Source organism: Pleurodeles waltl, chromosome 3_1 (assembly GCF_031143425.1).
Source record: "Pleurodeles waltl isolate 20211129_DDA chromosome 3_1, aPleWal1.hap1.20221129, whole genome shotgun sequence".
Taxonomy (NCBI): Eukaryota; Metazoa; Chordata; class Amphibia; order Caudata; family Salamandridae; genus Pleurodeles; species Pleurodeles waltl.
Window position 1 is genome coordinate 1,637,190,169 of NC_090440.1, and position 573,011 is coordinate 1,637,763,179.

Sequence of the window (573,011 nt, forward strand, 5' to 3'; positions counted from 1 at the left end):
CCTCCTGAAATCTTCAAAGAATAAAACCATGCTCTTTCACCCAGAGTGCCATTAGTTCTTAAATGTTTTAAATTTACCCTTCAAACTCTTCGTTTGATTACAAGAACAGTAAAAACAAAAACAAAAATGAATAACACGGATTTTATTTTGAAACAGGGGTCGTAAGCAACTTGCCAGGGGTGGTAAGCTGCAATTTAGGGATCGCAGCTGCGGCCTAAATTGACCTCTAAATTATCTCCACAGAACGCAGTTAGGCAAACAGTAATATCAGAATATATATATATATATATACATATGAATAAGTTACTTACCTTCGGTAACGCTTTTTCTGGTGGATACAGTAACTACCTGTGGATTCCTCACCTAAAGAATTCTCCCCTCGCGCCAGCCTCGACGGAAATTTCTTCCAGCTCTGCACGTCGACGATGACGTCACAATCGCCCGACTCCACGCAACGCTGTATGACGTCATCTAGGCAATAAGAAGCCCTCGTCGACGTGCAGACATCAGTTATCACCATTTTTTACGTGCCATAGAGGTGAACAGGTGAACATTGACCTTAAAGAGAACATATTCACAGCACATGAAATGAAAACACAACATTTATTATAATAAAAATAAAATTAGATAACAGCAATAACTGCTCTATACAAAAGTAAAACATGTCAGTCAAGTCCAAACATGTTTTTCCTTGAGCTATCTAAATTAGAGAAAAAATTTATATACAGATGCCACAACTATATACATGATTCAGGTATATACATATATACAAGGCAAAGGATGCTCACCCATGGATTTCATGGTATGACCAGTCAGGCAATGGGGAGGCGGGTGGGATCGTGAGGAATCCACAGGTAGTTACTGTATCCACCAGAAAAAGCGTTACCGAAGGTAAGCAACTTATTCTTCTGATGGATACACCTACCTGTGGATTCCTCGCCTAAAGAATAGAGTCCCAAAGCAGTACTACCTCCGGACGTGGGTGCCCAAATGGTCAAACCAAGAAATCCTGCAGCACCGAGCGAGCAAAATGGCCATCCCTCCTAACCTCAGAATCCAAACAGTAATGTTTAACAAAAGTATGGAGGGACGCCCAAGTCGCTGCCCTGCAGGTGTCAGCCACAGGAACACCCCTAGCCAAAGCCGAAGAAGCAGCCTTTGCTCTGGTGGAGTGGGCACGAAGCCCCACAGGTGGTTCTTTCTTTGCCAAAGAATAACAAATTTTAATACATAGAATGACCCACCTGGATAGCGTTCTCTTGTGGACAGCTCTACCTTTCCTCTTCCCCACGTATCCAATGAAGAGCTGATCATCTTGCCTGAACTCCTTCGTCCTGTCGACATAGGAGCTCAGCGCTCTTCGTGGATCCAGCCGGTGGAGCCTCTCTTCCTCCTTGGATGGATGAGGTGGAGGGTAAAAGGAAGAGAGGGTAATAGACTGCCTCAAGTGAAAGGGTGTAACAACCTTCAGGAGGAAAGCCGCCTTGGTCCTCAACACCACTTTGTCTCTATAGAAAGAAAGGTATGGAGGCTCTATACTAAGAGCCTGAAGCTCACTGACCCTTCTGGCCGATGTTATGGCCACCAGGAACACAGTCTTGAGAACTAGCAACCGCAAAGAGCAAGAATGCATCGGTTCAAATGGGGACCCCATTAAGAATGTTAACACCAATTTAAGGTCCCACTGAGGCATAACAAATGGAGATGGTGGAAATTTGTTAGTAAGCCCCTTTACAAACCTTAAAACAATAGGAGATTTAAACAAGGAAGGCTGATCAGGAAGGCACAGAAAAGCCGACAGTGCAGATAAATAACCCTTGACTGTGGCAACCGCACAACCCTTCTGTGCCAGGCAAAGAGCAAACAACAATATGTCAGACAAACGAGCCTTTAAGGGATCAATTCTGTTCTCTCCACACCAACATACAAATTTAGCCCAACGACTTGCATAGATCGATTTGGTGGAGTGTCGTCTGGCCGATAAAATAACATCCACCACTTCTGGTGGGAGAGAAAAAGCACTCTGATTGCCCCTTTCAATCTCCAAGCATGAAGGTGCAGGCTCTGGAGGTGGGAGTGTAGAATCTGCCCCTGCGACTGTGAGAGGAGATCCACCCTGTAAGGGAGACAGAGCGGAGGGCACTGAGAGAGTTGGAGAAGGTCTGAATACCACACCCATCTTGGCCAATCCTGAGCTATTAAGATGACCTGGGCGCGGTCTTGGCGGATCTTCCTCAGAACTCGAGGAATCCGGGGTATGGGAGTAAATGCGTAAAGCAACTTGACCCTTCCAGGACATCTGAAACGCGTCCCCCAAAGCTCCTTGCACCGGATACTGGAGGCTGCAAAATAGCAGGCACTGCGCATTCTCCTGTGTTGCAAACAGATCTATCTGTGGATATCCCCACATCTGGAATATGTACAGAACCAGATCTGGATAAAGATGCCACTCGTGGTCGACCAAGAATGTCCGCACGCACGTTCAGAGCCCCGGCCAAATGATGTGCTACCAAGCAGATCTTGTGATCCTGGAGCCAGGACCAGAGTCGAAGAGCTTCTCTGCAGAGAAGATACGATCCCACTCCTCCCTGCTTGTTTATATACCACATCGTGGTAGTATTGTCCGTTAGGATCTGGACTGACTGACCGCGAATGGAAGGGAGGAAGGCCTTGAGAGCCAGACGTACTGCCCGCAATTCCAGCAGATTGATGTGAAATCTCTGTTCCACTGGAGACCAAAGGCATTTGACCTCCAGATCCCCCAGATGAGCTCCCCACCCTAGAGTGGAAGCATCCGTTACCACTGTGGCCAATGGTGGCGGCAGCGAGAACGGCCTTCCTTGTGACAGGTTGTCGACCGCTGCCCACCACTGAAGATGGTCTCTGGAGATCTTTATCGATTCCTCGAGATCTCCCTTGTGCTGAAACCTCTGCCTGCTGACGCACCACTGAAGAGCCCTCATGTGCCAGCGTGCATGAGTGACCAGCAGTATGCAAGAAGCAAACAGACCGAGCAGACGAAGGACCTTGAGGACTGGAACTACCGCTCCATTTCGAAACATTGGAATCAACGCCTGGATGTCCTGAACCCGCTGGGGCGGAGGAAAGGCCCGATTCAATGTCGTGTCCAATACTGCCCTTTGAATAGGAGGCGTTGAGAGGGCTCCAGGTGAGATTTGGGCACATTGATTGAAAAACCCAGGTCGTACAACAATTGAGTTGTCGACTGGAGATGACGCCACACGAGCTCCGGAGTCTTGGCTTTGATCAACCAATCGTCCAGATAGGGAAACACCGCTATCCTCCTTCTTCTGAGGTCTGCCGCTACCACCGCCATCACCTTTGTGAAGACTCAAGGTGCTGAAGTAAGACCAAACGAGAGGACCGCAAACTGATAATGCTGCGATCCCACCACAAACCGTAGATACTTCCTGTGCGATTTGAGGATCGGAATATGAAAATATGCTTCCTGCAAATCAACAGACACTATCCAATCTCCTTCGTTCAACACCAAAAGAACCTGTGAAAGGGTCAGCATTTTGAACTTTTCCTGCCTGAGGAACCAATTCAAAGTCCCCAAGTCCAGAATTGGTCTTAATCGACCATCCTTTTTGGGGAACAGGAAGTATCTTGAATAACAGCCCTGACCCCTCTCCTGCTCGGGAACCAACTCTACCGCGCCTTTTGCCAATAGGGACAACACTTCCTTTTGTAATAACAGAAGATGGTCTTCTGAACAGAAGGATGGGCGGGGAGGGAAGGGAGGAGGGAATTCCCGAAAGGGAAGAGCGTACCCCTTCTTCACAATGGCGATGACCCAAGAGTCTGTTGTTTTAAACTCCCACATCAGAAGAGAATGGGCAAGTCTCCCCCCTACCGGAGATAAGTGGACAGGGAGTGGTGGAGGACTATGGCTGCTTTCCCTGCTGCACCCCTCCCGAGGAAGAGGCAGAGTGCTGCTGGGTGGCTCCTCTTGTTCGGACTCTGCCCCTGCCCCTGAAGGATCCTTATGGCAGGGAGCTTGCAGTTTGTTGTGGTCCTTGAAATCTGCCACGAAAGGAGGAGCCACGTCCAAAACCCCTAAACCTCATGTAAGATCTAAAGGAGGAGGAGGCAGCTGACTGAAGTCCTAGCGACCTTGCTGTGGCTCTGCTCTCCTTAAATCATTCAAGAGCAGAATCTGCCTTTGTTCCAAAGAGTTTCTCGCCATCAAAGGGCTGATCCAGGAGAGTCACCTGCACATCTGATGAAAAGCCAGACGAACGCAGCCAAGATTGTCATCTGGAAACTATGGACGTGCCCATAGCTCTCGCCACTGAGTCTGAAGTGTCTAACCCAGACTGGATCACCTGGGTCGCCACCGCCTGAGCGTCCGTCAGCAACTAACATTTCCTGGGACAAGTTTGGATGGCCTTTCGCTTCCTCCATAAGGGCATGGATATAACATCCCAAAATGCAGGTCGCGTTGGTTGACTTTAAGGCCATAGTATGTGAAGAAAAGGCCTTTTTGGCAGAATGGTCCATTTTCTTCGATTCCCTGTCTGCAAGGGTTCTGGGAAACGAGCCAGGAGAGGTCCTAGAAGAACAGGAGGCCTGAACTACTGAGCTCTCCGGTGTCAGGTGCTTGGAGAGGAGGACAGGGTCACCTGTTGCCGCCCGATAGTGTCGTGCTACTGCTCTGTTGACAGCCTCTGAAGACATAGGTTTTTTCCAGATGTCTTTGATAGGATCTAGAAGAGCCTCATTAAAAGGCAAGAGAGGCTCTGCCGTCACAGAAGTTGGATGCAACACCTCCGTCAACAGGTTCCTCTTCACCTCCGCAGCCGGAAGAGGGAGATCTAAGAAGTCTGCAGCCTTCCGTATTACTGCATGGAAAGATGCAGCTTCCTCAGTGTACTCCCCAGGAGAAGCTAGATCCCACTCAGGGGAAGTATCGATGCCACTTGCAGTATCAAGTCCTTGAAAGTCACTGGAAGGCTCCAAGGTCTCACCCTCTTCCAGGTGTTGTCTACTGTATTCTTCCTCCTCCAGAAGGCGCAAAGCCAGACGTCTGGATCGAAGTCTAGATTCGAGACCCGGTGTCGATAAGGTGTCGGCCGACACCGAAGATCTCCGTCGGCGCCGAACCTCGGATCCATCCGACGCCGGACCCTCCAGCTCCACAGGAACCTAGACTGTGGATTGGATCCAAGGTGAATCCATTGGCGCCGTTGCAGGTGCAGCAGGTCTCCTAGGCGATGTCAAGGGCATCGGCGCCGCTTCAGCTGCAGCAGACAAAAATGGTGTGAAAGGCGTCGACTTATAAGACGCCGGAACACCCAAATTAAAGGCCAAAGGGCCCGACGAGACCTTCTTGTCCTCCACCCGGCCCCATGGTGGAAAAAATGTTAAACATGGCATTCAAAAAAGCCGCAGGATCCGTACCCGGTGCCGGGAAAGCCGGGTATTGCTGTTGTACCGGTGCCGGAATAGATGCCGTAGATGGGCCAGGCAACTCCTGGCTAGGAGAACCCTCTGGCCTCTGAAGAGGCTCGACCTTGAAAACCGACCCAGGTGAAGTCGGAGACGTAGGAGGTGGAGGGGTGACGGTCGGGCTAATCTCCCACGTCAGACGGCGGCGAGCTGACGGAGATGCCGATCTGGACCTGGACCGCCCCTTACTCGATCGGCGCCCGGAGTCGTGACGGTGCCGAGAGTCACCATGGCGATGATGAGCCCTCGAGGATTTTGAAGAGGACTCCCTTCGATGACGCCTCTCCTCATTTTTCTTGGAACGGGCCAAGAACAATTTTGGCTCTCTTTCCTTGAGTGCCTTCGGGTTCATGCACTGGCAGAAGCCGCATGACTCGACCTCATGGTCGGAGCTAAGGCACCAGAGGCAATTCTCATGGGGATCGATAACCGACATTCGACCCCCGCACTGGTTACAAGGCTTAAAAACGGATTTCCTCGGTTGCGACATTGTAACCGTAGATGCGCAACTGTAGCTCCCTGTGAGCCTCGAAGAAGAACTGTTACTCGGAGGCACGGAAAAAAGGGAACTGACGTCTGCACGTCGACGAGGGCTTCTTATTGCCTAGATGACGTCATACGGCGTTGCGTGGAGTCGGGCAATTGTGACGTCATCGTCGACGTGCAGAGCTGGAAGAAATTTCCGTCGAGGCTGGCGCGATGGGAGAATTCTTTAGGTGAGGAATCCACAGGTAGGTGTATCCATCAGAAATATATATATATATATATTGACATATCCCAAATACAATCCACACAATAAAGGCAGAACTGTCCAGTTTAAAGCAATTATTTTTCCAGGTTTCTGACTCATTCCAATATGGTGCCCAGACATGTTTACTGTGTCTGGTGCCTTAACCAGGGGCGGAGGCAAGTGAGAGAGAGCAGCAAGAAGTGCCGAAGTGGGACTTGAGGGAGTCCCAGGTGAAGAGGCAGTAATGAAGAAGAGGGCAAGAGGTTTGGGAAGTGGATCATGCACACCACAGTTTAAGCTGCTGCTGAAGTTGGATCCGGTGAGGGGAAGGGGAAGAAATCAGAGTGTGAGCATCAAAGACCACGGCTTGCCTTCCTTCCTGTTGGGACAGATCCCCTGACACTGCAGCACTTCCGCTCCCACAGTAGCTGGGCATTTGAGACTATATGACCTGATAGGGAGAGCAGACAAGGGTGAGCGAGTTCAGCCCAGGGCTGCTAAGTGGTGACAAGTATTTGATGCCACAGTGCCTCGATTGGTCTGCCACAGTGCCACTTCCGCAGTTCAAAGAATTCCGCTATATGTATATCACATTCTCTTTGAAAAATCAGTCAGCTACGACAAGAACTTTATTAGCATACAAAGATAGCTGAGGTATTCACCGTGACTGTGGCAAATGAGGTGGCCATGGAAAGACTAGTAGAAAAGAAAGGGGACAAACAGAACAATGGAGCCTCCTCAAAAAAGGAAACTTCGAAGTTTCAAGCATTATTACACATATTTTTAAGTATCTGTCAGCCGCAGGTACGGCACCTGTCACAGATTATAAATTGTGCGGTAAAAGGAGCAGCCACGTCACTACATCAGGCCCTCTGGCACAAAGTCACAGCAGCAGGTAGCCCCAGTGGGAAGTGGGACCCGCAAGAGGTCAAGGGAATGTCCCCCTCACCTTTTCTGAGGAGCACAGCTCCTCATCAACCGCTCCTTTCACACTGTCTTCTACTTCACATGGGTTAATTCATTCTGAGTGCTCACCAAAAGGTCTTATGTTTAAAAACAATATTATAAGGCATAACATTAAGGTCTGTCTGTGCAGGGTAAGGTCTGTCTGTGCAGGATAAATCTCAGGTTCGCAGCAATACTGAGCGGAGTTTGCTAAATACATATGCAGCAAAGCCCTTCATTTTAGGCGCTTTTGCTGTACTTTAGGGCGTCAGTCTCATCTGTATCGGAGGCCAATCCTATTTGTAGACATTTGTTATATTTTTCAAGTAGAAAAAAACTTTCATGAGCCCCCAATTAAAATATGTACTGTTTTCAAAAGTTTTGTTTTTATATAACCTGTCCTTCACCCCACCCCATCACACAGCAAGCTACAAACTCACTCTTGCGGAAACATAGGAGTTGCAATTATTGCTATACAAAACATTTGTTCTCATGGTGTTTTTCAGGTCATTTTACCAAATAAATGGTGCACATGAACTCATTTTGTGAATGTTAGAAAATTGCAGTGGGGCCAAAATCTGTAAACACTGTTGGACAATGGCTTTCAGAATTTGTAAAAACGCTGGAAAATACTCACTTTAAGTTCCAAAAATAAGCACTTAAAACCGAAACCCTAAATTTACAGTACTAATCTATGCTGAGAACGATTTCTCGGTGTGGTAGTTGGATAGGAGTGGCACCCCTAAGAGAGACAGCACAAATAAACAAGATAAATGCATCCTAGTCAGAATATGGAAGTATGAGTCACTCATTTTAAAATCCAGTAATGAATGTTCTAGTGAATTCAGCCACCGGTGGCGTGCAGAGGAGAATCCCTCATCGATTTAGCAGCAGGCTATGGAGAGGAAAAAGAGTTCTACACCAGACTTTTGGAATCAACAATGTATAAAAGTGGAGCGAAGTCCAAACCATGGTCGTCAAGAAAGGAGCCAAAGGTCTATTTGTGAACCATCTTGTAGTGAATCGGTAGCCTTTTGTTGTGCTTCTGTTGACTCTGCTTAATTGATCTCGGCATGAGCTTTAAATTATTGTAAGTTACTAATAGAGTGTGCGTCAATACGTGTTGGCTTATGTTTATTCCTAGCATAAAGTTTGCAAAGGGACAACCTGCTACACAAGCCATATCATCTATTTCCTCTTTGTCCCAAACAAAAGATGGTGCTTAGAAAAGGCATTTCAATCCTTGTATCTCTCCACAGGTGAGCTCAGAAGTACTGGCCGTCTGCTAGTATTAGATGTGGGTGCAAAATGCATGCTGATGGAGTCCTAGCACCAAAGGAACTGACATCATGGGATCACTCCAAATTTTATTGTACATACAGAAACATCAATGTAAACCTCTAGAGGGTTCGCTGTTGCTAATGGTTTCTACTGGAATCATCTTCCAGAAGATTCCTCACTTTATGAATATAGTCCAAGTGGCAGACTGGATCTGGATGTTTTTCCTCTGCAATAGCTCTCCAGAATCACCAGTTGGCATCATGCTGTGTCAGCAGTGACTGTCCGCACTTATGTGAGAACATCCAAGCATGGAAAACACAAACCAACAATCTGGCATCAGTTCTTAGTTTCTGTTACCTCATTGTCACAAGACCATATCTCTTCTCGCTGCTTCAACAGCAAAATTCCTCAGCTTTTGACACAACCTGTAACAAATCTCTCCTTCCAAGATTTCAGGAATTAAACCATTTTGAAGATGGCATACAAAGATGTCCTTGTCAAACCCATGTGACATAAGCATGTGGTGTTTTGGATCCAAACGTGACGTTTCAGCCTGCAGCTACTGCTCTTTAATGCAGCTATATGCCACTGTGGAATGTGAAATCAGTTTTTTTTTTGGTAAGACATTCTCCTCCTTCAGTTAAGTTCCCTAGCAGAGATAGATCTCCCAAGAATCTTCCAAAAAACAAAAATGCCATACGACGGACAAATCCTATTTTTCCTTGAGGAAAGATTCCAGTTCCCAGGATCATTCTTAGTCTCAGTGTCGTTTCCTGACTCCAGGCTCTTCACTATTATTAGAGCTGATTCTGACATTATAAATAGAGAGCTGGAATTTCCAGTTCCAATATCCGTTACTCTCTGGGCCAGTCCCAAAGTGTGAACTTGATCCTGTGGGTTTGGTGACATTGGCAAATCTTGTCCCCCATCACCATCTGACTCCACTCCTCCATAGGTTCTGGGTTTGGTGCCTATGAAGATGTCTGTGCCCTCCAAGGCCTTTTACTTTGTACCTTCAGTGGCACCTCTGACACCAGCACACGGGCACTGAACCTGGAACTGCTTTTTGTGCTGCCTCAAACTTGGATAAAATAATTAGAGTTGCAAAAACAAAGGTGAAGTTGGTTTTGATGACAGTCCTTTGGCACAGGCTTCCCATGGCCCAGAGATTTCCCTAGATGAGAGAGCTTTTTGGGTCCAACTCTGATGGTCTCGCTGTGCCTAATAAAGATTACGGCTTTACAGAAGATGATGACGTAAAGGCTCATAACCTCTTTCCCTCGAAAAACATTGGCCTCTACCCGGAGTTACAAACTTTAGTTGGTTTCGGCACTTCTCCAAAAGGGGATACCCCTTGTCCTTTGTCCATCTCTCAGTGGAAACCTCTTTGCTCATTAAGCTAGTACAAAAGCAGTTGAACCATTTGAGTTGACCTTGCCCTTTGTAAGGGGAAAATCTATCATTTTAGCAGAGATCTTGCTGTCCTCCTATGTGGTTTTTGAACCTCTGCTGCTTTTCAATGAGGTACTATTAGAGCCTGTCCTGGCTTTTTGGGGACAACCCTCAATGGGCCTAGCAGTCCACAGATAAATCACTAGAGTTGTATCACATGTGTTCCAAAGTTCTTGTCACACCCTTCACTGGAAAGTCTAGTGGCCCAAGGCTCCTCTGCAAAACTGAACCTAAATGCCTTTCCCATGGCCCCTTCAGATCGAGAGTCGAAAATGCTGGATTCTCTAGGACAAAAAGTATTTGCTTCTCGTAGTCTTGCCCGTTGCACTGTAAACACCACATGCCTTCTGGGCCGCTATGTCCATATCCTGTGGGAACCGGCAAAAGTTACCATTATCAGTCTTCCTCACAACATGAAAATAATCCTTCTCTGATCAACAATGGTTTGGATGCTTTCAAACAAATCCTAAAATGCTCCCTAGAGCCTGCAGACACTGTGGCTAGATCCCTGGGCACCGATGTCACCTGAAGCTGCCATGCTTGGAGTCACACTCATGGACATGTCCTTCTGTGGCACACAGCTATTCGGTGAGGTCGTCGACTCCTTGTAATGCTTCAACAATAACAGAGCTACTAGCTTTCTGGACCTAGTGAGGCAATTTCACCAAAGGTACAGAAAGCTTTGGGGCTACTGCAGGGCACAGCAACAACATATGCAGCTATTCCAGGTCTCCAACAAATGTACCACTACTTTTAGTGCAGGGGTTAATCTAGGGCATGCCATCATCAGCATCTGCAGCAGAAACCGCTGCTACAAATTTCTATTGACTGTGGTGCCTGAAACCCTCTCTGATTCCATCCTTTAAGTCACCATCTTCCAGTGGGGACAGTTGTATTCCCTTTTGCACCAACTGGGAGACAGTCCTCAGGGATAGTTGGATCATTCAGCTAATCCACAATGGCCGCACCTTAGCCTTCCTTTTATCCCTTCAAGACCATACTCAGTCCACAAACACTCCTATCGGGCAGACTCCTTGATTTTGGAGACAGAAGATATTGCCCTGCTGAACGTAGGAGCTGGTGCCTCTGGAATAAAGGTCCACAGGATTTTACTACTTTTACTTCCTGGTCCTACAAGAATGAAGGGGGGCTTGAAAGCCATCCATGACCTTCATCTCTTGAACATGTTCATTCAGCAGGGCAAGTTTAAACTAATATTCCTTAGCCTAGTCTGCTGCCCATCAAAGCAGGAGATTGGCTGTTGTCCAAGGACCTCCAATATATTTATTATCATCTATTAATTCTCTCCACACACAGGCATTCCTTTTTAGTTCACCCTGTAGTGTCCGCAATATCAGTTCACAATCCTGCCATTTGGTCTGACTGCAACATGTTTTAACAAAGTGCTGAGAGTTGTGTCAGCTCCACTGCAGAAATCACATCTATGCATTTCCATAGTTAGATAACTGGCCAGTGAAAGAGGGTTATCCAGCACTGGTAAATGAACATCTTCAGTGCATTATGACCCATTACTATGGCTTGGGCTTTATGATCAACACCCAGATGTCTCTTGTTACATGGTGAGGCTGACCTTCAAAAAACATGCATCTTATTGGTACAACACACCAGATGATAGAGGAGAGCCCTCCAGTCATGTGGAGCAGATCTTTGAGTCAGTCCACCCGGATCTGCAGTGGTGGATATGTCCATCAAACCTGCTTCTGGGTCGTCCTTCGGTCCTACACAGGTGCAGGCTGTCATAGTCCTGGGTGCATCCTTTTTTAACTGATGTGTCTTTCTGGGTGACATGACGGCATGGGGCCTAAGGTCCACGTCAGAGCACTGCCTGCACATAAACATGCTCGAGCTGTGGGTAGTCTGCCTTGCCATGAAGGTCTTCCCTTCCATCTCAGAAATTGCCATTCAGGTTCTGCCTGACATCATGATCACTGTTCATTATAGCAACAGACAGGTCACTTTAGGGTCGTGGACCCTGTGTTGGGAGGTGATCTGAAAGTGAGAGTGGGCTCAGTAACTCTGTATTTTAATTGTTTGGGCACAACATTGCAGACTCCTACAATGTAAGAACAGATGCTTTGAGTGACCTCTCCTTAGTGGACCCTAAATTCGAACTTCACAGAGAAGGGACAGAAATTATCTTCTCCCGATTGGGGTGTCCCTGGATGGATCTCCCTCCCATGGACTAGAACAGGAAGGGTCATCAGTTTTGTGCCATACACTTTCCTCTGGACAGTTCCCTGGGGGATGCCTTCTGGTTCAGTTGTCCACCGGCCTGCTATATGCTTTCCACCAATTTGACTTCTGTTGAAGGTCCTGCAGAAGGTATGGGAAGATTAACCACAGCTGATTCTGATCACTCCTGACTGGGCAAGAAAGATTTGGTACATCAATCTACTGACACTCAGCATTCAGAACCTTCTTCCTATCCTAAGGAGGGAGGACCTGCTCTTACAGCAGATGGTCAAGTCCCCACCCCAAATACTGCAGCTGCACTCTTCGAGATTGAGTGGTCCCTGCTAGAGTTTTTTTTATTTACCATCTGCAGTTGTGGACAACTTCTTGGCTGACAGGAAATCCACCACAAAATGAATTTATGTAGGTTATTGGACAAGGTTTTACGAGTCAGAAGCTGCGACCTGTTTTAGTCAAGCCTCTCTGATGTTCTGCATCTTCTGTCAAGCAGGACCTAGCAGAGGCTACTGAAAAAGATTAGTTGGCTTATCTAGCTACCTTCAAGTAGCTTCCTAATTAGATTTTCTGTTTAAGTTGCATATTCTAAAGGGTTTACTGTATTTGTTTCCTCCTGCTTGGTTTATCATTCCTCATTTGGATAGGAGTCATTGCTGATGCATAGTTACCAGGTTTGACTTCTCAGTCTGAAGACTGTTTTCTTTATAACAGTGACTTCAGCCCATAAAATCAGAGCCCCTTCAGTTCTTTTACCTTTCATGGTATTTTCCTATGTAAGTTGTTTTTTCAGTGGGTCAGTCTGATCAACCAAAGTGGTATTTGCTTTTCACATGGAGCAGTCCATTGTGCTTCCATCTTTCTCAACTCCACCTCATCCAACCAAAAAGAAAAGTGGATGCAGACTATACCAAGGCCTGTGATATTTCCGTTACATTGACTTCACTTGGCAAATCTGACTGAATGATCAGCTCTTTCTGAGTTTCATTGGAACCAAGAGTGACAAGGCGGTGAACAAATCCACCGTTCCACGTTGGGTAATTCTCTGTATCAAAATCTGAAATATGCTTTGGCCAAGAAAGACACTCCACATGGGTCATGAATGCTTCCACAACGCCACCAGAGGTATTTCAGTAGTTACTTGGACATTCTTGCTTATTTTTGCTTACCTTAACTGCCTCGGAGCCCAAGCACAGAGATGATACTTTTTCAGGGCTGTTTTGCATATTTTCCTTGGGTAACAAGAACTTCTAAGTCTCCCTCTGGGTGGATATTGCTTTGTGAATCAGTCACAAGTTGAGGAATGTGCAAGGAGATGTATCCACTAGAAGAAAAGGTTGCTTACCTTTGGTAACATAATTTCACAAAACTTTTTGCAGAGATCTCGCTTTATCAATATGCTCCAAAATATGCAAGGTGAGGAGGTGGGAGTTTGCATGCATGCTGATGGTTTTCAGTATGTTGATCAGGTTTCTAATTTGAGATTGGCATGGATCAGCCCAATCACATCCTCTCTTTATCAGGCAACCCAATAGGAAGAAACCCTATCAGGGTGGGACAATAGCTGTTTCAAGCTTCCAATGGTCCCTTCAAAACCTTCCGTCCTTAAGGGAGCTAACAACTGACACAGTCCCTGCAAGTCTGTTGTTTTGTGGTGTGCTTTGCTGTGTTTTTAAACCACGTAATAGGAATTGAGCCCTGTGTAAAACTGCAGTAACGTGGTTATAGAAGAGAACTGGGAGCCTAGTGCAAAGCTGAGGGGACACTAGGAGGATATCTGTGTCATTCTAAACTGGCTTATAGGCCTCCCCGTCAGGCCCACATCACCCACTCTCCCTGCCAATTATGTGGTTTATTTCCCAAAACTTTAACAGCTAAGCCACCTTGGGGGACATACTTCCTTTGTTCGACCTCACACTCTCCCAGTAGCACAGTGGCCCTCCTCTTTTTTTTATTAAACAAATCAGCAGTGCCTAGGAATAACTCAGTTGGGATGCCGATACCGTTAGGCACTGTCAAGAGCACTAGTTAGATAAACACCGAAAAGATCTCAGTGATATTTCCAAAGTGTGTTCTGGAGGTGCATCCTGCACAGGTTCCTTATGATGAAGAGTCTCTCCCTAACATGTCTTCAACTGTGCCTTCCACTCTTTGCTGTAGGTCACAGTTGGCCCAGATACTTCAGCAGTTGTCAGAGGGTCCCATAGGCAGTAACGGGGGACGTGTGGAGCTGGAAGAAGCACACAGACTCTGAGACTATTTTGCCAGTGTGTGTGGAGTTGGGTCAGATTTCCTGGTATGAAAGCTGTACACACTTTAGTCATCTCACGTAGTGCCTGATGGGTCGCAACATGTCCTTAGAGGATGGGAAGGGTTACAATGGAGGCTTCGGAGAGCAGGGAGATGGGAAATACTCAAACCTGTTGCAAGTTAGATCACTAACTTCTACATGGTGAGAATCCACTGACCGAGCACTTCAGGTATCTGCAGCACAAAAGGCCCTCATCATTTGTTCCTCACTTGGTAACGGAGATGCCCTACATGGGCTTTGTTGTTATTTGGAGGTCTTCCTGCCGTATGCTGGACCGAAAGCAGGGGGGCACCCTTCCCAGCCACGCTATGCTGTCTGTATACAGCGTAACACTTTAATTATATTTTTTGTTGTAAACAGGATCATACTGGGAAGGAAAAACGGACATCCAGTGTGTCTATCGTTCATAAGCTTCATTTAGTATATTTGGGGTGAAAAATGAAATGTGTTTCTCCATATCATGTTGTACATCATCAATGTTTAGTCACTTTAATAGGAGGCGATGTAGCTGGCAATATTGTTCGGGACTTCATTTAAAGCTGTCAGTTCCTTAAACATTGGCAAAGAAAGTTGTCTTTACCGCAGGTTTCCATAATGTAAATCTGTGCGCTGATGTGGCTGGAGCAGGCAGATCAACATGGAAAACTAAAGATACACCTGGATAATCTTCTGCTAACTTGGTGCATGTTAAATCCAAGCACATTCATCTTCCTTTCTTTGTATCCCGTCTCTACTTTTTCCTTCCTTTTAAGCGAGGCATACCTTTATTCTTGCGCTTTCTCCTTTCTTTACGCTTTTTCCTTTCTTTCTGTTATCTCCCCCTTCTAATATGCCTCTGCCTTAATACAATGTAATTCTCAGTCATTTTGTTCCTCTGGTCACTCATTTCCTTATGATTCTTCCCCCCCCCCCTTTGAATCGTTTCTCTATTTGTTACTTTATGTCTATAGTCATCCTCGTTTCCCTCCTTCTTCCCATGCCACTTGACTTCCTCGCCCTCTCTCCTTTCCTTCCACTTCTCCTCCTCTTGCTTCCATTCTCTCTGTCCTTTTTGTCTCACTTCCTTCTCTGTTCTCTACATCCTCCAACTTTTTGGTTCTTATTACTTGCATGTCGAATAATCAATTTCTAAGCATGTCTTTCCTCTTTTCGTTGTCCTTTATTTGTTCTTCTCTCTCATCCTGACTCCCAGTTTTTATCCTCTTTGCCCCTCCTTTTTCTACACTCCTTTTCTTACTATAAATGTCCTCTCTCATTCTTACTTCTATCTTTTTCCTTCCCCTCTCCCCCTAGGTCCCTTCATCACCTTTTGCTAGATCCTCTCTGGTTGTTCCCTGATTTCCTACCTTGTTTATTCCTCTATCCATCATCCCTTATATCTCTCCCCCTTACTATTTTGCCCCTCTGTGTTCCCCTTTGTTTTGCTTCCAATTATTTGTATTCCTCTCGTCTCTGGTGTATACCATTTTCCCACCATACCTCCTCTGTCACTCCCTTCTCCTTTTGTATCCCTGTATCCTTACTTTTTACTCCTGTCTCTCCCCTCCTCTTTACTCTTAAATGGACGAGAAAATTACAACAGAGCTACTGTACTTATTAAAGTTGAAGCTGGAGACCGTGTATGATCTGAGAGCAATGAAAACACTAGAATTGGTACACTAAACGCCCTAAGACGTAGGGTCGGAATAGTACTGGGTAGAGGCCATATGTGGTTGGTAAATTAATAATAGATTGCAAATGGCAAGACTGGATGGGACTTACACTCTTCATCTGCTGCCATGTTTCTATGGTGCACAATAAAATAGCTGTATGAGTTTAGCCTAATCCTTCCACCCCATAATGATGCTCTGAGAATCAATGTCCACATGTCTTTTTCTGCAGCCTGTTTCAGGTACTATGGGCACTTTTTGTGATCTCACGATCAGGTTTGATCATGTGATGGCATATCCTGGGATGCCATTATTATTCAAGTAAGCATGTTACAAATCTGAAAGATCCTAGCTTTTTTGGTCATGGAATGTTAGAAAGTACACCATGGTCTCGTACTGGGCTGCCATGTGGTCCCCTTCCATGGCAATTTGTATGCTGCATGATGATCAAGACAGTCCAAGTTCGGATCAAGAAAAGGAGGGATGCTAAAATTATGGATGAGTCTCTCAGATTTTATATAATTGATTATCATTTGTCTTTTTCCATTTACTGTTTCTGATGTTTTAACCTACAATTCAATTTATTTGAATTAGCCGACATTGAATCATAAATCCAAAGATTTTGGGGACAGGTGCCCCCAAAATATGTTTAGCCCAGGGCTCCCAAGATTTTTAAGATGTCCCTCTCCGTGTGGTCCCCATGTTGGTACCACTGATCTAACTTGTGAAGTCCACTGAGCTTGCAGGCTTAAATTTGGTCCAAAAAAGTAAACATTGTCGATTCTAGCATCTGCTTGTTTCTTAATGGACGTCTACATAATTTTGTGTGTGGTGTTTAGCTTTGTGTTCAATGCAATGCTTTAATGCTTTTCTTTTTTCTAAGTAAAAGCACTGTCTAGTATTATTGAATTTATTACTGTCTCTGCTGAGTTCTGAGTCTCTAGCTCAGACCACTTTCGCGAGTAATCTTTGAGCTGTTCTGTCAAACTATTGTGAGGGTCACATGCTAAAAGGGTGTACTTGGTGCTCTGTTTTATATCCAATAGTAAAGTTGCAATAGAGCACAAGAGCTAAAAGGCCCTAATTATCACAATTGTAGCCTAGGAGCCTCTGTTTGCCCTCAACCCACCAACAACCATTTCACACATTTTGAACAATTGAAATATTGTTGCTGAAAGATGTTGAAATAAAAACTTGAAAACTAAGGACGATACACTGTCTCGCATACAAATTTTGTCTTCTGTGACACAAATATTTGCCTGCCATCCATCTAGTTGTTGGACATTGAACACATTTTCTTCATGAGCATGTGCATGATTGGCTACTTTTGAAATGTGTTGGACCTGGATAAAATGGCAGACCATGGAGTATAGAATATGTTATTAGTTGCCATTCAGCATCTGCTGGTAAATCCTATTACTTTTTATTAAACGTATTTGAAAAATCATGCTGTTTACTATAACATCTGTATCTTTTTTTTTTTAATCTGTTGTTAGGAAAGACCTTATGACTGTACTATGATTATACCTATAATATGCTTACTTAAAGAGGCTTTCAGCTAGCCTTCTTCATTCACTGATGTGTCATTGTGCCATTCACTTTTTACCACCCTGGTCCTAGTCTGTCTAGTGTGAAATTCTTTGTCCGTGAGCTGAGGCAGTATCTTTGAAGTGCAAAAAGCCAACACCCAGTCCTATATTATGTGGCTGTCTGGGAAAAATACCCAAATGCCAATTGCCAACTACACCTAGTCACGTGACCCAGGAACACGCTGCATGCACCAAATGGTTAGAGCAAGAAAATGGCAAAATTCTAAAAGTGGCATTTTCATGAATGGGACTTACAATCTGACTTTTCCATTAAAGAGGATTTTAAATTATAATTCCCTAGACACCAAAAATGATATTTTACCTCCTCTCAAACAAACGTTATCACAGGTTAAATGTAATAAGGTAACCCCATGTTATCCAGGGCCACTGGAAATATACGATTGTGCAGCTGCAGCAGTTTTTGCATAATTGTAGATTTGCTGCATTTGCCACACATTTCATCATCTGATCCATAATCAGCAATTTAAAAAGAAAATGTTTCTAGCTCAACTGCTTAAAAAGTTAATAAAAATGAAGCCACACATGTTGCAGCACAGTGGAAGGCTCTTTGCAAAGGTTGACTGGCCACATTTCTGTTGCCTATTGCTGTATGTGGTGTTAAACTGGTAGTAATGCAGTGCTACCAGTGCCCAGACAGGCTATAACAAGTGTAAAAAAAAAATATATATATAATAGTATCACAAAATATGCAGCATTAAGCCTCATAATTTGCCTTTTCATACTGCATAATTTACTCAACCCTTCTGCATAATTTGGTCCTCCCCTGCCACATAATTCCAGTGGCTCTGATGTTATCCTATATGGAGGCCTGAGTTAGGTGATTCGTCAGATGTGACCTTGATCAATATGTGACACAAGGTCCCCTCTCTCCACGAAGTACAAGTGTCCCGTGATTAGGGACTCCTTTACTAAAAAGTAAAAAGCATCTTGACCAACATAACCAGATATTAGGTATCTGGTATTGTATGCATCTGTGTGCATGAACTGTGTTTATAAGCATTACTGACAGGGATATAAATAGGGTAAAATATGGTTCTGGTTTTGAAGAAAGCCTCGGAGCCCCCAGTGGGCCTACCAAGGGCTGACATATGTTGACCTGAGCAGGACATAAGCAACATAATCAAGCATCATATGTCGCACTTTGTACTTTCACCACCACATCAATAAAATATAGCATTTCTTCTTAGGCAGATGATATGGATTTTTAATTGGATCCTCTTTTCCCCTGATTTTCCCTTCATACCCACTCAGCCTTTTGACGAGGGACCGTCCCATTAGAGTATACTTTGGTAAGCGCAGGATAGCCGAGTATGAAGCATGAGATCCAGGTGCTTTGTGAGGCCATCCCGTTCATTTTAAACAAATGCCTGTCTGGTCCTACCCATGACTTGCAGGGATAGATATATCACCTGTAACAGATGTGTCTCTCAATATTGAGATGGTTTCCCTTAAAGTTGGGGTACATTTGGTAACGGCACATTGTTTTTTTGGTGTCAAAATGTTTAAAAGGCTACATAAGGGGTGGTACAATATGTGCTGCAGGCCCACTAGTAGCATTTAATTTACAGTCCCTGAGTACACTCAGTACCACTTTACTAGGGACTTACAAGTAAATTAAATGTACCCATTGTGTGTAAGCCAATTTTACATGTTTAAAGGGGAGGGCACAAGCACTTTAGCACTGGTTAGTACCTGTAAAGTAAGTCCTAAAGTCAACAAAAACGAATTCAGCAAAACAAGAGGGGTGAAGGCAAAATGTTTGTGAGATTACTACCCAAGGGTGTCAGGTTTAATAGTCAGCTTTGATGATAATGGTCAGGTGACAAAGCATCTAACATTGCTAATATCAGATGAATAGTTTAATCATTAAGATGGCTTACTCTTTGGCTAGTCTGCCCTCCCCTGTTGAGATTCAGAGGAGATCTACTAGGAGTGTTTCTACATCTAAGGCAGAAATTCAAGGAGTTAATTTGAGTACAATTTGTAGAGCAGGGACTTCATCTTCAAATTACAGATTTGTTTAATGTTACAGAATTGAGGGTGTGTGTTGGAAATTTGCCCTTTCTCCAGGGGTCAGTCCAGATTTTTGACTTCTTCTGCTGAATGTTTTTTTCTTGGCTGTACAACTGTGCACTTTGCCCCTGGTAAAGAGTGGCAAAGTAGAGGTGCTTCGCCCTTTAAACATATAAAAAATTGGCACATATGATTGCCACGTTTATGTACTTAGAAGTCCCTAATATATGGTACTGCCTCTACCAAGAGCCTATAAATTAATGATACTGGTGGCCTAAAGCAGTCATTGTTCCACCCACTACTGTAGCACCCTAAGACATGCCTCAGGCCTGCCAGTGCAGACTGTAAGACAGTTTTAAACTTCCATTTCAACTTAGTCAAGTAACATGTTTGCCAACCCCAAACCTTCCCGTTTAATACTATAAATTGACACCCCCCTCCAAAACAAATGTAGGCCCTACATTCTCATAGGACAGGGTGGTATTTAAAAGTAGGATGTGTATTTTCAATATTTTATATGTTCTGACAGTGAAATACCTCCAAAGTTGTTTTTCACTGTAGCAAGGCTGACATCCCATAGACTAATGTTGGTTTATCTTCCTAAATTTAAGTGCTAAATTTAGCTTAGAAACAGCTACAGAAATTCTTATTCTAATTATTTTAATTGTAATTTAAAATCCTCTTTAATAGTAAAGTCAGATTTTAGACTATAGTTTTGGAAATGCCACTTTTAGAAAGTTGGTATTTCCCTGCTTAATGTCTCTGGGGCATTTCTGTGAGTGACTAGCTGCTTTTGGGCTGGTGATAGCCCAAATATGTATTGGAGCCAGACACTGGACAAGAGGCCTGGATGTAGATGGGAGTGCTTATTCCTGACAAAATGGCTCGGAAGAGACACTGTGCCCTGTCCTGATTACACTTCAGTGGGTTCTGCCCCAGCACACACAAAAGAACCTCACACCTAACCTGCCCCTTCCTAAAGAATTTCCGGCCCATCTCGCTGCTACCCTACCCCGCCAAAGTATTAGAGAAAGCAATCAACGCACAACTATTGAATTTCATTGAGGCCAACAACTCCCTGGACAGTCCGGCTTCTGCAGCAATCACAGCACAGAGACAGCACTCCTGGCAGCCACCGACAACATCCAATTACTCCTAGACCACGGCCACACTGCAGCACTCATACTCATCGACCTCTTAGCGGCTTGCGAAACGGTCTCCCACAGCATTCTGTGCAGCAGACTCCATGACATAGGAATCCGTGAAAGAGCCCTGGAATCGATCGACTCCTTCCTCTCCGGGAGGACGCAGAGGGTCAGACTCCCACCCTACATCTCCAGACCCACAGGAGTCAACTGGGGCGTCCCCCAAGGATCCTTACTGAGTTCCACACTGTTCAACGTATACATGACCCCTCTTGCTGCCATCGTCAGAAGTCACGGTATGAACATTGTGTCATATGCCGATGAGACACAACTCATAGTTTCCCTCACCGAAGACCCGGACACAGCCAAAAGGAATATTGCCACCTGGATAATAGAAAGCTGCCTCAAGCTCAACTCCGATAAGACAGAGCTCATCTTTGGAAACACCAACTCAGCTTGGGATGACTCATGGTGGCCACATCCCTAAGCGCCGACCGAGCATGCCTGCAACTTAGGGATCATCCTCGACTCCTCCCTATCCATGACCCGCCAGGTAAACTCTGTCACCTCCTCCTGCTGGCACACACTCTGCAAGATCTTCAGATGGATCCCAGCAGACTGTTGCAGGACAGTCACCCATGCCTTAGTCACAAGCAAGCTTGACTACAGCAACACCCTCTAAATCGTCACCTCAACTAGGAACATCAAAAAACTTAAACTCATCCAGAATGCCAGACTCATTCTGGACCTCCCTCACCAAGAACATAACTCACAACTCCTGAGGACCCTCCACTGGTTACTGGTCAAGAAGCGACTCACTTTCAAACTTCTCACCCACCCGTACAAGGCCATACACAACGCAGGGCCAGCCTACCTGAACCACTGCGTCTCCTTCCACACCCCACCAGAGACCTCTGCTCTGCCCAGATGGCCCTGGCCACCGTCCCTCGCCTCCACACAACCATCGACAGAGGACGATCTTTTACCTACACTGCAGCAAAGAGCTGAAACAACCTCCCCCTGCACTTCAGACAAAGCCCGTCGCTCACCATCTTCAGGAAGAACCTCAAACGTGGCTCTTCGAATGAGGCCCCTCCCCTCCTCAGCACTTTGAGACCCTCACGGGTGAGTAGCCGTGCTTTACAAATACTGATTGATTGACTGGTTTCACTAGCCAGACTGAAGCCAATGCAAGGGAAGAAGAATAAATTACGATAACTAGTTTGAAGAGGGGTAGACTAAGGACTGTCTCCCATCTTAAGGCTGGTACTGGATATAAATGTTGCACCTTCAGAACCTGAAACCAGAACACTCCTGGACCTGAGAAGATTCAGAAGAAGGATGCTTACCTTGAACCCAGGACCCCTGAAGTAACTCCAAGGGTCAGGTGGCTGACCTGTTATAACTAAAGGGACAAGAAACTACAAGAAGCTGAAAGAGCCATCTTCCTACAACTGCCCAGCTGGTAAAGACTGGATCCTGCTGTGATCTCTATGTGCCACTCTGTGATTCTTTAAGTAACTCCCCTGAGGTCCTGGGGGGCTTTAGAAGTTTACTCTTGTGGAGGATTGGGCCTAAGAGGACTAAAGTCAGAAGGTAAAACCTTTGACCAGGACAAACCTGGTTGGTGTATCTGACCTCTGCACTCTTGCGGTCAAATTGCATCTAAGTCCTGTTCTACTACAACCATTGACTTATTGCCACTTTGTGCTTTCTGGCTCTATTTTTACTTAACCTTTAAAACTTCAAAACTCTGGTTCATCTTATTGGACTTTTGTCATTTTGGTGTCCTTTTGTTTATTAAATGCTGTTCTATTGTTCTCATTTGTTTCATGATCTTTATTGTTTAGCATTTTGACTTTATTACTATTGTAGTACCTTGTAAATTCTATAAACTGTGCCTCCCAGGTAAGCCTGACTACGTTCTGCCAAGCTACCAAAGGGTTAAGCACAGGTTTATTTAGTGACTTTATTAGCTCCCCCTGATAAGGATTTGTGAGTATTATTTGAGGTGAGTTCTCAGCCCCCCTCAAGTAATATTCCAATTTCTTACATTGGTGTTCAGCAGTGGGATTCAGTGATTGTGTTTCTGCAGTTCCAATCAGTTATTTCTGTAAAACCAAAGATCCCTTAATAATCTGACATGAAAAACATGTTTTAATTCTCGTCCATTTTTAATTATTAATTTTTCTGATTTTTTTTTCTAAATTCCATTCCTTCCACATTTTTTTCACCTGTGATTTTGTTAACATGGATATGGAGTTCAGCAACACTGAGGGCCTCAAAGTGGCAGAATTGAGGAAGCTTTGCAAAGACAGAAGGTTGGGCTTGAGGCAGGGGCCACAATGGTGGACGTTCAAAGAGCCCTCAGAGACTTTGAGGAGGTCCGCAGGCTGCAAACTGCAACAAAAGAGCAGAAGGGAGTTGACCCTATGAATAAAAAGGTGGATGAGGGAGATGAAGGAGATTGCTTGGCCACAGGCTTAGAGCTATAGCAAGAGGAGGAACATTTGCCCACAGGAACCAGGTCCCCTGCTGTCTCTGTGAGTAGGAGGCAGAACGGCCTGGCCCCAGCTGACATGGAGGACAGGCAGGCTGAAAAAGATTTAAAACTGCAGTTGACTATAGAAGAAAAAAGGCTGAGGCAGAAATAGCATTGTCAGAGAAAAAGGCTGAGGCTAAGAAGGCCTTGGAAGAAAGAAAACTAGCCTTATGGGAGAAGAAGATATTGCTGTCTCATGTAATGGAGAAGGATTAGGGCTTAAAAGTGAAACAGCTCTCTTAGCCAGCAACAATGGTGGCAGCGAAAGCCAAAGGGCAAAAGGAGACCAGAGGGTCCACAAACCCAAGGATCTGTTGCCTAGCTTTGTGGTGGGGGGTGACATAGACATGTGGTTTGAAGCCTATGCTGTAGCTCTGGAGATGCATAGGATCCCTGAGGAGCAGTGGGGAGTCAGCCCCTGACGGCATACATCCACTGAGGGGAGGGATTCTCCTTTGTCCCTAAGAAAAGGGAGCAGGATACATTATCCACTAGTGAAGGAAGATCTTGTTAGAAAGTATGGTCTAACCCCCGAGAGGTGGAGGTTAAAGTTCAGAGACAGTCAAAATGTGTCAACCCAGTCCTGGGTAGATTTTGTGGATTTCTCCAAGGAGGGACTAGATGATTGAGTGAAGGGTTGTAATGTGAGCAAATACGATGAGCTGTACAATCTTTTTCACAAAGGAGCATGTTCGCTAATTGTTTTTAGAGCTGCAGCAACACCTAATTGATTCTAACCTCACTGTAACAAGTGCGCTTGCCAAGGAACCTGACTTCTGGTTCAGCACCGTGGTCCAAAAGAAGGTACCTGGGAGTGACCCAAAGAAGGGTGGCTCAAATCGCCCCCCATACCACAGGATAGTGAGACGGAGGTCCAAGGTAACACAGACAAGTTCTATACAGGGCTGCGAATAGTGTGGAAGGAAAGGATTCCCATGTCCCTTCTGAGAATAGAGAAAGGGTTCTGGTGTGCAGAGGCCCAGGGTGCCGTTTTTCCAACTCAAGTGCATTGAATGTTCCCAGTTAGGGCACAATCAAAGGGACCCTTTGTGTACTAGAAAATTACAAACTGCTGGGAACTACTCAGGGGTGGCCAATGTGGCATTGTCGTGAGGAAGTCCCAAAGATCAGAGGGTAGAACATGCCCTAGTGTCCCTTAGTTAGGAGCTGGACCCAGACTGTAAAGTAGTAATCCTGGAGAGTGGGAGATGTCACTTCCAACAGGTCAGGGAATGGAATCCCTGTCACTGCTCTAAGGGATACCTGTGACAATCAGACCTTGGTGGTGGAGAGACTCGATTCCCCAGAGCAGAATCTACCAGTGCACATATGTAGGGCAACCCAGGCACATGGGCAGGACTTTGTCCACCCTACGGCTCCATTTTTCCTGAAATGAGGGTGAGTGGCCCACAGGAGGGTCATTGTCAGTCCCAAAAATGCCCATTGACTGCATCCTGGGAACTGAACTACCACCAGTGATAGAAGATCTGGGTTGGGTAGCCACCCAGGGCACTCCAAAAGCCCTGGTTTCTGAGAGTACTGATACTACACAGAGAGTATGGAGACACAGATGGACAGCAAGGGGTAGGAGAAGGGGGAAATCCACAGTGGGTAGTCCAGTGGGTCAGGGATTACCCACTCTAAAAGAAAAGAATGCCAAACTCACCCTGGCAAGGCCAATTCTGACTTTGAAGTATTGCCTGTGCTACCCCAGAGACAGGAGACCTGCAGCAGGCAGACCCTTGCAGAACACTGAGAGAGTGTGTCACTCCTGAGGGTGGTGGTGTTTTTTCACCTAAGACCTCACCTTCCATGTACCTATTCAGACACAGGGTACAGCCTGATTGGCTGCTAGGCCAATCTCAGGATGCCACCACTGACATGGGAGGGAGAGTGGAATTAGGGTGCCTGTAACCTGGGACTATTTTCCCCACTCAGTGAAGTCTAAGAGGCCATGAAGACCTCAGGTAACTTCTCGCAAGCCCCAAGGCTGAAAGTGAGGCCTGTTCAAGGCCCCAGATTGGAATAAAAAAATCAACGGGGTACACTGCTCCTAAAGGAGAAGAAGAAAAGAACATGGGTCCTCAAGACACTTCTAAAATAAGAAGCAAGAGCCCTCACACATCCAATGGATGTCATGCTTCATCATAGGGCTAGCTCCTCGTCAGACTGGCGCTGCAATGTCTGACGGGCCCCACAAGGTGGCTCTTTGCCAGAGATCTTGAATTTGAAGTATATGCTGTGATTGATACAGTAGGGATGAAGTAAACCTACAGCAGGAGAGAAAGAGGTAAAATTGGCTCAGGAACCTCAACAAAAATTATTTAATTTAGGCATTGAGGATCTTGGTCAAGATTAAAAACACAGGAGAGTGGAGAAGGAATGATGTTCCACCACTCTAACAAAACAAAAAGAGCTATAAGGGAAAATCTCCCTCTAGCTATAATATGAGGTCAACATGTTTCGCGCCTAAATGGTCCATACGGATCACGTGGCGCTTCTTCAGGACCAAAACAACTAACTCCTAAGCTACTTTACTTGCCCTAGGCTGAGTATGAAGGGCAAAGGGTAACTTACATCAAATGCTACACAACTCGAGGCCTAAAGAGGAGAGAACCTGTGAACAGAAAAACAAAACAATATATATATATATATATATATATATATATATATATATATATATATATAGTATATATAGTCGAAATGCATTGCACACCTAGTAGTGTTGTGACACTCCGTGTTAATGTGCTATCATGCTAAATGTGACAAAGCTCACAATGAAATGTTCTTTACCCTCCTAATTTGGGGACTGGGTTCCTTGGGAAGGTGCGGGCCACTGGACTGACGTCGCTCTATGTGGATCATAGAAGTATCAGTGGTTATTACGCAAAGAGAAACAACACAAAAGAAAACAGGAGGATACATGTACATCATGTTATGTAACTAATAATAGGAAAAGGTACACCCCTTTGGAACAGAAAGTCCAAAAAAATATGAACTGTACTGTCAAAGAGCAGACTGAGGCGGGGACATTGTCTGAGAGATAAACGATGGCCTATGCCGATTAGGCAGAAAAGTAGATAAATGAATACATATAAAAATAATGTTAGCAATATAATAATTCGAGAACTAAGTCATCCAACAATCGATTCAGTAATATCACTCCGTACATGCAGAAAATGGAGTAGGACTCTGCACATTCGCCGCGGTGCCATTCTCCGGTCGGAGCTATGAAAAATCGCTAGTCAGTCCCCCGTTATTACTGTGGCATGGAGAGCTGATAGTTAGCAAAAGGTAAGCACAACATTAAAATAAAATCTGGTTTAAGCGTCATCCAGCCTAAAAAGAAACGAGCGTACTCACATGCTAAGCGCGGTTCAATGCCGGTGACCTACCCGACGGCCGCAATCCCGGAAGTGGCGGGTTGGCTGCAGTCGTCAGGTAAAAAGGTCATGCCAATCGGTGTGGACCAATCGGGACATGAGGACGGGGCTCGTCAACTAAAAGTCAGCCCCGCGCATAAATATTCAAAGAAGAGGACTGCCGCGTGCACTCAGGGGAACGTCAGGGGCTATTGTGAAAAATGCAAGCCGATGTGTCTCATAAGTCAAAATTCAAATGTTAGTATTTGGTACATATGTCTGCAAAAAAAGAAGCTTAATAGACACTGTCATAGTGGCAAAGTTCTTGGCGTCTCAAAGGACTAATTTAAGAAGAAAAATATAGCATTAAGGGAGGCTTGTTAGGTGAATAGGTCAAAAGACTGAAAGTGTTGATTTTGCTGAAAAACAACAATAGTTGAATTTGACGGTGAATTAACATAATATAATGGAGACTGATTAGGAACCAATAAAAAAACTCATCCATGGGATATCATCGTTTAACCCATTAATATGGGTCCCTAATGTAAACACCCATCGTTGCTCCTTGTCAAATAAACTCTTGGAGCCATTGGGTAGATGGTCCGGGGCCTCGAGTACCACCCACCATAGATCACAGGGGCTGTGATTGGTTTCAATAAAGTGAACGCTCAGTTTGGTTGTTGTACGTTCACATCTAATGTTACTGCGATGCTCATTGATTCTGATCTTGACCAGTTGTGTGGTCATTCCTTCATAACATAACTGACAGGGACGTGCTCATATAAATGCAATTGCGTGTGTTGCAATTGGTAGGTTTAAGAAGGCGCCCTCTGCCTATGGGGTGTAAATCTAAAGATTCTATGCATAAAGTCAGAGGACATGCTTTACAAATCCCATGGGTGGTGACCTTTTACCGGTGGGAGTTGCCACAATGTCGTTTGCCTAGATTCTGATGTCAAAGTCCTGGGGTGAGTGTGAACTACTAAGTCTCTAATATTCTTCTTCTGTTTAAAAGCAAACAGGGGTTTAGGAATAACCTCCCCACCACTGCACAAGATAGACCACCGTTTGTTGACCATTCTTTTAATGGTAATGGACAGAGGGGTAAAAGTGGAAATACACGTCAGTCAGGAGTCTGAGTTGTTAGGTACTGTCCCCAGTAGTGTCTCTCTGTTATTATTATAGGCCCGTTTGTGGGCCGAATTAATTATCTGGCGTGGGTAGTGTCTGTCGAGCAACTTGGCAGTTAGGTCTTCTGCTTCTGATTCAAACGAGGACTTGTTACTGCAATTACGGCAAAGACGTAAGAACTGACCGTAGGGTAGATTGTCCCGCAATGCTTTTGGGTGATGGCTCTCGTGTAGAAGAAGATTATTACGGTCAGTTCTCTTGCGATAAGTGCTAGTCTCTAATTTGCCATGGTTGATGGTAATCAAAAGGTCAAGAAACGGGAGTTGAGTGGTAGACACTGTGGAGGAGAACCTTAAAAAAGGCTCCAATCCATTAATCTAGATGGTAAATAAACCAACTCTTTGAGTTGGGCCATGCCATACAATCAAGATATCGTCGATGTATCTACGCCACAATTTAATGTTAGTCTTAAAAGGGTTGGAGTCTCCGAGTATGAATTGTTCCTCAAAATGATACATATAGAGGCAGGCCAAACTAGGAGCAAAGGTGCTTCCCATCGATGTCCCATGTATTTGGTGGTAGAGTTGTTCCTCAAACATAAAATAATTCTCAGTCAGGGCCAGGGATGCACATTGCATGATGAAAGAAATAGAAGTTGGGGAATCCCATATATTGTGGGTTAGTGTATCTTCAACGACCTGAGGTATGTTTGCATATAGGGACTCCACATCCAAACTTATCTAAGCTTGCACCTGTACAGTGGCATTAATCTGATCAACAAGGTTCAGAACTTGTTTAGTGTCCTTCCAAAAGGTGGACGTCTTCTGCACTAAAGGCTGGAGGAGGAGATCGCAAAACATGGATAGTGGTTCAAGAATAGAACCAGTACCTGAGACAATTGGTCGTCCAGGGGGAGGTAGTCTATCCTTATGAATTTTAGGGATACAGTAAAAATAAGGTATGCGAGGATCGGGGTCTCTAAAAATTCCTCCTCCTTGCAGGAGATCTGGGCATTAGTTAATGCTTTGTTGATCATGGTCCACATCCTGAGTTGTAACCCTGCAGTGTGGTCCTGGACGATTAGGACATAATAGGTGGAATCACTCAGCAGGCGTAAGTACTCCTGCCTATATGCTTGTGTGTCAAGAATGACTATGGCTCCGCGTTTTTCAGCTGGCTTAATGACTATGCCAGAGTCCAGCACCAAGATCTTAAGAGCTTCTCTTTCACGTGAGGAGATGTTCGTAAAAGTGTCTTTGGGTTGTAGCTTCTTCACATCAGTTAGGACTGCCTTATCAAATGTGAGTAGTTCGCAAGGCATGGCGAAGGTGGGAAGAACAAAGGTGGATGGATTATGTAGACCATTTTCTGCCTGGCGTGGTATCTCCACCGGACATTGGGTGGGCAGGGGCCTGACTCTTGACCCTGACAGCTGTCAGTGGCCACTGTTGGCTGTTTTCACTGGATTGGGGACAGAATTGTGCCCCAAAGGGCAGAACAGCCAACATCACCTTGTTGGCCCTGGTGGTACTGTCTGCCTACTGGGATCCATCCAGGAAGCCCGTCAATGTATATATTAGTCTCCCCTGGCTTTTGCCTGTAGGCGGGATCATGTTGGAAATGTGCCCTTTCTGCTGGGCCAACCCTGATTTTGCCTTCTGCGGATGAACACATTTTTTGTTGCCCAAAAAACTCTGTACACTTTACCCCTGCTAAACAGTGGTAAAATGTGTGTGTTCTTCCTTTGAAACATGGCAAAATTGGCATATACCTGATTGGCACATTTAGTGTACTTATACGTCCCTAGAATATGGTACTACCGGAACAAAGTGCTAGAAATGAAATGCTATTACTGGACTGCAGTGCTCTTGTGCCACTCACACCCTTAAACATTTCTCAGGCCTGACATTGCAGCCCGTAGGGCAGCTTTAAACTTCTATTTCTACTCGTCAAAGTAATCCTTTTTACAACCCTGAAATCTTCCTTTTTAATTGTTAAATGTCACCCCACTAAGGTTGGCCCTAAATGCTTATAGGGCAGGGTGCATGGTATTTTAAAAGTAATTTAAAATCCTCTTTAATGGTAAGGTCGAATTTTAAATTGTTATTTTGAAAATCCCACTTTTAGAAAGTTGGAATATCCTTGCTTAAAGATTCTGGTGCCTTTCCGTGAGAGGCCATTTGCTCTTGGGCTGGTGATGGCTCCCCCACTGGGAAATGTGTATTGGAGCCAGACAGTGGACAAAGGGCCTGGGTTTAGAGGGGAGTGGATCTTCCTAAAAAGATGGCTGAGAATGAGCTGTATCCTGCCCTAATCCCAATTCAAAGGGCTATACCCCAGCACACACAAAGGAACTTAACATCTAGACTGTCCATGCTTTCTGTTTCACTAGTCAGGCTGGTGCCAAACCTGGGGTAGAGAGAGAACTGGCCAGAACTAGTTTTGGGGTAGACCAAGGATTGTGCCTGACCTCAAGCTGGCACTAGGTATAAAAGTGGCACCCTCAGAACCTGAAATCCAAACACTACTCGAACAGACAAGGTTCAGAAGACAGACCACCCTGCTATCTGAAAATGGAAAACTGGACCTGCTTAACTTAAATCCAGGACCCCAGAGGGGACTCCAAGGGTCAGTTGGCTGTCCTTCTATTACAGCTACAGGGACACAACAAGCTGCAAGAGGCCTTTTCCTGCAACTGATCAATTGGTCAGGATAGGACCCGGTTTTGGCTGCCACCCGGTGACCATGAGATTCTAGGAGAAGAGGGGGGGGGGGGGTTTAAAGGTCTCCTTCTGAATTGGATTGGGATTTAACGTGTTAAAGTCTGAATGTGAAATCTTTGACCAGGACCAACCTGGTTGGTACATCTGACCTGCGCTCCCTTGCAGTCAGTGTCAAATTGCACCTAGGTCCTGTTCTACTATGCCCATGTACTATTATTGGCACTTTGTGCTTCCTAATGCTATTTTTATTTTGGGGATTTTTGGGGGATTTTTATTTTGCATTTCAATGTTATTACTGTTTTAGTACTGCATAAATATTTTACACATTGCCTCTAAGTTAAACCTGATTGCTTTGTGCCAAGCTACAGGAGGGCTGAGCACAGAATTATTTGGTGACTTCAGTGGTTCACCCTGACAAGGAGTGTGATTATTGTTTGAGTTGGGAGCCTTACCCCCTACAACAAATAATCTAATTTCTTGTAGTGTTGATTTTGAAGATACTAATGTTGGATTTAAGGTGCTACCTTCAGTGAGAGAATGGTTTTCTCATAAAATGTAGTTTTTGTTTGTTTACAGCAAACTAGAGTGAAATTTTAATTTTGTTCTTTCATTTTTGTATTATATACCTATATGGTGGGCGGGCTACTTAAGCTTTTACTTCCTGTCTTCTTCTCATGTCAAAGGTGGGCTCATCTCATAATGTGTGAAGGTTTTAATGAAGATCACCAGTAAGTAACTAGGCCATCAGGCCCTGCCGTTGTGCCCTCGCCACCCACATTTTAATACCTGCTCAGTAATTAAGTCCTGAAGAAAGTGAGGAATAGGATCTGGGCGTTACCTACTTCTAAACGGCAGATGAAGCAAAGGGTGAAACGGTTACCGAGCTTTGGTGTTTGAGGTGTTCCATAGTGTGGGATGTGCTCTCCCTAGAAATCTCGAAATGTCAGTGAAACAGATTGACAACTGGTTTTCGTTACTCAAAAAGCGAGCCATTTTAAAATCTGTACATCGCCGAATTTGGAAACGAACTTAACGGCTAGATTTCTTTAGGCTGCTATATACTGCCACCTAGCGGTCCACGCTGGTTATGATCTATTTCACACCAATGGTGGCGGATTCTTCACGACAGGTACCACAAGACGTGTACAAAACAGCACTGATATAGTAACGATCATGAAGAAATTCGAATGGAACATTTTAGGCGTTGTATATTGTTAGTGGGGGCGGGGGTGTAGGGGGCAAGCAACCCTTGCGCCTCCATTCCCTTTTTTAATTTCCAAGATTCGTCTTTCCTTTTACTAGTCTGAGTGTGTCTCACGTTTGATAGATACTGTCAATGTTTTAGCCCTCTGGTGTTTTTTTTTTTTGCGATTTTGATATAAGGCAAGCTCGTCCCGAAGGTATAGGAGCGCTTACGTTACACAAGGACACATTCACTTTTAGTATGAAAGGGGGAGATTAAATGATTTGCTCGGAATCACAGGATGTTGAGCCCACACCTAGACTCGAACCTAGACCTACAGATCCAAGGTCGGCAACTCTGGCTGTTACGCATCCTCTCCCCAATATATATTGGGTATATTGAATTATGTGATCGCATTGCATCTGGTGACGACCGGTGCTGGTAGAGAAGTTGTGGTGCACACATGGATCTCCAAAACGTCCCATCGTCTTATTGTCAACGGCACTCCCAGCTGCCTGTAGACACACCCGCCACCATGGATGTTGTGTGGAATACGCATCTCTTGCCAGGGTCACTCGAATTCCCTCTGTTTCTTGGCGTAGAAAAGCAATATCTCTTTTCCCTGTGCACGCCCAGCTCTGACAGATGGGTGCAGCACGGTGTTAGGATGGGTTTGCTTAATTTACATATCCCGTGCATGGCATGGAAAGTGGACAATGAGGTAAAAAAGTAATAGCAATCATTGTATGTAGTGCTGTAACCAGTAAGTGTTGTTATCACCCTTATGTTATGTAGTGCTGTAACCAATGTGTTACTGCCACTCTCATTGTATGTAGTGTTGTAACCAGTAAGTATTGTTTCCACCCTCGGGTTATGTAGTGCTGTAAACAGTAAGTGTCACTACCACCCTCATTTTATATAGTGCTGTAACCAATAAGTGTCACTTCCACCTTCATTTTATGTTGTGCTGTAACCAGTAAGTGTTATTACTACCCTCTTTTTATGTATTGCTGTAACCAATAAGTGTTACTGCCACCCTCATTTTATGTAGTGCTGTAACCAGTTAAGTGTTATTACTAGGGGTAGAAGACTGAGTTGGTCTGAGGGTGACAGCCCATGTCAGTGGCGAGCAGTGAACTCTGCGTGGTTACAGCCGCGAAGTATAGGCCATTTCCCACCTGACACACTTCTGTCGAGCGTAAAAGATTGTGTTGAGCTCTCGGCTGTGACTCGGTCTTCTGTTTATGTCATCAGAAGGCTGCAGGCGTCATATGCAAAGCCTCTTGGTTGATGCGAGAATGCAGTGACTGCAGGCACTAGTAGTCACCCTAGCAAGCATATTTGGGAGCCCTTGCCTCAGGTGGGAGGAAGGCCTGCGTGATGCACGCTCCACTTCCCCTTCTACTGCAGATCTGGGGTCCAGCCTTCTCCCACATCCTCCTCCCCCAAAGCTGGAATGACCTGCCAAAACACATAAAAGCCTCCTACTTATTTCTTGAAATCCGCAGGCAGCTGAAGGCCTGGCTTTTTGGGTAGTCCCTATAGGCACTTGTTTTAGTTAGACTCACTCCAGCTAATCTCAAAGACACCCTCCATGGTGATATTGCGTTCTACAAATCTGCATAACATAACACCTGGAGTGGTAAGGATGGACTAGAGGTGCTAGTTTTTCCTGCATTTTAAAGGATAGAGAATTATGAAACGCTTTCTTAGTCTTAAAATGACATGCAGTGCCACCACGTGGTAGCCTTTCATAGTTAAGTGTTGTGTCTAGAAATAAGTGGGAATGCCAAACACTGGTAAACATTGGCACAAATTAAGCACCTTAATCCACAAACACCCCTGCCCATGTTGGCGCCTTCTCGGACCAAAATTGGAGAATTTGACAGTGTATAATCTAATTGTATGTGGTGTGATGTATCCCCTTTTAGAGCTTCCAGTAGACCGAGGTTTCCAATTGAGTTCTTTTATTGGTGCCCTGACAGCCAAGTGTTCCCTGTCCAAGGTCCTGAAATCATTCGCACAGATTGTCTCACCCCGCGAGATCTGTCATCCTTGCCTTCATGCCGCAAGCTGCGTGGCCTGTTGCTGCCTGCCTGCGACATTTAGGGTGTGGTCCACAGCACCGCAAAATGTATCTTAACTATTTTGTCAGCAGCGGCTCCTTTGCTAAGGCGGAGGAGTGTCACCCCATTGCTTTATGCAGTGAAGGAAAGGGAAAAATAAAATGATAATAACACAACGTTATTACCATTTTATTTTTCCTCGGAGCTGGGTTAGAGCAGTGCGGGCTGTGCTGGAGGAGGAGGTCTGGAGGAGTGGTTCATGCACATTAGTGCACATGACGCTTTGTCCGGCTGTGTTGGGCCAGCCAAACAGTCATGTGCACTTTGCATTTCTCCACCGGCTGTATTCAACAGCCGGGAGGAGAAAGTGCACAGGGCCCTACTCTCCTGTCTGAGCTCCAAAGCAGGCCGCTCAGACTGACCACAACGCTGCTGTAATGCTGGTGAAAGCTGCATTGTGATTGGAGGGGAGTCTGGAAGCCTGTGTGCTTCTGGGAGTCGGCAAAGAGATGAGGAGATAGGAGAGATGGAACCATCTCTCCCAACATAAAAAGTTTTTTTTTTTTAATGTTATTTTATTTTTTATTTTTAATACCCCTGTCCCGCCACCCCCATTGACAAGTAACTGCCACTGCATTTTGTATTCTAGGTATTTCTTTCATGTGAGCGTAGGCTCACCGTCACAAATATACAGCTTCTTCCCAGCAATGCACGTGAAATGCACAGTGGCTGTGTCAGCTCTGAGCATGCGTGTCATCTCTAAAGAATATGTGTGAGAATATATCAATATATATTAAATATAAATATATATATATCTGTGTGTGTATGTGTATATATATATATATATATCAGGGGCGGCCCCTCCATGTGGGTCGAGGAGCATCACCCCACCGGAAAAAAAATGCCCCCACAACGAAAAAATAAAACTGTAATAAACGTTGTTTATTACCATTTTATTTTTCAGCGCCCCGTCTTGAACAGAGTGTCAGTATAGGGCGTTGCAATTGCTGCGAGTGGCAGCAGGGAGCTGTGCACTTGTTTAAAATGCGCGTGTCCCTTTGGCCGGCCTTCTTGTGGCGGCCAGCCACACATGTGCACTTTAAGCATCTAGAGAAGGAACAGGTCTCCAGCGCTCTGGTGAGCGCTGAGAGAGCCCTCTCCCACCAATCCTGACGCTGGTTTTATGCTGGAACCAGCATGTAACCAGCATCAGCATTGGCTTGTGCAGTTTCTTGTGTTCTGTGACCGTCAGAGCTGGGAGAGACGACGCAACTGCGACGCAATAAGGGAAGATCGTCTAAAAGTAGGTGATTTTTAAAATTTATTTTTAATTGTATTTCCCCCCTCCCGCCCCCTCATTATATGTATGTATATATATATATATATATATATATATATCTACCAGGCTATATATGGATTGCCTTTTACACATCTTTGAAGAAGGGGTGTAATTCCTAGCAGCACCGAGATGCCTCTGACATAACTCTCGTGACTTGTTCAAATACATCCAGGGAGAGAGGTCATCAAACCGCTCAGCACCAGCGTGTACACCACATATAAGAAGAACGTACAGCTCCCAAATTACGTGTGCAGATGGCTCATGCTGGTTGGTTTTACAACATGTGTTGTACCGTTGCAGACCTCTGGTTTCCTGGTCTGTACCATAGCGTTTAATTTATGCTACGTCTCGAGGCAGTGAAAAGATTGCAATTTTGTCTGTTCATTGCCTGTTTTGTTCTCGACCGCTCTCTGTGGTTTGGTTGGCGTCTGATATATGGGGTAATGTTCAACATTCAGACCCAAATGTATACTTTTTTGCGCAGCATTTGCGTCACTTTCTGACGCAAAAGCGGCGCAAATTTACAAAATACAATTAAGGGGCATATTTATACTATGTTTGCGCTGGAATTGCGTCGGTTTTTTTTACGCAATTCTGACGCAAAACTAACTCCATATTTATACTTTGGCGTTAGACGCGTCTAGCGCCAAAGTCCATGGAGTTTGCGTCATTTTTTAGCGTGGACACCTACTTTGCGTTAATGATATGCAAGGTAGGCGTTCCCGTCTAAAAAATTGACTCCGAGGCATGTGCGCCGTATTTACACTCCCGGGCAAAATTCACCCCCGGGAGTGGGCGGGTCAAAAAAAATGACGTACGCCCGCTTTTGCGCCGTTTTTTAGCGCCTGGACAAGGCAGGCGTTAAGGGACCTGTGGGCTCGGAAGGAGCCCAGAGGTGCCCTCCCATGCCCCCAGGGACACCCCCTGTCACCCTTGCCCACCCCAGGAGGACACCCAAGGCTGGAGGGACCCATCCCAGGGACATTAAGGTAAGTTCCGGTAAGTATTTTTTATTTTATTTTTTTGTGGCATAGGGGGGCCTGATTTGTGCCCCCCTACATGCCACTATGCCCAATGACCATGCCCAGGGGACAGAAGTCCCCTGGGCATGGCCATTGGGCAAGGGGGCATGACTCCTGTCTTTGCTAAGACAGGAGTCATTTCTATGGGGGTTGGGAGTCGAAAAAAATGGCGCAAATCGGGTTGAGGCGAAAAATTTGCCTCAGCCTGACTTGCCCCATTTTTGGGCGCCCAAGCTCCATATCCCCCTACGCCGGCGCTGCCTGGTGTACGTCGTTTTTTTCCACGCACACCAGCCAGCGCCGGCGGCTAAAGCCGGCTAACGTCATTGATTAAATACGGCGCCCGCATGGCGCTTCAGAATGGCGTTAGCCGGCGCTAATTTTTTTGACGCAAAACTGCGTTAGCGCAGTTTTGCGTCAAAAAGTATAAATATGGCCCTCAATTTTTTAAGTTTACGCCGCTTTTGCATCAAAAAATGACGCAAATGCGGCGCAAAATAAGTATAAATATGGGCCTCACTGTTTTCATTCACAAGCGCAAATTGAACATCGTAAAGTGAGAAGACGTCCACAGCAATACGTATCGGGGCTCCTGGTAAAGTTCAACAGTGTGCACTACTGGAAACTAACAAATAATCGGTTGTAAAGGGGCAACAAGTGTCTAGCTGCGTGCATTGTAGACTAGGCGCGAAGCGGTCTCGTCTCTTTGAAGCCGCTGAAATTCTTCGCAGGTTAGACAGAGCTTGCAAACGCTCTATATTAGACTTTGGTTCCCTCTGCTGGACACTGTCGCGCTTTCCCTTTCCAGTTTTATTTTTTTTAGTGACAAAGGAATACTACACTAAAAACACAGAACAAAGATACAGAAACGATATTGCTGCGAATTGCTTTTTAGCAGATCGCAGGCTCCGACACATGCCCCTCGCTCTGCTCTCAAGCTATTTATTTTTGGGATCCCACACACGTGTTAAAATATTAACAAAGTTAGACAAGTCTCCCAAGTGTGTTTGCACACCGTCAGGTGTGAAGACAGGCACATAAAAAAAGGGGGACGGCTGGATTAACATGGAAATAGGCAATCACCCGGCAAGTCCCTGGCGGGCACCAACGTGACGATGATGCGCTTTTAGAGGTGGGCTGCTCTTTGAGCGCTAATGCTGGCGGAGGGGGGCGGTGCACAATCTCACTCACTCCACTTTCACAGGAGTCACTCAGTGATCGAAACTCGTGATTGAGCCCCGAGGAGACCCCCATCCCTTGCGCATGAGTCACACCAGCTTCTGAAAGACAGCCCCGGCCCCCAGGCGCCCCCGCCGAGCCCGTACCCTCCTGGTCGATACTCCCCAGCCCTCCATGTTGGACCAGAGGGGGTGTAGCTGTGACTCACGCCTGCGTCGGAGGAGATAAACTGTCTATTCAGGCTGCCCACAAAAAGGCAGCGCTAAAAGTCATCTGGAAAAGGCACTATTGAGGCTGCTTTCTGCGTCACGTCTATATTCAAGGACGAGCCCCGGGAGTTTCAAAGGCGCTGTCCATGGTCTGGGCTGCCCGCTTCCCCCTCCGCCCCCTCTGGCTGTCGGATTGAGTGCAGCTGGGCTCGGACCCCAGTGCCCACCGGTAAGTCTCTGCTGGTATTCTCCACGCCTCGGATAGACACGACTGGACTCCATGTCCCGCTGAGTGAGGGGACATTTTGTGGAAGGGGACGGGGCCATTAGTAATTTATAGCAGTGTGAGCGATGGGCGCCAGTCACCCATTCCATTGCATATAACCTGTTACATCGCTCCGAGCCGGCGGCAGGTCATACCGAGTTAAATGTCGTTCCTGTTAATGATTTTGTTTTGCATGCTACGAACTGCTGAATTTCCGAAATATTTTTGTTACAATTATTTAATTATTGGGGCAGCGATTGCGCCTTTATTTCGGAACACATTAAACAATAAACTATTGGTGCAGATCTGCACGCACTTCCGATGTCGCAACGAATCCTTCTTCAAGGGAAACGAATTTTCTTCGTTTACCGTGTCTGCGAGCGGAGCGGGGGTGGTGTCGCCTTCCGGATAAGGGGCTTGTAAAGACTGGCGGGTCCCCGGCGGCCGGCCTCGCCCGGGTGTCAGGGCGCTTCGTTAAGAGTGAATCGATACCTCGTGTCGTTGCAATGGCTGTGTTACCGCTCCGGAGCGCACCGCGGGGCTCTTGAGAGGCATGGATGCACATTTACCCTGTGAGTTATTGCTGAGTGTTTTTCAAAGACATAATCCGTTTTGTGTGCGAGGTTGATGAGTGTTGACGACGCGAGTGTAAGCGATGTGTGTCGTCAATTGCAGTTGTGTGCTTGCGTGTAAGTGTGAAAAACTGCGCCCTCACTCCGTGTGCCAGGCCTGGTGGTGCTGTGTCTGTGTAAAGGTTGTGCATGAGTGAAAGTTGTGTGTGTGAAGGAAGCTCGCGACAATTATGCTGTGCCCGTGTAAAGGCTGTCCATGTGTGAAAGATGTGTGTGTAACGGAAGCTCGGGCCGGACACGGCGGTGTGCCTGTGTAAAGGCCGTGCATGCGTAAAGGGTGTGGGTGTACATGAAGTTCGGGCCGGGCATGGGACTGAGCTTGTGTAAAGGCCGTGCATATTTCAACTTTACACACACACACACACACACACACCCTTCACACATACACGGCCTTTACACAAGCTCAGTGTCATGCCCGGCTCGAGCTTCCTTTACACTGTAAAGGAAGCTCGGACCGTGCACGGCGGTGTGCTTGTGTAAAGGCCGTGCATGTGTAAAGGGTGTGTGTGTAAAGAAAGTTCGGGCCGGGCATGGGACTGTGCTTGTGTAAAGGCCGTGCATATTTGAACTTTACATACACACACACCATTCACACATGCACGGCCGTTACACAAGCACAGTGTCATGCCCGGCCCGAGCTTCCTTTACACTGTAAAGGAAGCTGGCGCCGGGCACGGCGATGTGCTTGTGTAAATGCCGTGCATGTGCGAAGGCCGTGTGTGTAAAGGACGCTCGGTCCAAACACGACGATGTGCTGATGTAAAGGCCGTGCATGTGTGAAGGGTGTGTGTTTGTAAAGGCAGACGCTGTGCCTGTGTAAATATTCTGGCTATAGAAAAGGTGCTCGCGCTGGATCGCTGCTGCAGTGCATGTGTAAAGGTTGTCTAAGTGTAAAGGCTGTGTAAGAAAGCTCGCGCCGGGCTCTGCTGTACATATGTAAAGTAGATATTCCCATAGAGGATTTGTAAAGGCTGCTACCGGGTCGGTGCTGCTGTACCTGTGTAAAGTATGTATCCATGCAGAGAGTGTGTAAAGGCTGCTGCTGACGGATCGGTGTTGCTGCCCCTGTGATTGATCGGATCGGTGTTGCTGCTGGTGGGCCTGTGTAAAGGCTGCTCGCCCGGGGATTCTGCTTCTGTGCCTGTGTAAAGGCTTTTACCAATTTAAAGGTTTCATCGTATCGATCTCGGTGCTTTGTGGCTGTGTAAAAGCTGTGCTTGTGTAACTGCCGTATTGTAGCATTTACGGCAAATACATTAAGGCTGCCCGTGTAAAGCCTGGCAGACCCGGTGTTGTTGCACTTGTGTAGAGGCTGTTATCCCCGGGCTCGGCGGGCTGCCGTGCTTTTGTAAAGTATGTGTCTGTTTAAAGGCTGTGTAAAGGGCTGCCAGTGCCTATGTGAAAGATGTGCCTGTGTAAAGGCAGTCTTTGCCGAGGTAGGTGCTTATGTGCTTACGTGGGGGCAGCCTGTGGCAGGGCCGATGCTTCTCTGTGTAGAGGGACCCTTTACAGGGACCAGCGCTTCTGTGCCTGTGTAAAGGCAGCCTGTACCCTGCTCCCGTGCCTGTGTCGAGGCAGCTTGTGCAGGGGGCGGTGGATCTCTGCCTGTGTAAAACCAGCCCGTGCAACGCTCTGTGCTTCTGTGCCTGTGTAAAGGCAGCCTGTACCCTGCTCCCGTGCCTGTGTCGAGGCAGCTTGTGCAGGGGGCGGTGGATCTCTGCCTGTGTAAAACCAGCCCGTGGAACGCTCTGTGCTTCTGTGCCTGTGTAAAGACAGCCTATGCAATGACCGGTGGTTCTGTGCCTGTGTAAAGGCAGACGGTGCTTCCGTGCCTCTGCAATGGAGCCTATCAGGGTGCTTCTGTGCCTGTGTAGAGGCACCCTGTACCGGGGATGGTGCTTCTGTGCCTTTGTAAGAAGCCTGTCCTAGTGCCCATGTGCCTGTGCAGAGGCATCCACTGCCGGGGCCGGGGCTTCCGTGCCTGTGTAGAGTCACCATCTGCTTGTATAGATGCATAATGTGCTGGGGTCGCTGCTTTGCACGGAGCAGTGCTTCTGTGCCTGCGTAAAGGCAGCCTGTACCCTGCTCCTGTGTCGAGGAACACTGTGCAGGGGTCGACGATTCTGTGCCGGTGTAAAGGCAGCCTACTTCGGTGGTTATGTGCCTGTCTAAAGGTAGACGTTGCTTCTGTGCCTTTTTAAAGCAGCCTACGTGTGCCTGTGTAGAGGAAGCCTGTCATGGTGCGTCTGTGGCTCTGGAGAGGCAGCATATCCCTGGGTCGGCGTGTCTGTGTCTGTATACAGGCACCCCGTGCTGGGGTCGCTGCGTCTGTGCCTGTGTAAAGACAGCATGTACGGTGGCCGGTGCTTCTGTGCCTGTTAAATGCAGTCTGTGAAGGGACCAGTGTGTCTGTGCCTGTGTGAAGGCAGCCTGTCCTGCTGGTTCTGTGGCTGTGTAGAGGCAGCCTGTGCAGGGACCAGTATGTCTGTGCCTGTATAAATTCCGCCCCGGGCTGGGTGCCTCAGTGGCAGATAAGGCGACGCTGCCTGCACCGGCTCGGAGTGACACGGCTCGTTACCCGGTGTCATTAGCGCAGACCACACGGTCTGCTGCTCCCAGACACCATCCCAAGCCCTGCTGGGCTCAGGCGCTCCCTGCCTGGCCCTCACACACCGCGGACCTGGGCTCTGAAGCACAGGCACCCGCGCGAGGTCCCGGTGGCACCGGAAGATGGACTGCTCCTGTTCCCTCTACCACACCGAGGGCTGCAAGTGCCTCCTGGCACCACCCCTTCCCAGCACCACACACGAACACCCACACTTGGAATATCCACTGTGATTTAGCTTTTTTCTTTCACGGGATACGAAATATTTACAGCGGATTTAATGTTTTTTTTTCTGTCCGTGCAGTAAACTATCCACTTGCCAGCAGTCTGCGGAGGAGACGGACTTTGGACCAGTGAGATCTTCGAAGACCAGAGAGGGCCCATGGCATCTCCAGCTCCCTCCTCCTCCGGCGCCGGCCCGGACACCAACCCTAGCAACCTCCGGCCCACAAGTAGGTGTGCGCTGCCCTCTAGCGGCGCAGCAGCGACGCGCGGGACCTGGGGTGGGGAGCGGCGTTAGACTCCAGTCTAGATATGGCGGGAAAGCAGCCTGGCACAGGTGCACACATCGACCTCTCTTTCGCAAACGACACACCCATATGTATTTTGGGCTGAAATGTACATCCAGTCGAACCCCGCCTTTGATATATACTATACCCTGTGGGGCCATTTTCGATATAAAACGAAATCGTGCAGCTGAACGCTAACATATATAACATAATTAATTTAAAACGATTTGAGGGGCGAATTAAGTTGCCCACATTTTTAAACCTATGTATACACCTGGTACGTTTTAGCTATATGGGCCTCCAAATGTCTATTTTATATCGCTAATGTCGTTAAAGATGTGCATTGGGTTCTATTTTGACAACACGCCCCCCCTTAATTGCTTTAGATTTGTGCTGAATGACTGAAGTGTCGGAAGCAGGCAGAGGGTTCTGGAGAGAACGACTGTGTAATCGTCTGATAGCGGTGCCCAGTCAATTTAGAAGACACACACACTCAAAAAACGGATGACATAATCTCCAGAGACAGGGAGGGGAGAGGCAAGGGAGACATGCCTGGTAGGCACAGCAAAGCGAGGAATGGCTTCTACTCTGCACGGCAGGCAGAAGCTATGAGGCATGAAGAGGGGAGTCATTATTTTGATTATTTCTGGAACGAGAAAAAGCCTGTGGGGTGAAGTGGGGAGGAGGGGTGGCTGGGAGAAGAAAGGGGAGACAATGAGACCACATTCAGCAACATGCACAAATATTGTTTACATTCTGCTGTGGCCGCTTTGAGAAAAAAAGGGATATCTGAAATGGAACTAAAACACAATTTTAATCACAGAAATCTTAAGCGATATATTTATGTATGTTACATTTGGCGTGTTTGTTTTTGTTTGAGTAAATAGCATGTTGTTAAGTGCGCTCCCTCAGATAGGGAAAGGGGGTCGTGTTGGTGTGTTGGGCTATGCAGGAAAGCCTGGCTTTGTGTTTTTGTCGGTGCAGCTCGGAGTATTACGGTGATGAATGTCGCGCTGTCTCTGCTGTCAGGTTTTATCTGGCTCTCCAGGGCTGGAGGCAGGCTGCAGTGTCAGGCCTCCCCCGCTAGCCTGTCACCAACTCGCTCTTTTCCTCCACCTCTGGCGCCTCCTCCACCTTTGTGCACTCTCTGGCTTCTGCCTTTTTTATTTCCATCCGTCATTTTGGATTGGGCCGAGCGCTCATAGCGTTCTCATAAATCCTTACCCTGGCTTCCCTCTTCCATAACAAATCTGCCACGCTCTCTCTCTCAACTTGTTTTTGTAGCGCTTCTTATCGCAATTCTACCTCTTCAAATAGCTGGTTTATAATAATAGATGTTATTATTACCCAGTTTATAGTACGCAGCTTACTCTACTCGGAAGGATGTAAGGCTGGGGCTACCTTGCCGGGATTAGAATTCGCGACTTCCAGAAGACCACATTTGTCAACAGGGAGTGTTTAGCTTATTCGTCCCCTTTTCTACCCATACTTCCTAATGATGTCTTTTATTTCTTAACAACAACAAAAAACGCTTGTCTCTTGGCGCCCCCTCACCTTCCTGATTAATTTGCTTTTGCTCACTGCGAGGCGTAATTGTTTCTTAGAGGGAAACATTCAGTTGCTGACTCCGTGGGTATCTCATGCTCCTCTGTTTTGATTTTCACGCCCACTTCCTTTCGGACATGCTGGCCATGAAGGGCTGAAGTTCATCGCCGCAGGCCTTGGCTCGTTATGTTAAAATTGTGCGCCGGTTCAACCTGTCCTCCGAGAACCGCTCCTCATTTCAAATGACGCCTACTTTAGAAAAAAAAACATATTCAAACAGAGAGGGGGTGTATTAAGTGTCTGTGGGGCACCAAATAAGGAAAGTGCCACAAGCCTCCCTCCTTCCCCCCCGCAAGGAATGCGGGGGCCCCTCGCAATCCCAATACCCATCAGCTCACAGCTGATGGGCCTCCTTCTATGTATGGACGGCTGACCCCACCCCCGTACATCGGGGGCTGCGGGAGTGTCCGTTGCGCCCCTGATTAGGGGATGCCTCGTCTACAGAGAAATGGGTGACCCGCTTTGGGCGTGTCCCCTCAAGCCTCTCCCTTCCTTTGTGGTGTCGTCTCTCCACGCGTTCTGCCGTGCCAGTGTCTGTCCATCCCCCCCACCCTGGCAGGGTTCAACCAGAGCTCACCCTCCAGGGTCGACGGGGGCCTTCGCCCCCGCGACAGAAAACACAGGTGTCTAATGGGTGGGGGGCAGGGAACACTTGCAGGCGGAGTGCGTGGAGGATGGAATAGAGCGGCCGGGACAGTGGGGGAAATGAAGCGGGGCAGAAACAGTGAGCCAGAAAACAAAAGCAAGGAAGTAGGGTAGTGACTAACCAGAAAATACCACCAAAAGTCCCAGCAGGGTAGCAGGCAGCCAGGAACCAAAACCAAAGAGACAGCCAGGAGCCAAGGGAACCGGGAGGTGGCCAATCAGGAACAAGCGAGCAGCCGGAGGACAACCAGCAACCCAGAACAAAGGAGCAGAGATGCAGACTTCCATGAGCCAAGGGACTAACGCAGAACCAAAAGATGGCAGTAGCCAGGCACAAACAAAAAAATTTTAAGAGGAAAGACAAGAACAAACCAGGAGCAATGGGAACACCGCAGTACCAGAGGATGGGACAAGAACAAGGGAGCTTGGCACTAGCCAGCCACAAACAAATATGGAGTAGGAAAGACAGGAGCCAGCGAGGAACCAAGAACAATGGAGCAGATTGCAGTGGCCTGCGACGAACCAAACCAAAGAGGGGCCGTCGGACCAGCGCATCAGCCGGCTGAGGGGCCCAGGTTACTGAGGAAGGGAGCCTTGCAGCAGAGAAGCATAAACAACATGGGAGCAGAGTGGAAACAAGGCAGTGGTCATTCGGGAAGAACCCAATGCGGGTAAAAGTCAGACGGGAAAGAAGCCCAAAGGAGCAGGCAGCTGCCTCGGCACTCACACAGAGTCTTGTATGCTGTTGTCATTCTTGCTCTGCCTATGAGAAGATTCCCATCCGTGGAGCCTATGAGACCCAGAACCGCCTTCTTTGGGAAATCTTACTTGGACAGGCTGTTAAACGAGAGGTGAAGAGAGATCACGGCTAAAACAACCCAAACCCCGACCTCCAGTCCACCTCTTTTCCCTCCAAGGGAAAGGCCTGCTCACTGGTAGTACTGTGGCGCGGGAGTGTTTCTTTCATTTCCATGCCTCCAGACTTACGCGTAGTTGTGTTTATTACGCGCGTCCTGTACTCTTTATGATGTACCTAGAGCTCTGCTTGTGAACATTCCAGCGGGACCAGAGGGCGGCGGCCCAGCGGGGATGACACCGTGCCCCGTGTAGCTCTTAGACGCTACCCCTTCGCTATACCACACAGAGGAAGTCCATCCAGGCCGTGGGTTGTCTTAGCTGAAGCATGAAAGCCAACTGCCGGGTGAGAAGGTCACTGTCACTTCTCCAACAGGTGTCAAGGTGTCACCCGGAGCCCTTCATCTCTGGAGGCTGCCAGCGTCTCGTGCAAGGAGGTCGACATCCGGGCCCAGGAGGGCATCAGTTTCTTCCCATAATGGAGGTCAGCGTATGTGTTTCCAGAGATGTCAGGATCAACATAGGGGTCTCAGGAAGCCAGCAGTGTCTTATGAATCTCGGCGTGTCCCCTGAGGCTGTGAGTGTCACCCCTTAAAAGGTCACCATCAGAGTCTCCAAATAATGTCAGAGTCTCGCATGAGGGCTACATATTTACCCCCAGCGACTCCCTACGCCTTGTGCAAGGAGGGCAACTTCCGGCCCACACGGGTGTCAGTTCTGCCGCGAGAAGTTCAACTTCCGGGTCTTCGGAGACTCTGAGTATCAACATAGAGGTCTCCCGAATAGAAGCTGACAGTAACTTATAAACAGAGGCCCCCTAAGGCTGCCAGTATTTCGTCCCCCAGGGGCTTCCGGTGATATACATTCAAGTGAGGGGTTCAGCAGGGGCAGCCGTCTGTAGGTAGAGACCAGCAGCTCCAGTCCCTTACCTGCTGAAGGTGCGGGAGTGGAGCAGGGCGGCGGTGAGTAACCCTGCTCCTCCTACAGGTGTTGGGCCTCATTGCCCACGTCCCATGCCAACAGTAGCGGGCACAGCCCGGACTGACACTGCCGGGCAACCCAGAGCTAACCTAGCAGGAGAATACAATAGAAACGAATGAGCCTGGCATCTGTAGGGTAAGGCGTGGGGACACACTACGGGATGAAGAAGCAGGGCACCCTTGGGATCGTTTGTCAGTGCACCCGAGAAAGAGGAAACTAGACACCCCTGGGTATGATGCATCCGCTGGGAGTGAGTCAGCAGGGAACCTCACATGCTAAAGCAACAGGACATCCCTGAGGACGAAGCAGCGTGGCACACTGAGGATGAGGCTCAGGGCACCGCTGAAACCGAGGCAGCATAGCACCCAGAGGACGAGGCAGCAGGACACCTCTGAGGACGAGGCAGGATGACATCACTGAGGGCGAGGCATGAGGGCAGCCCTGAGGGTGAGGCAGGATGACACCACTGAGGGCGTGGCATGAGGGCAGCCCTGAGGGTGAGGCAGGATGACACCACTGAGGGCGTGGCATGAGGGCAGCCCTGAGGGCGAGGCAGGATGACACCACTGAAGTCGAGGCAGCAGTGCACCCCTGAGGACGAGGCAGCAGTGCACCCCTGAGGACGAGGCAGCATGGCACACTGAGGACGAGGCATGATGACACCCTGAGGACGAGGCAGCAGAACATCCCTGAGGACGAGGTAGCAGGATACCCCTCAGGGCGAGGCAGGATGACACCACTGACGTCGAGGCAGCAGGGCATCCCTGAGGACGAATCAGCATGGCACCCTCAGGACGAGGCAGCAAGGCACCCTTGATTACAAGGCAGCGGGGAAACCGGAGGACGCAGCAGCAAGGCACCCTGAGAATGAGACTGCGAGCCAGCTCTGAAGAGAAGGAAGCAGTACCCACCTTGCGATGAGGCAGGAGGACACCTCAGTGGAAAAGACAACAGGGCAACTTAGGAGATGTGATACCACTATGACCCATATATAGCATGACACCCTGGGTGTGAGGTCACAGGGCCCCGTGAATGAGACATCTGGACATTCTAGGAGATGAGAGAGCATGACTACCCTGGGATGAGGTAGCAGGAACCCTCTGGGGACGAGGCAGCAGCACCCCCTAGGGACGAAGCCGCATGAAAGTCTAGGGACAGGGGAGGAAGAAGCCCCTAGGGGTGAGATAGCAGGAATCCCCAAGCTTGAGGCAGCACAAACTCCTTGTGAAGAGGCAGCAGGAACTCCTGGGGATGAGGGTGCATGAACCCCTGAGGGCCAGGCAACAGGAGGCTCAAGGGGACGAAGCAGCAGAAATCCCATGAGAACGAGGCAGCAGGAACCTTCCGGAAACCAGGGGCATGAGGCCCGAGGGGCGAGCAGGTGGAATCCCCTGGTAAGTAGCAGCGGAAAGCCCCTGGGATAAGGCGGTGGGAAACCTATGTGAAGGAGGCAGCTGGACGCAACAAGTGAAGGGTCACATATATACAATGGAAGGCCTTACACAGTAGTTAGATCACCAGGTGCCTTCACCTACTCTTTAACTCTGTAAAAGTCAAGGACCCAGAGTCATGCATCTCAGAGACCTTCACACTGTGGAGACCGACCAAGACCATGGAAGGTGTGGCCACTCATGTACCTACTGGCACTCTCAACTACCTTCTGTCCCTCTCCGTGCCAACACATGTGCCATATCATCCACAACACCACCAGCTTCACGGGTGCATAGTCACTCTGTCTCAAGTGTTGGCATATTCTACTGCTTGAACCGCACATGGTCCTTTCCACTAAGAACACCAAATGCCCCAGTAACAATTACCTGTCTGTGTCCTAGAACTTTGTGTCAAGGCCAACTCAGTGTGCTGCAGTTAGATCCAAAGCACAATTACATTATTGCTTTTTGATGACTTTTTACATATGGTTTTGTGACATTCTTTGGATAGGCTATTAATCTAAAACAAACTTCAAGTGAACTCCACCAGCTCCATTGTTTCTCTTAGTTACCCTACTGCTCACCTTCATGTGGTGTAATGCAAAGTGGCTGTGTCACCACACAGTATGTGGAAGGCCTCTCCCTCCCACACCCCTTCAGTTTTAAGGACACCGGATTCAGTGTCACACTAATAAGAGACACAATTGTGGGAGAGGGGTTTCCAATGTATTATTATCAATGGGGTATTTATATCTGCAACATCTGGGGAGCGTGGCACTGTGGGTGTACCTTTCAGGATATCCGCATGACACATTTACATACAATGATTCTAAATGGAAATCGTTTGCACTCTCCATGGAAGTGTGCCTTGTATTTGGTCCTCTCAGACCTACATTAGACATCTGTGTGGTCGATGTCCTGTCCTGGAGCAATTTATAACATAACAGGCTATTTGTAGACCACATTGTGAGTCCAGAGAGCATATTGGTGCTAACTATGTGGTTTTTATTTAACATGGATTTAGCAGGGAGGTAACGGTCCGCTGTACAGAATCGCAAATCAAGATACATTCAACTCGTGATTGAAGGGGTAGCTAGTTCCTAAGTAGAGTGTTACTTCATTGTGCTGGAATGTTCATTACTGAGGTGTGTGGTCAGGTCTTTCCTGAACTGGAGCGGGGTTGGGGCTGTCCATATGGATACAGGAAAGCTGATACATATCCCGGATGCACAGATGAAGGCCAGTGCAGGATTAGCTAGTAGACAATAACAAAACAAATTAATTAATACACATGGTACTGTCTGTAGCAGTTCTGTGCCCCAATATCTGTATTTTCTATGATGGCGAGTGCTGTCCTCCAGTCACTACAAAATAGTAGTCCCACTTCGATGTTTATGAACCATCCCAATTTAAAGATCTATATTATGACAGTTGAGCTGTCAAACTGAGCAACAATAATAGGCTGGAGTTTGCATCCGCCCCTTTCAACCACTGGTTTTCTTCAGACTCTTTCAGCCATTGGCTTTATACTTTTTAATTCATGTCTTGGTTTTGCCAAGTGCAGTGTTCATCAAGCACACGGTGTTAGTGCCCTTAAAGTCTATCTTTCCTCTTTCAGTCAAGTGTTTGCATTGAAGTTGAAGAGGGACTACTTTACAGCTTCATCCCTCTCTGGTCGTGCTGGGTCCCAGGTGTACCTCACACTCTAGGTCACTAATGGTGCATTGGTTGGCAAATGCAACCCACGCCTATTGCCTTTCCAGTGTTTTTTAGTTTTCAAAACCTGGTCAGCATAGAGAAGTATACACATTAATACAGAAAAAGCGTGTGCATAGCCCTTGTGGCCAAGAGGAAAAGGAGTATTGGGGCTGTTCAGAAGAGATGGATCCATGCCAGATAGTCAGTTTATTTACATAAAACACAGCCACATATTATGAAGACAAGTGGGGCATTTCTATTTTCAGTGTTTAGATAAAAATTCTAGCATTGATTCAGCCCACTTGGATATATGTTGGACACCCCTGTTTGGAGGTTTAACCTGACCCTACTGTATTCTAGTCCGTTCATGTACAGGAGCGTGCAATACAGCTCCATGGGAACCCCTTCCGGCGTCATGAGGCCCTGGGATGTGGACTTACTCGGGTTGAGGACACACACACAGAAAGAAAGTCCAAGTACAACTATTGATAACGCATCCCCAACAGATAACCAGACACACCGTAGTGCAAGGCACTTAAATGCCGTGCTAGTTCATAATTTCATATTTGGGACAACGCCCGTTCCACACCCTGTTGCCTCCGCCTGCTGTGTAATTCGGGACGGTGCGGCGCAGCTCCCCGGCGCTACACACAAACGTGCCACACACATATGCGAGCGTTTTGTGAGTGAAAGCCGGGGTCCCCGGCCTCTGGGATTTGAGCAAACCCTGTTCAGAGCCTCGCGGGCCGTAGGCTGCGCTTAATGCAGACTGTGCACCGTGGGCGGCACTGGCCCCGTCGCGTGCCGCACATGTCACTCTTCTACTTGTAAGCTGTGTGGACTTTCCCAACAAAACTTGAACGACCCCCCCCCCTCACCCCCTGTCCGTTTTTTATCCTTATTTGTAACAGCACTGCGTAGCGCATGTATTTGTATGTGTACTCCGACGGCTGCTGGACATGACGTTATACATCTACTTTCTAGAATGTCATTCTCAGGAGAGATACAATCTTTGGCATAACGGTATGCAAACACAGAGGTTGATTGTATATGAAACTACATCCTGGGAACTTTACATACAATTTTCCTCAACTATATTTTTATACTGTCCTTTAAATTTGACGTAATTATTAAACGATGTGTGAATACGCTGTTTTGCTCTAAGGTGATATCACACCAGATACCTTTCAGCTCAAAGGCACCAGCGTTAAGTAATTCAAGTCGATGCTATAAAATAGCGCATTTGATTGAATAAGAGAGATTGGGAACTCGTGTGTGTGTAGTGGGGGCGGGGGCGTTTGGGGGAGTAAACGGGGAGGACAGAAGAAGAACACAGGGGGACACTAATATGCCCGGGAAGCGCACGCCTCTTCTCAGCCCAGCCATGCAGACCGAGCTTCTTCTCGTCAAATACCATTTTTCACCCAATTAATTCCTGAACTCTCCTACGACCCCATTTCATGCCAGTTTATTCTGAGCTGCCTCCTTGTTGGATCGCTGCCAGAAATTATTACACGCACGGGTCCCCGGTGAGGCTGGGGAACGGACTGGTGATGATGACGCCCTCGTTTCTAAATTAGTCAGGGGAGGGGGCTGGGGGTAGAAATCCGATCAGTCACCCAAGCGACCCACCAAAGCCAGAGATGAGACCCTTGCACTCGAAGGCGGCTCTTGAACTGGGTTGGATGGGGTTAGTTCGTAAGCCTGGAATGTTGTGGGGTTGCACTTGTGTGGACAGCTAACACGTCTGGGTGTAGCTGTGTGTACACGTGGAATGTGGCATTGACTAGCTGTACGAGCAGGTGGAATGCAGTGTTGGTTCAGGTGCATCGGAGGGGTGGGATATAGTGTGGCAGGGAAGGGCTGGGAGTGAAACAAAATCTCCCCTTGGGAAGCCGATTTTCCGCACAACAGGGTCTCACTCACATTTATCAGCGCAAACAACCACCAAACAATCATCTCAGCTCAATAAATACAGTCAAGATCAGTACCACAAAGTATGTGAACGGACATAGTTTTAAAGACGTAACCGCAGGCACTATGCGAATACATCAATCTTTCGCATGTGGTATATATCAACATTTGTCTGATAATCGTTTAGCACATGAAAAAGTGTTAAAAACAGTTATCATTTCAAGATTTCAGGTAATGACACATGAACCCGCCCCTGCCCCAATATGGTGTGAGATTAAAATACAAATAATAATGAGAAAAGAATGAAAAAGAATAAGAAGGAAGAAAGAATGTCTATTAAAAATTATGCTGATCTGCTTCAATCATTGAACAAGATATATGATGTCTCAGGGGAATGGTCATCTATAGTATCACGATGTTAGGCAGATTCTATACACAATGTACATCAACATGTTTCGGTGGGATTTACAATGTATAACCACCTTCTTCAGGATAAAACAGAAAAGGCTATCTCCCACAAATGCACAGAGTGGACAATATCTTTCAGGTATATATAGCCTGATTCTGGACAGCTTCCGATGCCTATGAATTATTGTCCTAAAAGGACTTCCCCTCAAGGGAAATTGGTTTCCCAAGGGGAGATTTTATTTAACTGTTTGATACAGTGCTCCATCACCTTGGCTTGTGGGGCCCCTCTCTCTTGTTTCGTAGGCAGAGTTGGACAGGGACACAGAATAGGGCCGGGTACCAATATGAAAGTGGCCCCCATTAGTTAATTAGATAGCAAAAATGTTGTCCATGTTGCAAGTCGGGCAGTTTTGAATGTGTACCAATACACTGTGGAAGTGCTTTGCAACCTGTGGAAGACTGCACAGATTCGAGCTTGCTGTAGACAATGTTTGTTTTAAAATTAAGGAAATAAACAGTAAAAACTGGACCAACAGTCCATAAAACAGGCCCACAAACAGCCAAAAAACAGCCCACCAACAGACCTATCAGACCATCCCATTGGGCACTAGGTGACTTCCCTATAGGCCAGTCAGACCCTGTAGTGAGGGTGCAGTCCTGTTGATACTTGGCAGGCACGCCTTGGGGTATAGCAATGTGAGCTGATGGGGTGCAGTGCAGGTTCGGCTGTGTGGGTGGCTGGAATGTGGCATGGATCTAGCTGTGTGAGCAGGTAGCATGTCGTGTGACTGTAGCTGGCTATGCAAGTGGGATATGGTGTTTGGCTTGGCGGGCAGGTGGAATGTTGTACCCGTGTGAGCAGGTGAAATGCAGTATGGAGTTAACTGAACAAGCAAATGGAATGTATTGTGGTTTTGGCTATGTGACCAAGTGTAACGTCGTGTGGGTTCAGTTGTGTGGAGAGATGAACTGTAGAGTTAGTTCAGGTGTGAGAGCAGGTGGAATGTTGCTCTTGGGTTCAGTTGTGTGAAGAGATGAACTGTAGAGTTAGTTCAGGTGTGAGAGCAGGTGGGATGTTGCTCTCTCAGCAGGTGTACTGTAGTGTGGGTTTATCTAGTGAGCAGAGGAAATGTAGCGGTGGGTTTTCAAGGTAAGCAACTGGAATGTACTGTGGATGTACACGTGTGAGGAGGTGAAATGTAGCATCCGGTGGCTTGGAAGCATGTAAAATGCATTGTAGATATCTTTGAGCAGGTGAAATGTAGGAGGGTTTGACTGAGTAAAAAGGTGGCATCTCCTCTAGGTTTAGCTGTGTGAGCAGGCGACATTTGGTGTGGGATTTTATTTGTGAGCATATGAGATGTACTCTGGAGCTATCTGGTTAAGGAGGTGAAACCTAGTGTGAGGGTGGGTATTAAGAGAAACGGTGTGCGGGTTTAGCTATGGGTAGTAAGCAAAATGGTGTGCGGGTTTAGCTGTACTTACTGTTTTTGTTGATTTAATATAGTGTGGAGATTGCTAGGCAAACAGATTAAATGTAGCACAGAGTTGGGTTTAGCTGTGAAAGCAGCTGAAAGGTAATGTGGCCTTAAAACTTGTAAGATGGTCAAATTCAATGTGAGGTTACATTTCATTGTGAACAGGTGAAAGATAGTCGAGGTCTGGCTGTGTAAACAGGTAAAATGTAGTGGGTGTCTGAATGTGTGTACATATGAAATGTAGAGGTGGTCTGGATACTAAAGTGAGGTGAATTCTAGTGAGGTGTAGCTGCGTGACCAGGTATGTATCGGAAAGTGTGGGATTAGGCTGTGTGAACATTTGAAATATAGTGGGGGTCTGGCTCTGTGAGCCCATGAAAAGGATTGGGAAGTCTAGCTGTGTGACCTGGTTTTATGAAGTATGCAATTACACTGTGGGCACAGGTGAAATGTGGGGGAGTGCTTTTGTGCTGTAAGGATGTAAAATGTAATATGACTTTACCCTTGAGAGTGGTGTAGTGTACTGTGGGATTGGTTGTGTGGGGTTGTGAAACATAACCATTTATTTGGTCATGTGATCAAGTGAAATGTTCTATGGGTTTTGCTCAGTAGCAGGTGGCAAGCATTGTAGATTTACCTCTCTGAGTACATGACATGTCGTGCTATAGATGTTGTAGTAGGTTAGGTCTGACTATAAGATAAAATGAGATCTAGGGTGGGTTTCAATCTGTGAGTAGGGTGTGGATTTTGCAGTGTGAGCCTGCTTAATTTAGCCTTGGTTTAGTTGCGCGAGCAGGTAGAGCCTAGAATGGTATTAAGTATAGCTTTTCCAGCAGGTAAAATGTAGTGTGTATTTAAGTGTGTGAGCAGGTGAAATGGAGCACAGCGTTAGGTGTAGGTAAAATATATTTCTGTTTTACGCTTAGTTGTGACTGCAGAGGAAGTGCACTGTGGGTCTTTCTGAATGGGCGGGTGAAAATCTATATAGGTTTAAATGTCACCGTGGGTTAGTTATGTGGGTAGGATTAAATATATGGTAGGCTTAGCTGCATGAGCAAGTGAAATGTAATGTGGATTTAGTACCACTAGCCAGTGGAATTTAAAGTGGTTTTAGCCCTGTGAGCAGGTGATATGTATTGTGGATTTGATTGCGTGAGTATCTCATATGTGTGGGTTTATCCTTTAGTTCATATAAAATATGTTTCTCGATTAATTTCTTTATTGTAATGCGCTACTTCCCGCCCTTGGTGGTCTCAAAGTATCCGTGCAGTGTGGGTTTAATATTCTGAGCAGCTGACGCTATGTATGTTTGTATTGTCATGTAGTTGCATTTCTACACATGTTATACCCCTAACAAGACTCCAGAATTCATTAATGGATGGGTGGGAATCTACTGTGTAGATTGTGCTTTGTTAGAAGGATGTTGGATTGGATTGTGGTGTGTGTGGGAAGTGCTATGGTGTTAGCTTGATGACCAAACTGGTGCTCTACTTTTTCTATGTTGCTATGTTTAAGCATATGGTGAAGTAAAGAGAACTGTGGGATAGAACACCTGAGCTTTATATTATTGATAAATCTGGTTTGAATGGAACAGGTTGTGAGTGTGGCCTACCAAGGAAGTGGTTTGTTTTTGAGTGTGATGAGTAGTGGATTGCATTTTTCATGCCATTATAATAGTTTAGCTGGACTTATGTGTAGAGTGGCATACACTAGAATGAGATTCTAGTTCTTGGGATTCAGATGGCCCCGAGTCTGATGTTTATACTTTCCCTGATTGGGCAATAGGATTCATTTACTGTTTGACGTGATCCTAAATCATCTGTTTGGGGATAGCCAGGTTGGTAGCGCCTTTCTACATTCCAAGTGATCTATGAGTATTGCAAATTCGACCACATCTAGCCCTATTTGGACTAGCTGTATAACTGAGTGACGTGGAGTGGGGTTAACATTACAGCTGCTTAGATTGCCTGGTTTTAGCTTCTTGAGCAAGTGAAATGTGTTCTGGGTTTAACTTTGAGATGGCCAAACATAGCGTGGCTTTTGCTGTGTCAATAACGGGAAAATGCAGCAGAGTTCCGCTTTGTGAAGGATGAAATGTAGCATGGATGTAGCTGTGTGAGCAGGCCACATTTAGTGCGTGGTTAGCTGTGGGAGCAGATAAGATATGTGTGTGTGGCCTCGATAGGAGATAAAATGTCGCGTGGTTTTAGCCGTGTTACAGAGTGGCATTCAGTGTGGGATTAGTTGAGAAAGCAACGATATGTTTGGGCGTTGCTGTGACATGAGGTGAAATGTAGTGTGGTTGTACCTATATGAGTTGCCTGGGGTTTGTGTGTTGAAAGGAGATGACATCTGTGGATTTACCTTTGCGAGGCATGGTCGTATCTATCATTGGGTGCAGTGGCTCCAAGGCCCGAATGCGTGAGGGGGTATATTCTGCCTCGATTATAGCGTTCATTGCTGTGAAACCAGAGCCACGGCCGTGAGGATGTGAAATGTGTGGTGTTTGTGGGAGCAGATTAACTGCAGGGCAAATCTGGCTGTGTGGATGTTGCTTGAAACATCAGAAATGTTGACTGATTTAGCTTGTTGGAAAGGTGGGACGTGGAGCTGTATTAATTACGTATCATTGTGGGCAAGTCAGCAATGGCATGGACTAGGCAGTGTCAGGAAGTGAAACGTAGAGTGGCGTTGGGAACATGCGCAGGTGAAACAAACGTCCACTGTAGGCGTTTCAGTAAACCTGTTTCTGTTATTTTGTAGCGTATGACACTTGGTGTGACGTTGCTCACGGATGCACTAAAAAACTTGGACTGAAGATATGTGGTAAGTCAAGCGTCACCTCGGTTTTACAATTCAATGTAGTTGTCATCACCGTGATTGTTTTTTAATATGTTTATATCAATCAGATCTGACCAATATCAACGTTAACCTGCATAACCCCAGACTGGGCATTCATTTCTCGAGGCAGTGTTCGGCTGAAAAATATACAATATGTGGCGCAATAAATAACAACTTTTGTTACCGGTGTTTGTCTGTGAGTGTTGGCTAGAGCCACCCCCGTAGCCCCAAAAATGTTTCCAATTGCTGTGTACTACTAACACCTCCCTGGGGGCGGAAAGGGTTCGATGAATGTACGTTTCAGTAGCGTGGCAGCAAAAATGTGCATTTTCAGTATTATATTGATAAACGATTGTGGCGTGAACGTTCACTTGACGCACTTGAAAGAAACTCGGCCTAGCTGCTAGTTGCTCAGCAGCGACCCGGCTGCCCATTCCACCGATTAATCGATATGTTAATCCCTCCATTTCGATGCACGTGTTTCTATTAAACTGGCAGTGTCTGCGAGCAGCTGGCTGCCCTCGCGTCTTCCGGGCCCTACAGGGAGGGGGTGCAGACGGAAGGGCGTTTATGTTTCTATAGTGGGCACCACAGATTTAGATTTCTGACTAAATCGAAATGCGTCATATAAAAACACGCGTGACAGTTGTGCCTTATTTCAAGTGATCGTGGTCAAATATTTTCCCAGACCCAGTATTTTGCTTCTGGGTCCCTAGTATTGGCTGTTACCCCAGGTTTTGTCTGGAATGGAATGGCCGAGGAACCTTTACTGAGCAGTTTTCGGGTGGGAGTGTGCAGTTAGGGGTCTGTTGGTGGTTATTAAGCATGCACGCTTCTTGCCTGCTCACATGAGCAGGGGGTCGTCTGCCTGTTTACAGAGGAGTGGAAGTGGGCAGAGGGTGGGTGTGTGCCCTCGAAGGCTGTGGTGTGACCCTGAAGAACCTGGTGACACCCGGACCCTGTGAGACTTCAGTGTAGGCGCACATAGTGCCCGGTCTCTCGGATAGATGGTGGGAAGCAACCGGAGCCGCTCCGGCCGGCACACCTCTACCTGCCCAGGTTCCCGAGTACACACGTAGGGATCAGTTTTCCAGAGGTAGGAGCCCTGTGAGGGACTTACAGGAGTCTACACCGCTAACCTGCTCGTGCCTTCAGTGTTAGCACACACGCGCGGTGGTAGGTGGGTGTATGGCTGTGTAGGACCCCCTTTGCTCTATATAACGAGTTTGGCGGAAGTATGTCTATAGTGCGTGCACTCCGAGGCTGTGATTTTGAAATGTGCGCCCTGTGTGCTCACATCATGCCCCCAGAGTGTGCGTATACACAGAGCGAGGGCGCCATCGGTAGGATTCCCCTGGCCCCCCAGCCCTTGTGTGCAGATGTGGAGTGTGGGGTCGCGTGCTAGGACTATGGGATGTGTTGGGGGGTGGGGGGGAGGGGGTGTCGGGGAAGGTGACAACTGTTCAGGTGCCGATAACGCACGATGGGTGGCAAACATCGGTGATGTGTGCGGCTCTCAGATAGCGGAGTGAAGTATATCTGAGGCTGTGCAGCGCTCCGCCTGGGATTATTCATCGTTATCGGGACGGAAAATGTGCATCTCCGAGGGAACGAAAAACAAGATTAACGAGGGGCTTATTAAAAATCTATCCGTCAGAAAGCTGTTTTTTCGAGATAGCGGCTAGACCGCGTCCGATAACAAACAAAGGGAATACACATAAGTGTGAGCGAGTGTGTGGGGTGCACGACAATTTTTCGTCAGTAGGAAAATCACGCAATGGGACTGCGCGTTTTTCTCCAAAATAACGTTCACAAAAAAATAATTGCACCGCAGCCTTTAACTTCGTAAAATGCGTGAATTTTGCATTTTTTTAAAAGTCTATTCCGCAGTTATTGGTTGGATGGATTAACCTCGGCGATCTCTCCTGCGCTGCCTCATTCCCGCGTATTTTATCTCCCTTCACACCCTGCAGTCTCTGCAATTGATCTGTTGGTTACATCTGGCAGCAGGGCCAATTCGAAACCTATAGATCTATGCCTGCTATAAATAGCACCTGGTATGGATTTAATGGGCCGTGTTGTTACTGGTGCCTTCAGCCGCCTCCGCACGGGGCCTTTTCATCATCGCGGTAAATTACCTGCGCGCGGAGCTGAGGGAGGGGCGGTGCCGCGGACCCCGTGCGAGAGCTGGGAGAAGAAACCCGGCTCCCGCGGCGTCTCAGCCCTGCAGAGTCCGAGCACAATCGCCCGCCACCATGTGGCGAACATACATGTAGTCCCGAGAACACACACCTACCCCAAAGTGCTAGCGAGCATACTTGTAGCGTGCAGATATTCCGAACAAAAATATGTACCAGAATGTGGTGACATCCCACATACATACAGCTTTCTGACATTTTGGGCACACCTGTGTGTCAGTACACGGTGACGCCTTTAGTATGCAGACATTCCGGGCACACACCTGTGCCAGGACGCGGTGGACAATGCCAGAGTGTGTGGATCTTCCGAGCACGGACCTTTACCAAAGTGTGATGTGGTAGCCACAGTGCGCAACACCTGTGCCGACATATTGAAAACATAGCTACAGTGTGCATATATCCGAGGATGCACCTGTGCCAGCATGTGTGGTGACATACCTACAGAGCTCTGATGTTGTGGGCACACATTAGTGCTGGCACGTGGTGACATGCCAAGAGCGCAGCTATATAAACACACCTGTACCAGCGTGTGTGGGGACTTACCTACAGTGTTCCGACATACCAGGCACACATCTGTACTAGCACGTGGTGACATGCCTTTAGTGTGTAGACATCCCGGGCACACATCTGTGTCAGCACGTGGTGGACAAACATAAAGCTTTTCCATGAACATTACAATCTTCCGCTTGGAAGGATTGAGCTTGTGTATCCAAAATGAAATGCTGTGTGAATGAAATGAAATGTCTGCATTTCTGGAAGCTGGAGCCATGATGCTCAACTATAATTGTATATGTTCTGAAATATATTTAAAGCTGAGATCAACTGATACCGGAATGATAGTTCATGCTGAGTTTAGGCGTGTGTTCTGATTTTGGTATTCAGTACCATAGGTACCTATTGCTATGCTGTTCATTACATGTGCAGTGGCATTTCATTTTCCAAATTGATAAACCTGACGACATTACATATCTGTTTTTTTTAACTACACATATTATAGTTCTTTAGAAACCTTTTAGTAACATTTTTGCTGGGAAAACAACTCTGCTAACCCATCTTTTTCAGTATTTTTGGGAGGGCTAGATCCAATACCATAAGACATTATAACACTTTTCTACTGCTCCACAACACTACTGAACTATTTTATTAGTGCCCTTTAGAGCTTCTATGTAGCCTTCCAGAAAATGTTATGCCATTTAGAGCAGCTCACCCCGCCAAAAGCAAATTATAAAAATGGCCAAAGGCAATGGCTGAAGCCCACTCTTTTGAATTGTATGTATGTGTATCTATAATGGTAACACGAGGTCTCCAACAAGCAGCTACACCTGGCTGTGACGAGAACTGATAAGAGGGGAACATTACCCAGTAGGACTGGACCAGGGGCAATGCCAGGTGATGGCGGGCCCGAAAGACAGGTGCGGGCCAGATCAGTCCAGCTGAAGGCGGCGGCCAACAGTGGCTGGTGTGTTTTTTAATTTTGCCAGGCATCCCACTACACCAGCGATTGTCTGGCAGGGAGGTGATGGTGGGCAGCTGGGGCCCCCGGGCGGGTTAGAAAGTGGAGTGGAGTCCCACCCACCTCTACCTGTTTTTCACCTGGCTTCCCCTTGATGACCACCAATGTGCCTCCATCTTGGAACTTCTTTTTTGCAACCCAGCAAGGATTTCACTCTTTTCCCACCGTCCATCCCTGTAAATAGCCTCTATATCGGGGGGCGGTGAGGGGGATTGTTCTGGCAGGGAAGGAGTCATGTTTGGACACATAGCAGGTGGACAGCCTTGGAATCAGGAATAGACGTGCAGGTGAATTCAAGATGGAACTGGAAACCTTTGGCTCCAACTGGGTCTGGGGTACTGCAGTATATAGAGAAGTGCTTGGGGAGTCAGCTACAGCGACTGTCCGTAGTCTCCCAGAGTACTCCTTTCCATGGCCCTAGGGATGTCTGGGAACGGTGACTGCACCAGGGGACCAAGGTATGGCCTGTTGCCCAGGCCCATCTCCATTGGTGCCAGGGGAGATCCCTTCTTTGGGTTGCCTCTGGCATGGTTGTTTTTCGGGGTCCAGATTTCATGCTGGCCCATACTTTCTTTATTTGAAGGGGCAGGTGAGTTTGCCTTGTGATGTGCAACTTGTTGGGGGAGGGGGAGCATGGACCCCTACTCAATGGGAATGGTCTTGGCATAGGTGCCTGTGGGGTGATTAACAATGACTCCTTTTAGAGCTATTGTTAGGAGATTCAATGTATTAATCATTCCCACAATGAAGTGATGTACATATTGTAAATAACATGCAAGAATGTGTTTATGAATTGTAATAAATACGGCGTGCGAATTCTTATATTCTTGATCACTAGAATGTTGTTAGCTTGTCTCTTGACATTCTAGGAGGAAACTTCCAATCTTGCATGGGAGTGGGGGAGCCTATGGGTGTGGGTAGATTTGAATAGGTCTCGGTACTGTCCACCACCTGTAAGTGGGAATGGCATGGACGTTGAAGGGGAAACGGACCAAAGCAAACCTTGTAGAACAAAACAACAAAAAGAAAACATTTTCAAGTTTAATGACATTTTACACCTTATGAAGCATGTAAAGGCTATTAAAAATACTTTCTAGGAATTGTTTTCTACCTAATCGTAAATGCAATTGCTCTTGACATTTTTGATTAAAACCTTTATGTGAAATGGTGTGCCATTAAGTTGTTATACTTGGTAAACACATTCAGCCGGAAAATGAGCCCTAACTAACCAGGCACACAGACCTAAAGGCACCTCACACAATGGACCACCATTCTTAGAATACATTTTCACAATTTAGAGAAGTGCAATCTGAGGGACAAAGAGAGGCTACTTTCTTGTGCTGTGATGCTTTCTAAGCTCGTTTCCTCGCGGAACGCAATTCTCTACACAGTGTGAACCATTGAAATGATGTACGCAAACAAATAGGGGATTTTGTCCAGAGTGCTTTAAGGACTGTTGTAACTGTCTTAAACATAACTCACTTTATAAGGTGAAGCCATAGCAGTCTTTTGAATGCAGGGGAGATATAAGCATTTCTAGGCACTCTAGTGGCTCTTCTAGCTGCACGACCTTTGTTCTGCGCAATCTTGTTGCATGTTTTTTTTGTAAATAGCAAATGCGTGAGTTTGCCATGTTCTAAGCATGAACTAGCAATTCATTTTCCTTCTTCCCCCAGAAAAGTCAATTTTCTGCTAATAACATGTAATAGTCATTTCAGACTTTGCGAAAGAACCCACAACTTGAGGGAATGGGGGTCGATCTAGTCTACAATTCCACCCCAAATCTTGTGATTATTTGGCCTAACAGAGGTACATGGCAGGAGAACTGCACCATCAGCGTATGGCACCTTTTTTCTATTGATTACAGGCACATCTTTGCACCTTTCCACCAAGAAATCATTCAAACCGTTAATATATAAAAGAACCAACATTGGGGCAAGAATGCATCCCTGACGCACCCCTCTGTGAAGGTTAAAAGAATCTGCACATTCCCCGTTCTGCCCATACCTAACAGAAGCTTTGGTACCATCATGTAGCTTGCGCAAGAAATCCACAGTCCCATTTAGCATTAACAGCTTGTACAAAGAATCCCAGAGCTTGTCTCGATTTACCCTGTCAAAAGGTCACCCCAGGGATTGAGGCTTATCTAACATTGGTCAACAATGTGAGGGAAAGGGCACTTATCACTTGATTTCGTCTTGGGTCAAACTTTTGTTTTCCCTTAGGTTAGTTGATCCAAAAAGCATTCTTACTTGTCTATGTGATGGTACCTCTTTACAGACACTCCTACACTTTACCGCTTTTTGTTAGTTTTATGCTCCTTTTATGCATAGATTTTTAGTACCTATTTTGAAGGAGAAAGGATTTTTTACAATGTGTTCCAGTCCTGAACTATCTACATATGGTGTCTAATGATAGAGTGTGTTGTGGGGTCAGATTCTTTTTAAAATGTATTTTGTATTGGCGTAATAAGTGACATTTTAATTTTCTCTTGTTAGGGTTTTTAATCATTTGTATTCTTGTTTTAATGTTTTTAGGTTTGTACTGCATATCTTTATTATATTCTTAAATTGTGTAAGATGGCTATTTTCGAACAACTGAATAAATTTGAACTTGAATTTGAACTTGGCCTAACCATGGCCATAGGGCCACAATAAGTACCAGTAGCACAGGCAGGGATAGCCTTTCAGGTTGCAGAACAGAGCGCCTGCCCCCTTGCTGGAGATGAACAGGAAACACAGCTCTAAATTGGTGACGCATGTCTGGGCTGTGATCACAGGAAGTGGTACTTTTATTAGGCCAAGCCACCTTTACCTCAGCCTTTTTGCTGCCCATGACTCAGCCCAGACTTGATGCCACCAGGAGAAGTCCCCCCACCCCAAATCCATACTTTCAACCACTAATTATGGTGGAAACAAAAATATGACCAACAATTCCACAAAACCTTGAATATAATCAACATGGGATAGCATTGAGGTTATAATTTTCATTCTGTGTGAATCTCTCGACAGGGGTAGGGTTGAAGGACTGAGACCCTGTGTAACCATATATAGTACTGGACTCTACCCCGGTCTCACTGCTTGGACACCTCTACCTGGTGGATGAGGGGGAACTGGGATGTGTCCACCATGGCTCCAGGTAGTCACACAATATGAGGATGTTATCACTGGTCGCACGCATAGAATTGAAATGGAAGGTTGGACCAGCGTTTTGTGCACAAGTTGAGTAACCTTCTCCCCAGTTATGACTTACTAATAACGTAAATCCTATTTGAGTGTAGTTTTTAATAATACAGAAGTGTGACCCTCTTTATCATATTTGGAAGACTATAAAAAGTTATGATAACAATTTTGATACCTCCCTACGGGCCACCATATCATGTTATGGTTTAACCTGTACACTACATAAGTGTAGGGGCGGGGCGGGGCGTTGTCAGGAGTTCACACTAGGATTGAGAGAATGTAGCTTGGCTAGAACCAGTATAAACCTTAGCCTTTTGCGCCTATAAAAATGATTTAAACCACCCCCACGGGTCGCTAAAACATGTTTTAATTTATTACATAATATTTTTAATGGCCAGTTGTAGTGAAAGTGTAATATTGGTGTAACATCACTAGAAGTGATGCCTCCCTCCTGTCTACCATATCAACTCTTCCTTAATGGCAGTCAGGGCAGTCTCTGTGGTCCTTCCCAGTTAAAAGCCCAAATGCCAATCTCCTACTAGACTCTCTTTTTCTAGAAATGCACCATGTTGCGCTGTTATTGCGTTCTTTACACTATTTGCTGGAAAGAGACCTTTTGCAAAACCCGCCAGATCCTTCAAATTAGGATTTCCTTTTTGAATAACAGATTGATCCTTGACTTGCTCAGATCACTGGAAACTATTTCTTGTGAAAAAGTTGTATTTATTTCTCTAAACATTGGTGCATCGTGTCCACATTAAGGGCTAGATGTATCAAAGGTTTTTACCCATTCTATGTCTATGGGAAAATGTGTTTATACATATGGCCCTAAGTGTTTTTCTCAAATGGCATTCCAACTGCAAAATACTGTTTTCAGAGCTTTCTGTTAGGCTTTTTGGGTGGCTTCTATACTTTCTTCAGAATTGTAAAAAGTTCTTCAAAAGAGGATTCCGTCTTCTGAACTCAGGGTATAATACGATCCTTGTTCTATTTGGACTTCTGATATATATTCACCTTATACCTCCCTGGGTTCCTTTTTGTATTTGCTATTTTTCTCAATCAAGTTTGAATCCTAAATAAACTAGTTTCTAGTTTCTGCAGCACCGGTATATACAATTATGCTATGGTCTATTTCTTTGTACCTATTTAAGCAGCCTCGAACTATCTAATTTATGCATTTAGCCCACTCGTATGCTTAAGGTGCTATGTTTAAGGATGGCAGATAAATTATCAAGGTCTACTGAAGGCAGTTCTGGAACAAATAGCCTTCACAATGAGATGTTTGAAGTTACAATGTTCCCATGGTGTTTTGAGACTGTTCTCTAAGGCAAGTTTTTTCACTAAAGATATTAATTTGAACCGAGTAAATGCACGCCAAGCTGATCTAGCTCAATAGTTATAGAGTTCTCCAATTCAGACTTTTTAAACTACATCTGCTTATACCCAATTTGTCATGTCGGAGATCAACCACTAAATGAGAATAAATAAAGGCTTCCACATGACTAGGAATTGAGTCACGCCAGCCTTTTTATGCACTGCCCAACAATTGAAATGACCAGTTATCATGCTTTTTTCATTGGAAACATGAATCAAAACCACGAGTTCTATCAGCTCTTCCTCAAAGTTACTTTAGGTTCTTTGATAAATGTGAAACATTGATAGGAAGTATCCCAGATTCAGTCTTGGCTTCTACTGGACCCAGAATATCCTTTGCGTTCGCCTGCATAGTTATCAGGTTTAGGAATGGTGGCAGGACACCCACACAATACTGAGATCAGAAATCATACTATATATATAGCTTGTGGATTTCTTCTGCAGAGGAGCAGTTTTTCCTGTTTGCCTTTGGAACGAGATAAAGATATCTCAGCTAGTGCTTTGTTTTAATCTGAGCCTTACTCAGCCAGCTCTACTGACAGAGCTACACCTTTTGAGTTCTGACCAGCCAGATGGATTCTTATAGTGACATTTACTTGATGTGTGTTAGACTGATATTCAGCCTTGTTTTGTTTGACAGGGACAAGGTATGTGTCTATAATTGGTTATGATTTGAGGTGAGCAGATTTAGACTTGTAGTTTATGTGGGCATTAAAATCATTGACTCAGATCTGTGCTTGTTCTTGTGTTATTCAAAATAACACAATCTAGCTAAACGGTGGAATTAATTACTGAAAGCTTTTTTTGGCTTCGATGTGTAGCTTGTTCAGTTAGGTGTTGGTGGGGGATGGCTAGGTTCCAATAAGCACTTGGAATTTTATGGGTCTGAGATGATGAGGGTTACATCTGGATTTCTTCCTATGAGGTTTTAGGCTCATGTCTGTACTTAGTCTTATACCTTCTCATTTTCATCTCCCCTCTCTCACTACCCCTCGTTAGCTCCCTATTCTCCCTCTGTGACCTCAGACCACTCCTGATTACCCCACCTACTCAAGCTCCATTTGTGTCTCCCTCCACTCCGTTCTGTCTTTCTTAATTCCCATTGCCTTCTCTTACCCTCTCTCCTCCTCGCTCTGTTCTATGTTTCCCTAATCTCTATCTTTCTATACCAACGTGACTGTCTATATGTATCGCTCTCTCTTCTGGTCCCTTTTGGACTCACCAGCCAACACTTGAAAGGAGTGCAGTAGGAGACTGTGGAGGCTTTTTACAGATTCCCACCCAACTCTCACATTCCTTGTGTTCCTCTGTGTAGGAAGTTGGCTCTGTATATACTATTTCAAAGTAAGAAATAACATGCACAGAGTCCAAGGGTTCCCCTTAGAGGTAAGATAGTGGCAAAATTACATAATTCTAATGCTCTATTTTGTGGTAGTGTGGTCGAGCAGTAAGCTTATCAGAGGGTAGTATTAAGCATTTGTTGTACACACACAGGCAATAAATGAAGAACACACACTCAAAGACTTACTCCAGGCCAATAGGTTTTTATATTGAAAAATATATTTTCTTCGTTTTTTTTTTAAGAACCACATGTTCAAGATTTACATTAAACACTTTAAGTGCAAGGTACTTCACTTAGATAATTAAGGAACTTTGAATAAAAGTAATATCATATGCAGTCTCTGTAAAAATGGCAATAAGCTATTTTCAAAGTGGACACTGCAAAAATCATCAGTTCCTGGGGGAGATAAGTAAAGGTTTGATTAGGAGGTAAGTACAACACTTACAAGTCTCAGTTCTGGGGCATAGGCAGACCACCGTTGGGGGTTCAAGGCAACCCCAAAGTTACCACACCAGCAACTCAGGGCTGGTCAGGTGCAGAGGTCAAAGAGGTACCCAAAACACATAGGCGCCTATGGAGAATAGGGGTGCTCCGGTTCCAGTCTGCCAGCAGGTAAGTACCTGCGTCCTCGTGGGGCAGACCAGGGGTTTTTTCTAGAGCACTGGGGGGACACAAGTAGGCACACAAAACACACCCTCAGTGTCACAGGGGCGGCCGGGTGCAGTGTGCAAAGCAGGCATCGGGTTTCAGATAGGAATCAACGGAGGGACCCCGGGGTCACTCTAGTGGTGCAGGCAGGCACAGGGGGGCTTCTCGGAACAGCCACCACCTGGGAAAGGCAGAGGGTCGCCTGGGGGTCACTCCTGCGTTGAAGTTCGGTTCCTTCAGGTCCTGGGGGCTGCGGGTGCAGTGTTGGTTCCAGGCGTCGGGTCCATTGTTACAGGCAGTCGCGGTCAGGGGGAGCCTCTGGATTCTCTCTGCAGGAGTCCCTGTGGGGGCTCAGGGGGGTAGTCTGTTTTTACTCGCGGGCTCGCAGTCGCTGGGGAGTCCTCCCTGAGGTGTTTGTTCTCTGGATCTCGAGCCAGGGGCGTTGGGTGCAGAATGTGAAGTCTCACGCTTCCGGCGGGAAACGTGCAGTCTTTGAAAGTTGCTTCTTTGTTGCAAAGAAGTAGCTGGTTTTGAACAGGGCCGCTGTTCACGGGAGTTCCTTGGCCCTTTAGTCCAGGGCAGTCCTCTGAGGCTTCAGAGGTTGCTAGTACCTGTCGGATGCGTCGCTGGAGCAGGTTTTCGAAGTTGGAGACAGGCCGGTAGGGCTGGGGCCAAAGCAGTTGTCGTCTTCCTCCTTCTCCGCAAGCTTGTAGGTCAGCAGTCCTTCTGGTTTCTTCAGGTTGCAGGAATCTGATTTCCTGGGATCTGGGGTGCCCCTAAATACTGAATTTAGGGGTGTGTTTAGGTCTGGGAGGGCAGTAGCCAATGGCTGCTGTCCTTGAGGGTGGTTACACCCTCTTTGTGCCTCCTCCGTGTGGGGAGGGGGGCACATCCCTAATCCTATTGGAGGAATCCTCCAACATCAAGATGGAGGATTTCCAAAGGCAGGGGTCACCTCAGCTCAGGACACCTTAGGGGCTGTCCTGACTAGTGGGTGACTCCTCCTTGTTTTTCTAATTATGTCCTCCAGCCTTGCTGCCAAAAGTGGGGGCAGTGGCCGGAGGGGCTGGCATCTCCACTAGCTGGGATGTCCTGGGGCGCTGTAACAAAAGGGGTGAGCCTTTGAGGCTCACCACCAGGTGTTACAGTTCCTGCAGGGGGAGGTGAGAAGCACCTCCACCCAGTACAGGCTTTGTTCCTGGCCACAGAGTGACAAAGGCACTCTCCCCATGTGGTCAGCAACATGTCTGATGTGTGGCTGGCTGGCAGAAACTGGTCAGCCTACACTAGAAGTTGAATTGGTATTCAGGGGGCATCTCTAAGATGCCCTCTGGGTGTATGTTACAATAAATTGCACACTGGCATCAGTGTGCATTTATTGTGCTGAGAAGTCTGATACCAAACTTCCCAGTTTTCAGTGTAGCCATTATGGAACTGTGGCGTTCGTGTTTGACAAAGTCCCAGACCATATACTCTTATGGCTACCCTGCACTTACAATGTCTAAGATTTTGCTTAGACACTGTAGGGGAATAGTGCTCATGCACATATGCCCTCACGTGTGGTATAGGGCACCCTGCCTTGGGGCTGTAAGGCCTGCTAGAGGGGTGACTTACCTATGCCACAGGCAGTGTGAGGTTGGCATGGCACTCTGAGGGGAGTGCCATGTCGACTTAGTCATTTTCTCCCCACCAGCACACACAAGCTTTGAGGCAGTGTGCATGTGCTGAGTGAGGGGTCCCCAGGGTGGCAAAGGACATGCTGCAGCCCTTAGAGACCTTCCCTGGCATCAGGGCCCTTGGTACCAGTTACAAGGGACTTACCTGAGTGCCAGAGTTGTGCCAATTGTGGAGACAAAGGTACAGTTTAAGGAAAGGACACCGGTGCTGGGGCCTGGTTAGCAGGGTTCCAGCACACTTTCAAATCATAACTTAGCATCAGCAAAGGCAAAAAGTTAGGGGGTAACCATACCAAGGAGACATTTCCTTACACTCTGTCACCCCTTTTTCTTGTCCTCTCAGCTCTCACATTCCTTGTGTTCCTCTGTCACCCCTTTTTCTTGTCCTCTCAGCTCTCACATTTCTGGTGTTCTCCGGTGCCCCCTCTTTCTTTTTCTCTCAACCCAGGTGTCACCGTCTCCTACTCTTTGCTTTTTTAAACTCTCAGTTATTGCCGGTCCTCCCCTGTCTCTTTGGGTACTCTTGCTTCCCCTCCTCTCTTATGTACACCTGTCCCTCCCCCGTGCACGTGCCGTCTCCCCATCTCTCGTTTCATCTGCCCCTGCATGATGACCTATTTCTCTTGCGTGTTTTTCTGCTCATTTGCCCCTTGGCTTCTTTCTTTCTCCAAGTGACTGACGGCAGAGGCAGCCACTAAAGTACATACAACAGCAGGAAAACGGACAGCTGAAAGCAGCAGTGAACCAAGCATGATGGACATTATACCCAGCTTTCTGGGCTTTTTATGTGTTTAGGGGGGTTGGTACTGTGCAAAATTATACAGTTTCTATAGCTTCCGATTGCACAAGTGTCCCTTTCCTTATTTAACATGAAAAGAAAAACTGTTAATGGTCCAGCATATTCACTGGACTGATTCTAGTGGAGTATTCCTTGCTATCTGCCTGCTGGGATAACGCACCAGGGCTATTGAAAAATGTTTCCACGTCTTGCACGGTTGCATGCTTTATTTGTGCCAATCAGGGGAGTGGTCATTAGTCTATCTCGCTGTAGCTGCACGGGAACCTGGTCATGCATGTACATATCCCACGTATGAGATATCAGTGGAGAACGCTAGTTATTATCTGACCTAAGCTTCTGTTAGCCTTTGCATAGTAAACTAATTCTAGGTCTTCTAGTTATCTAATATTTATCTGGAGGCAGCAGGTCTCTAGGCATGCAGTGTGACAGAACTTGAGTTACCAGCTTTCCAGTTTTAAAATAAGGCATCAATTATTTATTAATAGAACTCAAAATACGATCCTTACGCCTCCTGCTTATAAAAGAATTGGTCTTTTGTAGTACCTTCTACAGTTGAAATCCCTTCAGAATAACTAGCAACACACTGTGGCCTAGTAGCCCACACCAGATAGTTAATTCAGTTTTCTCTTTGGGAACTAACAGCATAGCTGACTAGAACCAAGTAGACCTTCGCTGGGGCTTAGTATCCTATCATGACATTTACAACCCCAATGCAGAATGTAAATAGGCCTAATTTCTATGACCATTCCTCAAAAATGCATAAAAGAAATACAAGCCACCTGATCCCTGGCTACCATAATGTGGATGGGAGGTTGGGTCATACATGCAGGGCAGGCCAGGCCAGTCAGTTAGTCAAAATCTTTATTCAGTCAAAATAGGACCATAAAAGCTAACAATAAAACATCATTATTGTTCAGTCATAATACATTGACAATCACACATAAAAATCACTTTCAAGATGAATACAACAAAAAAAATCGAATTAACATTGCAACTTGTAAACATTAACATATGCCCATGTAGTAAAAACAATTTGATGCTTAGTACTAAACCATCCCAATGTTAACCGTGAAAGCTTTAGATGTGGGATCGTTAGGTTGGGGTGGCAAAATGCAGGAAATACTTCAATGCAAATAAACAGTCTTAACATGTTAATAAAAAATATAGATATTAAAAATATGAACCATACAACTAGGCAAGAGTCTATTACTGATCACAGTTATTTCCTTCTCAGTTTTAAGACAGAGGATATAACATTTATAACGGAGAGACATATTGCAGGAGAATGTAAACATTGTAAAAAGGGCTACCCTTCTTGATGTGTATTAAAACTCATGTGGCATAAAATAGGGCATGAAAACGAGATCTTAAAGTGGGATACAATGTGCAAAAAAGCATAAAGTGCGTCATAGATTGGGTAGAGACAACATGACAAGGACAACAAGGAAGTGAGGCAAACCTACTACCTGTCAGGGGAAATGCTTTTAAAAAGTGGACCATAATTAATCTTAGACAAGTGAGATAAAATCTATGCTCAGGATTCACTATCCAAGATAAGTACGGTTCCATCCTTGAGGTGATTGAAATTGGCGCAGATCAAAGAATTGAAACCATATCAAGGGACTTTGCTATTCTGACCTTCTCCCTGTCAGCGAAAAACCTTTGTTTTACCAACTCCTTGGAGTGGAGACCTGTGCTGCCTGTGGAGTCAAAAAAGGCTCAAACCCATATCACAAAAAGTGTTCTTAACATATGCTAGCCAGGGGATAGCAGTGACGTTACTTAAGTTGAGGCAGTCCTGTAGTTCCTGGCAGGAAAAACTGGTCTCAGGTGTGACCTACAATTTCAGCCACAATAATAGGGGAGCCAGTATTACGTGATCCTCCAAATAACATAAACCAAGTTCAAGATGTGAAATGAGACTTGGCATGGTTTTGGGGATGGCCAGGAGTCTACACAAGAGTTTGTTTTCAGCTACCAGTAGATTAGCCAGTCCTGATTCTCCACATACTCCTCCTCAGTATGTTCCAGCTGAGAGGCATTTAGGGCCATATGTACGAACACTTTTTCCCATAGACACAGAATGGGTAAAAACCTTTGGTACATCTCACCTTTACTCCTGTATAACAGGGATATCTCTCTAACTGGCTTGTGGCCTAGCTTCTTCTCAAAGCTGTAAATCGATGTACAAGATGCCACCATCTGCTGGGTTCTCTGGGTGATTAACCAATCCCAGGTCAAATTGGCATCAAACAAAATGCCCAAATAATTACAATTAGATATCTTAGCGACAGGGGTCTTCCCAATAAAAAAACTTTTGGATCGTGTATTTTTGGGGCCACAGGTCAATATGAAGGACTTTTAGTGGTTAACCTTCAAATCTGAATTACTTACAAAATCATTAAAAACATCTCAAAGGGCCTGGAATCCATTCGCTGTACTCGCAATAAGATCCGCATTGTCTGCATACAATAGTACAGTAACCAGACAAGGACCTATTTTGGGGACATCCTTAACACAGGAAACTAAAACCGAATCCAAAGCATTAATGTAAAATAAAAATAAAAGGGTGCCAATATTCAGCCCTGCCTTACCCCTCTTGTAACCCATATAGGATAAGTACAATTGTCATTTTAAGTTAAAGCACTTTCATGGTTATGTCCCAATGAAGGCGCCTTAGGAGGTCAAGTGGGGGGGGGTAAGTACCTGTTTGTCTGTCAGCTCCCATAGATTCCCCCTATCAACTAGGTCAAAAGCACAAGAGAGGGCCATGAAAGCCATATATATGGCACCTCTCCTGGTCTAGTCATATTTCCTTAGGATTAGAGAAGGATTAAGCGCTTGTTCAACTGTGACTAGGCCAGGTCGAAACCCATATTGAACTTCTGAAAAAAAGGAATTAGCCTCACCTATTCTTCCAGTTTGCCCAAAATTGCACACCCTAAGATTTTGACAGAGGAATCTAGTAATGAAATAAGGCGATAGAAAGCTGGAAGATTTCTGTCACCCTCCAGAAATCAATAGGACCCTCCCTTATAGCAGCTCTGAGAACGTTTGTTATTAAGGGAGTCCTGAAAGCGAGATTGTGCCTAAACCAATTAATGGGGACCCCATCGGGGCCTGGCACCTTACTTGCTGTAGAGCAGAGAATTACTTTAGACACATCAGCCACCTCAATAGACTCATTAAGCCATTGTTTGGCAAGTAAGGGAAGCACTGAGCAACCTATCAACGGGAGGTGGTCCAATACCAGGTTACAGGAATTAAATATTTGGGAGAAATGCTCAGCCCAGTCCTGAAGTGTGCCACTCTATGCCTAAGGCTGGGCGTTCCGAAAAAAAGTGGTGATTAATGACCTCCTAGAAAGCTCTGTTATCTCTTGACTGGGCTGCCCCTTCTAGGTATTCCCAGGCTTTAAGTCTAACTTCTTGGTTTCTAATATCTATGATCAGTTTAAGGGCTATAGTGCAATCCGAATTAAACCATCAGTAAAGTGCACAATCTTTTGGTGTTTTATCCCTGGTTAGTATACGAGAAGCAGTTCCATGGAGCGCTGTGAAACTATCTGACATTTTAGTGGGGTTAGCATCAGACACCAAGTTATATCGTAATAAGTGTTAATAATCAGATCTTTTAAAAATGTATTTAGGTCAGTATGTTCCTATTTCATGCAAACCTTATTAATGTTATAATGTAAAGGAATGCACTTGACATTATTAAAATTGCCTTCTCACGTAAGCAACACGTGGTTTCTTTGACTTTGCATTCATTTCACTGCAATTATCTCCAGCTCATCTATTCTGCCAACGGGTTGTGCTACAAAGTCTTGATGAAGGACAACCAGTCCCAGTTACTTAATTTCTGGCATATCCCTGTGATATTCCAGGATAAAAAACTAAACATCCAAAGGTGTCTTGGCTGATTTCTGATCTGTACTTAGTTCTGGTGCCATCTGAGGGAGACTAGGAGAGTCAAGAACAATTTCAGAGTGACTAATGGTTCTATTAGGGCTGAAAGACATAACCCGTCAGTCAATTTCTGAGAGGCCTGACAATGGTTCAAAGCGATTGCTGGTAATGATGAGAGCCTGACTCAAGGGTACATGACGATTATTACAGCTAGGTCTGTGCCAGTTATTGTCAGTGGCTTCAACGGAAGGCGGATGATTGAAAAAGCCTAATGGGAGGGCATGTTTTTTAGATTGTCGATTTAATAGATAGCCCAAATGTAACAGCAAAAAACATACAAGGTCTGGATCTTTAAAATTGTAAACCACACAATCACGCCTTAAACCTCTAGATGAAGTGCCCAACCATCTCACCCTAAGGGCCATGATGATTTTGTCCAGTATATCAATTTGGCACCCAGCATTTTTTACACTAATGCACAGCTTTATATATGAGGCTTTGGCAGTCCTCTTAGCTTATTTCTCTAAAGGGGGAACCCCCCGTCAAGATGATCACATACTGTGTTTTGGGGGGTGGTGGATTGTTGTCAGTAAAGGTGGTTCATATCGCCATGCACTACACATCTTTTATTGGATTTTCCCCTATTCTGTTTCTGCACCTTAGATGGCAAAAGATCCTTTTAGGTGATAACATCAGAGGTCAAGTTGCGTTTTGCAGGGGGCACCGTGAGTTGAACCTCAGATAATGAGATTGGATCAGTAAATCGCTTTTGTGCTCCCTTAATGCGATTTTCTACCAAATTAGGTTCAGGGGAAATTGTTCTAATTGCCATAGTAAAGTAGGAGGTAATAGAGACCTTGTCCCCACCCTTATTCACAGAAAGACTCTTCTTCCCCATAAGTCAGGGTATCCAGGGAAACCAACCAGGGGTATCAGAAAATATATCACATTACAGTATCCACTCACTAAAAAAGAGGAGCAAAGCATAAGTAATTGCATGCACCAATCTTACTGGGTATAAGCGACCAGCCACAAAAAGACAACCACTAGTGCCACAACAAGAATCAAAAACCAAGAGCCGTGGCCCAGCTCAGCCTCATCCAAACACAGAAGGGCCAGCTCTTCGCCCAGGCGCATCCCGCACTGTGGGAAATATCTAGCGCTTTTCAGCGCTTGGGACTCTGGTTCCTCCTAGACAGCAGGGAGAGCTGGGCCAGCCAGGGCCTTGTAGAATGCAGGCAGGTGAAACAGGTATCCACCGCGTTCAGTGCCGTGGGAAATGTCTGGTGCTTTTCAGTAGTTGTGACTCTGGCCCCTCCTAGACAGCAAGGGGGCTGGGTGACAAAGTCTGATCCCAGCCAGGGCCTCGTAGACTCCAGGCAAGTGAAACTGCTAACCAGCACCTCCCCAACTCAGGCATTTTGTGTGTTTTATGTTGCCTTTGAGCCCTGTTCATGCCTAACACCCAGCCTTGGAGAATCCAGTGTAAATACTCTACCCATTGGTCATGGGCCTGGTAACATATGATGGCGTGAGAACAAGAGAAGAACACCACACTTCTTTGAGTAGAAACAAAATTGGCCTAATTTATTCACGCGTGGGCAACAACCGTCGAACAATTTATAGGTAGGGGTGAAAGAAGTTAAAACTTGGCCTTGCAACATCTAAAAAATTCATTATTTTTTTAAAGCAAGTCCAGTTGGTCATCTTAAACTGGGAAAAGGTTTAAGTTTGCCCCAGCCCGGCCGTACGATCCATTTGGTACATGGCTTCAGGTGTGTCTCTGACTGATTCCTGTAGACGAATGTTCCACAGGACTTCTGGCATCAAGTAACAGATCAGTACACTGCCATATCGGAGGACCTAAAACACAGTCAGGCAGCCGAGCAGTGATAGATTATTCGCTACCACTCATAGATACTTTTAAACCTGAGCAGTAGTGGGTGCACTGTGCTGTCAGCCAGGTACAGACATTTCCTACTACTTACAATGCAATAGTTTTGATGGTGGTGAACTTCCAGTATGTGAGTGTGTCAAAAAGGGCGTGGTGTAACAATAGTCGCTTGTTTCCCGAAGCAGTAAGAAGACCAGTACCACGCAGGGATGCTAAAGCTACCACGTGCCCATCCTTTTGAACTTAGCAAACTTTGCAAAGTGTGAAGCAAAAGACTGCAACTTAGTACAACCCTATATATAGCTATTACATTGGAACAAAAATGACGTAAAATGTGATTCAGATTATCTTAACTGTGTGCAACATAAAAAACATTGCATGCTTTACCAAGCCCTCTATTTTGGACAAAAATGTCACTGCCCTCTAAAATAAAGTGCTTGTCTATTTTAAAAAATACCTTTTTGAGAACCTAAACGCCATCCTTAGCACCCATAAGGGGCCAGTCTTGAACAACTGCAAAATTAAATGCAACCAGGCCAGACCCAGCCCTCGTCTTATGGGCTCAGGGCCGGCTTTAGCGCTGGTGGCATCCTGTGCAACAGTCATTTTTTGGCGCCCCACCCCATGACCACCTCCTCCGATTCCCTTACTATCACCTAGCAGATGTGCCCGTCATCTCTCCATAGTCTCCTTTTCACATACATTCATTTGTTTTAAAGTGCTTGTAAAGGCTGGCTTTACTAATCCACTCATCTATCCACATAAAATTGTTCTTTGCAGCAGGCATATTAACCCTCTACACTACTTGATGGTGAGTCAAAGTTGCCACCAGACAAACCTCCAATCTCTCTCTCTAGCGAGAACATTAATCGCAAGAGGTATCTTGACATTTTAATTGCTTTCTGAAGGCTGGACGCACAAGAAACTTTTCTGCAGGTGTTTTTAAATTGCAAGTTTCGTAAGTTATTGCTAAACACTGCGCCCCCCTGAGGTCAGCACCTGGTGCGGTGGCACCGCTCGCACCACCCTAAATCCGGCCCTGTATGGGCTGCTAGTGGTTGACTCTGTAGTGCACAGAAATAGACATCCTCCAGAACAAAATATCCCACATCTCACACACAGGAAAAAATTAAAGCAAATTATGTCTCCCTCCTTGTTGATGCGCAGGGTTGTGTTATACAATCATACAAACCAAGAGTTTCCGCAACCATCCCAAAGATCTAAAACATGAGTTAATAGCTCTACACAGTACAAGCAGCACCTCAGCACCCACAGGATAAGAATTCACACCAAGAATCTAGACACACTGCTACATAATACAGGCCAAAATGCCACAGCAGTACTTTCCCTAACCATTCCTTAAATAGAGGGGGGGCTGTGAAGATGAGCAAAGGGAGAATGTAAGTGTGGTTACAATAGAGCCAGGGAGGAGACATCTAGGTAAGCAGGAATAACCAGACATAAAGAGACTAGGTTAAGACTAGGTTAGTCACAACCAGGGTTGCACTGGGACAGAAAATAGGCACAAGCACCAAAATAAAAGTGACCCCATTAGTGAATTAGAAAGCTAAAAAAAAGTGGTCTATGTTTGCAAATTAGCGCAGTTTTGAAATAGTAAAGACACATTGTATAAGTGTTGCAAGGTATAGAAGCCTGCATATATTTGAGCTTGCTGCAGGCAATGCTTGTTTTAACATCAGGGAAATCAACAATAAAAGTCGGCCCAACGTACCATAAAAGATGTCCACAAACAGCCATAAAATCAGCCCACGCACGGACCTGTCAGACTAGCCCATCTGGTACTGCATGATTGCCCGATATGCCAGTCCGACCCTGCACATTACACAGGTTTATGAACCCATTACTGCTGTGACCCCTGCCTCACAATCCTCAGTGTGAGCACCTTGGCCAGTTGAAACGAGATATATGTGAACGCATAAGCCCCTTACCCCCACACTATATGCCACTTCTAGATATCTCTGGGCCTTCCTCAAACACCATGTTGAGGTGGCACCACCTTCGCCAAGAAGGTCAAAATACGCTACTCCTCCTGCTGGGGTAATGCATATGTGCCGCAGCCCTGACTCAACAGAAGATATTTGGGAAAAGTAAGAAGTGCCTCTCTAATACTCTCTTCTTCCTTGGTGCCTCCCTCTTCCCTGATGTGTACTTTAGGGCACAAGGACTGACACAATGTCATACACCAGCTTTACGGTTATAAAAATGAAGCTGCATTTATTTTGAGGTGGGTTTGTATCTGTCTCAGCTGCATACCATGGCACACTAAGACAGCCAATGCAGCAGCAGCATGTCACCTTACCCTAAAAGCTACCCACATTTAGGATCCTAACAGCCACACTCTCCTTGTTTGACCACTTCTAAAACAAACACTCCTTTATCCGGCAGTACTGATGGGTCATTTTTTGCTGTTTACCTAAAGGTCACCTGAATAACTAGACTGCTGTGGTGCACAGTTGAAAAATCTGGCCACTTGTGCATACCATCCTAGGGAGCAGAGAAGGCTTCACTGTGTGCATGGTGGGCCACTGCTACCTTTAGTATACCCACTTACCACTTCATCCCCCACCTCCACCCCCGATCACTCTAATCTAGTTGCATGGGAAGCAATTCATCCCTTTTCCAGGACTGGATATTTAAAAGATGCCATGCTTGAATTATTCCTTTTGTAAGCTGGGAATCCCTAGTAGTCGATGATTAGGCAGCACTATTTACACATTTTAAATGATTATGCTTTATCCATGTACTACTTGTAGTCTATCTACTTCATTAAGTTACCCAAATTCCAGCAAATGGGAGGGAGACACACAGAGCACAGGTTACCTCTACATCCTCCGTCTTCATCCCAGTTGTTACATTTGAGGTGCGCCCGCCTCCAAGACATGAAAAAGCGCAGGAGAATTCTGGAATGTAATCCCACCCAACATTCTGGGGGCTATAATTAAGGCAGCATTCCCAGCATCCTCATGCCCATTTTTTCCTGTTTTCTGGGACAAAGATATGGGAAAATAGAGGTTTTGGCCACTGCCTGAAAAGGTAGTCCCCCCTTTACTAGGCCTGCAGGCTTTTGTGAATTTACTGTGCGGGGCATTGGTGTTCAATTCACATCTTTAGTGCTGCTTTTTCTTTATCTTGGGATGCTGGAGTGTTAGAAATGGGGTCTTTGGTTGACAGTCAGGTTACCCCCTGTTCAAGCAAAGACCCTCACTCTAGTCAGGGTAAAAGAGAATCACCCTCAGCTAACCCCTGCTTACCCCCTTGGTAGCTTGGCAGAGCAGTAGGCTTAACTTGAGAGTGCTAGGTGTAAAGTATTTGTACCAACACACACAGTAACTTAATGAAAACACTACAAAATGACACAACACAGGTTTAGAAAAATAGGAAATATTTATCTAAACAAAACAAGACCAAAACGACAAAAATCCACCATACACAAGTCAAATTATTAATTAAAAATCAAAAAGAGTCTTTAAGTAGTTTTAAAAACACACTAGCGCTGCTAGAGTGAAAATGTACCTGGTGTGCGTCAAAAATAACTCCGCACGGGCGGGTGTGCGTCGAAAATAAATCTGCACGGCGGTATTCGAGTCAAAAATCCAGCCGCACGATGAGTTGAAGATCCCGCTGCGCAGGTTGCGATCTCCCAGCCTCCGTCAGCGATGCTGCGCGTCGTTTCTCCTGTTCCGTGCGTCGATTCTTCAGTCGCGTTTCCTGCGAGCGTCGTTTCTCAGCTGCGGAGTTGGCGGCGCGTCGTTTTTCAGCCGCAGATCGGATTCGCGTCGATCTTTTCCCCGCCCGGCGCTCTGTGCGTGGATTTTCTTGTCCTTAGGCTGCCAGCTTCTCCTTTCAGGGTCCCAGGAACTGGATGGGCACCACAGGGCAGAGTAGGAGTCTCTCCAGAGACTCCAGGTGCTGGCAGAGAGAAGTCTTTGCTGTCCCTGAGACTTCAAACAACAGGAGGCAAGCTCTAGATCAAGCCCTTGGAGATTTCTTCTCAAGATGGAAGGCACACAAAGTCCAGTCTTTGCCCTCTTACTCTGGCAGAAGCAGCAACTGCAGGATAGCTCCACAAAGCACAGTCACAGGCAGGGCAGCTTTTCTTCCTCAGCTATTCAGCTCTTCTCCAGGCAGAGGTTCCTCTTGGTTCCAGAAGTGTTTCTCCAGTCTGTAGATTTGGGTGCCCTTCTTATACCCATTTTAGTCTTTGAAGTCACCTTTCTTCAAAGGGGACTCACACCTACTTGTGAAATCCTGCCTTGCCCAGGCAAGGCCTCAGACACACACCAGGGGGTTGGAGCCGGCATTGTTAGAGGCAGGCACAGTCCTTTCAGATGAGAGTGACCACTCCACCCCTCTCTCCTAGCATAGATGGCTAATCAGGAAATGCAGGTTACACCCCAGCTCCCTTTGTGTCACTGTCTGGTGTGAGGTGAAAAACAACCCAACTGTCAAACTGACCCAGACAGGGAATCCACAAACAAGGCAGAGTCACAGAATGGTTTAAGCAAGAAAATGCTCACTTTCTAAAAGTGGCATTTTCAAACGCACAATCTTAAAATCAACTTTACTAAAAGATGTATTTTTAAATTGTGAGCTCAGGGACCCCAAACTCCACATGTCCATCTACTCTCTAGGGGAATCTACGCTTTAATCATATTTAAAGGTAGCCCCCATATTATCCTATGAGAGAGACAGTCCTTGCAACAGTGAAAAACGAATTTAGCAGTATTTCACTGTCAGGACATATAAACCACATTACTATATGTCCTACCTTATCCATACACTGCACCCTGCCCTTGGGGCTACCTAGGGCCTACCTTAGGGGTGCCTTACATGTAAGAAAAGGGAAGGTTTAGGCCTGGCAAGTGGGTACACTTGCCAAGTCGAATTTACAGTGTAAAAATACACACACAGATACTGCAGTGGCAGGTCTGAGACATGATTACAGAGCTACTTATGTGGGTGGCACAACCAGTGCTGCAGGCCCACTAGTAGCATTTGATTTACAGGCCCTGGGCACCTCTAGTGCACTTTACTAGGGACTTAACAGTAAAACAAATATGCCAATCATGGAGAACCAATTACGTACACATTTTAAACAGGAGCACTTGCACTTTAGCACTGGTTAGCAGTGGTAAAGTGCCCAGAGTAACAATAACAATAAAATCAGAGTCCAGCACACATCAACCACCTGGGGAACAGAGGCAAAAAGTTAAGGGAGACCACGTCAAGGATGAAAAGTCTAACATGGAGGAAGGGAAGTGTGGTTTGAGCATGAACAATGGTTTGGAGGACTGCACATCTGCGAGCTTTCACTTTCTGTGGACACTCAGTATGTTTACCTGGCTCTCGTTTTCTTTTATTAAGGGAAACATTCAGGTAAGTGGCAGTGTATTGTTTATTACATGGCATTGGGGCACTTTTGCTGTACTTCATTCCAGCTTTCTGCCTAAATATTGGAAACAGACTACTAAAAGCAGAGATATTTCTCCTTCACCTTCTAAATCTCCTGCCTTTTCTTGCTCCGCCAGCTGTTCTACTCCTTTGCCCAAGAGATCAAGGAAGGGCCGAAGTGAGACTGAGGAGGAAAAATCAGGAGAATTGTATTGGACACCTTAAAGGAGTTTCAGAGTGTGGATTTCAAAACTTCTAACAAGACTGCTTCAGATATTTTGTCAGGTTCAAACGTTGCTTCCGATTCTGAGGACTCTTTTCTTAAACCTGATTTAAAGAGAACATATGTTTCAAAAGAAACTGTGCCTGATGTTTTTCCCCATGTGAGAGAGAACATGGGCTTTGATACGATGAAGAAACCATCACCATCACACTAATCTGTTTTGTGTCAATTTTCTGAAACCTATTATAGGCTTCCAACCCATCAGTGTTTACTGGAAGTTATTAGACGGGAATGGAAAGATTCAGAAAAGATCACACTTCCAAGGTTTATGTCCAAATTGTGTCTTTTGGAAAAAACAGAGACTATCCTGCCCGATAATATTCATGTTGGCTTAGTGGTTGCGGGTCTGGTGGACAGGTCCTCTATGGCAGATGAAAATATTTTGAGGGATTCCACTAATAATAAAGTCAATTCCTCCCTTAAAAGGTGTTTTCTGGTACTAATGTGGCTATGAGAGATATCATGTATGGGGTCTACACTGTGCAATCACTGTTTACTGATTTTTAGACATTATTTACGATCATTCAGGAAGGCAAGGAATGTTCTGATTTATTAGAGGTAATGGAGCGGCAAGTGGAGTCGCTTTCAAATATTTCCTTTGATGTTGTAAGATCCACTGCTCTGGCAGGTAGAGCATATATAGGTGCTTTACGTAATTTCCTTTTTAAAAGACTTAAACACTGACTTAGCTTATAGGACAACAGCTTTAAAGATACCCTTCGACTGCTCTAAATTGTTTGGTTCTGATTTGGAGGATCAAGCTCTTCAAGGAAAGGAAACATTCTTCACCATTCAGGGATAAGCCTTCTAAATCTGAGAAGGTTTCTAAATGAAATCTTTCATACAACCTTCAAGAAAGCAGAATTACAATCATTCATCAAAAGATCAAGGCAAGCAGTCTTTCTTTAGTTCCTTTTGAGGACAGAAACAGGATCCACAGGTCATGCTTCATGACTATGGCAAAAAGTAGAAGGCTGACCAGCATCCAAAGGTTGGAGGAAGGATAAAGAATGTTTTTCTCTACCTGACAATGGATAACATCAGACAGATTGGTTCTAAATGTGGTGAAGAATGGATATCCGATCCAGTTACTATATTACCAGAGTAATCGAAGACCTTTCATTTGCCTGTTCTAAGAAACCTTCTCAAAAAGAAGGCTGTTCTGGAGGGGATCACAGCCCTGGTTTGCAAGGGAGCAGTTTGCGCAATCCGATTAATAGAAGAAGTATGGGCATTCACTCCATTGTGTTTCTGGTGAAAAAGGCCATGGGAGGATTTCACCTGGTGATAGATTTGAAGCACCTGAATTTCTTCATTCAAAACATATAATTCAAAATGGAGACACTGCAGAAAATTATCCCTTTAATTATATGCAGTCATTTCATGATTACGCTAGATCTGAAGGGTACCTACTTTAATATCCCAGTTGCCAGAAATCACTGAAAATTAGCTCCAGGGCATTCTGTTCTTTTATTTTCTAGACAACTGGTTGCTGCATTCTCCTTCCGAACAGACCAGCCTATGATTCATGGAACAGACAAAGTCAGTGCTCAGCAAACTTAGACAGTTTTTTAATCTCCCAGAGTGCCAGCTTCTCCCATCTAAGGATATCCTCTTTATCGAAGCAACATTTTGGACTGATGTAGGGAAGTTCTTTCTTCCAGAGAAAAGGAGAGTTCAGTTTCACAACTCAATCAGACCTTTGTTCAACAAACCAGAATTTGCAGGAAGACATTGCATGGATATACAAGGCCTTATGGTGGCTTGCCTCTTTATGGTACAGGGAGTTTGTCTTTACCTACGGTCAAATTTTCACAGATTTTTCTCTCCAAATGTTCAGTCCTTGGATTCCCTGATTCCTCTTTCTCTCTGGATTTAAAGAAAGAACTACAGTGGTGGATGAACTCATAGAATATTGAGTAGGGTGTGGCCATGCATCATCAGCTACCTTTAGTTCTAACAACAGATGCCAGTCTGTGGGATTGAGGAGTGACCATCAGTCTCGCCGATTCAAGTTGTGCATGTTGGAGAGGATGAGATTGTCAAATTGGTGGGAACTTTTAGCAATCTACAGATTTTTGACCTTTCACAAGGATATATTAGTAAGAATGGGCAACACAGTGTCAGTGGCTTATGTCAATCACCAGGGAAGCACTCACTCCAGGTATCTCAACCAGGTAGTGAAAGCATTATGCTCTTGAGCAGAGATGAATCTTCTGGGTTTGTTGGCTGTTCACATCAAGTGAGTGACAAAATGCAGGCAGATTTCTTGAGTAGGGACTTGCCAGCACTCAAGAGCCTTCCCTTGTCTTGAACTACCTTCTGGAAGATTTGCAAGAGATTAGTAACTCCGTTTCTCAATCTATTTGCTTCCAAAGACAGTGCTCTGATTCTCCGCAGACACTGCTCCTAGTTTCAGGAGAAGGCAGCCTGGGGAACAGAGGCTTTTCTGGTAGAATGACCCAGGAAGCTGCTCAATGCCTTTCCACGATTTCCTTTGATTCCAATAGTTCTGGCTAGAATTCAGCACAAGGTGCCAGAATTAATTCTAGTGGTTCCCTTTTGGCCTCGCCAATCAGGGTTCCCAACATAGACATCCATTATAACTTCTTTGGATTCCTTCTCTATTTCCTTCCACTCTCAGGACTCCTTCTCTTCCTCTTCCTCCAAGCCTCAATCTATCGGTGTGGAGGTTGAGAGACTGAATCTGGTGAGGAAGGTTTTTTTGGATACATTGGTTAGTACAATTCAGAACTCCATAAGCCCTTCTACTATCAAAGCTTACTGTAAACATTGGGCTTCTTTTGATAACTGGTGTCCTCTGCATGGTTTCTTTGCACCTTCTTGTCCTATCACTTCAGTGTTACAGTTCTTGGTGGAGCGTTTCAGCTGAAACTTTCTATTTCTACTCTAAATTTGCAATGGTTTGTAATTATGGCATTTGGAAATTTTCTGAGCCCCAGCATGAGATTGATGGCTTGGTCTTCGGGGAATTTAGGAACTTATTTGTATTTAGGCCTCTCATTCCTTCTTGTGCTCCTCAGTGGGATCTTCCTTTGGTTTTTAAGGCCTTAGAAGGACCTCCCTTTAGAATCTGTGGGTTTGAAATTTCTGTCTTCAAAGGTATGTTTTCTGGTGGCTGTTACATCTACCCCCATCTCGTGAACTATCAGCCTTGCTCTGTCTCCCTCCTTTTCTTAGATTTTTTGAGGATGGGGTTATGTTCAAGCATGAGCCTTCTTTGATTCCCAAAGACAACTCTCCTTTTACACTTCACAAGAGGTGATTATTTATGGTTCCTTTCCTTCTCTGAGGAATTTGCTTTGCATACTTTGGATGTTAAAATAACAGGTTCTATTTTCCTAACAGATCACATGAGTTAAGGTGGCCTGATCATCTCGTTGTGACCTTTGGCCAATCAGGAAGGGGAAGAGAAGTCACCAGACTTTGAGCAGATGGATAAAGTCCACAATTGTTCAGGCAAATCAGTCTGCCCTAGGTCAGGACTCGGTACAAGGCAGATCTGCAGGAGCCATTGTGGCTTCTTGGACAGAACTACAGGAAGTCTATATCTAAGAGATATGCTCAGCTGCCACTTGGGCATGAGACAATACTTTTGTGAAACATTAGAGGCTGAACAGTATGCTTGATAATAAATCGAATTTTGGTATTGAGGTTCTAAAATCAGTTATAACTGATCATTCTTTAATGTTTAAATCTTCACGTTGATTATGCATTAAATTATGGATGTGCATTTTTATGGTTGGATTGTCTGTTTTATTACAGTCAAAGGCTTTTCTTTGGAATATCTCAAATGTAATGTCTGAGACAAGAACGTGGTACATAGAGGTAATGCCCTGATCACTTACCAGTAATCTTCATTATTCTTAGTTCTACTCATCGTAATAGTCATTACAAACACCAACCCACCCTCCCTTCTTAGCTTATGACATAGCTTGATTATTACAGGAGGATTCTGGGAATGCTGCCCTAATTATAACCCAGAAGGGTGGGTGGGTTTACATTCCAGGATTCTCCTGTTCTTTTTCCTGTCTTGGAGGTGGGACCACCTCAAATGTACCCCCTGGAATTAGGAAGAGTAGGACTAAGAATAATGAAGATTGCCGGTAAATAATCAGGCATTTTCTCTCGTACTTCAAGTGTAAGAGAAATCTTCTAGAGGTCTCCTCCTGGAACTTCTGTTTTGAGTCTTTTCTTCCTGAGAGGTAGCTGACCTCATCTCATGGCCATATTTCCCAGATGACAGATCAAGATCTCTTAGATTAAAAGCCTCCTACTCAACACATGAAGATGTGGCCAAACATCCACAATCCCTTTGTTCTTAAGAAAAGAAGGCATGCTCTATGTCACATCTAGCTCCATATTCACCCTTGTCTCTCTTCTCCTTCCCAAACCTACTGCTTCAGTGGTGGTTCCAATCATAATATCATGTGGTTCAGATAGCAATGCTTTGCACTATTATCATATGTAATGTTCCCTCCGACAGAGCCTACTCATTCTTAATCCCTAGCCACATTTCAAACAGCTGCCTACTCTTTTCCCCAGACGTCTTGCAGAAGCACCATACAAATGCCACATGGGGTTCCCAGAGGCGTGTCCTGCTTTGTGTTGTGAAAGTTATTAACTGTGCATTACCTTCCTCGAGTTACTCTATTGATCAACTGTACCTATTGTTGCTGCTTTCTGTTATTTTTCTCTACTTACTTTAAGCAGTTCTAATGAACCTGTATTTATACTGTATGTAAAGTACTTCACTACCCAGGTGGATAAGTTCGTGCAGCTTAAAAAAACTAAAATAGCCTGTTATAAACATAAATTAACAAGATAACAGATGAAGTATGAAGTTGTTATTTCTATGCAAAGCCTGATGTGTGTGTGTGCTGTTTAGTACAACTAGATGCTTGTCAAACGTCCCCCTCAGAGGTAAAGGGCAGCGGCCCTGTTAGTCTGTCATACGTGCCAATATCATCCGATATCCACTGCTGGTTTGTCCCTCTGATGGCTCGATAACAATAGAAAGCGGAGAAAGGCCCTCTTCCGAATCATAATACATCACTGTGCCCCGCCTCGGCTTAGTCCATAAACTTCACCCGCAGGCTGAGCTCGCATCGACTCATCCTGAGCTCATTCCCACTGGCTGGTCACTCAAGTGGAATCTGTCTGATCGACTTAATAAGAATTTACCACTGCATTAAATGACCAAAATGTGTTTTTTGCATGGCTGCGTTTCCCCCTCCCTCTGGAAGGCTGCCTGCCCGTGGAGGGGATGGTTGACTGAAAAGAGCTGATGTCACTTCTAGATCATCATCCTGGAGGCAAATGCTCTCAATAAATAGCCTCCTTCCCTGACCTCATTAGATGCTCTGAGAGCGGCCTTCCCTGTGCACTGTTTATCTGAAGCGCTGCCTTGAAACCTGTAAACATGCTGGGAAGCGACAAGTCCACGGCTTTAACCTGTGCTCCCTATAACCACGTAGGTTTCCTGCAAAGAAACAACAGCCTGGAGGATAAGAGCAGGATGGTGAGCGCCTTCCGGGAGAGGCAGGCCTCCAAGAACCTGCTGGCCTGCGAGAACAGCGACTCCCGCTTCCGGCGCGCGGAGATGGACTTCTCCAACCTGTTCGCGAGAGGTGAGGGCGCGCGCAGCGGCGCGCCGCGTGCCCCGAGGGCAGGCGGGGAGGGCTGGGGCCATTCACATGCGGGCCGGGGCCTGGAAGTTGCTCAGATCCTTGGCAAGTAATTTATCCAGGCAAGGTGTTTTGAATACTGGAACATAGGGTGTGCCCCTCGTTGTCTCCTTAGACATTTTGGACTACAACCAACACAATGCAAAGAAAAAAACCGGTTGGGATGATATGCTCAAATACGGAGTTGAGGAAATTAAAGGTTATATGATAAGCGAAGCGTCGGCATTTTTGCGGGTTGGGCAAACCTTTCCAGCTGCCTTTTCAAAGTGACAGTCATTGACCTGTCTGAAAGCCACCCGGGTTAGCAGATGAGTCTATTACACATGGTCACCTCTTTCCACTCCAGAGCTTTGGTTTAACAAATAAATGCATTTTGGGAGTTTTAGTTTCGGTACAGTTCATTTGTATTAACAAACCTGAAACAATGATTTGCTCATTTTGTGGAAAAGAGGTGTTCGACTGACTCGGGGGCATCAACTGACCTCCAACTTACCTCCAGCCAATATGTTCAGGAGGCTCACAGCAATCAACAAGTAAAACCTTTTAATTCACTGCATGGTATCAGAAACAACAATCAGGAGAAGCTCCCGCATAGGGTAGATTTGCATGCATGTTAAACGATGATGGTGACTAACACGCGCCATCGTTGTTTCCAATTGAGGAGAAACACAATTCTGTGTCTAAAATGTAAATAATTTTTCTAAAATATAGATACATTATTTCGTTTTATATGTGTGTTGCTCATAGCTAGAACACGATAATCAGCTTCGTGACACACGATTAGCATCTGTATAGGAAAAAATTATGTGAATCTCGATTATATGTGAAAGTCGCAGTTTATATATTTCCCTTTTCTTTTGCTCGTTTTTTTATACTCAGACCCCTAAATGTTTTTCACACACTCTCGCCCTCTGCCTTCTTTGTTTTTTTTTCAGTCATTTATATTATGTATTGCCCGTCTAAACGACCAAGAGCAAAAATGACAAGTTACAAATCCTAAGTAAATAACGATCACGTTTAATTTGCAAAACTGTTAACCGACGTCGCATTTTTCACAAACACTATACTTTTAGGTGTTTGTACGTTAGAGGAATAAATAAACTAACAAAGGACTGGTTGTAAAATATGCGCGCGCTGTTCCATGTGTTTATTATATTTCTAGGCATTCACTTACGTGTGATTGCGATAAATCTGCGATCGAATATATAACAGGTATATGCTGTCTCTCCCCTCATCTTTTAGAAGTATTGTGATAAACGTTTAGGAAGGGCATCGTGGTTGGCGCTAAGGAGATTTGCAGTGAGGCGCTTTGTTTACCGCACATTTTAAACGCAGGCGGCATGCGTAGGTCTCTTGTGGTGATGCAGAATGTGCACCGCGGGGATGGTGGTCGGTGCAGTCTCCCTTCCACTGAACCCCTGCCTTGACGGCTCGTTTGTTCCCCAGATTTACTGCCTGCTAAGAACGGCGAGGAGTCGACCATGCAGTTCCTGCTCGAGGTGGTTGACATTCTCCTGAACTACGTGCGCAAGACGTTCGACAGGTCCACCAAGGTGCTGGACTTCCACCACCCGCACCAGCTGCTGGAAGGCATGGAGGGCTTCAACCTGGAGCTGTCCGACAACCCCGAGTCGCTGGAGCAGATCCTGGTGGACTGCAGGGACAGCCTCAAGTACGGAGTGCGCACAGGTACGGAGGCCAATGCGGGGAGCGCAGCGCACTGTGGGCGAGTGCGTTCACCACACACCACCAATGCTTACTTAAACACACATCACACAGGTGATCAGTGCGCTGCTGGATAGAACACACGATCACTGCTAGCAGTGATGCACATCACACAGACCACACATCCAATCACTGCCCTGCTGAACAGGACACACAGTAGTGCTGGCAGTAATGCATATCACACACACCACACACCCAATCACTGCCCTGCTGCCCCGGACACATAGCAGTGCTGGCACGACACACAACAGGCACACAAAGGCTGCCCTGCTTGCGTTACACCAGCAGTGCCGACTGTAACACACATCACGGCTGTCCTGTTCACCTTAACACACACCACTACTGCCGACAGTAGCACACATCACATATGCCATCAGCTCTACTGCCCAGAGCACACATGAACAGCGGTGACTGCATTATGCGTCAGTCACGCATGCCGTGCACCCTACTACCAGAACACACACTGCCAGTGGCGACAGTAACATTCATCAAACTTTCCACCACTGCAGTCCTGCCCAGAAAACACAGAAGCAGGGCTGGCAGTGACACGTATCGTTCATTCAGTCATTCGCGCTGCTAGCCAGCAATCCTGAGCGAAGCACATATGTAGACACGCGGCGGTGTCTTACTGCCCAGAACACACCAACAATGGCGACTTCAGCAGGCTTCACACATAAAGCCACTGCCCTAGTGCCCAGTATACACCAGGGATACCAACAGCAGCGCACAGTGTCATCCCTGTCGCACTGTCGAGGACACACTAGTACCGCTAGCGCTGACCCGCATCACACATGCCGCCAGTCGAACTGCCCAGCACGAAGCACGCCACACCAGCCATCACCGCCTTACCACCCCGAACACATGCTCACAAAGTACCCGGTAGCCCCTAACACCTGGCACCTGGTATCTGCTTTAATGGTTCGATGAAAACATTTTTTTATTTACAAAGCGCACCCGAGTGCGTGAATCTGAAGACTTTAGTACGGAACGGTTATAGAGAACATGGTGGTTACAGCGAAGCAGCAATAGGTGCTGGCCCAACGGGGTGGGGGTGCGCAAGGGCAACTGTAGTCAGAGAGCAGCCCCCGTATTCGCGAGAGGAGAGGCCCCGACATTGAAATCAATATCTCTTACCGCTGCGCTGCCAGTTGTCGAGAGATTTAACCTAAGACAGGACCCCTAATTGCATGCTTGAAACTTCATTTAGGTAACTCGATGAGGATTGGTCACCCAGACTGCTACTCAAGCCCTCCTTGGCACGTTTTTTTAATGTATTGGTTTGTTGTTTTTCTACAGTAAGGGCTTAAACCCCCCAGGGGCCGTATTAGAGTCCATTTCTGCACTGCACGGGCGCAGCAGAAGGGGTCTGCGCCTTTCTTTGGTTACATCTTCAGCGTACACATTCACTGGAAAAACACAGAGTGGACGCATCTCTTTTGAGACTGCGAAGCTCGGAAACTCAAAGAGGGACTTGATGTCCTATGTGTCAGACCTCTCGTGTCTGCAGCTCATGCACTAACTCTGAATTTTTCTAGCTAATATATGCGCTGAAAACGCGAAAACGAAGCGTACAACTTGTCATGCTTTAATTGCGGACAGCGCTAATGAAAGGCAAATCGGCAGTTGCATTCAATCAGTGCACGCATCATGTATTTCTTTGCCCCTGAGCCCTCATCTTTAATACGACGCAGGTGCAATAGCAAATGCATGGGGCAATGGGCCCTTCAGTTCTAAGCTCAGGACTTCACATACCCCCTACCAGTGCCTGGCACTCACAAAGGCCATCGACCAAGAGGCAAACCACAATCCAGGTATTGTGAATGTCTTTAGTGTGGTCGGTCTAGAGGAAGGTCGACGGAGAAGGTGAATCAGACATCCCGTTGCAGCTGCTTTCTATGCTCGTTAATACCACCTGTGAGAGACATGGACTTTAGACCACTTTCTGACTGAATTAGATATTCCCTTTAGTCTTCAGACTCCAGGCCTCGAGGATCTCTTGAGTAAACAGTATTACTGTATTCCACAAAATACCTTACAGAGTGTCTGGACGTTGAACCTTAACCTCATTAATAAGGGGAGTTCTTCATGAGGCCATGGTGGTAGCTGAGGATATGTCGTCAGTTCCTGAAAAGATGTGGTGGAGAGCTCCTCGCATGGTTATTGCCACAGTACCTTACCGTGCCGCTCACCACTGCCATGTCTCTCTGGAAAGAAGCCTTGTGCTCAACAGAAAAGAATGGATTTTCATCTATGAGGCTCTTTTATACCTTCGGTGAATGGTGAGATAACCAAAATGAAGGCAAAAGCAAACAAATGTAGGACAGTTGTCTTTTGAAAAAGAAATAGTGCAAAAGACCACAGTGTACACGTCCCCGCGAAAGTTATTTTTGCTCTAGAGAGTTTAAACAGACCCCTGGCAAATGTCACAGTACCACAGCAGCAGAATACTCTCTACTTCATGCTGAAGCAGCAAACCAAGGGGACAGTGGGCAGCCAATCAGCAGCAGCCTCCGTCCCCACTAAAAAGCAATTGTTCACTCTTTTGGTCCTCACCATCATGCACTGAACACAATAGATACACACACTCTCATATTCAGAGGATCAGTTCATAGCATTCCTCCTATGATCCTTAGTCCCCTCTACTTACCCCAGCCGTTTCTAGAGCTAGGGCTTCTTCTGTGAAATAAAAGAGCAGGATGAGAGGTTTTATAGTGCTAAAGGAAAGGATCAACATAATGTACTGTAGGTGTTTTCTTGTAAGGAAGAGAAGCCGAAGCTCAGACCCTTCTCAACTTCAAAACAAGAAATAAATTAAAACAATAGGTACAGTTCATTATTATACTTATAATATATATAATGGGCCAGATTCACAAATGTACCTTTACACCAAAAGTCTAAGTTTAGACCAAAAGTCTAACTTTACTAGGAATAAAGTTAAACTTTCGGTCGAAGTTTAGACTTTTGGTCTAAACGTAGAATTTTGGTCTAAAGTTACCTTTGTGAATCTTGCCCAATATTTATTATTACATTTTTATTTTCTTACAGGTGTTGCAAAATGACTGGATTTGCACTACCAACCCCCAAGACAGGCTTTTCGATTAGCTCAATGTGCAAGAATATAGAGAAATGTTCAATTTCAAGTTCAAACATCTGTACTGCCAGGGCATGAGTCTCCTCTTCAGTCTGAAGTCCACTACTTAAACCATCTCCAGATGCATGACAGTACTACTGATGTATCCCAGAAGGAGGAAATATCTGTGTAGCCATTTCATGACAATGGGATGCCTAAGGCCAGCATGCAAGATAAGCTTTTGAAGGACCTCAGGACCACTTCTCACTTACTTCAGAGTTTGGGGAGCCAGCTGGGTATCAACAAATCAATATCCCATTCCATCAAATGTATTTAGTACTTGGGGCTCTTCTAGACAATGTGAGCCAAAGTGTAATCTGCAGTGTAGAGACTACCCTTTTTGTGCCATCCATGCAAATAACCGTCCTATTGCTAGACAGATTTAATCAATACTGGGTTTGACTCTGTTCTCTATCCTCACTGTCCCTGATACATGACAGTACAAGAAACATCTCCAGGAATGATTAGACGACCAGTGTTCCCAGATATCAGGAAACTGAGAAGAAAACCTATCCCCTGGTGTCGTCAATAGAACATAGACATAGAAAAGAAATGGAGTAATAGACCTCCTTTAATGCATACAGTGGGGGACGAGATCCAGAACTCTCAAAGAAACAAGAAAAAATCAGCAATTCACAGATTGCAAGAAATTGGGGGAAGGCAACTTGATACTGTTTGAATCAAACAAGTCTCCAGGAGCCTACGCAATTCTGCTGGAAAGTTTTGATCCCATTCAAGAATGATGACGCCTGATTTCACTAGTTTTAAATCCTTTGCAAGAGAAGCAAATGTCTCTCATTCCTTGCACAGCAGTGCCATTGTGTCAATATATTTAATAAAAGGGTGAGAAAAACAACTTTCATCATAGCAGCCCCTTGTACAATAGCCCTCATAAAAGTGTGTTCAGAAATCTAACCCTGGTAAATAGAAGACGGGGTTGAAGTAAAACAAGTCTTCAAGCCTGTTGATGTCAACGTGTGAAAGAGCTGTCTACATTTAGCAAAGTTTGCATTGTCTACTTGGCAAATTAAATAATGCACTCAAAGAGAAATTGTCCTAGATTTCGAAAGAATTATAAAAACAGTGGATTGAAAGAATCTTTCAGCTAGCTAATCAGGAGTTGAATATACGACCTTTAAAATAACCAGATAATTATATCCATACACTAAAAATCCAGACAAAGATATGACGTCGGTAATATTATAGTGCCTGGATCAATACAAGCAGGTTTGCGAAATATGGGGATTATTTGCAACACTGTCCTTCACTGTCGGAACATCCTTTTTCTACAAGAATCTACCACTGGTTTCAAAAGCAGGCCTTGCGAAGACTCCAATCTCATGCCACACAGATGATTCAATATGTGCATTGACTTTAGTGGCTCCCATTGCACCTAGGATCTGTTAGGTACTTCAGATGATTAATGAGAAACCCACAAATTAAGGATAAACAAAAAAACAGTGCAAATGTATATAGTGGGGCATTGGCAAAAGCAATGTCCAGATGCCATTTCTGCTTAGGTCAAAAACCGTGGTAGAAAAACAGTGACAAAGACTGAAATCAGGTATGAAATGGAGCCTGCAAGAGTGAAACAAAAAAAGGAAGCATAGGGTGGTTGAAAAAAGATGTATGAGATGGACAATTTGGTATTTGCTCAGCCTGACATTCGGCACCGCCTGCGCTGGATTCTTAATAAAATGTTGCCCCCCTGGCGCTTATTTTCTTTTTACAAATCAAGCACCACCACAGCACAGCCAAGAACCCTGTAACCATGGATAACAAGTACAGTAGATACTCTTCCACCTGGAACGCTCTTTGGCCTTCACAAGTGCTAACAAAGAGCTACATAGTGCCAATACATGCAATCTGTTTTGGAAATGCAATTGAGCATTTTTTAAACCTGCCACACAAATGGATTAGGATGGCCACTGAAGAGTGAACCGTAAGGTGCTTACCATCCAATGTTCAATGCCAGAATGAAATAATCCACACAAGACCGTTTCTCTTTGGACCAGTCGCCTGATAGTATCTCTCATGATTTCTCTCACATGAGGTGTGCGCTTGCTTTTAAAGATATAGGAAATAGCATAATGCAACATTTCTAGAAATTTCACAAATTTCACTGCTGTAATTATTTTTTTTCCCAGGCCTAACGTAAGGCAGCCGTACTATTCATATCAGATACTGTACGCCAGCTTCACTTGGCTCATCAGTACCTTTCACTTCAGTTTCCTATTGTAATCTATTGCCCTCAGCAGCACCATACTGTTCATTGTACGACTGTAAGGCAGCATCAATCTGGGGAACACCATCATTCAGCTCAGTGCCCCTATGTAGGGCAGAGTCGTTCCCACCACATTTCAGCATAAGTATCCTACTGTATGGGAGAGCCACTCTCCCTATCAGGCCCATCCAGGTCAGTGTGCTATTGTAAGTCAACAAAAATCACCTCAGCAGCCACCTGCTGCTCATTGTCATATTGTGAGATAGCCCCACTCTTTTCAACACCACTACCCAGCTTTATATCTTACTATAGGGCAACAGCGGTCAGCCAGTGTCCCACTACAAAGCAGCATCCTTCCTCTCAACAGCACCAGGCAGCTCGGTGTCCTGCTGTCACACAGCTCAAGTCAGCTCACTGTTGTGCTCCTACTATTCTACGCACCACGGTGCTGCACTTTAGAGCCGTCAGCTCCGCAGGGCGTATCACTGAATGTGTCCTTTCAAAGGCAGTGCTTCTTCAAGCATGGGCTTTCAACGAAATAAATTCCTACTTCCAAGGTGTTCAAAAATGACATGTGCACTTTGAGTGTACATTGAGATCCACAAGTAATCAAACAGACTGAATGGTCTTTCTCATGTTTTATTTGGATTGTCCAACCACTCTCCCGTCAATTGTGCTGTTTACGGCTGACATTCATAACTTAATGTGGATGCTAATGAGATAGCCACATTTTTGGCCATTTGCCCTTCATAGGCACACAACTTCCCACACTAGTTCCTTTATGCCCTTCCTCATGATGGCCCATGCTTAATAAATGCAGGTGTTTGCTTTTCGTGGGCACCACCCAGTGCTTAATTTGTGCTTGTTGTTTCCGGTGCTGAGCACTGGCACTTATTTTTCAGGGCTGGCGCCTATTCTTCTGCCCCAAGCATTTGCTGCGAACAAAAGACACATATGAGAAAGACGGAGGAAGAGAAAAACGAAAAAGCGTCACAATGGGGGAAAGCAGAAGGCTGCAAGAGTGAGCTGAAGAGGCAGGGCGAGGCTTTAAATGGATTGACGAGGCCCGAGATGGCTTCAGAATTACGCTGCCTCCGTATTTCTTGTTCCCACATTTAATTGCAGCAGCCGCATGTTTAAGCAGAGGGCTTTGGGCACCGGCATGTTTTTATTTACAAATTAAGCACTGGCACCACCACTCATTATAGGAAGCAGGACTTTCATTGTCATACTTTGACTCAATGCACAAGCAGAAAAGGAAGAACAAAGGATAGAGTGATCAGTTTTTGAAAACAAAAAACCGGGACATTTCACAAAAATAGAAGAAAGACTACAATTTTACATCAACTGAGCGGCAGAGAATGACAGCTCTCATCAACATAGAAATACAGAAGAGGCACTAAGAAAATAAATGAAATGCAGTTTTCAAACCCAGTGTCATACCTTTTCATTAAATTGCTTTCTGATAACAGCCGTTAACTAGCCCTGCTTCAAAACACATAAAAACACACCTCCCACTGCTTTCAGTTCATCTTCTCTAAAAACACGGGCATGAGCTAAATTTGCCTAACTGCTGGGACAGCAGGTGAAAAATCGGTACAGTCCTGGCAAATCTGGGGTGCCTGGTCACCTCAACGAAGGAGGGTAAGAAAGTGAGAAAAACAGTGGTGAAGGGAGAAAGCAGGGATGAAAAAGAATCTGTGACATAGAGCAGTTGGTTCCCAACCTTTTGACTTCTGTGGACCCCCACTTTGTAAATTACTGGAACCCGGGGACCCCCACTGAATCATTATTGAAATCCGGGGACCCATCACTTAGTCATTACTGAAAGCTGGGGAACCTAATCTATTAATCTTATTTAATTTTCTAAGTAGTCGCGACCCCCTGAGGAGGCTTTGCGGATCCCCAGGGTTCCCCGGACCACAGGTTGGGAACCACTGACATAGAGTGATATAAGGAGACAGAAAGTGAAGGGCAGTGGAAGAAAGAGGCAGGTGACACTACACAGCCTTTGTATTTCGGCAGCACCCTAGTGGAAAACTTTGGGCCCATGCACTTATTTTTATCACACTAGATGCGTCTTTTCTGCTGCTCGTTTAGTGCCAGAGCGCTGTCCTTTGTGCAATAGATGCTTTGCAGCTGCTAATAGGGAGAGCGCAAAAGAAAGTGCTGGAAACATCTCAGTGTTAGTCATATAGGGGCAGATTCGGCAACATTTTGCATCAAGTGTACGTCACAAAAGTGATGCAGACAGGTTCAAAATGTTTATTTGGGCTTTACCTTCTGACACAAAACTTTGTGCTCGAAAGTAGCTCTTAAGTAATGCAAAGTAGTGCTACAACTGCTTTGTGTCAAAGTGGTGGCCCGTGGGTGGTACATGGGCGTTCCCACCCAACCACTCATGATTTTTATTGCACAGCCCTATCTACGAACATTTGTGGAGAGGGCTTTGCCCCCAAAAATAATACCTTGTTGAGGCCGGTGTTAAAAGAAGTGTTTTTATTTCTCCAATTTTTCAGACTTTGCATGTGTACTGCACTTTATAGCACACATCCAAAATGGGAAAAGTTTTAAAATGTGTCTAAGCGCACTGTTTTTACTAACAGGCTCCCATTCCAGTACAAACCTAGACGCTAGACATCACACAAATACCTTTGCACTATGGTGCAGAGGTGTGTGTGTGTAGCTCTAGGCAGCCTCGTAGTGCGCCATCTCTTGGGAGACAGCAGGTCAGTGCCAATTGGTTGCTGTGCCTCGTTGTGTGATAATTTATTAAATCTTCCCCGTAGTACCTTCAGCCAACCATCAAGACAGTCTCACGAAAGAGGCCCTATAGCGTTTCATAAAATGGTTTCCCTCTTCCAAGCACTTACTCCTAACAATGGAGCCATTGCACTAATTGTTCACGTTACTGTTGGAGCTAAAACTAATGTTTAACAATGTGCATTCATCTGTTGGCACATCCTGCAGTAGACAAGCAATTTAAGAAAAGTATGATCTTGAAATTAATCATGCAAATTACATCACCGATGCTTTATTGAATGCTCAGTAATTAGAAGATAGTTAAACCAGCTGAATTCATGTCTTCATTCAGCTGCGCTGTCAATGCAGCAAAGATATACCTTAGACAGTTTTATTAACACAATGTTATGGTAAACCTGATCTTATCTGCTGTGAAGGAAGTCGTTTGGGTGATTAATGACATGAAATTAAAAGAGCGGGAGAGTGTGCCTCTTCATATTGCCATCATTCATCTTTCAGGACACCCTCGCTTTTTTAACCAGCTCTCCAGCGGACTGGACATCATAGGCCTGGCTGGTGAATGGTTGACTTCAACGGCCAACACAAACATGTGAGTAGTGCCTCTATGTATACTTCCTAAGGATTTATGCCTCGTTTCCCATGTCTACTGAAACAAACTGAAATGCATAATTGATTCACACGTGATCTTGCAGAAAGGGGGAATGTTTCACGTGCATGCAGTTTTCCTAAAAAATACTTGGGTTACCTCAGTGAGGGTTTTCCTCTGGTACATGCGGCATTGTCTCCCCATAAAGTGTTTCACAGATCAGGATGAAGAATCGCTTGCAGTGTCACACATCCAGGGGCATTTTTAGAGTTGAATTTTACAGGGACACACTTTGGACCACAGACATGCTAGTGTGGCCATTCACAAGTGTGTGTGTATGTATATTAAAACCCATGTACATAAAAAACATTTGTTTGCTACTCAAGCTGAACTTTCTAAATATTATCTAATGTCCAAGCAGCAGGCCGGAAGGGTGATAGAAACAACGATTTTCGTATTGCTAAAAAAATATATTAAGTTTACTTAAGGTAATGCGTACAAAGTTAAAATTGTGCTAATTTATGCGCTATCTTTGTTACTTCTGTCCCATTTCCAACACAATACAAATGCATATCCAAAAATCACAATATTTGTATATAGCCCATAACATGTTAGCATTCCTAGCATTCAATGCCTTTCCCCTTCGATGGTAAGTTGACATTCATTAGGGTTGGTGTGTAATTTGTGTGCAGACCCAATACCCACTCACTCTTTATTTTGCCCTTATTATAAGATAAAAGCACTTATATGGTGTGTTTTTACCACATCCATGACCAGGTACCTTTGCATGACGGAACACAAAGTACCCCCATTGTCACATACAAATGTTGCTGATAGAGAGCGGCAAATGTGTTAAAGCATGCCCGCCATGCCACACATTTGTCCCACATTAGGGTGCTTTAACCTTCTTTTGTACTTGGAGATATGTTTCCAGCCTTAGGATGGGTGTTCGAATCTTAAAGCTGTGATCACTGATTTTTTACTTATTGAACTGCATGACAAAGAGCAGAACTTGGTGGCAGATTCTCCAGGATGGGTTTGAGGTATTGTTGTGGTTGGAGGTTTCATGTGGAGTGGCTTTGAATGTTTCCGAATTCCAAATAATCAGTAATTGTATTCATTTTTACATGTAGCATTGCCTGTGCAGACTTCAGATGCTTTTCTTTTTCCTATAAAAGTAGTCCTTCAATGGAAATTACAAATACACTCATAAAACACTCAATAGTAAGTAGTCCAACCAAGTTGCTAGTTCTTTCACCTTAATTTTCGTTGCTCCTATTCCTTTTGTGAAACTCAGCATTTACTAATCTGCCTGTTTCCTTTACTAAGCATTCTTGAAAGTTGATTCTTGTGAAGGTACCACCCGATTAGTATTTTAATGACTTGCCTTTGACAATTCATCTTTCTTTCATCTCCTTGAAAAGAGCACTTACCCCCCATCCCCACTCATTAGTTTTTCAACTGAGCTTTCCCTTGAAGCAATTCTCTTTTCAAAGTAAGCTGGTTTTACTGAAACTTTGCAATGTGTAGGCCCCAAGATGAAGAAGCCACTACATTTCTTCTGCATTTTGTGATCTCATTCTTCATTGGCAGCAGAATTTATGGATAAGGGATTTCTCACAAGTTATTTTCTTTACCTTATGAAAAGTAATTAAACATTTTATATTGTGAAAAAATATGAAGTTGTGTTTCTACCAAACTGGCTCATTTATTCTGATGGATATATTCTATGCTAAGACCACAACACAGTTATTTAAAAACTGCTGTAATTATACATGTTGATCAAGAGCAATGTGCTGAAAAGGTACTCTGTGTTTATATAAATCTACTCTGAAATGGTATGTGCTAGTCACTACGTCTCTAAACAGACCCTTGTTTAGCATTCCAAAAGGAATTATCCTGTTATTGGTCCTCCTCAGTTAATACAGGAAATCATCCCGTGAACTACTCAGCAACCATGGCATCATCATTCACTAATGCACAGAAGATAGACTATTGCAATTCTCTATTGGCACACAAGAGGACATCCCAAACTCAAACTTGTTGTGGTGTCATTGGATGACAACACATTTACTCCAGATAAATGTGGTTCAAGCATAATTGTTATCCCTGTTCTCTCCCGCATATTTTCCGATTCTCAGACAGTGGAAAGATGCCCTGTAGAGTGGACATTGTTAAATAAAATCACTCGGTTGGACATTTAATGGATCCCTTGCCTTGACGAAATTCATAAACTAAGTTGAATTAAGCATCATCTTCCAACTCTTCCTATGATCCAAATCAGTACAAATCCTACTTCTCAATATATAATCTGATCACCAATCTGGTAATGTGTCTTGCCAGTACTAGACGATGGAATCACCCTTCTCACAGGACTCTGGGCCTTGGAACCTAGGATGTTGATCACATGATTTGTGATCTGCCCTAAATCCCCATTAAAGCAAATTCTAATTTTACAATGTCAGGCATCATTCATACATGTCACCATTGTTCCCGCCTTCTGCTCCTCAATACTACTTCGGACCTCCACTTAATAATAGAAAACAGATGTATGTTTGTATATGGTATTTCTGTAGCACAAACCTAACCAAATTTCAGCGGACATGGTTAAAGACAAGTTTAAAATCAACAAGCAAAAGGAGAGAAAGCTGAGTTGTGGACAAACAGGTAATTTTAACTGTAGAGGCTCGTGGCTTCCCCTATTAGAAGTTAGAAATAACCTACTGGTGAGGAGCATTAATTCTCTTTTCTCCTTTGCAGCCAAACTGGGTAAAAGAGCAAAGGCACACATGCTAACTATCTATTAGGCAAAATGCACCAGTATTCCATGTTATGGGGCAGGAGTATGGGGTACCCAGGCTGCCCCCATCACAGGTAACTGAAAATAAATGTAATCGCCATTTGTCTCTCCCCCCGAGTACTGCCACCTTTATGTGCCACAGGGAGTTAGGGTTATCCTACCTTGAGGGTACTATAAGGATGCGTCCAATAATGCTCTGGCTCGGGGTCTAAACTAATGAGCCTCTCTCATTGAACAGAATGATAACTGAGAATTGTTTGCCACTGACTTGTGGATTAGAGATTCCCTGGCTGACGGGAGTTAGGGACATGGCGTTGGCTCTGCACAGGTGTGGGATCTGTTTGAAGATCCATCCTCATCCCTAACCTCAGTGGGTAAAAAAGGACTCATATATGTGTTAACATTTTGGGAAGATATAAGGTGGGGTGCGGTAATTAAGCCTTCATCTGTTATCTCATGCATGCAGCTTAAACCAGCTAGGAGTACCCAGCTATTCCTGTTATTAGATGAACAGCACTACCAGCCCTTCATTCTACTCAGCTTTCGGCTTAACCTATTTCATAGGTTAGCCACTTTTTGTCGGTGCAATGACTGGACTTACAGTCTTTCACCCTGACCCGGCGACCAGTAATCAGCACAGAGCATTTTGCATATATTGTTCTTCTACTCTTTTTATTCCAAGCCTAGATCTCGCGCCATCAAGCCCCTTCTGATTAAACACTCCTTGCGTTGATGGGGCATTATTGTTTCTGGTAGGCTTATAGGGCCATATGTGCGAACACTTTTTCCCATAGACACAGAATGGGTAAAAACCTTTGCTACATCTGGCCCATAGTGCCATGCATATAAATCTAATATATGAGGTTTCAAATAGGGGGATGATAGTAAGGGTACCTGGCTCCGGGGGAAGTTAGTCCCTTGTTTCATTTAGAAGGTTCACTAGGGACAACCTGAGGTGTCGTGTTTGCCCTAACACAGCTGAGGGGGGGGGGGTCCTGTAGTCACATGTTGATACTATGCTTGCCCGTGGGAAGGAGGGGTGTGGGAAGTTTTTTTTTTCAAGTTCTATATGAGAAGAATTTTTGCGTTATTACAGGGGGGTACTAGCCATCTCAGCATGTGGGGATTCAACAATGGGGACATCAGAACATACAATATGACGTCTAATACTACCCATAAAATTCTTACCTGGAGTGTAATAGGGCTTGGCTCCTGCAATAAACGCTAAAGAGTGCTGTCGCTTCTCAAAAGCCACGGGGTTAGTATAGCATGTCTTCAAGAGACTCCTTTAACCGAGCCCGAAGCTACAAAACTTGCCAAAAAATGAAGGGGACAGACTTACAGTGCTACTTTCTCTTCCTTTTCTGGAGGGATGCTGTTGTGGATAGCCTCTGGGGTCCCTTTTGCCTTAACATGCATGGAGGCTGATGTGGAGGGCAGACACATAATGGTACAGGGTATGTTGGACGGCAAGGAACTGGTACTCTTTATTTCATATGGTCCCAATACGGACTATGACTCCTTTTTTCCCTCACTGACAGATGTCCTATTGCCCCCAGTGGGAAGGAATATATTCTGGGTTGTTGATTATAACTGTGTGGTGCATAGGGACTTAGACCACTATCCCCCTCGACAGGGCACTAAACCTAAGATGACAAACAGTCTGAAGTTATGGTGCACATGGGGTTCAGTGATCTCTGGAGGGACACTCACAAGGGGCGCCAGGAGTACACATGTTACTCGGCCACACACACAGTATCTTTAGCAGGTGAGACCGAATACTAGTAATGCAACACACTGCTACTAGAGCACAGGAGGTGGTACACCTGACACGTTATTTGTCTGATCATGTACCGGTTCAATGTCAATTCCAGTGGGGGATAGCCCACTATCGCCCTACTTGTGGAGATTACCCTCTGAAATTTTGCGGGACCAGGTGGGCAGGGATTTAGTGGCAGAGCACCTGACAGGTCGCTGTCTTCTATTGACCGCCAGCGCAGATCTCAGTGGTTTTTACAGCCGAGATCATTATGAGGGCCTTAGTTTCTCACTTATATAGAGACATGATTGTAGATATGCCTAGGGCTACACTTATGGCAGGGGTAGACTGGGTGGAAGATTTGGGTGCGCCAATAGATGGCCATTGGAAGAGTATCTGCGCAACAGTCAAGCAGGGTACCTGCAACAAGCAATTCAAACTAATACACTTTAACTATATACATCGCAAATATGTTACCCCGGTGCTCCTCCACAGAATTGACCCTACCAAAATGCATAGGTGCCATTGATGTCAGTGGGGACCTGCAACCTTCTTTCACTTAGCCTGATGTTGTCCTCTAGTGAATGCCTATTGGGGCACAGTGGTAAGGTACTGGAGTGTTGAAGGTCTACTGGTGGGTTTGGAGCCCACCACATATGTTTTGGGTTTGGTCAGGAAACAAAAGTGTAGAAAAAATGGAGTGGAAATTTGTACAACTGACCCAGTTGTTAGCAAAATGGCGAGTCGCCATCACATGGTTGAGCCCAGTGGGACCCGGGGTGAGGGTCTTGATCAAAGATGTGAAGAAAAGGGTGGTGGTGGAGGAGATTAGGCTTCGTCAGTGTAAAAGGGATAAACGAGCTGAAGAGGACTTGCAGACATGAAGGAGGATCCTTACGGGGCTCGAGGGGGTCGGGTATACCTCTGCAGATGATAGATAGGAATCTGAGGGTCAGGGATAAACTGATGGCTCTGAGGTGAAGTGCACAGCACTAGGGCGAAGAATTAACAGACATTTCTACAGTACTGTTCTACACATATTAATCCCTTTGTATGGCATTATTGCTGTGCTTTTCATTTTTTAACTACGTATCTGAGTTGATGGCTCATTTGTTTGAATTTGGTATTGGAACAGCTTTTATAATGTACCACTGGTTCATAAAATAAAATCTAAAAAAAAAAACACTCCTTGCATCATTGCACAGAAGCAATGCACTTTCTGCAGTGCTTGGCCTCAGATGAGTTTGTATTTGATTGTATATATCTTTTAGACGCTTGTGATCAAGGTTAGAAAATCGCTTCGGTAGGCTTCTGAAGTCTAATATTATTTTTGGTTGTGTACTCTGTGATTTGTGGGCCCATTTAATTGTCGAATATGCTAAGGGGGGCTAACTTTGATTTTTTATCGTCATTTTGATTGTTTCTAACTTTATTGTGGGTCTTATTTGGTATTTGCTAAGTCTGTTATTACTTCTCAAGAATACCAATATGAAAATATGCTGTTTTACTATGTTTCTAATATAAAGTTGTTATTTACAGTATACGTATCACAAATCACAATTTTATGGTCTATATTTATTATGACTGAATAAAGTTTTGACTGAACTCCTGGGCGTCAGTTCACTGAAGTTCCAGGGGTAGCGTGAGTGACATCATACACCCTTTGACCTCCACTTTCACTTACACACACATACTTACACATACACACAAATTCACACTTACATACACTCTCATTCACATAAACACACTCACACCCGCAAGCAAGCACACATCATACATTTTAAAGCTTTTTTTTTTAACATACCTCAGCTGTCATGAAAAGGATATTCCAGATAATTGTAATCCAATATTATTACACTCATGTGAACAAACTGGTGTTGGTTGGAAAGGTAGGAGGTGAACCAGTGAAGAATATTACTGGTAAATCCCATTGTCTTCTCAGCTTTGGCATTTAGGGAACTGAATGGGCTTCTCTGGACACCAGAACCATTTCAAACATTATTCTTTTAGCAAGAAACATAAGACCTTCTGATTTAACAAATTCTTACCCTTCTCATACTCATATCCTCTTATTATTGCGGTAAAGAACGCCTGCCGGAAACCATCTTCTCACCTACTGCTCCGCCCCCTTCCACTGACTTTGTAAGTGCAATTTCTTAAACAGTTTCCAGGCATCCATCTCACATAACATATGTGTATTTATTATATGCATGTATATGTGTTTATACTGTCCCTTTGTACACTGTTCTGATACTCAGCACAGGTGGTTGTCTAGCAAAACATGCAAACACATGGACAAGTAAATATCTGAGGTTCTCCAACATTCCGTTGTTCCATATATTAATGCAAGACATGCATGCAGTTCACTGAGGTTTTATATCAGAAGGCATCAGTGACCGCACAGGTGCTTACCCTTTGGCCAGTCTCACCCAGGACAAGGGAGAATGAAACTGTAGCATTCTCTCTCAACATGAAGATTAATTTGAGCTTAGCAGGCCAGAAAGGAAACAAAATAGGAATTCATTTTACTATCTTTGGGATACAATAATAGTTTCACAACCTGGGTAAATTCACTTGACAGCCCTAATGTAAAATATATTTTATAAACTTGGAAGTTCTGAAACCGACATAGTAATCCACGAACTGGCACTGTGAATATTTTCAAAAAAGGTACGTGCCTTATTTGCTACAGCCTGTACTAGTGCTTTAATTGTAAGAAGGGCAGAGGACACATACCCATGATATCAAACTGATATTGTCAGAGTCCCAAATAAAAACCTGTACAGAATAATCCTTTGGGTTTCCTGTGGCAAATCCTAAAAACATATATGGTATTGATATGTCAGTTGTCTCTAGGACACTTTTAATAACAAGTGATTACGTTGCAGTGGGTATATTGACATAAATTGTTATATTAATAGCAGAAGCCTTAAAACTGCTGTAATAAAATCTAAGTTACATGTTTTCTACAGTTTAAATACAGAATCCTAGTCGTTTTGTATGAAACCCAAATGGACCACTTGGAACTGAATACAAATCAATAGGAAAAACATTAGTGTGAAGCATAGTAGTAAATCACACTACCAGTAGCTCCACAGCCTTTGGCTGTGTCTGCGACGTTCCATGGTCATGCGGGTCGCAGAGCTATTTGGTTGCCATGGACTTACCTGATTACGTCTGGAAGCCAGCGCAGATCTTTCTGGAGCCTCAGGTGGTGCTCCACTGTCCCTTTTGGTTTTTGACAGCACTGACCAGTGCTGCTGCACTGTGCACAGCATGTCGTCTTTGATTCTTACTGAGGGAAAGGCATTGGGGTCATGGTTCTCACGGTTCCTGTCCCTGACTGTTGGTGGGGTTATTGGAGGAGAATAAGAACAGGAAAAAGCCTGAGCACTTGAAGTTGGGGCTTAGTCATTCGATCCAATCCAAGAAGGCATATTCAGCCCTTCCTCCAGTAAATGGAGTTCACTCCATCATGTCTAAAATGACTTCCTGGCTATGATGATTGTTTTCTGTACTATAATGCTACATATAGCCATTCCTTTTCCAGGAACTTGCACCACAAAGGTTTCGGGTCCTTTTTTATCTGTAGGATTGGCACTCTTTGAGTCATTTTTGTCCCAGTAGATTTCCCCTCTTGTAGTCCGTTCTTTAGCTATATCCCTTATAATTGCTTCCACTCATTACCTTGGCTCTGGTTGTTCCTCGTCTTCCACTGTGTGACTGGGGCTATTCCACTTGCCACTGTTTCTGCCATCTTTGTCTTGAGATGCTTATGTGTTGTGCCTTTTTCTCCAATTTGATTGTGGCTTTTATTTTTTGGAGTGCTCTTCAGGTTGTGTTGATTCTATTCAGTTCCTGATAACGTGGCTTCTTAAAGCGATTGCCATTACCTCTGAGTCAAGTGTACCTGGCACAAGAAGCGATTATTGCATCCAGATTTCCACTCCATCTCATTGAGAACCACAGCTACTGTGAGGCTCATCATCCTTGAATGAGGAGTTAAGGGAAAGGGAAGATAACCCTTAGAGTTAGATTCCACAAGAGACCAAAGAATACTTTGGAAACTAGCTGCGCGAAGAAGTAGGTAAAAGGGGTCCAGTAACAGATAGAAAACTGCCATTGGAAGACCTTAGTACCAGTCGCAAGGTGAAACAGGGTTCTTTCCCCCACCACTCACACATCATTTATGGGTCATTCCGTGGGGTGGATTGACTAGGTGAAAGATCTTAACACCTCTAGCAGAAAAATTGTTTACCCCAGATTCAATTGTTGTGTTACTGGGAAGGGATTCCTGTATGAGCACCAATAAACTTTGTCAGTATAGCTCTGGGTTTGAATCTCCTGCTTTGGTCAAGAACCCAAATGTAAAATAACTGCAGCAAGGATTTTACGTGGCAGGTTTCACCGCCTCCGAGGTCCCGAGGTATGGGTCATGTGGTATCAGTTGTTACTCTTGGATCCTGACTCCACATCATCTAATGGCATAGCTGCACACTGCTTCTGTACGGTCTTTAGTACTTTTCCTATCTGGTACCATGCACATTGGGGTGCCTGATAAGCAGGCAATTCCCCTTCCCTACTCTGGTGTGTTGATTAGCCTGCTACCTTTTTGCCACCCACCATTTTGAATTGAGCATGCTTCTTTCATGATCAGCGACTACTACACTGGGCCATGGCCTATTTTTCCTCAGATTGTTTGGTGTTTTTCACTCTATGATCACATTTTCCTTAAGCTTCAGCTACTTTTCCCACAAAGCTTTGGTTTGACGCTTGTTGTTTCTGTGAACGTTTTCAGATGCTGACCTGCTCAGCCACTGCTTTTACTGCTTGGGGAGTAGTCATCCAATGCATGCCTATGGTCAGTGATCTACAGGCAGTGCAAAGGTCTGTGAGTAAGGACAATAGAGTTGTAATTGTGAAGTCAGTCCGTTATATTATTTGAATTTTACCGGGCACTAAATAATGATTTAATAATAAAAATGAAATGTTAAACAAAAATTCCTCCAAGGTGTTCTAATCACGAAAAATCTAAAATACAGTATTCAGTGTTTAACAATTGTGTATGAAATCAATTCTCCAGAAACATTTTTGCAGAACAACACCCGTTTCTCTGTCCAGTGACTGAGTTGCCTGATCCTTCTTGAGGAAGGCCCACGCTCTCTTCTGTGGAGGAGAGGATCGATATCAGGTTGGAGTGCAGAGGCGAGGGGTCCAGGTCCAGAGCGATTGTTTAAAGCAGTGCTTCCCAACCCTTTTAGAAGCTCGACCCGATTTTTTAGAATGACAAACTTTCCGGATCTATCTACCCGAAATGAGGCGGGCGATTTTTAAATGTGACTAGAGCATGGTGTGGTAGTGCATTGTCATTTACACACAGCACATATTCCATTGAAATGCCACTAACTTTGCACATACACAGTTTTACTGATAAAACATATGTAGCCCACAAATGATACTGTGTGGAAATCTGGTTTCTTTGTCTATTTATCATTTGCACCTCTCGAAATAAAGTGTTTTGATCCCATTAAAATCTCCGTTTCCAGCACAACTCAGAATTGCAAAAAAAAACAACTGCTTCACTTTTACTTTTCTAACTGCTGAATGCATACAGTTCATTTACAGGTATTTACGTTTTGTTATGTTTTGCACAAAACAACATCCTACAGCCTTTCCTTTCACACTCTGTGTACTCCAGCGAGATTGTCGCATAATTCACTTTAAAAACTCCTTTCACTTTGCAGACAGAGAAAAAAGTAAACAGCAATACCTGGTCTGGTGTCTTAGTAGATTAATGCATCCACTGTAGGGGCCTTTGTTTGCCCTCATGGTCATAGGTTCAAATCCCAGCAGGTACACTCACCCTTTCATCTATCTGAGGATGATAAAATTAGTATCATTGAGATGGATAACAATAAACATTTGTTATCCAGAGCCAAGATACCCTTCTGAATGAACATACACTTTACAAATACTTATGCTATGTTATAGATCAAGCAGAAGTTTGTCAGGAGACATGGCCTGAAATTTGACCTCTGTTTTTGTAGCACCAATGGGACAAGATAAACATAGAATTTAAAAGCATCTTTAATTATTGATCGAACTTTCCCACCATGGCCAGCTTGATAACACTCTGTGCCTCCTTTCGGTGTATTATCAGCAGCGTAATGAAACTTGAGGGGGGCCCCCCTACAAAGTACATGAAGGGCGCCCCCACGAAGGGCCAGCTTTAGCGCTGGTGCCACCTGGTCCGTCAGTGTTTTTTACCCCCCCTAACCTCCTTCTCCACAAATTCCTTCACTACCATTCTCCAACAGTGGCCCTGACCTCTCCATAGCCCTGCTCTGATATAAATCTATTTTTCTTTTTTGAAGTGCATAGTTCATTCACAGTTTTGTGATCTGCATGGTACACATTCTTTGCAGCAGGTGCTCTGCACTCCTTTATGATGAGTCAAAACTGCCACTTGACAAATTTCAGATCTCTCACCAGAAGTAACATTACTCACCAGAGTTATTTTGACATTTTTATTGTTGCCCGAAAACTGCTGGATGTACAAGCAAGTTCAGTGCTTCTAAACCCATAAGTTATGTTTAAACACAGGGTGCACAGCAAAGTCAGTGCACTGGTTGGACTGCCCTAAAGTCGGTCCTGCCCCCATGCTCGGACCCAGTTAGGAGCTCTCAGGCCAGGGGCCCATGCTCAGTGCCAGGGGAGTCCCCTGGAGCACGAAGCCTCCCTGCCCGTGGGGGCTTCAGGGGCTGCTATTATTCCACTGTACTTTATGCATGAGGCAGAGGTTTCATCTAGTGTCCGAGTACACTCGCTCTGAGCTGCAAAAGCAGTGTTGGTGGCATTTTCAAGGGATGTGTCTGCGAGACGTTTGGAGTGGCCACATTGGCTACGTCAAATGCAATCTGCAGGTATTATCCAAATGAGGCTTCCTTATGAATTAATGCAAATTTTTGTTCAAGACAATCTTCAGAACCTATTTACCTTGGCCTAGACTGCTGCACAATTCCTTCCACTTCCCTCTCTCTCCGGTCCTTATGTGTCGGAATCTTACCCACTAGATCATAATGAGGAAGAGCCAAAACCAGACATACTATAAAATTATTTGTATGGTGGCACTTTTTCTCCTAGACTGCAGGCTTTGTCCTGTCATCATTTGCCTCCAGCTAACCATGCAGCCAAAAACAAGCACAGTTTAAACAAAAATTAGAAAAGGGAACTGGGAATGAGAAGTGGCAGACCTGCATACGACATACTAGCCCGTGATTAACGCTAACCGCTATTAAATATTAAATAGCTGTAAAAGTAGTTTCTGGTCCCCCCACTAGGCGGCGTGAAAACCAGATGTTGCTACTGAGAGATAATACTGTTGACTAAGAATAATGAATACACGCTTGAGGTAACATTGTCCTTCTGAGAATGATAAATCTCCGTCTAAATCCCTGGAAAGGGGTAGCTTGGGAAGGGCCAAGGCAGCCGCTCTGCAGTAGCTCCCAACGACTGAATAAGAACCTCACTTACCCTGTATGCAAAATCTGGCTTCAGCTGAGTCCACGAGATACAATGTTTGGGGAGGTGCCTTGTATTTGCTTGAAAAAGCCTGGAATAAGAGATTAACCCATAATGGCAAAAAGTTTTTTTAAATATGAAAAATCATGTTTGTCCTCTACATAGGATATCCCATAGCAGTGCAAAGTGGATGTAGTCACTGTTAGGTCTTTCAGTTCCAGTAATACTTTGATTCCACTGTCTTTTGATTTTCAGTTAGACCAAGCATTCAATATTTTCCATGCTCATCAGACAATTATGCTACAACATATCTCTCCTAAAAGAAAATATTTCAAACAAGCTTTTTTCTGTTACCAAAAAGATGGCAAGAAGTCTTCTAGATTGTAGCAATGAGTACCATCTCCTTCCTTACCTGCAGACAAATTAAACAAGTATAGTGGCTTTCTGAAGTGAAGAGTGTCTTGATTCTTCAATCGCTGGATACGAGGACCTTCTTTCCAGACCTCTGGTACTCTTGTGCCAGCTGGTAAAATTTATTAATGATACTCCAAGTATTGTTAACTCTGTTGGGCACTGGGGAAGAATACAGGTAGAATAACACACGATTTATAAGGGGCCACTAAAAATAGGAATTCTTCATATACCATCGGATAATTTACATGTTTGCATTTGTACAGTTTATCCTGAAACTAACGTTTTTTAAGTAATTCCATAATTTGTGATATAGCAATTCCATGTTCGTGCTTCCTGTTGTGTTTGTGTAGGTGCAACTTTAAGGAAGTTGAACCATATTCTAGTATTTTGCTTTTTACATTACAACGCTATCAATTCAGAGCAAGTTACATTAAAATATTAGACAAAGAGAGCATTTTTTTAAATATGCCAAGTTTCGAAATCTATAAAACTCTATTATTGCTTTCGACAATAAAATGTAAATCAAAGACAGAATTAAGTGTGCAGTGTGTTGTTATGGTTCCTTGGCACCCACAGTCTTTCAAAAGCCCTCCAGGCTATTTTAAATTGTATATTGATTTGTCTATGCTCTGAAAAACAAAATACGCTATGAGTTAACTGTTTATCAAATCAAAGACAAAGTTTCATTTGTTAAATAGTTTCATAAAAATATAAATTGAGATCGATCTATCTTTCTATCTATCTATCTATCTATCTATCTATCTATCTATCTATCTATCTATCTATCTATCTATCTATCTATCCATCTATCCATCCATCTATCTATCTATCCTTTAAATGTCTGAGATTTATTAAAACAGACACAGACAAATAAATTCGCAAATATACAGTTAGTGCAGACTTGACAACTGAAAAGTGAAGCTCGTTTTCAGTTACTTCATTTATCAACAATATAGCTAATTTTTAAGCCATTTATTGTGCTAAAGGTAGGATGAAAGAGCTCTGCATCCAGTTAATGGGGGACATACCACGATGGGCCGAATTTTTTGCGTGCGACCTACCTAATGTTCTAACATATAACTCAGAAATCTCTGTGCTATTTCATTAACTTTAGACAGAACAAGCTGTGCAGAGATACAGCTCCTTCTACAGGAGAAATACATATCCACAAATACAAATCTTGTTTGTTAAACCTCAAATATCTCAAAGAAGATCTGTCCTCTCAGGTTTCTCTGCACTGTGTACCTTCTCGCTGCCAGAAATGCAGCGGACAAAACAACTGCCTTTCTATTTGATGGGCAAAAATATGTATAGAAGTCAGTAGATCGATTAGGATATCTTTTTTGTCGGTCCTAGTGTGCTCTTTCTTACTTCCAAAAGGTAAACTTTGAGCTTTTTGTAGAGGTACAATGTCTCTTTCGTTTGAGAAATACAGAAACAGACCGAAGCAGGAATTTTTGCATTAACCGTTTCCCTGTTAGAAAGATAGCAGATGAGTTCTGACTGCTTTTAGACCCGCACAATTCAAAAAAATAACCTAACGCCGAGGAAGCTTAGGAAGTTGACATTAACACATTTCTTGTTTGCTTTAAAAAACAGGAGATTGGTTCTTCTCACTTGCAGTCATCATAGATTTGTCAATTTTCTATATTTCACCACTTGTCAAATGCCAAGAGACCACATTGGGCACAGTAGAAACATATTAGCATAAAACATCATAACATGCTCCATCTATGAAAGTGCTATTTCTCTAATGGGATCTCGCTGTAGTTCTTGCAAGTAATGTGCCAAAGCTGTTAGAGCCTATGGATAGCATGTTAGCCACAGTTGTAAAATGTACCCCATCGGAATATTTTCATTAGTTATGTGGAATAGAAGAACACGTCTAGGATCAGGCATGTACATGTTCTTAAAAACAATGCCCTCTAAGACGAAATCAACTAACGATTTTATCTCAAAAGCTAAGAATAATTTTTTAAAATTGTTTATAGTCATTGAATAAGAGGGTCATTTAACCTTTTGCTTTGCTCTCACCCTACTAAACCGGCAGTTCCAATGCTCTCCTTAGAGTCAGTGGAAAGTATGGGTTTACCCTAGTGTAGCATATATTGTCTCTGCCAGTATAAACCCTTGACTTGGCATTCTGACTGCCTCAAGATCACCAGGTTGTAGTGGCACCAGCCATATTAGATGGAAGTGACTGTCATTTGGTTTCCCTGCCTGTGACTACACAGGAGAGAAACTCACAAGGACCCACACACAAGGAGAAAAGTCCCTGATATGAGGGTCATTGATTTTTTGTTTTCTGGAACCAATTTCCCACTTTGGGAATATTTTTCATAAAACAAAAAACTTTGCTACCCTCTCCGCAAAGGGTCAGTGCCATCAGTAGAGCCACTTCAATGGCATTCCGCTGCCAGTGGAGTGGGCCCCATAGCTTCTACTGAATTGGTGGAGTAGAGGTTAAAAAAATTCTATTATGTTATATGAATTTATATCACACATGGCTGCCATAAAATAAGGCCTCCCAAGGAACCGGACATGAGACAGCAGGCAATGTAAAGAACAGCCAAGTCTTGAGCTGTTTCCTAAAAGTGTTGACTTTGCCTTGTTTTGAATACTAGCTCGCAATTTGTTCCATATGCTGGGCCCTAGGAAAACAATGCATCTTCCTCCCTGCCTGACCAACTTAAAACGCAGACCCATTGCCAAATTGAATTTGACTGATCTCAGGCATCTAGTGGGACAATATGGCAAAGGAAAGAGTTAAGAATGGGTGGACCGGCTTTATACATAGCAGAATAGAAGACACACATGGCCTTGAAATAAGTCCATTTCTCCACAGGAATCCAATGTAGAGTGCAAAGCTGCTTAGAAATGGAAATTCACAGCTGCATTGTGGATAGTTCACAGTCTATTCCTGACATACTTGGCAATGCCAAGGTAGAGGATGTTACAGTAATGTAAACACAAGATTATCAGAGACTGAACAATCATCACATTAATAGAAAAAGGAAACTCACAAAGGAATTTCTTCAGACTTCTCAATAGGCCAAAGCAACAGGAAATAACAGCCTTGGTTTTAGGTTCAAACAACAGTGAATTATCAATCCAGATTCCCAAAATCTTTATAGTAGGTTTAGAGCTGGCGGGTGGTCCTAATATCTCTAGGCACTATTGGGGGCCCAAGTTAGAAGACTGTTTACCAATAATTAAAACCCTGGCTTTGTTAGCATTATATTTTAAACAGTTCTTATTCATCCATTCGGCCACTGAAGTCATACAACTCCTAAAACAAAGACATTGGAAGACAAAGACAAAATCAACAGCATGTTAGCATATGACACCAACGTCAGACAACAATTTTCAACAATGTCTGTAACAGACCAGACATAAATGTTAGTTAAAGAGTGTGGGCTAAGAGCAAAACCCTGAGGGACCCCCAAACTCCAACTGACTATTCCTGGAGGAAAGCAGAGGAGATATCACTTGAAACGAGCGTTCCTCCAAAAATGATGTGCACCAAGAAAGTGCTTTGCTGCCAACTCCACATCCATTCACTCTTTTTTATCAGGACCTTGGGGGATGCAATGTCAAAAGCGGTGATTAGATCAAACAGGATCAAAGAAGCTGAGCTACTCTAGCCAACAATATGACAAAGTTCTTCAGTAACTGTAAGTAAGGCAGTCTCCTTGCTATGAGTCAGCTGAAAGCCAGCTTGAGAGGAATGCAGTAGGTGTTATTGCTCCAGATAGTTTACCAGTTGAATATTGCTGAATTTATCTAATGCTTTAGTCAAAATGAGCAAGTGAGGGATAGGCTGATAGTTTTCTGGTAACTTCTGATCTAATAAAGCTTTTCTTTTAGCAAAATAACCATGGCATTTTTCCAACTGGGTGGAACTACTGCAGTAGGAACAGATAGATTTAGCAGTCTAAGTAAAATCAGAAAATGAATGGCTCCTGCCTTTTTTTAGTATATCTGGTCGCAAAGAGTCACAAAGTGAGCCAGATTTAATTCTAGAGAAAATAATGATGTTGGAGAGTCTAGTCTATGAGCTTAGTTTATCCACAAAGGTACATAGACGTTGAAGAAAATGTATCACTTCAGAGTATGTGTTAGGTTTGTGAAATGACAGTGCTGAATACCTACAACGTTGTGCAAAATATATATATATATTTTTTTACCATCGGTATACTTAAGCAAGCCCAGCACATCAAGATGTTCTTTACTTCCAAGGAGTGTGAACTAGCCAAAGTACAATTGTCCCCTTTATATCTGCCTATTATGTTCATGGTCGAACCACTGACTTCAGTTGCAAATTAAATTATCAATATACATCCAAATACCTAACCAAACATTTAGAAATAGCATGGTTGCTACATGGGAGCCCACCCTGACTCCCTATAAAATGTAAAAGCTAGCTGCTTTTTGATGATTTTCAAACTGTAGCTGGTTATTGACAGGGATTCCAAACTCAAGAGTCAAAATTAAATTTGGATTCAATTGTAATTCTACTTGCATAAATGAGGCTGTTAGAATCCCTTTCAGAGGGCCACAGGGCATGCAGGGGTTACTGGGGCCAACATGGTGGTTGAAGCCTTTCACTCCTGATGTCCCAAGACCCAACCTACTATGATCTTGTGCAATTGAGCCAAGTATCCCTTCTGCACTTGACTCTCAGGAGTAACTGTGGATGAGGAGTCAAAGGCTCCCTCTGGGGGAGTGGAGGGAGGAGTATAGATACAGGTAAGTAACCATACCTCAAAGTGCAAACAGTACAAACAAAAAATTAATGTCCAGTCAAATGGCTGCTTTTATAAGAAAAGGGAGTATTCTATTTCTAACTTACCCATGCAAAGGAATAATGATATGCACAAGCAGTAACACAGTTCCCCGTGAGATTGGAGTTTTAGTAGTTGGCAGGCAATTCCCTGTCCCACCCTTTTCTTTGTAATGTGTTTGGGGTTATTCCCCCATTCACTGGTGAGCACACCCAGGGAATGCTCACTGTCAGGCCAGACTCAAGAGTTTCCCTTTGACTCTTCAGAAATTAGTCAGAAGTGCCTATAGTGCCATAGCACCTTTCGCACTGAGTCTCTTGGGGCCCAACAGGCCCAATTCAAGTCTTACCCGTCCTGCAGCATGGGAATGCTTAGTGTTGCAGTAAATGTCCTTGAGGTTCATTCCTGCTCGTAGAAGTTGGGCTGCTTGAGGCCCATGCAGCAGCATCCAGCAGCTCAGGCTCTCCCTCCTGAGTAGTGCTGTGGGCTTCTCAAGTTATTGGAGCAGCTCCCAGCTTGTAAAGATGTGGTAAGTCAGCATTCCCCAGTGGGAAGTGGGGGGGATCCTTTCTTCAGCTCCAGATTAGAGTCCATAGAAGTGCGGCATTGTCCGCTGAATCCTGTGCAGGCCTCTGGGGTCAGTCAAGTGCAGTTCTCCCGCAGCCTTGGTCTTTTCCTCAGGTGGCAGCCCAAACTTCTTGGCAACATAAGTCCCAGTAGCCCCTCCTGACATACGGGGGTGCCGAGGTACTTGGTAAGAGGGGCACAGACTTCTCCCATATAAATGCTCCACCATAGCAGTTACAAGTCTCAGCTCTCCTGCAGCAGCAACCTGTGGCCCGTCCATGCACACGGGATTACCTCAGCACAGCAATACGGCTTAGCAAGACCTGTATGGTGCTCAACACAAAGCTTAGTCCACGGCGGCCCTCTCCTGGCATATGGGGGTCACCAACCGGGCACTGCACACTGGCAGTGACCTGATTGATTCACCGCCATTCCCTCACACCTTACTAAGGGGGTCCTCTTGGCAGGGCTTCCCAATCAACCTTGCTCCCTCCAACTCTCTCCTGATTGTCACAGGGCACACTGGTCTTGGCAAGCAGGCAGGCACTGGCACTCCAGGCTGCAGGGCAGGTGATGTTAGTTTCCCTGTGTGATGTCCTCTCACTAGCAGGCCTTTGCCCCCAGCTGTGCTCACAAGCAGACGTTTTGCAGAACTTCCCCTCCTCACACAGCCCATCTGACTGCATGGCAGATGACAAAGTTTGGGGCCTCAACCCTTCTTAAACTCTGTTTCCAGACACAAAAATGTAATTTAGAGTCTGAGTCTTTGAGGTTTTATGTTGGGTTCTGCTTTTTTCAACATGAAGTCTGTCACAGCAGGCGGAACACTGAAGCTGATTGATCTACAACACAATTCATGGGAGTGACCAGAGTTCACACCTGTATGTAAGCCACCGTGATTTGGGCATCCAAAGGTTAATCCTGGGCTCCCAACCCTATTCTTTATGATTTCCTTATCAGGCCTGTTGCGGGGTGAACGAATACACTCTCTTGACTCAGAAACGACCATGCAGATTCTTCTTGGCAGATCCAAAGACAGTATTTACGAACTGTTGTGACAGGGAGAAAAACACCGCGTACTGCACCTCAGCCCTGCACGACCTCAACTGCCTGTTCACAAACAGGCTCTTACATACAAATCAGCACAATACATTATTACACATGATTAACAATTGATAACTCGCAAGTTTACAGATTAACATAGAAAACACTCAAAACCATGTGACCCCAGAACCCCGAATTCGTAGGTTAAGACATTACTCACTCTTTATTATACATTCGGCAGAGGTTTATGACTGAACATTCTTTGACCTATGAATGTGTGCATGCTCTTTTGTAAATGTTACTTATTTGAAGTGGGTGCTGACAGCATTGTGGGTCAGAGACTCTCGAGTGTTTGGATTTTGGTTTCTTCCCTGCACCCTTTGTAAATCACGCACTTCTGTGCTTTGGGCTAATCCAATTATGTGCCCAGCATCTAATCAGTCAGCAATCTATTTGTAGGCACTGAGAGTGTGTTAATGTCATAAATACCTGCAGGTTGGTCAGACATGAGTTGGCCTTTAACAGATGACCCTTTTGTATTTCTTACTCCACTACATCCTTGAATGATCCTTTCACCTTTCTTGTGTCATTGTGAGGGTTTGGCCTAAACTGCTTTTTGATTAGGAATGTTGGTGCAATCTCTATTGATGCTTGATGTTGCGCAATGTTTTCACATTTTGTATTCACTGTAATGTATTTAGTTTTCACATTTCCTACAACATTCCTCCTCTAGTTGATATTTCAACTATCTTATCTAAATCTTGGTCTGCTTTTGGTACTAGGTAATACATATTGTTGGGAGAATCTAATAATTGTGCTGCTGTACTAAGTTAAAAATAAAACCTCTTGCCTTAGTGGCTAGTTTACTAACACATGCTAGTGCTGCCTGTATTACACAGTATGTTAGTAGCAAGATTACAGCCATTGGTAAAAGAGCCCCCAACAGTCCTGACATCCAGGATTGTAGTGCTAAAAACCAACCACTAAACCAACTATCTGGGACACATCCTTCATCTATCATTATAGTCTGTAGATTATGCAGTGTCTGTATTGCTTCTGACAGAGTTCCATTATGTGTGTCATTTGCTGGAATAAATGTGGAGCCAACAAGCAGTTGCTTTAGCTTGGACAAATGGCAAGATGCTGCCAAAGAAAAGATCAGCGTCATTGAACAAGCGGAGTTCTTGAGGGATTTCATTCCAGGTGCTTGTGCCATAGTATTCTGCAGTTCTCTTCTGGCTCTCATGTAGTAAGGTCGTTGGACATTTCATGTGGTGCTTATGCAAAGCCAATATGTTTATTCAGGGTGTCACTAAAACTGGAGCATGCAAAGTTACCATGGAACAAAGTCCTCCCCAGTTAGGTGGTAACTGGGTAAACAGTAGCTCTCCACACTGCCAGAAGAAGTCCATAAGGCTGAAGGTGCTCCCTGCATGTCAGCGTGGAAGACTGCGACTTTGCAACCAATATTCCGACTTATGTCCACGGTTCCTCTTCCCCTGAAACATAAGGAGACATAGGTTAGTTTCATAACAGTCTATGGATTTACAATACTGTCTACACAGGTGTAGCATGGAATGTTTTTGTCCCATATGGGGGTACATTTCCTTATGGCATCCTGGCTAACATCAGTGCCATCCCACAACGACATAGCCATACAGGAAACCTCATAAATAGACAAGTAAAAGAAGTGAAGAAGTCTAAGGATATATTTAAGGGACTCCCATCGTACTAGTCCTGAAGAAGACCCATTGTGGAGCTGGGATTTGGCCCAAGATATAAAGGGGTCGAAATGTCGACGGATATATCATAGTCTGGATTGGTTTCTGCATAGTATCTTTGGAGGATTGAAGCAATTGATTTAGACTCTCTGAGGATTTGGAATGGATTTAATGCAGCAAACAGAAAAGAACCAACCAACTGTTTTTAATGTTTCTTGTATAGGTTTTTGATCCATTGGGATATGTATTATTCTTCTTTCTATCTATCACGAGCACTTTTTCTCACACTACCTGTCCTTTGGTGTGTTGTTTTATCAGATAGGCTGTCCATATAGGATGAATATATTAAATTGATATTTATGTATGAGTAAATAAATGAATATTATATTTGTATGAATGAATAGTTTGTTTGTTTTCACCTATGTTGTTTTATGATATACAGTATAAACAATTTGTTTTCCTCCGTTAGGGCATTGTTGTATGTAATGATTATCTTCTACCTAGCCCGATGGGGTTTTTGGGTTACCCTCTGTGGTTTACTAGCATTATCCCTGTACTACACCCTTCTGAGGCACAGATAACATCCAGCTCAGAGTCACTGCTCCTACACTGTGCAACACCCCACATCTACCTGATGTAGGCCAAGGGTAAGTTAAGCACAAGGCAGCTGAACTTTAAAAAAGGTGAGTGAGCCTGTAGACCTCACTTGAGTGACACAGGGTAAAAATGACATTTTTATTACTACTGATTACTACACAGTATACTGCCACACTGCATCCATGATCCCTGCTTACACAGGATAAAACATAAGCATTAAGGAAGCAAACAACAGTACACTGCGGTACTCAGGGCAGGGGTACACACATTTTACCATTAAGAGGACTTATCAATCAAAACTTTTAGTGTACAAAGTTATTCATAACAAAGTAGCAAATGCAAATTTCTTTCTGCTTTCAGCACCCTATTATCGTGGATTCATGTTGCAATTTTTTACCTTCTTTTCCTCTGAAGGCTTATTCTTTTTTAAGTTTAAATCTTCTTTGGCAGTGTGGTTGTAATTTAATCCTTTCAGTTATTTGCATCCCCCTCCTAAACCTCTAGACTGTCAGAGAATGCTTTTTTGCACAACTTATTAACAAAGCATTAATTGTAATGCAAAGCTTAAAATGTATACAACACACATTTGCTGGAGGGCATCTTCACAATAGTTAGACTTAAAAAAAGAATAATGGCCAACTCTAGATCATATGTGAACTCTAAGTGATCATCGATGGCCAAATATGCTGAACATGTTCATTTAATTGTTTTGTTGACACACAAAAGGAGAGTATCAGGAGTAACTTAACCCCACACCTCCTCCCGTTTTAACTAGAAAACCATACACACACAAAAAGTGTGGGGTGATGCTGATGGGAACTGGACTATTAGTCCCTGTTCAGGAAGCGCTAGTTAGGCGCGTATTCTCCGGGCAAGGAAAGGGTGTGAAGAGTGGCTGTACCTTGGAGGGAGTTCCCTTTACAAACTAGGTGGTCTCACACACATTATAATGTCATGCTTCATCATATGACCACCTAGCCCCACCCAGGTAAGATGATACTACCTGGGCGGACTCAACCTCGTTGTTAAAAGAACTGCTGAGGGAGTGCTGAAATTCGATCTAGCTGGATAATACAGGGGATCCAGGTAAAGAACTGGTGAATAATAAAATTACCTTACAAATCACCTATTTTGCTGGGGATTTTTACTGTAGGTGTTTGTAGGTAAGCATAAAACCAGGATAGAGACTCTGTTGAGAATGATGACTCAAGGAGTCTAAAAGAAAGGGACCAACATGTTTCTGCCTGCGCTAAGAGCTGGAAGGTCTGGGGCGTTCATCAGAGTCTGGGATCCCTAAAGGACAAAGCGCGTGGCTACACGCTCGATAATATTGAAAGTGCTCAAGTTGAATAGAAATTGAATATATATGAGGGGCCTACTTGAGTCTCTATGTTAGAGGGGAGGCCCTGCAAGCAAAGGCGGTTTGCCTCTGGTCTGGATTATAACAGTGGGGGGTTGTCCCTTATAGTCACACTAACTCCAAAGGGTGCAACTGATAGAAGCACCTACGGCTGAAATCCAGCCGCTTGACTTTCCATTTCATTGATTTGCCACTACCAAAAAAGAAACAGCCAATATGATATACTATCTTACTTTGTGGAATGAGCAACCCACAGTCATTTATGTGTACCATCAGCTTAAAGTGGTCATACATATGCTGAAGGTTAAATCGATATGCAATCTTATCAAACCACACAAATGATCAATAATTCAGCCTTTACATCATCTGGGAGACAGTGCAATGTGAGGGTAGCCGACTGGATCATGTCCTACAATCAAAACAGAACATATGTTATCCATACTCCTCCTTTCGCACCCAGACCCTACGTCATAAGAGTCTATCAAGTCACCCTTGTGTTTCAGCATCTATAATAATTCGTTACTAGCAATGATCAATGAATTTCAGCTCACCTGCTATAACTACGCAAACACACAAATACTTCTTGAACTAGAAAGCCCCAAAGACATTGAAAACTCAAGAATATTGAGTTTCCTCCAAGTGGTTGATCAGTGAATGACATGAAGCCATCTCAAATTGAATGTGTCCAAAACTCAAATAGTCACCTGTGGCGACTGGAAGAATCATGACCCACTCTCTGCCTGGCCTGACGATCTGCAATCACCTCTTAAAGTATCTGAGTAAGTAAGAAACCTCAGTATTACCATGGACTCTAAGCTATCAATAAATTCCCAGGTGGATTATCAAGCTTCATTGTTATGAATACTCTGTGATGCATCTTACCTAAACTTGGATTTCCACACAGGGTTCAAGCTTCTATCTCTCTTGTACTGTCTAAACCTGGTTAGGACAGTGGCCTCTACCATGGATCTCCCTGCAAACTATGAAAAGACTGCAACAAATTCAAAACTTTGCTGTCATACTACTCCTACTTATAAAGTCACAAGCCCACATCTCACCTGCCTTAACCCCTTAGCTGCTGGGCTCTCCCCACTCCCAACAGTGCTGAGGACTTTTTTGGCTATTTGGGGTAGTTCGCGCTTAGGCCTTCATAACTTTTTGTCCAAGTAAGCTATCCACGCCAAATTGCGTGCTTTTTTTTCAACATCCTAGGGATTCTAAAGGTACCCAGAGTTTGTGGGTTCCCCTGGAGGAGACCAAGAAATTAGCCAAAATACAGCTAAAATTTCATTTTTTCTGAAAAATGGGAAAAAGGGCTGCAAAAGAAAGCATGTGTTTTTCCCCATGAAAATGGCATCAACAAAGGGGTTGCAGTGCTAAAATCACCATCTTCCCAGCTTTCAGGAGCAGGCAGACTTGATTCAGAAAACCACATTTTTCAACAATTTTGGCATTTTACTGGGACATACCCCATTTTTACTATTTTTTGTGCTTTCAGCCTCCTTCCAGTTAGTGACAGAAATAGGTGTGAAACCAACGCTGGATCCCTGACAGCTAAACATTTCTGAAAAGTAGACAACATTCTAAATTCAGCAAGGGTTCATTTGTGTAGATCCTTCAAGGGTTTCCTACAGAAAGTAACAGGTGAAATAAAAAAATATTGAGATTGAGGTGAAAAAAGAGCCATTTGCGTCCACGTTTTCTTCTATAACTTTTTCTAGTTATGGCAGATTTTTTTAAGTAATATACTATTACGTCTGGTGGTCTCTTCTGGCTACGGGTATATATAGGGCTTGTAGGTTCATCAAGAACTCTAGGTACTTCGAGCCAATAAATGAGCTGCACCTTACAATGGGTTTTCATTGTATACTGGGTACACAGCAATTCATTTGGTGAAATATAAAGAGTGAAAATTAGGTATCAAGGAAACCTTTGTATTACCAAAATAGGCACAAGATAAGGTGGAGAGATGCAGTGGTTGTTTGCACATCTCTGAATTCCAGGGTCCCCACACTAGCAAGCGAATTACAGCGCATTTCTCAACTAGGCTGTCTCATATTTGGAAGGAAAAAATGTAGAGAAAGACAAAGAGCAATAACACTTGTTCTTCTATTCTGTGTTCCCCCAAGTCTCCCGATAAAAATGGTACCTCACTTGTGTGGGTAGGCCTAGTACCCGCAACATGAAACGCAACATGGACACATTGCATTTTTACATTGAAATCTGATGTGTTTTTTGGAAAGTGCCTAGCTGTAGATTTTGGCCTCTAGCTGAGCCGGCACCTAGGGAAACCGACCAAACCTGTGCATTTTCGAAAACTAGACACCTAGGGGAATCCAGGATGGGGTGACTTGTGAGGCTTTCACCAGGTTCTGTTACCCAGAAATCTTTGCAAGCCTCAAAATTTGGCAAAAAAACACTTTTCCCTCACATTTCAGTGCTGCAAAGTTCCGGAATCTGAGAGAAGCCACAAACTTCCTTTCACCCAGCATTCCCCAAGTCTTTTTTGTTTTTTTTAATCTGTTTATTGTTTTCAGCCACCGAGAAAAAAAGATGTGCATCCAAATATGATCAGTTACATACTTATTGTGTGTTCCGAATTGGTATCCTCTTACAAATCTTTTTCCACTTACGGCAATATAAATTGCTACATATACCAACAACTAAAATATTAATTAAGAACAATGAAGTGAGGGAAAAAATAAAGGGTGAGAGGGGAACTGCTCGGGGGTGCACGCGCTCTGAAGTATAGATGCCACTCTCTTGGTAGGGGGGGCGTGCCGTGTCTGCCATACAGAAGTCCGAGCGCGGGATGTGAAGAGGCGCGGCGATGGAGCGCAGGGGCAGGGGAGGCCCTCTGAGCAATCACTCTTTCTATTACTTCAATGTTGGGTAGGTGCGTCTGCGCCTGATTTCCTGCTATGTCCCCCAAACCTCATGCCGCTCTTGCTTGTCTTATTCAGTTTGGGTATTCGCACAGTGCTGTGCCTCCTGAGAGATGTGACTGGTGCTCCCGCTTGTGCGCGCTTCCTGACAGCCCTGTCGCAGTGCTTAGACATGCCTGCTGGCCTCTAAGGGAGGTCGTGGGTCGTCTTTGCTCTCCAAATTGACAATGAAAGAGTTCCATTTATCTATTCCATTAATCTGGACCCCTCTGTCTTGGAGGGATTGCAGCGTATGTGCTTCGGCTTGTGCCTAGCGTAACAGGTCCCTATCCCACTGGTGTTTATTCGGTGCACTGGGTGCCTTCCAGTGCATTGCTAGGAGGCGTTTGTATAGCACGAACGCTAAGTCAATGCATCTATGTACCTGTTTCCATCTGCTGGGTCTCCTCCTGATCCCCAGCAGGCAGAACTCAGGTGTGGGGGACAAAGGTACGTCTAGCCATTCAGCAACCAGTGATGTTATGTCGCGCCATGTGCTCATAACTGGGGGACATTCCCAGGTCATGTGGGAAAAGGTGGCTTCGGCGACGCCACATCTTGGGCATTCCTGCGATGCCTGAGGAAACATGCGTGCAAGCCGGTATGGTGATAAGTATGTAGCAATACCCCAAGTCTCCCAATAAAAATGGTACCTCGCTTGTGTGGATAGGCCTAGTGCCCGCAACAGGAAATGCCCTAAAAAACAACGTGGACACATCACATTTTCCCAAAGAAAACTGGCCTGTTCTTTGCAAAGTGCCTATCTGTGGATTTTGGCCTCTAGCTCAGCCTGCACCTAGGGAAACCTAGCAAACCTATATATGGATGGAGACTAGACACCTAGGGGAATTCAGAATGGGGTCACTTGTGGGGCTCCCACCAGGTTCTGTTACCCAGAATCCTTTGCAAACCTCGAAATTAGGAAAAAACACTTTTCTCTCAGAATTTGGAGCTGCATAGTCTGGAATCTGAGAAGAGCCACAAACTTCCCTCTACCCAGCATTCCCAAGTCTCCAGATAAAAATGGTACCTCACTTGTGTTGGTAGGCTTAGTGCCCGCAACAGGAAACACCCCAAAACGCTGCTTGGACACATCAAATTTTTACATTGAAAACTGACATATTTTTTGCAAAGTGCCTAGCTGTGAATTTTGGTCTCTAGCTCAGCCGGTACCTAGGAAAACCTAGCAAACCTGTGCATTTTTTTAAAACTAGACACCTAGGGGAACCCAGGATGGGGTAACTTGTGGCTCTCTCACCAGGTTCTGTTATCCAGAATCCTTTGCAAACCTCAACATTTCGCAAAAAAAACACTTTTTCCTAACATTTCGATGATAGAAAGTTCTGGAATCTGAGAGGAGCAACAAATTTCCTTCCACCCAGCAGTCCCCCAAGTCTCACTTGTATGGGTAGGCCTAATGCCCGTGTCAGGAATAGATCAAACAACGGTCAATGTTAGTCCTTACATGAGGGCAACTGTTGACCCTGGGGTGATCCATTCCTGACGCAGGCACTCAAGTGGGGTAGAATTTTTATCAGGACAGGTGGGGAAACACTGGGTGGTAGGAAGTTTGTGGATCCCAGCATATTCCTGTAGTTTGTGTGACAGAAATGCAAGAAAAAATTGAGTTTTTATTCAACATTTCACCTCTGCAGGGTATTCTGGGTACAAAACATTTGGGGAATCCACACAAGTCACACTTCACTGGACTCCTCCGGGTGTCTAGTTTCCAGAAATGTCTGGGTTTGGTAGGTTTCCCTATATGCCCGCCAAGCCCCGGGCCAAAAACACAGGTGCCTGCCTTACAAAATCAGGTTGTTTTGTGATACATCATTTTGATGTCTCCACAATACGATTTGGGCGGTGGAATTTGGGGCTTAAATAAATTGGGAAGCTTCCAAGAGAGCACTGTCTCTGTGCTTGCTGCCACATGCACCTGCTCTCTGGGTTGGGCTAACCCGCTATTGTCCCGCTGCACAAACTGTGCTTGCGAAGGGACAGCAGGACTGTCCTCATCACCTCCCTCAGAATCACTGAAAGAAGAGTTGTCGGAAAAATCACTCCCAGAGTCTGCGCCATTGTCCCATCCCTCAGATGCTGTTTCAGTATCTGCTGTCTCAGCCTCTGATCCTACGTCAGAGCTGTCATCTATAACCCAAGTTAGGGCTTGAGCAGCAGTCATCCAATGAGATGCCATCACTGCTACTGGCTAAACTCTCGTTCTAAAACACTAGCCTACGTAGACAGTCACAAAATTTCTGGTGGGTGTGTGTCTGATGAGTGCAACAGTAAAGGTCAGTCAGCTTACCTTCACTTCTTCCCTCAATCACCACGTTCTTTCAAGATACTCAAAAAAATTAAAAAGACACACTATTACTTCACCTTGTCACTTACCAATCGTCACAGTCTTTAGCGCCTTTGGCACCCAGTCCAACAATCATTAATGGTGCTCCCACTCCAATTACCTCCTCCTCGGATTCCCTCACTACCACCCAGCAAACGTGCCCTTCATCTCTCCATAGCCCACCTCGCACATACATTTCATTTGTATTATATCGCAGGTAATGGCTGACTTTACCAATCCAATCAGCTATTTACATAAAATACAGATTTGATCTTTGAAGTAGGCATATAAACCTTCTGCACTACTTTATGGCATCAAAACTGCCCCTAGACAAAAGTCAGATCCTTTTGTAGCAGAAACATAATCACAAGTTACTTGACTTTTTTATTGCTGCCTACAAGCTACAGTTGAAATGTGTCAGTTGAAGTATATGCATTGCTTTGAAGACGCAAGCTGCAACTGCAAGAGAACTGGTGGTGAATATATATATATATATATATATATATATATATATATATATATATATATATATATATGTATGTATATATATATATATATATATATTTGTTTATATTTATGTATAAATATATATATGTGTATATATATATATATATATAAAAAGAAATATATATATATATATCAAACCAAGGCCCTTTCAGGGTTAGAGTGACGCATAAATTATGCAAAAAACAAAGGAGAACTCTGGGAAGTTCCCAATTTTAGGTGGAGAGCTGCTCTAGTAAGGAGCACCCTGCAACACCAGCGACACTCTAGATTTGCTCACCTCAAATGTCTGCTTATCTAGCAAAGTCTTTAAGCATAGGATCAGCACAGTGCTATCCTCGCCGAGCTAGATAGTGACAAAGTCTTTTGCCATTTGTACAGCAAAATCTTTAAGCATAGGATTGACACAGTGCCATCCTCGCCGAGCTGTAAAATGACAAAAGCCATTTACCACTCCAGGCACAGTATTACAGCTTTGGACTGGTCAAATACCGTCCAAGCCAACCTGGAATGAGTAAAGCAACCCCTGACACGTGTTTCGCTCTCATTAGAGCTCTTCAGAGGGGTATAGCTTTGTCCAGACACAAGGGAGCACCCAGTATAAGTCAAACCAAGGCCCTTTCAGGGTTAGAGTGACGCATAAATTATGCAAAAAACAAAGGAGAACTCTGGGAAGTTCCCAATTTTAGGTGGAGAGCTGCTCTAGTAATAATATAATAAAGAGATCACTTTTATATGTGGGTGTGGTTTTCCTGGGGGCCATAGTGGCCAACCCCCCCATGTGAAATCCCTGGTGTCTAGTGGGGTGCTTTGCGGCACATTGACATCACAAAGGGGCTAGTGGGGGGTTGAGGGGAGACAAGGAAGAGCTTCTGTTTCTCCCAGGGTTTTTTTTGCACCGGAGGATTTTTCAACCCCCTCCCTGGTGTCGGCCACTGGTCGTGACCATCACCAGTGAGGCAGTGTGGGCGTTGGCCAGTGGCAGACACCCGCACTTATGATGTTAATATTGGTTGCCAGAATATCCACTTTCAAGCTGCTCTGTATCACCCACAAAACAATATATAGAAGAGGACCACTTTTCATCAGGAATAAAATCACAGAATGCATACAACAAATAAACCTTTGCTCCAGATTGGCACCCTGCCTCAAAATCCCAGCATACAAGAAAAACACATAAGTGGAGCATATTATCCTGTTCAAGCAGCCAAACCATGGAATTCATTACCTCTAAACATAGGATCCACAGATAACCATCTTATCGTCAAAAGTATACTCGAGAGCTGGCTCTTCCCAACATGATGACCATATTCAAAATACAAATGTACAGCAATAGTATGCACAAGACACCAATGGTGCATATACATGTGTTTGTAAACATGTATACTTTGATTACTTGTATGTATCCAGATGTGTGTATTTGTTTGCACAAATGTGCTTATCAAGTAGGAATAAAAATATATATGCTTTCTCATATTTATGCTTAACAAATGTATATATTACTTGTGGTAAAATATACAATCATTATACTTATGCTTAAAATGTGTTTAGGTAATTACTTAAATAACATTTAAGTATTTGACTACATGGTTATGGGTCTCTATTATGATCACTCATATCACAATGTATTTAAACATGGTTATATAGAGCGTATGTGTGAATGGTGACTATTCAATACACATTACATAAAAACACCATGAATACATAAATCAAAACTAATAAAATAATACACCAAATAATACTAGTTAATTACTGAGAAGCAAAAAAAACAATATGACCCATAAATAAATAAATGTATTAAAAAAACATAATGAAATATACCTACATTTATGTATAACTGTATCATTATGTCCATATATAAGAATATCAATACATCAGTTTCATAAAGTGATGAGCGTATGTTTATGGATTAATTTTCCTATCAAAACATATATCTGTTAGAATGTGTAAATATGAATATAGCATTTGCATCTATAAGTGGTTCCCTACTGAAATCTTGGGGGACAAATGTAATAAAAAAAACATAGTACTAAATAAAATTAAAAAATCTTAATTTACATCAAAAATGGAAAGACAGAGTTTGTAAATATTTATCCAAGTATGTACATATGGGACTTTATCTAATACAGTTTTATACCTCCTGATTATTTTCAGTACTTATCATTTTAAAACCTCTATGTATGTATTCTTCCTATGCGTGGTTATGTACCTACATATTTATGTATTTTCATTCCACTGCAGGAAAAAAGTTAACTAATCTCCCCAAACCTCACCAAAGTACCTCTCTGTGACTCATCTTACTCCTCTTCTAAAATACTCCCTACATCCACTCTAACTCATCCCAAATCTCTTTAATTCTATGAAGTTCCAAACAATCCTTTTCAAATTCTTCCCCCTTCCATCCATCCTTTATTCTATTTATCCAACTAACAGCCTCTCTGACTCATCCCAAACCTCATTTACTACTATGAATTCCAGAGGGATCCTTTCTAAACTCTTCCCTCTTCTATCAATCCTTTATCCTTTTTATCCAGCTAACAGACTAACATGTCTACTACTCCCACCACTCCCAATAACAATTTCTATTTCCTTCCACTAATCCACCACGAGTCCACCTTTGGGTTCTGGAGAAGTGTGCTACTCACCGAAAGGCACTTCAAAGCCTCGCCAGGGGCAGTAAGTGCTATATAAATAAAATTACAATGACAATTACAATTACGAATTTGCCCAAATTGTAAGGGATGTGGTCTGATGAAACCCAAATAAATGCTCTTGCTGTAATCAAGCTAGAAGAAATAAATACTTTGACCATTTCTCCCTGATGTGGAAATCTAAGAAGAAACAATAGAAGTCCTAATAATTACAGTTTAAATAAACAATACTGTGTGACAATCCTAATCTGAGGTGTCAACTACAGCATAGGGTCGACTATTGTGCAGTGCTTTTTTCACTAATGCATAGAAAGAGAGCCCATTGACTTGGCAAAAAATTGTTAAACCACAGATCAAGCATTTTGTTCACCGTTAAGATCTGTGTTTCATTTGTGTTCACTTTTAACATATTTGTTCAACCAGCATACTCATATCAGAATCATGTACTACTGAAAACCATTGGTCATCACGCTCAAGTGCTGGTCCATTCAGAACAGAACCAAGTTGCCATTGATGTGTGCATCTAATGGTGGAAACATCACACTGAGAAATCATGGGGCAATGAGGCTCACTGGAGGATCTGTTAGCCAATGGTTTGGAACACTGCTTGAAAAGTGCTGTGGCACAGTCTGCCACAATTTAGACAAGGATCTGATCTAGTCAGCGGTAGACCTTAAACACTTGTCTGTAGCATGCTGTACAACATTATTATGTTGTTGACCATTTAAAGCTACAGAAAGTTCTCTACTTGGACCTCCTTAGTCAGCCAGCTTTCGGAGGTAAACACCAAAATGATACCTGACTGTCAACAACTGACTCTTCTACTATGATGGAACTTGACAATCATTTAAAGTGTAGTTTTTTGTAATAAAGTGCACTATCAGACCACCCATGTCTGTCCCAGAAGCATACGCAAAAATGGCAGCTGGGAAATATGAAAAAAATCACCAGGGTCTTTATCCAGCAAAGGGTTCTTCAGCTATAGTACAACTACAATTTGCTTCAAGGGAAGGGAACCAATCTTGGAAATTAATGTGATAATCTTTCTCAAGTAAAGAAATAGGGGCAAGCACACTTACGTTTATAATTAGAGAGGACATATTTCGCACAAAGAGTCAGTTGCCCTGCAGCTGCTAAACAATATTTCAATTGGTTGTGTTTTCAGTATCTCAACCTGGAACAATCTTGCTTAGAAGGGTGGTAAGCGATCAAACAAGCAGATTCCACACTGTTTTTCATGTGACCTCAAGGTCGTTCAGAGTATGGCAGATGGTCCACCAGGTCAGCAGAGGCCATCACCTCTTCCTTTTTGGTGGAAAATTGCCCACTATAGTTACAGATCCCCTGCAGGCAAGCAGTGATCTCTATGCCTTCGGTGGCACCATTGTTGCTTCTTCTTCACTGGAGGCAGTGATGCTTTCCCAAGCAAGCACCATGATTGATGAGCCCACTCAGCAAAGATATTTGTTTTCTAATAATTAACTCCGAAAATGGGGGTTGTTTTTGAGAAACAAATTAATCGTCACTGCAACAGACCTGTGCCTTGGGTTCATTGAGCTATTACCCTGCCCGGGATTACCATGCCTAACACTGCGATTCTAGGTAGGGAATCCTAGTGAAAGTCCTAGTGAAAGTCACCCTGTCTGAAATAAGGCAGAATGACAGTCAATATGAACTGATAGCCCCCTGGTGGGCGATCCATTAAGTTAGAGAATGCTGACAGGTTCCCCAGGCTGTGCCCTGAGCAGGGGAACCACAAGCTTGGTGGAGTGGGAAGACTGCTAATTTATGGCAGGCCTCCCGCTCCGTAAAACTCTAAATGACCCTCATAACCTCTTATCTAGAACATTAAATATTAGATGAAACACAATTTTCAAAGTCATTGAAGAACTCTAAGCCAGTTTCATAGGGCGGAGAGGAGTAGAGACTGATTTTACAGTAAAAACTTCCCAAACTATGTGTGTACCTCCAAACGAGTTTAAGGTGTAATGTTTGTGGTATTAATTAGTCAGCATGGGAAGAATGAATTCCCCCTCATTACTAATCTTCCCTTATATGATATTCATTATATACATGTTTGAAATAATATTGCCTTTCCCACTTGTTTTTCATCTTAAGAACAACCATTTCTATCAATTAGTCATTGAGGCTCCTATTCCTTTCTCATCTGTTTTTCCTCTGGATCTTCCTTTATTACAAATGGGCATCTACTTTATTTCAAAGTAAACTGGTATTCTCTTTGTTATTTAATTGTCCTATGCTTAGTTCAGGGTCTCTTTGACGTTGTATACATGTACTCTGGCTATTTCCTTTTATGTAAAGCTTCAAGTCCCTCTTTTGTCTACACTGATTGGACAATTTTATGTCTGGAAATCATGTTGTCCATTACTTGCTTAGGCTCCCATCAACATTCTTTACATCTAATGTGGCCATTTCCCTCTTTGAAACACACCTTCAATGACTGGTCAGTTATGTGCCTCCTCTTCCTAAGTCTAGTCATTCATTACCCACTCTTGTCCTGCGTTCATGTTTATCCCAGTATTTTCCATTGAACTCCTGATTGTGTATTGATTGCTGATTTTGATGTGATAGTGCTCCTCTGAGTCAGGCACTAAATTCTCATTGGTCACCTCCAGCAACTTCTTTGTCATTAATCTTCTGAAGCGTTCTGCTGCTGTGACGTTGCCAATCACAGCTATTATTTTACCATCTCCTCTCATGGCTTTACATGCTGCCTGACACCTGTTTTTGTCTATAAGTCATAAGGCTCTTTATTTTGCAGTATTCTTTTCTTCTCTTCACATAATGCATATGTTTGCCTCTGGTCTTTACTTATTATAAGTATCCACCTATCTGTTTTCTTAAATTCCCAACAAATTTGCAGTTTTGCATTTGCTCATTTATTACCAAGTGGCAGTCGCCACTGCGCAGTTATAGTTAGGCCCACGTATTTAAAGGAAAATTATTTTCTGGTTTGCTTTTAACTTTGTCTCTGTTTGTTGAATGTTCGGGAAACGTTCCAAAAAATGGATCACCCACCTCATCTCCTTCCTAGAAGGTTTTGTGGGATCATGAAGGAGTCGGGCAGGGAAAAAGAAGGAAGGGTCCAAAAGTTGTTTTCCCATGCATTTTACCATGAGAAAATTGAACACCCATTCTGCAAAAACTAGTGAATGGAATTGCACCAAATTTTGCAGAAAGCCATATCTGGTGCCAGAAATCATATTTTTATGATTTGGTGTAAATCCATTCAGTAGTGTTTGAGAAATAAAGGCTAAAACAAATATAGATATATCACACAGCAAAGGATCAGCAGAGCCAACAGATCTTGAAATAAGATCTAACTAGTAGCCACCACATCACCAAAAATGTGGCAGCAGCCATTTTAGGGCCCAGGGACTGAGTTCCCTGTTTAGGAAATAAGTGTAAAAATAGATAAGGAGGCAGGGTAGGGGTACACTGCCACCCGAGGCCTGGTGGGGGTCCAGACCAATATTTTTTTTAAAAAATTACCACAAACTTGCGGTGGATCCTTGAATCCACAGTAAAATTTAAAATTAAAAAGCATGAGCTCCCTTGCTTTAAAAAAACAAAATCCCTGGGGTGGGCTGGGCTTGGGGAGGAGTGGGGCAATCTGAAATGTAGGGAAAGTGTCCCCTTCGAGCCTCATTGAGGTCCCAGAGACCCCAAAGCCAGGTCCAGTGTCTCAATTAAAAGGGAGGGAGGCAGGCATTCCACCTCTCCAAGCTTTCTTGGGACCCCATTCCCAAGGGCTTAGAAGCATATTGAGGGAAGGGGGGGGACATGCAGCTCACTCTCCGAGCCAATGTATGCCCCCTTCACATGGGGATTGGCCTGACCCTAGTCCTAAATCGCAATTGCCATAGAGAATTTTAGGCACCGCTACAGCCATAATGACTGAACAGAATTACAACAAAATTTGGCAAAAGCTAGATCTTTACCTAGAAAGTGTGCTTTTTGTATTTAGTATATATGCATTCAGTAGTTTTTGAGAAATTAAATTTCAAAATGTATAGCTAGCAGGACGTATGGGTGCACAAAAGTGACGGCCTTTTTTCCCTTTGGCCATCTCCCAACAATGAGCAGCTCCAGTGAGTCCTGAATGAGCTCTTGCTCTGCTTGCTCTGAATGGCTGGCCACAACACAACCAGAAATGTTGCATCTGGGGACTCAATTCACATGTCCTAAAAATGATAAATAATTAAGGTATTTGGGTGCAGGGTAGGGATTTCCTCACCTCCTACTGTAGGGGAGCTTCATGAATTTGAAGAAAAACATTTGTTAGGGTGCTGTGATGCCACAAGAGTCTCTTGGGGCTAGAATGGCCCACTATGCTCCTGAGAGAGTTTTCTTGTAAGAGTCCCTCAGTATTGAGAAAATAATAAAAAAATATGATGTGCAGCAGGGACTTGGGCTTAGGGTTTGGCCTTATGCCAAGCTCTATGCCAACCCAGCGCTGTGCATGGCGGGGGTTGGCATAGTTACACATGGTAATAAAATTGTACTTTATGTTTAAAAAAGGTAGAAATTCACATAAACGACAAGGGTTAAAGTGATATAATAGGTATGATAGTAGTATCTTTCTTTGCATGAAAAAACCTTAGAAATTCACTGAAATAAAAAGGTTAAAGTGATGTTATAGTTAGATGAAAATGTCAATTTTAACGTGATGTTTTAAACTCAAAAAACTGAAACTCACCAGTTACGGTTAACATAAGAAACTATAACCAGCGTCCTCGCCATGCACTGATTATGATCTCACATATTGCATCACTCATGAAATGTTCTATGACATCATTATTAACATCACTGATAACACTGTGCATAGCGGGACCTCAAGTTATAGTTTCTTCAATTAACCATGCCTCTTTTTTTCCGGTGTTTTTTCATTTTAAAACGTTACCTATTAACTGACGTATTCACCTAACTTTAATATCATTGTAACTTTTATATATACACACACACACACACACACACTGTGTGTCTGTGTTGCAGAACGGCTTGGTTATACTCCGATACTCTGTCCTATGTTCCCAGCACCCATCCTTTCAGGACAACCATGCCATTAGCCGTATAAATTGCAATAAGTAGGTGGCATTGAGGGATGTGATTCATGCAGGTTTGCAACTGAAGTTGTGGAGCAAAAAGTCCTCCAAGCAATTTCACTGAGGACTTGGCCACGTGTTTACTTCATCATCCTCTATGTTTTAAGCAGTCTTTTGTTCCTTTCAATGCCATACACACTGGGAAATGTGGTTAATTATGTGTATCTGTATTAATATATAATTTGTCATTGGTTTCTATGTAGAGTACTCTTGGACATGTAGTTCATATTTACTGAAGTATTCAACATAGTGAATGAGTGTATGAATAAAGTCACGATTGCTTTAAAAACGTACATTATAGCATTATTACAAGTCACTAAGGAGTTCTGTGACCGTTTGGGGGAATAAGACCAAAGGCAGAATTTTGTATAATGTCATGGAACTCCAGTACCCTTAGTATGTACCAGAGAGGGTATTTTATTCCTTGAATTTTGTGGTTCCCTCAGTATCTTTAGCTCAAACTACTTAAATCTTTGGTGTTTTGCTCTTTCATATGAAAAGGGTAGCTTGATTGCAGACATGAAGAATAAAAGCGTAATCTAGTGAGAAATTAAACACATCAAAAGCAGTTTGCAATTTGTTGCCAAAAGGTATTAAAATTGGTTTAATGTAAGTCACTTGAAAAATAGCGCTGAGGCTCAAAATGTGTAGAAAAAGGCATAAAGGCCCTATTGTCCTGTTAGGACCTTTAGTGTGCAAACAAAAATAACATGTTGCCATAAATAACTCCTTTCTGGTCATGACTGAGAAACAGATCATAGGAATGAAAGGTCAGATTTCATTGCTTATTTAAGCTGCAGGTGTAATTATGTTCCTTGACCTGCGTTTCAACTTGGCTACTGTCTCCAGAAGCAGGCTGTGCAGATTTTTACCAGTGCCAGGTCTACTAGGAATATGAATCATGGAGTACCAAATTATGTGGTAAGGTTTTCTTAATTACTCCGAAAAACTGCAAATTATGCAGCACATTCTTTAACACTATTATTTTCATCAATTTTAGCTAGGAACACCATTTTTTGAAAATTTGCAAATTATGTGGTAAATGCAGTAAATCGTTAACAATGTAGTAAATTCTGCAGCCAAAGAATTACATGAATCCTCTGGCCCTCACCATTGTGCTTTGTTTAATCAACAATGTATTAATGAAATGGAAACCCAAATGTTGTATTTGCAATCAGTGCCCATTGCTAGCTGCAAATTGATAACCCATCATTTCCAAGATAATTACGCTAAAATAAACATGCAATATAAAAAAGACATGCCGGAAATATGTGCTATGTAATATGGGCCTATATTGCTATCTCAGGGTTCTAGTGACATTTATAAATGGGTCTTTCTTTGGCCTCATGGTTTATGGTTTATGATGTCACCAGAACTACTCAATGGCAGTTTTCACTGAAACGGCACAGTTACAGTGCAGTTATGGTTCCAAAACAAATTCTGCATATTTGTCAATTATTGTTCGTTTTACTAACCATACCTCGCTCCCCCGTCATACCCTGCTTATTACCTCACATATAGCATTAATGTCATTGATGACATCACTAATGACATCCTAAACAGCATCATTGATGACATCACTGATGACATCATCCAATAGTACCAATACTCCACACTTATATACATGAGCATGAGGGTCAGGGTGTGCTCAATCACCCCGCTTTTGCCTTCTTACTTTTTTAATTTTACCTACATGGTGCTCGTTGCTCCATTTGGGTTATGACAGCCGCAACAGAGATGTGTCTGAGGTGGCCAGCCAATCAGATCGCAGGACCTGCAAATCCAGTGATGGATTTGTGGATCGCAATGGAGGACGATAAAGAAAGGTCCCTAGTCCAGTGTGCCTGTATTTTTAACTGGATTTGTGAATCTTCTGAGGATAAATGGATCAGAAGACCGAATATCCCTTAAATTTAACCTCTTTATACACTAATCAGAACATGTTGTAAACGCTAATTTCACAAACATTGCTGAGCAGAATTACATGAAACCAAGCAAATGCAGTTACTTCAGTAAAGTTGTATTTACATGTAAATTATGGTGTAATTGAATTCAGCTATTTTTTCTATATCGAGGAGCAAAGTATCCTACAGGGGTTAAAATGAGAACCCAGCCCTATTTTTAGCCCCCCCAACCTGATAGATCTGAATGAAAGGTGCCATAAAATACCCAGAGTAGATGTCCTTTTTTGGAAAGCTTTATGGAGATTTAAAAAACACAAAAATGCCTTTTCAATGGATAGGCTGCCTCAATCACAACTAGAGAAGCGGTGCTGCTGCCTCCGTAAAAAATGTAGTATAGGATGCATAAGGGGTAACAGTTTATTATGGTCCAATATTGCCATTGAGGGAGTCTGGTGAAATCATATACCCTGAGGCCAAAGACAAAGTGGATTGTAAACGTCATCAGAACTCCAAGATGGCAACATAAGGCCACATTACGCATTATCCATTATGTAATTTGTATATTACATGTTTACTTTGGTCTATGTACCCTAAAGAAGCTGATTTCTTGAAAGTGTGCCTAACAATGGGCACTGATTGACATTAAAGTCTTTAGGTTATGTTTACTTTTCATGAACACATTTTTTATAAAACAATAGACAATGGTGAAATGGTGGGTGTATGCAAATCTGTAGATGCAGCTTTTACTGTATAGCTATGGATTTGCCACCTAATTTTCATGAAAATGTAGCTAAATGGAATAAATTCTGCAAGAGAATGTGCTGCGTAGTTATCATTTTTGGCACATAATGTAAGTAAGCTTAGAACATAATTTGGACCTCTATGCCCCAAATCATAGTATCCTCGTCAATGGTAAAGCTGCGTAGAATGGAGGCTGTTACACTGTGATAATTAAATCCATATTTAGAGGGAACCGTGAAATACTTTCCATATTTCTCGGTTCCCTGTGAAATACATATTTTTTATTCCACTGCATTTTGTGCAGCAAAATCCCCAAAACATTATTATATGTGTGTGTACTTTGTAATGGCTGTAATGTTTTGCATTATGATTCAGCAGCATTTACATTTGTTGATGTGTCTAATATCTGCACCTTGAGACCCTAGCAGGTGAGTAGCGGGCTCTACAAATGTTTGATTGATTGATTGAAACCTGATACTTTTCTAGACAATATTTTTTACACAATATTGTGGTATGTTGTTATTGTTGCTCTCGATATTCTGTCATACAACCAAGTTTAAACTTGATTCTGGATTCCAGATGTTAGCGGTGGAAGTCTATTAACCAAGTGATTATTTGTTCAAATTGATAAAACCTGAAACATGTCACGAAGCTATGCAGAGTACACACTTCTAATAGGTATAGATTTCTAGTAGTTTAGTTTCATATAGGAACACTTACAGGAATAGAATGCTGTCCTATAAGAATCCAAGTGTACACCTTTTGCACTGCTTGAGAGCGGTGTGGTTGCTCTCTGTTTGTTTGTGGCACCACTTCTTCTCAATTTATCGGCACTCCCGCTTGGAGGCCTGAAGGTCGGCGGTGAACCAGATGACCTTAGTGCTGGTGCGGTTGTTGGAGAGTTTCCTGATCGGGGTGAGGGTGTTTGCGCAGTCGTCTATCCATTGTCTGAGGTTGAGTGCTGCTGTGTTGGGGTCGGTGGTGATGGGTGGCGGGGCAGGGGCGAGGGTGGAGATCAGCTGGTCTTCAGTGATCTTGTTCCAGCTGCGGCAGTGGATCTGTTGTAGGTGGTGGTGTGTGGCGGGTTTCTGGAAGGTGAAGTGGACGCAGCGGTGGTCGGTCCAGTGGAGTTCGGTGGTATGGCTGAAGGTGATGTGGCTGCTGGCTGAGAAGACGGGGTCGAGCGTGTGGCCGGTGGCATGGGTTGGCGTAGTGACAAGTTGTTTGAGACCGAGGTTGGCGATCAGGGCGGCGGAGTTGCTGTCGTTGGCATTCTCGAGGTGAATATTCAGGTCGCCGAGGAGGATGTAGTCTGTAGGGGCAAGGGTGTGGGTGCTGATAATGTTGGCGATGCAATCACTGAACTGGGGCCGGGGGAGCCTGTAGACGAGGGTTCCTCTGAGGGTGGTGTTGGCATTGATGTGAATCTGGAAATGTAAGTGTTCAGCGGCGTCAAGGGCGTCATCGGTGTCGGTCGAGATTCTGACGGTGTTCTTGTGGACTATGGTGATCCCTCCTCCCGGACTGTTGGTGTGGTCTCTGCAGGTGATCTTATAGCCGTCAGGGATGGCTATGGCAATGTCGGGTTCCGAGGAGGGGTTCATCCAAGTTTCGGTGAGGCGACGTCTGGGGAAGATGAGGTGAGTAGGTCCCAGAGTTCGACGGCGTGCTTGTGGACGGAGCGGGTGTTGAGGAGAATGCAGCTGAGGTGGTTGTGTTTGGTTCTGGCGTGATGTTTGGCAGCTTGGGGGCAGGTGAAGCTACAGGTCCAGCAGGAGAAGGGTCCGTGGGTGAGCTTCAGGGTGGCTTGGAAGCAGGTGGCAGAGAGGCCTGTGTTGAGGGCGTGGAGGTCGTTGGTATTGTTGCAGCGTCATGAGGCGTGGGGAACGCGGGGACCAGGGGGTCTGGTGCTGCGCGCGATCCAGGTGCGGAAGGGTGCAGACGGGCTTGCCTCTGGTGCACCTCCAGAGGGTCCGCTGCGCGGCCGCACAGTGGCCACCATTAAGAAGGGTAGGTGGGAGGGAGGAGCAGCTGGGATGTTTGAGCGGTGAGCCAATGGGGCACGAGGGGGGCGGGGCCACAGTGGTGGGAAGGGCGAGCATAAAGAATGGCTTAGAAGAAGCCAAAAACGGGCAGAATAAGAGCACAAGGCAAAAAAGGCTTACAGAGAAGAAAAGAGGCTGAAAAACGGAGATAAAGCAGAGAAAAAGGCACAAAAGAAAGGCAGTCACAAGACAAACACACAATACGTACAACAACCACTAGACACCAGGGATGAGGCACAGGCGGGTGCCTGCGGGTGGTGGAGGGCCTCGAACTCGGGACAGCAGCGAGGGCGGGGTAGAGGGCACATGCGCAGTCTGGTGGAGCTGCGTGGCATGTGGAGCGAGTCCTGACCTTAAAAACAGGTCAGGGGTCACTCCCTACTTTGTAGGTAAACAAGCAACATATTGAGTCAAACATGTTGTGTAACAAAATATCGACAAAAATAAGGGAAGTATGTCTAAACAATTATAGTTATAAATTATTTATAATTTATTTAAAATATTAAAATACTAAGCAATAATATAATTAAAAATAAACATTTTCTAATACGTGATGTAGATTAAATATATATATTATCTTTAAAGAATAATTAAACAATTTTAAATTCCATTAAATTAAAAATATTAACAATAACTTAAAAGTAAAAATTAATCATCTAATATACAACAAAAACATATATGTAACCTATTTGAATATTAAAATGAATATAAAAATAATTTTAATTCATACTCTTAACTAAATATATACACTTTATATATGCACATTTGCTGTAAAAAATATAAAAACAATATTTACTCAATTTAACAAAATACAATAATTATAATAACAACAATAGCGTAAAATTAACAAACATACATTTACAAACACTTATATATTAAAAAATAAAATTAATATATTAAATCAAAACTAAAATTTGAATAAAAAATTACAACTGTTTATAAATAATTAAACATTAAGGAAAAATATAGAAAATATTTTATAAATAACAACAATCAAAAATAAACAACACAAGCAAAAGTGTTGCACTTAAAGGAGTCTGGTTGACTATTCTAACTCAAATTTAACCAAAAGTAAACCATGTAATCAAAACCAGAGAAAGTGTTGGACTGGGAGGGAGCAGATTTACCATTCCCACTCCAAGCCAAGCAAAGGCAGGGAAAGCGTTGGATTTGAGAGGTGTTAGATTTATTATTAGCACTCCAACTTAAGCAACAGTAGGGAAACTGTTGGACTTTGGAAGGGTTAAATTTACTATTCCCACTCCAATCGAAGCAACAGAGGGAATGTGTTGAACTTTGGAGGGGTTAGATTTACTATTCCAACTCCAACCTAAGCAATAGTAGCAAAAGTATTGAACTTTGGGGGGTTACAATCACTATTCCCATTCCAACATAAGCAAAATCAAGGAAAGTGCTGCGGTTTTGTAGAGTTAGATGTACTATACCAAGTCAATCCGAGCAACACTAAGGAAAGTGTTGGACTTCGCATAGGTTAGATTTACTATTCCTACTCCAATCTAAGCAACAGTAGGGAAAATGTTGGACTTCAGAGAGTTTAGATTTAGTTTTCCTACTCCAGTGCAAGCAAGGCGTATATATATATATATATATATATTTATATATATATATATATATATATATATATGTATACATATATATTGCTTTCAACATTTCTGAGCTTCTTCAGTAAAAAAATACACGCACTCCACAGCGTGCTAGGCAACCAAATTTTACTTAATATATAATTGTGACGAAATTCAAAAGCACACCGATGACACGCCCCTTAACTCCCTTAATGCATTGGAATTGAGAACTCACTTCAGGGACCCAATAGAGGGCAGAGCTATAAATTGGCATGCGGAATTAACACCTGGGAATAGTTATGGTAGGTGGTGAAAGACTGCCTGTGAACAAGGATGAAACTGTCCAAAACATATCAGGCAAAAAAGGTCTGAAATACCTGTGAACTCTTGCCATCTGAACTGGAATTACACTGCAGGAAAAGCAAGTACAGTAATAACAATACTGGTGCATCATGGGAGATGTATTTTTGCACTATTGCGTCATGTGACTTTCGAGAACAAGAACACCTGTGTTTGAGTACTTTCAACATTTTCCTGTGATCAAGGGATAGGGTTTCAAGTGCGCAGGCCATTTTCATTCACTGTGAATAAATGCCTTGGTATATAATGGATTTTTGCTTCGAAATTATTCTGTTGTTTGGCTTTGAATGGAGGGATTCTGCATCCCCGCTACCTGAAGCGGCCCTGCAGGGTTCGGGGCCCCCGACTATGGAGGTGTCTTTTGCTTGAAATTTTATTGGGGAGTATGACTCGCTTGCCAGTTTGACACGGTAATGAACCGGGCACATTTTTGTTATGCAGGTGAGAAAGGGACTTGGGTGATATAATTTAACTCTCAACATTTCCAGTTCCCTTGGCATTAGTACAACTTTGAAGTCTGCAGTAATTGTACAAAAGGTTTGAAAGACTGAAGAACACATAAATACTATTGAAAAGCACGAAGTCACTTTATCTTGGAAATATATGCACTGGAACTATATTAGAATTGAGACTGTGGTGGTTTAATGATATTGCGCTGAATTGGAATTACACTCTAAGAAAAGCGAGTACTGTAATAACAATGTTGGTGCATCATTGGACATGTATTTTTGCACTATTGAGTCATGTGACTTTCCAGAAAAAGAACACCTGTGTTTGAGTACCTTTAACTTTTTCCTGTGATCAAGAAATATTTTCCCGAAACGCGTTAGGATTTCAAGTGTGCAGGCCATTTTCTTTTACTATGAATAAATGCCTTGGAGTATACAAGATTTGGGCTTCAAAATTGTTGGGGCTCCCCCCTCCCCGACGATGGAGGGGTATTTTACTTGATATTCATCGTCTCCGAGCTTCTTTAGTAAAGAAACATAAGCACTCCACAGCGTGCCAGGCAGCCAAATTGAATATATAATAGTGACAAAATTCAACAGCACACCGATGACACACCCCTTAATTCCCTTAATGCATTGGAATTGGAAATTCACTTGAGGGACCCAATAGAGGGCAGAGCTATAAATAGGCATGGGGAATTGACGCCTGGCAATAGTTATGGTAGGTGCTGAAAGACTGCCTGTGAAGAAGGATGAAACTGTCCAAAACGTATCAGGCAATAAAGGTCTGAAATACTTCTGAACTCTTGGCAGCATTGATAAATTACTCTGAATGGGCAGTACGTCTTCGATGTGAGAACAAGGTTGCTTGCGGTAATGTAGCAGTTCGTCCAGCTGGGATGAAAGCACCATCATGTAAATTCAAAGGGGCCCGTGTGTTTTTTCAAAATATTGCAGCCATGCAACAGAACGTTCAGAATGCCGAGAAAATGAATCATTAAGTTTTTGAGGGTTTGGTACCACCAACCAATTGGAGAGCTATAAACATTTTGTGCAGGGCTACGAACAAGGATGAAACTGTCCGAAACACATCAGACAATAAAGGTCTAAAATAGCTCTGAAATAGTTTGGCAGCATTGATCAATTACTCTGAATGGGGAGTGCATCAAAATAAATACATTAAATAATGCAAAAATAATGTAACAAATAATACAGGTAAAATAAATACACTCCCATCCTTACTACCCAAATAAAAACACCAACCCAAATTTTCATGTTAAATAAATTATACATAAAACAATAATAACATTAAAATAGTAATTGAATAAAACATAAAATGACAACTAGTAACACGTTTTAAATGCATTTTACAAAGATAATTATTAAGTACACTGATCAAAGGCTTACCAACTAATAAAAATACATCAAATAAGTTATATAAAAAAGAAATAATTTAAATAATTAATTACCATTTGAGTATTGGATTACATAAATAACAATTTGTAATAAGAAAAAACAAAAAAAGTATAATTTAAATAACTTTCCATCTTATTCCCTACAAATTCAACAAGCCAGTACTAAATTATAAATTAGTATTTACACTATTTAAAACATAAAATCACATATTCAAATCACAAAATACTCGCAATAATTAAAATAATTGATCAGTTAAATAACTTACATGATTCATTAATGACTAAATGTTTCATTATTATGGATAATTAAAAAAACAAATATTTTTTATATATAATTTAAATTCCTTCCCACCCTGTTCCCCTACAAACTCTGCAAACTGTTACTAAATTATAAACCACTAATTAAATTAAAAATAATTTAATTACACCTAATAAATTACAAACTATACAAAAAACTTTAAAACCTTTATGCTAATAATATTAATACCTAGAATTAATATTACTAATATTTAATTCATTAAAAAGCTATTTAGTGTAGCTATATAAAAGTAAATGATATATACAACTATATTTTTAGAAGATATATAACTATATATATATATAGAGAGAGAGACGATATATATATAAATTATGTAAAAATGAAGCAGAGAAGTCTGGGTAGTTCTCAAGTTTAGGTGGAGAGCATCACCTGTATAGAGTACCCTACCACAATATTTTCACAGATTTATGCAACTCGATGTTTTTGAAACAATAGTCTTATCATTCACCTTAAGCTTACCTACCTACCTAACCCTAAATCCATCAACAGTTTACCTACTTTTACAGTTCCTTTCCATTGTCCTGCAGCACCAGGAAAAAATATTCCACACCACAAAAAGGTCAGCTCCCTACTACTGCTAAAAATATTTTACTACAGCTTCTCCCTCACTAAGTATCTTTCTATCACCTCAAATGAAGCAGCTAGAAATCCCTGGTCACTCTGTCAAAAAATTAAAACATCCCTTTTCAGCATGCATCTGCATTCTTAAGCTACCTCTTACAGTTTTCTATGCTCTTCAGGTCCATTTGATAATGATTTGTTGCATAAATAGTCATAAACAGTCAAATGTATTTTGTAATTTTCTTACGTTTGGGTAACTAATGCTTTCACTGCAACGTAATTCATTAATTCATTTAATGTGCTTTTGTAACATCTGTTTTTATAAATGCTGCTTTTGATTTATGTTATCCTGAGTGTGCTCTGTGCAAGGTGCATTGATGAATAAATAATAATAGGTGAATAGGAAAAAAGTAGGAACCTAGTGCAACCACTCCAAGGCGGTATGCCATTTAGCATAGTCTGTTGAACAAACTTATTTATACTGGAAACTAAAGGTCCAAGTCACAGAAAACAGAAAATAATGTAAAATATAGATGGAGATTTTCCTCATCTGACTTAGGGCCCCATTATGAGTTTGGCGGCGACCTGCCCGCTGGAGCTATTATGGGTTTCCTGTTAGGTTTCCACCAGCCGACCTAGTGGGCAACAGGCTACAGCATTGTCTCCGGCTCGTAATCGAGCCTGCAGCAATGTTGTCGCCTGCAGGGTGCACCAGCACCCTCGCAATCTTCACTGTTTGCAAACAGACAGCAGACAGTGAACATTACAATGGTGCTGGCCAGGGGGTCCCCTGCACATCCCATGCCAAGTGCATGGGCAGTGCAGGGGGCCCCCCATAACCCCCTACACCTGTTCTCCACCAGCCTTTTCATTGCGGTGCTACCTGGCAGATTAGGGCCATCACCAACCTGCCAGGATCTAAGATCCTAGCTGAGTTGTGGTTCCCTGGCAGTCGGACCGCCATGTTTGTAATGTGGCGGTCAGACTGCCGCATTGGTGGCAGTCCAGACCGCCACCACGAGTGTGGCATTTATAGACCACCACACTCATGATAAGGTCCTTAATGTACTTTTATCTTTTTTTCCAATTAACCAAAAGTTACAGTAATATTCCTAGACAGCTGCGCCCAGTGCAGGGCACAGCTTTCTAGGTGTACAACTGGGAATGTCATGTGACATCTCCTATGGGCTTCTGCTCTCTCTGTGAGTAATTCTACCTTGTACAGTATTACACACAGAAAAATGAGGCTAAATCTCAGTATGATCATTTCCACTTCAAGGTCAGGAAAGTCAGTTACTCCAAACCTTTGGTAGAGTAAAATCTCTCACCATATCCAAAGTGGGAACTTTTGGATTGGAGTTTGGGAATGCCCACAAATGTATGAGTTTGTGGGCATTCACAAACTTACAAGGCTAAATAAGCCTTATTATGTCCCTTCCCTTTCACCTGCGTGAAATTTACTACTTCTCCTTTCGCCACAATCGTGGACGAAAACAATTTAAGTGCATCAGGAATACTTTTGTGAGCTCCTTGCAGGGGCATATGGAGGAACTTTCGGGTACACATATATTTACAGTCAAAAATACCTTCCTGAATTGTCCCATAGTGTATAGTTTTGCGTCAATTTGAATCATGCAAGTAGGGTAGTTCAAAACAGGTCTGTGTCTTAAACGCTGTGCACTGCAAACGCTTTATTCTACGTGTTTTCGGAACAATTTAGCACCTGTGATATCAGCTGGTAAATCTTTACTGGTGTATGGCTGCCTCTGGTAAATCAAGCTGCATTTTGGAACACTCGCAGAAAGAAGAATCATTAATCAAAGTGTCTTTTGTACGTCACGGATCTGGTCAGGCAACAAATTAGAGGGTGTGCTCCCAGGCCGCAAAAAAACGACCTCAGTAAATCACCTGATCTGCTCCGTGTCAACTGATCATTCTCCTTATGTACAGAGGGTGGTGCTTTTGACATGTGAAATGATTTGTGTCTAAAACTAGTGAAGCTTTGAACTGTACACATACATCAGAAGTGCACTAACAAAATGAAAAAAGATGGGCTAGTAATAACATCGGGAAAAGAGCTCTAATCCTTTTACAATAATGAATTGTTTTGTACACTATAGAGCCGTGTAGCATTTCCTCGACGATACAGGAAGGACCGTGACTGTTGATGAAAAAAATATTGGTTTGCTTGTTTAAGCAGGATCCATGTTATTGTGTAAAAGCAGAATAAATTAGCCGATAAAAACAATACTGAAATCTGACTTAACCACACGTAGGTTCCTGTTCGACGGGGATTTCAATGTACTTTCCACATGACATGGTTAGAGCAATTGAGCACAATGTGCATGGGGGTTCACGACCAAGCACACCACGAGCTGTGAGGAAGTAATGCGAGAATGTGTTGGTATCTGGTAACCTGAGTGAAGTAGGCAGGTCTGTTGGTTGGAGGTGGTCATTACTTTATACATTGGCTTCATCAGCCAAATACATGTGACAGTCCTTTGCTGGGATATTAGATCTAATTCATTCAATGATTCATTAAATCTTATGTCTTTTATAATTTGTTATTTACCCATTCTATGCTTTCACATTTCTTCATAAATGTAAAATATACGCATTTCGGTATGTTACTATCCTTTCTTTAGGAAGACAACTTTACAGGTTCTTTGGGAGCAATGCAATTGTTCCAAATGGCAGTTAATATCCGTTTCTTACTCCAAACACCTCTATAATTTTTTCTCCTGGTGTTTAAACACGTGTTATACTCCGATTATTGAGGACTGGAGCGGTGAATCCTAAAATGTGTGCGCCCAATAAAATATGAGCTGCTATTAGTGAAAACCGAAGTGTGGAAATGCATAACTATTGGTTGAATGTTTGGCTAACCCTCCCTGCTACCTGAATGGATATTGTTTTGGAGTGGGTTTTAGGTGGCTCAATGTCTGTTTGATTTGTGGGCTTGTACCTTTATTCCTGCTTTATATTAGGGTTGTCAAAGGGAGAGAGCACTGAAGTTTGCTACCCTCCTTTGAGGAAGAGAGTATTTATTGCTTTGTATTCATGATGAGAAGAGCAATATCGCGATTTGTTATTTTTTTTCTTTCTCCATGCACATATGCTGCAAGTCAAAGTTGGGAGTTACTCCGTTCACTATTTTAACTCAGTTTTTCCAAGAGATTCAGTGGTTGAGTCTTTGACTTATCTTTTTCATATTTGGAGATCCTGAGCTACTTTTTGATTTTCTTTGGCTGCGGTTAAGTTCATGCCAAGAGCGAGATATGAGTAGGAAGGTCCACCACACACAGACAAAAACTATTTGTTCTTCTGTCCTCTGAGACAAAGTGGTCCCTTTGTGTATGGACATGGTCTCTAAATGGAGATAAAGGTTTAATTTTTACTCCCATCACCAATCTTTGGTGCGGGACATTCACTCCACCCTGCTAGACCACCACTGTGCAGGCATACTATTCCAAGCCCTGGGTCGGAGGTGTGGTTTTTGTGATTAACACCCTTCAGTGTGGTGAAGGAACAAAGGCTTACCCAGGGCAAAGGGTAACTGTGTGTGTACATTCTCACGAGGGTGACTGTTTATGTTTTATTTTTGTTTCTTAATATATTCATGTTTTTTGGCACTCACTTCAGGAATGTTCTTATAAATTTAGCAAAAGTCCTTGCTAGCTGTCTATGACTGTATACTGTGAAGGTCTGTAAAGTTTGCTTCTTGAATGCCATAGGAAAGGGTGACCCTGCCGTTTTCCCCATTCTTCCCTACATGTCATCAGTGAGGCACTCAAAGAAGAAGGCCAGCTTTTTTTCCAATGCTGATTTCCGCAATCCTACTGCTTCTATTCCTGCCCAGCACTTTACGCATGTCACAGAACATCCCTCTAGATGACTGTGACTGCAGAAATACCAGCGCATTCTTACTGGCAACGATACCTTCCCATCCACTGACCATATACCCTGACTTTGCAGTAAACTCACTGTGTCCCCCTACCTACTTGCCACTTAAGTTAATCTCCTACCACAGATTTAACAGTATGCCCCTCCGTTTATGAAACACCAGGTTTATCAGGATGCTACCTGGAAAATTGATGAACCAACAAGGTAGTATGAACTTTGGATAATCTTTCCAATAAATCAAGAATTGAAGATGATGTCAAAACATTTGACAATCACAGATTTCTTGGCATTCATAGTCTCATTGTTCCTATACATTAATTGGTGGAGCTCCAGAAGGAAGCTGATGTTATGGGTCTGTACATGTAACTTAAAGGGAAAAGTTACAGGATGAATCTAATGAGGTATCACAAAATATAGTTGTCAAAAATTGTCTGGCAGTTAATGAACAGGAGCAAAAATGAGAAAACAGTCACACTTTGCGATCCAGGAAAAAAGGAGAAGTTGATCTTAAGTTTGCTGCATTTTCCTTCACCTTGACTTTTGAGTGGCATAAATGATCAGTAGCCCCAGAAGCTAAAGGATGGATATGAGGAGAATGAGGAAAAAATATTGAGTGAAAACCTTTCACATAGAAAAATGATGAAACCTTGGTAGCACTTTGAGTTACATTTTTATAAGAGCTGAGTTGCATTACAGTAGAATCACAGATACTGTTGCAAACACTGAATGGTTCACTCTGTTTGTGAATTACACTGTGGATGATAACCAGAAAAAAGGTTCTATTCAATTTCTAGAGCTTTGACAACAGCCCTTCAAAAACTTTAAAGATATTGTATAAGGTAATCCATAAAGAAAACTAAATTAGTTAAAAACATCTGCTACCGGTGACTTGCTACAAGGTATCCTTCTGGGAATGGAAGATCCATTATAAAATTGGCAGGAATTGTATACCAGGGCTCAGAAGCCATTGGTAACAGTTGAAAATAACTAAAATACTTGGAGTGCCTTATGCACAAATAAGGCAGACAAGAACATATTCCTGAACATCAGAATAATCAGTTGACCACCAAAATTAAGGGTCTGATTTAAGTTAAGAAGATGGTTGTATATCCACCAGGGTGGCAGATGTATTGTCAGGGCAACAGAGTAAATCACTCCATTGCCCTGATAGACATACCATCCCCCAAGTATAGACATGTCTGCCAGCCTGCAGATGTCTATTAGGATTGTCAGGAACTGCTGTCACACCAGTTTCTGTCAATGTAGTACATGTTTGACTGATATATCAGTGAAACATGAGGGCTGTCTGTCAAACATTTATATAGTTGAATTTTTTCAAAAGCAAACTCCCAAAGATAGGGTTTGTTTTGTCAGAGAGTGAAAGGAATTATTTAATTATTGAAATAGATAACCTTGGCTTGATGACTGAAATACAACTCATTTTGTCAAACTAAAGGATTCTTAAGATGAAGATCTTCTAATTCCTTAATATCCATCTGTTTGTGAATCATCTTTACAGCTTCTGAGAAGGACTGAACAATTATAACTACTTGATGAGCAGGAATCACAGGTTGATGACTCCGGATAATGATGAGGCATCAGCTGGAATATTCCTAGTCCAAGAAATATCAGTAATAGTAAAATCATACTGTACAAAGAAAAATGCCCATCAAGAACTATTCCTGCATTGAAGATTTTGTAAACGCTGCAAATTTGGTTTATCAGTTCAAATTTCAAATAGTTTTCTACAGCCAATCTTTGACCTCAAATTAGCACAAGCCAACTTCAAGGTTATCTCTTTCAAGAATTAAAGAATTCCTTTCACTTTCTGACAAATCATGAGACAAAAAAGCCATGATGTGTTTGTTCTTCATCTTCTTGTTTTTGTGATGGTACTGCCCTTACTGTTCTCTGTATCCACCATAATTTCTTAGAAGCATCAGGATGATGTCAAATTGGTGATTGTGTGAACATCCTTATGAGCAGCCTGCTAATTCCAGGAAAACCCCTTGTGTTATTTTCCATCTTCAGACCATGATCAATGCTACTGACTATCCTTTCAAAGTTCTTAATAAGTTGATAATAAAAACTGAAAATCCCCAAAACCCTTTAGTCTCTTTTACACCTGTAAGTGAAGGCCATTCCAAATTTACTGTTAATTTTTGTGGTTATATAGAAGAAACAGAATGTTTCCATCTAAGTCCAAGATTATTGATCTCTTCCTTCTTGAATTCACATTTTTCAGGTTTACAAGACAATCAATGTTGTTTGAATGTTGATAATGCCAGACTCAAATGTTCTTTATGTTCTGCAAGGGCAAAATATCAGCTAAATGGTCCAGCATTAATGCAATGTGACCATAATGTGTCCTTAAGCTGGCGTTACCTTTCAGTCTCAGTCAAAATGCTCCTTGATGTCCCAAGTTGCAAAGCTCCTTCTTGAGGCAATGGAGGAAACTTTTACCCTTATGTAACAATACATTTGGCAACAGACAAAGAATGGGTGAAACCCTTTGAAACTGGGCATGTATTAGGGAAAGGAGCTAGGGAATACACAGAATATAGGATCTAGGGAATGCTGTGACTAGAAGTACTCTACCGCTGATGACATGGCACCGGTTAGACCAGGAGAACTTACTTTCAGTGCTTCTGCACCAACATAGATTGCACCATGGCACAGCAACCACAATCCTCTACCTGCTTGAGGAAGCTGCAGAACACCAGGGAAATGTAGACTTGGATGGACCAAGTGGCCAAACTAATTATGTTCAGTGGGGTAGAAAGGTGTATGGTGTGTCTGCTGTCTTGGGGTGAAAAATCTGCTGCATCACTCAATAACATCATAAGAAAAGTGTCACAAGGACTTCCATCACACTAGCAGCTGGGTGAGTAGGACTATTTTAATCCCAATCCACATGCCTCTACTGCTGTGCCAATATTTTCCTCCATGGGTCTTTTGATGTTCTCTTGGATACTAGACACAGCTGCAGACAAAGTAGAAATCATGAGTTTCTTACACATTATATCACTTTCCAATCCCTCTCTTCTTGCCTATCAGTACTTTTGGGTCCTACTCTCCAACTTAATTTGATGTATAGACAAAATAGGAAAACATATTTCATAGACCATGTGCCTGCTGCCTTGCAAATATTTCCTCAGACCCAGATATCCACATTTCTTCTGTTAATTTTACATCCCTCTTTCACACCTCACCTATAATCAGTTCTCTCATCAACCATTTTATTTATTTCTATATTGGCCATTTATACTGCCCTCAAGCTTTAGGCATCTTCCACTTCAGAACACATAACAATCAATGCTGCTTTATAAGCCCAAAACATGTTTATTTAATGTTTTCCTTCGGCTATCTGCACAAACACTCTGAAGTAACATCACTTATTACTAAGATACCACACAATTGTATACTTTCTATGCCTGGGGTTATCATCATGGATTGCTCTCCAGTAATGAGCATTTTGCAAAATAGATTGTCACATGGGGCCTGATTACGAGTTTGGCGGTCAGACTGCCAGACTGCCATGTTAGTCCTAAAAGACCACTGCGCTAGCCGACCCTAGCCCGCCGCATTACAGTGGTAACAGGCAGAACCACTGCCAGGCAAGCAAAAAGACTGACCACCAGCGTCGCAGCAGTCTTGTATCTAGGCGGTCCGATCTCTAGCGCTGCCAGTGCTGTGGCCAAACACTGAGCCTGTTACATACACACAGTCGATGTGGCGGTCTTCTTACGGTGGTTAGCCAATGGCAGTTGACTAGCTCGGTACGTGTCCAGCAAAGTAACAGACAAGTGCGCATTGGATGAATTTAAAAACAACAGAGCTGACAGTGGATACACCTACAAATCACACTGTAAAACACATTCTTCACAGACCACAATCCTTTGCATCTCCGCTAGAAGCAAAAGAACCCCAACCACCGTTTTTTGTATTTTTCATAGACTAGGCACCACTTTTAACACCATCCCACATAAGACCTTGCACACACTTTTGTCCATTCACTCCCAATTGCACTTCCCCTGTTAATTAAGTTCTTGTCACGCACTTTAGTTGTCCACTATGTCTCGTCCCAAAAATCCCTGTTTGTCTGAAGTTGAGTTGAGAGTCATTGTGGAATAAGAATAGAGCCACAATTGTTTGGAGCCCATGTCCAGCATAGTCCTCTCAGTAGGAAAATGGAAATGTGGCAAAGGATCGTCAACAGAGTGAATGCTGTAGGCACTGCCCTGCACACAAAGGAGGACATTAGGAAGAGGTGGAACGACCTGAGGGGCAAGGTGCATTCCCTGGCCTCCAGGCAACAGATGGAGGCCAACAAGACTGGCGGGGGCCCTCCAAGTACCCCAGTAAGACTCTTTCCATGGAAGGAGAAGGTCTTGGCCATCTTGTATCCTGAGGGCTTGACAGGAATACCTGGGGGAGTGTAGTCTGGTAAGTTAACTCACAAAAACTGTGACAAAAAATGCAATGTGTTGTATGCTCACAGCTCAGCCTTTGCCACTGTGTTGTTCATGTACTTCACCAACATTCAATACCCAGAGTATCTGAGATATAATACTGTCAATCTGTATTATTGGACCCAACATCACAGCTACCAAGGCCCATCACATGCCATAAGTCGAAATGGTGCCTGTAAGTCTTTCCAGATTAAATAATCATCCCAGGGCTCATGATATGTCTCAACGTGTAAATGTATGCTCAAGCCTAAATGCAGTCTGCCAACATATAGGTAATATACAATATTTGTCAAGTGTAGTGAAGTAGAGGGAGTGACCTGACTGCAATTCCCAGGAGGCCCTATGTCTGTCATTCTAACCACTATCCCAGTGTTAACTTGCCCATATGCCCCTGTTTGTTAAATCTGAAATGAAGTTTACTCACCTGGAAGGATACCATTTGTTAAGTGTTGGGAAGTAGCAGGAGTGACCTGACTGCAACTCCCAAGAGGCCCTATGTCTGTAATTCCAACCACCGGCCCAGGGTTTACTTACCCATATACCCCTGTTTGTTAATTCTCACTTGATATGTTCTCACCTTGGAGTGAGCAATATACAGGTCATGCTCAACTCAGAGACATGCCTGTCTACCTAGCTGCATCTTGGCTTGCTAACCCAAGATTAAACTATTAAGGTCAGGAATGTCACCTAACCAAGTGTGTACACCAAGTATTCCTAAGGCCTCAAGCTACTTCATCAGATTGGTATCAGTAGCAAACACATTGACACAGCACTGCACACATGATGACTGCAGTCACATATAAAAAAACCTCACCTAGGCCTCCAAATGGTCAAAGGCATATGTTGCCTATCCACTGTTTTGGCTTCACTGTTGGTAAGATGTAATTTTCATTCCATCATCCAAAGTGCAACTGATCTTATCAGCTGCTTGAGTCAAATAGTTTAGGCAAGATTCACATGTCATGTCAAATACTCCAGTATCTTGGTGACATGACACAATAGGCTAATCTACAACTTAAGAATGCCCAATGTTTCTCCTTACTGTAACACAAAACCTTTGGAGGTAGATGTCACACTTCAACCTGTAACCATGTACTTCCTTTATCAACAGGTCAAGCTGCCACTGGACACACTGAGGCCACAGAATAGACAACCACTACCCTTCTGGATGAAGCTCATCCAGGGGGGTAGCACAGTTTCCACCATCTTGTGCCCCCCAGTCCTGGATCCTGAGCTTCAACTCGACACTCCGCACATTGAGGGTCCAGGACCCAGTTAGAGAGGGCACCCAATGCTAAGCACATAGGCTCATGGGAGTAGGGTGCATGGGATGGATTCTGTGGTCCAACGCAGTGAGGCCACTTGGGCTGCTTTCGGCCAGAACACCATCAGCCACATCTTTGGGGTCGACCAGGAGTCCCAAGGCATGATGGGCCTGGTGTTAACAGAGCTCTGGGAAATGAAGCAGCTGCAGGGGGTCATGATTGACAAAATGAATGCCCATAATACCGAAATGGGCACCCTAACAGGGGTGCAGAGGGAAATGAACACCACCCTGAGCAGGGCTTTAATCCCAACATCTACCCCTTCCTGTTTGGCAGCTACATCACCCCAAACTACATCTGCGGCAGACACAGGAAAAGAGACCCTGTCAGAGGCACAGACAGCCACAGACACCCCTGCCTCTGCAGCAGCTGATCTTCCCTCACAAGTGGGGGTATCCAGCAAAGAATCCAAAATGGGCTGATGGCAAGATACCCACCACTGCCAGCAATAAACCTCTTCCTTAATGTCCTCGTTTGTGTGTCACACATACACTCTGTGAGCTGATCCTGAACCACATTCCATTTTCAATAGGAGGAATACTCTGGATTTTGGACTTCCAATGGTGTGGCATCTACTCCGATTATTTCATTCACCATGAGTGACACCATCACATTTCAATTTTTGTTAATTTATGTCACAAACATTTTCTCTTATTTGCAGCATTGCAATAAATTCACCTGATACTAACCCATTGTCTGCTGTCTTTAATTTCACATTTTGCCATGTAGATGTTAGACCATGTGAACCATAGGATGGTGATCCAAAGTACTTATGCTAGATGGGACATGTTGCATGTACACCGTGTCCAGCTCAGGATTACAACCATTTCACACAAACACATACATACAAGTGCCTTGTCAAAGAAGAAATTTTATTTCATTGTTCAGCACATAGGCTGTCAATATGTCTGAAACATAGAAAACCATACACAATTGAATCATACTAGGTAAATGAACATATTTTCAGATACAGACCTCCAGACCATGGAAGAAAGGGATTTGTCAAACATTGTCCTTTGGAATAGGCAAACATTAAAGTGGTTTATTTCATCAGCTGGAGCCATATCACCTACCATACAAAAGTAATCCAACATCATATCATGCAAGACGCAAGACAGATGGCAGTACAACAGTTTCCTATCACAGGGTCATTACAATCCAGTGCTGGTGGTATGACACAAACACATCTTAGTGATGTGGTACAGGCACTTTGGCCTACAGTGATGAAACACATCAATAGCTACATGCAGGTCATACATAAAGAGTGTTTAGCCAATATGAAGCTAACATGATTTTGGTCTACAACTACATATATTCTTACCACCTGATGCATTAGGGCCACCACACAATAAGGAACAAGTACAATGGAGTCTTCAAAACTTCAATTCTATCACTGTGCACGCTGTCCTGGCATAGGTCTCCTATACCCAAAGACTGTGACCTACATTCCCTGGAAACTATCCACTGTCTGCTTTGTATGTCCAAACAGCATCACATACCTGCCAATGTCAAAACTCTGAAATGCCCACATGAAGATGTCATGGTGAAGGTACCTGAACAAAGACCAAAACAAGGAGTATAGGTATGAAACTATGCATATGACACAAGTCACATAGCAAGCATCTGGAAAACAAAGTACATTGCAATAAATCTAACACAAATAAAGCAACATCATCAAGGTATGGATGTGTAGAAGTTTATCTCATCAAACAGCCTTTGGCTGATTTTGCCTGAGCATCAGCTCCCTAACTATTTCCAAAAATGTCCTACACACATTATCGCAACTACAGTTCACTGTACAATCTAGGTCATGACATCACATGACATACTTACACTCATGAGAAGAAGCTGTTGATGAGATCTTTTCGCAAGTCAGCTTCTTCCTCTTCACCTTTATCATCTTCCTTTGGCATTTCAGGATTCTCACCCGGTGGCACTGCAGGCTCCCCTCCTCTGGGATGTAAGGGATATTTCTCTGCAGGGCAAGGTTATGGAGCAATGAACATTTCACAATGATCTGACACACTTTTCCCAGATGAGGACGGCTCCACCAGTCCTGTCCTGACAGTGAAATATGGCCTTAGGAGGCCAAAAGCTAGCTCCACTGGTTGCCATGTTCTTCCATAGCCTCAGTGAGGCAGACCCCCCCTGGCGTAGTTGGATTCCTCAGCGGCTTCAATAACCAAGGAGAGTTTGGATATGCGGAGTCTCCTGTTTAGGAATGAGACATAAGTGCAATAATGAGTCACTCACTTCCAGACTGTAACACCTGGCATTACTCACACAAAATCAGGACATATGTGACTTATCAACCAGCCAGGCCCTCTCTGGTTGCAGATGTGACATCAGCTGGGGTATGGTGCTGTTCCTCATTACAAATGAATCATGGGCTGAACCAGGGAACCGGGCACAGACATTTGAGATATAGAGATCTAACAAGCAGACAACTTGCACTTTGCTAGAATGGAAGTTTTTTCGGTTACATAGACTTGTTCTCTGGCCTGTGCTGGCACCAAGGCAACATATGTGCCATCGATGGCTCCCACCACATGTGGGAGGTGAACAAAACAATAGAAGACGTCAGCCTTCACATTGGCTAAATCCTCAAGTCGGGGGAACCTGATATAGCTGTCAATGTGTTTCATCATTGCTGATAGGAAATCTCTCAACACAAGACTGAACATAGGTTGGGACATATCAACAGATGTGGCCACTGTATATTGGAAATGCCCTGTGGCCAGAAATACTGCAATGAGTTGAACAATGGGCAGTATGGCAGGTTGGATTACTGTTTGCAGGCATCAGATCTGGCTCCAATGGATGGCATAAATCCACTATGCCAATTCAGACGGTACAGTTTGATGATGTGGCATTCCCCCATGGTTTGAAGGTCTGGCAATGGACGGTACACTGAAAGTTGTCACCTCCTCCCTCTCCTAGGGTACCTATGTGTGAAAATACATAAGTTGGAGCATTAGTCACTTTGTCCACACCAACATACATGATGTATACTAACAAAATCTTGCGACAAAGCATTTCTGACTGGAAATCCATTGCACCCAGTATACATCACAGCTGTCAACTACACAAGGGTCAAATATGACCCACCGGTGGTTGTCAACACATGTGTCCACAACATGGCTTTGGCAACACCCAACTATCTGCTCCTCAATTGCCCCTCGAAATTTAACAGTCTGCTCCAACTGCCAAAAATACCATCAGTGGTGCTGGACAGTGCACCGCAGTCATATGCCATTTGTGCCCAGCAACTGATAACACTGCCATTTGTGTAGTACATCCTACACAACAAGACTGCTTTAGGATGTTTGTGATGATCTGACACATATATTGGTGGTGTTACACATTTAACAGGGCCCAGTACTGTATTCCAACCGCCAAAATGGCCAATGCCAGACCTACTTCACTGGACATTAGGAACCGCCTGCAGCTACTGGCAGAAATCGTCTGCTTGGTAGGCGGTTTTAACTGCGGCAGACACAGCCATTGGCTAACATTGTTGCCAGTGGCAGTCATCAGCCGATGGCTGTGCCCGTTGGAGATGATGACCGTGTTCGTGTACACCGCATTTTGAGAAATCAGACACTCGACTCCTGACAGTGCTGCCATCAACACCCCCAACACTTCAGCTGCTGGGAGCAATAATGCCATGGCCAGCAGGTGAAAGTGCATCTGCCTTCTCTTCAGAGGAGCCCGAGAAGCTTGTGGATGAGGTCCTTCCCCTGTATGGTCAGTTCTATGGCTCACCAGAGGAGCAGGTAAGAAGCTTGTAGGCACAATTGACTCTGTTCAACATCATCCTTTCCCTCCTCACACAATGTGCCCCTGTATGGCAGGTAGACGTCTTGTGTGCCTGTTGTCACAGTTTGTGTGGCATCAATGGGATCTACATGGCACAGGTATTGGAGAAAAGTACTTTATGTATTGCACACTTACATTGTGTTGTGCAATGTGTTTTCAGCCCTATATCCTACTTGTGTTGCTTTTATATATCTAGGCAAGGAGACTTTACAGCCATACAATGACATATCCTTGGATATGATTGTTGTAAATATCAAACAACATGTATGTGCATGACAGCATGAGCTGTGTATGCATATTGTTTGGGTCATTTGAGGACCGTGTAAGCAATGTGTATTGTACCACATATCATTCAGCCCACATCTGGTCTTGCCAAACTGTTGTATGAGAGGCATATCACGACTTACTGGGCCCCTAAGAGTGCCACACAAGCCACATCGATGGTGGCCACATGATATACTGTCATGCATGGAAGTGATGGGAATGTGAGCGTCATGTAGGTTCTGTATGCTCAGCCTGCAGAGACCAGGGCCTGTCAAATGTATCTCGAAGTATGGGTCCTAGTCCAGGTTGGGGTAGAGTTACTGTGGTTATGCAACGGTGGCACTGTGCCCACTTCCTGTAGACCTACAGATCCTGGCATGTGGCCAATATGAGACTCTAGTGGCAAGACTTGGTCTGAATGTCTTAGTCCATTGACAAGATTGGGAATGGGAACTGAGGTAAATACCTGAACTAGTACATATGTGCACTTTGCATCATTGTCAGTGTGTGTCATTGACTTATGACAGGTCCCATACTACCACAGCTCTGTTGTCACTTTTACATTAGTTGTATTTGTCCAGTTCAGATGTTTTGCACAAGTGGCAAACCCACAGTGCATATAGTTTGTTGATTCCAGGGAGGCCATAACATGACTCAACAGCTTGTTTACGTGTCAGAAATTTGACTAAACATACCTTTGTATGTTGGTTGCTATCTCTGTATTTTACCACATATGGTCAAAAGTGTGTTCTCTGGTATAAGTACATACCACATAAACCCACCCTGAAGTGGCATGAGTCTACATTGGACTGGTCACATGTCCACACATGCACAGGGAAAATACTTTTTGTGCCCACCATGGCAGCCCTTGCATTGTCACTCAAATCTTAGGGTGAATTCTGTACTATGGTAGCTGCCTGTAGGGACTGTATGCAGTGAGTCAGTGTTGCAGAGTGTACATGTGTCTGTACAGTCAGAGCAATGGACTTCACCCTTCAGAAGCCAACAGTGGTGTGTTGTGTGTCATTGTGGTTCACAGTACATGTTCCTTGAGCCTGGGCTACCTGATGTCATTAGGCTTGCTTAGTTAGTTTAGGCTATCAGCAGGGTAGTGGGTTAGTCTGCAGATAAATCCAAAAGTGTGTAGTCATGTCCCTGTACTCATCAGCATGTGTGGTTTACACTTGTGGTGTGTTGACAAGTTAAACATTTTGTGCTTGGTGCTTCCGACATGTGTGTGACACAACCATTTGGGCAAAAACTTGTGTTTGTAACCTTTTGATTTGTCTCTTTCATCCATATGGGTCACGCCCATCAAAAGAAGAGAATTTGAAGAGCCATCATCCAGAAGGTGTGGGCCCAGGTGGTCCATTGTCCTCGGAGCATCTACTGTTGCCTGAGACGCTGGGCCCAGAAGATCACTGAGGTCCAGCTGGGGCTGTCTTCCCAACATGGATGGGGCACATGTCAGAATCTGCCCGCCCCCCCCCAATGGCTTGCATTCTGGTGGTGGCCTACCCAGAGCTTGGTGGGAGTTTGAGGGGAGCACAGCAGCTACAAGGAGGTGAGTTCAGGACATATTTCCGCGTGTAACATTACCAAGTTAATGTGTTAGGTTCTGCCTTCTCCCCCTGAACATTGGCAATGGGCCATGTGTGACACACAAGAAGAGTAACTGTGTAGGTATAGTAGTTATTGCATGCTGATGAACCTTGCCTGGTAGCCCAGTAACGTAGGACACAACAGAGAACAGTCCACAACCAATTTACTCTTCAGGGCCAACACTTGGCTGAGGACAGTGAGCAATCAGGCCATGTTTTTTGTTGTTGTGGGTGTAATTTGTACACAACAGTCCACTACTCTTCACTGTGACTGTTCAAACAACATAAAATAATAGATCCCTGTCCTCAGCCATGTGTCTGCTCAAGTGAGTATATTGGCATCTGTACCTTTCAGGACACTTGTCTTCAGTGTGTCCCGAGTGCTGGTACCTCACTACTGTCTGTCATGTGCAAGTGGCCATTATCCATATGACAGAGCATACAGTGCTCTTTGGGTGCAGTCACAGAGCAATACGGTCCCTTGGTAAGTGGTGAATGTCCATTGACATGAATTTTGTGACATCACTGTTGCCATCATTCCTTGTGCCTATATGTTAGCATGGTTTCCTTTCCATTTTTGCCAAATAAGTTTCACTGCAGTTCCATGCATGGTCTACTTGTCTTCGTGGGATTATGTCTGACTTTTCTCACGTATGTGTGCATCCCAACATGTGTTTGGACATATGTGGTGGCCCCACAGTTCTTATGGTGCCACAGACAGGTGTGTGTCACCATTGATTGGTGGCTAACACAAACCCTCACCCATCATGTCATGTAATTTGATAGGTACAACTGCAGTAGCAATGAAGGAAATGACAGGTAGGACTACAGTTTTTACCCACAATGTGCATTTCGATGCCATTGATGTAGAATCATGTGGCAAAGTGCTTTGTACATGTGAAATGGAGAAGGTTAGTTAGCTAAGTGTTGACATGCATCATGTACTGTCTTGCAGTTATGTGGGAATCATATGTCGTTGTGTCAAACCATTCATCCAAGGGAATCTGAGTTTGCATGAGAAAAAAAGACTTGGGCAACATACTGAGTGCCTTCTACAAGTATGTGAGAATCCCTGGGCCTCTGCAACATTTAAAGGACTATTAGCTTTTACTGATGCAATCACAGTATGGTATTACTAGGAGTACCAATCAGGAGAGGTGTTAACCCTGGGGCTAGCTGACTCATTATGGTGTGGATTTTGTAGACATTTCTCCCTGACATTTCGCCCAACTTGTCTCCAGTGTACATTTCCTTACAAGATGTGTTATCTATCTCAGCAACATTAGTACAGCCTCCATGAGTCTATTTAGACAATGTGCATATAGTGAAGTGACCATTGTTGATTTGTTTCCAGTGTGACTTGGGTGTTTCCTTGTCACCTTCCTCAGACTACTGTACTTCTGTCAGCATCATGGCTGGAATTTTTGGGCCAGCATTTCATAATGAAGTGACATTGGTGTCTGAAGATTAGCTGGATGCATGACCTTGTGTGGGATCTGGGTAACTGAACTTGGCATTGCCCTATTATTGTATGACTACAGCTAACTGAGGGCTGCTACATGAGGCAAACCATTGAAAGTGATGAGGTCTCCTGCGTGTTCAATGGGTACTGTGATTACACAATGTCACCCATGCAATTGGAGTTGTCTGTGATTCTGAATTTACTGTGGCCAACTGTTGAAAGTCCATATAGCATGCATGCATTTGGTGTGGCAAATTTGGAGCTACTTTGCTGTAGTTTGTGGCTGGGGGCTACTGTATGTTATGGAAATGTTTGCTAATCGCAGCTGTTGGTTAAGTGTGATCATGAACAAATAGTGACCCTATTTGTCTTTGTAATTTCAGCATCATCTCAGGCAAGCAGGGGAGACAGTGCAGAACCAAGTGGGAAAGCAGCTTGCCATGGTACCACCAGTCATGAGATGACTGACACAGATGGACACAGTGACCCAGATGGTGAGGGGAGTGCCACAGAGGACACAGGATCAACCTCATCATCATCTGATTCTTCCTCCAGTGGCCACTCCCTAGTGGTGGCGGACCCATCAGGACCTGCATATGTTCCATCCTTATACGCCACCCCCGTTTAATCGCCACCCTCCCTGTTGCTCTCTACCCAGTTGGCCATGCCCGCTCACCCAAGAGGGTGGGCGTCTCTTTTGCCCCAAGCACCTCACCCCCTACCCCTGTTACCCCTGCTGCCCTGAGTGAAGAGGCTATTGACCTCCTGAGGAGTATCCCTGTGGATCGGACTGCCATTCTGAATGCCATCCAGGTGCAGGGCAGTCAGCTTCAGCAGATGGTTGCGTACCTGGAAGGCATTCATACTGCCATGTCTGGCATACAGAGATCTTTTCAGGCTCTGGCCTCCTCACTGACTGCAGCCATCCACCCCCTACAATCCTCCTCCCCCACCGCCTACCTCTTCCCAATCCAAATGACCTATTTCCCTATCAGTCCCAAGCACACAGACACATACACATTTACCCACCTGGAAACACACAAGCAGCACACATAAACACAAGCACCTGAAAACACTCACACAGTCAGTGACAACCACCAGTCCCGCAGACATCACCCCCACTGACCCACATACCGCAAACACAATACCCACAGACACCACCACAACACCCAGTGATACATCCACCACTCCCACCATATCCATAGACACCACCTCAACACCCACAGACCCACACACCCCAGACACCATACCCCTGACACCACCCCAACACACACAGACACAGCCACCACATCCACCATACCCCCAGACACCACCGAACACCCACAGACACCCTACCCCCAGAAAGCACCCCAACACCCACAAACACAGACACCACATCCACCATACCCCCAGGCACCACCGAACGCCCACAGACACCCTACCCCCAGAAAGCACCCCAACACCCACAAACACAAACACCACATCCACCATACCCCCAGACACCACCCTAACACCCACAAACACAGCAACCACTCCCACATGACCTAGCACCTCCACCTCACAGCCCCCAAGAAGTGCAAATGCCCATACTCACACCTGCAACAGACACCACCCAAGACCAAGCATGCCTCAGACACGCACACATCAGCAGCATCAACACCCACAGGCAAGACAACCACTCCCTCAACCTCCCAAACCCTAATCCCTTCTGAAGACCCTACCTGTTTTCCCTAGGAAAGTTTCCTTTTTGAGCTTACCCTTTCCCCTGTGACCTCCTTCCCCTCCCAAACCCAAGAGACCCCACCCACATCTTAACCCATCCCTTCCACATCCAAGTCCCCAGTCACACCTGCCCCCTGCAATCTCACATACCTCTCCCACCCTGTAGAAGAAGTCCATCCCTCCTTAAAAAAAAGCCTATCCCTCCCAAACTGAAACCCACCCATCCCAAATCCGGCCCCACCACACCCAAGAATGATCTATAAGGTGCCAGCATGTCCACTTGATGCCTCTTCCTGTGGAGGTTCTCTGGCAGTGATCAGAGATAAAGCTGGAGCATGGTACTGTGCATGGACTAACATTTGGATTGGCCAATGGCCTTTGATCTTCATCACTTCCATTCAATAAACGGAAGTTGGTGTTTTTTGATTACACATGTGTCCTGCCATTACATTTCTACCTTTTTGTTGTTCCTGAGTAATTTGTGTTGTATGCCAACAGTTGTGCGTGTTTCACCCTGATTGCTGATCCATTTGCAGTGGTTGGCAAGATCTCACTTTGTGGACAGTGTTGGTGTCACCCAGAACAAGGGTAGATATTCACTCTATGGATATGTGGGTGGTAAATCAATTGGGGTGTTATTGTATTGTGTTTTGTTTGATATGGTAAGTATTTCATCTTAGGTTGGCCAATGTCAGCATGTATTGTGTTAGGATTTGTCCCCCGATATAGATTGGACATTCGTCTTGTGTGCCAGCTAAAGTTGTGTTTGTCCACACATAAAGGCTGTTTAGTTGTGCTACCTTCCTTTATGTTTGTCTGACCGTGTCCATTTTGATGTGTGTCCTTTTCAGCTACTTCATCTAAATGTGAGACCCATGCTTTTACTGTTGTATTTGCTTTCTTGACTTGCACTTACACACTATGTAAAGTGACATGTCACTTGGCTGTACTAATGGTTGTCCCTGAGGTACATGAAAAGCCAGTTCCTGTGCAGATAGTGTTTTAGGGGCATATGGAAAGTGAAATATGTCCCAGGGCACCATCCTTCGTGGAGTGCTGTGATGCCCGATCCCTTTTGTCCAGGTATTGTTTACACTGTGAGCTTTGGATATTTCTCTCACAAAATATTGTGCATCCCATTGACCTTCCATTGTGTTGCAATGTGGGTGATATGTGTGGGTCCATCACAGGGATGTTTCATGGAAGGTGTGTTTGGGTGAAATGACACACCCATACATATGTGTCTTCAATACCATGACAGTCAATGGCATGTGAGTAGTATGAGGGTGTCATTTTGATTATGTGTGATGTTGATGTTGTGTTGCTGTTGTGTGACCCAATGTTCTGTACATTTCATCGTCCCTGAAACTGGTATGAGCAGACATGTGGTTTTGCGGAGTGTTGCAAGTGCAGTGTCAGTGACCTGCGCATAGGGGGCGTCATGTGGCTGTGTATGGGTTATTGATTCCGACCTGGGATGCATAACAAGTGTACTTGGTCCACGTAGCGTAATCCAAATACCATTTCTATGACAGCGCAACAATCTGTTGTGGAGTTTCTGAATATGGATAGGTGTGTGATCTTACCGTCGGTTGCGTCCACGGCACCGTGTATTTTGGCCTTCATCAATGAGCAGCAGCAGTCACAAGACGTGTGACTGGCTCCATGGCAGCACAAGTCATGTGACACTGCCTGCAGGTGGGTCCTTGCCTTTTAAGCCTCCGTTTCTGCCAGCTGGGATATGGTGGTTGGACTCCCATAGTCGCTTTGCTGAAAGTCAACATCATAATCTGTCCAACGGAAACACTGGCTCCGACGGCCTCAATGGCCTATCGCACCACCCTGGCGGTCTGCGCTGCCTGCCGCTGCCAGCAGGACAGTGGCAATCTTTGGTCTATGAAACCGCATGCATTGTAATACTGTGGTCCAACTGCTAACCCGATGGCAGCCAGACTGCTGTCGCCATTGTTGTCTGTGGACAGCCAAACTTATAATAAGGCCCACAGTCTGTAAACATTATAACTTGCAAATGATAAGTATGACTTAATCTCAGTATATTTCTACATTATTTCAGCATTTAATCTGCCCTTCTTTCACTGCTCCTAATCCTGTTATATATTGAGCTGGACATCATGTTGCCGTATACTATTTAAATACTTTTGCATGGAAATATCTATGATATGAGGAAGGATTATTGTCCAGTACTTCTAATGAGAAGAAATTATGTTGTTTACGCCTAATACTTCCCACCCCTTACTATTACTATTGACAGGTCACAAAGTTATCCTGTCTCAACCTCTCTCATCCAATATCAACCAATAGCTTTCTGAGGTCACCCTAGCTGTATTTAACCAGTGATGGAATAAACATGCTCAGAAGTCCTCATTTTTTCTGTAAATTCTGCCTTATTCACTGCTTAAGCCTATGAAAGCTAGACACATATATTCTTACAACCATGTATATGTATTTTGTTTAGTGGATCTGAAATCAAAACCTTACTGCCTGCTGCCCATTTTTTGCCTGAAACCTGATGGCATTTCTGTTAGTACATTATGCTAATGTCTCAGAATGTATGTGTATTGTCAACTTACTTTCCTGATTGTTTGGCGTGGATAATGTATGGCCACCTATCTGCTCATCACAAAGAACAATGCAAGAGCCACAGAGAATGCCTGATTTCATATACATGCTGTAACCTAAACATAAACATAAATTAGTTGAGTTCTCCTCACTTGTTGAACATAAACTTATTGTGATTTCTACTGCGAACAGTCTTTTATTTGCACACTTTCCAACCATAAACTGCACACAATCAATGCCCATAATAGTATCAAAGAGAGTACCAAATTATACTGTGCACAGTGCATGTCTAACAGTGAGTTTTGTTTCACCCTCTCAAGCTGTAGCATAAATCTCACCAGACTCCCTCCCTGTGTAAATAAATTAAGTTCAGTGAATATCACCCGATGTTTCTGAAGATCCAGAATAGATAAAAGAAAGCTTTGAGAATTTTTGCATTTTTGGTAGAATTTACAGTTTTGTAACTTGTCAATGAAATTAAGTGCACTTTGGTTTTGAAATATGCACCTCCTTCATAATGACAGGTCGGGTAGGCGCTGTTGTTTTACAATGACCCACATCTTGCCTAAGTGTTTGATAAAATTGGTTGAGAATGTATAATTTTTTATCCCTACCCTATCTTCTACAATGACAGGGGAAATTATGATGTTAGTACCTTTAGTAAACCAGCTGCCCTCGCATACACCATAACATTGTACTGACTTTGCCAAGGGCAAAGGGGATATTTGTTTTTAATCTACCCTACCTTTGTTTGGTGTTTTATGCAAATCAACTGTAATCATTCATTGATCATGAACAATTATGGTATATGGTGTCATTTGAGATGTCATCAGTAATGTCATAAATTATGTCATAGAAATGTCAAATGTAAGGATATAAGAAGTGCTTTGCAGGGGTGTAAGGTATAGTTAGCTCTGATGTCATCAGCGATGTCATAAATGATATAATCGAACATGTCATGAGTGATATAATATGTGAGGTAATAAGTAGTGCATAGCTCAGGCACAAGTTATAGTTAGCTGTGCTCACTATAACTGGTAAACGTCTGTGTTTTTTCAGTTCAAAACGTTAATGTTGTAGCTGAGATATTCACTAACTATAGCCACTTTAACCTTTATATATATATATATAAATATATATTATATATGCATATATACATATATATGTATACACACACACACACACACACATATATATATATATGTATATTCACTGGAAAAAAACAAAAGTTTACAGGGAAGCTATAGTTAGGTTCTTAATTTACTTGTAGAAAACCATAGTAATTCAGCAGTTATAGTTAGAGTGATTTCAAGTAACTGTAATTCGCGCCCTAAAGTAACTATAACTCTTTATATCTACATCACCTCTGGGTCTCCGCACTAGGTTAGTGGGGACCCCAAAATGATAACACCTACCACCGTTCAGTGTCTTTTTAAGTGCTCTCATGGTTTTAACGTTTGTTTTACAACTGGAAGTAGTTTGTGTTTTAAAGGCCTTGTTTGTAATTTCATTGTAGTAGGCCTGCTAGCCCTAAAAATGTGTAATGCGCTATGCCCTCCAAGAGCTAAATATATGTTTAGAGTGCATTACTTTCTAAAAAAAAATGTTTCATGTGGTTTTGCCCTCTAGGGGCTAGCTATATGGTTACATGACCATGTTTCTTTCAAATGCTATTTTCATTGTGGTATGTTCTAGGGGCAATTCTGAGCATTACAGTGTAATGCCAAAAGTTTATTTCTGATTAAGATTTTATTGGGTTTACATGATAATTGTATATGTTTTATTAATCTCTCCTTATTGCAATTACAACTATGATTCAGGACAACGTAACCTCTGTATTACACAATGACTGTTTGAACACTCTTGATATGTTTGGGTGACCTTTCTAGTTTATTTCTCTTGTTACTCCTCTGTGGCTGTCTTGTGTCTTTTTTGGGGGAATTGTATTAGCCAGCCAGCAACTCTGATGTTCGGGTGGGTAAGTGGTATTCTATTGGAATTAGCATGGCAGATTTAAATGAGGATGCTAAATGGCAACATTTTCATTTTGGCTGCAGATAGAGGAAGGAGGTAAATAGAAGTGTTTTAGTTATATGCAGGGCCACTGGAATTATGTGACAGGAAAAGACAAAATTATGAGATAGGGTTGACCAATTTATGTGCTAAGAAAAGACCAGTTATGAATTTACAACACCAATAGCTCTAACTCAGGCAAATGTTACACCAATTGTATTGCAATTGCTTGTTGTAAAAAGACAACAGTCCCGAGACGGTTAGTTCCGACAGTTTAAATGCCTCAGCTAAAGTGTCATTCAGTGAGTCTCCTGTGCGGTGAAACCAGAGCCGGGCAGACAGGTTAACAAAACTTCCTGCCACGGTACCTGGTTGCCTAGAAGAAATGCACATGTGCAACAAGTTAATCTGCAAATGTAAAGGATGCTTTGGAGCTGGATCTGGCTTTTATTGACCTAGTTTCTCAAAGCTTTATGATGACGAAGATTTATTTTTTTGGAATGGTACTGCAAAGAGTTAACAACTGGGGTGTAAAGTGCTAACTTGATGACTTTGAAAGAGCTCCAAAATTGTGGGGTGCTTTATGTGCAGCCTAAAACAATTTTCCACTAAATTATGTCATTATCAGCATTGTGTTATGTCAGACTGTTAATTAAAGGTGTGAGTGGGACTGATCATGACCATGAATAGAGTGGATCTGAGTATTATGTCAGGTGAGCAGTGACGTTATCAGTGATCTGGCTATTAAATACAGAAATAATCTATTGCTGTGAGGCTGTCTGGGTTTTATCAGTTATGTGAGATCATGGCACTCCTAGGTCCGGACTGGGTAGTGTGTGCTTTTAATTGTAATTTTATTTGTATATGACTTACTACATCTGAAAGTGTTAAAGCAACAGTAATATAATTTTTTTTTATTACTTACACTCCGTGTGTTACTAAAATCTATATTTTGGAAGCACCATTTTATCTTAAACATTTTGAACATTTTGCAGCAGTTTATCTTATAACATGTGTCATGCAAGTTTAAAATAACAAATTACAAATTCATAGTGCTTTCTGTCACAGGTTCTGACCTTGTGGAATTTTAGAATACACAAGTCTCATTTCTTCACTGCACCAACCAAGACTTAATCCTGTGGCTCTCTGGTTACACACAGACCACTGCGGTGCATGAACTAATAGAGGTTTCATAATGTACTAAAATGTTTTTCCCAATGAGTAACACCTTCCCTAATTTATTTTTCATTTAATCTGCATGTTATTTCATATGTAGCTACCTAACGGTGAAATATTTTATTTCTTTAGCCACTCTTTTGACCCCGGCCCAAGTTCACGGACCCCGCGCCCTCTGCATGCAGCATCACTGTTGCCATACTTTTTACTGCACTTGTATCCCTGGGTTAAATGCCCTTTTCGGGCTATCTGGAACCGCAGGGGAAACCTCAAAGCCTCCACTGTGGTCCCAGTCAGCTCCCGCCTCCTGTGGGAGTTGGCATTGCTCTCACAGAGAGAGAGCTGCTAAAGCAGCCCCTTCTCTGTCAGAGCAGTTTCCTCTGTCTACAGGCAGGCAGAGAAAACCTATGCTCGATGAAGGGAGCGCTGCTTCATCGAAGCACAGTGTTTGCTGTGACTTGGCAGCAGCTGTCAAAGATGCCACCATGTCACAGCAGACAGCTATGTCCCAGGGGTGGGCAACCCGAGACATAGCAGGAGCCGGCCCTGGGGGGTGACTGTCCCCAGGGCCATCATAGGCTCCTTGAGGGGGGCCACGTGGTCCCCCTCCAACATACATAGCCCTGGGGAGGTGGTGGTCCCCGGGGCTGAGGGTGGTGCGCAGCACCCCTGGACAAAATCAAAGAAATGCCCCGGGGAAGCGGTGGCCCCCGGGGCTGCGGGGAGAAGGCCACACTGCCTCCCCACACACAGATTTTACAAATTCCTTTGATAACTTTGATTAATGCCCTGGGTAGGTGGCGGTCCCCGGGGCTGTGGGGGAGGGCGATGGGCCCCTACACAAATAAACTATTTTGCCCCGGTGAGGTGGTGGTCCCTGGGGCACTGGAGGGAGGTGCGTGGCCCACCTGCAGATATTTTATGCTACCTGGGACTCTGATATTTTGCAGCTTACCTCTAATCCGTGGGCAGAGTGACAGCTGGGCTTTATGCATACTTTTCAGACAGCCTGTACACAGGGAGTGCATCTGCATATTGAATTGTCTTCCTGGGCTGATAGAGGGAGAGGCCAGGCACGCCTGCATTTGTAAAGACTGTGCCCTGGCATCACTTAAAGGGCTTGTTTACCCCCCACTGATGTCTGGAGCCTGTGCTGGAGGAGAAAGGGGACACTCCTAGAACCGGCCAGTACTGGTTGGAACCCTTTCTCCCTCTTTTGTGGAGACTGCCAAATGAGTATAAATACAGGGGGTCTTCCCCCACATTTAGAGACACTAATAGACTACTGAACTGGACACTGGATGCTGCTGGAAGGACTCGCCAGGAACTGCCTTGGGGCTGATGCTGTTGTACTGACCTGTAACCTGCTGGGTCTCTGAGAAAAACTACCACAGCCTGTAAACCCTTGTGCTGGCCTGATTGCTGGGTCCTGCAGCCCTGTGGTGCTCCAAAAACTGTCTCTGGAGGCTGGGTGGTGTGCCCCCCTGTTTGTCCCCTTGCATTTCTCCAAATGTGCAAGACTAACGCTTTTAGGATCCTTTTTTTATCCCCAGGGCGGAGAGGGCGCAGTATTCTACATTTCCTAAGTGCTTGAATAGCTCTCTTCTTTGTGCCCCTCAGTGCAAGGAAGCGCCTGTGCCCCCCGTGTGGGCCCTCCTCCACCGCTCTGATGAGAGGGAAGCCACGAGGAGTGGAGGAGCTTGCACGGACAGGCACGCTGTCGGTGGTGGCCCCGGGGCACAAACAGGAACTGATTTATGGAAAAATCACTGCCGTGACCTGGGCCAGGTGCAGCCATGCTAGACGGCTGAGAGCGGCTACTGAGAGGCATCCTCCTGACAGCGGGGAGGACCGAGGACGGTCTCTCCACGAAAGCTGGTGTTGGCCCAAGAGGCCCCTTTTCCTTGTTCCCGCACATTGGCAGACTGGGAAGGTAACCTCAGCGGAGGTCCCTGGTCTGGCCAACGGAGACATTCCCTGTCTCCCCTGTGAAGGAGTGACGGGCTTCTTGTCTACGAGCCCCCAGGCCTGGAGGTTTGCCCCACAGTGCCGCACTCTCACTAGCAGGGGAGTCTGCGAGATTGGAGCCCCCAGTTACAGTGCGTCCGACTTCCCCGTGCGAGGAGGTCACTCAGGGAAAGGATAAACCATGGCAATGACCATAATTCATATCAACAAAGCGCAGGAGCGCTTTGTCTCAGGGTGAGATGGATGACATACTGCTGTACACATGGGGATGTTTTGGGGGTGATCTCTTTGGGTCCACCTTCCCCCTATAGTGTTTTTTCATGGGCCTATGACTGGTGATATATGTTATGCCCTGGTGGGATATATGGTTTTTCCTTGCTAGGATAACACTCATATTTTCAGGGTTTGCATTATGTACAGGGGGAGGGTAATGTTTCTGTGACCTATGCAAAGATGGGACTGATTTCCTGAAATGTGCCGTATTGGGCCTGACATATGCCCAAAGGGGAATGTTTCAAACTAGGTGCATTCAGGGTGATATCTTGGCATTCATGATCATGTACTTATTATGACGTGCATTTTCTAGTGGTAATGACAACCTGACTACTGCTTGTGTTGCAGAATACCAGTAACCTATGTGTTTTATCTGACTACTGCTTGCTTTTGCAGAGTACTAATAACCTGTGCGTTGTTCTGACAACTGCTTTTGTAGCAGGGTATTACTGATACATGTTGTATTTGGTCTAATGATGTTTTATGCAATACAGTTTATTTTTATATTGTCGTAGTTTGGACTCTTGCTTTGGGCAAGACTGATGGTTAAAGGATGACAGTACTTTTGTCTGTAGGCGACTATGCCTATCCTACAACAAATCGCAACTGTTGTCCCAACCTTACCGGCTCACTAGCAGCACCTCACCAGAAACACAATAGTAAAAGGTGATTTGTGGCAGTCTTTACGCACGGACTCGAGAATAAGACATCTCAGGGAATGCCGTGGTTAAACAGAGATTACCCCTTTCTTAGAGATATATCATGTCTCATACAAACACAGGCAATGACAAAGATGCAGTCAAATTTCAATGGTTTTTATTTAACATAACTGCAATTTGCGATAAGTTGCATGGGCTGCAATGATTAGGATAATGAATAATGCAAGAAACAAAATTGTGAAGATGAGTGTCATTATTACAAAGACCCCCACCATCTTGCAATGCATAAGGAAGACATACGAGATGTACTATGCCCTAATACCCTAATGTGAGAGGCCTAACCTCCTACCTAGAGGAGAGCTGGGTTTGCTAAACCTAATCTGCCAATGCCATGTCCATGAGAGGAGCCCCCAAACCTCGTTACCTTGGAATGAGGTCTCTATCTCAGACTCCACAGGCACACGAAGACTGGGTCAGCGTCAAGACGACTGCAGCATCGGTATCAGCGATGGTGGCGATGCCCTCTGGTCGGAATCCCTCTGATTATCTGTCTAAAGTGTGATGTATTTATACAGATCTACAAGGTCCTCTGATGTAAGTGTATTCCTAAACAATAGATAACAGGCATGCTTGGGGCGGCAATTAATATAAACAATCCCTCGAAGTATAGAGAGGGAAAATCCCTAAGTGTGAACACCTACTGTTTGTTTGTCTTTGTTGCTTGATCTTGACGCCTTAGCGCGGTGACACTGATAATGTAAATCATAACAAGTGGCCTAACTATAAACAAGGCAGCCATCTTAGAAGAATTAAATAATTAAATGGGCTAAGACAGAGCAAGCTAAGTAGGTTAAAAGTCACTAGGTGACGGGGGCACAAGTCTGCAAGCCAGAGGCTAAGCTAACTCCTGTTATCCCATTCAAATGAACTAGGATTCACTACAATATAACTTGCTGTTGTGTTTCCTTTATGGTGTATTTATTGGGTCATGTGTTGTGTCTCTTGTGCAAGCGCATTACACATTGCCTCTGGGATAAACCTGACTGCTCGTGCCAAGCTACCAAGAGAGTCAGCAGGGGTTTTCTTGGGTGCATACCTCCCTCACCCTGACTAGACTGGTGGGTTCTGCCTGGTTTAGAAACTCAATTTTTAACATTATCTTAGAGAAAATTCACTGAATCTTGGAAAGGCAATGAATGACCAAAACTCTGTTGTGCGATTGGAAATTGCTAATTTTCATTCAGTAGTTTCGGACCTATGCACTGAGAATGTGGGTAGAAAATGAAAACTCCTATTATTTCAAAAAGTGACATGTTTTGAGATCCTCCCTCTATACTTTTTTTCTACAGTAAGCCATCCTACACCACATTGGGTATGCTCATTGCTTAAGTTTTGAATGCATTCTCCAGCACGTCACGCGCAACATTGTGAAAAGGCAACCAGGGTCACTAAGCATTCAAAATTGTATTTTCTAAGAAATGAGTTGAGAACCTTAACTAAAATAGAGCGACTGCATCTCTGCAGGAGCGAGTGAACCTCTTTCCCTCACCCAGTTGGCCATGCCAATGGCATGCAGCTCCCTTTCTACAGTGAATTTCAGCAATGGAAGGCACTCAGTGATGGCTTTCAGCGGTATGTCCCACAAGGAGGCCTAACTTCATGTGAATCTTGTTTGAAAAAAAACAGGATACGTGCCATTCCATTGAAAGTATGTTTCCCACACGTGTCGCGGTTTTAACAAGGAAATAACATTGTTTTTCTATAAAAAAGAATCGAAACTAGTTTTCATCATTTCACTATTTCCTAGTATTTTATATAATAAGCACATTTTGTATGATTACGTCCATGTTAATTGTAACAGATTAGCTTTTTTTATTTATTCCTTATTTAGATAGTAGCAAAAAAGTTGAAAACAAATAGTTGTCCCCATTTTTACAAGGAGTGACCTTTTTTCTAGAATATACCGCAAATCAAACTTCTTTGCATAATTCTTTGTTGTATTTTGTTTGACTGCAAATCACATGGTATATGGACCATCACGTTGTACTTAAAATGTTGTACATGGCAGGCAGGACATAGACTGTGAGATGGTCATTATCTGCAGTGGGTGGATATAGCAGCTGACTGCGCTCTTGTTATTTGTAATTGGTAATTAGAAAGTCATCATTTGTAATTACTTTTGTCAGGTATTGACTACATGGAATTGTTGAAACAAAATTGCCCTTAGGGATTATTACCAAGATAAGGCCACATAAATAATTACATTTAGAGTTTGAAGACATTGCTCAATATTTGTAATTATCTCTGTGGTAAACTGCCCGGTCCCTTCTGCTGTTACAGACTTTGGAATAGGGTAATAACCTATTCTATTCTTGGAAATATACAGTGATAATAACCACATGAGGTTTCTGTTGTCTCATTCTTCAGAAACTAGCATTGCGGTTATAATGTTCTTATAATTTGGATTTTCATTGAAAGTGTTTGTATCTCATGGCATCCTATTTTGTTACCATTAAAATATAACATTGATGCAACAAAAGTGTTTTTACAACGTTGATTGCAGTAAATTAACATCCAGTACTGCATATTAAGTCAATGATAACGACATATATATATTTTTTTTTTTTAGGTTTACCTACGAAATTGCGCCAGTTTTCGTCTTGATGGAGCAAATAACTCTTCGCAAAATGAGAGAAATTATTGGCTGGTCGGACACAGAAGGGGATGGCATTTTTTCACCTGGTGAGTTCCAGCCTTCATTTGTATTTTGATTTAGAAGGAGAAGACCCTATTATTTGTTTCCTTCTGTCCATGTGGAATACGCTTCGGTGCACAACCTGACGCCAGAAGTTGCCTTTGCAAACAAGGTGACTGATGGGTGAGCTGACATTACCACGAATGTGCTGTGTTTCTCTTTGCAGTCATGAATACTGCTCTCGGTGGTCTAATTAAGAAACATTATCCGTAGCTTCATCAGCTGTTTTAAGTAAGATGGAGTCTGCAGTAGGACACAAGGGAGAGATAAACCAGGCTCTCACGGATCCGAAGGGTTTTTGCTTCTTCAGGACCAAACCTATCCTCTGATCATTAGGTGTGACATACATTACATGGCATAATCATAGTAATATATAATACCCAGATGAATAAAGGACCTGTAGCAAGATCTGTAACTGATGTATTTATTTAAACACAGGCCCACATAACCTATTGTGCAATGTGTCAACGATCTGAATATTACTAAAATACAAAAGCCTTTGTTATTTCTACAATCCAGCCATGATATGGTGTACATTCATATAATAATTTGAGAGAGGGCAGGAAACCAGTTTTTCTTTGGAGCAGGTGGCTGGACAGCTAGCATGTTTTGGATAGGGGAGTGCATTCAGTGTATATTGAATATGGGTAAGGCAGATAACCTTTTAAGTTTTGAGTTCTGGGTAAGTGTGGGTAGGAAACATATACATAAGGATAAAGTATGCCTATTGTTGCATATAATCATAATATGGCTACTCACCTAAGCATTGTTTGACTAAAAAAACATATATGTAGTCACAAACTTTCTCTTTTTCTGATGTATATTAATCCCATGTTATTACATGCCTAATGTGATGTAAATGACCCTTGCAGAATCCCAATTGGACGTCTGAAAGTTAAGATTGCCTCTAAATGGCAGTTATAGAATAATACAAGCTGAATTGCAAAGTTGGAGCAAACCTAGCCTTGAAAGAAGGTTGGTGAAGGACACAATATGTGCTTGAGGGTAAGGAGAGTACTTGTTTGAATGGCAAAGGGGTCTCCTGGATGGGGCATTGCTGGTTAAAGCCTCTCAGGGATTAAGAGACATTCAAAATCTGTAACATAGTCAATTTAGGTCAATATTCAATTTACCTTGCAAACGTTTTCTCAATGAGACATTTTATTGCAGCACACAATCTGTGTCACCTGCAACAATCCCACAACATGACAATAGCCCAATAATTACCTAATGGTGTTGACATTATAGTGCATAATTCTAGGCTCATCCTAGATGGAGAAAGGTGCATCCCTATGTTCAACTGGGTTTAAACATTTGTCTGCATGTTTCACCCTTTACAGATTTGGGGATTTATAAAACACAGTGTACTGCCAGTTTAGGATTAACTGGGAAATGTACATTAGATACAAGATGTAGTAAATGTTGGTCCAACTACTATAGGGATGGATAAAAAAAAATACCTAACTGAAAACTAGAGTACAGGGGTAGTAACCCTCTCCCAAAATACACCAAAGTATCAAGCTTTTAACTGTACCAAAAGACCCCAATAATAAATGGAAACCGGGGAGTCCTTTAGGTATTTTTATCTTTAGGATCGCTTCAGAAGGAATATCCAAAGTGCTCCCTGGAATATGGTGGAGCCTACCCTGGTTTATAGGGATCATGGTAATACCCGATGATTCAGCATGGCACCAATAGGATGTGTGAGGCTCCCTAAAAACCTTTTTTGATCTCTCCATCTGAAAGGACAAGGGTTAAACTGAGCCAAAGCTCAGTCAATAAGGTGGTAGGAAACCTTGGTCATTTGGGGTTTTAGACAGGGAGACAGTATCCTGCATTCCCCCAAGAAAATAGAAAAGCCTCTCTTACCTCCCCAGACATAATGTTGGGATGATGATTACAAATGTGGGAATGTGAAAGGCGTCCATCGATTGATGGATTATTTACGCCTTCAAATCAGCCAAGGAGTACCCCTCCCAGTTGTGTGCTCATGCACATTAAACCCGAAATACCATATTGTTGCTAACCTTTGAAAGATATATAAAAGTGATCTCCACGGTGGCCAGGACTGTATTTTGTAAGCCATATTCTCTGTATACTAGTTACTGAGTAGTTGTCTACTGTGGCTCAAATGTAGTTAGTAATTGACTTTCTTGAAACCATGTCTTGGCCTGTGTTGTCATCTATTGCCGGTTGTCTAAGCTGGAAGTCTGTTTCCAAGAAAGGTCAGCCTTAGCTCTGGCAGCCGATATGAAAAACCATATATTACAGTGTCAAGATTATCCTTTGTGACCCCTACACCCACAAAAAAAGTGTAACTTCTGTCAAGGTCACAAACTACTGTTTTGTTAGAAGGATACATTGTGTTCACCACTTTGTACAGAGATGGTGGTCGAAGAATCATCTTCAAAATAGAAATTACGAGACAAGCAGTGTACTCCATTTTTCAGTCCTTGCTGGGAATCCCAATACAAGAATTTATAAAGGATATGCCTGAAATTAATCAACGCTTACCAAAATGTGTGCACCTGATTACTTAAATCTCTTCCATCCCCAACAAAAAGTACCATCTATTTCAGAAACATCCTAGTAACCTGTTAGTTGGAAAAGCTTTTATGTACTTTGATTAAACTAAATACCAGCTGCCAGCCGAAACACCCACATTGTCATTGTATCGAACATGGTATGAATCAATCAAGAGCAGGGTCTCATCAGCAAATAGGGAAAAGAAGGTGCCCCATGACTCCAACCCCTTTTCCCATGCACCAATTGGTGACGTTTTAGCAGGATTGACAGTAGTTTAATACCCAGGGAAGATGGCTAGGCTTCCCTGCTAGTTCTTATAGTATAATGAATCAAAACTAGTTTTAATTTAACTTAATTTGTCTTAACAAATTCAGAGGGCCCTTGTGCTAGCCCAATTTGCTCCACCGTCCAAACATCCATTTCTTTCTCAAGGAATCAAAGGCCATTTCTATTCCCAATGTAACGATAGTCTTACCCTGCTGATATCACATCACCACATCCACTACAAGATTTGAGCATCTCAGCTCTATGAAAATTTTCTATCTCATTGAGATTCCAGGAAATTCTTTGTAGACATTTTTCTTGAGAGAAGATTGTTGGTAAATTAGTGCTAATTTGCTGTACTTTTCTTGACAAATCAGCATCTGTAACACTTTCCCTATTTTCATCTTAATTATTAAGAGATGCATGATGTTGTTTGTCAAAAATATACATCGTGGAGCATCATATCAATTTGATTTTTGGCAGAGTCTATTGCTGGGACCATGTACTAAAGCAGTAGTGGCAGTGCATGCATCAACATTTTCTTCTTTCCAATTTTTAAGACTGTTGAATAATGTAAGAAAACGTGAATGATAAGGTGTCTTTAGATTGAACATGCTGGATTGAAATTATAACATAATCTATCCATGTTTGACAGTAAATTGGTTTATTTTGTACATAATAGGAGAATCCCCCGATAGAACAGCTTTTGGCATTTTGGAGACATTTACTTTGAATTTTTTTCAATTGGTTTTTAAAAGCATGTTTCACAAATGGGGTTGTATCTAAACAATAGTTTGTTCTTTGAATCCTTTTGCACATAGAAAAATAGCGATAGGTAAAATCTTTCTCGATTCCAGACCTCTCATTAAAGCTCTTTTGAAACAAGTAAGAAAACTGAATGCATAGTAATACTCTTTAAAATTTGGGAAATGAACACCACCTTTGCTAAAGTTAATTTTCAGTTGACTAATTGTTACTTGTTAGGATTATTCGGGCATCTAAATAAATGGTGTCATAAAATGTTTCAATGTGCTGTATAACATTTCTTTTGCCAAAACACACGTTTTGGAATATGAAAAAAAATCTTGGTAATATATTTATTTCAAGGTATTAGTCTTACACCAACGCCCCAGAATGAGTTTCTGACACTTTTTAAAATCCAATTTAAACACATTTATAAGAGCATCGATATTTACCTCCAGAGAAGGTATTACACCCCTTGAAATAATAATTACTAAATAAATCGGCTATGTGTATGTGCCAATACTTTGACAATTTCTCATAGTTTTGCTCATCACCTTTGAAATTGGCATCATTAGGGATATAGAACATTTCGTTTTTGTATCCAGAGAAGGTTCCAAAACATTTAACGGGTTTAAGCATTTCTGGTATGGAATTTTTCTGTGAAAAGATTGGCAAAAGCATGTCATCCATAAACATCAAAGTATTATTTACCTTAGAAGCACCAACCACAGGAGGATTTGATCAGTGTGGGTCAAATAAGAAGATCCACGCCTGGTGACTACAGCAACCACCGTGTTCAGAGTCTGGGAGCACTGCCTTTGCAGCCTCACGTTACTAAAGGTGACTCTCCTGTTTTGTGGGATGCACCACCCACAGGATGATTTGGGCAGGTGGCCCAAAAAAGGAGAACCATGATGGTGGAAGATATTACCCACAATCCGTGCCATTTGAGAGCGCCTTCTTTGTAGTCACACCTCACTAAAGACAACTTTCTCTTCCCTGGTGCGAGATACACCGGGGTATACCTGTGAAAATCAGTGCCAAAGATGACGTTTTCACTGAAGGCAGAGGCCATAGGAGGCTGGACTGGCCCATGTCTCTCAGACCCCACCTATGTGAGTAACTTACCTAGACTTCAGTGATGGAGAAGCGTAAAGCCTCTGCACTCCTGGAACATCATAACCAAAGTAAAAAGCATCAATTAAGTTTTTTGATTGAGACATTTTTGGACAAATCAATGGGAGCACCAAATGAAGAAATTGCACACACTGTATCCCTTATACATGCAGCTTAAGGTGTCGGACATAATGAGAGAAGTTTTGAGTGCATTACAAATCATGTGATTAATGAAGTTTGTTCTAATTCACTCACCGCCACTGGGTCAAACATTGAAACCATCCAGATGAAGTTCACCAGTCAGAATGGGTAACAGAACAGCTTGTGATGTAACAATATCCCCATCAAATAAGAATTGCAGGAGAAGCAAAGCAAGAAACCTCCCAATTTGAGTTCAGATAGGAAGACAGGGAGTTTGTGTAAATGCTGAAATGTTCTCTGAATCTGTCATTGAGACTCTGATGAGCAAGTTAAAGCAGTGTTTTCTTCCTCCTTACATGAAAATTGATCAGAGGCTGGCATGTATGGAGCAACATATGGAGTAGAGACCAGCATGCGAGCAAAGGGATGAGGCTACACAAACCACTGTGACAAACACGCTGTTGTGCCAACAATTAGATCCTGCCCCTGCTGGAAACATCGCTTTCCTAATCAGAAAGAGGGTCATAAACCATTTTCTAGCTCCACTGCCCAAGGATAACTCTGGTCCTGTCATCCTAGAATGAAAAGCAGAGATGGGTCTAAGACGAGGAGAAACCATGATGTACATTTACCTCCACAGATACTGCACATGATGATCCACAAGGATAACTCTGGTCCTGTCATCCTAGGATCAAAAGCAGAGATGGGATCTAAAACAATAAACTGTGATGTACATTTACCTCCACAGACACTGCACATGATGATTTCTTAAAGCTGCCCCCCCCTGAAATTCTAACACTGAGGAAGTTTTTTTCAGCTGCAAAATAAGGCAGATCATTGGCTGTCCACACACTTGAGTGTGCCTATGTTTAATTAGGAGAACATTAACATGTTGAGACGTGTTAGCTGGGTGCATCATTTGACCAAGACAATTGATGGGCACTGTGTAGTTAATTTCTGAAACCCAGACAAACCGCCTGCTTTGTTTAACAGTTTCAAAACATGTTTGCTTTAACTAATTGACTAGTACTGTCTCTCTTGGATATTTGTTGGACCTGGCCTTTTCTGCAAGGTCATCCACAAATGTTTTGGCTTTCTCCTCCTCTTTTTGCTGAATTTGTTTTTGTTGGCTCTAGGACTCTGGGCACTTTACCACTGATAACCAGTGCCAAAGTGTAAAGTGTATGTGCTCTCTGCTTAGAACATGGTAACATTGGCTTATCCACAATTGGTATATTTAATTTGCCCATACATCCCTAGTATGCCCAGGAACTGTAAATTAAATGCTACTCCAAATAATAGACTGATTTGCATATGGCTGGGTCCAAACTGGAATGACATGGAAAGCAAAAAAAACTGATGGATTAAACCCAAATCTGTGACTGGGGGTAAATGTTTGATTCGTTATTCATTCAGTCCATCATCCGTTGTTTTTGCATTTGTCGCCCCAAGTGGGAAGGGTATGACCAGACGTGGGTCCCGGTACTTGCTATGCCACCAGATTAAAGCTTGCCTGGCTGATGAAGGGTGAATACCCTGAAACCGGTCCCAGGATGCTTGTTTCTGGTCCATGGAGGACCTGGCCTGGCAGTTCAGGTTTGACTGTTCCCATGGGGACAGGGTCAAGACTGATTTGCATATTCCAAACTAGAATAGCATGGCAAGCAAAAAAATTAATGGATTAAACCCAGATCTGTGACTGGGGGTGAATGTTTGATTTGTTCTGCCTTCCATCCATCATCTGTTGTTTTTACAGTTGTCGCCCTAAGTGGGAAGGTTATGCCCAGATGTAGGTCCTGTGCTTGCTATGCCACCAGATTCAAGGTACCCTGGCTGATGAAGGTTGATACCCTGAAACCGGTCCTAGGATGCTTGTTTCTGGTCCATGGAGGACCTGGCCTGGCAGTTCGGACTAGACTGTTCCCATCGGGAACAGGGTCAAGACTGATTTGCATATGGCTGGGTCCAAACTGGAATGGCATGGCAAGCAAAAATACTGATGGATTAAACCCAGACCTGTGACTGGGGGTGAATGTTTGATTTGTTCTGCATTCCATCCATCATCTGTTCTTTTTGCACTGGTGGGCCTGCAGCACTGATTATGCCACCCACTTCAGTAGCCCTTCAAACATGACTCAGGCCTGCCATTGCAGAGCCTGTGTTTGCAGTCTGCCATGTCGACCTGGCAAGTTAACCCTCTTGGCAGGCCCTAACCATCCTTTTTAATACATGTAAGTCACCCATAAGGTAGTCCCTATATAGCCCAAAGGCAGGATGCAGTGTATTTAAAAAGTAGGATGTACATTTAAGTTTTGTATGTCCTAGTAGTGAAAAACTCTTACATTCATTTTTCACTACTGCAAGGCTGTCCTGTCTCTCCCATAAAATAACATTGGTATTACCTTATCACATTTTATAAGTGTAATTTCCAATAGGGAAGAGATAGGACCCCCAAGTTTGGTGTCTCTGGAATCACGATGTAAAATCACAACATATGGTGAAGTTGGATTTTAAATTGCAATTCTGAAAATGTCACTTAGAAAGTTGGCATTTTCTTACTTTAACCACCTGGTGCCTTCTGCCTGTCTCTCAATATACGTCTGGGCTAGGATGACAGCTGGGATTATGCATCCCCTCTATACGACTACCCACAAAAGACTCTTAGGTGTGACTGATGAGCCATCAGCATCCTGATGGACTATCCTTGACAGGGTGGGTGGGAGGAGCTGACACAGCTGATTAGGCAGTGTCCTGCTCCAACACAAAGGGCTGCATAAGCCCCTGTAGTGAGTCTGGAGCCAGGGCAGGAAGGTCATTCTGTGCACTTCAAAGGCCTCTCTTTGAAGTCTCCCCCCCTTCAAAGGGACCACTGGTATATTCACAGGACCTCAGACACTACCAAATCAGTACACTTCTGAACTTGTGGATACTCTGCCATGAAGCAGGACTGCTGTGCTGCTACATGAACTCAACTCTGCTAGAGAGCTGTTCTGGAAGAACTGATTTCTTGCTGTGCTGACCTTCTGCATGCTGCCTTTCGTGCCTAGGTGAGAATGACTGGACCTACAACACTTGAACCCAGGACCAGAGTGCTCCAAGGGCTTGCTGATATGTCTCCTGTTATTCTGACGTCTCAGGGACACATAAGACTTCCTAGTCATCATCAACAGCACCTGAACTTTGCTTTCTGCAAGTCTTGCCCTCCCAAGTGGTGGCAATTCAGTCCTGGGCCCATGGAAGTGGGTATAAAGTGCTGCTCCTGTCCAAAATCCACACATCAACGCCATTGCACTGCTTGAAACTGGCACTTCTCCATCGATGCTGCTGCAGGGATCGAGAACACCGCATTTCCGTTGATGCAGATGTATCGCTGCTGGCAAGTATCAGGAGCACCGCATTGCGGACTGTGTGACACATTGCCTCTATTCCTCACGCATCTCTGACTTTGTGCATCTCAGAGCCAACGCATCACCTACATCTGCATGATCGACACCTATGCATCGCCTTCTTTGCTCCCTGCATATTGCTCTTGATGTCCACGCAGCTATGAACCAAGGTACTGTTTTCAGCAGGCTAAAGCTGGTCCCTGTATCCAGCTCATGCTCCATCGCAATTGGCCTGACTTTCCAGATTTTATCCAGTCGAGTGTGACCAGATAGCCCCAGTTGGCACTTTATGCTTCCAAGCACAACAACCAAGGTTATTCTTTAAAAATTCATATCTCAAGTTCTACTTATTGGATTTTTGTCATTTTGGTCTTGTTTTATTCGTTAAATTAAGCTCTGTTTATCTAACCCAGTGTGGTATCTTTTTATGTGGTGTTTGCACTGCTTTACTATTGTTTGAAGTGTTGCTCAAACACTCAACAAATAGCCTCTTAAATTAGGCCGGACTGCTTTGTGCCAAGCTACTGGGGGTGAGCACAGGTGTTTGAACTATGTTAGGGTGCATACCTCTGCCAACCAGAAACCCAATTACTAACAATATTTTGATAAATTCCCATAGTTAAATCAAACTCTAGCCACTCTGCCTGTGAATCAGCTTGTTGCCACACCACACCTACAATAATTTTGTGCATTATCCAACAGGTTCTTGTCCCTCGATTCTTTTAACAAACTGGATAGGCTGCTGATAAATGATCTTTGCTATGAGTCTTAAGATATAAATCATAGCATCCAACCTGTTGCACATGTGACTGTCCCATGTGACATCCATCATTCAATCTAAATGTAATGGTGTTAGACAAGTTTATTGAAACATAGCTGTTGTCTGTGGAAAGTTCAAGAAAACGTAATAGCTAAGTCTTACACAACAATTCAATGTTATATTATTACAAGAGAACTGATTAACCACTAATTTACATCTAAAAGGTTATGTGTCCTTTATTATCCCGGGCTCTCCTTCTATATCTGGACATACTAAGGTGGGGTCTTACTTCTGTGGATTGCCTGTCCCATTGATTGTGGTCTAAATTAAAGACCTCATAAAAACCGTAATGTCCGGGTTCTTGGAATGAGGTTTAAATAGAGGGGTGTGTTTTATACTGTCAACTTTATAATGATTATTTTTTTCCTTCAGGCCCAAAACAACCAAAACATAGCCCGCACGTGGACCAGTCAGGTTAGGCCATCCCTTCGGGCACTGCCTGATTCCCCCATAAGCCAGTCCGACCCTTTCACAATCAACCCCTAACATGTGGGGCCTGATTCCTTGAATCTAACCATCTGCTGGACCACTTACAGTTTGGCTTCAGGGCTGACCACACTATGGAGTCAGCCTCGAAAGTTGCTTAGGAAGAGTTGAGAATTACTCTAGATTCAGGATCAGATGCAGCCTTGATCCTGTTGGATCTCTCGGCTGCATCTGACACATCAACCATGTTATATTGGTTGACTGCCTTCATTCTCTAGGTATCAGGGGTTCTGCCCTAGCCATTCTAAAATCTTTTCTCTCAAAGAAAAAACTATTTGTTGCCTTGGATGATTTTTCCTCCAGCACCTTCTCGCTACCATGTGGGGTTCAGCTAAAAAATAGAACTCCATTTTTATCTGAAGAAATGTACAGATATTCATGTTTTTAGGAAAGCCCTGAAAACTTGCTTTTTAATCAGTAGGTTTTTATTTTCTCCCCTTGTCAGGATCTCCTCCAATAATTTTCTAATGTTTTCTTTTTTCTTCCTTCTGCAGCCAGAAGCGCCTAGTCGCTTTCGGGCAGTAGTGCGCTATATCAAAATAATTTTTGTTTAATTTTATCTGTCTCTGAACTGAAGTTGTTCCTTCTCATTTTTCATAAATAGAATGTTAAAATGTTGTGACCATTGCTTAACCATTTCCTAGATCCCTTATTACTTGAAATACTGGAATTTGGGCCGGATGTACGAAGCTATTTAGCATTTCTTAACGGGCTGAATCGCTATTTCGGCCCATTAAGAAATGCTAAATAGCCTTTTGTCATGTACAAAGGCCATTTGGGAAACTCAAAATGCAATTTCTATACAGTACAAATCGCATTTTGCGACACCCAAATTGGAAATCGCAAATAGGGATTTCCTATTTGCGATTTCCTATGCACATGGACAAAGCATTTCCTAAATCCAAATTGGGCATTTTAGAAATGCTGTCACCATTGACTCAAAGTTAATGGTAATCATATACAATTTAAAAAACACTCCAAAATGCTTTTTTTAAAAGTGCAATAAAGTGCACACGTGCCCCTAGGGCATTTGTGCGCTTTACATGTGCACCACTTTTTTGGGGGTGCAGAAGGCAGTTTGGGGGTTTAGGCTGATCGTCATCCTTGCTTTAGCATTTCCTAGTTTGCTATTTCCTGTTAGAAAATTGCAAATTAGGAAATGCTAAAACATTCAGCCCATAGGCACAAATAGTTTGGTATTACCTAAGTAGCAATTTCCTAATAGTGATTCCCATGCTGTAGGAATCGCTATTAGGGAATCTCTATTTTTGTTAAAACCATTTTGCATTTCCTAAATAGCGATTTCTAAAGTTTTGCTATTTAGGAAAAGCAAAATAAGTATTATGTACATCTGGCCCTTAGGCCCTGATTACGACCTTGGTGGATGGAATACTCCGTCACAAACCTGACGAATATCCCGTCCGCCTTTTTACAAGTTCCATAGGATATAATGGAACTTGTAATACGGTGAACGGGATATCCGTCACATTTGTGATGGAGTATCCCATCCACCAAGGTTGTAATCAGGCCCTTAGTGTTTCAACACAGCTTTACAGTATGGCCTAAACTCACAATAGGCTAAGCTTTTCATTGGAGGGATGCCCCACGTTTCATGCAGAGTTGAAAAACTGGAACACTGACTGACATAAACAGTTAGGAGTATGGGGTAGCACCAGAGCTTAATTTGCAAAACAAATTAGTGCCAGCGCCCAGGGTATTTCACATGGGTCTCCAGCAGGTGGCACTACACACATCTCCCTTTAACATGTAAGTTTAAATCCTAATTTTAGCATGTTTGTAAAACAAATATTAAATAGTTTAATACTCCACTAATGAACTCTGCTAAAAACAAAACACACACAACTACACTGTGTGGATGTTTCTCATAATTACGTGCCAATGCTTACAAATAAGTGATGGTGCCGGGCATTGACAAACGTCACAACAAATTAAGTACTTGGTAGCAATTTTGTTCACAGTCAAGAAAAAGCTGTTATGCTGTTAACAATGATTCACCATATATCTGTTAATAAACATAGTTGGTGTGTGTGTGTTGATTGTGAAATAATTGTCTTGCTGAATTGCTGCGAAGAAGGTTTGTGGCATGTGAATTATTCCGGGGAATGTTACGCGGAACTGGATAATCCACTGTTGATTGACTGTTCCTAGTTGGTATGCACCATAACCTTAATTTTCAAAAACGTTTTTTTTTAAAGTACTACAAAATTCGGTTGGCATCATTTGTTCTTCACAACGCTAAGTCTGCTTGTGACCTTCTCGCAAGCCTTCTCTTATAATTTCCGATAATATCCGAGTCAGTATTTTACCTGTCTCAAGGAGAGCACAATAATTCTCAGGACGAATCGCTTTACCTTCATTTAAAGATAAGTACTTTGTCTGCCCTTCAACAGGTCCTTGACAGTTCCCCTTCCGCCAGTGATTTCTCAAAACATCTTCTAATGGCTTTCTAATGCCTAACATAGTTCATGGGAGACTCAAAGATGTACTTTAAGTGTTGCGGTTGATGAATGGTTTCTAATATGTTTCACTTGACATCAAACTCTGTTAAAATGCCTCCCATTGGCTTAATTCTAGGAGGGGCTATCTCCAACATGTACAGCATCATGGCGGCGCGCTATAAATACTTTCCTGACGTGAAGTCCAAAGGCATGGCTGCAGTACCTAACCTGGTGCTCTTCACGTCAGAGCATGTACGTATTTTGTGTTCTAACATTTATGATATTATTCAATAGCGGATTTTGCTATCGTTCTTCAACACTTCTATCCAGTAAAAAGACTGCCTCTGTTTTCTTGCAGAGTCACTATTCAATAAAGAAAGCAGGCGCAGCTCTTGGATTTGGTACGGAGAATGTGATTTTAATAAAATGCAATGAACGGTAAGATTGGGCATGCAAGTATTTGTAACATGAATGTTTGTGAAATATATTTTATTACCAGTAAATAAAGGCCAGTAATCATGTGCCAAGTTACTAATGGTATATATATATATATATATATATATATATATATATATATATATATATATATATATATATATATATTTATTGGTGGCCAATGTTTTATCTTGTAGTTTGCCATTCTTCTCACACCTGTCTGTTTCTGCATTTATTTACAGAGGGAAAATAATACCAGCTGATTTAGAAGCAAAAATTCTAGAAGCTAAAGAAAAGGTGTGCCAGCTTGTGCATGATTTTCAGTCCACTAGTTCTTGAAACGTGTAGCTTAGCTTAACTTAAATGTTCTCCATAATTACTCGTTCATAGTTCGAGAGTTTTGGCAGTCAATTGACAGTAAAACATTTAGTTTTGAAGTTTACCCATGTTGTACACATGCATGCAATTTCTTTCTGTTTTGGTTCCAGTTGGGTACAAGAAGGCATTAAAATCCAATGCTGACCAACTTCCGTAGGATGTTGTGGAAAATAACCAGGCAAACAACACAAATTGAGACTAGGAAGTATACTATGGCCCTGCTTACGACTATAGGTGGCATTCTTTATGATGGGGTAAACACAGTATGGTTTTCCCTCATTAAATTTCTGCAGAATTGACCCGCTGAAATGAAACGAAGGTTGAGCTATTTAACTCATCCAATAAATATCAGATGCACCAAATATCGAATAACTCATAATTCCAACTTGGAATAACTCCAGGGATTTACTCGCGGGTTGGAATTAACTCTCCAATTCATAATCAATCCCTTAGACTAGGGCATAAACATGGCATCTGCCAAAAATCAGCAAATGTCTCCTCAGTCCAACTCTGGGCTCCACTGTCTCGTTTTGAGATGAAGCAGCTCTTTGTTTCTGCAGCAGAACCTCAGCCACCTCTACTGCCAGAACCACCCAAGTGGTGGACCTGTCGCCATAGGAGTGCCATTTTCATGGCTATGGAAGGTCTTCCTTCTCGAGAGCTGAGTTTATGATGCTGCATTTTTCTGAACAGTACCACCATGTATGGAACAGAGGTCCCTGGCAGATATAAAAGAGCAGTGCCACTCGTGTTGAAAACACTCAGCGCACCAAGGACATTTCATGTTTCTGGATAAAAGCCCCTGGTGTATGGGTATGTCTATGAAAACCAAAACAAAGATTATTGTCCCTCTGTGTTACCATGACATGGTGAACCTACCAGCAATGTGCATCTTCACCAAAACTGTTTCTGCTGCGGATATCCGTAGCTCTGGTAGCACAGCATGAATGCCCTCGGCCCTGGTGCAAGCAACAAAAATGTCCCCTTAGTTGACTGCTATTAGGGTTGTAAAATAGAGTAATTTTCAGGGTTCCATGGGCCCTTAGGGCTCTGGGCCCGGTGCCACTGCACCTGATGCACCAATGGTATTGTACCCATAAGTGGCTCAGCTGTCTGCCTTTTCAGGCCCTTTTAGTACATTCTTCTCATTGAGTCAGGCACTATCTAAAAAAAAACCCGCATCAGAAAAACATTGACGTTAGTGTCTATTTTATAATGTCTAGCTGCCGGTTTGTGTTGTGAAATATTAACTCTTCCAAGTGAGTGTCTATCACTAGTGCAGCCGGACTGTGACACCGGGGCACCAGGATGCGAGACACCCATTGCACTCAAATTATGGCTGTACTTTAATATTACAGGGGCACATTTTCTTTGGCTGCGCCAGTGCCCATGATACGTCACCAATTTCATCGCATGGATTTAAATGCTTATTATTTACATATGCTCTTTAATGACTTTGGTGTATTTGTTCAGAAAAATATTTTAGACTGGCTTTTCAAACATGGGGTTGCCGATTATTATAGTAAGTACACACAATAGTCTATATTCTCAAAGTGAAACAGTTTTTTAAAAATATCTCATTAAAAAAAACACCACATTTAAAAATTGTTTAGTGAGGATTTCTACAATCTACCTATTTAAAATCTGTTTTCACATTGCAGGGTCAAGTGCCACTCTATGTGAATGCCACAGCAGGCACAACTGTATATGGGGCCTTCGATCCAATTCACGAGATTGCAGACATAAGTGAAAAGTATGATCTTTGGCTCCATGTCGATGTAAGTAGCCGTGATTGACTTTCAGTCCACTAGGCATTAATGCTGAATATATTTTGCACTTGTAAAGACTGTTACAATAAATCCCAGTACAACATTTGCCATCTTTGTAGGTTTAGCATATAATTTAATAGACACAGGGCCCAGTTCAGCGTCAAACGTGTTTTTAGGGTTGAGCCTGCAAGTTCATGCACTAGCTCATGCATCTCACTTGAAAGACTGCTTTGTTCAGCAAAGGGCTTGGAGCCGGCCTGTCACTTACCATTTGTAGGCTTGAATGGCACTCTTCTTTACAGCCTCATAAACTGTCACTGCAGGGCTAGCATCATTTCCGTTCTTCTCTGTGGAGCAGGGACCAAGCACTGATTGATTCAACTTAATCAGTGCCCATCCGCTCCTCCCGATGTGACTATTTTGTACTTTTTAACTTCTAGTGCCCAGCAAACAGAAGGCTTGTGACTGGTAAAAACGTGCCCAGCAGGACAAACAAAATTGCAAAGTTTTATTTTTTATAGCTAACTTTCTTTTATTTTACCAAGTCGTCTTTTCTCACTTTCCACTCATGTTTTATTTTGTTTTTGCTCATGGTCGCTCTTTGCAAAAGATGATGATTATCTTGTTTGAAATATTGCAAATTGAAATTGTTTATTATGTGTAATTTATGAAATTATGCTTTAACGCATAATCATGTAGTACATGCCAGTCCACCCCACTACAATGCACCCCAATCAACCCCACTTTACCCCCCACCAATTCCCTCCAACCCACTGCACTCCTCCCAATCCAATCTGCCCCCCTCCAATTCACCCTGCTCCAGTACAAAACAATCTGCACCACTCCAAAACAGTATTCCCCACTCCAATCTAAAACAATCTGCCCCAATCCAATCTCCCCACCCCTGTCCAAAACAATCTGTCCCACTCTAATCCAAAACAATCTTCCCTTCTCTAATCCAAAACAATCTTCCCCACTGCAACCTCCCCAGTCCAAAACAACCTGCCCCACTGCAATCTGCTGCGCTCCAATTCAAAACAATCTGACCCACTTTAATCCAAAACAATCAGCCCCACTCAAATACGCCCCACTCCCATCTACCCCGGTCCAATCCATTACAATCTGTCCCACTCAAATCTTCCCCACTCCAATTTAAAACCATCTGCCCCACTCCAATCCACCCCACTCCAATCCAAAACAATCTGTCCCATTCCAATCCGTCCCACTCCAATCCAAAACAATATGCCAACTCCAATCCAATCCAACCAACCCCAGTCCAGTCCACCCCACCTCCATTCCAGTTCACCCCACTCCAATCCACCCCACTTCCTTCCAATCCACCGCACACCAACCCAATCCACCTCACTGCAATCCACCCCGCCCCACTCCAGTCCAATCCACCCCACTCCTATCCTCCATAATACAATCTGCTCCACTCAAATCAGCCCCACTCCAATCCCAAACAACCTGCTGCACTCCAGTCTGCCCCACTTCAATAAAAAAACAATCTGTCCCACTCCAATCCGTCCTACACCTATCTGTCCAATTCCAATCCAAAACAATCTGCCCTACTCCAATCTGCCCAACTCCAGTCCAAAACAATCTGCCCCACTCTAACCCAAAACAACCTGATCCACTACAGGCTGACCCACTTCAATCCAAAACAACCTTTACAACTCCAATCCGAAAAAATCTGCCCCACTGCAGTCTGCCTCACTCCAATCTGTCCCACGTGAATCCAAAACAATCTGTCCCTTTTTCATCTGCTACACTCCAATTCAAAACAATCTGCCCCACTCAAATCTGCCCCACTCCAATCTTCCCCACTACAATCCAAAACAATCTGTCCCACTCCAATCCAAAACAATATGCCCCTCTCCAGTCCAATCCACCTCACCTCACCACAATCCAATCCACCCCACTCCATACAACTTCACCTCACTCCAATCCACCCAACTCCTATCCAATCCACCCCACACCGACCCAATCCACCCAACTCTGACCCAATCCACCCAACTCCGATCCACCCCACTTCAGTTCACCATAATAAACTCTGCCTCACTACAATCTGCCCGCTCCAGTCTGCCCCATTCCAATCCAAAACAATCTGCCCCACTCCAATCCAAACAATCTGCCCCACTCCAGTCCAGAACAGTTTGCCCCATTCAATCTGCCTTACTTCAATCCAAAGCAACATTCCCCACTCCAGTCCATTTCAACCTGCCCCACTCCAACCTGCCCCACTCCAGTCCAAAGCAATCTTCCCCTCTCCAATCTAATCCACCTCACCCCATTCCAGTCCACCACACTCCATCTCAATTCACCCTACTCCAGTCCATCACAGTCCATCCCACTACAATCTAGTCCATTACACCAATCCAATCCACCCTATACCAATCCAATCCACCTCACCCCAGTTCAGCTCAGTCTAATCTACCCCACTCCACTCCAGTCCATTATACTGCACCCCAAACCAAATCATTCCAATCCACCTCACCCCACCACAATCCCCTCCAGTACAATAAACCCCACTCCAGTCCAATCCACCCCACTCAAATCCAACCCACCCCCTCCAATCTATTCCACCCTACTCCAGTCCAACCTACTCTACTCCAATCCAATCCAGCCCCACTCCTATCAAGTCCACCGCTACCCAGTCCTCCTCACTCCAGTCTACCCACACCACCCTAGTTCATCACACTCAATACAATCCTCCTTAATCCTCCTCGCTTCAGTTGAATCCAGTCCACATTAATCCACCCTACTCCAGTCCAATCCACCCCATTCCAAACCACCATAATCTGCGCCCCTTCGATCCCGTCCACCCCTCTCCAAATCAATCCACCCAACCCCAATCCTATAATCCCTCACCAATCCAATCCACCCCACTCCTATCCACTCACCCCATCCCAATCCAATCCACCACACTCAATCCAATCCACCCTACCCCACCCTAATCCACCTCACCCTAATCCACCCAACCCAATCCAATCCACCCCACACAATCCAATCCACCCGACTCAATCCAATCCAACTCACTCCAATCCACTCCACTCCACCCCACCCCAATCTGATCCACCCATAGCTAGTCTTCCCCACTCCAATCCAACCCACCCCAATCCGAACACCCCACTCCACTCCAATCCAGTGCACCACCTCTAGTCATCCCCACCCTATTTCAGTCCACTCCATTCTAATCCACCCACTCCAATCAAACCCACTCCACTCAATCCACCCCAATCCAGTCCATCCCACCCCAGTTCATTCCACCACACTCCAATCCAATCCATCCAGCCTACCGCACTCCAATCCACCCCACCCCAATCCACCTCATCCTAGTTCAGTCCACACCATCTCCAATCCAATTCATCCACTCCACTGCACTGTAATCCACCCCTCCTCAATGCAATCTACCCCACTCCAATCAAATCCATTCCACCCAATCCATCACACTGCAGCGCACCACACTCCAATCCAATCCACCCAACCCCATTTCAATCCACCCCACTCCAATCCACCACACTCTAATCCACCCACCCTACTCCAATCAACCCCACACACTCAAATCCACCACACTGTACTCCAATCCACCTACTGTTTCCCAGTCCTATCTATTCACCTAATCCCTGTTTAGTACACACCACAGCAGTCCATCCAGCTCACCCCACTCCACCCCACTCAAATCCACCCCACTCCAGTCCAGTCCACCCCACTCCAGTCTTACCCACCCCAGTTCAATTTAGTGATTTTAATCCATTCCTCTCTGATCCAGTCTAATCCACACCACTCCAGCCCATCTAATACACCACACTTCAGTCCAATCTAATCTACCCCAGTACAATCCACCCCACCCCACCCCAACCCACCCTTTCATTCCAACCCCAACAACCCACCCAATCCAATCTAATCCACCCCACTCGAATCCACCCCATTCCCATCCACCTTACTCCATTTCAATTCACCCCACTCCAATCCACCCACACCAATCCACTCAATCCACCCTACTCTATCCCAATCCAGTCTACCCCATTACCTCAATCCACTCCAACCCACTTCACCCTGTTCCACCCTGCTCCTCTCTAAGACACTCTCTGCTACTGAACCACAGAACTCTATGCACCTCTACTCAGCTCTACGACATTCTACTACTCCTACTCCACTCTACAACATTCCAACAAATCCCACTCTACAACATTGTACTCCCCCACTCTACACCATTAACGTTTAGCCTTGCTGAACAGCTGCCACATTGGTGTACAACATGGCAAAATGCATTGCCAAAGCCAATAACTCTTGAATAGGCAAGACTTATTAGCTTTGCCAATGTTTGTTGATAGTAGCCATCCAAGCCACGATTTAAAAACTTAATGTATAAAAGCAATATATCTTTTTAAAAAACGCGTAATTTGCACATCTAGAAGCCAATGCAGATCGCCTCCCAATCACCGATAAGTGTCCCAAACAAGTAACCTGCTTCCAGATCTGTGAAACAGCGTTTAACATGCGCCTTTGGCAGTGGCAATTGTTTTGACTTTTGCATTCTGAGAATATGTTAGCATTCTTTAATAATGCACAGAAGGGATAGCACATTGGTAGCTGGAATGAGTGCCTATTTCTCAAGTACTAGGATACTTGCACTGTTGTTGCACTTGTTGAAACTGTTGTGTGTCCGTGCATGAGGAAGCTTGTAACTGTTTATGGTAGGGAAGGTGGCACTGCTGGTGCCCATGATGCACCGGAGTTGTATGTCAGTGGAGTAGTTAAACACTTTTGTTTCACTTTACAAAAGCCAAAACAATTGACACTTTTGACAAGAAGTAGAGGAGTGCACAGGGTGCAAGAGAGATAACTGTGCATGGTGCAAGACTGAGCATGGCACGATGAGAGGGGGAGCAGTATATTGCTGCAAGGGGGAGATGTGCAGCATGCCAGAGGGTAGCAGTGCACGGGAGACCATAACAAGGATAAGGGGTCAACACAGGGAGTGATGCTAGGAGGAGAAGCACAGTGTTCAAAGGGTTAAAAGCAGTGTACATGTGTGCAGTGCTGCGGTTTTCAAGAGCACACTGGGTACATGGGTAAGTAGTGCACAATGTTATGTGGAGAGCAGTGTAGAGTGCATGGGGTTATTGCAAAGTGCAGGAGGGAAGGGCTGAGTGCAGGGTGTGATGAAGGGTGGTGAAGCACAGTGTGCAAGCAGGTAAGTTCAGTATACATGTGTGTAGTGCAATGTGTTTTTGAGAGCGCACAGGGTAGATGGCGATGTAGTGTGGATTGTCAAGGGGAGAGCACTGTGGGGTGCAAGGGTGCAGGGGGTAATGCAATATGCAAGGTGAGAGCAGCCAGAGCACAAAGGAAAGCATAATAGGGTACGACACAGTAGAAGTGAGCTGTGCAGGGCCTAATGGAGAGTTCAGCAAGGTATAATCAGGGGTGTGGAATTTACCAAAATATCTACTTGTCCAGGGGACAGGTTGCTTCATAAATCTGCTTATCCTGAAAAAACCTACCTGTCCCCTTGGTGCCATGTAATGAAGCGGCACTCATTATGTAAGATCTCTGATAATAGCCTCTCTGATTATGCCGGGCTGAATACTATTGTAGGGCTTGAATACTAGGTATTTCAAGCCCTTCTATTGCAATTTAATTATTTTGCCACCTTTCTGCAAGTCTTCATACTAGGTTCTAGAGGAAGCAGGAAACAATAGTTCCAGGGCTAAAATGCCTTTGAGTCTATACAAACCTACTACTTCTCCAATCTGTTCCCATAAAGGTTGGGAATTTACTCCTGACAAGGGCAGAAGTAGATGTTCTTCCAAGGTTGGAAAAAAGTGTTAGAGGGAAAGTGAACTTGTAAACGCTCAATAAATTTTCGCATGAGCAAATCTACACATGCATATTTGCTCGTGCTTAAATACAGTTCACAAATATTTTCTAGGAGTACGATTTCTTAGTCTACTTCTGTAAATTCTTGTGAATTCATGAAAGTCATTAATGTAGAGGCATACACCATGGGTTCCCTTTTGTGACTTTTTTAAAGAATTGGGTCCCTAATTAGGTCTGCCGTTAACCAAGACCTTTTTGGGATGATTTACTAACATTTTTCACTAGCTTTGCGTCATAAAAGTGACACAAACCAGCGCAAGTTGTTGCGCTGGAAATTAACTAAAAGTATTGCAAAGCAGCACAAAGCACTGTTTGCATTACTTAGCGTCAAGGGGGCATTACATGGGCGTTCCCATGCAACACTCCTTAAATATGGCACTCTCTTGCTCCATCCCTGTGACGCAATGCAGTGCAGCTATTTTGCCTGCTGCGCTGCGTTGTCTGACAGTTTAGTAAACCTGCCCCATTGTTTTTATTAAAATTCTATTTCTCTCTCTATCCACCCATCGGCTAGCTATAATGCCTTCTGCTCTTCCACAAGGAGCATACTAGCCTACAATGTTTTGTTCAGTGCCAGAACTACTGTGGCAATATGTGCTTTTTTAAACCAATTTTGTTTGCTTTTTGCCAGTGTTTGTTAAAATGGCGAGGGCCTAGCAACTTCCACAACAATAAAGTGTTACAAAAGTCATGTCAAAACAAGACACTCACTGACAAAATAAAACGACTAATCACCAATGTCAGATAGGCTGGCTTTGCCAGTGCTTGTTTATGCTCATGTTCCTCATTATCTTGTTGACAGTGGTTACACTGATTTACCATCATGAATATTTTTTGAAAATACTAGCATGCATCAACGCATTTTACTAAATGATGCTTAAAAGAAAAATTACCTAAAGTGTCACAGTTATTTAGCAAAATGTTTTTTTCCTCCTTGCATTTTTTTCTGAACATTTTATTTTGAAAGCAAAGAATTATAAATCTTGCGCACAAGCTTCTGCAAATATATGCACCTAATGAGAGAGCATTCTGGGAGCATTATACATATCCTCATATTGTTGAACTTTCAAACGTATGTGTACAATTTTTTTTACTGGAACCACTGTCATTAGTGCAGTGTGACCTTAAAAAGTTTATTTAGAGTGCTCACCCTGACAGTAGAGGGTTTGCATTAATGAACCATAAATGCAAGTTCGAACAATGTTAACATACTGACACAATTACCTCAGCTGCAGACAATTCCCTTCCTGCAAGCTGGCAGCAAAAAGGGTGTGTCTTGCATGGGATAGTGACTACTTGTCCCATGGACAAAATAAACATGAAAATGTTTGCCCTTAATCCCAAACAACATGTCCTGGGCTTTGGACTATAGGAATTCCACATCCCTGTAAAAGGGGGGACAGGGCCAGATAAAAGAGAAACTGGAACATGGAGCATATCCCAGTAGTACAAAGGCGAGCGGCTCTGGACCTAAGAGAACAGCACAGGGTGCAAGAAGTGATCAGCACACACAGCAGTGCAGTAAAGTAGAAAAGCAGTGCAGTGTGGTCGGGGCTAGCAATGCTAGATGCAAATGGTGAGCTGAGCAGAATACAAGAATATCAACACATGGTACAAAGAGGAGAGAAACGCAGGGTGTAGCGGGGGCAGCTTACAGTGCAAGGGGGAAACAAAAGAAAAGTGCATAGAATAATAGAATAGAGGCAGCAGCACAGAATGGAAAGTTTTCTTGCACACATAAGAGGTATAATAAAATCAGCAGCAGTGCCTGCATTTCTCTATACCCAAAACACACAGAAAACAAGTACCACATGAACACCAGGTGGGTAAGCTTCCCTCAGACGCACATAGGATAAGTATCATGCAAGCTTCTCTCTCACACACCCATCCAGAAGGTACATGCAGGCAGAAGCAGTGCAAATGTCCATTACAGCTAATGTAGCAGCAGTGCAAGCTTCCACTAACCAGGTATAACCTGTGAACTAAAAGTGAAAGCATCCTTCACACACACAGACGTTTCACAGCAAATAGAGCAGCCACTGTACAGTGGCCACCTTTTTTGGCAGGTGACTCACATCTCACACACAATGTCCTCATAGCAGAACAAAAACAAAACACAAATGGTCCAAAAAGGGGGAAATACAAACCTAGACTTCCACTGCAATAGGTACACCTAAACCCACATGGAATATGCAACATTTAGAGCAAATGTTTGAACACAAATCATCTTTTTCAAAATAAACACATTTTGGTTTAAAATAGTATGCAAATAACAGGTGCTCCTAATGATGTAATGGCACAGTGCAAGTGATCAATTGACAGAGTGCGCAGGTGCTATTCAGAAAATGTACACGACTGGTAGTGACATATAGAGTAAATGACACCTAAGAAAGTGAGTGTTAGAATCCTCCGGCAAATCTTTTTAGCAAAACCAGTCCGCTGTAAAAATTGTTGACGTTTCAACCCACAACGTACCTCAAACAAGGGTCATCATCAGGATGAAAGACTTTGCAGGAGGCACCAACCAAGATAAGTAGCGAACACCATCCATAAATCTGTATGATAGGTGTATGTTCCTTGAATGAATGACGTGAAATCACTGCACTGTGCTGTAAATACTTGTTCAAGTACTGGACTGGAGAAAGACAAAGCCTTTGGAAGAGTTCACTGAACAACACAGAACACCTTGATGTGACTCACTCTTCCACCTACCTCAGGCCCCAGCAGTGGCAGACTGAGGCAGATAAGCCTGACAGTCATCTCATTAGTAACTTCACTGGAGCATCCCTAGAGCCAATGAACAACTGAAGAGATGGTCCCCAGCAAAGCCAGGTTAAGAGTTCCCCCAACCATTCCAAAGTCACCCTTTTCCCAAAAATAATATAATAGATTTCCACCTCTCAAATAGCTCTGGCCAGGCATGTCATATTTATAGCACAAGAGAAGCTTATTTATTTATTAGGAGTCTTGCCTACTGCGAACTAGACTCCCGGGGTATCAGAACGCTTTATAAAGATCATCTGAGAAGCATAATTACAATTACGTTTTAGATAACACGTACATAAAGATTAGAAACCTAGTGCCGGAGGAGTCTGAGCTGGTTTGGCTATGAGTGTAGTACAAAGTTCAGAAAACAGATGTTGGATGGGAGATACTGCTGATGGAGGAGGATTTTCAGTTCTTCTTTGAATCAGGCAATCAAGAGGTTTGCCCCAATGGCATTTATGGTGGCTTTTCCGATTTTGTGAGCTGCATCCGAGAAGACATGTTTCAAATTTCTTGACTTTTTGAAGACAGGGGTTCCAATTACAAAGAGTTGAAACGTCTAAGGGAGTGGGAGCCACCGGAGATGGGTAGTTCATTTGTGAGCTAGTTCGCTCAGGGGTTCACTGTAATGTCTTGTGGATGATGCAGGCCATTTTGAAGGTACTCCTTGCTTTATCAGGGAACTAGTTGAGAGTGTTCAGGACAAGAGGGAGACATGGTGGGATCGTCTTGCACCAGAGACCAAGTGGGCAGCAGAGCTGAGGGCTGATTTCAGGTTAGGACAAGGTGACTTCTGGGAATACCCATGAGCATTCCATTGCCATAGTCCAGTTTGGAGAGAACCATTGATTGAACCACTGTTTTGAAGTCATTGGCAGGGATTAGTGATTTGATCCCTTCAAGAAACTTGATTTGGAATTCGGCATCCTTCTCTATGGCATTGATATGCACATGAAGGTTCAGATTGGTGTCAAGTGTAAAGCCCAGGGATTTAGGCTTGTGTACAAGTAGAGGGTTGAAGCCAAGAAGATTAGATGAGACTGTCCTGGAGTTTGAGGGTTGTTGGAGTGCGATGGTGTTAGTAGAAGGAACTTTGTCTTCTAGGGATCTAGTTTAATGTGGTGAAGCGACATCCATGCAACCCCTATGAGACATTTTGATAGGTTAGTAAGATTTGAGTGAGAGCAAACTCTTAAATGTAGTTGAGTATCAGCATCATAGAGATGAAAATAGGTGGTTGTATTTTCCATGAGGGAGCAGAGGTGTTCCATATAAAGATTAAATATTGTTGGGGATAGGGTTGAGCCTTGGGTACTCCTTGTCGCAGAGGCAGGGTGTTGGTTAGAGATGATAAGACTGTGACCTATGGAGCACAATTTGATAGGTAGGTCTCGAGCCAGCTCAGTACAGTCCTCTTGTTAGCGCGTCTGACGTTAAGAAGTAACCATACAAGGGGACGTGAATAGGTCGATGTACCTTTTGACTCGCAATTAAGATTTTCTTACCATAGCTCCAGTACATGCAAATCAATAATCAATAACCAATACACAATATCAATAATTAACAACAATCAGTAACAGTAATAATCAATGGAGTCAGTAATTGTCACACACCATGACCTTTCAGTCATGAATAACCACACCTTTTAGTAAAAGTTAGAATATTTATTTCCCTATATTAACAATGCTAAGGGCATGTAGATGAATCTCAAAATCAAATGAAACACATACAGAAACAATACTGGCAGTCCAAAGCGGCGGAAGAAACATAATATAATCAAAGCTTGAACTACAACACATTCTAAGGTTATGGTGCAAATTAAAAATCAACTGCGACAAAGTGATTACATATATTCATGTTCAGTGGAGAAATTCATCAAGTATTATTCCCCATTAGCAGAATTTCAGTAGTGAGGATCCTTAACTATCATCAGATTAGCATTAATATGTGGGGCTTCATGCAAAACAATTTAGTAACACAAATTTGGAAAAAAAATCTAACTATGGCTGTATCAAAACAGTGCAGTTGGTACCTAGAAAGGAAAAGCAAATATGCATGATAATTAATAGTCTAATTCATAATACCTATCCTCAAATGTGGATCAGCAAGCAGAGTCAGTTTTCGTGCTCAGGACATCATTCGATCAGCAAGGCATCAGCATCAAAGTTCAGAAAACGCAAAGTCTTTAAGCATTAAAGTTAAGCACATCTCTTGACAAGATGCAAAAGGGGCAAGAATGAGCTATGGCAATGCTTGAGACGAAAATGCAAAATGCAGAATGCAGGGTTCTTCTCAATGCAGTCCCATTAAATCGAAACTACTAAAACTATTTCCCAAATCCCCATTGGTCAATTAATTGCATGTTCACACTTTGTCCAATAAAACTAAAACTACAAATATATGAATTCTACCATTACTCTGTACACATGTCGTTGATTGGTTGTCCTGCAATGTTCTCATCATCCGGCTTGTCAGGTAACAATATTGTTACAGCTTGTACTCCAGTCAGTATCTCCATTGTTCTCCTCCTGAGAAAGTCAGTCTCACACACATTACACACAAAATGTTGCATTAGCAAGAACAGTATCTTCTAGCAGTCGATTCTCATGAGAAAACTCTCAGTTATGAGCACATTTAAACAATGTAATGGAAAGTCACAATTTAACTCTCTAGGACAGCCATTTATTAAACGTTAAGAAATACAGCTTTGACAAGAGGCCTGGCAAGTAGGTCAAGACCTTCGCTAAGCTAAGGCCTAGAAATAGTAATGCATAACCTTTAATATGACATATTACTACATTAGTCAAACATATATCCAACTTTTCACAGTATTAGAATATTAATAAGTACACTTCATGAACATTGGCGGCCACTAATCGTAATCACATTTTCAAATGCGTGCATTGTTTTTCTACGTTATTATATTTTCTACACAAATCCATTATTCAGAATACTTGAACACTCCTTAATAATTTTTATTAGAACACCTGCGCTAGCAATCCCTCCTCTGATGACTAAATGTGTCATCACATTAACTATCACCCACAAATTTTGCATCAGCTAAAATTCTGTCAATTCAATCCCTTCCTACTTTTGTTCCCATTTTGAATTTCCCTGTACAATTTTTCCCTTTTCTTCCCTCCTCTGATTTTTCTTTGACCTTTTCAATTGAATCCTTTCGGTTAATTTACACAATCCCCATATTCCAGTTAGGCAAACCACAATAATTAATATCCCCTCCAAGATTTTCAATAGAATCCCATACCAAATGTTGCTGAGCCAATTACCCATTGAAGCAAATCCTTTGCCAATCTTTTACCAAACACATGGTTCTTTCAGTTCTTTCAAATCAGCACTTTCATTAGTCAGATTAGTAATTAAGCCTCTAATTTCTTCACTATTATTAGGAATATAGGCACAACCACGCCTAGAATTAATCATTCTACAGATTCCACTATCCTTCGCTAAAAGAATGTCTAAAGTAAGATGATTCTGAAGAGTCATAGCTCTATCAGCAGCTAACTCAGTATTCATCAGGAATATGGCTCCTGAAAAATTTGTCAGCATGTTATCCACAATAGTAGACAACTTTAGAAACTTTATCAAATTCAGAATGACTCCCACTGAAGGAATCACTTCTCCAAATATATCTCCCACTATACCGGAAGAGTACTCCCTCCTCTGTCTCATATGATGTAATTCAGTCACTTTCGGAACTTTTATCAAATCATCCATTTGTTAAATCTTTGGGAAAACTATTCCCAAATAACATGTCCCATACCATCCTCTTGGAAGACGGTAATAAGCATTAGGACCACAGATATAATGTATCTCAGGAATCGCCGGGTCCTGTCCATTCAACATAAACATCCATTTATTCTGAAACACAAACACATGCTTACATTCACTCATTCCCACAAATAAAGTGTCAGTGTGTGATTTATACCTGTATATGCAAAGTTTTACTACGTGTTGCGCATCTAAAGCTAATTTCCCTAGCGTTTTAATCGCACTATAAGCATAATCATTCCTGTATGTCCTTTTCTCTAAGCCTTTTTCTAACTTCTCCTTCAATGTCTTTCTCCTGTTATCTGTGTTATCTAAGAAGCTTTTCTCTAAAGGTTTAAGCAAGCATGTCAGATTATTCCTGTGCGCATACGCTGTGCCAAACACCACTGTAGGTTCAAAGAAACCTCTAACTATTTCTATGCCATTATCCCTAGCTACTCTACTCCCGTACCTAATTATAGGGACAAACAAAACCACCATATCATAATTTGAATAAAAGTACTGAATGTACTCCTTTCTATAAAATCTTGTTAGTAGCAGCCGACAACTTATTCCATATGTTAAAGGCAAGCTATGGTATGTAATTCCTTTCTCAACTGATGAAGGAATCTGCGGACACACATAACAATTCCTCGCATCCATCGTCTCATCATACTCACTCAACAAGCGATAGAAGACATTAGAAGAAAGTTCTTTTTGCGCATTAGGATCCCCATGCAAATATTTCTCATCTAACCCAAACCTCTCTATTGCTGTTAGTGCAGTAGTTGTCTCAAAAGCAGAAGTATGGTTGGCTTCACTCTTATCAAGAACAGACATACCCAAAATCAACACCACAAACAATATCCAACACATAGGGGGTGATTCTAATTCTGGCGGGCGGCGGAGGCCGCCCGCCAGAATTCCGCCCCCATAATACCGCTCCGCGGTCAGAAGACCGCGGAGGGTATTATGAGTTTTTCCCTGGGCTGGCGGGCGGTCTCCAAAAGACCGCCCGCCAGCCCGGGGAAAAACTCCCTTCCCACGAGGATGCCGGCTCGTAATCGAGCCGGCGGAGTGGGAAGGTGCGACGGGTGCAGTAGCACCCGTCGCGTATTTCCGTGTCTGCAAGGCAGACACTGAAATACCTTGCGGGGCCCTCTTACGGGGGCCCCTGCCGTGCCCATGCCATTGGCATGGACACGGCAGGGGCCCCCAGGGGCCCCGCGACCCCCCCTACCGCCATCCTGTTCATGGCGGCTTTCCCGCCATGAACAGGATGGCGGTAGGGGGGGTCAGAATCCCCCATGGCGGCGCAGCAAGCTGCGCCGCCATGGGGGATTCTGAGGGCAGCGGTAAACCGGCGGGAGACCGCCGGTTTACCCTTTCTGACCGCGGCCAAAGCGCCGCGGTCAGAATGCCCTGCGGGGCACCGCCGGCCTGTCGGCGGTGCTCCCGCCGACCCTCGCCCCGGCGGTCGAAGACCGCCGGGGTTAGAATCAGCCCCATAATCGCCAAACCAATACTCATATATTTAAAGCGCTTAGTATTCCTACCCTGCTGGCTAATGTTGCTCATGATCTGTAAAGCATCAGGAAGCAGAAGAAAATTTAGAAAAACTGCAGCAAAAATAGACAACTCTTCTTTCAGGAGTTATTTACAGCTCTTAGTCACACTTCCAGGACCCCTTATCAAAATCGGTAAGCAGCTTGCTAAAATCAGGTTTCAAAAGTCAAATCAGGTTAGCAATATCTCTTCCGGTTACTTTCAACAGTCTTTTAGTTTTTTTTTCAAAAGATTTTTCTCACTTTTTTTCAACAGCTCAGTTCATCAGCTTCCTTCAAGTGCCAAAATACTACCCGGAATGTCTCTATCAAAGGATCTGCGTATCTTCGACTTGCTATTCTCTTTCTTTTCAACTTTCGATCACCATTCAATTCTCCTTCACTTAAATCTTCTTTCCTTATTGTATCTAGTTCTTCCTTGATTGTTGTCTCAACAACCATTTCCTTTTCTCTTTCTATTTGTGACTCCAGCCACTTATTTCCTTTCTGTGGACCTTTTGTCAGTGTTCTCTTCAGATTCGAGTTTGAAACTTCTTCTTGTTCTGCAGTGTTTTGTCTTGACGGACCTGCAATCGGTTCAGGAGGGGTCATATCACAATGACTTTGATCCACTTCAACTTCTTTTCCCTCTGGGTCTGGCATTGCTCTGTTTGTTTCTCAAGATCATCTGCTTCTGGGAAAGCCCTCCTCTGACTAGGCTCTTCTGCTGCCTCAATTGAGATAGGCTCTCCGTTACCCTCCTGGAGGTCTTCTCCTTTGTCTCTCGCAGGAGTGACTGAACCGTCCTCAACGGGCTCAGATCCGGTCTCAGTCCCTCTTTGTTCTCTTTCCGGCCCTGAGACTTTTTTCACTGTTGTTGTTACTCTCAACAACCCTTCTCCCCCATGATCAAGTGGACATGCCACTTTCTTCGTGTGACTCGCATGAATCCAGTTCGGAATTCCAGCGCACTTCACAGCTGTGGTAGTGGTCAGAACTAACTGAAATGGACCTTTCCAATGAGGCTCCAAACACGTTTTCCTCACATTTCCGGACCACAACCCAGTCTCCAGCTCTCAGGTTGTTCCCTGGGTCATGGATCAGTGGCAGTGTGGTGGCTTCCACCTGTTGAGAGAAAGAGTGAACCACATCAGCCAGACCTTTGCAGTAGTCCAACACCATATCATGTGTAATGTTGACAAGTGCATTTGCAGGCACCGCTTGCAACCTCATGGCTCGGCCCATAAGGATCTCATGCGGCGACAATCCTGTCTTCCTGTCAAGTGTGCTTCTCATTGACATCTACACTAAAGGCAATGCATTGTGGCGCACTCATCTTTGCAACTCTTGACTTCAAGGTACCATTCATCTGTTCCACTAGTCCTGATGCTTCAGGGCGGTAACGACAATGCAACTTCTGCTCAATGTTCAATGCTGCACACAGTAATTTAATTACTTCATTGTTGATGTGACTTCCCCTATCTGATTCTAAAGAGATCGGAAACCCGAAACATGGTATCAGTTCCCTAAGCAGTAGTTTTGCTATTGTGAGACTATCATTTCTTTGTGTAGGGTAAGCTTCAATCCAGTGACTAAAAATGCAAACAATCACCAACACATATCTCAAATCTCTACACACAGGCATTTCAATAAAATCCATATGCATTCGGCTGAATGGACCTCTCACTCTTCTAATGTGGCTCAAATTGACCACTGTCCCTTTTCTCGCGTTTAGTTCTTGGCAAATGACACAACGATGGCAAACTGCTTCAGCAACCTGTCTAAATCTTGGATTGAACCAATCATGTTTGAACAATCAAATCATTGCATCCCTCCCAATACGGGCTTCACCATGATAGTACCTAGCCATTTCAGACAACAGACTATTTGGCAAAGCCAGTTGACCCTCCTCTGAAACCCACAATTCATCGTGTCTTTGCACACATTTCATTTTGCTCCATGAACGTTTTTCCTCTCTGTCAACATTATTCTGCAACATTTTCAATTCTTCCAAAGTGTCAATTACTCTAAATGCAAAACTTGGACATGCCTCATCTTCTTCAGATGACAGTTCCCACTTCTCCTTAAATGATGTACAGTTCAATGTGCAAAACCTTGCAACTTGATTCACATATCCATTTCCCAATGATACAAGGTCCTGCGACTTCAGATGTGCACTGCATTTCACCACTGAAATCTTTTCCGGCTTGTGAATAGCATGCAGCAATTCTTTAAACCTTTCACCGTTTCTCACTGGTGAACCAGAAGAGATCATGAAACCTCGCTGTGACTATAACTGGCCAAAATCATGATCTATTCCAAATCCATACTTGCTATCTCTAAAGATTGTAACCTTCATCTGTGCAGAAACATAGCGCGCTCTAGTAAGGGATACCAGTTCCGCTACTTGGGCAGTATACACTCCTCAAAGCCAAGAAGCTTGTAAAATACCAGTAATTGTGCACACGGCATATCCTGCTCTAAGTGTCCCTGCATTGTCTCTCAGACAAGAACCATCAACAAAATCAATTTGGTCATTTTTTTCTAATCAAGTGTCTCTAATGTCAGGTCTCGGTTTTGTTCACAAGTCAGTTACTTCAAGACAGTCATGCTCAACATCTTCCACTTGTTCAATTTTTATATTTTTATTAGGAAGTAAGGTTGCCAGGTTCAGCACTGTACATCTTTTCAATTACACATTTAGTGACCCTAGAACACTCATTTCATATCTGGTCAACCTTGCACCAGTTAAATATTGGGTTTATGTCCTTGTAAGTAGAATCTCCATAGAGTGAGGGACCAGTACAGTCAGGGGATGTCCCATGACAATGCCTTCATTCTGTGTAAAGCTTTGACCAACTGCAGGCAAACAACCTGGTAAGGAAGCTGCAACTGGGTCCAAAGTAGCTGAAAAATATGCTACTGGACGGATTACACCTCCATGGACCTGTGTCAAGACAGACAAAGAACATGCATCACACTCATGACAAAACAATGTGAAAGGTTTTGTGTAATTAGGCATACCCAAAGTTGGAGCCTTGCACAGAATCTCTCGCAATTCAGTGAACACTTTCATTCCAGCATGGTCTAACACTATAGAATCAGTGACTTCTTTATGAGTCAGCTTCTGCAGTGTTCTCGAAATAACTGAAAAATGTGGGATCAATTGGCAACAGTAGCACACCATCCCTAAAAACATCCTGAAATCTCTCTGTGTAGTTGGGGGACTTATCTGCAATATGGCTGTAATTCTTTCTCTGGATATCTTTCTTGAACCCTTCTCAATCCTGTGACCCAAGTATTTTACTGCTTTCTGACAGTACTGCAAGTTAAGCGGAGACACTTTGTGACCATTCTTTCCCAGATGGTTCAATAGGGCAATAGTATCATACTTGAACTTGCTCCTTTTTTGGACGCAATCAGCAAGTCATCAATGTACTGCACCAAGGTCGATTGGAAAGGCAATTCCGACGACTCCAAATTCTTCTTCAAGATCTGATTGAATATGGAAGGTGACTCTGAAAATCCTTGAGGGATTCTGCACCAGCAGTAAACTCAATCCAAAAATTTGAAACAAACGAGAAATTAACTATCCTCATGAAGAGGCACAGAAAAGAAGGCTTGCAGCAAATCAATGACAGTGAACCACTCAGCATCACATGGAATCTGAAACATTATCATAGCTGGATTTGACACCACGGGACAACATTTGATCACAGTCTCATTTATTTTTCTCAAATCCTGGACAATTCAAACTTTCTCACAGTGCTTTTGCTAACCCATTATTGGTGAATTACATGGACTGCTCAATACGTCCTTCAAACCCCCCTGATTTACAAAGTCTGCAATTATCTGGACAACCTTCATAAGGACATCTTGTGGCATGTGGTACTGCAGAAGTTGAGGAAAAACTGCATTCAGCTTTACAGTAACATTAACTGGCTCAACTCCCTTTATCAGACCTACTTCTTTCCCTGTCAAATCCCACACTTTCTCTTTAACAAATTCCCTGCAAATCAGGATGAAGCTCCTTCACTGTGAACATCGGGAAAAATTCAATCAGAGGGTGCTCATTTGTAGATTCACTTTCTATCTCTGGGGCTTGGTCATCTTCATCATCACTATTCGTCTGAATCTCAATTCCATCATTTGAACAAGCAATCGAACATTTCGTTTTACACAGCAAGTCTCTTCCCAGTATGGATACCGGACTTGAATCGCAGACTACAAATTCGTGCAATCCCTGAAAGCTGCCAATTTTAACCTGGACCAGTTCTGTAATCATGTTGGTCAAATACTGATTTGCTACTCCTACAATCTGAACTGTTCTACCTGAACAGGGCAAATTTGGAACTTCTGCACTTCTCACTGTAGAGTGTGTAGCTCCTGTGTCAATCAAGAATGAAACTCTGTGACCCATAACCATTCCCTTCACATAGGTACTTCTTTGATCTACCTCTAAGGAGGTTGCAAGCACACATAGCTCCTCATCTGAACTGTCGTCCAGCCAATCATCATTTATTCCATTCTCACTGTGTAATGGGAATTGCTGCACGGTGTTAAGCCTCTGACTCGTGACCTGTTGAGAAAAGCATCATCTGTTGCTGTTCCATTGGGGCTTGAGGTATTTGAATTTGCTGTCTAGGTACCATGGGAACCTGCTGTTGCATTGGCTGCAACTGTGTCATTGGTATACGTGGCATTTGCACCTGCTGCATGGGCTGAAAATTCACAATACACAAATTCACATTATTCTGAAAATTTGGATTAGGACCTCTCACTCTCGGACCTCTCACGGTCTAGAATGAATTGATGTCATTACTCTGCTGAACGACACCTTCCTGCACCATCATTGGACACTCCAGTTTCCAATGTCCGACGGCTCCACAAATGTGACATGGCAATAGTTTCTTCATTCCCTGCACATCATTCTGAACCACTACAGTACCTAAGTCTGGACCACGATTCACATTTCCTCCACAACCTCTACCTCACATCTGGGGCTGAAACATCATCCCTGCTGCTGCTGTGGTAACTGCTGCGGAAAATTCCATTGCCTTCTTGTTTGAGCTGCTTTAATCTGCATCACCATCGCCTTATCTTTCAACTTTCCCTGCTTCAACTCAATCTCATCACTACAGTATTTCTCATACTGCAACACTTCATCAATCGGCTTTGCTTGCCAGCATATCAAATGACTCTTAATCATCTGACTAATGTCAGGTCTCAACCCTTCCACAAATCTGAACACAAAATGAATCATGTCTTTAACTTGAATGGTCTCTGTACCACTGTAATGCTTGAACGCCTGCAACAATCTCTCATAATACGCATGTATCGACTCCTTTGCTTCCTGAGCTGACCTGTCAATTCTCTGCCAATCAATATTCTTGGGCGAAATTCTCTTTTCCAAAAACTCAATCACCTGTTGTTCATTACCTTAGGACATGGTGCACCTGTACTTTTGTCTCTCTCTGGTTCTCATGTAGGCCAATCTACACCCCTCTTACACTCAATCCACAGATCAGCTGGAACCACTATCTCTAGTAATGTGGTCAAGTCCTCCCACAGGCACTTTGCACGTTTCAAAAACCTGTCTGCCTGCTGATACCACTCTACTGGCTTCTCTCTCAATTTTAGATAATAATTTGTAAACAATAGAATTTCACTTCTGCTCCACGGGACATGAACAAAATTCCCTCCTGGAATCTCTCTCGTTGGTAAAATTTTGACTGGATCTTTAACCTGCTGCACATTTGCAGTCAGCTCAACAGAATCCCTTTTTCTCTTGTCTCTTTTATTTACCCATCTGCCTTCCCATTTGTCTAATGCTCCCCAGGTCTGGGCACCTTGAAGCAATTCCTTAAGGTGTACCTTCATTCCAGCAGATCTCATGTGTTCAAAATCTTTAGCCTCAAAATCTAATCTGTAACTCCTTTTGAAATGCTTTGTTTTCTCTATTTCTATGTTGTACTTCTCTGCCAGGTCTGCTAGACTCTGATGCACATTGCTCACTTCCCTCGTAATCTTTGGGCACATATATCTCCATTCTGCCTCTGTATAGGATTCTAACCTCTTCACCCCCATAGTTTCCTTAATGAGTTCACCCGCTTCCATGCTTAGCCTGGCATAATTCAAACACTCCTCTCCCTTATGAGCATTCTGTGGGGTATTCAGCTTATCTAACCATTTAGTCAACTTCTGAGCTGTCAAACCTTGCAACAAAATGTTACTTGCTTGGACTGGTGGCACCTGCTGTGTAACTGCATTCGGTGTCTGCGGTGTCAATTATTTCAAACTCTGGCTATCGTTTGACCCTACCACAGTATCTGTAAGAGCTGCAAATGGACTGAGGTCTAGCAATGATCTTGATCCTTCAAAAGCCTGTCCCACAGGAGAGACTACTCAAGCATTTTCATTATGTCCTCCCCTCATCATACTCTGAGGCATTGCTCCCTGTTCACCTACAGTAGGTTTCTTCTGTGCAAATAAGGGTACGGCTTGACCAACAGTAATAGGTAGCGATATAGCATCTGGGGTTGGTCTTGCACTTACTGCACTCTGTTGGAGAGTAACTTCCATATTCTGATTCATCATTGGTGACATCTCTGACTGCGTTGCTGTTACTGTAGTAAATCTTGGCATTACCTGCAGCTGCACTTGGGGCAGTAAAAGTGGAGTTGGTTCAGTCTGAACCAACATCGATCTCAGGTAAATCTGTTCCGCAGGCACCATCAAGTTCGAAGTTGTTTCCATAATGGGCACATCAGGGTAAATTCTCTGAACCTGTGGCAGTTGCGACTGACTTTGCACTAGAGGAGTAGTAGGCACATTAAGACCACTCTGCATCGCTTTCTATGTCAGGCTAGCATTAACCTGCATCAGACTCATTGTCCCATTAACCTGTGTCGGAGCTGTGGGATCAGCACTGGTACTTGGACCAATCTCATGTGCTGTATATGTGGTGGGCAATTTCTCAATCACTGTGTAATAAACTCATCATCATCTGATTCCTCCTCCACTGTTCAAGACTTTCTAGCCTCCCTATTTTCGGACGGACTTCTGTTAGTCTTTCTAGTAGCTTTCCTTCCTTCCTTCCTTCTCATTGTCCTGCGTAATATCCAGAAACAACTTAATTCCATGCAAAGTCTCAGTCCTCCAAACTCTCCGATCACTGTCCCACCTAGCCTCTGCTAAAGTCTTTTCTGCCTTTCTCATTCTCCTCTCGAATTTCTGTTGCTGTTACTGTCTGTCTACCAGCTCCCAAATCGGCAATGCCTCGAACTGTGCTGGTCTCGGAAGGGGCTTCAATTCATATAGCACCATCTTTAAATGTTCCAAAACCCTCAAATTGAACATCCCATTTGTAGGAAATGCTAAGTTCCCATCCTCCTCTGTCAATTTGCACCATTGCTTTAGCCAAAGACGTGGCACAACACCCTTCTCTTCCAATAGAATGTAAGCTAGTGTATTTTCCCGCGGTGTAGTCTCCCCTATACTTGTTGCAGTATATGTATCTCCCCTTAAAACACTCTTTAAAGCTTTGAAAAATGCCATTTTTTCTTCCTTTTTGTTATTCAAAATCAAATCAGGCAGTGACTTTTAATCCCAAGATTCCTTTCACCTACTCTCTCAACCAATTGTCCCTCACAGACGGCTGCCAATCCGTGTGCGACCCTTCTCACTAACCGACCTATCCTAGGGTGGCTCCAATGACGTCACACTCACACGTACTGCGGCTGACAAAGTCTTGCGGCCTGTCCTCCTAAACTGCAATTCACACAAACTAATGCAAAAATAGCGAGCACAAATCAAAAACCAAAAACCAAATCTGCTGGTTCACTACAGGAAAGATAACACAATCGCTTCAGAAACCTTACGGATTTTCCACTGACAGCTCTTCCGCATTTACAGCTACTCCTTTCTCTGTTTCTCTTTACTCTCAACTGATCAATGGGTCTGTCCTGGTGCATATAGGACTCGCAGATCTCAGTCAAAATGTTCTTTCACTCACTTTGACTAACCACGCCCGATTACCGTACTAAACCAGACAGATTACAACATAAAACCCAAGTGTCTCATACACTTTTCAATATACTCCGGAGTCTTAGACCACGCAGGGTCCTTACATCAACAACCACGTGGACAGTGTTGGAGCACAAAGCACCACACACATATGAAGTTCGACGACTTCCCTACTGTCACACTGCGGAGTACGCACACTCCTTCTACAACTTCATTTGGAGTATGAAAACTCCCTAAACTTCACAAACCTCACAATTCACCTGCGATTGCATAAACTTTGGAAGTGCAACCTATTTCTTTCACACTGTCACTAGACGACCAAGAACATCCTCAAACAACCATTAGCAGGATCCAGGATTCTGGGAAAGTCACTTCTGGGCTTAAGGGAACATTTTCTCTCCAATTAGCATCATTGAAAAATAAAATCCAAGTCTCAATAATAATCAACCTTCACCTCTGTTACTATCTCTGGACATCTATAATGGGCTCTTAAGGAAACAAACCATTACCTTTCTTAACCAACACTGTTAACACCTGTTATCCTGTACCGGACGTCCATGATAAGCTCTTAAGGAAACTAACCATTTCCTCTGCTACCATCTCTGTTAGCGCGTCTGACCTTAATAAGTAAACTTACAAGGGGATGCAAATAGATTGATTAACCTGTTGACTCGCAATTAAGGTTTTCTTACCATAGCTCCAGTACATGCAAATCAATAACCAACACACAATATCAATAATCGACAACAATCAATAACAGTAATAATCAATAGAGTCAGTAATTGTCACGCACCATGACCTTTCAGTCATGAAAAACCACACCTTTTAGTAAACGTTAGAATATTTATTTCCCTATCTTAACAAAGTTAAGGTCATGTAGATTAATCTCAAAATCAAATGAAACACATACAGAAACAATACTGGCAGTCCAAAGTGGCGAAAGAAACGTAATCTAATCAAAGCTTGAACTACAACACATTCTAAGGGTATGGTGCAAATTAATAACAAAATCAACTGCAACAAAGTGATTACATACATTCAAGTTCAGCGGAGAAATTCATCAAGTATTATTCCCTATTAGCAGCATTTCATTAGTGAGGATCCTTACTAACATCAGATTAGTACTAGCATATTGGGCTTCATGCAAAACAATTTGGTAACACAAATTTGGAAAAACATCTAACTATGGCTCTATCAAAACAGTGCAGTTGGTACCTAAAAGGAAAAGCAAATATGCATGATAATCAGAAGTCTAATTCATTAACCTATCCTCAAATGTGGATCAGCAAGCAGAGTCATTCTTTGTCCTCAGGACATCAGTCGATCAGCAAGGCATCAGGATTCAGCATCAAAGTTCAGAAAACGCAAAGTCTTTAAGCATTAAAGTTAAGCACATCTCTTGACAAGATGCAAAATGGGCAAGAATGACCTATGGCAATGCTTAAAACGAAAATGCAGAATGCTGGGTTCTTCTCAGTGCAGTCCCGTTAAATCAAAACTACTAAAACTATTTCCCAAATCCCCATTGGTCAATTAATCGCATGTTCACACTTTGTCCAATAAAACTAAAACTACAAATCTATGAACTCTACCATTACTCCGTTCACATGTCATTGATTGGTTGTCCTGCAATGTCCTCATCATCCGGCTTGTTAGGTAACAATATTGTTGCAGCTTCTACTCCAGTCAGTATCTCCATTGTTCTCCTCCTGAGAAAGTCAGTCTCACACACATTAGACACAAAGGCCCTCATTATGACCCTGGCGGGCAGGGGAGAAGTGGCGGTAATACCGCCAACAGGCCGGCGGTAAAAAAAATGGAATTATGACCATGGCGGTTACGGCCATGGTCATCCACCACTGCTCCACTCCGACTGCCAGGGCGGTGACGACTGCTGGGCTGGAGACTTCAGTCTCCAGCCCGGCGGCCGTCACCAGACCGCCGACGGTTTCAGGACCCTGCATACCGGCATGGATTTCGGGTGGTTTGGAACCGCCACGAAATCCATGGCGGTAGGCACTATCAGTGCCAGGGAATTCCTTCCCTGGCACTGATAGGGGTCTCCAAAACCCTCCTCCCCCACCCCGAGTCCACCCCCTACACCCCACACCCCCCTGCCATCCCCAAAGGTGGCAGGACCCCCCTCCCCACCCCCAACATGCACATACACACCCACCTCCCCACCCCCACCCCCAACATGCACATACACACACCCCATCCCCACCCCCAACCCTAACATGCACATGCACACACCCCTACACGCACACATACACTACAACAACACATACCCGCACACATACAGACATACACACAGACCGGCCCACACACATTTCCCATACACAAAACACCCCCCGCATGCATACACACACTCACACACCTCCTCTACATACTCACACACACACCCCCATGCACGCACACAACACACAACACTCCCCACCCCCTCCCCTAACGGACGATCAACTTACCCTGCCCGTTGATCCTCCGGGAGGGGACGGGATCCATGGAGGCTGCTCTGCCGCCAGCTCCCGGTCACCTGAACACGTCACGCCGAATCCTGGGTTGGGATTCGGTGGGTGATGTTCTGATGACAGGGCGGTGGAGGTGGAGCAGCCTCCACTTCCCCGCCGACCACCAGTATGGCTGCCTGGCGGCTCTCCGTCCGAAAAAGGATGGAGGGCTGCCAGCAGTCATGATTCGCTGCACGGAAAACTGCCTGCACTGGCGGTCTTCAGCACAGCGGTACCTCGGCGGTCTTGCAAAAAGACCGCCGAGGTTGAAATGAGGGCCAAACTGTTGCATTAGCAAGAGCAGCATCTTCTAGCAGTCGATTCTCATGAGAAAACTCTGTTATAAGCACATTTAAACAATGCAATGGAAAGTCACAGTTTAACTCTCTAGGACAGCCATTTATTAAACGTTAAGAAATACAGCTTTGACAAGAGGCCTGGCAAGTAGGCCCAGACCTTCGCTAAGTTAAGGCCTACAATTAATAAAGCTAATACATAATGCGTAACCTTTAATATGACATATTACCACATTAGTCAAACATATATTCAACTTTTCACAGTATTAGAATATTAAGAATGACACTTTGTGAACATTGGCGGCCACTCATCGTAATCATATTTTCAAATGCGTGCATTATTTTTCTACCTTATTATATTTTCCACACAAATCCATTATTCAGAATACTTGAACACTCCTTAATAATTTGTATTAGAACACTTGCGCTAGCACCCTTGAGACCCATTCGATCTTTTAGGATTCTTACAAAGGGATGCGTGGTTAGCTGTGTCAAATGCTGAGGACAAGCCTAATAGAACTAAAAGACAAGAGACTCTATTGTCCATTTTGCAGAGGGCATCATCAATTATTGTTAGCATGGCGGTCTCAGTGCAGTAGCCAGATCTGAAGCCTGATTGTTATGTTATGATATGTTATCTCATGTTGTGTTATATTTATTTGTAAAGCGCACTATCACTTGCAAGGGAATCCTGGTGATGAGAAGGTGTAGGTAGCTAGCCCTGCCTTTAGTAGGTTGGTGAATTGAAAAGCCAGGTATTCAGCATCTTGCAGAACTGAAAAAGCGAGGAAGAGGCTCTAATGTGGAGTGGGAGGCTGTTCCAAGCAATGTAAGTGAACAACTGTACTCCTGATCTGATTCTGTGTATGCGTGGAATGTCTGTGAGTTCAAGTTCTGAGGTTTCAGGCTGATTGGTGGAAGAAGATGAAACTATTCAGGTAGGTGAACCTAGATTGTCTAGTGCCATGAATGTGTCTGTGAGGAGTTTGAAATTAGTGTGTTTGTGTATCGGGAGACAGAGGAGCTCTCTGAGGTGATGTGTGATGTGAGTTCTGTGTGCAAGGTTGAGGATGATCTGGCTGCTGAGTTCTGGATGGATCCCATTGTAGTAGGTGTTCACATAGTCCAACTTGCTGGTGATTAGGGCAAGGGTAACTGTTTTTCTAGTGCTGTTTGGTTGCCATTTGAAGATCTTTATCAACATTTTCAGGGTGTGGAAGCAGGAGTCAGTGACAGTGTTGACTGGTGCAGTCATGTCCAGTTTTCTGTTGATTATTTCGAGGTGCCTTGCATGGGTGTGAGTGTGGCTGTGGGTCCAAAATCGGCTAACCATCTGTTGGAGTCCCATGGTGGAGCATTTTGCTGAAGATCAGTACTTCTGTCTTGTCAGTTTTGAGTTTGAGACAGCTGGTTTTCATACAGTTAGCGATTCTTCATGCAGGTGGGCAACTTGTTTTGTGTTGGGGATCTTCAAAGAGGATAATTTTCTTAATGGATTTGCTGAGCTTGTGAGCAACACAGCTTCCCAGTAGTTTGGCTAGGAGTGGTAGGGTGGAGATAGGTCAAAGGCTGTTGAGGTGGGTGGGTTCAGTGTCTGGTTTTTCAGAAACGGGTGATCTAGCTCGCTTTCAGGCAGTCAGGCACAACACCTTAGGAAGGAATTGACCATTTGGGGAGGGTAAGGGATTAGAGGTGTGGCAAAGCTTTTAGTGCTGCATTGCAAAAAGGAAATTTCTTCTTTTCCACATTCCAGAAGTATAGTGGATGTGCCTTGCACATTCTGAGTTAAGTACTTAGTGCCAGATGTAGGGAAATTCTGAATTGCGACCCGCATATTGCGAGTCAGACCGACTCGCAATTTGCGAGTCGCAATTCAGAATGTTGGATGACATCATCTGCGATTCGCAGGGGGGTCGCAATTTGCGACCCCCTTGAGAATCGCGGCACTCACAGGGATGGTGGCCTGCTGGCGACAGCAGACCACCATGTCTGTGACTGCTTTTAAATAAAGCAGTTTTTTTTTTAATGCAGCCCGTTTTCCTTAAAGGAAAACCAGATGCATTACAAAACGTCAATATTGAAACGTTTTCGTTTCATTTTTTCAGAGCAGGAAGTGGTCCACAGGACCACTTCCTGCTCTGGAAAAATGTTCTTAATGCCATTCACAAAGGGGAAGGGGTCCCATGGGTACCCCTTCCCTTTTGCAAATGGGTTAGCACCCATTGCAAATGGGTGCTAACTGCGATTGTTTTACGACCGCGTTCATGGTCACAAAACAATACATTGCGCTGTGACTCGCAATTAGGAAGGGGAACACCCCTTCCTAATTGTGACTTGCAGTCACATTTTGCGAATCAGTAACCAGGTTACCGAATTGCAAAACGGGGATTGGGCATTGCGATGTGCTTTTTGCACGTCGCAAACAGCAAAATTCGCTGTTTGCGACTTGCAAAACGTTTTGTACATCTGGCCCTTAATCTCTTTCCAACCTAGATTTGGTCCTGTGACAACCACCCCCTCCCAACCACCACCACTCCCAAGCCGTTGTAAAAGAGTTCATGTTTAAGCGCTTATACAGCTGAATCATCTGTGGTGACAAACACTTGTAATCACCAGTAGAAATCTTCAACTATTGCTAATCCTGTCTGCAGTCTTATTTAGGGACCTGAAAGTCTTTGGTTGCGTTAAAAAAACCTGGAGCTAGCAGGCGTGCTCAGAATGATTGTCTTCTCCATGACTGCTTAAGGGCCTCTATTACAAATGCATGGGTATTTTGGTGTTTTTTATCACATCCATAAATAGCAATTCATAGAGGATCGTTATTTATTGGATGGGATAAATAACTCCAAGTACGGGGTGCCCAATTAGAATGAAGCCTAATGTACAGATTTTAGTGCAGTTTGCACAAAAAAACTTCACATAGCTGAATTGTCCCAACCCTTTCCCTCCAGTACATACGGAAACTTTGACCTGCTGATATTTACCTGTCAAAATCTCTAAAGAATTTGCAAATCCCACCCACTTATAATTGGGATAAAAAGATCTTTAGAAATGGGTTAATGGGTGCTGCAATTGTCCAAAGCACTTGTAATCAAGGTCATAGTCACCTTGAAATATGACTAATGTAGTTGCACCATTCAACTCAAACACTGAGGGCCTGATTCACAAAGGGATTTACAAATAGAATCTTTACGGGTGCGGAGTCTCCGCACATAAAAAGGAACAGTCCTACCTTATTTTTAGGTGCAGAGACTCTGCACTCGTAAAGATACCCAGAGCTGGACTGGGAACCCAAAGCAGCCCTTGCAAAGTTTGTCAGGTCAGTCTCACATGGTGTGCAGCGAGGAAGTGCAGGAAGCGAGAATCCCCAATACAAGAGGGGTTGGAGGTATCCCCAAGAAAATATTGGGAAAAATGGCAAAAATGGTGCATTTTACAACACATTATGGCTCTCATTATGACTTTGGCGGTCTATAACCTAGACCGCCGAAGTCCCACGAGCCAGAAGACCGCCAGGGCCATTATGGCATTCATCTGACCTCCATATTATGACCGCTGGTGGCTTTCTGCCAGAATTTGGGCGGAGAGCCGCCAGCAGCCAAACTGGCGGTCGGCGGTGCAGTGACGGCTGCTCCGCTTGCACCGCCACGTCATCACAAGACCGCTACACCTATTACGAGTTGGTAATAGGCATGGCGGTGTTGTGGTGACGGGGCAGTGGGGACGTCCACTGTGTAAAGGTAAGTGCTCGTCTGATAGGGGAGTGGGGGTGATGAGTGGTGTGTTCGTGCATTGGAGTGTGCGTTTGTGTCATTGGAGGGGGGTGGGGTTTGTGTGTGTGTATGTGTGTGAGTGTGTGAGTACTTGAATAGATGCGGGGTGGTGGAGGTGTTTGCAAGTGTATGTGTGTGCCCGTATGAGTGTGTGAATGCGTGATTGCATGTGTGTTCGTGTGTGTGATGCGTGCATGTTTGGATGGGGTGGGGGGATTTCCAGGATCTGAGGGCAGACCGTGGCTGTGTGGGGGGGGGAGGTTGGGGCGAGTCGCATACTGCCGACAGGAATGTAAATTCCTGTTGCCAGTATCCTTTCTGCCAGGGATTTCCTGGTGGTGGAAAGGAGGCTCCAAATACCATTGGTGGTCTATTGTGGACCGCCGGGGCGAAGGTGGTTCACCTTCGCCCCGGCAGTACGACCGCCCTCCAGCCAGTTCACCACCGTGGTCATAATCTGGCAGTCCAGCACCGCCACTCTATCGGTGGTGTTACTACCAGCGCCAGCGTGCCGGTGCTGGACCGCCAATGTTATAATGGGGGCCTGTATCTCCAATTGCATAGTAAAGTATGACCTTACAGTGCAAAAGCATATGGCAATCTTTATTTGAGGCAACAGTCCCTCTCATCCATCCATAGGCCCTCTCTGACATGTATTTCATTTCTTTTATAGTGCCTCTCTTACCAGCGTAGGGTTTTGGAGCGCTTTACATCACACGCACACAGAGACAATGGATCATGCATGTGTAAATCAGTGTATAAAAAATGTTACATAAGACAAAAGAGAATACCAGGTATAGGATTCACTTGTCATTTGTAAAGAAAGGCATTTTATAAGAGTGCTTGATCTGGAGGAGCACAAACTCAGGACTCAAACTCTAACACTAATAAGAATGTATTTCTACCCAAACAAACCAATTTTAGAAACATTAGGATAATGATAGACTGGGGGAAAAACATACCTTTCGAACCTGTACCATGCAGTTTGCATGCAGCTCTTTGATGGCAGTTCATAACTCACTGTGCTATATTACAATTGTAAACTATGAACTGCAAGTTACAAAATGATCTCTGTGACAAAAGCAGTAACTACTGAGCAATGCACATTAAATACAGTTCTGTGATATGCATAGTACATGATCTTTGCATAAGGCATATTAACCTTCTGTGCTACAGTCAAAACTGCCAAAAAACAAAATTCTGAACTCTCTCCAGCAGTTACATTGATCAGCAGAGACATTAACCTTGAGGCTTTTATTGTTGCCTGAAAAATGAAGGATATACGATTTACTCTGCAGGGAGTGTTAGAAGTGTTTTTTCTTGCCAGGCCTGCCTATTTTGTTACTGGATGCCGATGTTTCAGTACTGCTGAAAAACCATCCCCCAGGGATAAAACTGGCACCCACCCCTCCAGCCTCCTCGGGAAATGCCTGATGCCTGCTACAACCAGTCCAGCCTTGAAGAGACCACTTGTAAATCCCTTTCTACAAACAGTCGTAAACTTCCACAAAAATGTAACTTTACTTTTGTGAATTAAGCCCTGAGATGTTCATTTTGCAAAGTAGGCTAGCAGTTTAGGCTAGTTTTCGCTCTGATATGTGCCTTTTGCCTGATGGGGTTGTCTTAGAAATGGGGTTTCTCATTGGCTAGGGTATGCACCTCAGCCAACAGAACCCACCACTCTAGTCAGGGCAAGGCGGTTACATACCAAAGATAACCTGTGCTCCTCCCCCTGTAGATTGGCACAGGGCAGTCAGGCTTATCCACAGGGGTCATGTGTAAAGCATTTGAGCAACACACTCACAGTAGTGACACAATACACCACAAAAAGAGACTCTACACATGGTTATATATATTCATGTAATATTGTGTATTACATAAATCAAAATAACAGTATTTATCAGTACTGTGTGTACTATGCAAATCCTGAGTCAGTACTCATGATCTTGACTAGGCGAAAATCATAACTTCAATGCATGAGGCACAGTGGGTAGGTCATTATAATAATCTCATGATTACCATGTACCAATCGATATCATAAGACACAAACCATGTAAATGTGAAGAATTGTGCACATTCTGCCATTCATGAATTAGTACTGAGTATACTGATAAATGCCTCTGGAAAACCCAACCCAATAGTATCATGGTAGGACAGTACGGTAAAGTTAGCCTGAGGCACAGTAAAGCATCAATTGCAGTGCCCCTGCGCTAATAGGCATTATGCTGTGGCTCCAAAGCATTGGTGAAATGAGGTAAGTTAGTTATATGTAAGCAGGGAGGCCTTCATGCCTACTGCACGGAATAGAGTAGGTTGTGGCAAATCCGAAATGCGACTGAGCAGGGCGCCTCTGTTGAGGATCGGGCCACAACAGTACACTCCACAGGCTTCACAAGGTAAAGGTTGTGGAGGAAAGCACAGTTGGCAACTCCCTGGGCGTGAGGTGTCCACGTGCAGCGACCTGCGAGCGCGCAGGGCAACTGCTGAAATAAAGGGGATGTCGGGATGGCTGATGAATGCGGGCAGCCAGAGACCTCCCTTGGTCTCTCTCCAGCTACCACGCACCTGGGTAAGTGCAACAACAACAACAACAAGGCAGCTCCTTTGTCTCCCATTGGGGCAACCACATCTGCTGGTCCCCTGGGGTTGGGGAGCAGCTCTAAAGTGCAGGCGGGGCTGAAGCACAGCTCTTTTCCCAGTTTCCACAGTGAGGAGCATGTACGGTGGTCATGAGCGGGCCAGCTCCAAGGTCACACTCGTCTCTCAGCAGTGTCTTGCTGTGAAATGGTGGCCCAAGATGGCACTTCCTTGCCTTGAAACACCAGGATCTCAACAAAGTCAGCCCCAGCATACTTCTGCCAGTAACCAGTGCAAAAATGACTCTCAAGCAATGAGGTGGAAATTAGGCACTCCTTCTGTGCTAATGGGAATAACACAATCACCACGTGCTGGGCTCACAGGGCCAAGGAGCCATACACAGTGCTCCCCATTCACTAAATTTCTGCCCAAGTAAAGTCACCAGATACAGCACTCTCTAAGTGCTACAGTTGCACCACCAGGGGCAGCCAATGAACAATAGTGATCCTATTCCAGCCCCTGGGAGAACACTGAAGGGGACAGAAGGCAGGCAGCACTGGGCATGGAGGCCAGAACAATAAGGCACTTAATGGCAGTTCCTTCCGGCAGTCCAGCAGTGTGTAGGTAGTCCAGAGTCGGGGAGCAGATTGCAGGAGGGCAACAAGCAGAAAAGCCATCCAGTGAGTCCTTTATGCCCCCCAGCAGCAGCAGGTAGCAGGGCAACAACAGAAGAGCAGCTTAGATGAGTCCTTTGTGCGGTCCAGCAGTCCTTCTGACAGAGGTTCAGTCCCAGTTCCAAAAGTGCTCTAAAAATAATGGGGTCAGAGCCCCTGTACCTATACCCTGGTTCCCTGCTTCTAGAAAGTGGGAAAAGTTTCCAGCAAGGTATGACCAGTCCCAGGAGTTTCCCGCCTCCCCTCCTCTGGCTCCAGACATCAGTAGTGGGTAAGCAAGCCCTTTGCATGAGAGCAGGACACAGCTTATACAAGTGTAAAGTATGAACGCCCTCTGCCTCTCCCAGCCCAGGAAGACCATCAGTATGTAGATGAATGCAGATAGAACCATGTCACACCTAACCTTCCCTAATGGATGTCTGTCTGGCAAGTATGCCCAAAGTAGAGCTGACACACTGCCCCAGACGTGTATTGGAGTCAGACTGCAAAGCACTGGAGTTATAAGCACATAGAAATGCCCATTTTCTAAATGTGGCATTTTAAAAATAGTAATGTAAAATCCACCTACACCAGTAAGCAGGATTTCTCACTACCATTCAAAACATACCAAACATGCCTACGCTGCTCCTTACATGATCAGAAATTACTACTTAAACACATATAAGGGAATTCCCAATGCAACCCTATCAGAGGCACAGCACTCACTGTAATGAAAAACGAAATAGGCTGTTTGTCACTACTAGGACATGTAACATATACAAATATATGTCCTACCTTTTACACAGCACACTGCCCATAGGGCTATCTAGGGCCTACCTTACAGGTACCCTAGGTGTAGTAAAAAGGGAGTTTATGCCTTGGCAAGTAGTTGGACTTGCCAAGTCAATATGGCAGTAAACTGCGCACACAAGCTCTGCAGTGGCAGGCCGGAAGCAAGTTGAGAGGCTACTTCTGTGGGTGGCACAATCAATGCTGCAGACCCACTAGTAGCATTTAATTTACAGGCCCTAGGTATATGGTATACCATGTCACAAGGGACTTACAGGTAAATTAAATAAGCCAAACATTGCAAGCCAATTATAACACATTTTAGGGAAGAGAGCACATGCACTTTAACACTGATTAGCAGTGGTAAAGTGATCAGAGTCCTAAAGCCAACAAAAAGAGGGTCAGAAAAATAGGAGGAGAAACGCAAAAAGATTGAGAATCACCCTGCGAGAAAGGCCGTTTCCAGCAAGTTACCTTTGACACACTCTGACTTTTGCGTCTCACTACTTTCATTTATTTGAAACATTGTCATCCGATATATATAATTCTTACATCAAGGCCGTTGTACTGGGGAAAATGCATCATGGTGCTGCAATAAACTACACATTTTTCAGGAGTCTTGGGCATTATTTTTGTGAAGGTCGCAAATATATGTGTATGTGTGTGTGTGTCTTTGAAGACTGGATCGGTCCTATAGCATAGGTAAACACTGTCAGACCCAGACAAATACTGTTGTTATGATGGCCAATCCCCATAGTGTGTTTAGGTAGTTGCAAGTGAGTGTCTAAAAAAAATACAGTGCAGTTAGATTTGCCTGGTCCACTTCATAATCGTCCCTACTATTCAAGTGCTTGTGGAATTAGAATAGTAAATACACATTTCATTATGGTCAATAGTTGGTCCTCATTATTATAAATACATTATGTTGTGTGTGATATATATATATATATATATATATATATATATATATATTAGCACTCACTTCAAAATACTGTATTTTACAGAAGCTAATAACGAGATTTTAAAATGCTGTACTCAGTGCTTAGTTTGTAAAAAACAATGCCAAGGCCCTCGCCAGGGGGTCACCAGTGTGACAATGCAGACTGTTTGAGGCCCTCAAAGCTATAAGAATGGCTTGGGCAACAGGTATTAGTTGTGTTTAATGCATATTGAATGAATAAACAACTGTTGTTCTGCTCATCTGTATTACACAAACAGCACCACCAAGTGGCAGCTGTCATAAGTGCCGGTGCTAACAAATAAGTGCTGATGCCAAGCACCAGAAAGCACTGGCTTAAATTAAACACTGGTTGTATTGTTTACACTAATTGTAAAAACAATAGAAAACATGCTTATAAAATGATACTCTTAACTCAGACTTAGCCTACAGTGGCTCATTTACATGAGAAAGCATATGTGTTTTTCCAGTTCAAGTAGGACTGTTCCCTAATTACAAATTTTTGTTCTGCAACAGGCTGCCTGGGGTGGAGGACTGCTGATGTCCAGCAAGCATCGTCATAAACTGAATGGAATTGAGAGGTACTGAAAGAAAACACACACACACACAGACAACCCCTCCCCCATTTGTCTTGCAGATATCCTCCAAACTTGTAAAGTTCAACCATGCAACCAAGGAGGAAAGGGCTTATCCCTTTTTTTTTGCTGTGTCCGCAAGATTAAAGTACTCTGTCAGACTGGAGAGACTTGATCATTTCTATCAGAGGTTGCAGAAAGCTCAATATGTACTGCAGATCTCTGCATTGATCTCTTTTTGTGAAGATCCCGTTTCTCTAGAAGGTCAAAAATATGATTGGAGGTCAGGGAGTAGTTGGTGTTTTCAAATATGTTTTTGCATTTGATCCGTAACTCCTCTTTCCAGAATTTTGCTGGGGTGATGGGGGTTTCTACAATAGCTGATCAGCTCTACTGGATCTTCTCTACATTTTGTTAGTAGTTCAGATACTATTTCATCTTTCCTCCTTGTAAACTGAGTTGAAGGCAGAACGTTTTTTGAGACCCAAAAAGTGATTGGGTGGGGGAGGCAAACATTAAGGGCCTGATTATGACCTTGGCGGAGGGCATTACTCCGTCACAACCATGACGGATATCTCGTCCACCGTATTGTAAGTTCCAATTGGATATAATAGAACTTGTAATGTAATATCCTCCACCAAGATCATAATCAGGCCCTTAGTGTTGTTTAAGAAAGAATCTTGGATCTTTGATTAAAATAAACTGAAGTAAGTTTCATCCTGTCGTGGTGATAGACAAGGAATGTTCTTAAGGATTCTGGTTTAATCATTTCATTATAGAAGCTGACATTTTCTCTAGTTCAATTAGATGTTTATTGGATGCCTTTATCGATGTAAGCTACCTTTTCTTTCCAGAAAGCTTAATGCTAGTCTCTACTTCAAATCTTATATGTGTTTGTTCCACTTTAGACATGAATGTACATGAGTGATGCTCATAGTATCAACATTCTCTTTTTATTAAGGCTATTTCATGATTGCACCATGTAGTTGATGGTTTGCTGCTGGTTTCATCTTTTTTCTTTTTATGTGGTTCAGTTGTCCTCAGGATGGAGGTGATTCTCCGGCACATAGCTCTTAGCTGTGATTTTGTGTCATTCTGGTATGCTGGTATGTTTTCTAACATTTTATAAAGTTCATCACATTTTTTAGATCTTTAAATGAGCATCTTCCTGGGTGTCTGACATTGAATGATTCTGGTATTACGTCCAGGATGGTAAGATTAGTTCAGGAGATTAATGGCAAATTTGACTAGGTTGTGGTATTTCTATGTCAGCACTTCTAAGCAGATCAGAGTGGTTCCTTTATTTTTAATCAGCAATAAGGATTCCTGGATTTGAGATTATGGTGTTGCATTTTAGTCTTTTTTTTGCATGTTGGAACATTGATTTTGGGGGCACAGGAAAAAGAGTCTTTCCAGGCCAGTGTGCTCCAACAGAAGATAAGCCAAATTTAGGATTAAAATAATGATGCTAGTTTTTCACCACCATACATCTTCAAGAGTGCTTCTGTATAGTTCCAATTAACCATGGTGCCTTTTAGAGATGCAAGCGAGCTATTCCAGAGCTATGGATCCAAATATTGAGGCATCAGCCTCCATACCTTGATATGCTGTGGCAGCTGCAGGCAGACAGGTATTTCCCAATAGACTGTATTTAGCTCTCTTTGTATTTGGTACTATGCAATGTATTTTCCGTATCCTGTGGCCCAGTATAACAATATCATTCTCATCATACCACATTTGCAAATTTGAAATCACACAGTTGTCTTTCAGGTTTTACCACATCAGTCTTTTTCAAACTTCATACTAGGTATATAGGCCCTCATTCCCGCCGCAGCGATGGCCACCAAAAGACCGTTTCCGTGGCTACCAGCCGTCCACCATATTATGACCACAGCCGGATTTCCACCAGGAGGATGGTGGCAATCCGGCTGTGGCCATGCCGGCGGATGGCGGTAAGGTGACGCTGCGGCCAGCAGCAGTGCCATGCCAGTAGTCCGCCGCCAGCCGTATTATGACCCATAATACGGTGTGGCTGTGTTCTGCTGGCGGACGCTGCTGCTGGCAGCAGCGCCCCGTCCCGTCTCCTGCTGGAGGACCCCCCCGGATCCAGATAAGTCGGGTCACAGACAGGCTGGTGGGGTGTTTGTGTGTGTGTTTATGTTTGTGTGTGCGTGGATGCGGGTGTGTGTTGTATGTTGGATGCAAGTGTGCATGTATGGTGGTGTGAGTGTGTGTATATTGTGTGTTGTGACTGCGTGTCTACGTGCATGTCTAAAAGTGTGTGCAGGTGTGTGTGAGTGGATGTAAGCATGTGTGGATGTTTGTGGGAATGGGTGTGTGTATGTGTGTGTGTGTGTGAAGGGGTGTGAATGTGGGGGGGAGCTTTGGTGAGGAAGGGTGGGGTGGGGGGGTATCTGGAGAGGGGGTAGGGGTGGGGAAGACCCCTATCAGTGACAGGGAAGGGATTCCCTGTCACTGATAGTGCTTACCACCATGGTTTTCATGCCGGTAAGGAAGCCACAGAAACCATGGCGGTAGGTGGGGTCATTATCCCGCAGGCGGTACATTCACGCCCGCCGGGCTGGAGATCGATATCTCCAGCCCGGCGGCTATTACCGCTGCGGCGGCCGGTGTGGTACATTGGCGGTTTGGCTTCCGCCAATGTCATGATATGGTGGAAAGTACCGTCAGCCTGTTGGCAGTACTTCCCGCCATATTACCGCAGACCGCCAGGGTCGTAATGAGGGCCATAGTTCTATTCTGCATATATTAAGGATTGTTTGTCTGTTTTGTGGGTGGTGTACATGTTTGAAAATACAGTAATGAATCATTGACAGAGCAACCACTTATGGCAGTATAATTCTGTAGCTCTTCTGGTGGAAGCATATCCTTGATAGAGTAGCCATATGGAAATCCTCTGTTTTGGCTTCAGCATTGACCTATGGAAGCGACAACAGCTCAGTTTTAAAGACAATGGCCATTTGTCTTACCTTAATTATACAGATTTGGCCCTTTGCAAATGAAACACTCAAGTCAGATGGCATCATCTCTAGGACAGAATCACCCAGATGCTGGCCTTCCACCTATTCATATTCATTGGGCTGTCTTCCCTTCCATGTAAGTTAAGTGAATTGAGAAAAATTCCAGCAGGTCCACCTTTATGCAGGACCCTTGGCAAGTCACCATTGGTAGGAAGTACCACAAAGTATCTTGTGTCATTAAGGAAGGGATAGAGGTAATCAGGTTTGCCTGGCGCCAAATCCAAACTGAAGGATTTCTTTGTTCTTGTATCAGAGAGTGATGTATGTGAATTAATAGAAAAACTGAAAATGAGAAACTGCTTTGGAGGAACCCAAATCATGGAAAACCAATGCTGAGGAAAGACAATTTTTAAGGCAATACAAATACATTTACATTTTTTAAAAAAAAAAAGATAAATATAAAGAAACATTCAAAATGACAGTACACTTTGGTGGTGTTTAGGGGTACTCAGGGGTTTTTGGGTTCAGGGATAGGTAATGTTTTGGGGTGATGAGGGCTTTTTATGGGTCAAGGATAGGTGAAGCTTAAGGGTGGGATGGGATTTTTTAGGGTAAAGGAATGTGTTGTGTTTGGCGTTGTAAGGGTTTTTTAGGGTTCTCATTTGAGTGGGGTTTAAGGGTTGTTAGCATTTTCTAGGGTTTAGGGATGGGTGGAGTGTATGTGTATTGAGGGGTTTTTAAGGTTTATAAATTTGTAGAGTTTAGGCCTGGTGAGAGTTTTTTACAGTTCAGTGATGGGAAGAATTTAGGGATGGTGAAGTTTTTTTAGGGTTCAGCAAAGGGTGAGGTGCAGGGGTAGTGAAGAGTTCTAGGGGTCAGGGATTGCTAAAGTGTATGGGTCGAAAGAGTTTTAAGGTTCAGGAATGGGTGGATTTTATGGGTGGTGTTTAATTCTAGAAAGTGGAGTTTAGGTTATAGGGATCAGTTAGGTTTAGCGGTGGTAAGTGATTTTTAGGTGTTAAGAATGGGTGGCAGTGGTGTATCAAAACTTAAGCCCCCCTTGCAAAATACATAAAGGGGGCCCCCCACACAGGGCCGGCTTTAGCGCTGGTGGCGCCTGGTGTGACAATCTATTTGGCACCCCCCTACGACATCCTTGTTCAGGAATTCCATCATTACCACTCTGCAACAATGCCACTCACCTCTCCATAGCTCCTCTCTGTCATACATTTATTTCTCTTTTTTGAAGCACTACTCATATTTCAGTCACAGTTTTGTGATCTGCATGATACACGTTCTTTGCAGCACGCACATTATTCTCTTTGTGCAACTTTATGATGAGTAAAAACTGCCACTAGACAAAATTCGGATCTCTCACCAGCAGTAACATTAATCACCAAAGTTATCTTGACATTTATTTTTATTGTTGCCTGAAAACTGCTGAATGCAGAAGCAAGTTCAGTGCTTCTAAACCCATAAGTTATTTTTAAAGAGAGCACCCACACCAAAGTCAGTGCACCGGTCACACCTCCATAAAGCCAACCCTGCCTCCATACTCAGACCCAGTCAGAAGCTCTCAGGCCAAAGGCCTGTGCACAGTACCGGGGGAGCACCTGGAGCTCCCCACCCCACACTGGGTGGGCTTTGGGGCTATTGTTACACCACTGATTGGTGGTGTTTAGGGGTGGTGGGGGTATTTAAGAGTTCAGGAATTGGTGGATGGTGAGCATAGAAAGGGGTATTTAGGGTTCATGAATAGGTGGAGCTTAGGGGTAGTGTGGGATATTAGATTCCCAGATGGGTGGGGTTCAGGGGTAGCAAGGGCTTTTAGAGTTCAGGGATGGGCAGACATAAGGTGTAGAGAGAGTTTTTGGTGTTCAGAGATGGGTGAAATGTAGGCTGAGAATGGACATTTAGGGTTCACGGGTGGATAGAGTACAGCAGAAAGGGCGGGGTGTAGTTTGGGCGTGGTGAGGAACTTCTAGGAGTTAGGGATGAATGGTGCCTGTGGTGACGAGGGGTCAGCAAATTAAAAGCATCTAAAGTGATTCTTTAACAATGTATAACATATCATTTGGATAAAAATGTGACTTGAGCTAAAGCACTGAAATAAATGCCTCCAATATAAATGCTGGTTAAAGTAAGATCTGCAACCATTGAATTTACATTTGAAAAAATGAGCATGCAACACTAATTTAAAAAAAAAAAAGACATTCTATGAATTGATTTCTATGAAATGGTAAATGCAATTCACCCTGCAAATTTTCATTAAACAGTGCAGGTGAAATGGCTTCTCAGTAATTGTATTCCATGAAATTATTTTTCTGTGAGATCATGTACAGCCCCCTGCAGTATAATATATGGAACATATAACACAAGCAGAGAACTGGGGTTGGGATAAGAGAGAAAACAGACAAAGTCACCACTCTGCCTCATTCCTGTGATGGGCATGAACATCTGAGGGTGGACTGTGTATTCTGAAGGCAAATTGGAGATCAGTAATAACCTGCTATTAACTAGGGGTGTGTGAAATTTCTATAATTTGTTTTTGCATAATTATGCAAAACTTTATGCAAACTAAATTCTACCTTTGTCTAAAATAAAAGTGGCACAGTTTGTGATAAATCAAAAATTACCAGGCCCCATATAGATTGTACATTTAGGCTAGTTTTATTTTTGTTTGTTTAGTGCAGGGTTTACTCACAGGGTTTCTTGCTTCTGTTTTGCTGTACTGCCTAATGTTGCTTAGATAGACAGTGAGCATTTTATCATGTTTTAAAGTTTTGAGTTATTTTCATAATAATACCTGTTAATTAAAGATAGATGTAAAGAACCCCGTCCTTCCTGATTGATGCAGTAAGCACAGATAAAGAGAGCTTTTCCAGCTGTTGTCTCCTGAAAGAAGCATTAATCAGAACGTACTGGCTTGAAGAGCTCAAGGATCACCAACAAAAACTGAGATGGATTTTCCCTCAAGGAGCCCAGAAGAAAGTCCATACAAGGTGTGATGGACCATTCACCATTCCCTGCAAGTTACTCTAAATCTCATTGTCAGCCATTGTAAAGTCTGAAGGAGTGGAGAAACAGGCACTGAGTATTAGTGCGTTATAAAGTTTTTCATTGGACCTGTTAACATTTTGATTAACTTATTCTCAACAATTCTCTATGGCAGCTGTTGTTCCAGTCATACTCTCACTTTTTCAGCTACCCCAACTCTTATTACTGCCCCAGGACTGCTGCTCTCATATTTAAGTTTTGACCCCCCTCTACCACTGTTTTCAGAAACATACTGTGTCAGTGTCTTAAAAAAGATATTCTTTCTCATTCTACACCATTCTCAGTTTGGACAATTAGGGTAGCCTTATCTGTTCCTTCTCAAGCTTTGAAGCCTTCCTTCAGTTCATTCAATCTTTTCCTTTTTCTCTGTGTTTTTTTTACTTGGTCTGAAAACAAAACATGGTAATTTTTAACTACAGCCAACTTTTCTTTGTTGCTTCTGCAAGAATACTTCCATTGACCCTGCTTAACAGTTCTCTGATGATTATGGTAAAATGCCAACACTTCTGCCCAGATCGGCCTCAGTTAGTTTTCACTCTGTGCCTGTGTATGGAAGATCTTCCCTAACACCCTACTCTTTAAGCCTAGGGACCAAGTAAATAAAATAGGTAAAATCCTCCAACTCAGTGTTGCACGGTAGGCTGTTAATCTGATTATAATTAATTTTAACTTAGTTTTTTAGATGCTCTGTTCCAGTTGACGCAGCATTGTCACTCATGTTAAAGTAGAAGTAAGTCTAATCCAGCTATATTTACTGTCCCGCATAAGAATATAATTCATTCTGGTGCAAAAGTCCAGCTAGTATTTTTCTGTACTCTGTAAAAGGGAGCAGTCTTTGCTAACCATTTGGCACCAAGAAAAAGCCCACTATTACCTCTTTGTTCTCCCCTGAACTGCATAGTACTGCCAGCCTCATGCCGACCAAGGAGTCACCTGACCATTTTAATACCTCCCATGTATAATCCACTCAAAGGCCACCTTTGATGTCACAATGATCTACCTCCCTGATCTGGTGAAGAGGGCTGGCACCCGAGAGATGGCGATGTGTGGATTCCCGCATCCTCTTCATGGCCTCCTGTACCCACATAAGAGCAGCCTCAATCATATGAATACATTGGCCATCTTGAGCACCAATGCCGAGCCTGTATGAGGGCCCAACCTTTCTCCTTCCAAGAAGCTCAGCATTAACGTTTGGTGTCACATTTCATTCTTGTGATGCAAATATTGTATTTGCCAAGAGTAAACTGCATTAGTCAATTAGAACATTCACCTTCCCTGTCCTTAGCTCAGAAAGCTCAGCATTTTCTTTTCTGTTACAAGTTTTCATCTATTCAATTTCCCCTCAACTTTCTATCAAGCACCTCTGAATATAAAGTTGCATTCCTACTCAGTCTATAATTGACACTACACTCTTCAGAGAAATGCATAGCAGGCCTACTTATGTACTGTTGGCATAACCCTAGCATTGTGTTTATAACCACCTGATAGAGAGTGAGCAATAAAAATTGCACAAAATCACCCCTCTACACATGTCTACACTTCTGCTTTCTGATACCAGAGGACGATTACAAACAGATGATTGGACATACTTCACTTACTCCTGCAATTAAGGAATTTTAAGGCAAGCCTATCTTTTATAACAAAGCCATATTTACAGTGAAAGAAGGGCCTGATGATGAAGCATGTCACCTTGGTGAGTGGTAGCCTTTGTCCTTTTTAATGGGAAATCCAATTCCTGGGGCTCTATTTCGGTAATTACAGGGATTCCCAGTAGTGTCCCAAACTATTAGGGTATGCCAACAACTTTTGTAGTTAACTACAATAGCTCTTATCATACAATGTCAGTGTACACAAAACCCTCCCACCTTGTTACACATTTGGGATTTAATTCTAAAAATAGGAGATGGGATCTCACTCTTTGAGCAAATGGATTTAAGGCAAGTGGACCTGAGCTCTTTGGAATGACCTTGTGACAATAAATATGTATACTACTACCAGGCTGACAAGCTGCAGTCATTTATTCTTTTCAATCCTATTTCCCCAACTTTGCCTAACCCAAAACCTTACACAGATCTCTAATGTGTTTGTGTTTTTTATAGTCTGGCATGCAAAGGCTGAAATTTAAGCTGCACAGTGCTGGCAAATAAACCATAGTCCACTCCAATTTCCTGGATGTAAAACATTATTTTCTTTACTGAAATGTAACCAAGCAACTAAAGCTTTAACTATCACAGATTCTGGTGTGCTCAGGGGCCTAACCAGACTCATACTTCGGTGGGGCCAACACTTCGACCAGACCAGTAGTTGCCGTGCCAACTCCATTGCACAGTCAAAAGTATTAAAGTATTTGTGGGCGCTCCTATGGTACTTTGTGTTAAATGGGGTGCAGTGTTTCTGGACAATATGTAAAGTACAAGACATTTTAGAAGAGAAAATTACAAATGTTGAGTTTGTAGACCTAACAGGATGTAAAAGTTTAAGTTTAGGTTCTGGGGCTAGCAGTGGCAGATGGTGTATTCTAAAAACACACTGAAACAGCTGCATATAATTCATCCTAATATGGCTTATTAAAAACAAATTATAAAAGGCATTCAGGTGTCCATTCCCTAAGTCTTATTTTTGGAAAAATGGCAATAAATGGCGCTAGTGGATCATATTTCTTTGGTTATTCTTTTCCTAGTACATTTAGAAGTACACAGAGCTTTCAGCATATCCATGGAGTCTGGTAGCAGCAGAATACTAAAAAGTAGCATAATTTGTGAAAATAATTGTCAACAGAGTCTGTATAATTTTTGTGGATAGTTTAATGAACCCAGACAAATAGACAAAATAGAGTCTGTAGACGTTTTGAGGATGGTATACTGAGTGAAGCAAAGTAATAGTATAACAAAGGTCTTGCAGAAAGAATGGTTAATCACAAATCTGGCTACCAGCAGGAAACACAAGCAAACAGAAGCAAAATAGTAAAGGTTTTTGAAAAACAGGATTAATTTTGAGAAAAGTGTGATTTGCAACATTCTAGGGTTTTCTGTTTTGTAGCTGTCCAGAGGGAAGGAAAAAAGTATAACCTTGGACATCAGATTTTCAGGGCCATAGTACTTTAACGTTTGAGTGGAAGTGGATACTCCAAGAGAGCAAAACCTGTATTTGATAGTTTCTATTTCAGGCACTGCCGTACCTACTAGCTCTTAAGCCACGGTTAAAGATCCAACATTTATAAACCTAATGGTATCTGTCCTCTAAATGCTCCTCTCTCAATCCTCCTCCATCTGCAGCTGTGAGCAGACAACTAAAGCTAAATATCAGCAAAATGCTCATGCGAGATCAGACTATAGATCTTGTAGAGTGGATGGACTGTATGGTGCCTTATGGGAGCTCTGTCTAGCCAGGTCAGGTGTGTATTTTAGAGTTGGAACTTCAATTATGAGTACCTGTATGGGTACTATTTGTGAAATGAACACCAAGTGCACTCCTTTGGCACTTAACCCTAAGAATATCATTTAATAATTCAATGGCAAGCCATTGCTTTAGCTTAACTAAAGAAAATGTATCTCTTCTACACACAAAACGTAATACCATATAGGGAAATATGACCGTGCTAATTGCTACCTTTAAATGTACAGGGAAATAGCAAGCAGTGTTTCACAATGGACTTTCAATACCAAGGTTGTAAATAGCTCTTTTAATACCATCAACAAAGGGTGACATATTCACCGCCTATTGTAAATATCTCCTATTCCCAGTTTTCAACAGGAAAATGAGGCATAAAATAAAAAAGCATTTAACACACCAAATTCTGCATGTTTTTGCCTTTTTTCTGAGCCTTTTCCCCCAATGGATATCATAAGGTATGACTTGAGAATTTATCAGGGGAAAACTGTGAGGGTGATATAGTTAATACACATCTCGTAATTCTGATCCATGTGCAAACGTGTAATGCACAGGGAATACCATTTAGCCCTTGACCATAGTGTCCTTACACCATCAAGTTACTGTGGATTGGATCATGGTATTCCTAACCACCATGTGCTCAAGTCTCTAGGATGCTTTAACCATTGATGGGTGCCCCGTCTATTGTATCTTCCACGAGGTTCGTATGAATTTAGTTAGTATGCCATTTGATCATAGAGATATTCAATTTGAATTGTATAAGGTTCTTAATTGACACAGCTTAACCCAAAAGAGGGTGACAGTGTGCTCCACAAAGAGCAAAACAAACAAGAGGAATACTACATAATATCATATTGAAAGGAGAGGAAAGACATACAGCAGGAATACAAAAACAAATATGTCACATGAAAAACAAAAAAGAGGTGGTAATAGAAGACAGCTATCAGGGAATGGTGAGAGCCTAAAGGTGTCAGGGTGAGAGGGATATGACTCTCACCACTATCCTTTAAAAGTTTCTTCAGTTTATATTTGAACAGTGGGAAAGAGGGAACAGTGTGAGAAATCAAAGGAGGGAGTGTTCCAGGTTTTAGATGCATTACTGGTAAAGCTTTTTCATGGTCGATCGTTTTTGATTCTCCTGAAGTTGATGTGAAGGTCTGCTTGTCCTGTCAAATAGATTGTTTGAATGAAAAGAGTCTGTTTGTAGGCCGAATGTGAAGGGGATTCAGAGAGTCAAGACTTTTACATAATACACATTTTTGAAGGTGTTGCTTCCCTCCAGGGGTAGCTAGTGTACAGACCTCAGAAGAGATGTGATCAAACTTCTTCTTTCCATCAGTAAGACAGGCCACGACGTGAAGGACTGATTTAAAGGAGCAAAACTATATGCATGGAAGCCCATGAAGAGTGTGTAGCAATATTTGATTTTAGATATGACTAGTGCTTGAACAAAGTGTTTAGGTCGTATTGGAGAAGGAAATGCCTGATGTTTCTTAGAGTTCATGGATGAAGGGATGCAAATTTAGCAGCAGCTCTTCAAGGATATGTCTAGAATATAGAATGTTGTCTTGAGGCTTGGCTGTTAAGACAGCTTTGGTAGTAATACCTAGTGTCCCTAGCTTTACAAACCCTACTGGTGATAATCTACTATTAAGTTTAGAGGAGAGGGTAAGGAGTTCCTTTGTCAGTGCATTAAAGTTCAGTTTCACATGAAACATCCAGTTTACAAGCTGAAACAGTTTAGTACAGTGGCTTTCCATCCCATTCTTCATGGATTGTTTGTAGATCCTGTTCAGTAGGAGACAAACTTGTCATTCTAGTTCTGGATTTTTTCATTTGGTGTTGGAGTGCAGTGATTTCTGTTTTTATCTTCTGGTTCTCGTTTTGGACCAAGGGGTCTTATGTCGATTGTTTGTTTGTGGAATCACTGATATGTTGGAATTTAGACTGGAGGAGATCCTCTAGAGCTAAACATGTCACTAGTTTCATGGATAAAAAGCAAAAGTTCTTTGTTTGGGGCTAAAAGAAAGATAATGTGGTAAACATTGCACAAAAGTAAATAATCTGGCCCATTTATGTTGAAGGAGGTGACCATTCCACTATGGAAAATAATGTCAGTGGTTGGTACTGAGCGGAGCACGTATTTCGCCATCCAAGTATGCACCAATAAGGTCTAGAGTCCTTGCTGTATTGCGGGTGAAACAGAAAGAATGGGGTGAGTGCTAGATAACATTATCAAGGTTTACAACATTTTCTAGGGTGATGAATAATTTGGATTTGGGATTGCCACAATTAATGTTGAAATTACCCATGAAGATTCTATCTTCAAGATTATCAGGCAGAGAGATGAGTACTCTGTGATCTGGTCAATACATTTTGAGTTGTGATTGAGTGGGTTATAGTTGGCATGTAAATAGACTGCTAAAGAAGGGGATGAAGCAAGCAAAACATTGACACATTCAAAAGTGGAAGAAAGTGCAGTTGAGGGACTCTTGAAATAATGACAATAACACCATCCTGTTTATTTGTCTTTCTTTGTGAATGATGGGATAACCTTTGGTAAAAGGGAAACTGGAAATGTGAATTAAGCTAAGATTCCCTAATGAAGGATTTATTATTTTCACTCTACCTGACCACATTTTGGCATTATGGAACCATTATTCTCAGTGGCTAGTTTTTGTTTAATTTGCTCAATGTATATATGTTACCTAGTGGTGGCTGCCACTTGTTAGTTATACTTAGGACCAAATTTCTACAGAAAGAATGTTTATTGTTTTACTAATAACTTTGGCGACGTTTGATGAATCGTCACAAAATCTTCCAAGGAACTATGACGCTCACTTCAGAATGTTTTGGGGTGATCTGTCAAGCGGGGTCCGAGAAAAAGGGGGGTCTCAAAAATGTTTTCCCCATTCATTTTTCCATAGGAATTATGAACAGCGAAAGTGCCAAAACCACTGGAAAGAATTACACCAAATTTGGCAGAAAGGTAGCTCTTGGTCCAGAAAGTGCCCCGTTCAGTAGTTTTTGAGAAATTAAAAGAATTTCAAATTTTTACATATAGGGACGCAAAGGATTTACAACCCCTCCCGATCTCGTACTGAGATCTGATTGGCTGACAACACTTCAACACAACAGTTTTGTCAGCCATGTTGGGACTTGACTTCAGCTGAGACCTGACAAAAACGTAAAATTAAAAAAAGGGGCCAGTGTACAGACACCCTGACCCCCTAACTCTGGTGGTGGGGTCCCAGGGGGACCTCCCCCAGAGCTAAAAAGCATTTTTTAAATGTACGGCGGGATCACGGTTGATCTGCCGTAAAAAAAATAAAAAAAAGCACAGGCTCCCACGGTTTGTGTTTTTTAAGCCCCCGGGAGAGCCAAGACCTGGGGGCATTCTTTTATTGGAGTGCAGGAGCCCTGGCAGAAATTATGTGTAGGGGGCAGCACAGTCCTCGTACCCCAAGGACCATAACCTCCCCGGGGCTAAATTAATTATTGGCATGGGGGAGGCCCATCGACCTCCTCCACAGCCATGGGGACCACCACCTCCTGGGCCTTTAATCAATTAACAAGTCAGGGGCTACCTGGCCCCTCGATGCTATGGAGGACTACCACCTCCCCGGGGCTTTCATAATATTCAGTGCAGGGGGCACGCAGCCCTTCCCTCCTGCCCTGGGTACCACCACCTCCCCAGGGCAAAGATGGCAAAAAAAGTAAAGGGAGTCCATTTCTGACCCTCTGTAGCTCCAAAGGACCACCACCTCCCCAGGACTATACTTATTGGAGGGAGGCCATGTGGCCCCCCTCAAGGAGCCATTGATGGCTCAGGGGCTGCCACCTCTCAGGTCCGGCCCCTGCTATGTCCCGGGGTGCCCATCCCAGGACATAGCTGTTTGCAGTGGCTTGGCTGCAGCTTTGACAGCTGCAGCCAAGTCACAGAAAACAGAGTTTTCATCTCTGTTCCCTGCATGCAGATATGCATGCAGGGAACAGAAATGAAAGCTTTGCTTCAGTAACCACGGAGCTGCTACTTAAAGCAGCTCCTTGGGTGATGGATTAATGGGACCATGGGGGAGACCTCGAGGCTCCCCATAGAGCCCGTAAAGGGCATGTAATAAAATAAATAAAAAGAATAGTCAGTGTTCATGGGGGAGGCATTAAGGCTTCCCCCGATGTCCCATATAGCCTGTAAAGGGCACATTATAAAATAAAAATAAAAATCTGTAGGGATAGCCCATAAAGGCCTAAAAACAATAGTTTAAAAAAATGAATAGCTCAAGTGTGAAGGTCACAAATCTTCACACTGATCGTTGAGGGTTCGAGTCCAGCCAGAGTAATTTCCCTCCTTCATTTTTTTTTGGAAGTGCAAATGTTTAAGGATCATATTGAAAGGTGATCTTACTGTTTTTTAATGACAAATACATTTTTCTTTTCAGGTTGTGCAGAAATATCTAATTCTAAGCATATCATACATCAAAGCCTAAAAAAACTATCTCTCTCCGTCTCACTCACTCTCTTTCTCTCTCTCTCTTTTTCAATCTCTTTTTCTCACTCACACACCCACTCAGACACTTAAGCACCCACACACAGACCCAGTCAGACACTCACTCCCACTCACAGACCCACTCAGACCCTTGTGCACCCACTCAGCCCCAGTCAGCCCCTCACGCACTCACTCATAGGCCTACTCAGACAGTTACGCACCCACTCACAGACCCATTCGGACTCTGACACACCCACTCACAGACCCACTGACACCCTCAAGCACCCACTCACAGACCCGCACACACACTAATGCACCCACTAAAACACTGAATAAGCACTCTCACACCCAGGGAGACACTCTCATAGCCACTCTCACCCCTAGATAAACCCTCTCACACCTATTCCCACACTCAGGAAGTCCGTGGCTAGCTCCCGCCTGCGCATAGCCAAAGGACCATGCACAGCATGGGGTTGGGTGGTTAGGGGGGTTGGCTGCAGGGTCTGGCTGCAGGCCAGGTCTTGCGTGCAACCTCCGCTGTGCTCGGGCGAAGCTAATGCATGGTTCAAGGCTGGGTGTTTATAGGGGGTTGGCCTCAGGGCCAGGCTGCAAGCCAGGCCCTTGGGCCAACCGCTGCCGCCTTGTGTGGCGGCAGTTGGATTAACGTATAGTAATGAAAATTGCTATACGTTAAAAAAAAACTAGAAATTCACTGAAAAAAACAAAGGTTATAGGGACGTTATAGTTAGGAAATAGAATTAAAAAAACATAGAAATTCACTTAAAAAATGGAGGTTATAGGGAGGCTATAGTAAGGCTCACATTTTAAATGTACAAAACCATTGAAATTCACCAGTTATAGTTAGATTCACCTTAAGTAACTATAACTCATGCCCTAAGGTAACTATAACTCGTGCCCTCCATGCACTACTAATTACCCCACAAATTACGGCACTCATGACATCTTTGATAACATAAGTGATAATATTAATGTAATGTTTGCAGTAACGTTTTTAATGAAAAAACAGTGCATGGCGAAGGCACGAGTTATAGTTACTTGAGGTAACTCTAACTGTAACTGGTGAATTTCTATGGTTTTCTACGTTTAAAATGTGAGCCTTACTATAGCAACCCTGTAACATTTGGTTTGTTAAGTGATTATAATAGAATATATGGCAATTTATATTTGAGCACTATTTATACATGAGTTAATTCCGCCCAGAGTTACCACTTTGGGTGGAATACTGCAACTCATAATGAAGGCCTTAATGACGGTCATTGATTTACTACCAAATTTCCTATGGGAATCAAGGGTACAAAGTGTGAAGACAAGAGTGATCAGAGGATTATTGACATTACAAGAAAAAGTGTTTTCTCACGCCCAGTAAAAACCCACATTTGCATCTTCCAGCTAAAGTGTGGCACACTTCACTGTCCTTTGCTAGTGACACCACAGAGAGGATCAAAACTCTTAGAACTCCTATATTCCCACACCTTCTTGGCTTTGTATTAGAAACCTCATCATCTTTTCCTGGCCAGGCAACTGAGGATTACCCATGCTTGGGAACCAGAAAGGCAGTGTTCTGGCTGATGGCTGTACAGAAGGGATCTGCATGTCTGGTCCTCGTTTTTTTAATATATATATATATATATATATATATAAACCTACTGGTGGTCATGCGTAGGTAGTTAGGACCATGTTATTAAAGGAAAAGCGTTTTTTGACTTGCCTATATCTTTGGTGCCAATTGACCGATCTTCACAAAATGTTCCCAAAAAATGTGCCACAAATTCTTGTTGCACATAGAAGGTTTTGCAGTCATCTGTCAGTGGGGGCCAAGAAAAAGGGGGGGTCACAAAAAGTGTGTTTCCCATGTTAATTCCATTAGGAGTTTTGAGCACGACTACAGCCCAAACCGCTGGACGGAATTACAACAAGTTTGATGGAAAGGTAGATTTTGTTGCACAGATTGTGCTTTTTGTTATTTGGTGTAATTCTGTTCAGTAGTTATTGAGAAATCTAAGGAAATCCAATCTTGTATATCTAAGGCCAGGGTTCTTCACAACGACTTTGTCGAAGAAGAGCAAGCTCGTGCAGGGAAATAAGGAGTTCTGTTTGGCTGCCAACACTTCACCTAAGAAGTGTTGGCAGCCATATTTGGACTTGTCCCCAAATAAACATGAACAAATGGAAAAGGGGGCAGGGTAGGAATACCATGACCCCAAAGCCTTGGTATTGGGGTCCCAGAGGGACCTCGACAGGGCAAAAACGCATTTTTAAATTTTTTTGCAGCAAATTTGCTAACTTAGTGAATTCACGACAAAAATGATTTAAAAAAAACAAGCGCAGTTGTGCATCTTTTTTTTTACTTAAGATCCCGGGTGGGCTAGGTGCCCGGGTCAATCTTCCTTTATTAAACTAAGGGAAGAGGATACACGTGGTCCCCCTCCATGGGCATTTTTATGCCCCAAAGACCACCACCTCCACGGGGCGCTGGTTAATTATACTCGGGGGGCCTTGTGGACCCCCCAGGCCACAGGGACCACCACCTCCCTGGGGCCCCTATGTAAACAATACATAAGGGGGTGCTCTGCATACAGGGACCACCTGGGACCACCAGGGACCACCACCTCCCCCAGGTAAAAATTGAAAAGACCCATCCGAGGGGCTGCGCTGCCCTCTGGCCCTGGGGACCACCACAGCCCCAGGTCCAATTCTATTGTCAAAAAATAAGGGAGGAGAGATGGGCAGCCCCCCCACGTGGGGCCGATAATGGCCCTACGGACCGCCACCCCCCAGGGACAGCTCCCACCAAGGAAAAGCAAACACTCCAGTTCCAGTGGACGGGAGCTGTCAATATTATTGTTGTTTATAAAGTGCTCCTGCTCACTGGAAGCTGAGGTGTCATCTCTTTCCCTTCCCACAGGTAAAGAGATGAAACTATTGCTCTTGCACACAGTGTGCTGCATTTCCAGCAGCTCCGTGTGTAATATCAGTGCCAACTTCTGCAGGAGGAGTGGAGCCAGCTGGGACCTCGAGGGCCTTGAGACTTCCTCCACGGTCCCGATCCTGCACACTGGGTGCCAAAGGGCACCCACCCACGAGACATGGCTGGGCCCCAGGCGATGCAATATCTAACTATAGCGTCCCTGTAACCTTTGCTTTTCTTAATTGAATATATTCAATTAAAAAAAGCAAAAAAGCAAAGGTTACAGGGACGCTATAGTTAGCTATATATATATTTATATATATATATATATATATGTAAAGATGTTGCATATATGTATATATGTTGCACAGTTCATGCAGCTGACTTTCTGCTGTCCTTTCTTGCCTGAAATTGGAAATCCGAAGGACCAGAAGACTAGAAGGGTGACAAAATGTCATAAAACAGTATGATCACAAACATTTATACATAAATGTATGTAATCCCAGTTAAGCATGAACATGTCAGTTCTGCAAAGCATTTAACCATACACAGGTGTTAAAAGCTAGCATTTAACAGATCCATTGCATTACCATGCTGCAAGGCTTATTCCCAATCTTTTGAGGTGTGAAACAGTCAGATTTTGTTTGTTTTACTATTTTTTTACATTCTATGGTTTGTTTTTCAGAGCCAACTCTGTCACCTGGAATCCACATAAGATGATGGGGGTTTTGTTGCAGTGTTCTGCCATTCTTATCAGAGAAAGGGTAAGGTCATAAATTACACAAATCAGTAACAATCAATTCATCCACCTTCCAGGACTTGTGGTTGCAAAGGCGGAACTTACTGAGCATTACTGGCTTTCTCCACTGTTTATTCTTTGACCTTTACAACTAGCATCATAGATAATGTTGTTTCTAAGCACCACAGATAAGAGCTCATCCTACCTCCCAATTTAGTGATACTCATTTTTTCAACCTGTAAAAAATGTTGATTTGCAATTGTATTTGTTCTATGTAGTATTTAAATTTGTTTACTAGACGTCAAAGCAAGTGTCAGTAGAGAGCGTTGTCTACCTAAAGATAGTAAAGTGTACTACAGTGTAGAATAAACTGATATGAGGAAAGAAAAGGAACTACAAATTGTACTTGAAAAGTGAGAATAGTTCCAAATTGCTATAGAAGCCAGCATGGTGAACTCGGAACATGAAGAAGCTTACACAGAAAGCACCAGGATTCTATATTCAAGAATGCGAAGAGTACATAATTGAAATGCAAACCAATACTGGCTGATTAGATAGATTTTTAGCAATCTTCTAAGAGCTGAAGCTAAGAGTTAGATGAATATCAAGTGAAAGAGTGGTCTAAAATATAGGTGTAGAAAAAGATGGCCAGAGATCTTAGAACGTTTCTTTTCAGGTGTCTACAGAACCACTAATACAGCGTATAAATATGAGCTCTTTTTAGGTGCATAATAAAAAATCAGTGAAGAAATAAGAGTTTTAGGTTTCAGCCATGTGAGTTTAGAGATTATAAATCTAAATCTGTGCAATACCTAGGAATTTGGCATTTGGAGAAAGCAGAAGTGGGTGTCATTGTGAGTTGGGAGTGATTAACAATTTTGTGTGGAGGCAAATGAGGAAGGGCAAAGAGCAGAAGGCTAATTTTACCTGGGTTGTGTTTCAAGGCATTAACATACTTCTATGTCTGGATATTAAAAGTGCTCTTTAGCTTGGGAACCTGGCTCGCAGTCAAGTCCATCATGTAAAGTTTAATGGCATTTATGTACAAAGAAAATACAGTCAATATGATCAATATGATTTAATACATTTATAATTTGTTATTTGAAAGAACATATTTCTTAAGGATCAGCCCCAGAAGTGATGTTGCAGGAGATCTAAACTGACACAAGCCACTCCATGCTGGGTTTTTTTCTGTGCACCACAGATGGCATGAAAAGGTGCTTAAGTGGGCAACTTTCTTTTGTCAGTTTTCTCATCAAATGCAACATTTTTGCAGTATCACAGCTTGTCTCAGACATAGGACTCTGATTTCAAATGAGGTTTTGATTGGAAGACTGAATGTCAGTGTCCAACCCCCATTCTTCCTGTCCATAATGTCGATGGGCTGACAGGAAATTGCCTTCTGCACCCATTTGGGATCATATAAAAAGAAAGGCAATTATTTTTCTGGCCGCTTACTGTCTGGAAAAGGTCCTGCCTGATTTTACTATTCTTTTTAGGGCTAACTAGGGTCACCAAAATGTTACCATTCTTGGAAAAAGAAGTGGAAAAATGAAAAAGAGCAGTCCTCCTACTCTTCTCGTTGAGAATCAGATTCAGATTATGAATCAATCTTTTAGATTTGTCATTGGTTGTAATGGCGGTCATAGAATTCTGCAAAGTAAGGTACACTTCCTTCTCTCATCTCCTGACCTTGCACAGATTGATTTAGAAAAGAGCCAAATTCTAACTTTTTGAAGACATAGGTACCAAATCAGAGGATTTTTCTATTTCCTCTGGTGCTGATAGTGTTTCAGTAAAAGTCCCTTTTTAATTCACTGTTGTTAAGACTATGCTGATAATAACTTTAACATGTGTAGAAATCACTGCTACATCAGCATTAAAAGTGTCTGCAGTGCCCCGGCTGACACCTGTGATCCACTACAAGATGTAAGCACTTCAAATAATGGTAGAGAAAGACTTGATGTGTCTCAGAAATTTACTGGATTTGATGCCATGTTTGGGTCCGAATGGGCCTGCAGCTGATGAAGCTGCACACTTAGTGCGGAGCTCGGGCCGCGAACGGGGCTCAGCTGTAATACTAGCATTTTCAAGCCCCTTAAGAAAACGGCAAAGCACAATTCAGCGAGCAGAAACCCGTCCGACAAACCCGACGAAAATGCCAAGACGCGAGGAATAGGGACCGCAGAGAAAATAGTACGAGCCCTCGCCGACCACGAGGAATCAAAATGGCGGGCGCCTCCGGGCCTTGGATCGGCTGGACCCCGGACTTGTGGGAGAGGAGCTGAGAGCCTGCCAGTGACGAGGGGGACTGGCCCTCGCCCCTGGACCGTCCCGGCGACACTCCTGCACTTCCGCAGAGTTTGGGGAGGAGGCGGGATCGTATGAAGGGGGCCGGAAGGTGACGCGCTGGTGCGCCTCAGAGTGCGGGCGGCCCTAGCGCGGCTCGCCCGGGACTGGGCCCTGGACTGTCAGGGGGAACCAGAGCATGGGCGGATCTCGCCAGGCGGCCTGAGGACACCAAGGGAGCCCCTTACTCCCACGTCGTGCAACAACGGAGGCGAGGGCGTGGAAGAAGGGGGAAGCCACAACAGAGGGAACGTGGGAAGCAAGGCTTGCGCACCCGATCCCAGCACTATTCCGATGAGGGCCCCCTGAGCCACAACCTTAACAAACTCTACAAGGGGAAACTACAAATCAACTACCCTGGAGGTCTGGGCGGCAGGAGTAACACAAGTCTGGCCCTATACAAAGCGCCCTGAAAACCTACGGACACACTGGATAACAACACGAAAGGTGGGGAACCCAGATGACATTGACGGGCCCCCCGACTGCGGGAGCGAGTAACGGGGAAGCACTCTACATTCGACCCCACAACGCCTAGAGGCGCTGAACACTACGCTTGGGCATGGGAAGTGCTGGAGGGGTAAAGTACAGAGTGCTGCTATAAAGAACTAGTTCTCCCCCCACTGCTATTTCACCTACATTAGTGAACAAGCACCTGCCCTTGATGATGGGCAAGCCCAAAAGACAAGAAGGGCAGGGCCCGAAGAACCCCTCCGGCACCCAGATTTCAGACCAGTCCCATAAAACAAACTCTCAGGACAGCACGACCCAACAGGAAACAAACCTCGACACGGTGCTTCTGGCCATCAGAGAATCTCGAGAAGCACTTGAACAGAAAATAGACAACCTGTCGGTGGACCTCTCCCTGCTACGCGACGACCACCGCAGACTCACAGAGAGAGTGGGAACAAATGAAAGGTGCTTGAGCTTATGTCCTCGACTCAGAAGTCAGCTACCAAAGAAATCCTGGACATAACCTCTCGTATAAAGGCCCTAGAAACAAGAGCAGAAGACACTGAAAACTGCGCCCGCAGGAGTAACTTAAGATTAATTGGAATTCCAGAAGGAGCGGAAACAGCGGCAGCAAGCATGGAATCCTTCTTAGAAAACTGGATCAAAGTCACAATTCCTCCTGAAGGTTTATCCTCGTTTTTTGCCATAGAAAGAGCTCATAGGGTGCCCCGAAGACCTCCTCCCCCTGGGGCAAGAGCTCGCCCAAAAGTGGCAAAACTCCTGCATTTTAAGGACAGAGATTACATTCTGGCACAATCACGCCTGAAAGGCGAAATCATGTTAGATAACCAGCGAGTTATGCTCTTTACGGACTTCACCAAAAGCACACAGGCACAGAGGGCTTCTTTCAATAACCCCAAACGTATCCTCCGTGAAAATGGAATCAAATATGCCATGCTTTTCCCGGCCAAACTTAGAGTGGAATATGAAGGGAAGTCACACTTCTTTACTTCCCCACAAGTAGTTGAGGAATGGCTGGAAGCCAAGAACATCATAACTCAGGGCCCCCGAGGAGAGACGCATAATACAACTTCCAGGAAGCGCAGCAGATCCTCCAAACGAAACAAAGAGTTTGCTCCCCCGAGATACCAGGGACTTCAAGAAATGCGTGAAGCAGTGGATGCAGCAGCGGCACTGAGCGGAGGCTTCTTCCTCCCATCACAAAACTCTGGTCACACCTCAGATCGCGACTCGAGCTGCGGGGGATCATCAATCTCATCGCGCGACACCCTCACCAGCCTACCAAAAGTGACTCCGAGATCCTCAGAAGAAATTATCTGATCCTCCACCGTCAGAACTAGCATTAAAAGAAAGCTGTGGCGAACCAACTGGCATGATCTAGCTAAAAAGAAGTAGATGGCTTGGTGGACCCACACTCTGTATGACTTGTGTAATAGCTTATTGGGCAGCTTAATTTAACCACGCTGGGCCCCGGAACCGGCCTGGAGTGTAGGCTCTCGGTCACTGGCACGCCACCGACCTATAGGATTTTAAGACAAGTTAAAATGGTTTGGACGGGGAAAGTTCCAATCACCGGTCCTGGGGAAAGGGAGTTAGGAATTAAATCTTTCAAGTTAATACAGGGAGTTAGTTATGCACTTATCACTAATGTAGCTGACAGTTCAAGCAATAAAATGGGCCCCAATACAAGCTAAGTAACCAAAATAGGGACTACAACGTATAAAATAATAACCTGGAACGTCATAGGCCTTAACAACATATCCAAAAGATATAAAGTGTACAATAATTTAAAACGCAGGGGAATCCACATAGCTTTATTACAAGAGACCCATCTGGTGGAACAGGAAGTTAACGCCCTTAAGAAATGATGGAGAGGCCAAATAATTGCCACTAGATATTCAGCATTTGCAAGGGGAGTTCTGATCTGGATTCGCCCGGGGGTGCCCTTTCAGGTCCTACACAAGACTATAGACAAAGATGGCAGATTCGTAGTAGTATCCGGGAGACTAGAGGGAAGAGAAATAACACTAAGCGGGATATATGCACCCAATCAGGACCAGGGGAAATTCCTTGATAAATTGTCACTGGAAATAGGCTCACACTTGACGGGCCCTAACTTGATTGGAGGAGATTTTAACTGCATATCCAATATTGACCTGGACAGATCGCACCCTCCCCTCACACACTCCCCAACACTAAAAACCGCCAAATCATTTGCAGACTGACAGAACCACTGGCAATTAAAAGATAGCTGGAGACAGCTCAATCCAAAAACTCGGGACTATTCATATTACTCTGCGGTACACGATCTGCATGTCAGGCTGGACACTTTCTTAGCTTCCCCTGAAATTCAAAATGAAGTAGTTTCTATTGAATACCTGAGCTGTACAATCTCTGATCGTAACCCCCTGATGCTGTCGCTGTCTTGGGGAAGAGTGAGAGCGACGATCCCAACATGGCGCCTGAGAGCAGAAATGCTCGAAGACGAGGCACTCAAACACCTCTTACATACATCCATAGTAGAGTTTTTTAAACAAAACACGCAGACAGCTTCCTCCAGATCCATTGAATGGGAAGCATTCAAGACGGTTGTAAGGGGCACCTGTATTAGCGAGAACATAGGGGTCCGGAAATCAATGGAAAATTAGCTCCGTAGATTGGAGGACTCCCTTAGGGACCTCGAGTGTAGACGCCCCACACCACCTGAGCTGGCACCCCTGATGAATGACACCAAAAATAAAATTTGCGGAGGTGAACATTAGATTATCTCAACATGACTATAAACAATATCTAGTCAAACAACATTCAGAGGGGGATAAAGCAGGGGCCTTACTGGCGTGGCTGGCTAACCCACCCAAACAACAAACTATCATAGTGGAAATTGAAGACACCCCAGGCACCAATGTTTACAGTCAAAAAGAAATTAATACAAGCTTTGTTAACTACTACTCAACATTATATGCACCCCCGCCGAGACACTAACTAATCTCCAGTTACAAGAACTGGAAGACCTCGCCCTCCCCAAACTTGGGGAAGAGGAGAACGCAGTCTTAGCAGCCCCAATTACAATCGCAGAAATCAAAACAGCGATCCAAGGCATGGCCAAGGGCAAAGTCCCTGGATCCGACGGACTCCCACTCGAGTTCTACCTCCTATACCAGGACCTGTTAGCCTCACACCTCAGCGCAGTATACACGGAAGCATGGAACAGTAATGACCTGCCCCAATCTATTAATGAAGCCATCATGATCCCTTTATTAAAAACTGACAGGCCACCGTCCGATGTCCGCTCCTATTGCCCATTGTCCATGCTTAATATAGACTATAAAATATTGAGCCGGATATTAGCGAACAGACTTTTGCCACATATGTCATCACTAATCCACCAGGATCAGCCCGGTTTCATCCCACAACGCAGCACTGCACAAAATATTAGGCGTCTAGTGTCGGTTCTCCACTTCATACCCCCGGAAATGTCACAGTCAGCGGTCATCTCGATAGACATAGAGAAGGCATTCGACTGCCTGCGATGGGACTACCTGGAACAGGTCATGCTGAAATTGGGAATGGGAGAGGGGTTTACACGAGGGACTAAGCTATTGTACTGAAATCCAGCTACTAGAGTGAAAACAGGTAGCACTATATCCGACTCCTTTTCGATAGGTAGGGGAACTAGACAGGGCTGCCCATTATCCCCTCTCCTTTTCGCAGTGGCAGTAGAGCCCCTGGCACAAATGGCCAGAACTGGGCGACATTACAAAGGCATATCTATTAATAACTGGACACACTACATCGCCCTTTATGCTGACGACATGGTGCTCTTCCTTCAAAGTTTGGAAGAAGACCTACCCGGAGTAATAACCATGCTAGAGAGCTATGGAGTGGCTTCTGGACTCCGAATTAATTGGAGGAAGTCCACCATATTCCCCGCACATAGAAGCACAACCGAATGAAACAAGAGGTTTGCTTTGGTCACCTACTACATTAAAATACCTAGGTGTAAACATATACCACACCAAGGAGGACCTCCTAGAACAGTGGTCTTCAAACTTTTTAATGCCGCGCCCCCCCAGTTGAAAAATAAAAATCTTTGGGCCCCCCCCTCAGAATTTTTCACAATTATTTTAGAAAGATGGCAATGTTTAAATATGTCTAAACCTATTTAAACATTGCAGTGAAGTACTGTTACCTTTTTAAACCTGCAATAACATGCTTCTACTTAAAACAAAGGCATGTTATCTGTATAATTTTTCTTTTGGCCAGCATTTGGCGCCCCCCCTGGGATCACTTAAAGCCCCCCTAGGGGGGCCCGCCCCCCAGTTTGAAGACCTCTGTCCTAGAAGATAATATTCATAGAGCGCTTAGTGGAGTTAGGTCTAGCATGCGATTCTGGGAGACACTACCACTGGCGGTATCCGGCAGGACCGCCCTACTCAAAATGATAGTGCTACCCAGAATGCTATACTACTTCGCTACTATCCCACCGGTAATCCCAAAAGCAGTATTTAGAAGTATGTCATCTCTTTTTGCAAGCTTTATATGGGGATCGGGTAGGCATAGAATTGCACTAAATTTACTGCAGAGAACCACTGCCGAGGGTGGACTGGCGGCCCCAAACCTAGAAATGTATTATTGGGCAGATCAACTACAATGGCTAGCAAAACTTATCAGCGAACCCCCAGGGGCGAAGGAGCTACGGATCCCTCTGAACTGCTCACCCAAAAAAGTATTAGGGATAGTAATAAACCCCAGGAAGCAAAAACCGCAGCTGCCCATAGAGTGGGAATCAATTAGACACTGCTGGAAACAATTCCTAAGACACACCAATACAAAGGCTCCCTACACTCCAGAAGCGCCCTTGGACTGCCTGGCAGTTACTATGGGGGACCAAATGCTTAAAGGCCTTAAAAAGCTTGGGGAACACAACATCACAAAACTAGGTGACATATATGACATTGGGAGACTCCTCACTTATTCGGAGCTGCAAGCCCAATTCAATCTCCCAACTGGACTGTTCCTCACATATAGTGCGATCACCAGAATTGCACAAAAAATCTGGGGGACAGCAGCCCTCGAACCCCCAATACACAGCGGCTGTAACATCCTTTGCACAATTGGGGAGAAGAAATGAGTGATTTCAGAAATATACAAATCCCTACAAAGCAGTACATGCACACCCCTAAGCAAACTTAGAAACAAATGACAAATTGAATTAAACACACCCATTGAGGATGCACAGTGGGCAAGGATCACCTCTCATATTTATTCGGTGCCCAGAAACGCCAGATTCAAACTAATTAATTTATATATTTACCATAGGGCCTATCTAACCCCGCAAATGATAACTAAAATATATAACACAAATGAAGCAAGATGTCCTAGATGTGCCGAAATAGCAGCGGGACTAGTACACATATTATGGAGTTGCCCCCAACTCAGTTCATACTGGACAGAGATCTTTCGGAGAATCTCCACCTGCACTGACAGGACGATTTCCATGTCCCCGATGGTGGCATTATTGGGAGACTTTCCGCGCCCCGCAGCTCACAAAATAACAAATAAGTTTGTTGATCTAGCTCTCGTTCTAGAAAGGGAAATCACCTCACACTGGAAAGACCCAGCGGGCCCGCAGATTAAAAACTGTCAGGAAGCAACAGAAAAATGGGCAGAAACTGAGGGAATAGTCCTACTAAGAGAAGCGCTCCAGGGATGGAGACCAAGAGATAGCGCAGCACAATGGGATGCATTACTGGAGTGTCTGAAAACCCTGAACGATCCAATCCCAGAAAATGCCCCGTAGGCCTCTGTCGCTGAACCAGAAACAGTTCCCACACCGACCACATAAAACTTTGGACGCGTACACTGCATGGATCAACCCATCAAGAACTGTCAGTGTTTGAACTCAATATGTTGGTATAAGTGCAATATGGGGGAGGAGGTTCATTGCTAAAATTGGGGAATATACTGTTTATGGATAAAAAATAATAAAAGATATTTTAAAAAATATATATTTGGGGTCAGAATCAGAAACTTAGGAGTTTCAAGATCTATGCCCAGAAAAAGAGAGCGATGGTGACGCAGTAGATTGCAGAGGATGGACACAGGAAAGGTCTCATAGCTGGATTTGAAGAATGCCAGTGTATTGGATTCTTCTTCAGGAAGGTACTTTCCTATACCTTCTAAACCACCAAGGAAGGATCAGGTGTCTATTTGGCAGTGATCAAGAAACCAGTGGGAGCATTAGATCTTCAAATATCTACCTTTGAAGTGACATTGCACCTGTTCATATATATTTTGCAGCTACATATCTTATAACAAAACCACAGAAGGAAAGTCTTCCTTCTTCGGAGCACTGCTGGACTCCTTCCTTGAAATATGGCAACTGATGCGCTTAATGCCGATAGTTTGTAGGTAGTTTGCAAGGAAACACAGATATCACTTTATTTTGGTTCCAAATCTTTCAGGTAATCCAGTCTTTAAGAATTTGGTAATTCCAGAATGATCTGATGAAAGGAAACCAAATACATTCTCCAATCCTTCTCCTGAAAGGAAATTGAAGTAAGCTAATGAGATGGGCAGAAACGTTTTTGTGTAGGGATCCATGCCCATGTGACTTGCTGCTCATTGATGAGACTCGCCCAGGCAATGTAGGGAATTACTGATCTGGTCACAAATACTTGACTGGAACGTATGGCGAGTCCAGTTATTGAAAGACAGAATGAATGCTTTGAAATGCATTATGCATATTGGATTTGACTTTGCGAGCTTAGAGCCCAGGTGCAGGTATTCAAGAAAATGCAACTGTTTTACCTACAGGATTCTACGGAGAAGCAAAATAAAATGGTGTAAGCCTTTTCTAAGAAAAACCTTGCATATTCTGCTAGACATTCATATAAAGTTGGGCAGCTGCTGACTTTCTAGGAATAGTATCGTCTTGACAAGTCTACAATTTTAGCAGAAATCTTCAGACTTTTGTAAGCTACAATACTCCAGAACAAGTTGACCACCACAGATCTTCCCTCATCAACAGCTACATTTTTAATACAAAGTATTGTAAGCAATATCAACACACATCAATAGTATCTCAAGTTCACCAAGCATTTTGGGGATGAGACGTGTCTTGCTTTTATGTCACATTGTTGGGTTTTGCAGATCCTTCAGAAGGAATACACAGGGTTAACCTGTTACAGAATGCTGCCATACACCACATTTACACCATCCCTTCTTCCACTCCGCCCACATAAATATCTTGATGTATAAGGTGGGCCACCACATGGTCAGCAGAGCACTGGTAAAGGATTAATAGGAAAGTGTTCAGCAGAGTTGTTCTAGGTACTTATTTTTTCACAAAAAAAGAGAATGTATTTGCTCTATATTGGACTTGCTATTCCTCAACAAATAGATCAAGCGACTAAAAAATTACACCATAGATAGGACTTAGTAGATTTATAACTACAAAACTGGCCAGTGTTGTTGGTCTTCTACAGAAATAATTTTCTTGTTCTCTTCAGAAAGTACCAAAGGAAATATTTGAGGATTATCTGGAGAGGTACGATTTTCAGTGTACACTCTTGGCATTTGACCTTGCATCAGTTATTTATCAAGGTGATAGCAGTAGTGGTGGCTCATGTACTTCAACAGGAGGTACATGTTTTCACCTGCTTAGATAAGTGATTGATAAAGGCAGGTAACCCAGAAATGCCACTCAACATATTTAAGTTACTAGCAATATGTCGAACAACATTGGTCTTTCTCTGATATTGGACAACTCTTCATTAATACCTTCCTGGAAGATTAAGTGGGCAATGTTGCCTGCATGATTCCATTGCTCAAATCGGTAATTACATTGAGGGCAGTTCTGTTCTTAAGTCTGTTGGAACTCATAGCCTGTAGTATCATTTTAAAGCCCCATGTATGCCCATGAATGCAATCTGTTCAACAAAACTTGAAAACTCAATGGAATATTTTTTTTCTATGACACCCTATGGAACCCATTGTCACTATCACAAAAACTCCATAGCCATCTGGGTACATTCATGCAAACGTTCAATCTGTGGCCTGTGGTCCTTGAACTCTTCACTTCAATATGCCTTTTCACCAGTGATGGCAAAGTATAGAATGTAACACAATATCAGACTTCTCTGACATCAAGGTCAAATGTTCCATCCAAATCTACAGCCCATGTCCTTCAGGCTTAACGATTGAAAGATAAATGTAGTTGCCAAGGTGACAACAGGAGACCCAATACAAATTCAGTACTTACATGATATTAATAAATATTTACAGATTAGTGTAGCTTTCAGGTGATTGATCGTTTGAAGAGAGAAGTAGAATATGTCCTTCAGTTTGTCCCCTTGCTGCTCAGAGAAAGACTAAGGGTCTAAGTTTAAGAGTGGCAGATAGGGGACTCCAATGCAAATGTGACAGAGTTTTCTATCCGCCAATCTGATAGTCATCCACTCTCTTTAGCGTCAGGTGTGCTGTCACTTTTCTGCCAGTGGAACCGCTGTAAGGGATAAACCTTATACTGAAGCTAGACAGGCTTGGGGCATCGATGTAAGTATATCAGACCATTTGCCCTATTTAAAGAAAATGATCTAATATCCTTTTTTTCTATACAGGTCAACCAGGAAAAGCCTGGTGGTCCCGAACAGGAAAAGAGAAAATAAAAATGGCCCCCACATCCTGGGAGAAAACTCCAAGGGTGTCTAGGTCATTCACATTTTGTTTTACAGAGACAACCTTGTGGCAGTTTGGTGTTGTAGAACTAAAAAATGTGCTTAGTGCCTGAATGTACAATGGTGGCTGCTCTGCAAACCTTTAGTGCCTTAAAAGAGCCGCTCTGACAGAGGCTCCTTTCAAGGCACAGAGATCTCTTTCAGGACAACGGCGATCTCTAACTATTGTGGATGGTAGTCCGCCAGAGAGGTGGAAATATTGACCTCTGCCTCCCTGGCTGATGGTCTTAGTCACCTGCCAAACTCTAGATAAGGCCCTGATTGTGGGCACTATTTAGGATACTATGATACTGCATTTCTTCGTCTGCATGATTAAGCTCTTTTTTGGAATTCCCACAATCATATACTTTTTTAACAAATTGATAAACAAATAAACTCTCCATATGCCTGTGTGGACACATATTTGGTACTGATCTTTCAATTGGTTTCCCATTTGAAGCATTGCCCTAGTGTAATTTGTGTCTGGCATACTAAAAATTGTACTCCTTATGCTCAGATTACCAGCTAGAAATGTGGGTAAGCTGTGTCCGATAATCTTCCATATACTTCAGTACTTATAGTAGGAGTCAATCAGATTTTCTCCCAAAGGTGGTGGCACCTTTAAATCTGAGTCAGCAGATCTTATTGACTAATTTATTTGCTTGCCAAATTTATCCAAAGAAGTTGATCTTTCTCACACAATTAACCCCAGAAGAACTTTGAGATTTTATGTCATCTAACGATCTGAGGTCAGAGAATGAATTACTTGACTGTTTCTCTGTGGCATACAGAACTATCTCTTACAAGAGCAAATTACTTACCTTTGCTGAATCAGCTTCTACATTGTCCCATTTATGCTTCTGAAAAAGGTATTGGTATTTTGATAAAGGTTTTCTAATTCAATGTTGTGGCTCTGTCTTTTAGTCCTTACTTTAGTGGAGTCTGAAACTGGCCAAAGATAAACATCACTTTTGTTAAAAAGAAAAGCATAATCTGCAACTTGTTCTTCACTGCACTGTGTTCCTTATTGCCTGTAAGAGTGTGTGTGAACATTTTGAAGTACAGATATGTAGTATTAATATGCATAAATTATTATTCCTTCATTTACCATTTCATCAATAATTCCATTACCCTACTTTCAATACATACATATATTGTATTTATTTTAACAGGGTCTTCTTCAAGGCTGCAATCAAATGTGTGCAGGATACCTGTTCCAGCAAGACAAACAGTATGATGTATCGTATGATACAGGAGATAAAGCAATACAATGTGGTCGCCATGTAGATATTTTTAAATTCTGGTTGATGTGGAAAGCTAAGGTAAAGTAATAGGCAATGAGCAAGCATTTAATGAAGAAAGAAAAACAAATGTTCATAGTTTGTAATGGATAGTTTACTATTCCTAATTCATATGTTCAATACTCACTACCTCATTTGTACCTACTGATGTTATTTCACACAAAAAAGCTCAGTTAGGATAATGCTTATTATTCACATTACTCTAGCCTTTTGTTCAGACAACCCCATAGCATAGCTTTGCAGCTCATTATTTAACTCACTATGAATCCTACAACCTGTGTGTTTCATTGACTCCATAATATGCATTAATTACAATAGAACAAACTATGGGGGTCATTCTAACCCTGGCGGTCGGTGACCGCCAGGGTCACCGACCACGGGAGCACCGCCAACAGGCTGGCGGTGCTCCGTCGAGCATTCTGACCGCGGCGGTTCAGCCGCGGTCAGAAACGGAAAGTCGGCGGTCTCCCGCCGACTTTCCGCTGCTCGGGAGAATCCTCCATGGCGGCGGAGCGCGCTCCGCCACCATGGGGATTCTGACACCCCCTACCGCCATCCTGTTCCTGGCGGGTCTCCTGCCAGGAACAGGATGGCGGTAGGGGGTGCCGCGGGGCCCCTTGGGGCCCCTGCAGTGCCCATGCCCATGGGCACTGCAGGGGCCCCCGTAAGAGGGCCCCACAAATTATTTCAGTGTCTGCAATGCAGACACTGAAATACGCAACGGGTGCAAACTGCACCCGTCGCACATACCCACTCCGCCGGCTCCATTCGGAGCCGGCATCCTCGTGGGGAGGGGTTTCCCGCTGGGCTGGCGGGCGGCCTTCTGGCGGTCGCCCGCCAGCCCAGCGGGAAAGCCTGAATGGCCTCCGCGGTCTTTCGACCGCGGAGCGGCCATATGGCGGTTCCCGCCAGGCGGGCGGCGACCGCCGCCCGCCAGCCTCGGAATCAGGCCCTATATCTTTTTAAACGTTGCCTGAAGCACTTTCTATTTTCTTTTTTAAATCCTTATACCCTCTTCTAAAGGACCAAAATATCAACAAGCACTGAAGGTCAATGCCCTAGGCCTCTACCTGTGGAATTTATGATACCCCTTCAATTTCAAAGGAGAAAATGAACCTGTACAACTGGGTTCCATCAGATTTTTATCAAAATCCGTAGTTATGAGAATCTTTCATGATACTGCCACCCAATTTCATGGATGTGGTTTAATGTACATATCAATTGGTATTTTCATCCCCTGATGCCTGTTAATAAATACTTTTCAGTTAGATTACAATCACCAGTCAAACAAATGAATAAACAAAGGGTAGTGACGGTTAGAAAAGTTAACAGATATATTGATAGGAATGCAAATAATCTATCACAAAAAAACAAGGGCCTTGCATGTGATAGTGCTTTAATTATCGCTGCTTCTTCTTTACCCCCACACTAGTATTATTTTGTTTTGTATAAAAAGGCATCACTTTTACCCCACAAATCCTTTGTTTTTCAATTGCAGTTTCTAGTTAGGCGTGCCACTTCCATTGCTGTGGCCTGACACATTTCATTTGGCTATATATATATATAAACAGTGGTAGATTTCCATGATCTTTTTGTTATAATGTTGACTACTCCAGTAGTGAGCAAACCAGTGTTGTTGTATTTGGAGGGGAGTGCTTGATTTAGCATGAATACTGCAGCTGTACGCTTTACAAAGGGAGAAAGTTCTTGAAAGACTTCTGTTAACAACGGGCAAACCAGAAACATATGAAAATGATCTGCTTTATGAACTTTATATCCAGGACACTGAAAAGCACTTTGGGACTCATTACGAGTTTGGCAGTCCCACCACAGGTCCGCCAAACTCACGGGAGATGTCACCGTCATAACGGTGGTGTTTCCCCCAAGCGTATTACAATGTTCCCACCAGGCTGACTGGCTGGAACATTATAATACACGTTCCCGCTGGGCTGACCGGCTGGAACAGTGTTAGGATATTGGCCTCGGCTCCGTTAAGGGAGCAGGAGGCCAATATCCTAACATTCCAGCACCTTCGGAATATGCACTGTCTACAAAGCAGACAGTGCATATTCTGAGTGTGCTAGGCAGGGGGGCCCATTCAATGCTTATTCTGAGGGTGCTGGGCATGGGGGCCCATTCACTGCCCACCACATGGTCGTGGGCAGTGCAGAGACCACCCTGTGAACCCCAGGACTTCCACATGAAAAGGCTGGCAGAAAGAGGGGTTGTAATCAGCCAGGCAGAGCTGAGTTCAGCGCCACCATGGCTGGTTGTAAGCCCAACCACCAGCCTACTATATGGAACCATGTTTGCGGCAGGGACCATAAGTTTGCCGGTATCATGACTGCCAAACTGGTAATGAGGCCTTTTGTCTGAACATCTTAGTGAGTTTGGTCAGAGTGTGTTATATATAATCATCAGCAAATACTGTTGATGGCATTTGGCACTGGTAAACATGGATAGGTTGTACTAAATAGCCTTAACTCCTACATCTGTTCTGATCATAATACCTTTCTTATTCCATTTGAAAGTTCACTTAGCTAACCACTTAGTGACTTATTTTACATAACATTCTGAAACTGTTTGAGTGGGTAAACCTGAGACGGTTATTGCATAAATAAATTATTCTATAGTTTTCTAAAGGTCCTGAACTATAACATTCTCTTGAATACATATTGTATTTATTTATAAAGTAAGAGTTAATTTATTGACCTTTTTTTTTTCTAAGCTTGAAAACCTTTAAGTTTATCTTGACCATCTACGTCATCATAGTGAATGTGAATACTATGTATTATAGGTTAACCAACATTCTCAAGATCAGGAGTTCCATACTTTCCTGTACCGTAGCATATTTGTTAAGTCTAGGGTATTTAAGATATTTATTTCTATATACCACCGAATGAGGTCTGTACCTCAATAGATTTTCAAACTGATTTTTTAAGTATTTCAGGATGTTATGATTGTTTAAATACCCTCCCATGGTAACAGAAGATCTTTTTCCTCCCTATGTTTGAATCTTATTAATGAACATCTGGTGTGGGTGAGTAGGAGCTCAACAGAATGGAGTGTGATAGTCCACTCAGAGCATTTAATATCTGAGCAATAAATCTGTCTTCATCTAACTAGCTTTCCTTTCTGTGATGGAATCAATCCCAGATTTTAGTTTTTGACAAAAGACATATGGGATATATGAGGAGGTGCTAAAATAAAAACAAGATTTGGAGAGGATGGCCATTTAGGTTTAGCCTATTCTCTCAATTACAGAAGTGGTAGATTGTGACTTTGATTCAGTAGGTTTTTATTTACAGTTAGATAATTCAAGCAATGTGACTTTGAGCCTTCTAGGAATAACCACTCCTAAATATTCACTTGCTATTTAATATGTTAATGTACCACAACATAACCTTAGATTTAGCGCTGCAGCATTCAAGGTCAGAATAACCAAAAAATCTATATTTAACTTAAATCTACTGAGCATACGGCTTAATGGAAATAGAAAAAAAAAGAAGTGGTGGGAGTGAACATCCTTGTTGAACACTACTTTGGAGAGGAAATTGATTGATTAACTTTCAATTTATGATATCCCCCGTTCTGGGAATAGCATAAAATGCCTATATAGTGTTTGCAATTATTTTCTGGGAATCCAAACTCCAATAATACATCCAAAAGATAGTCCCATCACACTTAATCGAACGTTTTCTCTCTGTCCACAAATATTGCTATTAGTAAGTAAGCAAAGACTGTTGAGTCATCAATACAGGCCAACATTTCAGTTATATGCTTCTTTTGTTATTGGTTTGACAGAAATCTCTCTTGGTCCTCGTGGATTAGATTACCTGGCACCTGCAATTAAACTACAATTAATTTGGATAGAATTTTACTATCCATAATGAAGAAGCAAATTGATGTATATGATGCTCCATATTACAAACATGCACTCACAGCCTGATAATGATGTAATCTAGTTATCTCATGTCCACAAATTTGGACTTAAGACAAAAATGTTAAATTTAGCTCACATGGAGCTGCATGTTAGTGCTGCTCAGTTGCATAATGGGGATGTGTTCTAGTTATCTCATGTACACATATTTGTACTTAAAACAAATATGTTAAATTTAGCTCACGTGGAGGGAGCTGCATGTTCGTGCGGCTCAGTTGCATAGTGGTTGCGTGGCTGTGAAGATGGTCATAGGCAGTAACACTTGTTTGCACTTGATCTAAGTATTCTGAATATTCTTCCTGTAGTTCGACTGATGTGCTGGTAGTTACCCAATCTAAGTAATAGGAGACTAGAAGGTTACTTGAATATAGTTCACAATTTTGCTGCTGCTATTAATTTGCGCCTATTGATAATTAAACATTTGGAATACTATTGTAGTGTCAGGCAGTTAAAATCTGTTGGTGCGGAGGGCGGTGGTTCCCAGAATTGTGGAGACTACTGGACTAGACATTGCCCTGACCCCACTGGTTTGCTTACTGGGAGTGGTAACTAAGCCCAGAGGGTGTAAGATTCCACACAAACCTGCGCAACTGGCCCTCACACTGGCTAAATGTAGGGTGGCCACAGGATGGATGAACTCCAGAAGGCCTCTAGTTGATCACTGGCTTTGAGATCTTCTGGAGTGGGGAGTGGTGGAGGAACAGCATCTGCGTTTGGCCCGTATGGATGACAGGGCAGCAGCAGACTTGATGGCATGGAATCAACTGCTGGAGCACTTAACAAATGATGATGCCTTGGACTCTGATGTCAGCACTCGTGCAGAGGTCTGACATGTGTGGTAGCCCTGTGTTATGAGATTGTCGAGACAACCAGCTGAGCATAGCTCAGAACCTTTGCAAATTGATTGAGTATATGACTTGGTTACCTCACTGTGTTATCGCATTGTGCAGCATAATATGTTGCCAATCCTGATGCACCTGTTGTATCACATACCTGTAACTGCTTAAGTATTTCTCCATGAAAGGAACTGTATGGGGGATATTGTATGTCTCGCACTGTAATGTTACAGTTTGAACTGCAAAGAAATCAATAAAAAAGTTATTAAAAAAATATATTGGAGCAATTCTAATGGAAATGCCAAACTTGTGATTAGAGCCGTTAGAGCAACATATTCTAGTCTGCAACATATCTAGTTTGACAGAATTACCTTAACTGAGTGTGGAGTGGTTGGAATAACTATAAACTATATATTTGCCTGAGAAATGTGGCAGAGTACTACTGGAATTATCTGAGTATTCAGGATTTTAAAGTGGGGAGGCAGTATAACTGCAACCCGGAAAATGTTAACAATATGATAAGACTACATTTTCTTTGAAAGTATCAATTTTGCGTGATTGCAGGAATTGATCAGAAGGACATTTTGAGTTTTGGATAACTGTTTTGAGGAACACGTTTAAGCTGCTCACAACTACAAACACGATTTCGGGCTGCAACTATCAAAATGCCTAAAAGTATCATCTTATCAAATTATCAAAGTATCAACAGTATCACATTTTCTAAAAGTATTATCATTCATTGGAAAGCATGGATAATGTGATTAATGTGTGATCAAAAGTGGCGTGTTAAGTCAGAGTTGAGGAAGAATAATATAAATAGGAAAGGTGGATGAGAGTGGTGACATCATTTGTACCCCATAAAAAGGGTAAAACCTCTTAGTGTAAGAGAGGTCTCACCATTAGAATGGGCTAAAAACATTGCAGAGCGAAACACTTCTTCTATTTATCTGAACCCATTCCTGCAAGTCTCCTCAATGAAATCTGCATCTACATCACTCCATTTTGATCTGACCTAATCAGCGCCTCTGTATCACAAGTAATATTCCATCCCTACTTAAAATCAGATGAAATCTCACAAAAATCGAGTGCTAACCCAACTTATGTGAACAACCAGGCCAATATCTCACCTCCCATTCCTGGACAAAGTCCTAGAAAGTTTAATTGAGTCATATCTCAAACACTTCATTAAACCAAGCAGCGTTTTTTATGAGATGCGGACAGTCTTACAGTCAGGATGCAGCATGGAGACTGCAATTTTAAAAATAGTTGGTGATGCTCTCCATATCCTAGATCAAGGTGACTCATGCCTGCTTACCCTTCTAGACCTATCAAGCATCTTTAAAACAGTGATTACTACACTTTCCTTAGGAGCCTTAATGAGAGATTTGGTCCAATCCGTACAGTTGTAAGACGGTTCTTCTTCTATCCAGTATATCAGAGACAGTGTAATGTTAGATTTATAGAAAATCTATGGTTGTGATTGAGGATGTGCCTTAATGAATAATAAGTCCCTTGTCATTGTGGTAAACACAATCCCATGCTCATAAACTGTTTGCCAAATTCCTTTGCTTAGTGGTTTGAGTCACAATTCAAAGGAAAATGTTTAGTACCTGGAAAAATACTATTCTTGATTCCAATAACTATTATGGAAGAATGATGGATGAGGAAGGGCAGCTTCAGAATTGAGAAGTTTCATTAGGGAAATATGCACATTGAATCTAAATTGGGGCCTTAGACTATCCAGAACTAATTAGCAGGTCCCACAGAAGTCATGAGTAGATATCAATATTACAGAATATCACAGGGATTGAATATTAGGGCTTGTACAGTTTTACGGTCAAGGACTGAATTATCAAGAGTGAGATGCAATAAATTACTTATGTTTGTCTACGGGACACCTGAAAGAAATTGATAGAAGCCATTGAGATTACGTTCATGTAGTTACAGTATGGTGGTTTCATTGTGCAGGAAAAGCAAAGTGATACCCAAGTATAACTGAGGGATGGGGTTTCTGAAGTCACATTTCTTACAAGCCTGAACAGCTAGCTGTACAATGACAGATGTACTTCAGAGTAGTGAGCAAGACCTTTTAAAAAGAATACTTTGAATATCTTAGTATAGCCACAAACACTCGTTATCCTTCAGTGCTTTTCCACCTGCTGCCTCCTTCCTGCTCCATTCATGGTGAGATGTCAATCTAAGGTCACTTTATCACATAGTGTGTGTGAAGTTGCGAAGTTTTTCCTCCTCAAGCTACAAGTTTTGTTCATAAGCTTGCAACATCTGTAAAGGTCTCCGTGTTTAAAGTGAGGGAAAATTATTGTGTGTGAGGTTTTAAAGAAGAAAGTTTCATTTTTAGTGGGTGAATATTTTTTCAAATGTTTTTTCAAGAATTTTGTTTTGTAAAAACCTTTCTGCCCAAACGTTTGCCGAGAGGCAAAGTGAAGCTTACGCACCTTTGTAACGTTCGTAAAGTGTAAAGCTTGTAAAATTCATAGGCAGAATTTAAGTTGTACCCACTCCTAATCACTGGCCTGGGCCTAGACTTCTATGAACATATTAATGTGCCCACATGTATTTGTATGCAGCCCAGCCCCATATGTAACATTGAGCTGGTTGAACTACTGTTATTAGTGCAAAAGTAAATTCATCTTTATTTTTAGTGAATAGTATTTATTTGAATGCTACATACTTATGGTTTGTTTCGTGTTGCAAAATGTTTCATTCTATAATACATTGGAGCTTTTCTTTGATAGGTGGTAGGCAGAGATCGCAAACAATAGTCTGTCAGTTTGAATGCCATGTTAAAGCTTGTATTTCAATCGAATTTCCCTTATCTGTACCACATGCATGCTAAACAAAAGAAGGGAAAATTGTATTTACAAGAATGTTCTTTTTGTGTTCAAACAGGGCACGGTGGGATTTGAAAACCAGATAAACAAGTGTTTAGAGCTTTCTGAGTACCTGTATTCTAAAATTAACAACAGAGAAGAATATGAAATGGTGTTCCCTGGAGAGGTAGGCGTTTTCTTCTGATGAAAAGAGAGCCTTGGAATTAAATAAAAGAGTGCTTTAGAAAATCTAGTTCTTGACAACACCTCACTCTGTACATTGCATAATTTACTGAACTGCCATCTGTCTTCTTTAGATATATAACATTGTGAAATTATGTTTTCTTTATTCAAGATGTGTTCTCTTCAGATATATAACATCGTGATGTTATGTTTTTACTTTTTTTGTTCCAATAGATAGTGCAGTTTCATTGCCCCAGAATTCTACAATGTGGCATTTAAACATTATAACAAATGCATTTGATATACCTTGATTTTTAAAACAAATTAATAATCTGAATTAATAATAATGAACAGCTTATTTTTCATGTCAACGGGTGTGGAAAGGGGTGCCATAGGCCTTTATGCAAGCAAGGAAAATGGGACCCTCTGCCATTCTGTTGGATAGTAAAAAGCAGGCATCATTGAAGTGTAGTGGGTCTCTCACACCCCTGGTTTGGCGCTACTGTTTCTACTACACTAATGATAGCTATGCTCCTGTCTGTGAACACTATTATGTAGTGTGTGTTACTGACAAATGTTTTTGTCTAATGCTACAATGAAGCATTGCTAGTAATGAAAACAAAAGTAAATCAGCAAGAGGATGAAAAAAGCACTTGTTAATAACACATATGCTCTCATATGCACTAACAGTAGCCACATGCAAGGCATACTGCTTTGCACCATAGTGAGAACGCTGTTTGTACCACCGATGGGACACCCCTTAATGTAAAGTAGTGCAAAGAAATTGCAACTTGTTTTATGCTGGAAAGTAAATATCAAATCAACACTTTGTGCCAGTTTGCACTATTTTTTACAACTTTGCAACATCGCAAAATATTGATAAATCTGTCCCATAGTGTTCAACACTAGTGCATGCATTTTGTGTTACATATCCAGGCTGTGTCTTCCAAGTATTTTTCTAGTTTGGGGAGCTAAAATCTAAAAGGGACACAGGAGTTGCATTGCTGGACCCAAAATGAAACATAGCTGTACCAGCATTAGGCACCATAGAGCATTTAGAGTAGCACAGCCATTGCCCATTTGCAGGTGCAGAAATCGGGACCCGAGTAATTATAAGGGTCAAAAGAACTTAGGAATGATGCAAGGGTTTCTCAACTTGCATTTTAGGTTGCAGGATGATTTCAGGGATGATGCACAATCTTATGCTCAAATGCTAACAATTATGGACCACACAAACCTGGCAGCATTGCTTCACTTTAGGGTGACCTCCTCCTTCCATGTATTTACAGACAATGTTCATAGACCATGATCTTCATCTCTCATTTTAAGTGGGACAGTGTCAAGGAGGATTGTGCTGTGAGACACTCCCACTATGAACTATATTGGCAGTATTAGTGCACTGCTTAAAAGTGGTCTTGTGAATACGTTATAGGGGTCAGCAAATGAAGTTGAAACCACCAGGTGTCTGTATTTTTGCACATGCATGCAGCACTTTCAAATTAGACCCAGCACACACTGATTCCCTTAACGATTACATTTGCTCTGTGCAAGCGCATCTTGTGCTTTCAGCAAAACTTCTTTAATTGTTCTAAATATTTTATGTATAAAAGTTGCAGATTAAACACAAAGGGACTGATTAGGGATTTGGCGGACGGTGAAAACCATCCGCTGAACTTCCGACAGAGAGGTTGTCCCCACACTGGCTACCTCCCTGCCGGCCCCATTACGAGTTTCCCGCTAGGTCAGTGGGTGGAAATCTGAGTTTCTGCCCGCTGGCCTAGCGGGAAACAGCGTACAGCATTGTCTCCAGCTCATATTCGAGCTAGCGGCAATGCAGTAGGGCACAGGGTGCCCCAGCACCCTTGCAAAGTTCACTGTCTGCAAAGCAGACAGTGAACATTGTGAGGGTGCTGGCCAGGGGCACCCCTACACTGCCCATGCCCAGGCATGGGCAGTGCAGGGGCCCCCCTCCTAAGGCCCCCTGCACCAGTTCTCTGCCAGCATTTTCATGGCGGTGCTACCGTCATGAAAACACGGGTGGAGAAGGGGGTCGTTATCCCCAGGGCAGCGCTGCAAGCAGCACTGCCTTGCCGGATAAGGACTGCTGCAACCGCCAGACCGCTGGGATCTCCGATCCTGGTGGAGGTGGTGGTTCTCTGGCGGCCCGACTGCCAGGGTTGTGATGTGGCGATCGGACCATCCACGAATCTGACGGTCTAGTGACCACCAGACTCGTAATGAGGGTTAAAGTGTTAAGAAGATTTTGAAGATTTCAAATTTTTGCTAAAGTGATGAGTTGGGTGTGATGGAGAAAACTGTACCACCAACCAATTTTAGAGGTTTAAAAATAGTGACATATGGTGAAATACAGTAAAAAGAGTTCAGCCCATGACAATGAAGAAAAAGCAGAAAACTGAGGTTGTGGTGGGAGAATAACACAGCCTGAAGTTAAGCCGGTTCATAGATGAAGTAAAGAGAGGACATAGCCTGTAGATCAGGAGATTACAATTTAGTGCACCTTTTTTCTGCTATGCAGAGGGAGCTAGGGATTTTTTTGTATTGGGGGTGTTAATTATTATTCAGAGAAGCCAGTGAGCCACAATCCTAGAATAGGATTACAGGGCTGAGAGCAGGGTGGCTGGTTGAAAACACTTGAACAACAAAGAAAATTTACCTTGGGACATACCTAGGGTTTGTGCATCTAAGTCCTTTCTCCTTTAGGTAGCCAAGCAGATCGAGGTTAGGTTCCTCGAACAATTGGTGTGGCTCGATTCAGGCAAGCCAGTTGTCATATACTTCCTTCTCTGCGGCACCTGAACTGTGCATTTCAGATTCTGGAAACAATCACAACACACACTTCACATTTCTTCTTTGACAATATCACCAAATGGCAGCTTACTGCAGAGTACTTGTCAGTGCCTCAATGTGATACTAATACTGTGTTACAGGCAAAGTACCCAGATAGATGGTTTGAGGCAAAAGCATCTCTGCTTATTTGACACAGTGATGAGTAGGTAAATTATTCATTGATTATATCCTTGAAGGCCTGCGACAAGACAGCTGCCAAGAATTGTTCTTCAAGGATTCTTGGAACTCGGTTACCAAGATGGCAAGTTCCAAGCAATGTTTCAGACAAATTCTAGCAGCCGTGGGTATGGAATGTCAGTGCAGGCAGCACTGCCGTAGAAGTCGTCTTCCATCCTGCAGGATCTTAGTTAAGAAAGTAGCTGTTTAGCAGGCAATGTGAGTTTGACCTTAAACAATGTTCAAGGTAATGGCCTAGATATTGACATTCAAGAAGAAAATACATAACCTAGTTTTGTGGAATTCAGATCCCTTAAAATGACTACCAGGACTAACAGAAGCTTTTTTAAACTGCATAATTTTGCTATTGTCATATCAGAAATGGTAGCCACCTGGACACCTAGGCTGCCACTTACCTGTGGCTTCCAGTTCCTGCTTGTTCCAGACTGATCCAGTGTCACTGCAGCTGCCCGGGATTTCCCTCCAGGGTTTTCCTGACCGGGCTTTCACACTCACCATTCTTCCCGCCAACAGAAGCCACGCCCACCCCAGGACCCACTTAATGTAGGCCGCAGTATAACCACACAGCAGGAGTGTCACTGCCACTCCGAAAGTGCTCCAAAGGCAAGCCAGTCTGTGCACGTATGCGCCTGGACCATGCTCAGCACCACAACTGCTGGTTCCCTCCGCCCCCGAAGATACACCATTGCCGAGCTCTACACCCTGAACCCCGGACGTCACAACAAACGCTTCCACTGCACCAACCCATGCTCCACATTAGGGCCTTTCACCTGAACCCACTGCCACTTCATTTGCGACAGCACACAAACCAGCTCACCGACCAGCCCCATCCCAGACACACCACAGACACCACCTGAACAAAAACACCAACTCGCATGCACCCTTCTCAACACACACTCTCTATGTAAGCATTACACCGAATTATGGGACCTCATCGCCACCCTCGCACCCGATATGGTCTTTCTTATTGAGACCTGTCTCAAGCCCACATCCGCCCCAGACATTGCCACAGCAATCCCTGATGGATATAAAATCCTTTACCAGGACCACACTAAGAAGCCGGGAGGAGTAACAGCCATCATCCACAAAGAAACTATATAGTGCACAAACACCACCGACAACACCACCACCCCATGGAGCATCTCAAGTTCATGCTCCACATGGATGACAAAACAACCACCAGAGGCCCGCTTGCATACCAACCCCCAGGCCCATGCTCCCGCTTCTGCAACACCATCTCAGACTTTATTGCACCCATAGCCTTAGACTCCAAGGACTGCATCTTCCTCAGCGGCCTAAATTTCCACATAGAACACAACAACACTGAACACCTCCTTGACAGTATGAGTAGCCTCGGATTGACCCAGATCATCCATGACCCTACATGCATCACAGGACACACGCTGGACCCCATTTTCACCTCCAGAAACCGTGTCAAATACAGCCACGTCACAGAACTCATATGGACAGATCAATCCATCATCCACTTCAGCATCTCCAGCCCCCGCACCTCCACCCCTATGATGTCCAGCACCCCCCACTGGAGGTGGAACAAAATCTCAGAGACCAGCTGGGCAAATGCCCTCAGCACCTCCAACCGCACTATCACCACCAACCTCGAACAGGGAGTGAAAAACTTCAACACCTGGATCACCAATTGCGCCAGCAGCATCCTCCGTATCAAGAGCAATAACCAGAGAAAACCCTCCAGAAAAGCCAGCTGGTACACCCAAGAACTCAAAACAGCAAAACGAGACAGCAAACAGCTGGAGAGGAGATGGCGCGCCAGTAAGGATTCCTCCGACAGAGAAGCCTTCAAGACCTCCCTCAACCTCTACCAGCGCCTGCTGAGGGCAACAAAGAAGCCAGCTCTTGATGCGTGCATGGAAACCAGTGGCAACAACACCAAGGGACTTTTCAACATCGTTAAGGAATTCTCCAACCCGGCTGCCAGCGAAAACAACATCACACCCTCACAGGAGCTGTGCAACAACCTTGTACACTTCTACCACAACAAGATTGCAACCATATACAGAAACTTCAAACCCCAACCCACAACTACGGTCTTTATTGATCGATACGTCACCACAATAACCGACACGAACCACACACTGACCACCTGGAACATACTCTCCACCGAGGACATCACCTTCACCGTGAAATCCATCCACTCAGGAGCTCCCACAGACCCATGTCCGCACCACATCTTCAACCTTGAAAACCAAAGGATCGGCCAGGAACTCACCACCCTGCTCAACACCTCTATCACTTCGGCAACATTTCCTGATGCTTGAAAACATGCCCAAGTGAGACCACTACAAAAAAAAAAACCTCCGCCGACCCCAGCAAATCCAAAAACTACCTTCCAATCTCCCTGCTCCCATTCCCAGCGAAGGTACTAAAAAAGATCATCAATAAGCAACTCATGACATACCTGTTGCAGAACCAGATAGTCAACTCCTCCCAGTCTGGCTTCCGCAGCAATCACAGCACAAACTGCTGTGATTGCAGCCACTGACGACATCCAAACCCTCCTCAACTGAGGAGAAACAGCAGCTTTGATCCTCTTTGACCTCTCTGCAACTTTCAACACCGTATCCCACCACATGCAGATCAAAAGACTCCTCACAGGAATAACTCAGAGGATCCACCTCCCTCCTTTCAACTCTGAACCCAAGGAGATCACCTGCAGTGTCCTCCAGGGCTCATCCCTTCGCCCACGTTCTTCAACGCATATATGACCCTGCTGGCCAACATCGTCAGATTCCACGGTCTCAACATAACTTCCAACTCAGACAACACCCAACTCATCCTCTCTCTCATTGATGACCCCTCCACCACCAGAACCAACTTCCACAGATGCATGACAAGCATAGCTGATTGGATGAAGAACAACTGCCTGCAGCTGAACACAGACAAGACAGAAGTACTGATATTTGACAATAGCAGCAACACATGGAACAACTCCTGGTGGCCATCAGACCTAGGACCCGCACCCACTCCCTACGACCATGCCAGGAACCTTGGAATCATCATTGACAGCAAGCTCAGCATGAAATCACAGATCAACGCCATCTTCTCTGCCTGCTTCCTCCCTTTGTGCATGCTACATAAGATCTTCAAGTGGCTACCCCTACAGACGTGATGCACCGTGACACAGGCCCTCATCACAAGCTGACTGGACTATGGCAACACCCTCTAAGTAGGAATCACCACACACTTTCTATAGGGGCTTCAGACCATACAGAACGTTGCAACCAGACTTATACAGGGCCTTCCCCGACTAACCCATATCACACCACACTTCAGGCAACTCCACTGTTCCCCGTACAGAAGAGATGCCAATTCAAGCTACTGGCCCACGCACACAAGGCTCTACACAACCAAGGACCCACATACAATAACCACAGCCTGAACTTCCACAAACCGTCAAAAAGACTACACTCTGCCTCCCTTTCACTTGCTTATACTCCCTGCATCTACAGAAGCAGAAGTGTAGGACGCACCTTCTCTCACATTGCAAAAACCTGGAACAGCCTCCTGACGCACCTCCAGACCATCACCTCACTTCCCGAATTCAGAATGGCTCTCAAGACCTGGCTCTTCAAATATGCCTCGGAGACCTGCAAGCACCTGGAAACCCCATTGGGTGTTTAACTGCACTTTATAAATCCTGATTGATTGATTGATTGATTGATTGATTGATAAAGGAAATTCCCTACATTATGCCTCACTTTTCTCCCAAGGCCAATTTCCTGACTTGTGAACCTGAGTATCGGAAAGTTTGTTTGGGAAAATGCTTTCCTGTGGTTTGCCCATCTTAACAGTTGAGTAGGGGGCAGGGCACCTGAACACCAGGTATGAGCCAAGCTGCCCTTCCTCTGTTTTGGGTGGAAGCATTATTGTGTTGGGAGAAGGTGCTGGCTTCACAAATGGTGACACCCACACCATCTCAGTATAGAAACCCAGTCTGTTTCTTTGAGAGCCCAATCACATATCCCAACTCAACAGTAGGAAATGTAACACATATCAAATGTCCCACTTCATTTTAAATTGTCCTTTAGGGAAATTCCAAATGGATTAAACATTTTGCTGTCTGTTTTGTGTGTGTGTCTATTAAGACACTGATAAATTGAAATAGCCATAGTTTAGAAAAAGCTCATGTAGCAAGTGGCTCCTTACATCACCATGTAGTGTCATGTATAACTCCTGTATGTGCATAGAGAAAACTCTTTGTTACAAAACTTTAAGCATCTAAGATAAAAGACTTTTAAAGTTACCCTGTTCCCTTACAGAAATGTCTCCAATTTCTGGAGTAAGAGTCAAATAGAAAGGAAAACCCACTAATGTAGTTTCCTCCCTCACACTGATAGCTTCACCAGAGGACAGCTAAAATCCCCAGGTGAAAGTCCAGGGTAAAATGACTGTCCCAGGTAATTCCTAATTTCTAAATGGAACTTCAGGGCTTGCAATATCCAGAAACTCCACCCCCACCCTCAACATTACCTTTACACCAGCAGGAGTAAGTTCGGTAAGGGGTAGAGTTGCAAGGTGCAAATCTGGGGCACTCGTAATGAGCGTCAACAGTGCTTGAAGCACATCCTTGGTGGGTAATGAGAGGGACACTGATCTGACTCCCTTTACATCTTATTGTCATTGACTTTGTAAATGTTTTTTTTACCATTCAATCTCCATATTAGGGTGGTGACTTAATTTTGGGAGGATTTACAGTCAACAAGGTCCTTTTTCAACTCATAAGCAGCAGCATCAGAGTTCAAATTATCTGTAGAATAAGGGAAGGGCCAACATTTTGGGAGATGTGTCTGGCATTTGATTGGGTACCAAAGAACAGATGATGATAGGGAGAAGACTGGGCCAATGTGAATAGTTGGTAGTTGACCGGGAAAAATGTCAAACGACCCTCCTTATTATGCCACTATTATTTGCTTGAGCGTAACCCTAGTTTATGGATGTTGCTGTTTTGTGGAAAGAGACAGCCCTTTGCACAGTACAAATTGAAAAGTCGTGAGACAGGTGGCAGCAGTCATGTTTTCCCAGTGTGTTGCAGAGTCAAGGCACAATAACTCCAAGACACATTAGCATGTGTAAGAAAACAACAGCACATAATTCAGTGTAGCTTTGAGGGGTTTTAAGGATTCCACAGAAAGAACTTTGGTAGAGGCTAGTTGTTTGGCCATGGACTGAGATACATTCAGAAAGAGGATCAAGTATCAGTAAAAACTGACATCTGTTCAATGTTAGCCATAAGTGTGCTAGAAACCGGAGTGGCTAGTGGAGGAAGCAACAAGGAGACAGATGGTTGAGAGTTTGTGGCTGGTTCTGCTCAGCAAATGCACACCATGGTCTAGAAGTTTCAACCATTCTCCAAGTTCCAAATTGGCATTGTCTCAGTTTGTGTTAAGTATTACGAGCTCAGAGCTTCTCAACCACTAGGACTATTAGGAAAGAGGGGGACAACACAGTTCAGGGAGAGAGCTTTCCAGATGTATGGGTTCTAGCTTGAGAAAAAATGCTTCAGGATTTATATTATCATATGTTTTAGGATGGACAGATACTTACAGTGAAAGTGTCAAAATCCTCCTTATATTGTATATTTGTTGACCAGGTATTTTGGGGTGTTGTAGTGGCTGTCCATGAAAATTAGATAGGCCACCTTGAATATACTAATTGATTTTATTGGGAGCCAGTGTAACCAAAAAAAAAAGACCAGAGACATGTGGTCAGAGCACCATACGCCCGGGATCAACAGCACTGTTGTGTGTTGTCTGCGTGTTCTGCTTTCAGTGGTTCTAAACCTCTTTTGAGGCTCATGAAAAGACTTAGGCCTGGGCCACTGAACACAAGTCTGACATTGGATTATGATCTTTAATGTCCTCAACAAGCGAAGTTAGCATTGGGCACTTTTTACCACAAATTTGATGTGGAGATCAGCTGGCAGAGTGGTGTTCAGAATGTGGCTTTCCGTCACTAATAGTATTAAGAGCAAACATTCAGTCCTGTTCAGGGAGTTGATGGCTCAGTTTCAGGTGATGAGATATAAGGCTGTGCATTTCACTTAGGCAGTCAACAACATGAAATAATCTTGTTCCACATTCACTTCGAAATAAGGCTGATGTGCATCAGCATCTTGGTGATTGGTTATGTTAATGTCTTTTATCACCTCACCTCATGTACACAGTCAACAGAAGGTGTGAGAGGACAAGTCCTTGATGGGCATCATAACAGGTGGGAACGTAAGGGGACTTGACATGTTTACCTGTTGTGCACAGTTTGAGAACAAGTCTGCTAATGGAAATGCGGTTTATCACTTCCACAAATTACATGTTGATTCAACCATAGCTTTAGGTTATACCAAGGTGCTCATTTACTGAACACTTAAGAGCCAACAATGCTTTGTAAATATAATGTGATCAATAGAATTCAGTGGTCATAGAGGTGACAATACCTAGGTGGCCGCCTGTGGACTTTCTTCTTACTCATAAACAATGAAGACATAAGACAATAGGTGCAGAGGTGCACAAAATGAAAGAATGTCTTGTTGGTAATTTAGTTGAGTACATTGGTAAATGTCTCTTGGGCTGAATTCTGTTGCTGCTGGTTGCCTGCAGAGAACTTGCAGACATTGTCTTCTCCGTATATGGCAGTGGGACACCTGTGCATGTATAGGCCAACCAAAATGCTACTATTTGGCATCTCAGTCATAATTTAAGCATTTAATATATGTAACACATTTATGGAGTATCTCAGTGCCTGTTTTCTTCAAGGTTATATCTACAGCCATCTAATTGAGTGCCTTTTGCATCCTAATGATGAGTAAGGTATTTGGGCTTGACATGGAATTGTACTCTCAAAGCAGTTTCATTGACTTTTGGATGTTGTAAAAATTGTAATGGATGTCAACCCTTTTCAAGAATTGTAATTCACAGAGTGCTATGCAACTGTCAGCACCTTCATATTTTGCCTTTAAAGTAAACAAGCCTGTTTGTGTGTATGCATGTGTGTTTTTCTGTGTGTGTGAGACTATACATCCAAATGCCATAATATGTTATTTTTTTGCAGCCCGAACACACAAATGTATGCTTTTGGTATATCCCACCAAGTCTCCGGAATATGCCCCGCAATGAAGAACGAAAAGAAAAGCTACATAGGGTATGTAATTACAATTCCATGTAAAATAATGAACTGGTATTGCTTTACCAAATACACTTTGTGTTATGTCTTAATCACATTCATTATTTTATCAGGTGAAAAGTGAATATCTGAGAAGTAATCCTAATTTTGTCTTATGGGTCTTTATCCCCTGCCTAGCTCACCTGTAAGCAATGACAACACCTAGAGAATTACTTTCAGTGCTGTATTGCCAAAGGAACAGAATGATAGCAGAGTAGTTTGCTATGGCAAATGTGTTGATGGTGGGCTGCTTTTCCTTTATGCATTTAGCATTGTTGACGGAACTAAATGATTAATGCCCTGTATCAAAGGGTCTAACATTCTTAGATCTATTTAATAAAAGATCCCTGGCAAAGGAATAATGTTACATCAAGACAGCTTACATAGATCTCAATGCTTTTTTGACAAATTCTTGTTTATAATACTGAAGAGGCACAACCATCTCAGAATTTGAATGGGGGAGTCAGATCACTCCGGATGCTAACTTAGGATGCAATAACTGTCACCACCTCACGTTTCCATCCAACTTTACGAATACAACACAGAATACGAAGAAGATACCACTATGTTGTTAGAAGATCAGGGAGGAGGAGCAGTCATACTAAGAACAGCTTGAAGTTAAATTAAGATGTGAGAAATGTCACCACCTCACATTTCCACCCGAGATCAGGAATATAACACAGTACAGAAGAGGTACTACTATTTCAATCAGAAATCAAAGCAGAAAGAACAAGACGTACCCAGACAGCTTATGGTTAACATAGCCTTCCAATATCAAAACTATTGTTTGATCACCAAGCCCAAAAATGGACACCATTACCTCAAGAATGGTTACTGAGTGCCTACGTCCTAATCAAGTCCCGATCCGGTGCCACTGCTTCTAATGAAGGTATTGGTACAGTAGAGTAGACTTACTCCTCACAATAATCTCCATTGCTGCCATCATCGTAACACTTGTCAAAATGGATGAGGCAGGTAAGAGTAGTTGGTCTTCACCAGCTCAGTATTCACGCACAATCTACCTGCACTACCACTGGTCTTAGAGCCCGCCGTAGCAGGTTCTTCCAGCCATTAAAGGCCTGCTCCAGTATTAAAGGCCCGACTGTTGCTTTGAACAAAGATCATTGGAATGTTGACTCTCCTGGCTTTTAAGAGAGAGCTTCAGCAAGACTTCCTTTGCCTCTTGTGGCAGACCGCGATAAAAAACGTAACTGGTATTGCAATCCAGAAAGCCAGACTCTTACCTCAAAAGCAAGTATAATTTTTCTCAGATTGTTCTTTCTCTCCAACTGTCGAGTAGCTCTCTCAAGGCATGCATTTTTGATTATCAAAACACATGATATTTCCTAACATCTTTTCACCTGTTAGATATTTCACCAAGAAGACATAAGATTTGTACTTTCCCAATAGAGTTGTTAGACATAATAATATCAAAAGCAAACATTAAAAACCCAACATTTCAATAAGAAAACTCTGAAATTATGATGACGAAATTAACTAACACTGATCGGGGTTCACGAGGAGTCTAAAATTCAAAATAAAAATAACTGAACTGAAAAAAGTCGACATTCCCAAATTCTGATATCACCGTTCTAACCAACCCAAAATGCGTGTGTTTTTGGGAAAAAAATCAATTTACCAGTCACTTATTACTTGGAAACAATGTCGTGCTGAATAAGCAGTGAGGACAGGAGAAAGGACAAGCATTGAAAAAGCCAATATATTATGGCAAATTGGTGCACTGGTTATGATTTTATTGCAAGGATGTTATACAAAAAAGGAAAAACTAAAAAACATATTGTAGCCTGAACTTGGGGGTCATGTACTTACAATAAAATGTTACATTTAAAATAGCTAACCATTGCATTTTAAATATTAATAGTACTGTATTGGTGGTTCCGAGCAGGCATCTTTACAAATGTAGAAGCCCTTTTTTCGTTTTAATGTTCATTACAGAAACATGTGATCATTACTAGTGCAAAAACAAAGATACAATTTCCAATTACTGTAACTTGAAGAAACAGTTTAAACATACAAGGTTGACTTTAAAAATGAACAAGCACTGGCAAAGCCAGCAAGCCTGCCCTTGTCGGGCTGACACGAATTTGTGTGTGGATATTTTCTTTTATTTTGTATTGCAAGCATATGCCATAAAATAAAAGAACAAAAAAAGAAACATGACACCACCTAAATAGTATCGTTTGACATTTTTTTAAAATAAATACTGGATCTAATTTTAAAAGAGCAGTGTGAGTGCTTCCTAGCTTGTGTGCTCACAATAGGTATAGCACCCCCTTTTGATTTTATTGCACATTACAGGAAAATAGAATTCTTATTGATGCAAAGATATGGTACTATTGGCTCCAACTAACCTGAAGACATAATTCAAGCAAACAAAGGGGACTGACAAATTAAAAGGGTAAAGAATCGAAAGAAAGAAGTACTGTCAAAATACATTCTTACCCCCAGAGTCTTGGCAATATAGTAAACCCTTTTTTAGGCGGATGTGACCTGATTTCATCAGGAAAAAATTCCCTCACTTATATTGCACAAGAGTCACTGGATGAAGTGGCTAACCCATTATCTAGCGTGGTGAGCATAAGTAAATTGTGAATGAAAGCTGGGCAGACCAAAGGAGGAAGAGGACTGATATCAAGCACCAATATGTATGTATATATGCATATATTTTTTATTTATGCATTTGTTTTATTGCATGAGGCTGGTGAAACAGTAAAGCTGTGGGAAGGCCTGACCCTTCAGTGTTTAAACTATCTGTTCTGGTTACATTAATTGAAATCCGACATTGCCTCCTCTGACTACCAAGAAGATGCATATTTTCATGTGATTAACATTAGGAAGGTGGATGTGGGGCTTAGCGTCTATGAGCATGAGTGCATTCCCTTAGAACCCCCTTGGAAAAGCAGGACCACAATGAGATAAGTGGACATACGGGCACAACAAAACTCCCCAACAATGACAATTGTTGCTAAACACCCCATGTAGTGTCAATATACAGGGGAAGAGACAATAATTGGACAGATCCCCTTCCCTTCAGGTATTGATGCTGGAGCTGCGAAGTGTTGTGACTGACGACCAAACCAGAGGTGTAGTGGACACTGACATGGGAAACTGGGACCCAAAGTGAGAACCCCTAATAGAACTCCAAAGACCTCTACACCTTGCCTATGGCAGTGGTGGATTTGGTGCTATTGAAAAGATTGGTGAGTGAATGGCCGCTGGAACTATTAGGCCCTGCTTCAGCTGAAGAGGGCACCCCTGAGAGTTATGTACTGGAATACCTACCATTCATTTCTGGCACCTGGAGAGGAAACAAGAATAGCAGAGGTATCTGTCCCATAATTTGGGTCCTACTTGTGATGTCTTTTATGGATGCGCACACTGACCAAATATCCCCATTCATATAGAAAGAGAACTGGACATGAATTATAGTAGCAGCCAGTTTTGCTATCAGGAATGTGGACAAGTGGGCTGGTGGCTGCTTCAACTAATTGTCCCAATGCCAACAGAGGAGCACGTTGCTTGTGAAGACTGCATTGGTGTAACATCAGTTCCCATATGGCACATGTCAAGTGTATGCGGAGGACAAATGTCCTATAATTTGGGCCCCGTTTGAGTTATCCTTTATTGATGCACCTATCGACCAAACTTTCACACCACCATAAAAACAGAGCTAGATATGAAAAATGGTGACGGCCATTACTGCTAATGTGGAGCAAACTGGCTAGCATGGTGTTCCCAGCAGAGTAGTTGGAGCTGATGCTACTGTGAAGATTTTTTTGTAGTTCATTCTGCTGCGGGACACTCAGTTTTGCTCAGGACTTTATTTTTGCAATGCATAACTAATTGACTAGATTTGATTTAGACCATAGTAATGCTTGTAGTGAGTTGTGAAGACAAGAGATGTTAAGACCTCCTCGTTGCTCCAGATGTCAAAAATGATGCACCGTAGTATTGCACTTTTGTGCTCCGTTCTGTGAGCGACCACAGTGGTCCTCTGTGTCTAAGGCAAAACCAGGACACCAACAGATTTTCTCAACGGCAGTAGTTAACATTAATACGACCAAGCGATGATGGACACCACATCATTTCTCAAATCCATCATGGGATTTTTTTTTAAATAATTGGTAGATATAAAACTTCTTATTTGAACAGTGGAGGCAGAAGTGCCCTAGGGTCGGACTGGCTAACTGGGCAATCCGGCAGTGCCCAGTGGGCTGGTCTGACAGGTATGTTTGTGAGCCGGTTTTCTAAAAGTTTGTGGGCCTGTTTTATGATCTGATAGGGTGGTTTTACTGTTGATTTCCCTGATAATAAAACTAACATTGCCTGCATCAAGTTCAGATCCATGCAGTCTTCCATAACTTGCAAAACAGCGTGTCCTTACAAGTTCAAAACTGCCCCAGTTTGCAAACGTGGGCCATTTTTTGTAGCTATCCAATTTACTAATGTGGCCCACTTTTATTTTTGTGCCCGTGCCTGTTTTCTGTCTCAGTCCAACCCTGCAGTGACCAGAGCAACTCTGAGGTACAATCCTGAAAGGCAGATATTGTCTTCTTCCGCCCAAAATTAGATTCTACTGAAAACTATTAGATACACTTTCAGAATCAGGCCAGGCGATATAGAACATGATTCAAAAGGTCATAGACCTAGAAAATAGAACAAAATAAATATTTCCTGCCTGAGTTCCTGAATGTAACACTTGAAACCCCGAATTCCATCACGCACATAGACTACAGGTGCTCTCACCTAATTACGAACTGTTGTTGTTCGTAAATGTTGTTACGAACCTAATGATGAACTGTATTCCACTAGCAAATTATTGGTGAACTATTAACCGTTCCTCTTTGCATTTTTGGTTTGCCTCCTAGACATGATGGAGAGCATGTCACAGATTTATTTCTCCATCATGTTTGTCAAAACAGAGATGTTAATCATGTGTTCCCACCTTGGAGATTATATATATATATATATATATATCCCCCCGTTCAATTTTTATGACTCAGAAATAATTAAGAGGTAAAAGTGGGCCAGTAGTCCTTGTTGGATGCTTCTAATCTCTTGCAGATTGACAGATCACGGTTTCCCTTCAGGCTATATTATAATAACAGTAATCTAACCTATTATATTCCTATTTTGCATCTAGTAGGACAATTGCACACACTGTGAGAGGTCTCACCCTCCAACTCATTAAGACCATCACTGCCTCTAATCCATTCCATCTTCCTTAACATTAGATAACACACATATTTTACACTCACCTATCCAGGATTGTAATGAGCTAACACCAAACATTAAGAATAATATTGCATTGTGCTTCTCCCCAGATAGTTCTTAGTTTAATAAGCAATATAATTCTGTTCCTCATAAATCTCTCATAGACAGCATGTCACCATCTTTAAAAGTAACCTCACTCAACATAAATGGGTTGACAAAATTCCCAGATTTTGCAGTAACTCATGAAACCAACGTTATGAAACAGGAAAACAGGTAGCTAAAACAGAACTGGGTAGGAAATGTGTTTTATGCCTGCAAATATGTATGCAAGACTGACATCTCAACATTCTCCTTGGAACATTGGAAAGGAGGGGGTCAGTATACTGTTGCATGAGTCAATCTATGTGTATGTGTGATATATGGATGGTTAGACCCCTCGGTAGATACGTGTTTGCAAAACGTACATTACAGTTTTAGGTGGTACTTGTAGGCTCAGTATAAACCCTTGTAGGAAACAAGACGGACTTCCACAGCCCGATCTCTAGATTGCTGTTCTAATTTTTCACCACAAAACTTTGATAGGTGGGGAATTGAACCTGGTAAAAGATCCTCTTCCACAAACAGTGTAGCATTGGCTGATTGCTCGGACTTCCCAATCACAAAAATCTATCTCTCAAGAGTAAAAAAGGAGCAAGCCTTTCAGAAATCCCTTCAGAAGGACACAGATGAGCAGTCTGTTGCAATGTTGTTGATCAAATCACCATCACCGAGGAATGGTGTGAATAGATTTTTCACCACTCTGAGAACCACTGCTCCATGACCAGAATGGACGAAAGGGGAATGTGCTTTTGATGAACTGGTCATTAACACGCCTTTACACATTTCCACTAACTGAACTCAGACAAAACAGAAGTCCTCATTCTCGGCTCCACACCCTCTGCCTGGGACGAGTCCTGGGTGCCCACCGCCCTCAGAAACGACCCTACACCCACCTACCATTCCTGCAAGACTCATCGCTCTCAATGGAGTGCAGTCTCATCGGGTTGCTTCCACACCCTGTGCATGCTTCGAAAAATCTACAAGTGGATCCCCACCGAAGCCAATAGGATAGTCACCCAGGCCTCAACTACGGCAATGCACTCTAAGCCGGAACCACCACCAAGACCCGGAAAAGACTACAACACATCCAGAACGCCTCCGGCCCGTCTCATCAAGAATGCACCATGACACAGCCACATCTCCGCCCTGCTAAGAGACCTACACTGGCTGCCTATCGACAAGAGAATCGCCTTCAACCTCCTGACCCATGCCTACAAGGCCCTACACAATGCCAGACCAGCCTACCTCAACCACAGACTCTCCTTCTACACTCCTGCCAGACAACTCCGCTCCGCCAACCAGGCCCTCGCCAACATCCCTGCATCCGGAAAACCACAGCCGGAGGAAGATCCTTTTCTACCTCAGGCACTCTCTCACCCTGTCACAGTTCGGGTAGGACCTCAAGAACTGGCTCTTCATCTGATCCTCAGCACCCCCCTGTCCCCCCAGCACCTTGAGACCCTCACGGGTGAGTAGCCACGCTTTACAAATCCCTGATTGATTGATTGATTGATTGAATATCCATGATCCCAAGAGTGGTCATTAAGATAAAACAGGATGAAATAAGAATGATGTTGGTGGTTCATAGATCCTCTAGACTTCCACAGAAGAATTGTGTGTTTAGAGCACTAGGCAGGTCACTGCACTAGCATTTACAGTTAGTGCCTGGCTCTTGAATTCCATAAATATGTACTTTTCCAACTGGACACAAAACATACTTCCAACATAGCATTATACACTCTCAAGTGGATGAGGTTCTGCATCTGGGGTTTGGGGAGGTCCAAGGAAGAAAGGGCATTACCTTACGTCTTGTATTAAACAAAATGTAGCTTACAATGTTCTTTCATAAATGTCCACTTCACAGTATCACTATCCTTCACAACCCTACTGATCAAGTTGTCATTTTGTTTGAGGCTGGAGAGTCCTTAAGAAAGTATTTGTGGCAGTTAAAAATCCTACTCCTCTTTGGGAGTTAAACCGTGTCTTGTCAAACCTATTAGTGCACCTTTGAGCCATGCATAAGTTATGCGGAGACACTTCTGCACAAGCACATAGTGATTGTTAAGGGCAAGCCTTGTGCTACAGTGATCTTTCTACAATACATAGAAATAAGTTTTTTTCTGAAGACACACCTCCATGAAATCATATCAGATTTCTATGAGCTTTAAACTATACACAGCATGCAGCACACATAGAAAGAGGAAAAAACGAGGAGAAATAAAAGTATTTCTCCTTGTTTCACCACTCTGAGGCCACCCCTGGGGAAGGGGTACTTTTTGGCGCTACCTCAGGTTTAGGATTTCTCATAAATCTGGGGCAGCGTCAAAAAAGCAATGAGTGTTGCATGGGTACATCCACAGCAACATCCATTGCACGACCCTTTGCCGCAGAAAACTGCATGGGCATTCCATATTTACAAGCTACAAAAAGTGGCTTAACACTGCCTTGTAAATATGGAGCAGGGCACATTGCCACTGAAGCGTCACCAAAAGCTCCGGTGGCACAAGGACCTCCTAAATGAGGCCCCAAGTTCCAAACACATCTCCACCGTCATCAAGGCAAGCTGAACTCTATGTACCATATATTGGGTAATTATTCTCAAGACAGTGATATCCCTTGCATCCTATTGGTATATCTTTTTTTCACATAATCTATGGTGTTTCTGTAATCTACAATCAAAAAACCTAGAATACCGTCAGACTCACAATTACAACTCATTTTCTTATGGATGCCCTATAGTATCTCCTACATCCAGAGAATACTCAAAATGGCCAAAGGCCGATAAGCCACAATGCTGACCCTTCAATTAACACAGAAGGCCCATTTTGTCTATGTCATTGAAAGATGATGTTTTCACATCATCGCATTCATACTCCACCCATATGCTAATTTATTTTGTGTGCTTTACTTGACTCTGTAAGCACTGGATCACCGCATATTATGACTTTGGGACAGGAATATGCACAACTAAGATAAGTTATTAAAGGCTGAACACATTTTGTAAGTGTTCACCGCAAGGTATTTTGCTCTAAAACATACTTTATGATTACATAATCCGTGAGAGGCCACCATTAGCCATTTTGTAAGCATTTTTCTCTTCCCCCCTATCAAAATGACATCAGACACAGCCACTGTATTATAACATATAGGCAAAAAATGAAAGCAGTCTTGTTTGAATATAATATAAAGGAACAAGACTTTTTCTCATGTTGATTATTTTTTGGGGATATCATTCACTTTCAGAAACCCCACAGCATATTTGTTCAGATTCTAAAAAATAAGAGGTGGTAAGTGAAATGAAGAATATGAAATCAATAATAAATGTGTAATTCTTAGACTATTTGTTTTTTAAACTTACTTTATTGAGGTTTTAGTTTGTTGTGTCAAGTATGGAAGCAGTTCAAACAACAATGGACATAGTCAGAGACAAACATTTCAGATTGTACAATACCATGGTTTGAGCACTACACCGTACGAGGGAAGTAGGTGCTGATCCCTGGTGCCCCATGGTAGTGGAAGTAGTATGAAAAACCTCTGTTGTCAACAAGAGGGATGAGGAAACTAGGGAAATCTCAAGGAGGGGGCAACAACAAAGGGAAATGGTGTGAGTGAGGTTGTCAAAGCAATATACAGGAGAAAAGAGATGGGGAGGGGTTGTAAGAAGCAGGGATAGCTGTGGCGGTAGCTGCTTGGGTAGCATGGTTACCCTTCCTGGCATTGTCAGAGGGGAGAAAGATGCTGGGCTAGTACGGAAGGGAATGCAAAACTAGTGAAGTTGGGGGACGGCTATGTATCACAGGGAATGTAGGAGGAGGTCTTGACCCAGCTCCTAAAATTGGGTAAGCATGGTACCCCAGGCCACTGCGATTGGGCATTTCCGGAGGCGCCAAGCTTCCTCCCAATATAGAGCAGTGCTTTCTGCCTCCCCTCAGCAGAGAAGTGCCTTGTGCCATTGGGAAAGTACTAGGGGTTGTTGGGCTCTCCAGTACCTGGTGAAGAGATGCTTAGCAAACAATAAAGCGAGATTGGTGAAGTGGGCCCTGTAGGAAGTTGGCTCTGTATGTGCTATTTCAAAGTAAGGAATAGCATGCACAGAGTCCAAGGGTTCCCCTTAGAGGTAAAATAGTGGTAAAAATAGATAATACTAATGCTCTATTTTGTGGTAGTGTGGTCGAGCAGTAGGCTTATCCAAGGAGTAGTGTTAAGCATTTGTTGTACATACACATAGACAATAAATGAGGTACACACACTCAGAGACAAATCCAGCCAATAGGTTTTGTTATAGAAAAATATCTTTTCTTAGTTTATTTTAAGAACCACAGGTTCAAATTTAACATGTAATATCTTGTTTGAAAGGTATTGCAGGTAAGTACATTAGGAACTTTGAATCATTTCAATTGCATGTATACTTTTCAAGTTATTCACAAATAGCTATTTCAAAAGTGGACACAGTGCAATTTTCACAGTTCCTGGGGGAGGTAAGTTTTTGTTAGTTTTACCAGGTAAGTAAGACACTTACAGGGTTCAGTTCTTGGTCCAAGGTAGCCCACCGTTGGGGGTTCAGAGCAACCCCAAAGTCACCACACCAGCAGCTCAGGGCCGGTCAGGTGCAGAGTTCAAAGTGGTGCCCAAAACGCATAGGCTAGAATGGAGAGAAGGGGGTGCCCCGGTTCCGGTCTGCTTGCAGGTAAGTACCCGCGTCTTCGGAGGGCAGACCAGGGGGGTTTTGTAGGGCACCGGGGGGGACACAAGCCCACACAGAAATTTCACCCTCAGCGGCGCGGGGGCGGCCGGGTGCAGTGTTAGAACAAGCGTCGGGTTCGCAATGTTAGTCAATGAGAGATCAAGGGATCTCTTCAGCGCTGCAGGCAGGCAAGGGGGGGCTTCCTCGGGGAAACCTCCACTTGGGCAAGGGAGAGGGACTCCTGGGGGTCACTTCTGCAGTGAAAGTCCGGTCCTTCAGGTCCTGGGGGCTGCAGGTGCAGGGTCTTTTCCAGGCGTCGGGACTTAGGTTTCAGAGAGTCGCGGTCAGGGGAAGCCTCGGGATTCCCTCTGCAGGCGGCGCTGTGGGGGCTCAGGGGGGACAGGTTTTGGTACTCACAGTCGTAGAGTAGTCCGGGGGTCCTCCCTGAGGTGTTGGTTCTCCACCAGCCGAGTCGGGGTCGCCGGGTGCAGTGTTGCAAGTCTCACGCTTCTTGCGGGGAGTTGCAGGGTTCTTTAAAGCTGCTTCTTGAAACAAAGTTGCAGTCTTTTTGGAGCAGGTCCGCTGTCCTCGGGAGTTTCTTGTCGTTGTCGAAGCAGGGCAGTCCTCAGAGGATTCAGAGGTCGCTGGTCCCTTTGGAAGGCGTCGCTGGAGCAGAGTTCTTTGGAAGGCAGGAGACAGGCCGGTGAGTTTCTGGAGCCAAGGCAGTTGTTGTCTTCTGGTCTTCCTCTGCAGGGGTTTTCAGCTGGGCAGTCCTTCTTCTTGTTGTTGCAGGAATCTAATTTTCTAGGGTTCAGGGTAGCCCTTAAATACTAAATTTAAGGGCGTGTTTAGGTCTGGGGGGTTAGTAGCCTATGGCTACTAGCCCTGAGGGTGGGTACACCCTCTTTGTGCCTCCTCCCAAGGGGAGGGGGTCACAATCCTAACCCTATTGGGGGAATCCTCCATCTGCAAGATGGAGGATTTCTAAAAGTTAGAGTCACCTCAGCTCAGGACACCTTAGGGGCTGTCCTGACTGGCCAGTGACTCCTCCTTGTTGCTTTCTTTGTTCCCTCCAGCCTTGCCGCCAAAAGTGGGGGCCGTGGCCGGAGGGGGCGGGCAACTCCACTAAGCTGGAGTGCCCTGCTGGGCTGTGACAAAGGGGTGAGCCTGTGAGGCTCACCGCCAGGTGTTACAGCTCCTGCCTGGGGGAGGTGTTAGCATCTCCACCCAGTGCAGGCTTTGTTACTGGCCTCAGAGTGACAAAGGCACTCTCCCCATGGGGCCAGCAACATGTCTCTAGTGTGGCAGGCTGCTGGAACTAGTCAGCCTACACAGACAGTCGGTTAAGTTTCAGGGGGCACCTCTAAGGTGCCCTCTGTGGTGTATTTTACAATAAAATGTACACTGGCATCAGTGTGCATTTATTGTGCTGAGAAGTTTGATACCAAACTTCCCAGTTTTCAGTGTAGCCATTATGGTGCTGTGGAGTTCGTGTAAAACAGACTCCCAGACCATATACTCTTATGGCTACCCTGCACTTACAATGTCTAAGGTTTTGCTTAGACACTGTAGGGGTACAGTGCTCATGCACTGGTACCCTCACCTATGGTATAGTGCACCCTGCCTTGGGGCTGTAAGGCCTGCTAGAGGGGTGTCTTACCTATACTGCATAGGCAGTGAGAGGCTGGCATGGCACCCTGAGGGGAGTGCCATGTCGACTTACTCATTTTGTTCTCACTAGCACACACAGGCTTGTAAGCAGTGTGTCTGTGCTGAGTGAGGGGTCTCTAGGGTGGCATAACACATGCTGCAGCCCTTAGAGACCTTCCTTGGCATCAGGGCCCTTGGTACCAGAGGTACCAGTTACAAGGGACTTATCTGGATGCCAGGGTGTGCCAATTGTGGGATCAATGGTACATTTTAGGTGAAAGAACACTGGTGTTGGGGCCTGGTTAGCAGGGTCCCAGCACACTTCTCAGTCAAGTCAGCATCAGCATCAGGCAAAAAGTGGGGGGTAACTGCAACAGGGAGCCATTTCTTTACACAAGCCCCCCCCAGCCCACAGGCCAGGAGACTCAGCCAAAGCTGGAAGAGTCTTCCTAGTCTGTCAGGCGAGGAAGAGTAGAGGAAATGGCTGGTTTGTTGCAGGGCCTACTCTGCCTTACATCCTCCTGTTCAGGTCATTCCCTCTGGGGAACTGACCCACTTCCACAGTGATAGGACCTAGTCTGAACTGCCTCTTGTCTGTGCTTTTTATGTCTTTACCCATTCTCTCTATTTTGAGGTCAGAGGTATCCACCTCTGCTAATCTTATCTTAGCCAGGGTCACCCCTAGCTTACCCAAAGAGGTTACCCAGAGCTGGAGTAACCCCACCATGACCAACAGGGTCAGGGGGCCTAACTTGTTATTTGGCATGGGGTCAGACCACCATGCCAAGGATAGTGCAGCCATAAAGGCTAACACCCAGCAGAGGCCACTGACAGCTGTCAGTGCCCAGAACCACACCTTTAGCTCTTCACCTACAAGGGAAGGGGCTAAGTTACAGGCTTCTTTGGGTTCAGGGTGCCTGTCTGCTGTATTAGAGTGGGGGGTTACCACATCTTGTAGTAAACACCCTTCTTCCACTCTTTCTTCTGTTAGCTGAGGAGCCACCCACTCAGGCCTAACAGTTGCCTGACTAGTCAGGACTTCTTGTGGGTCAGGTTGGACTTTATCAGAGCCACTTTTGGAGTTCTCCCCTACTGGAGCAGAATCTCCTTGGCTTGCTGGAACCTTGGCTAAAGGTTGTCCACCTTTCCTACTCTGTTTCCTTTTCTTTTTCTTCTGGGGCCTACTTGCATTTACTGCAGAGGCAGGCACTCCAGAATCCTTGGGAGAGGACTCGCCCTGGACCAGTTCTTCTCTTAGGGTCTGACTAACCTCTGGGTAGTCATTTCCAAGGAGACAATCAAGGGGGAGGTCTGTACTGACTACCACCCTTCTCCAGCTAAAAGTTCCACCCACTTCTATGGGCACAAGAGCCACAGGCCTATTAGTGACCCTGTCTGGGCTAACTCTTACTCTGGCCATCTCACCTGGGATGTACTGGTTTGAGAGCACCAGCCTGTCATGCACAATAGTGTGACTGGCACAAGTGTCTCTGAGGGCAGTGGCTGGGATTCCATTCACCTGTAGGTGGTGGAAGTGTCTACTTCCCTCTGGAATCTCCAACTCACCTGTTGGGCCCTTTTTCCAGTTGAAGGCTATGAAGACCTCCTCATCTGAGGAGTCATCCCCAATGGCTACACTGGTTACCCCTGGGATTTTGATAGGGGGTTTGTTTTTGGGACAAGAAGTGTCCTTGGTGTGGTGCCCTGTCTGTTTACAGTTATGGCACCATGCCTTAGTGGCATCCCAGCTCTTACCCTGGTACCCACCTTTGTTTTGGGTTGTGTGTCTGGGCCCACCCACCTGGTCTGGTTTTTGGGGGCCTACAGGGGACTCTTTTTCTTTGTTTCTAGTGTCACCCACTTTCTCCTGGGGAGGCTTTGTAACCCCTTTCTTTTGGTCACCCCCAGTGGAAGTTTTGGTTACCCTAGTCTTGACCCAGTGGTCTGCCTTCTTTCCCAATTCTTGGGGAGAAATTGGACCTAGGTCTACCAGATACTGATGCAACTTTTCATTGAAGCAGTTACTTAAAATGTGTTCTTTCATAAACAAATTATAAAGCTCAACATAGTCATACACTTCATTTCCAGTTACCCAACCATCCAGTGTTTTCACTGAGTAGTCAACATAATCAACCCAGGTCTGGCTCGAGGATTTTTGAGCCCCCCTGAATCTAATTCTATACTCCTCAGTGGAGAATCCAAAGCCCTCAATCAGGGTACCCTTCATGAGGTCATAAGATTCTGCATCTTTTTTAGAGAGTGTGAGGAGTCTACCCCTACACTTTCCTGTGAACATTTCCCAAAGGAGAGCACCCCAGTGAGATTTGTTCACTTTTCTGGTTACACAAGCCCTCTCAAAAGCTGTGAACCATTTGGTGATGTCATCACCATCTTCATATTTTGTTACAATCCCTTTAGGGATTTTCAACATGTCAGGAGAATCTCTGACCCTATTTATGTTGCTGCCACCATTGATGGGTCCTAGGCCCATCTCTTGTCTTTCCCTTTCTATGGCTAGGATCTGTCTTTCCAAAGCCAATCTTTTGGTCATCCTGGCTAACTGGATGTCCTCTTCACTGGAGTTATCTTCAGTGATTTCAGAGAGGCTGGACCCTCCTGTGAGGGAGCCAGCATTTCTGACTACTATTTTTGGAGTCAGGGTTTGAGAGACCCTGTTCTCCCTAAATAGGACTGGTAGGGGGGAATTTTCCTCCAAGTCACTATCTTCATCCTCTGTGTTGCCATCCTCAGAGGGGTTGGCCTTTGCAAACTCTGCCAACAGCTCCTGGAGCTGTAGTTTGGAAGGTCTGGGGCCCATTGTTATTTTCTTTATTTTACAGAGTGACCTTAGCTCCCTCATCTTAAGATGGAGGTAAGGTGTGGTGTCGAGTTCCACCACAGTCACATCTGTGCTAGACATTTTGCTTCTAAAAGTTGGAATACTTTTTAAGAATCTAAAACTGGTTCTAGAATCTAATTCAAACTTTTACAAACTTTTAAACTCTAAAAGAAATGCTAACAGGGACTAACACAAGGCCCTAGCAGGACTTTAAAGAATTTAGAAAACTTTTCAAATTGCAAAAATCAATTTCTAATGACAATTTTGGAATTTGTCGTGTGATCAGGTATTGGCTGAGTAGTCCAGCAAATGCAAAGTCTTGTACCCCACCGCTGATCCACCAATGTAGGAAGTTGGCTCTGTATGTGCTATTTCAAAGTAAGGAATAGCATGCACAGAGTCCAAGGGTTCCCCTTAGAGGTAAAATAGTGGTAAAAATAGATAATACTAATGCTCTATTTTGTGGTAGTGTGGTCGAGCAGTAGGCTTATCCAAGGAGTAGTGTTAAGCATTTGTTGTACATACACATAGACAATAAATGAGGTACACACACTCAGAGACAAATCCAGCCAATAGGTTTTGTTATAGAAAAATATCTTTTCTTAGTTTATTTTAAGAACCACAGGTTCAAATTTAACATGTAATATCTTGTTTGAAAGGTATTGCAGGTAAGTACATTAGGAACTTTGAATCATTTCAATTGCATGTATACTTTTCAAGTTATTCACAAATAGCTATTTCAAAAGTGGACACAGTGCAATTTTCACAGTTCCTGGGGGAGGTAAGTTTTTGTTAGTTTTACCAGGTAAGTAAGACACTTACAGGGTTCAGTTCTTGGTCCAAGGTAGCCCACCGTTGGGGGTTCAGAGCAACCCCAAAGTCACCACACCAGCAGCTCAGGGCCGGTCAGGTGCAGAGTTCAAAGTGGTGCCCAAAACGCATAGGCTAGAATGGAGAGAAGGGGGTGCCCCGGTTCCGGTCTGCTTGCAGGTAAGTACCCGCGTCTTCGGAGGGCAGACCAGGGGGGTTTTGTAGGGCACCGGGGGGGACACAAGCCCACACAGAAATTTCACCCTCAGCGGCGCGGGGGCGGCCGGGTGCAGTGTTAGAACAAGCGTCGGGTTCGCAATGTTAGTCAATGAGAGATCAAGGGATCTCTTCAGCGCTGCAGGCAGGCAAGGGGGGGCTTCCTCGGGGAAACCTCCACTTGGGCAAGGGAGAGGGACTCCTGGGGGTCACTTCTGCAGTGAAAGTCCGGTCCTTCAGGTCCTGGGGGCTGTGGGTGCAGGGTCTTTTCCAGGCGTCGGGACTTAGGTTTCAGAGAGTCGCGGTCAGGGGAAGCCTCGGGATTCCCTCTGCAGGCGGCGCTGTGGGGGCTCAGGGGGGACAGGTTTTGGTACTCACAGTCGTAGAGTAGTCCGGGGGTCCTCCCTGAGGTGTTGGTTCTCCACCAGCTGAGTCGGGGTCGCCGGGTGCAGTGTTGCAAGTCTCACGCTTCTTGCGGGGAGTTGCAGGGTTCTTTAAAGCTGCTTCTTGAAACAAAGTTGCAGTCTTTTTGGAGCAGGTCCGCTGTCCTCGGGAGTTTCTTGTCGTCGTCGAAGCAGGGCAGTCCTCAGAGGATTCAGAGGTCGCTGGTCCCTTTGGAAGGCGTCGCTGGAGCAGAGTTCTTTGGAAGGCAGGAGACAGGCCGGTGAGTTTCTGGAGCCAAGGCAGTTGTTGTCTTCTGGTCTTCCTCTGCAGGGGTTTTCAGCTGGGCAGTCCTTCTTCTTGTTGTTGCAGGAATCTAATTTTCTAGGGTTCAGGGTAGCCCTTAAATACTAAATTTAAGGGCGTGTTTAGGTCTGGGGGGTTAGTAGCCTATGGCTACTAGCCCTGAGGGTGGGTACACCCTCTTTGTGCCTCCTCCCAAGGGGAGGGGGTCACAATCCTAACCCTATTGGGGGAATCCTCCATCTGCAAGATGGAGGATTTCTAAAAGTTAGAGTCACCTCAGCTCAGGACACCTTAGGGGCTGTCCTGACTGGCCAGTGACTCCTCCTTGTTGCTTTCTTTGTTCCCTCCAGCCTTGCCGCCAAAAGTGGGGGCCGTGGCCGGAGGGGGCGGGCAACTCCACTAAGCTGGAGTGCCCTGCTGGGCTGTGACAAAGGGGTGAGCCTGTGAGGCTCACCGCCAGGTGTTACAGCTCCTGCCTGGGGGAGGTGTTAGCATCTCCACCCAGTGCAGGCTTTGTTACTGGCCTCAGAGTGACAAAGGCACTCTCCCCATGGGGCCAGCAACATGTCTCTAGTGTGGCAGGCTGCTGGAACTAGTCAGCCTACACAGACAGTCGGTTAAGTTTCAGGGGGCACCTCTAAGGTGCCCTCTGTGGTGTATTTTACAATAAAATGTACACTGGCATCAGTGTGCATTTATTGTGCTGAGAAGTTTGATACCAAACTTCCCAGTTTTCAGTGTAGCCATTATGGTGCTGTGGAGTTCGTGTAAAACAGACTCCCAGACCATATACTCTTATGGCTACCCTGCACTTACAATGTCTAAGGTTTTGCTTAGACACTGTAGGGGTACAGTGCTCATGCACTGGTACCCTCACCTATGGTATAGTGCACCCTGCCTTGGGGCTGTAAGGCCTGCTAGAGGGGTGTCTTACCTATACTGCATAGGCAGTGAGAGGCTGGCATGGCACCCTGAGGGGAGTGCCATGTCGACTTACTCATTTTGTTCTCACTAGCACACACAGGCTTGTAAGCAGTGTGTCTGTGCTGAGTGAGGGGTCTCTAGGGTGGCATAACACATGCTGCAGCCCTTAGAGACCTTCCTTGGCATCAGGGCCCTTGGTACCAGAGGTACCAGTTACAAGGGACTTATCTGGATGCCAGGGTGTGCCAATTGTGGGATCAATGGTACATTTTAGGTGAAAGAACACTGGTGTTGGGGCCTGGTTAGCAGGGTCCCAGCACACTTCTCAGTCAAGTCAGCATCAGCATCAGGCAAAAAGTGGGGGGTAACTGCAACAGGGAGCCATTTCTTTACAGGCCCGTACTTTATGATTCTTCCCCCTTGACCCTAGGGTAGGTCGCTACTCCTGCCACTGCAGCTTCACCTGCCCAGGCTCCTGCCACCTCCAGCAGACCGTAAGTACTCCTTTGCGCTCCCCCCTGTCCAGCCCCTCGTTTTCTCTTCTGTCTTCTGTGCTCTCTCCCTTGTCCAAACTCCTTTCGTTTTTCTGCTGTCCTCTGTCTTTGTCCAATTTCCTTCGTTTTTCTGCTGTTCTCTGTCTTTGTCCATTTTCCTTTGTTTTTCTGCTGTTCTCTCCCTTGTCCATTTTCCTTCGTTTTTCTGCTGTTCTCTGTCTTTGTCCATTTTCCTTCGTTTTTCTGCTGTTTTCTTTCTTTGTCCATTTTCCTTTGTTTTTCTGCTGTTCTCTCCCCTGTCCAATCACCTTCGTTTTTCGGCTGTTCTCTGTCTTTGTCCAATTTCCTTCGTTTTTCTGCTGTTCTCTGTCTTTGTCCAATTTCCTTCGTTTTTCTGCTGTTCTCTCCCCTGTCCATTTTCCTTCGTTTTCCTCTGTTCTGTCCCTGTTCTTGCTCATCGTTTCACCTCCATCTCCTGTGAACTTTTCCCTTTTTTTCACACTTTCCCTTCTTTCTGGGCCCCCACCCCCCACCCTTTGCTTTCCCACATCCGCCACCCGTGCGGCCCTGCCCCCCGCTCCCATTCGTCTCCCTCCCTCCCGCCTCCCGCCCCCAGCTGACCCCTCCCCCCCACCTCCCTCTTATGGCGGCCGCTGTGCGGGTGCGCGCAGCGGGCGCACCAAAGGCAAGCCCGTCTGCGCCCGTCCGTGCCTGGACCGTGCCCAGCGCCAGTACCCCTGGCCCCCAGCACTCACAAACCCCGCAGCACTACTACGACGCCGCCTCCCTCCACGCACTCAACCCGGGACGCACCACAACCTGCTACCAAGCCAGCCCGAAACGCACTCATGGACCCTTCGCATGTCAAACCTGCAAGCATACCTTCCACCGCGACTGCACCCCGCCCACCAGCCCACGCGCCAATAACCACCTCAAGTGCATCCTCATCAATGCACGCTCCGTCCACAAGCACGCCATTGAACTATGGGACCTCCTGGACTCTACCGCACCGGACGTCGCCTTCATCACTGAGACCTGGATGAACGCCTCATCAGCCCCCGACATCGCCATAGCCATCCCCGACGGCTACAAGATCGCCAGGAAAGACCGCACCAACCAAGTCGGAGGAGGAATCGCCATCATATTCAAGAACTCCATCGACGTCACTACCTCCACCGAAGACATCCCCCTCGCCGCCGAACACATGCACTTCCAGATCCACACCGACCCCAGGACCACCCTCAGAGGAACTCTCATCTACAGTCCCCCTGGACCACGCGCCCTTTTCAGCGAATCCATCACAGACTTCATCTCCCCACACGCCCTAGCCTCGCCAGACTACATCCTCCTCGGAGATCTGAACTTCCACCTGGAGCAGAACAACGACACCAACACCACCACCCTGCTCAACAACCTCAACAACCTCGGTCTCAAGCAACTGGTGAACACCCCCACCCACATCGCCGGACACACGCTCGACCCCATCTTCTCTGCCAGCAACCACGTATCTTTCAGCCACTCCTCCGAAATACACTGGACCGACCACAGATGTGTTCACTTCACCTTCAGACGCAAATCTCTCCACCTTCGCACACAACCTATCTCACGCAGACCTTGGAACAAAATATCCACTGTACAGCTACTCTCCACTCTCAACCACAACCAACCTACCATCACCTCCGACGCCAACAACACAGCCCTCAGCCTCACACAGTGGATCACCAACTGCGCTGACAACCTCGCCCCCCTCAGACGTCTCCCAAGACAGACCAACACCAGGAAACCTCAATGGTTCACAGATGCCCTCAAAGAATCTAAGAAAACCTGCCGTACCCTCGAGAAAACCTGGCGCAAAGATCACACCGCAGAAAACATTTCAACCCTCAAAATCGCCACCCGCGAACACCACCAGCTGATCCGCGCCACCAAAAGAGCATCCTTCAAAGAAAGACTGGACAAGAACACTCACAACAGCAAAGAACTCTTCAACATCGTCAAAGAGCTCTCCAATCCCAACACCAGCTCCAACTCCATCGCGCCCTCACAAGAACTCTGCAACTCCCTCGCTACCTTCTTCCATTGAAAGATCACCGACCTATACGACAGCTTCGGTCCACAGACCCCGCCGACCACCACGAAACCCACAGCCCCAGCCATCACCCTCAACTCCTGGACACCCATCAGCGCCGAAGAGACCAAAACTACCATGAACACCATCCACTCCGGTGCCCCCTCGGACTCTTGCCCACATTACATCCTCAACAAAGCCGACAACATCATCGCCCCCTATCTCCAGACCATCATCAACAGCTCGTTTGCATCTGCCACCCTCCCCGAGAGCTGGAATCACGCGGAAGTCAACGCTCTCCTGAAGAAACCCACGGCGGACCCCAGCGACCTGAAGAACTTCCGCCCCATCTCGCTCCTCCCCTTCCCAGCCAAAGTCATCGAGAAGGCCATCAACAAACAACTGACAAACTTCCTCGAAGACAATAACCTGCTCGAACCCTACCAATCCGGATTCCGGGCCAGCCACAGCACGGAAACCGCCCTCATCGCAGTCACCGACGACATCCGAACTCTGCTGGACAACGGAGAAACAGCCGCCCTCATCCTCCTCGACCTCTCGGCTGCCTTCGACACCGTCTGCCACTGCACCCTAATAACCCGCCTCTGCTCCACCGGTATCCAAGGGCAGGCCCTGGACTGGATCGCCTCTTTTCTCTCTGACCGTTCCCAAAGAGTCTACCTCCCGCCGTTCCGCTCGGATCCCACCGAGATCATCTGCGGCGTCCCACAGGGCTCCTCGCTCAGCCCTACTCTCTTCAATGTCTACATGAGTCCCCTCGCCGACATCGCACGCAAACACAACATCAACATCATCTCCTACGCCGACGACACCCAGCTGATACTTTCCCTCACCAAAGACCCAGCCACCGCCAAAACCAACCTGCAGGATGGAATGAAAGACTTTGCAGAATGGATGAAACTCAGCCGCCTGCAGCTGAACTCAGACAAAACGGAAGTCCTCATCCTCGGAAACACCCCGTCCGCCTGGGACGATTCCTGGTGGCCCACGGCCCTGGGCACCGCACCGACCCCCTCAGACCACGCACGCAACCTTGGATTCATCCTGGAGCCCCTTCTCACCATGACCAAACAAGTCAACGCCGTCTCGTCTTCTTGCTTCCTCACACTCCGCATGCTCCGAAAGATCTTCTGCTGGATCCCCGCCGACACCAGAAAAACTGTGACCCATGCCCTCGTCACGAGCCGCCTAGACTACGGAAACACCCTATACGCAGGAATCACCGCAAAACTTCAGAAACGTCTTCAGCGAATACAAAACGCCTCTGAGCGCCTCATCCTCGATGTACCCCGCCACAGCCACATCTCTGCCCACCTGAGACACCTGCACTGGCTACCCGTCAACAAAAGGATCACCTTCAGGCTCCTCACCCACGCACACAAAGCCCTCCACAACAAGGGCCCTGAATACCTCAACTGTCGCCTCACCTTCTACACGCCCACCCGTCAACTTCGTTCCACCAGCCTCGCACTCGCCACCGTCCCTCGCATCCGCCGAACCACTGCAGGTGGGAAATCCTTCTCCTACCTGGCAGCCAAGACGTGGAATTCCCTCCCCGCCCACCTCAGGACCACCCAGGACCACCTCGCCTTCCGGAGGCAGCTCAAGACCTGGCTCTTTGAGCAGCAGTGACACCTAGCGCCTTGAGACCCTCACGGGTGAGTAGCGCGCTGTATAAATATGATTGATTGATTGATTGATTGATTGAAAGATGCCTAAGGCTGATGCCTCCCACAAATTCAGCATTGTGAGTTCTGTAGTGGTGGCAAGGGTGCGGTGTGTCATGCGCCAATAGCCAGCAATATTAGGGCATGACCAAAACATGTGTTGGAGGTCTGCTGATTAGGACTGATATCTGAGGCACGTGAGTCGGGCTGTGAGGAAAATACAGCTTAACCGGGAGGGTGTAAGGTGTGCCCCATGCAGCACCATGTAATGGATGTGCCCTATGCAGCACCATGTACTGGATGTTTTTGAGCTGTGCTTTACGGGTTATATTCTGGGAGGACTCCAGGGCCTTGGTTCATTTAGTGTTGTGAAGGGGGCGTGCAAGATCCTCCTGCTAGATGTGTCGGAGATGTGTCAGAGGAGTCCCTGTATGTTCCCTCATGGCCTTGTATAACAACGTTACCTGGTGGTGCCCTACCTCCATAGCATACAGTGCATGTATGATGGCATGAGTGGAGGGGGCTTCTTGTGATGTGCCACAGAGCCCTAATCGTCGCCAGCAGCTGCCCATGTAGCTAGAACTGGCCTGGGGGTATGTTATAGTGATTAGGGGGTTGTTTTGGAAGAGCTGGCTCCAGGAAGCATTCATGCCACATAGTCAACTGGTCAGCTGTGAAGGGTCCATAAGGCCCCAGTAGCCCTTGAAGGGGAGTAGTGGGGGAATAGGGTTGCACCTGTATTGTCAGTTAAGTGGCCCTGGCAAGGCACTTCCGGGCCACCCAACCATGTAGGGACCAGGAGCGATGTCTTTTAATTATAGGGTGTAAAAGTTGGCGAATGATATCCAGGGGTAGGGGGACATTCCCAGTGCTAATTCTTCCCCACTACCCACCGGGAAACCCACTGAGGTTGCACTGCAAGGATTAGACTATCATCTATTAAGTGTATTACTTAGTTCTTCTTCCCGTCAGGTAAAAACCTGTTTCCTCCAGTGTAAGCAATGTCAGGTCTGTTCAGACCTGGAAAAAGATCCTGATTTGGTCAAATGGTCCAAAATGCATGGACTCTAATATTTTCTCGCCAAGATGAGATTTGTTCCTTGGAATTAAATTAATGGTCTTTTCTATAATATGCAAAATGTTCTCAAAAACATCTTCAATTGAGTGCTCTGAATTCATGTACATAATTCTTGTCCAGTGCACTAGTGCTTATACATTACTTTTTTCAAATGGAGGCTGCAGTTAATTTCTTTTATCGGAGCTCGGAGCTTGGCATGTATTCAGGGACAGACCTCAAGGGCCACTTTCAAATGTAGCAGACAAAATGACCATTTTGTATATTAACATATCATATTCAAAGTGAAAGAAATCTAATGCTATCCATAGACTGTGTTACCATCTTATCTGCAGGATTAAGAGACATTAAAATAAGTACATAAAGAAAAATAATACATATTGAAAGAAAAAAGAGAAAAGATACTTTGGAATCTGTTACTTTAGTGTTGAAATCTTTATTTGCATGTAGCCAGCCAATACAATGGAGACCCAGGGGCACATTACAAGATTACTTACAAGTCAAAGACAACTACAGAAACTGAAGGATGAAATGAAAGAAGAGTCTGGCATTGCTAAAGTCTAGATTGCAAAGGCACTCAAAGGGTTAATGATGCTTGACTTCCAATAAAGTCATATGTTTAGAAATGGGAACAAGTCATATGGCCTGTGCTGGTTCAAGAGGGTTTACAGATTGCCTCGCCTAGAGACCCTTTTTGAACAATCATTCAAAAATCCTCTAAAGAATCACTTATTTTTGCAAGTCCCAATAATCATTACAGTGTATTTCAAAATCTCTTCCTCCTATAAATCTGGCATACATGGTTACATCACATTGGTCTGCTATTTTAGGTAGTTTTCAAATTCAAGGATTTTACTTTTAAAAGTTCAATCAACAAAATGATTAATATTTCATGCCCCTGGTTTGTTATGAGCTGTTTAAATGACAAAACATAATGCAAATACATAACTGCTAGGTTAAGCAGACTAATTGCTGAATCCACAACCCCTGAAGTCTAACGTTTCAAGGGATAATGGCTGTAAATGTCCTCTGATCTGGGTGACAGTTCGGCATACTCTTAAGATGAGACTTGTGTATCAGTTACCACTCAATCACCATGTAGCACAATGTGCCTGTGTGCAAATTACATTGACAGCAAAGCTTGAAATCTCTGCTACAAGTTCTGTTCCGTATTTTACTTACTGGGGCTCACAGTTTTGGACATTAGGTTCAAAGTTTTCTTCTGAATCCCTCTTCAGATTTTGTCAGCCTCATCCTCCTGATGTAATTCACACACAATCTAGACATTTGCAGAGTTTTCTCTAAACACCCTTGTTCCTACCTAGGCAGGAGCTTCACAGAAATAACAATTTCATCCATTTATTGCATCAGCCCTCTTCTGCGTGCCTCACCCCGTGCATATAAAAGCATAAGGGACACAGTAAGGTCGTTAGAAATAATTGATCATTGAAGATGCATTTTCCACAAAGTCCAATTTAAATTGAAGTCTTCTAGTGGAGTGTTAACATGTATCTGTAAATTTAAATATTACTCATGGGTTCACAGAATATAGAATATTACATGGGAATGGCAGACTATTTGCTCCTAATTTGAAACCCATTTCAATCACCCATCCCGTGAACTAAGCATTTTTGTGTGGGTAAAAGGAAACTTGTCATGCTGTTTTCTTCCTCTATTCCTCCCTTGACTCATGCCAAACCTCATTGTACTGCTATAATCTCTCAAATAACACTTTCTAGATTCTTCCCTCCTCTATACTATTCAATCTAACTGACTCACATGTCCAATGCTCATGTTAACAACAAATATTTCCCTATACTAATCCACCACTAATCTACTTTGGGTCCTGGAGTAGCATGCTACTCACCAAATAACACATTAATGCCTTAAGAGGGGTAGTAAGTGCTATATTAATATAATTACATTTATATTTTTTATATTTTGGAAAGTCAATCCATCCACAGAATGTATCTTTTAATTTAACGAGAAAAATCCTTCATTTTTTTTCTTCTCCCACAGAATGTTCTAATAGTGTAATAATTTAACAGAGAACTTTCTGGAAATGAAAAGAGAAGCTAAGCAAGAGGATAAATAACAAACTGATTAAACATGATTTATTACATTGCCACCAAGATATGTTAATGAATATTCACACATCAATAACATATTTATTAATGTTTTAACTTACCTAACAACTATGCTGTATTTTCAATGCATTATATTTCATATCATCAACAATTTGTTATAATTAGGCTCTTTTTCCTTTCATCTAAAGGTGGCACCAAAAATCAAAGCGATGATGATGGAATCGGGCACAACAATGGTAGGATATCAACCTCAAGGAGACAAAGTCAATTTCTTCCGAATGGTTATATCTAACCCAGCTGCTACAAAGTCCGACATTGACTTCCTTGTTGAGGAAATTGAAAGATTGGGACAGGATCTGTAGTATAAGCTACTCAATCACAATGTCTTTGATGCACTGTTTTAAAGGACTGGCAATTTTACGCAGTTCTGTAGAACAAACCCTATGTATTTCCCTTTACAATGTTCCAACATCCTATGGCAATCTAGCACATTGAAATGCTCTAACTTATACGTAGGTAATTTTACTCAAGGGAACTATATAATCTAAGTATTAAAACCTAAATCAAAGTATTTTGCTATAGTTAGCAGAAAACTAATATAAACAGTAGAGTAATTTAGGACTGTGTGTAAATATATTTGCAGCTCAGGATTTCTCCAGCCATTTGATGGGTTTTGATCTGGTCACATGACAGGCCACATTCACTGGGCAGTTAGTAATGGTACAAAGTCAGCTCCTTGTGCTTACTGATTTTCTATCTAATCCTCATGTGTTCCTTTCGTTAACCGCACTCCCAAACCACCATTTAACATTTGTTTCTAATACCTAAATTACTGTTATCGTTCTCATTTTAGTATATGAAACACTTATTAACTTTGTCAAGGTATCAGATTACTAGAGATATAGCTAGACATCAGGCTCATTTGTGTTCAACCAGTTCATGACTTAAACTATTATTTGTAATAGATGGCTGCGGAAGAGAACAACCTTCCTCTGGCAACCAGACCATTTTAAGTGTCCATTTACATTAGACAAGTAAAATTAGAGAGGATATAAAAACTGACAATAAAGTGGTCTTATTTTAAAGTTCTAGTCTCCTCTTTAAACAAAAACGTGGGTGAGGGTTATGTCAGGAGGAAAGACATTTGAAGGGTAGGATTTGGAGCTGTGTGTCGATTCTGTCATGAGGATATATATTTTAAGTTTAGTAAATGCAGCATAAGGAGACATGAAAGTCCAGAGGTAAAGCCATAAGAGTTTACTTATAAAAGAAGTAAAACAAAATGTTTATCTATAGTTACGCGATAACTCCATCTCCCTGTCGTTCCTTTTTACAAATAATTTCCAGGTGTGTCTAAAAAAAGAGTGCTAGTTCCAGAATTCACTAATGTGGTAAATGCAATTGTATGACAGGCAAAAAAAGAGCCCACCTGACGTAGGGCCATATGGTAACTATAACTTGTCCAACATTCCATAAATATTTAAAAAATGGCAGGACCAACATACCTGTGACAATTGTTTTAAATACAGAGTTACTGTGCATAAACAGAGTAATATGGCCCATACATACTTTTTAACCCGTTCTTTAAGTACACTAATTCTCTCTCAAGTGTCAACTCTGGTCCTGTGAATATTTCACATAGGTTTGTCTTTCTGTTAGCCAGAGTACATATAAAATGTTGCCAAATGTTTTTATGTTGGCTGAAATGAAGATAAAACAGTGATGTTGTGCTTCTGAGTATCAAAACAAAAAATATATTAATAACAGAGATGTTTTTCTCATGTGCACTGTTGCAATATCAGTGAAACTTAACATGAGCGAATTTGTGGTAGCCATGTACATTATAAAATAAATGTACCCACAACAAACTAATATTAAGACCTGGATTAAGGACTATGCAATTTTGCCTATATATATATATATATATATATATATATATATATATATATATATATATATATATATATATATATATATTTATATATATATATATTGAAGAGTCGCTTGAGTCCTTTTGCCACATCGCGGCAGACTGAGACGGCGTAGCGATCCCCTTCACAATAGAAAAAACAGTCCCTCAGTTTTTAGCCATCTGTACTTTCTCGCAAAAAGAAAGAAAAGAGTCTCAGTCACCAAGGTGTTGCTAAAGTGAGTATATTTGATGGCACAACAAAAAAGGGTTTTTTGATGTCAGCCATAGATTCATAGTATCTATTAAGCTTGAGCTTAACGTACACCCCTATTGATTTCCCTCAACTCCCCTCCCCCCACAGTCACTAGTCCTAATGGCTTTCGTTTTTACTCTAGAAGGGGCAAGGTCCCCTCCTTCACTACATAACTTAAAAAATACCAACTTTGACATAAGTACTGAAATAATCCTGTCATTTAAAATGCAATCTTTGAGACCCATGAAAAGTACATTCCCTACTTAACCGGCCTCCCAACAGGTGCTACGTGGGACTGCCCCAATTTTGTTACCTAACATTAAATATTTTCAATGTATTTGTCTTTATTAAACCTCCAAAAATAGATTCAGGGGCTTGCAGTCAATATGCAAATTGATTTTTGAACTGATTATATCCATTTGTCAAATTCCTGATGCTTATAGGTCTGCTATTGGGATGACATTGTGAGTCATGTTATTGGGCGGTTTAATACAACCTAGCTCTGCTTCCGAATGTCACTAACCTCACTTGTGATCAGCCACAGAAAAAAGGAATCTCACTATCACATATATTTTCATTGTGCAATAGCTGTAGTGGTCACTAGCAAGATACAGGTTTTGTTGTCAGTGTTTGGGAATGGCCTTCGACAGCAGGACAAAAGTCTCTGCATTTATTAGTGTTCTGGCATCTGATCACTAATGTATAGCAAATAAATACAACCAACCTTTACAATTTAGTATAAATGTGTTCAGAAACAAATATATACATATAATTGTGTGTGTGTTTGTGCATATATGTATATATATATATATATATATATATATATATATATATATATGTACTATTTGTTCCACCTTGAGTGGGTCATGATGTTCAATGTCTCTCTCAACAATGGTTATTATAAATAGCATATTACTATCTGCACATCTGCATGTATAGTGTATGCCACTCTTCTTTTTCATGGTCCGTTATTATAAACAAAGGTATGTAACCATAACCAGATCACAAGGTGGTACATTTGTACAGTAAGGTAAAATCACATCTAAAATGTCTTGTGACTAGTTGTTTCTTTGTGAAAAATCATTGAAACATGCATTCTCTGAGGCAATAAATGGTGTTTTCTAATGCCAGTTCAGCAACACTGTGGTAAGAAAATTGAAGATGACCTTTGCACAGTACCAATAAATTAGTGAATCTATGTTTATAAGTATGGTTTCTTTAAATAAGCTGTTTTTCAACCACATTAATTTTCCACTGGCTTCACTGACATTATTTTATATATATATATGTAGATATATATATAAACACACACATGTATATATATATATATATATATATATATATATATATATATATATATATATATACAAACACACACACACGCAAATGCTCTTTAAGAGTAAAAGCCATAGTTTATTTTATGCTTTAGTTGACGAGGATAAGGTGCTGCTAGGCAGCATGTCAGGAAAATATGAAATGGAGTAATGCAACAGTAGTGTGTTTTGGGACCTATAGAAAATCCTGCCTATCAATATTAAACCTTATTATTGGTGCTTTTCCCATAAACATAATAAATAGCACTGAAAAGCATTACCCAGTAAGTAAAGTGTATATCCCCTTTAGTGTCATATCAGGGGATACTAGAGTCACTGTAATGTAACAGGTATATTATTGCTGTATTTTTAGAAATTCATTTGTGTAGATTGTGTATATTATTGTTAAATGACTTTGTGAAAAGGGAATAAAATGTAATAGTTTTACAGTACAATAACTGTTGAATTGTAGGAATATATATATAAATGAAATATTTGCTTATTTATATGCAGAGATTTACCATGTAAAAGAGCTGTCTTGTATTTTCTTCCATTTGTAATGTATTCTATTTATATATTATTGAAGTAAGTTCTAAATAATGTTTATGGTATTTAAGTGTATTTGTGAGCCAAAGAAAACAGAATCAGTGGAAATTGCATTTATAGAAACATATGTCCTCAAATAATTAAGGGTGTATTTAAAGAATGATTCTATTGTATATGAAGCTACATATAATAAAATCCCTATACTTTACTAGTATCTGCAAAGGTATTTAGTGTCATCTCACACTGTGTATGAAAGGGCTAAGAGGGACGGGGAGGTAATGACTTGGGCTTCTGACAGCTGTCCCTGTTTATTAATCCCCGTGATTTAAGTGTGTAAAAATTCCAAACATCCTGTAATGATCCATTGACTGCAGCTGTCCAGGTCACATTGTTTATATCAGTGAAATCAACTACTTTTCTATTTCACATCTATGCTGTGACAAGAGATTTATAAACAGTTCTACCTGGATTCCGACATCTGAACATGTGTGTAGCCTGAAGGTAAGATTGGCCCAGTCAGTAAAAACACTGGGGTGAATTAAAGAATGTGAATCTACGAAAGATACCAATGCTGGAGAACATGAGTAACAGTAAGTGACTTCTTTTCTTTCCTAAGTCATTAAAAGCAGTAGAATGTAACTAATTATTTCTTGGCACATAATTGGCAACAATTAATGATTCCATTACTTGGAATTTGGCATCAATTTCAGGGAAACCCAGATGATGGTAAGGAGGAAACATAGACATTAGCGAAATATTAAGTTTATGGCATTACCAGAGGCTCCTATTGTGCTTTTCCTTCTTGCTTTAATAAAATCGCAACCAAAAAGAGGAAAGATGACATTTGAATCAGAATCATGACAAAGGATCTAAAAATGCAGCAACTCATGGACTTTCAAGTGACAAATTCCAGGCAAAGCTTGTGTAATCATTACAGTATAAATCTACCCTTTAGATCTATTCTATCCCCCCTTTCGATGTTCCACGCAGTGAGAGATGAGCTACCAGTGACATTCTTTTTATAATTGAACGTTTTACTGTCATAGTCAAATTGTATGCACATTCTTCAACATTGTTATAGGATACTTATTTCGTCTTCTTACTTTATTGTTTCAATGTTGATTTGTCCCATGGGACTTTTATGGTAGTAGACTCAATTCAAGCTTGTTTTCCTACCAAGCTGGAGCCACTGTAGGGAACATGGGCTAATATGTGTGGTTTTTGAGGCAGGTTTAACTATCTTGCCAGGCTATAGGTTTTACAAAATAATAATCTATAATATGCATACATTATAGGAACTTTTTATTAGTAATCGCCATTCATTTACATAGTACATTATCATTCACACTCTGCTTCTGCCCACCATAGATGGCAACATATGCCTATGAGTGTGAGAAAACAGGGCTGATTGCAGAGGACCCCTAACTTTTTGCCCCCATTTTTCACTCCATGCTGGTGTTTTCCTGACTATAATGATGCCCGGGGTACTGCTAACCAGTCCTAGGGTCTGTGCTGTGTGTAAAGTAGTATGCAAATTAGGCTGATTATATTTGGCTATGTAAACCTACCTATATGTTCTTAGTATATGTAGGGCATGTAGGTTTGGGGGCCACAGCATAGGTAGTACACCCATAGGTGCACTGCTGAGCTGCCCAGTGTCATTTTAAAGGCAGGCCTGCCTTGCTGGCTGCTTTTCAACTAAAGTTAGATGCAAATTCGACTTTGGAATTAAAAGTACTCCCAAAGTCTTAAAATACCTTATTTTAATACAAGTAACCCCTAAGGTGTGCCTCTATATGCCCCTTAAGTGTCAGATACCATGAGTTTGGTTTCAAAATAGTTGTTATAATACAGCCCACAACTTACAATTGTTGGATTGTGTTGGATTTAATATCATTTGTTTAGGTAAAGAGTTTTAAAACTATACCTGAAAGTTGCTAACTTCAGCTCTGCTGTGCCCTTTTCTGATTACCCAGCATCTGGCAGGCTGGTCAGGCTGACTTGATGAGGTGTGAAGTGGCCTGGGCTGAACACAAAGGATGTGCCTGGGGGAGGAGATCTGCCTCAGCAGGTGGGGAAGCAGGAACTGGGGAGAGCGGCCAAACTGGTCTTCAAAGGCAGGGAAGGACATTTGGAGCAGCCTAGCACCTCCCACACATCCTGCAACCCCAGACAATTAGATGCCCTCGATTAGATTAGGAGAAGGTAGGAGAGGGGTGTGTTTAGGATTTTTAGCCCCACCAGTGGGTGGGCTCAGACATATCTAACCTCCAAAAATCACTTTCAGCCACGTTGGATTTTTGAGGAATGTTGCTCCCTGGGATTGATTTTTACCACACTTCCCAGGAAGTGATCATCAAAGGCAGATGGAGCCTGTCTGTGATTGGATACCCAGGACCCCCCTGTTCTTCACCCAGGAGCAAGGATAAATATGGCAGAGCTGCACCCACACCTCAGATCCCTACAAGGAACAAGACAAAGAAGAAGAAGGACTGCCCTGCTGGACTCCTGAACTGCACCTGGACACTGCACTCTGAAGGACTGCACCAGCTGCACACTTGGGCTTCACCACTAAAAGAACTTTGCCTGTCTTCTACTCCTTCAAGAAGGGACTCCCTGTTTGCTACAGTACAAATGAGCTGCCCAGAGTCCCTGCATCAGGTCCTGCAAGCAGAGCCCAACTGACCAGCATCCAGTGGCCATTTGAGAATTCTGACCAGGCACATTCTGGGATTGTAGTCCCAACTCCTTAGGAGCAACTCAGAGCTTCTGGAACCTTGGATCAAGTTGTGGACACTTCAAAGACTCAAAAAGGACCTCTGGAAGAAGATCCAGAAGATTGGAGACATTTGGAGCAACCCCATAAGTTGAGGAGGTGCATTGTGGGAGTTGTAGTCCCAGACCCCAAGAGGCGAACCAGAACCTCTGAACCCTTGGCTGGTGCTGTGCACCACTTTCCTGAATCAAGAAACACTTCTGAGAGTAAGTGTGACAATGTTTCCTCGTGGGAGGCTTGAACTCTGGACTTTGTCCCTTTCCAGCGTGACCTTTTTGAACCCTTTGAGCGCTAGTTGTTTTAATGCTCAAGAAAACATTAATTCTTGAAAAATTCATATCTCCTGTTCCCCTTATCTCCTTTTATTCGTTTTGGTGTCATTTTAAAGATAAACATATAATCTATTTTTATAAATTGGTGTTGGATCTTTATTGTGTTTTGTATTTTACTTATTTACTGTTTTGTGATTTTTAAATGCTTTACTCACTCATCTCCTAAGTTAAGCCTTGTCACTCATTGCCAAGCTACCAAGGGTTCAGCTAGGTCTAATTTATTGAGACCTAACTGGACCTAACTGGGTGTTAGTGGCCTATTGCTAGGTGAAGTTAATTACCTGCCCTTACCAATAATCTACTTTCCAACAATTAGTCAGTCTTCTTCAGTCATTGGCTACCCCACTGTGAGTGTGCACATCCGCTGCTGTATTAGGGAGGCCCCAACAAGCCCTTAATTCAATTGTTTATTGGCACTAAAATACATTCACTGACAGTTGTAGCCCATGATTCACAAAACATTATTTGTTTTTTTGATTTACTCAGAGAGTGCTTGGGGCAAAGGCAACAAAAATATATTTGTGAGAAAAATATCACTGAAAATATGAATGCATGTAAACATAAATTGAACAACTTTAATAACAATTTAGTCTCTGCCTCTGTGAATAAAGCTGTCTCTCTATCTAATAGATTACACAACTGGCCTTGGCTGGGATGAACACTTTTCTTAGGGTTCATTCATCCAGAGGTGATAGGGAATCAAAGGGATTCTTTAATAGTGATTAAGTGAAGAACCATAATAGGAGCCTCCGATCTTTCCACATTACCTAGTTGACATGCCCTGCCTCTGACGACAACTCATCAACAGCTAAGCCTGAAATATGGCCTTTAATATAATAATAATGATAATGGCAACAGCAATAATAGTATTAACAATAGCAATGTTAGTAATAACAATGATCGATAATAATAATAATAATACTAACAATAATAATAACAATAAAAAATAATAATAATGATGATAATAATAATACTAATAATAATTGTTGAGTATTATTCATATGGAAACGTTTGACCATTTATATTCTTATTTCTGCAAACACACTTGTGGCTTTATAAATCTCATCCCTAGTATGTAAACCTGTGGATGCTGTTTCCTCTAGCAGAAACTGTGAGTTTTAGATCCCAGTCTATAAAGAATAGTTCATAAGTCATGGGCCCGATTTATATATTGGTGGACGGAGTATCAGCTGTCGACATAGAGCAGTACTTTACAACTACCATGCTAAGAATACTCCACCTGCCGTATTTAGATATGTCCTTTGGGCCAGCAGATATATTTAGCATTTCCAGGAACCGCTGTCACTGCATCAACATGATGGAGCTATATGTCAAACTTTCAAGCTTTTTTTCAAAAACAAAATTGAAAAGCAGGATTTTGTTTTGGCAGAGTAAAAAAAAAATGTGAGGGGCACATTTTACAGTTTAAATTCTCCGCACCGCCTGGGTTTTCCTGGCTGTAACGGGCAGTGAAAACTGAGCTGTATGTCAAACCATCTAAATTAGGCGGGCGGACATAAAGGTCAACCTCTGATTGCCGTTGCTCCATTGGCCCTTCGGAGGGCTGTCACCTTGATAGAGACGGAGTAGTCTCTGCCATACTTACACCAAAGGCCCACCTGTATTTAAATTGGGAGAGTATAGCCATTATGCTGATGGAATGGACACTCACCGACACAATGGAGTACCCATTCAGCCAACATATAAATTAGGCTCTTGGGCTCGTACGTTGATTGCTCATGGTGGCTGTTCTGTGCAGTGCCGCCTCTTACCTTTTCAAGTGCCCAATTTCCTTTATATGGGAGGAACACAGGCACACAGTCCAACATCCTACCATATCAGTATGTACATCCTGCTGAAAGCGTTAATGTATATGTGGTTCCTTGTTCAATTGCTGCCTGTTCAGTATCTGGTGCGCCCTCATCTGCTTACTGTGTATCCAGCGAGTCTCAAGCCAAGCGGATAGATTTCTTACCCCCAAGGGTCCAAGTGTTGTGAGGGTATGGGACGTTGCCTTCCAGGTCCCCGCACTAGAAGTGGTTCCTAATTAGTTATTTAGTGACTCTGGCTGCCATCATGGAATATTAACAATTTAAGCGATTTCTCATGCAATCAAATATTGAAAAATCAGGCAGTACTCAATGGAAAGAAACATCAATACAATGGCGTACATTTTTTAAACGATCTTGAAAATGCATTCTATTAATCACCTAAGTTGAACCTTTGTAGTGGGTAATTAAAAGACAGCAACTCACAGGATAGCCACCATGTGGATGCTAACATTGGGTAAAAATTACAGACAGATGAGAGGATCTTGTGCAGTCATCCACACAAACATAAGGAATTTTTCATTGCCAAATGATTGGGAGTGCTCACATAGACTGCTTGACTCATCCTTCTCATCTATGACACAAATCTTTCCTTTCATCGTACTTGGCAAAAACAATCCTCAACCAGTGAATTGCAGTCTGCAGATGTATGTCGAAATAGCTTTCAGCAACAAAGGTATTTACCTGCAGAAAACTCCCTCAAGGTTCATGAGCAGTAATGCCTTCTGTTTAAAACCAGAGTAATAAGGGAGGAGAGACTTGGACAGAGGACACTATTGCCAATGTATCTTCAGTACTCACCACAACTCCCAGTTGTCCAGACACACCTCAGAGCACGTTAGCAAGGGTGAATTCTAGGGTGTTTGAACAAGAATATTGTTTTTTGAGGTAATATGATTGTAAATATTATCGATGTTTTTAATATTGTTTTCAGTAATATATATTGTTTTAATTATTTCAATGTGCTTTAGTTGATCTACTAATGACACATATTGTCATGTCATTTATATAAATGTTATTGTTTTCAAAATATAGCTTGTGATTTAAAGTGATTTATAATTTTTTTATTCATTTTTAATAATTATTTATAGTGTTGTAGCAGGTTGTTGGGTTTTCAGGGGAATAGGGTAAGGGCTTTGCCTTAATCTTTCTCAGAAATATATTTGCTTCCCTACTTATTTCATCAGCCTCCCAATAAATGTGTGGTAAATTACAATATACGTAATATTTTTCTTCCTCGGCGTTATTACAGTTTTATCAGATCAACTACACTTTTGAACTCCACTGTCAGTCCTTTTCTGATAAGGTGGTCTTCAACCTTAGGGATAGGGCTTGTTTTAAGCAGCTAAGCCCAATATTAATTGGATAGCATGGATAATCTCTGCTTACATCAATATCTGATGCCCACACATTTGCATAAGACACACCTAAAGTATGTGTTTGGGGTACCAGACGTACATGATGATCAAGCTAAATGAATCGGAGGAAAACACATAAAATATGGGGGCATACTCATAATCCCCTAGTGCCACCATGTGCCACAATTACGTCATTATTTTTTACGTTAATGTGGCCCAACGAGGCCGAAATCCCCGTGCCATATTTACAGAGTGGTGCATTGCATGCATTGCGGCACTCTGTAACTCTTTGTGCTACATTATGCCTGCGCCAGGCGTAATATATGCAAAGGGGGCGTTCTCCCATTAGGGGGGATGCAAAAATGGCACAAGAAAATCTGTGAGATTTCCTTCCGCCATTTGTTACGGCATTTTTAACGCCTGCTTAGAACAGGCATTAAAAGGGGGCTTCCATTATTTAGAATGGGCCCCAATGTATTCTGCAGGAGTAGCGCCAACATTTTGAAAAAAGTACGCTATTGCCCCCTTCCCTGCGCCATGGTTCACCGTACTTTAAATCCGGTGCACACATGATGGTGGTAAGGGGCCTTAAGGGGTGCAGGGAAAGTGGCGCTGCATAAATGTGCCCCACGAAATCTTAGTCAAAACTGCGAAAAAGACATACAATACACAAAAATGTCTTTGAGGAACTGGTGGCTTAAAAAGAACATATGTAAATCCTATCAATGACATTTTCTAGAAACTCTTCTACAACCCTTACAACAAGTGGTACACATCTGGTCTTCTTTTTACTTTTCTGGAATGTTGGTATTACACGGCAATATCATAGAAAGCGTATCCACCTTGGCAACAGGTTTTGCTGAGACACAACTGCAACAGTCTTTTAACAGGGCAGCTACTGTTTTTTGGCATTCCCTACCATCAGAATTGCTCATTATCCTCTAACACTTTCATGTTTATTAGGTATCTAAATAATGTACTTATTTTCTGTTTGTGTATAATCCGTCAGGTTTGTTTCTGTTATTAGTTACTTTTTCTAGATTGTGTTTTTGAAGTGCAATTTCTATTTATGAAAGTTTTAATGTGTTTTGATGGTTAAGTGCTCTGTTGCTTCTAGCTGTGTGACTGAAAAGTAAATGTGTCTGAACAAAAAAATAAATAAATGTAGAATTCAACACCCCACGTATCCAGGCACCTGAATCTAATGCCCTCATTACCCTGGTACACTCACTACAGCGAACAAAACATCTGCAAACAAGAAAGGAATTGCAGACTACCCAACAGCGAACAAAGCCTCTGCAAACAAGAAAGAAATTGCAAACTACCCAATCACATTAAAAACATTGAAATACTCTGTGGTGGGTCTGTGGTACTAGTTATTCATCAACGGTGCATGCTGGGTTGGTGTCGGTAGTAGGTGAACTCTGTTCAGTTGGGTAAGCCCTGTGGCCTTGTTCCATCCACCTGAAAACTTGCAGCCAAGAAGTACTCCAGAGGAAGGGTACTGTTGACTGGCAGTGTGACATAGTTGGTGGTGGTGGTGGTGGGTGCATACTTGCTGGTAGGTGGGCTATCTTGCTTTTGGCCAACAAAATCCTCATCCTCATCTATTTTGTGCTCTGGAGAGATGGTGGCATGCAGCAGGATCTCTCATGGGAATGCAATTCTGCCACCATTAATAGATGCAGATTTGTCATCATGCCCTTCCCCAGGCTTCTCCTCCATGAACCTCCCCCAAGCACTTGTTAGGGGCAGATAGGGGCAAAGGGTGGTAAAGGGGATTTTAGGGGTTAGGGCTAGGTTGGGGCATAGGGTGGTAAAGGTATTTTTAGGGTCCAGAGGTGGCTACAGTTATAGGGTGGTAAGGATATATTTTAGGATTTTGGGGTGGGTAGGACATAGGGTGGTAAGACTAATAAATAAAGGGAGGTTGGCAGGGGGTTTCCCCAATTAAAAATAAAATTAAAATTAAATCAATTTGTTTATAAAAAAGAGGGGGGGCTTGAGGGTTCCCCTCAAAAAACAAGTTACATATATCTACATATATATATTCACTTGAAAAACCAAAGATTACAGGGACATTATAGTTAGGTTCTCAATTTACTCACACAATATCAGAGAAATTCAGCAGTTATAGAGTTATTTCAAGTAACTATAACTCACGCCCCCGCCATGCACAGTTATAATTTGACTTATGTCATATTTTTTTGATGTTATAAAAATTGTCATGAGTGTTGTAATATCTGGAGTGATTAACAGTGCATGGCGAGGGCGCGAGTTGTAGCGGGCCGAGGAAAAGGGGGAGGTCAACAAAAGTGAATTTTCCATGTTAACTCCCATAGGAGCTTTGAACATGACTACAGCTCGAACCACTGGACGGAATCACACAAAATTTGTCAGAAAGGTAGCTTTCGATATGCAGATTACGACTTTTGTTATTTGGTGTAAATCAGTTCAGATTTTGAGATATTAAAAGGAAAACAAATATAGATATCTAGAGGTGTGTGGGCTTAGTGAATGCTCCCAATCTCGTACCAAGATGTGATTGGCAGCAAACCAGAAATTGTCGGCAGCCATCTTGGGACTTGGCTTCAGCCGAGTTCCAGGAAAAAATATTTTTTTAAAGAGAAAAAGGGCCAGGGCAGGGACACCCTGACCCCTTAGCTCTGGTGTTAGGGTCCCTGATGGACCCACCCATCATGTTGGAAAAATCTGTGGATCTGAATCTGCAGATTTTTCCAACATTTAAAGAAAAAAACACAGTTTACCGCCCTTTTTTTAATTTTGCCCCTGGGTGGGCCAGGTCCTGGAGGCATTGGGGGATTGAAGGAGGAGGGCGGGAACAAGGGGCCCCCCCTCCTAGGTCTTCTCTAAGCCTGGAGGACCACTACCTCCACTGGGCTATGATGTGGAAATTTGCGGGGGCCGTGCGGCCCCCAGCACACCAGGGACCACCATTTAAAATGGGCGAGGCCCGAAAGGCCTCCTCCACATCCTGAGACCACCACCTCCCCGGGGCTAAATCTGAAATTTATGCTGGGGCCCTGCATGGCCCTCCCCAGTCCTAGGAACCACCACCTCCCCAGGGCTATTTTTTACAATTAAGGGGCAACCTGCAGCCCCCCACATACCCCGGACCCAGGGACCGCCATCTCCCCAGGGCTGATATAACTAAATGAAGGGGGCCATTGTGGGCCCCGAGGACAACGACTTTCCCAGGGCTAAGTTAAAATGTTGGAGGGTCATGTGGCCCCCCCTCTTTGAGCCAATAATTATCCTGGGGGTCCCACTACACCCCAGAGCTGACTCCTGCAAAGTCCCAGGGTGCCCACCCCCAGAACATAGCTGTATGCCCTTACTTGGTGGGAGCTTTGACAGCTCCTGCCGAGTCAGGGCAAACACTCTGCTTCCAACAGGCAAGAGCTGTCAAAGTGCTCTCCCCCTCTGGAAGCAGAGGTTTCATCTCTTTCCCTGCCCACAGACATGTGGTCAGGGAAAGAGATAAAACTATTGCTCTTGCACACAGGGACTTGCACACAAAACGGGACAGAGAGCAAGGAGAAAGCAGTGAGAAAGAGGGATAGGCAGCAGGCAGGCACACAACCGGGCTGAGCACAAGCAGAAGCAGTGAGAAAGAGGGAAAGGCAGGCAGCAGGCATGGACAAAATCATGCTGAGAGCCTGGAGAAAGCAGTGGGAAGGAGGGAAAGGCAGGCAGCAGGCATGCACAAAACTGGGCTGAGCACAAGGAGAAAGCAGTGAGAATGAGGGATAGGAAGCAGCCATGCACAAAACTGGGCTGAGTGCAAGCAGAAAGAAGTGATAAGGAGGAAGAGGCAGGCAGCAGGCATACACAAAACCAGGCTGAGTGCAAGGAGAAAGCTGTGAGAAGGAGGGAGAGGTAGGCACACAAAAACATGAGCTGTACAGAAGGAGAAAGTAGTGAGATGGAGGGAGAGGCAGGCAGCAGGCATGGACAAAACCGGGCTAAGTGCAATGAGAAAGCAGGGAGATGGAGGGAGGGGAGGATAGCAGCCACCCACAAAGCCTGGCTGAGCACAAGTAATGAGAAGGAGGGAGAGGCAAGCAGCAGTCATGCACAAAACTGGGCTGAGTGCAAGGAGAAAGCAATGAAAAGAAAGGAAAAGGTAGGCAGCAGACAAGGAACAAAACTGGACTGAGCACAAGGACAAAGCAGTGAGAAGGAGGGCAGCAGGTGACTGCGTCATTGATCTATTGGAGCACAATTTGTATGTGACTGTGAGAAGTGCGTTCTTTCCAGTGTTCTCCTGGTGACAGCAGAGTCCATAGTTCTTCCTTTATTGCCATGAGTATGCAAATGCAAATCACCTGGAAGCTTCGCACGCTTGGCCTCGCCCCGCCCACCTTAGTAGTATCCAAAGGTCTCCTTGCCTTTTGCCAGGATGATGGAGAGCTTAACAAGCGGCCCCCCAGCACGTTACCCACCGATTTTGATGATGAGTTCTTGATGCTGAGGAATATGAGGACATCTCCACCAAACAAAGAAGCACTTACTTCATATGATGAAGAGGAAAGACCCTTGTTTGGTGGAGATTTACCTCTTTGTAGACTTGTTTGCTTCTCTATAAGAGAATTCATGTTATCACATATTTCTGTATAAAGATGCACCAGGAACACATCTACTCACAGACCCACTCAGAAACTCATGCACTCACTCACAGATGCACTCAGAGACTTATGTACCCACTCAGATACTCACTCACCCACTTACAGACCCACTCAGACCCTCATGTACTCACTCACTGCCCCAGTCAGACCCTCACACACACACACACAGACACACTCAGACAGTTATGCACCTACTTACAAACCCACTCAGACTGTCACACACAAACTCACAGACCCAGTGACACCCTCATGCACCCACTCACATACCCACACACATTCTGACGCATCCACTAAAATACTGATGTATGCACTTTCACACAGACAGACAATCTGACAGCCACTCACCCCCAGATACAGCGGCTCACACCTATTTCCACACCCAGAGAGGCCGCAAACAACTCCTGCCGCGTATGTCCAAAGGGCAATGCGCAGCATGGGGTTGGGTGGTTAGGGAAGTTGGCCGCAGGGTCTGACTGCAGGCCAGGTCTTGCGGGCACCCTCCGCTGCACATGGGTGAATGCCGTGCACATTGTAAGATTGGGTGGTTATAGGAGGTTGGCTGCAGGGCCGGAGGCAGTGCGCGGCAGTGGTAGGATTAACGTATAGTGATGAAAATTACTATATGTTAAAAAAAACATAGAAATTCACTGAGAAAAACATAGATTACAGGGACGTTATAGTTAGGAAACAGAATTAAAGAAACCATTGAAACTCACTGAAATAAATAAAGGTTACAGAGACGTTATAGTTAGGCTCACATTCTAAATGTACAAAACGTTTAAAATTTGCCAGTTATATTTAGAGTTATCTCTAGTAACTATAACGCATGCCTTAAGGTAACTATAACTCGTGCCCTTGCCATGCACAGTTTATATGGACATTTTTTTACTGCAAATTTTACATTGATGTTATCAATGATGTTATCAAAGATGTCATGAGTGGCATAATTTGTAAGTAATTAGCAGTGCATGGCGAGGGCACAATCCACACAATTACTAAAAGCTTTTACTGTGAGGAAATAATTTTACTTTTTTCAGTTCTGTCACCTTTGGGGAATTGCTTTGAAATGTATATGTGACTAACCATTATCACGACGGAAGCAGTCAAGTGGTAATTGTGTGGGATATGCTTTTAACTGCAAGAACCGCCGCTGCACATGAGTATATTACAATATACACAAGGTAACCCAATATTAACCCGAAGGACCTGGGTAGATCAAAATACAAGAGTACATTGGTCCATCAGGAGAACATTTCTCATGGACAATGTTCAATTGATGATCCATCCAGAGTTAAATCTATGTTCTAAACATGCAGCAGAACATTGGTTGTTATGCTGCATGTTTAGAACAGTCTTAACTCTGTATGGATCATCAATTGAGAGATATTCTCCTGATGGACCAATGTACTCTTGTATTATGCAGCCCGGGAGTAGGCATGCCGACAAGGGGACATAACTAAATGTCAAGGTGTGCACTACAAAGTTAGCGTCTTTGAGCCTTTTACATGAAATGGGCATAACGCAGCAACGAGGAGTGTAGTATGCTTGTACTTTCAAATAAAGAAGATCATCTACGTGGAGAAACAGAGATGACCAAGCTGGCACACTATAGTGAGACTTCAGCGTTGCATAAATCTATGAGAGTGAAAGTACTACAAAAGTGAAATTATTTGCACACTGTAAAGACTTTTGGAAGGATTTGAGAACTATTCCTAATATGTGGTGATAATGATATGATGGCGAGAGGATTAAAAACGAATTATCCAATGAAAGAGTTTTACTCTTGTTAAAAACGGATGTCATGTGATGTATTTGTGCACACTATCACCATTAAGAAAGGCCGTCCTCGCCAAAAAGCTTCTGACTATTCATTTAAATAAAATTGCTACTTACCTGTGAGTGCCCCGCTACCTTGGTGATTTGCTTTGAAATTTGTACGTGACTGACCACTATCACGACGGAAGCACACGTTCAAAGGTGTTCGGCAGTCAAGTGGTAATTGTGGTGGATATTTTTTTAACTGCCAGAACCGCTGCAGCCCGGGAGTAGGCGTGCCGAAAAGGGGACATTACTAAATGTCGAGACATGTATTATAAAGCTAGTGGCTTTGAGCCTTTTACATGAAATGTGCATAACGTGGCAACAAAGGGTGTTGTATGCTTGTACTTTCAAATAAAGATCATGTGCGCGGAGAAATAGAAATGACCAAGCCGGCATACCATGGTGAGCCTCCCGTGTTGCATAAATCTATGAGGGGGAAAGAACTACAGAAGTAAAATTATTTGCACATGGTAAAAGCTTTTGGAAGGATCTGAGAACTATTCCTAATATGTGATGATAATGACAATTTTAAATCACAACTTTTGGTGAAATCAGATTTTAAATTTGAATTCTGAGAATGCCGCTTTTAGAAAGTTGGCATTTTCTTCCTTTAAATCGTTTAGTGCCTTCTGCCTGTCAATTAATACATTTGACATTGCTAATCCATGGAGGGACATTCCTAGTGGGGAAGGGACACTCTACTGGCCCTAGAAGGGAGAGGCAGGATGAGGTATCCCCCATGAAGGAAGCTATAATCAGGAATGTTTGGTCTGACCCCAGAAAAGTACAAACAAAAGTTCAGGGCCAGTCAGAAGCTATTACAACAGACCTGGGTGGATTGTGTGGATTCCTTTTTGCAAGGTAATGGATAGTTAGGAGAAGGGCAGTGAGTTAAAGGGTTACCAGGGCCTGTATAACTTGATTGCACACAAGCACATGTTCAGTCTTCGTATTCCAGATCTGTGCCAACACCTTGTTGTCAGTAAGCTCTCTGACCCCAAGGATCTTGCTAAGGAAGTGGATGGCTAGGTCAACACCAGAGTCCACAAGAAGGCATGAGGGGGGGTCCCACAAAGGGTTGGCAAGGTCCTCACCAGAAAAAGGGGGGGGGGCAAAAATAAAACCAAGGAGTTCTCTAAAGGGCCACAAACTAATTCTGTGAGTCAGGACTCCCATCTCTTTCCTGAGAAGAAAAATAATTTGTTCTCTAACTGTAAGTCTTCAGGGACGGCACAACCTAAGTGCTATAAGTGTCACCAGGAAGGACAGTGCAAAGGTGATGCCAAGTGTCCGAAGCAGGCACAACCCCCCACTGGTGGGCAGTCACTGAGGTTGGTTTGTGTAGCGCTTGGAGAGGAGATTGTCCCAGATAGTTTGGGGGACAGTGTAGAGGTTTCCTAGTGCCCCTGGGTGAGAGAGAGATGGTGCATAGAACCTACAAGCCTGGTGATATGAGGAATTACAGTCAGTGGGTCACCATCAATGGGCAGAGGGTAGAATCTCTGAGAAACACAGGAGCCAGTATGACAACTGTCAGGTGTCATTTGATGTCCTCAGAGAAGGTAGTCCCTAATGTGCTCCACCAAGTTGTTGCTGCTGGTATTCATGGGTGCCACTACCCAGTGGCTCTGGTTCCCTTTGAATGGGGGTGGGGGATGGGTCTCAGGTTCCTTGAGGGTAGCTGTGAGTCCATCCATGCCTGTGGATTGTCTGCTTGGTATGGACCTGGAGCATACCACCTGGAAGGAGGTGGAGCTAAGGTCACACTTGTTTATGCTGGGGTTGCCTGGATGGGTGTGCTGCCCACACGTCACTGGCAGCCCAAGAGGGTGCTCAGAAGGACCTGGAGCCATGAAAAATGGCCATGGTCATGCCAAATAGTGAAAGGGTAAGAGGTGCAGGAAACCTGCTCCTAAAACTCCCCTGGTCTGGGAGAGGCTGAACCAGAGGAGAATGACTCAGTACCTACCGGGGAGGAAGTGATCATACTGGGGAACCTGCCTGAGCTGTCCAACTGGCAGCAGGAGGGGGGTCCCACCTGGGAGGAGTTCTGCAAGGTGCAGAAGGAATGTCCTATTCTTGTGGGTCTTTGGCAGCAGGCTCAGGCCAAAGCAGCTGGTGACACCTCTGGCAAACACCTGATCTACTGGGAGAATAGTCTCCCTTATAGTGAGCCTAAGGCTCCTGAGCCTGATGCAACACATGTGTTGGGGGGTCTCCCAGTGCCACAGAGCCTTCCAAATGAGTCTAGCTCATGAAGTGCCACTGATAGGTCCCTTGGGGCAAGACAAGACCTTTGACAGGCTTGACACCCACTTTTACTGGTCTCAAATGAGGAAGGCCTTAGATGCTTTCTGTAGGTCCTGTCCTATCTGCTAGCAGTGCTTAATTTGAGCTGGTGGTTTGCAGTTGGGGGGCACCAGCACTTATTTTTGAGGGCCGGCACTCATTTTTCTGCATCAGGCATTTACTGCTAGCAAAAGACACATATGGGATAGACAGAGGAAGAGAAAAATGAAAAAGCATCACAAAGGAGTAATCAGAAAGCTCCACGAGTGAGCTGAAGGTGCAATGAGTGGCTGTAAATGGATTAAAGAGACCTGAGATGGCTTTAGGATTATGCTGCCTCAGTATTCTGTGCTCACACATTTAATTGCAGCAGCCACCTGTTTACAAATTAAGCACTGCCTGTCGGGCCAGTGGCAAGATAGGGCGGAAGTGCAAGGCTCCCTACAACCTTTTCCTGTCATTGGCACCCCTTTGAGCGGTGGGCATCAACATCATTGGGCCTCTGGGCCCTAAAACAGCCATGTGCTCCAGATTCATTATGGTCTTGATGGACCATACCACACAGTACCCGGAAGCTATCCCTCTAAGGACTGTGACTGTGCCCACGGTGGCCGGGGTACTGATGGGGATCTTTACCCATGTGGGTTCTTCTCCATTCCTTACCACCCCAAACCAAATGGTTGGTTGAAAAGTTCAACCAAACCCTCAAAGGCAATGTTATGGGTCTACCCAAACCCATGAGGTGTAAGTGGGATGTCCCCCTGCCAAGTCTTTTACATGCATACAGGGAGGTACTGCTGAAGGGGGTTGGCTTCAGCCCCTTTGCACTTCTGTAAAGGCATCCTGTGAGAGGGCCTCTTGGTTTAGTAAAGGAGGGCTTGGGGAAAGCTGCCGGGAAAGCCCCCCAGGATGAGGTCAGCTACATGCTGGCCCTCCACAACCAGACAGTGCACATCAGGAAACTCGCCAAAGGGAACCTGGAAGCCAGCCAGGAGGACATAAGCACTGGTATGACCAGTATGCCACTCTGGTTGAGTTTCAACCTCGCCAAAAAGTGTTAGTAATGGAACCCGTTGAGCTCCGAGCTCTGCAGGACTACTGGTCTGGGCCCTATGAGGTAAAGGAGTACAAGAGTGAGGTCACCCACCTTATGGATCTCAAGACTCTTAAGAACCCTTTGAGGGTCCTGCATGTTAATCACCTCAAAACCCACTTCCAGAGGACTGAGATTACCATGCTCCTGGTCACAGATGATGGGGTGGAAGAGGAGAGTGACCCTCTCCCCGACCTCCTGTCTTCCAAGGAGCAGGATGGGTCAATGGAGGTTGTCAGCCTCTCCCCTATACTGACCCCAGACCAACAGTGAGACTGCTATCAGTTGCTGGGGCAGTTTGCCTTTATGTTCTCCCTTACACCTGGTCTCACTACATGGTGTACCCATGATATTGATACTGGGGAGAGCTCACCTGTAAAGAACAATATTTACAGACTGTCTGACAAGGTGAGAGTCAGCATTAAGGAGGAGGTCTTCAAGATACTGGCTTTAGTGATAATTGAGCCCTCTAATAGCCTTTGGTCCAGCTCAGTGGTATTGGTCCCCAAGTCTGCCTTTCTAGGTGTCACACCTTAACTTAGGTTCTGTGTAGACTACTGTGGGCTCAGTGCAGTCAGCAAGACTGACGTGCACCCCATCCCCAGAGCTGATGAACTCATACATCAGCTTGGAGTCCGAAGTTCCTCAGCATGTTTGTATTAACATCTGGGTACTGACAGAATGCCTTGCCGAAGGGGGCAAAAGAGAGGTCTGTGTTCTCTACACCAGAAGGGCACTTCCAGTTCTGGGTTAAGCCCTACAGGTTGAAGAATGGTCAACCAGCTCCTGGCAGGGTTGGGGAACTTCAGTGCTGCCTACCTAGATGTGGTCTTCAATTCTAGCTGGGAGGACCTAAGTGGCTAGGGTATGCCCAGACGTGGGTCCCTTGCTCGCTGCACCACTAGATTCAAGCTAGCCTAGCTGTTTAGGGGTGATACCCCGAAACTGGTCCCAGGATGCTTGTCTTCGGTCCAGAGAGGACTTGACTTGGCAGTTCGAGCTGGATTGTTCCCATGGGGAGCAAGGTCAAGTTTGATTTGCAAATGGCTGGTTCCCAACTGGAGGGACCTAGGGCCAGATGTAGCAAAGACTTTGCGACTCGCAAACAGCGAAAATTGCCGTTTGCGAGTCGCAAATGTGTCTTTGCTATGTAGAAATGCATTTTGCGAGTCGGAACCGACTCGCAAAATGCATTTCCGAGTCACAAATAGGAAGGGGTGTTCCCTTCCTATTTGCGAGTCGCAGTGGTATGCAATTCCATTTGCGACCGCGAAAGCGGTCGCAAATGGACTCGCAGTTACCATCCACTTGAAGTGGATGGTAACCCACTCGCAAACGGGAAGGGGTCCCCATGGACCCACCTCATGAATATTAATGAGGGGGGTCTTTGCGACCCCATAGCGACTCGCAAAAGGCGTCTGAGACACCTTTCTGCTTCCCAAATTGCGACTTGCAATTTGCGAGTCGCAGGGACTCGCAAATTGCAAGTCGCAATTTGGGACTTTCCTACATCTGGCCCCTAGTGAGGAAAATAAGAATGGATTAAACCCAGAGCTGTGCCTGGGGGTGAGTGCTTGAAAAGATTCAACACTTCGTCCATGATTTTAATTTGTGGTTTTGCTTTGGGTCCCCTAATTGGCTAGGGTATGCCCAGACGTGGGTCCTTTGTTCACTGTGCCACTGGATTCAAGCTGACTGATGGGGGGGGTGATAACCTGAAACTGTTCCCAGGATGCTTGTTTCTGGTCCAGGGAGGACCTGGCTTGGCAGTTTGGGCTGGACTGTTCTCATGGGGAGCAAAGTCAAGACTGATGAACATATGGCTGAGTCCAAACTGGGGTGACCTGGCAAGGAAAATAAAGATGGACTAAACCCAGATCTGTGACTGGTGGGGAGTGTTTGAAAAGTTTCAACACTTCGTCCATGATTTTATTTTGTGGTGTTGCTATGTGCACCCTAAGAGACTAGGGTATGCCCCGACAAGTGTCCCTTGTTCACTTGGATTCAAGTTAGCCTGGCTGACAAGGGGTGATACCATGACACTGATCCCAGGATGCTTGTTTCTGATTCAGGGAGGATCTGGCTTGGCAGCTCAGGCTGGACTGTTCCCACACTTATCCACAATAGGCATATTTAATTTACTTTTAAGTACCTAGTAAAATGCACTACATATGCGCATGGCCTGTAAATTAAATGCTACTTGTGGGCCTGCAGCACTGTTTGAGCCACCCACAAAAGCCAGATGTTAAATTATAATTCTGAAAAGGCCACTTTTAGAAACTTTGGGGGTCATTCTTACTTTGGCGGGCGGCGGAGGCCGCCCGCCAAAGTAACCCCGTCAGAACACTGCACCGCGGTCGAAAGACCGCTGCGGTGATTCTGAGATTTGCCCTGGGCTGGCGGGCGGCCGCCAAAAGGCCGCCCGCCAGCCCAGGGCAAATCAACCTTCCCACGAGGACGCCGGCTCAGAATTGAGTCGGCGTAGTGGGAAGGTGCGACGGGTGCAGTGGCACCCGTCGCGTATTTCAGTGTCTGCATAGCAGACACTGAAATACTTTGCGGGGCCCTCTTATGGGGGCCCATGCCATTGGCATGGGCACTGCAGGGGCCCCCGGGGGCCCCGCGGCACCCCCTACCACCATCCTGTTCATGGCGGGTTTCCCGCCATGAACAGGATGGCGGTAGGGGGTGTCTGAATCCCTATGGCATTCAGAAGGGCAGCGGTAAACTGGCGGGTGACCGCCGGTTTACCCTTTCTGACCGCGGCTGAACCACCGCGGTCAGAATGCCCTTCGGAGCACCGCCGGTCTGTCGGCGGTGCTCCCGTGGCCGGTGACCCTGGCGGTCACCGGCCGCCAGGGTCAGAATCAGGCCCTTTGTATATTCTTACTTTAAATCATTTAGGCCCATATTTATACTTTTTGACGCCCAACTGCGCCAACACAGTTGTGCGTCAAAAATTTTACCGCCGGCTATAGCCATTCCAACGCGTCATGCGGGCGCCTTATTTATTGAATGACGTTAGCCGGCGCTGCGGACTGGTGTGCGTAAAAAAAAATGACTCACACTAGGCAGCGCCGGCGTATGGGAAAATGGGGGTTGTGCGTCAAAAAATGGGGCAAGTCAGGTCTGAGGCAAAATTCAGGCCTCAAACCGGATTTGCGCCATTTTTTTTTACACCCAACCTCCATTGACGTGACTCCTGTCTTAGCAAAGACAGGAGTCATGCCCCCTTGCCCAATGGCCATGCCCAGGGGACTTATGTCCCCTGGGCTTGGTCATTGGGCATAGTGGCATGTAGGGGGGCCAAAATCAGGCCCCCCTATGCCACAAAAAAAAACTGAAAAAAATACTTACCCGAACTTACCTGTACTTCCCTGGGAAGGGTCCCTCCATCCTTGGGTGTCCTCCTGGGGTGGGCAAGGGTGGCAGGGGGTGTCCCTGGGGGCAGGGGAGGGCACCTCTGGGCTCCTTCCGAGCCCACAGGTCCCTTAACGCCTGCCCTGACCCATGCGTTTAAAAACGGCACCCATCAGGCTGTGCGTCGTTTTTTAAGGCCCACCCCCTCCTGTGCGTCAAAATGACGTCAGAGTATAAATATGGGGCACAGGCCTTAACGTCATTTTTTTTAAGGGAACGCCTACCTTGCATATAATTAACGCAAGGCTGGTTCCCCCTTCCAAAAAATGACGCACATGGTGGAATTTTGACGCCCGCGGGGTCAGACGTCAAAGTATAAATATGGGGCAGGGTTTGCGCCGATTGTGCGTGAAAACTTTTGACGCACATTCGGCGCAAACAGAGTATAAATATGCCCCTTAGTGCCTTCTACCTGTCTCTGATTACACATCTGGGTGGGTGACAGCTCAGCCCTTGTGCATTCCCTCCAGACAGCCACACACAAAGGAAGATTAGTTGTGACTGAGTGGCCATCTGCATGTTGATGGCCCATCCTGGGCAGGAAGGGAGGGAGGAGCTGAGACACTTGAATGGGCTGGGTCCTGAGCCCTCACAAAGGGTTGCATAACCCCCTGTAGTGTGACTGTAGCCAGGGCAAAAAGGGCAGGGACTGGACTCCTGACCCTAACAAATCAGTACACTTCTGGACCTGAGGACATTCTGCCAGGACGAAGGACTGCTTTGCTGCTGAAGGGACTGTCACTCTGCTGGAACTCTACTGGACCTTGCTGGACTCGTGCTTTGCTGTGTCTGTGCCTGCCCTGCTGCTCTCCTTACCTGGGAGTGAGAAGGACTAGACCTGCATCTCTACATCACCAGAACCAAAGTGACTCCAAGGGCTTGCTGGCTTGCGTCCTGGTCTGAAGTCTCAGGGACTTCAAAGACTTCAATCACCCCTCTACAGCCTGTGGACTCTGGCAACTGTGAGTCCTGCCCTACCAAGTGGTGCCAATCCAGTCCTGGGCCCTTAGAAGAGGATTCTGCAGCTGTTTCTACAAAACCCACCCTTTGCTGTCACTGCACCAATAGGAATCACTGCATCTCTACTCCTTGCCAACACATCACTGCTGCTGCCGAGGACGAGGACGTTGCAGTGTCGACTGCGCCGCTTGGAATCGATGCATCACCCTCAACATCAACTTATCATCTTCGCATCCCCGGATACGCGGGTCTACAATGACACTTCACCTTCATCACTAGGGGTTCGCCAATGATGCATCCCTGACTATAGATCAGAACTGACGCATCAATTGTGCATCGCCTCCTCTGCTCCTCGCATCAGGTCTCCAACGTCAATGCATCCTCCATCCAAAAGGTACTTTTTCAACGGAACGAGATTGGTCTCTGTATCCGACTCGCATGCCTTTGCAGTCGGCTTGATTTTTCAGATTTGACCCAGTTTAGCACGACCAGCTTGCCCCGGTCCGCTAGCCCCGGTTGGTCCTTTGTGCTTCTAAGCACTATATTTGCAGATGTTCTATAAAAAGTCATATCTCGACTTCAACTTAATGGATTTTTGTCATTTTGGTCTTGTTTTATCCCATAAAGTAAGCTCTATTGTTCTGATCTGGTGTAGATTATTTTATATTATTTTTGTGTAGTTTTTCACTGTTTTACTGTTTTAAGTGTTGCACAAATACTTTACACATTGCCTCCTAAGTTAAGCCTGCCTGCTCTGTGCCAAGCTACTAGAGGTTGAGCACAGGTAAATTTGTCATGTGTAACTGACTTACCCTGACTCGGATTTTGGTCCCTACTAGGACAGAGTACATACATCTGACAACTAGAGAACCAATGTCTAACATGTGGTAAAGACATGATTTGTAAAAAATGTTGGTAAAGACATTCATGGTAAAAGCATTTGTTGTAATGTCGTACAACCATGGGCTGAGTTAGGAAAATGTTGATATGGAGGAAGCGCGTTTTGTGTGACGAGGAGGCGACGGCAGCGGCAGTATCAGCAGGGCAGGAGCCCTTTAAATTCAATCCTCGCGCTCCCGCTCACGGGAAGCGCGTTTTGTGTGTGGAGGAGGTGGCGGCAGCGGCAGTATCAGCAGGGCAGGAGCCCTTCAAATTCAATCCTCGCGCTCCCGCTTGCGGGACGCGCGCGGGCGGCGCCCGGGCAAAGCCCAGGCCAACGGCGGGCCCGTCCTGTGCCCGTCAGCGGCCGGCAGAGGCTGGGCTGGGCCACCCCTCTGAGATCTTCCCTGCGAGCTTAGGACTTGCACACAAATCTTTAAAACAGGTACTGTGTTTTTCTTCCTTACCCTTCGTGACTATATTCTTGTAGCCTGCACCTCTCCCCTTTTTGTATAAAAAAAAAAAAAAAAATTACAAAAAAAAAAAAAATCCCTAAAATACTGGGATAAATTAATCTAGCATTCTTCGCCCCCATCTTCCTAAAAGCAATTGCTGTTACTTTACTTCCTAAGTGAACCTTTACCTAGCAGTCAACTACCATAGAACTTTCGTCCTTAAGGCAGTTAGTAAGAATGGGAAAAAGGAAACAACTCAGTGTAAATGATACTTCACTTTTAAAAAAACATACGTCAATTTTTAAATTTATCTCAGGAGCAATGGGAGAAATCGACAAACAGATTACTAATGTCGAGGAAAAATACTTACCCAGAATAGACCACTAGTACTCCCTAACTCTCCCCCTTTAACAACAACTCCCGAGCACTCGGCAAAGCCTTTGGGAAGTGAAACGCAGACTAAAATTACTAATGGTTGTATTCAAGATACAACTGACTTTATCTCAGATGGTGATGACCATCCGCCCTCACCAAAACGTAACAGGAAACCCCAACTAGCAAAGAAGGATATACCATCTAAACAAGATCTGCCTGTGAATGTTAGACAAGGCTCCTTGAAAGTACAACCCAATGCATGTATCCTAACCACTAAAACCCGCCCTCAAAATGAAAAATCTGACCATAAGAATAAACCCCACACAGCGAAAGGGAAAACTAGTGCCGCAGAGCCATTGACTGCTCTAGAAAAACTAGTTAGTACATGCTTTGATCAAGTAATGGAACGCCTAACCCAACTGGAGGGAAAAATTGATTATTTGCTTAAAACATTGAATCCACAATTAATAAACCCTTTAACCTCAACTGCACAACAGCTTTGTTAAACTGATTTCAACGCCAGGCCCTCTTTAATGCATCAGACCCAACCACCCATTTCTCAGATTACCCAAAGACAAGTTGATTCTTGTGCTTCACCTGAAAGAACTGGCAATGCCCAATCCCACAAAACGTTACCAAAAAGAGGGGAACACGTAACTATTCCAAAAGTCTATCAGGGTGCCCCTTTAATCGGGAGAGACATACTTGACCTCCCGCCTGCCGCAACCCCTTATGTGGCAGTTCTTGCCAACGTCCCCACTCTATCTGGAGCACGGGAGGAATCATGGGCAGCTCTGAGGAACAAGGCCCTGAACTGGATTGCAACTCGCCTGAAACCTGGCCTGACAAATAAACTTTTTGAAGACATCAAGATGGTTAGAAGGGTAAAACGGGTGGGTAGAAACTGTAAAACATTCAAGGGCGATTGCGTAGTTCTCTCATTCAAAACCCCTACGCTGGTCAAACATATCTTAACAAGTTTAAGCCCACATCAGATTACTGACCATGGAGTTGCCTTGCTTCCTTTGGGTTTCTTTTATACGAGCACTATAAACTATGACGGACCTGGCCTTTGTCTTGAGGATCACAGAACCAGGCCTGAGCCGCAATATATGATTCCTACTGTGAATAGATTCTGGGGGCTTAGCATGGAAGATACTGATTGACTATTATCTGATAAGGAATCCTGCAGGTTTAAGCACCCTACAGTAACATCGGACCTCGCCCATCTGAGTACAGACAATTCGGCAGTAGACAACGGAGAAGAACGATCGGACATGGAACCCTCCTCTAGACAATCTGTCAATGATGATTTGTTTCCAAGAGCCCCCCAAAAACATTTTCTACCTGTGCCCTGATTTCTCCTGTATGCACAGAAACCATTACTATTCCAGGGAAAACCCAGATAATTGATAAGTCCTTTGTGGGCCAGGCTAAAATAATGCATAAAGATTATCTTTCTTTTTTATTTTGGAATGTGGCCGGCCTCCGATCTAAGGTGGAGAATGAGGCCTGGTTAGAATACATCCAGCGTTTTCCCTGGGTCTGCCTTCAAGAGACCTAGTCTGTGAATCCGATTCACATAAATGGCTATAGGACACTACATACTCCTGCCGTTCCTTCCGCACGGGGCAGGGCCAAGGGCGGTTTGTGCACCTTTATATCCAATAAGTGTGATACAATCAAGGACATTGCTCTAATATCTAATATGTTTTACCAAGTGATTTCATGTCATTTAAAAAAGACTGCACAGTTGGTGGTCATTAATTTTTATAATAATGTACCTTTTCAAGTCTCCGATCAGTACTTAACCTCCTCCAGGATGATATTGACCGAGTATGTGACTCTTCAAATAAACAGTCTTATATTGTGTGGGGAGGTGATTTTAACATATACCTGTGTCCCAGCTTAACCAAGGGCTACTGCCCTCACGTCCCTGACGGTGATGATGATTCATTACACTTCATACACAACAATTCAGGCAATTTGCTGAATGAAGTTCTATTTGGCCTTGACCTCATCCTATGCAACTGCCTGACTCAGGGTAGGCCACAATTGAAACCCACTTTTAATGGTAGGCAAGCCAACACGACAATTGATTTCATTTTACTTTCCAATAACCTCCTCCACTATGTACTTGATTATGATATTCAAGACACCATATTCAGCGACCATAACCCTCAAACCGTATGCCTCACATTTCCCCAACATGCCCTTATACACAGGGACATGGAAGAGATAGTAGAAAATATTGAACTGGGAGCAAGAAATGGTTACACCATCCGGTGGTCAGACACTGAACCTATAGGTTTTATGAAACGACTAGTGATCAATTATGCTAACGAATTTAATATTTGCCTTGCAGACAACACAAATCCACGAGACTGTATCGAGGCCTTCATGGTAATTACAGCTGGCATAAAACAGTCTCTTAAGGCAACTTTTAGCAAATCGAAATCGAAAGAGCACAAAGGCTGGTTCAATGCTGAATGTACACAAGCTCGCAAGAACCTAAATTTTCACTTGCATTCACAAAACCCCGACAAACGCCAACTAAGTTTAAAGAGGAAGGAGTATAAAAATGCCATAAAGAAAAGAAAACAGAACTTAAAAAATGAGGCATGGCAATCCCTCTATGATGCTAGCCTCCGGAATGATAATATAAAATTTCTTGAAAATTGTAAACTCCCCGCTTCTATGTGATGAAGAAATGCCAAAAATTGAAATTGCCATCACAGAAGAAGAGTGGGTTGCCTTCTTTTCTGCCATACACTCCTCAGAAAATTTGGCACTAGAAACAAATCTCCCTAAACCAGACTCCTATGACCCCATTTCACCATTTACTTTAAACGAGGTCATTGAAGCTATTAATGCAAGTAAAAGCGGAAAAGCCCCAGGCCCAGATGGAGTCCCAGTTGACATCCATAAATCTAATGTCTCTCTTTGGGATCCACTATTGACGCAGGTGCTACGCGCCTGCTGCTCAACTACCTTCATCTCGACCTGGGCAGAGTCTATAATTATTCCAATTTATAAAAAGGGAGATCGCCATAATCCTGCATGTTATCGTCCTATTTCACTGCTTGACACACTTGCAAAGATTGCGGGACGCATCATTTTAAATAGATTACAAGACTGGATGGAGGAAAATCACATCCTCTCTGATCTACAATACAGGTTTAGGGCTGGCATAGGGACAACGGCACAGGCTCTTAACTTATAGATCATACTTGGTAAATATACAAGGGCTAAGCCCGGAGCACTATACCTTGCATTTGTCGATTTAACCTCCGCATTTGATTGTGTGGTGCATTCTAAATTGTGGCCCATTTTGCTGGACATGGGGGTCGATACTACCATAGTCCACTTTATCAGGGAATTGTACGCTGGTGCAAAAGCCAAGGTCCGCTATGGGTGTCAAGGGGAATGCACTTCATCTTTCCCCATCGAACGAGGGGTGCGTCAAGGTTGCGTGTTAGCTCCCCTATTGTTCGCTTTGTATATTAACAGTCTAGAGGGGATTCTTTCCGATGCCTGTGGTGATCTTCCACAAGTAGGCTTTCGGAAGATCCCGGCCCTTTTGTATGCGGATGACGCCGTTCTGATGTCCCGCACCCCAGTCACTCTGCAAAGACTAGTTACAACCTTTGATAACTGCATGGACGTCTTGGGCCTCAAAATTAACCACACTAAAACTTTCTCTATGACATATCCCAGACGCCGCACAAAGACCTGCCATATAGACTTAAAAGGTGCAAAACTATTTGACACAGGGACATTTTCGTACTTAGGCATTGTGTTCGATGATAAAGGCACATGGGCACAAGCCATAAAAGCGAGAACATTGTTATTCACGAAAACCATTATGGCGATAAAAAACTTCTCTAAAAGGGTGGGGAGAGCAATTCCCAAAGACATGATGACTCTTTACAACGCGAAATGTGTTTCAGTAGCACTGTACGGGGCTGGACTTTGGGGATATCGAGACTGCACTACCTTACAGCTGACCGAAAATGCTCTCCTGAAAACAGTCCTAAGTGTCCCGCAATCAACATCAACAGTAGTATGCCACTCAGAAATGGGAGTAACATACCTTACAGATCTCATTCGTGTCCAACCAATCCTACCCTGGCATAAAGTATGGACCTCAGATCCTGCGAGGTTGAATAGGGCTATCATAGTAGATGCCCTAGCACTTACTTACTCGTCCAAAATTCCATGGCTAAACTACATAAAGCACTTTTTTATTAAACTAGGCCACCCTGAGCTGTTTTTTACCCCAGATGAATTGAAAACAATTTCCAGGAAAGACCTGAAAAACATTTGCCTCACCCACCTGGCTGAATTGAGATGGGATGTGGAAGCAAATAAATATAGTGTCAGGAGAAACCATATGATACAGCAAACGAATGGCATGGAACCATACTTATGCAAAGTCACAAACCCAAGACATCGGTTTGTCCTCACGCGTTTGAGACTAGAGTAATTTCATCGTGTCGTTAGTTTCCCCCTGATTAATGACTGGTCTTTACAACTGGAAAAATGTCCCTGTGATAATGTCTCAGATCAAAATACAATGCACACACTTCTCTTTTGCAAATATTATTCAACTTTTAGGAAAATGTTTGTGATACCATTTTTAAAATTGATGCATTTTAAACAATGTCGTCCAGCTTTTTTGTATCTTTTATCTCTTCCGTCTATCATGGTTTGTAATGGATTAGATTTGTTCCTGTGTTCAGTGATTAAGGCCAGACAATGTCTTGAGGCAAATAGATGAGACTTTCAAGCACTCTATTTGAGATTTTTTCCTTTTCTACCTGTTTTAATCAAATTGCTTATTAACTTTTACTTCTTTTTAATTTTTTATTTGTTTGTATTTATATTCATATTTATATGTATTTTATTCCCTGCATCCTCCCTCCCTTTTCCTCTGAAAATTGTTTTTTATGTATAATGACTTTTATGATTGCTAAAAACAATTGAATAAAGTTTCTTTAATGATGATGATATGGAACTTGTGAGTACACATATTACAGCTGCGTGTGACATGCATTACATATGATACTTTGTTAGTGAGAAACATTGAGCTTTGAATACAGGTGGCCTTGAACTATACCAGACATGCAGGGCAACTTTTTAAATATGTGGAACCAGACTTATCATTCTAATTATCCATCCAGCCTATGGGGTACTCTAGGAAGGGCAACAGCATTGTGGGTAATGTCCTACTGCAGAGGAGCTGGCAAGGGAAGTCCTGTAAATGTGATATTAATGGACTATGTGTGATTCTATGAGGGGATGTTTGGTGTAGGGATTACCACTGTGTGAGAGCAGATGATGTGATAGAGAGACATGCATGAATGAGAGAACTAGTGGCGAGGGACACATGTGCAGGTGATGTTGCTCAGCAAGCTGTCTTGTGGCACTTATCCCTATTGTCTGTCCTATTTATGACATTGCTAAACCAAGTCTATATGTTTTAGTACTTCATACAGTGCATGCTGTTGGTCTGGGCAGAGGAAAGGTTGATTTGTGGCATTTACAATTGGCAGCTCTTTGTATGCAGATGGCTTTACAGGAAACTTGGTTGTTACTTTTGTTTCAGTGTCTCTGTGGTATTATATGTGTGGCACTTGCTGTATGTGTTTTTGGCATGCATACTGTTCTGGTGCCACCATGGAATGCCGCTGTCACCTATATCTTGGCAAAGGTATTTTTCACAGTCCCAGTGTCTTCATGCCACTTCTGTTTTTTATCTCCACCACAGTATGACCTCCCGCTCCATAGCACATACGAGATCTCTTGACACATTGCCTACTTCTCTAATCCACTGAGGGTGTGTTGAGGCAGGCTATGGAATTGTCCATAGTGGTCAGCTACCAACCATAACAAAATGCCTGGCCCCCTCTTCTTCCCATTTGCCCGTACGGTCCACATGACCATAGGTCTTCTCGCTCCAAACTGAATTAGTAATCACGAATATTAAACCTTGATGAAGTAGTTTCAGCAAAACATGTTGGCTTATGATATTTGAAGGAAAGTGACTGATGAGATATGAAGGAAAATAGCTAAACAGTGATTGAATTTGGGACATTTGGACTCTAATCAGTGCATGATTAGAATAAATAAACAAAAAGATATTGAAGTAGTGTACTATTTTTGAACACTCTGCCTGTTTCAAACATAGGCGTGGCAGTATTTGCGAAAATGGTGATTTTTCCATGATTGCTCTATAAGAGCTGTAATTTCAGCCTTTAGGGTAACAATACCTAAGCTCATACTCTCCCCTGAGAGGGGATGGGTGTCCACACTATCAGGCAAGCATTTTGCCACTTTGTAAACCCTTGCGCCACTTTATTTCTATGCCAGGCATAATGTATGCAAGGGGGGCGTTCCCACATAGGGAGGCCCAGAAAAATGATGCAGTGAAATTCACTAGATTTTACTGCGCAATTTTTAGAGTCATTACTGACGCCTGCCTAAGGCAGGCATTAAGATGACGGTCCCATTGAAAACAATGATCCTCCATGTGATTTTCTGCATTAGCGCCATAATTTTGATGCTAATCCAGCAAAGCCTCAGATTAGCACCATAAAATATGACACTAATGTGGACACGACCACCATGGTGCACCATACTGTAAAAACGGCACACACGTGGTGTAATAAGGGAGACACAGTGGAGCGCTAGAGAAGTGGCACATGATGAATGATTCGCCACTTTTCATAAATATGCCCCTATGAATTTATTGCAGCTGCAATGTGTGGCTAGATGGTTCACATACAGCCCGGGCGACCGATCCCTGGAAGATCTACCAAATTTACCGAAAACAGGTTAACATTCCTGACACGGTATATCGAAAAGGTGGCCGTTGACACGCTAAAACACGGATAAGGTCCATGTTTGCACCTTGAATAAGCAGTTACGGGCACGGGCACGGGCATGTGGCGTATGGGATTTGGCATGTATGGGACCTCTATGGTGAAGGTACTCTCTGGACTTTACAAGATCTGATGCAGGAGGACACAGTGCTCAGGGGTTCGTTTCTGGTAAATGGGAGGTTAGTACCCATTCTCCACTCGTTCTGGGCTGGGAATGCCCTCTTGGAGCCACTCATATGCAGCGTTCTACACTGTTGTTAACCACTGGGAAGCAGATTATAACTTTGATCTAAATGGCATTCTTAGATAAGTAAAAAACAGAGCTCTCTGATCTAGGTGAAAGGAGGTCTGAGGACACTGGAACTTATTTGACTGATGGCAACTGAAAGTTGGGGCCTGATTTATATTTCAACTGACGGGATACTCCGTCAGAACGTGATGGATATTTAGTGTGCCATAATGCATGTGTCATAGGATGTAATGCAATGTAATGCAATGTAGTACCCTAAATATAAACTAGGCCCTTAATTCACAGTCACCTCCAGGACTACTAGAAATGTCAGATTCAAACTCATGCAGTTCGTTTTCTTAATCCGGACCTATTTGACTCCTTAAAGTCTCTCAAGAAAGACTGTCAACATTTATACCTAGCCCTCGAAGCAGAATGCCTGAAAAGTAGGGTCTCAGTGGCTGACTTCCACTACACTATATGGTCATGCCTTATAATATTGATACGCTGAGGTAAAATAGAAGTGCTGGCAGGAGCACTGAGAAGGGTGGAATGTCTGAGACCTGAATCATGGGGTCAGGTGTATCAAAAAAGTGCTTTGCGATTTCCACAAAGCGACTTTTTGTGATTCGCTATTAGGAAATCACAACCTGCGATGTATTACAGTGCGTTTAACACTGATTTGCAGTGGGTTGCAAATGGACCAGCCTCATCAATATTCATGAAGAAGGTTGCAATTTGCTGCCCATTGTGAATGGCTACAATCACAGGGATTGTGGCCTGCTGGGATCAGCAGACCACCATGTTTGTGATTGCTTTTTGAATAAAGCATTTTCTTTGTAAAGCAGCCTGTTTTCCTTAAAAGGAAAACAGGATGCATTACAAAAAGAAAACTGAAAAGTTTTCTTTTCATTTTTTAAGAGTAGGTCTCCTCTTAAAAAATGTTTGCACAGTCATTCACAAAGGGGAAGAGGTCCCTTGGGGCCCCCTTCCAGTTTGGGAATGGATTACCACCAACTTGAAGTTTGTGGTAATTGCAATTGTTTTGCGACCGCATTCCCGGTCGCAAAATAATCCTACATGGCCCTGCGAGCCGCTATTAGGACACACCCCTTACTAATTGCCCGTTGCAATCCCTATTTTGCGAGTCGGTAACAGGTTAGCAACTCACAAAATAGAGATGGTACATGGCAAAAAGGCTTTTACCGGTCGCAAATGGCTCGATGGGCCATTTTCGTTTGCGACCGCAAAAAGAGCTTCATACATCTGGTCCCATGTGTCCTAGGAGTCAAGTCCCAAACAGTGAAAAAAACATGCAGTCAACACTTTCCTGGGCGTAACCCTTATCTTAGCTAACAGGAGCACTGCCATGGTGTGGAAGTTGGGTGGAGCTCAGATGGCTGTTCAATGGTTGCACAGGGTCAGACCCTGGGCTGAGACAGAAGGGTCTGCAAGAAATGACTACATATCGCCATGACGCCCCAACACTTGGATGGTACTCTACATGCTTCCCACTATTACGAGGCATCCATTACCAGTAATATACTGTGAGACATCTATTACCAGTAATATACACAACTCACGAATTCTATTCGTACTGCAAGCCCTCAACAAAGCACACCATCGGCAATTTTCCTGTTGTCTACCACAATCTCTCTGCCCTGACATTTACCTGTAGCCCCACATTCAGACTGAATAATATAGGGTAATCAAGACTACACCCACACAACGGGAATGCATTAGTTTATGTGCACAAAGCATTTAAACACTAGGTGTACCCCACAGACTAAGATGCAGGAGATGAGAAACATTCACCATAAAAATCCTGGACAGGGTAGCCTTGAGCCAATTATGTGCATGGACAATACCCCTGTATGTGATGAGATAACCATGACAAACGTCATGTTTTTTCTTTTTTCGTTAAATGATAATAAAAACATTTATAAATATGTTTCACGTGAAAAATATATTTTTCTTTGTACTTGTAGTAAAGGAAGATTACATTGATTTGGGAAAAAGAATTCTGAATGATATATAAAACAATATTACTTATTAGGTACTTTTCAAGTATAAACATGACAACAACTGATTTGCATGCGTATACGGTCAGGGCAGCAGGCATTGACATGCAAGGAATGTCACAAACCTATGTTTGTGACTTGACAAAAGTCAGACAAGTTTCTCCGGTGGTGAAGCTGAGGACCTTGGAACTAGGGAACCACAGGCCAGATGTACAAAACATGTTTATTGTTGTGAACGTTGCGACTCGGCGTTTGCGCCGCTAAATATGCTTTTTTTTTTTTAGATATCCTAATCCCATTTCAAGAGTCAGAATACTTAATTTCAGATTCTCAAAATGGGATTCAGAATGCATACCGATTCAGTATCTTGAAGGCGCCCTTCCAAATACTGAATCGGTATCATATATATCAGTGTTTTGCGATGGGATAGTAACTCATTCGGAAAAGGGAAGACGTCCCTTTAGGACATGACATTTACAAAAAACATTGTTGGAGAGTGGGTAGTGACCCGTGGGACTGTTGCCAACTCTAAAAAAAAAAAATAAGCACTGGAAAAACAGGAGGTCTGGCCTTGGTATGTGCAATGTTATTTTTTTTTTGCTCTTTTATCGCAACCATATGCAACAAAAATGTAAAGAAATAAAAAAAAACATGCTGCCTAAATATAGGTGCCATATACTTGCGATAAAATATATTAAGTAAAAAATGCATATCGTTTTAAAAGAGTAGGCACGAATACTTAGAACAGGTATAGAAACCATTTGGAAAATTCATGCACATCATAAGAAAATGTGATTCTCTTGGATGGCATAATGAGGTATTAAGGGGCATATTTACAAAAAAGTGGCACATCAGCTCTGATGCGCCACTTTTCTTGCATTGCCTGTGCCCCCTAACGTCATCATAGTAGCGCTGTATTTACCATAGAACGCACCATGGTGCACGTTTGCATAATAGCGTCATAATTTATGACGATATTGTGACGATTTGATGGATTAGCGTCATAAATTATTGCGCTAGTCCATCAAAGCACAGGGAGGCCTATAGGTTATTATGGGAGTGTCAGTTGAATCCCTGCCCTGAGCAGGCGTTAAGAATTACGGAAAAAATGGGCCAGTGAAATCTTGTAAATTTCACTGCACCATTTTTTTGGCCACCATGTGTGGGAATCTGGTGCAGGTATAATGTAGCACAACGGGTTACAAAGTGGTGCAATGCATGCATGGTGCGGACCTCTTTAACACCTCCTTAGAATTAAGAAAATGACACTAGGGCAGCGCAAGGAGGCACAAGGGGCTTGTAAATATGCCCCCATGTGTTTTGAATTAAGGTAAACTGAAGTTTCTATTTCCTTATAAATAAGTAAAAAAGATTTGCTTCCCTAAATACAATATACTGAGTGTACATTCCCTGCCATAAGCGCTTACGCACTGAGTACTAATTCCCCATGGAAGACAACCCCATCCATCAGACACAGGTACGGTTTGGAAAACTAGTGCATTTAGGTCAATCTTCTTCAACAAGTAGCTCGTAAGTGACTCATTGCTCTCCAGGTACTTGTGAGTAGCTCACCTGTGTCAGTGGCGTAACTAATCTTGAGGGCCCCCTTGCCAAGTACGAGGTGGGGAGGCTCCTCCAGACTCACTCAAAAGCATTCAAGACAAGGTACTGTGCTGAAGGGGCCCCGTGGAACTGTGGGGGTCCCCGCACCTTATGGGCAGTGGGGGGCTTTGTTACGCCACAAGTGTGCAGCTCAGCCTACTGAATCAGAAGCTTTTGCTTGGATAAAGTAATAGAGAAGGCGAATAAAACAGGCCGATCGCAAGCTACCAGTAGCTCACAGCTTGTCTTGGAATAGTTTGTGGCCTATCACTTAATTTCAGCAAACGCAACTGGGAGGCCATTGCAGATTACTCTGCAAAAGCAATATGCTGCCTTTCTTTGTTTTAAATACAAAATTAAGAAGCCTTACATAAACAATTAATGCATGCACCCCATCAGAGCACACTGTTTAAAAATAGTGACAGTGACAGGCATTTGCATTACAAGTTTCAATGGGATTAATTTCCTTACGGTCACTGGAAGAAAATTTGGAGTATTACATATTTAAATTTGCTTTCTTTTTGTTTCTTTTCTTCCTTTCCCTTTCTTGTTCCTTCTGTTTCTTTCCTTCTTTTTTCTTTTCATTCATTTTTCAGTTTTCTCAATTTTTTCTTTCACTTTTTCTTATTTTTTCCCTCCTTTTATCTTTCCATTTTCTTTATCTATCTTTTTATCACTTTCATTCTTCTTTCTGTCCCTTTCTTCACATTCTTTTTCCTCTTGTTTTTTCTTTCTTATTCCTTCTCACTTTTGCTTGCTCTCACAATGGCTCTTTCTTTCTTTGCTTTTTTCTCCATTTACTTTCTATCCTTTCTTCCATTTCACCTTTGTTCCCTTCCATCTACTTTACTTCTTTTCCATTTTGTTTACCTTCTCTGCTTTTTTCTTCTTTCCTTTTTTCTATTACACTCCTTTTCTCGTATTCCTTCCCTTCTTTATTTCCATGATTATTTTCTTCTTCCCTATGCTCCTTTTGTTCCTTCTTTGCTTCTTTTTTTAATGTTTCTTTCATTCCTATGTTCCTTTCTTCTGCCCTTCATTATTTTTCTTTTCTTTCTTTCTCCTTCCTTCATTTCTCCCATTCCTTCCTCTGCTTTCTTGATTCCTTCTTCACAATAAATTTTTTCTTCCTCTCCTTCCATCCACCACTCTTTTTTAGTCCCTCTATTCTTTCTTTTCCTTCTTTCATCTTTTTTTGTAATTTATTTCTCTCCTTCTTCCTCAAGTTCTTTATTTCGCTTGCGGTTTCTCGCCCTCTTCTCTCTCTTTCTTTCTTTCTTCCTCTTCCTTGGAGGTGCTTAACTTCCTAAAGCAATTCCTCAATTTTTTCATCTTCACCTCAGAGGTATACTTATGGGAACAGGGAAGTCTGCAGTAGTATTTTTACTTTTAGAACACTATGAATTGTGCATGTGCCTATTCCTAATCTTAAATCGTTAAGTCAGTTCTAGTTCCTGGTCATCAACTAATGGATGTTATGCCAATTAGGGAGAAAATTGGAGTCTTTCCGGTTCTAGCTCACATGATGAGAACCACACAGCTCTACAATCCCTTCGATGGATCTTCTGCCATTAGTGGAGTATGCTTACCGCATCAGAACTGGGAGCTCTGGAGCAGTGTTCGAAGTGGCTTGATATTTTTTTCTGTTTTTATGTAATCCATAAATTAAGTAGTAGCTCTGGGTGTTTTTTGTGGATCATAAGTAGCTCTAACTATTTAAAAGGTTGGAGGAGATCAGTAAACTTTTCTTTTTAAACACAGTTCTGTTTCCTTTAAGGTAAACGGATGGCATTTACATTTTAAAAAGTAGCTTACTTCATTGAAAAACAATCACAGACAAGGTGATCTGCTGACCCCATCAGGGCACCATCGCTGTATTGGCCTCCAATATGAGTGAGTTGCACTTTATAGCATACCTCATGAATATTAATGAGGTAGGTCACAATGTGACCCACTACAAATCTGAATTTTCTGAACCAACCTATATGTACATAGGTCAGTTTGGGAAATTATTGAACGGTCACAAAAATACTGGGCCCAAAGTGTGACCAGTGTTTTGTAAGCAGTAAACAGTATATCTGGAACTAGATTCCAATCTCAGCCTCATCTCAACATCCTGTGACTCAGAGAAAATCATGTGAACTTCCCACACCTAAAAGTAAAGTACTATGGTTCTCACATAAAGTTCTCTAATGCTCTTGAGTCAAGTTTGCATTATAAACAAAAATAAATACTTTTATGTCCACTTATAATTGCGGCCAAAGTTTTAACTTTGTGAAAGGGATCAAAAGTAACTTTCTTTTCTGCTCCAAATAAGAAAGACATTTATGTGTAATCAATCTACAAGGGCTGCTTTCCAAGACCTGATGATTCAATTCACTATGACATTTGTCTTGCACCAAACAGCGGGTCTGTGGATCTCTATCCAAGAATCTCCTGTGCTCTTTCCTTGCTGTCTGGCACAGCTTACATTTAAACGGTGATCCCCAGCTTTAAACATTCTTGTTCAAAACCCATATCCCACTGTTTTGGATCGATTTTCTGGATGCTTTAGAACCATTAAAACAGTCTTGGGACCACCAGGGTCACAGTGGTGGTTGGACGGCTGCCAATGTGGAGGTCCGGTCTCCAAATTACGACCATGGCGAACGCACCAGGGTCGGACCACCAGCACTGCCACGTTTCTGCCGACCGACGGCATGGCGGTGCCGGCCGTCTCAATCCACCAGAGCAGCGCTGCGCTGGGGATTATGACCCCTCTCTCCACCAGCGTTGCCATGGCAGTTGCACCGCCATGTAAATGCTGTCAGAGAGGGTGCAGGGGGCCCCATGTGGGGCCCTGCACTTCCCATGCACTTGGCTTTGTTGCTTTATACCAAGTTGATTGAATACGTTCATTACATAAATATTATAAACCTACTGATGTAATCATTTACTCCATTTCGTGCATCCTTAAGCACTTCTTCAGTGGAAAACATTCCTTAAAAACAAAGATCATACCTAGTAAGGCAATTCCCATAAAACCCAAATACACACATAGCAATATGCATTCATAATCACTGTCACTTTTGACATCAATAAAGCGCGGCAATACTACAAAACACATCCTATTGACTATATGCTCTCACGTTTCATCACTCATGAGTTATGAAGGTAAATAATTCCATATGTGCCTCTAAACCCCAATCAGTTTGATTGCATTTATATCATAACAGTTTTGTGTCACTCTTCCACAGCTAAGTGACATTGTATGACATTCTGATATTACGCAGCTGCCCCTTATTATCAAAAAACATGTTTTAAGAATAAATCATCCTACCTCGGTGTTTCTCTGGTACTGAGTATGTGTGTTGATGGCCCAGTCTCTAGTCTTTTATAATCAGATATGGAATGTTCTTATAGTACATTGGGTCCTGCAAGCAATGTATAAAAGCCAATCTCTAGTTTCCTGGTTACAGATGATTTCTGACACACCGAGTCACCTGTAATAAAGAAATTACCAAGCTGCTCAACTGTATTATCTCATTGCAGTTGAGTTCTGACTTCAATGCCTACTGACAGAGCAAGCCAGAAGCCAAAACAAACCATATTTATGGCAACATTTTTATTTTTTGCACACTTTAGGAAATTATAGGGAAGCTAGAGTCTCTCTGAATGTTTCTACACATTCTGTCCTACATAATGTTTTAATTTCTTGTATTAAACACTAATATAGTTTTGCAACTAATATCTAACTGTTCTTTAGTGTGTTTAATATAGCACTAGAGAACTCATATTTGCAAACTTCCTATGCTTTTCATATGAAAGAGCAGAGTATGAAGGGCTTACGCAGATTCTGAGTAGGGTGATCGTGTAACCATGTATTCTAGGGAATAAAGTACTCCTGAGATACTTTAAAGGGATATTGCAAGTCACCTAGACCATATGGAGGAACTCGGCCTTCAGCCCTGTTTCGCTATATGGTCATGGAATTCATCGAGGACTTGCAAATATCTTTATAATGTATGGCAGGAGGGACTTGTTCCAATAAATTAGACAGTATAGTCCAATACTGAATGCCCTTATAGTGGATACCATGTGGAATATTCAGGTAGCAGTCTGTAAAGGAAAGATTAAATCTCAGTTCAAAGACAATATTGGTGCAAAATTAGCTTAGAGATCATCGGAGTAATCTTGGTGTGAGATGATATTTGTACGCATATTTATTGAAGTATTCACATTTATGAGTACCATGTCTGCCAAACTATAAATTACCCTCTTAGCCTTTTATCCTACATTAGGCCTTTCATTGGAGAACTCTTTCCAAATACTCTGATTTTGTTTGAAACCTCCTGTTGCCTACAGCCAAGGTTTGTTTTCTAGTGTTATGATGGAGGAAATGTACTGAAAAGAGGGATGATTACTCTCCTTACATTCATCTAGTAACATTCTCAGTAGCAGCTGCCTTGTCCTTCAGTGGCGTAGCAAGGGTGTCAAGGGCCCTAATGCAAGCCATAATAATGGCCCTCTTGCACCTACGGTCCATATTAAAGGCAGGCGGGCGGTGCTCTTCTGAGCACTGGTACTACTGCATCCAGTGCGCTAATGTCAGTTACAACTGTACCTCCGGGTCTCTGAGTTCCTCAATCTATGTGCGTTTCCCCTCTTCCATCTCCATCCCTCTCATTTCCTTGGTCCTTTTCACTTTCTCTCCTCCTTCTATGCTTCTACTGTCTCTCTTTCCGGGCCCTCCCTTTCATTCATGTTTATATCTTTTTGGCTTTTCTTAGTTCTCCTTTTCATCTCACCTCCGAAACGTTTCTCTTTCTCTGTTTGCCCTTCCTTTTCTGCCAAGTCTTTCTCTTTCTATTTTCGAATCTGCTCCTCCCTCTCGCATTCTATCGCTCCATTATATCTGTCTAACCTATCTTTTCTCCTATCCTGTCCCTTCTTCTTTCTGACCACCCTGTTTTCTTTATTTTCTCCTATTATCTCTCATCCCATTTATTTCTTTCCATTCTATATTTCCTGTCTCCTCTTCCCTAGTTCTCTCCCTAGCTCTGCTTTTCCGTTATATTATCTCCTTCGTATCACCTGTGTCTTTTTTCTCACCCTCTCCAGTGCTTTCCTCTTCCTCCTTTTTTCTTTCTCCTTCATATTTCCACCATCCCTTCTTTATCACGTTTTCAGGTGTCCTCCTCTTTATAGCACCTTCTGAACTCTTTGCGTTCCCCTCTATGTGGTCATCATATCTTGCTGTCTTCTTTTCATTTACTACCGCTGCTTCCCTCTCTTTTCTCCTCTATCTCACGCTCTTCACTTTTCTTTCTCCTCCTTTACTCTATAAAAAAATCCCCTTTCTCTCTTTTTTAGGCAGTCCCCATGTATTCAGACTCTGAGGTTTTACCTTCCTCTCCTCTACTTGCATGTTTCTTCCTTTGATTTCCTGGGGCCTTGCTTGTCTCCTATTCCGTGAGACTTCCATCCTCTAACCCCCCAAAGAATGTTAACAGAGCCAGGCCCCAGAAAGACAATCACAATTAAAAAATATTCTGAATGCCAGGGACGGTCTCTTAAATTAACTGCAGCTTGTGCAGAGAGTGCTTGGCCATGCTCTCACCTCCGGCCCCATTCCACTGGACCCCTACACTGGAAGAGCTGCCACATTTCCCAGGTACATGTGTGAAAAAAAGTTATTTTTTTTTTAGAAATCTGGGACTTGCAGTCTTAGTTAACCAGTAAAAAACAAAGACTACACGTCCTAGAATTCCAACCAAAAGGGGACTAGACTAACTAGTGAAGCATGGACCTGGGAAACTTGCCAGTTATGCACAGCGTAGAGAGTTATCCTGTTATGTGTTGCGTCAACAGTAGGCCTGGAAGTCAGAGTAATTTCAGTATTTCTGCATTACTTTTAGACGCCCAATAACCAATAATTACACGATTATGTCCGCTAGTCTAATTACAAATAATTTGAAGGGGGAAATTAGCTAGTGAAGGCTGCTGTTCATGTTTTCCATTTAGTACTATGGGGTATATTTAAACTTTTTGCCGCAAAACTGTGCAAATGCAATTTTGCGGCAAAAAGTATAGCGCCGGCTTGCGTTATTCTAAAGCGCCAGCCAGGTGCCAAATTTAGGGATTCCTGCAAGCCAGCGCTCAGGGTGGGCTAGCGTCAGAAAGAATTACGTTAGCCAGGTGGGGGTGGCGGTACGGGGAAGGGTGTTTTGCTTCAAAAAATGACTCTAGGCTGGTTAGAGGCAAAAAAAATGCCTCTCATCAGCCTAGCATAATTTCCTGACCCAAAACCATCCATACCAGAACGCCTCTGCAAGCCTCATCCTGGACATCCCCCGCCACTGCCACATCACAGACTACCTGAAAAACCTGCACTGGCTCCCAGTCAACAAGAGAATCACCTTCAAACTCCTCACCCACGCTCACAAAACACTGCACAACATCGGACCAGAATACCTCAACAGACGACTCTCTTTCTACACCCCAACCCGGCATCTCCACTCTGCCGACCTCGCCCTCGCAACCGTCCCACGCGTCCGCAGAACTACAACCGGCAGTAGATCATTCTCGCACCTCACCGCCAAAACATGGAACACTCTTCCCAGCAACCTGCGCCAGACCAAAGACCTCCTTACCTTCAGGAAATTTCTCAAGACCTGGCTGTTTGAGCAGTAGCAGCACCTAACCCCTTCACCTTATCCCCCCTCCCCTCCTCAGCGCCTTGAGACCCTCACAGGTGAGTAGTGCGCTTTACAAATCCCTGATTGATTGATTGATACCACATGACTCCTGTCTTGGAACAGACAGGAGTCATGCCCACCACCCCAATGTCCAGCACATGGGACCAGGGTCCCCTGGGTATGGCGACCACACCCAGTGTCATGCAGGGGGGCCCATGTCAGGGGCCCCTATGGCACTTACATTTGTTTTTTAAATACTTACCTATACTTACCCTATTTACCTGGATGGGGCCCCCATCCTCTGGTGTCCCTATGGTGTGGGTAGGGGTGTTACTGGGGCTTGAAGTGGGCCCCTGTGGGCCCATTCCATGGTGTTTCACCAGGGAAATGGGTCCACAGGTCCCCTAACGCCAGGTCTGACCCAGGCATTAAATAATGTTATTGAGCCCCTCCTCCCACCCTTATGTCATTTTAGCACAGGGGGATAAATATGGGGCTATGGGGTTAGCACCTTTTTTTAGATGGGTACGCCTACCTTGCATCTCATTGATGCAAGGTAGGTTCACGCATCCAAAAAATGGTGCTAACTCCAATACTGACGTGTCTAGCGTCAAAATATAAATATGGAGTTAAGTTTGCGCCACATTTGTGTAAACAAATGACGCGAATTTGGCGCATACATAGTATAAATATGCCCCTTTTCTCTTAGTGCAAAATGCATCCTCGCATCCATTTTGGACGCAAGGGTGCCTTTTTGCGCTAAGAAACTAGCTTTTAATGCTGGGGGGAAGTTGTAGGAAAATCCGACCAGAAGAGCACATTTAGCGAGCATGAGAGGATGCTCGCTTTGCTATTCATATTCTGTTGCACTTAGCACTTTTTGAGGACAAAGAGCATCCTCGCGTCCAATTGGATGCAATTGGGCATTTTTTGAGCTATGAAAATAGCAACAAATGCAGAATTACTCGTCTCGGTAATATCGCGTAAACTCTCTGAACTTTTAAGTAATTCTGTGTGATTACATTACATGGAATTACGCAAGCTACACCCACTTGTACTCAATAGAGAGGAGTTGTGCCGTCTACGTTGGTGAGAGTGCCTAAGTTCTCATGCTAATGTTGCTGAGGTCACCTTACTTTTGCTCAGTCATTCACAACGTCAGACACATTTCTCATTTATCCGCAATGCCAATACTACGAGAGCCTCCCTGCAAGGTGTACAGAGACTAAAAAGACAATGACATCACCACGTTCAGAACAAGCCTTTGCCAAGATGCCAGGGGGTAGGGGCTGAACATTGTTTTGTGTAGTTTTCTAGTCAGGGGCGCACCTTCAGGGGCATGTATGGGATGCTACACCCTCCTAATAAATGAATATTCTGATAAATAGTTGGGTGCAGATGCTTTCAGTCCTGTGTGATGAGGTGTCTGTCGGATTTCACCTGCAATTTTTACATACATTCAGACACAAAACGCACACTCCCTCTCAGTTTTTAAGGGTGTCAAAAATATTGGTAATTTTACAAAATTGTGTACGAGGCCCTTGCACCACCAGAACGTCACTTTTAGCGATACTCCGGTGGTGCAATGCCCAGTACCATATTTACAAGGCGGCGTTAAGCCACTTTTTATGGCTTAATGCCAGCTTGTAAATACGGCCCCTTCACGTGCATCACTTAGCGTGGAAGGGTTGTGCAATTGGTGTTGCTGTGGGTGTTCCACTGCCTGATTTAGTTTTGACGCTGCCCCAGATTTACGAGGAATCGTATACCTGAGGCAGTGCCAAAAACCCCAGGGGTGGCATTAGAATGGTGCAACGAGGAGAAATACTTTTATTTCTCCTTGTTTTTGCTTTTTCTATGTGTGTTGCAGAAAGACCAAAACGCCATAAATGATTGTTTACGTGCAGGAAGATTTCCCTGCCTGCACATAAACAATCATTAAATAATGACAATTTGCTGCTTGTATGTGTGCTGCAGATTGTAGCACACATAGAACTAACAAATAATCATTATTGATTGCTTGTGTGAAGGAAGGGATACCTTCCTGTACATAAACAATCATTCCCTGCAACGCAGGCACCCTTGTACTATAGTGCAAGGGTCCCTGCGTTGGCGCTAGGCAGCAAATTTTAGCGCCAGCGCTAGGGAAAACACAGGGGTTAGCTGTATTTTCATAAATACGGTGCATCCCTGCATTTCTGAAGTGACGCGGCGCGGCACTGCCAATTTTGACGCAGCCCAGTGCTGTCCCACTTCCTCGTAAATGAGGCCTATTGTGTTTTCTCTCACTTAGGGGCATATTTAAGAAAAGTGGTGCTTCACACAGTGCAGCGTCACTTTTTTTGTGCTCTTTAGTTCCCCCCCCCTACAGCCACCAAGTGTGTGTCATATTTAAAATACGGCACACCATGGCACAGTGTAGGGGGCTATAGTTATTTTTTTATGCTATTGATGTACTCTGCAGGAGTAGCACCAACATTTTGGTGGTATTCCTGCAGAGTACATAGGGGCCCATTGTATTCAATGCCATGCCCCCTTTTAACGCCTGCTCTGAGCAGGCATTAAAAGTGCCATAAAAAATCACTCAAGGAAATCTATTAGATTTCCTTGCGCCATTTTTTCAGCCCCAATAACGGTGGAACACTCCCTTTGCATACATTATGTCTGGTGCAGACATAATGTAGTACAAAGGGTTACAAAGTGGCCCAATGCATGCATTGCGCTGTTTTTTAAAATATGGCGTTGGGTTTTTCGCCTTCTAAAGTGACATTAGCATAAAAAAATGACACTAATGTGGCGTTAGAATGGTGCTAAGTGCTCTTAAATATGCCTCTTCTTATCCGTACCAATCCACATTCCTCTCGCTTTCCACTGACCCTTACGCCCCTTCCAGGCGCCCTCCTGTGGTATGATGTGTTTAAACATTACATACCGGTCTGATTGTTGGAAAATCTGAAGCTCACGCCCCCCTAATCTTACTGACCAAGCTACGCCCCTGTTTCTAACACAAGATAATTCATAAAATATACCCGAGTAGATCCGCTTCCTTTTCTGCACAGCAGGATTTCACGTGATTTACATTATAATTTTGGTGTAATTTTTTGTCTCTTATTACCTATTGCAGTCATTTAGCTAATGGCTAATTGCCCACTTTTTATTCCCTTTCCCCGGTTTAATTAACTTCCAGTCTATCGGACCACAGAAGTTCATCACAGCTCGCCTAATTTAAGTGAGTTATTTGCAGCAGCCAGGATTCAATAAGGCTTGGCTTCCATTCAAAGCGAAGCTCAAACGACGGTCGCTAAAAGGAGCTGAAGGAGGGATCAGTACGCATTTCAAGCCATCAGAAGCAATAACAAGCTTTGATCACAGAAGGGCCGTTTACATTTCATTTCTGGCTCGGTCCTCCCTACAGAAGTGCACAGTCGCGGATTTCTGTTTGTTTGTTCTTTAAAATTACGACCCAGCTGTAACGCGAAGATGAAGTGTATGTGCTGAAAGACGAGCACAGAAAGGATCAAACAGCGTTTAATAATGTTCCACAATCTTTAAAAGGAACCTGGGTTTCGAGCTCGTTTCACTATATGGTCATGGAACTCCTCAGTGATATTCATTCTCCTCCTAATGTAAAGCAGGGTACTCAGGGGCGGCTTGTACCCTTTGAAAATGGTGGTGCAAGTGAAGTGCCCCACTATCTCCCAAAAAAAAAAAAACACCCCTCCCTCCAAAACCCCAAAGTAAATCACCCCTCCCTCCAAAAGCTCAAATAAAATCATAGCACTACAAAATAAACACAGCCACTACACCCACATGCATTACACGCACATGCAATACGCAATTAAAACGAAAAAAACAGCACTTACCCACGGGCTCTCCTCCTTCTCCGATGCAGGAAGAGCTTCCCTAACTAATCCAGATGCTGCTTTCATGCTGTTAACCAGCATGAGAGAAGTGCCTGGATTGGATCAAGCGGCCTGGCTGGACTCTGGCCCTAGAGGCCTGTGTTTGGTCTCCACCCAGCTGCCTTACGACATCTTAGTGCAGAGCTTCAAAGTGCGCATGTCACTTTGACCAGCACAAAACAGACATCTAAAGTGTCATGCGCACTTTGGAGCGCACAGTGAAGCACTGCTCCAGCCCTCTGCTGCCAATCAGCAGCAGAGGATACGCCCAGCATGTGTCTGGGCCGGTGCGTGATGCACCGGTAAAAACAAAATGGCAATGAAATCTTTTCATTGCCATTTTATCTTTGCTGGTGTGGATCAAAAGGGGTGGAGGGAAGGGGGGGTGATGCTCCCCCACCCCAAGAAGAAACCGCTGCTGGGGGTACTTCATCCCATACATCATAATCTCAGTATCACAATGGAGTTGGCTTTAAATTTGACATAGCGTTTCGGAAATAGCATTAGCAATCCCGGCCCTCTGATATACCTCCTTTAAAAAAATTGTTGTCTAGAGAGATTAATTTTTGATTTGTGTTTTTGGATCATTAGAAAAGTAATTTAGCTTGGGTAGACATTGCTGATACAGGCCATATTTTTCTGGACAACATTTTTAAAAATGGCAGCTGTGTTTCAGTGATGATGTAATATTTCAGAAAGCATGAGACCTTTATACTTCATTTTTATGTCAAAACATAGGTTTTGGGGTTCAAGTAGTCTTATAGAGACAGAAGATAACTCCTCAGATCAACCCTTCCACCATTTTCCAAAATGGCGGCTATAATGGAGGAAGAAAAGACATATATACAAATGAAAAAAACAATAATGGTTTTTAATCCTTTTATGTATACACCTGTAGCAAGGTGCCAGTATTATGTGGTACAACTGGGGAGTCTTACCACGTAATACTAGCACATTACCCAGAATTGACCTTGGGTTCACACTAGTAAACCTTAGCTCAGTCCTGGTAATGTGGCAAAGAGTAGTCATGCTACTTAGAGGAGCATGTGTAAAGCATTTAACAATACCAGCATGGACGATAAGTAAATGCCACGACTCGAAAGAAATCTGACACCAATTTAAAAAATAAAGAAGATTTTTATTTAAAGGTAGACACCAAAGCAAACTTTTTAAGTTACACACAAAAGGAGTTACGCATTTTAGAAGCTTTGGAAAAGTATTTTCACTGTTTAAATGGATCCCATTAAAGTCAATGAAGAAAATCAAGGCGTGCACTCAGGCACTTGCAGTGTGAGATCCGGGGAGCCCACCTGGATTTAAAGTTCTGTGGGCCCTAGACCAAGAGTCAACAGTCAGTTTCTTATGACCTTGCCTAGGGAGTCCAGGTGCAGAGGTGCTTTGGCTGTTCTTGGTGCTGACGGGTCTGCGGTGGCTGCTCTGTTTGCACTACTTGGCAAACGGGTACTTGGGGGTTGACACACGCTCTACCCTTTGGGAGTAGAGGTCTTTGGCAGACCAGGACCAGGAATCAACAGTTGTAACTTTGCCACCACGTTCGGTGGCTCTGGGTGCAGAGATGGCTTCTAGCTGTCAATCATGGGAGCTGGTCGGGCCAAAGATGCTTTGCTCCTTCTCTTGAGGACACTCTCTTCAGGATGCAGAACCACAGACGAGGGGTTGTTGGTGACATGTGTCTCTATGCTGGGGGTTTGCTCTGGAGTCGGTGATGTCCGAGTGGCCATCAGTGTCCAGATTGACAACAAACAAGTATTGGCAGCTGCAAAGGTGGCCCCTTGGTACTTCATCGGTTGGAGGTCGTCTGGCGGGGATTAGGGGCTTCAAACTTAGCAGAGACCTCTCTCCCACTCTTAGGATGCTGGACACCAACTTTCTTTGGGCTCTCTCACCAGAGCCTGTTGGGGCGCAGTTCTTTGACTTCAGCATGGCGTTTACTCCTGCAGTTTACAGGGGACTGGTACCACCAGTCAGGGGAGTCTTTCTTGGCTTCTCAGTGTCCACTGGGGTCCATCTTGCTGGGGACAATGAGCTTTCACCTCAGGCACATGTTGTTCACTCAGTTCCAGTGATGATCTCTGTAGGTCACTCATGAGTCCTTTCTTCGTGCTGCAGCTGGAGTCCTGGTCCTATTGTCGATTACGGCGCCTTCTTTGTGCCACTTCTTCTTTGCAAGTTAGAACTAATTTTCTGGTGCCAGAGGAGCGACTTAAAACCTGGTTTTAGGGGGGATTGAGTGTGAGGGGGACAGTGGCCAATAGGTTATCCCTCCCCTGTAGGCACCACTTCATGTGGGAATAGGTCACTTTTCTACCCAGAGTCTACTAAACCTAAGAGTGTCCAAGATGGCAGAACCCTTCCTTGGCTGTAGATACTCTGTAGCCCACCCTAAGGGTGTGGCTAGCCTTTTGGGGGTGTATGTCTCCTGCATAGCTAATTTCCCCACCTGTCGTGCTTGACAGGGTGGGAAGGGCTTTGTCCTCCTCTGGAGGACAGGTAATTATATTTCAAGGTCGGTTGAAGCCTTTGAGGCTCACTGCCTTGATTACCTTTTAACACTAGCCAGCCTGGGAGGGAATAGGTGTGAACACCTTTTTGACGCCTGAATTCGCCACAAAGCCCTGGACTGGCTCACCTCATTCCTCTCCACAAGAACCCGAAGAGTTCACCTCCTTCCTTTCCGGTCTACAGCCACCAAGATCATCTGTGGGTTCCCCCAAGGATCCTCCCTCAGCCCCAACCTTTTCAACATCTTCATGGCTCCTCTCGTCAACATCCTCCGCCCCCACGGCCTCACCATTATTTCATACACTGACGACACCCAGCTCATCATCTCCCTCAATAGGAACAGAACAGTCACCCACACCCTCATAAGCAGCAGACTGGGCTACAGCAACGCCCTCTACGCAGGGACCACAGCCAAGCTTCAGGGAAAACTCCAGCGAATCCAGAACACAGCCGCACGTCTCATCCTCAACCTCCCTCACCACGAACATATCTCCACCCACCTCAGATCCCTACACTGGCTGCCCATCAACAAAAGGATCATCTTCAAAATCCTAGTCCACACTCACAAAGCCCTCCATGACACTGGACTGACATACCTCAACAAACGAATCAACTTCCACATACCAACTCGACAGCTCTGCTCCGCCGACCTCACCCTCGCTACAGTCCCCCGCGTCCAACGCACCACCTCCGGCGGCAGATCCTTCTCCCACCTCGCCGCCAAAACCTGTAACTCCCTCCCCACCAACCCACGCAAGACCCAGGACCTCCTAACCTTCAGAAAGCACCTCAAAACATGTCTTTTTGAGCAGTAACCCCCCTCTCCCCCAGCGCCTTGAGACCCTACCGGGTGAGTAGTGCGCTTAAGGAATTCATTTGATTGATTGATGTTTGATTGAGGGTCAAGAGAGCGTGCTGAAACAGCAGAGGGCTCGTTAACCTGGTGGGCACCCTCTAAGGGAGCCACCTTGGCACATGCCAGTTAACCCTGAACATGGGCATCATGCGTAGTGTTAAAAAGCAAGATGTTTGATAACAAACACGGGGGAAATCGACCAGGCCATCACAGTGCTGGACATCTGGGAACTGTCCAGATGCCAGTCCATGTTATCCTATTGACCGCCAGTTGCTTGTGGTAGCATTACATTTTAAATGCTATCATGGGGTCATATATGCTCATGCATATATGTCTTCACTCAGAGAACAGTGCGGCCTGCCTCCTGGGCTATAGGAGGCCTGCCTTAGGGTTGACTGACCTGTACTATGGGTAGTAAAGGGACTCTGCCTGCACCTTGTGTGAGCAGAGTCTCGCTCATGGAGGCTGACATGGCAGCTCTGCAGTCCCACTTTTACTCGGGTCACTCAGGGTGGCACAATCAGTGCTGCAGCCCTGGTGACCCCTTGCCCACTCTTGCCCTGGGTACAACTGGTATCAATTACTAGGTACTTACACGGGTGGTAAAGTTCTTGCCAATTGGCCTTTGCAATTCAACACACATTTTAATGAAAAGCACATAAGTATTGAGGTCTGGTTTGAAGGCCTCAGTACCCTAACAGGTCAAAACCAACAGCATCAAGCAGCTAAAAGTGTGGTAGGGGGTGGGGGTGACCATCCAAAAAGGGCACTTTACAACAAGACCAAACAATGTTTATTATCTGAATATGAAAAAAACTAATGTTTACCGCTACTCATTTTATTTATTTGTTTCGACAATCGCTTATGGTGCATTTGCAGAATGTTGAACATTTGAGAAGAGCATATTGACAGGGATATCTTTTTGTAGCACAGGTTTTGCAAGTACATGCACGTTTAAGTTCTGTGAGTAGAGCCTTTAGAAATTGCATAGGTTTCAACACCCTACCAAATTTAAACAGATCTTTCTCTACATTTGCATAATCTTAAACATTTACACATCTTCTTATCAAGTAGAACGCTCTTGTCCGCACACAGAATATGACATCGGTGGAAGGTCACTTAGCGGACTAGTCTCTTGAACTCAATGTAACGAAGATCGTGAATTGTGTGACAGTCAGAACTTGTTTTCCACACACGCACGTTTTCTTCTGTCTCAGAAAATCTTTTTAGAAACTTCACAGGTTCATCAGCTAAAGCTCCAAGCTTTGTTCCAATTTTGCTCATAGTGTTATCATCCGTAAGAATATGTGCGTGAAAAGAACACTGGAAAACTCTGGGCCAAGTTTCTTGCACAGCATATGAAGCGGGATTAAGTGTCTTTTCTCGCCTGTTCCATAATGTATCCATAACTCTAACAATCCTTTACTTATGAACATTGCAACAAATCTAAGTAGCACAATAATAACATCTGTATCATTTGACAGTACAATGACTCAATAAGAACCATTTCGAACAGCCCACTCAACATGTGGCACAACCCAAAGGTCAGCTTCCTCTATTTTGTTGTTAAGTTCTTGAACAATATTGCCTGTACTTTTTGAATATATCTCAGCAGGCATCAACTCCTCATTGACAATCATTCCACTTGCAAAAATTGGAAATTCAGTGTTCATTGAAGCATCAGCAATGTTTTGGTGGCCTAAGATCTCCAAGTTCATCTTGCTCAATGTTGATGACCAGAATTTATCAAGTTGCACAGGTATAGGTGGCAATTTTTTGATGCAGGCAAGGTCAATTGTTCCACTTGTAGACATTCATCTTATTCTCTCACTCTCTTTGGCGAATAGTTCAAGATAATTGTCAAAGACAATGTGCAGTTCTTGCAAGGTACCCACTAGCACACTGACTTTGATATCTGTAAAACAGTTTGAATGACCTCTCTGAAGTTGTGCATGGATGAAATCTTGACCATTCGCAATTGTGACATATAGTCCACAACAACAGCAGTTTTCAATGACACCTTTTCAGATTGAAATTCTTCAGGTGAAGGGTTCTTTCCAAGCTCTTTTTCAAGTTTCTGCTTTACTGGTTTGGTTGCAGCATCTCCATCAAATATTGTGTTTATTGGAAGAAAATCATGCGACAGAATGTCCTTGATAAACTCACCCCTTTTGTTTGCTACATCCATCTCTCTATGTGCTTACAAAAGGTGTTTTTTGTAACCTGTTTTGCAATGGCTGGTTGGATGAAACTCTTACTATGGCAATGAAAGTGTGGAAGTTTAGCTTTACTGATTATAACAAATAACCTTTTCTCTTTCAATACAAATCTTCCCTGTTTCAGTTCTGCGTATCATTTCGATCCATGTTCCAGGACCTCTAGTAGATGTGTCTTTACATCGTTATCCACATATTGTGCTCTCTACTTTTGCACTTGGCATAGATTGCATGGGCAGTCATCATGTGTAGCGGAGTTTTAATTTTGCCGTGATGTAATTCATAAAACAGGATTTGAAAAAGACATTACATTTGCACAGCATAATCCTGTCGGTTCATGGGATTGTCTTCCACTTCTTCTCTTAAATCTTCAAAGCCATCATCAATGCTGTCAGCTTCTGTTCCAAAATCAAGAACTTTAGTTTGTAACATGTTTGCCTTGCTGATATTAAACAATGATGTAAAAAATGTTAAGGCAACATCAGGCATTCTGTTTACTCCCATTCTTTGCAGACCTCTGGGGCATCACAAAATGTGTCATTAAGTCCAAAATCTAAGTCTTTCAGGACGTTTCTTAAAATGGTTCCTGCTGGTTTTACTGTATCCTGTGGTCTTATTTTGGCAGCAAGAACTTCAGTTGTCATATCAGCTGAGAACACCATAAGTGGCTCATTCTGTCATTGTACATTCTCACTAGAAAAATCTTAATCTCCATTATAATGGATCAATACAGTTTTGTCAATGTGGGCCATTATTTCTCTGTTCTCATGGAGTGTGAACCCGTAGCCAGCACTCAAGTATAGTTTAAAACTTAATTTGCTTTTTCAAAGAGGCAAACTTAACTGAAGGCTGGTGGTTATGTTGCTGCTGGGAGCTCATTGTGCATTCATATTTCTGATTGTGTGCATGCATGCAGTTCAGTTGGGCATACAAATCTGCTGTAAATACATTCATCTCGCTATTTAGATTACCTACTCACCTGAAAACTTAATCTTGGAAGAAACTAGCTACAGATAAAAACATGTTTGCCCTTTGAGACTCACATACTCTGTACTTTGTTCTTTCATCAGTCCCTTTGGCCCTTGTTCTGGCTAAAGCATTGAAGATCCTCTGCTTTCTGATCAGTTGTTAGAGGTGGACGAGGGGTAGCCATCGATCTTCTAAGTGGATGGGTACTGGATTTGGTTGTTGTTGCTTTCTCAGAAGACTCGGATTCTTCTTGTGATTCACTAGTTTCTGCTATTTTTTTGACAAATTTTTCCAGGCTTTTTTCCATTGAATACGACTTGTAGTACTTGTTGTTACAATGATAAAATATGTTATCCTCTTCACCCATCAATTTAAATCTTTTGTGAACTTTGTCTTGCCGTAGTTCTGCAGCATCTCAAACTCTCTTCTATCCAGCCACAGTTGATGTTAGCTTTTCTTTCGGATTGGTTTGGAATATGACACATTTTTCTTTGCTGAATGACTCCTCAAATTTTGTAGTTAGCAACACTGTTAGGAGATAAAGATCCTCTGCTACCGCCTACTTTGCTCATGTTTATGAATTTGAATCAACAGAAAACCTGAAACAAAAACAATATTAAAATAAATTACCAATATGATGGCTAAAACACATCATTATGGAGCCACCATTTTGGAAAATGGCAGAAGGGTTGCTCTGAGGAATTATTTCTTTGCCTCTATGAGACTACTTGACCCCCAAAACCCATGTTTTGACACCAAAATGAAGTATATAGGTCTCATGATTCCTGAAATATTACATCATCACTGCAACACATCTGCCATTTTTCAAATTTTCTACCAGAAAAAAACAGCCCGGATTAGCAATGTCTATCCAAGCTAAATTACTTCTCTAGTGATATAAATTTACAAATCAAAAATGAAAATCTTTGGGCAACAATTTATTTAAGGAGGTACATCAAGGGGCCAGGACTATACTGCAAATGTTCTACACTTACAGTTGCAGTGCTGCTTATGGGCATGTCTTTCCATTGTAGTAACATGGTATGACTGACTTTGTAATGTGGTAATGTAAACTATACAACCATAAGACCCACAATGCAGTGTGACAGCAGAAAGAGGGGAACGATTATCAGAGTCAAAGAATACAGCTGAAAAACAGTTATGTTGTTTTTTTAGACTGTTTGCACCACACATTTTAAGTTTATGTTTCCTCAAGTTTGGTGACAATGCATAATGGGAGAGGTTCCTTTCCAGCAATGTTGAACAAGTACCAAAGTGTTATGCTATATGAATATTCAGACTTACAAACACTCATCTGAAAAATCTTTAAACAGAGCTAAACATTTTTTAAGTATACAAAAAGATGGATAGAATGCATCCCAGTGCCAATCGCATAACAAAGGCCCCTGCAACCACTGCTGTGCGGGGGGTCCTGAGCTCCATGGGGGGCCCCCAGCACAATATCCTGACCTGGGAGCTCCTGAGTGAGTCGTAAGGGGGGCCCCTCTAAGTACTTTGCAGGGGGGGCCCTCTCAAGGTTCATTACACCACTGTCCATCATTGTTTTGCACACCATGCCATCTCAGTTTAGACCCAGATATATGCCAATCAGTTTTGACTCTGCTCTAATGGGAACGGTCTAGCCTGAACTGCCAAGCCAGGTCCTAACTGAACTGCAACACAAGCAAAGCGGACCTGGCCTCGCCTTTGTTATGGGCTCATCAGCTGTATATAGCTTGGCTCTAGTGACATAGCATGTGCATGGGACCCACATCTGGGCCTAGCCATTCTTCTTAGGGTGACATCTTAAAGTATACAAAAGTGATAAATAGAATGCTTTAATTTATCTCAGCTACTGGTAATTACGTGGGCAACATCCAAGTCAATCGTTGCTTTGTACACCATGCCACCCGAGTTTGGGCCCAGCTACATGCAAACAAATCCTGACCCTGCTCCAATGGAAACAGCCCAGTCCGAAATGCCAAGCCAATTCCTTCCAAAATATACCTGGCTGAAGAGCCTTATGGCAAAACCGGTCCTAAGATACTTGAATCCCTGTTCAGAGAGGACCTGGCCTGGCATTTCAGGCTGGACTGGTCTCACGAGAAGCAGGGTCAAGACTGATTTTCATTTGGCTGGGTTAAAACTGAGGTGATATGGTGGGCAAAAAAAAGATGGATTGGGATGCGGCCCCCTAAGTTTGCAACTGGCTGAGATGAATTCAAGCATTCCATCCATCACCTTGTTGTTTCTAAATATTTATTAGGCATTTCCTTGAAGCAGTGAAATAAAATGGCAGGGACCAGCGACGTTATATATTTTAGTTACTGGTAGCAACTCTGACTCACAAATCCAAGAGGCGTAAAATATTGGGTGTCTGAGTATTTAAACACACAGAAGAATTTGACCACTGGTAACAAAAAGAGTAAATTAAAGACTCTGAGACGTCTGAAATGGCAGCTGTGACGCACGACAAACAATACCTTGAAAAAAAGAAGGGTCCATAAAACAGCAGTGGGAGGTACTAATGACAAGCAATGGGAAAGCCAATAGGTCTAACTTTTGGAACATATTGGCTTTGCAAATGTTTTTTACTGATGCTGTACACCATTGTGGTCTGTGATGTGACTGAGGGGCACACAGATACCAGCAGGGTGGGGACAGGGAACATCTGTATGTAAGGTGTGCATGGGTAAAGCAAAGCATGTTCATGGTAGGGACTTGTACTATAATGCTGGTAAAAGGTGCATATGAGGTGGTTCTCCTAATTATTGTATGCCATGTCTGTGCACGCTCTTCCTTTATTGCTTTTGAATATATCACTGAGTATTTTTAGATATTTGTGGAAAGTCCTCTGAATGTATTTCTACACTGTTTACAGCAAGTCCTATTAACATCCATTATAATGTTTTTGAGATGTGAATTACAGATTGTAATACAGAAATGTGTATATATACTTCGTTGATAAAAACTAGTCTTTTTCAGCACTTGTGTGATAACTCTTCATACAGAAGTAAAAGCTGAGACGTGTGTGACAGTTATACGAGCAATTTCTATATCAAATTACAGTACACTGCTGCCCTCAAGAAAATAAATGTGCCAATGTACCAACTAGACCTCATGCTCAAATGGCATTTTGCAATTTGCATGCACTAGTGGTGTTAGAACAATTTTCATACTGGGGGTGCTGCCATTAATGTTAGATTACTAAAGTCATATGGATTGTGAAAGATCTTTCGGCACCCAAAGAGCATGTATATTCAATGTATCCAGCAGGAGAGTGTGAAGAGTGTAGAATGTAGCTGGCAGTACATTTCAGAACACACTATTGTAAATATATTACTAAAGCAAGGTGTGGTAGCACACTGTCATTTAAAACACATTTTCAATGGAAAGTACCTCTCATTTTGCACAGATATAGTTTTACTGATAAAACAATGCAGCACAGAAGTGATATTCTGTGGAAATTGACTTTCTGTGAAAATTTCATTTGCGCATGGTTGGGTCAGGTAAGCTTCTTGCATGGTGATGAGCATGCACCCCTGCCTTAAGTGCCCAACTGTGCTGATGTCTGGATCCCAATTCTGATTTTTGCTGTGATAGGTAAAAATGGATCATGGGGTGCGCCTGTCCCCGAGACTGCATTTTCTTTAGACAGGGAGAGGTGGCCAAATCGCTACCCTCATATTGGTGAAAGGCTCTGCCCTTACAGGAGTTAAGCAGCACGAGCACAGCATACCATGTAGTGATCAATAGGAGTGAACAGGTCCTCTTTACTTGTGCCACTGGTGTGAGGCCTACAGGCTCACTAATTTAAAGTTACACTGCTTTGTGCTTAATTAATCTCAGCCTACATCAGTTTGGTATGTAGTGAGGTGCAGTGCGTGTGTGATATATGTGTGGGGGATAGATGTGTGCCTGTGAATGGTACAATACATGAAGGATGAAGTGCTGTACAGTGCATGTAGTCTATATGCAGATGCTGGGTGTATGTGTTACTTTGAAGGGCATAATACATGGAAGACTCTGAGTTCCATTTTGGGAGGCTCAGAGCTGACTGGAGGAACATAAGAAGTGGTAGAGGAACCACTCCAGACAGATTTATGTGGTGCTGCAGTCCTGTAAGCTAGATGGAACATACACTGGCGGAAGGTAGAGCCAGACTCTACAGTACACTTCGAAATGTGTTCTTTGATTCAAAGAGAGGTCACTTGGAAGTAGTCTGGGCGCATCCTGCGAATGAGATGGGACAGATAAGAGAATCATAAAAAGTAGGGCTGAGGCCCTGGGGTACCCTTTTGATACACATATTACTGTGGTTGACATCCAGGTGTGATACCTCTAGTCACCCCCTTGACCTGTGTTGTGGGGCTGTCAGGTTTGGAGTTGCTCCTGCTGGGATAGACTGCTTTCTGGAGAAGTGGAAGGGCAGAGCAGAGAAAAGGGAACTTCAAAAGGAAGCAGGCCTCAACATAAATGCCAAAGACTCAGACTCTAAATCATATTTGGTGTCTGGAAACAGACTATACAAAGGTGAGCTTGGGCACCCCCCCCAAAAAATGATCAGCTGTCAAGCATCCAGTCGGGCTGTGCAATGAGAAGCTCTGCAAGATGTCTGCCTGTGACCAGGACTGGAAGCAAGTTCCTACTAGTCTGCCAGCTGAGTGAGGGGACATCACCTAGGGAATAATCCAAGATCACTTGGAGCTCCGTGCTCTGTAAGCATGTTAAAAAACCACTGACTGATATCATTCTTTTAGTGGGCTTTGGTTTTTTGCTCTAATCCATCATCCCACCAATAAGATTACTTAATTCTCTTTGAGCATGAGGAGCACCTACGAGTATCCTTCCCTTTAAACATTGAAATGGTGCGAACACAAGAGTGACCTGGCTCTGGATAATAAAAATAGCAACACAATTACATTCAAAAACCTGGTCACAGTTCTTTACCTTGCGTTTATCATTGTGGACAAACCTTGGTCTATACATGGTTGCTGGGATAGAGAAATAAGTCAGAACCTGTGAGGATCGTTGGGAGGTCTTGAGTATGGGCCGAATGCACATGCACCAATTTATACCAGAAGCAATCTGAAGCCTGAGAGTTTAATTAACTCAAGCCATTGGGTTATCATTGGGGGATTGGAAGTTGGAAGGAAAAAGAGAATACACATTATAGATCCGGATTTTTTCCCTGTGATGTTGCAGCCTCATGCTCACCCACCAGAAAAGAAAGGGATAGCCACTGTGGTAACGCTCATGCAGGCTGTACAGCAGATGTGGCTAGTAAAGCAAGCCCACACAGAGTGAGAACACATGGAAGTGCTCCTTGAATGTGATTACAGTTCAGGCATGGGGATGTTCCACAGTCTTACTATCCAGTAGTCTTCAATGGGTCCTTTAGAGTAGTGACCAGGAGTCCAAGATAGAAATAACTTCTTCTCACCAGAAAAACTTGAGAAGAATAGATGTGTGGTAAGTTTGCTTTTCACAGACAAACCTGTAGCTTCCCTGCTGCAAAGGACAGTTTTGAATGAAGTGGTTGGCATTGCCACAATATAAAGGTCAGACTTTTTTAATTTCATTTCCTCTTCACCACTGACAATGTCCTACCTTCTGACCCGATCTGCAGGTGTTCTCCTTCTCGTCCTGGCTCCGGTGTTTCCTAAATGGTTGTATCGGACCATTTATGGGGAGCTGCCTTTAGCGTGGATCTTCTGAAATGCCTTTGTGCCTCAATATGTTGAGTTAAATCAATGAACACAAAATAGTCTGTCGGCTAGTTTATGCAAGGGCCAAAGCATCTTTAAATTATTCTCATAAACCATCGTAAAATGCGACTGCTGCCACCTCATGGGTCCGCTTGGCTTTGGCTCGCAGCTGTAGGAAATGATAGATTTTAGGAATTAGCTTTCATTTTTCTTGTTGTAATATCAATAACCCTTAAATGCACAGTTTGCAGAGTCTAATGTCCAGCAAACACTTTGGCGACACTGTCTGAAAATAGTTGAAAATTCAACATTGTCAATGTTTCTGTCAATTAAAGGCGTGTCCCCCATGAGGTCTTTTTTACGTAAATGCGAGAGAATAACTGCCACCTTTGTAAGTAGGAAAGACTTGCTCTCTGTTAAAAAAAATGGAAATGATTGGAAATGCTGTGGATCGGCAGCATACGCTTCTGGGGGAGTGCTGGATTATAAACTCCTGACACGGTATTCCCAACGTCAGTTATCTCAGTGATCCTTGGAGAACTTTCCGACCTTGATGAAGTGCTAGGAACTGCCATTCTGGAATTTCCCTACCTTTTTACTCAAATCAGTTAATTTAGTTAAAAAAAAAAACATCTGCTCTATTCAAGCAGCCTATAGATCTTTTTGGATCTGACCAAGAACCTGATTCACAACATGAGGAGGATTCCCTTTGGAGTCCATCTTTTCTGGCCTCGCAAATTATCAGGAACAGTAAGGATTATTGGATGGTCTTGAGTGCAGGCCCTGATGTAAATCCACAAGGAGAGAGAGGCCAGGAGAGATCTGCAGACTGAAAGGTAAACAACTCAACGGCACCTTGTGATGGGAAATTGGGATAGGGGGGAGAAAGAGAAAACACACTGTGGATTTTGGTTTCATCCTTGGGATGTTGAGGTCTCACGCTCCCCACTCAAACAGGAAAGGGAAGCAGCTTCGCTAATGCTCAAACAGGCAGTTCGCAGAAATATCCACGAAAGCAAACACTCACAGAGTGAAGATATGTACTCTGTGAATGTGAATACAGTGCAAGTCTATTAACCCCAGTGCCTCATCTGGTGCCCCAATTGGAAGTGCTGGTAACATACACAGGAAGTACCTGGCGACCTCCCCTGAGTACACGCGTACCAAGCCATTGTAGGTTGCCATTGTAGTCCAAGTCAGCTGGCACTGCCCCTCCGAAACACCAGATAATGGAGTTGTTGCCTGCATTACGCGAAAATCAAACTGACTACAAAAGGTACCATGTAACCCGGGAGAACCCCTAAGAGGGAAAGAAGTCCATTCTAATGGGGGAAGAGTAACTGAAAGTGCTGGCCATCAGCCAGGGCAGCCTCCCCCAAAGACCTGTTATACAGCACTCCCCTGCTGCAGAGAATCACAGAGACTAATTGCAAACCGTTCCACAAGGAGTGTCATAACAGGTTGTCCCACCCACAGGAACAGCCTGGGTAGTCTCCTCAGTACAATTTGCTGCACGCTGAGATATTTTGGACAAAGTTATGTTGAGTCTGATTTGATTAAAGTACTTCTTTTTCAAAGAGTAAGCAGTAGCAGGACATTGAGTTGTTCAACCGTATTGGTTGATTTATTGGAGTTCTGAGTCTCTAACCCCACACCGCCATCCTGAGTAACCCTTGGGCTCATGGACTGCGCTACTTGAGGGTCAAGGGCTAAAGGGTGTACTTGGGCCCGTATTTATACTTTTTTTGCGCCGTATTTGCGTCGTTTTTTGACGCAAAAAAGGCGCAAACTTGCAAAATGCCATTGTATTTTGTAGGTTTGCGCCGTTTTGCGTCAAAAAGCGGCGCAAATGCGGCGCTAAAAAAAGTATAAATACGGGCCTTGGTGCGCAGTTTTGGGCTCAGTAGCAAGGTAAGCCCATGGTCACTGGTGGTAAAAGACTGATTCTCCCAATCTGAGCTCAGTAACACCGTCTGCCCTGGGACTCATGAAAATGTTCGCACAGCAATCAAACATGGATGAGCGCTTCCTAACCTAGAGTTTGCCTGGGAATTTTGGGTAAGACACTCTGGACAAAAATGTAGATGTGAACTCTGACACATCCCAATGTCACAACAAGGTAACTGACATCGTTAATAAGAATTGCACCAACCAGAAAAATAATTCAACACGAACAGGCTATCCAATGATTTGCAGCAGCTCTATTTTTTTAAAGAAAATATTTCACATTACAAGGGTTATTTTGGCACTAGTAGCTTATTTTTGCATCCCTACAATCCAGGAGCAGCTCCTGGGAAGCAGAAGGGGCAGGACAACACGTGGAGGAGGAAGTAGGGGGAATTAAAATAATGTTTTTTTGTTTTTTTTTAAAAACATTAACGCTGCGTGCCGCTCCAGCTTCTCCTCACTGCAGGCACAAGCTCCCAGCCTGCCCTGCTGCCAATCCTGATGCTGCTCAAAGCAGCGTCAGCATTGGCTAGGAGCACCCAGCCAGGGCGCTCCCAATCTCCAGTTGTGCTGGGCTGGATAGAGCCTACTGCGCATGTGTGTTTGGCCCGCCTGAGACGGGCAGCCAAACACATGCGCTCTGAGGCAGAATGCTGAGCTCTCCCCCTCACTGCTCGTCACCCCCGTGGCTCTGCCCTTTTTACCAAACAACGATAATAAATACGGTTATCGTTGTTTGGTAAAAGGTTTGCAGCTGTTGTTGCTGGCGGAGGGGGCGACCCTCCTTCGCCCTAATGGAGGAGCCGCTCCTGCTACAATCCCTTTGCAGGATAAGGAACATTCACAAAAACCATTCAGCAGGTCGAATATTTTTCCCAAAGGCCAAAATAGAAACGCTAAAAGCTGGTCAAAGAAGGTGTTTGAGTTCATATGTCAGGAGGGTATTTGGAGTTCTTTGAATTCTTTGCTATCAAGAATCAGTTGCCAACATATGCATGTCACAAGTGGGCATATCTCTACAACAAAGTTATGTCTGCTTGTAAGTAGTACGGATATTGACCCAAGACACTCCTTATTGTTCTGCCTTTATCACTTTTTCAGTCACTATCTCACTCATTGTTAAGAGTTTTTGAACTATCATACCTTTGCAGAAGGATACAGTGAAATCACTACTTTTGCTCACATATAAACAAATATAAGGTACTGTAAGTCTATATTGTCACCAGTATTATTAAGTGTTATTTATCTCTTTCATCATGTCTCTATGATTGTTTGTTATTTTGTAACTGTTTTGTCATTCTTTATCTCTTCACGCAATATCCTAACTCACTGTGCTCGCTAGTGGATCTCAGACACCATGGTATAACATGCTCACACCTACAATAAGCAAATAAAGATAGTATTGTGATTTTCCTTGCAAGCTACAACTGCAAAAAATCTGACATTGTTCTAGGACATGCGACTGCTGTAATCTCCAGTAACAAAACAACAAAGAGCAAAAGTTTCCTAATATAGCAAACAAAAATCTAAGAAATTGAAGGAAGCTAAACTCAAACAATATGTGATATTAAAGTTACAGCTAAGAATGGCACCATATCCTAGTGTTTGTCTAGGTATGGACATAGATTCATCTACATCTACTTCTGCCGTGTGGTACTGCGGCCCCACAACGTTCTTACACCTTGTTTGCTTCCCACTAGCGGATTCTGAAACCTTTGTTAAGCACTAGTCATCTTGGACCCATCCTGATGCCTGCCATTCAGATGCAGTTGGAGGACTACTCCCATGGCTAGACAGTTGTCGTCACGTGAGGAGAGCGCAACTCAAGGACAACTCAAAGGCTTAGTAAATCTGGACCTGAGTTCTTGGACTACTGCGTCTCTGTCAGATGCGTCTCTCCAGACCTGTTAAATGTGGAGAACATCCAGGCAACATGCCTACCTATCTGCATGCCTAAAGTTCGGAGCTTCTTGGACATGGTCACCTACTGGTGTAGGCTTAGACAAAACCTCACAGCACTGACAAAACCAATATATAACCTCTTCAAGGCAGACTCACCATGGACATAGGAGTCTGACTAACAACGAGGGCTTGAAAAACCCAAAGCAGCCCTGTCAGCAGAGAATCCCATGAATTATTATGACCCCCACCGAGCCAACTGAACTGGTTGTGGGTTTGTTATAATGCAAAATCAACTAAAGGATGTCTAGGCCCCAGTCTTCTATGCCTGCTGGACACTGACGGAAACCAAATAGAGGTATGCCCAAATAGAATGGGACGCTGTTGCTGTATTGTGGGACTGCAGAAATTTCCATCTGTGCCTCTATGGAAACGTATTTCTCGTGTACACAGACCATAGACCCTTGGTACTGATGTTTCAGGGGTCAAAGTCCATACTACTGCTGGAAATTTGAGAAATTGATCCTACAGCTCCAAGAGTACTCATTTGAGGTGGTTTACCAATGTGAGCAGGACACTCCTGCTGACTATCTGCCTTGCCACAACAGTGCTGCAACTGTTGCAGGTTATGGCTCATGGTGCTGAAGAGTAACTCCGCAAGGTGGTTGACTGTTCTCGGCCCAAATCCCCCAAGCTGACATCTGCCAAGTCTCACAAGAGGGTGAATGTTTTTAACATGTATGAAAAGCTATTGAAAACAACGTGGGCCTTGCTGTGGAATGGACATGCTGTCCCAGTTTGCACCACAGCACACCTGTAAACAGGAATAGTGGGTGCAAGCACGGAGAGTGCACCCTAGTACAATGAATACACTGCCCCCAGGGCAGGTACGAACTTGTGCTACCCCCAGGACAGGTTATTCAGTTAAATATGGAGTGGCTGCTTCAAAGCTACTTCATGTTTGACAGAGCAGGCTCATTCTGTTGAACTTCAAAGGGAGGAAAGAGATTCCCCTGCAGATGGGTGCAGTGAGCACTGCACCCATCTGCAGGTGGATGTGTGAGGGTTCCATGGGACCCACTGTCCCCCATCCAGAGGGCTGCCTTCAGGAGGTGTACTGACATTGTCCATAATACGGCACATGCACAGTGATTCCTATATTAGAATGGGGCCATGCACATGGGCATCATTTAGGGGTTGCCAGGGGTGGCAGCTGCGAGCCCTGGCTTGCACATTGCATCCCCCGGCACTGCCTTCGTGTCAGCTGGCCTCAGAGGTGGCAAAATCAGTGCCAAGAACACAGGGATGATTACACACTCTTTATTTTCTGTCCATTATTTTGTTATACCAATAGCAAATAATATTACATTATTCACTATTTGTGTAATAAAAAAGGAGCACAATTAGCTGGAATGGGATCTTTGGTGGCATCTAAGATAAGTAAAAAAAATGCTTTTAAATGTATATTGTGTGCGTGCTTGTGGGTGAAAGTGTGTTTATGTGGGAAGGTGTGTGTATGTGTGAGCAAGAGTGAATGTGTGTAAACATGTGTGCGTGTGACAGATTCATTGGCAGGTAGTGAGTGAGAAAGTGTGAGTTCAAGTGTCAGAAAGTCTGAGTGAGTCATAAGGATTGAAAATGAGTGAAAATGGGTGACTGTGAATGAGTGAGAATGAATATGAATCAGTGTAAGGAAATGTTAGAGATTCTGAATAAGAATGAATGAATAAGTGTGAATTAGTGAATGTAAGCGAGTGTGAGTGACAATATTGTGCTAAGCTTGCAAGTCTGTTGTTGGCCTGGGCCTACTGAAAGTAATTCTTGTCTTATAGAGACACCCATGGTAAAATACTGGTGCAGGCATTCTTGAGGCATTTCTTAGCATGACAGACACTAATGACAAAATACTGACACAATAGTGGTAATTCTTGACATAATGGACACCCATGGTAATATACAGGTAATGGCATGCTAGAGGTAATTATAGAGAAAATTGACTATTTGACCACATTATTTTAAAACTTTTCCCAGAGAAAAGAAACCCTCTAGTAGTGGTCTGGCTTTCTGACGTCAGTCACTCACTACAATTCAAAGAAAGATTTACATCCCAGAACTTTTAAAGATCAAGTCAGCAGAAAAATACAGATGGTATCTAAAATAGACCTCTGTGTGTGTTGCTCTATTAATCATGCAGTTATAATGGAGCTTCAGAGATGTTAATTTTTGTCATGGCATCAGGGATAAGGACATCCAATGTCACTTCCTATGATGTAATAAAGTTTACATGGTGTGTGATGTCACTTTTGCTACCCCCTGCTTTTTTGCGAATCGACACCCAGGGCCTTTTCAAGTGAGGAAACGCCCCCTTGATAGGGCTGATGCTACATGTGCTCCAGCACTATCAGTATTACATAAGGGGCAGCACAACCATCTAAAGCCCCTTCTGTAATCCTATTGTGCTCTGGAGGAGCACAAAGCAAGCTCACACCCCCTTTGTGCCCCCAAGGAACAATGTATAACAAGGCTCCTGGTGGCCAGTCATGAAGGAGAAGACAAGTCAGAGATCAAAGGTCCGAAGGCAGATCCAAGCAATGCCCAACATCCAGGATGAGCTGTCACTAACGGAAGATGGCCTTATTTTCTGAGGAGATTGCTTAATCGTTCCACCTCTGCTAGTACCCCAGCTTATTCAAGATGTCCACCCATCATGGAATCATCAAGACAAAGATGAGGCTCAGGCTAAAGGTCTGGGTCCCAGATTGGGACGCCCATATTGAGTAAACTGTGGCAGACTGCATGCCTTGTCAGGCAACAGTACAACCAGACCCACCGAAATTGATCATATCCAAAGACACTTCCACCTCACTATGGGTCCAACTGAGTGATGATTTTGCCACTTTACCTGAAGGTCAACACCTTCTAATTGTAGTCAACGATTTTAGTAGGTAGCCAAAAGTGGGGCTAGGGTCTTCCACGTCTGCGGAAGGAGTCATAGCAAATTTTGAGAAAATGTTTGCCACTCAATGCATCCCGTAGAAGACAAGACGAACAATAGACCGCCTTTTCATGGTGAAGAACTGGCAACTCACCTCAGCTCCTTACGTGTGAGGCACCGAAAGATTACACCCTGCTAGCCCAAGCAAATGGAGAAGTAGAAAGAATAAAGTAATTAGAATTGCAGAGATGGACAATGACCACGTTCATTAGGCCATCTACAAATTCCTTTGAGACTACCACAACACACTACATGTCACAACAAAGACATCTCCTGTTACACTGCCGGGAGGGAGACAAATAAAAGAAAAAGTTGAAAACGACTCACCATGGTTTCCATTGTTCTCACCATGAACCCATTCAGGACCACTGGTGCAAAAACGATGATGCTATAAGCAGACAATGCATGCAAAACATCCTTCTTTCATTGCTGGCGAACCAGTGTCGCTGCATACCGATAGAGGTGGAGGAAAGTTCATACAACGTTTTGAGCCACACCCCTGTGGCACGTTACAGATATGCATGGCCCCATGATAGCTGCAATTAAAGAAGGTGCTCATATTATACCAAACATCTCCTATTTGAAAAACATTTCCATACAAGTCACTCAACAAGGTTTGGCTAGCCGTAAAGAAAGAATCACTGTCTGTGTCTCCAACTACTCCTAACAGCAATGGAGTCAGCTTGCCAAGTGGAACGGAAGTGGTACCTCCCACTCTTGTAGAAGCTGAAGCGAGACCCCCACCGAGTCAGCTGCCTATTCAAATCTCAACATCTTCAGCCTACAGTTACAATCCACGAGGTGGTTGATGTCTGTATTCACTGAGGCTGAACCTGACCCCCATCTCAGTGGTACTGTAATAGCCAAAAAGACTCTATTAGACAGATTGTTCTCTGCAGGGTCACCACCAAATTCTTCGCCTTCACCTCTCCTGTTTTTCCGAAGTCATTTTTGTTGGCTTTTAGGATTCTGTGCACTTCATCATTGCTAACTAGTGCTAAACTTCTTGTGCTTTCTCCTTTAAACATGGTGAAACCAGCTTATACGTGTAAGTCCCTAGTAAAGTGCCCAGGACCTGTAAATTAAATCCCACTAGTGGGCCTGTAGCATTGATTGTGCCACCCACATAAGTGGCTCTTTAACCATGTCTCAGGCCTGCCATTGCAGCCTGTGTGTGTAGTTTCAAACTGTCATTTCCACCTGTCAAAATAAACCTTTTGCCAGACCAAAACCTTTCTTTTTAATGCATATGTCGCTCCTAGGATAGGCTCTAAACTGCCCATAGGGCAGGGCACAGATTATTTAAAAAGTTGGACATGTGTATTTAAGTGTTACATGTCCTGGTGGTGAAATACCCCTAAATTCATTTTTCACTACTATGATGTCTATCCCTTGCATTGGATACCATTACCTTATTACTTTTAATAAGTAATAACTTGTGATTACACATAGGTAGAAAAGACATGTCTGAAGAATTGTGATTTAAACCCTCTTTAATGGTAAAGTTGGATTTTAAGTCACAATTCTGAAAATGCCACTTTTAGAAAGTTGCCACTTTCTTGTCCTAACCATTTGGTGCCTGTAGCCTGTTTCTGGGTCATAGACCAAAGTTCAGGTGCAGTCGGCAGGCAGAGTGCAGGTGCAGTCGGCAGCTGGCTTTTGTGTATTCCTCTCTACTCTGCTGCCCTACTGCCCCGCTGTCTGAGTTAGAAGGACTGGAGCTGCACCTTAACCCAGGACCACCAGAGTGACTCCAAGAGCTAGATGACTGGCCTCTGGATTAGAGCCTCAGGGACAAAAAAGGATTCAACCATCTTGACCCCTGCACCTGCACTCTGCCTGCTGTGAGTCCTAACCTCCCAAGTTGTGCTCATCCAATCCTGGGCCCTTGGAAGTGGGGCTAAAGGTGCTCTGCCATGTAAGCTGTGGTCTCTACCAGAGCCGACGCAGCACAGCGCAAATACGACGCAGCTCTTCGCAGTGCCCCACCAGAATAGATGCAGCATGATGCAGAAACAATGCAAGCCTGCATCACAGCTCTTGCAGCTCATTGCACAATGCACCATCAACTCAAACCTACCAGCTCCTCATTGGAACTGACACAGCGCAACACAGCCTCGACACAAGCCCACATCGCAGCCCTCGCAGCTCATCAGTACTGCCACTGTGCAACACATCCTCAATGCATCCTCGACCTGGATCTCCCATCACTGTGCGGCACCACACTCCACAACCAGGATTTAAGGTACATTTCTCAGCAGGACTTACTTGGTCCTTGTATCTGTCTGGCACTCCATTATGGTAATTCTGAACTTATGAATTTTCCCAGTCTGGCGCAAACAAAAAAAACACAGTTGGAGCTTGTGATGTTAAGAACTATTTTTACCTAAACCTTTAAAATTGCATATCTCTGGTTCAACTGATTAGATGTTTGTAATTTTGGTGTTAAATTGTCAAATACTTTATTATATTTTATTACGCTATCTTTTTTAATTGGTTGGGTTGTTTCTTGTGTTATACTTTCACTTTATCACTGTTTGTGCCTCAGGGCCATAAATACCTTACACATCGCCTATAAATTAAGCCTCGCTGCTTTTGTTCCATACTCCCAAAGGGTTAAGCAGAGCTTAATTTGGGGTTTACTTGTGTTTTACCCTAACAAGAAATGTGGTTGCTGCTTGAGCAGAGTTTCACCCAGCTCAACCAGTAACCCAATTTCCTACATTTGTTCTATGAACCCTCTCTCTGTCCCACTTCCTCTCTCTATCATGTCCTTGCTATATGGTGTTGTCATTTAAAAATAAGGAGTGATGTAATGTCCTGTGCAGGTAATTGTGACCACCTCTGTTGGACCCACACTTGGGGCAGATATACTAAAAAGTCACGCAATGCAGCAAGACAACTTGCTGTGCTGGGTAACAGGGAGAGAGCAAGAATGTGACATATCTAGTAAGATATGTCACATTCCTGCTCTCTTCCTCTGCTAGAGCACTGAGTGCTGTTTAGGGCCAATGCAGGCCCTCTTGCAGCATGGTGCAAGGGTTTCTGTGTTACGGTCAGGATTGTTTTTGTGCAGAAAGAAACTCCCTCTTGCACAAAATCACCTGAGGCTTTTTCCTCTTTCTGTGTGTGCCACGGAATGCAGTACGTATAGCAAAAGGAAAAACCAAGGAGAAATAAAAATACTTCACCTCCTTCTGCCTCCCCTGGGAAGATATAGCATTTTGATGCATTCCCAGGTGTATTAGTGTCAGTAAACCTGGGAATGCACCAAAAATCATGGGTGCATGTGTGGGAACACCCACGCTCCAACCATGGAACGCCTTTTCAGAGCAGACTAATCCAAGGCAGAGACTTGCACTGCCTTCCATTATTCCAAGTTCACTATGCCACACGGAGCCACACAAGTTAGATCTTCATGGCATAGTAAATCTGACGTAAGGACTTACGCTTCCTTGCATCACCTTGCATGACGCAACATTGACACAAGCACATAGTAAATTTGGGCCTAGGTCTCTTTCAAGTGTGTCATTACCTGTAATATAAATAAACCTGGTGCACCTACACGCAGGTCAGATCGGCGTACAAATGACCATGGTAGTGTGTGTTTCTGTTCTGCCCATTGTCACCAACGCACCCCCAGGAAACCACAACACACCATTGCTTAATGTTATGTGATATTGACTTGTACAGCGCACTAATCACCCAAAAGGGTATCCAGCTGTTTAATTTAATTATTGTATGACAGGCCCTATCAGCCCACCACTGTGGCTTCTCACTCTTTCCACTGGTTTTTGGCCCTGCACCTGGCCCTATCTTAATGCCCACCAGTTTCTTAGATTTCTTCAGTGGAGGCTCCACCACCTTGTCAGGCCAATCTGGCTACGGCTTCTAAGGAACCAAACTTAGGGCCAGATTTGTCACATGACTCAGGGCAATGTAAGGTCTTAAGTTAGACTTATCAAGCAACACAGGAGGCTTTCTGCATTGTTTTGAGGAACTTGCTTGGTGCAAGTTCTGCATTGCATCAGCCTGCCTGATGCAGGATTTAATGTATGCAAGGTAGATGTCCCCAAACAGAATCCAATGCAAACTTCACACATTAAACCATACAGCATCACACAGTGTAAGGGAACAAAGGAAATGCGCCAGAATGCTACACATCACCAATGCAGGTGCATGCAATGATGAAAGGCAATCAATACAAAAAGATTTGCAATCCAAAACTCTTTGGCAAGCCCATCTATGCCGTGGAGGTAGTTATTTTGCCATTGGGGGGTGGTGTGAGATGGCAACAGCGACAGCAAAGGAGGAAGGAATGTATATTCAGACAAAGGATCACCCTCATTCATCTCAAGGAGGAGGAGGTGATCCAGATTTCCAGTCTCAAGAAGAATAGTATCCTGGTGTTGTTGAAGAGGATATCAGCAAGTGGAAGGACACTTCCATCCCACCACATGTGAAACTGATGTCTGGCTTACACATGCTGGGCTATAGCTCTTTCTAGAAGACCTCTGCAAGGTTGGTTGGCATCTAGCAGGGTGCATTCTCTTATTTCCTGCCATCTGTGCTGGATGCCATCATGCAGCTCACTCCACATTACCTGTTTTTCCTAAAACAAGCCAACAGCGACTACCAACCAAGCAAGGATTCTATAACATTGCTGGACTCCTACATGTACTTGGCACAACTGATTGCACCCATATGCAGTTGGTACTACCTGCAGCTACTGCACACATATACCACAACCGAAAGCACAATTATTCTATCAATGTGCGGGCAATTGTAAACCATAATGGACTGTTCACAAATGTGTTAGCCGAGTACCCTGGAAGTGCCCAAGATACCTGCATATTTTGACATAGCACCATTAATGAGTGTTTCCTGAATGGAACATATGGAAATAGCTCACTGGTTGCTAAGTTCATATCATCATCTAAGTTTATGTATGTGGTTGTGAGTGAAAATGGTAAAATCCATAAAGGGCTTAAAATAACATAGAATATGCACATAGTGCGCGTGGTGAAAGTAAACTGATGTCAAAATTATTAGCATTGAGGGTGATATAATGCAACTGTCATCATCATAAATACGTGTCTGTGCTGGGTAGAGTGAAATAGAAAGCAGACTCATCCACTGCATCTGATAATCTATGGATCACATGCAGTCCCTACATGTCTGGATTCTACCAACAGCACAGGCATCCTTTCACAATACCTCAAAAATGTCTGCGATATGGAATTAAAGCTGCATCATTAGCAGCCAGGCATACACCTGTGATATCAAATAAGCCTGAATGTCATTTTCTATCAATGATCACAGAGGAGATAAATAGGAGTAATAAATGTGCCACAATATTATGCCCTGGTCTTGGAGATACACTTGCATTCATGCATACACATTGTATTAGCTGTACTCAATCTGCCAACAATCAAATACATTGAAGGCCACATATATCAACAGGCTATGAAGTTCAAAGCTTCAACAATTGTTGCTGTGCTGTGTTGGGCCAATTGTAGAGGCCAGGAATGTGCCAATCTATTAAGATATGGGACAGTCTACAGTCTTGCTGTGCTGGTGGACAAGGTGCTGTTTACAGGCAATGCAGACACTTGCGTTCCATGCTGCAAGGGTGTCACCAATACAACCACAATTGTCTTCTTGTTTGGGATGTGACACCTGTCTCCAAAATGAAAAGATTCTACGAGGGCTTGCCCACTTTTGAAGTGTGATACAGAATGCAGCACACTTAGTAAGTGGGAACAATGTAGAAAAAGATATATATTGTAGTGTAGCGCATACATTGTGAAAGTTGTAAAAATGTGATTCTTTCACATGTTGGTTTCCTTGTAAAATGTGGGAATGAGGGAAAAAAGCATGGTAGAATGTGTGGGAATGGCCATGTTTGACCCATCTAATGGCTTCCCTGTGCACAGTAATGCAATGCTGCAACTGGCGCTGTCTTGTGTCAGTCTGTTTTCAGAAAGGCATGAAGGCCCACTCAAGATCCCTTTGCATGTCTTTGTAAATCTCACTAAATTGACAAGTTGTCCTTAGCTCACCTTATGTGATGCAAGGTCAATGCAAGGTGTTGTTTAATATGGCACAAAATTCACGCATGTGAATGGTCATGATACACCCATGACTTGCCTTCCGGCCTCAAATGTTTTGTAAGTCTATTGAAGGATGTTGGCTTGGCCCTTGCAAATGGTCCATTTGCAAATAGTATGCAGTTAAAGTACTGGCATTTTAATAATGATTCACATATCTCTGTAACAAGATATCATTTACTGTGTGTCATGCCAAACTATGGGCCCGAATTAGATCCTGCCAGAGGGGGTTAGTCTGTCAGAAATGTGACGACTATCCCGTCCTCCGTACTACTACCCCATTATATCTTATGGGAATCGTAATACGGTGGACAGCATATCCATCAGATTTGTGACGGAGTATTCCCTCCACAAGGATCTAAGTCAGGCCCTATGTTCCTATTCATTCAAGACAATCTACACAAACACACACACACACAGGGCAGCTCACTAAAAATGAATCACACATAAAATGAAGATGTCATCAGTGGCCTACATTGGTCCACTCCTGTATTCATTCTTTCATGAGTCAAATGGGACTATTATCAAATCTAGTCATTGTGTTGTAGGATGAACAAATAAAATAACAAAAATGCATGCAGCATGGTGAAAATGAATCATGGTTGCAACTTATGTGTACATGACCAACAATAAATGTAATATCTGTGAATGTATGTGTATGGATGTATTTAAACCGAGCCAATGTAAGTGTGACTCAGGTAGCCTTTCTCAATATTACTTCAGCTCAAATAGCAATTTAAATCTAAATATGCATAAATATTTATAATGTATTTCAATGTCAAAAACATCTCACACAACATTAAATTAGTGTTCTTCCCTGTATAAATATGCATTATGATTTTCATGATGATCCACTTAAGTTAGTTGAAATCTGACATTTAAAGTGGAAGAAGAAAAGCAGATGTTTTTACACTGTAAAACTGACTTCCGTACAGGTATATGTCCAATAAATCTGCACTTTTCAAATACGTACCCAATAAATATGCAAACATGTATATAAAAACACATTAATTGCTATACACTGTTTCTACAAATTACTATTATCCAAAATGCATACCTATGTTTGCTAATAACCCTACTACATCTTCCTATCTCTCTCATCAGGTGATCAAGGCTATGGGCTACAGCTATGGTTGATGACCCCGTGTGCTAACACTAACAATGAGAAACAGAAGGAGTACAATGCTGCTTTATACAAAACGTGCACTGTAGTTGAATGAACATGCAGTGAGTTCAAGTCATGCTTCAGGTGCTTAGACCAGACTGGCCAGAGATGCCTCCATAGCCCCCAATGGTCTGTAAAATAATATTACTATGTGCAACACTTCACAATATCTGTGTCAAAACAAATCCCCCATGGGACTTTGAATGTGCTAGTACATATGAGGAGGAACAATCACTTTCTGAAATAGTTCACTGAATCGCATGCTGTTCCAGGAAAGAAGATTTAGTTAAAATATTATTTTTTCTAAGCTACTAAGTACAGCACATACTCTTGACCTAACTTTGTACATATGTACACAAACAGTGTAGGTGTCTACTAATAGATATGAAGCCATGTTGTTTTTTTTATCTCAATTTCAACAACAAATGTGCCAAGTATGTACAAGAATCATAACAGTTCGATATATGTCACTAAATACAATGCATTTTACAGTAAAAGTATGAGGAGGGGCACCGTAGCAACGTAAGACATCTGAGGCATTAACAAAGCAAGCAGAGAAGTTAAATTTGGGGATGTATGATGGCAGCTAAGTAGAGTTGTCAAACGTGTATCAACATGGATACACATATTAACTACATCAGACCGCCTAATGCCATCAAAATACTATTGAAATGTTGCCTTACAGGGTCAGTCTTTAAATATGCAGTCCACAATACTGGTCCATATTTCTAGAATCATGATGAATGTGTACTAAGGAGATGAGGTGATGTGTCTTGGTGTATATGTGGGGTTTAAATAAAAATATCACCACATATCTCATGGGTTTCACATTATGTGATAGCAAATAATGAACTACATAACAAATATAAGTCATGAGGTATCAGCCACACTCTCACAGTTGGCATATAATGTCAGCTATGAAAGTGTACGAATGCCGTAATTACATTTACCTTGATATGCATTAAGACATGCTAACCTACTTTGTCTGGCTATGTTTGTAATATGAAATCACCTACAATTAAAGGCATGTTATTGCTTCAGTGGGATACTGTTAGTTGTTAAGGAATTACTCATTAGGATAATGTATATATCTATACATCTATGCGTAGCACAGGTAAGTTATATTGTATCAAAATTAACATATTTCACTATTCTAAAGCAGTTACGAAGCAGGTGGAGACCTGGTAATATGTGTCAACAGAGTTTCTATAAAGGAGCATAGACAACAAAGTATGTCATTATTGTAAGTCATGACATCTGTATTTTAGAAAAGAGGTTTGTGCGATAGGACCCATATATACACACAAAACACTAAGGGACAGATTTATCAAGGGATTGCGTGGCCCTTGCGTCACGCAACCCCTAAGTCAGATTTACCAAGTAACGCAAGACCACCTTGCATGGACCTGTGTGGCTTGGTAAATCTGGAATAACGCAATGCAGCAGAAGTCACTGCCTTGCGTTACTCTGTGTGGTGGGGCCGTTACATTGGTGGAGAGTTGGTGTTCTCACACATCCTTATGTATTCTGAAGCATTCCCAGATTAACCAATAGTGGTAGTCCTGGGATTTCATCAGAATTGTAGGCCTTCTTACCTGTCACGGTGTCCTTTCCTCGGGATCTGCACGTTGCTGAACAAAGGCCCACCTTCTGGCGTCACCAACTCAGAAAGCTATTATAGCACAGAGGTATGATGAAGCCGGTTGGGGGGAAGGGAATTAGGGTACGGAACCGCAGGGAGAGAGATCTGAAAAGGAAAAAATGGTTAAGCATGTGTGTATATACTTGGTCATAACAACATTAACATTCAATTTTACACTCAGACAAAGGCGTCTCCGTGAATACAAGTGTTGAGACCCTTATGGAATAAACGAAGGCGTCTCCGTGGATGCAAGTGTTGAGACCCTTATGGAATAAACAAAGGTGCCTCCGTGGATGCAAGAGTTGAGACCCTTATGGAATAGACAAAGGCGTCTCCGTGGGTGCAAGAGTTGAGACCCTTATGGAATAGACAAAGGCGTCTCCGTGAATGCAAGTGTTGAGACCCTTATGGAATAGATAAAGGCGTCTGCATGGATGCAAGAGTTGAGACCCTTATGGAAAAAACAAAGGCGTCTCCGTGAATGCATGCAAGTGTTGAGACCCTTATGCAATAGACAAAGGCGTCTCTGTGGGTGCAAGAGTTGAGACCCTTATGGAATAGACAAAGGCGTCTCCGTGGATACAAGTGTTGAGACCCTTATGGAATAGACAAAGGCGTCTCCGTGGGTGCAAGAGTTGAGACCCTTAATGAGTAGACAAAGGCGTCGCCGTGGATGCAAGTGTTGAGACCCTTATGGAATAGACAAAGGCGTCTCTGTGGATGCAAGTGTTGAGACCTTTATGGAATAAACAAAGGCGTCTCCGTGGATGCAAATGTTGAGACCCTTATGGAATAGACAAAGGCGTCTCCGTGGGTGCAAGAGTTGAGACCCTTATGGAATAGACAAAGGCGTCTCCGTGGATGCAAGAGTTGAGACCCTTATGGAATAGACAAAGGCGTCTCCGTGGATGCAAATGTTGAGACCCTTATGGAATAAACAAAGGTGTCTCCATGAATGCAAGTGTTGAGACCCTTATGGAATAGACAAAGGCGTCTCCGTGGGTGCAAATGTTGAGACTCTTATGGAATAAACAAAGTCGTCTCCATGAATGCAAGTGTTGAGACCCTTATGGAATAGACAAAGGCTTCTCCATGGGTGCAAGAGTTGAGACCCTTATGGAATAGACAAAGGCGTCTCCGTGGATGCAAGAGTTGAGACCCTTATGGAATAGACAAAGGCGTCTCCATGGGTGCAAGAGTTGAGACCCTTATGGAATAGACAAAGGCGTCTCCATGGGTGCAGGAGTTGGTAGAATCATGATACTTCAGAATGTCATGAGCCTTAGACCAAACTGGGCGTGGCCCTTCTCTGAATCATGGAACAAGAACAATTAGTAAAATCATGATACCTCAAGATGGCATGAGCTCTAGGCAAAAAACTGGGCGTGGCCCTTCTATGAATCATGGAACAAGAACAATTGGTAGAATCATGATACTTCAGAATGTCATGAGCATTAGACAAAACTGGGCGTGGCCCTTCTCTGAATCATGGAACTAGAACAATTAGTAAAATCATGATAAATCAGAATGTCATGAACTTTAGACAAAACTGGGCGTGGCCCTTCTCTGAATCATGGAACAAGAACAATTAGTAAAATCATGATACCTCAGGATGGCATGAGCCCTAGGCAAAAAACTGGGCGTGGCCCTTCTATGAATCATGGAACAAGAACAATTGGTAGTATCATGATACTTCAGGATGTCATGAGCATTAGATAAACCTGGGTGTGGGCCTCCTCTGAATCATGGAACAAGAACAATTAGTAAAATCATGATAAATCAGAATGTCATGAACTTTAGACAAAACTGGGCGTGGCCCTTCTCTGAATCATGGAACCAGAACGAACTGAGACCTCTGAACCTTGAGAAGGCAAGCGTTTGGACCATGGACATACTCTGAACATCAATCATGCAACTACTATGCATTCGTATACATAAAACGTTTGGTCTCAGCCTAGAAATTCGCAAAGACTTAAATATGTATCTCACATATCATCAAAGACCTAACTATGTATCTCACATATTATGCTTCCAAAAACAATGAAACTATGATTTGCTTATCTTTTAAATGTTTTCACATTTGCCACCTAGGCCTGAAAGTTTTACTCATGTAAACTGAAGTGCCTTGATTATTGGACCAAGGGCGCCTTACTCCTGTGAACCGAAGCGCTTTGAATGCCGTGCCAAGTGCGCTTTACTCCTGTGAACTGAAGCGCTTTGATTGCGGTGCGAAGGGCGCTTTACTCCCTGTGAACTGAAGCGGTTTGAATACCATGCCAAGTGCGCTTTACTCCTGTGAAGTGAAGCGCTTTGATTGCTGTGCGAAGGGCGCTTTACTTCCTGTGAACTGAAGCGATTTGAATGTTGTGCCAAGTACGCTTTACTCCTGTGAACTGAAGTGCTTTGAATACCATGCCAAGTGCGATTTACTCCTGTGATCTGAAGCGCTTTAAATGTCGTGCCCGGGGCGCCTTAGCAGTGTGGCCTGAAACGCTTTGCTCGCTATGCTAAGGGGTGCTTTACTTTTTGGAAGTAACAACTTCCTTCAAACTTGGATTCAGCAAGGCCTTACCGCTACGAGTACGACCTATTTGTTTTTGAATGTACAATGGAAACAAGGATACTTCGGTTGGATGAAACTCTGCCGTTCAGGAGCTCGGCTCTTCTGCAGAAAACCCCCCACGAGGTCTGGCTGCATCGATGTCTTCAAAATAGTGAGCAACGTGCTTGGTTGTGGCTGGGCTTTATAGGCCTGCCACACCCCAAGATGGTTGCTGCCTCTAAAAACATGGGCATTGTAGTCCCTTCATGGAATAGCACTGATAAGTGCATCTTGTCCACCAATGACCTGAACCTGCAGCTCTATGAGCTTTGCCACAGGGCAGACGACATTGATGGCCACCTTTGGAGCAAGAGGGGATGACAAGTGGCGCAGGAAGCGCCGCAGAGCAGCGCATCGGAGTTTCGGGCGGGACCTGGACCGCGCATGGTTCTATTCCTGACATTACCAAAGGCACAACAAGGAGAAATACCCTTTATTTCTCCTCCTTAAACCCTCTTTCCAAGTGTGCTACATTCTGAAGCACACTTAGAAAGAGGAAATTGCCCCTAAGGATTGTTTTTGTGCGGAAAGGTACACAACAACAATCCTGCCAGTAACGCAGACGCCCTTGCTCCATGACACATTGAGGCCTGTGTTAGGTGACTGCAAATTGTGCTCCAGTGCAGGCAGAGGACGGTAATGTGCCATAGCTTGATATATTTGGCTCTTTCCTGCCCTCTCACTTTCACACAGTGCACCATAGTGCAACAAGTTTTATTGCTGTGTTGTATTGGGTGAAAATATGTTAAACCTGAACCTTTTCTATGCTGACCCATCTCCGCTATGCAGCAATGAGTGAAATCTGGTGCCAACACAAGCACCCTTATGGCATGGTGCTAGGGGCATGCATTGTAGGCACAATAAATTCTGTGCAGGAAGGGACACATTAAAGTCGGTCCATGACCCAGTCTCAAATTTTGCTGTGTGATGCACAATGCAGCAAACATAGAGAGTGGAAGTTGTTTGGAAAAACAACATAGCTGTTTATATAATGCCTGCCTTTGGAAGACATCTGTATTTGACAACACTCCAGGTTCAGTTGTTGAAGTCAATATGTCAATTGGCCGAATTGCATGAATGCATGTGTGGGGATACACGTTACATCTTCCTAGAGCAAAGTAATGCAAGGTTTTGATTTGCGCTTCCTTATTTTAATCCAGATTTGCCATGCGATGCAGAGCAATGGAGGAAAGCTCCATTGGGCACATCAAATCAGACTTAAGTGCCACTGCAGTATTGGGTTGCATTGTGAATAAAAGTAAGATAAGGCAGATGGTTGTGAAGTGTCACTTTACTTTACAAATCTATAGTAGTGTATTGGATGAATCATGGATGTCAACATACAAACACAAATATCGGAATACATATACCCACGTTTACAAGTAAATTTGAATTGTGGGTGTATGCATTAAAATGTTATGGTGTATTTGTAATGTATACTTTCCACATGTGCTGCAGAAGGCAAAACATATTGAAAGACGTAATTTAATTGATGACAGTAATGTTGGGACGGTAGTTGTTCCTTCCATCTAACCACAAAAGTATGCCTCTGCCACTGCCACCCTAGCACCATGGCGCAAGGTTTTCTCTGGTGGCACTATGCCACAATAAATGCAATATCGCTATGAGGAAGCTGAAATGAGGTATATCTTTGTAAACGTGTGGCAGTGCTGCATTGTCCTTGTCACACAGCACTGTGCACAAAGGAGCATTGAGGAGTTACTTTGTGTGAGATCTGACACCCTTGGAGTGGTTCCCTCTAACTTTTGCCCTCTGACCTCCTGTTTCTCTGACTTCATTATTGCTGGCTTTAGGATTCTGTGCACTTTACCACTGCTGACCAGTGCTAAAGTGCAGGTGCTCTGTAGTCTGAACATGGTAACATTGGCTTATCCACAATTGAAATATTTAATTTACTTAAAAGTCCCTAGTAGAGTGCACTGTATGTGTTCAGGGCCTGCAAATTAACTGCTGCTAGTGGACCTGCAGCATTGATTGTGCCACCCCCTAGAGTAGCCCTTTAAACATGCCTCAGGCCTGCCCCTGCAGGGCCTGATTATGCAGTGTTAAACTTTCATCTTGATCTGGCAAGGAAATCCACTTGCCAGGCCCAAACCTTCCTTTTTAATACATATGTCACCTCTAAGGTAGACCCTAGACAGCCCTAAGGGCAGGGTTCAGTGTATTGAAAACAGACTTGTACTTTTAAGTTGAAAACCTCTTGAATTTGTTTTTCACTACTGCAAGACCTATCTATCTCTCCCATAGATTAACATTGGGATTAACTTATTACATTTTATAAGTGTAAGTGACAATCAGAAAGAGATAGACTTGTTGGGTTTGGTGGCTCTGGAATCACAATTTAAAATCATAACCTATGGTAAAGTTGAATTTTAAATTGCAATTCTGTAAATGTTATTTTTAGAAAGTTAATAATACACAATTGTTCCTGAAGGGGGAAGAATATACCTAGACTTCCTCAGCAATGATTTGAACTATACCTTCAATAGATAGGGTAGTGTATGGAAGAAATGTATTGTTGCAAAAACATCTTCTTAATCAGGCATCACTTATGTATAAAAACTTTGGTAATTCTTAGACATAGGTGCTCCTATTGGTGATACGGCGCAGTGCAAGTGATTTAGTGAGAAAAAAGGTGCACAAGTGTTTGTATAAAACCAAAATATATAAAAATGTTGGTAACAGTACATTAGATAAAAACTAGCAACACACACAAAAAATAAGAGTGTTGAAATCCTTTAGACAACTTATCCCAAAGTGCAGTCCATTGCAAATAATTTTGATATTTTGACCTGTGAAGCAATTTAATCAAGGATCATCATCAGGACTACAAATCTTTGACCAGAGGCAAATATGAAAAGGAGAAACTTCCTATCAATGAATTGAATCTTATAGACATTAGATATTGAAATACACTAAAAATGATCGAGACTCACCAAAACAGGTAATTTGTCCAACAACCCAATGGTCGTTGGTGGAGGAATGTATCTCAGGTGATTGAAGAGCCCACTTGTAGTTTTTCATATAATGGAGGGAGGGTCCACAACTTAATGTCCTTCCAGGAGATTATCCAGGCTGAACAAAAAGGAAATAATGCCTGGTTTGGACTTGCAATGCCATAAAGTTTTTAAAAAAACAATAGTTGTGTGAGCCTGATGTCCTATACCCTGAGAAAATCAATAAAGGATAAACACCCAAAAATAATTATATGAATGTTTAAAAAAGAACAGGAGCCACAGTATAATAGCCAAGGATTACAGGCAACATGAGAAAATCAAAAATATTTTCTTTAAAAAAACAGCTTATAAGGACACAGTGGCGGTCATTCCAACTTTGGCTGGCGGCAGGCGCCGCCAGCCAAACGGGAACCGTCAGAATACCGCTGCGCGGTCAAAAGACCGCCGCGGTTATTCTGAGTTTCCCGCTGGGCGGGCGGGCGACCGCCAGAAGGCCGCCCGCCCGCCCAGCAGGAAACCCCTTCCCACGAGGATGCCGGCTCCGAATGGAGCCGGCGGAGTGGGAAGGGTGCGACGGGTGCAGTTGCACCCGTCGCGATTTTCAGTGTCTGCTATGCAGACACTGAAAATCTTAGTGGGGCCCTGTTAGGGGGCCCCTGCAGTGCCCATGCCATTGGCATGGGCACTGCAGGGGCCCCCAGGGGCCCCACGACACCCGTTACCGCCAGCCAGGTTCTGGCGGTCAAAACCACCAGAACCAGGCTGGCGGTAAGGGGGTCGGAATCCCCATGGCGGCGCTGCCTGCAGCGCCGCCATGGAGGATTCCCCAGGGCAGCGGGAAACCGTCGGGACACCGCCGGTTTCCCGTTTCTGACCGCGGCTGTAACGCCGCGGTCAGAATGCCCATTGGAGCACCGCCAGCCTGTTGGCGGTGCTCCCGTCATTTTAGCCCTGGCGGTCGTCGACCGCCAGGGTTAGAATGACCCCCAGTGTCTTGTAAGTGTGAGCTTCAGAAAACGGCATTAATCTGCTCATTGTTAGATGGATAGAATAAATCCACGAGGTGTTTCAAAAGATGATCATTGTATCAAAATTTAAAAAACAAAGAAAAAGAATGGGGACTGCAGTAAAACATCCATTGATACTAGATAATGTGGAAAAGACTTAAAAGCTTGTATGTTGTAAACACCAGCTTGCGAGGCCACAGTGCCTTATAAAATGTTAGTACAAAAGCAAGCAGTGAAAACGGGTTGTGTGAACCCGGGCGCTATCATAGAAATGAACGAGTCAACAGAAGCGGCATACTGCAAACTGGGACATTAGGATACATAGTCAGGGCTATTATCCAAAGGGTGTCTTGAGTTACATCTTGGGAAATAGTGCATAACCTGCTCATCTCCCGTAAAGGCTGCCAGGAAATATCCTGTACAAGCTGGGCGATTCTGTGAAAGCGTGCGGCATCAGAGGTTCTAAACTGACAACCAAAGGCCAGATTTAAGAACAGTGGCACTACATTACATGTCAGAATTTCTGATGCTATCGATGTACTGTTCATTTTAGCGCTAACCCTGAACAGTAGATGGGGACCATTGAAAACAATGGCATGCCCCCTTTTATGCCTACTCTGAGCAAGAGTTAAAAATGTCAAAAAAATGACACAAAGAAGCCTTTTAGATTTATTTGCGCCATTTCTTCAACCCCCCTAACTGAGGAATGCCCCCCTTGCATACATTATGCCTGGCGCAGGCATAATGTAGCGCAAGGGGTTACAAAGTGGCGCAATGCATGCATTGCACCAATTTGTACATTTGGCGCATAGATTTTGGCCTTGTTGGGCCACAATAGTGTAAAAAAATGAGGCTAACGTGGCTGTTAAATCTGCCCCAAGTGTTTCCGAAGCGTAGACGTTTAAGAAACCACATCATTGTGCTGACGTATCAAACTGAAGAGAAGGGGGGGGTCCCCATCAGCAAAAGCTCTCCAATGTTTAATGTGAAGATAAAACTAAGTCTGTGTCATACAAAAAGCTAAAGATTATTTTTGAAAAGGTGGTGATCAGGGATCTGGATAATTTAAACAAAGAAAGGAGATCTGTCAAATACAACAACACTCTTGAAGAGAACATGGCCATTAGGAGCCTTAGAAAAAACATTGAACTAGTGATCAAATCAGCAGATAAGGGCGGGAGGAAAAATCATGCATGATATGTCAGCATATAAAACTGAAATAATGAACCAATTAAGTGATGACACTTGCTACACCAAGATTGGAAGAGCCCCCACTATTGAACTAAGGAGTTGGGTAGAAAATATGACTCAAAAGGGACTACACTTTGGTTTTTTGTGCAAAGATGAATTTCACTTTCTTTATAAAGACAACTTCATGATACCTGTGATTTATACCCTACCAAAAATCCACAAGAGGTTACATAACCCACCAGGACAACCCATCACATCGGGTTGCGGTTCAATCCATGTGCACATTTTCCAATATTCACACCTTTTCCTCAAACCATGGGTACCCCTAACTACGCCTTACATTCGAGAAAGTGTGCATTTTATCAGTATGATTGAACATACCTCTTTCAATGAGTTGACTGATCTGTTATTCTTCAAGGATATAAAATCCATACACTAACATTCCTCACAAGAAGCACTTGAGGTAGTCAGAAATATCATGGATGCACATGAACAGCCCACCAATGTCCCCACTTGATTCACAGTCAAGCTCATTGACATTGTAATGACAAAGAACTACTTACAATTTGACCAAAAAATGTATTTCCAAACCAAGGGAGTAGCCATGGATGCAAGCTTTACGCCGGATCTGAGGGATCTGACGGATTTGTACATGGCTAAATTTGAGACACAAAAGATCTTTACACCTAACAATCCCTACAGCACCAATATACTGAAATAGCTATGCTATATAGATGCCATCTTCCTAACATGGAGGGGTACATTCCAGAACCTTATGTCCTTCCTTGATTGGTTGAATACGCAATCTACAGACATTCAATTCACAATGGCTTATAGATCCAACAGCATTCCATTTCATGATCATAATGTTGCCAATGAAGAGAGTAAGATCTTTGTGACACTATATAGGAAATCCATAAAGAGGAATTGCTTTTTACATTATACCAGCAATAATCCCAGAAGTCTGAGATAATTTGCCTTTTGGACAATTTCTGCAGATATGGAGAAACTGTACCAAAAGAGGTGATTTGTTTAGGGAATCTGATACCCTCATTGTTAGAAATGGCATCTCTAGTTGGCAGTGGCTTGCACCCTGTCCACCCAGCCTCACTCTAGTCAGGGTAAGGGAGTCACACAGCTAAGATCCCTCTTGGTAGCTTGGCTAAAGCAATTAGGCTTATCTTCGAGGCAATGTGTAAAGTACTTGTACACACACACAGTAACACAGTGAAAACACCACAAAAGTACTCCACATCAGTTTAAACAAATTGCCAACATTTGTCAGTGTAAAACAAGACCTAAACAACAAAAATCCAACATGCACATGTGAAGATACAAATTTTCAAAGGTTAAATGTAGTATAACACAAAAGCTCCATCTGGGATTATCAAAAGGGCTTGATGGAGTCGCTTCCAACAGTTCGGTGCCATCCAAGAAGGAGCGCAGCCAGCCAGGGAGTAATGTAGACCCCAGTTACAGTACCTTGGAAAACAATGAGGAAATAAAGATGTTGTATGGAGTCAAGGAGGTGAGCTGTCGTTGGAGCCGGTGCAGCATTGGTTCCTTACTATTAGGCAGGGGAGGTGATACAGCGTTGGCAGTGAGGTGTTGGTTCCTTACGACCAGGCGATGTTGATGAATCCAGCAGGTCAAGACACAAGGCGTCGGATATGCAGAGTCACGATCATAACACAGGGCCACAAGTGGGGTTGGAGTCAGGTGCCACAGACTTCGGTGACACGGCGCTCTGCACTCACACTGAGGCAGGAGTTTGGAGGTGCTGCAGCAGCATCTGGCCTGTGTTGTAGATTGCGGTCATTGCACTCAGCAGGGATCACAGCTCCGGTGCAGGCAACGGCGCAAGGTCAGAGCCAAGTTGCACCAGAACTCACTTCCAAGGGCCCAGGAACTGGATTTGGCATCACTTGGCAAGTAAGGATTCTCAGCAAGAGAGCCCAGGTGCTGGTAGGTGGCCTTTGATGTCCCTGAGACTACTTAACAGGAGGCAAGCTCAGTCCAAGCCCTTAAAGAACATTTGGAAGCAGGATGTAGAAAGCCAAGTCCAGTCCTTTCACACCCATGACAAAAGCAGCAAGCAGCAGGCCAGCACAACAAAGCTATAGGCAGAGTGGAAGTCATTCCTACAGCATCCAGCCCTTCTTCCTGGCAGACTTTCCTCAGTCCAGAAGGGTTCTAACTGTGTGGTGCCATAGGTCCAGTACTTATACCCATTTCTGTCTTTGAAGTAGGCAAACTTTAAAGAGAAGTCTTTGTAGTGCACAAGACCCTGTCTTTCCCTACCCTGGCCCCAGACACATTCTAGAGGGTTGGAAACAGCTTTGTGTGAGGACAGGTATAGGCCTATTCAGGTGCAAATGTCAGCTCCTTCCACCACTCTAGCTCAGGAAGAACCATAAGCCTGGTGATGGGCCATCAGGAAATGCAGGGCACACCTCAGCTCCCTTTTTGTGACTGTCTAGAGTGAAGGCCCAAACAGCACAACTGTCATCCTCAGCCAGACGTGTATTCAGCAGACAGGCAGAGGCATAGAATGATAAAAGCAAGAAAAAGCCCATTTTCCAAAAGTGGCCTTTTCCAACTTACAATTCAAAAACCAACTTCCCCAAAATATGTCTTTTTAAATTGTGAGTTCAGAGAACCCAAACTCCACATCTCTATCTGCTCCCAATAGGAAATTACACTCAAAAGATATTTCAAGGCAATCCCCATGTTACTCAATGGGAGAGATAGGCCTTGCAATAGTGAAAAACAAAATTTGCAGTATTTCCCTATCAGGATTCCGACTCGCATGGGTTGAGCGGATGCAGATGGAGACAGACACTAGAGGTCCCATATTTAGAAGGTTAAAGTCTCCTTGTGTGTTGCTACGGAGTCTATTTTTGCAACCTGTTGTATTATTTTACAACACTGAGTCCTAATGATGATCTGACGGACATCAGACTACCACCACAGACCGAAATGTCAACATTACCTTCTCATTTAACAAGCTAAATTAAAAGACCATGATATTGCTTGATCTGGGACTGAAAACCAGGCAATTATTATGCAGGACTGTGTCAAGAGGAGGGTTAGAACCCCTTCTTGGATCTTCTGTTGGGGTACAATTGTGTGATCTGGGGGTATATACAGTGTTGTTGTCGGTGGGGTGGACATTCGTTGTATTTGGTTTTTTTTTACTTCCTGAATCCTATTGATTGATATCTTGGATTTGAACAGCATGAAGTTGTCTTATTCATTAATTGAAGACTGGATCTTATGTACACAAATTATATCTAAACAATTCCTGTAGGAGCATTTTAAGTCAGACACTTTCCAAAAGTGGCATTTTCAAACTTACAATTCAAAAACCATCCTATCCAAGGGTATTTTTAAATTGTGAGTTCCGAGACCCCAAGCTCCACATCTCTATCTGCTCTATCTGCTCCCAATGGGAAATTACACTTAAAAGATATTTCAAGGCAATCCTCATGTTACCCTATGGAGAGACAGGTCTTGCAACAGTGAAAAATGAAATTAGCAGTATTTCACTATCAGGACATGTAAAGCACACCAGTACATGTCCTACCTTTTAAATACACTGCACCTTGCCCACGGGCTGCCTTGTGCCTACCTTAGGGGTAACTTACAGGTAATGAAAGGGAAGGTTTGGCCTGGCAAGTGGGTTCATTTGCCAGGTCAAAATGGCAGTATAAAACTGCACTCACAGACACTGCAATGGCAGGTCTGAGCAATATTTATAGGGCTACTCATATGGATGGCACAATCAGTGCTGCAGGCCCACTAGTAACATTTGATTTACAAGCCCTGAGCAGACAGGTACTAGGGACTACTAGTAAATCAAATATGTCAATCATTGAGAAATCAAACACCAATACATTTTAGACAGAGGGCATATGCACTTTAGCACTGGTTAGCGGTGGTAAAGTGCCCAAAGTCCCAAAGCTGACAAAAACAGGTCAGAAACAAATAGGAGGAAGAAGGCAAAAAGTCTGGGGAAAATGCTGCAAAAAGGACCAGGTCCAACACTCATAACAAAATTAGTGGCGCAGGTTTATCCTCGACGTTTAATGTGGCAAGCATGGAAAAGGGCATGGTACAAGCACAGAAATTGTCTCTTAGAACCACGAATAAGAGAGAACAGTCTTGATAAGCTAGTATGTGTTACTACCTTTAACCCAGCTAGTAATAAGGTTAAAAAAATCAAAAGGCGACATTGAGGCCTAGTGAAAGGATATCTGACTACTAAAGAAGAACCAATTTTTATTTTAAAAGAGACAGGAATCTTAAAGATGACCTAATGCGGGCTACTTTACCACAGGCTCCTCGCAATACAATTCAAGTTCTCTGGGGACTTCCGGCAATGACTGGACATTACAAGTGTGGCAACAGTGTTCCTTGTAAATGTAGTCTAAATACAAATAATTTGGATCACAGAAATTTCAAGACTACACTATCAAGTTTTACGAATTGCAACACTAGGGAACGTTGTCTATGGGATCTGGGGCCCATGTGATCTCATAAACATGTCTTGACCCAGTGGTCTGCCTTCTTTTCCAATTCTTGGGGAGAAATTGGGCCTAGATCTACCAGATGTTGGTGCAACTTATCATTGAAGCAATTACTTAACAGATGTTCTTTCATAAATAAATTATACAACTCATCATAGTCACTTACGCCACTGCCAGTTATCAACCATCTAGTGTTTTGACTGAGAAGTTAACAAAATCAACCCAGGACTGGCTCGAGGTTTTGTGAGCCTCCCTAAACCTAATCCTATACTCCTCAGTTGAGAATCCAAAGCCCTCAATCAGGGTAGTCTTCATCAGGTCATAGGATTCTGCATCCTTATCAGATAGTGTGAGGACTCTATACCTACACTTACCAGTGAACATTTCCCACAGGAGAGCTCCCCAGTGAGATCTGCTTACTTTTCTGCTTGCACAAGCTCTCTCAAAAGCTGTGAACCATTTGGTGATATCATCACCTTCTTCATATTTAGTTACAATCCTTTCGGGGATTTTTAGGATGTCAGTATTCGCTCTGACCCTACTTAAATTGCTGCCACTATTTATGGGTGTTAAACCCATTTCTTTTCTCTCCCTTTCTATAGCTAGGAACTGTTTTTCCAAAGCTAATCTTTTGGCCATCCTTGCCAAAAGGATGTCCTCTTCATTGAGGATGTCCTCAATGCTTACAGAGGGACTGGACTCCCCTGTAGAAGAACCAGGTTCTCTGACTATGATTTGTGATGACAGGGTTCTTGGAGCCCTTGTCTCCCTAATTAGGATAGGAGGGGGAGTTCTTCTTCCTGTTCACTAATTTCTTCCCCATCTGGGGGAGGATCTTCCACCACAGTGGGGTAGCCCCTTGTGTACTCTGCCAAGAGCTCCTAGAGCTTCACCTTGGTTTGGTTGGACCCAGTTTTGATTTTTTTTAACTTGCAGAGGGACCTTAGCTCTGCCATCCCTACATGTAGGTAAGGGGTGAGGTTGAGCTCCATCACCATCTCCTCTGAGTTATTCATTATGTCTCTGAAAGTTGGGATTACTTTTTAAGAAACTAAAAACTACTTCTAGTATTTGAATCCTAACTTTTACAAAACTTTTAAACTTAAAAAGAAATTCTAACAGGGACTTACACAAGGCCCTAGAAGGACTTTTAAAAAATTGGAAAAATAGTTAAAAATTCAAAAATCAATTTTCTAATGACAATTTTGGAACTTAGCTGTGTGATCAGGTATTGGCTGAGTAGTCCAGCAAATGAAAAGTCTTAGATCGCTACCGCTGATCAACCAATGTAGGAAGCTGGCTCTGTATATACTATCTCAAAGTGAGAGATAGTGTGCACAGAGTCCAGGGGTTCCCCAAGAGGCTTGACAGATGCAATAGTAGATAATACTAATGCTCTATTTGTGGTAGTGTGGTCGAGCAGTTAGGGTAGTGTTAAGCATTTGTTGTACACACAGGCAATAAATGAGAACACACACTCAATGACAACTCCAGGCCAATAGGTTTTTATATAGAAAAATATTATTTTCTTGATTTATTTTAGAACCACAAGATTCAAATTGCAGGTAAGTACATTAAATGTAATGTACTTTGCATAGGTAAAGATAGGGCTTTGACTAAAAACAGTTATGTACGCAGTTTGGCATAAAATGGCAATACGCTATTTTAAAAGTGGACAATACAAAATTCAACAATTCCTGGGGGAAGTAAGTACAGGTTAGTTTTTGAGGTAAGTAAAGCACTTACAAGTTTAGTCTCCAGGGGATAGGCAGCCCACCGTTGGGGGTTCAAGTCAACCCCAAACACCCAGCACCAGCAACACAGGGCCGGTCAGGTGCAGAGGTCAAAGAGGGGCCCAAATAACATAGGCGCCTATGGAGACTAGGGGTGCTCCGGTTCCAGTCTGCTAGCAGCTAAGTACCTGCCTCCTCTGGAAGCAGACCAGGGGGGTTTTGTAGAGCACTGGGGGGGTTCCAAGTAGGCACACAACACACACCCTCAGCGGCACAGGGGTGGCCGGGTGCAGTGTGCAAACAAGGCGTCGGGTTTTGTATAGAAATCAATGGAGGGACCCGGGGGTCACTCAGACGATGCAGGCAGGGCACAGGGGGGCTTCTCGGGCCAGCCACCAACTGGGCAAGGGTGAGGGCCACCTGCTGGTCACTGCTGCACTGATGGTTGGTTCTTCATGGGCCTGGGGGCTGCGGGTGCAGTGCTTCTTCCAGGCATTGAGTTTCTTTGTTACCGGGCAGTCGCGGTGAGGTGGGTCCTCTGGATTCTCTCTGCAGGCGTCGTCGTGGAGGTGCAGGGAGGTCGGCTCAGGGTGGATATGTCATTGGAGTCACCTGGGGGTCCTCTTTGCAGCATTGGTTTCTCTGGACACGGGCCAGGGGCGTTTGGTGCAGAGTAGGGGGGACGTATCACGCTTCTGGACTGAGGTGAGAGTTCCTTTAAAGATGGTTTCTTCTCGTTGCTTTGGACAGGGCCACTGTCCACAGGAGTTTCTTGGTCCTTTGGAGTTGCAGGGCAGTCTTCTGAGTCAGCAGAGGTCGATGGGCCTGCAGGATGCATCACTGTTGCAAGTTCTTTGAATCAGGAGATAGGCGGGTAGGGCTGGAGCCAAAGCAGTTGTCATCTTCCTTCTTCTCTGCTGGGTTTTCAGGTCAACAGTCCTTCTTCTTGTTAGGTCCTCAGACCTGATTTCCTGGGTTCAGGGTCGCCCCAAAATACTAGACTTAGGGGTGTGTTTAGTGCTGGAGGGCAGTAGCCAATGGCTACTGTCCTTGAGGGTGGCTACATCCTCCTTGTGCCTCCTCCCTGTGGGAAGGAGGGCACATCCCTAATCCTATTCGGCTAAATCCTCCAAAGCAAGATGGAGGATTTTCTAAGTAGGGGGTTACATCACCTCTGGTCACCTTAGGGGTGGACCTGGTTGAGGGGGCGACTCTTCCTTGTTTTTCTCATTAGCTACCCAGACTTGCTGCCAAAAGTGGGGGTTGTGTCCGGGGGGGCGGGCATCTCCACCAGCTGGAGTGCCCTGGGGCATTGTAACACCAGGCTTCAGACTTTGAGGCTCACTGCGAGATGTTACAATTTGTGCAGGGGGAGGTGTGAAGCACCTCCACCCAGGACAGGCTTTGTTCCTTGTCACAGAGTGCACAAAGGCACTCACCTCATGTGGCCAGAAACTAGTCTGGAAGTGGCAGGGTGGTGGAGACCAGTCAGCCTAGCACTAGCAGTGGGGTTGGCATGCAGGGGGCATCTCTAAGATGCCCTCTGTGTGCATTTCTCAGTAAATTCCACACTGGCATCAGTGTGGATTTATTGTGCTGAGAAGTTTGATACCAGACTTCCCAGTTTTCAGTGTAGCCATTATAGAACTGTGGAGTTCGTGTTTGACAAACTCCCAGACCATATACTCTTTATGGGTACCCTGTACTTGCAATGTCTAAGAATTGGCTTAGACGTTGTAGGGGCATAGTGCTCATGAAGGTATGCCCTCACCTGTGGTATAGTGCACCATGCCTTAGGGCTTTAAGGCCTGCTAGAGGAGTGACTTACCTATGCCACAGGCAGTGGGTTGTGGGCAAGGCACTCTGAGGGGAGTGCCATGTCAACTCAGTCTTTTTCTCCCCACCAGCATCCACAAGCTGTGAGGCAGTGTACATCTGCTGGGTGAGGGGTCCCCAGGGTGGTATAATACATGCTCCATCTCTTAGAGACCTTCCCTGGCCACAGGGCCCTTGGTACCAGGGATACCTTTTACAAGGGACTTGTCTGTGTGCCAGGGCTGTGCCAATTGTGGAGACAAAGGTGCAGTTTTAGGGAAAGAACACTGGTGCTGGGCCCTGGTTAACAGGGTCCCAGCACACTTTCAATCAAAGCTGGCATCAACAAAAGGCAAAAAGGCAAAATGTTAGGAGGTAACGATGCCAACAGTGGCATTTTCCTACACCAGGTATTTCTTATGGATCCTGGGATTTGTAGTGCCATTTATTCCTTCATAACATAGGACTACAAGTCCCAGTAACTTGGCAGATATGCCAGTGCCAATGCAAGCCCCCTTGCACCATGACGCTGTTGGGGCTTGGCAGCCAAAAGTGTATTGTAATGTAAATTTGGTTAATGTGGCTTTGTAAATGGTCAGTGTGTCACCCGAGAAACGCTCCAGGTACTGAGTAGGTGCATGCACTGTAAGTAGTATCACTTGAAGAGCCATGTGTATAGCTCCAAGTACAAATCTTTATTTGACCGAGCTGACTTGATGTGCGGGGGAGGTTGTCCCAGGAGTAGCCTACCATGTATGAGAACACCTTACCTCCTGTGTTGCTCATATGGATATGGGCGGTGTCCGTGAGTGCAATACTGCAGAGTGGAGGTTAATGATTGGTTAGTGGAAGTGTAGATGGTGGGTAAATTAGGTTGGTCCCCGGTATTGTAGTGCCTTGTAGGTGTTAGTGAGCATCTTGAACTGGTAGTGTATCTCAATGGGGATCCAGTCCCTTTGTCTGAAATGAGGTGTGATGTGCATGCCACAAGGTAGATTGAGCAATAATCTGGCAGTGGAGTGCACAGATGCTGTAGTAGAGGGTATTGGTGTGGTACAGTTCACATGTGATGAGGACTTGGGTTATGGTCTTAGAGGTGCCCGGAGGGAGCCATATGAAGACATTTCTGACCATGCAAAATATGTGAAAGCAGATGGAAGTGATAGTGGCAACTTGATGTCACATGCTGAGGTTAGTGTCCAGGGTGATGAACAGGTTTTTGGGGTGGTTGTGGGGAGAGGACTCTGGGCCTAGTTATATGGGCAACCAGGGTGAGTTCACGTTTCAGAATATCATCACTCCTGTCTTGTCAGGTTGAGTATGAGCTACTTATCGAACATAGAGTCAGCCATGTTGATCAATGGCACATTGTATCATCATTTGCTGGTGTTGGTGTCCCCTGAGAGTTATTGTATGATCTGGGTGTCATCAATGTAAGAGATGATGTGGAGTCCGAGGGTCTGAATGATACTTGGTAGAGAAGTCATGTATAAGCTGAGTGGAGCTGACTGAAGAGCTTTGTGGGACTCTGCAGATGAGCTCTTTGTGTTCTGAGAGACTGAAGTGAGCTTGAGCTTTTGCATACTTTCAAGTGTCAAGGAGGCTATCCACTTCAGAGATTGGTCCTTAGTTTCTTGTATTGTGGAGTCTGGAGATGACTTTGTGTGCTAGGAAATCAAGGGATTACCCAGAAAAATTTGAATTGTGGCATGTATATGCCTTTCCCATTTCAGGCAGTGCAGCAAGGTGGCTTTTGTGCTGTGTTGTGTGAAACTTATCAGCCTGTCTGTGATGCCCTACCTGTTGAGGACGCCATGCTGACGCCCATGGATGAAGACACCTTTCAACAGCTCCTAGACACTTGTGAATCTTCTCCTCTGGTCTTGGCAAGGGAAGACAATGTTGTTGGGTCTCCAGATGAACCAACACAGACTGGACATAGACCATCAACCTTCCTCATAACAGCTGAGGACTCTGACGACCCCCAAGTTACTTTTCAATGGCAAGTGGTAGGAGTCCAGCAGTGAATGGCTGAGGAGGTGCAGTTGAGGATGGAGACCATACCGGAAATCTTGCCTGAGTCCAAAGGTATTTTAGCCCTAATAAGGGATTGCCAAAGGCAATCACAGACACCTACTTTTGGCTCCTTGGGATTGTTGATTACCTAGAGCAGAAGGAAAAAAAAAACAGCAGCCTTCTACACCTAACATCAGGGAAGTTGTCAGGCAGCTGGGAGCAATCAATACCTCCATTCAGTCCTTGGAGGCCAAGATTGACTCCTTCATAGAATCAGTGAGTGCCATTAATATCAATGTCATTGCTTTGTTGGCTAACGAGCAAACCTTTGCCAGTGACGAGGGAGTGGCCAAAGCAATGTCATTGATTTGTTGGCTAACCGGCAAACCTTTGCCGGTGACGAGGGAGTGGCCAAGCTAATGACACGGCATTGAAGCTCCGCCAAGCATTGTCCAAAAAATCTGCTGCATCGCGCACCTACATGTGCTCTGTACTTTTATATGATATGATTTAGTCGCACTGAAGGCAATATTATATGTCGCCCGCCTGGTGTGGATCATGCCTCGATTCTGGCTGAGAGAGCTGCCCTCAGTGGCCTGACGTGGTTTTCAGAGGCCCCGCAGGGACAGGGCCCACAGGTGACCCTGAAGGTGGGGCTGCAGTGAGGCTCTCAGTGGTAACCGCCAACTACATCAAGTATTCACTTGGTGGTATATCACTTATCTGCGCAGGTCATCAAGCATGGCTCACTTGCCAAGTGGTGATTCTAAGGTTGTGGCCTAGGCCCTGGAACGCTGCCTGGGCCTTGCCATCTGGAAGTTCTCCATAGCCCAAAGATTAGAGCAGCCCCTTCTGACTCACCTATGCCCTGGGGATGAAGGCGGAGAACGCCAATCAATGAGCCAACTCAATGGAAGCCATTCCCACTGCTTAAGACAATGTGCCTCAGTCTGCCACCTACCTGGGACCTGCCACGATCACTTTTTGCTACGTCGCTGGGCGGTAAGGAGAGGAGGCCACTACGGTCATAATTACGGAGGCTGGGATTTACGCAACTTGCATTGCGGACTTCACCTACCCCATCCATCCATACTTACCTGCGGTATTGGTTGCACTTGAGCCCTAGCTCTGACAAGCTACTTTCCTGACATTCCAGTTTACCGCCTCTTGTACTCTCTGCCTGTGTGGATTGAAACTATCACTCTGAGGCTGCTGTCCCCCTTGCTACCCCTCATTTTGTTTGTTGCCAACTGACAGCCCACCAGCGGCCTACGTTGATACCGGAAGATCCCAACCCACTGACTTACATATGCACAACATCTCCGCTGCATCATTTGGCGTCCTCCATGCAGTCAAGGCGGTGTGCCTGACTTGCTTAACCCATTACGTAAAGGATGCCTAGGCTGAGTTTGCTTATAAGATAATGCTGCTATCACCATGTATCCCCACTCTGTTGGACTGATTGACCACCTACCAAAACTACACCTTGAGCTACTTGCACTCCTGATAGTACAGCCTACACCGTTGGTCTTTCCATTGGGGGCAACATAACGTTTTTTGACTACATAGCGTTTCCTGACTACATTGCCCCTTCAGTTTGGTATGTGCTGTATCAACTGTCACAGCGGTATTAACTGACAATATGGGTCGTGGTGATCCTAAGCACAAACAACTCACCTTTGAGACTGTCAGAACCCTGTGCCGCCAGCATCCACCCCTTGGCGCAAGGGACAACTCCAATCGCACAGTGACAGACCAATCCCCCTCCTATTATGATGGAGATACATGCTGGTTTTAAGGCAATTGACTCTAGAGTTGATACTCTAACACACCGATTGGATGCCATGACCGAAAGCCTTGAGCAATATTGCACCAGGCTTGAGGGGCGGAACGCAGAGTCTTCGAGATAGAGGATGGTAATGTTGATATGATGAAGCGGCTAGAATGCGTTGAGCGTATCCTAAAAGCCGCAGCTGCTAAAAATGAAGACTTAGAGGTGAAGTCTCACCGAAACAACTTCTATATTTCCCGAATAGCAGAATCCACCAACACTGGGTGACTGGATGTCTTTGTGGAACATCTTCTGGCATACCTTTGTGACAAGCAATCTTTCACTGATACCATTGTGGTCGAATGTGCACGCTGAACACTTGGCCCATATCCAATCCCGGGGGGCCACAGTGACTGATTATTGATAAACTGCTCAATTTCAAAGACTGGGATACAGCTTTGCTCTTTGCCTGTGAAAAGAGACCACTGCACCATCAAGGCGCCACAGTTTCTCTCTATCCGGATTACACGCTACTGATGCTGGAGGCCTGTCATACATTTACAGATGTCAAATAGCCTTTCCAAAAACATGGCTTCAAATACGGAATGATTTACCCGGCTCATCTCAGGGTGGAGCTTAATGGTCAGCACTATTTATTTAACACCCCTGCAGATGCAGTACAGTTTTGCAAGCAACACACACATGGTGGGTTCCCCCCTGGCGGTGATCCTGGTGCTAATGCCCTTGCGGGCGCAGTGCTCATCTCCCCAGTTAGTCAAGCATCCCAATGGACTCCATGCCACTCAGACACACAAGAATGCTTGTCATCATATTACCTTTATGCACATTATTTCCTCTCAACTCACCCATGCTGTACAGGCCCTTACTTTAACGTTTTTCTCTACATTGCTGTATTTGTTCGATTATCATTACTGTTTATATTCACACTGCTTACTCGGACCTTGCTCCTCTGGGCGTTGTCACTCCCCAGAGGTGTATATTGATATGCGTTCACTCTTTATTTATTTTAGGGTATATCTGGTTCCCCAGCATCTGTTGTTGTGGAGTGGGTAGGGGAAGGGAATGTTTGTGATTTTGTTCTTTTTATTGTTGAAGCCATTCCTCATTGTGGCACATATCAGGCCGGACCTTACTTTTTTCCTTCCCATCTTGCAATACCCATGGATACTATGACTGCACATATCGCTAGGAATTCCATATTTCACCTGTCCTGAATGACCTGGAACATTAGAGGCCTGAATAACCCCAGAAAAGGAAAACAACTCCCTGCTTATCTATGTCGTCACAGGATGAATTTGGCCTTCCTTCAGGAAACTCACCTATCCCTCAGACAAGAGTGCACTTATGCTTCCTGCTGGGGCTCTCACCATTATTCTTCCCACTATAGCTCTTATTCTTGGGGGTATGCATCTTGATACATAGGGGTGTCCCTTTCCAGGCAGTAGGAAGTACTTCTTACTCTGCGCATCAATACTTGCTGGTGCTGGGCGAGTTTGTGGGCTGATCTGTGCTGCTTGTTAATGTGTATGCACCTAACACTGGCTCCCCCAGGTTTTTCACAGAGCTGTCTGCGCAGATTGAACGGTATTAGGCAGACTACACTATATTGGGCGGGTACCTAAATATCACCTGTCAACCCGAATTGGATTCCACAGGTTCACCAGTGATCGCTAAACAACGCCCCCTACATTCATTGACAGATCTCCTTGCCATGTTCCATCTGTCAAACATGTGGTGCTATAAATACCCATAGAAGTGAGATTATACTTCCTTCTCAGCCCTGCACAACGTGTGGGCCCGTGTTGATCATTGGTACATGTCCTGTGTTGCACTTTAATGGCTTACAGATTTTACATACTTCTTCCGCACACTATCAGATCACGCCCCTGTACTAGCCACGCGAAATATACCATTCCATGTCCCCATGACCCTTCCTTGGTGTTTTCCTGAGAATGCACTGCATTTTGCTGTCTTTTTCACAGAAATCGGCTATGCAATCACTGAATTTGTTGCCACTAACACTGGCTCTGTGCAAAAATACTCTACCCCTCCTGTGGGAAGCTTTTAATGCCTACATAAGAGGATTTGATTTTCAAAACATGCAGGTGTACTCCGCAGCATTCAGAATGATCTTATCAAGGTAAATGAGAAGCTGTACGATCTAGACGCAGATGGCAGAACATTGCCACGCACGCACCGTCTCCACGACAGGTCTAAATTATTACATGAGTTTCATGTCCTCGCTTTGCGAGAAATCACTTATTTGGACAACTACACGAGGCCATGCTGGTATGGTGAGAGTGAATGCCCTGGTCGAACGCTGGCTCGACTACTACAACCTTCACATCATGCCACATATCTGTCCCGCTTACAACAAGCTGATGGCACTGACACTACAGATGGTGCCACCATCTTGGCAGATTTTACAGACTGTTACAAAACTCCTTATATGTTGCGCTTAAACGCTAACGAGAAAGCACTGACCTATTATCTGTCTGAAGTAGCCATGGTGTGGCATGAACCGGGTCAACAGCAATTCCTAGCCACCCCCATTACATGTGCAGAACTCGCACAGGCTTTGGATGCCCTAAGCAGCTGTAAGGCTCCAGGACTTGATGGGTCTCAGGAGACTTTTATAAATCTTACAAAATGCTTTTGGTTCCTCATCTGTTCAGAGATGTATGCCGAATCTCTTGAACAGGGCACCCTTCCTCTTACGCTGTGGAAAGCTGTCATCATGCTAATGCTCAAACCTAATAAACCTCATTTATGCAATTCATACCGGCCTTTGTCACTCATAAATCATGATACTAAAATTTTGACCAAAGTATTAGCCATCCATCTTTCTTTATTAATGGACTGCATAACTTCCCCCATGCAGTCTGGCTTTGTACCACACCCCTTCACTTCCATTAACCTTTGTACACTATTTGCAATGACTATCCAGATTTCCCCTAGTACCCCAGCAGTGGTGGCCCTGCTAGATGCAAAAAAGGCATTCGATTTTCTCGAGTGGTCTTTTCTTTATGCTACTTTAATAAAATTGGGCATTCCCAACAACTTTTGTCATCTGATTTGAATACTGTATAAGGACCCATTGACCCGTCTCTGTCTCAATGGTACACTCTCAGGGCCCTTTTCTTTAATGTGTTGAGTGGGAGTGTTCCACACATTACATCATTTGTACATACAAACCTGCATACATGGCAAACCAAGGAACCTGTAATAATACTAAACCTTCCCAAGGAGGGGAACATGGGAGATATGTGGTCAAAAAATAATGTTTGTTTTTTCTAAATGAGTTTCAAGATGTGGCACACACAGCAAGAAGAAAATGCCAATGAGGATGGATTTCCTGCACAATTTTAAACCAGACAACAATGCAGAGCCTCTTGCACAATGGTGCACAGATGTGTGTGTTAAGGGAAGGCAGCAGTTTGTGTCCCGCCACCAGAGAGCAGAATCTGTAGTAAAATGTCAATTCCAACTGTCTCATCCAGGTGACTGATTGACACCTGATCTGTTTGATATAAGTCAATAAGGACGCTCAATGAAGGACCACATGGCAATTATGAACACAATTTAGCTTTACTAGAATTTCAGGAAAATGTATGCATTTGGCACATCAATGAAGTAGAATGAAAACCAGCAATAAAGAGCATCTATTTATATATGAGCAAAGAGTTCATTGACAGATATAAGCTTTGGTTAACTGTATACGAAACACATATCTCAGTTACTGCAGCATGCTCACATTAAGACATTCAGGAAACAAAATATGAATGAGCAGACTACTTCAGATTATAAACATAGTGCAAGCATAATAATCAATCATAATAGAGCAGAGAAACAAAGGCCTTTCATCCCTGGGTAGAACTTAACTTTATCCACAAATGCTGGGAAGCCCTCTACCACCCACTTGGACCTCTCTCCCCCTCGAGCGTCACGGTCTCTGAACAGCAAAAACAGGGAGGCAGCGCTGTGGGCTTGGCGACGGCAGTCTTCACAACCCCATCTGCGAGCTTCAATCCCCTCACCCGCGCTTCAGTGCTTAAATAACCTGAAGCTTGGATTCTATCCCTTTCTCGCATCTTCTAGCTATGTTATCAGCAATGTCCCTTGGCTGCTCTGCCGTTCCCTAGCCATTGTTTTTTCCGTCTTTTTCCTGTACTCCCTTTCCAAGGGTTAGGACGACCTTCGTGCCTCTCTCCTACACATCCTGCTTCTTACGCATGCAGCTGCGAATAATTTTATCTATGGAATGTTGGAAAACAAACTTGAAAATGACATCGTGGACTTTTCCACGTTGTTTCAGGTTTCAGCAGGCATCACGCTCATCTACACTGTTCAAGCTAATTAACCCTTCACATCACAATGTCTTCCGCACCTTTCCCTATACTGATCACCAACACTTACCTTCTCTCTATTTCACACAGGGTGCTACAGTGAAGAGACTACCTGTGTTGTGCTATTTGTAAAATCAAATACTGAGGGACTAAAGCATGAAAATGTTTCTATACATGACTCTAATGTGAGGAAGACTTACAGTTGTCCAGAGGACTCTGGCAACGCAACATATTCCTACAGTGTACTCATGACAAGTTGAGCATCATATACTCATCTAACACATTAGTACCACTCATGACAAATAAGTAGTAGCCAATTAGAAAGCGATGATTAATTTATTTAAATGCAAAACCTAATACCTGAAAACACTAACTAACCCTAGCATGTAATACCTAATCTAAATACCTAACCTATCTAAACCACTACTGACACATGACAGTTAAACATTAACCACCCACCCCTCCTTAACACCTTCACTGCTAAGCCCTTTTCCCCTTCGGTGATAAGCCATGTTTTGGCTATTTTTGGTAGCCCACGCTTAGGCCCCCATAACTTATTGTCCACATAAGCTATACATGCCAAATTTGCATCCTTTTTTTCTAACTTCCTGGAATTTCTAAAGGTACTCAAGGTTTGTGTATTGCCCTGGTGGGGACTGGGAAATTAGCCAAAATACAGCTATGATTTGGTTTTTGTTGGAAAAACAGGAAAAAAGTGCTGGTAAAAAACATCTGTTTTTTCCCTGCAAATGGCATCAACAAAGGGTTTGTGGTGCTGAAATGACCATCTTCCCAGCTTTCAGGAAAATGCAGACTAGAATCAGAAAACCAAAATTTTCAACTCAGCTTTGACATTTTACTGGGATATACCCCATTATTCCTATTTGTTTGTGCTTTCAACTTCCTTTCAGTAAGTGACAAAAATTGGTGTGACAGCAATGGTGAATCCTGGAAAGCTATACATTTCTGACAAGTAGATACAATTCTGAATTCAGCCAGGGGCCATTTGTGTAGGTCTTTCAAGGTTTTCCTATAGAAGGTAACAGTTGAAATAAAATATTGAAATTGAGTTGGAAACAATGTCATTTCAGTGTATGTTTTCATCTGTAACTTTTTCCAGCTATCGTAGATTTTCAAAAGCAATAAACGGTTACGTCCACTGGACCTTTCTGGTTGCAGGGAAATATAGGGGTTGTAGGTTCACGAAGAACCCAAAGTATCCAGAGCCAATAAATGAGCTGAACCTTGCAATGGGTTTTCATTGTGTACCAGGTATACAGCAATTCATTTGGTAAAATATAAAGAGTGAAAAATAGGTATAAAAAAACCTGTGTATTTCCGAAATGGGCCCAAGATATGGAATTTAGAAGCAGTGGTTATTAGCACTTCTCTGAATTTGGGGGTACCCATACTAGCATGTGAATCACATGATATTTCTCAAAATGACTTATTTCTTCCATACTGTCTTACATTTGGAAGGCACACATGCAGAGAAAGACAATTGGTAAATATACTAGTTCTGCCTTTCTGTGTAGGGTAGCCACAAACTTCCTCCCACTCAGAATTCCCCCAAGTTGCCAGATAAAAATGGTACCTCACTTGTGTGGTTAGGCCTAGTGCCCACTACAGGAAACGCCCTAAAATGCAACATGGATAAGAAAACGTTGGGGGATCCATGTGAATCACGCCTCCCTGTCTCCCCCAGATGTCTCGTTTTTAGAAATGTCTGGATTTGGTAGGTTTCCCTAGATGGTCACCCCGGGACCAATAACACAGGTGCAAAAAGGGTTGTTTTGTGATAGATAATTTTGATGTGTCCACATTGTGGTTTGGGCCCTTTCCTGTTGCAGGCACTTGGCCCACTCATAGAAGTTTATCAGGAGACTGCGGGGACTGATGGGTGGTAGAAACTTTCTGGGCTATTTCTGTTTCTGGAAGAATATGAGACAAAATGCAAGGAAAATGTTTGATTTTAGTCACATTTTGAGGTTTGCAGGGCATTGTGGGTAAGAAAACTTGTTATGATCCATGAGAGGCACACCACTCTGTACTCCCTGGGTGTCTAGTTTTCAAAATTTCTAGAGTTGGTAGATGTTCCCTAGACAAGAAGTAAGCATCCTACCAAGTCTCTTTCTTCTGTGATTCCCTAAACACTCAAATTGTGAAAAAATGCTCCTAGGTTTTGTTAAAAAGAACGCTCACCCACAAACCTAGTTGGTGGCATGCCTCATCATTGGTGTCCCACTCAAGACATCTAGGGCCAGATGTAGCAAACGTTTGCGACTCGCAAACGGGCAGAATCGCAATTTGCGACAGTGCAAAATCGGAAATGGGATGCAAAAAGCCCATTTCCGACTCGCAAAAAGCGATGGGACCCGTTTGCGAGTCGCATCCGGTGCGACCCCATTTTGCGACCCGCAAATAGCAAGTCGCAATTTGCGAGTCGCAAACCTTATGCAATTGCAATTCGCAAATTGCGACTAGTCGCAAAAAGCCCAGTTTGCATGTCCCATTTACCACTAACTCAGAGCAGGTGGTAACCATTACCAAAGTATAAAAGGGGACCCAGAAGCCATCTGGGTTACTCAAGATGGCGGAGATATACCTGATAGCAGTGAGGAGGAGAGTCTACGCAGCCCAGCGGAGGAGGAGGAGGGGCCACAGACAGGAGAAGATATATAGAACCAGGCAGACTCTTTTTCAGCAAACTGAAGAGGAGATCTATGACAAATACCGCCTTAGCAGCGCAGCCATCCTAGAATTAATTGATTTACTGAAACCACAGCTAGAACACCAGACTCTGCGTGGCTGCGCCATTCCTACGCATGTGCAAGTACTATGCTCACTGCACCTCTTGGCCTCAGGGAGCTATCAGGGGGTCATTGCTGTGGCAGGTGGGGTATCCCAAAGTGCAGTGTCAAGGTTCCTCAGGGCCTTCCTAGATGCCTTAGTCACGCACATGTCTCACTTCATATACTTACCAAGGAATGAGGCAGAAATCAACAGCACCAAGCTGGACTTTTACCGCATTGCCCACTTTCCCCATGTCATAGGGTGTGTAGATGGGACACACATTCAAATATGCCCCCCTGCTAATCTGGAACACATTTTCCGCAACAGAAAGTGTACCCACTCACTCAACATACAGGTCGTTTGTGATGCCCATTATGTCATCACGGACATCGTAGCTAAGTTTCCAGGCAGTACCCATGACTCATACATTTTTAGGCATAGTGGGATACATCAACGCCTGGAATGTGGGGAATTCGGAGACGGTTACCTCCTAGGTAGAGCCACAGACACTTGCAGACATACACACAGGTCACTGTGCACGACAATCTGGACTTCCTAACAGTGTACTTTTTGTGCCCAACAGGTGACAGTGCATATGCTCTTAGGCCTTGGATCATGACTCCGTTTTTGACACCCAGAACTGAATCTGAGAGGCAATACAACAGTGCGCATAAGAGGACCAGGAACCTGATAGAGCGCACCTTCGGACTCCTGAAGGCAAGATTCAGATGCCTCCACCGCAGTGGAGGTGCACTCCAATACACCCCCATTACCGCATTCAAAATTGTGGTCGCATGCGCCATCCTCCACAACATAGCCACCCGACGTGGGCTACCTCTCACCCCTGCAGACCCAGATCCTGATGATGAAGAGCAAGAACAACCACATCGCCATCATGGGGATAGGAGTCTAGCTAATCAAGGCAGACTGAGACGGGAACACATTGCAACACAATATTTTGGACGGTACGTGTCAACTCCCACCATACTCACCTATTAACCAAAAACTCCATTTGTTAAGTGGAACAAAAATAACTGTTTTATTACTGTAATTGAGAAACTATATACAAGTTGAAATTGTCCTTGGGCAGGGAAATGCCAACCAGTCATGTGGCACATTAACACCATGTGCCACATTTATTGGTCCTGGGTGTCATCTATGTTCTCCTGCCCCTCCTGCCAGCCTGGCTAGTCCCTGCTGCGTCCGTGGTGCTGTGCCTACCACTCCTCAGCACCCTGCTGTCAGTGCAGATACACTGCTCACTGTTGAGCCCTCCTCACTGTCTTGGGGTGTTTCCCCGGTGGCCCTTGACATTTCCTGTGTCTCCATAAGTTCAATTATGTGGGTGAGACGTCCCAGGCCCCTGGCAACATCCCCAGCAAAATGGCCCATCTCTATTTGCAGGCCAACTGTCCTCCTCGACAGGCCTGTTGTATTAATTGCTAGCCTGCCGATCGATGTGGCCATCCTGTCCAGTCGTTGCATTGTCTGGCGATCTCTGCGCCGCCCAGCCTCTGCCTGGCCCAGCAGTCCGCCCGCCAGTTCCCTAATGGCAAGGGCAATGTCCCCAGTGTTCTGGCACATCATGTCCATGCGTCTGTTGAGGTGCTGCATGCTTGCATGGTTGTGTCTAACAAAGCGGTGCAGCACACCACTAATCCTGCCCAATATTCTGTTCTGCAGGCGCTGACCCCGCAGCAGATGTGCCTCACTGCTGGTTGGAGGAAGTATCCCGGATCCAGATGGTCTTGCCCTGCGACGCCTACGCAGCGGTGGCTGCCCTGTGCTCCCATCTGTATCCTCCCTGCCTGTTGCTGGGGCAGCTTCTGGCGTGATTGTTGCAGCAGGCGTTACTAATGCAGGAATGCTGCTGACTGTGCAGGTGGGGGTGCTGGCGGGTCCTGGGGTGTCCTCCTGGGCCTGGGTGGTTGGGGTGTTGGGGGTGTCTTGCTGGAGACCTGAGGGACATGGGGAACACACTGTCAGTGTCTAGTATCTATTGCACAATTCCTAATAAACATTTGCCTATGAACTGCCTATTTGACTACAATTCCCATAATGCATCATTCTGGCTTTTTCTACCCTGTAATGGAGCAATCTTGGTTGTGCATGCACCTGTGTACATGGTGGGTGGGGTATGACATTGATAGGGGTACAGGCTTATCACATGGTACTCACCGGTTGATGTACTGGGCTCTGAGGTGTCCAGGTCCCCAAATCCACACACTGCCTCCTGCTCCAACGTTTCCTCCACCCTTTCTTCCAGGGGTGTGGGTGGTGGCACAGATGATGGTCCCCCTCCAGTGCCTCTCATCTCCCGGAGCCTTTCTGCCATCCTCTCCTTGGTCCGGGAGCGGAGGTCATACCACCTCTTCTTTATGTCCTCAATTGTCCTGTGGCTCACACCCAGGGAATTAATTTTTTCTTGAATGTCCTGCCAGAGTTTCTTTTTGGTGGCCTCAGGAACAGTGAGGGCTGCTCTCCCAAAAAGCTCATCATGGTGCTGACAGCATTCCTCTGTCAGCACCTCCAGCTCCCTCTCAGAAAATTTGAGTTTTCTTCTTCGTGGGGTTCCCTCCATGGCTGCTGCTGCTTGTTCAGTGTGAAGACTGGCAGTTATAAAAGGGTGTGGTCCAGCCTCCTCCCAGGTGTATTTGTTAACTTCCTGGCTGTGATGTCATCATCATGTGCCAGGAAGTGTTTACAGAGTGTTCTGGTGTGCTTTCTGGAGTGTTCTGCTGCACCTGTAAGCAATTTTGAAGGTAGTCGCAATTTGCGACACCTACTCGCTAATTGCGAGTTCGTTTTTTGCACACTCGCAAACAGCGACCTCGCAATCTGCGGACTCGCACACAGCGTTGCGAGTCCGGCTGCGAGTCGCAAAATCGGATCGTTTTTTTTTCTGGCATTCCAAATTGCGACTCACATTTTGCGAGTCGCATCAACTCGCATTTTGCGAGTCGCATCAACTCGCATTTTGCGAGTCGCATCAACTCGCAAAATGCGAGTCGCAATTTTTATTTTTGCTACATCTGGCCCCTAGTGTGCCAGGGGTGTGCTTCGACACCTGATTACAGCGGAGCAAGTTTTTTTGTGATAACATACTGGTTGGATTCGGCACAAGGGTGAGTGGTCGTTCAATAGATCAAATTTTATTAACAAGATATTTCACAAAAAAATAAATTAAACCTTAATAATTGAAAGGTCAAAAAACGGAACCAATGATTCGCAGATTGTGAGCTGTAAAGCCGCATGAAGGCACTGACCACTTTACAGTCCATTCACACAACTTTCATACATGACACACACAAGACTATCCACGCTGCCAGCTGCGGGCCCAGCACATTACAACACTCACATCAGCAGACATCACCATTCAAGGGCCCATCACTTTCACACACCCACATGACTGACACAGCAGTCACACCGGCTGACGGAGTGTCTGGACTGGTGTTTGGCTATCAGTGTGTGTAGTGACCAGCAGCAAGTCACTACTCACAAACTGCCAGCCAAGCACCAGCTCATACACACCGCCAGCCAAGTGTCAGTCCACACACACCACCAGCCAAGCACCAGTCCACACACACCCCCATCAGATTTATTTAGCAAAAAAGAAAACACAAACATCACACTAATGCCAACTGTGAAACTGAACACAAAATATAAAATGATACATACCAGTCAACGCTTACGGGTGCTCCCAAAATTTTGTTTTGGGTGTGGTACTTTTGGAAACAGGCGGGCACACACAGCCCAGGTTTAGAAGGACAATCAAGGCAGTGCATATAACTCTCCTTCCTCGTGCCTCTTGGTATGCAAACTCTACATTGCTTACAGAGATTGTTTTTTTGGGGCGTGGGAGGAATGCGATCAGCAAGGTGGTGATCTTTCAATCTAGCCACATTTTCCACCACTCCAACTCTCAGAACACTCACCTGTTCCCCTACAACAAGGCTGCTTATCACAGATTCCTGAAACTGAACAAAAGTCACCTTTGACTCTGGATAATAATGCTTGAACACAACAAAAGCATTAAAGCATGCTAAATAGGAGAGATGGATAGTCGACTTCTTAGACCAAGCGTAAGCCTTACAAACAGCAGTGTCAGGGTGCAACCTCTGATCTTCTCTATCTACACCACCCATGTGCTTATTGTAGTCTAAAATGCACACACAATGTGCCACTTCAGCAAGCTGACCCCAAACAGTCACAAGTGAAGTACTTTCATCATGGATGGTAGTCAGCATGTAGACATCACTCCTGTCTGCAAATTTCACAGCTAGCAGTTCATCATTACGCAAGGCACTGCACTGTCCCCACTCAGGATTTGTTTATACACAAGCTCCTTTGGATAACCATTCCAGCTAGAGTGGACTGTGCCACAAGCAACAGTGTCCACTTTGAACAATTCCATAAACAATTGCACACCAGTGTAGAAGGTATCTGGGTACAAATGGTGACCTCTAAAAGTCGTCTACCAAGTTCCCACACAATTTTCTCACTAACTCCAAAAGTGGATGGACAACCAGAGGGATCAATAGTGGAATCCCTACCAGTGTAGATCCAGAAATTATAGACGTATCCTGTACTACTCTCAGACTGCATATACATCCTATAAAGTGCCCTCTTGCTAGGAATGTACTGGTTAAAAAACAAAAACGGCCCTTGAACGGGCCCAAAGACTTGTGCACAGCTATTTCTTTCCTGGAACATAGATCTCTGAAAATCGATCTACAAAGTGATCAAGGACAGGCCGAATCTTAAAAAGGGGCTCACAATAAGAGTAATCTCATGGCAATGCTAAAGCATTATCAACAAAATGCAGCATCCAAAGCAGAAGCAAATCCCGATCACAACTCATGATTGTAGGAAATATGGCCATTGCCACCAAGGGATAGGTAGACCACTAGGAAGACAGCAACAGCTTCCTTATCAAGCCCATCAAAAAAGTTAAACCCAAGAACTTTTTCAACACTTCCAGATTTGTGGGAGTCCACTGGGTAGCTCTGGAGCAAGACCTAAGCCTGTCACTGTTGTCCCTCAAATACTGTTCAGCAACAAATTACTCTGCTCCACAATCTCACCCAAAAATACATTGTTCATAAACAACTCAAAGAAATTTAGAGGCAAAAAGTTTTCAGTATTCACTATACACCCTGCGAAACCAGTAAAGGCAGGCAACGCTGGCTGCACCATGTTTGGGGGAAACCCAGAGTTCATCTTTTTCAATGGGAAGTTTTACAGCCCACGGCTGCAATCTAGATGCCTCTTGCCGCACTACCGACATATCAGTGTCCTCCTCTAAAACAGGCACTTCCTTGGCACTGAAAGTGACTTCATCATCAAATGATTCCTCTCAGACAGAAAATTCACTGCCAGAATCTTCCACTTCCTTCTCTGCCTGAGATGCAGAGTCAGTCTCAATCATGGTCAGAGGAAGATTCGAAAAGCATATCAACAACGTGCCGAGCGGTAATCTTGTGGCTAGCCATGATCCTTACTAATAAAAGGAACTTGACAAATAAATCAACTACAACCAACACTGTGTAAAATGAGGAATAAACAAAATGTGGCTTCATCACAAACACCTATATACTCAAAAACGATGCCACTCACTTGCCAATGACAACTAAACTCATGAGCACCTGCTCTGCACAGACACAGCAAGCACCAAAGATATCCCACTAAAAAGGAAAAACAAAATAAAATTACACATAAGACAACACAATAAACATCGTGCACCATAAAACATAAGCTAAATATGCTGCTATTATTACACCACTTACAAAAACTAATTCATTCATGGCAATGATACTTATTTGGAGTGAACAGTACAAAAAAGTTTTTCTTACCAAACACATACAACTAAGCAAACTGCAGATCTACCACTGCCAAAACCTTGAGCAGGAGTCACAGCATAGGAATCAAAAGCTTTGAGCTAGAATAAAAAGAAGCAATAAAACATTATGATCTCAAATGCAAATAATGCGCCAGTCCAAAAAAGCCCCACCACCAAACATTCAGAAACTTTCCCAGGTGTCTAGGAGTTTTCTGCATTCCTTGGGGGCAGATGGACCTAACAAAATGACTGATCTGCCCCCAAAGAGGGCAGAAATAGCCAAAATACTTGCTCCCCAAAGGGGCGTGACCCTTCCTTAAGGGGCCGCTCCAGAAACACAAAAATAATGATCCAATTGAAATCCCTGGTGACTAGTAGATTTGGCCTTCCTTGGGGGCAGATGGGCCCAAAAAAGAGGCCAAGTTGTGGGAAGCAACACTTGCCCAAGGGGCCCCTCCCCAAACAAAGAAAACGTGCAACAAATGTACCTGGTGCCTAGTGGCTTATGCCCCCCTTTGGGGCAGATGAGCCTACCATAAAGAGGCCGATCTGCCCCAAAGTGGAGCAGAAACAGCCAAAATGAATGTCCCCCCAAAGGGGAGCAACCCTTGCCAAAGGGGCCACTCCCCTACAATGCACATAACAACAAACAAAAAATCCCTGGTGTGTAGTGGGCATTCTACTGCATGATCACAGTGCATCAGAGGAAAGGAAAACCCTTTCTTTTCCCTCAATGCCTCTTTAGTAAAAAAATAAAACCTCCCCAAGAAAAACGTCCCTGTTTCTCCAATAAAATACGTTCCAGCGCACCAGGGACAGCTTCTAATGACGTGTGAGCTGACATCGTTAGGTGCCACTGGGGGTCGGGGTGGCAGCGGAAGTGCTTCTGCTGCCATCCATGCCAGGAGTTCCGTGGGTGGGTGCTAGGACAGCCAGGGCCCATCCAACACACACGCCCACTACGGTGTCAGATGACCCTCGACACACTCAAGGAGTTAATACACATAGGTCAGTACAATTCAAACTACATCCTAAACATATACTAACTACACACAGAAGACCAAACAGATATATATATATATATGTATAGATATTTGTTTTTTTAACACAAACTCGTCACCCACTTAAAAACCTACTGTAATAAAAAGTTACTAAAAGACTACTGCATAAAAACGTTTTACTTATCTAAAATGAACCTAAACTATTCCTACACCTACACTAAACACTAACTATAACTGAGTACTAAAACTAATATTATAAATTTAGGAAAAACCGGGAAGGAAATGTCCAGTCAAATTTGGGTGCAATCACTCCAGTGTCTCCTGGTATGTTAACAAAACTTCCCTAAAGCTGGCCTCCTCCTTTTCAATCCTGGCTATCCTCCTGTCCATTCAATGGACAAGCAACAAGTTAAATCTGGATTGTGCCACACGTCCATCCTTCTTTTGTGCTGTGCCTGCCACCTGCTGTCCACTTGAGGGTCCAGGAGTGTCCTGTGACCTGGCTTGCTGCTGACTTGCACCCTGAGAACCTGCAGCCACAAGGGTCTTCTTTGAACTGAATCATACAGTGAAATTGACAAGTAAACTCAGTCGCCTCCTCCTGCTTCCACATCCTGCAGATGCTCTGCCGAATCTTCAAATGGATCCCTGCTGACACCAGAAAGACAGTCACGCACGCCCTGGTCACCAGCAGCCTCAACTATGGCAATGCTCTCTACGCCGAAGTGTCCTCCCAGAAACGTAAAAGACTCCCGGCTCTCCAGAACACAATTACCAGACTTAACCTCATCCTCCTCAAGGGCTCATGCATCACCCCACACCTCAGGAACCTCCACTGGCTCCCCATCCAGAAGAGATGCCAATTCAAAATTCCTCACACTAGCATACAAGGCTCTCCACAACCTAAAGCCATCCTACATCAACCATCGACTCAGCTTCTAAGTCCCAGCAAGACAATTGCGCTCTGCCTCACTAAACCTTGCACACACACTTCACATCCATTGCAGCCTCAGTGGAGGCTGCTCCGTCTCCAACACAGAAGCCAAGTCTTGAAACAGCCTGCCCCTCGAATTCCAAACAGCTCCCTTCCTGGTGGACTTCAGAAGAAGACTCAAGACGTGGCTTTGCAACTGCGACACGGCGCCCTCAACACCCAGATACCCTTAGGGATGCTAGTGCTGCACTTTACTAATGCTATGATTGATTGATTGATTTGATTGGTTGATTGATCCCCAAATGCCAACAGACTTTGTCTTCTCATACTTGTGGCCCATTTCCTTAAATGCATAGGCAATCTCGCGTATTCACGCCTAACACGCCTGTCTCTGTCCAAAGGTCTTTGCCATGTCTGCTGTCACGTTATCTAGGGAGTAAATTGAATCTCATATTAGGCCAAATTTCATATGCACATCATGTTTCACAAGTTTTGTTTGACATTGTTATACAATCATAAGTGCCAGTCCATACCTAAGCATAATCTTGGGATGGAGAAATGTACAATATGCATTGAATACAATGACTTCTACAATTACAATATGTCAAACTGAACCAAGTAAAGTCAGTATAGGTGTACAAAATATCTCGTTAGTCACAATATAGAAACATGTGTTTCACTCATACCAGTGATCCCTACTCATTCAGATGTTAATTTATACACATGGCCCAGATATGTAAACTTTTAGTATTGGTCTTGCATCACACAAGGGGAGTCAAGGTCATGGCAAAACCTATGTGAGATATATAAGGGTAAATAAGGCCAGCTTGGGTGTCTCTGCTTTTCTTAAGTAATCTGAAGTTACACAAGGCAGCGCATATTGCTGACTTGCCTCACTCTGCAGCAGAGAGCCATTCTATAGATGGAGGGTGGGTGTCTCACCGACTCAACACATTTATTTTGATGACTTCACAGAACTAGCATTAGTGCTAGACCTGGAAATGTATCATAGTGAATCAAGTCCACATACGAACCAAAACCAGGAGAAAGATTCTAATTTCACATTTCTGTTTACTCATTCTCCCAGTGCTGCATTCTGCAGCACACAAAGAAAGAGCCAAAACTCTCTCAGGAATGTGTGTATGCAGGCAGGAGTCCTTACTTGGGCAAGTACTTTGTTGCGTATAATGCAGGGCCCCTTGCACCATGATGCAAGGGTACCTGCGTTGGTGATAGGCAGGCCAAAGTACCCCTCCACTAGGAAAGGACAGTAATGCGCTGTATCATGGAATCACAAAGCATTCCTGCACTTTCCCTTTCACACAGTGCAGGTGGGTGGCTTTCCACATTGCATTGCATTAACACTTGACATAAATACGATACAGGTAAGATACTGTCCCTGAAGCTGGCATTGACATGGCAATCTATGGGAAATCTAGAATCTAGTGCTTCTGTGGTGTAGGCCACACTTAGGCCAGTGACATTGTATCCGTGCAGTGAGGCCCACTGGCATAGGTTTTACTACAATAAGATTGCCCCCCTGTGCTCTACAGATACACATATGTCTGAGATATGCAGGCTGCATCTACATTACAAATGCCAGGCCACATCACAAGATCACTGCCATGTGGAAAACTATCCTCACAATGTGCATTAGACAGACTGAGAGCTATTGTTTTGAAGCAAACCTTGGATGGATACATTAGCTGCCCTACAATCATGCAGACTCCAGGGCATCAATGTAGTATGTCCACTGTCACTCCATTCTACTTAGATCTGACATTGACACCTCTGAGGGAGGCCCAGTCACCTTTGGGGCAGGATTACCACAGCTATACTCAGGTAAGTGTTTGTGAAGAGCAAATTACTGGATTTCATACAAATTACTCACATCCCTGAGGAAACACACGTTGAGCTGTTGATTGTACCTTTTCATGGATTGTTTTCAGGATTCACCAAAATTTGGGATGTAACTGGCACATTTCCAGCATCTATCTGTTGTACAATGGTTGCAATGTGATGGCTAACCTAGTGACACTGTCATGAATGTCTATGCAGAGGGTCATTAGGTATGGCACACAGGTAATGTTACAGGTATGACATCCCCATATTTCAAGTGGGGTTCTGCAGGAATGCTACCCACACCTATATTTGAACAATACAGTCACATTACCATGCCTCTTTATTGATTTTAAATGAATCTGTTGACACATGGTATATGTTAATTTATCCTATTACATACACAAATCTCGGTGCAACGCAGGTCATAGACAGACATTGGTACAATTAGGCCACAAACAGCGCTGTTTTAAGAAGTTACCTAAATTTGTGATGGTCCAGGCATTAACAAACCTGATAAAGGAGCTTGTTCCGAAACAGAAGGGCTAGATAAGCAAGAGATCTTCCTCCAGGGCTGGTCTTCCTGATCTGTGGGACTGCATGGAAAGCTTTTTCACTTTATCTTAAAGGTCTGCCTGGCTTTGTGTGTCAGACAGCATACTTTAAAAATAATTATCTTCCACAGAAAGTAGAGAAGAGGAAAAACTCTCCGTAAGATACATAACATATGAAAACAAGTACTGGTCCTGACCTGTTCCTTCATAGTGAGTGATTGATCAAGTTGAATGGCCAGATTTTTTACATTTATTTTAGGAGTTGGGGCAGGGCCCAGATCAGATGGCCACCAGTCTGGTGTACACAGTTGTTGTGCCTTGCCAAACAGCATAATTTCTGTTTGGCATTCATCTGGAGACAGTTATCTGTCATCCAAGCTGCAATAGCAGCCATACCAGCTGAGAAACGTACTTTAGCAATGTTCAGATCTTTGTCCAAAGAGATAATGAGCTGTGTGTCATCAGTATATGACAATGGCTCAAAGCAAACCGTTTTATTAGCTTTGGCAAGGGGGGCACATAGTTGTTAAAGAGTGTAGGGCTAAGACATGAGCCCTGGGGCACCCCCTTGTCAAGTTTCAAGGTATGCGATTTGAAAGCCCCTAGGTTGATTGGGTACGATTTGATTGAAAATCTTTGAACCATGATAAAGCATTCCCACATATGCAAATCTCTTCCAATCTTTGCAGCATCCTAAAATGAGAAACGGTATCAAATGCTGCAAATAAGTCCAGCAATCCGAGCAACGCAGGAATGTTCTTGTCCAGGACACATCGAATATGGTCAGTAACCGCAATCAAAGTGGCCTCAGTACTGTGCGTGGGTCTGAAATCCGATTGGGATGGATCCAGCAGTTTGTTTGTTTGTTTCAAGATAGTCCATGAGCTGAGCATTTATTTGACCTTAAATTAACTTACCCAACAGGGGAAGCAAGGAGATGGGTTGAATGGTGGAAAGGTCCACAAGGGGTATATTGCACACTTTTTTCGGAGGGAGATCACCTGAGCAGATTTCCAAGCAGAGGGGAATGTCCTTGTAGAAAGGGACAAATTGAATAACGAATAAATGGCAGGGGCAAGCTGACAAGACAAGGTCGCAAAAATATGGGGTGGGGAGAAATATACAGGAGATCCTGACTTAGCAGTTGTCAAAGTGTTCTGGATGGAGTCTGGCAAGAGCGGTTTAAAATTGGCAAAAGTGGGATTCGAATTCAAGAGCTGTGCGCAGGAAGCAAAATGCCCACTATTTAAATCAGATAAAGTAGGGAAATTCTTGTAGATAGTCTTAAGTTTACCCTCGAAATAATTCGCTAAGGAATCCCATAAGACTAGAGATGGCTCAATCTCTTGAGAGCAGGCATGATGGTTTAAGAAAGTGTTAAGAACTTTAAATAGCTGCTTAGAGGAATTAGAGGAATTACCTGCTTGATCAATTTGATGAGAGATATATGCCTTGCAGGGTTTTTTATGTCATGGTGATACGCAGATAGAGCTAATTTATACACTTAGTTATCAGAGCCATTTTTCAATTGGCACCATCACCTCTCGAACTTTTTGCACTGAGCTTTTCAGAGCGCAGTTCAGGTGTATACCAGGGAGCATGTGCCCCCTGGTTAGAATTAGAGCCAGTTTTCGAAGGGGCAATTTATCAAATGCTGAATTTAAGGCTAACTGATATTCTAAGTCACCTCTGGTGCTAGGCGGCTGGGGGGGCTGCTGTGGGACCCTGGGAGGCTCTCTTCGATGGTGGTGTGGCCCATTGAGACAGAGGCTGAGACCTGGAACCCCAATTTAAAGATCCCTGATGGATGCAGCCTACACGGTGCCTGCAGGCCCTAATGCAGTCCACGTTCCTGGACCGGTGAGTGGTGGCCCAGTTGGCTGCAGCCCCTGTGCAGCCGCCAGCGTGATTAAGCCTTTGCTAAGGAGGTGACGGCCTGAGGGGACTGGACCCATTCTTGTGTGGGACTATCCCTTTAATCCCATGGCACTGGTAGTGCCTCTAAACTGTGAACTGACTGCAGTGTGTGCTGGGGGGGGGTGGGCCTTGGGGGCTGAGTAGAGTGCCTAAGTGGTTGGCCTGTGGGATGCATGGGGTCCCCTTTTCTCCCTGCATGATGTTGGTAGGCATGTTGGCAGGCATGCTGGTGTGCTGGTGGGAAGCAGAGCCCCCAAGGTCCCTCTGAATCCTTGGAAATTGGGAGCTGCCTAGGGATGCTCTGCAACAGCTGAGTGACATGTATTAGATGCCCACGCTCATAGCAAGGCAGCAGTTGTCACATAACGACCTGCCATAGGAGCTACAGTGGCAAAGGCCGCCAACGTCACCACGCGTGTTTCACACCCCACTGCTCGGGTTGCGCTCATAGCATGGCGGGGGCTGTCACATAAACTACCTGCCCCAGGAGCTACTGCGGCAAGGGCCACCAATGCTTCGCGCCCAGAGGCGCTACTAAAGGCATCACTGCATCCCGCTGCATGGATTCTATTGTAGTGAATTTTAGAAGGTCCTCTTGTGCAAAAAAATATACTAAAATCAGCGAAAGTGTGGGGCTGTAAAGGAACAGGGATTTGTGCTCTTTCTTAAGGGTATTTTTATAAACCAGAAATGTTGATAGATCAAAGGAGTAGTAGTAGCAGTTATTTGCATTGCTCGCTATCCGCATCTTATAATAGGTTTTCCCCCTTGAGCAACATTGATGATCTAGACTGACCGGTGGGTCGTGCTGCTGTTGATATTTCAGTTACACCAGCTTCAGATATACACCCACCTTATTACAACACATCCTTAGTTTCCAGGAAATATATGGGTATTAGTGATTCAACATTTAGGGTATTGAGTTGACCGTAGTTGTCCTTCAGTCTAAGATTACAGTACCAGAATGGGCATCTTTCATAAGAAATGATGATGTACTCATGTTTCAGGAATGCAAGATCTGTTAATTGATGGGTTAGAGTGTTTCAGTATCCCAGCCACTACCTCTCGATAAGCACAAGCAGTGGATGGCCTAGCTATAAGAGTGAACCTCTCCGCCAGGGGGGTGTTCAAAAGTAGCTAAAACTAATGGTGGGAACTTTTTGGGGAGTGACTTCTTCCTAATCAATTTTTATAATAATGTTTTTAGTAACACCGCAGAACTTAGGGCCAGATGTATAAAAGAATTTTGCATTCGCAAACGGTGCGAATTGCAAAATTCGTCCGTTTGCGAATGCATAATCACCTTTCTGAATGTAAGAAAGGCATTCGCAGTGCAATTTTAAGGAATCGCTAAAATAGCGATTCCTTAAAATTGCGACCCCATTTAGAGAATCGCGATTCTCTAAATAAGAAATCGCAAATAAGGAATCCTTATTTGCGATTTCTTAAGCACATGTAGGAAGCACTTCCTTAATGCGAATTGGGCATTAAGGAATCGCTAATTACCACCAAGTTGAACTTGGTGGTAACCATGTGCAAAATTTAAAAATGCGTTTAAAATGCAGTTTTAAATTGTACATGTAAAGCACACATGCCCTTTTGGCATGTGTGCACCTTACATGTCCCCAATTTTTTTTTGGGGTGCAGCAGAGGGGGCCTTAGGCCCCCAGCACCCTGGGATTTTGCATTTCCAAAATTGCGATTTCTGGTTCAGAAATCGAAATTTTGGAAATGCAAAAAATTTGCAGATATGGGCCAACAGGCCCATAGCTGCAAATGAGTCCGGTATCGCAATTTGCGATTCGGTAATAGCATTTGCGATTTTTAAGAAATCGCTATTACCGAATCGCAAATGTGATACATGGCACTTTGCGAGTCGGAAATAGCGATTTGTTAAAAATCGCTGTAGGAAGTTGGCTCTGTATGTGCTATTTCAAAGTAAGGAATAGCATGCACAGAGTCCAAGGGTTCCCCTTAGAGGTAAAATAGTGGTAAAAATAGATAATACTAATGCTCTATTTTGTGGTAGTGTGGTCGAGCAGTAGGCTTATCCAAGGAGTAGTGTTAAGCATTTGTTGCACATACACATAGACAATAAATGAGGTACACACACTCAGAGACAAATCCAGCCAATAGGTTTTGAATAGAAAAATATATTTTCTTAGTTTATTTTAAGAACCACAGGTTCAAATTTAACATGTAATATCTTGTTTGAAAGGTATTGCAGGTAAGTACATTAGGAACTTTGAATCATTTCAATTGCATGTATACTTTTCAAGTTATTCACAAATAGCTACTTTAAAAGTGGACACAGTGCAATTTTCACAGTTCCTGGGGGAGGTAAGTTTTTGTTAGTTTTACCAGGTAAGTAAGACACTTACAGGGTTCAGTTCTTGGTCCAAGGTAGCCCACCGTTGGGGGTTCAGAGCAACCCCAAAGTTACCACACCAGCAGCTCAGGGCCGGTCAGGTGCAGAGTTCAAAGTGGTGCCCAAAACGCATAGGCTTCAATGGAGAGAAGGGGGTGCCCCGGTTCCAGTCTGCCAGCAGGTAAGTACCTGCGTCTTCGGAGGGCAGACCAGGGGGGTTTTGTAGGGCACCGGGGGGGACACAAGCCCACACAGAAATTTCACCCTCAGCGGCGCGGGGGCGGCCGGGTGCAGTGTTAGAACAAGCGTCGGGTTCGCAATGAAAGTCAATGAGAGATCAAGGGATCTCTTCAGCGCTGCAGGCAGGCAAGGGGGGGCTTCCTCGGGGAAACCTCCACTTGGGCAAGGGAGAGGGACTCCTGGGGGTCACTTCTGCAGTGAAAGTCCGGTCCTTCGGGTCCTGGGGGCTGCGGGTGCAGGGTCTTTTCCAGGCGTCGGGACTTAGGTTTCAGAGAGTCGCGGTCAGGGGAAGCCTCGGGATTCCCTCTGCAGGCGGCGCTGTGGGGGCTCAGGGGGGACAGGTTTTGGTACTCACAGTCGTAGAGTAGTCCGGGGGTCCTCCCTGAGGTGTTGGTTCTCCACCAGCCGAGTCGGGGTCGCCGGGTGCAGTGTTGCAAGTCTCACGCTTCTTGCGGGGAGATTGCAGGGTTCTTTAAAGCTGCTTCTTTGGATAAAGTTGCAGTCTTTTTGGAGCAGGTCCGCTGTCCTCGGGAGTTTCTTGTCGTCGTCGAAGCAGGGCAGTCCTCAGAGGATGCAGAGGTCGCTGGTCCCTTTGGAAGGCGTCGCTGGAGCAGAGTTCTTTGGAAGGCAGGAGACAGGCCGGTGAGTTTCTGGAGCCAAGGCAGTTGTTGTCTTTTGGTCTTCCTCTGCAGGGGTTTTCAGCTAGGCAGTCCGTCTTCTTGTTGTTGCAGGAATCTAATTTTCTAGGGTTCAGGGTAGCCCTTAAATACTAAATTTAAGGGCGTGTTTAGGTCTGGGGGGTTAGTAGCCAATGGCTACTAGCCCTGAGGGTGGGTACACCCTCTTTGTGCCTCCTCCCAAGGGGAGGGGGTCACAATCCTAACCCTATTGGGGGAATCCTCCATCTGCAAGATGGAGGATTTCTAAAAGTTAGAGTCACTTCAGCTCAGGACACCTTAGGGGCTGTCCTGACTGGCCAGTGATTCCTCCTTGTTATTCTCATTATTTTCTCCGGCCTTGCCGCCAAAAGTGGGGGCCGGGGCCGGAGGGGGCGGGCAACTCCACTAGCTGGAGTGTCCTGCGGTGCTGTGACAAAGGGGTGAGCCTTTGAGGCTCACCGCCAGGTGTTACAGCTCCTGCCTGGGGGAGGTGTTAGCATCTCCACCCAGTGCAGGCTTTGTTACTGGCCTCAGAGTGACAAAGGCACTCTCCCCATGGGGCCAGCAACATGTCTCTAGTGTGGCAGGCTGCTGGAACTAGTCAGCCTACACAGACAGTCGGTTAAGTTTCAGGGGGCACCTCTAAGGTGCCCTCTGGGGTGTATTTTGCAATAAAATGTACACTGGCATCAGTGTGCATTTATTGTGCTGAGAAGTTTGATACCAAACTTCCCAGTTTTCAGTGTAGCCATTATGGTGCTGTGGAGTTCGTGTTTGACAACCTCCCACACCATATACTCTTATGCCTACCCTGCACTTACAATGTCTAAGGTTTTGTTTAGACACTGTAGGGGTACCATGCTCATGCACTGGTACCCTCACCTATGGTATAGTGCACCCTGCCTTAGGGCTGTAAGGCCTGCTAGAGGGGTGGCTGACCTATACTTGCATAGGCAGTGAGAGGCTGGCATGGCACCCTGAGGGGAGTGCCATGTCGACTTACTCGTTTTGTTCTCACTAGCACACACAAGCTGTTAAGCAGTGTGTCTGTGCTGAGTGAGAGGTCCCCAGGGTGGCATAAGACATGCTGCAGCCCTTAGAGACCTTCCTTGGCATCAGGGCCCTTGGTACTAGAAGTACCAGTTACAAGCAAATTATCTGGATGCCAGGGTCTGCCAATTGTGGATACAAAAGTACAGGTTAGGGAAAGAACACTGGTGTTGGGCCTGGTTAGCAGGCCTCAGCACACTTTCAATTGTAAACATAGCATCAGCAAAGGCAAAAAGTCAGGGGGCAACCATGCCAAGGAGGCATTTCCTTACAATCGCTATTTCCGAATCGCAAAGGGCAGTGATGATACATCTGGCCCTAAATTTTCAAGCTTATTTGAATACATCACATCCCTAGAAAACAGGGTTGGTAATAAGGGGAAACTGGCAGGCTTTTATTTAGCTGGTGATTTTTTACACCAAATTTTGCACCTATGTTAAGTCTATGAAAGGCCCTATAGCAACTTCTAATGACTCTACAGAGATCACGGGCATTGCAGATGCCCGGGGGGATGAACTGATGGGCTACTTGGTAGATCACGATTTTAATAGTGTGATGGATGTGGCTCCAATCTATGGTGGTCATTATGTGTTTGGCGGTCCTGCTTCGCCACGCCGGCGGTGGCGGTAACACCGCCAACAGCGTGCGGGGGGCGGCAAATTATGACCATGGTGGGGAATGGGCTGCAAAGCAACCAGTTCATTACCTGTACCGCCAGGGCGGTGGGACCACCGGGCCAAAGGTGTACCACCTTTGGCCCGGCAGTCCACCTTATACCGCCAACGGTATTATGAGTCTCCTTTCCGCCAGGGATTTCCTGGCAGCAACCCCACCAGGAAATCCTTTGCCGAAAGGATACTGGCAACAGGAATTAACATTCCTGTCATAGTATGTGACTCCCCCACCCCCTGAAACAGCCACGTCCCCCTCCCATCCCCTGAACGCCATAGACACCACCCTCCCCACCCCCGAACTCCGTACATACCCCTGCCTCCCATCCACGCATGCACACACCACACACACACTCACACATCCACGCACACACATTCTCACACATACACAACACCCCCCGACCCTCCACTGACAAACATTCACACATGCACACACACAAACACCCTCCCCTCCATTCACACACACTCACACTCACACCCCCATTCACGCATACAACACTCAACACACCCCCATTCCCCTCCATCCTCCTCATCAGACGATCACCTTACCTGCTCACAGTGGTCTTCCGGGAGGGAACGGGGTCCATGGGATCTGCTCCGTCGGCACCACTCCCTCACCACAACACCGCCACGCCGATTACAAAGTTGTAATACAGCGGGCTGTGTTGTGATGACATGGCGGTGCCAGAGGAGCAACCTCCACTAGACCGCCGACCGCCAGTATGGCTGCTGGCGGCTCTCTGCCCAATTTATGGCTGAGAGCAGCCAGGAGTCATAATATGGCAGTCTCAAGATCGCCATCACTGGAGGTCTCCTGGCTGGCGTAACTTCTGCGGTCAACTGTTTTGACCGTGGAAGTCACAATGAGGGCCTATGTGTCCCAGCTCCCAACCTTTAGAGGCCAGGGTTGTCCTTCTGTAATTGATTATATTTTTATATCTTCAACCCTAGAAGATCTTTTATTGTAAGGAAGGGTTGTTTCCTCTTATTTCAGGGACCATAACCCGATTGAAGCAGCCCTAACATTATGCCCCAGATATAATTTTAGACAGGAGCGCACACTTAGAACTATTTACCCTTCTACCGATATTTTGGGTATGGGCTGAAGGGTGGAGACCCTGGGAGTCTCTTTAGGGTTATAGTACTGGAGAACTATAGTATGGTAGAGGTTTGGCTATCTGAGAATGTTGTTATTCATGATATTAATAATGCTTTTACCAATCTATGTGGGAACATGCTTCAAAGCTAATGCGCCCTCTATGCGTAGGAGCAACATCCCCTGTGTGGTTTGATCAGAAATGTACAGTGGCTAACTGCTATTTGTGGTTGGCATTGACACACAAACCAAGGGATATCACTGAGGTGACCACTAGGTGCAAGGCTTATAACCAGGCAATTAAAAGAAGGAAAACAATAGTGCTTCAATCTCATTGGGATTCCCTGGCCTAGTGTGGCTTGGGAGACCCATTTTACAAAACATTTCGCTGCACCCCAAGCCTCAAATGAGTTCACGGTGAAATCAAATTTGAAAGGCCCTGAGGTAACTCTGGATGAGGAGGTAAGGCTCTAGGGCCAGATGGCGTCCCAATTGATTTGATAAAGTTTATTCTCAAGTTTTGGGCACCTTTGCTGGTTAACGTTTTTAACAGTCTAACTCACAGTCCTTTGCTGAGCTCATGGACAACCTCCATAATCATTCCAATTTTTAAAAAGGGGAACCGATCACAGCCGAGTTGTTACAGACCCATCTCCATAATTAATACAACAGTTAAGATCTTGGGTAGAGTCCTGTATAACAGGAAAAGGGAGTTAGTTGAAGAGAAGTCCATCTTGTACGGCTTCAGGAGCCATGTCTGGACTACGGAGCAGTGTTTAAATCTGTTCCTGGTGATTGGGAAGAACACAGTTGCTAAATGTTCCACCCTGTATTTGTCCTTTATGGATTTGACCCCAGCGTTTGACTGTGCCAACTGCTCTAAGTTGTGGTCAAATCTTTTAGTCTCTGGGATGGACGAAGATTTTGTTCATTTTGTGACTTCTTTGCATATGGACATGAAGGCAAGGGTTAGATTCAATATGAATGGAGCAGTCACAAATGATATCGATATCCACCAAGGCATGAGGCAAGGATGTGTTTTAGCGTGCTTTAATTTTTTATATAAATAATCCTCATCCTTTTTAAAAAGATTTAACCCCTCATGTCCCAGTTATTAATTGTTCTCTGTTACCCGTGCTGTTATACGTGGAAGAAGCCATCATAATGGCTCAGACCCCTGGAGCACTGCTCCTTCTCGTTCATGGTTTTGTTAGTTTTATGGGCGGCTTAGATTACCAGACTAATTTTAATAAGTCCTGTATTATGGCCAGCGGCTCTAACTAAACATCATTTGCCTACTAAGGTGGTAGGCATCAACAACCTGAAATGCACTAGCACTTTTCCCTATCTATGGCTGACATTCGCAAACACTGGCAGCTAGGCTCCGCATATCACTCATAGTAGGGTGAAGCTTGAGAAGGCAATTTTTCCCTTCTTCAGCTTACAGCACCCAGGGGAGGGGGTGCTCTTAGTCCTATTTTAGGAATTTATAAGTCACACTACTTATTGGAGACACGTATGAAACATTCAAAAATGTGAAGCGATCCAACTCAAGGAAAATAGGTTTTATAAGAGGGTTGTGGCAGCCCCTATCTCCTCCCCTAATTTGATTTGTCACATAGAACTGGGCATTCAGGTTGTGGAAGACTATATTAGTACTTGCTCGCCCCTGTTATGGTTGACAGTTTGGAAGAATAAAAAAGCAAGTTTCACAAGGGACATTATAAAGGACTGCCTTAGTTGTGATAAATGTATGGAGATCCCCTGGTTAGCCTATGTGGCATCTAGCTTGCATAGGTTTGGTTTCCATCATGTTTTTAAGAACCTCAAGCTCAACCCACACAATAATAAAAAGCAGCTATATTTGGCCTTATCTCATCTGCTTGAGGATGAGAGGCTGACCATAGAGGTGAAAAACACCGAGTGGCTTACCTATATTGAATTTCTAATGTCTAATCAGTTAGCAGGATACATGAATAGACCGATGAGTCTCTGGGAGTGGAGTTTGCTGTTCCGTTTTAGGGCAGGAATAATGAAATACCGGTAATGTTTTCCCTTGGGTTATAATACTTGTCTTGAGGGTATTCCCGGTCCGTGTGATGAGTGGTCTGGGCAAACCATGACACATTTTATGTTTTTCTGCAAATATTATTCTGCATATTCAGTTTTTTTTTATACCCCTTGTCAAGAGACGCAATATGAAAATTTTTAGGGTTGTCTTTCTTACCTTTTTCCAGTTGGACGATGAAGAGGTAGCCACCCATGTTGGGGCATTTTTGATAACAGCAGCACGTGCCTGATGTTCCATGAATTCAGACTAAAGATTTTGTATTATTTTACTGTACAGTAAATGATTGGTTGTGTATGTCATTGTTAATCTGATTTTAAGATTTATGTTTTTAACTCAACTATATTTATTGTGAGGTTTACTTTTATGGATACTTTAAATACATTTCTCTGAAGTAAAGTAAAGTAAAGATAATCCGAAAGGATCGTAGTATCTGTTGCAGGAAATATAAACCTAAATTCTTTCTCAAAAGACTCTGGGACAACTTTATGACAATATCTAGTTCTATTCTTTATCACTTTCTGAGTATTTTCCAACCATGTGCTGTTGTGTTTGTTCAATGTCTCTGAGTGATATGTTGCCAGGCAATGACCACCTACCAATAAACATCACACTGTAATTATCATGGATCATGGCACTTGTCACAGAGCTACAGCCGTGTACTTTCTGCATTAGGAACCCTGAAGCTGTCAATTTCTGCTTGTGTGAATAAGCAATGTACACCTGCAAAACATTTGAAAAATTGCATTAGAAATAATGTAACTTCACACAGTTCTAATTCTAAACTAAGCACTATGACATACCACTGTAATGCTTCCATTTTCTTACGATAATGGCATTACTCCTAGTCCTACTCCCTCGCCTTCCTTTTAACCAATGAGGCCTCCTGCCTCCCCCCTAGACCCTCCCTTCCCCTTTCAAAACCCCCCCCCACCCTTATCCCCTCCTGTACAAAAACCAAGCCCAAGCCGCAACTCGGACAGTCCGTACCGGGAGGGTGGGAGGGAACGGAAAAGGAAGGCGAGGGAGTAGGACTAGGAGTAATGCCATTATCGTAAGAAAATGGAAGCATTACCTCCCGTCCCTCCCTCGCCTTCCTTTTAACCAATGAGACATAGCAAGAAAAACCCATAGGAGACGGACATCGAGTTGCAAGACCCTTAGTTAATATCCTGCACCAAGAACATCCCAAACATTATCTCATAGAGGATAAGACCCGGTGACCAAACACCGACTCCAAACCACCCAAGTCCGATAGCCTATAATGACGCACAAACGCCGAAGGAGAAGCCCAAGTGGCGGCCCTGCAAATCTCCACCACTGAAGTCCCCTGAAGCTCTGCCACCGTCGCCGCCATGCCTCTGGAAGACCTCCCCTGAATCCCTAGAGGAGGAACCACCTCTTTCAAGGAATAGGCCAACAGAATCAAAGATCGAACCCACCGACTCAAGGAAGCCGTGGAAGGTTTCTCACCTTAGCGCGCCGGACCAAAAGTAACAAACAGTGAATCCCCTGTACGAAAAGGAGCCACCACCCGCAGATACTCCAACAAAACCCTACGTACATCCAACAAATGCAAACGGACCTCCTCCCCAGATGAGGGATCCGGACAAAATGAAGGAAGGATGACCGCCTGCCTGGAATGGAACGAAGAATTGACTTTTGGAATAAAGGAAGGCACCGGAACCAGAACCACCCTATCGGGAAAAATCTTACAAAAAAGGAAAGGAACATGCCAATGCCCCCAATTCCCCCAACCGACGAGCCGAAGTAATGGCGACCAAAAAGAACGTCTTCAAAGATAGACGTCGCAAATCATAGTCCCCCAATGGGCCAAAAGGGGCCCCCGTCAACACATCCAAAACCAAGGACAGATCCCATGAGGGAAAAGAACGTACCGGGCGAGGAAATAAATTAATAAGCCCCTGAAAAAATCCAGGCATCAATCGCCCTTCAACTTGAAGATTACGCCATGGTCCCTAAATGCCTGAATAGCCGCCCACTGTACCCGAAGAGAAGCCACTGACAACCCTAAACGAGCACCGTCCTGCAGGAACTGCATCACCTCAAAGAGAGAAGCGCAGGAAGGATCCAACTCACGACTTAAGCACCAAGACGAAAACACCTTCCACTGTCTACCATAAGAAAGCAAAGTTGAACGTCTCCATGAAGCCAGCAAGGTAGAACTCAAAGCCACTGGCACCCAACAGAAACACCCTGAATAGTTGAAACGGAGGGAACGCCTATAAAAGGCCCTGCGGCCAAGGACATGACATCCCGTCCACCTCCACGCTTGGGGACACCGAAACCGGGAGCAGAAGCACTCCACTATCGCATTCTCTACTGACGCAAACACATCCAGCACTGGAAGACCCCAAAGCCGAACCAGATGCCGAAACAGAGACCTCCGGAGAGAGAAAAGTTGAGAGGAAGGAATCACTCTGCTCAGTAGATCCGCCCGAACATTTACCACTCTCGCCGAATGACATAAGCCTCGGCCACTAAGTCGTCTGTGCGAACCAGAACCGCCAACCCCCTCAGGGAATCCAGGAAATGGACCCGAGCCAGGAATATAGCCCGCAATTCTCGCCAATTAGATGACCGACTCGCCTCCCGAGGGGACCAAATCCCCCGAATCTGAGCTGACCCCATCCATGCCCCCCAACCGGAGAGGCTGGCATCCGTCGTCACCACCACGGGTCTCAGAGGTGACAAAGACACCCCTACCCTCAGGTGGTCTGCATCCAACCACCATTGCAACTCTCTGTGAATCAATCCGGACCCTGGAACCCCGTCCTTCAGAGAACCGGACCCTGGATCCCACCTACTCAAGAACCACGTCATCAAGCACAGGGGATGGAAACGTGCCCAAGAACCCAAAATATCACTGACGCCAAATGTGCAGTCGCAACCATAGAAGAGCTCGGGGAGCAGACAGTAACCATACCTTCTTTACCAAAGCCTGGAGAGCATCCAACCTCTTTTCGGACACAGTCACCAACCCTGGAATAGGCTGAAACCGAGCCCCTAGAAAAACCAGATCCTGGGACGGCACAAAGTCTGATTACACCCAATTGATCAAAAACCCGTGTTATTGCAGGACCCCCAGAACTTGGGCCACCTGCCTCTGCAAAAGGTCTCGTGAATGGGCATGAATCAAAATGTCGACTAGATAAGGGTGCAGAAACACCCCTTCTGAATGAAGCAAAGCCACTAGAGGAGCCAGCATATTCCTGAAAATTTGGGGAGAAGATTTCAGACCGAAAGGCAGAACGCAAAACTGGAAATGATCCTGCCCCACAGCAAACCTCAGGAACTTTTGAGAGGACCATGCCCCCGGTACGTGTGGGTAAGCATCCGGCAGATCCAGTGACACCAGAAAATCCCCTTGCCTGACCAATGGAAAAATAGTCCGAATGGACAGCATGCGGAAATGCACTGTCCTGATCCAGGTATTCACCTCCTTCAGATTGAGCACCGGTTGAAAATCCCCCTGAAACTTTCCGCACAAGAAACAAGACCGCATAAGTGCGCTGACCTCGGTCGTCTAGCGGAACATGGGAAATGGCCCCCATGACCAGTAAGTCCCGCACTCCGTCCAATAATGCTCCACTCCAAGACCCCTCTGAAGGCAGAGGTGTGGGATGCACCCCGGAATCTGGAGGAACCGCCACAAAATCTATGACATAACCATTGGTCACCATGTCTAGTACCCAATGATCGGTTACACTGTCCTCCCAAGCTGAAAGAAAGTGACACAGTCATCCCCCAACCGGCCCTCTGCCAGGCCCACAGCGAATGCCAGGACCCCTTCTCGAAACCACCCCGGGTCTCAGGAGTAGACTTCTTAGGTGAAAAACGCGGATGAAAACGCCGTCTCCTAAACGAAAAGGATTTAGCAACCCTAGTAGGAGAAGATCTGGAATGCTTCTTCCACCCTTTACCCGAAGAAGAAACCCCTTTATAAGGTAAGGCATGCTTCCGCTCCTTAAACGCCTTGGAAAGTATGGATGGTAATAGTTCTCCAAACAAGTTACAACCCTCAAACGGCAGTCTCAACAAGGCCGCCGTTTCCCCTGGATCAGCCTTCCATGAACGCAACCAGAGGGACCTACGAGCCCCAATCAAAGACCCAGATGCCAGAGCCGAAGTACGGACTATATCTGAAGACACATCCGCCAATAATCTGGCCAGCTGTTCCATACCAGCCAGGAGCTCCGAACACTCCGCCCCTTCCTGTACAGCCACCGCCAGTTTATCAAAGCCTTGAACCAATGATTGTGACGCATAAGCAGAATAAATCCCTGCCTTCAGCGCCAGATTCTCCGCCGCAAAAGCCCTCTTAAGACCTGAATCCACTTTACGGTCTGTGGCATACGTAGGCACACAATCCTCCGGATTGACTGCCGTTTTGCCAATTAGAGTAGCCAGAATAGAGTCCAGGCGTATTGAAGGAGGAAAAAACCCCCTCACCCTCAAGTAAGTAAAGTTTCTGAAGGAATCGTGGAACCTGAGCCTTCTCCACATCCTTCCACTCACGAAACACCATATCCTTCACAGGTCCCTGGAAAGGCATGGCAAACATAAAAGGCGTCTGATATTTGAGGAAATAAATGAGACTCTGAGTTTGTAGGTTGAAACACAGGGAAACCTAAACTGTCCCGAACATGTGTCATCACTTCCCACATTACCTCTTCTGGAAACCTATTTCCCCCCAGATGACGTTGATGGGGCCTCATCCTCACTCTCCGATGAGGATTTCCTTGCCGCTACCGATGAGTGCGCACGCTTAGACTGATCAGTCCTGGCCACGCCAGCTTGCAGTGCCCTGGTGACAGCCATTTCACCCATATCCTGCACTTCCTCACTAGACATGAGGGGAGTACCCCTGCCAGCTACCTGTGGGTTCTCAGGAAGAGCAATGCTACCCTCCCCTCCCACCTCCGAGGAGGAAGAAGAGACAACCACGTCTCTTTGCTGGAGCTTTAGGCATGGTAACCAAAATAACACTGCCTTTCATTCCAAAACACTACCCTACATATAGGATCCTGGTCCTCCCTAACAAGGCTCCACCAAACCCTAAAAAGGTCACAATCCTTGTAACAATCCAAAAAACCACGGGCAGAACGCCCGTCCTACCTGACCAGCATCCAAAAATTGAAGTTCCTCGGTCCTCGCGGCTCCGCGGCGCGGAAACCCGGAAACTAACGCCCCAGCCACAGAGGGCTGGCTGACCCCGTCAGCCGGCCCCCAGTACACGCCTCTCGAGCAGCCATGCCGTTCGCTCAAGACGTGACCCAGCCGTAGCACTCCTCGCGGAGCACCGCGTCCCGAGGAGTGCCTCCATCGACGACCTCCAGGCCCCGCCGTGCAGGTAAGAAAGGGAAAGAAAACCGTCTAGCGTGGGCTAGACAAAAGAACAGGAGGGGATAAGGGTGGGGGGGGTTTTTGAAAGGGGAAGGGAGGGTCTAGGGGGGAGGCAGGAGGCCTCATTGGTTAAAAGGAAGGCGAGGGAGGGACGGGAGGTAATGGCATATTTCAACACCCTAATGCTCATTTGTGTACATTTTCAGAACATGGACCTCAGCTAGTCGCCTCGCAGGGCTGACTTTGCTGGAGGTGAAAGGTCAGAGATGTCTCACATCATATGCCAAAATCATGCTCCATGCGGGTGGTGTTGTAAGAACTGCTGGGCAGCTTCATCACAGGCCTCCTGGTACCAGGACACAAAGATGCAAGCATTGGCACTAAGTAGCCACAAGTGTTCCCACATTAGAAAAAAATGTACCATAATATGTTAAATAAAACACATTCCTGTCCTTTCACACCTTCTAGCCTTGCCACACAGGTACACCTTATACTGTGCAAAGCGTGGATGATGATATCTGTTGTGAATATGGGAATAGGGGCAAATTTACCCACATATTGTGCAGTGTTTGTGTCACATGAGTGAGGGGAAATAGAAATACATTATGAATCCTATTACATTGAAAAGCCAAAACCTTTAGCAGTGCTGGATCCTGCTAACTAGTAACCCTCATTTGGGCACAAAGGACTGCTTTGAATTACTTCAGGTCCAGAGTGCTAGCTCACTGTAACGTAACAGTATTATGCCAGGTGTGGTGCTTTGTGTGACAGTGTGATACGTCTGCCATCTGATGTCACTCTGTCTTGCTTTGTGTGTCACGAGGTATTCACACATTGTTCAGAGGCGGCTCCTACATAATAGTGGAGGAGTATCCCCCCCTGCTCAGAGTCAGGCAGTGAAAAATAAAATTATAATAAAGCACTTTTATTATCATTTTATTTATCACTGTCTGAGCCATTGAATTCAGGGTGGGGTCCAGCCATGGCAGGGAGGAGGAGTGGTGGGCACTTGTAAGTGCCTATGTCAGTTTAAAATGACATGCGTACTTACATTTCTCCAACCCAGCTGTGTCACACAGCCGGGTGAAGAAATGGCACAGGTTCCCTGTGCCTGAGCGAGCATCAGACCAGCCCGCTCAGGCCAATCTCGACACTTCTCTCATGTTTGGTATAGCACGAGCACAGCGTATGGATTGGGAGCCTGTGCTTTGTGCCCCAGTGACTGCCGGGTTGAGAGGAGCACCAAGGCAGTCGGCAGCAGATTCAGGAGCATTATTATTATTTTTATTTTTATTAGTAGTTCCCTAACACCCCCCATGTCACCATGCCCCACCACTTTAGATTGGCAGCAGCCACCACTGACACTGTTGCTACATTTTGTGATTGAAATGTGCATTAACTAATTTATCTACAATACTACATGCTGATAGTACATCCATGCGGGATCTTCGATCTTCAGACTCAGCAAATCAGCCTCACAGGATATAACATCAGCCCATTGATGTTTCAGCTGTGAAACAGTCTAGGCTTCATGGGCCACATGGGCCATGTGATACCGCACTCTCTACCAACGATCCCTGCAATCCCTCATTTGGTAACCTTGGCTCACTCTTCTGTGGGCAGTCAGCATTGACAGCAGGTAGTGCATAACCATCCATATTATCAACCTCTCCCTCAGTGAAGTTCTTGCCACAATGGCACACTCCCTATCAGTCCTTAACCCAATGCAAAAAAAGACCCCTTAAATCCCTAACTATGCCTAAATAACTATTACCCCAAATTACACAAACACCAAACAATACAAATACAATTACAAAATGCAACACTTAGCCACAAAAACTACACAAAATACAGTTAACAGAGACAGACCAGACACAGACTACACCAGCCAGAAACTCCTCTAATCTCCCACAGAACTCCTCAAACCACTGGCACCTACCAACAGACACTAACAGAAAGTGAAAGCAACATTTACACTTCCTAGTATGCAGCACACCCATTGCAGCATTTCCTGGGTGTCACAGAGAAGTTCTCAACATTTGCATACATTTTTCAAACACATTGCTACACAAATGTACATTGTGTGATGCACTGTGCAGTTGCACTTATGCAGCAACGCTAAGGGCCACACAATGGCAATGAAGCATTGGTTCTGACCTGCGCAACAGAGGCGAGGCACTGGTTCTGACCACTGCAACAGAGGCAACGCTGTGGTAATGCATGACATGTGTCACGAGGAGGGTTATAACCGCTTCCTGGATCTTCTGTTGGGATTTAATCTTGTGATCTAGGGGGGTTATATACAGTGTTGTTGTTTATGAGATGGACTTTCATTGGATTTGTTATACATTTTTTGAACTTCCTGATTCCTATTGAGTAATATATTGGTTTTAACAGTACGGAGTTGACTTATTCATTCATTGAAGACTGGATCATATGTACACAAACTATATCTAAACAATTCCTCTAGGAACTCTCTAAAAGTTACATTTTCAGAATTGTAATTTAAAATTTGACTTAACAGGAAGAGCGAAGATGGCCGCCTGAGGGGACGTGCTGACTCAAAGCTCTGACAGATCTGTAGTCTGGGATCCTCCCTCAGGCCCAAATCTAGATCGATCAGCAATTACAGCAAAAAGGAGGAGCCCCCCCACACATACGGGACCGGCAGGGGGGCACTGACCCCCCCAGCAGAACAGAAAGAGGCCCGCGGGCTGAGGACGGCCTGGGTAGCGAAATGTGGTGAGAACACAGCTGGCCGACAGTCCTCGGAGGCACGTCTGAAGTGGAGGAGAGGGGGACAGCGAAGCCACATGCATCCTGCCCTGCAGAGAGAGTGGCAGGCCCCGGCACAGACGGGGGCTGCCAGAGCAATAACTCATTGAGAAGCGGTAGCCAGGCGGTCTCCTGTGGATAAATGGAGACAGGGAGGAGGCCCTGGTCTTGCTGGTCTTGCCCGAAGGTGAGCCCTGAACACGCAGCTTGGGTGGGGTGGCCACACAAAAGGGACACATGCCCAGAGCACAACAGAGTGTACAAATATAGTGCCCCTCCACCCACAGAAACGCTCTGATTAACACAAAGAAAACGGGGCCTAAACGTGTGGAACTCAGGTAGACAACAGGCCTGGAACTTCACTGGACTTAAAGAGGAGCTAATCTGAGGGGCAATCTACACCACGAGCATAATAATCTGATCAGTCAAGAAATAATCTACGGGGACAGAACTCTGGGGGGGATAGGGGCCCTTGCTAAATAAAGAAACAAGAGCCCTCATTGCTTCTCGTAAAGGTCCCCCTTCCACACAATACCCAGATGTGGAGGTTGTGATCAAGACTCGGCGAAGGAGTGGGGGCCAGAAATGTCATACAGGTCGGTGTGTCATTGGGCATAGTGGATCATCTGAGGACTGGCCCCGCTGCCGTAAGACACGGGAAGGGGAGTACACTCAAGCAGTCAGGGACCTCCCAGAACATGCAGGGATGCGCTGCAGGGCACTGATGCCACCCAAGCCTAAGGGAGGTCGGGCACGGCCACCAAAACATGACACTATTGAGGAAAGACTTGGCAGGATGGTGTAGAGTATGACTCCAGCTGACGAACAAGAGCTGGGGGAAGCTATGTCGCCGTCCATGCTTGAACTTAAAAATTTGATACTGGAAGGCAATAAGGCTATCCCTGAAAAAAATGATGGGGTGGCCACAACAGTAACACTACTGAGACAAGATATGGACTAGATGTGGGAAAGGGTGAAAGATCTGGGAAGCAAAGCAAATGCAGTGGATGAGATCATGGGAGCACATGTCACCAAATTGACTGACCATAAACCCAGTCTACAAATATAGGAAGCCAAACTAGCGGACTTGGAGGACAGGTTGTCACACAATAAGGTCTGCATATTGGGGCTACATAGGGGAGAGAAACTATGCAGATGAAACAATTCTTAGAGTCTTGGCTGCCAACCATCCTACCAGGCCTTGAGAAGGAGGGGGCCTGCAGGTGTACAGAGCTCATAGGACCCAAGGGGGTAAACCAAAACCAGGGGTTCTGTCATATATGCTCATCCCCAGAATGCAGAGATATAAGGACAAAATGAATGTTCTAACAGTAGTGTGTGCCCTGGGGGACGTGGAATATAACGGAAATGGGGTCTCCTTCTACCCAAACTATGGAGTAGCAACACAAAAAAGATGAAAGTCCTTCATGGAGGTTAAAAAGAATCTTCAGGAGTGTGGACTGGCATAATCACTGTTGTCCCTGGCATGACTCCAGGAAGGGAAAAGGCATTTCTTCAGTCATGCTGAGGAAGCTATGCAATTTATTGAGTGAATAGTTGATTGTAGACACGTGAGAATGAGAATGTATATGTGAGTGGGAGAGTGGGGCTCTGACAATGATCGTCTTACTGAGAGGGGGTGAACACTAGTTGACTGAGCACAGCTCAAACATTAGACCTAACTCATATGGGTACAGAACGTAAAGCACTCTCCTTTGTGTGCATGGTTAATGGTTGTGCTGCTGGAGGACCAGCTCCAACTATGGGGCGCACATGAGCTGCGCATAATGTTGGGGACATTTGGTTGGTGTTAGCCAGAGGGAAACGGTGGACAGTGATTGCATCCATTGTGGAGGCCAGGTCGGGTGGGCCACATGAGATGGGGGCCAGGGGGAAGTTCAGCTTAGGGAATTGGAGGGTGACAGCACACGAATTGGGCAGGGCAGTTACCTCTTGACACAGGAAGAGCACAAGACAAGAGAGGACCACACATTCCCTACATGAGTGTGAAAATAAGATCATGAAATATTAAAGGGATACAGAACCCAGTTAAGTGACAGAATATGGTCATATCTATGCAAACAACCAGCAAAGTTAGTTATGCTGCAGGAAACACACCTCCTACCACAAGAACATGAAAAAATCCAAGCTAAATCGGGGGCCAATTACAGTATGTCAGCTTCATTTCCTCATTGTGCTGTGTTACCCTTAAGGCAGGCACGGTTTTAAAAGCAGCCGATGGGCGCTATATAGGAGTGGTGGGTGAAATTTGTGGTAGACATACAGCGCTTCTCAAGACATATACAATGAATATAGATACACAAGATTTCTATAAGAGGTGACACCTCTATTGGCATCATACACAAATTAGGATATCATATGGATGGGTGATTGCAATTGTGTCTTGAACAGGGAATTGGATAGCTCGAGATCTATGACATGGCCACCAGGCACATCCTCACTATTGGAGGGAATAGATACATTATATCTAGTGGAACTGTGGTGGGTAAGGCAGGGACAGACACTGGGCTACTTCTTCTAGTCCCCACCACATGGGATTTTCTCCAGAATAGACTATGGCCCTCATTTTAACCCTGGAGGTCTTTTGAACGTCAGGATTAATATGGCGGTATCACTGCCAACAGGATGGAGGCGTATACCGCCACATTATGAGATTGGAGGGTTGGCTGCAGCCAACCAGCCACTTATCCACTCATACCACCATGGTGGTATGAACCAGCAGGCTGGAGATACCTATCTCCAACCCAGCGGCCGACATAGTACCGCCCATGGCATTATGAGCTGGCCTACCACCATGGTTTTCTTGGCGTTAGCAATGGCACGAAAACCATGGCGGTAGGCCCTACTGGTGACAGGGAATTCCTTCCCTGTCACCGATAGGGGGCTCCTCCCATACTCACCTTACGCCCCCGCCCCCCACCATCCAGACTCACCCCCACCCCCTCCGATCCAATCACTCACCCCTACACATGCACACAACTGACCCCCCCACAGCCACACACACACATCACCCCCTCCCCCACCCTCACTACAGTCACAGCGCCCCTCACACCACACCCCGCCCCGCATACACGCAGACAGACACTCACACACACCAGGCATACACCCATTCACTTAGACATACACACATTCATTCACACACTGACATACACGCATTTATTCACGCATGCTTCCAGACACTCACACACATTCTAACACACAATCACACTGACATGCAAACACGCACTCACTTCACCATTCTTACATGCATTCACTCACATGCATACACCCATGCAAACAACACACACAGACGCATTCACACCCACACTCACACATTCATGCACTCACTCAGACACACACACAACACCCCCCGCCCTCCTACCCCCTCCCCTATTGGACATCTGACTTACCTTGTCCGGCGAGGAGGCCATCCGGCAGGAAACGGGAAGGGACACTGCTACCACCAGCAGTGCACCTCCAGTAGAACACCGCCAGGCCGTATTACTGGTCATAATATGGCTGGCGGCGTTCTACTGGTGTGGCGTGGCGATGCTGGTGGTAGCAGTGCCAGCTTACTACCATCCACCACCAACCACCACCATGAGCGCTGCTGGATTTCTGCCCTCATTGTGGCGGAAATCAGGCAGTGCTCATTTTATGGCAGACGGATGGTAACCGCGGTTGTGATATGTTGGTGGCTGTCACTGTGGAGGTAGGCGGAATGTACCACTGATGTTAAAATGAGGGCCTATATGTTCATAAGCCCTTAGGAGGTAGCACAGTGTGGGGACATACAGTTCCTAGATCACTCTCTGTCTGACCATGCTCCGCTTGCCGCAGATTTACAGGGCCAGACCTACGTGACACTGGTGCCACAGTGTTACTTTCAGTCCAGGGCATTACATGAACAGGCACATAGGGAAGATATTCGAGAGGCTACACAGGAGTACTTTCATCTCAACAGGGGCACAGATCGATCTGCTGGTACGTTATGGGAGGGTTTTAAGGTGACTATCAGAGGGAAATGCAGGCCAAGACCTACGGAGTGCGCAGATCACTGTGTGATACAGCCACACAGTTAGAAAAGCAGATAGCAGAGATAGATTAGCAAGCTCCACACACTGATGAGCTTTGGGGGGTGAGACAAACTGTGGGATGAGCTGGATGAGGCCCAAGAAACCCTGGGAAAACATGACTATCAAACATACCTGGAAACACAACATGAACAAGGGGATACTGCAGGTCAACTACTGGCATGGTTTGTAAACAGAGAGAGAGGGGGAGTGGCGTGGTGTTAGCCCTCAAAGATGTGAATGGTGAGAAGATAACCTCACAGGAAGCAATTTTGGCTAGCTTTGCTGAGTTCTACTCAGCATTATATGCACGGCAGGAACAGAGCGCTAAGGCAGACAGAGGCCATTCTTGATGAGGTGCAATAACCCAGGGTTTATGAGGAAACGAAAGCCCAATTGAGTGCACCATTAGAGGAGGCAGATATTTGTTGGGCTATTAGACACATGAACACAGGTAGAGCACCTGGTAATGGTGGATTGACGGTGGAATTTTACCAACCATATGTAGACCTGCTCTGTGTACCACTGCTAGCCATGTACAAGGAAGCATTTTAAATTAGAGTAATGCCTTCATCACAAAGAGCAGCACATACCTTACCTTACCTAAACCCGAGAGAGATCCTACTGACTGCAAGTCATATTGACCGCTCTCGATTACCGTGGATACCAAAATATTTGAGTAGATATTGGCTAAGAGACTTAGGGCTTTGGATTCTCAACTGAGGTGTACAGGATTAGGTTCAGGGGGGCTCAAAAATCCTCAAGCCAGACCTGGGTTGATTTTGTTGACTTCTCAGTCAAAACACTAGATGGTTGGATAAATGGCAGTGGTGTAAATGATTATGATAGGCTGTATAACTTGTTTATGAAAGATCATCTTTTAAGTAATTGTTTCAATGACAAGCTGCATCGGCATCTGGTAGACCTATGTCCAATTTCTCCTCAAGAATTGGGAAAGAAGGCATACAGTTGGGTCAAGACTAGGGTGACCATGACTTCCACAGGGTGTGACCAAAAGAAAGGGGTCACAAAGCCTCCCCAGGGGAAGAGTGTTGAGACCTCCAAGGGAAAAAGTAAAGAGTCTTCTACAGGGCCCCAAACACCTGCTCAGGAGGGTGGGTCCAAAGCCTCTTCACAATCCTCATTTGGGTATAAGGGGAAAAACTTTGATCCCCAAAAGGCCTGGTGTCACATCTGTACTCAGCATGGACAACAAACTGGAGACAAGGCCTGTCCCAAGAAAAGTCCCACAACTACTACTCCAGTTAACACTGAAATAGCCAGGCTCCAGGTGGGATCAACAGTGTGCCCAGAGCTAATCAGGGTTCACACTGAAGCTACATTAGTCTCTGAGGGTGGGGTGGACCTAGCCACACTTGCTGCCTGGCCGCCTAACATGCAAATAGACAGGCAGCAGCTCTTAATCAATGGGACTAGAGTAGAAGCCCTGAGGGATACAGGTGCCAGTGTCATTATGGTGACAGACAAACTGGTTTCCCCAATACAGTACCTGGCTGCACAGACATATCCAGTCACCAATGCTGACAATCAGACTAAAGTCCATCCCATGGCAATGGTAACTTTAGAATGGGGAGGGGTCACTGGCCTGAAACAGGTGGTAGTCTCTTCTGCTATTCCAGTAGAATGTCTGCTTGGAAATGATCTGGAGTCCTCAGCATGGGCTGAGGTAGAACTCAAAACCCATACAGCCATGCTGGGTATCCCTGAACTGGTGTGTGTCAAGACAAGGGCACAGTGCAGGGCTCAGGGTGAAAAAGAAGTGTTGGAGTCTGGAATAATGACCCAACCTTCCAGGATAAAAAGAAAGAAGACTGGGGAACCAGCTTCAACACAAGAAACTGAACTTCTCTTCCCAGGAAGATGTTCTATCCCCTGAGAGAACTGAATCCATGGAGCTGGGACCTTACCAGGTTAAGCTCTTGGGCCCAGGGGGACCCTCAATGGAACAGCTATGTAAGGGGAAAGAAACTTGTCCCTCTCTTGAAGGCCTAAGACAGCAAGTAGCTGAGCAAGAAAAAGGAAATGTCAGTGGAACTCACGGGGTCTATTGGGAAGATGGATTCCTTTACACTGAGGCAAGAGATCCCAAACCTGGTGCCACTATGATAGTGGTAGTGCCTCAGGAGTTTAGGGAATTCATTCTGACCTTAGCCCATGACTTTCCCATTGCTGGGCATTTGGGACAAACCAAGACATGGGAGAGGTTAGTCAACCATTTCTATTGGCCCAATATGTCCCAGAAGGTAAAGGAGTTTTGCACCTCCTATGTCACCTGTCAAGCCAGTGGTAAGACAGCTGGCCATCCAAAGGCTCCCCTCATTCCACTTCCAGAGGTGGGGGTCCGCTTTGAAAGAGTGGGAGTTGATATAGTGGGTCCACTTGAACCTCCCACAGCATCAGGTAACCAACATGTCCTAGGAGTAGTGGATCATGCTACTAGGTATCCTGAAGCAATTCTCCTTAGGTCCACTGCTGCCCCTGAAGTGACCAAAGCACTCATAGGTATTTTTACCAGAGTGGGATTTCCTAAGGAGGTGGTTTCTGACAGAGGTACAAACTTCATGTCAGCTTACCTGAAACATATGTGGAATGAGTGTGGGGAGACTTACAAATTCACCACACCATGCCATCCGCAAACCAATGGCCTTGTTGAGACATTCAACAAGACATTGAAAGGCATGATCATGGGGCTCCCTAAAAACTCAAAAGGAGATGGGATGTCCTCCTGCCATGTCTGCTTTTTGCCTACAGAGAGGTGCCTCAGAAGGGAGTAGGGTTTTCCCCCTTTGAACTTCTGTTTGGCCATCCTGTTAGGGGACACTAGCACTTGTAAAAGAATGCTGGGAGAGACCTCTCCATGAGCCTAAACAAGATGTGGTGGACTTTGTACTGGGCCTACGTTCAAGGATGGAAGAGTACATGGAAAAGGCAAGCAAAAACCTTGAGGCCAGCCAACAGCTCCAGAAGATGTGGTATGACCAAAAGGCTGCGATGGTTGAGTTTCAGCCAGGGCAGAAAGTCTAGGTTCTGGAGCCTGTGGCTCCAAGGGCACTTCAGGTCAGATGGAGTGGCCCTTACCCAGTTCTTGATAAAAAGAGTCAGGTCACCTACCTGGTGGACCTAGGCACTAGCAGGACCCCCAAGAGGGTGATCCATGTGAACCACCTCAAACTCTTTCATGATAGGGCAGATGTAAACATGTTGATGGTTACAGATAAGGACCAGGAAGCAGAGAGTGAACGTCTCGCTGATCTCTTCTCCACTGTCCCTAAAGATGGCTTAGTAGATGGAGTGATCTATTCAGACACCCTCTCTGGCCAACAGCAGGCTGACTGCAGGCAAGTCCTCCAGCAGTTTGCTGAGCTCTTTTCTTTAACCCCTGGTCAGACACACCTGTGTACCCATGATGTGGACACAGGAGACAGTATGCCTGTCAAAAACAAAATATTTAGACAGTCTGACAACGTTAAGGAAAGCATCAAAGTGGAAGTCCAAAGATGCTGGAGTTGGGAGTGATTGAGCGCTCTGACAGTGCCTGGGCTAGCCCAGTGGTCTTGGTCCCCAAACCTCACACAAAAGATGGCAAGAGAGAGATGAGGTTTTGTTTGGACTACAGAGGGCTTAACTTTGTCAACAAGACAGATGCTCACCCCATTCCAAGGGCAGATGAGCTCATAGATAAATTAGGTGCTGCCAAATACTTAGGTACCTTTGAATTAACAGCAGGGTACTGGCAAATAAAAATGGTACCTGGAGCAAAACAGAAAACAGCATTCTCTACACCTGATAGGCACTACCAGTTTACTGTGATGCCCTTTGGCTTAAAGAATGCCCCTGCCACCTTCCAAAGGTTAGTGAATCAAGTCCTTGCTGGCTTGGGGTCTTTTAGTGCAGCTTATCTTGATGATATTGCTGTCTTTAGCTCCAACTGGCAGGATCACCTGGTCCACCTGAAGAAGGTTTTGCAGGCCCTGCAATCAGCAGGCCTCTCTATCAAGGCATCTAAATGTCAGATAGGGCAGGGTACTGTGTTTTACATGGGTCACCTTGTTGGTGGAGGCCAAGTTCAGCCACTACAACCCAAGATCCAGACTATTCTGGACTGGGTAGCTCCAAAAACCCAGACTCAAGTTAGGGCATTCCTTGGCTTGACTGGGTAATATAGGAGGTTTGTGAAGGGATATGGATCAATAGTGATACTGACCTCCAAGAAAATGCCCAAGAAAGTGAACTGGACAGTGGACTGTCAAAAGGCCTTTGACACCAGGAAGCAAGCTATGTGTACAGCACCAGTTTTGAAAGCTGCAGATTACTCTAAGCAGTTCATTGTGCAGACCGATGCCTCTGGGATAGAAGCAGTCCTGTCCCAAACAAATGATAAAGGCCTTGACCAGCCTGTTGCTTTTATTAGCAGGAGGTTACTCCCCAGGGAGCAGCGTTGGAGTGCCATTGAGAGGGAGGCCTTTGCTGTGGTCTGGTCCCTGAAGAAATTGAGACCATATCTTTTTGTTACTCACTTGATAGTTCAAACTGACCACAGACCTCTCAGGTGGCTAATGCAAATGAAAGAAGAAAACCCTAAACTGTTGAGGTGGTCCATATCCCTACAGGGAATGGACTTTGTAGTGGAACACAGACCTGGGAGTGCCCATGCCAATGCTGATGGCCTTTCCAGGTTCTTCCACTTAGACAATGAAGACTCTCTTGGGAAAGGTTAGTCTCATCCTCTTTCGTTTGGGGGGGTGGTTGTATAAGGAAATGCCTCCTTGGCATGGTTACCCCCTGACTTTTTGCCTTTTGCTGATGCCAGTTATGATTGAAAGTGTGCTGGGACCCTGCTAACCAGGCCCCAGCACCAGTGTTCTTTCCCTAAACTGTACCTTTGCTTCCACAATTGGCACAGCCCTGGCACTCAGATAAGTCCCTTGTAAATGGTACCCCTGGTACCAAGGGCCCTGATGCCAGGGAAGGTGTCAACATCAGGGAAGTGCGCGCTCTACGGGCGACTAGAATGCAAAAACCCAGCACTTATGAGATAACGTAATTCATGCATTATGTTAATATGCTGTTGTTTAACCTTTTGCATTGCAGAGTTTAATCCTGAAGACTTATATTCAAGGTGCTTGTAATTACTGTTCATTTGCAATGTATTGCTGCAGGCTTTCAGAGTGTGTCAGGGTGTGGTCCCTTTCCAGGGCCTTCTAGAAGCTTTCTCTGCAGCATGACTGGGTGTGGTTTGTGGGCTGGGCCAGACTCTATATAAGGGAGCGATCCCAGCTCCACGTGCTCACTATTTAGAGGTCCTGGTGCAGAGCAGCAGCAATTTCCTGAGCTCCTGTTCCGGAGGCCTACTTTGATCTTCCAGGCCTTGCCCTTCATTGTATTGGTGATCTGGGCGGTAAGACGGAGGTCGGGCTGGGCCCCCGATCCCGTTTTCGAAGGCATTCGAGTTCTTGGGCCTAATTTTCATGTTGAGAGATTTTACCTTGTGCGTGTGAATGTGCTCTTGGTTTTTCTGGCATTTACATGGTGACATTCGAATCGGCAAGACGCGCGATTCATTCCTTGTGTTTAACTCTTGATATTCATTGTGCGCAACTATTTCTTGGTATTTGCATGGTGACATTCGAATCGCAAGACGCGCAATTCATTTCCCGCATTTAAACCTTGATGTTCAGATCGCTTACAGTGTGCGCGATCATTTCATGGCATTAGCATGTACTTGTGAAAATCGGCAGTGTGCGCGATTCATTTCCTGCATTTAAATATTGATGTTCGGATCGCTTACAATGTGCGCGATCATTTTATGGCAATCAACACTTTGATGTGTAGTTTTTCCTGAAGTGTACACAATTATCCAGGGTCCTTGAATTTTCTGAAGAGGTGTTAAATTCAAGATGTTATATTCTATGTGCATGTTAAGTCCTTAGTACAATTCCTGTTGTTTTCCAGGTAATGTTTGGATTGCCTTTTGTCCTCATGTAAGGAGGCAGTGTTTGTTCTGAGACATTGTTCTAAAAGGTTCTTGTATTCCTAGACAGTACGTAACAGTTCATGAAAAGTCCATATGAAACATTGTACTAACCATTCTTGATTCTTTTCCAGGTATCTAGATTTCTTGAGGCCTAATTAGAGTCTAGTTCTAGGCCATTCATGTTTCTTCAGTCTAAGTGTTACTTCATGTTCCGAGTACCATTGAATTCTAAATTCAACAGAGTGTTATTTCATGTTCCGAGTATCATTGAACTCTAGACTCAACAGAGTGTTATTTCATGTTCCGAGTACCATAGAACTCTAGAACTGGAACCGGAGCACCCCTGTTCTCCATAGGCACCTATGTGTTTTGGGCACCTCTTTGACCTCTGCACCTGACCGGCCCTGAGCTACTGGTGTTGTACCTTTGGGGTTGCCTTGAACCCCCAACGTGGGCTGCCTATGCCCAGGAACTTAGACTTGTAAGTGCTTTATTTACCTGACAACCTAACCATTACTTACGTCCCCCAGAAACTGTTGATTTTTTCAGTGTGTCCATCTTTAAAATAGCTCATTGACATTCATTTTTAACAAAAACTGTATATGTTATTGCTCTAATTCAAAGTTCCTAACTTACCGTGGAGTACCTTGCATTTTATGTATTTACTTCAAATCTTGAACTTGTGGTTCTAAAAATAAATTTACAAAATATATTTTTCTATATAAAAACTAATGGCCTGGAGTTAAGTCTTTGAGTGTGTGTTCCTCATTTATTTCTTGTGTGTGTACAACAAATGCTTAACGCAATCCTCTGATAAGCCTACTGCTCCACCACACTACCACAAAATAGAGCATTAGAATTATCTAATTTTGCCAATATCTTACCTCTAAGGGGAACCCTTGGACTCTGTGCATACTATCTCTTACTTTGAAATAGTATATACTGAGCCAACTTCTTACAATATCCCTTTTGTTATTGACCAGAGGGTTTGATACTTTTGTCTGCTTACAGAAAAATGCATGAGAGATGTAAACAGTTAGAATATACAAATCAGAAATTGAAGGAACAATTTAAGATAAAAAAATAATAACTTATTACAAGCTGTCACAGGGGAATTTGACTTTTCACATTCCAGTAATGAGGAGGTTAAAAAAGGTGAGGGCCAGTGTGAGCTGCATGAGTAGAACGTAGTTCATGCACAGCCAATATTTAGACGAAAAATACAGAGTAGCCCACAGTTTTTGGTAGGAGTTTAAATGCATTCTTTAAAAGATTACACCCAGCAAGAAGTTCACAGAACCTTTGCAGAGTACAATGTGTACAATTGATTCAGACAAGACGCAGGGACTATCACAAAATGTGCAGTGTCTAGGAATTTAGTGGAATCCAGAACATAGAGAGATGTTGTTATATGTAAAACAAAAGATTTTGGAGTTTGCTACTCCACGCACTAAGCAAGAGACACAGAGTTTCGTGGGATTGTTTGATTTTTGGAAACAGCATGACCCTCATCTGAGTAAAATCTTAACCCTTTGGTACAAAGTAACAGGAAAAAACATGAGTTTGAATGGGGTGAAGAGAAGCAGTATGCTTTTGATTTGGTAAATGAAATAATTCAACAGACTTTAGTTTTGTGGCCAGTGCAAGAGGGAGACACTGAGTTACAAGTAACTGTTCTGGGACAATATGCAAATTGGAGTATGTGGCAAAAACAAGGGAGGATGATGGTGGCCCTAGGGTTTTGGACTACAAAACTACCTGACTTTGGGAAGTGCTATACTCCTTTTGAAAAAGAGCTTTTGGCCTGTTATTGGGCTCTAGTGGAAACTGAGCAAATAACACTATTTCATAATGTAATTCTGAGACCTGAAATACCAATCATACAGTGGGCGATGAGCTCACCTAAATCTCACTGTATAGGACATGCACAAGAGGCTAGTATCATACGCTAGAAATGGTACATACAAGACAGGTCTCATGTAGGACCGGCAGACACTGCAGCCCTACATGAACAGGTGTCACAAGCCCCTGCACAGGATGAGGAGAGGGTGTAGGAGGTACCACAGGTAAAAGAGTCACCAGTGGGATGGGGTGAGCCATTTGAATTCTTGTCCCCTGAGGATAGGAAGCATGTTTGGTTCATTAATGGTTCATCCAAATATGTGGGTACCAAAAGACATCGGAAAGCAGAGTCATACAATCCAGTTACTAAAAGGTTGTTGACCACCACAGGAGGAGGAAAAAGCAGCCAATATGCAGAGCTGTACGCTGTGTGTGTATCAGACTCTAAAGCAAGAGCTGCTTGGGACTTGTCATATTTACACTGATTCTTGGTCCACTGCCAATTGATTAGCCATTTGGCTTCCCACATGGCATGCACATAACTGGTTCATTCACTCAAAGGAGGTGTGGGGCAAAGAGTTGTGACAGGAAATTTGGGAAATGTTAGAACAGAGTGAAATCATAGATGCTCATTGTCCCATTGACGCACTAGAACGCTGGTTCAATTTCCTTGCACACGACAAAGCCAAAATTTCGGAGGCAGAAGTGGCAACCCAGAATTCTGACTTGGTGGGGATGGCTAAATGGGTGCACCAGAAATATGGACACCTGGGAGAAAAAGCCACTTACAGGTGGGCAGAGAATAGAGGGATGCACATTTCCCTAAATTTGATCAAAACTGTGATATTGCAATGTCCTGTTTGCCAGCACACACAACAGAGATCTGTCCCACAAACAGTCAAAGGTCAATTGGGGAGAGGAAAGTTACCGGAACAGATATAAATCAAAGCTATTCTGTTAAATAGTGGAGGAGCTGATTTATTCATACAGATTGGAGACATAATTTCCCAACTTGTCATAAGTTCAGTGTATGGAGGATTGGTGAGGAATGGGACTGCCCCAGCCCTTCTGACAGTGCAAAGAAAGGAAGGTTCTACTTCAACTGACAAAAACCCAGATGCTAAGGTGTGGATGGAATCCCCAAATGGCCCTCCAGAACCTACAGAAATGATAGCCAAGGGCCTCAATACATCCTGCTGATTATAAAACAAGGAAAGGCAAATGGGAGCACATTTCAGATGACAAATGCTATTTGCAAGAAAAATCATACTTGTTTATTTTACAGATCATACTACGACTTGCCAATGACCACGAGTGTGCTGTATGGTCCCCCTTCGGGCGTTTGTGTGAGGTCCTGGAAGGGACAGCACCCCCAACTTGAACCTGATTGATCAACCATTGTACAATGATCCTGCTGCTTTTAAAGTGAAAAGCCTATGGATCCATTTAGCGCTAATTGTGCTTTACAGATCAAAGTTCTGCATGGTAATAATGCAGAGTACCATGGATGTTCTGTTAACCTGTTTGATTACATTTTTCCTCAAACTAATACATGGCTTGTTATCATCTGATGACTGCTGCCAGTGTCATTAAGCATGTTTAAGTTAAATTGCCAGTGGGCTAACTATTCTCAGTGGGGAACCTCACTTTTATTTTTTTTCCAGCAAACATTACAGGTGCACCGTGTACCTTTACATGATTAGGACTCATGATTTTGCCATCTAATTCTCTACCAACTTGCTATCCGAGAGACACTATTCAATTAGTTATTATCCCAATCAGAATATATAAGCTTCAGTCTTTTTATTGTAGGTGTGTCTGGTTTACCTGTTTATAAGATGAATACGTTAATCCACTTCCATTGCTTTACAGTGATTGCTTTTATAATTTAATTAATTTGATGTGTACAATGCATACCTGATTTGCTTGTAATGTTTTTTTTGTTTTTTTAAAAGAAAAGAAAATAAGAGAGAAGTTGATTTTCAATCTGTAGTTTACACAAATCATTGGTCAAAAGGGCAGAATGTAGTGAAATGTGTGTTTTGACCACTGACTTTGTGTTGCACCACTTTGACCTGGCTAAGCTGTCCAGTGTTCACCAGTTACAGACTACATTTTGTATTCAGTTTAGCCTTAGCTTCAATTTGCCTATTGACTTTATCGTAGCATTCGACACTGACATGTTAAAGGCTGTCCGTAATTTTCCACATTGTAAACTGTGCATTCTGTCTTGTTCTCGTATTAATTCCCACCAAGGGCTCTGGCTGATAAGAATGTACTCAGACGGTAGGGAACGGCCTTGCTTTGACTTGACATCTTGGGATTGTGGCAAAATCCCAATGTGTTATTTTCAAAGCATACCAGCATGTTTGAATACTTCTTGCGCAACAGGAGGAGTTTTTCCATAAAGCTCCCTCTTTGTTTTGTTTTAGATGTAAAACAGACCCAGTTCGACAGTAGGAGATTCAGAGACCTCAATCAGGATTCAGACATCGGATGGCTAATATAGATTTCCTGTGAGGGTAGAGATCTCTATTTCTCTTTTGCAGTCGAACAAGGTCATTGCTGGCAGAAGAAAGAGGAAGCACCTGGCAGGCCCTACAGTGATGCATTTTTATTAATTATGTGCGTTGCATTATAATATAGATACATATATTTGCTGTGTATGTTACAGTGAAGAATCATTTTGGTATGTTTTCATTTCATTGCTGTGACTATTTTTAAATGTGTGCTTTCAACATGCTAATCTCCTTTTAGGAACCTTGCGTAGTGAAATAATAAATGTCTTCTTTGGACTAAGAAGTGCATTCCAGAGATTTTCTGTCAGTGTATGAGTATTTAAGCTCGGTCATTAGTGAAAGGCAAAACAACCGCCACAGCCCCTCAGCAGCACAAACAAACTGTTACAACCCTCAGGGCAACTTTCAGTCAGCAGTAGACCCCTTAACAAGTAAAAAGAGCTTTCAGTCTGTTACAGCCCCTCAAAACTGCGAAACAACCACTACAGCCTTCAGTCTCCCACAGCACGCTCAAGGAGAAAATCCCCTAGCCTGCCATAACAACCCCACTGTGCAGCAAACAAGGCTTCCAGTCTGCAGGGAGTTTTCAATTTGCAAATGTATTTAGCAAAAAAATCAAACCTGGGCAGTTTACAGTCTGCCACAACTGCACAGTCTGCAACACTCTGTGTGCAACTAAAAATCTTTTAATTGGAGCTTCCAATCGGTCACAGCCACACAATACAGCAAAAACGGCTATTCTATGTGCTTCTCAATGCATACATACTGAACATAGATACACCAGATTTCTATAAGAGATGACACACCTATAGGCACCATACACAAATTATGATATCATGTGGATGGATGATTGCAATTGTGTCCTGGACAGGGAATTGGACAGCTGGAGATCTACGGTGAATACAGTGGATGCCAAAATATTAGGGAAGATATTGGCTCAGAGACTAGCAAAGGTGGCAGAAAAGACCATATACACAGACTAGGCAGGATTTGTGGGAGGCCCAGTACCTCCACTAATATTCGCAGAGCATTCCTTGTCACGGAGCAAGCCATGAGGACAGGGAAGCCATGTGCACTAGCCAGCTTGGATGCCCACAAGGCATTTGACACAGTTGACTGGCTGTTTATGGATAGGATACTGAAAATATATGAACTAAGGGAGGACTAATTACAATGGGTGAAATTACTATACACTGATAATACAGCTAGAGTGAAAGTGGGTCACAGAATATCTTGTACCTGATAAATGAAGGAAGCCGAAGAAGAATGAACATACAAATTGATGGGTGCTTGTTTGTATTAGAGGGGAAGGGAAATGTAGGAGTTCATAATGATTTTGTGCTGAAGTAAAGAGATACTTGTAATGCCCAGTAGCTATATTGAAGAACAAAACAAAATGTATGGAATGTAACTGGTCTAATTTGCTCATTGCTGGGGGAGGAAGGGATGGGCTGCTAAGTGGAGATGAAAGTTAACTATTTTTTAAATAATAAAAGAAATTTCGAAAAAAAAAAAAAGGTCTGACTTCTCCTTAAGGCAGGATTTTAGATTGTGAATATAGAGACACTAAATCTGAAGGGGTTATCTCTTACCATTTGGATTTATGCTTATAAAGTGTTATAAGGCAATACCAGTGTTAACCTATATGAGAAATTGGCCTTGCAGTGGTGAAAGAAGGAATTTAAGAGTGCTTCACCATCAGAACATGTGAAACCAATAAATGCATGTCCTACTATTTGAATACATTGCACTCTGCCCTCCTCTGGGCTATCCAGGGTCTACCCCAGGGGTGACATATGTATTAAAAAGAATGGTTAGGCCTGGCAAAAAAATATTTTATGAGGTAAAAATGGCAGTTTAATCCTGCACACACAGGCTCTGCAATGGCAGGCCCAAGGCATGTTTGAAGGGCTGCTTAAGTGGGTGGCATAATCAGTGCTGCAGGCTCACTAGTATCATTTAATTTACTGGCCCTGGGCACAGCTAATGTACTTTACTAGGCACTTTTAAGTAAATTAAATATGCCAATTGGGTATAAGCCAATGTTTCCATGTTTTAGAGAAAGAGCACAATCTCTTTAGCACTGGTCAGCAGTGGTAAAGTGCACAGAATCCTAAAGCCAGCAAAAACAAATTCGGCAAAAATAGGAGGTCTGAAAGCAAAAAGTTAAAGGAAACAATGCCAAGGATGCCAGATCTAACATTCCTGCATAAAACAAATCCTGCTTGCAACAAGGATGCCTGTGTTGATGATAGGCTGCACTGAGTGCACCACCACACGAAAAGGACAGGAATGCACCACATCTTGATTGAGATGAGGCATTCCTGCACTCTCCCTTTCACCCAGCACACCACACAGGTTGTCTAGCTGCTTTGGCCAGCATAAAAAAGGGTTATATCAGACCCTATGTATGTCATAACTCATAATGACTATGTTAACTTCTATTATCATATGCATGTTCGTATGTTTCACCCTGTACATTTTGTTGCTACTCAATGACAGCACTGTGCATGACCTCGACTCCTGCAACTAACTCCTTAAGAATGAGTGGTGCCACCTGCTCCTTCAGTGGGGTCAGCTCCTCCTGGACATTTGCTCCTCCTCCAGTCATCTTTGCAGCCTTCCAGCTCTTGGCCAGTTTTTCTGTGGCTCTGCATTTGTGATCATCCTACTCTTTCTTGCAGTCCTTCGTGTTGGTGCAATACAGTCAATCTTGTCCTCTATTACTTTCCATAAAGCATCCTTTTTAGCTAATTTAGGGGTGACAAACAAAATAAGTAAATTGTTTGTCACCTCACTGATTATTATTTGACTTTCTTCCTCTGTGAAATTCAGCTTCCTCTTTGTCCTTGAACCCCTCTCAGGTATATCTCCAGGATTGGGGGCCTCGTGGCTTCCTGATGCTCCTTTCATGGTTGTAGATGCTAGTTTGTGTTTTAGAAACATTTGCATGCCTGTGCATAACTTTTTTTTTTAACTTGGGGCCATGCATTGCTCTCCTCCGTAACACAAAGCTGACTTTCAGCACATAAAGGTGTTTTGCAGCACGCAAATTAGCTTTACAGCACAGGTCAATGTTGTGTTGAGGCACCTCGCATCTCAAAAACACTTTTGCATTATACATCTCACGGTTCTGTGTCATGGTGCACAATTTGGTAAATCTGGTGCATCATAGATGCAGGAAAATGGCGTACCACAGTGCAACAATTTCTTATGCAACGCTACACAAGCAGTGCTGCCTGGATCTTGATAAATCTCGTCGCTATCATCTAGGACTCAAGGAACAATTACATCTTCTCGACCTGCATCGTGCAAGGTCAGTAAAAGTCTAAACTATCACCGTTTTACCTTCACCTGGCGTTATTCTTGCCACCTGTTACTCCACTACCGGAACGCCTTCCAAGAAAACTACATCTAACTTTCTAGCACTACAAAAGCTTTCCCATGCCGACCTACCTTAAAAATGTCTTTCACTCTTAAGTGCGTGACCAGCGTGCTGGCAGTAAAAGAAAAGAGAGGCTTTGACACACCAGCACATCACCCTAAATTCACCTCTAAACCTGTCCCCAATTGACCCCCTCTAGCACCTCTGGCACTGTTCTTGGGCCGCACCACCCATCCGAATCCCGACTCTCGCAGGAGCTTGCAATCCCTCAAACCCATAGTGTTTTACTAAAAAGGTAGGCATAACTGCATTGCTACTGGAAATAAGGCAAATGGCCCGCATTGCACAATATGTGATAGCTGAGGCTAAGTGAGCCAATGAAAAAGATAAATTGCATTGCCATATGATGCACCTGTGTTCAGCTATAAATTTTTAAGTCGTTTTAGACCAAGCAGTAAATTGAAGCAGCAAGTCTCTTTGCCCCGGAGTACAGAAGGAGATTAATAGCTGAGAGGCAGAGAAACGTCTCTTTAGCAGGAACTATGTTTTCGCGCCTACCGTGTCTCAACCATAATGACGCCTGCTGCACTTCATTACAGTTAAATGTAAAGAGATCCTTTACTACTTCAGGCATTACACGTCGCATCTTTGATCTAAGGTTTCTTCATCATAGTTTTCAATTACAGTGAAATCACCTTTTATTGTGCCTTCCTTTCTCTCCCTATACCATTTATAAAGTATGGAGACATTGCAACACTGAAGAGCTTATTTATTCTGGAAAAAACAAATCTTTTCCAACATTTTGAAGTAAATCTAGTCGTAAAGGTTTACCTTCTCTATCTCTGACTTCTTAAAAGTTTTAATAGATTCCATAGGGTTAATTAATCATCCCGGGTACATTTTAGCAATGCAGGTTGATTTAATGAGTCATGCTCTGTTGCATCATAAGTAATTCAAATCGCATCTTGGAGCCAGAAAAGACCTCTTCCCATTATTTGGTGGCACTTACACTGGACAAGTTCTACTTACACCTGATCGTCCTATAAACATTTCTTTAGGGCTTATGGATATGCATCGTGACTTTTAACAGTGAATTTAATAAACTGAATTGTTAAACATCGAAACAAAAGTAAGAAGGAACATTCCATACGTAATACAAAACACAAGGCCAAAATACATAGTGGTAAAACGTGTGCTACAGAAGTGTTACTGAAAAATATTAATAACATTAAGTGCACAAAAACACAAGCTTTTAGGAGCGATATTGGGTGGATGGAATTAAAGCTGCCAAGGGCAACTCTGCACCTAAAACTGCCTATTCTGAGTAATTCTCAATGAATAACAGAATGACCACGCAAAGCCTATTTTTCTGGGTGAAATTCTGCACAGTAGTCCCTTTCCTTTGCAGATGAATTATCGCATTTACCACTGGTGGTAAATGGGAGCATGGATGGTGTGGTCTAGGGCGTGGGGTAGGGAGTGTGGCTTTGGTCTGGCTGGTGTGTGGCTGTGCAAGAGGAGCAAAGCTTGCTCCCCTTTTACAGGAGGATGGAGCCAGAAGGGGCACGGGGACTGGGTCAGTCTGCTCTTGCTGCCCGGACTAAATTTACTGCCAAATTTTACATCTGGGAAATTCAGGTTAGATGTTAATGCAGCCAGGAAATCTGCGTGCGGGAACACCAGGCCTCTTATGATTAGGTGAAGTGGTATCCCATCCAGGGATATTGCTTCATCCAACTTGTTATCAGACCCTAATGTCACCTCACAATACACTGTTAAACCCCATCAAAATGCATTATGTTACACATTAGCACTCTCTCACGACACCCTCGACACAACACCAGCCCGGGTTGCAGCACCTCTGAAGCCCCTACAGCATTCTGCGATGGGCTTGCTAATCACTTCACAGATAAAATCTAGCTAATTTTTTGTGATTATTACTAAGAGTGAAGGTGATACCTTCTCTTTTGAGCAGGCTAAACTGGCTCAAGATAGGGTCTTTTGTGTAAGTGGTACAAGGACAACCCTATATGACCACTGGTACTACCTGATATGGGCCAGCAACTCACTTACTCTATGGAATGTTTGCTTTGGAAAAAGCCTGCTGCCTTGGTTTTTTATTTTTTACCCTTGTTGTTTGTGATGGTGCCCTGGCCATTGGTGTGCTAAGAACCACCAGAGATTGTTGGAAAGGGGACCCAATGGAGTTCCATCAGAATGTGGGTGATGTGATCATAGTTCGTCAGACCCTGGATGAAAAGTGGTACCATGCGTAGGATGCCATCATGGAATCTGGTAGGCCATTAAGTTGAATATTACCACCATGCAGGTGTGAGAGTATGGGGGCTTGCACAGAGTTTCAGACTTCGCTTTTTTGTAAGAAATTGCTTCACTTTCTTTTGAAGAGAGAGCTGATAACCAATCTGTCTTTGTTTTTTAGCTGTGTATTCCTGTCATGGTTTTCAATGGGCTTACCGTCGAAGTTGAGTGGCGTAGGGGAACGGCCCCGGTTCCGGCAGGTTCTGCTCTGGCCGAGGTAGGGGCGACCCCTTCCGGTAGCCACGGTGCTGTTTGGTATGAGCAAACCACTACAGTCCGTGCCCTCCAGAAGGAGGCCCAGAGGAAAAACCCCAGTAGGGTAAAAAACCTCCACAGGAACTCCCTGAAATGAAAGGAGGACACCAGGGCGTTAGGACTGAAGATCAGGAAGACTGGAGAACAAGGCAGGTCAGGAACACACAGGATTCGCAGGAAGAAATTGATCAGAGCGTGACTACCACCAAGGAGTGTTGCAACGCAATGAACAAGCAGCTGAATTCCCCTTATATACCCCTAGACAGGAAGTAGGAAACAGGAAGTAGAAATACCACCATCTTGGATTGGGGAAAAGAAAGCAATAGTGAATCAGGTACGTGCGTCTAACAAAGAGAAAACGATGCATTCTGGACAGAGAGGAAGTGGTCAGCATGCTGGGAAGGAAAAGGCAGGTATAAAGTACACCATGTGCAAGGGTTCGGCTTTGTTCTGGAGATATCGGTAAGTGGTGAGCAGAGGTAATGCATAATGCAGGAAATTAAATGTAAAGCACGTAATGCGCTATACGCGGTCAGGCCTGAAACCCCCTAGGGGTCTCAAGCCCTGCCGCGTCTGCCTTTATGGCAGAACTTAAAGTAAGGGAAGTTGCGATTGCCGCGACCCCTAAATAAGCTCCTTGGAGCATCCGCGGCCTGCGCCCGAGCCGCGGCATCCCCCGCGGCCCGAGCGTCAGCCGCGGCGTCCCCCGCGGCCCGAGCGTCGGCCGCGGTGTAAATAAAGTGCCGCGCTGCGGCAACCTGAGCCCGCGGCTGCGGCAAGCGCCGCGGCCGCGGCAGCATAACAGTATGCCCCCCCCCGAGGCCCCGGGTTTGTGAGGGAAGAGCCGAAAAAAGCGACGGACCAAAAGAGGAGCATGAACTGAAGAGGCATCCTCCCAGGAACACTCACTCATCGGGTATCCCTTCCAGTGAATAAGATATTGGAGGCGCCCATGGAAAAACCGAGAGTCACAGATTTCCTGGACCTCGTACTCAGGCACATTATCAACTAACAGAGGAGGGGGACAGGGTAATTGCCTAAGAAAAGGATCAGGACGGTAAGGTTTCAGTTGAGAGACATGGAATACAGGGTGGATCTTCCACGTCCGGGGTAGGCGAAGACGCACAGACACTGGGTTAATCTTTTTAAGAATTAGAAAGGGACCATAAAAGCGGGGTTTGAATTTGTTCTGAGTGAGTCGGAGAGGTAGGAATCTAGAGGAGAGCCAGACTTTATCATGGACCTGATATTGAGGAGCCGCACAGCGTCTCCTATCTGCTATCCTTTTCATACGGGACTTGGTGGACACAAGGTTGGAATGGATAATTCGTTGTATACCCCATAGCTGTCGAACGTAGGAGGAGATGGCAGGAAGATTGGAGTTATCTCTCAGGGGAGTTGGGAAGGCCCTGGGATGGAACCCGTAGGAGCCATAGAAAGGAGAGACCTTCGAGGCACTGTGTAGAGAGTTGTTATAGGAGAATTCTGCAAGCGGTAAGTAGGTAGCCCAATTACTTTGTGTAGCATTGCAGAAGCTACGTAAGTACTGTTCGAGGCCCTGATTGAGTCGTTCCGTTTGCCCGTTGGTTTGAGGGTGGAACCCGGATGATAAGGCCACCTTGATTCCCAAGGTCTTACAGAATTGATTCCAGAATCGGGAGATATATTGAGGACCCCTGTCCGATATAATGACCTGAGGTAACCCATGAAGCCGAAAGATTTCTTGAGTAAAGATCTGACCTAATTATTTTGCCGTTGGTAACTTTCTTAAGGCCGTGAAGTGAGCCATCTTGGTGAAGGAGTCCACAGTTACCATTATGACGTGGTTTCCCATTGAAGAAGGTAATGCGCACATAAAATCTGTGGAGATAGTGTGCCATGGGCCTGGGGGAACAGGTAATGGGCGGAGTAATCCCACTGGTCTGGTTCGAGGTGTCTTGGCTTGAGCACATATGGGACAGGATAATACATATGCCTCAGTGTCAGCCTTGAGAGTTGGCCACCAGAAGGAGCGCAGCAACAGGTCTTGAGTGGCTTTCATTCCTCGATGACCTGCGACAGGGGAATCATGGCACATGTGTAAAGCTTCAGTTTGCACTGCTTTAGTGGGTAAAAACAGGGCCTTGTCATGATAATAATAGCCATGATCTGTATGCAGTTGCGGACGCAACTTATTTAGCTCTGTTTCGTGTAGACGGGCATATTCGGACTTGACTTGGTCTAAAAAAGTCTGTGCTACCCCTATGATCTTATTGTTGTCAATAAGTTCTGAACAGTGGAATCGCTGCACTCAGGATAACGTCGGGACAAGGCATCCGCCAGGGTGTTCTGAGAACCAGGGATGTAGGTGATATAGAAGTCATATTGGCTAAAGAAGAAAGCCCATCGAGCCTGCCGGCTATTTTGACACTGAAAGTTTCTTAAGCACTGTAGATTTCTGTGATCGGTCCGGGCTTCAAATGGTTCCTTTGATCCCATCAAGAAGTGTCTCCATTCTGTGCACGCGACTTTTAAGGCGAGTAATTCGCGTTCTAGCACGGAATAGTTCCGCTCAGAATCAGATAGAATGTGTGATAGGTAAAATACAGGGTGTTCTAGATCATCATCGTCTTGTTTTTGCAACAAGGCAGCCCCAATGGCTCTTTCTGAGGCGTCTGTGACAACAATGAATTGTTTGCTGGTGTCTGGGTGTCGTAGAATAGGGGCTTGAATAAAGGCTTTCTTTAAATCCTGAAAGGCTGACTCTGCGCCTGGTGTCCAACAAAAACCTTTCTTTAGATGTTCTTTTTTAAGGGTTTGAGTAATGTAGCTGGTTCTCTGGGCAAAGTCTGCTATGAACTGTCGGTAGAAGTTGGCTAGTCCCAGAAAACATTGAGTCTCCTTGATGGAAGAAGGAGATGGCCAATTCAATATAGCCTGTACCTTGTCTGAGTCCATGGCAACTCCGGTTTGGTTTATGCAGTATCCCAAGTATTTTACTTCTATCTGATCAAACTCGCATTTTTCAGGTTTGCAGAACAAATGATGTTGTCGGAGTCTCTCTAAGACTTGGCGAACGTGCTTGGAATGTTCCTCTGGATGAACCGAATAGATTAGGATACCGTCAAGATACACCACCACTGTTTGTTGCAAAAGATCAGAAAAGATAGAATCCATGAATCTTTGAAAAATGGACGGGGCATTAGTGAGTCCGAATGGCATTACTCTATACTCGTAGTGACCAAAAGGTGTTCTAAAGGCGGTCTTCCACTCATCACCTTCTCTTATTCTTAGCAGATGATAGGCTCCTCGGAGATCCAGCTTGGTGAATCTCTTGGCTCCTCTGACTGCTTCTAAGATGTCCTTTATGAGGGGTAACGGATACCGGTCTTTAATAGTGATCCTGTTTAATCCTCTGAAATCGATACAAGGACGCAAATCTTTGGTTTTCTCTGGTACAAAGAAAAGAGGAGCCCCGGCGGGTGAAGAGGAGGGAGTAATCAACCCACTTTGTAGGTTCTCATCTAGGTACTCCTTCAATATCTGTTTCTCTGGTTCTGTGAGAGAGTACATCCGCCCAAAAGGAACCACTGTATCTGGTTCTAAAGGGATGGCACAGTCGTATTCTCTGTGGGGTGGCAGTTCAGGCTTTTCTGGCTTCTGGAATACATCGGCATAATCCTGGTAATGTCTGGGAACTCCCTGTAGGACATTAATGGATCCTCCCACCTTAGAAGGTGCTGTAGAGAGACTTTTTGGGGACCAATAATCCCCGGCGGAATAGCAGTGGTGTTGGCAAAAGTGGGAGGACAACGAAATGGTTTTTGTTTCCCAGTTGATGTAAGGATTGTGCCGTGTAAGCCATGGAATTCCCAGGATCATGATGTGGTGTGGTGATGAAATTAAGTCAAACGAAAGATTTTCTTGGTGTTTTCCAAACTGTAAACAGAAGGTAGGGGTGGTATATTGTACAGGTCCAGAGGCCAAGAGTGACCCATCAACGGTGTGTACCTGTTCTGGTACTTCCTTGGGTATTTGTGCTATCTGTCGTTCCTTGGCCCAGGTTTCATCTAAATAGAGGCCACTGGCTCCGCAGTCCAATAAGGCCAAGGTTCTTTCTTCCCGACCATCAGTTAAATGAAGGATAACTGGTAAGAGAAAAAGAGCAGTTCCTTCCTCCCTGGAAGAGCAAATAGAAGGTGTATCACGATATCCCGTCCTCACCCTTCTTACTGAGGACGGGAGTTGGCGTTTCCCAAGGGCTTGGTTGGACGAATGGGGCAAGCGCGAATTAGGTGACCAGCTGCACCACAATATAGACAAAGCCCCTTCCTTCGTTTATGTTCCCTTTCACTTGCTGATAAAGGTCCTTGAGCCGTGTCAATCTGCATGGGCTCTTCCTCGGTATTCCCTTTAGGTTCAGGACGGACTTCCTCGGTACGATGAGAGAAGGAGCGAGACGGTACTGAGTGAGATGGCAAACGACTCTTCTTTTTCTCCATTCTTCGTTCATTCAACCGATATTCTATCCTCAGAGCCTGGTCCATTAATCCTTTAAGGTTTTCTATTCTAGCAGAGTGCACTAGTTCATCTTGAATGTCCTCTCTGAGACATCTACGGAACAGTGTCACCAAGGTACGTTCCACCCAGGTTGTTTCTGCTGCTAATTGTCTGAAACAGGTGATGTATTGTAATACATCTTGACTCCCTTGTTGGACTTCGCAAAGAGCCTCTTCTGCTGACGCCTCGAGTCCAGGGCGTTCAAACTTCTGTTTAAAAGTAGTGATAAAGGTGGAATAATTAGATAGGCAGGGATCGTTTCTGGTCACTAGAGGTGTGGCCCAAGCCAAGGCTGGCCCCGATAAGGCACTAATCAAATACCCCACCTTGGTCTTGTCTTGTACAAATTGCGAGGGGCGAAAGGCAAAGTACACCGTCAAGGCATCCAGGAATTCTTTTAATTTGGTAGGATCCCCGGAAAAACGAGGTGTAGTGGCAGCTACTGCGGGGACATCTGTGGTCCTGGAGGCAAAGGCTTGTCGATAAACAGTATTTTCAGTACGTAACTGCTGGAGTTCTTGAGCCTGTTGTTGTATCGTCATCAGCAGGGTCTGGCTCGTAGGTTCCGTGTTTGCCACTGGATTATCCATAGTACCGGACTGCAACTGGAGTTTTGGGCGTTGCAATCTGTCACGGTTCTCAATGGGCTTACCGTCGAAGTTGAGTGGTGTAGGGGAACGGCCCCGGTTCCGGCAGGTTCTGCTCTGGCCGAGGTAGGGGCGACCCCTTCCGGTAGCCACGGTGCTGTTTGGTATGAGCAAACCACTACAGTCCGTGCCCTCCAGAAGGAGTCCCAGAGGAAAAACCCCAGTAGGGTAAAAAACCTCCACAGGAACTCCCTGAAACGAAAGGAGGACACCAGGGCGTTAGGACTGAAGATCAGGAAGACTGGAGAACAAGGCAGGTCAGGAACACACGGGATTCGCAGGAAGAAATTGATCAGAGTGTGACTACCACCAAGGAGTGTTGCAACGCAATGAACAAGCAGCTGAATTCCCCTTATATACCCCTAGACAGGAAGTAGGAAACAGGAAGTAGAAATACCACTATCTTGGATTGGGGAAAAGAAAGCAATAGTGAATCAGGTACGTGCGTCTAACAAAGAGAAAACGATGCATGCTGGACAGAGAGGAAGTGGTCAGCATGCTGGGAAGGAAAAGGCAGGTATAAAGTACACCATGTGCAAGGGTTCGGTTTTGTTCTGGAGATATCGGTAAGTGGTGAGCAGAGGTAATGCATAATGCAGGAAATTAAATGTAAAGCGCGTAATGCGCTATACGCGGTCAGGCCTGAAACCCCCTAGGGGTCTCAAGCCCTGCCGCGTCTGCCTTTATGGCAGAACTTAAAGTAAGGGAAGCGGCGAGTGCCGCGACCCCTAAATAAGCTCCTTGGAGCATCCGCGGCACGCGCCCGAGCTGCGGCATCCCCCGCGGCCCGAGCGTCAGCCGCGGCGTACCCCGCGGCCCGAGCGTCGGCCGCGGTGTAAATAAAGTGCTGCGCTGCGGCAACCTGAGCCCGCGGCTGCGGCAAGCGCCACGGCCGCCGCGGCATAACAATTCCTGTCAGGACTCCAGGTAGAGTACCCCTTGAGGTCACAGAACATCTCGCTATGGAGGTAGTGTACTGAAGCAAAGGAGCAGATATAGGCATACATCAAGAATTAACAGCTAAAGAATAAAGCGCAGGAACAGGATAGTGAAAGCAGAGCAACCTTAGTTTGAACAAACAGGGAACAGACCAATGATGGACAAACAACCTGGGTTACCACTAAGGCTGTACACAGGTAAAGCTCAGAACTTCCCACAGCAACAGGGAGGCAGCAGAAGTGATGTGATTCTGGCTCTGGACCCTTAGGGCACAAACAAGGATTGTACTTACATACACAAGACAAGCCCTTGTGGTGTCCAGCTGGAGACACAATGGCAATTTCTGGAAAACAGCAATGGCCACTGTCACAGATAAAAGCACTTAAGATTGGAAACCAGGAGCTAATCCCTGTATAAAGGAAAACATGTATACACAGGTGAGGGCTAATAGTACTGATAGTACACTTATCAGACACAATAGCCCACAAAGAAAATACAGAGAAAGAGCTAGAAAGGAGCCTAAGAACTGAAGCTTTAGTCAGGAGCAGGCTATGCAAGGAAAACTGAAGAACAGGCAAATATACACCGGAATTCTAGGAAACTGTAACACACAAGAGACTAACTACAAGAGAACTAGAGAGTCCTGCAAGAATCACAGAGAAAGAGAATAGAAACTAGTGGCCAAGTCTAAGGCACAGAAGAGAAATCACAGGTGGTAAGGTAGAAGCAAAATGAATAAGTAAAGGGAAAATAATACCAGGAACAAACTAGGAGGCAAACAAAATCGAAATTAAAAACAATTAGGAGCCAGAAAGGGACTCTAGTTGAGTGTTAATGGTGATTCCCAGGCTGCAGATGGTCCGTGTACAGCGGCCCCAAGAGATGGAACGACAGAGCCATAACAATCCCTGAGGGTGAGATTGTTATCCAGGGTGAATCCAAGTGTTCTAGCAGTCCCTGAAAGCTATTGTTGAAAGAGATCAAGATTCATGTCATTGAGCCAGGTTTATACAGTTTTTTTATTTGTTGTTCTTGGTTGGGCTGAGCTTCAGGTAGGCACTGAACATTCATGTCTGGGTGAAGAACAGGCAGTGTCTAAGGCCTTGGACGTCTGGTGCAAAGAAGACTTTCAGGTAAAACTGCATGTGGAACAAATACATGCAGAAATCACATGCGGAAAAGCTATTACAAGTTATGAGTAAACCTTTTGCGCATAAAGAAGTAACACCTACTTTTTCCTCCTGAGCAGAGCAGGTGGTCATTTTTAAAAAGTTATCACAAAGAAAATTTGAGTAAATTGCAGGCTACTTGCAACCATGGGCCAGATGTATCAAAGCTTTCTGCATTCACAAACGGTGCGAATGCCCGTTTGCGAATGCAAAAAGCCCTTTCAGAATGTATCAAAGACATTCTGAATGCAATTTTAAGGAATCGCTCAAATAACAATTCCTTAAAATTGCGACCCTGTTTAGAGAGTCGCAATTTGCGACTCTCTAAATAAGAAATCACAAATAAGGAATCCTTATTTGCGATTTCTAAAGCACATGTATGAAGCAACTCCTTAATGCGAATTGGGCATTAAGGAATCGCTATTACCACCAAGTTGAACTTGGGGGTAACCATGTGCAAATTTTAAAAATGCATTTATAATGCATTTTTTAAATGTACATGTACAGCACACATGCCCTTTTGGCATGTGTGCACCTTACATGTTGTTAAAAAAATGTTTTGGGGTGCAGCAGAGGGGGCTTTAGGCCCCCAGCACCCTGGACTTTGCATTTCCCAAAATTGCTAATTCCAGTTAGGAATTCACAATTTGGGACATGCAAAATATTCGCAAATATGAGCCGACAGGCCCATAGATGCGAATGGGGGCTGTATCGCAATTTGCGATTCGGTAATAGCATTTGCGATTTTCAAGAAATCCCTATTACGGAATTGCAAATATGATACATTGCATTTTGCGAATCAGAAATAGCGATTTCTTAAAAATCGCTATTTCCGATTCGCAAAAGGCATTTTTCATACATCTGGCCCCAAATGTTAGTAAGATCACTCATTAAAATGTAATACATAATATTTTCTAACAGCATATGTTTAACAGTTTATGAAACACTAGCAAAGCACATTAGAGTTCTCATGGGGACATATTTTTTATTATGTTGCAACCAAAAGAGTCATCTCCTCGAAAAACAATGGTATTTAAAAAAAAACAAAATTCTAGCTAAAAATGAAGAAACTAACTAATGTTAATAATGTATGAAGATGTTCTACAGCACATCATACCATATTTAAAATAAAAATAACTCTAAATGCATAAGTATTAACATGTGATAGTATTAACATGCACTTTTTTGAGGGAGTAGAAAGGTCAGATAGTAGATAAGGATGTCAGACCTCCTTCAATGCTGTATGGGAGACATCTGTTGAGGGGAAGAGAATGACTACTGGAACTGCTTGCGGGAGGACACATTTTTGTGGTTGTACTAGTTGTATCAATCCCAGTTGTAATGCACATGTTTGTAAAGCAAGTGAGCGTAATATTGAAAATTGTCCATGTCCTGCCATGTTGGTGAAATCATGGACAGCTATTTCAAATGTTGCATAGACCACCTATTGGCCTTTTTATCAGTAACATCTATCTAATGCTGTCTTTGTGATGACGTCAGAGGTGAAGCTTTAGGGAGGTGTTGGTGGTGTGACACTCCCCAAAGTAAATGTATTCTTGGCTTGGTAGTTGGGTCTGGGAGCCTTGTATCAGTTTTTCTTTTTGTGAGCCTAGAATGAAAGGCAAACAGTGAGCCTTTATGTAAAGGGTAGACAGAGAGAGGGGGAGGGAGACAGGGGTAGCCATCTGGTGGATCAATTTCAAAATGTAAAACCAAATAACCTGGAATCAATGCCGACTTCCCTGCTTTTCCAAATTGTATGATCCCAGGCATATATTTTATTTTAGCAAGTCTCTTTTATGTTTATTATTACAGATGAGCACACTTTAAAATGGTGAGTTCAGAATGTGTGCTGTACAGGCACATCTTATATTTGATTTAAGTGACTCTAATCTTGCTCTGTGTATATATCATCCAATGTGGCTGTGGCTCACTACTGTTGTCACTCACAACAGGTTGGATGGTTGATGTTGGTGGAGTTGTGACAGATGCCTAGGCAGGACTGCTAAGTGAAATGGGAGGTGGCACTGATGATTCAGACGTGACTGGTATGGCTTACGTTGCATTGCTCACTGGCCCTGGAGGTCTTGACTTGGATGATCATTTGGACCCACTAGTGCCATAGGCTGTTTTGAAGGTGGTGGTGGTAAGTTATGCTGGTGGTGGTTGTGAAGTATTCGTAGTTGAAAGCTATATATCCTCTTCCTGTGATGCGACCCCTATAAACAAAGTGGTGAAAGATTGTTTAATTTTACAAAATTAACATTGGGAAATAAAATTTTACTTTTTACAGTTTGGTATATTTCACTTGTCCGTATGTAAGGAAGATGATTTACAAAAAGGCTCTAATAATTACTCATTGATTTATCATGTCATTTGATTTTTTTTATAATGTTAACTTTTTCGTTATTACAGAACATAAATGTGCTGTATATATGTGTGTAACAACTCAGGAGGTCGTGCACTGCAGGTTAAAGTGTCGGGGACCCAGGCTTGGCTGTGCACAAAGGAAATCCTGGAAGAGTGCATAGGAGCCAGAGCAGCTGCAAATCATGTGGTACCCAGCAATGCAGTCTAGCGTGGGGTGGCAAGGACTTACCTCCATCAAACTTTGACTGAAGAGTCACTGGACTGTGGGAGTCAATTGGACAGAGTTGCTGAGTTCCAGGGACCTTGCTCGTCGTGCTGAGAGGAGACCCAGAGGACCGGTGATGCAGTCTTTTGGTGCCTGCGGTTGCAGGGGGAAGATTCCGTCGACCCACTGGAGATTTCTTCGGAGCTTCTAGTGCAGAGAGGAGGCAGACTACCCCCACAGCATGCACCACCAGGAAAACAGTTGAGAAGGCGGCCGGATCAGCGTTACAAGGTCGCAGTAGTCGTCTTTGCTACTTTGTTGCAGTTTTGCAGGCTTCCAGAGCAGTCAGCAGTCGATTCCTTGGCAGAAGGTGAAGAGAGAGATGCAGAGGAACTCTGATGAGCTCTTGCATTCGTTATCTAAAGAATTGCCCAAAGCAGAGACCCTAAATAGCCAGAAAAGGAGGTTAGGCTACTTAGGAGAGAGGATAGGCTAGCAACACCTGTAGGAGCCTATCAGAAGGAGTCTCTGACGTCACCTGCTGGCCCTGGCCACTCAGAGCAGTCCAGTGTGCCAGCAGCACCTCTGTTTCCAAGATGGCAGAGGTCTGGAGCACACTGGAGGAGCTCTGGGCACCTCCCAGGGAAGGTGCAGGTCAGGGGAGTGGTCACTCCCCTTTCCTTTGTCCAGTTTCGCGCCAGAGCAGGGCTGGGGGATCCCTGAACCGGTGTAGACCGGCTTATGCAGAGATGGGCACCATCTGTGCCCATCAAAGCATTTCCAGAGGCTACTCCTCCCCAGCCCTGACACCTTTTTCCAAAGGGAGAGGGTGTAACAACTTCTCTCTGAGGAAGTCCTTTGTTCTGCCTTCCTGGGCCAAGCCTGGCTGGACCCCAGGAGGGCAGAAACCTGTCTGAGGGGTTGGCAGCAGCAGCAGCTGCAGTGAAACCCCGGGAAAGGTAGTTTGGCAGTACCCGGGTCTGTGCTAGAGACTCGGGGGATCATGGAATTGTCTCCCCAATGCCAGAATGGCATTGGGGTGACAATTCCATGATCTTAGACATGTTACATGGCCATGTTCGGAGTTACCATTGTGACGCTATACATATGTAGTGACATATGTATAGTGGACGCGTGTAATGGTGTCCCCGCACTCACAAAGTCCAGGGAATTTGCCCTGAACAATGTGGGGGCACCTTGGCTAGTGCCAGGGTGCCCACACACTAAGGTGGTCATTCCAACCCTGGCGGTCGGTGTTAAAGCTGCGGGCAAACCGCAAACAGGCTGGCGGGAAAAAAAATGGAATTCCGACCCTGGCGGAAACCGCCAACAGCAACCGCCACAACAACACACCACCCGCCACGGCGGCACAAACAAACAGCGCTGGTCACCGCCAACAGACAGGCGGGAGACAATGTACCGCCCACTCTATCACAACCTACCAATCTCCCACCTTTTCCGGGGCGGTAGCCCCACCGATAAAAACACGGTGGAAACAGCCATTTCGAAGGGAAAGCGCTCACCTCCATACAGCCCACGAGGAATCAGGACATCATGGAACCCGAACTCCACATACTCCCAGCGATAGTGTTCCTACTCCTCTACCAGGAGCACGAACGCCGGCGCAGAAGACAACGGTGAGTACTGCACCTACGACACAGGGGAGGGGGAGGGGAAATTAATACGGGTACACACATACGCGACACACCCACCCTCACCCTCACCCACTACAACACACACATCAATGCATAGCAACACATCAGAGTGACCCCCCCCAGGCCCCCCGGAAGAATGAAAATACTAAAGGAAATGATTCTAAACATTGGAATATATTGTAATACTGCCAAAAAATATATACACATCAAAAACTCTTATATACATAAATGTACAAGTCTGAGCATTGTAGCAGGCATTGTTCGTGGACCACTGGGCCCAAATCACATGGGCAAAGCCCACACAGGATACCTGACTCCAACGGAGAGAACACTGCAGGGACATCAGATAGCAAAACTACAGGCACCTCAGGGGGAAGGGAAGGGGGGGCACCTCAGCCAGATGAGTGCACAACGCCAGATCCACGGGGGGCCTCCATGCCCACTGTTACATCCTGGGGAGTGCAAAGCCACAGTCTCACAAGTCCAGACAGTGGGTGGGCTGCCCACTGTTACATCCTGTGGAGTGCAAAGCCACAGTCTCACTATTCCAGACAGTGGGTGGGCTGCCCACTGTTACATCCTGGGGAGTGCAAAGCCACAGTCTCACAAGTCCAGACAGTGGGTGGGCTGCCCACTGTTACATCCTGGGGAGTGCAAAGCCACAGTCTCACAAGTCCAGACAGTGGGTGGGCTGCCCACTGTTACATCCTGGGGAGTACAAAGCCATAGTCTCACAAGTGGATAACAGTCTCCACTGGTTCTGGAGGGGGCCTGGTGCCCAGAGTGCTTCGTGCAGCCCTGCCCGACACAGATGCGGGCCATCCCCTGCCGCTCATGGGCCAGCGGTGCTTGAGATGAAGGGCCCAGTTCAGCAGTGCTTGAGATGAAGGGCCCAGTTCAGCGGTGCTTGAGACGGCGGTGCCCAGCGCAGCGGTGCTTGAGATGAAGGGCCCAGTTCAGCGGTGCTTGAGATGAAGGGCCCAGTTCAGCGGTGCTTGAGACGGCGGTGCCCAGCGCAGCGGTGCTTGAGATGAAGGGCCCAGTTCAGCGGGGCTTGAGATGAAGGGCCCAGTTCAGTGGTGCTTGAGATGAAGGGCCCAGTTCAGCGGTGCTTGAGATGAAGGGCCCAGTTCAGCGGTGCTTGAGGCGGCGGTGCCCAGCGCAGCGGTGCTTGAGATGAAGGGCCCAGTTCAGCGGTGCTTGAGATGAAGGGCCCAGTTCAGCGGTGCTTGAGATGAAGGGCCCAGTTCAGCGGTGCTTGAGACGGCGGTGCCCAGCGCAGCGGTGCTTGAGATGAAGGGCCCAGTTCAGCGGGGCTTGAGATGAAGGGCCCAGTTCAGCGGTGCTTGAGACGGCGGTGCCCAGCGCAGCGGTGCTTGAGATGAAGGGCCCAGTTCAGCGGGGCTTGAGATGAAGGGCCCAGTTCAGCGGTGCTTGAGACGGCGGTGCCCAGCGCAGCGGTGCTTGAGATGAAGGGCCCAGTTCAGTGGGGCTTGAGATGAAGGGCCCAGTTCAGCGGTGCTTGAGACGGCGGTGCCCAGGGCAGCGGTGCTTGAGATGAAGGGCCCAGTTCAGCGGTGCTTGAGACGGCGGTGCCCAGCGCAGCAGTGCTTGAGATGAAGGGCCCAGTTCAGCGGTGCTTGAGATGAAGGGCCCAGTTCAGCGGTGCTTGAGACGGCGGTGCCCAGTTCAGCGGGGCTTGAGATGAAGGGCCCAGTTCAGCGGTGCTTGAGACGGCGGTGCCCAGCGCAGCGGTGCTTGAGATGAAGGGCCCAGTTCAGCGGTGCTTGAGATGAAGGGCCCAGTTCAGCGGTGCTTGAGACGCCAGTGCCCAGCGCAGCGGTGCTTGAGATGAAGGGCCCAGTTCAGCGGGGCTTGAGATGAAGGGCCCAGTTCAGCGGTGCTTGAGACGGCGGTGCCCAGCGCAGAGGTGCTTGAAATGAAGCGCCCAGTTCAGCGGGGCTTGAGATGAAGGGCCCAGTTCAGCGGTGCTTGAAACGGCGGTGCCCAGCGCAGCGGTGCTTGTGGTGAAGGGCCCAGTTCAGCGGTGCTTGAGACGGCGGTGCCCAGCGCAGCGGTGCTTGAGATGAAGGGCCCAGTTCAGCGGTGCTTGAGATGAAGGGCCCAGTTCAGCGGTGCTTGAGACGGCGGTGCCCAGTTCAGCGGGGCTTGAGATGAAGGGCCCAGTTCAGCGGTGCTTGAGACGGCGGTGCCCAGCGCAGCGGTGCTTGAGATGAAAGGCCCAGTTCAGCGGATCCGGCCATGGCGGGGAGGTCATTCGTGAGGTGGATGGCTGTTGGGTGGGTGGCTGCCTGTGTTTGTGTATCTTGGAAGAGGGGGTCACAGACACACTGGGAGAGGACACAGGGGACGTGTAAATGGTAGTGGGGCTGGTGCATGCACGTGTGCGTGGGGTGCTGGTGTGTGTGCTAGTGATGGACGTAGTGGCTGAAGATGTTGTGCATGCAGGTGTGAGTGGAGACGTGACAGGGAGGGAGGAGGGAGACGAGGAGGAGGGGGACACAGTGGAGATAGTGGGTGTTGGTATGTCTGTATGTGGATGTTGCCTGTGTGATGTGTGGTGCTTATGTCTGGCTGAGCTTCCCTTGGGTGTTGAGGTGTGTGCAGGCTGGTCTGATGGTGTGTTTGGGATAGGCAGAGGTACAGGTGATAGGGTATGGGTGGAGGAAGTTGGAGGGGGGAGGCTAGAGACAGGGACAATGGCTGCCATCAGTGCTGAGGCCAGAGTCTGGAACGATCGCTGAAGGGCAGCCTGACCAGAATGAATGCCCTCCAGGTATGCATTACTCTGGTGCACCTCTCTTTCAACACCCTGGATGGCATTCAAAATGGTAGACTGCCCAACAGTGAGCATCCTCAGGAGGTCAATGATCTCCTCACTGAGGGCAGCAGGGGTGACTGGGGCAGGGCCTGAGGTGCCTGGGGCGAAGGAGATGCCCACCTTCCTGGGTGAGCAGGCACGGGGCAAACGCTGAGGGGCTGCTGGGAGGGCGGTGCTGGTGCGGTGGGTGGCGGCTGTACCTGTTGTTGCGGGGGGCACAGATGTTGCATTCGGAGTCCGTTGCATGGCCCTCCATGGCCATGTGGGATGCAGCTCCCTCATGCTCCGATGCCACTGCTCCTCCGCCTGATGATGCTAATGCACACATGAACAGGAAGACCACAAAAAAGGTGGGGGGAGAAAATAAAGACATGTTGAGTGCATGCATTGGCAACGCCGTTGGCGGACAGGACAGACACAGAAGCCACCTGCACTACGCCGCACACTTTGGGTCGACTACTCAATCCGTGGGACACGGCCTACAAGCCTATGGACGACATCTGCACACATAGATGACACAGGGCCATGAATAGCTGTACTTGGCACCCTACAGAGGTGGGGGGCGGGTGCACAGGGCCATGCCTTACGGAGGGGCCTAGCCTACAGAAATCGCCCTGGCCTAGGGATACCCACAGCCCTCCTCCCCCACCCAGACACCTCCACTGCGCGCAAAGTCACCAGGATGAGAGTGTACTCACCCCCTTGTGTCTGCTGTGATGTCCTCACGCGCCCATCCAAATTGGGGTAGGCCACCGCCAGGATCCGGATCATCAGGGGGGTCAAAGTCCGACTGGCACCCCTCCCACGTTGGGAGGCCATCCCCAGCTGAGCCTCCGCCGTCTTCCTGCTCCAGCGGCGGATGTCCTCCCATCTCTTCCAGCAGTGGGTGCCCCGTCTGTTGTGGACCCAAAGGGTCCGGACGTCCTTGGCGATGGCACGCCAAATATCGATCTTCTGGTTTGCGCTGACCTATGTGAAATGTACAGGGGGAGAAGAATAGTCATCACCTTCTGCACCCTCAATGTGAGTGGCCCCCCATCCCTACCCTTGCCATGTGGCACATGCTCTCACCGTCGTTTGATGCCTGCCTCAATCGCTCCCCTCCCCACCATCTTTCATCCACCCCACTCAACACAGGCATTGCCCACAAAGCATGGTCCCAGTGTACTTACCTGTTGGTCTGGAGGACCGTAGAGTAGCGCGTACTGGGGGAGGACCCCATCCACAAGTTTCTCCAATTCCTGAGCAGTGAAGGCAGGGGCCCTTTCCCCAGTCGCATGAGCCATTGTCTCTTCCAGACCGAGGTCACAGCAGCACTTGCAGTGTAGGTCCTCTCCTGTCGAAGATCAGGTATCGAGTGATTAAGCAGATATAAATTGCCGCCACGCCCGCGGCGGTGCGTACCACGACCGCCGGCGCACATCGTCATTGGCTCCTGAGACCCATAGGGTCCAATGTTAACCAATGCTGCTTAGCGCCGCGGTCTTCGACCGCCTACCGCCACGGTGTGCCACGCCAGCGCAGTTACCTCACATCCCATTGTCGCACTTCACAGGTCAGGCAGCCGCCATTTCAGGGGCCCACATGGCTTACTTCCTACTGCGTCACACATACCTAGGCCTTGCATCAACACTCATACAAACCATTCAATGGAATGAGAATCGTGTTATGTGCAAGCTGTGGTTACGTACCTGTGGGTTGATTGACTCTGTGTTCGCTGTTGTCCTTCATAGGCACCGTCCGCTGGGACATGCGAGGAGATGGCGGAATCTTCCCGTGTACAGACCGCTGGTGGACCTGTCGACAATGGAGGAAAGACATGTCATACTGACATACAGGCTTGACCGAGCCACTATTCATGAACTGTGTGCCCAGCTGGAGCCAGACCTGATGTCACCAATCCGCCAACCCACAGGGATCCCCCCTCAAGTGCAGGTGCTGTCAGTGCTCCATTTCTTTGCAAGTGGGTCATTTCAAACAACAGTGGCCATATCATCAGGGATGTCCCAGCCTATGTTTTCCAAGGTGTTGTCCAGAGTGTTGTCTGCCCTGCTGAAACACATGCGGAGCTACATCGTTTTCCCTGAGGTGGGGGATTTGCCTACAGTGAAGGGTGATTTCTATGCCCTTGGACATATCCCCAACATCATAGGTGCCATTGATGGGACCCATGTGGCTTTGGTTCCCCCACAGAGGAGTGAACAGGTGTACAGAAACAGGAAGAGTTATCATTCGATGAATGTGCAGATGGTGTGTTTGGCAGACCAGTACATCTCACATGTTAATGCCAAGTTCCCTGGCTCAGTGCATGACCCCTACATCATGCGGAATAGCAGCATCCCTTACGTGATGGGTCAACTCCAGAGGCAATGTGTGTGGCTAATTGGTGACTCTGGTTACCCCAACCTGTCATGGCTACTGACCGCAGTGAGGAATCCCAGGACCAGGGCAGAGGAACGGTACAATGAGGCCCATGGGCGAACTAGGAGGGTGATCGAGTGGACCTTCGGCCTCCTGAAGGCCAGGTTCCACTGCCTCCATATGACAGGCGGATCTCTATTCTCCTCACCAAAGAAGGTGTGCCAGATCATCATGGCCTGCTGTATGCTTCACAACCTGGCTTTGCGACGACAGGTGCCTTTTCTGCAGGAGGATGGTCCAGATGGTGGTGTTGTAGCAGCTGTGGAGCCTGTGGAGAGTGAAGACGAGGAATCCGAAGAAGACGACATAGACAACAGGAACACAGTAATACAGCAGTATTTTCAATGACACACAGGTAAGAATCCACACCGGCATATTACATATACTTAAACACTACTACCTCTCTACTGTCTGTCCTTTTCCCCCAGTGTATGGTAACTGAGTTGTGACTTTCCCTTCCGATTTCAGAGATGTGGTCCCCACTGCATGACATCTGCTTTGTTTCCCCATGGACTACAGCTGTGTGACAGTGGTATGTTGGCATCACAATGTAAATAAGCATTTTGGCACGGTAATGTCTAATACATTTGTACAAAATCACAGCCAGACTCCTGATTGTTTTGTGCAATAACTGTGTTTATTACAGTGCTCTATATTGGTGGGTGGTTGCAAATCGGTGAGGGGTGATGGTGGAGGATTGTCCATGGCAGAGTCCAGAATATTTGTTTCACAGGTGCATTGTCCAAATGGCTGTGGGAAGTGGAGCAGGGGCAGTTTAAGGATGGACAGGGTGACAATGTGGGACAGTGGGATGACAATCAGGGAGGTATCCTTTCCTGGCGGGGGTCTTGGCATCTTACTCTGTCTTCTTCCTGGATCTCAGGGCCCGCTTGCGAGGTGGTTCTCCTTCTGCAGGGGGTGGGGTGCTGGTGGCCTGTTGGTCCTGTGGCGGGCCTCCTGTCCACTAGCGCCGGCAGAGGTGGTAGGCAGTTCTTGGTCCATGCTAGTGTCAGGGTCCCTTTGTGGTGCCACAGTGTCCCGCAATGTGGTGACTACCTGATTCAGAGCCCCTACAATGGTGCCCAGGGCGGAACTGATGGTTCGTAGTTCCTCCCTGAACCCCAAATACTGTTCCTCCTGCAGGAGCTGGATCTCCTGAAACCTGGCCAGGACCGTCGCCATCGTCTCCTGGGAATGATGGTAGGCTCCCATGATGGAGGAGAGGGCCTCGTGGAGAGTGGGTTCCCTTGGCCTGTCCCCCCCCTGTCGCACAGCAGCCCTCCCAGTTCCCCTGTTTCCCTGGGCCTCTGTCCCCTGGACCGTGTGCCCACTATCACTGCCCCCAGGTCCCTGTTGTTGTTGGGGTGGTGGGTTAACCTGGGTGCCCTGTAGTGGTGGACACACCGCTGATTGACGTGTCCTGGGGACAGAGGTATGGGCCCGCTGGGTGGGTGCTGTGCTGGTGTTCCCAGAGGGCGGAAGGTCTGCTGTGGCCTGTGGCTGTCTGAGGGGAACCGACTGTCCTGAGGTCCCCGATGGGCCGGGCTGGTCATCTAGATCCAGGTCGACAGAGGTGCTGTCATCACTGTGGGCCTCTTCTGGGGGTGTAGTGGACATTTGTGGACCCTCCTGCGCGGTGACGTGGCGTTCGGGTCCTGCAGGGGTATAAAAGGATGGTTATTGCATCTGTGTGTGCCATAGCGTGCAATGGGTGGGTGCCGTGTACCCCAGTGCTGGCATTCCTGTGTGGGGGCTTTTGTGACGGTGGTTTGGGGGGGGATGGGGATGTGCAGTGGGCATGCTTTGGTGATGGGTGTCCATGCTTTGTGGTCGCATGCGGGGCTTGCGGTTGGGATGGGCGGGTTGTGATGGTGAGACATTTGCAAGGAGTAGGTGTGATGGGGGTGAGGGTGAGGGTGGGGGTATGAGTTGGCATGCTGGTGGGGTGGGGGGGATGAAGTAGTGAAGATGAGACTTACCAGAGTCCATTCCTCCAGATACTCCTGCGAGGCCCTCAGGATGCAGGATCGCCAAGACCTGCTCCTCCCATGTTGTAAATTCTGGGGGAGGAGGTGGGGGTCCACCGCCAGTCCACTGCACCGCGATGTTGTGCCTGGATTCCATTGAACGCACCTTCCCCCGTAGGTCGTTCCACCGCTTCCTGATGTCGTCCCTATTTCTTGGGTGCTGTCCCACAGCGTTGACCCTGTCGACTATTCTGCTCCATAGCTCCATCTTCCTGGCAATGGTGGTGTGCTGCACCTGTGTCCCGAAGAGCTGTGGCTCTACCCGTACGATTTCCTCCACCATGACCCTGAGTTCATCCTCAGAAAACCTGGGGTGTCTTTGTGGTGCCATGGGATAGTGTGGGTGATGTGTGGGGTGGATTGTGTGGTGCGAAGTGTAGTGATGTGTATTGGTGTGTTGTGTGACGTGCGTGGTAATATTGCTGGGTGAATGTAATATGCGCGTCTGGGTGCTCGGTTCTCTATTTCTCTGTTAGTGGTCCCCATTCTCTAGGAGTGGAGGTTTGTGGGTGATGTCGGTGTGTGTTTTATATTTAATTGGGTGTGTGGGAGTGGTGTGTGTATGTGTATTAGGTGTGTGTGTTTCGAATTGTCCAATGTGGCTGTGTTTTGTAAGTGTGCGTGTATTTGAGCGCGGCGGTGTGTACCGCCAATAGAATATCGCGGTTGAAAGACCGCCGTGTGGATTCGTGTGTCGTGATAGTGTGGGCGTATTTCTGTTGGCGTGACGGTGGAGGTTTGGTCATCGCCAGTTTCTCGCTGTCCTTTGGTGTGGCGGACTTTTGTGGATGTCTGTATTTTGGCGGATTGCCTGCTGTGGGTCAGAATGACCGTGGCGGTTTACCGCTGCCGTATGTTGGCGGTCTTCTGACAGCGGTAAGCGGCTTTTACCGCCAGGGTTGGAATGACCCCCTAAGTAACTTAGCACCCAACCTTTACCAGGTAAAGGTTAGACATATAGGTGACTTATAAGTTACTTAAGTGCAGTGGTAAATGGCTGTGAAATAACGTGGACGTTATTTCACTCAGGCTGCAGTGGCAGGCCTGTGTAAGAATTGTCAGAGCTCCCTATGGGTGGCAAAAGAAATGCTGCAGCCCATAGGGATCTCCTGGAACCCCAATACCCTGGGTACCTCAGTACCATATACTAGGGAATTATAAGGGTGTTCCAGTATGCCAATATGAATTGGTGAAATTGGTCACTAGCCTGTTAGTGACAATTTGAAAAGAAATGAGAGAGCATAACCACTGAGGTTCCGGTTAGCAGAGCCTCAGTGAGACATTTATGCATCACACAGGGAACACATACATATAGGTCACAACCTTATGAGCACTGGTGTCCTGGCTAGCAGGGTCCCAGTGACACATAACAAACATACTGAAAACATAGTGTTTTCACTATGAGCACTGGGCCCTGGCTAGCAGGATCCCAGTGAGACAGTGAAAACACACTGACATACACTCACAAACATGCCAAAAGTGGGGGTAACAAGGCTAGAAAGAGGCTACTTTCTCACCCCCCCCCCCAAACGAAGGACAATAAGGCTAACCTTGGCCAGTTGAGACTTTATTGTCTAAGTGATGATAAGTAGAGAGTAGCTCTGCAATAGACTGGTTACTCCCTTTATCATCCACTATATGGTTACTTCCCTGTGGGGATGTAAACCATCTTGTTTGAAGTTTTTTAGCTAAGCAACAATGTGAAGATATATTTTCAGAGTTTCTATCAGTAAGTTTTAGTTTAGAGCAGTGGGAATTATCCACTGAACCTATTTCTAGTGATGAGAATGCCAGACAGGGATGCTGTCTCAGTAAAGCCATAGCTGGGCAAAAACTTTGTCCATATGGCTGGAAGAGAGAACAGGGATGCTGTTTCTCTTGAGTTGGGGCAGGGATGATGTCCTATGAGCTCCACACTAGGGCAGGGATGCTGTCCTAAGAGTTGTGAGGCAGTGCAGAGTTTCTGCACTAAAGTTTCTCTGGGAGGGTTGGAGGGATGCTCCATGTTAACTAAAATGGTGCTCTTCTTATCACCAATATGAGTTATCCCACAGAGAGGTACTTCCACCTCAGGGAGTACAGCTATGCCAGCTGGTGATTCCCTTGGAACAGGTGCTACCACAGGAGAGGTTTCTCCCACCACAGGAATGGTATCCTGAATGGCAGGGTGGTTAGGGGATAAGGTGATACCCTTTTTTACCTGTTGTTGGAGAGGGATCCTGAGTTTTCAGGCCTTCTCTTCTTTGCTTTTTCATTTCAGTATAAATGAGAGGGAACAATTCCTCAGGGATACCCAGCATGGCTGCATGGGTATAACACTCTACCTCAGCCCAACCTGAGGCCTCTAGGTCATTACCTAAGAGACAGTCTACAGGTAAGCTAGGTGACACTACCACCTGCTTAGGGCCAGTAACTCCACCCCAACTAAGCTGAACTATAGCTAAGGGAAGAAACTTAGTGGAGTTGTGGACATCAATAATCTTATACTGTTGTCCATTGATGTGTTGTTCAGGAGCCACAAGGTTTTCAGTCACCAAAGTGATACTGGCACCTGTGTCCCTGTAGGCCTGAGCCTCAACACCATTTATTAAAACTGTCTGCCTGTACTTATCCATTGTAAGGGGACAAGCAGCCAGTGTGGCAAGACCAATGCCACTAGGTGTGACAGAAACTGTCTTGGGACTGACTACCCCAGTGTCTATGATGGATCCATAAGTGAACCCAACTACACCCTTAACTTGACTGTTGCCAGCAGTCCCACCACTATTACCACTACTACTAGGGGCACTAGAGCTTGATGTATCAGTGGTGGTAGGCTCAGGGGGTTTACCTGGACAGGACTTATCCTATGGCCTCTGTTTTTACACACAAAGCACCAAGGCTTTTTAAGGTGTGTGGGTTGAGAAGAAGAGGAAGAATTTGTTTTATCCACACCCCCTGAAGAGTGTTTAGGATTTGAAGAAGGATCTTTGGTTTTACCCTTGTCCCCATGCTTATCCTGAGATTTCTCACCATCTTTCTTCTTGCCATCCTTGTCACCACTTGTATGAACTTTTCTGTTCACTCTTGTTCTGACCCATTTGTCTGCCTTCTTTCCCAATTCTTGGGGAGAGGTCAGATCTGAGTCCACTAGATACTGGTGCAACAAATCAGACACACAATTATTAAGAATATGCTCTCTCAGGATTAAGTTATACAGGCTTTCATAGTCAGAAACTTTACTGCCATGTAACCACCCCTCCAAGGCCTTCACTGAATGGTCAACAAAGTCTACCCAGTCTTGTGAAGACTCCTTTTTGGTTTCTCTGAACTGGATCCTGTACTGTTCAGTGGTTAAGCCATAACCATCTAGGAGTGCATTCTTAAGAACTTTAAAATTATTGGCATCACTTTCCTTCACAGTAAGGAGCCTATCCCTACCCTTTCCACTGAAAGATAGCCATAGGATAGCAGCCCACTGCCTTTGAGGGACCCCCTGTACAACACAGGCCTTCTCAAGTGCAGCAAACCACTTGTTAATGTCATCCCCCTCCTTGTAAGGGGAAATATCTTATGCAGATTCCTAGAATCATGATCTTTCACAGGATTACTATCTGTAATACTGCTGCTGCCACCATGGGGTCCAAACCCCAACCTCTGCCTTTCTTTTTCTAAGTCAAATGCTTCCCTGTCTAGATCCAGCTGTTGCTTTTTCAGCTTCAGCCTGGATTCTTCCACTCTCAATCTATTGATTTCCCTTTCTAACACTCTGTCTTCAGGGAGGGTGGGTTGGGCATGCCTTGACACAGAAGAATGGTGTGAATGTACAGAGGGAAACCTGTCCCTAACAGATGGCACTCTAACAACCTGGCCTAAAGGAGTAACCTCTATACTATGATGAGAACTCACATCAGTCCCAGCCCTGCTAGGTGGCCTGCTAAGGGGCAGGTTGGGAAGGGTCCCATCTAATACTTTTACTGGGGGTGCCCCAGAATCAGAGTGTGAACCATCAGCTAATCTCTCACCAGATGTGCCAGCTATGGTCTTATCATTTTCAATGAACATATTAACCAACAATTCTCTAGAGGGATTCTTCCCTACCCCTAAACCTCTATCAATGCAGAGACTCCTTGCACCTTTCCAGTTAAGGTGGCCATAAGCAGTGCTGGCCAGATCCAGAGCTTGACCTGTACCAGACATGATAGTAAAGGTTTAAGGGACAGAAAAAGAAAGAAAAAGTTTCAGAACTTTCTAAAGAACAGGAAAAAAACTTTTTCAACTTTTAAGAACTTTTTGAAAGTTTTAGAGGTACTTTTCAGCACTTAGCAAAGGAGTAAGAGGAGAAAGGCAAAACTTTTTTGTTAGGTGTACATACATTGAACTTGTTTTGTATATTTTTCTCTTATGAAAAGTACAAAATGACAAAGCAGTAAGTAGTTGCAAGTACTTATCCCACCGCTGCACAACCAATGTAGGAGGCTGGCCTGGCTTGTAGTGGGTACCAGGGGGTACTTACACCTTGCACCAGGTCCAGGTATCCCTTATTAGTGTAGAGGGGTGTCTAGCAGCTTAGGCTGATAGAAAAGGTAGCTTAGCAGAGCAGCTTAGGATGAACTAGGGGATGTGTGAAGCTCCTACTATACCACTGGTGTCATATGCACAATATCATAAGAAAACACAATACACAGATATACTAAAAATAAAGGTACTTTATTTTATGACAATATGCCAAAAGTATCTCAGTGAGTACCCTCAGTATGAGGATAGTAAATATACACAAGATATATGTACACAATACCAAAAATATGCAGTAATAGCAATAGAAAGCAATGCAAGCAATGTACAGTCACAGTAGATTGCAATGAGAGCACCAAGGTACAGGGGCAACACAAACCATATACTCTAGAAGTGGAATGCGAACCACGAATGGACCCCAAACCTATGTGACCTTGTAGAGGGTCGCTGGGACTGTAAGAAAACAGTGAGGGTTAGAAAAATAGCCCACCCCAAGACCCTGAAAAGTGGGTGCAAAGTGCACCTAAGTTCCCCAGAGAGCACAGAAGTTGTGATAGGGGAATTCTGCAAGGAAGACCAACACCAGCAATGCAACAACGATGGATTTCCTGACGAGAGTACCTGTGGAACAAGGGGACCAAGTCCAAGAGTCACGATCAAGTCGGGAGTGGGCAGATGCCCAGGAAATGCCAGCTGTGGGTGCAAAGAAGCTGCCACCGGATGGTAGAAGCTGTGGATTCTGCAAGAACGACAAGGGCTAGAAACTTCCCCTTTGGAGGATGGATGTCCCACGTCGTAAAAAAGCTTGCAGAGGTGTTTCCATGCAGAAAGACCACAAACAAGCCTTGCTAGCTGCAAGGGTTGCGGTTAGGGTTTTTGGATGCTGCTGTGGCCCAGGAGGGACCAGGATGTCGCCAATTGCGTGAGGAGACAGAGGGGGCGTCCAGCAAGACAAAGAGCCCACTCAGAAGCAAGCAGCACCCGCAGAAGTGCCAGAACAGGCACTACGAAGTGGAGTGAACTGGAGCTCACCCAAAGTCACAAAGGAAGGTCCCACGACGCCGGAGGACAACTCAGGAGGACGTGCACTGCAGGTTACAGTGTCAGGTACCCAGGCTTGGCTGTGCACAAAGGAAATCCTGGAAGAGTGCACAGGAGCCGGAGCAGCTGCAAATCACGCAGTACCCAGCAATGCAGTCTAGCGTGGGGAGGCAAGTACTTACCTCCACCAAACTTGGACTGAAGTGGCGTAATGCAGGGGGCTGCTGCGTTTGTCTTGTCCGCCAACGGTAGCGGTATGCCATGCACTAAAACTCTCTTTCTTCTGTCTCCACCCTTTTTCTGCTCTCCCTGTCCTTTTGTACATCAGCATCAACAGACGGAGGTACAGTGGCACCGGAGCACGAGGGAGCTGCATCCCACATGGCCATGGAGGGCCACACCACAGACTCTGAATTCACCAGTGGGACGGAGGGCGAGGGGAGCTTCACGTCGGCCACAGGATCACCAAACAGCGACACGGACTTGTCCGCCGATGGGAGCTCCCCTGTGGTGGCGGCACCATCTGTGCGCCCCACTTCTACAGGTACAGCCGCCACCTCCCCTACCAGCACCGCCCTCCCAGCAGCCCCTCAGCGTTCGCCCCGTGCCCGCTCACCCAGGAGGGTGGGCATCACCTTCGCCCCAGGCACCTCAGGCCCTGCCCCAGTCACCCCTGCTGCCCTCAGTGAGGAGGCCATTGACATCCTCAGGTCACTCACTGTTGGGCAGTCTACCATTGTGAATGCCATCCAGGGTGTAGAACGAGAGTTGAAACACAGTAATGCATTCCTGGAAGGCATTCATTCTGGTCAGGCTGTCCTTCAGCGAACCCTGCAATCTCTGGCCTCAGCACTGATGGCAGCCATTGTCCCTGTGTCCAGCCTCCCCCCTCCAACTTCCTCCACCCAGACCCAATCCCCTGTACCCCAGCCCATCCCAAGCACACCTACAGACCAGCATGCACACAAGTCAACACACACAAGTAGCTCAAGCAAACATAGGCACCACACACACCACAGGCACTCACACAAGCATCAGACCCATACAGACACAGCAACATCCACTGTCTCCACTGTGTCCCCCTCCTCCTCTTCTCCTTCCTCCCTCCCAGTCTCGTCTACACACACACCTGCATGCACCACATCTACAGACACTAGGACTCGCACCTGGACACCCAGCACCACAAGCCGCTCACCTGCACTCACCACCTCCACTGCCATATACACGTCCCCTGTGTCCTCTCCCAGTGTGTCTGTGACGCCCCCTCCCAAAGTACACAAACGCCGGCAATCACTCACCCAACATCCATCCACCTCACGACAGCCTCCAGTACCTGCACCTGCACCCAAAACAGCTAAAGTGACACCTCCTACAACCACCTCCTCTTCCTCCACTCCCAGAGCCCCTCCAGCTACCCATCCCAGTGTACGTCAGAAACTGTCCCTATGTCAAATTGACCTTTTTGCCCCGACCCCCCCTCCAATTCATCAGTCCCGTCGTAGCGCTTCAGCCAAAAAGCCTCCAGTACCAGTGGTGCGTGTACCAGGTTTTTGGAGTGCCCCGTTCACCAGGGCAGGCAGTAGGACCTGGAGCCAAGGCACTGTCAGCCCACCCCCTGTAAAGGCTCCGAAATTGGAAAGTGGACGACGGGACCGTGTCAAGACTCCTGGTGGGACAAACAGTGAAATGGGATCCAAGGCGATTGGTGAGTCATCTGTAACTCAAAAGAAAGTGGGGAAGGTCCCGAGGAAGTCTCCCCAACCTGTTGTGAGTGTCACGGCGGAGAAGTGCGCCATCATTTCCGGCGGTCCAGACACAACCGCCAGCACCGTCGTTACTAGTCAGGAGACCACCGCCAGAGTCACAGCCCAGGAGGGCCCAAGTATCGTCACTGGTCCAGAGACCACCGCCAGAGTCACAGCCCAGGAGGGCCCAAGTATCGTCACTGGTCCAGAGACCACCGCCAGAGTCATAGCTCAGGAGGGCTCAAGTATTCTCACTGGTCCAGAGACCACCGCCACCGCGAGAGTCATAGCCCAGGAGGGCCCAAGTATCGTCACTGGTCCAGAGACCACTGCCGGAGTCACAGCCCAGGAGGGCTCAAGTATCGTCACTGGTCCAGAGACCACCGCCAGAGTCATAGCCCAGGAGGGCCCAAGTATCGTTACTGGTCAGGAGACCACCGCCACTGCCGGAGTCACAGCCCAGGAGGGCTCAAGTATCGTTACTGGTCAGGAGACCACCGCCACCGCCAGAGTCATAGCCCAGGAGGGCCCAAGTATCGTTACTGGTCAGGAGACCACCGCCACTGCCGGAGTCACAGCCCAGGAGGGCTCAAGTATCGTTACTGGTCAGGAGACCACCGCCACCGCCGGAGTCACAGCCCAGGAGGGTCCAGAATCCCACAGCCCCGCTGGGCAATGATGGAACGTAAAGCCACACACCAACGTCCAGTGTGGAGTTCGTCATGCCACACACCAACGTCCAGTGTGGAGTTCGTCATGCCACACACCAATGTCCAGTGTGGAGTTCGTCATGCCACACACCAACGTCCATTGTGGAGATCGTCATGCCACACACCAATGTCCAGTGTGGAGATCGTCATGCCACACACCAATGTCCAGTGTGGAGATCGTCATGCCACACACCAATGTCCAGTGTGGAGATCGTCATGCCACACACCAATGTCCAGTGTGGAGATCGTCATGCCACACACCAATATCCGTACCAGAACCGCCATGGCAAAGCACCGCTGAACAAGGCCAAGACCGGCATGGTGAAGACCGCTGAACAGGGCAAAGACCGCCATGGCAAAGCACCGCTGAACAGGCCAAAGACTGCCATGGTGAAGACTGCTGAACAGGGCAAAGACCGCCATGGAAAAGCACCGCTGAACAGGCCAAAGACTGCCATGGCAAAGCACTGCTGAACAAGGCCAAGACCGCCATGGTGAAGACCGCTGGACAGGGCAAAGACTGCCATGGTGAAGACCGCTGAACAAGGCCAAGACCGGCATTGTGAAGACCGCTGAACAGGGCAAAGACCGCCATGGCAAAGCACCGCTGAACAGGCCAAAGACTGCCATGGCAAAGCACCACTGAACAAGGCCAAGACCGCCATGGTGAAGACCGCTGAACAGGGCAAAGACCACCATGGCAAAGCACCGCTGAACAGGCCAAAGACCGCCATGGTGAAGACTGCTGAACAAGGCCAAGACCACCATGATGAAGACCGCTGAACAGGGCAAAGACCGTGTGGGTATGAATAGTCCGGCACATCAGGCATCGTTCTCCCATGTGCAGCTGGGACTGTGACAGGACATGTACTTTCACGGGGAGACTCATCCAGTCTGGGCACCAGTCCCACCCAGTACCAGTAGAGAACTGCATCTACTTGCGAAGATGTGTCTTTGCACTCCCCAGGATGGCACAGTGGGCAACCCACCCACTGAAGTGACTTGAGGGACTGTGGCTTTGCACTCCCCAGGATACATCAATGGTCATGGAGCCCCGTCGTGGATCTGGCTTCGCATTCATCTGGCTGAGGTGCCCCTCCTTCCCTTCCCCCTGAGGTGCCTGTATTGTTTCTATCTGATGCCCCAGCAGTGTTCTCTCGGATTTTGGTCAGGTATCTATTGTGGGCGTCGCCCATGCATTTTTGGACTGTTGGTGCACGGACATTGTTGTGTACATATCTGCACTACTTCTTGTATTGTACATTTATTTTGGACAGATTTTGTGATATATATCCGTATATTTTTTAATGAGTAGTATATTGGCACAATACAAAGTTTGACCGATATTCGCTTTGTCTTTGCATTCTTCCGGGGGGATTGTGGGTTGTTCATGTGATTTTTGTGAATGCATTGGTGTGTATGTTGTAATATGCGAGGGTGGGGGTGTTTGGTGGGTGTCCCCGTAACTTTTGCCTCCCTCCTCCCCCGTGTCGTAGGTGCAGTACTAACCGGTATGTTCTGCGCCTACGTCACTGTTGGTCGTAGATGAGCAGGAATTCAAGGGCAGGTAAGATTTGTAGTTCCGGCTCCATGGTGTCCTCGTGGGATGTGTTGAGGTGAGCGTTTTCCCATAGCAAAAGCTGTTTCCGCCGTGTTTTTATCCACGGTGAATCTGCCCCGGAAAAGGTGGCGGATTGGTGTGTTGTAATAGTGTGGGCGGTACATTGTCTTCCGCCTGTCTGTTGGCGGTGACCGCCGCGCTGTTTGTCTGTACCGCCGTGGCGGGCGGTGTGTTAAAGTGGCTGTCTTAGTTGGCGGTTTCCGCCAGGGTCGTAATTCCCTTTTTTTGTCTGCCGGCCTGTTTGCGGTATTACCGCAGCTTTAACACCGTCCGCCAGGGTTGTAATGACCCCATATGTTTTCAGTATGTTTGTTATGTGTCACTGGGACCCTGCTAGCCAGGACCCCAGTGCTCATAAGGTTGTGACCTATATGTATGTGTTCCCTGTGTGATGCCTAACTGTCTCACTGAGGCTCTGCTAACCAGAACCTCAGTGGTTATGCTCTCTCATTTCTTTTCAAATTGTCACTAACAGGCTAGTGACCAATTTCACCAATTCATATTGGCATACTGGAACACCCTTATAATTCCCTAGTATATGGTACTGAGGTACCCAGGGTATTGGGGTTCCAGGAGATCCCTATGGGCTGCAGCATTTATTTTGCCACCCATAGGGAGCTCTGACAATTCTTACACAGGCCTGCCACTGCAGCCTGAGTGAAATAACGTCCACGGTATTTCACAGCCATTTACCACTGCACTTAAGTAACTTATAAGTCACCTATATGTCTAACCTTTACCTGGTAAAGGTTGGGTGCTAAATTACTTAGTGTGTGGGCACCCTGGCACTAGCCAAGGTGCCCCCACATTGTTCAGGGCAAATTCCCCGGACTGAGTGTGAGTGCGGGGACACCATTACACGCGTGCACTATACATATGTCACTACATATGTATAGCGTCACAATGGTAACTCCGAACATGGCCATGTAACATGTTTAATATCATGGAATTGTCACCCCAATGCCATTCTGGCATTGGGGAAACAATTCCATGATCCCCCGAGTCTCTAGCACAGACCCGGGTACTGCCAAACTACCTTTCCCGGGGTTTCACTGCAGCTGCTGCCAACCCCTCAGACAGGTTTCTGCCCTCCTGGGGTCCAGCCAGGCTTGGCCCAGGAAGGCAGAACAACGGACTTCCTCAGAGAGAGGGTGTTACACCATCTCCCTTTGGAAAAAGGTGTCAGGGCTGGGGAGGAGTAGCCTCCCCCAGCCTCTGGAAATGCTTTGATGGGCACAGATGGTGCCCATCTCTGCATAAGCCAGTCTACACCGGTTCAGGGATCCCCCAGTCCTGCTCTGGCGCGAAACTGGACAAAGGAAAGGGGAGTGACCACTCCCCTGACCTGCACCTCCCCTGGGAGGTGCCCAGAGCTCCTCCAGTGTGCTCCAGACCTCTGCCATCTTGGAAACAGAGGTGCTGCTGGCACACTGGACTGCTCTGAGTGGCCAGGGCCAGCAGGTGACGTCAGAGACTCCTTCTGATAGGCTCCTACAGGTGTTGCTAGCCTATCCTCTCTCCTAAGTAGCCAAACCTCCTTTTCTGGCTATTTAGGGTCTCTGCTTTGGGGAATTCTTTAGATAACGAATGCAAGAGCTCATCAGAGTTCCTCTGCATCTCTCTCTTCACCTTCTGCCAAGGAATCGACCGCTGACTGCTCTGGAAGCCTGCAAAACTGCAACAAAGTAGCAAAGACGACTACTGCGACCTTGTAAGGCTGATCCGGCCGCCTTCTTGACTGTTTTCCTGGTGGTGCATGCTGTGGGGGTAGTCTGCCTCCTCTCTGCACTAGAAGCTCCGAAGAAATCTCCCGTGGGTCGACGGAATCTTCCCCCTGCAACCGCAGGCACCAAAAGACTGACCCAGTTTAGAGGTCAGGCAGCCGCCATTTCAGGGGCCCACATGGCTTCAATTACTACTGCGTCACACATACCGAGGCCTACACTCAAAACCTTTCCCGGATGGGTTAATTGTCTGGTGTAGTCTTGTGTGTGACTGTGGGTACATACCTGGAGGAATGCTGCCAGTTTTTTCGCTGTTGTCCTTCTTAGGCACCGTCAGTTGGGACATATTGGAAGATGGCGGAATCCGCCGGTGTACTGACCGCTGGTCGACCTGTTGACAATGGAAGAGCGACATGTCATCGTGACCTACCGGTTTGACCGTGCCACAATCCGGGAACTATGTACCCAGTTGGAGCCAGACCTGATATCACCAATCCGCCATCCGACTGGAATACCCCCTGACGTGCAGGTGCTGTCAGTGCTCCATTTCTTTGCAAGTGGGTCTTTTCAGACAACAGTGGCCATGGCATCAGGGATGTCCCAGCCTATGTTTTCCAACGTCTTGTCCAGAGTGTTGGCTGCCCTGCTGAAACACGTAAGGAGATACATCATTTTCCCTGAGGTGGCGGATTTGCCTACAGTGAAAGGTGACTTCTATGCCCCTGGACATATCCCCAACGTCATAGGTGCCATTGATGGGACCCATGTAGCTCTGGTCCCCCCCCCGCAGGAATGAACAGGTGTACAGGAACAGGAAAAGTTATCATTTCATGAATGTCCAGATGGTCTGTTTGGCAGACCAGTACATCTCGTAGGTAAATGCAATGTTCCCTGGCTCAGTGCATGACGCCTACATCCTGCGGAATAGCAGCATCCCTGATGTGATGGGTGAACTCCAGAGGCACCGTGTATGGCTATTGGGGGACTCTGGTTACCCCAACCTGTCCTGGCTACTGACCCCAGTGAGGAATCCCAGGACCAGGGCAGAGGAACGCTACAATGAGGCCCATGGGCGGACTAGGAGGGTGATTGAGCGGACCTTCGGCCTCCTGAAGGCCAGGTTCAGGTGCCTCCATATGACAGGTGGGTCCCTATTCTACTCACCGAAGAAGGTGTGCGACATCATCATCGCCTGCTCCATAACTTGACATTGCGACGCCAGGTGCCTTTTCTGCAGGAGGATGATCCAGATGATGGTCTTGTTGCAGCGGGTGAGCCTGTGGAGCCGGTGGACACTGATGAGGAGGAAGCTGAGGAAGATGAAAACGACAACAGGGAGTCAGTCATACAGCAATATTTTCAATGAGACACAGGTGAGTACAATTTCATGTTTCACATTATATTACATTTCACACGTCTACCTCTATCCTGTACCTACATTTCACTCCCTATTTGGTAACTGAGTTGTCCCCTTCCATTTCAGTTTCACTAATGTGGTAACCTACGTGTCAACAGCTTGCACCCTTGAAAGGCTTGTGATGTGTGACATTGGTATGTTGACCTTCCAATGGGTAACCTTTTTTAACACTGTAATTAACAATACAAAGTTCACAATCATTGACTGACTCCAATATTATTAAGGTTTCAAGGGTGTTTATTGAAGTGCATAAAAATGTAGGGGGGTTGTGAAATGGGGAGAGGTCATGGTGGAAGAATGTCCATGGCAGAGTCCAGTCTATTAGTCTCACAGGTACATTGCACATCTGGCCATTGGAAGTGGAGCTGGGCAGTTCCAATCTGGACAGGGTAACAAAGTGGGACAGTGGGGGGACAATCAGGGTAGTCTTATTTCCTGGCGGGGGTCTTGCCATCTTGCTCTGTCCTGTTTCTGGATCTCAGGGCCCGCTTTCGTGGTGGATGTCCGTCTGCAGGGGGTGGGGTGCTGGTGTGGTAGTCCTATGGCGGGGCGTCCTGTCCACTAGCGCCGGCGGAGGTGGTGGGCATTTCATCATCCTGGCTAGTGTCAGGGGCCCCTTGGAGTGCCACGGTGTCCCTCAAGGTCTTTTGAATGTCCGTCAGCACCCCTACGATGGTGCCCAGGGTGGAGGCGATGGTCCTGAGCTCCTCCCTGAAGCCCAAATACTGCTCCTCCTGCTGACGCAGAGTCTCCTGCAACTTGTCCAGGACCGTTGCCATCGTCTCCTGGGAGTGGTGGTATGCTCCCATGATGGAGGATAGGGCCTCGTGGAGAGTTGGTTCCCTTGGCCTGTCCTCCCAGTTCCCCTGTGTTCCTGTGCCTCCGTCCCCTGGACCGTGTGCCCACTACCACTGCCCCCAGGTCCCTGTTGTTGTTGGGGTGGTGGGTTAGCCTGGGTGCCCTGTAGTGGTGGACACACCGCTGATTGACCTCTCCTGGGTAGGGAGGTATGGGCCCGCTGGGTGGGTGCTGTACTGGGGTTACCAGAGGGTGGAAGCTCGGTGTTGGGCTGTGGCTGGGCAAGGGGAACCGACTGTCCTGAGGCCCACGATGGTCCGGGCTGGTCATCAAGATCCAGTAGGGCAGAGCTGCTGTCGTCACTGTGGGCCTCATCTGGGGGTGGAGTGGTGTTGTCTGGACCCTCTGGTGTGGTGACGTTCCTTCGGGTTCCTGCGGGGGTATAAGTACATGATTATTGCATGTGTGTGTTTCATGGTGTGCAATGGTTGGGTGTGCGTGAACCCCAGTGCAGGCATTCCTGTGTGGGGGCTTGTGTGGTGATGGTTGGGGGGTGTTGTGGGTCTGTGCAGTGGGCATGCTTTAGTGATGGGTGTCCATGCTTAGTTGTGTCATGCAGGTCTTGGGGTTGGGATGGGTGGTTGGTGTTATGGGTAGATTAGTGAGGTGTTAGGGTGATAGGGGAGGGTGTGAGGGTGGGGGTGTGTGATAGCATGCAGGTAGGGTGGGGGATATGATAGTGAAGATTAGACTTACCGGTGTCCGTTCCTCCAACGACTCCTCCGAGGCCCTCAGGATGCAAGATGGACAAGACTTGCTCCTCCCATGTTGTTAGTTGTGGGGGAGGAGGTGGGGGTCCGCCGCCAGTCCGCTGTACCGCGATGTGGTGCCTGGAGACCGTGGAACGCACCTTCCCCCGTAGGTCGTTCCACCTCTTCCTGATGTCCTCCCTATTTCTTGGGTGCTGTCCCACATCGTTGACCCTGTCGACTATTCTTTGCCATAGCTCCATCTTCCTGGCTATGGATGTGTACTGTACCTGTGAGCCAAATAGCTGTGGCTCTACCCTGATGATTTCCTCCACCATGACCCTGAGCTCCTCCTCGGAGAAGCGGGGGTGTCTTTGGCGTGACATGGGGTGGTGTGTGTGATGTGTGGGGTGGTGTATGTGTTGATGAGTTGATGAGTGTGGTGAGTGTAGTGGTATGTGGTGTTTTGTGCGTGGATGTTGTGTGGGTGATGGTGTAGTGTGCCTCTGTGTGATGGTGTTATCTATTCTGTGCTGTCTCTCTCTGGCCTTCGTCTCTAATTTGTGGTCGTAGGGGTTTGTGGGTGATGTGGGTGTGTGTTTTATATTGTGTATCAGGTGTGTGTATTTTGAATTGTCCAATGTGGCGGTGTTTTGGAGCTGTGTGTGTATATTGAGCGCGGCGGTGCATACCGCCAATGGAATACCGCGGTTGAAAGACCGCCGCGTGGATTCGTGTGTCGTAATAGCATGGGCGTGTTTCTGTTGGCGTGGAGGATTTGTTTCCGCATATTTATCGCTGGCCTTTGGTGTGGCGGACTTGTAAGGGTGTCTGAATTTCGGCGGATTCCGTGATGTGTGTCATAATAGCTGTGGCGGTCTCCCGCCGCCGCCGCGGTGTATTGGCGGTCTTCTGCACGGCGGTAAGCGGCTTTTACCGCCAATGTTGTAATGACCCCCATAGTGTTTTCACTATGAGCACTGGGCCCTGGCTAGCAGGATCCCAGTGAGACAGTGAAAACACCCTGACATACACTCACAAACAGGCCAACAGTGGGGGTAACAAGGCTAGAAAGAGGCTACTTTCTCACATGGTGGCACTGTTTTTTTTAGCAAATGTGCCATTAACCGTGCTCACCACCTCTTCGTTGACACTACTTACCACCCAGGCTCATTAAACGTATACTTCCTAACCTGTTTAAAAGCCACGTTGTTCTTTATGAATAGAAAGGGAGATGGATGGATGTTTATTCTCCTGGACAGAAGTGAGTCGTAAATTCATAAAAATAGGTGCCAAGAGGTCTTTGGACTGCAGATGGTGTAAATAATGAAGTTGAAGATTAAAGTAGTAGATCCTTTACACTGCCGCTCAGTCAATATGCTCTCCAGTGCTCTTCCAGGCAGGGGACGTGTAAATTACATAATTCCTGTTTAGTGATGTCACTTTCTGTCGAAGCAGTGTTTCCACAAATGCGTTTTTTCCGATCGGTTTTGCTGGTTGTAAAAATCGTATGTGGAACCTTCGCATGTGATAGAATTGCAGGTGGTAAACCACAAGACATAAAATACTAGTCGCTAGTATACCGCTAAACTAGCAATCAGGGTATTTGAGTCTACCAATCTGAAATTTTGGAGTGGTTGCATTAAGTATTTCTGTTTACCTTGGATATTATGTTGTCTGCGGCCTACACTGATGAGTGTGGAATCTGGAATTCAAACCACTTATAGAGCTGGGAACCCAAATGCAAGTATCCAAATTTTTTTTATCTTTAGTGCCCGGCGTGTTCAACATTCATACGTGCGCCCTGCGGCCTTGAAGGTATAAAGGTACTGAAGACCAAGAGTGGGTATCTTTTGTTTGGAGGGGTGCCTCCTTCATAGGTGCTTTGTGGTGCTTGCTGAAGATACCTTTGGATCTCCAGTACCAGACACGCCATTTTCCTGTCCCTGACCGGCCTATTTCCCTAAAGTTCCACTAAAGTGCAATGAGCAAGCCATTTGCTGTCATACTGAGTGCACGGCATGTGCGCAATGAGCATCAGGTGACTAGCAATATGAATCTGTATGGTATGTGAGTGTGTAGTTAGGTGACTGGTAAAGCATATCACAATATGGAGCCTGGGTAAGTGCATCCCATACTGTGTATTTGTGATGTTTCTGCAGCTTTTGTGAAGCACCAGACATTACTTTGTGGGAGGATGGAGACAGGGGTTCCTATAGAAATGTAGAAGTGCCCTTTCACCAGTTGCCTGCATGACTGTTTCTTCCTGAGGAATCCCATTGTGATGGGGGAGGAGGTGTGTAGGTGGAGACAGTGGTCTCCTGTGTATTGCTGCATGAACGTTTCTGTCAGAGCGTGGTTGCCCTTCATCTCGCTCAGTGGAATTACTATAAAGGGCTAATGGCTATCAGGTGCAAGTCCTCATTGTGTTGTTGTTTTTGATGTACTCAAGTACTGACGTGGTCTCCCTTCAAATCCAAAGCCAGACTGCAGATCCAAGAGGGATGTTAATGGAACTGACATGGAATGGCTCTACCTGCCTCCACCCTGTGAACCAGATGTAAGAAAATTAGTTATTGGTAGAGAGCGCTAAAAGCCCCATTCAGGCAACAACCACAGTTCTTGTCACAGGGAACCACAAAAGTCACTAAAATGACCTGCGTATTCCCCTCTTCTATCTTAGGACAAAGACAAGCCAAGAGTAAAGGACCAGAGGGTCACCTCTTGGAGATCAGGACTCACTCCAGCTGAGGCCAGCAGCAGGGCTCACGCAGGTCCAGACAGGATTAGTGTTAGTTGTTTTGGTGGGCGGTTGCATGGAGGACTTCTGAAGCTTGCTGTGTCTCTGTAACTCACACAGAAGGTCAGCCAACTGATCCCTGAAGTCACTGTGGGTGACCTGGGATCAAAGCAAGCAGGTCCAAACTCCTTCTTCAGACAGCAAGGCAGTCCTTCAAGAAGTAGGGCAGTCCTTCTGGCAGCAAGGCAGTCTTTCTACTGAATCTACTGAATCTTCTACAGGTCCAGGACTGGTCTAATCTCAGGTTCTGAGAGTGCCACTTTTATCCCCAGTGCCAGCCGCCTGTGGGTGGGAGATGTCCCCTTTGTCTAATCTTACCCCTTTCAAAAGTTTCCAAACTGGCCAGGTTCAACAAAAAGGAAGGCCTATGTGTGAGCTTCACTGTCGGTGGCATGTCAAGGCAGCCCTAAGTAGTCAAAAAGGGATGGGCAAGTCCTGAGACTGTCCCTTTGAAGTTCAGGAAGGTTGAGTGTCACCCCTCCCCCCCCCCCCTCCACCCCTCTAGGACATCCTGCTCAGGGAAGCAACACCCTGTCCCACACACAATGCCCTTTTGTGACTATGTCTGGGAGAAATATATAAAGCACCACAGGAGAGTCATTCCCAGTCATGTGACTATGGGCACTGGTACAAAAGCACATTTGAGTTAGGCAGTAAAATGCCTGGTTACTTAAAGTATCATTTTCAGAATAGTAACTCAAATGAATTGCAATTTACAAATCCTCTTTAATGGTAAAGTCGGATTTAAAATTGCAATTGATTTGAGTATAAACAGCATATCTCTACCTGCTCCCAATCTGGAGTTAGCATTCATTAAATTAAATAAGATAACCCCATGTTAATCAATGGGAGAGATAGGCCTTACAAGAGTGAACAAGCATTTACAATGAAATGGGTCTCTCAGTTGCTCGAGTTAGAGCTATTAGCATTGTAAGTTCGAACTGGACTTTTCTTGCCACATAAATTGAAAATGAAAAGTATAACAGTTGACAGAAGCGAGCCCATTGAAAGAGTCAGGGCCAGAGAGTGAGCACAAGAGTTATTAGCTCCCCGCGTGAATGTTTCGAAAGGATCGTGGCTGAGATGAAAGGCAAACCAAAACCAGAGGAGGGGCCATCACACTCTGTAACAGGAGGAAGCGTGAGGTACCGTGATGGCCAACAAAAATGTTCTCTTAATGAAATCGCCTGGGAGAGAACTCAGCCCACAAAGAAGAGACATTCCCCATAATGCAACAATAACAAGCATTTGCAATGCAATAGGTCTAAAGTAGTCCTTAGTTAAGACGTTTTTTCTACCATAATTTCAAATAATATACTTGCCTTGAGAACATCTGCAACAATTCGAATTACCACCAGCATCAACTTTATAAGTGCTTTGATGAGGCAAGGAACAGACTGCAAATCACACACCTATTACATCACAGTAAATCCATCCCATATTCATCTATTGATATCTTTTTCACATAGATCATCTCGTCTCAAGCATCGAGCTCTAGTCCCAGAAGTGCCTTCAAAACACTACAAGGTGCCCATTAGCCAAATAGTGCCAATGCATAACATGATGGATAGATGGGTCCACAAAATGCTATTGAGAAAACTGGTGGCACTTAAGCATGTATATATATATTTACGTAATATACATTCAAATGGATTAAAATACAAAAGAAATAAGATCGCAGTTCCTAAAATGCAAATGCCCCGGCAGCCGGGAGACAGTTGATGTTCACGCTATGAGGGTAAATAGGTCCCGTTGTATCGGGCTTCATTCTCTAAACTGTTCCATCTATAGCAACTTACATCTAGATGAGGCATACATGAAATCCTACAAAAGTTGAGCAATTAAACTCCTGCACACAGACACTGTTTCGGGTGAACAGAATTTTCCCTGGAAGGTTTCTTTTATTTAGCGTATGATCAAAAACTCGTGAAAGAGACATTATAGAGGGGATTGTGCAGTGCAAGCCTCATTTTGGATAATATTCCGGGCGAACATTTACTCAATAACTGGTGACCAGCATCAAAGCATTGCCTGTTTCAGGCTGTTTTAGCTTCCGCCCTGATGTAAATTTACAGTGGAACAGAGAGGAGGCAAGGGGTAAGTGGTTATTGCAGCTTTTCCAGGTATTTTGAATAATTTAATTGGGAAGCTTTATTTTGCAGCAGATCGCATTGAGTCAGGAGCAACTACAGAGGAGATAGGCATTTGAGGTACAATCAGAGCAGCAGTGCAAGCCTAGCATACTGCGGCTTAGGGCCTGCGGCGCAGCACGTCCCGTGACTCCGACAGCACATACCCAGACTATTCAGTCCTCAAATGCCTGAAGCTAAATAAACATACAAATGAGGTTAATTCCAAAATACATTTATAAAAAGAACTAATGCAACCTTCAAAAGGAAAAAAATCACGACCTCCATAGAAATTAAGACCAATCGTATTCATTCATTAAAAACAAAAAACAAGAGCGATTGCGCTGTGTAAACCGTTGAATGAACCAAAGAGCACTTGGATAAACAATATAAATAAACTGGTAGTGATACAAAGCACTCGATTACTGCCAAGAAATATCGCGTTGTGTAGGAAATAAAAAAAATGGAAAAAAAGAGCACAATCGCGTTGCTACAGTTCACTCGTAGTGAAACCTATTGGCAAAAGTGCAATTATCCATGTAACCGGCAAAAGTGCAATTAACTATGTAACAGGGTCAATGTCATGCAAAGCGCTTGAATTCTGCCAAGCGAGATCACGCTGCGAAAAAAGATAAAAAGTAGTCCACAAACTGGACGGAAAACAGCGAGCCTTGCATGTTTTCAGTACTTGGTTGCTGTGCTCGAGGAGGGCTAACCACTGGAAAAAGCATGACGTATACATGCCTTCCACCAATGAAGGCAAGCAGATTAAGGTAAACCCACAAACCAATGAAAGACACTGATGTGACATGGACGGGGCTCTAAGCCCTTTTCTAACTACTAAAGTGTCTTGCAAGCGATACGCATGTGCAAGCGCATGCGACGCAGGCTCGACCCTAAAAATGACTGTAGGAGTCTTTCACTGCTAGGACATGTAAAATTGTTTTTTAATATATCTTTATTAGCAATTTAAGCAGCAACAAGTCACATAGCAAGTATGACATTTACATTGGGTATCATTATCAATGTGTGTCAGTACATTTCATATGTGCACCACTATACCACTGAATATGGTGAGAATTTGCGCTACCTTGTCTTCATTGCGTCAAGGTATTTCAAGTACATTTCAAATCGTTATAAAGGTAATACTATTCATTATGAATAAACAATTCCAACTGGTATACTTTGGATGCATACTTACCGCCCCCACCCATGGAAAAGACTGCAGGGGAGGTAGTGGACTTAGGGGGGTGGGAGGGTAGTAGTGCCACTACTGTTCTATGATGTATTAAGTCAGCACAAGTGGGGGTTAGTCCCAGGAGGGGGCAAATTCTAGGAAATATTACTCTTAATTTTATTTTACTCTGCAATGGATGGTCAGTTTGGTGGGTGATAATTTTGGCTTCCACTACTTCACAGTAAGGGGATTAGTTGGGTTCAGGTGCCCCAGGCCTATATTTTTGAGAGCCTCTTGTTCAGACATCACAGAAATTGTAGATCTAGTAACCATTGTCGCAGTGGTTGGGCAGCGATTGATTTCCATTTCATGGCTTTTCTACACTTCCCCAAGACCAGCGCTAGATCTACATATTTGTTTAGGGATATTCAGGCTGCTGAACGTTGTGTAGTTCCTAGTAGAAAATATTGATAATTTATCATAAGCTTATAGCCTAAGTCCTCAGTAAGGAGGTCCACCACCCCCTCCCAGTAAGGGGTAAGCCAGGGGCACGCCCAACCCATGTGTGTAAAGTCCGCATCAGTGTCTTGGCATCGGGAGCAGGAGCGGGGGGTCCTGGATACGTATGGGACAGCCTTTCGGGTGTGAGGTAGATTTGGTGTAAATAATTAAATTGTGTGTATTTAAGGTGGGCATTTATGGAGAAATGTTTTGGCATTGAAGAGACTACACCCATTGTTTGTCTGTAAGCAAGTATTTCATCCCAGTAATTACATAGTGAAAGGAGTGGTATACTGCCTTCTTCGCGTATTAATGTATATAACAATGTGATGGCCTGGCTGTTAGCCCAGTGAGCCAGCATCACGTGGATTGTCTTTGAGGTGTTAGGTTCATCATGTGTTCTGTGCCAGAGTTGATAAAGATGTATGGTTAATGAGGCCTAGATTAAAAAGGAGCCCAGGGGTACACCACAATCAGCCTCCAAACTGTCAAATGTGCAGAGTATTTCATCATTGAAAATATCGCCCCACGTTGTGAGTCCAGCTTCCATCCATCTATGTGTGACCGGTCTGGTGGCAAGGTCTGCGCAATCCGGCATCACCCATAAAGGCAATTCCGGAGCATAGTGAGGGTGAGGGCTAGGTTTGATCATGTATTTGATCCAACATACCTTCGCCGTTCGCATTAGAATGTTTTTGGCAGTTCTATTGGTCCCTATGTCAGAGCCCCATGGCTACTTTAGTACCCAGGCGAGTGTAAGTCCCCAAATTGTATACTTAATTCGGTCAAATTGTGGTTCGCTATCCAGTGAATGGGCCACTGGAGCTGAACAGCTGCTTAGTAGTATTCATAATTAGGTGTGTCCAGACCACCCTCTTCTAACAGTGCTCTCCAAGGGACCACTACCTGCCCTGAAAAAATACCGAAACTAAAGGTTTCGTTTTTTTTTTAAGTGCAGCTCTACACTTAAAAAAAAAAAACTGCTTTATTGAGAAAGCAGTCACGAACATGGAGGTCTGCTGACGACAGCAGGCCTCCATGTTTGCGAGTGCCTAGACTCGCTATGGGGCCGCAATTTGCGACCCACCTCATTAATATTAATGAGGTGGGTCATTGCGACCCCATAGCGACTCGCAGACGGTGTCTGAGACACCGTACTGCATACCAATTTGCGAGTTGCAAATTGCGAGTCGCATGGACTCGCAATTTGCAACTCGCAAATTTTCTTTTTGCTACATCTGGCCCTTAGTAACACCAATTTGGAAAAACATCTAACTATGGCTCTATCAAAACAGTGCAGTTGGTACTTAGAAAGCAAAATCAAATATTCATAATAATCAACAGTCTAATTCATAATACCTATCCTCAATGTGGATCAGCAAGCAGAGTCAGTCTTCGTCCTCAGGACATCAGTCGATCAGCAAGACATCAGCATTCAGCATAAAAGTTCAGAAAACGCAAAGTCTTTAACCATTAAAGTTAAGCACGTCTCTTGTCAAGACAGAAAATGGGCAAGAATGAGCTACGTCAAATGTACAATGACTCGTTCTTGTCAGGGCAGTTCTGTTAAATAAAACTACTAAAACTGTTTCCCAAATCCCCATTGGTCAGTTAATCGCATGTTCACACTTTGTCCAATAAAACTAACATTCCAAATCTATGAATTCTACCACATCGTTGATTGGTTGTCCTGCAATGTCCTCAAATCATCCGGCTTGTCAGGTAACAATATTGTTGCAGCTTCTACTCCAGTCAGTATCACCATTGTTCTTCACCTGAGAAAGTCAGTCTCACACGCATTACACACAAAATGTTACATTAGCAAGAACAGCATCTTCTAGCAGTCGGTTCTCATGAGAAAACTTTCGTTGTGAGCACATTTAAACAATACAAATTGAAAAATCACAGCTTAACTCTCTAGGACAGGCATTTATTAAACGTTAAGAAATACAGCTTTGACATGAGGCCTGGCAAGTAGGCCAAGACACTCGCTAAGTTAAGGCTTACAATTAATAAAGCTAAGACATAATGCATAACCCTTAATATGACACATTACTACATTAGTCAAACATATATTTAACATTTCACAATATTAATTTACTAATAAGTACACTTTGTGAACATTGGCGGCCACTCACCGTAATCACATTTTCGAATGTGTGCATTATTTTTCTACATTATTATATTTTCTACACAAACCCCTTTGGTCATAATACATGAACACTCATTAATAATTTTTATTAATACACCTGTGCTAGCATCCTCACCTGCTTAAAAAACATATGTTGACCGTGATATCCCAGAATAATATTATTTTAAAAGGCTGTTCTCAAAGTCTTTTATTTACAGTATCCAGCGGTCAACTTTTGCAACGTGTTGCCTTCCAATCCCAGTACATTCTCCAAGGATGAACTTATACCATGTTGTGGTCTCCTAAATCAATCAGACTTTGGTGGACTTGTCTCTGCGCCTTTCTTCCATTTAGCCTTCTTCGTTTGTTATCGACAGGCCAATTGAACTATGGTAAATGCACACGTGGAATTTTGTCATAAACATAGGGGAGTGAACAAAATTCAACTGGTGAATTCCACACTGGATTTAACCTTCCCCAAGAAATCTGAAGCTTTTCTGTTACCAGCCAACTGTAAATCAGTCCCTTTGTTATCTTTTCTAGCGATTCCAGATCAGACATATTGAGCCCAAGCAGTATTCCGAACTCTCACTCCTACTTTCCAGAATGAAGGCAACAGATCAAAGTGTAACAGCATGAACAGTCAGGTATGGCATGTCTAATCTTATTTGTGAGCAACGAGATATCATCCACCAGGAGGTATATCTATTTTTGTGTCTGCCCATACATTTTCAAAAAACAATATTCAGAACTGCCTTAACCTCACTTTGTAGCTGTGTGGCAAGATCGATGTACCAGGCATATCCACAATGTGTAATGATACCCGCTGTCAGAAGTGCTTTCTAAACGCTTTTTTGCAATCAAAGCATTTCTTGTTTTTGTTGCAGAATCAGTCAGACTCTGTTTTGCCTGTGGCACCTCTTATAATTCTAAAGACATAACACATCTATCCCAGTGATTAAGCAGGTCCTATATAGAAATGCTGGCCCTTGGGGGTATGTTGTAAACCAGATTACACTCTTTGAAGTATACGGACAGATAGATCGTGAAATGCAACTTTTTCGTATATATTTTAGACAAATGTTCGGGGCTGCCAGAACCCCTATTACAAGCACTTTAAAAGGCCTTCACGGGGACCCAGACTCAGAAGCAGGGCCGGTTTTTCAGCTAAGGTTTTTAAGGATTTTACCAAGACGCCTTTGAGAGACGCCCAGGACCCAGAAGTAGGACCAGCTCTTCAGCAAGAGTTCTCAAATACTTTACAAAAAGGCCGATTTTGCCTACAAATAACAAACGCTAATACTTATGAATATGAGGCACATAGGACTTGATTTGCTCTGCGTTCCATTATATATATACTGGAGTGAATCTGGTAGTGTGAGAGTCTCACTGTCACTGTTTCTGACCAAACACCTGTCCTCCTGAACATTAATGTTTCAATATTCCTTCATATTTGCACATGTGCACCTTAATCGAGCAATACTGAACTACCTCGACTTTCATGACTGCATGAGCACAACATTAAAAGAGCATTGGTAGCTTGTCAATGAGCGAGCTGTATCTGCTAATAGTTTTCAAATACAATGAAGGTGGTAGTCAAAAGTCTGCAATGTATGCCTTTTCAGCCACAGAAATTAAAAAGTTTCAGGGAACAAGAGAAGTTGATAGCATCTTTTGAAGGTGTGGAACTACAGGATAGGAATCGCGAGTTTAACTTGCTTGCAGAGCTGTTAAAAACAAGCATTTGCACAGCCAATAGGTTTTGCCTGCATGAGATCTGTTGGCTTTGGTGGAGTGGAGTGAGATGGACTGGCATGGACTGGAGGGGCATGAAGAGCAGTGCATTGTGTGGTGTGGAGTGGAGTGCAATTGTGTGGCATGGAGTGGATTGAATAGTGGATTGGAGTTGTGGCGTGGAATGGTATTGTGTGGTGTTGAGTGGACTGTGTGGCATGGAGGAAGTGGCATTTTGTGGAGTGGAGTGCCATTCTGTGGCATGGAGTGAAGAGGCATTGTGTGGTGTGGAGTGGAGTGACATTATGTGTCGTGGAGTGGTATTGTATGGTGTAGACTGCAGCAGCATTCTGTGGTCTGACGCAGTGTAGCATTGTGTCACGTGCAGTGGGGTGGCACTGTGAGGCATACAGTGGTGTGGCATTGTGAGGTGTGCAATGGCATTGGGTGGGGTGGAGTAGACTGATATTATGGGGTGTGAAGTGGCATTGTGGGGAATGGAGTGAAGTGGAGTTGAGTTGAGTGGAGTGGTATTGTGTGGAGTGGCATGGAGTGGACTGGAGTGAAGTGGCATTGAGTGGAGTGGGGTAGCATTATGTGTCTTTGTGTGCTGAGGCATGGATAGGAGTAGAGTGGAATTGTGTGGAGTAGGTGGAGTGGAAATGTGTGGCATTGTATGGAATGGAGTGGAAGAAATTGTGTGGCATTGTAAGGCGTGGGGTGGAATTGTGTGGTGTGGAGTACAGTGAAGTTGAATTATGTGGTATTGTGTGGAGTGGAGTGGAATTGTGTGCATTGTGTGGAGTGGTATTGTGTGGCTTGAATGGGCATGAAGTGGAGTGGAGTAGCATTGTGTGGCATGGAAAAGAGTGGAGTAGAATTATGTGGCATTGTGTGTCATAGAGTGAAGTGGAACTGTGTGGCATTGTGTGGCCTTGAGAGGAATTGTGGCGAGTGGAGTGGAAATGTGTGGCATTGTGTAGAGTGGAGTGGATGGAACTGTGTGGAGTGGTGTGGATGGAACTGTGTGGCACTGTGTGGAGTGGAGTGGAATTGTTTAGCATTGTGTGCTGTGTAGTGGAGTGGAGTGGAGTGGAACTGTGTAGCATTGCTTGGCTTGGAGTGGAGTGGAATTGTGTGGCACTATGTGGAGTGGAGTGAAATGGAACCGTGCGGCATTGTGTGCAGTGGAGTGGAATTAAGTAGCATTATGTGACATAGAGTGGATTAGAGTGGAATTGTGTGGCATTTTGTGGTGTGGAGTGGAGTAGAGTAGAATTGTGCGGCATTATGTGAAGTGGAGTGCAGTTGTGTGGCATTGTGGGGCATGGAGTGACGTGGAGTGCATTTGTCAGTATTGTGTGTTATGGAGTGGAAATGTGTGACATTGTGTGGAGTGGAGCAGATGAAATTGTGTGGCATTGTGTAGCATGAAATGGAGTGGAATAATGTAGCATTGTGTGACATGGGGCGGAGTGGAATTGTGTGGCATTGAGTGGAGTGAATGGGATTGTGTGGCACTGTGTAGCATGGAATGGAGTGGACTAGTGTAGCATTGTGTGACGTGGGGTGGAGTGGAATTGTGTGGCATTGTACAGACTGAAGTGGAATTGTGTGTATTGTGTGGAGTGGAATGCAAATGTGTGGAGTTGAGTGCATTGTGTGGAACTGTGTGGCATTGTGTGGTCTGGTGTGGAGTGGCATGGAGTGGAGAGGAATGGATTGGAATTGTGTGGTGTGAACTGGCGTGAATTGAAGTGGCATTGTGTGGCATGGAATAGAGTGCAGTGGAATTGTGTGGCATTGTGTGTCGTAAAGTAGAGTGGAATGAAGTGGGTAGTATTGTTTGGAGTGGAGTGGAATTGTGTGGCATTAAGTGGAGTGGAAATGTGTGTCATTGTGTGGAGTGGAATTGAGTGGAGTGGGTTGGAGTGTGTGGCACTGTGTGCATGGAGTTGAGTGGAATTGTGTGGCATTTTGTGGAATGAGTGCAGTGGAGCAGAGTGGAGTGGAATGGAATTGTGTGGCATTGTATGCAGTGGTGTGGAATTGAGTGGCATTATGTGACATAGATGGAATACAGTGGAATTTTGTGGCTTTGTGTGGAGTGGAATTGTGTGACATCAAGTGGAGAAGAATTGTGTGGCATTGTGTGGAAAGGAGTGCAACTGAGTGGTGTCATGTGCATTTGTAAGTATTGTGTGTAGTGGAGTGGAGTAGAGTGGAATGGCGTAGAGTTGATGGGAGTAGAGTGGAGTGGGGTAGAACCATTGCCTACTCCTACAAAATGTTTTTGTAAACATTCACAAAGTGGATGGTGTCCATTAGGGACTACTTCCCCTTAGTGAATGGGTTACTACCTACTACTTTTGAATTGGTGGTAAAATATTATTGTTTTGCAACTGGTAGCAAATTATTAATACACATCATCAAGAATCGGTATTTGAAAGGGACACTTATAGTCCTCATGAGAAGTGGTTTTGGACATAGTCAAAGTGTTTCACTCCAGGTCAGTAGGTCCATGGACTTTATCAAGGCTATGCTGTTGTAAAATATTCTAAATGCAAAACAAAGATAGCAGAAATTACATACATAAACAATAGTATGAATGACAATTTGATAGAAAAAACAACCATTTCATTAGTTTTAAAGGGTAATATTGGTGGCATGTAGCCTACATCGTTTTTGAACACTGCTAAAACAAATGCCAGCATGATTGTTGGCATATCTGAACGAAGCTACGCCCCAGCTTCAAGGTACAAGATTTTCATTTTCCTCTGCGCTGGGCTACAAAACACAGAACAAAAAGTAAAAAGGAAGTAAAGACCAAAAATAATTTAGAAAATGACATCTGGAGCAATAAGAAGCTAACTAAAGAAGGCAAAAAAAAGCACAAAGGGAAGTTGTCAGCATTTCAGAAGCTTGGTCAAGAGTCTTCTAGTGGGTTAGGAAAATCTAAGGGCCTCATTACGAGTTTGGTGGTCGGCTCGCCGCAGCTTTTTGACTGCCAAATTATGAGTTTGGCTGTTGGGCCGCCAAAAGACCGCCACCTGGCTGATTACAACCCCTCTTTCCGCCAGCCTTTTCATAGTGGGAGCCTGTCATGGAAAGGCTGGCAGAAAGGAAGTGTTGGGGGCCACAGGGGTGCCCCTGCACTCCACACGACCATGTTGTGGGCAGTGCAGGGGCCCCTCTGCTCAGGACCGTTAGAACGCGCACCGTCTGCTTTGCAGCCGGTGCGCATTCTGAGGGTGGTGGATTGTTAGGATATGGGCCTCGACTCCCTTAAGGGACCCGTCTCCAATATCCTGACACTGTTCCCGCCGGTCAGCTCGGTGGGAACATTGTAATATGCTTGGGGGAACATAACCACTATGCTGGTGGCGTCCTCTCTGGGACTTTGCTGGTCCCGTGGTGGGACCGCTAAACTCGTAATGGGGCCCCAACTTCTCTCAGCTCTGCCTTTGGGAAGGTGTGGGGCAAGGGCAAATAAGTCTGTACCCCTCAAAGTACAAAGGAAGAGTCCACTCAAAGTCTGTACTGTCTCTACCCCAAATTGAACTGGGGAATGGTAAATTAAAGTCCAAAGTGAATGGTCATTTGTCCGTTAATCACACCACATCAATTGGAAGGTTTAAATGTCCATTCATAGCACTTTATACTACAGGCTTCTGCCACACTGGGGTAAGTTCCCAAGAACATCATGGGAAGACTTCCAGCTTTGCTCCCCTGTGCGACTTTGCAACAAGTTAAAATGTTGATGTTCTCCGTTTCTCGATGTACTGACTTCAAGGTTACTTTCTCAGGCTTTCTATGTATAAAAACAATAGGACATCTATTACCCAACTAACATTCTAAGGGAATGACATCTGTAAAGCAATAACATGTTAGCAAAACAAAACAGCTTTCTCACATTTTTCAAAGTTTAAAACATAGCAAATCAATTTGGCTAAACTAAAGCAAATGGAATTAGCATGGCACATGTATTCATATTAGGTAAAACACATATAACAATATAATTGCAACGCCATTATTAATAAATCCTGTCAGTAATTCATGTTACAGCAATTTCAAAAGCCAACTAACTTTCTAATACATGACAACTAACATGGGGAACTAAAATTTTTCAACATTAACATACATCAATTAACATGTACGGACAAGAAAATTCCTTTTCGTTTCAGTGAAAAGTATTCCTTAACATCATAGGGAAACACATGGGATCAAACTAAATATTTCTACTTGAATTTATAGGACTATATACCCCAAACATCAAACATTAGTCTACAATGAATACACTCTAATATAGGCTTTCAGTGCACCACTTTACAGTTAACTTGCTAAAGCTTCACACAACATATTGTAAAGCTTGTCACGTGCAGATGATTATTGTGGCATCAAACTTCAGCTCCATCACAGAGAAGATACAGAGTAAATGACTTTGGTGGTCATTCTGGCCTCGGCGGTAAAAGGCGCTTACCGCCGGTCAGAAGACCGCCATAACACCGCCGCTGCCGCAGGAAACCGCCACGGTCATTCGGACCCGCAACAGGCAAACCGCCAAAAACCCGACATCCACAAAAGTCCGCCACACCAACGGGCAGCGAAAAACTGGCGATGACCAAACCTCCACCGTCACGCCAACAGAAATACGCCCATGCCATTCCGACCCACGAATCCACGCAGCGGTCTTTCAACCGCGGTATTCCATTGGCGGTACACACTGCCGCGGTCAAAATACACACACACAGCTCCAAAACACTGCCACATTGGTCATTTTGAAACACACACACCTGATACACATACTAACACCACTCCCAAACACCCAACACAATATAAAACACACACCCACATCACCCACAAACCCCTACGATCCAAAATTATTGACGAAGGCTAGAGAGAGAGCACAGAATAGACAATCCCACAACACAGAGGCACACAACACCATCACCCACACAACATCCACGCACAAAATACCACACACCACCACACGCACCACACTCATCACCACAAACGCCACCCCACACCTCATCCACACCACCCCATGGCACCCCAAAGACACCCCAGGTTTTCAGACGCTGAACTCAGGGTCATGGTGGAGGAAATAGTTCGGGTAGAGCCCCAGCTCTTCGGGGCACAGGTGCAGCACACCACCATTGCCAGGAAGATGGAGCTATGGCAACGAATAGTGGACAGGGTCAACGCTGTGGGACAGCATCCACGAAATCGGGACGACATCAGGAAGCGGTGGAACGACCTACGGGGGAAGGTGCATTCCATGGTATCAAGGCACAACATCGCGGTGCAGCGGACTGGCGGCGGACCCCCACCTTAACCCCCAGAATTTACAACATGGGAGGAACAGGTCTTGGCGATCCTGCATCCTGAGGGCCTCGCAGGAGTAGGCGGAGGAATGGACTCTGGTAAGTCGAATCTCAACTACTTCATCCCCCCCCCACCCACTGGCATGCCAAATCATACCCCCGCCCTCCCCCCCACCCCATCACACATCCTCCTTGCTAATGTCTCACCATCACAACCCACCCATCCCAACACCAAGCCCTGCATGCGACCACAAACCATGGACACCCATCACCTAAGCATGCCCACTGCACATCCCCCCCCCAAACCACCGTCACAACAGCCCCCACAAGGGAATGCCAGCACTGGGGTACACGGGCACCCACCCATTGCACGCTATGGCACACACAGAAGCAATAACCATACTCTTATACCCCTGCAGGACCCGAACGCCACAACACCGCCCAGGACGGTCCAGAAATGTCCATTCCACCCCCAGAAGAGGCCCACAGTGATGACAGCAGCTCTGTCTCCCTGGACCTAGATGACCAGCCCGGCCCATCGGGGACCTCAGGACAGTCGGTTCCCCTCAGACAGCCACAGGCCACAGCAGACCTACCCCCCTCTGGGAACACCAGCACAGCACCCACCCAGCGGGCCCATGCCTCTGTCTCCAGGACACGTCAATCAGCGGTGTGTCCACCACCCCAACAACAACAGGGACCTGGGGGCAGTGGTAGTGGGCACACGGTCCCGGGGACAGAGGCCCAGGGAAACAGGGGAACTGGGAGGGCTGCTGTGCGACGGGGGGGGACAGGCCCAGGGAACCCACTCTCCACGAGGCCCTCTCCTCCATCATGGGAGCATACCACCGCTCCCAGGAGACGATGGCGACGGTCCTGGCCAGGTTCCAGGAGCTCCAGGTACTGCAGGAGGAACAGTTTATGGGGTTCCGGGAAGAACTCCGAAGCATCAGTTCCGCAATGGGCACCATCGTTCTGGCTCTCAATCAGATTGTCAGCACATTGCGGGACCATGTGGCACCACAAAGGGCCCCTGTCACTAGCATGGACCAAGAACAGGCTACCACCTCCGCCGGCGCTAGTGGACAGGAGGCCCCGACACAAGAACAGGCCACCAGAACCCCACCCCCTGCAGAAGGAGAACCACCCCGCAAGCGGTGCCTGAGATCTAGGAAGAAGACAGAGTAGGATGCCAAGACCCCCGCCAGGAAAGGATACCCCCTGATTGTCGTCCCACTGTCTCACATTGTCACCCTGTCCAACCTTAAACTGCCCCTGCTCCACCTTCCACAGGCATATGGACAATGCACCTGTGAGACTGAAAATCTGGACTCTGCCATGGACATTCCTCCACCATCACCCATCACCGATTTGCAACGATTTCCCTAAATTTTACACTTTTATAAACACACTTATTGCACAAAAATAATCTGGAGTCTGCCTGTGTTTTTGAACAAATGTATTACACAGAACCGTGCCAAAATGCCCAGTTACATTGTGATGACAACATACCACTGTCACACAGCTGTAGTCCATGGGGAAACAAAGCAGAGGTCACGGAGTGGGGCCCACATCTCTGAAATTGGAAGGGAAAGACACAACTCAGTGAACATACACTGGGTGGAAACTCAGACAGTAGAGAGGCAGGAGACTTTAAGTAAATGTAAATTCCGGTGTTGATTCTTACCTGTATGTTATTGAAAATACTGCTGTATTACTCTGTCCCTGTTGTGTGTGTCGTCCTCTTCGTCTTCCTCCTCTTCACTCTCCGCAGGCTCCACAGCTGCCACAACACCACCATCTGGACCATCCTCCTGCAGGAAAGGCACCTGGCGGCGCAAAGCCAGGTTGTGAAGCATACAGCAGGCCACGATGATATGGCACACCTTCTTTGGTGAGTACATTAGGGATCCACCTGTCATATGTAGGCACCTAAACCTGGCCTTCAGGAGGCCGAAGGTCCGCTCGATCACCCTCCTAGTACGCCCATGGGCCTCATTGTACCGTTCCTCTGCCCTTGTCCTGGGATTCCTCACTGGGGTCAGTAGTCATGACAGGTTAGGGTAACCAGAGTCACCAATTAGCCACACACGGTGTCTCTGAAGTAGTTTCATCAGGTAAGGGATGCTGCTATTTCGCATGATGTACGCATCATGCACTGACCCAGGGAACTTGGCATTTACATGGGAGATGTACTGGTCAGCCAAACAGACCACCTGGACATTCATGGAATGCTAACTTTTTCTGTTCCTGTACACCTGTTCACTCGTGCTGGGGGGGACCAAAGCAACATGTGTACCATCAATTGCACCAATGATGTTGGGAATATGTCCAAGCGCATAGAAATCACCCTTCACCGTAGCCAAATCGCCCACCTCAGGGAAAACAATGTAGCTCCGCATGTATTTCAACAGGGCAGACAACACTCTGGACAACACCTTGGAAAACATAGGCTGTGACATCCCTGATGAAATGGCCACTGTAGTTTGGAATGACCCACTTGCCAAGAAATGGAGTACTGACAGAACCTGCACTAGAGGGGGAATCCCTGTGGGTTGGCGAATGGGTGACATCAGGTCTGGCTCCAGTTGGGCACACAGTTCCTGTATAGTGGCTCTGTCAAGCCTGTATGTCAGTATGACATGTCTTTCTTCCATTGTCGACAGGTCCACCAGCGGTCTGTACACGGGAAGATTCCTCCATCTCCTCGCAAGTCCCAGCGGACGGTGCCTAGGAAGGACAACATGGAGCACAGAGTCAATCTACCCACAGGTACGTTCCCACAGCTTGCACAGTACACGATTCTCAATGCATTGAATGGCTTGTATGAGTGTTGATGCAAGGCCTAGGTATGTGTGACGCAGTAGATTTTAAGCCATGTGGGCCCTTGAAATGGCGGCTGCCTGACCTGTGAAGTGCGACAGTGGGATGTGAGGTCAATGCGCTGGTGTGGCACACCGTGGCGGGAGGCGGTCGAAGACCGCGGCGCAAAGCCGTATTGGTTAACATTGAACCCTATGGGTCTCAGGAGCCAATGACGATGTGCGCCGGCGGCCACGGTACACACCGCCGCGGTACGCACCGCCGCGGGCGTGACCGCCATTTTCTAACTGCTTAATCACTCAATACCTGATCATCCACAGGAGAGGACCTATACTGCAAGTGCTGCTGTGACCTCGGTCTGGAAGAGACAATGGCTGCTGCGACTGGGGAAAGGGCCCCTGCCTTCACTTCTGAAGAATTGGAGAAACTCGTGGATGGGGTCCTCCCCCAGTATGCGCTACTCTACGGTCCTCCAGACCAACAGGTAAGTACACTGGGAGCATGCTTTGTGGCCAATGCCTGGGTTGAGTGGGGTGAATGAACGATGGTGGGGAGGGGAGTGAATGAGGCATGCATCAAACAACAGATGAGAGCATGTGCCACATGGCAAGGGTGGGGATGGGGGGGCCACTCACATCGAGCATGCAGAAAATGATTGTTTATTTTTCTCCCCCTGTACATGTCACATAGGTCAGCGCCCATCAGAAAATCGACATTTGGCGTGCCATCGCCAAGGACGTCCGGACCCTGGGGGTCCACAACAGACGGGGCACCCACTGCCGCAAGAGGTGGGAGGACATCCGCCGCGGGAGCAGGAAGACCGCGGAGGCTCTGCTGGGGATGGCCTCCCAACGTAGGAAGGGTGGCACTCATCAATTGACCCCCCTGATATCCCGGATCCTGGCGGTGGCCTACCCCGATTTGGATGGGCGCGTGAGGACATCACAGCAGACACAAGGGGGTGAGTACAAATACATTCTGCTGACTTTGCGCGCAGTGGAGGTGTCTGGGTGGGGGAGGAGGGCTGTGGCTAACCCTAGGCCAGGGCGATTTTCGTAGGCTAGGCCCCTCCGTTAGGCATGGCCCTGTGCCCCCGCCCCCCACCTCTGTAGGTTGCCTAGTACAGCTAATCATGGCCCTGTGTCACCTATGTGTGGATTTGTCGTCCATAGGCTTGTAGGCCATGTCTCACGGATTGAGTAGTGTACCCCAAGTGCGCGGCGTAGTGCAGGGGGCTTCTGTGTCTGTCCTCTCCGCCAACTGTGTCGCCAATGCATGCACTCAACGTGTCTTTATTTCTCCCCCCCCTTTTTTTTGTGGTCTTCCTGTTCATGTGTGCATTAGCATCATCAGGCGGAGGAGAAGTGGCATCGGAGCACAAGGGAGCTGCATCTCACATGGCCATGGAGGGCCATGCAACCGACTCGGAGTTTACCAGTGAGACGGAGGGCGAGGGGAGCTCCACAGCGGGGACACGTGGTGACACCAGCGACACAGACACGTCCTCGGAAGGGAGCTCCCTTGTGGTGGCGGCAACATCCGTGCCCACCATAACAACAGATACAGCCGCCACCCAGCCCACCAGCTCCGCCCTCCCAGCAGCCCCTCAGCCTTCGCCCCGTGCCCGCTCACCCAGGAAGGTGGGCATCTCCTTTGCCCCAGGCACCTCAGGCCCTGCCCCAGTTACCCCTGCTGCCTCAGTGAGGAGGTCATTGACCTCCTGCGGACGCTCATTGTTGGGCAGTCTACCCTTTTGAATGCCATCCAGGGTGTAGAAAGGGAGGTGCACCGGAGTAATGCATACCTGGAGGGCATTCATTCGGGTCAGGCTGCCCATCAGCGATCGTTCAACGCTCTGGCCTCAGCACTGATGGCAGCCATTGTCCCTGTCTCCTGCCTCCCTCCTCCAACTTCCTCAACCCAGTCCCACTCCCCTGTACCTCTGCCTATCCCAGACACACCTACAGACCAGCCTGCACACACCTCAACACCCAAGGGAAGCTCATCCAGGCATAAGCACCACACATCACACAAGCATTCACACAAGCAACATCCACATGCAGACATACCAACACCCACTGCCTCCTCTGTGTCCCCCTCCTCCTCGTCTCCCTCCTCCCTCCCTGTGAAGTCTCCACTCACACTTGCATGCACAACATCTTCAGCCACTACGTCCATCACTAGCACACCCACCAGAACACTCCGCACACGTGCAGTCACCACCCCCACTACCATTTACACGTCCCCTGTGTCCTCTCCCAGTGTGTCTGTCACCCCCTCTTCCAAACCACACAAACGCAGGCAGCCACCCACCCAACAGCCATCCACCTCACGACAGCCTCCAGCACAAGCACCTGCACCCAAAGACACCAGACTTGACTCACCTACAACCACATCCTCTTCCTCCACTCCCATACCCACTACACCTATCCTTCCCACTGCTCCCAAAAAGTTTTTCCTTTCCAAAATTAACCTCTTTCCATCACCTGACCCACCCCCTCCATCTCATAAGACTCCAACCAGCACCTCAGCCACCACAAAACCTGGACCTACAAGGACAATAGTCGAAGGATTTTGGAGTCCAACACCTTCAAGGCCAGGTACTTCGGCTAGCAGTAAAGATACAACTAGCCCACCCCCTGGAAAGAAAACCAAAAAAGCCAGTGCCCGGCGCGAGAGGCCAGAGACAGCAGGCTCCAAGGGCACTACCCTGGCACCGTCAGGAAGTGGGGTGTCACCTGGCACACCGACAAAGGGAGGAAAGGGCCACAGAGGAGCAGGGAAGGGTGGCAAGGGCAGCACGCCCGACAAGTCCGGCTGCAGGCGAGCTGCCCAGGAGGGCCCCACCAGCCCCATTCCAGGGTTGAAGGAGGACACCCACGGGCCCGGGACGGCAGCACAGGAGGGCCCCGCAAGCGAGAAGACGGATGTGCATGAAGGGCACGGCAGCCACATGTCGGGTGGCGAGTGAGATCCATGTCATGGCCGGATCGGGTGCCCTGGAGACACATGTCAAGCACCACTGAACAGGGCACCGCCGTCCCAAGAACCGCTGAACAGGGCCCTTCAAGACAAGCACCGCTGGACAGGGCCCTTCAAGTCAAGCACCGCTGAACAGGGCACCGCCGTCTCAAGAACCGCTGAACAGGGCCCTTCAAGACAAGCACCGCTGAACAGGGCACCGCCGTCTCAAGAACCGCTGAACAGGGCCCTTCAAGACAAGCACCGCTGAACAGGGCACCGCCGTCTCAAGAACCGCTGAACAGGGCCCTTCAAGTCAAGCACCGCTGAACAGGGCACCGCCGTCTCAAGAACCGCTGAACAGGGCCCTTCAAGACAAGCACCGCTGAACAGGGCCCTTCAAGACAAGCACCGCTGAACAGGGCCCTTCAAGTCAAGCACCGCTCCGCTGGGCCCTTCAAGTCAAGCACCGCTCCGCTGGGCCCTTCAAGTCAAGCACCGCTCCGCTGGGCACCGCCGTCTCTGCACCGCTCCGCTGGGCCCTTCAAGTCAAGCATCGCTCCGCTGGGCACCGCCGTCTCTGCACCGCTCAGCTGGGCCCTTCAAGTCAAGCACCGCTCCGCTGGGCCCCACCGTCTCTGCACCGCTCCGCTGGGCCCTTCAAGTCAAGCACCGCTCCGCTGGGCACCACCGTCTCTGCACCGCTCCGCTGGGCCCTTCAAGTCAAGCACCGCTCCGCTGCGCACCGCAGTCTCTGCACCGCTCCGCTGGGCCCTTCAAGTCAAGCTCCGCTCCGCTGGGCCCTTCAAGTCAAGCACCGCTCCACTGGGCACCGCCGTCTCTGCACCGCTCCGCTGGGCCCTTCAAGTCAAGCACCGCTCCGCTGGGCACCGCCGTCTCTGCACCGCTCCGCTGGGCCCTTCAAGTCAAGCACCGCTCCGCTGGGCACCGCCGTCTCTGCACCGCTGGCCCATTGGCAGAAGGGGCAGGGCAGGATCTGTGTCGGCCAGGGCTGCACAAAGCACTCTGGGCACCATGCTTCCTCCAGAACCAGTGGAGTCTGTAATCCACTTGATTGACTGTGGCTTTGCACTCCCCAGGATGGCACAGTGGGCAATCCACCCACTGTAGAGACTTGTGAGACTGTGGCTTTGCACTCCCCAGGATGGCACAGTGGGCAATCCACCCACTGTAGAGACTTGTGAGACTGTGGCTTTGCACTCCCCAAGATGGCACAGTGGGCAATCCACCCACTGTAGAGACTTGTGAGACTGTGGCTTTGCACTCCCCAAGATTGAACACTGGGCATGGAGGCCCCTCGTGGATCTGGCGTCGTGGACTCATCTGGCTGAGGTGCCCCCCCTTCCCTTCCCCCTGAGGTGCCTGTAGTTTTGCTATCTGATGCCCCTATAGTGTTCTCTCCAATGGATTTGAGTATCGTGTGTGGGCTTTGCCCATGTGTTTAGGCCCATTGGCCCACGAACAATGGCTGATACCCAATTTGCACAGGACAATCTACATTTGTATATTTAGTTATGGATGTTGGATATATTTTTTAACTTAGCCGTTCAATATACTTCAAGATTCATGAACATTTTATTTTGTCTTTGCATTCTTCCGGGGGGTTTGGGGGCTTTGGGGTTTGGGGTTTGGGGGCTGAGTTGTTGCTCTGCATTGATGGGTATGTGGTTGTGGGTGAGGGTGAGGGTGGGTGTGTCGCGTATGTGTGTGCCCGTAATTTTTTGCCTCCCCTGTGTCGTAGGTGCAGTACTCACCGGTGTCTTCTGCGCCGGCGTTCGTGCTCCTGGTAGAGGAGCAGGAAGACAATAGCTGGTAGGATGTGTAGTTCGGGTTCCATGCTGTCCAGATTCCTCGTGGAGTGTGTAGAGGTGAGCGTTTTCCGTTCGTAATGTCTGTTTCCGCCGTGTTTTTATCGGCGGGGCTACCGCCCCGGAAAAGGTGGCGGATTGGTGGGTTGTGATAGGGTGGGCGGTACATTGGCTCCTGCCTGTCTGTTGGCGGTGACCGCCGCGCTGTTTGTTTGTCCCGCCGTGGCGGTCGGAGTGTTAAAGTGGCGGTCTCTGTTGGCGGTTTCCGCCAGGGTCAGAATTCCATTTTTTACACCGCCTGCCTGTTGTCGGGTTGGCCGCCGCTTTAACACAGAACGCCAGGGTTGGAATGACCCCCTTTATTTTGTTTACGTTGTTTATAGTTCATCTCACAAGAACTCTGCTTAATATTGAGCTTTTTTTTATATTGCTGCACAGAATGTTATCTAGAATTTTGCCCTCAAAGTCACATCCATGTTAAGTAAAAATTGAAACCATGAAAGAAATCAATGCCCAGAGTACGCTTCCATTATCTGATCCATCAAAGCTCTTAAACTGTTGTGCTTGTTCGAATGTGCAATATTTTCCAAGCCATTTTTGTCAAGGAAAGACACAAAAATTCAGGACTTGCTTTGAGTGTTTTTAAATGAAGTCCTAGCTTTATGCATTTCAGGTATACTGTAGAAAGTTAATCAGTCTGTGTATCACAGTACCATGGCAGTCCTATCAGTATACACAATACAAGCTCCACTTAACTTTTATCTCTAAGCCTAGCTCCATCTTGGTGGTGTTAACCCACTTGGACTTATGTCACAAGATGTCACTAGTGCTATGTTTATTGTGGGATGTTTGAGAACTGACATGTTCGAGTGGCCAAAGAAGAATAAAGGTTTTGGCCTGACTGTGTATGAAAGATACATGTTTAACAGAGGTGAGAGAGATAGAATGTTTATTTTATTAGTTAATTAAAACCATAAAAGAAATCCTTCAACATAAAATTTAACAGAACAATATTAATGCAATAAAACATATATATTACATAAAATTATGAAAAACTGGGAGGATTTAAATACAATCTACAAAGTTGATTTGCTCCTACTTGAATCCGGTTACTGGTACAAAACTTCATAGCGGTCTAGCTGTGTGACCAGCGATGTTACCAAGAAACCTTCCTTTCTTTGAAGTGTTTTTCTTAAAGTAGATGGATTTTGTCTCCATTTGCTCCCTCCCTATCACAGGCTTGTTTCAGCAGATGTTATTTTACCAGAAAAAAATTCCATAAATTGATCCAATCTAATATTCAATATGGTGTTTTGTGGATTGAATGCTTCAATTAGTGCTTGTCTACAGGATCTAATCCCTAAATCATTTAGTTATTTCAGTAAGCATTTTCTTTCAACAGCCAGGGCTGGGCAAATGCAGCACTCATGCACGCCCACTCGTGACCCCTTCTTCCATTTTGGCATGAGGTCTAGTGTTGGAACTTCACCCAGCCAGAGCCTTAGAAAGCGTTGCTTTATTTTCCGTGAGTAGGGGGCAGCCATAAGTAATGATTCTTTGAGAGTTTTATATGAGTTAAGAATCAACCAGCCATGTGACCTTTTAGTCAGAGCTTCCCTTTCTTCTAACCAGCTGTGTAGTTTACTTGACTTATTGACTGCTTTGTGAAAATCCGGCGTGGTAAGCGACTGGTCTCATACCTCACCTAGGTTCAAGAGGCTTATACTCTTTTCCAGGTACCTTTTATAATGACTATTCCCTCTTTCTAAAGTAATTTCCTGCCAGACTAGATTGGCTAAAGACCCTTTTTGGGCATGAGTCAGTTTGTAATAGCATTTGATGAATGCCGCAGGTCGAGCCAGCGACTGCTTAACCCACATAAATTCTAGTCTGACCTGGGCTGCTGAGGCATGCCTTGGTAACCGAAAGACACGCTTATATGTCTTTATCAGAAGCTTCTCCAGGAGCACTACCTCCTTCCCCCTCATTATTTCGGCCCCATAGGAGAGGGTTGGCAATAATTTTGCTCTCATTATGGCTGTCAAAGGGTTCAGGGCATGGCCACAGATTGAATTAGAGAGCTTACAAAAGGCGTAAGCTAGTGTCTGCGCCTTATTTTTTATTGCTTCTTTTTGTAGCACGTAGTTGCACCTGGCATCATCCACGACTCCTAGGTATCTATAGGAGCTTACTTCCTCCAGAGTCTTTCCATTCAGGTACCATTTACTCTGGCTGGTGGGTCTGCGATTTATAGTTATCATTTTAGATTTGTTATGGTTGATTTCTAATTCATTTATCCTTGTAAACTCTTCGAATTTATTTAGCAGTTTTTGCATGCCTATTCTGGTGTTGCTAATTAGTAATAGGTCATCTGCATATAACATATTAGATCGTTGCTGGCTGCCCAGAAAGGGGAAATGGGATGATTCCACATTTAACTTTGCAGACAGATCCGCTATATACAGGTTAAAGAGTGTTGGGGCCAATACACAGCTTTAACACCAACGGTTGTTTTACCCGCCCTGGATAGATGTGAGCCTCCCCCTAGTTTCACCTTCACCCATATATCAGAATAAATCATTTTGATAGCATTAAAAATAGTAACTGGTAGCCCCCAAAAGCTGTAGTTTAGCCCACAGTTTGCTGCGGGGACACAATCAAAGGCTTTAAAGTCAACAAAACACAGATAGGTGGGAGTCCTGGTTGCTTTTGCTCTGTTGGTAATAAGTCCTAGTGCCATGAGGTTTGTTAGAGTTCCTTGATGTTTAGTGAAACCGCTTTGATTAAACGACAGAATGTTTTTATCTGTAATCCAAGTCTCTAGGTGGTTTAACACACAAGATGAGAAATACTTAAGGTTGATATCTAGGAGAGCAATAAGTCTGTAATTACCTTTGTAGATGGGGTGAATTATTGAGCCTCTCTAGGTTGCCGGGACAATTCCCATTATAAGCACAGAGTTGAACATTGCAGCCAGGAACTTGGCCCATCTTTCTGTTTCCTGGTTAAACAGTGCCTGCGGTAAACCGTTTGGACCTGGTGCACAATCAGTTCGCAACTTCCCAATGAATTTTATTAATTCTGATGCTGAGATCTTTAGGCTTTCTGGAACATCGGGTTCCTGGTTTTTCAAAAACCCCTAGGTTTGCGGCACAATTTCAGTGCCCAACTCCTTTAGATGCGACTTTAAATGGCACACCCATGAAACCTCTGATATATTTGCATTATTAGCTTCCTTTGGACCCTTATCCATTGTATTTACGATTTTCCAGAATCTTTTGGAGTCAGATGTTTTAGACGCATAGTGTAGTTTGCCCCAAAGCGTCTCCTGCTGATGTTTTTTGAGGGACCATAGTTCCCTTTTTAGTAGTTTCCTTTGCTCTCGCAGGGCAGCCAATAGGGATCCATTGTCTGGGAATTTACGCATTTGCCTTAGTAATTTACCCATAGCTGCTTTCCTTCTACGGACTGGCTGGGGTAGATGTTAAGGTTTTTGATGGTGCTCCCTTTCTTGTGTTTCCTACGGAGTCTTTATTTATCAGGTCGGCGGCAAGGCTCTCCCAGACCGTTGTCAAATTCGCCCTGCTCGTGGCCATTGATTCTAGCCTTAGTAAAGCCCCTTCTGCTTGGCTTTCAATGGTGTTGGATGACCATTTAAGTCATTTTCGGTTTTCGGTGCCAATTACCCCTTCCAGGGCTGCCGCTTTCTCTGGCTTATATGGTGATGCGCAGATCCCGCTTACCTGTGGCTTATGGTCACTTTCCACGCGGTCCAAGATGCCAAAGTTACTCACTAATGTATACAGGGCGGGATTTACCTGTGTGTAGTCAAGGTGGGAGACTGTTTTCCCGGAGCATCTTGTCCACGCGGGTGGGATGTCGGCCGACTTTCGACCATTTAATGCAAAAAGGCCTACAGCTTCACAGGTGTGTATAAAACTCTCACCTAACTTGGCTTTCCTGTATTTTATTGGGAGGGTTTGGGTGGGCACTGTAAAATTCCTAGTTATTAACATTGCGCAGTGTTACCACCATGATAAAATTATGTTTTTGTTTCACAGAATACATTACAATGACTTGGTGGAGAGAAACAACTTTGAGAGTAGTCAAGAGGCCTTTTAAGTATGATTTTATATTAATGTATTGTATTTTGCCTCTAGTGTAATTGTATTCTGCTTCTAGTTTAATACTTTTATTTATATCTACTACAAATGACAAAACAGTATAGCATACAGCATATTTAAGTATGTGGAAAGTAATATGATATTTTTTTAAAAATTGGGGGGACCCAAGTGGGGTAGCATAATCCATTTGGGGGTTCTCCTATTGTGAGTGATAGCCCCTCCCTGAACTGTATCCAATTGGGTTGTCTGAATTATCACATTCATGCAGACTTTTTGTATTTTCATTTCCCCTTTATTTCAACATTTAATTCATTCTTGAATTAATTTTTTTAATTGACATGATCCATCTTATCATTTTTCACAATTTGTGACCAAATATGTTTATTACACTATGTTTCAAACTTAGAATCCCAATGTGATTCAAGGCAGACTGCCACTTCTTCAAGTGGTAATAATTTCTCCCATAAATACAATTATTTTGTAATCCACATTTGCTATAAGAGAACAACAATTTAAAACAATGGATGAAATTTAGCTAAGTCAATTACCTTTACACCTTTCCCATTCTGTCAAGCTAACAGTTCACACCTACATTCCACCAATTTATCATTTTATGTACTCATGCTATGCTCATTACTCCACAAAATCCTTTCTCACGTTTCATGGAATGAGGTCTCATTAATTTTTGTTACGCATGTTACTTATGTTATTGTGTACAGCAATGGGGCTTCTACGCATTAATGGTCATTTTACTTCCTGTGTTTCGTCTCCATTTTTGGTTTACCTTGGATTCTACAGATGTAGTCTGTTTTATGCACCTGGTTTCAGTTCATGCAAAGGCAGGTGCGTCGCCCCACTGGCTGTGCCAGAAGCAGACAAATAAAAGGATAGATTGTTTTATTTGTCTGCTTCTGGCACAGCCAGCAGTGCAGGGAGGTGCAGACCTGGGCCTCGGGAGGGGGGAGGAGGAGAGAGTGCACCTAAGTGTGCATGTGTGTTTGGCCTGCTATCTGAGGCCAGCCAAACACACATGCGCACTTATGTTTCTCCAGCCTGGCTGTGTACACAGCCGAGCAGGAGAAACACTGCACAGACCCCAGAGCTGTATCTGAGCAGCAGTCACTGTCGCCCAGATCAATCCTGGAGCCACGATTGCTGGGGAGCCTATGCTGTTGCCCCAGCTGTGAATGCTGGGATCCTACAAGAAGAGGAGGCAAGGTAAGTTCTTTTTATTTATTTTTTAATTTGTACCTTGTCTCTGTTCACCCCCCCATCTCTCCCCTTGCTTTATGCGGCGGCTGCCGCTGAGTTCATGGTGAAAGTCTAAACAGTGCAGTGTCTCCTGGGGATATTCACACATACTTTTGTATTCTGCTACACTCTTAATGTGATTATTCTTCATGGTGTCCGTGTCAGTTCATTTTGAGTTCTGCCAAAGTTGCCAGAGCTGATGGAATACTGGTATCTATTTGTTTTTTGGCAGTTTGTAACTGTTGCATTTTATTGGTTATATTTGAGTTTATTAGGTGATCGTGAGCTCCATCATATTATGACCCTCATTTAATGTTTGGCATATAATATGTTGCAGTTCCTTTCTCCTTGAAGTAGGGCAAGTCGTTGCCCAAAATGCATTGGAGTGGAGTATTGACTATTTCAATGATCATGCCAGGAACAATGATGTTATTATTTCACGAAACTGTGCATTAACAATGTGTACTTCCTTCAGCATGTGTGTTTAATTTAATTATTTTCGGATGAAGATTTGTTTATGTTAAAATTAATTAATAAAAAGTAACATTCAAATAAAATACTGTAAACCAAGTAAATGTTTGGCGGGGTTTCTTCTTAGATGTGTGCTCATTAAGTCTGCCTACCAAGTTGGTATACAACATCTTTTACGATATCTGGGTGAAAGCATGACACCAATAATAAACTACTGCTATCAATTAATTTGGGATATATATTGGCTGCCTACTTCTTAGTGATTCACAGGATGTTAAAATGGAAAACATTTTTCCTATGTAAATCAAATTTTGTACTCCAGTTCATTCAATTCTCTTAAATGTTTCTCCGAATCCTCTTTTGTGTTTGACCAAACCATGAGCATTTGCTCTATGTATCTAGCATACAAAATTAATCCTTTTGTTCATTCTCCTTTTTCCAGTATATTTGTTCTTCATACTTACCTATCACAATAGCCACTATATGAAACTTGAAATACCATTGAGATACCTGCAGCGTATAGGTAATATTTACTTTACAACTTGAAAAAATTATATGTACAAACCATTCAAGTAACTGATTTAAGAAGATCTTTTTTGCTTCACTGTCCTTTTCCCTCAATAACGCTTTGTTGATGCATTCCTTTGCATCCATATGGCTGATGTTGGTATATACACTGTTTAAAACCATTGTACAAAGCCAGTAATGTTTCTTAAAAGAAATTAGAAAAATAAATTACATCTTTTTTTTTTTCTTCAAAAACGTCAGTGGTGTCAAGTTGGTAAAGTTTACATGTTTTAACTGCTGCTTGATGTGCTAATAGCTGGAACATTGAATAATGTTAGAAATTCTAAAGGTAGTGTATAAGCATTCTTATAGATTTTTGGGAATACTGCATAAAAATGGTATGATAGAGTATTTCATTATCCAATATTTACACAATTTTCAAGTAATCCAGTCATGCTCTTTGTGTGTTGTACTGTTGTCTTAATTATCTACTTTGAAGAAAATTCCATTTCAGCTCCCTCCTAACCTGACGCGTCCTCAGATTTAGTTGTAGATTCCTCTTCGACCATCAGCCCTAAGTTGTACCTAGGAAACAAAGAGAAAGACACAAATCGAGTTGAGGCCGACAGAGGACAATACAAAGGAACAACAGTAATGAGGGACATTCGTTTTCAGGGACGCAAGCCAGGAACTACTATTGGAGAAATAGAGAAGGTCAACAGGAAGAGGAGTGGGACAAGAAAAGAAAAGGACTAGAAGCTGGAGATGCGGAAGGAGAAGAACACTCCGGAGTGGGGAAGTTAAAAGGTTGTCTCAAGAGAGTGCTACAAGGAAGAAACCCCGACAAGGATAGAGCCCGCATCAGTCAGTCAGTCAGTACTGGAATAACGAGATGGAGTGTACAAGGCGGGACAGGAGAAGCCGACCAGACTGAGGAGGAAGAGACATGGTCAGAAGATTGGTGGAGCCCAATGCTACCTAATGAAATGCTAATGCCCACCACAACTCACGCAGAGTTGTGGCAGTCGCAGTGAGTGAGTAGGGGTCCAGCTGTTGTTTTTCTGCGTGTCCGCTTACTTTTAGTTTTTTTCCTTTCTTTCTTTTCCTTTTGGTCTCTCTTCCTCCCTCATTATTCAACACAATTAAGGTTACGGGAGGGGAGGGACTATCGGGGACGTTGCTCAGATCATAGACATACGCCCTGAGCCCTGACAGGTGTTGCAAACTGGCGTCATAAAGGCACCCTAAACAAATATGGCTTCATTACTATTATTTGGACTGCACTTTTTTACTTCTCCCTCTGTTCTTTTTGTTTTTTTCTCTCTTTCTCTCCCTTTTCCCTTACTCCCTGACCACGTGGGAGTAGGAGTTTCAAGTTCTGCACTGAAAGTGGGGATAGCGCCTATAGAGTCTTTCCCAACGGAAGAATAACACTATCTTGGGTGAAATGGTGATGGTGTAGAGTGACCTAAAGGGGATAAGTACTTACAGTGCTGTGGTTCCTTCTCCCCAGGGTGTTGGCGGGTTGCAAACCTGGTGCCTGTGGAAAGAAAAGAGAAAGAAAGAAAATTCCCATCCTGCCACCAGCCAACCTATGAAAAGGGTAATCTAATTAGACTGAAGGACATGATCTATGACATTATACCTATTGTTGTGTGATCAATATACATATATAATTTCAATAAAAACCAAAATTCACCAACAAACAAAGCCTCCTAAGCTGTATTTCTGCCCATCCTGTTGACAAGTGGTGTCAGAAGGGGGATCAGAGGAAATGGAGGCTGTGGTGATCAAGATGGCCAAGGCACAACAAAAGTTGGAAAGGATAATGGAACGGTTTTTGACTGCAGCAGCTGAAGACCAAGAGACTATGCGAAAGGCGATATCGGGACATGCTGAAAAACTGGACAAGGGTGCTCAGTCCCAGGAATCCTCCCTTGGAAAACTGGCGGACCTTCTGGGTCAACATCTTGGGCATACAGCCTTTCCATCGGTGGTATTACAGAAATATACGTCAGGAGACCAGCTAAATTTTTTCTTTAATAATTTTGAACGGATGGCACTGGCCAACGTGTGGCCTGTGGAACAGTGGGGCCAGTATTTAGGTCTGCTTCTCACTGGAGATCTACAGATGGCATATCAAACCGCCAACCACTGAGGGACCATACCCTACACAGATATCAAGAAGAGCAACCTGGAATGAACTGGGTGAATAAAGAAACCTATTGAGTTAGGTTCCGACAGATCAAAGAAGGACCTCAAAAAACACCTTGCACCTTCTGTTATTGAGTCAGAGATATGGCTGACTGATGGCTTAACCCCAAAGTGCCATCAAAGAGGAAATTATGAGGAAAATCTATTTACAGCAATACCTGAACTCTCTAAACTCAACTATTCAATGCTGGGTCCGTCAGCACAGCCAACTAACCCTGGACACAGCCGAAGAAATAGCTAATGCCTATAGTAGGAAAAGAGGATATAGGGTGGAGAGGAAGAAATACCCCTCATGCGAAAAGCATGAAACTTCTGAATCGCAAGAAAACAGAAACAATATCTGCACCTTCAAACCTCAGTCCCAATTTTTTTTGGCCTAGCTCGATCTGCTTCCACTGTGGGGAGGCGGGACATGTCACCAGACACTGCCTCAAAAGGGCAAGCCTATAGAAATAGGAGTGTCTAATCATCCTATTACACCGCTATGGAAAAGAAACCTCCCTACCACTGTTTCATGAAGGTCAATAGTAATCATGTATCCAACCTTTTAGATACCGTTTGTCACCAAAGTCTTCTAAGACCTCAAGACATTCCTGGCGGAGACTCCCCAAGGAGGGGCCAGGTAACCATACAATGTTTTCATAGGGATAAGAAGACATACCCCCTCACTGGGGTCGATCTACAACAAGGAGATGGTCTTATACTGCCTCTTTGTGTGGGAGTCATACCTCGACTCCAGGGATCCCTGATTGTGGGATCCAACCATCCAGACTTAGAGAATATGGTCCATGAATCCTGGAAGGTCAACAAGTCATGGTTAAAAATGGCCCCTTTCACCCAGGCAGAGGAGGAGTGTTCTACTCCAAAAGTTCGAAAAAGTAGAACGAGAAGCAGATGGTATCAAAGGCTCTACCTGTACGGAGGGAAGACTATGGCCCTCATTTGGAACATGGCGGATCGGCCCGCCATGCCGGCAGTGGCGGCTGAAGCCGCCAGCCGGCATGGCAGGCCGAACCGCCATATAATGGAGATGGTGACGGGCGCCAGCAGCAGCCATCTCCCACCGCCAGGTTCCCACCACCAGGCAGCCTGGCGGTGGGTTGAAACACCATCCGCCAGGGTAGCTGCGCTACCCTGCGGATTATGTTTCATTTTCTTCCAGCCTTTTCCTGGCGGGATATCCCACCAGGAAAAGGCTGGTGGAGGGGGTGCCCCTGCACTGCCCATGGGGGCCCCGGTGCAGAGCCCCGTCACACAGGTCACTGCCCGATTTCCAGGCGCTGTTCTGTGCGACAGGTGCAACTGCACCTGCCGCACAGAGCGTTGCCATTAATGTCCCAGCCGAGCCATTCTGAGAGCCGGCGGGCGGAAACATGGTTTCCACCCGCCGGCTCTCAGAGAGGTTCATAATCTGGCCGGCGGGGTTCCGGGGTCGCTGGCAGTCAGTGTTTTGACTGCCAGCATGAACACGGCGGTTATTTCCGCCGTGTTCATAATGACCCCCTATATCTGGGAATCAGACAGAAGTTTCTGGACAGTCCAGAGGGAAGATGCCAGTTTCAAGAGGCCTGGAAGGGGGTTAGAGAAGAGCAAGATACTCAAGCGGTAGGACCCCACAACAGTAAGGATGCGAGCCCGGAACTGCTTCCCTGATGGACAAGACTTATTGGAGGAATAGAGGTGGTCAACAGGAAGAGAGGTGGTACAAGGAAAGAAAAGGACCAGAAGAGGGAGAAGCGAGGAGAGGAGAAGAACACTCCAGAGCGGGGGAGTTAAAAGGCTGTGCCCAGAGAGTGCTACAAGGAGGAAATCCTGATGAGGATAGAGCCCGCATAAGTCCTGGAACAACGAGATGGAGTGAACAAGGCGGGACGGGAGACACCGACCAAACTGAGGAGGAAGAGACGTGGTCGGAAGATTAGTAGAGCCCGACGCTACCTGATGAAACGCTAACGCCTGCCAGAACTCACAGAGAGTTGTGGCAGTCACGGTGAGTGGGTAGAGGGCCAGCTGCTGACACTGCATTATTCTTCTGTGTGTGCGCTTACTTTTGGCATTTTATTTCCATTTTTTGCTTTGCGTTCCTCTTCCTCCCTCATTATTTAACACAAATAAGGTTATGGGAGGTGAGGGACTATTGGGGTCGTCTCCCATATCAAAGACGTATGCCCTGAGCCCTGACGGGTGTCGCAAATGGGTGTCATAAAAAGCACCCTAAACAATATTGGCTTCAATATTACTAATTGGACTGCACATTTTCTTTCTTATTATTTTCTTTTTGTTTTTTCCCCTACCTGTCTCTCCCTTTTCCATTACTCCCTGACCACACTGGAGTAGGGGTTTCAAGTCCTACACTGAAAGTGTGCATAATGCCTGTAAAGTCCTTCCCACAGCAAGCATGACACTACCTTGGGTGAAATGGTGATGGTGTAGAGTGACCAAAAGGGGATAACTACTTACTGGGCTGTGTTTCCTTCTCCCAAGGGTGTTGGTGAGCGTTAAACTTGGTACCTGTGGAAAGAAAATTACCATCCTGCCACCAGTCAATCCACGAAAAGACTTAAGGACGCAATCTATGACAGTATACCTATTGTTGTGTTGTCACTATACATATATATCTTCAGTAAACATCAAAATTCACCAACAAAGGCTTCTAGGCCGCATTTCCACCCCTCCCTCCGACATCTCCATATACTCAGTAGTATTCTTCAATAATACAAATGTAGTAGTGCTATTAAGATTTTTTCCCACTTTTTCCTAGTAGAGTTCATCACAGTGAACAATCCCATGTATCTGCTTTTTTAATTGTTGATTTATTATTTTTCCAACTTTTCAACGCGTCCTTTGCTTGGTTTGTCATGTTGCTCATTCCTCTACACTCCATTTGCTCACCATACTGCATTTTGGAGTCGTTTGTTTTGTTTCCCCTGCCTTTCCTTCATGTTTCTTCTCACTTACCTAGTTCGCCTATGAAGAAGTCTCCACTGTCTGTCTTGGGACTTCAATATCTGCACATATTCATAAATTGGGCTTACTGTCAATGTCTCTTCATGTGCCCAAGCTGGAGGAAGGTTTCTGGGTACTTTCTGGGTTTGCTACCAAAACTGTCTATTTGAGCATTCTACTTGATGTCCCTCTGGAATGTGCATTACCACCTTTCTTCCATAATCCTTGAGAAAGGGAGAGAGGGAAAGGGAAAGAGAAAGAGAAGGGTGCAATCCAGGAAACGGATCTCCTACCTCAAGTCTGTTTCTATTCAACTCACTATCCCCCTTAGTCCTGCATGAGAATCTCATCCCTTAATAACTTTTCAGGTGTGATGCAGTTGGATAAGCATTCAAATCACTGGCAGTGGTTATTAATTATTCTATTCATTAATGCTGGCTATGTAAGTATGCAACAGTAGCCAAAAGTGTTTCAGACAGGATGTTTTTGGTAACATAGTGGCATAGAGCTCTGCCATTTCTTCCCAAAATATAATGGCCCTCATTATGACATTGGCGGTAAGTTCCGCTTACCGCCATGCTGACTGCTGCCAACATACTGCTACTGCGGCGGTATACCGCTACCCATATTATGAACCACACATAGCAATCCGTCACTATACAGACACACACACACAAGTCCACCAGCCCAAAGGTCAGTGATAAACTGGCGGTACCAAAACCCACACCGTTACACCAACAGAACTACGCCCACAGAATTATGACCCACGAATCACCACTGTCGACATTCAACCGCAGTAAACCATTGGATGTACATACCGCCACGCTCAAAATACACACACACATACACACTACACTACATTGGTCAATTCAAACTACACACACCAGACACCCATACACACACCACACACCCACACCCCCTATAAAACACACACCCACATTACCCACATCCCTTTACGACTAACATAAATTGACACTAGAGAGAGATACAGCAAGAGCACCCACATAACCAGAGCCACAGAGCACCATCACCCATACACCATCTACGCACCTCACAGCACACACCCCAACACATCACCCCACACACCCTCACACACACCACTCACACTATACCCATGGCACCAGAAAGACACCACAGGTTCTCAGAGGAGGAGCTAAGGGTCATGGTGGAGAAAATCATCAGGGTAGAGCCACAGCTATTCGGATCACAGGTGCAGCAGAAATCCATCGCTAGGAAGGTGGATCTATGCCGGAGAATCATGGACAGGGTCAACGCCGTGGGATAGCACCCAAGAACAAGGAATGACATCAGGAAGAGCTGGAACAACATACCGGGGAAGGTGCATTCCGTGGTAGCAAGACACAAGATAGCAGTACAGAGGAATGGCGGTGGACCCTCACCTCCTCCCCCACAACTAACAACATGGGAGGAACAAGTCTTGCAATACTGCATCCTGAGGGCCTGGCAGAAGTAGCAGGAGGACTGGACTCTGGTAAGTCAAATCTTTACTACTTTCACCCCCCTACCTGCATGCCATCACATACCCCCACCCCTACCCTGACCCCATCACCCTACATACACCCCACCATCACAACCCACCCATCCCAGTACCCAGCACTGCATGCACCACCAATGCATGGACATCATCACTCACAGCCCTGCATGGACACCCATCACCACAGCATGCACGCTAGAGAGAATCACCTAGCCCACAAAATAACTACTCACACAAGGCAAAGCTGACAGGGCACTCACAATCATAGAGGCCAACACCCCATGCACAAGATGTCACACGCAGAAACAATAACACTGCATTTACATCCCCACAGCTCCCCCACCCAACGTCACCGGAGAGGAGGTGCCAGCAACATCCAGTTCCCCCCAAAAGAGACCCACAGTGATGACAGCAGCTTTGCTCACCTGGATCAGGATGATCAACCTGGCCCATTAGGGACCTCCGGACAGTCGGTTACCCAGGAACAGTCCTATACCACCACAGAGCCTGCCCCCTCAGGAAACACCAGCAAAGCAGCCCATACCTCTGTCCCCAGGACACCTCAATCAGCAGTGTGTTCACCTCTACAGGGACCACAGGCCACCCCACAAACACAGGCGATCAGGGACCTGGGGTCAGTGGCAATGGGCACATGGTACGGGGACAGAGGAACAGGACAACAGGGAAACTGGGAGGACTGCTGTGCGACAGGGGGAGGACTGGCCCATGGAACTGATTCTCCAGGAGGCACTCAGCAACATCCTGGGAGCATACCACCATTCCCAGGAAACGATGGGCTAGATACTGGCCAAGTTGCAGTAGACCCAGCTGCTGCATGAGGGACAATACCTGGGGATCAGGGAGGACCTGAGGGACATCCACACCACCCTGGTCACCATTGCAGGGGTGCTGGCAGACATGGCCAACACCATGAGGGAGGCAGTGGCACCAACGGGCCCCTGACACTAGCCAAACTGATGAACAGCCCCCACGTCCGCTGGCGCTAGTGGACAGGAGGCCCCGCCACAGGAACAACAGGCCACCAGCACCCCACCCCCTGCAGAAGGAGAACTACCCCACAAACGGTCCCTGCGATCCAGGCAGAAGCCAGAGAACATTGCCAAGACCCCCACCAGGAAATAAGACTCTCCTGATTGTCACTCTTGTGTCCCACTCCGTCACCTTGTCCATCTTGAACTGCCATTGCTCCACTTCCTATGCCCCCTTGTACAATTCACCTGTGATGAAAATAGACTGGACTCTATCCTGGACTCTCCTCCACCACCCCCCCAGCCTATAGCAATACCCCATCCACTTATTAGCACATGAATAAACATCCTTGTAAAAAATACTAGTATTGAGTCTGTCAAGTGATTGAACCATGTATTTGTTTCACAATCTGTAGACATTGTGATTCAACTGTACAGTAATGTATACTTAGGTATGACCTGTAGTTTGCTGCAGTCAATACACCAGGAGCCAGAGGAGGGCACACATATCTGTAAATAGATATGTCAAAGGGTACAGTAAGTGGCCATACTAGTGGGAATATCAGCCTGCCAGTTAAAATTTACAATACAAACCTGCAATAAAAGGTAAAGTTACAGAGTCTTACCTGTGTGTCACTGGAGGTACTGTTGAATGATTGCTGTTCTGTTGTCTACATCCTCATCCTCTGCCTCATCTTCATCACTGTCCACAGGGTCCACTGCTGCCACACGCTCATCTCCAGCCTCATCCTCCTACAGAAAAGGCACCTGGCGATGTAAGGCAAGGTTGTGCAACATGCAACATGCCACGATGATCTGGCACGCTATCAGGAGGCCAAAGGTTTGCTCTATAATTCCTCTTGTTCGCCCATGTGCCTCATTGTAACGTTCCTCTGCCCTTGTCCTTGTATTCCTTACTGGGGTCAGTAGCCATGAGAGGTTGGGGTAACCAGAGTAATCTGCAAATACCGAGGGATACCTGTTAGCCAGACACTACCCCTTAGGCCCAACCCCATTCACCAATATCCACTGGGTGGGGACCATGGGCCCACCTATTGCCAACACCCGGTGCCTCTCGCATTGAGCCATCCCATATGGGATGCTGCTATTCCTCAGGATAAAGGCATCATGCACAGACCCAGGATACTTTGCATTCACATGGGAGATGTACTGGTCCGCCAGGCACACTATCTGCACATTCATAGAGTGAAAGCTCTTTCGATTTCTGAACACCTGTTCATTTCTCCGGGGGTGGGGGGGACAAAGGCAATATGTGTACCATCTATTGCCCCAATAATGTTGGAGATATGTCCCATTGCATAGAAGTCAGCTTTCACTGTGGCCAAATCCTCCACCTCGGGGAAAACGATGTAGCTGCGCATGTGTTTCATCAGGGCAGACAACACTCTGGTCAGCACGTTTGAGAACATTCGCTGTGACACTCCTGCTGCCAAGCCCACTGTCACTTGGAAGGAGCCAGTTGCCACGAAATGGAGTACAGATAGGACTTGCACAAGAGGGGGTATCCCAGTGGGGTGACGGATAGCAGAGATCAGCTCTGGCTCCAATTGGGCACACAGCTCTTGGATTGTGGCCCTGTAAAGTCTGTAGGTGAGGATAATGTGCTTGTTCTCCATTGTTGCCAAGTCCACCAGGTGCCTGTACATGGGGGATGTCTCCATCTCCTATTCATCCTCAGCGGTTGTAATCTAGGGGGCAAAAGGATGAGCATCTGGTCAGTTTTCAACATTTCCTAAATTTACAGTGCATTGCATGTTGTGACGGAAACAGTATGTTGATATTTAGGCCCAAATTGTGCCTATGTGTGCTGTGACGCAGTTAGGTGCCATGGTCTGCCCCCCCTGAAATGGCAGCCGCCTGTCCTGTGTGGATGGACAAGTGGAAATGAGGTAATGCCGCTGATGTTGTGCGGCATTGCGGGAGGCGGTCGAGTACCGCCGTGCAACTCCTCATTGGTTAACATTGGGCCCTATATGTTACAGTAGCCAATGGTGATGTACGTCGGCAGTGACTGTACGCACCGCCGCGGACGTGGCCGCCATTTTCTATCTGTTCACTCACTTGCTACCTGACCTTCAGCAGGAGAGGTCCTACACTGCAAGTGCTGCTGTGACCTGTGTCTGGAACCGACCATGGCTCGAGTCACTGGGGAATGGGCCCCTGCAGAGTTGGAGAGATTGGTGGATGGGGTCCTACCCCAGTACTGAATGCTGTATGGGCCTCCAGACCAACAGGTGAGTACACTGTGAGCACGATGCATGGGGCATGAATGCATGGAGTGCTGTATGTGAGGGCCTCGTGTAAGGGGGAGTACTTGAGGGGTGCTGAGCTGCGTGCTGCATGTATGGTGGGCAATGTATGTGCGTAAGGGGATGGGAGGGATATGGTGAGTGTCAGAACCCCAGCAGCGCGTGGGTGCAATTGCTCATTTTTTGCAGCTGCCATGTCTGTAAGGCCGCGATCCCTTCGTGACAAAAGTCACCTGCCCAGACGATCGGGCCATTGGTGGCTTCATTGTTCTCAACATTACCCTTGAACACCAATGAAAGTGACTTCATTGTTCTCAACATTACCCTTGAACACTAATGAAAGCTGTCAGGAAGTTAGGGGGGACTTAATTTCCCACCTTTCCTTATGACAGCCATTTTGGGTGTGGTCAGGCTATAAATACCTGCCACACCCTTTAACCGATGCTTCCTATTCTGGATTCCTGCAGTGAACTGGTGTCTTCCCGTGCTGCTGCCCGAACCTGTTCAGACTTGTCTTTTCTTTGCGAGCAGCCAGCTCGCGGCGGTGAGAGAATTCCTTTTCTGGGCTTTCTTGCACTTGCCGTGAACTCCGTGTTCGGAGTCTTTAAATAATTAAAACGCTCTGATTATGTTGCTTAGCAACATCGTTTCACTTGGTTGTTTAGTTGATTCAAAGTAACAAGTTCTTCGTGCTTTTCCTTTTGAAAACCTGCTACATAAATGTTTAAACTTCTATGTTGGTCAGTGAAATGTGCTATTTACGTCATGACGCGCTATTTCAAGTTATAAAGTTAAGACAGTTAACACACGATTTCCTATCAAAAAGAAAGCGACATTGTATCTTTGGTTTCATATTTGTTTATTGGGATTTTTGTTGTGTAATCTCAACCAAAAAACAAAAGGACTATTTACTAATTTTACACTGTGCGAGAAGCATTGAAGGAAACGTTAGTTTCAGTTTGTATTTGGTAACGCATAAAAAAACAAGCAGGTTCTATTGAGAGAGATTCTCGTTTGGATTAGAGTTCTTGTTCTAAGAGACGCATTGTTCTGTGACCTTTCTTGGATCTCTGGTGTAAGAATAGTGCAAATCTTCGCTCCACAATTTCTTTATGAGGAATTTGCTTCTTCTGCTGACATTTTAAAACTAGCGAGATTATTGTGAGGAAGTGATTTATTGTTGAATAATCATTTATTGTATTTTTGTATATTCTGTATTAACTTCTTCCCTTTCAGATCTCTCTCCTGGCTGATCCTTCCTGACTCCCCTTCGCCCAGCCGGGCCCCTCCAAAGTTCAGCGCCATAACGGCATCTGACTTGGTCCTCCTGACAGTGAGCCATTGATGTGAGAGGCCGGACGGTATGACTGATATCCTTTTTTTAAGTGTATTTCCTCTGCAGGTCAGCGGCGATCAAAAAAAGGGTATATGGCGTGCCATCGCCAAGGACTTGCGGCCCCCGGGTGGTCTACAGCAGGCGGAGTACCCACTGTTGCAAACAGTGGGAGGACCTGAGACGCTGGGCACGGAAATCGGCGGAGTCCCAGCTGGGGATGGCTTCCCAACGAGGAAGGGGTGCCCGTCGAACCCTGACCCCCCTGATGTTCCACATACTGGCGGTGGCCTATCCGGAGCTGGATGGGCGCGTGAGGGCATCACAGGAGCCACAAGGGGGTGAGTACAGTTCCCAATATACTACTTGTGCGTGGTGGAGTGGTCTCTGGGTGGGGGATGTGCGCCTCTTGGGGCCCCTAGGCCAGGCCGGACATTGCAGGGTAGGTCCCATGTTGGGCAGGGGCTGATGAACTCCACCTCCAAACAAGCTAGTGGGCATCTAGTACTGGGCAGGGCTCTGTGGATCTCAGGTATGCTGCAACTGGTGTTAGGTATTACTGTCCATAGCCTGGTGACTAGCATTGTGACTGGTGGTGCATTGCCTAGTGCGTAGGGCTGTTCCCTGTGTGTTGTGTAAGCCTATGGTGGTGTTGTTGCTGCCATTGACCAAGTGTATCCTCTGTCTCTTCTCCCCCTTTTTGTTTTGTCATCGTGTCCTTCTGTGCCTTAGCATCATCTGGCGGAGGAGCAGAGGCACCAGCGACGGCGGGAGCTGCATCCCACAGGGCCCATAAGGCCGAATCCACCGACGGTGAGGGCACCAGTGGGACGGAGGGCAAGGGGAGCACCACGGCGGAGACAGGAGGGGACAGTTCTGAAAGTGATACCTCCCCTAAAGAAAGCTCCCCAGTGGTGGTGGATAGCTCTGTGGCCACCTCAACTACAGGTACAGCCGCCACCCCCTGTACCAGAACCGCCCTCCCAGCAGCCGCTCAGCGAGTTTCCCATGCCCGCTCACCCAGGAGGGTGGGCATCTCCTTCGCCCGACACCTCAGGCTCTGCCCCAGTTAGCCCTGCTGCCCTCAGTAAGGAGGCTATTGACCTCCTGCGATCCATCTCTGTTGGGCAGTCAACCATAGTGAATGCGAACCAGGGCCTGGCAGGGCATTTGCAACATACAAATGCATTCCTGGAGGGCATTCACTCTGGCGTGGCGGCCCAACAGAGATCATTCCAGGCTCTGGCCTCCTCCCTGATGGCAGCCATTGTTCCTGTCTCTAGCCTCCCCCCTCCAACTTCCTCTGCCCAGTCCCATTCCCCTGAACCCCAACCTATCCCAAGCACACATTCAGACCAGCATGCTCTCAAGACAACACACAGGAGTGGCTCCGGCAAACACAAGCACCACACTCATCCCACAGGCACTCACACAAACACCATCCAGATGCTGACATAACAACATCCACCGCCTCCACTGTGTCCCCCTCCTCCTCCTCGTCCACCTCCTGCCCAGTAGCGTCTCCACTCACACCTGCATGCACTACATCCACACCCACTGCCTCCATCACCATCACGCCTATCACTACATGCCCATCACTGGCAGTCACCACCCCCACATCCATGCACACGTCCCCTGTGTCCTCTCCCACTGTGTCTGTGCCCCCTCCTCCCAAAGTACACAAACACAAGCACTCAGACACCCAACAGCCATCCACCTCACAACAGCATCCAGCCCATGCACCTGCACCCAAACACAGCAGAGAAACACCTCCTACAACCACTTCCTCTTCCTCCACTCCCAAACCTTCACCCTCTTCCCACCCCAGTGTCATTAAGAAGCTTTTCCTCTCTGCTGTTGACCTCTTCCCTACCTCCCCCCCCATACTTCACATCGGGCCAGGATGGGCAGAACCCAGGCTAGCACCTCAGCCACCCAGTCCATGGCCACAGTAGTTTCGGCAGCTACTGCAGGTGTGAGAGGCTCCAAGGAGACACCCATCAGCACTGGCAGTATCCCTGCACCAGCTGCCAAGGGGAAGGGCAAGGATGTACCACCAGCTGCCAAGGGCAAGGAGACACCACCAGATTACAAGGGGAAGGGCAAAGTGGCACCACCAGCTTACAAGGGGAAGGGGAAGAGCAAGGAGGCACCACCAGACGGCAAAGGCAAGAGCAAGGAGACATCACCAGATGGCAAGGACAAGGGCAAAGGGCCTGCCCCTGCAGCAGGAGGGACAGGAGGCCTGGTTCTGTGACAGAATCTGAGCCCCCAACACAACCATGGTTCTTCAGCCATTCGAGGCTGCAGGGGAGGGGCTGGAGCCTCCCCCCACCACTGCCAGCACCGCCACCTGCACCGCCATCAGCACCGCCACCTGCACCACCACCAGCACCATTGCAAGCAGCAGCAGCCCCAGTGAGCAGCCGTCCTGCAGGGGAAGGGCTGGAGCCTCCCCCCACCACTGCCAGCACCTCCACCTGCATCGCCATCAGCACCGCCACCTGCACCACCACCAGCACCACTGCCAGCAGCAGCAGCCCCAGTGGGTAGCCGTCCGAGGCTGCAGGGGAAGGGCTGGAGCCTCCCCCCACCACTGCCAGCACTAACACCAGCACCAGCACTGCCACCACTGAGCAGCCATCGCCGCCGGCTGGCAGTGTGTAGTCCTGCCTCCTTGGAATGTAATGCATCCTGCCCACTGCAAATCCTTTGGGTATGACACCCAGGTGAAAGACTGTGACCTTGCACTCCCAAAGATCTGTATCACTGGGCACAAAGCCCCCTCCAGAACCAGTGGAAGAAGGCATCCACTCACCCCCTCCTTGCCAGGATGAAGCACACTGGGCACAAAGTGCCCACCCTCCAGAATCAGTGGAAGAAGGCATCCACTCACCCCCTCCTTGCCAGGATGAAGCACACTGAGCACAAAGCCCCCTCCAGAACCAGTGGAAAAGCCACCCACTTGAGAGACTGTGGCCTTGCACTCCCCAGGACCAAACAGTGGGCAAACCACCCACTAGAGAGACTGTGGCCTTGCACTCCCCAGGACTAAGCAGTGGGCAAACCACCCACTTGAGAGACTGTGGCCTTGCACTCCCCAGGACCAAGCAGTGGGCAAACCACCCACTTGAGAGACTGTGGCCTTGCACTCCCCAGGACCAAGCAGTGGGCAAACCACCCACTAGAGAGACTGTGGCCTTGCACTTCCCAGGACCAAGCAGTGGGCAAACCACCCACTTGAGAGACTGTGGCCTTGCACTCCCCAGAACCAAGCAGTGGGCAAACCACCCACTAGAGAAACTGTGGCCTGCACTCCCCAGGACCAAGCAGCGGGCAAACCACCCACTTGAGAGACTGTGGCCTTGCACTCCCCAGGACCAAGCAGTGGTCAAACCACCCACTTGAGAGACTGTGGCTTTGCAGTCCCCAGGGCATTGCACAGGGCATGTTGCCCCCTCCAGGACAAGTGGTGTTGTACCATCTTCTGGCTGAGGTGCCCCCCCCCATTCCCTGTCCCCCAGAGGTGCCTGTGTATTTTCGACCTGATACCCCAGCAGTGTTCTCTCCGTGTTGATGCAGGAGTGAGGTGGGCCACGGACATTATGGATTGGCAGTGTCCCTCCATCTGTATATCTGTAAATACTGTTTTCAATTTTGAGGACGTATTTCTAGAATTTTATCTTATTACACTCACTTCAATCAATTACTTTTATCCTTGCATTATTCCTGAGGAGTGCGGGGTGGATATGTAATGTTGTTGCATCTGTTTGTGTGTATGTTGTTGGGGGTGGGGGTGTTGCATGTTACATGTGTGTGTCACTCCCTTTTTCCTCTCCCCTCCCCTGTGTGCTGGGCAGCAGTACTCACCATGGTCATTGTCGCTGGCATTAGAATTCCTGGTGTAGGAGTAGGTAGACCAGCATGGGGAACACCTGCAGTTCGGGCTCCATGGTGGCGTGGTTCTTCCCTGAGTCTCCAGAAGTGAGTCCTTTGACTTCTGAGATCTGTTTCTGCCGTGCTTTTGCTGTCGTTGGTACTGTCCCGGAAAAGGTGGTGGATAGGCCTATTGTAATACAGTGGGCGTAACATTGTCTTCCGCCTGGCTGTCGGCGGTTACCGCCACGGTGCTTGTTGCTACCACCATGGCGGTCGGTGTGTTTAAGTGGCTGTTTGTGTTGGCAGTTTCCGCCGTGGTCATAATTCAATTTTCTTACCGCCAGCTTTTTGGCGGTATTACCGCCGCTTTATCACCAACCACCAGGGTTGTAATCAGGGCCAATATCTCTAAGCCATTCTTTAAAATAAGGTGATTGGCTGCTACCCCCACATCATCGCCAACCTACATCTTCCCATCAGGACAGCCAATGCAGAATAACATTCTGAGGTTGCAGGTGCATCTTTCATTTATCCGAATAAGGCTACCATCGGGGTAATGGTCAATGTATTCTCTATCATTAACTCCATCGCCTCAAGCAGTTGTGCCCAAAGGTGCACAACATTCAGGAAATTCCAAGTCAGGGGTAAAAAAAACTGCCTCCAGGCTGGCACATCTTTTGCAACTCAAGTTTTGTGTAATGCCATATTTAACCTTTAGGTCCATAATAGTATTGATGGACTTTTTTCCTTATGCAGGGTTATCCCCAATCTTTTTGCCTCCTGCCTCCTGTTTTTTCTGACCTGTTGTTGTTGGTTTTTGAACTCTGAGCACTTTACCATTGCTAACCAGTCCTAAAGTACATATGCTCTCTGTGTAAGTTGTATTGTTGATTGGTTTATGCATGATTGGCATATTTGATTTACTAGTACTAGAGGTGCCCAGGGCCTGTAAATCAAATGCTACTAGTGGACCTGCAGCACTGGTTGTGCCACCCACATTAGTAGCCCTGTAAACATGGCTCAGACCTGCCACTGCAGTGTCCGCATGTGCAGTTTCAAACTGCCAATTCGACTTGACAAGTGTACCCACTTGCCAGGCCTAAACCTTCCCTTTTCTTACATGTAAGACACCCCTAGGGTAGGCCCCAGGTAGCCCCATGGCCAGGGTTCAGTGTGTGTTTAAGGTAGAACATATAGTAATGTGTTTTATATGTCGTGACAGTGAAATACTGCCAAATTCGGTTTTCACTGTTGCAAGGCCTATCTCTCTCATAGGTTAACATGGGGGCTACCTTTAAATATGATTAAAACGTAGATTCCCTTTGGAAGCAGATAGACTTGTGGAGTTTGGGTCTCTGAGCTCACAATTTAAAAATACATCTTTTAGTAAAGTTGGTTTTGAGATTGTGTGTTCGAAAATGCCACTTCTAGAAACTGGGCATTTTCTTGCTTAAACCATTCTGAGACTCTGTCTGTTTGTGGATTCTCTGTCTCGGTCAGTTTAACAGTTGGGCTGTTTTCACCTCTCTCTAGACAGTGACACAAAGGGAGCTGAGGTGTAGCCTGGGGTGTAGGTGTATCCTGCATTTCCTGATGAGCCATCTGTGCTAGGAGGGAGGGGAGGAGTGGTCACTTACACCTGAAAGGTCTGTCATACAATGCAGTCCCCAACCCCCATGTATGTGTCTGGGGCCTGGCCTAGCTTGGGCAAGGCAGAATCTCACGAAGAAGAGAGACTTTCCTTTGAAGTAGGCCTACCTCAAAGGCAGAACTGAGTATAAGAAGGGCACCCAAACCCCTGGAAATTAGATCACTTCTGGACATCAAGAGGAACATCTGCCTGGAGAAGAGCTGAAGAGCTGAGGAGAAGTGCTGCCCTGCCTGTGACTGTGCTTTGTGGAGCTATCCTGCATTTGCTGCTTCTGCCTGGTGAAAAGGGACAAGGACTGGACTTTGTTGTGCATTCCTGCTTGTGAAATCTCTGAGGGCTTGTCCTGAGCTTGCCTCCTGTTGTTGAAGTTTCAGGGCCATCAAAGACTTCTCCTGCCAGCACCTGGACTCTCTGCTGATATTTCTGCCCTGCCAAGTGGTGCCCTATCCAGTTCCTGGGGCCTTGACAGGTGAAGCTGGCAGACCAAGATTGAAATCCATGCACAGACCTCAGTGCGGGGAAAATATTGACGCACCTTCAGAGACGTGGCCGAGAAATGACGTGCTGCCAGCTTCTCGGCAGAAATCGATGCTCCACCAGCATTGTGGCTGGAAGATCGATGCATGCAGCTGGAGAAATGACACGCAACCCCCGCTGACGGAGGCTGATAACGTCTCAACCCACATAGCGCGGTTTTGCTCATACAGTGCGGCAGGATTTTCGACGCAAACCTTGCTGGGAGTGGAAAAACAACACAACGCCTGCCTAGACCCAAGTGCTTGCCCAGATCAACGCATCGCTCTGCTGTGGAGAGTCAAAACGGTGCACGCCGACCTGACCAGAGGAGGAGAAATGGTGCACGGTCTCGCTTGCGAGTGAGAAATCGACGCATTGTTAATCTTTTCAGACGCACACTCACCCCTGTGTGTTATTTTGACGCTACCCAGGTACTTGTGAGAGGGGGTTAGCAGAGGGTGATTCTCCTTTACCCTGAGAGTGAGGGTCCTTGCTTGGACATGGGGTAACCTGACTGCCAACCAAAGACCCAATTTCTAACAAATATGCTATATTCTATGCAGGTGTATATAATGTATGAGCCTATATTTACCACTGGGGATGACCTCCTTGGTGTGTCTGCAGCAGCATGACCACTGTTTATCCGTTATCTCAATGCCCAGATCTCAGATCCATTGTACTGCAGCATAAGTCCCTTTCCCACTCAACCCTTTTAATGCTGCATTGTGTAGTCTGGTGTATAATCTACTGGACCAAGGGCTTTTCAGCAGCAGAGCTAGTGGTTCCTGCACTAGGGATTCGTCCGGAAAGATTTCCTTCAATGAATTCCTCAAAATAAAGTATTTCTAGACAGGTGCCTATAGATGTTCTGAAATACTCCCAAATGTGACAAATTTATGGTTAGGTAAGAGGTCCCCCATTTCGCTAATATTTGTTTTTCTTTAATTGCATTAGTAGTGTGGGGTTCTCTGGGCCCCTGGTGAATACCTCAATAAATTCCCATCAAGCAAGTCCAGATTTGACCAAGCCCATATTGACCTTTTACTGTGTGAACTTCTGAGTTAGGTCTTGTTACTTTGTCAAAGAATGATGTCTGAATTAGGACCGGAAATCTCAGTCCCCTTTCCAGATCATAGTGTGGGGCATGTCTGCAATTGTGTATGCAGAGATGCGCAAATTGAGTCTGTGACCACCAGATAATAAATGTTGAAATTAGGTGCCCCAAATCCACTCTGGTCATATGGTGTTTGGAGCACAGTAAAGCTAATCCTGGGCTGTCTTCCAGCCCTATTTGATCAATGAGTGACCTAAACTGATCAAAGTATGCTCTGTTTAGCAGAATAGGAATATTCTGATATAGGTACAATAGTTTCTGTAGGGCCACCATTTTCATCAGAGCTACCCTACCTGCCAGCGTGACATCTTAATCCACTGTTTCAGCAAGCCAGTAAAGTATGACATTCACGTGCCCCAGTTTTCTGCCATGATAGTGGAAATGGCTCTATGGTACATTATCCTCAAGAATCAGATTGTGTCAGTTTGCCATCTCAATAGAAATCATATAATGGGTCAGGAAATGTTAGGTGTTAGTGGGACCATAATTGTAATTGATTTTGACCAATTTAATTTGCAATCCCGACCAACTACCAAAGCCAATAATTTCTCAAATAATTAAATTAAAATTTTGTGTGGGTTTTTTGATCAGTGATAGCTCATCACCTGTATAAAGAGATGTGAGTAGATCACGCCTCCACAGCCGATTCCCCCGTCCATAATGATGATTCAGAAAGATACACACAAATGGGTCCAGAAAAAGAGCAAACATGAGCGGGGGGGTTAGAGGGCATCCCTGGCTGATTCTCCTACCTACAGAGATGGATTAAAAAATTCAATCATTTACTTTATTTTGGCTGATTGGTCTGTGTAGATTAATGTTTCCCAGTGTAGAAAAAAGCTCTTCCTACTCCCATTTGCTCAGTACAGCAAGTAGGAAAGGCCACTCAGTAAAGTCAAATGCTTTTTCTACATCTAAAGAGATTGCTACCACATCTATACCAAGGTTAATTTGATAAGTAATAACAAATATTGTTTGTAAATTATCTGGAGTGTTCTTCCTCGAATGAAGCCAGTCAATTCTGGTCTGATCAGTGCGGGCATTAGTGGCAATAGTCTAATAGCAAGTACCTTAATTAATATTTTAATGTCCACCTTTATCAGAGACATGATATGATCTACAGAGCTGAGGAGGTCTAACTGGCTTTAGAGGACTGATTAATATTGCCTCCCACATAGTCTGTGGGAGTATACCTTTTTGGTGTGCTTCGTCATATACTTCTAATTGGATCAAAATCAGATCTTTGGCATACTCTTTATAAAACTCCGCAGGGAGGCTCTTGCTCCCAATTTCACTGCCATTTTTTTTTATTCTTTAATGACTATTCGGATTACTGCTGCAGTAATTGGTTGACAAAGAGGGCTACATTGATCAAGCCACGCCAAAGTAGCCCTATCTAAATATTAAAGACTATCACTAGCCAGCTCCAATGCACAGTAGCTATATAACTTGGTGTAGCATTTCACAAAAATGTATGAGTCACCAGTTCAGTCAAATCTTTGAACTCTTTGAGCTTATCTTAAGGATAGTCTGATCAGCAGTGTTGTCATATTGCGTCTCCAAGTTATGTACTGTCTGCATAGCTAGGTTTCTTCATACGTAATGTTATACCATTATATGTGTATGGAAAATGCACAATAGAGTGTTAAATGAAAATAAAAATGCGGCCCAGAAAGGCACAGCCTGCTCACAGCTTTTCTGGCTGGAAATCATTAGGCAATCGGAATTGTCCTCAGATTGGTATTGTTTGTTCAGACTGTGACAAGCAGAAATTAATCTCATGAAATAAGGTTGATTCTCCTCAGGATTGTCTTCCCATTATTGTGGACTGAACAAATGTACCCAGCTGTACCATGCGCAGCAGGGAGGAGCAAGGAGGAAACAGGGCGTGGCTAAGAGCAACTCCATGCAGCCTGTGTCTTCTGGGCTTAGCCTTTGGCCATGTGGTGGAGTTGGCAGGGGATACACTATGAGCACAGTGAGCGCCAAGAAGCTCAAAATCCACTGCATATGGTCGAAAAACATGTACAGCAGATTCTGAGGTATGGAATGTGAGCATGGGGGAAGACTGATGCTCCTGCATCTTGGGCCTGCTGTGAATGGCTGAAAAGCATATGTAGGACTGAGTAGCGGGCATGGATGAAGGTGTTGAGCACCTATGACAAAATCTTGTGAACAGTGAGTTTGTGGCAGTGAAAGCAAAGAGTGTTAAAATACCGCACCCAGCACCCAGGGTCTGTTGAGCATCATATGCCTCAGTTTCTGGGGGCAAGGTCAGGGACTAAAGCTATGCCCTGCACAGAGTATGTGGCCAAGGACCGCACATTGGTCCTCATTATGACAATGGCGGTAGATCCCGCTTACTGCCACGGTGACAGCTGCCAGCATACCCCCGCGTTGGCGAATGTCCGTTCGCCATATTATGACACACACACACCAATCCGACAGAATACTGCCACATACAGCCCAAAGGTCAGAGCTAAAGGGACCCATACTGATACGCCAACAAAACAATGCCCACCACATTATTACCCACAAAGTCACCACGGCAGACATTCGGTGGCGGTAAACCATTGGCAGTACATACCGCTACGCTCAGGATGGACACCCACATACAAAACAACACCACATTGGCCAATACTAAAAACATACACCTGACACTCATACACACACCACACCCACACACCCACAGCACTATAAAACACACACCCACATTACCCACAACCCTTTACAAACAATTACTGCCTGGAGATTGACACAAACAGCACAAAGACAACTACACACACACACCACATACACCCATATATCCTTCACGCGCCCCACATCACACACCCCACCACAGTACTCAACACACTCTCACCAACGCACACCACACAACACCCATGTCCCCACAAAGGCACCCCCGTTTCACTGATGAGGAGTTAGAGGTCATGGTGGAGGAAATTGTCAGGGTAGAGCCACAGCTGTTTGGAGCATAGGTACAGCAGATAGTACAGCAGATATCCATTGCCAGGAAGATGGAGCTATGGCGGAGAATTTTGGACAGGGTGAACGCCATGAGACAGCACCCAAGAACAAGGGACAAAATCAGGAAGTGGTGGAACAACCTAGAGGGGAAGGTACGTTCCATGGCAGCAAGGCACCAGCTCACCATACAGAGGACTGGCGGTGGACCCCCACCTCCTCCTCCACAGCTCACAACATGGGAGGAGCAAGTCTTGGCACTACTGCATCCTGAGGGACTCGCTGGAGTAGCCGGAGGACTGGACACTGGTAAGTCAACATTTACCACTTATCACCCCATACCTCCATGCCATCACACCCCCTCACCCTCACTCCAATCACTCCACTCCATCCCACACACTGCACCTACACATATGACTAACCCCAATGCCAAATCCTGCATGTCATACCAATGAATGGACACCTCCCCCCCAGCCCTGTATGGACACCCATCACCAAAGCATGCACAGCATAGGGAAACTAGAAATCACACAAGACATAACCATACACAAACAAAGGGGACAGGGCAATAGCAACGATAGAGGGGAAGCCAGGGATGTACAATATGTCACAGACATGAAGCATAATGCAACACTTACATCCCCACAGGTACCCCAGCCAATGTCAGTGGAGAGGAGGCACCACGACTACCCAGCCCCCCAACAGAAGATGCCCCCAGTGATGACAGTAACTCTGGCCTTCAGGATCTGGAACAACAACCTGGCCCATCAGGTACCACTGGACAGTCGGTCACCCAAGCCCACTCACAGTCCACCACAGAGCCTCCCCATCAGTATCCAACATCACAGCACCCACCCAGCGTCCTCACACCTTTGTCCCCTGGACACGTCAATCATAAGTGTGCCCACCTGGACAGGGACCCCCGTCCACACCGCACACCCAAGACAATCAGGGACCTGGGGTCAGTGGGCACACCGTTCAGGGATCAGAGGCACAGGGCAACAGGGATACTGGGAGGACAGATGTGCTCCAGGAGGAGGACAGGCCCAGGGAACCAACTCTCCAGGAGGCACTCACCAAGATCCTGGGAGCCTACCAACATTCCCAGGACACAATAGGCCAGATCCTTGACAACATGCAGGAGAACAGGTGTCTGCAGGAGGGACAGTATCAGAGTTTCAGGGAGGACTTGCAGGCCATTATCACCGCTTTGATCTCCATAGCAGGGGTGCTGGCAGACATGGCCAACATCATGAGGGAGGCAACAGCGTGGCAGCGGGCCCCTACTACTAGCCAGTCCATTGACCAGCCCTCCACCTCAGCTGCAGCTAGTGGGCAGGAGGCCCGCCACAGGACCCACAGGCCACCAGCACCCCTCCCCCTTCAGAACGTGAACCACCCCGCAAACATTCCCTGTGACCTGGACAGAAGCCAGAGACGCTTGCCAAGACCACCACAGGAAATGAGACTCTCCTGATTGTACCCCTTGTGTTCCACACAGTCATCTTATCCACTTTGAACTGCCCTTGCTCCCCTTCCTATGGCCCCTTGGACACCGGGCCTGTGCTACAAACAGCTTGGAACAATACCCTGGACTTTCCTCCATCATTACCCCATTCCATTGCACTTTTCCCTCAATTTCATAGCACTACAACAAACACCCTTGAACACAACTTGACTACTAGTATTTTACATTTTGAAAATGTGCATTTATGGAAACAGTCACATCTAGTGCAAATGATATGAACACTGTGAGAGCATAGAAGTAAGGACCTGTAGCTGTCTGTAGTCATCACATCAGTACACAGTTGTTATATCACCAACATCTGTAAAATGACAAGCCAATGGTGACGGTAAGTATAGATGCAAATGAAGTTAATGCCATCATGCTATAGCCACACAGAATACATCACTAGCGAGAGGAATGGTCTGTTGCACTGTCTCACCTGTGTGTCATTGGAAGTATTGACAGATAACTGATGTTCTGTTGTCCTTATCCTCACTGTCCTCAGGGTCCACTGCAGCCAGAGGGGCATCTCCAGTCTCCTCCTCCTGCAAAAAGGGTACATGCCATCTGAGGGCCAAGTTCTGCAACATGCAGCATGCACTACTATCTGGCAGGCCTTCCCGGGTGACTAGCACAGGGATCCACCTGTCAGATGGAGGCACCTGAACCTGGCCTTCAGAAGCCCGAAGGTCCTCTCGATGATCCTTCTGGTTCACCCAGGTGCCTCATTATAACGTTCCCCAGCCCCCGTCCTGGCATTACTCAGAGGGGTCAGCAGCCACGATAGGTTTGGGTAGCCAGAGTTACCTGCAAGTACTGAGGGACAACATTTAGCCTCACACAATGAATTGGGGGTGACACCTGAAGGCATACACTAACATGCAGTGGATGGGACCATGGCTCACCTATTAGCCACACCCTGTGCCTCTGTAGTTGGGCCATCACATTTGGGATGCTGCTATTCCTCAGAACAAAGGCATCATGCACCGACCCAAGAAACTTAGCATTGACGTGGGAGATGTACTGGTCCGACAGACACACCTTTTGCACATTCAGTGAGTGGAAACTCTTCCAATTCCTGATCACCTGTTCATTCTGGCAGGGGGGGACAAACACAATATGTGTCCCGTCAATCGCCCCAATAATATTTGGAATATGTCCCATTGCATAGAATCCGGCCTTCACTGTGGCCAAATCTTCCACCTGGGGGAAAGCTATGTTACTGCATATGTGTTTCACTAGGGCAGACAAAACTCTTGCCAGCACAATTGAGAACATTGGCTGTGACATTCCTGCTGCTAAGCCCACTATCACTTGGAAAGAACCAGTTGCCAGGAAATGGAGAACTGATAGCCCTTGCACAAGAGGGGGAGATCCCAGTGGGATGACGGATATCAGATATCAGGTCTGGCTCCAATTGGGCACACAGCTTAGTTATTGTGGCCCTGTCCAGTCTATACGTGAGTATAATGTGCCTGTCCTCCAGTGTCCCCAAGTCCACAAGGGGTCTGTACATGGAGGTATGTCTCCTCCTCCTATTTATTTGCAGCAGTAGGTATCTAAGAGACACAAGAATGAGTAGGCTGTCACAATTTGAACAATGGAACCACAACCTCAGTGTACATAGTACATTTATGTAATGAGACAGTGGGAATGGCGAGGTATGTGCTAATCTAGGATGTGACGCAGTTAAGGTTGATATGACCATTGTCCGCCACCAGAAATGGCAACCGCCTGTCCTGTATGTAGGGACAGATGGAAGTGAGGTAACTTCGCCGACATTGGGCGTTGTGGTGAAAGGTGGTCTTGCACCGCCGTGCAATTCCTCATTGGATAATATGGGACCCTATGGAGTACAGTGGCCAATGGGGATCTGCACCGGCGGTGACGGTGTACACCGCCGCGGACGTGACCGCCATTTTCGATCTGATTCCTCATTTGTTTCCTGACATTCAACAGGAGAACACCTACACTGCGTGTGCTGTTGTGACCTGTGTCTGGAACCTACCATGGCCCATTTGACCAGGGAAAGGGCCCCTGCCTTCACTTCAGAGGAGTTGGAGCGATTGGTGGATGGGGTCCTACCCCAGTACGGACTGCTGTATGGGCCTCCAGATCAACAGATGAGTACACCTTGGGCACGATGCATGTGTGAAGGATGCGTGGAGATGTGTGTGCAAACATTGTGTCATCGGGGGTGCGGGGGAATGTCTTGTGGTGGTGTACATGGTGTGCGCCAGCCGATGTGTGTGCCAATGGTGACGGAAACGGGGTTGGTGGGCCATATGTGTGACAGGCTGGATTGTATGTGTAATGGTGTCCTCTTTTCTGTATTACCTCTGCAGGTCAGCGCTCATCAAAAGAAGGGATTATGGCGTGCAATCGCCAAGGACGTGCGGACCCTGGGGGTCTATGGCAGGTGGCGGACCCAATGTTGGAAACAGTGGGAGGACCTGATACTCTGGTCACGGAAGGCCGCGGAGGCCCAGCTGGGGATGGCCTCCCAACAAGGAAGGGGTGCCTGTCTGAACCTGACCCTCCTGATGGCCCGCATACTGGCAGTGGCCTACCCAGAGGTGGATGGGCGCTTGAGGGCATCACAGCAGTCACAAGGGGGTGAGTACAGTGGGCATTATTGCAATAATTGGCAGGTGGCATGGAATCCGGGTGGTGGATGTGAGTTAGTGGGTACTCCTAAGGCCAGGCCAGACATTGCAGCGTGATTCAGCTCAAGGGTAATGTGTGTATGGCAAATGCACATAACCTAGCTTGTTAGCATTCCATGTCAGTCAGGGCAATGCATAGTGCTGAAGCCTGATCCCTGTGTGTGACGGTGCTGTGTATGCCAACTGTGGTGTTGGTGCAGTAATTTACCCAGTGTTTCCTTTTTCTCTCTCCCCCCTATTTGCTTCTGTCATCCTGTCCATGTGTGCATTAGCATCATCTGGCGGAGGAGCAGGGGCACCAGCGACAGTGGGAGCTGCATCCCACAGAACCCAGGAGGCAGAGTCCACCGACGATGAGGGAACCAGTGGGATGGAGGGCGAGGGGAGCACCACGGCGGAGACAGGAGGTGACAACACAGCCTCAGATGCCTTCTCCGATGGAAGCTCCCTGGTGGTGGCGGACACCTCTATGACCACCCCAGCTGCCTGTACAGCCACCACCCCTGTACCAGCACCGCCCTCCCAGTAGCCCCTCAGCGAGTTGCCCGTGCACGTTCATCCAGGAGGGTGGCATCTCCTTTGCCCCAGGCACCTCAGGCCCTGCCGCAGTGAGCCCTGCTGCCCTAAGTGAGGAGGCTATTGACCTTCTGAGATCCATCTCTGTACGGCAGTCAACCATTCTGAATGCCATCCAGGGGCTGATATCCTAGATGCAGCAATGCAATGCATTCCTCGAGGGCATCCACAGTGGATTGGCAGCCCAACAGAGATCGATTCAGGCTCTGGCCTCCTCTCTAATGGCAGCCATTGTCCGTGTTCCTACCGTCCCGCCTCCAACTACTACTTCCCAGTCCCAGTCTCCTCAACCCCAACCCATCCCATACACACATACAGACGAGCATGCACACAAGACAACACCCAAGAGTGGCACAGTCAAACACAGGTACCACACTTCATCCCACAAGCACTCACGCAAACACCAGGCAGTTGCAGACACAACCACATCCACTGCCTCCACTGTCTCTCCTCCTCCTCCTCCACCTCCCTCACAATCTCGTCCACACTCACACCTGCATGCACTGCATCAACATCCACCACCAGCATCACCACACCAAGCAGCACACACGCCTCACTAGCAGACACCTCCACAACATCCATGCACGCGTCCCCTGTGTCCTCTCCCACCCTGTCTGTCCCCCGCTCCTAAAGGACACAAACACAAGCACTCACACACCCAATAGTCATCCACCTCACATCAGCACACTGCCCATGCACCTGAGCCCAAATCCAGCAGACACACACCTCCTACAATCACTCCCTCAACCTCCACTCCCATCCTTCCTCCCTCATCCCGCCCCATCGTCCCTAAGAAGCTTTTCCTTGCCCAACTTGACCTCTTCCCTCCCACTCCCCTCCGTCCTGCCCATAAGAGCAGGGTCCCAACGACCCAGCCCAGCACCTCAGCCAAACAGTCCACACGGACAGTGGTGGCACCACCTAGTCGTGGTGGCAAGTCAGTGAAGGATCCCACTCCACCAGCCAGGAAGGTTAAGGATCCCACGCCTCCTGCCATGAAGGGGAAGGAGCCTGCACCTCCTGCTGTGAAGGGGAGAAGCCCTTGACTCCTGCCCGGAAGGCTAAAGAACACGCACAACCTGCCATGAAGAGGAAGAAGCCCTCAACCCCTGCCAGGAAGCGCAAGGATCCCACGCCTCCTGCCATGAAGGGGAAGAAGCCCTCTACTCCAGCGGAGGCTGTCAGGGTGACACCGCCACCACCACCAGTGGTCACGGGCCCCCACTGCCAGCTGAGGAAGTGCATCCCTCACCTCCAGCAGAGGCTGCCAAGGAGGCACTCCCACCTACTACCACAGTTCAGCCCCCACCACCAGCAGAGGCTGCCCTCTGTGCAGCCCTCACCTCCAGATGACACCGTGCAGCCATCACCCCCAGCGGAAGCCATGTAGGCCACCCTCCAGGGACTGCTGTACAAGGGGCCACCTCCAGGAGCAGTGGGCATGTTCCCCACCTGGGAGATTGTGACCTTGCACTCCCCAGGACAGAGTAATGGGCATGGAGCCCCCTCCAGAACCAGTGGGAAAGTCACCCACTCCAGAGACTGTGGTCCTGCACTCCCCAGGACAGAGTAATGGGCATGGAGTCCCCTCCAGAACCAGTGGGAAACTCACCCACTCCAGAGACTGTGGCCTTGCACTCCCCAGGAAAGAGAAATGGGCATGGAGCCCCCTCCAGAACCAGTGGGAAAGTCACCCACTCCAGAGACTGTGGACTTGCACTCCCCACCACAGAATAATGGGCATGGAGTCCCTCCAGAACTAGTGGGCTTGTTTCTGACTTCAGCTGAGGTGCCCTCCACCCCCCATTCCCTGAGGTGCCTGCCCACTTGCAAACTGATGCCCCTGCAGAGTTCTATCCGGATGAAGTCAGGATTTGAGTTGGGCCTTGGACTGTGCCCTGTGGCCATGTGGGCCTTTAGTACATTGGACTGGGCATTGGCCCTTTGTGTACATTTTTACATATTTTTTTCTCATACAATTGGTTTATTTGGTAGCTGTTTATATCAATACATTCTCATTACTGCATTATTTTTTTCCTTGCATTATTCTGCTGTGTATCGTGTGCCATTGTTTTTCGTGTGCAGCTGGTTGTGTGTATGGTGTGTGTGTCAGGTGTGTGTTGTGCGTGTGTGTGTCACTCTCGTTTTCCTCCCTCCCTCCCTTGTGTGCTAGGCGGCTGTACTCACTGTCGTCGTCTTCGTCGGCATTGGTGTTCCAGGCGGAGCATGATGTAGATGAGCATCGGGAAGACTTGCAGTTCCAGTTCCATGGCAGCGTTGTTCTTCCCTGTTTCTTCGATGGTGTCTTTGCTCTTCTGTGCAGTGTTTCTGCCAGGCTTTTGATGGGGTTGGTAACCACCCTGGAAATCATGTCGGACTGAAGGGTCAAAATATGGTGGGCTGTACTTTGTCTTCCGCAAGGCTGTTGACGGCTACAGCCGTGGTGAGTGTTGTTTTCTCCCTGGCGGTTGGTGTGGTACCTTGGATGTTTATGGGAGTTTTCTCTGTCATGGTCATAATTTGACGGTAATTACTGCCAGCCTGTTGGCTATATTACTGCCTCTTTATCACTCACCGTCAGGGTCATAATGAGGGCCATAGTGTGTTCTGAGATACAGGAACTGAGCATGGGCCCACTCTGCATAGCTAAAGGCTGTTGCCAGCAGATTTTGGGGGCATGTTGAATAGGTGCTAGTTGTGACCTTTTGCCATGCCTATTGAACATAGGGGCATGGGGATTGCACACGGGGCATAACAGAAGGCCACATCATGGATGTAAATCCTGCTGCATTGGGCTGAAAACTGTATTTAGTTAGACCTGTGATACAAGAAATGAGCGCTGGCTTGGCAGTAGCCCCTTCATCTAGAGCCTCCCATTCATGCCCAAAGGCTGTTCAGAACAGATTTTATGAAGGTGAAACGGGCACTTAGTCCACTGTGCAATGCTAATCAATATGTTAGCAATTTCAGCACGCATGAAGGCTAGGAGTAGTACATGGTTGCAGGCTATACTGTGTACTCAAACCTGAATTATATGGCTGGAGACCATGTGATGGCAACACCCTGGCCACAGTGCCTTCCTTGTGCAGTGGTCTCTAGAAGTATTGCAACTCCATGTTAAAAAACCGAGGGGCATATTTATACTCTGTCTGCACTGAATTAGTGTCATTTCTTTTTACTCTAATTCGGTGCAAAACTAACTCCATATGTATACTTTGGGGCTAGACCCGTCTAGCACCAAATTTACGGAGTTAAAGTTTCTTTTTGAAGTGGAAACCTACGTTGCCTTAATGAGATGCAGTGTAGGCGTTCCCGTGCAAAAAATAACTCTATTGCCTTAACGCCATATTTATACTCCCATGCAAAAATGGTGCATGGGAGGGAGGTGCAAAGCTTGCTTTTCCCCATTTTTTAACGCGTAGGTCAGGGCAGGCGCTAGGGGCCTGTGAGCCTATTTCCATGGTGGAACACCATGGAATAAGCCTACAGGTGCCCTCCCCAGACCCCAGGGACACCCACCCCACACCAGAGGAACTGCGGAGGATGGGGGACCCCATCCCAGGTAAGTACAGGTAAGTATTGCATTTTATTTTTTAACGTGCATAGGGGGACCTCAAATGTGCCCCCCTACATGGCAACTGGGTGCAATGGCCACGCCCCCTATGCTGGCCATTGGGGTGGTGGGCATGACTCCTGTCTTCTCTAAGACAGGAGTCATGTTGTTTGGGTGGTTTTGCGTCAGAAAATGGCTTTAGGCAGGTTAGAGTCATTTTTTTTACTCTAACTTGCCTAACATCATTTTCTGGTGCAAAACCCCCTTCTTCCATAGCGCCAGCCCCACCCAACTAACGTCATTTTTTTTTTTTATGCTAGCCCACCCTTTGCACCAGAAATGGTGCAAGCCAGTGCTAAACATTTTGGTGCAAACTAAATCAGGGCCCGAGTGCTCTCTCCAACACTTGCTGCACCTGACCTTCAACCAAATGCAGGAGGTTCCGGGGGCATTGTCACTTAGTGGAATGCTAGACATCCACTGTGGATACCAAGTTCTGAGACACTAAGGCGAGGCATAGAGTATGCTGTGCATGTCCAGAGACTATGCACATTGAATTGATGGAAAGAAGACCTGGCCAGAGGCCATGCAAAGTGCATTCATAGGTACAAGGACTGGGTGCCATGCCAGTCAATATGGCATGCCCATTGCCTCAAGGCAAATGCAGCTAGCTGTAGTTTGCGCTTACTGGACCCTCAGGGCACCTGAAATGGGTGCAGAAAGCTGATGAAGGTTTTGCCTGCCCCCCCTGATTTTTATGGTGAAGAGCATGGGCATTTGCCACATCCTTTGTACACCGTCAAAGTCCAATGCAAAGTATTCTGTATGATCGGCTCTGTGACTACGAAGTGGCCAAATAGCTTGCCCTGCCCTAGTTCTAACTGTGAAGAACAAAGGACACGTAGAGCAGATCGTGAAGTATGGAAACTGGGTGGGCACAAGGCCCACAGTACAGGACAATAAGCAGACTGGACTAGAGACTCGGTGCAGGGTGTTGTGAAGTCCATACATTGCACCCAAGGAGCACCCTCTGGGGATTCTTAGGGAATAGGAGTTGGCTTTAGGGCATAATTGAAGGCTACATAACACACCAAGGGGCATCCACGTGACTTTGAACCATGGTTGGTTTTAGGGCCAGAGGGACTGGGTGCTGAGTGTTGTTAGATACCACATCATGGACCCAGAGACCAATGTGCAATGGGAAAAGGCCGTGATCAGAGGGTTCTTCAAATTGTGGAATGGGTGTAGAACATGGACAAAGTTCATTTCCTCAGGAGCCACTGTGCAAATCTTGAATTATATGATGATAAAAACGAAAATAATGTCTGCTATTAAAAAGTAGAAATTCAATACAATTTAAAAAGTTGTTAATGTTTCAGCTAATGAAAACCACATGCAATATATAAACCATAGAAACACGGTAGGAAGCCATCGCAGTCATAATATAATTACAAGAATGTTAAGCGTGGCTTTCCCTACAGCCAACCCTATCATAACACGATTGGAAAAGCAGATATTCACGACGTTCCCAACCTCGGTGATAATCTGAACACCTCTCAAGCTATCGGTCCTAAGCATGGCCACGTCAGAGCTAAGTGTGCATTTCATCAGCAGTAGTTTAGTGTGTTTAGAGCGTGATACCAAATAAGCTCCAAGTTCATCAGTCTATTAAACTCACAATAACAAGCATAGGAGGTGTTACCTGTACCTTGCCATATGCTACGCAAGTGAAATAAATAAATCTCCCCTAAATGCATGGCCATATATTTGTTTATAAGTTTCTGTTTCAGAGTAGATAATAAATAGGGGTGCAATACAACCTTGTGCATGTATTTAATAAAGTGATAAACACATATTTTTGTTCTTTCATTTACAGAATATACTTATGTCCATACTTTTTGCAGGCTTTTTAGTAAGGGAATTTTGCACACTCCGGAAAGCTATTCCGTGTACAGTTTTAATCTGGAATGCACTAATTATTTTGCTAAAGCCTCTAGCCGCCACCGCCCATTCATACTGAGAATCAACAACTGTTGACTGTAGCAATTTGATTTTCAGTCCTAATGTGCACTGCCGAGAAAGAAGTTCCTGGTGCAAAGCTCACACCATACCTTCCAACGTTTTTCCTTCAGACACTTCCACCAGATATATAGCATGCTGCTATCAGTCCCCATTGCTGTGCTCCCTAGAGTAACAAGTGGGGAATCGCCTTTGCTTCATAAGCTTTTCACATGGAAACATCTGTCCGAAACATGTCAAGTCAATAATAACAATGGTTTTTTTCACCCATACAAAAGTGATTGAGCCATGCACAGCTCTGCAAGGGCGTGAGGCCTTGGTAACCAAAAATGTGAACCTCCTCTAGTACATTAAATCCAAAATGCCATATCACATTTCCCTTGACTGTCTCAGAGGAAATTGCAGTATTTTTGACAATATGTAGTCAATTTATTTTTGCCAACACATTGGCCATGGAAGCCAATTGTATTTTGAGAAGCTTCTGTGTCCTATCCACCAGCAATGCATCGTCAGCATACTGCAGGATACAGTGATCCACACTTCCTAGTTTAGGAGGAGAACATTCCTTCACCTCAAGGTGTGAGGACGTATTGTCTGCAAACAAGTTGAAGTTAATAAGGGCCAAAGGGCAACCACCTTTCAGGCCCCTAAAGATCCTGATTCCCCCAATATTTGCCAACTTGAAACTTGAAACTTCTACTCAAGAATCAGTGTGTAAAGGGACTACAGCGCCTAACACATTGTTATCCATATCCAAAGGTTCCTGTTTTCTCACAACATTTTTCTGTCTAGATAATCAAAATCAGAATGAGGGCCTTCTTTGACAGAGCAAGAGGAATGGTGTGAACCAGCAGTCCTAACGTTCCACCAAACCCATGATTCCCTTGATTTATGTAGAGTCAGGGAAACTGCTGGGTTAGCATCGGTTGGGCCATCCATTGGCATTAACTCCTGGGCAGCGATTACTCCAGACAACTAGTGGGTCACAGTGACAGTTGTCCTTGTCTATTGAGGACAGGAATGCCATCACACATTTTCCCTGCCCACTTCAATAGAAACAGAAATGTTAAATGGCCCCCACATGCAGGGAAAAGGCTCCCCGCATGTCAGGACCATTTACTTTTTGTTCATAGAAACCAAAATCTTGCTTTAGGAGTTTGTGTTCTTTGAATAAATATATTTCCTGTGCATGTGCTTTAATCATGGCACCCACTCAGCTAATTTCGCTACTCTGAAGGGAGTCCCATGAAGCAGGGAGGATTTCTAAATGTGTCAGATGGTCCTCTGCCAGGCTCTTGATGGTTATTACCTCTGCCCTCCACTGTGGAGGGTGGCCTTTGAAAACCACCAAGATCAAGAAACATGCAACTACTGTGACATTTTATGTATTTCTTTTATCAGCCATTAACAGTAAAACAGTGATCGATTGTTGATTTGTTTTGTGCAGATTCTTGTCTGGTTGGGGGGAAACATGTGTTGAGATCTCACTCAAAGTTCAATAGGTGCAGGAATTAATTTTGGTAATAAGGTGGTAGTTTGCTGGATCATCTGCAAACTCACTTCTTCTAGAATTGGCAGATTGTTCCTCCCGCACCATACGTCTGGTGTGAAGTCTTTCCACAAAACAGCCTTAAGCAATTCATTTAGAAAAAACATCATTCCCTATTTCTAGCTGGGAGAGTGGAGAGTCCTAAAACTGAGAAAACCCTCCGTAACTCTTGAGACACTAAATTGTGGAGCTTTCCAATGAGCAGGGAAATAAGATACTGCAGCTCTTTAAAACTCAATTATTATAATTTCATTCAGATTTCAATCTCAGGAGTAAACGATGAGAGTTGTAATTACATTTTAAATGTTTTATTCATCATTAGTTCTTAAATCTTTTCTTTCTTTTATTATCAAGCATAAGTTACTGTATATAGCATAAAGCGTGTCCCAAAACTCTGATCCTTAATTTATATTTCTAAGGCAGGAAAGTACATAGACTCTCGTAAGAGAGCAGTCGAGACTCAGCAACAGAGAACCATCTGAGTCAGAGAGTATCAAGAAATAGAATATAAAATAGCAAAAAGGAACAAGCGCCCCAGAGATTGTATAGCCACTGAAGTTATTTGAAATTGTAAAAAAGGAAAGTGTCAGCCTCTGTAGCAAGAGAATGATAGAAACTGGTCTGATCAGGTCAGAATGAAACTTCCAAAAACTCTCCAAAGCTCCCAAACTCCTAATCTGTTCTTTCCCTGGGACATCTTTATACAAAGTACAATGAAACAAAAGTTTAAACAATTTTACAGATAAAATATTCAATCATCCAGAAGGAAGATGAGGACATCGTGAAACAGGGACAGTTTCTGTTGAGATGGTAAGTTCTAATAAATAATCTTCGGCACACAAAATACATTTGACTACATTTTTAACAAATTTGAGACATTCAAGAATATTCACACCCGTATGGTTTCTGCAAGACAGAACATTCATGTAAGTTTTATGCCCAAACATCTCTTGTCATTTTAATTCTCATGTCTTTACACTAGAAGCCTATTCATAAAGAAACAAGTGGTAAGAATAATTTTGCAAATTTGAGATTCCAGTAGAGGTCAAGCGATTAAAAAGGACAAAAAATATAACTTTCTTTGTTAGCATATGAAGCTTTTGTCTATCAAGTTATGCAAATAGTCACAAAAGAAACATTTCAGCTAAGCTATCTCGGTTTGGAATTTGTTAGCGTAAGCTAGTCAAACAAGTGTGGATCATGCAGAGTTTAGAAACTAAAATTAACATTTAAATTACGGCATTTAGTTAGGCCTACAATCCACTCATACAGATTATTATTTAAATGCATTTTATTTTATTAAAGTCTCTAGCAACTTCCCTCATCTGATGGTTTGGAGCCATCACAAAAATGTCATTCACATATGTATGTCAAAGTTCACTTACATATTTTTCTGTATTTCTTCTTTTCCTTTCACATGTTCTCTTCTTTTTATTCTCTTATATTCTTCATTTGCTCTTTCATTCAATTCTAATTCCTTCTATATTCTTATATTAAATTCCCTTGCTGTCTACTTTATCAGTAACATTTTTATTACCTTATAAACTGCGAATGTAGAAAGAAAACAAGCTATTACTATTAATACAGGAACTAGAACCGTTTTAAGGATTCCTCCTCCTACTGCCCTAAATCAATTACCTATTGAAGAAATCCCTTTTACAAAGATTTGAACTATGCAAGAAGTTTTTAAAGGTTCAGGATCAAGCTTCAGATCAGAAATATTCTTTGCATACTCTATTATCTTCGTATTGTCAGGAGTATAAGTGCAACAATTCTCAATTTTCAGTATTCTGCAAATTCCGCCTTTCTCTGAAAGTAGGATGTCTAATGCATGTCGATTGTACGAAACCATTGCTCTAATTGCTACAAGCTCAGTGTTTTCCACTAACAATGCTCCATAAGTACTAGTGGCCAATCTACCTACTACTGTTGAAAGCGTTCTAATTTTCTCATCATTCAATACTACTCCTACAGCAGGTACAATTGCTCCAAAATATCTCTAATTAATTGTGTTCCTTCATTAACACTACATGTGTATCGGTGTCAGTGTTAATGCATCTAAACTTTGTATATTCGGAAAAAGCAGACCTAAATAGCAAATACTCTCCTATCCAGCAGGCGATCTCAAGTAAGCATATTCTACACAAATGAAATATACCCCAGGAATAGCTGGATCATCTTCTTATAATATCTGCTATCCTCCACCAGACAATTCAAACACATGATCACAATTGCTATTTCCCACTGGTACCTTCCTTCCACTGATTCTTCTCTTAAACACACATAGTTTTTCGTTATGCCTTTAATCTAATTTTAGCTCAGGGACAGACATTTTTCTTCTAATCTCATCTTCTTCTTTTCTCCAAATATTCTTTTGAACATCTTCCTTTTTATATGCACTTGTATATACTGCTCATTTCTCGTTTCTAATGCTAGGAGAAAAGCTTTCTCTTGTGAATTCATTAGACATGGTATGTTTTTCTTGTAAGCCTTGACAGTGTTAAAAGGAAGAAAGTACGAAGTGGTCTAAGAAAATGCCATGCAGTCTCCATCCCTCTAACTTGTGGGTGCAAAATCATACTCTTCATTAATGGAACGTTTGAAAGAACCATGTAAACATTTGAGTAATAGCATCCAAAATGTTTTTGCCTATATACTAAATTAAGAAATATACTACATGAAATGGCATAGGAAAGTGGCATTTGGTGTTATGAATCACGTTCATCAGCTGAAGGTGGCATGTTTGCAAACAAATACGGTTTTTACATCAATAGATATAGGCCCTCATTATGACCCTGGTGGACGGGGGAGAAGTGGCGGTAATACCGCCAACAGGCCTTCGGAAAAAAAATGGAATTATGACCATGCCGGTTTCCGCCATGGTCATCCGCCACTTCTCCACTCCGACCGCCAGGGCGGTGACTACCGCTGGGCTGGAGACTTCGGTCTCCATCCCGGCGGCCGTCACCAGAACGCTGGCGGTATCACGACCCTGCATACCGCCATGGATTTCGGGTGGTTTAGAACCGCCATGAAATCCATGGCAGTAGGCACTATCATTGCCAGGGAATTCCTTCCCTGGCACTGATAGGGGTCTACCCCACCCCCAAGTCCTCCCCCCACACCCCTCGCCCCCCTGCCACCTCCCAAAGATGGCAGGACCCCCCTCCCCACCCCTACCCCCAACATTTAAACACACCCCCACCCTACTCGCATAAAGACACCACCATTACACATACCCGCACACATACCCACAAACATACCAACAGACACACACACAGTCATACACGCACACATACATACAGACATGCACCCACACATACTCACAGACATACAGACACTCACACATTCTCAAACACACAATACCCCCGCATACATACACGCACTCACACACCCCCTCTAAATACTCACACACACACACCCATGCACGCACACAACACACAACACCCCCCCACCCACTCCCCTAACAGACAATCAACTTACCTTGTCCGTTGATCCTCAGGGAGGGGATGGGATCCATGGGGGCTGCTCCACTGCCAGCACCCCGACACCAGAACACCGCCACACCGAATCATGGGACGTGATTCGGTGGGCGGTGTTCTGATGACGGGGCGGTGGAGGTGGAGCAACCTCCACTTCCCCGCCGACCGCTAGTATGGCTGCTGGTGGCTCACTGTCTAAAAGAGGACGGAGGGCTGCCAGCAGTCATAATACGCCGTGCGGAAAACCGCCTGCACTGGCAGTCTTCAGCACGGCGAAGACCGCCGAGGTCGTAATAAGGGCCTTATTGTATTCTTGTTTTAGTCTAAAATAAGCATTCATTGAGTTCATGTAATTTACAAGTGGTTTTTTCAACTCATCTTCATTTATACTTGGCTTAGAAGTGTTGTAATATGTCAGCCAGACTTAATAGATGGTGAAACAACACATCGCACAACATAGGAGCCGTGTAAGATGTGAAGTTGAAAGTACTGGTGCAGGTGCAACAATTGAAAGAGCAAGGACACACTGCAGATGACAGTTATTGGCAGGGTGTGGAAGTTATCAACATGCCAAGAAGTGAAGTCGGCATGGCAAAACTACTTGATATCAATGAATGTAAATGGATAGAATGATTGACCTGCATTAACAATGGATTGAACAATATGAACAACGTGAGAAGACTGTCTGTCATACAATTTTGAACTGATGTTGTTTAACATGTCAACAGTTCCTTGATTAAGATGAGCAAAATGATGCAGATTGGGTTTTCCACCATGAATGAATATGTTGGTGTTAGTACAATCTGTTCAACTATTAGGGGAATTAGCAATCGTTGTTCTAAGAAGATTGTAAGTCTTCTGTGAGGATGTTGTCATGAAGAGTACAGTATAGCAGGATTTCCTAGATGTAATTATCGGCCCCACTGTATCCTCCTTTATTATAGCTGACAATAGCCATGCCTCCTCTTGCATTGTTTGGGTGGCCCTTGTCCATATGGGTGAAGTTCTTTGACCTCCTGGGCAACCGTACTGCACTAGCCGGTATCCGACCATCTCAAGATGACGATGTGAGGCGAAGGTCTAGTTGTTTCAATTGGAACAGACAGAAAATGGGTGTGCATCTGCTGCATCTTTCAGATGCTGACTAGACATGCGGAGTGAAGAGGACAGAGGTTGATCTTTTGGACCCCTACAGGTTAGTTCAGTGGATAGACCGCCCTCACATGGGGGACACACTTTGTGCTATGTGTACATGGTTGTTGAGCAGATACATATTACGAGAATGGTGCTTTTCACCATTCTCAAATGATACGTGATGCAGTAGTCATATATCACATTTTTGTAAGTATAAAACTGCACCAATGGGTTGCCCCAGGCACTACATTTGTTACGACTCTGTCGTCCCATTTCCAGGGGGCGCTGTAAGGGGACTGTCAGAAGCCTGGGAATCACCTTGAACACCTATCTAGAGTCCCTTGCTGACTCCTGTTTGTTTCTCTTTTCTCCATGGTACACTTGTGTAGGACTACATTTGCTTCTTGGGACTGCAAATCCCATAATGCACAGCTTGGTAGTCAGGAAAACCCGGATTCTGTTTCCCATTGTTTTCAATGGGAGAAGTCCAGTTGCTCCTTTTCACTGGATCCTCTCCTCCAGGACTTGCAAGTGTCCGAAATTACACACACCTGAAACCACTCCTGTGCAGCCCAGGTTGGAACTGCTTATAAGCAGCCATTTCCTCAAGCTCCCCGTCGTGCATCGGACTTCAATTCCTTTGTGTTACAGACCCCTTGTCGGATGGTGTTCCAGTTTTGTTCCTGTTCCTGTTCCAGCTTGATCCTGTTTCCTGTTTCTCTGCCCTGCTCCTGATTGTTCCAGCCAGAGTCTGCTCCCTACTTCTTAGCCTTGTACCTGTTTGTGTCTTCCAAAGCCTGCTCCCTGTTTCTCTGCCCTGCTCCTGCCTTGTTTCAGCCTGAACCTTCTCTCTGTTTCCCAGTCCTGTTTACTGCTCATTTCCTACTCCCTGTATTCCAGTCCTGTCCTTGCCTGTTCCAGCCAGAGCCTGTTCTCAGTTTCCCAGTCCTGTCTCTGTCTGTCCCAGCCAGAAGTTTGCGCCCTGTTTTCAAGTCCTAGTCCCGCCTTTGCTTCAGCCTGAGCCTGTTCCTAGTTCTTGCCTCTGCCTCTTTGTTTGTTCCCTTCTGTTTCTGTTTCTTCTTGGTTCTTTGTGTCTGGTAAGTGTTCTATCAGTCTTCACCAGTGTATACGTGTCCTCCTGTGTACTGGGGTTGGCTCCTGGTTTCCAGGAGGCAATTCCAGCCCCCATCCTTGTCCAGTGTTATACGTTGTATTTCGTGCCTAACAGTGACAGTGTGCTATTGCTGTTTTCTCAGGAATCGCCACTGTGTTTCCAGCTGGACCCACAAGAGCGTGTCCTGTGTATGTAAGTACTATCCTTGTTTGTGCTCTAGGGTCCAGAGACAGAATCACTTCTGCTGCCTCCTTTCTATGGGGCTGGCAGGGTGACTATCTGTAAGAGCAAACTGCACAGAGGCATTGAGATTCCCTGTCACTGTGGGAGGTTCTGCGCCTTACTCTGTGTACAACCCCAGCGTGTTTGTCCACTGGTAATCCGTTTCCTGTTTGTTCACACAAGGGTTGCTCTGCTTTTACTTTCCTGTTTCCTGTGCCTATCCATAGCTGTCCTTTCCGTGTATGCCTTTAGCTGCTCTTCTGCCCCAGTACACTACCTCTGTAGGATATTCGGTGACCTCAAGGGGTGTCCCAACCAAAGTCCTGATCAGACCCGCCCGAAACCGTGACAGAATGCACGACCCAAACATTTCAAGCTCCCCTGGCAGTAAAGGCACACACAAACCTAAAATGCTTTCCTATCATGTTAAGACACCCCTTTCTAAACCTAGACTTTCTCAGAAGACCTCTAAAAAAGGCCTTAGTTTAAAGGATAGACTTGTTAAAGAAAATCAAAGATTGCAAATGCAGTACTACATTGCGTGGCTTGCTGATTCCTCAATGTTCAGCTATTATAATATATGTGATTATGACCCCCAATCCCTGTCTGTAGAAGAATTACAAAGTAATAATGAGTTTTTGGAGGTTCTATTACCTCAAACAGGGGAGAATGTTCCTAACAGTGAAAGTGCTTTTGCTACTTCTGCACAAGACATTTACTATCAAGAAAACCTGGTTAATTCCTTGCCTCATGCTAGTGCATCCCAGATTCACTTCCAGCACTCTGCCAAAACAAAGAACCCTGACACTGTTCAAGAAGCCACACTACCGATTCCCTTGTTTTCTGTTGAGTGCTTCAGCCCATCTAGGCCAGTTTCTCAGAATTCAAAGTGCAGTGCTGACTCTTATAAAGACCTATCAGTCCCTCAGAGTTTTCAAGTCAGCAGGCTAGACCCTGTATCTAAGGGATCAGTAAAAACTGTGGGATTCCTTAGTTCAATTCAAAAAGCTTGTGCTCTTCCCAAACTGGATGATAATATACCAGTCTCAATCCCTAAAAGCTCTGCTAAACCCTTTTCTATTCTGAGTGGGTTTGATAACAATATGGACATACACACTCTAAAAGAGCAGTTTTGGCAGATTAAAAGGCAGATATTGGACTTCTATGATGAATATGTTATAACATACACTAGAAATCTTGCCCGTGGGCTCTTTTCATCAATGCATATTTCACTGTTGCCAGAACCAGACATTCTGTTTATCTGTAAGGTAGAGGAAGTAACAGAGCAGCTGATGGAAACTACTGCAAGGCAATTTGAAAACTTGAAAAAAGAAAATGATCACCAGCTTTGGCTTAAAGAACAGTATGCTACTTTGTGTGCCTCTCCAAAGACTTCTATAGAGCAGATTGTCCCTTCTATTAATGACAGTCAAAAGACAGCTCCAGTTATAAATATATCAGCCTCTTCTTCAGACTCTCTCTCAGCTTGTAGTTTTCCAGAGAATATCCCTGTGCAGTTGACTGAATCTCTGACATCTCTGAGAGATTTGACACCTCTTGATTCAAAGGATGGATCAGAGTCTTCAGAAGGAAGTGTCTCAGCGCCTCTATCAGAACAAATAAAGCCAAAGGAAGAAGAGAGTTCTGATGCAGACTCCAATAGCTGCACCTTAAGAAACCAAGATATGACTTTACTGGAGATTAATGGCAAGTTGTGCACCAGTGTTGAAGAATCTGAATCTAGTGATGACAGTGGTTCCTGCCTTGCCGTGAACAAACCTGCAAATAGTGCTGTTCAAATGGCGCACACACCAAAATTTTCAGATTGTGGGGATACTCCTGCCCTTTCAAACAATATCATAGAATTTTCAGATAATGAAGAGACAGTTCCTGTTTCAAGTGAACTAATGGATTTTTCTAACCGTGAAGAAATACCCGCAATTACTAAGAATGTAATGGACTTCTCAGAAAGTTTAAAAATCTCTTCTGTGTCAAAGCAAACTGTGGAGAATTCAGACAAGGAAGAAAGCCAGCAATCTGAAACTAAACAGCCTGTCATAAGAAATGAGAGCCTTCTCCTAGAACTGGACACAGTTGCAGCCTCAACCACTGATCCTGACCTGCTGATCCCTGCCAATGTGTATCCTGTTTCCAGCTCCACGATTAGTGAAGACAAGATCTCTGAGCTACCGGTATCTGATCTTGATGTGAAACCAGCCACACCAATGTCACCTGCTGTGTCCCTGAAACTAAAGACTCCTAAAAACCAGCAAACCCAAAACGAAGCTCAAGTACTGAAAGATGTAATATTTCCCACTGAAACTAAAGACTTGAATTTGAATCTTGTATTCGAAGATCTGATGATAAGTACTGTTCTTAGTGTTTTATTGCAAGAAACCATCATCAATTCAAAGGCTAGAGCTGAAAATGTAGGTAACAGTGTAAAGGTGATTTCTGAAGAGACTCCAGTTCTACTTCTTTCCAAAGAACAACCTTTCAGTGTAAACAGAGTTGAAGATCAACTATCTGTAGTAGAAACGCCTTGCAAAGAAACCATTTCTGATACCACAAACACACCACAGAGCACTTGCAATAAAGAAATCCCAGTCTTGTCTGAAGATCACCCTAAAGAATTAGCTTGTGGAACTTCTAAATTTTCAGATGTTAAACCAGTTTCTAAAGACTTGAAAACTCTTGTTGCTCCTGAATTTGATACTCCGAAGTCATCCAAGACGAAAGAAAATTCTGACTTTTTCATGTTTACTTTGAGAACACCAGTTACCCATGTTTCCCAAGTCTCTATGCTTTGCAAGCCTCAGACCACAATCCATGTAAATACTGCTGCAGAAACAGACAAATCCCGCTTGTCAGAAGGTGTTACAGACCTGACAGTTACTAATAAACCAATCAGCTCCTCCAAAGAGGAAAGTATTGAACAGGAAACTAATGTCATAAAGAATACAGTCCGTAATGCCATTCCAGATCTCCTTGCTCCTGAATCCACTTCACCAGAAACCAACTCCATGCACTCCTCCCATATCAATCGAACAATAAAGAGGAAAGACATCAGAGCCCATATGGGTATTAATACATGCTTTGCTCATTGGAATATTCACCTATGGCAGGGCTGTAAACTTATCAACCAAGGTTGGTGTTGGATTTTCTTGCTGTGGCTTTTCCTCTTGAACTTTTTTCAGCCAACGGATCGCCTTCTCTTCTTGAGCAGACTGGTGGGAGGGGGTATACTGTTACGACTCTGTCGTCCCATTTCCAGGGGGCGCTGTAAGGGGACTGTCAGAAGCCTGGGAATCACCTTGAACACCTATCTAGAGTCCCTTGCTGACTCCTGTTTGTTTCTCTTTTCTCCATGGTACACTTGTGTAGGACTACATTTGCTTCTTGGGACTGCAAATCCCATAATGCACAGCTTGGTAGTCAGGAAAACCCGGATTCTGTTTCCCATTGTTTTCAATGGGAGAAGTCCAGTTGCTCCTTTTCACTGGATCCTCTCCTCCAGGACTTGCAAGTGTCCGAAATTACACACACCTGAAACCACTCCTGTGCAGCCCAGGTTGGAACTGCTTATAAGCAGCCATTTCCTCAAGCTCCCCGTCGTGCATCGGACTTCAATTCCTTTGTGTTACAGACCCCTTGTCGGATGGTGTTCCAGTTTTGTTCCTGTTCCTGTTCCTGTTCCAGCTTGATCCTGTTTCCTGTTTCTCTGCCCTGCTCCTGATTGTTCCAGCCAGAGTCTGCTCCCTACTTCTTAGCCTTGTACCTGTTTGTGTCTTCCAAAGCCTGCTCCCTGTTTCTCTGCCCTGCTCCTGCCTTGTTTCAGCCTGAACCTTCTCTCTGTTTCCCAGTCCTGTTTACTGCTCATTTCCTACTCCCTGTATTCCAGTCCTGTCCTTGCCTGTTCCAGCCAGAGCCTGTTCTCAGTTTCCCAGTCCTGTCTCTGTCTGTCCCAGCCAGAAGTTTGCGCCCTGTTTTCAAGTCCTAGTCCCGCCTTTGCTTCAGCCTGAGCCTGTTCCTAGTTCTTGCCTCTGCCTCTTTGTTTGTTCCCTTCTGTTTCTGTTTCTTCTTGGTTCTTTGTGTCTGGTAAGTGTTCTATCAGTCTTCACCAGTGTATACGTGTCCTCCTGTGTACTGGGGTTGGCTCCTGGTTTCCAGGAGGCAATTCCAGCCCCCATCCTTGTCCAGTGTTATACGTTGTATTTCGTGCCTAACAGTGACAGTGTGCTATTGCTGTTTTCTCAGGAATCGCCACTGTGTTTCCAGCTGGACCCACAAGAGCGTGTCCTGTGTATGTAAGTACTATCCTTGTTTGTGCTCTAGGGTCCAGAGACAGAATCACTTCTGCTGCCTCCTTTCTATGGGGCTGGCAGGGTGACTATCTGTAAGAGCAAACTGCACAGAGGCATTGAGATTCCCTGTCACTGTGGGAGGTTCTGCGCCTTACTCTGTGTACAACCCCAGCGTGTTTGTCCACTGGTAATCCGTTTCCTGTTTGTTCACACAAGGGTTGCTCTGCTTTTACTTTCCTGTTTCCTGTGCCTATCCATAGCTGTCCTTTCCGTGTATGCCTTTAGCTGCTCTTCTGCCCCAGTACACTACCTCTGTAGGATATTCGGTGACCTCAAGGGGTGTCCCAACCAAAGTCCTGATCAGACCCGCCCGAAACCGTGACAACATTTGGCTTCATACATGCAGGTATCTTTGATTTGAATTATTTTTGGCAACATTTTTCAGTTGATTTACTTGCAGTGGCACACCCAAGAGTACTTGGGGCATTGAATTATCCATTTGAGGCATGTAAGTGGTTGGATTTTACCAAGTGGCATGAAAATGGGATAATGATGGCATGAGGGGTGACATAGGTTGTTAAGGTGCTGGCACCATGGTGCTATATGTGAAAGCCAGTGAATCTCCCTTGTCTGGAACTCAATGTATCAGTTTGAATGACCTTCACCCACTCTTCCAGCACCTCGATTATCATGTGCATGCTGCACTTTGTTGGTGGCTGACATGTGTATGTGGTGATGTCAGTATACATGCATGTGACACACAACCATTGCACTTGAATATGATGGTGACTTTATGCTATGGATATGGGCGTAAGTCTGAAACTCCTTGAGTATTATTGTTTAGTGATTGTGCTGGCTAGGGATTTAATTCTTGTTTGTGTGACCGCTTAGGTGTGATAGGTGGAAGACTTGTTTGGGGTCGAAACGTCAACAATATTCACCCATATGGTTATGGTCTTACTTTGACATTAAGGTTTAGCCTCATGTTTAGGCTACCCAAAGGACGGATTTCAAATGATATAACCATTGATGAATGTACAGTGTGTTACTATTGTTGTGTACTGTTTGTATTCCTTGTTTTAGGTGAGCACTGCATCATTTCACCTTTTTCACACTTGATATGTTGATTGTACAGAGAAATTGATTATAAAATATATATGAAGAGATTGACCATATATCCAGCACTTGCATCTGTATAGGAGCATTATTACGATTCTGATTGATGAATACATAAGTGATTCTGGGATTGAACCAGTATTGCTTAAAGGTTCATTCCATGGCACCCCTTCCTAAATTTATCGGTCCGTGGAAATGTATAGCCATGGGAGATAATTGACTGTCTGGTGGTACTGGTCTTCCATCCACTCAAACCCAAACTTTATATTAATCTTTCCCACAACCTGCTCTCATAAATCTGTTTTTCTATTTCTGGTACATATTCTTGCATTCGTCTTAATTCATTCCAAGTGTCTGCAACACACAGCTTCATAGGAAAAACACTTTCTTCTTGAGATCCATTTCAGAATGTTCCATTCAATGTGCAGGCCACAATTGCACAATGTATGCCACTTCATCAGCATATCGGTTGCCAACTGTGACACAACTACTGTCACACCTGTGTGTTGCACATTTAACCACAGCAATTTCAGTTACGAGTTGTAGAGCTTCCAAAAGTTTATTTACCTGTTCACCATTCCTAATAGGTGAACCAGACAAGGTCATGAAACATTCACTGTGACCATTATTGCCCAAAATTGTGGACAACAGCAAAGCCATACTGACTATCTGTAAATTTAGTCACTCTCATCTGGGCTGTCAAGCTGAAAGCTCTGGTAAGAGCAATCAATTCTGCAACTTACGCTGATGAATTTCCTTGAAGCCAGGAAGCTTCTATTACTTCTTGGATTGCACAGACTGCATAAGCTGCTCTTGGAGATCCTTCATTTGTCTGAGGTTTTAGCCATCCACAAATAGGATGTAATCTGGACCTATTAATGGCACATCCTCCATGTCTGGTCTAGTCTTGGTGCATAAGTTTGTGATATTAAAGCAATTATGCTCAATACAGTATGCTCAGTACAGTGTTACTTTCTGCCAGAATCTGTTGCTCGTATTTTGTTAGTCTGGTGTTAGTCTTGTGCTGAGTCTTAGTTCTTGTAAGCAAAACTTCGACAGAGTGTTGAACAATTACCGGTAAAGGATATCCCATCACTATGTTTTCAAGTCTCTCAAGACTAGCACTTACTGCAGCTACTGCTTTGAAACAGGCAGGCAAAGCAGTAGTTGCAGGATCAAGGGTCACAGAGAACTAAGGGCCGTATGTACAAACACTTTTTCCCATAGACACAGAATGGGTAAAAACCTTTGCTACATCTGGCCCCAAGCGACCAGTCTTTTGATATCACCATGCATCTGCGTGAGCATTGACAGAGTGCATTCCTCTCTCACTGCAAAACAAGATGAAATCTTTTGAATAATCTACCGTTCCCAGTGCTGGAGCTTGACAGAGACTTTCTCTAAGCTATAGGAACGCTTTCATGCACTCATTGTCCCATGGGATTGGATCTGATACATCTTTAAAGCTTTTACCACCAAGGAAAAGCTGGGTATCCACTATCCACAGTAGCCAACTATTCCCAAAAAATCCTGACTTTTCTCTGCATTTTAGGAGGATTCATTCTCAAAATGGCTTTAACTCTCTCAAGACTTTTCTTGTTCTTTTTTCAAAGATGTGTCTCAAATATTGGACTTCTTATTGGCAGTACTGCAATTTGTTTGGAGACACTTCAGACCACCGGGGCCATGGTGGCGGTCCGGCAGACACATTATGACTGTGGCAGTTGTGCCACGGTCGGGCAATCAGCACCGCCACTTTTTGGCCGCCCGACGGCCTGGTGGTGCTGGCGGTCCCCATCCACCTCAGGATTATGACCCCTCTCCGCTGGCATTTACATTACAGTTGTCATGCCATTAAAGGCTGGCAGAGACGCGGCATGGGCAGTGCAGGGGCCCCCATGACTAGCCCAGTTGCGCTTTTCACTGTCTGCTTGGCAGACAGTGAAAAGTGCGACGGGTGCTGGTGTACCCTACGCACTGCAACACTCTGTTTCCGTCCCCTGACTCTGTGGGAAACACGTAATGGGGCCTGCACTGGCGTTAACCTGACTGCAGGAGTTTGGCAGACGGCATTTATGTCCATTTTCTGCCAAACGATTCAACAGTGCAATGATGCCAATTTTGCAAGATTCGTCTGTCTCTGATGCTACAATCAAATTTTCAATATATTGCACCAGGACTGCGTTACAGGGCATTGTCAATGATTCCAGATTTTTTTTCAAGTTCTGGCTGAAAGTAAAAGGACTCTCGATATAGCCTTGTGGGATACGATGCTAATACTTTCTCTCGATGCACAAAGAAAAAATGGTACTTACTGTCTTCGTGTAATGCAATCGAAAAGTAAGCTTGACAAAGATCAGTCACTGTAAACCATTCAGCTGTACATGAAATTTGATAAAGTATGGTGGCTGGATTCTGGACAACGGGACATGGTATTACGATATCATTCACTTTTCTTAAATCCTGCACAATTCTACATTTGCCATTTGGCTTTTGTAATCCCATAATGGGTGAGTTGCATGGACTTATGACTATTTATTTTAGGATCCCTTTTTCTCGCATATCTTCTATTATTGGTGTTATTCCTGCTATCACTTAGATGTAATGTGGTGTGGTGGAGTTCTTGGAAAAAATGCATTTGGCTTTATGTTTATTCTGACTGGTTCTATTCCTTTGATTAGTCCAATATATTTTTCTGTGAAATCCCATACTTCTGGATTTACTGTCTCTTTTACAGCTGTAGGTAAATCTTTTGCTATCATCATTGCATAGATTCCTACTGTCTCTTGATGAGTAATTTTAAAATCCACATCCTTATTGTGTGTCTGGAATTCAATTACCTGTGGTGTACCTGTGGTGTACAGTAGATGGTACAATTTAACTTGCACAACAAATCTTCCCCAAAAAGGTTTAGAGGACTTGAATTGCAAACAACAAATTTAAAGGTTTTATTCAAATGAACCTATTTTTGCTGGAGCCTCTTTGGAAATTGGGCTTGTCATCTGTCTATTTGCAACTCCTACAACATGGATCTCTTTTCCTGAGAGGAGTAGGTTTGGTTCTTCCACTATTCTCGCAGTGGAATGAGTAGCTCTGGTTTCAATAAGAAATGACACTTGGTGGCCATTCACCTCACTTTCCTCAAATTCTCTACTCTGGTCTACCTCTAAGAATGCACCAAGCACGCAATCTACTTGCCCTCTCAGTCGGCACCGTCATTGTGACATCCCTGAGTTTGATCCTTCATCATTAAAAAGAGGAAATTTCTGAATCACATTCTGATTTTGCATCTGTATCACATTTCAATTCACATTGGGTAATTGATTTTGTTATAGTCTCGCGTGGAATACATTTTGTTGAACCACAGGTGCTTGTGCATTTGAGTCTGATTTTGCATAGAAACATTTTGCATCTGCAATTGATTCCCTCCCTGTATCTGATTCTTGTTAACACTATCTATATTAAGCCTACGTTAATGCTTTCAATGGCCCACTCTATTATCAGAATGACAAGAAGTCATCTTCTTCAGCACTGCAACATCTACACCTGTTCTCGGATCAATTGGAACACCTCTACCTTGAGACACCATCATTCCTCCTTGAACAACTTGCATTCCTGCTTGAAAGCCACAGGTCTGCATTCCATTCGAACTATTTGCATTCTGCACTACACCACCATTTTCCACAAATGACTGATTTTGAAACCCCCAGGTGCAAATTTTGTCTGTGCCAAACATAAACTTCTCTTTAAATCTATACTATTTTTTCCGGCTTATCACTGCAATATTGTGCATATTACAAAATCTCATCCAAAGACTTTGTCTGCCAACAATTCTGCTGTATGTGCTGACTAATTTCAGGTCTCAGACCAAGCACAAACTGTGAAATTAAAAATCTCATATCTGCTGGATCAAGATGTGTATGTCTGGTATGCTGCTGAAATGCTTTTATTAATCTATCATAATATTCATGCACCGACTCCCTATCATCCTGATGAACTTGTTTTATTCTCAAATAATCCAAATCTTTAGGTGGAACTCTACCCTTCAAAAATGTCATTGCCTCATTATATTTAATCAATACAAGAGGTGAAGGTGCATTAATGTGAGGATCTCTTGCTGGTTCTGCATCTGGCCATTAAATAGCAATCTTACGTTCTGCCAACAAGTCACTCGGAGACACGATATAAAAAAATGTATTTAAATCAATCCACAACACCTTTGAAATTTTAACAAATCACTTGACTTGTGTGTACCATCACATAGAACTTTCCTTCAAATTTGGAAAATTGTTCGTACATGATAAAAAGTCTCCTCTTGTCCAAGGCACCACCTGGTATCTCTCTCAAAGGATAAGCAATAGTTCCCACAGAGCAGTTTGTTATCTTTTCCCCCTCAGCTTCCTATGTCTGTGTTTTTTACTTTTCTTGTTTTGTGATAATTTGTTTTCCGATTTACCAAATTCACTCTATTGTTGTACACATTTTATTAATTCAGTAATATGTAATCACATTCTTGAAGAACATATGTTTTCACAGGATTCATCATACAGATTTACCCTAAAGCTTTTCTGAGATATCAACATCATATTTCTGAGCTAATCGTGTTAATTTGTCGTATATTGTTGCAGCTCTCCTTGTAATTTCTTTACATGAATACATTAATTTACATGAAAATTATTCATATGATCAAATTTAAACATCCTTAAATTATTTCTTCCAATTCGATTTTTAATCTTGGAACATTTAATCATTTAATGGTCTCTCTTTTTCTGAGGCTGGGCTAGTATTTGTACTTGAACTAGTACTCAGTCTTTCTGCATCCTCAACTTTCACACAATTTCTGGCAGTTTTTGTTGTGAAGTCAAATCGTCTTCCCTCAAACTTTCTAAGATCATAACCCCTTAGTGATTGAAAGCTGGACCCTGACAAAACAGTCTTGGTTTCAGACCTGGTCATTTGATAGGGGACTATTGTCTAATTCAGACAACGTTGTTCATATGAAGAGATGGATCCATGCTTTTTTGGAGGTTAATAGGGAAATGCCTCTGGTAATGTTGTCTGAAAGCTGGAATAAGGGGGAGACCCTTAGTTTTAGTCAGCATAGACAGCAAATTCAGGCTCAAAAGATAAAAGTTAGTAATAACAAGTTGAGCAATTCGGAGACACAACTTATGCAAAGGGCATCAAAAGGTTGGGCAGAGCAGGAGATATTATGTGAAATGTCTCTGGTGAGTGCTAGGATTAATGATCATGCTGGAAAGGCAGCCGAAAAATATCTGGCCCGTCGATGGAGTGCTATGAGTACAGTGAGGGTTGGGCTAATTGCTAGCACTTAATACAAGACAAATGGTGGTCCAAGGTAACATTCAGTAAATTAAAGATAAGCAGGGGCAAATGGCTACTACTGAAGGAGCGATATTAGGAGTATTTAAGGAGTTTCACAAAGAACTTTATTGTGCAGAGGTCAACCCCACAGATAATGAGATAGGGCAATATCTTGGACCGTTTTGAGGATCTCAGCTAGAGATAGCTAAAAAGGCCTCTCTAGATGCTCCAATTGTAGCAAAAGAAATAGAAGAAGATCTGGGGTCACCGGCATCTGGGAAGGCAGCAGGTTCAAACAAAATGGCACTTGAATTGTTGAAAGTATTTTTTATGGAACTAGGGACAGACTTAATTAGCTTATTCAGGGAAGTGTAAGGTGGTATGCAAGCTACACAATCCAGGGCTTCTACTAATATTATAATATTTAAGAAGAGTAAGGCTCCAATCGGGCCAGAGTCAAATAGACCCATTTCATTAATAAATGGGGATGTGAAATTATATGCTAAGATATTAGCTTTTTGGCTAAGCAAGGTGATAGGCAAGCTTGTTTCTCCAAGTTAACATGGGTTTATCCCTGGAAGAGGGGCTACTGACCACACTAGACGTGTGGTCACGCTATTTGATAAGGCCGGTATGGCAGAGGATCCCATGTCCCTGATATTACTTGACGTTGAAAAGGCCTTTGATCGGGTGCAATGGGATCATTTGTGGGCCATACTCAATTGGAACCAAGTTAGAATAAGAGTCGTACAGGTTCTCTATATGCACTGATGGAACCATGTTGGAATAAGAGAGGTACAGGTGCTATACAGGAAGACTGAAGCCAGAATACAAATTGTGTGGGTAGAATCTGAGGCTTTCCCGATAATGAGAGGAAAAAGGCAGGGGTGCCCTTGTTCTCATCTATTATTTGCACTGCATATAGACCCATTAATTAGAGGCTCAGAGATAATGAGTCAATTGTCCTGATGGTTTTCCATGGTCTAAATACAAAGGAATTATCTTATGCTGATGATATTGCGATGGTAACACCCGATCCTCAATCAGCATTAAGGGAAGTAGAGGGTGAGACATTATGGATTGTGTGAGGCTCTGGGTGTACTATATGATAGGGCTTGGTAGCTTTATCGTGGATTACACTCGCAGACTCCCCTTTGGGAAAGAACAGTCCCATTTACTTAAACTCTAGCTCAACCCTGGGTAGCTGTGACTGCAAGCAGTAAAGCTTGGTAAAGGAACTTAGTGAAAAGCATTAAACAGCACCACATGGTGAAATAAGAATATCACACACCAATGAAAAGACACATCAATTTATAAAAATAGAGCTTCTTTTAAGGAATTTTGAGTCCTTGATCATTAAAATCAGCTGGAGGGTTCCAGAGTTACAGATTTTAGAACTTTTAAATACTTTTAAATGCAACCGCAAACAAGCATTGGCAAATGTAACGTTTGAAAAAGTTGGTTGAAGTATTCCAGCCAGCTTTGGGCAACCAAAGTCAACAGGGATGAGGTCTAGGGGGCCAGAAAAAACTGCACATTTACCTGGCCACCAGAGTAATTCTAAAGCAAGTTCCCAACTTTAACACAATACTGCCACAGGAAACTACAGAGGGGTCCTGATGTTGAGCGATTCAGACAAAGATGCTCACAGGGATGCTCTAGTAGCAGCACGGTCGATGGGGGTGTCTCTGTGGTGGTTCCGCAGTCCACGGGTGGTGTGGTGCGAACCTGGTCAAGTAGATCGACATCTCTCACAGTCCTCTTTGTTGCTGCAGTAGCACAGCTGTGGCTGTACTACTGGTGATGGCACACAGCAGTTTTAGGTAAAACCTTTAGTGGGGGCTTGTTTCCTTGTAGTCCAACAAATATGGTCACTGAAAGCCCTCCCAGGTCCGGCAAAAGCAGGTGCAGTCTTTGGCTATCTCGAATTCCATTGTTGGTGCACCTTGCAACTGGTAGCAGGGAAACTTCCACGGGGCTTCGACTTTGTTTTGTTGGGCTTTTTCCGCTTGAGTCTCTGTAGCAGGTACCAGTGGACCAGCCACCTGATCCCTGGAGTTGCTAAAGTTGGTGAAGCTGGAAAATCAAGTCTTCCTGGGGTTCCATTTCATTAGGCCGAGAGGCATGCAGGAGCAGGCCTCTTGGCAGTGCAGTCTCTCTTTGTGCAATTAAGGGCAATAGGACAAACCTTTTTCGTTCCTCTCTTATTCTCCAAACATGAACTAAGGGTAAGGGTGCCATGGGTGGCCATTTTATCTCGGAAACATGGGCTGAGGGGGCCACGTGGTCACTAGCCAATGGGCTATTGGGGCCCCGTCTCTCTAGTGACACAGTTCCTGTGGTGTGTGCCACCTGACTATCCCAGAGTACCCCATTTTTGCCCCTTCTAAGATGGCACGACCCTTCATTTGTCATGAGGAGCAGGCTAGCCCAAACTCGGGTGTGGCTACCAGTGGGCTACACGCCCACTGAAAAACCGGTTCTAACACTGGTTTCTCCCTCTTGGCTCCTAACCTTCCCCACCAAAACAACAATTTTGAAGTGTTGCTGGAAAGACATATAAAATATATGTTTAACTTAGGAATATATTGCTGCAGACCATAGGGCTTAGAGGCCTGCTTTATGGGAATCTGACATATATACTTAAAGGAAATGTCTCTTTGCCACTAGGGTAATGTCAAAGTTGAGTCAGCAGTGTGAAACACTGCCCATTCAATCTGCAGTTGCAGGCTGAGTTGTCTTTCATGTTTGGTACATGCAGGTTGGCAAATACAGCACTGCAGTCCTGTGTAGACACTCTGCCTTACCTGCTCTGGGTACTTTGGTATCATATACTTGGGAAATATAGGTAAGGTAGTGCTTGCCAATTGAGGATAGCCAATTAGACATACTTTTATATAGGGTTAAACACTGGCACTGAGATCTGTTTAGGAGGCTTCAGTGCACCCTCAAATTCGAAAAAAACAGCATTATCAGTCCCAAAAAGTGGGGGTGAACATGCAAAAAGATGCGTTTCCTTACAATTTGGTAAAGTGTCTGGATACCAGTTGAATAAGAACAAAAGCCTGATAGTCCCTAATGAGCGGGGTCAGCTGGAGGATATCAGAACAGTTGAGTATGCTGTACATCTGGTAATTAACATCTCAAGTAAAGTGAAGAAGATAATGGAATTGAACTCGGCCCTGGTGTTGCAGAACTCCAAGAAGGATTTCGGGTGATGGACAAGCTACACTTGTCAATAGTCCAGTGGTGCAATGTAATAAAGATGCTTTTGCTGCCTAGAGTTCTTTTTGTTTTTTAGGGCTATCGCTTTGGAATTTGTCAGTTGCTGGTTCAAGGAGATGGAGGATATTGCCAGTCGCTTCATATGGTCATATGCCAGAACTAGAAGGGCTTTTAAATATTTAATGCTGCCAAGGGCAATGGGGAGGGGGGCTGTTCCCAGTTTTAGGCCTGATTACTGGGCCACAACCCTTTAATATATGAAGATTTTAATAACAGGAAAGCAACCAGAAGGTCTGTTGTGGTCCGAGCAACCCCATCTATGATCACTTGTTGGGTGAAGAGGTCAATGCATGCTTTTTAAGAAAAGTGGAACCAAACTACATTAAAAAGACCAAATTCAAGACAATGCAATCTGAGTATAAGATTTGATCTCATGTCAAGCACAAGGTGGGGATTGGGAGGTATAAATATTTTACTCCCTTGTAGAAAGCTCAGTACTCCATTAGCTGAAGAAGAATGTGGGATTGGGAAGCCGGGGCATTTTTTTAATCATAACCAACTAAAATCTTTTGAGGCGATGCCAGAGGAATTGGGTCTTGAAAGATGGGAATTTTTAAAGTTTCTTCAGTTTAGGGATTTTTTGATAAGAAACGTCAGTGGTAGTGTTTGTGAGGAGAAGACTCGACTGAATAAACTGTTTGGTAGAACAGAAGACTGTAAGATTAGTCAAATTTATCAATATTTAATTGGGTTTTTGTAGGGTGGTTTGGAAAAACAATCAGGCAACTGGTGCTCACGGCTGGGCATTAATGAAGTACAATTTTTTAAGTCTTTAGAGATAGGTCAGCGGGTAATATTATCTGCAGGGTTACAGGCCCAGCATTATAAAAATACTTTTTAACCTCTATTACTCCCCTGCAAAAAAAAGCTAGGTGGGGAAAAACTGTGGGCATAAATTGACCGCGATAGAGTAGTCAAACCACAGATCTTGTTCCTATGTTTAGCAACTGTCCTAAATTGGCTGGGTTAGAAGAGGGGATTAGTGGGTTTTTAGAAGATGTCATATATATACAAATTTGCCTTTCACCTTAGCTCATCTTATTGGACGTAGACAAAGGTGAGGTGGTTGGCCAGTTTCAATATTTCATCTTTGTGGCAATGGCTGTAGAACGGATTTGTACTGCCACAGCCTGGCTTAGCCCAGACCCTCCCACATATAATCAATGGCTGGCCAGACAGCTTTCCACTTTCCACCTTGAGAATAACCTGCATGCAATTAAGGGTGGGGCTGTAAAGAGGAGTGTGGCAGGGTATGGTCTCCTGTCCTGGAATGTCTCGGAAATGTCTGTGAAGCCACTGAAAGACTGGATATTAATTTAATAGGACATAACATTCTTTTATCGTGTATCTCTAATTTGTGATTAATTTTGGGATTTGTGATTTTGTCTGTTTTGTGATTATTATGGCTTTATTCTTTTTAAATGTTACTCCATCCCACAGCTTGGTCAATTGATTTTGGACAGTGGTGAGTTATATGTTTGTAATCCGAACTTGATTCATTTATATGAAATGATCTGGAATGAGCAATGAACTATGTAAATTTTATTCCGCAATCCCTTGTGATTTTCTGCATTAATTATGTTTATAAATATTCTCTGTAATCCACAGTAACTGGAGAACTAGGTGGGCCGAAGGTCACTCCGAGATCTGCGGATGATCTATAAACTAGTCGCTCAGATCCAGAGTGAACACTAGGGATGGCGCTCGTACCAGGAAAACCTGCAGAGACTCCACGACACTGCCGAGTTGCGGGGACAGAACGCTTCCAACAATATACATCTTTGATATAAACACTAAGCTAAGTGACTTGGGGCACTAACAGGTGGCAAGAGGCGGGCGGGTGGGGCCAGAAGGAACGGAAACATGCCAAGGGGGGGCGCCTGAGTATATTGGCAGATTTGGGGCCTGGTTGCGGCGTTGGGGGGCGGTGTTGGACCGTCCCGGGGGTGGTGGGTGTGCCGCCTGCCGTGTTGCGGGTCCATTATATCCTGTGGAACTCGTGGTGCGGTGGGTGGTGTGTCCGTCGCTTTTGGGGCGGTTTGGCGCCGTCCTCCGGGGTTGTGGTCGGGCCCTTGGTCTGCGGCATGATGTGAGCCCCTTACAAGAGCCACATCTGTAAGATATGAGAATCCCACTAAGTAAATCCAACTGGATAAAAGTTATGTTACGCATTTTTAAGTTTTGTAGTTTCATTGTAGTTGTAAGTAGCATAGGGGGTTTAACCAGGGGGGTGGGGGTTAGTAGTTTAGTAGAAATGCAGCGATCGGAATCACTTAATGCACTAAAGATGGACCTGCACCCGTTATATCTAAATGTTAGCAGCAGAAAGGCAGAGACCAGATGGGCCAACATTAAAACCCAGGCTCATGTCACAGCAACATATCCCCTGCACCCTATAAGATGTCTTCTAGAAGCAACATGGGGAACCAGTATATTATACTAACATGGAATGTCAGGGGCCTAGGGACCCCGAACAAACGGGCTAGAGTGCATGCTCGACTTAAGAGACTAGGAGTGCATGTTGCTATTCTGCAAGAGACACATATGCTGGAGGGGGATCTACGAGACATGCGAGTGAAGTGGGGGGGCCAGCTGATTGGCACAACATATTCGACCTTCGCGAGAGGGGTGCTGATCTGGATAGCAGCGGGAGTTCCATTCCTCTTGTCAACACACAAGATAGACCAGGGAGGGAGGTACGTAGTAATGGAGGGCAGATTAGATGGTAGACAAATGGCTGTGGTCGGGGTATACGCCCCCAACAGCGGCACCATAGGCTTTCTCACCACTCTCACCCCAACGTTGCTGACCAACCCCATACCCCTTGCCATCTGGGGTGGGGATTTTAACAGTACCCCAGTGGCAGCATTAGATAGAACTAGCGCCCACCAGAGCGCATCACCTAATAGGAAGCTCGTAAGTCCCCTGCAAGAATGGGCAAATGTTATGGGCCTATATGATGTATGGCGGTTAGGCCATCCAGAGCAAAAAGAATATTCATTTTATTCGGTCCCACACAATACCCACACTAGAATTGACATAATATGGGGCACTCGCGAAATAGGGGCGCTGATAACTGAATCCGAATATTTGGCAAAGACAGTCTCGGACCATGCGCCACTGCGGGTAACCCTGAATTGGGGCAGGGCACGTCAGGTAATACCCACTTGGAGATTCCAGGCGGAAGCTCTACAGGACCAAGCATTCGCTACATCACTGGGGGAAACTATAGGCCAATATTGGGAAATAAACGCTATGTCTGCAACAACCCGGGCGATAGAATGGGATGCCCACAAAGTAGTGGCCCGCGGAGTATGTATGTCCACTACGTGGGGAGTGAGACGCTCCTTACAGGCGGAAATTAGCAAACTTGAGAAGGAGCTGCGGGATGTGGAAAAAGCGGTAGCACGGGGGGAAATTACCAGTATTGCCCTGAAAGAAAAGCGCTTAAAATATAATGAGGCAGATAGCAGGCTCCGCTGCCACGACTATAAATATTACTTAACCAGGTTGCAAACGGAAGGAGATAGATCAAGCAGAATGCTAGCGTGGCTACTACGTGAGGATAGACAGCAGGCCCCGATAGGGGCCATCCGGGCGGGCGCGCTAGAAATGGCTACTACACAAGCAGAAATAAACGAGGTGTTTAGGAATTATTACTCTAACCTATACACTAAACGTACTGCGTGCACGGCTACACAACTAGAGGCCTTTCTGGCGGACTCCTTCCTACCCCAGCTACCACAACCAGATAGAGATGGAATTGAAACCCCTATAACAATAGCAGAAATAGAACTAGCCCTTGCACAGCTACCCAGGAACAAAGCGCCTGGCACTGACGGTCTCCCTTCGGAGTATTATAAAGCCTATTTACCCAGTTTGAAATCTCATCTGCTAGGAGTGTTCCAAGAGGCGTGGACTACAGAAAGCTTGCCCACATCTCAAAGGGAGGCTCTGATAGTAGTACTCCCTAAACAGGGTCGAGACCACACAGATGTGAAATCTTATAGACCACTATCGCTGCTGAACACAGACTGCAAAATATTAGGCAAAATATTGGCCAACAGGTTGGCCCCCCTCATGCACTTACTGATACATGCAGATCAGAGTGGCTTCATTCCCAAACGTAACACCTTCCTGAATATTCGAAGATTGCTGGGCATAATAGGAGACACCCCCAAGAATGCACAGGAGGAAATGGTGCTCTCATTAGACATAGAAAAGGCCTTTGATACGCTCGAGTGGGACTTTCTGTTGGCCACGATGGCCCGTATGGGAATAGGCCCTAACTATATCCGCTGGGTTCGGACATTGTACTCTAGCCCGAACGCGAGGGTGAAATCAGGCGGGGTGATTTCTGATAGTTTCCCGATCTCTAGGGGGACACGGCAGGGATGCCCCTTATCCCCGCTACTGTTTGCCATAGCAATGGAACCATTAGCGGCAAAAGTTCGCCTCATGGAGCATGAATGGGGAATTATTAGGAACGGGGTACATCACACGATTTCACTATATGCAGATGATGCGTTGATATATATCAGGAACGGCTGTGCAGTTATCCCATCTGTAATATCTTTACTGGCTGAATTCGGAGGCCTATCTGGCCTTGTGGTAAACTGGGAGAAGTCGTGTGTCTTTCCCCTGGTAAAAAGGGCTCCTAATAATCATGATCCCCCAGAGACAGGACATCTTAAGTGGTGCCCTACAACATTCAAATACTTAGGGATAAACATATATCATGCCACGGAAGACTTAAGAGATGGGAACCTGGGGAAGGCGCTAACATCTATAAAAGGCTCCCTACAATTCTGGAACAAGCTCCCTCTCTCGCCACCCGGCAAGGTGGCGATTGCTAATATGTTGATTCTACCTAGGCTTTTATATTACTTTGCGGCCCTACCGATAATTATTCCCAAAAGATTCTTCAGCAATCTAAACACAGCATTGCTGCAGCTCATTTGGGGAGGTAGCAGAGCGCGAGTGGCGCTACCCACACTACAATGTCCGCTGGACAATGGTGGCCTAGGAACCCCGAATTTTGAAAAATACTATGCAGCCGCACAACTTCAATGGGTCCAATATTGGATCCACAGACCAGAGCAAGCGGAACCTATGAGCCTGGAGCCTCGGCGGAACGGGACCCCCCTTTTAAATTGGCTGTCGACGAAGCCCCCCAAAGTGGCACTGGTCAACCCACTGCTTGCAGCTGCGTACGCGTGCTGGGCTAGATACGTGCAAAAAAGAGCGGATAAGCTCCCATACTCTCCACACGTACCGCTGAATTACCTGCTAGTGGGGAACGCAGCCAGAATGCAAGCTGCAAAGCAGTGGAACGAAGCAGGAATACTGACCGTAGGGGATTGCTACGAAGACGGTAAACTAATGACGTTCGAGGCCCTTCAGGCCCTCACGGAGATAAATCCGGGACAGTTCCTGACATATCATGCCATATGTCACGAAATCAGGAAAATTTGGGGAATGGGCACCTCGGAACCAGAGATCTCCCCTGTGCTTCACCAGCTTCTACAACACAGCGATCAAACTAAAACAATATCCAATCTATACAGAATCCTCAACAAGACCCCTGTTACACAGACAGGGAAAACATGGGATAGATGGAACGCAGTACTCCCCACCCCGATCCCACTGGAAGACTGGCCTAAGGCCCTATCCCACATCAGAGGTGTGTCAAGGAATCCCAGATTTAGATATACCCAATTCAATTACACGCATCAAACATATCTTTCCCCAGCCAGAATAAAGCGCATGTTCCCTGATGCAGCATCAATGTGCCCCAGATGCAGATTGCCGTCAGCATCCTTTTTCCACATGGTATGGGATTGCCCGAATATACAAACGGCCTGGGCGGAGGTGGTAGAGGAGGTATCTGGGCTTACGGGACTGGCACTGGTAGCAGACCCCGGGTCCTGCCTGTTGGGACTTAGGAAGAGACCCAAAAAACAAAGACATTTACATAAATTTATAGACCTGGCCTTTTTAATGTATAAAAGGTTAATAGCAATGCATTGGAAAGCCTCTATGGCTCCCGATCTGAAATCCTGGCACTCTCTAATAACACGCTGGGCGCGTACTGAATATCAGGTACTAAAAAGAATGGTCCGTGAAGGGCGGCAACACACAGGTTGCTCTACATGGGAGGATATGGTAACAAAGCTGGAGGCCAAAAACGATGAAAAGCCTCCTTAAATTGGGGCGCGCGTATTCGCAACAACCACAGCATAAATTCACCTGCACCCCTCATCACGGGAACAGAATTCATAAGACACCCAGACAACACAGTGCACATGCATCACACCCGCCCATCTCTCTAGCAATAAATGCCCACTAAGACTACGTCACCACAGTGGTGGCGCGGCGCGGGGAGCAGAAAACCAGGGGAGCCACTCGCATACACTAACCTAGTTGATGCCCCTTCCCTCAGACACTCAGGGAACCCATGCACGTAAAGCAAGGTCCACACTGGTCTCCAACGAATGCCTATATAAAATAAACAGTGAAGGATAAATCTAGGGAGGGTGCAGCCAGGAATGATATTGCAAGACCAGAAGCGTTCCGTGAAGCGCATAGAGGGGTTGTGTGTATTTGTTTCAAGACTTAGATAATTAATCATCGTTTTGGTTTATCCTGTGGTTGCAAACTGAACAATTTGTATCATATTTCGAAATATAAAACCAATAAATATATTTAAAAAAAAAAAATATATATATTCTCTGTAGCTCTTGTGTGGAATAGCAAAATAAAACATTATATAAAAAACGAAAAATCAAGTTTAAAATGCAGTGTTTAGTTAGGCCTACAATCCACTCATACGGATAATTATTTTAATACATTTTACTTTATTAAAATCTCTAGCACAGCTTTGTCACTCACTTTTAAGTGAGTTTATCACATCCAAGAAATTCGTTTTTTCCAAAACTGTCAAAAAATCACTTAGGGCCAGATGAGGGTTATGTATTGTGACCCGTTTTGAATAGAGTACTTAAACTTAAAGAGAGACCCACCCTTCTTCAGATACACCTACCCTTCCAGAATTACCTAAGTCCTTAGGCACCAAATGCCAGTACTATTGTTGTCAGATGTCACCTGAAACATTTCAGTCTACCTCTCCTTTTGAGCTCATTTATTTCTCTATTAATACATTTTTACAGAGTGCAGTGGCCTTGGTTGTTGAATTAGTCCTTAGTAAACCTATAGGGATATGTTTTTACAGGGCCAAGAAACAGCGCATGGCTGGCCTTTTGCATACAGTGTCAAATAAATATAGTTCAGAGCATGGACGTCATTTAGATGTCACCAGGGGTCGCAGCGGTGACCCCCGGCTTGTCCTTTGCGACTCCTGGCACTGCCTTTGCGACCCCCGGCTTCAGATGTAGCAAATTTAGTGACAGGAGCACAGTGGCAGCTCCTCCTCATGGACGTCAGTCGGGGCTCCAGTCTATTTGTTTTCTGTTAATTTCTATTACTCTAATAGTGAATTATAGTATATTATATAGTATATTATTCACTATGAGGTTAATGAATAAGGGGTGCAATCAGCTGTGAATGTGCCCTTCCATGGCAGCTGAGGTAAGTAAAAATGCTCTTGAATGTATGCTGTGTACATGCTTGCGGTGAGAGTGTGTTTATGTGAGGGAATGTGTGTGTAAGTGTGAATGTTTGTGTATGTGTGTGAGTTAAAGTGGAAGCCAAAGGGCGCCTGATGTCACTTTCGCTACCCCTGGCTTTTTGGTGAATTGACAACCATGGTTCAGAGGGGTATGTTCAGGAAGCCAACATGTCAGACATAAATTTCCGGTGCTCACCCTCCTTGAAATGACAATCTACTGGCAGGGCCTAATTTAAGAAGTCTGCACCTTCAGCAGATATCTGGGGGATGATGTAGGCGATGGTGAGTGTCATTGAGGTTCTTTTGTAATTTTGAGGCCCGAGGGATCGGGAAGTGCCGTTCACCACACCTAGGGCCACCCACAGCTGAAAGTGTAACTGTGCCTGGAGCCCTCCGTCTGGGGAGAGGCAACAACTGTGGGAAGCCACTTCAGACTTGTAGCCACCCTATGTTTCATCTTACTTTATTTAACCACACTACCACCCTCTTGTCATTCGCTTTACTCCCGCCTTCCTCCTCCGTCTCCACCTTCAAATTGCAAATCTCCCTCCGCCCCCAACCTGGGCCGTTTAGAGGTTACACAATAGCGTTTATATGTGCCTCCAGCATTGAAAGGTTAGTGTGCCCACTGGACTGAAACCCCGAAAAACTTTGGAAATAATGTGAAACAAAGACTGTACTGGAAGACGGTGATTAATCGGAGAAATGTGTTTTTTTCTGCTTTTTTCTTACATTTCAACACGCACTGCTGGGTGGTTTGTTTCCACTTACATCTCGTGATTTACTGCACCAGTGTTGATAATTGTACTTGTACCCTTTCTTGAAGAGGTGAATGGATGAAGTGGGTAGTAGTGACATTTCAGCAGCTTCACAGCCATTGTTTCATAAAGACAGGCAATGTTTTGTTGATATAAATGCCAATAAAGCTACAAAAAAGTCTAGTCATCAGTTCCTTGGCTATGCTGTTTGTAACTTGAGTGCAGTTACACTCCAAGTTTGTTATCAAGTAAGCCCATTAAAGATAACAGACGATTCCTCAACAACAAGTATCAAAGTGTGTGTGTAATGGTCACCTTCCAGTGTAACTCAAACAATTTTCTAATATCAGTCCTTCATTTTAAGGAGTAAGTCAAAAAGGAATTCTGCCCACGCAGTATCAAAGTGTCCTTTGCAGTTATAATACCTTGAACAGTGTCCACTGACCATAAATTTCGACTGGGAACAGATTCTAATTAAATTGCTTCTCATGTCTACCAATTGTATCTCAAAATTATTTGATCTTATTTTCCAAAGTTCCCAAATATGTTTTTTTTTCCAGTGTAATACTCTCCTTACATTTTTTGATTAAAGTATCCTGATTGCAAAGCTTTTTACCAGACGGGCATATTTACAAGAAAGTGGTGCAATGGTCCTGATGCGCCACTTTTCTTACGTCCCCTAACAACACCATGGCTGCGCCACATTTACAATACGGTGCACCACGGCAGTCGTTAGGACAATAGCGTCAAAATATTTGACGTTATTGTGGCACCTTACTACCCTAGCGGCAAATATTTTACGCTAGTGCAGCAAAGCACAGGGCGGCCCTCTGATTAAAATGGGTGCGTCATTTTAACGCCTGCTCTGAGTAGTTGTTAAAAATTACAGAAAAAATGGCACCGTGAAATGTTGCAAATTTTACTGTGCCATTTTTTCGGGCCTCCCTGCTTCAGAATGCCTACCTTGCATACATTATACCTGACGCAGGCATAATATGGGGCAAGGGGTTGCATATTGGCACAATGCAAGCATGGCACCATTCTGTAAATATGGCGCAGGAGAAAAGCCACCTTAGCATAAAAGAAAATTATGTTATGGTGGCGCCAGGTGGTGCTATGGGCTTGTGAATATGCCCCTTACAGTTGCTTATGTTTTGCACTTTTAATAGCCTTGCCCTTCCCCACCCAATACAGGTTGGCAGGTTTGCTCTGCCATAATCTGCTGGGGAAGGTGTGATCATTTTGACATAGCTCATAATTCCAGCCTCTGTGCAAAAGTGTTTGCAAATGATTGGACTGTAGCTCTCTGTTTATAAAGATGGCCTAAATCATCAACAGTAGCTCTCTTAATCTAAGTAGATATCAATCGAGATGATGCGAAAGTGGCACTACCACTTCTGACATTTAGATCCACTGTAGGTATTCTGATTGTGATGCGTAAAGCAAGACCCTGGTTTAGTTCTACAAGGTTTGCTTTCCGATTTACGGATGGCTGAACTTAGTTCAGTGCAACAATGCTTCAATGTGAAAGTATGTAGCCTAACAAAGATGCAATAGAAGTGCAAAATAAAAACGAAGAGCGAGGGAGCTTACTAGCACACACAGTTGCTAGGCAAAGTCCATCTAAAAGTGCATCCATACACCATGAACCTCTGCCACCTTGAAGTGGGTAAGATGTCAATACTTGCTCGGTTCCACAAACTCCATCTCTCAGTCAGACACAGAAGCCATGTTGCCTTGCCATTGCATGATGTACCCTTGATTCCACTGCATACCTGCAATGCCGTGGAGTCTGAGGGACAAACGTTAAACTTTAAATTTGTTCTCTGATAAGTCCTGATCAAGTTGTATAGTTGTTAAACTGCTAAGCTGATAACAAACGTTCTACTGCCCAGCTCTAAGCACGTCATTGTATACAAGTGAAGAGATCTGAAGCAAGACATTTCAAAGTGGTTACAAGACAACGCAAAACGCCAAAATGATTGCAAATGAAATAAATTAAATCAACATCTTTCTTGTGTCATGTTTCAGATTGCATAATTTTGACTCAGGGGTTCTGTTTACGTTTCCTATAGGTACACTCATTTGGCTCTTTAATAGTGGATAAGGCCTTGAGAGAAATATGGCAGGTTGTTTATTCTTTTTTCTGGGAATTATATATGGTCTGGAAACATGACAATTTTTTTAAAGTGTTGCTGATTTGTAATTTGACTTTCATGGAGAATCAGTCTAATTATAGATTGAAGAACTGTTTGGTTCACTGAGTCAGGTCTTATTCTTCATGTGCAACACACATTAAACTGTAATGCATTACAAGAGGTGGAAGAGTTATCTGGCAAAGGAAAATCACATTTTAATGTGTGAATTAATTGGTAAAAAAGTACGATTATATACTTGTTGGGTAGGTCTGGTTATGAGTGCTGCTAAAGTACTCCAAAATTAAGGTCATAAAGCAAACATAATAATAAATGTATCACACCTGAAATTCCTTACACCTAATTTTCACCAGACTATGGATTAGACAGCTCATTTAGGAGAAATATGTTTAGTTGTTTTCAAAGCTTAGGAGGGATGTAGGAGCAAGTTGGTGTAACATTCCACTTCTCCATAATGTGCTACTTCTCCAAGGCATACCATTCACAAACTACTTGGTTAACAGAGTGTTTCAACAAAACCTAGAAGACCATGATGGGAACTCTACCAGAGAATCTCTGGAGGTAGTGTGATCTCCTCTTGCCATGCCTCTTATTTGCCTACTAAGATATTCTATAGAAGGGACTTGGATATAACCCTTTTGAACTTATTTTTGCACCAGATGCTGGGACGACTCACTTTCAATCAAAGAAGGGTGAGGAGGAACACAGGAATCACCACAGAAGAAGGTGAATGACTATGTAGTTGGCCTCAGGAAGCTGATGGCGCAATACATGGATCAAGCAAAGGAAACTTTCACACCAGCCAAGCGCTCATGAAAGAATGGTGTGATAAGAAGATGACGCTGACTGGGTAGCAGGAAGGCTAGGGGGTGTTACTGCTAAAGCCCATTTGTTCTGGAGCTTTGGAAAATAAATGACGTGGGTCCTACAAAGTAGTGCATAATGTGATGTGTTAGATAGTACCAGGGAGGATAGAAGTGTGGAAGGGGTGTACCAAGCCCCTGAGGTAATGACAGATCAGCAGAGAGGGTGCAAGGAGGTGATGGGGAATTTACCCACAGCTTATCATTGGCTCCCGGGTTAACACCTGTCTGCATCTTTGTGACAGACACAGGAGATAATCTTCCTTTCAAAAGCAAGATTTATTGCATGCCTGACTGTGTCCAGAAGTGCATCAAGGAAGAGATGTCCAAGATGTTGGACTTAGGGGTGATTTAACAGTTGTGTAGTCCTGTGCCAGTTCATTTGTGCTGGTGCCCAAGCAACGTTCCATGGACTTGAAGTTCTGTGTGGATGTATGATGGGTGGGTGTTTTGGTCCAGTGTGAATGTATGTTGTTTGGGTGTCTGCAAGTCTGGTGAGTGTGCTGCATGTGTCAACTAAAGTAGTTGTGGTGAGTGCAGGTGTGGTGTCTGGGGTGCATGTATGGATGTGTGCTATTGTGGTGAGTGCAGGAAGTGTCAGCAACAGTGAATGAAGGTGCAGTGCGTGGGGGTGTGTATGTAGAGGGGATCAACAGGGAAGAGGTGGACACACTGGGGGAAGTGGATGTTGCTGTGTGTGCATGTGTATGTTGGTTGTGTGAATGCTTGTGGTGGGAGGTGTGGTGCTTGTATTTTGAAGTGTGCTTCTTGTGTGTTGAGGTGTGTGCCTGCGTGTCAGAATGTGTGCTTTGGACGGGTGAAGGGAGTGGGGTACTGGAAGGGGTAGAGGAGGTGGGAGGGGGACGGAATGACCAGGGACACTGGCTGCCGTCAAAGAGGAGGCAGAGCCTGAAAGATCTCTGTAGGCCAGACACAGCACTAACGATGGTTGTCTGCCCTACAGAGATGGTTCTCAGGAGGTCAATAGCCTCCATCGTGAGGGCAGCAGGGCTGACTGGGGCAGGAGAAGAGGTGCCTGGGGCAAAGGAGACGCCTACCCTTCTGGGTGAGTGGGCACGGGCAACTCGGTGGGAGCAAATGGGAGGGCGTGATGGTATGGGGGTGGCGGAAGATGACACAGTAGGTGTGGGCCCACTAGGGTCCGCCACCACCATGGAGCCCCCCTCAGAGAAGGTATTGAGTCACTACCTCCAATGGTAGTTGCCTACCCTGTGGTACTCCCCTCACCCTCCAACCCACTGGTCCCCTTGGCGTCAGACGACTCTGCCTCCGAAGATTCGTGGGCCGCTGCATTCCCACTTGCTGGTGCCTCAGCTCCCTCACCAGATGATGCTGATGTACACAGACAACACAAGAGAACAGGGATGGGAGACAAAAAAGCAGAGACATTTGTAAATAGCTGAAT

The 573,011-nt window shown here is 44.9% G+C and overlaps 1 protein-coding gene across 2 annotated transcripts; it reads left to right on the top strand.

Annotated features, from left to right (window-relative positions):
- The first annotated feature begins 37,393 nt into the window (after positions 1 to 37,393).
- On the top strand, positions 37,394 to 294,652 carry GAD1 (glutamate decarboxylase 1). Of its 2 annotated transcripts, XM_069225317.1 has the most exons (17): positions 37,394 to 37,801; positions 41,379 to 41,526; positions 55,361 to 55,423; positions 85,166 to 85,318; positions 86,822 to 87,064; positions 95,716 to 95,806; positions 171,142 to 171,254; positions 183,346 to 183,461; positions 183,568 to 183,647; positions 183,887 to 183,941; positions 185,684 to 185,800; positions 219,850 to 219,914; positions 237,437 to 237,515; positions 250,200 to 250,349; positions 258,015 to 258,122; positions 268,244 to 268,333; positions 293,099 to 294,652. In XM_069225317.1, the coding sequence occupies exons 2-17, from the start codon at positions 41,457 to 41,459 to the stop codon at positions 293,270 to 293,272; spliced, it is 1,767 nt and encodes a 588-aa protein (XP_069081418.1). In that variant the 5' UTR covers positions 37,394 to 37,801; positions 41,379 to 41,456; the 3' UTR covers positions 293,273 to 294,652. The 2 variants fall into 2 exon arrangements, with proteins under 2 accessions (XP_069081418.1, XP_069081419.1); XM_069225318.1 differs by lacking the exon at positions 55,361 to 55,423 and having other exon boundaries at positions 37,670 to 37,801.
- Positions 294,653 to 573,011: the final 278,359 nt, after the last annotated feature.

What these genes read in the sequence shown, in the direction of transcription:
- GAD1 (XM_069225317.1), top strand. Translation starts at nt 41,457, where the DNA reads ATGGCATCTCCAGCTCCCTCCTCCTCCGGCGCCGGCCCGGACACCAAC. An exon ending in TGCTCTTCACGTCAGAGCAT is followed by an intron (nt 183,462 to 183,567) that starts GTACGTATTTTG and finishes GTTTTCTTGCAG; the next exon opens with AGTCACTATTCAATAAAGAA. An exon ending in CCATTCTTATCAGAGAAAGG is followed by an intron (nt 237,516 to 250,199) that starts GTAAGGTCATAA and finishes TTATTTTAACAG; the next exon opens with GGTCTTCTTCAAGGCTGCAA.